The sequence below is a fragment of the Archocentrus centrarchus genome, chromosome 24 (assembly GCF_007364275.1).
Source record: "Archocentrus centrarchus isolate MPI-CPG fArcCen1 chromosome 24, fArcCen1, whole genome shotgun sequence".
Taxonomy (NCBI): domain Eukaryota; kingdom Metazoa; phylum Chordata; class Actinopteri; order Cichliformes; family Cichlidae; genus Archocentrus; species Archocentrus centrarchus.
The window spans coordinates 14865171-15302020 of record NC_044369.1 but is presented as its reverse complement, the minus strand read 5'-3'; the positions used below and the strand labels follow the sequence as shown (position 1 = coordinate 15302020).

The 436850-nt window shown below is 41.1% G+C and overlaps 4 protein-coding genes and 1 non-coding gene across 8 annotated transcripts; 1 reads left to right on the top strand and 4 right to left on the bottom strand.

Moving 5' to 3' along the window:
• The first annotated feature begins 2887 nt into the window (after positions 1–2887).
• On the top strand, positions 2888–19968 carry slc22a16 (solute carrier family 22 member 16). The gene is made up of 8 exons (XM_030720862.1): positions 2888–3009; positions 7818–8294; positions 9238–9355; positions 11364–11925; positions 14076–14203; positions 17890–17999; positions 18394–18493; positions 18649–19968. Exons 1-8 carry the CDS (start codon positions 2966–2968, stop codon positions 18841–18843), a joined length of 1734 nt encoding a protein of 577 aa, XP_030576722.1. The 5' UTR covers positions 2888–2965; the 3' UTR covers positions 18844–19968.
• A 3942-nt stretch (positions 19969–23910) lies between these two features.
• usta (uronyl 2-sulfotransferase a) lies at positions 23911–81467 on the bottom strand. Its single transcript, XM_030721813.1, has 8 exons — positions 81099–81467; positions 52360–52403; positions 47950–48105; positions 37786–37865; positions 37520–37673; positions 28761–28858; positions 28492–28649; positions 23911–26194 (listed from the first exon to the last, which is right to left on the bottom strand). The coding sequence occupies exons 1-8, from the start codon at positions 81325–81327 to the stop codon at positions 25902–25904; spliced, it is 1212 nt and encodes a 403-aa protein (XP_030577673.1). The 5' UTR covers positions 81328–81467; the 3' UTR covers positions 23911–25901.
• trnar-acg (transfer RNA arginine (anticodon ACG)) lies at positions 27457–27529 on the bottom strand. The gene has a single exon. It is a non-coding gene; the product is annotated as a tRNA-Arg (tRNA).
• Positions 81468–85589: 4122 nt separating the features above from the next.
• On the bottom strand, positions 85590–250571 carry sash1a (SAM and SH3 domain containing 1a). Of its 3 annotated transcripts, none has more exons than XM_030721288.1 (20): positions 249414–250571; positions 127052–127180; positions 118536–118586; positions 118375–118424; positions 113596–113636; positions 113144–113233; positions 112940–113052; positions 111791–111889; positions 106956–107091; positions 106245–106666; positions 101753–101827; positions 101405–101548; positions 99626–99758; positions 98503–98672; positions 97169–97378; positions 95286–95436; positions 94903–95031; positions 89408–90414; positions 87823–87954; positions 85590–87402 (listed from the first exon to the last, which is right to left on the bottom strand). In XM_030721288.1, exons 1-20 carry the CDS (start codon positions 249912–249914, stop codon positions 87142–87144), a joined length of 4044 nt encoding a protein of 1347 aa, XP_030577148.1. In that variant the 5' UTR covers positions 249915–250571; the 3' UTR covers positions 85590–87141. The 3 variants fall into 3 exon arrangements, with proteins under 3 accessions (XP_030577148.1, XP_030577150.1, XP_030577149.1); XM_030721290.1 differs by lacking the exon at positions 249414–250571 and adding an exon at positions 134863–135434; XM_030721289.1 differs by lacking the exon at positions 111791–111889 and having other exon boundaries at positions 249414–250570.
• Positions 250572–328144: 77573 nt separating this feature from the next.
• On the bottom strand, positions 328145–427099 carry stxbp5a (syntaxin binding protein 5a (tomosyn)). 2 transcript variants are annotated; one of them, XM_030721509.1, is made up of 27 exons: positions 426643–427099; positions 424519–424616; positions 389297–389378; positions 386879–386979; positions 378045–378179; positions 370824–370887; positions 364730–364813; positions 355209–355332; positions 351880–351958; positions 351044–351198; positions 348332–348404; positions 347895–348042; positions 344648–344715; positions 342820–342860; positions 342348–342568; positions 339873–340045; positions 339425–339550; positions 338874–339025; positions 337821–337883; positions 336240–336293; positions 333932–333982; positions 332577–332858; positions 331925–332294; positions 330668–330833; positions 329466–329577; positions 329148–329368; positions 328145–328713 (listed from the first exon to the last, which is right to left on the bottom strand). In XM_030721509.1, exons 1-27 carry the CDS (start codon positions 426778–426780, stop codon positions 328672–328674), a joined length of 3423 nt encoding a protein of 1140 aa, XP_030577369.1. In that variant the 5' UTR covers positions 426781–427099; the 3' UTR covers positions 328145–328671. The 2 variants fall into 2 exon arrangements, with proteins under 2 accessions (XP_030577369.1, XP_030577370.1); XM_030721510.1 differs by lacking the exons at positions 333932–333982; positions 336240–336293 and having other exon boundaries at positions 332577–332816.
• Positions 427100–436850: the final 9751 nt, after the last annotated feature.

Here is a 436850-nt window from a genome sequence, read left to right as displayed (position 1 = left end):
ATTGAGCCAGCGGCTAGCTGGCTCTCTTCTTCCAGGATTTTTCCTGGTCATATGCCCCCCCCCCCCCCCCTCCCCCTCCCCATACACAAACCACACACACACACACACAGAATACACATCACTCACAGATGTAGGATGGAGAGGCCACGTGGAGAGCTGCACCACCACTTGCCTCTCCGTTTTAATTGCACTTAGTCATTATAACTCACAACACATACACACTTACACCCTGATACACATAGGACCTTTGGGGGCAGGCATGTTACTCAGAGGTTGATGAGATGGGCCGCTGAGGTGGCCCCACTCGGATCCTCGTCACTGTCTGTCTCCAAATTTATTTGCACTTTAGACATGGAGGGTTTTGGGGGGGGCAGTGTGGGCAAGCGCTGACGACCAACAGTTGGCGCTTGTGGCATAACTGTCCCCTCAATTTTAACTGCACCCTATACACCTCATTCACTCACAAACATTAACACATAGACCTACAAGTTGGGGAGGAGGAGGGGTGGATGGGTCATCTTACCCCCCGATTTCTTGCGTCTCGCCCGGGGTAGGGGTCGGGTGGTTCCTTGGGGACCGGGCTGGTGGCGTCCTGGGGTCGCTGTTGGCCCTGGGGTGGTTTCCACTTGCCCCGCCTTCAGAGGGTGGGTAGCTATGGATGAATGTGTGTCTTTGTGTATTTGTCACCGTCTCCGTGAGTATGGGTGGGTGAGTGAATGTGTATGTATGGCATATCTGTGTGTGGGTAAGTATGTATGGGCATGTATGAGTATCTGTGTATAAATGTGTACACGGGTGTCTGGGTGTGTTTGTATGTATGGCTGGACCTGGGTCTGGGCCTTGTGCCTTGCCTCCTGGCCGCTCCTTGCTGGTTGCCTCCCCCCCCCTACCCCCCTGGGATGGGGGTGCCTCGGGGTTCCTGGGTGGGGCTGGGTGTTCTGGCGTGGGTACTGGCCTGCCCCCCTTGGTGGTGCGGTGCGGGGCTGCGTTGGCTTCTTCGGCGTGGGGGGGGGCTCTGTGGAGGGTCGGGCGGTCCTTGGGTGCCGTGGGCCCGGGAGCCCTGCCGCCGGCCAGTGCAGGGGGCTGGCCGCTGGGGGGGGGCTGGCTTCTCATCGCCTTGGGTTCCCTGGCGCCCTCGCTCCTCGACTGGGGGGGCTCCGTCTGAGACCACCCTCTCCCGTCTGCTGGGTTAGGTGTGCGGTTGTCTTTGGACTGAGTGGCCGGGGGTCTTCCTGGCCCTTGGTGGGCTGCTGGTGGCCTGGGGTTCTGGGGGCTTTCCGTACCTGCCTCTGGCTTCTGATGGGTGGAGCTGCAGCGTTTTGCCCTCATTGGTAAGTACGTTCCATGACACAGACACAAACATGACACAGACACAAACGCCCACTCAATCACAACTCAACAAAATTGTTGGTGTGCGTACATGCTTTGTTAGTTTTGTTTTCACACACAAATTTATTTTTGCGAGTATTGATAGTATTTTTTTATATGTTAAAGTGATGAAGTATCTGATTAATAGACTTGTGCTCTTTCCCCTTTTTCTTTTTTTTGCTCCCTTTCTCTCTCCCTTTTTCTTCTCTTTATTTTCCTCTTCTTCAGCCTGTCAGCTCTGGCTGTTACATAGTATGTGGAAAAATAACTCAGATAAATAAAATAAAGGGTTAAAACAACAAGAAGAAGAGCCTATTGAGAACCTATAGAGCTCATCTTGAAATAGCAAATATGTTTGGCACAACAACGCATTCAGATCACAGTTCTGCTTGCAAGATCTACCAGACATGACAGGCTAAAAAAAAAAAAAAAAAAAAAAAAAAAAAAAAAAAAAAAAAAAAAAAAAAAAAAAAAAAAAAAAAAAAAAAAAAAGCAAACGCTGTTTGGTTTAGAGTTTGTACCCGTATTCCTGCTGAATCCAGCCAAGACAAGATGCAGTGAGTCAATACAGCCACAACAACAACTGCATATATATAAATCATTAATCAAAGGATTGGATAGGAGCACTTGGAGAAACACAGACACAGAAAGGCCTTTAAGTTCAAAATGTTTTTGTGTCAAGACTAAGCTGTGATCTCACACCAAACCAAATGAAATACTGTGCCCAATAAAGCCCAATTTCACAGAAGGAAGGACTTGTTCTGTAATTCTGAGAAGATTAATAGTCCATTTACCTCCCCGCTGCACATACAAACACTACCCAGGCCTGCGATGTGTTTGGAGTAGGGCTCCTTTCTTTCTTTTTAAGCTTAAATATATATTTTTTTTCAAAATCCAGCAAAAATCCCCAAACTTTGTGGTTACAGATGTTCTAATTTAATCAGAGATGATGTCACCAAAACAAATGTTAAGTCATCAGAGGGGTGGAAAAAAACATAAAAATGACTGCAGCAAGCACAACTTTAGAATGAATTATGTTCATACAGATCTGTAAGTTCATAAACATCGTCACTGCCCACAGTTTCGAGCTGGTTTAGTGATTTTAAGTGAATTTCGTGTTTTTTGGTAAAGCTGGAAAGACACCAATCCAAAGATTGAAACCCAGCCACGTGTTACCAATTGTGAAGAAGTAATTCTGGTAACGCTACACGGCATGCTGTGTTGACTTTTATTTATTTATTTATTTTGGTATCGATGAGGTGTTGCGGTTTGTAGAGCCCCCCCCCCCCCCCCTCCCGCGGAGCCGGCTGCACAGAGAAGCCTGTGTCCAGCTTGGAGGAGGGCTCCTTTTGAAAAAAAAAATGTGATTGGGGCTCACTTTCTTCTTTATTAAAGTTGGAAAGAGTTTGTTTTAACAGTCACGTTTCAGTTATCAGTTAGTAGCCCGAGTCTGTCAATAACTTTCGCACTGAGTGTGCTTGTTTGTGCGCCCCTCCCACCCTCTCGTTTCATTATTTGGTGCTGATCCGCTCAGGATCTGCTGCCCACCGCGGAGAGACGCACCAGGAACCTCAGCGCGCAAACACTTCGGTAGAAAATGACTGTAGAGAAAATCTTCGACGAGCTCGGACATTTCAAGAGGTACCGTTAGCATATACAATTTTTAAAAATATAATTAGCTCTAACTTTACATTTCCTTTATTCTGTATTTGATCTGGGGGGTTAGCAGCCAGCAGCTTTAGAGTAGTAAATGTTCCACGGCTGAAGCTATTTTTCCATATTGAAATTTTAAAAACAAACAATAAAGAATGTAGGAGTTAAAATAAGTTATTTCACAGTATTGATATATTTTCCTCTGTGTATCCGGGTGGTTAAAACCTATAACTTAATTTCATAAAGGAGTTTTCCATCTGGGCTAAAAACGATTTCTCTTAGGATGTTGGGGTGAGAGTAAACATGTTCTTTGTCAGTTTCTTGTGAATGTTACATTAGTTGTTAAACTGTGGTTGTGAGGTACATTGCTAATGTACTGGCAAAGGTTCACCAAATGTCACAAACCTCCGTCACAGGCACCGGCACCCGGTACCCGGTCCGTGGAAAAAGCGCGGTGGAAGCGCAGGCCCATTCTTAAGTGTTTAGCCGGTTCATTGAAACCGACACCAGCACTGGCAGTAAGGTACTCTCGCAGTAAGGTGGCGGCATCGCAAAGAACCGTGGTTACCCCTTCAAGATTTTGCAAAGTGCATCTTAGTTGGTGTCATATTTGTTTTATGTTGGGGTTGCATTTGGTCTGCACCGAATTGGAGATGCGTGGAGGATGGTGATGGGAAACTGCTTTGTAAAGAACTTGGTAGAAGAGTTTATTGAAGAGGTTGAATGGGTTTTAAGATCCAGAGAACAGACAACTGAGGGACAGCTGATAAAGTTTTTCCCTGAGACCAGTTCATTGAGGGTTTCAGGGATCTGGCTCTCAGTAGTGAACTTAAGAAAATGGTTTGGGATAAAACCAGATTCCAGTTTACTGGATGTAAGGAATGACTTGCCTTCTCTGGCAAGTAGAGGACATCAGGTCCTTTTCCAGAGTTGTGCAGAACAGTGTTGCCACCTTAGCAACTTTTCAGACCTCCTCAGCAATTTTTTTTTTTTTCAAAAAGCGATCAGCAACAAATTTAGCAACTTTTTCCAGTGACCTCTGCAACTCTTGGAGACAGGCTGGAAAACTGAAATTCTCCACCATTGCCATGTTTTGTGTACATGCAGGTCTCGTACCACATCCCTTCATACGCTTCGGCAACACGTGGTGTAGAACAGATGATGACTAATGCACAGTATTAGATAACTGGTACATCCTTCGGGTCTAGGGGATGTATGAGTAACATATGATTGAGAACAAAAACATAAAAATAAGGAAGGTGAACAGCCGGGATTGAAAGAAAGGAGCACAACCCAGAGTTAATGCAAATAAATTATGGTATTTATTGTAAAAATGTTCCCCAAGTACTAATCTCCAACCTGAAGAAAGATGTAAAGTTGGACAACCCCAAAAGAAAACCCACAAACAAAATCAGTCTCTCCAAAAACCAGAGCACATCTATTGTCAACCAACAGACACAAAAATTCACCCTCCACAATGGGAGTAACACCACGTCGTGCACTTCACTTTCTCACAGCCCACAGCACTGCTTCAAGTGGCCCAAAAAAGACCATCCTGTCGACCCATGTCCTCCTCTTTATACAGGGTGACCTTAATTGGGAACGGGAACACCCATTGTTGGAAAAAGGATGACAGCTCCTGCAGAGGGTAGAGAGAGAACAGAACACAACCACGCATACACGAAATAAAACAGTGCAACAGCTGTAACAGTGACATCCAAAGAGCAGTTGCTCACCAAGGAAAACAACTAGCTGAGCTACCCAGCACTGTAAGTGAAACATGTAGGTGCAGTGCACAAGTGACATTTCAAGAACCCAGACCTTGGGCTAGGCCACAGCTTAAGTTCACATCAGATGGCCAACCCATTTGGTTCAAGTATAGGGCCAAAGGGCATAAAGCCAGGAAGTGTCCATATACCAAACAAGTACAAGATGAAAAGACATCTGGCCCTTCTTCGTTGCAGGGAAACTGCTGCCCTCGGTCGACATGAACCAAATAACATTAAGGGAAGTAGCGGGCCCACCAAATGAGATTCTAGACAGAAATACAGTTTAGAGCAGGGGTCTCCAAACTTGCGGCCCGTGGGCCGCATACGACCCCGCCCACTTAAGTTTGGAGACCCCTGGTTTAGAGCATGCAGCTGGAGGATGCATCACTGTTGAGGTGGAGCTCCAGAGTAGAGTATTGCAGCCACATGCCTACTTGACACTGGTGGCCAGGTCAGACCATCTCAGAGAGCTTTTTTAAACACACTGGTCGGGGAAAGATCAGAGCATCCATTCTGCTTTTGAGTGGTTAAAAATCACTGCAGCTTATCCTACAAAAGACACTATGGCTAAGGTTTTGCTGAAGGAGTGGAGTGCCTGAAGGACTACACTCAGATCACAGCAGGAATTTTGAGAGTGAAGTGATAGCAGGACTGTGGAAACTTTATGGCATTAAGAAGACCAGAACAACTCCCTACAGACCACAAAGCAAGGCACCAAAGGTGTAATCGAACACTTCACGATTTACTGAGAACAGAAGATGTTGGCCAGTGTATCTCCCCGAGTTAGTTTTTGCCTAAAATGTCAGCCCTCAGTCTACCACCAGATAATCTCCCTATTTTCTGCTTTTTGGGATGGAGTCCTGGCTTCCAGTAGATGCATTATGAGGGCGTGAAAGCACATCAGACAGGACTGGTTGTCAGTTCTTCAGGAATAGCTCAGACAGGCAGTGAGCCAGGGAGGATTCAAAACAGAACGCAGCTGAGAGGCTCTCCTTTCAAAATGAAGACGTGTACTGTTCTGTAAACATTGGCAGCTTGTCACAGGCCTTTAGGGAGGCTTGGGGTGCAAAAGTTTATAAAGTAGTGGACCACACACACTGTCGAACCTTTTGAGGGAGGTCCCATTAGAGAGTTTATATTTCAGAATTGTGACCTTGTGCAACCTTGGTTCTCAAACCCAGGACAAAACTAGTTGCAGATAATATTCTGCCTGTATTTGAAGAAGTTCAGGAGTCACCTGAGCCTGAGTTCATGGTTGTCAAAGAGGTCCATCCTCCTCCTCCACATGTACCTAACACACCTGCAGTATCAGGAAGGACCGATTTTTCCAGCATCTACACACAAAGACAATAGTGGCCCTAACAGGCTTGAACCATGTGTTGCAGGTATCAAGAACCCAGTAGTAGTAGGTCTGAAGTTGGTTACAGTAACTTGCCCAACACAGAAGCCAGGGACAGGCCAATGCTCAAGGCTGACTGCCAGTGTGAGTGGGGGTGGGAAAGAGGTCTCCATAGCCATTCCTGCTGTAGGAAGTAAATGAGTCACTGCTGGATATCATTCAAACCCATTTCACCTGCCAAAGTCAGGTTATCTTAAGGTTCTCTTTTAACCACTGTAGTGGTTAACACAGGTTTTAACAAGCCTGGTACTGCTCTGTTTGAGAAGGCATTGCAGGGAGCATTTGAGCCCGTTGAGGTTTTGTAGTCACCAAGGGTGATGACTGTATGCCGGGGAGAATGTAGCCAGGTGGCTAAAATCTATAACTTAATTTCATAAAGGAGTTTTCCATCTGGACTAAATAAGTTTTTCTCCTGGGATGTTGGACTGAGAGTAAACATGTTCTGTGTCAGTTTCTTTTGAATACGATATTTGTTAATTTGTGGTTGTGAGGTACATTGCAAATGTACTGGCAGAGGTTCACCTAATGTTAAAAACTTTCATCTCTGTAAAGAACTGTGGTTTGCCCCTTCAAGATTTTGCCAATTGCATCTTGGTCAGTGGTTCATGTCACATTTGTTTTATGTTGGGGTTGCATTTGGTCAGCACCAAGCTGGAGATGCATGGAGGACGGTGATGCGAAACTGCTTTGTAAAGTACTTGGTAAATAATGCCGGTAATATGTTGAAATATTCTTGTGTCAATACTTTAAAGAAGTTATCAGGCAATATTCTAACCGTAGGGTGCATATATTTGTTACTGTTGGTGTTAGTGACCAATATCTGCTGAGTGAGCTAAAGACCACCACGTCCTCACATGTGTAGCAGGACGCCAAGTGTGCAGTGTCCAGAGAGTCCAAACATGAAGTTAGTGAAACTGCTGTAAGTGGAAGTGCCTGTAGGAATATTATTATTTAGTGGTTTTGGCTTGGCACTAATTTGTTCCTCTGTTTGTTTCTCTGTGTAGCCAGACCCACTTCTCTGTACTTTTTTTGCATATATATATATATATATTTTTTTTTTTTTTTTTTTTTGTGTGTGTTTTACACTTTGTATCTTTGTGTGCTATTCAAGCACAGCAAGAATCTCCATTGTTGTTTCCTGTGTGGCAACTAATTCCCCAGGCTACATCTCTATTTTTAATCCATGAAATGTCTGTGTTTCTCTAAGGGGTGACCATTCACTCAAAGAATCCTTTGCGTCTTCTTTGTAATTTTGAAAAGGAAGAAATAGGCCTATGTATCTTTAGGAGACACATGATTAATACATTTAAACAACAGGCCTGGAGAACTATTGCTCAAGACCACTTTAAAGAATTACAAGAAAGTCTGGCTCCTTGGAAGTAAAACATAAAGTAATGAGGGTGGCTCAAGACTCAAGTCAAAACTCCCTTATATCAAGGCTAATGCTGGCTGACTTGTTTTCTGAATAATCACTACATTCCAAGTAATTGTCTTGAAAAGATGTATGCAGTGCTGTTGCGTAGCTGTAAATGTCTTTTAGATGCATTAGAAAATGAGCTGTTAAGGTTACCTTTTTAAAGTTTTGTGGTGATACCAGAATGATTTTCATGTATACTCTTTCTCTCCAGATTTCAGGCATGTCTGTACTTTGCAGCAGTTTTCCAGGCCATAGCTTGTGGAATCCACTATCTGGCCTCTGTTTTCCTGGTGGAGACTCCAAATTTTGTGTCTAGTGTGTCCGACAACATCACAGATATTCTGTATGGTAACGTGACAGGAACTAGCCTGGAAGAAATCCTGCCGATCTTCAAGTTAGGTAGTGGACCCTTGGTGGTGAAGACAGCAGAAGGAGAACAGTGGGAGCTAAGCCGGTGCCGCTGCACTCTGCGCATCGACCCTACAGACTTTACGTATGACTATGATGGCAACAAAACAGTGAAAGAATGTAAGGGGAACTTTGTTTATGATCATACTGAAGTTTACCAAAACATTGTGACCGACTGGGACTTGGTATGTGATAAAGAGTGGCTGGCCAAGTTGTGCCAGCCCACATTCATGCTCGGGGTGCTGATTGGAGCGCTGGTGTTTGGGGACATGGCTGACAGGTAAGCAGGGGCTGCAGGATGAGGTCAAGATTACTTTCGTGCAACATGTGGAGTCCAAGAGGGGGGTTAAATTTCACCATGTGACACTTGTGGAGTGGATATTTACACAGGAGGTACTGACTTTGCATAGACTATACGTTCAACCAGCTAAAAAGAGCTTGCCTTTATAATTCGTGTAGCTGTAATTTCACGAGGTATGTTTTCACATTTAGGTCAAGAAGGTGCAGGAAAGGAACCCAGAGATGAATAATAACTAATGATTAAATGCAGAGTGGTGCATAAACACAGAGTGAAAAGAAGTGAATGAAAAAGCGATTCACTGCAAAGGGGACATATTTTAATTTCCACCTCCTTTTGTAAAAAAAAAAAAATCTTGGACTCTCTTGCAGCAACTTTACATGAGTCACAGTTAAAAAAAAAAAAAGAATACTTGTGCTTGGTGAGTTCATCCACTGTCTGAAAGACAAAAGTTTTAATTCCTCTCCCTTCAAGCCAGGTTGTATCTGATTGGCTACCCCTTGCAAACAGAAGGTTTTACAACAGTTTTACAATTGGAGAGGAAAGTCAGAAAGTATTTTCAGCATTGATTAATACTTAAACTCAATATTCAGGCAAAAACAATTTACATAATTTTTATGTGTTTTAAAGAACAACTATATATCTTTCTATCTCCATATAGTCATCACATGTAGCTCTACAGCTTATAAGCATTACCTCAGTGGCTGTAGAACTTTCTGTAAAAGGAACGTCATGCACAAATATCATATTCTTGCTGGAGAACTCTTGCAGAAATTATTTAAAACCATGTGCAACTGTGATAACTCAATAAGCTTCTTTGAACCAACTCCTTAACTGAATGTACAAACACACACCCTTTTCTCTTCCTCTTCTGGTCTGCCTATCTCTCTTCTTTGCCATATTGTTTTCTCTCTCTCTCCACCAGAGTTGGTCGTGTGAAGATCCTGATGTTCACCAGCGTCTGTCAGTTTGGGCTTGGGGTAGCTGTAGCATTCTCTGGAAACTACTACTTTTTTGTGGTGCTCCGCTTTCTCCTTGCTATGGTAAGTTCAGCATGGGTACCAGTGTATTTAGTTACATACCTGTGTGTGCTTGTGTCTTGCAAAAAAGCCAATACGGGATGAGGAAAGTGGCATATTTTCCATCTTCTTCTTGCAAACAGCACAGTGGTTACTGGATGTTTTCCAACAAAACAGCCCCTCGTCCAGTCACTGTTTTCAATTAATATACTTGAATACACCCCCTATTCCAGTCCACATGGCTGTAAATTAGTGCTAAAAGGGCCTCTTTTAGTATGTGTACTATTTCACTTCTTTCCATCTTCTACCACCCCCACCCCCGAGTCCTCATCAGCTACAGCTGTTGTTTTTCACATAGAATCTGGACCCTTGGATAGAGTACACTGATACAGAATGGTATGAATTACTGCAATCATTTTGTTTCAAAGCAAGACTCTCCTTCGCACATGTGTTAGGTTCATAAGTTTGAGTGCTAAGGATTTGCTCAGTGTTTACTAGCATCACCAAGAGCCCAACCAATAAAATTCTGATACGGATATTCAGTGATTTTAAACATCTAATATTCCAATATATTGGCAAATGTATATATTTTTTCTTCTTCCAGACACACAAAGCACATGAAGAACAGCTTTCCCTAACATTTGTTATGCGTGGGTACTACTATTTACTCGTTTATGCTTTGCCTGACTCTGCTCGGATCAGGTGGTTTTTGTGTTTGTGGCGTTCCAAATGTATTGCCAACAGCGAAGCTGCAAAGTGCCATCTGGAGAACAAACTGCAGTACTGTGCAGTCTTTAACAACCATTTTTTATATATAGGAAAATGGGAAATGTACAGCTTTTTATGGAAATATACATGGAAATACAGTAGATAAGGGAAAAAACAGAGTCTGTACAATTCTAACAAGCTTGATAGTAAATATTTGGGATTACCACCTTCTTCAACACAGGCTGAACTCTTGTAATTTCTTTAAGTAGTCTTCAGGAATAGTTCTCCAGGCTTCTTGAAGAATATTCAAAGCTCTTCTTTGCATGTTGGCTGCCTTTTGTTCTGTTCTCTGTCACGATGGTCCCACACTGCTTCAACAATGTTGAGGTCTGGGCTCTGGGGAGGCCAATCCATGATTGTATTCAGTTGTGTTTTTCTATGCAGCATTGCTTTTGCATTGGGAGTGTGTTTGGGATCAATGTCATGCTGTCAAAAGCTTTCCAGATAGTACTGCATAGTGAATCAAAATCCTCAGCACCACTGGCTGAAATGCAGCCCCAAATCATGATAGAGCCTAAGTGTGAGTACCTTGACTATCCCGATATGATGCACGTTTACGGCCTTAGTCACTGTATGTACACGTAGGTACGGGGTACTTATGGCCTTAGTCCCAGAACCCATGGTCTTAGTCCTGTAAATTATGCAGAACTTAAATGTACTTACAGGATACATCCCTGTAAAATACCTGTACTTACAGCCTTAGTCGGCAACCCTTTACCCTTATAAAGGGTTGCCGTAATTTATTGGTCATTAAATGCTGATACCAATAGATTGACAAATGGCTCGTACTGGCCGATAAAATCGCCCCACCGATAGCTCGTTTAGTCTACACTTATCATGATTCATCTTAGGAAAATTTCAACATATATAGGTGTGTAACTGCTTACTGATATATATTATTAACTTCCAATTCTACTACCACTACATTTAAGTACTTAGCTTTGTTCCATAGTTGTTTCTTGTGGGCACGGTGGTAGCTCTCCAGTAAAAGTTACAGTAGAAGAATGTTTGGTGATTGGTGTAAAAGAAATATTGATTTCTTCATTGAAGCAACATTGATGCAAAGTTTACATAAATTTAATCAGCAAACATGTGCACTCAGAATTTGCTTTTTAAAAAATTTTTTTTAGTAGAAAACTGCTATTATAATTACCACTTCTTGCTTTTGGAGTCTAAAGGCCTCATAACCCCTTTCTTTATTTCCTTTTTTTATTCAACTGTTCCATGTCTGTACCTTATGTTTTTCTGTCTTTACTTTTGTCAGGTGTCTAGTGGCTATCTCGTGGTGGTGTTTGTCTATGTGACAGAGTTTACTGGCATCAAGGTACGCACGTGGACATCTATGCACGTGCATGCAGCCTTTGCAGTCGGCGTCACGGTGGTGGCTCTGACTGGTTACCTGGTGCGGGTCTGGTGGATCTACCAGATAGTCCTTTCCATATGCACCTCTCCGTTCCTGCTCTTTTGTTGGAAGTTTCCTGAGACACCCTTTTACTTGATGGCCAAGGGCCACTATGAGGAAACTCAGAAACTGCTAAATGTGATAGCCCGTGTCAATGGCCTTGAATGCAGGCTAAAGGCTGAGGATCTCCTGGAGCCAGAAAGGAAAGAATATGGCAGAGGTCTGCTGAAAGAAGACACAGAGGATCATTCATCAAAGCCTGAGAAAAACCTGTCCATCCTGGACCTGTTTGGCAGCTGGAGAATGGCAGGTCGTACATGCACAGTGTGGGCCATCTGGTTCATCGGCAGCCTTGGTTACTACGTCTTTTCTTTGGGTTCAGTCAACCTGGGAGGAAATCAGTACGTTAACCTCTTCCTTGCTGGTAAGTGATTGTCATGTTAGTGTGAATATATAGAAAAAGGAGATGTATGTAGTCAGATTCCAAAACTATATACACTGCTCAAAGAAATAAAGGGAACACTCAAATAACACATCCTAGATCTGAATGAATGAATGAAATATTCTCATTGAATACTTTGTTCTGTACAAAGTTGAATGTTCTGACAACAAAATCACATAAAAATCATCAATGGAAATCAAATTTATTAACCAATGGAGGCCTGGATTTGGAGTCACACACAAAATTAAAGTGGAAAAACACTACAGGCTGATCCAACTTTGATGTAATGTCCTTAAAACAAGTCAAAATGAGGCTCAGTATTGTGTGTGGCCTCCACGTGCCTGTATGACCTCCCTACAACACCTGGGCATGCTCCTGATGAGGTGGCGGATGGTCTCCTGAGGGATCTCCTCCCAGACCTGGACTAAAGCATCCACCAACTCCTGGACAGTCTGTGGTGCATCGTGACCTTGGTGGATGGAGCGAGACATGATGTTCCAGATGTGCTCAATCGGATTCAGCGCTGGGGAATGGGCAGGCCAGTCCATAGCTTCAATGCCTTCATCTTGCAGGAACTGCTGACGCACTCCAGCCACATGAGGTCTAGCATTGTCCTACATTAGGAGGAACCCAGGGCCAACCGCACCAGCATATGGTCTCACAAGGGGTCTGAGGATCTCATCTCAGTACCTAATGGCAGTCATGCTACCTCTGGCGAGCACATGGAGGGCTGTGCGGCCCTCCAAAGAAATGCCACCCCACACCATTACTGACCCACTGCCAAACCGGTCATGCTGAAGGATGTTGCAGGCAGCAGATCACTCTCCATGACATCTCCAGACTCTGTCACGTCTGTCACATGTGCTCAGTGTGAACCTGCCTTCATCTGTGAAGAGCACAGGGCGCCAGTGGCGAATTTGCCAATCCCGGTGTTCTCTGGCAAATGCCAAGCGTCCTGCATGGTGTTGGGCTGTGAGTACAACCCCCAACTGTGGACGTCTGGCCCTCATACCATCCTCATGGAGTCGGTTTCTAACCGTTTGTGCAGACACATGCACATTTGTGGCCTGCTGGAGGTCATTTTGCAGGCCTCTGGCAGTGCTCCTCCTGTTCCTCCTTGCACAAAGGCGGAGGTAGCTGTCCTACTGCTGGGTTGTTGCCCTCCTACGGCCTCCTCCACGTCTCCTGGTGTACTGGCCTCTCTCCTGGTAGCGCCTCCAGCGTCTGGATGCTACGGTGACAGACACAGCAAACCTTCTTGCCACAGCCCCCATTGATGTGCCATCCCGTGTCGTTCCCTCTCGCTTAAAATCTTGCAGCGCCCGCAAGGTCCCCCTGCCCAAGAAGGCACAAGTACAGGCCCGTCTTGAGTTTGCCAATTTGAACATCTAAATGATTCAGAGACTTGTGGGACAAGTGCTGTGGCCAGATGAAAACCAAAATCGAGCTCTTTGTCATCATCTCAACCTGCCGTGCACTTATACTATGCATGTACACAGTTTTGCAACATTAGGGCATCATTAATGGCTCTGTCCAGTGTTGATGTGAACCTGCTCCTCAGTGTGAGCACTGAAAAATACCACGATAATTCATGTTAGGGGTACAAGAAACCAAGAAAAAATAATAAAGTACACTTACAGTACCTACATCTTTACCTAGGGGTCAACTAGAAGAATCTCTCTGCTGAAACTATCATGAGTGCAGCAGCGTGATTGGCTACTATGATTCAACTGTTGATTGGCTCTATGGGCACATTGATTTCTATTCAGGACAGTGAACTTTAATTTTTCAGAAAATGCTTCATATCTGCCCAGATATGTTTGAAGATGACTGCTTAAACTTGCTTCTGAATGAATTGGGAATGATATTAATTCAAGCCATATATTAATTGTCTGTAATTAATTTTCTTTTATCTTTACACTCAACAGAAAGTGTATGTTTAATATGGTTCCTTTCATTTCCAATGGCTTCAATTAGTGAGTGATCCCCATTTATTTCCTTAGGAGGCACACAGAAGAGCACTGTTTGGGAGGCAGCATTTCAGATGGTTATTTAGGTCTCCCAGATAGAGTGTGAGTGTCAGTGCCAGTGAAAACCCCTCACGTAGAGGCGCTGTGGTTGGCTGTTTCCAGGTGCAGTGGAGTTCCCTTCTTATCTGGTTGGCTGTTTTGCAATGGACCGGATTGGAAGGAAGAAGACGTGTGCTCCAGCTCTGCTCCTGGCTGCTTTTGCCTGTTTGCTCATCATTGTGGTACCTGCTGTACGTACAGAGATTCTTTGTGAAAGGTTTTCTTAATTATACACACACATTCTATGGTTTCATTTAGCTGCATCAACAGCTATTATTTTTATGTGTAACTGTAAGCCTGCTGCCCCCAAGCAAAAAAAAAGTTCAGCTGTTCACAGAAATCTGTCTTATGTTCAGTGCTGATCCTTTGAAGACTGGTTATACTATCCTGCCTGGCAGTCATCTTTAGCTGCAAGTGTCAGAGCTCAACAGTACCGGTCCAGTGACAAGAAAATGCTGTTAGGAATCAGGATTGACAAATGTACAGTCATGTGAAAAAAAGAGCTCTCTTTCAATTCAGTTCAGTTCTGGCCCTTAGCAGGTCTTAAAACTAGATAAATATGTCAGATGAACTATAAAACATGACATATTACATCAGGTTATTATTTGTCTAACAATAACTAAGCCAAAATGCAGAAGCAGTGTGTGAAAAGCTAATTACACCCTTACTGCTTCCATAAGGCCCCTCTTCTGTGGAACCAGCTCCCAGTTTGGATTCTCTAGTTTAAAGATTAGGCTTAAAACTTTCTTTTTTGATAAAGCTTATAGTTAGGGCTGGATCAGGTGATCCTGAACACTCCCTTAGTTATGCGTCTGTAGACCTAGCCTGCTGGGGGTTCCCATGATCCACTATTTCTTTTCATTCAGCTCTTTTTACACTGTTTATACACCACTCCACATTTAATCATTAGCTATTCTTAAAAGGGAGTTTTTTCCTTCCCACTGTTGCCAAGAGCTTGCTCATAGGGGGTTATTTTGACTGTTGGATTTTCTCTGTAATTGTTGTAGGGTCTTAACCTTACAATATAATGCCCCTTGAGGCAACTGTTGTGATTTGGCACTATATAAATCAAAATGAATAGGAATTAAGAGGGTAAGTAGCAGCCAGGTGATTCGGGTGGGTGTTAACACAATGCCGAGGAGTAAAGACATTAGCAGTTATCTTAAAGAAACAATTGCTGCTGCATATCAGTCTGCAATTTGAAGTCCATCCTTCTACAGCTTAGAGTCTACAGAGATCAATTAGCATATTAAATGTTAATGTTCATAATAGCACAATTAAAAGTCTGAATGAGTATGGCCAGGATAAAGCCTCTTCTCTCCAAAAATACACAGCAGCACATCTTAGGTTTGCATAGTTGCCTCTGAACTTTGCAAACCTGGACTATGACCTTTGGACAGATGAGACCAAAATGGAGATGTTTGACCTTAATGTACCAGCACCACATTTGGCAAAAACTAAATACAGCATATCAGCACAAACACTTCATACCAACTGTCAAGTACGACGGCGGAGGGGTGATGATTTAGGCTTGTTTTGCAGCCACAGGACCTGGGCACCTTGCAGTCATTGAGTTGACAATGAAGTCCTCTGTATACCAAAGTATCCTAGAGTCAAATATGAGGCCATCTGCCTGACAGCTAAAACTTGGCTGAAATTAGGTCATGTTCATCTGAGGTTGTATTTACCTAATTTTAAGGCCTATAAAGGACCAGATAAGTTTTATTATGTCCTAATATGTAAAACATTAAAACTGAAAGAGGGTGCATTTTCTTTTTACCGTGACTGTACATTCCTAACTGCATTTGGAGCTTAATATCTGACAGTGATACTACTTTCAGCAAGATGGGACAGGAACACGTGTAACATAGAGTTACTTAAAGTACATGTACTTTCACAGTCTGGACTGTTTGATTTATTTCCTTATCACTGGACTGGTACTGTTGAGCTCTGACACTTGCAGCTCCCAGTGTGTGTTTTGAGCTCTGACCCAAATTAGCACTGCTTACGGATGAGCTGGCAAACAGCTGGTACTTCATTTTCAAGTAAATATGACCTTTGATCCTAGGAGCCATTCAACCAGTGAAAGATAAAAAAAGATTGCAACAACAGAGAAGATCTTTTCCCCTTTCCATACTCAGTCTTTGTATATGTAGTTCCTTCTGCAGGAAGACAAATCCTAATCCCTAACTATTCTACAGACTGATAAATACTAGAGTCTATGGCACTATCTTGGGTAAATTGTGTAGACAAATATATCTTACCTTGACAAACATACTATGGTTATTTTCCAGGATTATCTCAAAGAGCCTCCGCTTCTCTCTGGGCAACTTTTGAGTTGTCTGTTGTAGCCAAGTGCTGCTGTCTGTATCTATTGCATCATAGTAACAGGCTGAGTTACAGTTCTCCAAGTAAGATGAGCACCAGAGCTCAGGACATAACACCTCACTTTCCTAAAAAAAGTCATGACTGAATTTCACTTTGTGGTTTTCACAAATGCTTGAAATACTCACAGACACACATTTGCATGCACAGATATAAGCTCTTGTGTAAATGCAGTATGTATGTAATGTAAAAATATTGTCAATGCCATTTATATATATTACTTAGAAACTGTGTATTAAATGTAAGAGAAATGTTAACATATACGTCACAGTAAGTGCTTCTTGAATAGAATTTATGCATCTGAAGTTCTGTGTTGCAACCCTGCTGACAAGGCTGTAGCGACCTTTTCACTCACACCTGTTCATTCCAGCTGTCATACATTCAATTGCAGTCTCATTAAGTTCTAGTTTCTTATTACAAACCACTCCATGGCTTCACTCTATGCATATACTTTATACAGACTGTATAGATTATATGAGAATTAATAATTAAATTTCAGGCTAACAGTGCAAGAAGGTAGATAAGATCACTGTTTACTTAGTTATCATGTATTGAGATGTGTTTTTTGGATGCTTTAAATTGAGGGCAATCAGAATTTGTCACAAAATATAATAATGAAGGAAATTAGAGTGACCTGCAGAGCAATGTTGATTTGAGTTCATTAAATCTCTGATGAGCAAGTGCAGTTTAATCAGGTTCATAAGTATTTTGGTTTGTGCATCCTTGGATTTAGTGCTCTCATGAGAGCCGAAGATCAGATGTTTGCATATTTTGAGTATGATGAAGCTTCTCTTCATTGGATCTTTGTTAAATCTAGAAATGAATTTAAAACCCTCTCCTCATGTACAAACTGGTGAATTATCAACCCCCACCATATCTTAAATACCTCATAGTACCATATCATCCGAGTAAAGGATTTTCCTGTCAGACTGCAGACTTACTTGTGGTTCCTAGAGTTTTTAAACGTAGAGGCAGCTGTCAAGCCCTCAAGCGCTCAGTTTGGATTTGGGAGACAGACACCCTCTCTACTTTTAAGATTAAGTTTAAAACTTTCCTTTTTGATAAAGTTTAGCGTTAGGGCTGGGTCAGGTGACTCACCCCTTACTTATGTTGCTGTACTCCCTGTGCTCTTCTTTTTCCCTTCACCCTCCAGCTGGTCATGGGAGACCATTGCCCCTCTCTGAGCGTGTGCTTGCCCATAGGGTCCTCTGATTGTCTGATACTGCTGGGTCTTGACCTTACAGTATAAAGTGTATTTTCATTTGACACTCTGAGTAAAACTGAATTGAAAATTTTATTGAAATCAGCTACCTCATTAATGAGTTAGGGTTTTTTATGGCACACCTTTTTTACCCTTAAAAGAGTAGACCAGAGCTACTGTCAATAACAAAGGCATATGTCAATCATTTGTTCTAAGGAGTTCTAATCTTTGTCTTTTTCTTTGTTTTTCTCTCATCATCACTAACATCATCATCATCCCTCATTTCTACAGGACATAGAGATCCTGGCTATTGCTCTCAGTATGATAGGAAAGTTTGGTATTGCGATTGCCTTTGGGCTTATCTACCTCTACACATGCGAGCTTTACCCAACTATCATCAGGTAAGGACACTAAAGAGTTTTGACTTTGTTTTAAGTTTTCTAAAAATGCTAAAACTGGAAAACTTATTTTAATTTCAGATTGCAAAAATCAAAGAACTTTTTATAAGAAAATTAATTATTTCATACACCACCTCACTTCCAGGTTAAAGTTGATTTAATTTGGAAATCACTGCATTCTGTTTGTTTTTTAACAATTTGCACAGCTCCCCAACCTTTTTGGATTTACGGTTTGTATTTTGCTGATACATTAACGATGAGAGCAACATTTCATGTGTGAAACTTCCACTTTAGAACTAACTGGATCTGTGAACTAAGTTTGAAAATTGTGAATTTAATTTACTGTTCCTAATTTGAATTGTTCCTAATAGAGGGAGTAATGCTGTTCTTCCTCCAGGTCTTTGGCAGTAGGCAGTGGTAGTATGATGTGCCGTGTTGGCAGCGTGGTGGCCCCCTTCTGTGTGTACCTGGCTGACATCTGGATCTACCTACCTCAGGTACAGATGCATATTTTATTTTTAAATAGCATATTTCTCCTCAACTCTCACCTTGTTTGTTTTTCATTTTTAAGTTTGCCCTGGCAGTGAAGCAAAATTTAACACCCCCCCCCCCCCCTTTTTTTTTTTTTTTTTAAATTGCAACCTGTATTTAGCTCATTGTGGGAATCCTGGCATTGATTTTTGGAGTACTCACACTGTTTCTGCCTGAGACCCTTGGCAAACCTCTGACAACCACCTTGGAAGAAGCCGAATCTCTGGGACTTAAGCCCAGCAAGAAGAACGCAGCCTTGGGCAGTAAAGATGCTGATGACAGGCTGGAGCTGAACCAACATGGAGCAAAGGCCTGAGCTGTACAGTACAGGAATAAGAGATGTGGACAAACAAAAAGAAAGATGGAAGAGGTACTGTAGGAGGTAACAACAGTCAAATACCTGGAAACAATAACAGCATAAATTTATAGGATGGTTGAAAAAACAAGAAAAGAGAAGATTTCAAGAACTCTTGAAATGGCTGGGTGTTGTTTTTGTTGACAGTTTGTTCTGCAGTGTGACCAACAGTTCGATATTTTAGGAGTCCTGAGAACTTTCCTACACTCTTCTATATCACAGTGATGTAACCATCACAGAGCGATGAAACTCATGTGCCATCTGTGTGATATTTTGTGAATGCATACTTTCTGTTTCAGTCTTTTTTTTTTTTGTAGTTTGGACCATCATTTCTATTAGTTATGTACATTTTTTTTCTTAACAAACTTTGCAATGAACCTGGGACACAGCCACAAAAAAAAAAGGTCAGACAATGAAATTCAATTCAAAATCATTTTTAAAATTACAGGCAGAACAAAAGCAGATCTTCATGTCAGGTCATTAGCAGTGTTTCAGGAATGAGCCCCCCTGTACTTACCACAGTGTAAATATTACATGCAGGACCGATGACCAGGACTCTCCTAAACCTTGTGGAAAGCCTTTCCAGAAGAGTTGAAGTTGTTATAGCTGCAAATGGTGGGCCGACATCATATTAAACCCTATGGATTAAGAATGGGATGTCACTCAAGTTCATATGTGTGTCAAGGCAGACGAGTGAATACTTTTGGCCTTTAACTTGCCTTTTAAGCTTTCTTTTAATCTCAGGGCTTCCGTTTTACTGTGAATCTATCATTGTAAAGTGTTTTTCTTAATTGAATTTGTACTCTTGTCAAAATGTTTTGTTCTGTAAAGTGACCAACAGTTTCATATTTTAATCAAGCACTTCAATATTTTCATCAAATCTTATCAACTATATAAAGGCAACAAAAGAGCAAACTTTTGCACACCTTTGTTAGACCTTCATTGGGTAAAAGGGTTTACTCACGATGAAGCTCTAATTAACTAAAGTCTGCAGTGAGCAGGAAGACAGTGTGAAGGAGCTTTTTAAAAATTGTTCATCTTGTAAAAGATGCCATTGCTGAGCTTTACTGTGCCTTTGTTATGTAATCTGAGTGTATGTGTGTGCATGTGTAATTCAGCCCCCCCCCCCCCCCCCCCCCCCCCCCCCCCCCCCCCATACATGTATATGAGGTCAGATGCTGGACAAACTAAAAAAAAAGCACAACACTTCTTTACAGAGTCTTTAAGAGTCAAACGCAATCTCCAGATGTTTGGACCAAATACAGGAATGTACCACAACACTCTGGAGATGTACTGGATATACCTGCTTTGCAATATTATGTTATGATGCTTTAATCTAAAGGAGAAAAAAAACTGAAAAGCAGCTGATATCCTAAACCTGATAACATCCACTCATGGCCTGCAGTTTACAATCAATGATATGGATTTTTCCATGAATAATGTCTTTGTGTTATTTTTATTTAATTATGGTACAATAAATAAGCAGATGGTTGACATTAAGGATTATGGCTTCTTCATTCTGAAAACTACAGATGGATTAATAGTGTATGTGTGTGTGTATGTTTGTGTGTGTGCTTATGTGAATGGAAAAGTACTGTACTGTATTTCAACCTTGAGTTACTCTGCTAATGTGAACTTCCAGTTCTGTCATGATACTGGTTCCTTAAATAGAGCAAGGTTGTTACTGGGCATAATGGAGCGAGACTGTGTCAAGACCCCCCCCCCCCCCCCAAACATTTGTTTGTAGAAGCAGAAACATTTGTGGGTCGCTCTCAGGAGTTCAGTGAATTCCAGTGTGGTACCGTGAGAGGATACCACCTGTGCAACAAGTCCAGTCGTGAAATTTCCTTGCTATGGTGAGTTCAGCATGGGTACGAGTGTGTATGGTTACTGTACATACATGTGTGTACTTGTATTGTGCAAAAAGCCAATGTGAGACAAGAGAAGTGGCATATTTTCCATCGTCTTCTTGTAAACAGCCATTACTGGATGTTTTCCTACAGAACAACCTCTGGCCCAGTCACTAATGTTCTCAATTAACATATTTGAAAGCACCCCCAACTAAGCCAACAAACAAACCACAAGATGTTTTATTTTGCTGTGTGCAAGTATGTAATTTAAGGAAATGTGACAGAGACAAGTGAGATTAGTTTCTGTCTATGTGTAAATATGTGGGTTATTTATTTATTTTTTTTAGATACAAAGTTTTGCACATGTGCTTAAGCACTCTTAAGGAAGGGAGTCTTTATGGTTAAAAGTCCACATGGCGGCACATTAGCACTGAAAGGGCCTTTTTCACTCTGTGTACTCCCCACTGCCACCCCCCCGTCCTCCTCAGCGCCAGCTGTTGTTTTTCACATAGAATCGGACCCTCGGATAGTGTAAACTGATATGGAACAGCTACAGTTTGAAACCACGCTACAAGCTTACAAAGATACAATAGCTGCCTAGTCCCAGACCATAACCCAAATCTAACCTTTTCTTTAACCTTAAGCCAAGGCTTCAACTTAAAATGACACACGGACACCCAGCTTTTTCTTCACTATTGTTATCACTCTACTTTATGTAAGTGATTATTTACTGTTGTTGACAATGTTTGAAAACTGCAAACATTCTGTGTAATGGATGTTTATGGATATTTACAAAAAAACAACACAAATTTTGTCACTCAAATTTTTAGGTATTAAAAATAATTGTAAATATTACAATGAGTGATGAATGTTTACACTTTATTACATGCACATAACTAGTATTGGGTTGGACCCCCTTTTTCCCTTTAGATCTGCTTTAATTCTTCACGGCACAGATGCTGGAAACATTCCTCAGAGATTTTGATCCATGTTGACATGATACCATCACACAGTTACTGCAGATTTGTCAGCTGCACATCTATGATGTGAAGCTCCCATTCCACCATATATGATATGGTTACTCTGGAGGCCACTGAGTACAGTGAACTCACTGTTACATTTAAAAAAAAAAGTTTGAGATGATTTTAGCTTTGTGACATGGTGTGGTATCCTGCTGGAAGCAGCCATCAGAAGATGGGTGCATGGTGGTTTTAAAGGGATGGACATGGTCAGCAACAATACTCAGGTAGGCTATGGTTTTAAATGATGCTCGGCTTGTACTAAGGGGCCCAAAGTGTGCCAAGAAAATATCCCCCACATCATTACACCAGCCTGAACCACTGATGTAAGGCAGGATGGTGTTTACATCCAAAATAACAAAGCAGAACTTGAGACTCATCAAACCAGGCAACATTTTTCCAATCACCTGTTGAATTGTAGCCTCAGTTTCCTGTTCTTAGCTAAAATGAGTGGCACCTGGTGTGATCTTTTGCTACTGTAGCCCACCTGCTTCAAGGTTTTACATACCTTCATAGATACTCTTCTGCATACCTTGGTTCTAAAGAGGGCTTATTTAAGTTACTGTTACCTTTCTATCAGCTCGAAGCAGTCTGGCCATTTTCCTCTGACATTCCCACCCAGAGAACTGTTGCTCATGGGATAGTTTCTCTTTTTCAGACCATCCTCTCTAAACCCTGGACGTGGTTGTCTGGGAAAACCCCAGGAGATCAGCAATTTCTGAAAGACTCCGGTGCCAGATGGTGCCAGGCCATCTGGCACCAACAACAATACCACATTTAACCTCACTTAAATCACCTTTCTTCCCCATTTTGATGCTCAGTTTGAACTTCGGCAGGTCATCTTCACCATGTCTTCATGCACTAAGTTGCTACCATGTGACTGGTTGATTTGCATTAACAAGCAGTTGTACAGGTGTACCTAACCATGTGGCCAGTGAGTGTATGTCCTTTCTGAAACAAAGGTTCTTGCATGAGATGCTTATATTTAGGAATCTTGTGTTTGTGTTTGTGTTTGTGTGTGTGTGTGTGTGTGTGTGGGTAGCCAGAAGGAAGATATGTAGAGGTGACTGAATCTGCTGTAGTCAAGCGGGAGCTGCAAATGCGCTTAAACAAGATTGACCTGCTGCTTATTGGTTTGGCAGAAGCAGGTAACCGGCATAAAATTGGATATGTGCAGCAGCATTAAAAATTTAAAGAAAGCTGAAGATGAGGTAGTCGGCAATTCTCTGAATGGAGTCTCCATAATGAGTCTGTAACAAATGGCCAAATGCAAGTGACAAAACATCTTTGAATAAACAGGGACAATAGCTGCAATAGTTAGAGGCCATTTATTTTGAACACTGTAAAATGACGGTCTGTGTTAGTTGCTGTTAACAGTTTTCAACTGTTGATGTTCACCCATTCTAGACACCCTTAAAATGCCAAGAATCATTTCATAACCACCGGAAACCAAAGAATATGAGTGTTAAACATTGTTTTCCTTCCTGAGAATTTTATATGGAATGCAAATGAATACAAAACAATAAATTAAACTAACAAAAAAGGAAACACTGAACTTAATGATGAACACAATAGAGATTAAGATGGTCGAGTCAAATGTGTAGATGCCAGTCACATATTAGCTTATGCTTACTATTCTCTGGATGATTTGTGTTTTTTTTTTTTTTTTTTTTTTACATGAGTGATGAAAAGCGTGCACTCTGAGGAGCTGCTGGAAAATTAGAAACAAGTGTCAGCTGGGGCTGGTAACACTTCACACACTTTCATGATAACATCATGATACAGAAAACCCTTAAACAGCAAATAATCCTAGCTGAACTGACAGACAAATCAGCATTCCACTGTGACTAAATCCCTCATTTTGCTGCAGATGTTAAGGAAATGTCACTTCACACCAAGTGCAGTTATTCATACAGTTTTGCAATGCATTGCAATGAAAAACAAAAACAAAAAAACAAACTGCTATTTGGCGAGCTCAATCTTTTAAACTTTGGATTACAAATTACACGCCCCTCCAGAAATGCTGGAACAGTGAGGCCAGTCCCTTTATTTTTGCTGTAGACTGAAAAAAAATCTGGATTTGACCAAAAAAATAAAAATAAAAATAAAAATCAACATGAGACAAAAGATCAACATCTCAGCTTTTATTTTCAGGTGTTTAAATCCGGATCTTATACACAGTTCAGAAGATAGCACCTTTTGTCGGAACAGAAAAACTTGAGTCTTATTCACTTTAATCTGTTTTAATATTTAGTTGCAGATCCTTTGCTTGCATTAACTGCATCAAGCCTGTAACCCACTGACATCACTAAACTTTTGCATTCTTCTATTGTGATGCTTTTCCAGGTTTTCAGATGTTTTTCAGTTTGTATTGGGGGGGTTACTCCCTTCAGTCTCCTCTTTAGCAGGTAAAATGCTCTGTAGGGTTAAGTCTGGAGATTGACTAGGCTGGTCTAAAACCTTCCACTTCTTGCCCCTGATGAGCTCCTCTGTAGCTTTGGCAGTGTGGCAGCTTGCCAAACTTTAGCCTTTTCATCACCTTGGTAAAAGTTCATCTTTGTCTCATCGGTCTATAAACTTTGTCCCAGAGTTTCTGAGGCTTGCCTCTGTATTTTTTTTTTTTTTTTTTTAGCAAATTCCAGCCTGACCTTCCTGACCTACCTTCTTCTTGCTAATTAGTGGTTTGCATCTTCTGATGAAGCCTTTGTACTTTTGTTCATGAAGTCTTCTGTGAACAGTAGATTGTGCTACTTTCACTCCTGCCCTCTGGAGGTTGTTGCTGATGTCACTAACAGGTGTTTTAGGGTCTTTCTTTACAGCACTTACAATGTTTCTGCCATTCTTGGTCGACCTGTTTGACATCTGTTACTTAGTTCACCAGTGATGACTATTTTCTTCAGGGCATTCGGTTGTACTGGCTATGGCCAATGTTTGTGCAATAGCTCTGATTGATTTTCCATTCTCTCTCAGCTTCACAATTCCTTGTTTTTCACCCATAAACAGTGCTCTGGTTTAACTATAAATGTATAATCCACACAGGAAAAACCCAAATCATTCAGCACTGTTTATTGTTTGAATAATCAATGTAAAAGGACACACCTGGGCAACAAAACACACCCGTCAATCACATGTTCCAATATTTTTCTCACAAGAAAAATGGGTGAATCCAAGCAAAAGGTGTTATCTCCTGAACTGTGTATCAGATTCAGATGTAAATACCTGGAAATAAAAGCTGAGATGTGGTCTTTTGTCTCATATTCATCTTTTAATGTCAAACTCAAATGTTTTCAGTTGACAGCAAAAATAAAGGTATTGGCCTCACTGTTCCAATACATTTGGAGGGGAGTGCAGGTTTCATAAAGGCTTTTAGCTTTTAACTCAGTAGCCTGTCAAATATCTTTGCTAAAATACACAGCTTGTTTGGTCAAACTCAATCATTCATGCACACATTTGGAATTCTCTGAATTCATATTTGAGTGCTTACAGTTTAACCCTCATTTACACCTACTGTAATAGTAGTTTACAAATGACACAAAATGTTATAAACCAATACTATAACAAATGAACTATGTCACAAGTCTGCCAACTGTGCACAGACGTTCCTGCCACAGATTCCAGAACCCTTCATGAGGTTTGACAACAGCCCTGGAAGACTAATATACCTAAAAGGCTTATGGCACTTTAAAAATTCACAACCACATCCAGTTTTTAGGACATCAACCCTCTCATAATGTAGGAACATGTCTTGGGCGTTGCCATTAATTCCCCTCCTACAGTAAACAACCTGGCAACAACATTTAGCATGTTTCCAATCACATTTAGCTGTCCAAATGTTGCACTAACCTCTCCTGGAGATTACAGTGACAATATGGTTTTTAACCCAAAAACAAGCTCAAATTACAAAAGAAAACGAGTCAAGCAGATTGAGTTTAATATTATTTCCCATTGCCCTTGGTCAATTTATAAATAGAGCATTTTTGTCCATCCAATCACTCAACCCTACAGTCTTCAGTGCTGAGCCTGTCATGTTAGGAGTCCCACCTCACGTCTCCTGACAATGCTGAAAGATGGCGAACACTCCCCTTTGTCCTCAGCCAATCCCAGCCAAGCAGCCTTTATATGGGTGCATCCACTGTTCATCAAGCATCCCTTAGGGATGAACCAGCCAGCTATTTGCATCCTCCAGGTCCGTTTCCAGCTCCTCGTCTTCATCCAGAGGTTCTGGAGTTCGAAGGGCCAGTTCTCGCAGGAAATCATTTGAATAGGCGGGGGGTTTGGATACAGACTTTAGGCCAATTTTTTTCTTTGTGAGGTGGAACTGGTCACGGACAAAATTGTAGAACTCGTACTCGTAGCGCATGCGGTGATACAGCACCTGCAGGGCCTCCAAAGTGGGTGTTTGTTTACGCACAGTGCCCGTCATGTTCCCCATTTTCCTATAATCTGCATGGAAATGATGGAGAAAAAAACAAAGCTCAATAGTTTGTCCAAGAATAAAATCTAAAATGTTCTAAAAGAGTATTGTAATTGAGCCAAACAGTACTATAGGGCTGTTGCTTTTTACATCACTTTTATTCAGACAGGAAATGTCTCAACAGCCATATCATATAGCATCATCTCAATTTTTATTTCCAGTCCTTACGTTTGTGTAAGTGGATGTAAGCATTATCAGTAAAGGCTCTAAATTTCATTCCATATGCACATGATTAAATTAGTTTCTGTTTGTTTTTTTTTTGTTTCCCCATGTTTTAACTTTACCCACATTTAGATTAATCCATAGCCACAAGATATGTGTACAAAAATAGACTGAAGCATAAAGTACACTACACTGAAATGAGAAAGATTCACAGATTGCTATAAATCACGTTTCTTTCCAATTTTGTTAAGTTAGATGGCTAGTTACCAAGTCAACTATGCATTGAGCTGTGAAATACGAGTTCAGGTACAAAGTGTCATGGGAGGTCAGGCTTCTGAGGGTGATGTAGCACCCCTGGTGGATCAAAGAGGACCTCCATGTCTATAATTGAAATATGAATAAATAAAATGTAATTTTTTTAGTTTGGACAGTTATTTTTCATGTGACATTTTTATTCAAGCACACATATATAACTATTATTCATATGGATGCTGAGCATGCTGCCTAACTCATGAGACTCATGAAACATGCTCACATGGCTATCCACCAGAACGTCTTGGTCAAAGTGATATTTTTGATACAACACATTGCTCTCCTATTAGTCATACAACAACACTTAATCTTTAAAGCTCCTTCCTTCTTTATTTATTGTTAAATAAAGTTACACGAGACTGGGACGGACATAAGGTCGCATTGACCTTGATCTTTGTATGGTAAAATTCTACCAATCATCCTTAAGTCCAAGTGAACATTTATGCCAAATTCAATCAAGTAATTCCCATCATGGATGTATATGCAGATGTGAAAGCTGAAAAATGAATGCCTCTGTCCACTGAGACCAGACCATGATTCAAACTGGGGTTGTTGCTGTCACAGTGCCAAGTACTAACCAATTACTTTCCTCAACATTGGATCCAAGCTGTCACAGGATACCAGATGTAATTCCTTAAGAGAGAAGAGGTACACCACAGAACACAATGAAGTAACTTATGATATAATTCCTTTAATGCCCAATTTTCCTGGTCAATAAGTGCTGTCATGCAGCATGTGAAAGAAACTAAAGTCTCAGCGAGCTAGCCAGGAGTCGAACCTAGAATCTTCTGATCCGTAGTCAGATGCGTTATCCATTGCGCCACTAGCCCTTGCTACTGTTCACAACAAAACACATGCCCCACGTGAGGGTCAACCTCACAGCCTTCACTGTGAGACTAAAATGCTGCGTACTGTGCCAACAAGGACCAGGAAGCTGCCAAAATTTATTTTTTGGGGGGAGGTTGGGGGCGGGGGGTGTACTCTTTCCACACTTTGAGCTCTGTCAACATGGAAAAGTCAGCGCCTAACACAAACTGCAACCAGCCACTTTCTGATATAGACCGCACATTTATCAAAACGTGTCCTGCGTGAGGTTTAAAGTCACGACTGATGGCATCAGGAGGAGCACTAACTCCAGTTGCTATGACTCAGATCTAAACTAGGCCTGCTGCAGCCCAAACACAGAGTACTAACCACAATCATGGTCACACGTTGTTCAACCTACTCTTCCTGAATTACAGTGTTAAATCCTATTAGATGTAAAGAACCACCATGATTTATTAATTTATTTTTATTTATTTTCACCAGAGCCAAAATAAAAATCATTTTAAGGAAAGTATTTAAGGAAATTATATATAATGACCTCTGGTGGATGAACTGAACTTATTTTTTATGAAATTATTTAATATTTTTCCCAATACCCAAATTATGAAATAGCACACGTATATAAACTTGTAACCAGCAGCACTATTTTTGCAGTATCTGTTCAGTGTTGCACTTGTTGTTGGCCCCTGTGCTAATCAAAATATAGGAATAAATTCATTAAAACATGGGAATGCATAAATCAAATCATGGAAACTAACTGTATCCTCTGTGCAAGTTAAAGCATTTTGAGCGGTCACTCTCAGGCTCTGCAAATCTGTGACCAAAAGCCTGCAAAACTAGTCACATTCTGATCAGCTATGAGCATGTTACCATGCTAAAGACTTTTCACTGTCTTGTAAAAGGAAACATCCACTAAATACTACGACAACAACAACAACAAAAAATCAATATCATAAGGTGCAGCTACCAGGGCTTTTGTAGATGTTGAGTACTCCAGTAAAATAATGAGGTAAGAGCCTCTCCAATAGGAGCAGAACATCCTCGAGCTCCTCCAAGATACCAACAAGGAGGTAGTTCTCCAGCACATTCTGTTTGGCCCTCTCCAAAGCCCATACGCCCGGCTCTCTGTGGGAAAGAGAAGAACAATGAGAACATGAGGTATTGATTGCAATAAAGTAACGTTATGAAATATTACCAAGCTTTTGTTATGCAACATGACAAAAACCATATATATACCTGCACTGAGGATGCTGTCCACAGAAGTAGGGAATGATATAGAAAACCCTAGGGTTGGAGCACTCAGGGTAATTCTCTAGGATGCACACATTAATATCCTGAAAGCAGACAAGCACATGTCAATCTTTATAATTTTGCTGCACCAATTCCTTTCTGTTTTTTTTGTTTTTTTTCCCATTCCACTTGCAGCAAATTAATCTCCAAAAGAATTACAATGATTTGATTTTACCACTAGAGGGAGCTATTCACTTGCACAGCTGTGAACCCAGACTGTCAGCAACCCAGAGGACAAAGTGCTATGTGTCAAACATCTTGTGTACAAAGACAAGCTCTGCCCCTTCATGTCAGCTGATCTCAGAGGCTGAGGTACCACATAAGGAGATAGAGTAGTTTTAAATGAGTTTGTTTTTAATGTGCTTGCAAAAACAAAAACCAACTGCATTTAAAGATGTCACGGTTAAGATGTCAAAACCAATGTGATAAGAGCAGAGTTATGAAACTTGAAACGCTGCTAATCTGATGAGCGGTAACTATTAAATAATGAATGGAAAAAAAAAAAGAACCATATGCAGGAGTGAAGCCAGCCAGTGACTGAGTGCCACCGAACCAACAGTCAAATCCATGTCAGGTGACGTAAGCCTCATGGATAGCAACAAGTCCTGAGCAACAAAACAGTCCACGAAGCATGGCTCGCATCCACATCCACACACAGGAGCAGGAACACGTGTGCAAAATGCTTGCAAAATCCTCACCTAAGTAGCACCAGACTGCATGCTTGAGGCAAATTTAGAACATTTAGTCACAGTTTGTCCTTTAGATTTATGCCACAGTGGGTTTGGAATGACTAACTTAAACAGCAATTTGTCAGAACTAAGTCTGAGGCCAACACAGACCATCACAAAGACAGTTAAGTCAGTCAGGACAAAAGGGCAGGACCTTCATGGAGGACCCAAACTCCTGCTGCTGCTGCAGGTGTGGCATTAGAATCCTGAGTGCAATGGGAACCAGGTGACAGAGCTTGAAAAAGGTGATGTTGACCGGAGTGTAAACATGCGAGAAGGCATAAACCATGTGCAGAAGGGCATGTTTATATGCTCGAGTGTTTGTGTGTCTTGGAGACATTTACACGTTCATTGTTATAGTTTCTATTAGACACAGATTTATTTATTTTCTTCCAGTTGTATTTTCTGGCATAAAATAAAAGCCTTAGGAGAACAGTTCACTGAAAAAGGTCATTATCAGGTCTGCTCAGGTTTATTCATACAGTCCCAAACATCATTTTCAAAAGGTTTTACAGCCTCCGTTCTCAGACTCAGATAAAGAAAAACTCCACCCAAAAGCCTAGTAACATAGAAAGCAAAGGAAGAAACAGAACCTGGATCCTCTCTAGGAGGGACAGAATTGCAGTAGATGCCACATAAAGTCTAAAATATTTGCAATTAAAATGACTTAAATTAAGATAGAACTACACTTTAGGTGAATAGGCTACAAACGGAGAAAAGACTCAACTACATCATATCATGGATTTGATATTTATACCAGCGATATCTCTCCAGTATCTATCTAAGTGGCAATCACAAGATGAAGGCTTGCATAACATATGCTGGAATGACATAAATTATTCACTTGATTAGTTATACTTTTCTTGCGGCTGAAAGCTCTTGTACAATTGTGCCTCTGTGATTCACAGAGTGGCTGCAGGGTGTGTTTGAACTTTATGACTGACTACTCTCAGCTGCACTGTGCACTGGGAACAGGACTTATTGGTGATCAGTGAAGCAAACAACTGGAAAACCCTTCAAAGAAACCACAACAATACCCCAAAGGAACCTTTAGAAAAAAAAAGTTCAGCACTTTGTTATTGTTAGTGTGCGAGTCTTGCCTGGACTTAATTAAAGTTTTCCCTGTTTTTCGTCAATTTTTGATTTCACAAGCAGGGACAACATCCTCAGTTAGACTGACATTGTTTCTTGAAGGAGCATGACGGACGGAATAAAGATAAATCTAGGCCTGACACTGCGGTGTCAGGATAGCCTCAGCGAGGACTGTCGGCAGCTCCCCAGGTACTAATGAAAGGCGTAAGAAATATAACACTAAGAAGGAATATTTACATATATACAAATTCCTATAACTAATTCTGTATCTGTATTAGAATCATCATACCCTAAACTCCCCTAACCTGGCACTTTGGTTTGCTCCAAGGGCTCATAAGCAGGTGATTCTTTTGACTCTTTTGCTCCACATCCTGCTGAGGAGACAACCAGGAAAAGGTGAGTACTGCTAACATTAACACTAGTGATGGTCAGATGAAGCCTCATGAAGCTTTCCATCCAGTTGGTTCAAAAAAAGGTTCATTTCTTGCTTCATCTGCACACAAACCCCCCCTGCTGATCAAAACATTTATTGTCATTTTGGCTATTTGTGATGGCCTCAACCGTGTCAGTGTGGGAATAATCACTGCCAAGATAAGAAATAAAAACACCTCAGTTTGATTTTGTGTCATTCATTCATCTGTTTTTGATTGTGTGGCTGATGGTAACAGAGGTCTGTCAGTGTCAAAAACCTTTCAGTATGATTTCAGTCTGTGTTTTAATAAATCCAATAAGACACGAGATGTTTATGTTAAAACTGTTGCAGTGTTTTCAAAAGATGGGACAGTGATTGTGCTTATGAATACTGGGTGACAGAGTTCCTGTGTGCACACTCAAGCTCATTGTTCCTTTTCTCACTGTGGATTATGCCAACTGAACATTCACAGAAACTGCAGCAAAATAGGCACTAATCTGTACAATGGTCTCCTATTTCAGTGACTGGAATGTAGACATAAATTAAATCATGGGTAATTGATGATGTTAACCTTTTCCATGGGACATTTTGCCTTCATTACTGCATTCAAGTTTGGACTTTTTGCCACTTGAAGGCTGCAGAAACGTACTTTCAGCTTTTGGGTTAATCTGGTGAACATATTAGAAAATAGTTGCCTTTTAAACAGCCAGCACTTACACATAGTTATCATTAGCATTTCTACTTTTTTTTTTTGTTAAACCACTTAACAGTGACCTATGAATCATTCGAACATAAAAAGAAACCTAACTTAATGTATGAGCCACTGTTGTGTTTACACATTACAGACAACTTGGCAAAGAATCAATTTTAAATTGTATCTTTAGGCACTTTGTTACCAGCAGCCTGTCACAAGAAAACATAAATTGTTTTAGTTGAATCCATTAAAAAAAATGCCAAAGATAAAGTTTGACAGGCATAAAATTGTAATTTTGCACCAGCAAGGTGATTCCCAAAGTACCTATTAGCCGAAAACTTGACATATCTTGGGATGATGTGGAGCGTGTCCTTAAAAAAATTTGAAGAAACTGGACAAGTGGAGGACAAATGGATGGGCAGGCCAAAAAAACAATCTACAGCAGATGAACAGAAATAGGAAAAAGTCCAGTGGCTGTCAAGAAGTTATTCTTAAAGCTGGGAAACAGGGAGAAAAGGCTGAGGTGTGCCAAAATACACAAGAACTGCACTGAAAGTCAGTGAAAATGGGACTGATGGAGTAAGGAAATGTAGATTTGGCATTTTTGGTTCCAAATGTTGTCAATACACACAGAGGAGGTCAGGAGAGAGGCACAATAGTGAGTGTCTACACCCATCTGTAAAACATGGTGGAGGCTCTGTGATGGTTTGGAGCTGCATTTCAGCCAGTGATGTTGGAGATCTTGTCAAACCTGATGGAATTAGGAATACGAAAAATCTGATTTTGATCTGTGATTACCATCAGTAAAGCATCTGATTGACAGCTACTTCATTTTCCAGCATGACAATGATCCCAAACACACTGTCAATGCAGTAAATGGATACATGGATAGAAAAAATGCACAATGGAACACTATCAGTCATGGATTGGCCTCCTCAGAGCCTGGACCTAAACATTATTGAAGCAGTGTGGGATCATCTTTACGGAGAACAAAACAAAAGGCAGCCAACATCCAAAGAAGAGCTTTGAATGTCCTTCAAGAAGCCTGGAGAAATATTCCTGAGGACTTAAATTAAAGGTGGTCATACCAAATACTGACTTTGGAAATGTTAGAATTATTTAAACTCTGTTTTTGTCCTATATACTGTATTTCCATGCATGTTTGTATATGTTTGAATAGATTGCAGCACCTATTTCCCATTTTCCTATATATATATACACACACACACACACACACACACACACACACACACACACACACACACACACACACACACACACACACACACACACACACACACACCCACACACACAGACACAGCAACACACACAAACACAGACAAGCTTGTATAGTTGCAGTCATTACAACCAAAACCATGAAAAAAAGCGGTTACGCCCTACACTTTGTAGTTATGCTATTCATCAACATGAAAACACTGGTTATAGTTGTCTTACAGCAGCCACAGAAATCCATTAAAATATTAAGAAGACACTTTTATGTGTCTTAATAGAACAAACACTTCATTAATTAACACCAGCAATCAGAACCTCGTGTGTTCGTTGCACCTTAAGGCAAACAATTCTAACAGAGACATGTCACCTACGTGTCTTTGTTGACAAGGCATGCTAAGACAAGACTGATGCCAGTAAAGCTTCTCCTATTATGTGTGCATTTATTTAAGTGAGCGTATTTGTCATTATAAATGTGAGGCTCATGACAGCAGATGATTTCAAATTACTGTGGGAATTTCATCCGATCAAACCAGTATTTTCAAGCAGTAAGAGCAGCTCATGTCATTTGGGTTCACTGCAGACAATGAATTGCTTCATACTCATTTTTACAAGCGTTTGCAAGCATATTCACATGTACAAAGACTGCTACCCGTGCGATTTAAACTTTGCAGCATGGCAGAGATCGATTATTCACTGTCAGCCGACGCATCTGTATTTAGTTTTAATTCGTGGAAAAAAATATACACACTTGGCTCAAAGCAATATAAATCATCTGAGCAGTTTGTGCATGTGCTCAATATCACGTGTGCCTGAGTGTGATTAAATATGTGTATGCTACATGTTCAAGTGACCAGTGCACGCCTTTGTACAGTTTAGTGCACACGTACGTAGAAGGGGGTGTGGGTACTGACGGAAAATCCAAGCCGACCACAGGAATGTCTCAGTAACACGTGCATCAGGCTCCGCTGGCCCCGGCTTGCAACTGACAGTCCTCTTTCACTGACACCGCTCACACCCAACCAACACAGGGCAGGCATTGCTAAAGCACACCAGGTGGGGGATACAGCCATCTCTAGTGTGATTGGTGATTGTTGACACTGTAGGGCACTCTTGCTGACAGACACTTATATTTGGAGATTCATCTTCCGAATGCTCTCAACAAAACTTTAACCATGAAAGACCCTCTTAATCTTCCTATAGGGGTGACTCGTTTGCAGAGAATCAAATCTGTCTCTCTCTTTTTTGGGGGGTGGGTGGTGATCAGCCTGGTTCGGTCCTGAAAATCCTTTCCAACCTCACATGTAAATATGTGGACAGCTGCTTCCAGCACACAAGCTCTCAGAAGCCGAAGGCTCAGCTTTCCTAACCAGCCACTTGGCTTTGCAGCTTAATCCTTAACCCTAAACCTAATCTTAACCTTACGTCTATCTAGAACACTAAATGTGTTTTTAAACATTAAACTACTGAACATTACCAGGTACTACACATCAAACCTAAATTAATTTTTCAGCGACATTGTGCACGTTTTGCAGTGTACACTGTTTTCAGCAGCTGTTTACACCATGCAGATGGTAGGCACATGCTTGCAACCATTGTTTTTTTGGGTTTCCTGATTAGGCAAACTAGGTTGCTGCTGTTGCTAATAAAGACGGCACAAAAATAACACCAGGAGCAGCAATGCAACATGAAAAGCAACATAGACAAAGCAAAGGAAAGCTGAGCTTGAAATACAGTAAGACAAAATCTATAAATCAATATCAGCATATTCATTCCAGCTATTTAGAGTTTTGGGCAGTTACTGTAAGAACACACTCTAATGAACTGAGGTACAACACGGCATACCTAAAAAGGCCTCAATCAAAGGAGTAAGCACCAGTAAGTTAATTAAAAAATTTTTTCTTTACAATTTCTTCAATAGTTTCTCCTCAGAAGCATATGAATTGAAAGCTAAATGCACAAGCAGGTAGGCCAGTCAATGACAACACAGCCTTCTCCTCCCCTTTAACTGTAGCAAGGGGCCCCCGTGGTCTGCATACTTTAATAACTCAACTCACATGGTCCAAAACTCCAGGGCAAACAGTGCAATACTTAATTACACCGAGTCAGACTCAAGCCAGAATGACATTCACTCTTCTTGTTAGCTTCTCAGAACAGCCTCCTCAACCCTTTAGGCCTCTCGCAGCAATGAGTACCATGGGAGGAAAGCGTGAGAAGACTAATCTTAAACAAATATTAATACGATCATTTGCTTTTTTTTGACACACTGTTTTCTGTTTTTGCCTGATTGCCTCTCATATGTTGTTGTGTCTCTCACCGACCTCAGATCAGATGCTTCACCTCACTTTTATGTCATCCGCTTAAACAACATATAAACAACAGAGTGAACACAGGGATCAAAAATTAATAGCAGTAAGCTTCTAAATGGTATGTAAAATATGAGATGCGGTGCCTTCAGTATGGTGCTACAGGGATAAACAACTCTGTGAGGCAGATGTAGGATACCAAGTTTCTGATGTGGTAAATCAAGTCTTTAATTGGAATCCTAATCAGATTTATATATTGGGTTAACATCAGGCTGCCATGGGTTTACAATTTGCCATCCACCCTTGAGCAACACCACATGTGGAACATTTTCAAAGAGAGTAGAATGTGGTTTTAATATATCGCTTATACTTTTGAATTTAGGATGTTAGTTTGTCTCAAGACAGCAACAAACAGAAATACAGAAGAAAATAATCATCTGGATAAAACAGGATATATTAATCCTGTCAGCAGGATTGTTCTCAAGATCTTTTATAGGAGATCCTACAGTATAGTACAACACTCTGTATGGTTGTTATTTATATGTACATAGAACATATATATATATATATATATACATGCCTTTATAATTAAAATCTACATCAAGGCAATACCAGAATAAACCTCTTTATGCAACATTTCAGTTCGTGTCTCAACTGAGCATCACATTGTGAAACCAGCAGGCCTGCAACCAAAATTATTCAAATTTAATGCACTGTTACCGGCCAACCAATGATTCAGTCATAACGACTAAGTGTGTTAGTGTGTCAAACATTGCTAATGCATACATTTTTCAAATCACAACCATCTCTGGCACTAATTTAGCAAATGTCAATATTAGAGCAAATGGGTTTGGGCCACTGGGACCAGCATTAAAAGCAGACAGAGGGAAAAGAGTCCAAAAGATTCAATATTTGTTTGACTCATTAAATGTTAGAGTTTGTAGGTACTGGTACTGGTATTTGTGGGATCCCAACATGGCAACCCCATGTGGTGCCCCCTCAAAAGTCACACCTGTCACATGTAGTTACAAGTGCATTTTTTTTCAAAGATGGCAGCCTCTCTGATTTATTTGGTTTTTGAATATAAATATTAGGTGAATATCTGATTTTTGCACATTGGTTTGTGCGCTACGATTTTGATCACACAGACCCCGTGGTGGTTAGTTTCCTGCTAACCACTGCTCGTCACCGTGGAGCCAGCAGTGCCCATTTGTGGACGTCGGGCCCTCAGGCCAGCCTCATGAAATCTGTTTCTGATTGTTTGGTTAGAGACATTCACACAAGTGGCCTGCTGGAGGTTTGGAGGGCTCTGGGAACGCTCATCCTTGCACAAAGGAGCAGATACCGGTCCTGCTGATGGGTTAAGTACTTCTCTGGCCCTGTCCAGCTCTCCTAGAGTAACTGTCTGTCTCCTGGAATCTCCTCCATGCTCTTGAGACTGTGCTGGGAGACAACGCAAACCTTCTGGTAATGCCACGTATTGAAGTGCTATCCTAGCGGAGCTGGACTGCCTGTGCAATGTCTGTAGGGTCCAAATATCATCTCATGCTACCACTATACCATATACCAGTGACACTGACCCTAGTCAACTGCAAAACTAGTGAAACGGTCAGAAAAGATGAGGAGGGAAAAAATGTCAGTGGCCTCCACCTGTAAAACCATTCCTGTTTTAGGGGTCGTCTCATTGTTGCCCCTCTAGCGCACCTGTTGTTACTTTAATTAACACCAAAGCAGGTGAAACTGATTAACATCCCCCTCTGCTACTTAACTGACCAGATCAATATCCCAGAAATGTAACTGACTTGATGCTATACTCTGATTGAAAAGTGTTTCCTTTATTTTTTGAGTAGTATACTTGGGGATCTGTCCAGCCTGGGAGCCGTCACAAGTCATCACTGTGGCCTTCCCCAGACTGCAGTCTCAGGCCTAGATCTATGCTTATTCCACCTGCCAAGAAAAACCATCAAATTTAATTGAGGATGTGGTCCCTCCTAGTGAACTAAAGGGTAGCTGGAGAGACCAAAACAAATTTGTGTACCATGCTGCAAACATGTCTATTTCTGCTGTATTTACATGGGAGTTTATGGGGACTGTTTCACTTTTGTAGCCAGCCTCAAGTGGCCATTTGAAGAAGTGCAGTTTTTGTTAGCTCCTGAGGCTGCCATTTAGCTCAAAACTCTTTAAAAGAAACACAGTACATTTATCAAAAATCACTTAAACGTCTGTAAAAACAAACTTCTCACCAGGTATCTCTCATCATCTTTCATCCCTGGAGTTCGGATTAGGTGGTTCTGCTCGCCCCTCCAGTCACCAAAGCGACGGAAGAAATAGTTGGAGAGGAAGCGATTGATGGGGTCCCGGATTATATTGATATACACAGGCTGCTCTATCCTGAACCTTACCCAGACAAATAAAAGGCACTGAATAAGAATCAAAAAAGAACTGCATATTTCGGCCAACAAACATTAAGGAATAATTTATTAAGGCATTAATCTGTGCTGCTGCATACCTTGTAAAGTTGAGGAAGTGAACATGGCGGGTATAGAGGAATGGCTGGGGGATACTACTGATGTTCTTCATGAGGTCCACCTGAAAAAAACAAACACTCTTTGATGTCTTTTTTTTTAAACATAGCACAAGTATAAAATACAGAATCTGCTAGGAGAATACAGACAACACAGCAAACAGCATCTTTAAGTATTTTTAAAGAGAAATCAATAATTCCCATCCTGTGGAAAAACCTCTCATAAAATACACTTTGGCCTTTAAGTATCTGGCTACGAGGCCACATGGATTCAAAATAAAGTATTGGAACGCAGCCCAAGCTCATAACAATGACAAAAATGTAATGTCACTGTTTTGTTCATTTCACAACATTCATCATCATGGATTCTTCCCACTGGGTTTCCAGGTCTGCATGCAGAAACAGTGCTGCAATATAGTGCAGAAAACCATGACGTCTTTAACTGAAAATTATGCAGCTCGACCCAAATTCTTAGTCATTCCTCACAAAGCGTTCCATATTGGAATCATTCATAATGTGAGATCCAGTTATCAAAGTCACACATGTAAAAAGTTAGTTTAATTCAAGTTATGTCTGCATCAGTAAATCTTGCAGCGTGCCTAATTTAAGAAGAATAAAAACACAAAAAGGACTCAAAGTACAGGCTAGCTAGTAGTGACCTTTGAGTTCTACTTTTATGCAAGCTGTAAATTGTTTTTCCTCTCACTACTTTACATTTCTTTATTCCAGTCTCGATTGTATAGTTTAAGGCAAAGCCTTTAAAGATAGAAGATAAATGTAAGAGATTATAGGCCCAGTTTTTGGAAATGGCCACATGGGCAATGTTCAAAAAAACTGATTGTATGAGTAGAAAGATGAATGTACCTCAAGTCTGAGTAGCTTCTGTTACCCATTTGTCTTGTCTTACTTTAATTTTCTTTCATTTCTTCTCCAAATTAGGGAGACCTTTTCTCCAGCACCAGAGTCCTTGTCACTGTTAATTACATGACAAATTGTTTCCAGGACCCCCCCCCACCCCCCAATTTTGCCAAAGTGCAATAAAGTTCATCCTATTTCCCAATACCCTCTGCTGTGTGTCACAGCCCTTTTGACCAGTGGGCAAAAGGGCTGTGAATCAGCACTGCAAAGCCAGGAACATGACCACACATTACAACTCGAGGTACTGTTAATATGAATTTAAATTGAATTGCATGCGCGCGTGCGAGTGTGTGTGTCTTTGTGACCATCAGTTTTAAGTTTAGGCAAAGAGATAGAGGCTGAGAACTGTACTGAGAGGCAAGGCTAACCCACAAGCTTCTGGGACCTGGAAGCAGTACAGAAGTGCCTTAAACCTGCACTCTTTCTAACAGCCAGCAGAGGGCGACTCCTTTAGTTGCAAAAAATGTCAGCTAAAGAATGGTGAACTTTAGGGTGGCCTGCTGTATTATCCCTCAGATTCTCAGTGACATCTACTCGGGGTTTAAAAACAACCTGGATGAAATTGATGGGATGGGACTTCAATGGGTGCCCTCACGGTGACTGTGATATGATTGCCTGTTCTTGTATTTTCTTTTTTCAGCTGCTTCCTTAGAGGTCACCACAGTGGATCATCTGCCTCCCTCTCACCACTCACTCCATCTCCAGCATCTTCCTCTTTGACACCAACCCCTGTTCACTACATCCATGAACCTCCTCTGGGGTGTTCCTCTTTTCCTCCTTCCTGGCAGCTCCATCTTCAACATCTTTTGTCAAATATAGGAACTATCGCTCGTCTGTTCAATTCAACCCCCTATGAGAAAGCACTTAGATACAGTAGGAAGGAAAAACTCCCTTTTAACAGGAAGAAACCTCCAGCAGAACCAGGCTCAGGGAGGGGCAGTCATCTGCTGCGACCGGTTGGGGCTGAGGGTAGAGAGACAGGACAACAGACATGCTGTGGAAGAGAGCCACAGATTAATAATCACTAATGGTTAAATGCACAGTGGGGTATTAACAAACCAAAGCATCTCAGCCTTGCCTCTCTAACTTTGTCTCCAAACTGCTAAATCTGAGCTGACCCTCTGATACACTAATTTCTAATCTTGACCACTCTGGTCACTCTCAATAAAAATCTTAACATCTTCAGCTCCGCCTCCTGTCTTTTTGTCAGTGCCACTGACTCCAAACCGTACATCACAGCAGGCCCCACTAATAACTTGTAAACCTTCCCTTTCACTCTTGTTGCTATACTCGTGTCACAAATTGACCCTGATACTCATCTCCACCCACTCCACCTTGTCTTAACTCTCATCTTCACTGTCCATTGCTTAGAATATGATTGATCTGGCTTCCTCTAGTGCCTTCCATACTCCCATACTCCCATATTTCCAAGATATCAGATGCTGTCACTGTCACTGTCACCCATAAATAAAAATATGGTTGCTATAGAGAGGCCAAGTCATCTCCATCTACAATGCTGTAAATTCAACAGCATTATGTGCTTGGGTAATGGTGATCTGGAAGACATGACCTAGGTAGCCTAAACCCACATCTACCAGGGTTAAGACTGAAAGGTTGAAGAAGAGTTTTTACCCACAAGCCATCCGTCTGCTTAACTCTGAGCCCTAACTGGACTATTATTGCACTATGTAAATAATATAATATTCTATAGTTCCGTGTAAAAGTGTGTGTATAGTGCTTATTTATATGTGTGTATATATGGTTGCAGGCACAAGATACATTTCACTGTGCATTGTACTGTGTATAACTGCGCATGTGACAAATAAACACTATCCTATCCTATCATTCAGATCAGTGAGATGATAACTTTAGAGTGGTGCTGAAAAAGAGCAAGGAAACTTCAGCAATATAATCTCAGCAGTTGATTCTGTTTTTTTTAATGTTCCATGCAAGGTGTAATTTATTTATTTTAGAAGGAATGGGTGGAAGAGCTTCTTTGTATTCTGTATTTGTCCATTTCCACCTTTTTTCATCCAGTGGCAGAACAAAGAGCATGACTCCACCAGGAGAGGAGCCTGTTGTTAGATCATTATCGCAATAAGTACACACAAAACCTCTTACAAGGAAAAGACTTTCTTTGCAAAAGAAAAAAAAAATCTATAAAGCTGCAGCAGGAGAAGAGGACACCAACTTGGCACACTTAAAATTCTCCAATACTGCACAGCAGAGGGACAGCACAGGTGAATTATGCATTACAAGGGAATAATGGGCATCACAGGCACATTAACAAAATGTCGCTGGAGGTGATTCCTTAACAAGTTGGAAACTTTCCCTTCTTAATCTTCACTTTCAGGTTATATTTAAACCAGTAGCTGGATGTATGCAGTAAATGAGCCAAAACTCCCTCAATGAAGACTTCCTGCGTTCATCAGCAAGCACCAGGAGAGAACAAGTGCGGCTACTGCAGAGGTCACCTGCAGCAGCTAACTGAATGTGAGGCAAAGAAGGGGCTGATTGAACAAATCTGTCTCAAGTCATTTTTTTATGCATGACCCTGCAGACAACTGCAGTGGCCCTTTCTAACATACAACACACAACAGGAAAGATCTGTTAATTCTGGAAATACTGCATTTCGTTTAGTTGATGAAGCTGCCTGAGTATTGCATTCAGGACAGTTATTTGCAGTACTTTCACATGGGGCACGATCAGGCAATACTTAGACTCTGTACGTTGCGTTCTCACACGCACCTTCAGGTAATCTTCACGCACCTTCAGGTAATGTCAAGAAAGGTTTGGGACTGCAGTGCATGTGTTTGGTAAAGTTGCTACACATCAACTGGAGAACATTACTTTTCCTTTTTTCCGTTTCCCATGATTCATGACGTCAAGAGTAAATCTTAAAATACAGGTAAAAGTTCTATCTTGTAAGTTGGGTTTCACTTTAAGACAGAAAGTATTAAAATTGTCGCACAATAAACAGTTTCTTAATGCTCTCAGCACCTCTGTAAAACTGAAGCCAAATCTCTTCAGATCTTACTTTGTATAATGGACATATGCTTCCCTGTCATTACAGTTTCAATCAGTCTTTATTCAAAATGCTCTTAGAGCCAATCAGCTGAGAAACAGTTTAAATGGCCTGCTCTTAGAAACTATGTACAGGCAGTTATTATGTCATAGAAACAGTATTTGGATAGCAACAGCAATATGTATACTCATTTATACTTGTTTATGTACAGAAGGCAGTTAATCTGAGGCCCCAGTCAGATTAGGGCTTCACAGCTCTCCTCTTTTCTATAAAGTCAGTAACATTTCCACTCACTCTGCTTCCTCTTTCTGTGGATCTGTCCTGCTAGAAAATGTCAAATGTAAGGCTTTCATTAGCAGTGTGGAATTCATTTGACCACTCTACATCATTTATTAGTCCACCTGAATTCTATTAATAATATTTTTTTTTTCCCCCCCTGGTGTTCCCTCCCCTGCGCCCAGGTTAACATGCAGGCACTAAATGCATTTCACACGTTTGCTGTGTCTGTGTGTTTCTCAGACCCACCCCTTTGGCCCGTCTGGCCAGACCTCACTTTCATTCACCAGAGAGAAAGTGGCGGACGGTCTGAGATTCCAAGCATACCTGCAACCCTCTGAGCCCCTACTACCTCCTCCCCGCAGCCCTGGTGGTGTTCTCACAGGGCTCATCAGGGGAATCGGAGGGGAAACCACAGAAAGATTTGACAGCTGCCCTGGGTTCAACAACTCAGTTTGCCTTTACATCTCACAATCAGGATCTATGAAGCCTAGACATTATACAAAAGAATTCAGAGAGAAATTCTGTATATCTGCCTGAAGTTGGAGTTTTACTTTAAAATATATGTTCTCAAAAAAACAAAAAGAAAAAAAAAACATGTACATTGCTAAATTGTCTGCTGGCTTGAAATGTGATAATAAGGCATCCACCTTAAACCAAAATTTAGCATATTCTATCCCCCAATCCATTCCAATAAAACTGTGATTGTGATTAGGTACATACTCTTACCTTGCCTGTACAAGGCCAGACAGTTTTGCAGATACAAAGTGGTCATGAATGTAGAGCATCTGATTTTTGATAAGAGGTAGGAAACATGACTTCATTTGCAGGCAAATGGACAGTAAAGAATTTATTATTATTATATTTAATATTACTATTATTATTCAGGAAATGTCAAAAATCTTTCTTCCACTGAGCATGTTCCATTGCACTATACTGTGTGCCTCAAGCCCATAGAAGCTTTGCAAAGTTCCAGTCAAACATAGCACCATCACTTTTGGTAACCAGCAAACAAGGCATCGACCCTGGGTAAACCCATTAGCGCACTACTGCGAGAGCCAGCAGGAAAACCATGCAAAACTGCAGCCCAGAGCCAGAACCACAACTGATGAGACCAGCATTTCTAAACTTAGGTGACATGCGTCTGCATAAGTCAACACACACAGAAGTACACATGTAAAACGAACACACAAACACAAGCACAGACGTACACTCTTAACCGGAGACCCCCCCTTGCTTAGACACTGGAATGCACATGCTCTTTCTAAAAAGACGTTTTATACCCAATGAATTAATGAGACTAACAGTGTTCTGCCACTGTCTGTGCAGCCAGCATTCAGAGATTGATGAATGGGTCAACAAGTAACTGTTTCAATATTGGTTTAATATTTACATCAGTATGGTCAGTAATGGTTATATATATTTAGTATCTGCTGACCACTCACAAGCGGTTGGCAGTACCTTACTTCTAAAGAAGGCTGAGGATGTGAGTCATTGCTGCAGGCACTCCCCCACAAATACATGATTAAGTTTCTTTTGTACCCAGATGGATGAAGAGAGCATTGCATTACTGGGAAAATAACAAGTCACATTTAAAAGTGCATATGGTGATTCTAAATAACTAATTTAGCCCCATTAGATGAAGACAAAGATGCGGTTTCTTCTGCCTCAGATGGTTATGTTGACCGAGGCTAGGTTGTGTGCATGAATGAAAATGGATCTCTCAACAAATTACGCCTCCAGAGAAGAACCACATTTACTACAGAATAGATTTGAAAATAGCTGAAGTTGACTAGAAAGAGTTTAATGATGCTGACTGAACCTACTTATTTGATGGAGAACCACATTCTGCCACCAGTGAAAGGAGTGGCATCTGTGTATTGTTAAATACTGTGTTGCAGGACATCTTAAATGTCATCATCCTAAAAGAAGATGCAATTTAAGCTGGCAAGAGGTGACACCAGAGGCACTTTTGTGATTTAGAGGAGCTGTCAAGAGTAATTGTGCTGATAAGCAATAGATTGGGTGATGCAGCAGGAGTGAATAACAATGAATAAGTGGCCCAGAAAGAATATGCATGGGACCGACAATATGTGCCACAAGTGGGAGCACACTGGTGCAGGAGAGGGTACAAAGAAGAAGAGGCCATTGAGTTTTTCTGAGTAAGAATTGGATGGTGCCTGCATGATGTGAGTAACTTGGAGGATGACAGTTGTCAAACATTTTGTTATTATTGACGTGGATCCACTGTGAGGCATTGTAAAGCTGTCATCAGATTAACCTGTTGATATTTGCCATATGGGAGAAGGTTTTGTGGGTGCTGTAAGGCAGGATCGCTTGTAGAAGACAGAATTGGCCTTCAGTAGCTCAAGGACACTGCAACCAGCATTAGGAGCTGCAATGTCGGCAGATGATGAAAATGCAATTAGCAGTATGTGCATCTGGCATCTTGTACCGAGAAAGTTGATGAAGAGGAAGGCTAAATCGTTAATCATCAATGACTGAAGGTTGCCAATGCGTAAAAAGACAAATAGTGAGACTGACATCCTGGTGCCAGAGAGAAGTGCTTTTTGGAAAGGAGGATAATGGTAAAGAAAAGTGGCATCCCGGTGCCAACAATGAGAGCAGGGACATTTCTTAATCTGGAACTGTGGTCAGTGGTTTCTGGATAGAATGGCGTCACTCCTTAAAAGAGTTTGTGTTAACACTGGGTGCATGTAAACCATGTAAACCAAGCAGTTTAACAGTGGCTCATCAGTAATAGATGGAATGCTGAAGTAATGATTTATCTGCATTTCCCACATGTAAATGTGTGTAATCTGAAGGAAAGGAACATGATCTATTAGTGAAGAGAACCCCTCTGGTTTCCATGTGTAGTCAGAGTAGTACTGATGGAACACGTTTGACCAAACAAGTTGTTGCATGCAACAATGCATATTGAGAGACCTGAGAATGCAATGCTGAGACCACAGCATATATTTTCTGACAGTGATTTAGCTTCACTGGTTTATTTAGCTTTCCTCGAAGGCAAAAGAGAAGATCCTGGTCTGTTAGTACACTGGCCACATTGGACTGGGGGCAGCAGATGAGGAAATCAGCTGATGGGCCCCCCAGTGTGCAGCAACATTATAGGGTTTTTAATGCACAACCCTTTTGCTTGGGCTGAATGCAGCCCCAAAGAAACTTGAAATCAGGGGAGAACAGCTGGCACCCCGGTGCCAAAGATGAGCATTTGCAAAAATTCCCTACAGCTTCCGGACTGAAGTATGAGGAGAACTGTCACAAATGTAATCCAGTCAGAAATGGTGCAGAAATGCACCTTGCCGCACACCACAGATCAACCATAATTCCATCTGTGGCAACACTTGTATATGATAACAACTGGTTCCTATGTTTAATCAGGGCTAAATGCAACCCAGAAGAATGCTTAACTGTGGGGATGGAGAAAGATTTGGCAACCTGTTGCCAGAAGTAGGGAGCAGACAAATATAACAAGTAGGACAGAGAAAGTGCATCTGGCAACCCACTGCCTGCAATGGGAACTGAAGTATGTTGAAAAAGTGGGACAGAGAAAACAGAAACTGGCATCCTGGTGCCATAAATTGGACTAGTTGCTATTAGTGAGAAGGAAATTAGCGTCTTGGTTCTAGTATAACTGGAGAAATGGAGAACTACTTGTGGAAGTGGGGAAAGAATGGTGCAGAACTGGCAACATGGTGCCATGAGCATCGTTCTGAAGGGTAGTGGCTCTTTGCTGCTCACAGCTGAGTCTTGCTGGATGGCCAAGTGGATCGGATCGTGATGCTGTAATGACATCAGCCCAGGAGAGGAATGTTTTGATTTTCCTGGTCTTGCCTTGTGAACACTGGGGGGCTAAAACCTGTTTTAGTGAGTTTTTGGAGCAATGATGGCTCATCCCTCTCTCTCTGAGGGCTCTCTGCAGCCCCACTACAATCATACTAGAGATTCCCTGAATTCAGGCTAATGTGGGAAGACCCAGTTGAAGTGTGTTAGTGGTGACAACTTGATGTGAGCCAGTGTTCTCGGGAACTCGCTTCTGAATGAGTGGTGAAAAAGCAGGAAAGCTTAAAGTCTTGACTGGCGCAAAGAGAAAGTTATTGGACTGCGGTGTAATTTGGCTTCTTGTTCCCCCAAAGGCATCTGAGCATGGTCTTTAATGAAAGCAGCAGGGTTAATTGAGTGGTATGAGCTGCTGAAGCTGGACTGGAACAATCCTCGATTGGCTGGCTGAGCAAAGGAGGTCCATGATGAGAAGATGAAGAAAAGTCAGGAGAATTTTATTTGAGACTTGTTTTGGTTAGCAAAGCAAAGCCCCACGCTTGACGGTGTGCCATGTAGACCCGAGCATGCAAATAAGAACAAATAGGCGTGTGGTGCAAGTATGTATTCATTAAAGTACTGCATTCATGATGATTTTTTTTTTAAATTCAGTGATACATACTGTATCACTGATGATCTGCTTTGGCACAACCCTCTCTTTTATCCAGCCTTGGGACACCACCGATCACCAACACCTCATCAGAAATGGTCTCACTGTACGGGTGGCAGTCAAGAAGCCATTAAGGAGGGGAAACGGGGAGAAAATGCTGATGTATGCCAAATTACACAAGAACTGGGCTGAAAAAGCAGTGGATTATAAAGGTATGAATCCAAATATGACAGTTTTGGATCAAATCATTGTCAATATGTATGGAGGAGGTCAAGAAAGAGGTACAACAGTGAATGTCTACAGCCATCTGTGAAACGTGGTGGAGGCTCGCTGCACCTATTTACCATTTTTTTCCCCATCTTGCTAGCAAAATATAAAGAAATTATAGGTGGATCAAGACTTTTGGACAGTACTGTATATATCAATTGGAATGGTCAGATAAGAAAAATAAAAAAGGGCATTTTTTATACACCTTTTTATTTTCATTCTCATTCCCGCCAGCATAGCTCAGCACTACGCCTTAAAAAGCTGTGGTATTTTTAAAGGAACACAGTTTTTCCTCTGTAAACCCAATGCTCATGTCCTCAAGATATTCCAGGAAATAATAAAAGAAGATTCATGACCCTTCAGTCTTTTTTCTCACACTAACTACAAAACAGCGAATAAGCTGCTGCTGTTAATTTGACAGTGACCACAAACTTATGTGAACAATGCAAATCAACTCCCCCGCATACTGTAAGTTTTACTTTCACCTGGGGACACAAACTGCTACTCAAAGGATCTGACAATTTCAGCTGGCTGTTTAACAGTGAAATTATTTAGAGCTGCTTAACTATAGTAAATGAATGATGATTCATTTTGATGTTGAGGGATCTGAAGACCACAAACCCCCACATGGAAGAAATTCTATTTTAGTGTTGCTTCATTTTTTTTTTTTCGCATCTAACCAGGACGGTTAAAATGTCCGGATAGCAGGGAAGGAAAAAAAAAGCACATCTATGTTTCCAGAATGGGAAACTAGCTTTTCATTTTTTTAAATGATCCAAAAGAACTATTAGAAGGACCGTGATGAAGACTTCTTTTTCTGCTGAACTGCTTCTAGAATAAACTTATATTATTTTGCAAAAAGATGGAGTACCTCAGCAACCCTTTCTTTGGTAGTGATCTTACTTCTGCCCCACTGAACAGCAGCTGTCAGATCAGCCTTCAAAGGCTAGCAGTGCTTCAGTTTTTCTCTTATTTTGATGAACTATTAAAAGGACCTTTAGGTCTATTTAGTAGCTGTACTACAAATAATTTAAATATATGAAATAACATATATTTTTTTGGGCTTCAACTAACTGTAAATTGAGATATTGGTAGCTTCCAGCACCCCCAAAGTGATGTATTTACATTATCATGTTAGATCTTCTGCACAATCTTCTACTCATCTTGTGAATCCATGCATCACTGGACCATAGCACAATCTTGGCTATCTTACCTGCTCATGCTTAGTAAGGCGTGTTTTATTGTGGATGTCAGAGGAGACCAGGTTAAACTGGTGTTTCTCAGCGAGTAACCTCAGTAAGATGACCACCGTCCGGCTGCCGCACTTCCCCACACGATTATAAATCACCTGGCTTGGGAATGGGAGCACCTGCGAAGACACAAATGCACGCTTCAAGATGAAGGGAGTGATAAATGCTGATGCATTTCGAGCAGTTGATGAAAAATAAATACTGTGACAAAGCAGGAAAAGGGAAAGAGGAGGAAATGTAATAAATTCTCACTGGATTCTCTTGTCTCTTCTCTTAACTAAACTGCCCTGACAGCACATTACATTCCTGCTAAAAACACACATACTGAGTCAGAGCATCCATTACTGCACTTCACTCTGCTTTCTTCCACAGAACTTAGTCAAAATGATACTGAAACAACATTTTTTTATCACTCACACACATGCACACATGAATCACCAATTAGCTCAGCCATGATTCATGAGCTGAAATCCCCCCAAAGAAAAGTCAGTGCAAGTCTATTTCTTGGAAGAGAAATAGACTAATGATTTACATTTACAGGAAGTGGAAGGCTAAGATGTGCTGATGTGTGATTTCAACATGAGACTCATTTTAGCTCAGGGTCAGCAAGAACGCACTAATTTGGCAATTATCCCCAAGGCTTCATGAGGTTTACACAAGTGGCCCCTGAAGAATGAAGGCTCTCCAAGCAAATTCATCAGTGAGAACAGAAGGAACAGGAATTAAGGAAAGAGAGAGAGGACAGATCACTTAGAGGACCTCAGAAATGTTGCGGAGATTTACTACAGAAAAATAAGATCACTTTTCTCTCAACATTCCTAACAGGTTCCTAGCAAATCACAATGAAACAAATGCCACAGTGATTCATTCTTGCTAGCTCTGCAGTCTTAAATGGTGATTTTGCTTTTTTTTTTTTTTTTCCAAAGGTTTTCTGCATATCTGAGAGACAAAGAGTTTGGAAGCAAGTCAAACAGCTTGTTAATTGGTTCATATATAATTAATATTCCTTTTTAGCTCAGATAGCAGCTTCAGCACTACAGAGTGCAGAATGGACACACACACACACACACACACACAACACACACACACACACACACACACACACACACACACACACACACACACACACACACACACACACACACACACACACACACACACACACACAGACCAAGAGCAGCTCCACCCCTGCACACAGATTCAGTAACAACAGTGAGGGCCTCTCTGAGTAGGTGCCAGAACTCAGGAAAGAGAGACAAACAATAGGATGGATGCCGACACAGCCGAGGAGGAAGAAAGAAATGATAAGAGGACTGAAAGAGAAAGATGACACCACTGTATCAATCTCATGTCCTGTATGTTCTTCCCAGAATCAAAGCGTTTTCCTGGACTTCATTAGGAACAAATACATGAGTTCATTCCCTCAGATAAAGGAAGGTGAACTGGAACAACAATGTCATAGCTTCGGTTATGAAAAGATTATGCAAGTTTACACATGTTTTGTTACTCTAAGAGGTGAGACTCAGAGGTGTGATTTTAACATATCACAACAACTTCATAGACAATCAAAAACAAATAAGATCTTTTTTTTTTTTTTTAAAAAAGGAGTTTGGGAAAACTTTTTGAGCTGATAGAAAATAGTTCTCTTGGACAGCAGTTCAACTTTCCACAGTGTTTGCCAAGTAACTACACACTGATATACATGCAGCGTTTCACAGGACACCATATCATGACAAATGACTGTCAGACTTCTAACAGCCTGCTGCTGGCTAACAGAGGAACAACAGCAGACATGCCTTCAAAAGTCCATATCTCCCGCTGGCACTGACAGCACAGAAAGGGCAAGCTTTCAGCTTGTGCTATTGTTGTTCCCACTCGGCAGAGTTTGGTTTCTGATACATGCTGGGAGAAATGTCCACAGCGTCTGCCAGTAAGGGATTCTGTCAGAAAGTATTATGCAACAGAGCTGTTTTCCATCATGTTAGATGATGACATTTTTTCTGTCGATATTCTTGCTGTTATGGGTTTTTTTCTTTTATCTCTAGTGATAGTCAGCCAAAATCAAGCAGACTCGGAGATGAGCAGCCCTTTCTCCCGTTCTCCTTCTTCCCCTCTCTTACTTGCTATTCCACAACTCTGCCCACACAGTCACAACAAGAAATGGTGTCATGGCGTTTTTGACACATTTTGAAATGTGTCATTAGTTCAAAAACACATAAATTATCATCAGTTTCTCATGGCCTGACTGGCCTTCTCTGCTCTGAATGATGATAACTCAGCTAACCACTATCTTTAATCTGCGAGTTTGAGAACGTGTCCTGGTCTACTGCATATCATGACCGCCGTGCACGCACTCATCTGTCTTTCTGCAGCAGTTGCAGGAAACCCACACCAGCATGCTGCTAACCTGCTCTCTGCTCGGAAAACTGTGCTCCCCCTGGTTTAGCTTGGATATGGAAAACATCAGCTCAGAACAGTTTCAGAATATAACATCACTTGTAACTATTAAAAGATAGTAATTCTCAAACATTTTCTCATATTCTCCACCCTGAAGGCAAAAATAGCCCTGAAGTATTACTTGTTATTGTCAGAGATTAATAAAAAATTGATCTAAGCTGAATTTTACTAAACCACAGAAGCATCAACAAACCCGTGTCTTAACAATTCCAGTGGATGAAGAAAATTAAATTGAAGATTTCCTGCAGTTAAGGAATTATATTAAAAAAGTGTTGCACACCGCAAACTATAAAGTGATAGATATATACGTTTTACATGTCTGCAAAAAAATAGAGGGGCCATTCTTGTAGTGCTTCTGCACACACAAAGGCTCATAACTCTATTCTGAGAGCTGTGTGGTTTTTCCATACACTCTCATTCATGTTGAGCCTTCAACTCGATTTCTAATCTTTCCCCACATTTACCCGAACATCAACCTTCTGCGCACGCATCCTACAAAATGTCAGACTTCTGCTGAAGTTGCAGATCAACTGCAACTCTGGGAGGATGTTAAAATGATAATGAGAGATGCGGCTGCTGCGCTGCTCGCCACTGACATGGCATTTGCATCATCCGTCTGGGATGAGGTGACAGAAGATATGGAATCAGTCAAAGCAAGCAACTAATGTATAATCACTAGCCTGCGCCTGCAGATGCACAGACTAGCCTGACTACTCTGTGCATTTGGAGGCTGTATTTAGTTAGTGAAGTTACTACATGGCAGCTGTCATCTAATTACAAATCAGAGCAAGAGAAATCTTCATATGCAGTCTATACATACCTTTAATATTATACTAATGTAATAATATATGAACAAACAAAAAACTAAACAAAACCATTGTATTCAAAGGCTAAAAAAGATGATCTGTTTCACACTTCTCTGTCTCAAAATGAATTCCACAGCTTCTGTGTGTGCATAATAAATATTATAATAAGATGCCTTGGGACATAGTCAAGCTATCAAAATCAATTCCTTCTTCAGTAGAAACTAGTGGAAACAATTTGTGATTTATTAGGCCTCATTTGAATTAATTTTCTGCAATAATCCATATAATATTGAAAGCTTGGCATCAAACCTGCAGTGTGCTGTAAACTTGTACGAGCCTGCTCTACGTCAAAAAAGTTTGCTCAAAAATCAAACCGACATGAAGCAAATTACAACAATTTCTTCACCGTGTTCCAGTCACAGTTTGTTTCATATACTGTAAATAACACCCCACTGTTCTCCTTATGAAACAAACACTGTGGCTGCCAGCTTTGTCTGAGTGGCCAAAACAGGTTTGAAACACACAACTCACAAAGGCCAGATGTGACCTAACCAAATCCAAACAGCTGCTCACATCAGCCACAACCAAACCATCCTCATAACCATACTTGATAAAGTCTCAAGTTAGTGATGCCATAACATGAAGGCCAATGACTCCTTTAACTAAAAAAAAATGAAAAAAAAACAATTAAGAAAGGGATTCAATGAGGTGAAAATGAGGTGATTGATTAAAGAAGTGGATAATAAACAAGAAGCAGACAGAGATAGAAAGAAGTTGGCAAGGAGGGAAAGAGGGAGCACAGAGGAGAGATAGTGCTGCAGACATGCAGCTGGATGAATACAAGGCCCCTGTGTCAGCACTCTGCGTACGAGAGAGAGTGCGTTCAAAGCATTACTGTAGCACTGAAGCCAGGTCTAGCTGGCATTTAGAGTGCGTTTGCATGCAGCACACTCACACAGACCAAACCATTATCCCAACTGGACTTAACTGAGGCCAGGAGGAGATGGAGAGGTGAGAAAAAAAAAAAAAAAAGCAGGGGAAAAAGCAAGAAGATTAGACTAAAGAAGAGAATGAGCGCAAGGACAGTGAGAGATAATAATAATGACTTACTCTGGGAGCAGGCTGTCCGTGGTCATCCAGATATGTGGATCCACCTGCAAAAACAAGTATATAAGTTATATATATTTATCATATGCTCTTCATAGGCCCCCACATATATTTGATTTTCTATCCCTGAAGTCATTCTGTATTTGATTTATATCAATGTCCCACTGCATAATCTGTTTATACACTGTACATGTCTGTGGACTGATGAACATTTAAACTAACTGAGAGAACCTTGCACTTATTCCAGCTTCACGCAAACCCTCGTTCTGGTCTTCTAAGACCTATTTTTTTTTTTTGTGAATTTGTCAGTTCTCACCAATATATGCAAGTGGCAAATTCATATTTTTTAAGCACATCAAAGCAGTTCTAAAATACGCCTTCATTCGTCTTTCACTGACTGGATTCCAAGTCTGCAAACTACTGACTCTAATTAGTTTTTGCTGATGTCAACAGACTCGAGGGTTCATAGCCTACACTGTGAATGTTTGAACTTTCTCACTTTTTGGACTCTGCATTTTACATTTTTAGCTATTTGGAATTTTTCCAGGCATAATGAAAGACTAAATTCTTAGAAGTCACTGACAAAGATGGTTGTAAGGAGAGTGGTTAAAATACCACTAAACCCATTCCAGTGAATCTAATTTGAATCACCAAAATATCACTATCATGAACATAAAAGTGACGATAGTGAATATGGCATCAATGACATCATATTTTGTTTACGACTGACACGACACTTCTTGCTCTAACTTCTAAACATTTCTAACCATCTGAGACCCTGCATCAAACGGCACAGCTCAACCCGACGTTTCCTCCTTCACCCTAGATCGTTTGTCACAGCCACACACAGGGCAAAGCGCAGCTCTTCAGCACTAAACGTGAAGATGTTGTGACGAGAGTTCTAGCTGAAGCGGCTCATTTGTAGCCATATATGGAACAGTATGTAGCTGTTTCTTGTGGGAACAGTGGAGGTCATTGAAGGTTGCTCTTGCACTGAGGATCTGTGCCCGTCTTTCAGCCTAGTCTCCAAATCCAGACTCGGGCTTAAGACAGCGGCCTTTTCTTTCACCGCCTGTTTTGACCCCAAAGAGCCCCCATCACATTTACAAAGTGGAGAATGTGTGTGGGTGTGGTCTGAGTAAAGTAATGATTTGAGGAAATATTACATAAGAGAACAATCTCTGCTTTTGTCTCTGAAATATGATCCAGAAGACGCATGAAAAGACATGATGCATGAACACACACGTTGGTTTATTTCCCACTTGGCACACGCTCGTAGCTGTTATTGTGCTGGAAGTTCGTGGCTTTGTAAGTACTGTTTACACTTTAGATAGCGGTGTGAATGCTTTGAGTAATTAGTCTTACACTAGCATGAAATGTGCCTTGGTCTCTCCCTCTGTAAAACACACACACACACACACACACACACACACACACACACACTAGTTACTATATATAAGATCTGCTTGGCTTCAGGTTGGTGTTGTGGCTCATTAATTCATCAGGCACCGGATGTATAAATACAGCTGCACTATGCTCACCCACAGGTGTTTCTTAGATGCTTCCTATCTTTTCATCTGTCTTTGTAGCGCTTTCGTGGCTTCACACAGTTTTCCCGAGGAATGCTGCACCAGGCATTTCAGGTCACGGCAGGGTGAGGATGCAGAGACGCAGACATCTCTGTTCCTTCCTCTGTCATCCATCATAGACAACCACTCCCCCCCCCCCCGCCCCCACCACCACGACCTCCAACCCTTCACTGCCTCCTGTGTGTGCTTCTCATTAGCGTTTTGGATAGAGGGTTGGAACTAATTTTTTCCAGGGCACGAGGCTCGCAAAAGCTGACAGCTGCCCTCCACCCCCACCACCCACAGAGAGAGGAAAATGAACTTAAAGAGCCACTGTACAGTGAACTGTACTCATTGACCTGATTGTGCTGTGAGCCAGATGTCAGAGATGAGGATGACAGTCTAATGGGACTTGATTCATAAATATTTTAATTCCCAAACTGACAATTTAAGAGTTTACCTTCCGCCCCAGACATCATTTTTTCCATTAAATAATTTGATAACTATGGCTTTAAACATGTAACCTAAAACAGTGTATATTTAAATGCAAACTAACTGTAAACAATACATACTGCTGCTCTGCTAAAGGGCCTGTTATATTCCTTATGATTCCCCAATGCACATAAGGGAAACTGTGGTTCAACAGGTTGATTTAAAATCAGCAAAACCATCATGAAGTCAGGGAAAACCGCAGGGCCACAGACTTATAAAATCAAAGATGAGTGAAGTTGTTCTGTCAGTTTGTGTTGATGGAAGCTAAATGTAGGTCCCGAATGGTCAAGTGGAGAGAGAATTTGCACATTTAATCTAAATTAATCTCTCATTTGAGCCTATCCTCACGTTAATCATTTGTATTTTCTGTGTGTTCGTGTATCTATGTGTGTATGTGTGTGTGTGTGTGCGTGTTTGTGTTTGTGTCAATGGCTGATTGACAAGGAAACTAATTGGAGTGTGGGTATGCATTGGTATGTAGCTAAATGATTAATTGGATTACTGAGTCACAAGATCCACGGGCTTGCCTCTAGTTAAGAACAGCTGCATTACTATTTCCAAGTCCAATTAATCAATACCACAACATGGGCAACATAAGTCAGCAGTGATTTTAGGTTTTAATCACAGAAAATCTGAAACATATTATTCTCAAAAGTGCAAAACTAATTAATAAACGCACAAAAACAATACAACATAGACTAAATGGCCTACAGGGAACTGTGCCGTGCAGAGATGCCGGCATACTGTAAATTAATGTTACATCCTCAGATTTTTCAAAAGATTTTGTCCTTAATAAATTAAAACGAAAAAAGAAAGTACCCTACATCTTCAAGCTGAGATATTATGCAAAATGACTGATGCAGCAAAGAAAATGTGGAACTCTGTGAAGCTCATTAATGCACAAGATGCTATTTTCTGCACTGATTAAGAAGCCAACAAGAACTAATAAGAGTAACGGGAATGTGCTGAGGGGGACCACAGCCCAACTTCATGATCGCCAACAAGTTTTAGAATACCAAAATCTAAAACTCCCACCAAAACAACCAGGAACGTATTTGTTAACACGTGGAAGTATTCAGTTACATTTTAATACTACCAGACACACACACACAGGCACACACACACATATACACACACCAAGGTAAAGGTACATCTGTCTGATATTAAGTTCTTTTTTGCTTGCTCACAATTTTTGTGTTTCTTGTTCTAAATGAGGACACTATCATGATTATTTCAACCAACAGAGCTCAGACTGCTCCCAACTAAAACAGGCACAAGGATTGACCAATTCAAATTCCTGAAAAAAGAATCTGAGATGTGGACAGACAGTCAGGGGTCAGGAACCAGACTACAGACAGGCGGAAAGCCAACGAAGCTATCAGGCTGAAAAAGAACAGAGAATGTGTTTTGGAGCAGATTCTACTGGAACTGTGATTTGATATGGAAAAGTTATAGTACTGGTCTTTAAATTTTTTTTCTGCCAACATTTTCAAGGTCAAACTAAGGAAAAATGTACAGTGTAAAGTAGAAATCCATACAGTTCAGCCCAGAATCAGTCCTTCAAGCTCTGGAATTTTCCGTTGGTGTTGGCCTACTCCAGGAATGCTACAGTAAGTTTGGGAATTTTATAAACATATATTTAGAGCATAGACCATTTCATTTGCTTTGTGAAACTGGCAACATGGCTAAGTAGAGCTTAGGAAAGAACACATCCCAGAATAGGCAGAGGTGGGAGCGGGAAACCACACAGGAATGGCTGCTGAGAGGAAGGCCAAAAGGATAGACGCAGGGTTGATGTTAAGAGTCCGTTTGCTTTACTGTGGGACGCGACTCGAAGCAATGATGGAAGGCTGCAGAGCTGCTGCCATGGAATGTTCTACAAGTGTGTGAAACCAGATTACAGGTTCCTCATGTTGTGAAGACTAAGCGCTCTCATGTGTAACCACATCCTGCTGTAGTTTCTCTGTACCAGACAGAAACGAGTATGAAAGGTGTCTGCGCACTGAAACTCAAACACAAGTAGAGGAAAGAAAAAAATCGGACTGTTCAACAAAGAGATCACATGACATTCCTCGTTTCAGTCAAATGTAACCTAACTCCAGCCCGACCCATCTGTGTGAAAACACACCCAGTTAGACTTACTCACGTCTGTTGTCCTCGCTAAACACTTGTGCCATAATTGTCTGCACAGGCAAACAAAATCAGTGCGCAGCAGTTAGATACAGTGCGTGTTTGCCTGTGAACCCGGCCCTTTGATTTGACATGTGGCTCTCCATTAAGACGAGTAGCGCGACCCATGCCACTAATTACAGGAGGGAGCTAAGCAGAGGGTCAGGGTCTCCACCCATTTCGCCCTGCTCCAGCTCACCCCACAGTCACTTGAGAATCAACAATGATCAGACAAGTTTGTGATATAAATATAAAGGCAGAGTCACTGCTCTGTTATTGCAGGTGCCCAACGACCAAACCCTGCTAGGGAGACTAATTTGTGGACTTAATGCTCCCCTAAAATTTTGGTTGCTGAAATATAGTAAGAACATATACATGGGGATGCAGATGTGCGGAGGCTGGGAGAGGTCATGTCGGTATATGATTTGTGGATACCAGTGGTTGCCACCATGTATACTGCATGGCAGGGAAGTACCACTAAACTGGTGACCCAGCAAAGCAGTGTTGACTTTAGTGGCTGGGCAAGCTGAATGCCAAGAAAGTCAAAAATAAAATACATGATTTGCAGAACAAGAAAAGAGAAATCTGAACCATTTCCAGGGATTTCTGTGAAGTAGAGAAGAAAGACCAGTGACTCAGAAATTAATAAGAAAAGAAGATTAAAGAACAAAACTATTACAATCCACAGGGGAAAGTGTTATTCATGCTGTACTTCTTTGACATTTGGTTGGTTGATTAGTACATTAGTGCAACTAAAATTGATGTTACAAATAACACACTTTGAGCCGTCTCTCCCAAACTATCATCGGCGGATTTCACAATCATCAAAAGAAAATGATTCACGGGACCCCCAGTGGTCCATTTCATGTGTCAAACTTGAAGAGGAGTAGCAGCAGTCAGTGACACCGAGTGAACATGAGAAAATCTGATCTATGCAAAGTGACGAGAAGATAGAATTAGCTTCTTAGAGCCCCAAGGCCACGTTTCTGAAGCACTCCTGTCTTTTAAATCTTTTTTTTTTTTCTGGGGGGACTCGGGGAGTCTTTCAGAACCAAAATTTCACAGCCCACAGCAAACCTGCTCTCCATGTGCCTGTTATGAGTAAACAATTTGAAACATTTTCTTAGGTATGCATCATGACCGTGTGAGACCTTAGCCCATCCGGCGGGCTGTCACAGAGTTCATGAGCGCTGAACGCATTCTGAAGTGAGGTGGCTTTGAAATGAAGAAATGAACCGTGAAGTAGAAAATTGGGCAAATCTGACGCCGCACAGTCAAAGTCAGGAGCGTAATCACTCATCAGCTAGTGAGGAAGTGATGCGAGGAACAATGCTCTCCTTTCTCTGTGATTTTCTGTGGGTGTCGATATTTGCGCAGCAGAAAGAGACACAAAATACTGTCACGCTACGAGGCGTGATGCCCCAAGGATTTTTCAGAATCTGAATTTATTTGCCAGCCAATTCTGGATAAGTCACTTCTTATTAGAAAGCACTCATGCTTGTGCAGTTTGTACATGCTTTCCTCATCTTGCAGTCATGTGGGCACGACACCAGATGTCTTGCTACCCTGTCCTTATGGATAAAGAGTCTGCTGGGGGCCAATTTTCCCCACACACCCCTACAAAAGAAGTCAAATGGAGGGGACCTTTTAAGTCTGGCTTCTAGATTGGTTAAATAAACAAAAAATAGCCATTAGGGCAAGGAGGGGATCATATAAAAACATACTAACTGGACAGACAGCTACAGATATGAACAGATATTCTTGAAGCACATTCAGAGCTCTTCTTTGGATGTTGGCTTCCTTTTGATGATCCCACACTGCTTCAACAATATTCAACAATATCTATCCAGGTGCTTTTACTGCATTGGCAGTGTGTTTAGGATCATTGATCATGCTGAACAATGAAGTCGCTGCCAATCAGGCATTTTCCTGATGGCATTGCATCATGGATCAAAATCCAATGGTACTTTTCTGCATCCATAATTCCATCAGTTTTGATCCACATATCCATATATTTATATTGAAGTAATTAGATATTGGATTGAACTGCATATTATCTTGTCAGTGAGGAAAATGTCTAAAAAGTCCTTGAAATTTCTGAACATTTTTAGATACAAATATTGGTGCACCCATGTACAAAAACAAAAGCAGCAGCAGCTAGCCCATTAAAAACCAACCACATGTAGGGTAACTGCTCGCCCTCTGTTGCTTTACACCAGCTCTAAGCTCATAAACGCACGCCAGATGTGGAAATGCATCTTGCACAAATGGCTGTTCCCTACTGCTGCACCAACACAACAATGGTGTCATTTGTGCGACACACAGCTGGAAATGACTGAAGATCATGGTTAATGACTTAATTAAACAGTTGCCTTGTTGTGAGCACTGAGACCCTATAAATACACATTGTTTCGCCTGTCATCTTGCGTCACACTGGTCTTTTTTATAAATAAATGCAAAATGGTTGCCAAATTTTTTCACTGAAACTGTGACATTACAGCTTTGTAATTCCGGAAACACAACAACAGAATTTGATCATGGAAATTAGTGTGTACTGAAATGCCTACTATTAAAGTTTTCTTTAAAGGACTTTGTTTTGGTTGCTTTATGACAGTGTTTTTTGGTTTTTTTTTTTTTTGACAAGATCACAATTAGAAGTTTTCATGTTATTACTCTTTAAATTTACCACCACATTTTGTCTGGGGACACAAAGCTCTGCTCAAAGCTACTAAAAGGCACAAAACAGCCAGCTTTAATTGTTTGTTTACAATACAGCTCCCTTGGCCTTGAGCCTAGACCAAGCTAAAACAGTTTTTGAAAAAGAGCACATTTTTTTGAAGCATGCAACTGCTTGTTGTGGCTTGGTAGCCTGTTGCTGTGTTTATCTTGCATCTCCCTGCTCTGATAATGGTTTTCCTGGTGATACATGGGGAACGCTATGCTAACAAAAAAAAAAAAAAGAACGAAAATAGGTGAATTTCTATGAACAACCTGACATGAATCTTAAAGGGGACGAGTATGCTCTTCTTTATTTCTGTCATGCATACTGTTGGGACGCTCATAAGGCCCGCACATGGGCAAGTTAATCCTGCGAGACAACAGCTCGGGCTTCAGACTGCTCTACACATTTGCTTTCGGTAGCTTCACCCACCTGCTTTTCAAATCTTCTGTTCGTAATGAGCGACCAATCAAAGATAAATTTGGTTTAAAGGAAAGGTGGATTTACAATAAAAGGAGCTAGAACAGCTTTCAGATAGGGGATGAACTGCAGGGTTGCAAGTAGAAGATAAACAAGGAATATTTTGCACTATGAATCATGCAAAGCTGCTCTGACCAAGATTAAAAGTAGAACCTGGAAAGGGGAGCATAATATTTTTCATGAATACACTTGTGCATATATATGCTTTTTATCGTGGCACTGTCATCTGAAAACAGACGACATGTGGCTGCTGAAACTCTAAACATCCTACACCCATCTTTTTGGGATCAGCGGTGATGCTGCTGAGTCATGAGTGAGGCATGCCATAGATAAATATGGCAGAGCTGGGTATGTACTCGTGCTTTCCATCAAAAAAATCAGGCATTTTTAGACTGTTGGTAAATTGTATTTTTGTTGGCAGTCATGAAGGGTTCTTTTAGCATGCGAAACAGCTGCCGTTACATGCCTCGCAACTTTGCTTCATATGTTTAAGTGTTGCAAAAAAAAAAAATACATTTCAAAAATGGCTGATAAGTCTTGAAGAATTTTCTCCCACTGCGTGTATTTTCACTGAGTGTCAGCTATCTGTTTGCTTTAGGTTTTATGCTTGGATGTACGTGTAGCCACCAAGAAAGCCTGGCATCTTGAAGATTTATAGACTCACAGAGCAGGTAGGTTTAAAGGATATGAAAAGGAATGATGAAAACAGTTATGTTGGAAAACTATTACAAGTTCCCAATCTGTAAGAGTAAACCTGAAAGTGAGCCAGGGAACAGTTAGTTTAGCTTAATGTACATCGTGAATGCAAGAGAAACAAAATGCCTTGCTTTATTCAAGGGTTTAAAAAAAATCACTTTTAGTCCCTACGAATCTCACTTATTAGATTAAGAGATGCTGATCAGCAGATTGTATTATCTTTTGACGGAGCCGGACTATCTGTTTTCCTATTTTGTGTCACTGTTTCCTGTCTTATGATAAGCTAAGCAAGTCAGCTACTGGCCGGAGCTCACATATAAATACGACAGCAGTATCGATTTTCCGATCCTACTCTTGGCAAGAAAGGAAATAAGTGCATTTTCATAAATGTCAAAGTACTCCCTCAACCACATATCATATTATGGTTCCTTAAACCCTCTAAAGAGAATACAGAGTACAGAAGCTCTCAGATGACAAATCCATGCACACATGCAGAATATCTGTGGTGTGCTATGTAAATCACCTTCTGCCACGTGCCCTGTGGGGGTGTTTGGGGGTGTGGATAAAGTTCTGGATGGAAAAACAGGAAAATAGCCGAATGGGTGTAAAAGAAAAGAACTATAAGATTGATGAATGAGAACGGGCTTTCTGAAGTCATGACGACTTATTACAGTTCGTCGTGTGGCGCAAACAGATTCAGGAAATGCAGGTGCCATGGAATACAACACACTGAGAACATGAAAAAAAATCATTGAGAGACAATGGAAGTGAAACAGGAAGACTTTGTTACCTAATCAGTTTGTGGCCCCTTTGTGGAGGTTAGGAGAAGAAGATGAATTGCAATAACTGGAAGTTAGGGATTTTTCAATAGTCAGAAGTGCCTTCAACAGAGACAAACATAATCATTCCACCGGGAAGCGCAGATTCATGCGCGCACAGATACTGTTCCAGGAGGCCTCTAGATGTAGAATACATGCACAGACACACACAGAGGGACTGAAACCTTTTCAAAATGCCCAAAATTGGATTTTCTTTTGTGTATTCTCATGAAATTAGGAACTAATGGTCTAACGGTCATGGTCTAAAATGATAACTAATGATGTAATGTTAAGAAGTATACAGGGAACGGAATGTGATGGAGCTTTTTTATTTCCTGACAGGACGTGCTGGCTCAGAATTCATCCAGCTGTGAAAAAAAAATCATTGTCTTTCAGTGACGGCAAAAGATACATGCAGTCTCTTTATATTTTTATAAGCTATGACAGCACTTTAATAATAACAATATGTGTGTCGGGCACTCACACACACACACACACACACACACACACACACACACACACACACACACACACACACACACACACACACACACACACACAGAGCCACTCAAATCTCAGATCTAATATCTAGTAGCTGTCTGTCTGTTGCAGTTAGCAGCACTTCTCATCAGACTTTGCTCACCAGCACGGCCAGGATAGAGCTGACACTTGGTCCTGCAGAACAACAGACTGCATAAGGCACGCCTGTGTGGTGCTAAGTCTCACACTGAAGTGAGGGGCAGAAGAGAGAAGAGCAAGAAGAATAAAGGCTTTTCAGAGAAAGATGAGAGGGAGGTAGATATAGGAGCAATGCACAGTGAAATGATGAAATGGAATAAGAGACTTATAGTCCAGAAAGAAGTCTGGTTCTTGTAATAACCTTTTGGATAGCCTTGTCAAAACTGAGACCATGTCATAAAATATTTCCAGAGGGGGGGAAAAGTGAGAGCTCTGCACAGTATGCGACTGTGGTCAACTGAAGCATGCTACTTTTCTCATGGGCCTCAAAAAAGACCTTTCTAGGACTTTTACAGTGCTCTGTTTGACACAGAGAGATGTGATTTCAGCACGGAGATGATCCATTCCAGATATAAGGTTCACTACTGACACCTGCAATGGTCAGTTAGTATCACTGGCTGCTAATTAAAAAGCCATATGAGCAAGTTTATCCCAGTATTCATATCTGCTCAAAAACAATGCAAATGTTCAAATCCTAAATGACTTCAACAAATTACAGTACCATGTAAAAGTCTTGAGCCACCCTCATTTATTTGTATTTTGCTAGAAAAATGGAAAATAGGTGCAGTGATTAAGTAAAAACTATGACAGAGCCTCCTGTGTTTTACAGATGGCTGTAGACACTCACTGCTGTACCTCATTGATCTCCTCCATACATACTGACGATGATTTGAGCCAAAACTTTCAAATTTGGATTCAGCACTCCATCAGACCTCTTGCCACAGATTTCAGTCCAGTTCTTGTGTAATTTGGCATACCTCAGCCTTTTCTCCCTGTTTCCCTTCGTTAAGAATGACATCTGGACAGCTTCAGCTTCCACTGAGAACATTTCTGATGAGGTTTGGGCAAACTCTGGATGGATCAACCGAAGGGTCAGATGCAGTTTGATGGGTCTGGCTTGAACAGCATGCGTCTATGGTGCGAATTTCAACATACTAGGTGAGCTTGTTCTTGAGTTATCGTGTTCAGATTTTCAGAAAACTTTACCTTCTGACCTTTACCTTCATGTGAAGGTCGGCAAAATTCAAACTCATCTGAGATTTTTAGTAGATGCATCTATGCTGTGAATTTGACCATTCTAGGTCACATTGTTCTCAAGTTATGGCTAATGTTAAAGTTTTTGTGGAACAGACGCTGCCGCCGCTGCCAAGTCTGTGACAATGGCTCGACTTTTCTCTTCAAAACAAATGAAGTCTAGCTCCTTGAACACAAAATATAAAGAAATGAATATACAAATTTACTATAAACTACCAGAAAGGAAATGCAGTAGATCCAAAATCCACAAATAAATTTTTCCACAAATAAATCACTGGTCAGTTATCTTAATGAGGTAACTGCTTCACTTTAATTTAGCTAATATATCATCATTATAATCATACTTTGGAAAAGTTTTTCTTACCTAATTGCAACTTTGAAAGAATTAAACTCATCCAAACCATGAATCTCCCTCTCTGGATTTAACTGTTTTCCATACGCAGCAGTGATGTATATGCACTGCCAGGGTGCATACGCTTCACATATGTAGAGTATGTGTGTTTCTGTACTGTGATTTTGTCCAGTCAGAAAACAGTATGGGTATGCACATGATGATTGCTGTCTTGTCTACTTCACAAGTATGCAATGAGTGTCTTTATGCACGTGTGTGTATTTGCATGTGTCACCGAAACCCCAAACCACTCACTAATTACACAGCGGATGGTGGCAGAGCCCTGACCTCCAAGCATGCATCATCTGTTACACAAATACTCATTGAAGGGAACTGCTTTCAGACTGCATCGGTCTAGAGAACTGGTCAGTGCCAGGTTAAACCACTGCTGGATCAGGACATGGCCACTCCCTTGTTTTGGGCTCTCTTGTCTCAGAATGTATGCATGTGAGTGAATGTGGAAGTGGGGGAAACAAACGGAAAAATGCGTGTATGTGCGTGTGTGTGTGTGTGTGTTTAATGGCGTATGAAAAAAATAAAAGAGAAAATGTGTACCTATTTGAAAATGCAAGTCAAGGACTTTTTGCAGCGCTCACTAACAGAAGCCACAGGATGTGCGTCTGCAGCAGACCACCTTGTACCACATGACATCATTCCACTGCCTCCTGACGCTCCATACACATGGGCAGGGACACTCGCACGCGCTTCACGTTATTTTTCCGTATTCTCATGACGTGCCAAATGAAGTGCGCTTGCCATGTGTGGAGCACATGTTGGTGATGCTGATCTGTCCCAGTGAAGAAGAGAACTTTAACACACTTGCTGAATAAGACTTGAGATATCAGATATCACACTTCCATAATCAAAAACATGTTCACTACAAATCAATAAACTCAACATTTTTTAATATGGGGATTAAAAAAAAAAACTGTATTCAACTAAAATGAAATGGAGTGACAACGTTTGAACAGTTCAGTTAAAAATGCTGTGACAGGCATTTGGCGCCTGAGCGGACCACAGTGGCCAGAAACAGAGTAAAGAGCAACAACTGAACAATAAACAACAGATGGCAGCTCGCACTTCCAAGAATAGCAAAGCAGTGTTTGTAGATGAAGGCCTTCAAACGGGCTGCTTACTGCAGTTCAAATCAGGGAATTTCAAAGTCTATCAGTTTGCATCGTGAATCAGATTCAAAGGCACATCTCGACATTAACCACAGTTTGTCGTGCATACCTGAGCCGACAGGGACAATCACATCCAAATCTATAAAAAAGAAACTATTAAGATAAGCAGAGCAGAACCAGACGCAATGCAAGTTCCTTGACTGAGGATCTATTTCACGCCAACCCACGTGAAAATTAAGGTATACTGAAGAGTAGTTACCAGCTGATCCAAGTTATGTTGTTTGTGGCCATGTAAATATTTAACATAAGTGTAATTATCTACTTACCAAGGCTGGTGTTCAAGATAAAAGTGTTGTATTAGGCCCCCTGTATAAACTGTAGTTTAGTCAACTGACAGTCATGTAATATTATACACTGTTATAGAAAAGAACAGGCTGTAATCTAGACATGTAACTAGATGTCTAGATTACAGCCTGTACATGGGGATGCTGGAACCTAGATCCCTGCTCACACTGTGCAATAGTGATAATACAGGTCACCTGGCCATCAGAAGGCTAACACAGAGAGATGAATCCATCCATCCATCCATCCATCCATTTTCTTCCACTTATCTAATTCAGGGTTAGGGGCTGGAGACTATCCTAGCTGTCATAGGGCAAGAGGCATAGTACACCCTGGATAATCTGTTGCAGAGCTAACACATAGAGACAGACAACCATTTATGTTTACATGCATGTTTGTGGCCAATTTAGATTAAGGAAAAAACTATTATACATGGTCTTTGAACAGTGTGAGAAAACCCATGCAGGCACACTGGAGAACTCTACAAAGGGTCCAGGAGACCAGATGTTTTAACCCAGACCTTTCTGTGAGTTGGCGGGGCTTTATGTTTCATAATCGCTTACAATTGCAAGCTTGTTAACACTGGTAATTAGTGTAGAAAGACAAATATCACTGCTGATTTAACAGTAGGTCGTATTTACCATAGCACATTAAATCAAACTGGCTATGATAAAAAGCTCTGATAATACACATGGCATTATTAGCTTCTGAGAATATTTTGGTCATCTTTCATCCATGCCTTCCTGCTCTAGCACTTCGCTGGCTCCAGCAATGAAACTCAAACCGCAAACTTTAAGGAGAAGCAGTGAAGAAATATTTGCCTATTATGGGTCATAAGAACATAATTTTCTTCATAAAGCGGGTTTCCTTATATTAATGATGGACTGCTGAGTGTACTCCTCTGTTTCTGTCATCAGGGGCAGAAGGAAGGCATTAGAAAGGGTTACAGGTGCTAACTGTGCCCTTCTTCCTGTGTTAAGGCGCGGTTAAATTTGGTCTTTATCACATCTCAGTTAGAACCAGCACACTAAAACCTTGTACTGTAGCCACATTCCAAGCAGGCACTGCTGAGTCTGACAGCTCTCGCTCACTCTCACACACCTATATCGCTGCTATGCACATGCAGGCAATGCAGAGGCAAACAAAAAGGCATCGAGCCTCCGATGCCTTTGATTCATGTGCGGTAGTGCAGCAAGCAGCACGGCCTTAGGTGAGAGAAACGCTCTTACCTCTACTGGCCTCTTGGAAACACGGCATGCCTGCAATTTCAGGCCAAATACAAAGTCACAGAGAGAGAGCTGCTGTAAGAAATAACTAGCCTTCATTCATAACACCATCTGACGGTCAGCTTGTTGTCATTGGAGGGCAGCATGACAATTAGCTCTTAATTATGCTAGGCAGTTTGGCTTTGAATGGCAAGCGTTCATTCATAGCTGTGACTGAGTAGAGTTTAAAAAAGATGTTGAAAATTGAATCCAGTCCTGAGTAATGAGTTGATATGGGCTGTAAAACTCAGAGCAACTGACAGGGGGAAAAAAATCTAGAATAAAAACTACTGATCAGTGCATCCCTTAGTGTCTAGTTAGGGCTGGATCCTAGTTATATTCTCACCTGAATTATCCACCATATTCCAGAAACATCAGCACTAAACCACACAACAAGCTGCTTTTGCATTTGTCTGACTGTAATTGCGGGCAGGTTGTGGTCATTTTTTGCTCATATGCTGTCGGTCACAGTTCACAACGCAGACAGTCTGCACTGACCTGTAATCACTGTGTCAGCTGTGAGATTTTGTGCGGGCAAATGCTTCTAGCTCGCCCTATAAATATAAAGTCAGGAATATGTCTGACTCATTTAGATTCTGGTCTGGGAGGTGGTATTGTCAGAGGGATTTCAGAAGGAGAAGACAGAGGGAGAAAAGAGATAAAGAAAGCAGTAAAGTAAAGGACATCTGGCAAATGAGGATATAGTGCCAAGCGGGACGACATACATTTCCATCCGGTACCCTAAAAAGCACGTATATTCCACAACATAAACATCGACCAGATCACACAAAGTCTTTGAGAGCTCGGGTCGAGTGGTGTGGCTTCCATCTCTGTGAAGCAGCACAGCCAAGGAAGCCTGGAATTGTTTTCTAACCCACATGAGTCCAGTTTCAGCTGGTCCTTCAACCCCTTTACTTAGACCAGCCCAGAGGGATTCTCTACTCTTATAAACAGGCAGGCTCCAACTTGTACAGCATAGTGTTTGATCAGGTAATGTGTACCTCTGCATTAATGCATGTGGGGTATAGATCTGCTGCAGCTGAGTCACTGGTGTACATTTACTCTTTTATTATTTCATTTAATTTTGAGGTCCTTATATTTTAAGGAGCATTTTTAAATTTCTGAAAATTAAGATTTCCCTTTCTACTGCACCACATTCATCTGACAGCTGTAGTATTTCTACATATACTATATACTACTGTGCAAAACACATCATGATACTACAACTGATTAAAAGCCAAAACAAAATGGAGTAAAATTATAGCTCAACCTCTACCTACAAATATAACGCAGCTTACACATAACTGTAATGGCAATAATCTTTTATACTCTATTATAATAAAGTTCTGAATACTTCTTTCACCACTGGGTGGCAATTTTAAAAAAAAGGATCAAACTCTTAGGATTAAAAAAAAAAAAAATCTAAGTGCCCAAAGCAGCATTTCCTCAAATGGCTACTGGGGGTTGACTCCAAAATACTAAAACTGAAACATCTAAATGAGACTTCACAAACCAATGGGTCACGATGGCTACATTCATACTTTTTAAATACGTATAAGAGGGGAAAATGAGTAATAAATGAGTAATAACTATACAATATTCATGTACTACTATAATAGGTTGATTCTTTTTTCTGATGCTTCCATTAGTAGTTGCTGACTATCTGATTATCTGCCACCATCTTACCTTATTTCCTTTCATGTCCTCTTTCACTACAAACATGAACTTTCTCTGTGGTTTTCCTCCTTCATATTTAACATCCTTTGCCCAATATATCTACTATCTGTCCTCTGCACATGCCCAGCTATCTCAGCCTTGCCTCTCAAACTTTGTCTGAGCTGTCCCTCTGATGTACTCATCCTGGTCACTTCCTTGTTTTTTTCCTCCTGTGCCACCATCTCTAAACTATACATCATAGCAGGTTTCACTACCTCCCCTTTCACTCTTGCTGCTATCTTTCTATCACAAATTACCCCTGACACTCATCTCCACTCACTCCATCTTGTCTCCGCTTTCTCCTTCACCTCTCTTGTGCACCCTCGATCGCTTTGGATGGGTGACCCCAGGTATTTGAACTTGCCCACTTTCACTACCTTTCCTCATTGCATCTTCACTAGCTTCCTCTCATTTCTCTTCTCTCCAGTGCATATCTCCACCTGCTCCCTACTCTCACTACAGATCACGGTGCTGTCAGCAAATGTCATAATCCGCAAAAACTCCTGTCAGCCCTCGTGTGTTAACATGTCCATCACCACTGCAAACAAGAAGGGGCTCAGAGCCAATCCCTGATGTAATCCCACCCCCACCTCAAAGCCATCTGTCACTCCTACCACACACCTCACCACTGTCTCCTCATATACATCCTGCAGGCCCCTCACACACTTCTCTGCCATGCCTGACTTCCTGATACAGTACCACAGTTCCTCCCTTGAAAAAATGCTGCTTCTTCTTCTTAAACAACCCTTTCACATAGCTTCATGGTATGGCTCAACAACTTTATCCCACTGTAGTTACTGCAGCTCTGCACATGACCTTTGTTCATGTTACAGCATCCTCTCGCTCTCCAGCTCTCCAAAATTGCATTAAATAATCTGGTTAAAAAGTCCACTGCCCTCTCTCTGTATCACCATACCATGTCTTTCAACTTTTCATCCTATTCATAGCTGCTCTCACTTCCTTCTTGCTAATCCTCTGCACTTCCTGGTTTACTAACTTTCCTCCGTCTGTCTTCCTCTCTCTCATTTTCTTCAATCAGTAGCTCCTCAAAGTACTCCTTCCATCTTCTCAACACTCTCTTAACTCATTAGTGCATTTCCATCTCTGTCCTTAATCACCCAGACCTGCTGCCCATCTTTCCCGGCTCTCTCAGTCTAGCCAGTTGATACAAATCATTTTCCCCTTCCTCAGTGTCCAGCCTCATATACACCTCACTACGGGCCTTTTCCTTTGCCACCTCTCTCTTTTCCATAGGCCTAGACTTCCAGTACTCCTGTCTACTTTACAAGACATGAGATAAAAGAGCAAAAGTTGACCTGCATGTTTTCAGTAATGCATGTTTTTGTTTAACTGCACTTCCAAGAGCCCGTAAGTACTACATTACAACTCCAATATATTGCTGTTTAACTCCAGTGTAACACCAAAATAAAGCAAATGCACTTGCTCCTGCATTTCCCTTTTTGTCCAAAATGTTTTGTATGTTTACCACTCACTAAAGTGCATTGGGCTACCATCTGCGAGTGCTGGCTCCAGCTAAGCCTGGCCTTGAAGATCAAGCCTCTCTTTAATTTGGCAATGTGGGCTGAGCTACGCTAGCTGGTGGTCAGTGGTTTGCTTCAGCCCTTCCGAAACACCTCATTAGAATTGAATGGCTAATTATAGACAGGATGACAGTAAGCTCCACACTGGATGTACAACAACCTGTTATGAAAACACAAGTAAGAGACAGAAATGTTTTGAGGGTCGTCTTCACAGTCGAGCAAATTGGCTCAAACACACTTGCATAATTATGTTTTCTAATTTTGTGCTCAGAACCCAGACACAAATATATGGATGTGCGTTCATGAAATTGTGGACTTGATGACACTTGTTGTCTGAGACACACACTGGCACATTAAAAAAAAAAAAAAAGAGAGAGAGAGAGAGAGAGAGAGAACATGCATAAACAGTAACACATGTAGATTAATGGGCAAGTGACTGAAAAGAGGATACAAGAGAGCTTAGAGAGGCTGGTTTTTGAAATTGTGTGGTTGAGGATGTAATGGAATTGCATGTAGTGATTAGAGACTAATGTTCCAGCTGGCAAGACTGTACGGCCAGTATACCCAGTGGCACATTTGTTTGTGTCACACATGTCTACTGCAATGTGCACTACAACACAGAAGTTGCATCTGTCTGCTGTCCAGGAAAGAATTTACATGGAAGGATTTTGCAAACACTTCCAGCAGGAAAGGGGTGAGGGGAGCTTAGAGTGATACATAACATTAAGATGGAGGCCAGAAATGTAAGAAAGTGGAAAAAGCAAGGCAGGATTAGAAAAAAAAAGAAAAGAAGTGGAAGAGAGTGTTGCAATTCTTTTGGTGAAAATTTGTGCAAAAGAATTAGAAGAGTTTTTTTAACAGAGCAACGGATGGATTCAAAGGAACAGCAGGTCCAGCTGGCACAGATTCAGTGCAGTCTAAACCAGACGGGTGCAGCAGAAGGGTGGTGGTGGGCCAAGAGACAGGCAAGTTGTTCTGGACAGGTCAGTGGAAACGCTACACAACCAGGATCTGTGCCAATGGACCAGACCAGACAAGTGATGGCTTTTCAAGTAATGTACCAACACAGTAAGTGTAAGAAGTAACAGTAAATTATGAAGGGTAATCTATTTAACTTCACACTGCATATATCAAAGGTCCGATATATATTAAGGTGTGAGTGGATACTAGTGTTTTTTGCGGTGGGTTGCATTCCTAAACCTGCAGGGAGGTTTTAAAAAGTGAATACTGTAAAAGGTTTTTACATTTCAGCCCATCACGCTCTCTTGCAAACATACACACACTCTAGTCAGATACAAAACAACACTCCCTAACCTCATAATTAACACCACTAACCACGCCTGCTGATTTCTCTGAAGAACCAATCCCGTGTGAAGAACAGGGACTCAACCTCAGTCTGGACTGGACAGGAAAAAGAACAACTTCTTGGAAGCTACGTGTTTTGGGATAAAGACTCTGTTAACTCTGAATTGCTTCCACTCAAGAGGTCTCTTTAGAACATCTGGAAAATGTGGTTTCCCCAGCTGAGAACAACATTGTACAGGGTTACGTTTGCATCTTGGAACTGCACTACTACAGTACATCTCAGCTTTAGTACTTGACAGATCTGTTGTTTGGAAGTTAAACATGACAGAAATGATAAAGATATTGACTCCCACAATTCCCAAATTTATGCTTTGTGTGATGAAACGTTAGGGAGACCGGGAGAAGTGCTGCAGGACAGAGGTGGGTTTCAGAGGAGGACACATTCTGAGACAGAGGTGTGAGAATTGCAGAGGTGAGTTTGCTTTCACTGGGAAACCACATTCCATATTTATAATGCTTTTCAGGCCATCATTCAAGAGTCAATCTGTCTTTCAAATGCTCTGAGTCATTTTTATTATTACTTTAGGATGATAACTGTACACTTTATTGCACTTATTCCACCTGTTGCAAGCAGGAACAGGAAGCGTCACTGCAGACAATAGAAGGATAACAGTAATAGTAGTAGTAGGTCATGCATTAAAAAAAAAAGGCCTGAAAGTATCCAAGTATCCAATTATATAACCATTAAAAAGTGAGATTTATAAACACTGAAAGCAGAACACACACTTTTCACAGTTTCACATCGAGCTACGTCAGTGGTAACATACTGCGCTGTATAATAATAACTTTCCAGACAACCCGTGTCAAAGTCAGTGCTTGTGGTTATGCTTGAGACTACCTGTCTAATTCAGTCTCATGTCTATGATACAAAGTTATAATTTTCTGAGTGACAAGCCAGAATATAGACCTGTTGCCTCAAGCTTTGATTGGGTGGGGAGTGGGAGTTGTTACTAGAAGTCTTTTGCTTGGTTATATTGAACACAGGGGGAAGCTGCTGTGCAGAGAAGTGGAATGAAACCAATAAAGTCGATACGTGTACCATTTGCACGCAAACTAAAAATGACCAAATTCATGTTTTTATACCCAAATCTGAGCCGACACACTGTACCTCTCTGAGAAGTGTTCCACTGCTCAGGAATGCAACTGTAATTTGGCATCTTAATCAAAAAATATGAGATTGAGCTTATTGTTTGGTTTTTTTTTCAGCTTTTTTGTAAAACAGTAAATTTGAAAATTCATGGATAACAACAATAACTATATTTCAGCATTAAAAATAGTTTTGATTAAAAAGCTTGCACATACTGCATATAACGTAAAAAAAATATTTCAGTAATGACCAGTGCTGTTAAGTTAGGGTCAGTGTGGCATAAACCTTATACTGGGTGATGGTCTAATCAATGTGTTAAGCACTGTGTGTATGAACAAGTAACTGTATTTAAAATCATATCAGCTTTAGAGGTCTGTCAGGCTGTCAGGAGATGAAAGCCCTCCCGTAATCTTCAAAGTTAGCAGCTATAGAAAAGGCTAAGTTATAGTTGTCGGCTTAATATGAAATGACACAGGTGGAACAATGAGTAATAGAAGCAAAATGAATAGAACATCGGTAAAATGCAGTTTAATTTGTCCATCGGTTCAAACCTAAACCCTTTTCGATGTACAGTGCCTATTGTCATTATAGAAGTATTAATAAGTGTAGCTTAATGTATCAAAGATGACTTTTGAACATAACCTGATTCTAGAAAACATAAAAATTAATTCAACTCAGCTGAACCTAAAAAGAGACGCAGGCTTCATCAAACTTGTAATGCATTTCCCAAAAGTGCATGTAGTGGTTTGAACAACATGGGCTGGCACTCCCACTCTATCTGCCCTGCTGTATATTTAAGTCTGCTATTTTAAACCACTTTATACTTTTTCACTTCCATTAAATGAGGGGTGGGGGGCAGACCGGGTTGTGGTAAGTTCACTCACAGTAACGTGAGGCAGACTTCTTTGATCAAGGTATCTTGCGTTTCTCTTTAACAAGTCCCATAACAACAGTCTACATGGCTTCTGGTAATGTGCTTGGCACTGAATCCAGTCACTTGATAAAATTGGAAAATAATTGCTTGATTTCACTGACCTCATGGACCTGCTGTTTGATGGGAAATGTATGTGACCAGCTGGCAGAAACAAGCCCTCAACATTTCAGATGATCTGTGGCAATAAACTGGGGAATGTGGGGCTATTTACCCACTCGCCAAAGTAAACAAAGACTTCCCAAATAGGCTAACAACACCCGGACACAAAGATACAGGAAATGCGAAGCTAAAAGAAAAATTCTCATGTAGCAGGGTGCAATTATGTGTTTCTATTTTTGACATGAAAGGACTTGGATTCAGATTAAAGGTTTCTTCTTTCTGAATGAACAGGGAAGAGCTGATTAAAAGCAGGGTGTTCAGTTTGTACGCTGTAAGCAGACACTTAATTCTCTTAGAGGAGCTCTATTTATTCTGGCAATAATGTTTTAAATTATGGGATATGCTGTATGTAGTCACCTTTTTTCAAAAGCATCAGCCTGCGTACCACCCAGTGGCTTCCACCCATTCACATGCCACCACAGGCACTGACATAAAAGTCAACTCAACCAGCCATCATCAGTGACTTGGCAACCCCTCAAAATAAGACAATAAAGCTCTTATGAGCTGATGTATTCTTGACTACACAGCATACAAACAAATGAAACAAACAGTCCATTTTATGCCTAGGGGGTATTTTCACATCATAAACTTAATAAACTTGAAGCTACCACTGGGAACCACTTTGCATAGCTTGCCAGATGGACTGTAAGGGAGAGACATCTAGCTAGGCTCCTTATCTGACAATGAATCCACCTACTAGCACCACTACACATCAATAACTAACAAGTTCAAGCTATTTTCTGCTGCTACCTCATTCACAAGTGGGTAGCTCCACATGTTTTGATTGGCACCAGATGTCCTTCCTGATGCAACCCCAAAGAGATTTCTACCTCCTCCTGAGATCAAACAGGGGATCTTTCGCTTGTTAGGCATAAACCACCACACTATGCAGCCACCAATTAACGAGTTATAACTAATTTACAAAAAAAAAATAGCTTCCTTTTTTAAAGAAAAGTTTGACTTTATGTTGGGATTGTTTTGTCAGTTAGTTTAGCTTTTGTCAGTTAGCTTAACGTAGGATAGTATAAAGCTGCTTGAAGTATGCGATCATTAACAGTGCTGTGATCATTTATGCTTGGTGCTAAGCAAAACAGAAGAGAAGAGGTAATGTGGAGAAAGTATGCTATGCCATTCAAATATAAATGAGATGGTGTTGTAGCAGATCAGGGAGAAGGGAATTTTCCTTTGAGCCAGCACAAATTCAATTCAGTTTTATTTTTTTGCACCAAATCACAACAAACAGTCACCTTTATATTGTAAGGTAAAGACCCTACAATAATTACAGAGAAAACCCAACATTTAAAACGATCCCCTATAAGCAAGCACTTGGCAACAGTGGGAAGGAAAAACTCAGGGAGGGGCGGTCATCTGCTGTGACCAGTTGGGGCTGAGGGGAGAGAGACAGGACAAAAAAATCAAGGTGGTCAATTTGTGCTTTCCATGAGGAAGGCTTCAGTGTAGGCTAGCTAAACCCACGAGACCCTCCAGCTATGAGTCAGACGTGCTGCCCACACCAGGCTACCAAAGTTTTGGATGTGTTGACAAACACCAATGACAAGCCTAACAGTGTCATTTTGGTGCACACTGCTGTGGGAAATGATGACAAGCGTATGTCCCAACACATTTATGGCTCAAGAATCGGACAACACAGTGTAGTTTTCAAACCATGATGAAAATTTAGGGTTAAAGTTAGGAAATAAATGTACAAATTTTGGAGAGTTTTACTCTACGTGTAGAAAATGCATAAAAGCAACTGCACGAGTTACTGAAAACAAAATTACCGTGTGTTTAACTGAGCATAACCCAGCTAGAACAAATTCAATTTTTGCTCCAGTCATATGTAAAAAAGTAGAAGCAGTGTACATTCAGTAGCACAGCGCACAATCCCAGTCACAAACCGTTGCCCACAAATTTATCTGGGATTTCTCTTTGGTTATAACCATCATTGCTCAGCAAGCCTTGAACAGCAGTTGCAGTTTAACAGCACTGGGTGCATTTGTAATGTTCCTTCCATCTGCTCTCTTTTCATGTGGCGAAAACAAATGCACTAATGAAAGATAATTACCCTGTGTTGTTTTAGTGTTTGCTCGTCTCTCTAGAGAGAGAGAGAGAGAGAAAAAAAGAGAGAAAAAGAGCAGCCGCTCAAGCATGGAGCTGCTAATTGGTAATGCTAATTGCTTCTATTATGTAATGACGGGGTCAACACAAATCTATTTTTCAAATGATTTCACATTGTAATAATCCAGAAAATAATGAACGCACACCAAAACAAAGATAACAGATTACCATATGCCTAACTAAGTATTTATAACAATCATAAAAAAATAACCTAATGACCGCATTTCTTCATCATGAACACCCCTAATTTGAAGCACTGAAGCTTTTCTCCATTGGCTTCCGTTCAGTAAAAAAAAAAAAAAAATTATTATCCGTTTATTGACCCTTAAACCCTCTTACAATCTGGCATGCATGTTGCAAAGCAGGTAAATAAACAGAATGTGGCTCGCCTCTACTCAGCAGGGAAGGCTGCTTGTTTTACCAACCCTAGGAAAATTATGGGCCATCTGATTGTTTTGGCATTTAGGCTGGATCTGACGCCAGTTACGGGTTGTTTTGGGGTCTGGTGGAGGTAATGTGTTTTTTCTTAACACTAATGTACTGTAGGTGGAGGCAATGCAGAGTAAGCAGACCAAGCTGCCCTGCCCCCATGTCCTAATGAGCCTTGTCAGCTGGAGGTGTTGGGTGGATGCAAAATATTAGTCTGAACATGAGATTATTTTGAGTCTTTAACATTAACCAGCTTTGGTTTGTAACCTCTGCGCAACTACTGCACGAGTCTCTGTAACAAAAACAAAAAGGTGTGAAGTAAAGAATTAAATAGGCAGTTAAAGAACCTTTCCACATCACCAACTTCACTTAGGCTCAAACTGCACATCTGGCAGCCCTGTTAGGCAACTAAAAACGCCGACTGACAGCTTGACCAGCAATGGCCTGATTTTCATTCTATGTGACACTTGGCACAGTGCCGTGAAGCCTGGAGACTGTCACTTTGAGCAAAGAGTCAGTGGGAATAAATCTGCCATTTTAAAGCCCAAAATATGATCAATTTAAAATAAGACCTTGTTTTTAATATCCTATAATAGGAAATGGGCGTACTAGTGTGACTAGAGTGGTGAGTTTGCTCCAAAATTCACACTTACACGGCTGGCTCGTTCAAACGAAGCTTTTAAATATGAGTAGATTATTTGTCAGCTTCATCAGCATAATATGTGTGCCTGTGTGTAACCATACATGTGTACATGTATACAACTGTGACTAACTATTTAAATTCAAGCAGCAGATGAGAGCTGAAGTTGGAGGTTTGTAAAAGTCTCCGGTGCAAAAAGCAGAGCAAACACAGAGAAAGTGAATAAACACAAATCTTTGCTCAAGATTTATATTGTGATTATATGCTTATGTTTATTCTGATGTGAACTAAAGAAATGATGAGCATTTAAATGCATCTGATTCTTGACCACCAGAATGTCAATGATGTAGGAGCTCATCCGGCTCATGATCATCACAATTCACAGGCTACTGTAATGTGTGAAGCACAGAAAGAAAGTTGTAAGCTTTGGTGTCATTGGTTTTCTGTTCTCTCCACAAACTGATGGATGGATGGATGGATGGATGGATGGATGGAGGTGTCACCATCGTATAAGTTCCCTGTTCTTCAGCTAAAAACAGCTCAAAAACCTCTTCAGGACATGCAAATATGTGACATGAATATGAAAGTTCACTATTATATCAGCATTTCTCTTAAAACACCAAAGTATCTGTATTGAATAAAAGTCTTCCTTCCACATATACCAGGATGGCATCTTTTCACTCATAGCATTGTTACAGTTTTGGCACCAATAGTAGTTATGGGAATATTCTACATTTTGTAAACACTAATTTCTAAATATTTTTGCATGTTTATGCACAAGATATTGATGAGAATTTTTTTTAGCATTGTAACCTTATTTGCACATTAGGCTTACTTATAACAATGACTCCATTAGTGAACTCACACCCCAAACCCAATAATTTTATAAAACATTAAGAATTAAAGGATATATGCTGAGCATTACAAAAATAAATTGAAGCACAATAACATCAACAAACTGTTATTTATTTTCCATACTAAAATCTAATGAATTAACTCTGTTTCCTCTAGTTATGGCCCTCTTGCAGTGCCTTTACTGCTGTTAGTGGCTTCATCAATGTTAAGGTATGTAAAACACAGTGTTATACTAATTTTGTATTATTCATGTGTTTGAGTCTGTAACAGTACTGTATGTGTACGTCTAACAGCAGGAAAACCTTTCCCTTCTCTCTGCAGCAACCCCGCCACCTCACGATTTATTATATACATATAAAGTTTATTTGTGTCACTACATCTACTAAGCTACCAGCCAAACTCAACTTTATTGGAATTGACTTAAAAAGTTTGCTCTGAACCACTTCCTGACCAGCAAAGGTGTAAATATGACACAAACTGAAGGGAAGGCGAGAGATCCTAAAGCTTCTTCTGTGTCCACACATACTTGTCTAATCCCTAATACCGCCCCAGAGTCTCCAACTCAGACACTTTACTGGCCTGTTTCTGAAAAAGTTACATTTACGTGTGTGAGTTTTAAAAGGTTAAAGAGTTCCTTTGAGAAGCAGAGCAAAGTTTGGTGAAAGACTGACAGCCACACCGAGTTCAGCATTTATGATTCACAGTAATAAGACTGGGGACTATAACAACACTCAGAAAGTCCTTCCTACTTAGATGTGCTTATAAGTCCATTAAATCAAAAAAATATACATATATTAAAGGAGTAAGTGCACAATTAAAAAGAACATGGTGGGTCGCACTGTTTTGCTCTCGCAGCTCCAAGGACTTACAAACCTGGCATGCAATATGAAGAATGCTTATTTTCCAGTCAGGGAAACTTTATTGTAACTTTGCATTCATATACAGAGACACACATATCTTTGCCACACAGACATGCCCATACAGTCTGTGGGCATGTCACTCAAGAAGAGACTTTTTTGGCAAAGTAGCTGGGTCAGCATACAGTTTATGAGCAAAGACGGGAAAGACAGGTCAGTGAGTGTGAATGCACAGCGGTGAGCAGGCTGTAAATCCAGCAGGTCTTAAGGTCTGCACGCCAGTTTAGTTACTGCAACTATACAGCATGTTGAGTGACATCCCCAAACACCGACCTCCCCACCGTGCCAAACAAAACAAGGTCTGTTCCCTACAGGCAACATCTGACTGAGAGCAACCCACACACCTATCACACAGTAACACTAAATCACCCAGCCAACCTCCATGCGCACGCCCACACTCACCTACCTCAACAGGATTGTTCACCTTCATCTTGGCACAGCGCAGCCAAGAGTAACACAACTCAGGTCACACAAGCTTTTAATGAGGTACAGCAACTGACATAAAGTATCTCTTCACGAGAGCAAGAAGTAGGAAAGGTGGTGCATTAGTCAGACCAGCCTTAGAGCTATTATACTTAGAGTAATTAATCTATTACATCTATTACTTTATTCACTAGAAGGAGGCATTTATTTTAAAGGGCTGTTAAAAGTGAATATCCTCTCTTTTTCTTATAATTCTAGTTCGTGATTTAAGTAGTTCCCCTTATACAATTTTTTGAGTTTGCATCTAGGTCTCAGCTAACTCTGTAACACAGAGAGACAACAAAAGCACGAGTGAAGACTGTGTGAGGCAGTTTACAGGGGTGAATGTGACAACGAAAGAGACTGGGGAAACAAAGTTCTTTGTGAAAATGACTTTCCTGTGAACTTATGTTCAAAGTAATGACGCAGGACCCAATCACAGGAGTATTCTGCATCGTCCCTCCTTCATCCTAGATTTCTTCCCTCCATGGTCTCTCCCTCAAGACCACAGCTTTCTTCAGAATGAACACAATGAGCAGACCACATCTCAAGCTCCTTCACATCTCCCCAACCAGCACCCCAGCTTGTCACAAACCTGCTTACTAAGACGCCTTTAACTTCATATTAGTAATTTCACTGTGTGACAACTTTCAGCTCCAAAGTCTTTTCTCTCTGCCTCAGCATCATAATCAATGCAGACGATTACTCATCCACAGCCCAGTTGAGGTGCTACACTGTGGCACTGTTACATAAAAACCGCCCTCCTGGACCCCATTCACTACAGAGGAGTCACTGTTTGACAAGGCTCAGGTCCACAGGGTCTCTGTCCAGAGCTGCTGTGAAGATCAATAATGCAGGTGGGAGCAGAGCCTAGATCTTCTAATAGAGGGATTCCTCATCCTGGTCCCCAAGGCTGAGCATTATTGGCTTATAGGATCCAAATAATACATTCCACTCTGTCTAATGGTGTTTTGAAGTAATGTGTTTGTATGCTTGTCTGTGGTAGCAGCACATCCATCTGCTCCATCATCAGCCTAGGCTTATATGTGTGTGTTTGTTCAGGGTAGCGCACTTCTCAGAAGCAGCCCTGCAGTAAGGGGGCTGCTATCTCACTGTGTGTCTCTGCAATGACTTTAAAATAAAATGAACTGTATCAACTGCTGTGATTTCCAAATCACATTATTAGACTGCGCACTATACAATCTCGCCTTTTATTTTTAACACATCAAAAAAAAAAAGTCATATAAACGGTTTGATTTTAAGAATCTGTTTGACCTTTGAATCTTTTTTTTTTTTGGACAATATTTTTGCAGCTTTAGTCTGCGTACACATTCATGCGGTTAGACTGTGTCTGTATAAGTGTGTCTATGTCTACAGGAGACCAATCTGACCCAGGGGATTAGTAGCTGATCCGGTGAGAGACTCTCATTGTGTTCCAGATGTTTATCACGTGATAAAGGTCTTGAACCCTCTGTGAGAAATAGGTAGGAACACAACCTCCTTTGAAGACACGGGCCATGTTGTAGCCCGGTGTCAGACATGCTGCTGGGAAAATCACCTTTGCATCTGACTCGGTTTAAGGTATCAAAAAGGTTGAAGTCACAAGATCAGACTTGTACAGACACTCACTGCCTTTTGACTCCTGACAGATCGTATCCTAAAGGCTGACACTCAGGCATATGTCTGTGGCAGATGTAGCCACAAATGGGCTCTTTTTTCACATACTGTAGACGTTATTCGCTTTATTCTAGTTATCACCCTGTGCACTACAATGACAGATTTATAGCGGCGCCAAATCACATTAAAAAAGAAATCAATATTAGCCCTGCGACAGCCCTGTCCAGGGTGTACCTTGTCTTCCGCCCTGTGTCAGCTGGGAGAGGCTCCAGCCCGCCCCGAATTGGATAGGCGGAAGAAAATGGATGGATGGAATCAATATTAAAAGATAAGTAAATTAAAAGATCCCTCTAGGCCACAATATTTTAAACTGGAAATGTGCCTGATATTAAAACATCTGGCAAAAGTTTCGCGTACTTTTTTATTGCAACAATCACAGATACACGCCAAGGCTTCAAATACCCGCATAAATTCAGCCTATTACCTCTCGTTCAACTGGTGCCAGCCGTGCGTAATCAGCGCTGCGTGGCCGGAGCTGGAGCGCACCAGCTGGCTGTACAAGAAGAGGCGTCAGTACCACTTCCAACAGTTGGTAAGTTCTAGTTACTATAACACCTCTCAATCATGCTCTGACAAGTCATAGCGGCGTGAAAGGGAAGTTAAATGCCTCAGGTTTTGGTCTGAGAATACAGAATTTTAAATATGGGGGGAAACTTTGTAGATTCATAGGATTGTATTTAAAAATACACCGCTGTGAATATGTTATGGTTAGTGTCGTCATCCTTATCAAAATGCTTTTTATTTGTTTTTAGTTTATAACATAAACTATACCTAAGTAGTTAACGCTTATAAATAATACGAGAGAAAATCAGTTTAATCGATCTGGGATGAATGGGGTTGAGGAGACGTTGTGGCCTCCGGTGGATTTCATGAAAGAGACCCTTTCCATGTAGGATAAAGTCATACAGAAAAAGATGTACAGACGTGGAAAGCAATGTCTAATTATCACTTTGATGACGACCTTCAAGGCAGGAGTGGGGAAGAGAGAAAAGGAAAAGTTCTTACCGAGATACTGTCTGATGTCTATCAGGATTTTAGGAGGTCCTCCGTTCAGCTGGTAAAAAAGGGAGCCGAAACAGAAGAGAAACAGCGCAGCCATGCAGAACCCATAACCTCGGAGGGAAAATCGCAAAGGTAAAAGAGAGAGTAAGCTGTACTTTCTGCTGTTTCGCTCTCTGATGTGGTTGGGAGTCTGGCTATGGCTGTGAGGGGTACTGCTGCTGAAATTCTTCATCCTCTTCTCCTCACAAAGCTCTGCGGAAAGTCACCCATCCGCCTGTGGAAAGTGAAACTTGTCGCTTTGAGATCATTTGAGGCAGACGGACAGTTAATTTGGAGACGCGCTGGCACCCAGATCTTCTCCGGTGCTCGAACCACGGGGCTTTTTTTTTTTTTTTTTTTTGTGCATACAACGTTTCGCTTCTGCTCGTTTATGATCGCTGGATGACTGCTCCTTCCTTCCGTCCTCCCAGCCGAGTTAAGGGTCCATCCTTCTGCTCCGAATCTGGGTGTCAGATTACTGAACGTGGAAAGCAGAAAAACTTCCACTTCATAGATGATTCGGTTTGGATTGCAGTGCGTAAAACAGTGTCACCTAGAGGCCAGGGAGCGGACCCTTCTATGATGTCGTTGAGTTTCGTGGAAACAATTTAATTATCGTGCAACAGTTTTTATTTATTTTATTTTTAACCAAAATTGCGTAAATTTCAGTTTACAGATAATTTTGAGATATGAAAATATGAAAAAAAAAAATCGGGAAATATCTACACCCTTGAAAATAGCATCTTAGTGATACATTCTCTGTGGCTTTTACTCAGAAAAATGATTAAAATTGTCTTATCACCAAAGGACAAGGAAGAATTTGTCTGATTAACGCTAAAAGGAAGGAGCTGAGATAAGTTTATCTGCTTACCCCTCCTGCGTGTGCAAGTCTTAACTTTCTCTTTCCCCTCAGGCCGGTTGTTACAAGCTTTGCTCTCCACAGCAGAGCCAGAGCCCATTAGACTACACCTGTACTTAGGCGGTCATTCAAAACAGTAACTACCTCCCTGACAGCAACAGCAGTCAATGTAGCTACAGTGGCTGTGAAAACGATTGGACTCTAAAGGGCCAATATAATAAAGAGGAACAGAAAAAAATGCTGTTGAGTGCATTCACTCCTGCTCTCCGCGGGTAAATGAACAGCATATTGCAAGCTAGGTATAATAACAATGAATTTATTCTGTGCTGCATGGCCAAATCTGCCATGCAGCACTGAAGTTTATTTTATGGTACTACAACACTGAAAGCACTAAGGACACCACAGTAAACCAGGCAGAATCCAATCAGACATGTATGGGTCCAAAAGTTTTCTGCTTTTGATATTTGTCAAGTCTCATGTGCACCAAGAGGAAGCTCACACTCTGCAAAGGCCACTACAAGTGTTTCAAATGTGGTTACTCTAGATGTGCTACACGGCCCTTCAGCTGTCCTTAAATCTAAAAGAAGAGCACAAAAACATGTTGTGTCTTTGTGTTGGTCAGTAATATCTTGGGATTACAGTTCAACTGAAGTTTCTATGTGTTTGCTCTTCCACACGGATGCACTAAACAGTGCATCAGCCCACCTGTGGGTCCCAAATGTTGTGTGTGCATTACACAAATCAAGGTTAATTATCGTATCATATTTATTACAATGTATCACTGCACTTAGAGGAATCTGTGGGGTAATGAGGACACTTCTCAATCTCATAGGACTAAATCTGAGAGAGGTACTGTTGAAGTCCACAGTGATCCAGTTACACCCATTGGCCACTTTATTAAGTAAATCTTGCTTTTACTGGGTTAGACCCTCTTTTGCCTTAAGAGCTGCTTTAATTCTTCATGGCATAGATTCAGCAATGAGCTAGAAACACTCAGAGTTTGGCCCATACTTACATGCATCACACAGCTGCTGCAGATTTGTCAGCTGCTCATCCATGATGTGAATCTCCCATTCCACCACATCCCAAAGGTGCTCTATTGGATTGAGATCTGGTGACTGTGGAGGCCATTTAAGTGCAGTGATCTCACTGTCAAGTTCAAGGCACCAGTTTGAGATGATTTGAGCTTTGTGACATGACACGTTACTCTGCTGGAAACAGCTATCAGAAGGTGGGTACTGTACACTATGGTCATAAAGGAAGAAACATGGTCAGTAAAAATACTCAGGTAGGCTGTGCATTTCTTAAATGGTGCTGATAAAAGGCAGGGTGGAGCCATGCTTTCATGTTTGCTTTAAATTCTTCCTGTAGCATCCAAAAGTTGCAGCAGAAATCAAAACTCATCAGATCTGCCAAGTTTTGGTGAACCTCTCAATTGTGGGCACTTGGTGTGGTCTTCTGCTGTTCCCCATCTACTTTGCGGTTTGATGTGTGTGTTCACAGATGGTTTCCTGCATACTTTGGTTGTACCAAGTTGTTATTTGAGTTACTGTTGTCTTCCTATCAGCTGTAGCCATTCTCCTCTGAACTCTGGCGTCAACAATGTGTTTTTACTCAGAGAACTGCCGCTCACTGGATAGTTTCTCTTTTTCAGACCATCCTCTGTAAACCCTATAGATAGTTGTATGGGAAAATCCCAGTAGACCAGCAGTTTCTGAAATACTTCAACAACCATGCCGCATGCAAAGACACTTAAATCACCTCTCTTCCCCATACTGATGCTCGATTTAAACTTCAGCGATCTTTAGCATGTATACATGCCTAAATTTATTGAGTTGCTACTATGTGAATGCCTGATTAGATAGTTGCGTTAATGAGCACTTGGACAAGTGTACCTAATAAAGTGACCAGTGAGTGTATATCAAGGGATCAGAATTTGAGGGAGTTCTCCTTGTAGGTAAATGAGCCAAAACAGACAAGGTTCACTAACCTTTTCTTCCTGAAATATTTCAGTTTGAATGAGTAGTTGTTGTCGGGGAGGCACAGAGCACTATAAAGCACTGTTGACCTGTTGCTACTTTTTTTGAAGGTTTTTCTGCAGTTATCACATATTTTTGATCTTCTCCATCTTGAAGGAAATGCTTGTTCTCTGAAGAAACCCAGATATGAGCTGAGATAAAAAAAAAAAAACCCATGCAAATAAAATCGACTCCTGCAGTCATTTGGGGAAAAAAATACACTCAAACTGGGGTTCATATTCTGGTCTTTACCCGTCTGTGACTCCTCAATATGAATAAGATTGGAAAACCTCACTGTGCTTTCACTGACAACAGCTGCATTGCAACAAAGGCTAGACAGCCTGCAGAACAAATTTGCTTTGGATCTCATCTTGGTCACGAGCTGATGTGTGTATAGTTTTTGAAATGAGGCATTATGAACCAGACAAGAGACAATGTTTCTAAGCTCTTTTTTTTTTTTTTTTTTTTACAGAGTTATGCCAACTGAACCTTTGACAGTATAGTAACCACAAGTTTATTCAGCTCTGCCAATTCCAAACATAACAAATGATCTCTTGTCTCTTGTTTGTGCCACAGAAAATTAAAAACTTCTCTAAAAAATGTCCAATGTGGAGTGTCACAGTGTAGCAGACTGGCCAAAAGTCAATAAGCCATGCACATAAGCTTTCCACTACTGTGCGTTTGTGGATGCAGCTGCATAGTGACAATCAGCAGGCCACAGTCATTGCAAGAAACAGTTTATTATATTTCAGAATGACAAATAGTTATGGACATTACTTTTGTTGTTTCAATACACAGGCAAATCTGTATGGACAATCATTAGGTAGATGAAAACCAAATAAAATTATTTGTACACATATTTTACAATACATACTGTTGCTCCTTACTGGCTAAAGCAATATGCATTACGCAGGAAGGTATTGCTATTCATATAATACAGCTAATTACAAGATGACATGAAAAAAAAAAAAAAAAAAAAAGCAAAAATAAGTTATTTAAATATTAATTACATATACAGAATGTGCAACTTCTGCTAAGCATTTCATATATGTAATTAAGAATTTAGGCTGCAAAACAAACTGGAAGTGAGTAACTGGAACTCAGCTGAATTAAACTTGGCATTGGGAACTCAATATTACATTAAAATACCAGCATAACCCTTTGAAACTCTTTACAATACCTGACAAAAAATGTCCATTAATGGACTTGTGAACAAAATGTAGCCAATTCTGCCTATAAAACAGTTAGATTTACCATCTAAAGTGCATTTACAGTGTCAGTATTTTCGATCTTTACAAAACACTTTTTTGGGTCTTCTACTAACGACCCTTCATCCTCACTAAACCCCAGAGCACCACTTTGATTGAGAGAGGGGGAAAAAAGGCATCGTATATCCAAGTATCCACCTGTTGGTCTATCAAATGCCCACTGCGAAACACAGCCTTGAAATATAGGAGTTACTGTTGTTCAGAATTTCAAATGAATGACATGAAACCCATGGAGTTGTCAACTTGATTTTGGCTTCAAAAGTTATAGATTTTTCTTTTTTTTTTGGGGGGGGGGGGGGGGGGGGGGGGGGGGATGAGGAATATTTGTTTGCTCAGTTTCATTTCTTTTTAGTTCCGTCACTCAGTGTTTCCCTGAATTTTAAAACTTAGTTTTCTGAATGTGGAGGTCAGCTTTTCACCCGATGTGACAGCTAGCACCTACCGTTCGACAATTCAGACTGGCATTGATTAGAAAAAGAAAAAAAAAAAGGAAAATACATCTGAAAGAGCTTATTATTCTGCTATAATTTAAATTCCTCAGCACTGCAATCAGTGTCAACGGGCCAATCAATACCAGCCCAGGTGTGAGCTTCCTGCCTCCCTGCTCCACGACCCCTCTGCAACACGTACAGTCAGCGTGCCTTAATATGGTCCAGAGATGTTCAGCATATAATGGGAATGCCTGTGGGTTTGTGGTATTAGAATGGCTTCGCTGGAATGAAGACTTCAATCACTTAGGAACATGTTTTGGGCTCCACATCCTTGTATACCACTGAAATTATCTGGTTCAGAATGTATTTTTGGGGGTGGGGGTGGGGGTGTGTCTCTGTGCCAATAATCTGTCAGGCACACTCAGAATAAAAGATCTTACACTGCTGCCACAGTTCAGTCTCAGTCAGTCATTTTTGTAGCTCCTCAATCATAATGCTAAGGCAACTTAAAAGGTTCTTTGACACACCAAGGAATGTATTATTTCAGTGAATGGTGATTGTAAATTTTACAGCAAAACAGAGCTTTCTTTAAGACTTAATATAAGAGCAAGGTGCTCATCCAGGATACGCAGTGAGAGGGTAAAATATAAAATACAGAATTGTGAAGTCAGCCGTTTGGGCTTAGAAATGACAGAGTGGGCTCCAAATAAGCCTGCAGCAATCAAAATGCAAACACAATTTTTAACATAAGTCATTTTGAAATTAAGATGTGCACTATGCTATAATACATAAACATGACACAAAAATAAGCCACCTCGAATCCATTGTTTGGTGTGTGTATTTAGTTGATTAAAAAGTCCAGATACTAAATGCTTTCTGTCATCGTGAAACTATGAGTGGGAAGAAAACATCGAATGATGTCACTTTGGCTGAGCTACTTCCTTAAATGACCCTCAGATTATGTTGCCTCTGCCGCGACAGATGAAAATGAAGCACTTATGAAATATGCAGGAAAAAAAACAGTCTTTCTTGATTTTCTTAAAAAAAAAAACCCAAAAACATCCATCCTAAAAAAAAAGTGTGTGCTATCTTCCTTAAAAGGCAGATCCAAGTCTTTATTTTAAGACTTTGGGGGTGTCTTCAAAATAGAAGCCTTCCCACACAGTGAGTCTACAGTCTTTTTTTTTTTTTTCTTTTTTTTTTAAAGGCATCTGATATCTTGTCTTGGCTGTTTGGAGAAACTCCTCAATGTCATAAACATTTGGGAAAAGACAGCGTGATAAAAGAGAAAAATCAGAGAACAGGGAGTGTCTTTTAACATGTGCGAGAAGAAATACTGTAATGCTGCGGGGCCAATTTACCCGAGGCCACCTACTGACCATGAGATGGTATGGATCAGTGAGTTGATACCACTCGACTCCATCAACATGATTATGACTGCACCTCTCTATGTGCGCGGACCAGTCGTGCCTCACTGATCAGGCGGCGGGCGTGCCTTTCGTCCCGCACCCCAGCTTCCCATACACTGCTCTCTGTTAACAAGGCCACGCGGCTCAGCGTGTCAATTCCTGCTGCCGCCAGAGCTGTGGAGTACATGGGTAGGCCAATGGAGATGAGCCAATCAGAGACTGTGCTGATGTTTCCAAAGGTGAGAGGCTTCCGACACATCTCTGTCAAACCTCCGGAGGGGATCTGCGTGACACGACGGGTTAAAAAAAATCATTAGTTTCACAGGATGATGGTGCATAATGGATATGCAGTCATGTGCAGGTTTTGTTCATTTTTTTAGGCAATTTTGGCCTGCAAGCTGTGTTTCTGAACAAGTTATGAGGCTCTATTACATCCGAAGTGCATTTACTGTAGTTTCGTAACAATAACGAAACAGCCACTGCCTTTATTATTTCCACATTTAGCTGGACCATTAGATATCCAAACAACCATAATCTGCACTGCACCCCTACAATGGGTTTTGGTACTTTAAACTGGCCAGTTTTCCAGCCTTCATTGTTACGTTTCAGGAAAGCCTCACAGCAATTATCTCACATTAAAATGAATAAAATTGCTCTAAAGTGGACTCTATCGAAATACTCGAGATAATTACTGCTCCCTTACAGCCATGCGGTGTTGCTTGCGGAGCTCTTTGACTCTGAGCTGATCCATGGTAGATGCCACGTCTTTGACTGGCTGCTCCAGATCCTCCGAGTAACGCTGTACCAGCGGGTGGGGGATGCCACATCGGCCATGCTGAAGGAGGGAACGGGAGAGAAATACATTGAATATGATTATATGAAAAGAAGAACCGTTTTAAATCATGTAAATCTAAAGTTTATCAGAGGAAAATATCCTTAAACCTATTCTAGTTCCTGTTCTTTGAAACTTCTATTCTTTCATTCTGTCTTTTAGACTGCCATTCGTGCCTCCTCCCCCCATCTCCAGCATCAATGTCTCATCCAAAGTGTCCACCTGCTCCATCACCAGGAATGTCTGCACTCCTGGGTCCTGTCCTATTTCCTACCTTCGTTCAGAACTCTGTTTTGCTATGCTGCTTCACCATATTGCAAAAACTTTAATCTTTTTTTTCCCTTTGGCTTCCTACAGTCTCTACCAGCCATAACCTAAACCCCTCCTTCACTGAAATTTGTAAATACCGATTCACACAGAATTTAAATCATTTATAATGTTACCTAACTGACTTCTGACAGGCCGAATGCAGCCTCGAGGCACCCTTTGCCACTACAGCAACAATGTGCCTCTCATGTCTCCGCCAGTCCACTTATGACTAACAGGAATCCAGCAGAGCTCTGCTGTGGTTGAGGGCCCCACTTCTCACCTCATCATTTGATGCCTCTGTTTGCATGTGTGTTGTTTTCTTGCCAGTGCTGGGGGCTCCAACATGTTCAAGGGGCCCAGCCTGGGGTCTGGCAAGAGGCAGGAGGTTTTATAACCCCGTCTGCCTTCAGTAAGATTCAGCCCATAAACTTAACAGTCTGAACCGCATCATAGCGAGACTCAAGCCACAGTCTTTGCTTCTCAGCTCCAGTATATTTATTATTGCGCGCACACACACACACCCACCCACACCCTCACTCACAAATAAATGCCCTTAGATATTAAACTGAATGTGTACACAAAGAGAAACACACAGACTTTAGACTCTATTAGTGTCTATTTTTAAACTAAGTTCCAAAGGCAAAGTTGCTGATGTTTTTGCCCTAAACACACAATAATTTGGATCCAAGCTTCAGTCAAATTATGACTGAGTTAAGTCAGACATGCTACAGTAGTGAACTGAAAGAGCCTGATGCCAGAAAAGTCTGACCTGGAGGTGTCTTAGATTTTCACAACAAATATTTTTGTTAAGCACTGAAAAGGAAAAATGAATACCCTGTGTGTGTGTGTGTGTGTGTGTGTGTGTGTGTGTGTGCGCGTGCTTGCATGCACGCATAGCTATTATTTAGCAGAGAAACTTCTGTTTAAAAAAAAAAAAAGCTTTTAAAAATCAGTCACTGAAGGAATCAAGTTTGAGAGTTTTTTTTAATGATTAAATGTCAAACTGTCAGCCTCGATTTAAATGGTATCTGACCTGGTTACAAATTCATCAATCACCAGTTAGAGCTAAAAAAGTGAAATATAATTTGTAATGTTAAAATATGAGGTGATTTTTCTTGCATCATGACTTAGATGATACTTAACTAACCTTGTCAGAGTAGGGCTCCTCGGTGAGATCGATGCCCTCACTCTGCAGCCGTTGTTCCAGGAGGGTAAACAGATCAGGACCCATCTTGGTATGGGAAAGCTTCCTTGTAACAGCCATCTTGCCTCCAAGATCTGAGAGCCAAGGAGGCTGCGCTGCTGGCGGAGTGCCGGATTCCTCGCCCATGGATGAAGCTGATGAGGTGGCACATGGACTGGCTGGAGTACTTGGGGTCTTGGGAGGAAGAGCAGGGGCACTGAGGCCTGGGCTGCGGACTACAGGACTACTGGGTTGAGAGCGATTGAGGGAGTGGGTAGGCGAGGGGTTAGGGGATGGTGAGGAGGGAAGGGAATGAGGGGGGTGACGAAGGCCATTGGCTAGTCTCTCTCTAGATTTCTTTGCTGGTACAGGGGGAGGGATGGGAGGCTTTTTGGGGTGAGTCCGGATGACCCTCTCCCCACTAGCACTAGAATCAGGAGGACTCGGAGTGGGGCTGGAGAGGGGCTCTGGGTGGTTGGAGGACATGGCTGTTGGACAAGGAGAGCGGAGAGGAAGCTGGGACGGCACTGGCGGCCTGTCAGCCCTTCCTTTAGGACTAACTGTTGGAGAACTGCTGTCTCTACAGGCCTTGATGGGGCTATTGTTGCCTGATTTGGGTACTTCCTTAGGAGGTTTAAGCTCCACACTCAGATCATTTTTCTGCTCAAAGTTCTGCAGATCTCCCAGAGAGTGGGAGCGTTTCCAGGGTCCAGTGGGCTGTGGGGGACCATCAAGGTCCTCACAGCTGCGGCTGGCTGGGATCGGGGACCGTCTTTGGCCTTTTCGCAGACCCAGCAAGTTGAAGCCCTTAAGGGAGGGCTTGCTGAAGAAGCTTTTCGGAAACTTTGTGCGCTGATTTTTGCCGTTCTGTTGAAGAGCTTCTGTAGAAAGAGTCATGGGAAGTGTTGGGTAATCTGGAGACTGGTGTCCTGCCGAAAAATGACTGGAACGGGATGCTTTCCTGCTTTTACCTGCAAAATAAAAATACTCTCTTAGCTTTAAGATCAGATTATTTCCAAGTTTCCTCCCTTCTGCCTAGTTAAGTAATAACAGGGAAAAAGTTTCTCACTCTTCCACTTCTTATGGAAAGATTTCCACTAATATAAAACTTGATCCACAGAAATACTGTGCATGACTCAGCGTTACTGTTCTTTACTGCCTTGGCTGTCTCTCCTCCCCACTGTTTTACATTTCTATATCCGTAAAAGAATCAACAGTTTGCACACTGCAGGACTCCGATTTGGTCTATTTATTGCACCACTGAGACTTTTCTGTCCTCTATAATGACTGTAAAATGCATTGGATGAAATAAAAATACATCTTTGACACCAATACTGTCCTGTATGTATGCAAAGTAATAATAATAAATAAAAAAAACAAAACAAAAAACAGATATAAGCATTGTATAATTACAGCTTAAACAAGTCAAAAGCTCATGAAGATGTTGGGCGTGCCACTTAAATAAAATAAGCCTTCTGAGTCATGATCAAACTGACTTATTGTCATCATAGAAATAACTCCAAAGAGAGCTGCCTGAATTGGAAACTTCAAAAGCCTTGAAACAAAAGTATGAAGCAACTTACCGTCTGTCCTTTGGCTTACAGAGCGAAATGGATGGATGAAATGGATAAGAGCCACATAATGCGGCTGAAAGACTTTAAAAAGTGGAATGACGGGAAGGAGATTAATAGATGGAATGCTCTGAAATGCTTTAACAGTTCTCACGTTTGCTATGATTACTGAGGTTAAAAAGAGTGTAATTCATACAGTTTAAGTATATCACTGTATGATTATGATTGCATCACTGTGGATTAGAACCTATATAATTACCTCATCGTTAGGATACTGTATTTTACTGTGACTGTGACACAAAGATGGAGAAATGGGAGGAGTCTACTGTGTGGCCAATTACACATCTTTCAAATTAAAAATTAAATAGAAACTGAGAACGTGTGGTCACTTAGTAACCTTTATTTGAGGCAAATATGTTATTGGGCTGTATTGAATTTTTGTAGCCTTCCCCAATCTATTGTTTTTAAAATAAATGTTAACACAAATTATATATACACACACATTTTCTTGTTGAAAATACTAACTAATGAGTGTAGTGGCCCTGACTCATGATACCGACTAACGCATATTATATACTATACCTAATATTATTAACCAGCATTAATGTATGCATAAAATTAATATTTGATAAGTGAATTATGACTGGAGGAAAAGCTACTACATGTAGACACAGGAATCAGAGTGTTAAAGAAGTTCAGTGGAAACAAAGAGCAGACATTCAGGGCTCTACAGCGACTTTCCCCCAAAATGATAATGTTTAAATGACTTTTGTTTAATGATTTTGAATATCTTTTATTATCAAAAATGTGCTTCCCTTTGCCAATAGTCTAGATCAGGGATCCTCAAATCCAGACCTCGAGGTCCGGTGTCCTGCAGGTTTTAGACGTGTCCCTGCTCCAACACACCTGATTCAAATGGCTGAATGACCTCCTCAGTATGCAGTCAGGTTCTGCTAATGACTTCTATATTTGACTCAGGTGTGTTGGATCAGGGACACATCTAAAACCTGCAGGACACCGGACCTCGAGGCCTGGTTTTGAGGATCCCTGGTCTAGATTAATAAAGATTCAGAAATACTCATTGATATACAATAGCAATTATAATGAATATATGCTTTCCAATGGAAATACTCTTTTTAAAAGAAATAGAAACCTTTTCCATTCTCTCTAATAATAAATGTTGAAGTTTGTTTCATCAAGTCTTAAAATACCTATGTGTTGGACACTATCATTAGCTCACAGAAGAGTGCCCTTTCACACTTTTCTCATACAGCTTACCTAATTCATACTTAATCCTTTTAATTACAGTACCATTCAAAAGCCTTGATCCACCCCTCATTTCTTTATATTTTGCCTCCAAGGAGCCAGACTTTCCTGTCATTTTTAAAGTGGTCTTGAGCAACAGTTCTCCAGGCTTTCTGAAGGTCTTCCAGAGTTTTGGCTGCTTTTTCACTCATTTTTAGTCTATAACAAATGCCAAAGATAACACAGTTTGACAGGCATAAAATAGTATTTTTGCACCAACAGGGGATTCTCAAAGAGCTGTTAGCCAAAAACCTTTCATATTATGGTGTACAGTGTGTCCTAAAAAACAAACAAACAAAAAAACGTGGAAACTGGACAAGTGGAGGACAATAGAAGAAGTGGCAGGACTAAAAAAATATCGAAAGGAGATCAATAGGATCTGAAAGTCATGTCCTTAATAAGTAGGAAACACAACCTAGCACCTTACAGAGGACCCGTGAGATCCATCGGGCCCTTCAGTTGATCCACCTACTGCCCAAACTTCAACAGAAATGGTCTCAGTTTAAGCGTGACTCTTTAAGGAAACAGGGAGAAAAGGCTGAGGTATGACAAACTGCATAAGAACTAGACTGAAAATCAGCGGCAACAGATCTGATGGAGCAATGAATCCAAATTAGATTTTTTTGTTTAAATCGTCATCAATACGTACAAAGCAGGTCAGGAAAGAGATACGAGTATCTACACCCATCTGTGAAACACGATGGAGGCTCTGTCATGGTTTGGGGCTACATTTCAGTCAGTGATGTTGGAGATCTTGTCAAAACTGATGGAATTATGAATGCATAAATGTACCATCAGAGTTTGGCAACAGCTTAATTTTTCAGCATTTCAATGACCCCCAAACACATTGCCAATGCAGTAAGGGCATACCTGGACAAAAAAAACCCACACCAGTCATGAACTGGCCTCTCCATAGCCCGGACCTCAATATTAGTGAAGCAGTGTGGGATCATCTTAACAAAAAGCAGCCAACACCCAAAGAAGAGCTTTGAATGTTCTTCAAGAAGCCTGGAGAACTATTCCTGAAGACTGCTTGAAAAAATATCAAGAAAGTTTGCCTAAGAGAGTTCAGGCTGTGCTACATAGATTGTTAGACTTGTACAAGTTGGATTTACACGTATGTTTTCACCTGTTTCCCATTTTCCTAAAATACAAAGAAGCAAGGGGTGGCTCAAGACTTTTGCACAGTACCGTAAATTGCATGAGAAAAATGCCAAAGTATCCAAAGTATTCTATCAGACCTAAGTTTTAAGACAACACAGTATGCATAAAACAATACAATACCGATAACACAAAAATACTTAACTATTAACACTAATTACTACTTTGCATTTATACTGATTTGTACAGACAGAGCCCCGAAAATGAGAGAAGAAATGCAGAGTTTACTAATTGTTAAGGAGCTGGTTTGTGAACAGCGTTTAGAGGAATGAAAGGAAAAAACAGACAGAAAAAAGGTAAAACATAAATCAAACAAGCAGCACCAGAGTCCTTTTTTTTTTCTTTTTAATCAGAGAAGTGGTTTTATTCCACAACTTAAATCTCCACCGTTTCAGACTGCACGCTTTGCTATCCAACCTGAACAACACATATGTACATAAAAGGGAAACCAGCAGTTACACTGGGATCATACAGATACAGACAAAAAGCAGTGAGTTGTGGAGCTGCAGTCTCAAGTACATAATCTGGTAAAAAAAAAAGTCCTCAAACTTCAAAAACAAACAAAATCTGAACTACAGTTTAAAAATATTTTCATCCACATCATTTTAGGCACATACTGTATATGACTGGTCGCTCTAAATGAAACAAACAAATGAATGAGACGGGGAAGATGAGCTGGCAGCTGTGATCTGACCTCTGACTAGTATATTTGTTGGCATTTTAATCAGCCGAGAGAATCGCCACTGCAAGAAAACTCAAGTGTGCACTGGCATACTACCCTGCAAGTTTATATCTAGATTAAAAAACACTTAACAGAAATATTCTATGAGCTCACAATCGTCTTCCTGGTATCCACCTACAGGCCTCGCGCCCTCAGGTGAGACAGTTGGGAAGCAGAGTCCATGAGCAGGCAGTGATTTTGTTCTCTTCAGAACAGTTTTTTGCATTGGGGAGAGTGTCCCTCTCTGTGTTCCCAGCATTGTGGGGTGGACTAGGCTTAGTGGTCTGGGGCTTGGCTCCCTCTCAGTTACAACTGGACTTTGGTACTGATGGTAAAGAATGCCTATAAGATGAAAAGAGTGGTGAAGAAAGTAGAGTGCAAGCACAGTAAAAGTGTCTGAAGTGATAAAGGGCTTTGATCTCTAGAGACGTAAAGACAGGGGAAGGTAAAGGTTGGGGGATCAGATAGGGCAGCGAGAGGAGAGTTTTGATTGGTAGATGTTAATCCAGAGGAGTGAGATGGGCAGGTTAAGATGCAGAAGCACTGCAAGTGATGGAGCAGAGGTAAAGGCCCAGACAGGAAAAAGGCAAAGGAATTACGGTAGTACTAGGACTAGGCTAGAACAAGAATAGGCCTTAGTCAGGCCAATACCCAATGGGCTTTGGGTAATGGTGGTCTAAACTAAGCAAAACAATCATTACCATTCTCCAGGTTCTCATTGCTCTCGTAGCACCCAGAGTCCCGTGGGGAGTCTCCTACTATGCTCCGACCCTCCAACAGCAGCTTTTCCTGGGAGCCTGACATTCCACTGCGCTCTGGATCACTGCTACCTGCTCACAGAAACACACAGAAATGCAAATGATTTCCTTTTATTAGAAGTATTAGCTCCTCATAATATATATTAGTAATTTCCTTCAAAGTTTGTCGGGTTTCATTTCATATTCTGGCACACAGCTGAACATTGAGGTTGCATGAAGAAATCGTCATTTCAACAAATACAATCAAAAACATAAACTCATGGAAACACATGCTAAAAGCCTGACACGCAAGTTTAAAATGTGCGTGCGTTTTTAAGCCTACTTACTATCATACTCCTGTAGCAGCTCTACTGCTGTGAGCAGCACGGCTCTGTGCTGAGGATCGCTGATGTTCAGTTCATCCAAGTCCTCTTCTTCCAGCAACTTGAACGTGTCCAGGTCCTCGTAACCGTTGAACAAGAAAGTGGGCATGTAATCCTAGCCAATAGAAAGCGAAGGAGCTAAGTTCGAGGGTGTTTAAAAACTAAATTTTTTAAAGAAAGAGGCAGACTAAAGAAAAATACGCTGATCTGAGTCACACAACCAGTTACAACAACTCTGGAGCAGAAGCATAAAATTCACAAGATATAAACAAAGAGGAACCACTGTGCAGTAGATACTTTTCATCTGCTTATAATTTCCTATCCACGTTATGTATTTCTAAACTGAAGAGCCAAAAGTGTCGACACATTTTATTATAGCACACAATTTGTCATGTTGACAGGCAATATTAGTGAACCAGCTGTACCAACCAAACACCATCTTGGAGACCAAAATGGCAAACAGGATTAGAAAAGGAAACCCACCGACACATGTGGGAACAACTGAAGGTTGAAAGTGTTTCTTCAAAATGCTCCTCAACCACAGATGACAATGGATTACACACCAACACAAACACACACACACACACAAAAGCAAGTCACCTCAAACCACACTGCCTTATCTAAAGTGACACACAATGAGTTTTTTTTTTTTTGTTTTTTTTTTAGGGCACACTGTGTGAGCACAAAGTTCATTGACAGCAACACAACTACTTCCACTTTGAATCGTGTGACCCACACATTTTGTCGCACAAATACACAGGCTGTGAGCGAGACCATCAAATTACAATGGTGGAGTCCACAGCAGAGAGCTACGTTTGTTCCGATTCTGCTGGATGATTCAGGACTAAACAAAGGACCACCAACTAACACAAACACAGGCAGCTGGCTCCTCTCATTCACCATTTTTTGTGCCAGTCGAAATATGGAAACACGCTCCACCATTCAAAGACACATTTGGCAGAATGCAAAGGTGGAAAAAAAACAGACTTACATATCCAAAAACACAAATACTACTACTTTGGCCTGTGACAGCTCACTTTTAGATGATTTAGTAACTATGTAGCCTGTGGAGATCAATTTCTGCTAGCATGGACGCTGCAATAGAGCGAAACCTGAGAAAGGTTTCTCTTCTTTAGAAAAAAAGAAAGACCAAGAAAAAATGTTGAGCTTTAATTTATTTCCCACACTTTCTCTGTCAGGAAGCCACACAGCAAAAAGTAGTTAAAGCACCTGAAAAATGAATGCACCGTGTTTGCACTCATCACATCTTTTACCCACTCCATGAATCTGGTAGAAACTAGAAGGACATGAGCACTCTGATGCACTTATAAAAGCCAGATTTATAGCTTAGTAGGATTAATCTTTAATCTGCATCTTGACCACTAAATTGGAAAGGGATAAAACAGACAACACACAAAACTTCTCTCTCTATTTGAGGAAGTGAGGCCTGTTGGCTGCCCGAGTGGGAGGAGATGATATCACGCTCACAGCGATGTGTAGGTTTTGATGAAAGATGCGAGCTATTTGTCGGGGTGTGGCTGTCACAATGTGGGTGTTAATGTTTATGCGTCAGTGGCAAATCAAACATCCAAAGCTGCGCAGCCTGTAATTGGACCTACTATAATTATCTCTGCTTGTCTGCAAATGTGCTCGAGATATTGGCCTAAAACAATATTTTCATTAGTGTCAAAGGATTTGTTTTCTCTTACTGAAGTGCCAGATGGGTGGGCTTTTTTTTTTTTGAGTTAGACAACAGACAGATCTCTGCAGCACACGAGCAGCATTTTGTACATTAAAGCTTCTTCATTTTCAATACAAGGAAAATTCTGGCGTGGCTGATAATGTACCTTTAGTTCGATGCGATCCAGCAGCTCTTCCACTGATCTGGGTTTGGGTGGCCGGCCCTTCCTCCTCCTCCGGACGGGCCTTTTGGGCTTCTCTTCTTCTTCACTCAGCACATCCACATAGATGAACTTGAAGGTGCCAACTTTGTTGTTCAGCAGGCCCATCCATGTTCCCATAGGAGGCTTGATGATGATGTCAATCACATCCCCACGCTGGAGAATCACACAGAGAAAAGAAAGTGTGTGACATTTTGAATTTGACCCTGAGGGTTCAAAGCTCGTTGGGAGATATTCTGTGTCTGTGATGGATATAGGAATACATTAATAGCCTATTATTACTGTAAACAGGTCGCAGTTGGGGAGACTTTCAGAGTTACAAGGCAGCATACAGTAGTGTGCAAAAGTCTTGAGCCAGCCCTCATTTCTTTATTGCTAGGAAAATGGGAAATAGTTACTGAAATGTGCAAACATACACGGCAATAGAGGATATAAGGCAAAAACAGAGTTTGCACAATTATAATAAGCTTGAAAGTCGATGTTTGGTAAGACGACCTTTATTCTTCAACACAGCCTGAACTTTTCTTGGCATTTCTTCAAGTAGTCTTCAGAAATAGTTCTCCAGGCTTCCTGAAGGACATTTAAAGCTCTTCTTTGGATGTTGGCTGTTTTTTTTTCCTGTTCTCTGTCAAGATGATCCCACACTGCTTCAATACTTTGAGGTCTGGACTCTGTGGAGGCCGATCCATGACTGATCGTATTTAATTGTAATAACTTCTTGACACCCACCCTTCCACTGAGACCATTTGTGATGAGCAGATGGATCAACTGAAGGGCCAGATAAATCTGAGGTCTCTCTGCGTCAGGTCTGTGCTAGACATGACTCTCAGATACTGATCATCCGTTGTAGATAGTTTTTTAGGCCTGCCATTCCCTCTTTTGTCCTCCACTTGTCCACTTATCTCAGTTTTTTTTTTAAGGACACACTGTACACCATGCTGAGAGATACCAAGTTGGTTCTTTGCTTAGTTGTCTGTTAAGTGTAGATACAACATTGGCTCATCCCTTGAATTATGCGCCTTTTTTAGGCTTGAACAACTCATAGGTCAATGTTAAGTGACTTAAGAACAACAACAAAACAAAAAAAAAACACATTTGTCTGATGGTCAGATACAAGGACTGCACTGAGAGGTGGTAAAAAGCAGCCAATATCCAAAGAAAAAACCTTCAGAAAGTCTGGAGAACTATTGCTCAAAACCAAGTCTGGCTCCTCTGAAACAAAATATATAGAAATGTGGGGTGGCTCAAGACTTTTACACACTACAATAGCGTTCCAATACCTTCAGTTTGAGTGAGTCTGTGTCGTAGGGACTAGGAGTGAAGTCTGTGTGGACTCTGGCACGGCCACAGAAAGGTCCTCTATAAGGAGGCTCTTCATCATCACCATCCTCTGACTTCACACTTTCTCTGTTGCTGGCTGATGAGTCGGTGGTGCTCACCGTCTGACCACCTGAGCACAGAGATACATGAACATTTCTAAAAGCTGCAAAACAGCTGCCTGTAAATCTGTTACTGACCATTTTTCTCTCTCTCTCTCTCACACACACACACACACACACACACACACACACACACACACACACACACACACACACACACACACACACACACACACACAAAATACAAAACAAAGGTGCAGGTGTTCCATTAAACTCTACATCAACAAAGGTTATGGCCACACCATGATAATATGCAGGCAGCTTTATAAAGACAGTCAAAGGTAAATTATTATTTTGAGTCTACAGTGATTGAAAACCCTTAAAACTGGGTTGTCATCACTTGTAATACAAAATATTGGAAAAGCAGCACATCTCCCTCTGATTCTGAGTGAAGGTTGTTGAAATCAAGTCAGCGTGTGGGAAACTGAGAGAAAAGACTTCCTGTCTAATCATTACCATATGTTTGCCTGTGTCTGTTCTATGGTTCTGAATCACTGAAAGTTTGCCAAGTCTTCAGTTCAACCACAGCTCGAAAGGATGCAGGATGCAGGATCCCCCCCCCCCCCCCCCCCCCCCCCACACACAAACACGAAGTTGAAGATGCCAGATAATGTAATTAAATAAAATAGAGATAAAAAAAACAAAAAAAAACAACCTTGAAACCCCTCCAAGATCATAACACATGAATCAGCTGGTGGAACTGGATGTGATCATTTTACAAAAGTCATAACTAAAGTAGAATCAAATGCTATAAGCACCATCTAGTGTTATGGCTGCCTCAAAACAAATGCTTCAAAAAAAAAAAAAAAAAAAAAAAAAGCTTAAATTATCCTTATTTGTTGTTGATTTGAAAGATGCTAAACACTGTTTTTGCTTATACAGAATGTGAGAAAAAAAACACGTGAAAGCAGCTGTTTGGAAAAATCAAATCCCTGAATAATGGTTCTTTTAAAAGAAGCCTTACTCATTGAACTCTGTCCGCTGAGTGAACTGCGCAGGCTTTCCACAGAGCCTCCGGCCTTAAGCTTCGGTTTCTCCAGAGAGTCAGTGTCAGGCAGAGGGGATTGTGGAGAACCAGGGGCTGCATCCGGACTGGACTAAAAGACAGAAATGGAAGGGGGGCAGATCCAGATGTGTAATAAAGGAAGAGAACGGCACAAACGCTTTTGCATTCAAGAGGTGAAATGATATGAGAGACGGCAAGTAGACGTGTGACGTACAAAAATGGAAATCAAGTAAGGGAGAAAATTATAGCAAAGGGAGTAGATTAAAACGCAGGTCAGGGCATGAAAGTGGTTGCCAGTATCTTCTTTTTAAGCCTGAACTCTGATACAACATTAATCAAATGTTTTATCAGCTGGCTCCATTTAGGGGTCAAACAGTTTGAAAATCATGAATGTGATCCATTTATGCTCGAGCCATCACATGTATAGTAAAAAGAAAACAAAATAAAACAGGCATGACTCATGAATTTATAGAACTGTACAGAATTATTTTCTGCCTTTTGTCTCATCAGTAACTGAGAATGAGGCAACAGGAACAAAAACCTTTTGATTTTTGGTCAAGTCTTCTCAAATAAACTTCAAATATCTAAAAACAAAACTAGACATCTGTACCGCCGCTCACATGTTTTTAGTCACTTGTTTTGGAAAGAAAACTAATTAGAAATGTTGTAAATATCAACCACTTAATTAATGGCTTTAGTTATTTTTGTTTGTTGAGGGAATATCTGCATAGGTGTACAGCTGGCATCACTCCCGTGCTCTCACGTCACACTGTGGTCCTTAATAAGATTTGTTATGTTAAATGGCCAAATGATCATTAGAAATATGTTTTTCAGTTACCTAAGCATGGCTCCAACTTCAGCTCTTATGAATCTGATTAAAATTTCTTTCAAAAACAAAGACATTTCCAGATGAAGGCAAAAATGGGAGTAGTAATGCATACGTTAATGTGTACTGTCCAATAACAAGACAGCTCAACATTTGCCGTTTGTGTATCAGAAATCCACCAGGTGGCACTGTGGTTCATCAAATTACTGAGAAACTGACATAGCAATTCATGTTTTCTTCACTCCTCCTCAACCAACATCTCCATGACTCATGTGAGGATATCTGGGTCACTTTGCCGAGACCACCACGACAAACGGATGACCAGCTGCACATTAATGACGTGTTCTATGAGGTGACATCAAACTGTGGGGCTGGACAAGCCATTGGATGCAGTCAGTAGATGCCCCAAAAAATTAGGTCAGTGCAGATGAGACAGTCCTTTTAGACTCTCATACTTTAACTCTCCATCTCCTAAGTGCTTGCCTGGGGGAGGCTTGCATCACTCCCTGAGCTCAACTTGGAGCAAACACTCCACCCAAGACACTTAGCCCAGGAGGGGAACAGCAGAGAGAGAAAACCAAATGTGAGTGTGACGTAGTGCTCTCTGTTTATCTTGTAACTAACATAAATACTCCCACCCACCCACCGCCAATGGACAGAATATGCAGCTTACTCTGCAAACATCCTCTAGATGTGGACACATGATGGGATGACTTTTATGTCTTCGGTTTTATTTTGTTTTATTTAAAACTTCATTTTCAATACTAGACTAACACTAGTACAGGACAAATTAGGAAAAGCTAGAGACGAACAATGCATCTCCACTATATTCACTGTTATCTGAACTTTCTACAAATAAAGCATTCAAAAACCGCATCCATGCCTGCGCCCAAGTCATATTTATGTCTAACCTGCTCAGAAGGAGAGCTGCTGTACTTCTTCGACATGCGTTTCCTCATCGTCTCTTTCACTGATTTGACTTTCTTGCCCAGTGAAATCCGAGACGTGGTGGGGGATTTGACCACTTCCCTGTAAATTGCCTCTTGTTCTTTACTCTGTGATCACAAGAAGGAAAGCGAGAGCGGGGAAACAAAAGATGGGAAGACAGAGGAGAAAAGATAGGAATAAAACATCACAGATTGAATGGGATACGACAAAGGGCGGAGGGATCACAAAAAACAAAAGACAAACCACCGTGATTAAGCATGACAGGAGAGTTCAGCTTGTGCTCTTCTGTTTTACAAGCTTCCAGAACTTACATTGGCCTCGTTGCCTGCGCTGACCACATGGAGGGAACGGTTGGACAGGTCGAAGCCTCCAAAGCTGCACGTTCTCTGAGGGAGAGCCAAAACACAATCAAATGAGTCACACTCACCAGGTCACGTTACAGAACTTCCCCCATCCACACCCCACCGAGTAAACTCACAGTGATTCATGCTCGGCACGACACGGCAGCAGTTTGATTAATGTGCATGGATGTATGGGTCGCATATATGTGAGGGCATGATGTCATATGGGACTGTGGGCAGCCAATAGACATGATGTAACAAAATTTTATAGGAGCTTCTCTTTAAAATTGTGAGTTATTGCTTGGTCCTAGGCAAATGAGCTGTTATATTGTCGGCTCCAAAAGGTCCCTGATATGTCTGGACTACATTAAACTGTTCTTGATGTGGCCAAGCTAGAATACAGATTACTACTTTTACACATGAATATATATATTCTTTGCATCTCAGCCCAATGCAGTTGTCCACAGTTTGCAAACATGCACATACAGAGCCAACAATATATTAGTCTCGTCAGAAACATTTTCAGGAAGTGCTACTTGTTTCTGCTCAGAGGACAGAGAAATATGGATTTTTTTCTTGACTTTAAATGTCAAAAACAAAATAAGGGCAGACACAAAAGAGAACTTTCACACGAAAAGAAACGAAAAAACAAAAGTTTGAGTTGCTAAACTTCTTGAACTGAACTCTACACACACAAAGATGTAGACAGACATGCACACAAAGCATCTGCCAACAATGCTCACAGTTCAAGTGGGGCAATTGATGGCATTTCCCTTCTGCTTTCCGAGCAATTACTAAACTGCTCAGCTCAACCCTGAACAAGTGGGAGAGCAGTGTACATTAAGAAAAATGGCCTTTCTGCTTTATGTTTAATGCTGCGGTCGACGTCGCAGCTTTCCAGGAAAAGCAGTTTGGAGAACAAACATGGTGCAAAGATGCTCGTAATAAATAAGCCTGAATGTGATGGTGGAGTTCAGTGGAATGGACATGCACCCAGAAAAAAAAAAAAAAAAGTTTCTTGGAGATAATTACAGAGTGGAAAAAAAAAAAGAGAAAAAATATCACATCTGCAATAGACGGCACGGGCCAAAAAAGAAGACAAAAAGCATAAACAGAAATAAGTGGATTCAGAGAGTTTTTGGATGAGAACGACCTCCAGTGACTTCACTAGAACACGATAGGATTCAGGTACTCTCAAAGCTGCAGGATAGCTCTATGTCTTCACCCTCTATGTGTCACTATTTCTGCTGGTATACACAGACTATTGAGGTTTTGCAGACACAAACCAGATGACATTAACGTGTCTATCATTTTGGACACGTGACAATCGTGGTGACAATATAAGGTCAAGTGAATAAAGCCCAAGTGTCACAGACCTACAGACTGGTCCATGACCATCTGGCAACGACCAGTCGTGAGGGAAAGATTTATATTCCCCGACTGGCTGGCAAAAACCTCCTTTGGTCACTAGCAGATTGGAACACACCAACTTGTGTTCAAATTAAAAGTTTCATCTTCTGAAACAAACTGTCTGCAGCGCTGAGGAACAGCTTTTACTTCGAAAGTGAACGTGCTTTTTTTTTTTTCTGGTTTGTGTTGCTTTATTCTTTTAAGTTTTACTGCTGCTGTGGTTAGAAGTTAGCAAACGTTTGCAGACAAGTTGGTATTTTCCATGCAAACTACAGGCGAGTGCAACCAGACGATGGTTTTTGATGCAACACCCTCTTTGCGACCAATTTCACCTAGCAACAGCCAGGAACCTCCTGCAACCACTCTCCAACCACTTGGAGAATACACATTTTTCCAAACAACTGGTGGTTCTATCACGTCCAATACAGTGGACAACTTTCAAGCTATGTGCATATAACCTCACATGAGAAACCTCTATAGAGAATGAGGAAGAACTCAAGTAGTTATAGTGCAACCAAACTATTCATAGTTGGGTTAAAGTCAAAAAGTACAGGGGTTGGACAATGAAACTGAAACACCTGGTTTTAGACCACAATAATTTATTAGTATGGTGTAGGGCCTCCTTTTGCGGCCAATACAGCGTCAATTCGTCTTGGGAATGACATATACAAGTCCTGCACAGTGGTCAGAGGGATTTTAAGCCATTCTTCTTGCAGGATAGTGGCCAGGTCACGACGTGATGCTGGTGGAGGAAAACGTTTCCTGACACGCTCCTCCAAAACACCCCAAAGTGGCTCAATAATATTTAGATCTGGTGACTGTGCAGGCCATGGGAGATGTTCAACTTCACTTTCATGTTCATCAAACCAATCTTTCACCAGTCTTGCTGTGTGTATTTGGTGCATTGTCATCCTGATACATGGCACCGCCTTGAGGATACAATGTTTGAACCATTGGATGCACATGGTCCTCCAGAATGGTTCGGTAGTCCTTGGCAGTGACGCGCCCATCTAGCACAAGTATTGGGCCAAGGGAATGCCATGATATGGCAGCCCAAACCATCACTGATCCACCCCCATGCTTCACTCTGGGCATGCAACAGTCTGGGTGGTACGCTTCTTTGGGGCTTCTCTACACCGTAACTCTCCAGGATGTGGGGAAAACAGTAAAGGTGGACTCATCAGAGAACAATACATGTTTCACATTGTCCACAGCCCAAGATTTGCGCTCCTTGCACCATTCCTTGCACTTTTTCAACTCACCATTGACGTTTGGCATTGGCACGAGTGACCAAAGGTTTGGCTATAGCAGCCCAGCCGTGTATATTGACCCTGTGGAGCTCCCAATGGACAGTTTTGGTGGAAACAGGAGAGTTGAGGTGCACATTTAATTCTGCCGTGATTTGGGCAGCCGTGGTTTTATGTTTTTTGGATACAATCTGGGTTAGCACCCGAACATCCCTTTCAGACAGCTTCCTCTTGCATTCACAGTTAATCCTGTTGGATGTAGTTCATCCTTCTTGGTGGTATGCTGACATTACCCTGGATACCGTGGCTCTTGATACATCACAAAGACTTGCTGTCTTGGTCACAGATGCGCCAGCAGAACGTGCACCAACAATTTGTCCTCTTTTGAACTCTGGTATGTCACCCATAATGTTGTGTGCATTGCAATATTTTGAGCAAAACTGTGCTCTTACCCTGCTAATTGGACCTTCACACGCTGCTCTTACTGGTGCAATGTGCAATTAATGAAGATTGGCCACCAGGCTGGTCCAATTTAGCCATGAAACCTCCCACACTAAAATGACAGGTGTTTCAGTTTCATTGTCCAACCCCTGTAAGTCACTGTATGATAAATAAGGTTTTCTGACCTTTTAATCATTTTGTTGCTATTCACAGCTTTATAAATTTGCAAGATAATAAGCACGAAGACTATTATGTCACTGAAGTTCACCAAATGAGTCTACTCATTCAATATGTCTGAACGTTATGTGCTGCAGTTATGAGGACGAGCAGCTCCAAGCTTGTACAACATCCCCTCCGCCCACAGGGATCAGTGTGACTACTGATCTGTGAGTGCACATGTTCTTCAGGGATCTGACATTTATAAAAGGCACTTATAAAACCTCTGCTGTAACTTAACCTCCCAAGTGGGGCACTGCACTTTCCATAATCATTTCATATTCAGCTAAAATAAAAAAAGACTTGAAGCCAAAGGCATTCACTTAAAGGTCACTGAAGATGGCTTTCTTATAAGGGCAGTTAGGTCTGTCACTGATATGCCAGCTTTTGAGGTTTTCAATACAAAAGAACTTGTGCAATATCTGCATATTTCTACGTTAAATAGATAAGATTAAGATTGCTGATCTGTTATGCTTCTTTGTGTATGTTTGTGCCACATTCACCTAAAACCTTTGCGCTATTCTGCAACTTTGAAGTACACTGAGTCCTGCTCACACGAGGCGGCCGATTTAAACCTGTAGACCTAAACTCACAGACTTCTGCTGGATGCGCAAGAGCACACGCTTGGTGCAGCGGTCCACGCTGGCCGCCCACTTCCTGTCCGCCTCACGGTCCTCCTCCAATAGACAGCGCCGCTCAGCGCGGCTGAGTGTAACTGGGCGGACCAGCTGAGCCCAGTTGAGGTGACCGTACAGGCTCCGCTCTACCACATAGGTGATGTTGAGCTCACTGACTGCTGTTCGACCACGCAGCCTGCGAGAGGGGAACACCCAGCCCCCTCCCCCACTTCCGAAAACTTTTGATTTGGATACATCACAGCGGACAGGGGAGGATGGGGTGACAGGCAGGGGGGAAACAGGGGTCTTGGCATTGCGCGAGCGCTGGTAGAGGAGGTGCTTGGTGGAGTATGCATAGTTGGGGTCAGGTTTCCGGTGTGTCCAGCTGCCATGGTGCCTGCTGGCAGGTTGATGTTTGGGGCTGCCTTGTGGGCCGTCATCCAGGGAGATCAGAAGGCGGGAGTGGGAATGGGGTTTGGGACGAGGTTTAGTGAGGCCATAGAAAGCATAGAGGGCCTCGTTGCTACTTACCCCGTGGGAGATGGAGTTCAGGGCCTTCCTCATCTCGCCATCAGTGGTGGAGCGCGACAGCTTTCCATCATCATCCAATCCACAGCCATCGAGCTCCGAGAAGGAGGAGCCGCTGCCTGCCACACCAGGAATAGAGCCTCCCAGGGCACTGGAGCCAGCTGGGGTCCTCCTGGGGGGCCGGATAAGCCCGTGGGTACTAGAAGACTTATTGAATGTTTTCACCAGCTTGTGTCCAGACCAGGTGTCCAAACTGCTGGAGGAAGGGGAGGTTGTCAAACCATCTGTGTCTCCATCCAGCGACAGCTGATCATGGGTGAGGGAGGGGAGAGAAGCCTCCTGGTGTAAAGGGGGCTTCTTTAGAACCCCAGTGTACAGAGCTGTGTTGTCCTCACAGGTGGGAGGTGCCTCCAGATTCAGAAAATCTAAAAGAGACACAAACAGTAAGTCAGATAGTTTGTTACTCAGGAGTATTAGACAGGAAAGACTGTGCCCAAGCCAGGTAGCCATCAAAAAATTCCTAAAATCTGAGTATCCAAAAACCCCCAAAACTTATGACAAATAAGGCATGAGAGCGCTTACAGTAGTTATTCATACAAATTAATGTAAAATCCAATTATATTAACATTATTTAGAAGACTGCTGTGAGTCATGAATCGTAAAGATAATCATATCAATCAAATGAATGTATTGTTGCCAGACAGAATCACAAACCTTCAGAGGCATGTTTCTTGCCTTCCTCCACCTTGATGAGTTTTTTCCTGACCCGCCGTGTCGAGTTAACCAATTTGTGAAGCCTTTTGAATTTCACAGAGTCCTCCGATTGCTCATCATCTGACTGTTCACGAGACTAGTGGAGAGAGAGTGAGAGAGGGGTGATATTACGGGGGAGGGGGGCACACAAAAAAAATTCTTTCCAGTTCAGCGAAACATTTCAGGGTGGCAGTTGTGACAGAAATAAATGTTTAAAATGATTAGGCACAGAAGCTAAACCACGTGGATGAATGTGCTTGGAGACTTCCAGGGCTCTGTTACAGTGCGACAGATTGGAGTTTAGGATGGCGACAAAGTTAGTGAGGTGAGGGATGGAGGATTGATGGGATGACGGTACACCGCATTGTGTGGTCATATTCATTTTGGACAAAGAATGAAATGCACTAAAACAATGAAAAATATGATTTGAAGGAATTGGCACAACTAAATGACGTAATGAATCAGTACTATGAAAAAAATGTTTAGTTATGCTGCCTTCAGAGACAGAAACCAAAATATGTCATTTCATCTCTCTCACACTCACACACACACACACACACACACACACACACACACACACACACACACACACACACACACACACACACACACACTGTTGCTCTCAGTGTTATTAATATTGTTTTTGTTTTAGTTCTAATAGTATTATTTTAAGTGGGATTTCTTTGTCGTTTTGTGTTTTAACTCCTGTCACAAAGGAATTTCCAAAATATGGGTATTTCTTAATTTGTCACATCTCTGGTAACATGTTTTCAGCTCACATTCATGGGGGTGTTGACAAAAGTATATGCACAGATTTATGCTCACATACACTAGACGGTAAAGGTTTTTTTTTAGTTAATAAGTACAGCCATTTAAAAGACGCCTACACATAAAAATACAAAAACGTGCACGTGTACACCTTTTTGTACAAATTAAACCAGCATATCTGAAAAATCCTTAATTTTTTTCTTTCATTGCACTACTATACTATTTTTTTTAATTATTGTTTTTTTTTTTTTGGGGGGGGGGTGTAATCAATTGTGGGTGCTTTGATTGTGCATGTGCACACAATTTTGCAGTGTTTGAGATTTGTAAAGGAGAACCGTGTGCATGCACAGTTTTTTGCATCTGAACCCAGGCCTACAGGAATTAGATCTCTGTCTGATCCAGTGTAGTTTTATTTTGGAGGACTGAAACTTATGGGCAAAAAAAACCAAAAAAACTTTCCCACCATCTTAAAAACAGACCACAGGCTTGGCTCAGAGGCTGTTGACATATAGTCAGGATGATGTTAACAACTGTGGCTTGGTTTGAGCAAACCTTTGACAGTGACCACAAATCCTAGACAACACCACACCACCACAACAACATGACTTTTCATTTTCTGCAGGTATGCTAGTGCTACAAACCTTAACTGCTGCCAATTTAAAGAAGGAAAAACTATACATCGGTCAAAGCGTCCTTGTGCAAGTCCATTCTTTCAATTCATGTCCCTTCACCACCGTTTTCAGGGCTACATTTTAGGTCCTCTGTAAAACATTCTTGTAAATGGGTACCAGTGTTATAAATGCTCAGATTTTCCCCCCTTTCATTTTTCATATATGTGGATATTACATGCGAGTCTGTGCACATATAAACATTAATCACTGAACGAGAAAAACAACTGTCATACACCTCTGCACACAATCCACGAGGGCCCCGAGGGCCCAAAACATTAACATGATCGATAAATTTTAATACTGAGCAAGAGCAGTGAGACTGCAGTCAGTCATGACTGCCCAGCAAACCAGGCCATTCATTTGGCTGATGATAAACGTGCAGAAGCAGCCTCAGAAAACCCATGCTACTGTCCCTCCCCCAACAATTCCTCTACTTAACCACGCAGTGTTAGCTTTTTTAACTCACCATGGGTGATGGTTGAGTGTATTAGTTTCATTAAATGTAACATAACACAACTTTGAGTTTGAAAGAACTGGAATGAAGTCATTTTATCATATAAGAACTACGTGCAGTGCTGCTGGCCTTAGCAATGTTGCGGTTAACTGATGTGATTCATCTTCTATTCTAATGAAGAGAAGATTTAGAGGTGACAGTGACATAAATCCAAACCAAGTCCCCAGAGCCACTATCCATGCAAATGGCCACATAAACATGAGAAAAGAGACAAACACAGAGGAGAAAGACTAGTAAAATGAGGACATGAATCAAGTTGGCCAAAAGGCTGCTCTTTAAAATATGGTAAAAGTGCAAACAGCACAACTGCCACATCACAAACAGAAAGCTACAGCTGAACATCCTTTTCATGCACACGAAAATTTCCCTACACTCCACTGGAAAAACAGGAAAGGGCATTTTTAAAAGAAAATCCAACAGTCAGTCAAGAAAACCAATATAACTTAAAACTTACCGCTATATTGAAAAAAGCAAGGCAGCACTTCCTGTGCTAATATTCCATAATTGAATCAGAGCAGGATCATCAAATCCATAGTGCCCTGAGCACATTCTCTCGCATGCACAATCCAAAACAATATCTGTCCCCCTGTGCACATGCTGGCAGACACAAATGCGGCCTGTTTAGCTCAGAGGAATGAGGGACTGTTTGGAAGGGTCGTGCTGCATAGCTAGCAGAGAAAAGGCGTGTTGTGCATGAAGAACAATCCCAGCGTTTCAGCCCCTCTGACCTTGCTTTGGCCCCCAAATCGCTAATGGCCAGCACTGGAATGTGGGTTCTGATTGCCGGGGCAAAACAGACCAGAGGAAAACAGCGTCAGAAACAAAAAAGCCACAGAGCAGCCAAAGAAATGTATATTACAAACATGTCAGCTACAACGATGGACTGTATACTTATGTCTGTATATAGAATACAGGCGTGCATGGACATCCAAATCTACTGAATTTGGAAATTACCTAATTCCATTCACTAGAGAGGAGAAGGGGCAGTATGTGACACCAAGAGAGGCCCCAGCAGAGAAGAAATATTTCCTGTAATGGCCAATTCTGGAACTTGGGGCAAGGGGAGATGCATAGCTCCCCCCTTTTCTGGCCATGGGCTGAGTCTTTATCTTAAGTCTCTGTCTCCCTAGTTTCCTCTCTGCCTCTAGCATTTGCCTCCAAGGGCCAAACTGTGTGTTCTGCTACACAATAATCCTTCAGTACTGTAACTCTTCCATCCTCTCTCAAGTCTGTAAAACCCCCCAAAACAATCAATCGTCTTCCCACAGGAAGTGAGCGGCTGACAACAGAAAGACAAGTTTTAGGCGACCGCCAAGCTGATCAGCATATTGCAGTGCAATTCAAGCACCGACATCAAAGGGGATATGCATGGCATAACTGACCTATTTTTCATGTGAATGGAAATCATCAATCATTACCCAGAAGAATAGTTAATAGAGCCCCTTGATGGTGTGAGAAAACTTATTTTACATGAGTTTTTATTCATAAACTTACTGAGTCAGTAAGATACAGCAATGCAGATCTGATTACCATATGAACGCAAACATTACTTAAGCTGAAGAGTCAAAAGTGTAGAATATTAGTCACTGAAGCATCTTAATTCACTTAAATTAATGTGACTGTGGTACCCAAACCCTGCCGGGGCTGAAATCTGTAGTTGCTTGCAGACTGTGAAGTCAACTTTAACAATAAGACCACAAAAAGCATGTTCCTTCAGCTGAATAAATGGGAGAACAGGAAATGCAACTGAGAGCCTAATGAAGAACTGATGGCTTTTTTCAAAAATAGCAGCAACATACATGTGTGTGGGAGTTATTTTCAGAGACCTTGGAATTTTTGTGTTTGGATAAATTCACTTCCTGCAAAAAAAAAAAAAAAAGTGGGTCAGCGTATGAGACTTTGCATGCTCTTCCCATGCCACACAGTACATTCCTCATGAGCCGCGTGTTTGCCATACAGCTGCCCTGACCGCTGCAAGTCTTGATTCTGCATCAGGGCTGACCTCCATTTAAAACAGAAACGCACACCAGCATGTACTAATACACATGCAACAAAGTGAACTGACTGATTGTCACCAAAACCCAAGCAACAGCCAACAGGGAATGATTGTCGGAGCGCCTACCCCACAAATCACAGCACCCGTTTTGCAGCCGACTTTATAATATGAAGTATCCTCAATGCTGCAGGAAATTTGGGCTGGATTTTGTGCGCCTCTCTACTTGGCTTTCCAAAAAGTTACAATTACAACCAACTGATGTAAACAGACCTGCCCTAAATTTCCACAAGACAATTTCCCTGTCACTGCAGCAGCCAGTTATGATGTTGTTGGGACAATTTTCAAATGAGATGCCCAGGCCAGGATTAAACTGATGAATAAAATATGGAAGAGCACTCCCAGCAAATTGCATAGTTCTCACTGTGATTGCCAAAACATGAGCAGAGCCTCAGGAACCCAGAGTTAAGCGATGGACCGAAATGTTGGGAAGCAACATCAATATAGCACTTGACATGGTGGAGAGAATGTATATGCAGAGGCAGTTATGTTGTAGGTTGGCTACTGAATGCAGAGCAGAGAGAGAAATATAAGGGAAGAAAATCATAAAGAGAAAAAAAATAAACAAAAAGAGGAAAGTCAAGAGTATAGTTGAATCATTTACATTTGGATAAACACACACACACACACATTCACATATATATTGAGTAAATGTCGCTGTTTTCCATCCCAACCTCTTCCACTGAAAACTTGAACTGAAAAGTGAGAGCGGCTGAGGTGAGAGTGTTAAGAGAGGGAGAGTAAAGGGGGCACGTCAAGGTTTGGGTAATGGGGTGGGGGGTGTACTTACGTTGCAGTTTGAGGACTGGTTTAGATTGGGTGCAGATCCGTCAGTCCACTCTGCAGTGTCAGTACTGCTGGACTGTCTGCTGCGCTCATACTCCTTCAGCTACATGGAGAAGAAGAGGTCAGAGAGGCAGTGGAACAGGGCGGGACCACCCACTCTCACCCAGCATGCTACTGTATGTCTCACTATATACTAACAGACGACTGCAAAAAAAAAAAAAATCAACAATGTGCATTCACAAGGATAAAATGGTTACTGTAGGTTGTACACTGGCGCCTAAGGTTGGTGATCATGATGCAAGGAACCATCAAACTAATAAGGTCACCAATTTTTCAACAGGTCTATACATCCTTTTACCTTTTTTTTTTTTTTGATTGTATGATTGGTTTAACAGGATGTCAATAATTAGGCAGCTTAGATTCTAAATACAAAATCAACAGCCTGGAAGAAAAAAAACATGTAAAAGGAACATTAACATCTGCCTTGAAGAGAGCAATCCAGTCTTCTAACTCTGCTGGCCAGGCATGCTACCAAGGACAAAAGCATCATAAACCGAGACTGACAGACAGGGAGGAGATGACGGAAAAAGGAGACGACAGAAAAGTCACAAACCAATCAACAGATATTGATTGAAAGTCAGACCAAAATGAGAGTGCATGGGGGAAAAAAAGTATAGGACAGCCAAATGAATATCCACCATGTCCAACTAAGAGAAAAACCACAATGCACCACAGAATCCATCCAACAGATGGGGCTATTGAGTTACTATGACCGGCAACCTCGCAAGTATGAGCTGAACAACACACCCACACACACTCCAAGAGCTCACACCCCAAAATCCCCTGGACTTCTCAACCTCTGGAGACACCATTAAGTCTGGAGTTGTGTGTGTGTGCTGTGTGTGTAAAGAGGACAATGCAGGGGTAAAAAAATATATATGGATAGATCCAAAAAAAACCAACAAAACAAAACAAAACAAAAAAACAGGAAGTTAGTAAGAGTAAGTCGTTTTAGAAAGCCAGAGCTACTGAGGAAATATGGAACAGGAGGAAGTGAGGGTTTAAGGACGGTTACAGCCCATTGGTTGTTGGGGCGTAGGGGCTGATGAGGGAGGGGACAAAGTGCAAAAGAGACAATGCGAGAGCCTCCTACCCGAGCCAGAGCTTCTTCTACAGTGATCATCTTCTCTTTCACCATCATCATCAGCTGGATCCGCTCTTCGTCGCTCATGGTGATCTCACTGGCCACATAGCCAATATCTTCCCCTGATTGTGGCAAAGACCAAAGAGCAAACACGGTAAACATAAAGCAAGAAATATTCCGTGAATCAGATGTGTAAAATAGAGCCACTCAAACCTTTGGATGTCTGTCGTGCAACAGGTTTGTGCTGAGATTTGCGGAAGTTCTGCCAAAAAGATTTGTTCTTCTTCTTACTGTCCCATTTACCTTAAGGGAGGAAATGATAGGTTCAGTTACAAAGGAACGAAAACATGATAAGCAAGTACACCAAACCTGCCTTTACACTTTACTGTTTCAGGCTACAGGAATACAACGGTAAGGTTTAAATGATTTAAATAAGAAAAACTTTTGCTGTAATTACTACTTAACCAAATTCAAGATCTAGAATGAAAGTGTTTAAAAAAAAAAACAGCCAGGAGAGTGTGACGACTTCCAGCGTCAAAAAGTGGTCAGCATCCCACTTCTCCAGTTCAAACAAAGACTTCGACATTGTTACTGGAAGTCCAGTCGGGCTGCAAAGAAGTTTAACTGTATGCCGATGTTAGCAGACAAACTTAAAATCTATTTACCTCCAGATCCATCTTCAGAGCTGGATTTGTGTAGGGACATTCTAAAGAAAAGAAGTAAAAAGAGAAAAACAATCACTGTTAAAAAAAATGTTCTCTCTCATGCTTCTCTCACCATTCATTACAATGTCTCTTCTAATCTCACTGAACCACAGAAAGTGCACTGATGCTCAGTGAGATCTGTAAACGTTCACGGAGTGCGGCTGCAATTCTGCATATTCACCACGTGGGGGCAGTGATGGTACTTTAGTGATTTAAAACCAGGTTCCTGAGGCTTGAGAGGGAGAGGATGGAAAGGGATGTGGATAAGAACGCCCCTGCTGCAAAAACAAGTGGGTACAACGAAGACGGCAGCAATACAAAAGTGCTTAGGAGCAATATAGAGCGTAGGAAGGTCAACGAGATGAATGGAAGAGCAACCATTTAACAGCGGTGAGCAGACTGAAGAGGCAAAGTAAGGAACTGAGGAAGAAAGAAACAGAAGGAGACAGAAGGGGTAGGAGGAGGAGGAGAAACCACAGGGCAGACTCAGCCTGTTTGTGTTTCCACTTCCCTCCACAGGATAGACAGTCACGAGGAACAGAGATGGAAGACTGAAACTAAGGGCATAAGAGAGAGATAGAAATGGAAAATATTTAAAAAAAAAAAACAGAAACCCCGATGTGTAAATCTGTCTCAAGAAATGAGCTGCAGCCTTCCATCAAAAAGCCGTGTATGAGCAGCCTGTTGCCATTTTCTAGAACGTTCAGCAGCATGTTGGATCTCAGCTGACCACAGCAAGCAATCGTGTTGTAAGCTGAACCTTATATCTTTGGCAAGAAGAGAGAGTTTTCACACAAAGTTTGCAAAATAGAGGCCTGTGAAAACACTCTAAAGGTATAATACATGGATAATAGAGTGGGAGTGATAATGAGTGGTGATGGCTGCAGACTGTAAGTCATTCTCTCAGTTAAATGGAAACAAATCACAAGGGGAACAGAGCACCATAAACGTATCCAGCTGATAACCTAAGAGACTTATTAAGCTAATCTCGCTCTACTCGAGGAATACCTGTCTCGCTCTTTTACTGTCTCCTACTGGCCCGTCTTCACACACTGTGTATGAAAAACAGACGTGGCTCAACATGTGCTACTGAGCCACGCGCAAAGACAGGTGGCTGTCGCTGAAGCATCGTGAAAGAGAGTGACGGGATCAAAACAAGACAAGCCGGTCACTTTTCCTCTCCTGTTGGTACACGACTCTGTATGTGTGCGCATATGACTTCATAGATTTGGTCAAACACAGCAGCCCTGTGTAGGTGCAATGGGAAATCTTCACACAGCTTAAAGCCCGGCTGCCATGGCAACATAATGAGATGCTAATTGAATGGATGCCTGTATGGTTTACCCCCTCTGCCCCCACCCCCAGATAGGCTAGGGCCAAAGCTAATGCTAAAAGCCCTCCCTCAATAGAAGCTTTTCTGTGGCAGCATCGTCCCCCCCACCCCTTCATGCTCTATAAATTAACCTCCCATGCAGCGCACAGACGCATGCATTCACACACACATCCACTTGCTAAAAGAGCCTGAATGTCTTCCAAAAATGTGTTAACCCAGCATAGTGTGGCTAGGCAACTTAATTGGTTTAACCTTAAATCTCTGGCATGGCTTTCTATTTCAATTCTGCTCTTTGCAGTGAGAAGGGAACGTGTAAGTGTTTTTTATCTCGTGAACATAAGAAGCCAACAAAGGCACTGCACAAAGTACAGTATCTTAACTTTGGGTGAACCTGTGCAGGACAGGCTAAAGGTTGCTTCCCATGATGTGTCTACAGTATGAAAATGAAAGCAGGTTATCACGTGTTAGTGAATCTGGGCTGAAATAAGTGACTGGTTAGGTTGCAATGTGAAAATGATACGTCTGCCAGCACTATTCCTAGCTGGGAGTAATTTTTTCAAAAATGATAAGCTGCGGGTACCATTTGTGTTACAGTACAGGGTTTCAAAACAACTGCAGATATGTAATATAGCTCATATCCTGTGTGACAGAGGTGATGTCTAGAGAAGATGATAAACTAGCACATGGCAAGATTTGGACACAGCTGCGTGACCTCATGTTTAATGGCATCTTACTGCCTTTTTTTTTTTTTTTCTTCCTTACTACACACGGGTGAAATTACAGGCGTGCACACATGTATTTGAGCACAGAGATTCTGTTTTTATGTGGTTACAAGGCTGGCCACCTGGAGCAAAGTGATCCCCTGTGTTCTTGTAGAAACAATGAAAGGTGAAAGTATGACGGTAGCAGTGTCCCCAGGAAGAACAGGGGGATGACCTCTTTCAGAAGTCACAGAGGTCACAGCGAAGGGGAAGGCACGAAAATAGAAAATTAGACACCTAGTTAAAAAAAAAAGGACACGTGCATTTCAACTGCAAGTGCGTTTCCCTGCAGATCACTCAACGTCTACTTCAACCCAAGGCTGCGGCACTCGCCCGCACGAGGTAAATGTGCTGACAAGGTGCTTTAGTTTTCCAACGTGGTGCTGTTGTTCTGAAACCAATTCTTCACATGGCGCAGCTTATAAATCCATCTGATTATTGCGTAAGCTGGGCTTCCAGTAGCACAGCTGCCTCTTCAAACCCAGTTGGAGACGACAATTTTTATCTGCACGTGAGCTTTCATCAAAATCCATTTACGTCTGTTTTTAACCTCGCTGATAAGCTATGTGCCCACTCTGTGCAACAATACCCACCAATCAATCAACTTCCAAAACAGGAAGTCCCAAACTTGAACCCTTCGGCTTTCTGAGCGCGCTCTGTCATCACCACTTGCAAAACCAGGCACGATGAGAGCTGTGCCCACATCTTGCCAACAAAGTGACAGAGACACTGAGAAAGAGGGGTGACTGCAGCCCCTGGATGAAGAGTGGGTAATCTTATCTGCCTGCTATTGTCCCGCGGAAAGGTGACAATGGGATACCCGTGCCTGTGCGCGTGAATGCGAAAGCGTGCCGTTTGTGTGGCTGTAAGGAATCGGTCCCAGGAATGCACGGGGCATGTCTATCGGTTTGCCTGCACATGATAAATCACTCTACCTGAAATCCATTCACCACGGTGGAAAGTGGACAGTGGACAACTTAATAGAGAAGAGAGCTGGGGTGAGTGAGAGGAGATGGGTTGCCAATGAAAGATAGATTTAAAAACAAAACAAAACATAAATAAATAAATAAAAAAGGGTGTTTAATACAAATTTTATAACTTGGGAAATTTTATAACTTGAGAAATTAAAACTTAGAGAATAAACACTAGGTTTATTATAAAAAGGTGACATAAAGCTCTTTATAAACATATCTACATAATCACATTAATGAAAGAGGTAAAGGGTGAATACAGTTACAATTAAATTTATTAGAGATGATCTGAAGGCTTGAGGTGAGAAAAAGAGTGAATATTTATCAGAGAAACCATGTGAGGCAGGCAGAAAGAAACCAGACTGACAGGAAGAAGACACATAACACAGTACAGTTAGGGGCTCTTTTAGGGCCTCTTTCAAACAGTAGAGAGATGTCATTTTGCCATCTGGATCCCATCATCCTCTTTTCTGTGCAACATATAAAACCATGGGAACAGGGATCACGTCTGTGGTATGCACTCTGCTGCATGTGGTCATCACTGGGGTTGATTGTCAGGACAAAAACAACATTTTAGGAGAGCAAAGTTTTTTTTTTTCTCCCCCCAGACTTTGGCACTGACAAATGTGTTTGACTGGCGCTCCTATTTCCTCCTTTAAAAGCAGAGTTTTCTTTGTCACTACTAATGAGCAACACTGCCAAAGGAGCTCATTCTGTAGCACAATCTTTATCGGTCAACTTGTCAAGAAGAAACATTTAAATAATTTCGGTCTCACTTATCAAACAAACATGCCTGTAAAGGGACCATGTGTGTGCCAGCAATTTGGACTGCTTTAAATCCGTATTACATTGTATAACAGTGACCTCATGGTGGGCTATGGTCTAGAAATTCCATGCAAGCAAAATACAGCAGTATTCAAAAATGAACACACATACTTCTGTGTAACAGGATCCAGTGAAAAGGAACCCCACCCATGCCCAATTCCATCCTGCTCTTTCGTTCGTGCTCTTGTGCTGTAATCTTTTCGCCATCACCCTCTCTGACTACCCCCCTCTACCCCGCAGGACACAAAAGCAGGAAGGAAGTACAGACGGCCCGGAGAACAGAGAATGGCTGCTGGACCGAGCGGGGTCAGCCAGAGGAAGCAGTCACTGGATTTCCTTTAAATGCACCAGTAATGTGACCAAAGGCGCATAGAAGACCAACTATGTCTCATTCAACATGTCTATTAATGTAGATTGCTGCTTAACTTCACACTCTCTTGAAAATGACCTAAATACTCAGTAGGTAACAAGTATACACATGTAAACCAGCATCTTCTGTTTTGGTGGGATGCTTTAAAAGGACTAGTTCCTTTTTCCACATAATACATCTACCATACACGTGTGTGTGTGTGTGTGTGTGTGTGTGTGTGTGTGTGTGTGTGTGTGTGTGTGTGTGTGTGTGTGTGTGTGTGTGTGTGTGTGTGTGTGTATGTGTGTGTGTTTCTGTCCATATTTAGCTGTGGACACAAAGAAAGTGTGATTTTGTGTGCAGGCGCACACAGGACGATGTGATCCAGATACAGGTTGCACGTTGTTTGGAAATGCAGCAGACACACTTTCAACCCAAGCATATTTCACAGTTCCACACTTGCTGCAGTCACCTATCATCAGTGACAAAATGGAAACTTACTTTCTGTCCGTTTCAGGGGTGGACACCTCACTGCTGAAGCCTAAAGATTCCTGAAGAGAAGCAGGGATGGGGACAAGTGTGAGACTTTAGGTAAAAGTGACATGTGACAGTAAACTCACAGGTGTTACTTTTACGCAGGTGCACATAATGTCTCCATCTACCTGGATCTCATTACGGAGCTGCAGAGAAGTGCTGCTTGGGTCCTGTTTCTCCTGGGAAATGGGGGAGAGAAAGAAGTGAGAGGGTCAAGCATCACAATCCAAGAGGATAACAAAATACAGCAACAGTAGAGGGAATGTTTCATAGTTCCCTCATGCGGGTATAGACCTCCCCCCCAGTCAGAGTCAGACATACTTGAAAAGCTGTGAAAACAAACACAAGCACGTGCGTGCACACCAACAAGTGCAAGTTCAGGCACCCAAGCCTGCATGACCCATCCTTAGAAGTAACTCAGCACCGCTGGGCTCTGGAGCCTTATGAAGTCTTCGCTTTCCAAACAAAGCACCTACATAACTGGCTCCACGAATCCGGTTTTATGATGATAATGATATCAGTATGCCTCTCCCGTTACTCAAGTCAAACACCGACTAGGTTGCCTCATATCTTACATTAGAATACAACATGCCATATTTGACCGAGTAAACAGGAAGACATACAAAACAGACAGCCAGACTTGGCTGAGCTTTACAAAACCGATATAAATTGCATTATTTTTAAACTATCTTTATATGCAAAATGTTGCCAAGTTTTCCCAGCTGTGATGGTGTTTGCACTACTAGGCTGGAGCTAATGTGTGTGTCTGAAGCAGGTGTATTCAGAACAAATCAAGACACAGATGTGCCTCAAATCAAGTGCGTCGACAGGCTGATACAATCACAGTGAGTCTGCAGAAAGATTTAAACGTGCAGCATGTGATTATTTTAAAGCCAATTAATACCCTCGAGGGGGACTGGCTGACTCCATGGTTCTGGCGGTGCTTTTGTGTCCTTTTGAACTGTCATGCAGGAGATAACATGACTCCCTGTACTCAGACTTGCCCAGTGCTACTCACTGTCTTTTACTGCGGGCCATTAAGCAGCACAGAAACAGACACGGTCAACAACTTGCTTAAGGGCGGTGACCAGATTTTTCAAAACACAGACGAGACTCTCAGGCTTGCAGACCCCCAACATCTCAGGTTAACATCATTGGCAACACTCTTATTTGCTTGAGGTCATACCCCTGCTCGTTGCACAATTATAAGTATGTGACTTCACTCTTAATGTGTTGTCATTATTGTGTGGATGAGCAATAATGGCCAAGTTCCCCATTACTTGCCTTAATTAGCAAAGCTACCAAAAAAAAAAAAAAAAAAAAGGTACAAAGTAAGAGCATACTGTGCCAGGTTTGAGAATGTGGATTGGAGGGGGGGGGGTTAGGCAAGTGGAAGTTTTTTGAAATACATAAAAAGGTAAGACCCTTATGATGACCCCTTTGGTTTGGGTCACTGGCAATAACATTTATGAGATTTATTAGGCCCTACTGAGAACAGAAAGTGCTATCTAAGGCAAGTTCCCACTTCAACTTTCTGTCTTTTGTCTGCCCTTTATTATTTTTCATCTTAAAAAGAATTACAGGAAACATGTCCTGATGGAAATGCTGATATTACATTTCTATTTTTGATAGTTTTTTTCTGTCATACTGCATCAAAAGTTTCAAGGATTTCTTAATAACACAAATCCTGTTTTCGGTCTCGTTACAGAACTCTAAACTTTCAGTTTAGGTGGCAGTTTAACTGGATCTCTCACTGCAGGATAACCAATACGATATCAGGGATTGTCGAGGGCTGCTTGACGTCTAGCCTTCTAAAACCAGTAAAGATGCGCTGTGATACGGTCACTAACAAAAGGCAAACGTAATCTAGAATTTCCCCGAAATGGAGCGCAGGAAAGGAAATCTGCATCATCTCCTATCTCCACACCCAGATACTAAACTGTGGGACTGCAGTCACAGGAAGCTTAATACAGACAGTTTCCGAAAGTTGGAGAATCATGCTTCCTATTCACGATGACCTTTTTTTTTTTAATTCTTTAAATGGTTGAGGGAGTGCAATCCTCCCACACTGTTGCCCCATAAGCATGAGTAAGGCATGAGCAAGTGAATTAGTCAGAAGTGACATAACCACCTTTAAGCACCATTTGAAACCTGTGACTTGCAAGTCACACGAGCAGGAGACCTGAAGTGCTGAAGTGACTCAAAGCCTCCACGTTAGCCCAAGCCCTACACTTACTACACACACCTGAGAGCAGACTGTAAGGATTTTAGCAGTTTTATCTTAAACAATAACTTTTGACAACACAAGTCCTATTGGCCATTTGTGCATTTGTCTGTTACTGTGATCAACCAAACAGAGGCATGCGACTGGAAGCTTCTTTGTGAAGTAAATCAAGTCATGTCGGAAGAGCCTTTAAAGTAATTTGTACATCCCAGGGAATATGGGGATTCCCATAAGTCAGAGAGCAGGTACATATCTATAGTCAGGAAAACGTGTTCACAATCGCCAGGCTACACGTAAGAAAAATCTGGGAAAGGGGCTGTTTGCCTTTTTTCTTATGAAGGCAGAGATTACGAGAGACAAAGAAACAACATGTCGATCCCTTAAACAAGCACCGCTTTGGCAGTTCTGTTTAAACAACTGCATTGTGCAGAATGTTGCGCACCCACTTTAAGAGGGAGAGGGACTCTGAACGAGTGTACTCACATGCAAACACACAGTACACAAGTTCTTTCACAAAGGTAGTGGTAGGCTGGTTTTGCTATCAGATCCTCTTTGGCAGCTTCTCCGGACAGCAGCTACAGGAGAGACACATCAGCTTCACCAGTGGGTAAAACTGATGGCTCTATGCCAGCTGGTTATAAAAAATTATTTTAAGGCACAATGTCTCCCTACTGCTTGGCAAATGCACCACACAAACACACACACACACACACACACACACACACACACACACACACACACACACACACACACACACACACACACACAAAAATACACAGTCGGACACAGACCCTGGCATCACCACATACATGCCACCGCAGACATAAACCCAGACCAAGGAACACCTACACACATTCACACATCTTGCCTCCACTTTCACACACACCACACAGAGTTCCTAAAAGACACAATGTGGCTCTCTGTTCCTCCTACTCATCCTCAGCTTCCCTTTATTTCCTGTCTGTGTGTGCCATCTCTGATATGGAAGGAGAGCAAAAAGATGAGAAGATCAGTGAAAAAACAAACAAAACCTATATCCCCGTTCACTCCTCGGTAGAGATCAGAGGGATTAATCTGTCACGGAGCAGGATGTGAAGAGACAAACTGTGTAAATGCTTCTAAAAGTAAACCTCCATTTCTCTCAGACATATACTTTGCTAGTGGAGAAGCATAAATGATGGAGAAGTTGCTGACACAGTTTTTGAAAGAGAATATCAAGGCAATGTGTGTTTGAGGCAGTGCCTATTAGTGTGTGTGTGTGTACAACACAGATCCCATACCTCCAGAGGGGGCAAGCTATCCTTTACATGAACTTAGCAGAATAATCATAAGATGCTGTCCTACTTACCTAAAAGTGGCACGTAAGTGCGCAAACGTGCATGTGTTTCTCCTCCAGATGTCCACAGGGGTTGTTTGTGCACAGTTCACTCTGTGTGTGTGTGTGTGTGTGTGTGTGTGTGTGTGTGTGTGTGTGTGTGTGTGTGTGTGTGTGTGTGTGTGTGTGTGTGTGTGTGCGCATGCAAGAGTGATGCAAGACTGATGAGTTAAGCATGACTGAATTGAGTTAAAATACAGACAGAAAGAAGGGAGAGCGCTGACTAATGAGGATCACGATGTTTGAGGGCAGGGAAACTGGCATTGGAAACGACTAAACCCTAAAACCTTAGCGTGTGCGTGCGCACACACACACACACACACACACACACACACACACACACACACACACACACACACACACACACACACACACACACACTACTGGAAAGTGACTAATACAAAACAACCACATTAATTTCCATCATTAACTCTGAAACTACCACAAAGTTTAGCTTTGCTTAAGCAGGTCCAGATATTTTTAATTAAAGGGAGAGGTTAGAAATACAGGTGATTGATAAATACATATTCCATGCACTGCAAAAGCATATTAAAGTCACTCTTTCTACATCAAAATTACTGCTAACCTCTGATGGGGGGTGGGGTGGGGGAATGGTGTATGTGCAGCAAAAGGAGCAGGTGGCTTAGTGGAGGTAGGCCAGCTGGCATGGTCGGGTGAATCTGGGTGGGCGACTAAAAGTTGCTATGTGGAAATCTATTTAGTGGAACAGGTACCTACCGGAAAGTCTGAAAAAGACGTTAGAGGTGGAACTAGTATGGCACAGTGCAAGCCCGCAGGACTGGCTCTTCTGGACACACGCGCTCACGCACACACGCGCGCTCACACACACTCGTGCTTTCTGAAATTCAACCACGCCACCTTGGAGCTGCTGCCTGTCTAAATGTTTTTCCGAGAAAAGCGTCAGCGCACTAACATCTCCATCCTCTTCCTTTCAAGGACGTCTGGGAGAGCGTGTGTACGTGCTTGCCGCACAGGGCTGCATTCTTTTATAGTGCACAGAGCATTCCTCAGCTTTGACAATCATCCTTGCTTTGGTATTTCAAAACAAATACAAAAGTTATTACAAGCAATGTCCCATTAGGGACAAATAAATGATAAAATAAATTTAAATATACCACTTGCTTTCCACAAGGTTTATGGCATTAAAAAAAAACAAAAAAAAAAACTCAGCAGCACAAACATCCTTTGAAAGCAATCTTACAGCAACAAAGTCTGCTTTGACTTTTCTGTTTCTAGGCAAAAATCTGAAAGCAGAAAGGATAAATAAGCACCAGAATTCACAACAAAGCTCGTCTCGCACTGTAGTTTTAACCCAGCTGAACTGGGCCCACTTTGATGATTTCACTTCAAGCAGGCATTAACCACATGGTTCCTCATCTCACGGCAAAACAAAACACAAGTCCGTGCCTGAGTCTTGACCCACAACTGTCGAGCTATTCCGCTATAAAACAATTGCATTCCTCAGGTTAGCAGGTTAATCTGACACCGGCTGAGGTGTTTTTGTGTCAAGTCAAAATTACGACCACTGGATGCCATTTTCAAAGGTTTGTTTATCCACATTCTAAAATTATCCTCAAAGATATTACTACACCCAGCACTGCAATGTCTCATTATGGTTAACAGCAAGTGTTAAAATGTTTGCCCAACAACCACGAACTCCAAAATGAAACCCTCTTGATTTATATTTAGTGTGCTTCATCTGTGCCATTACTATGGTTAGAAAGTGATGTCACAATCTAGTTTGATAGTTTTCTCCCTTGGCCATACAAGATTAGTCACCCAACAACCAGTCCCTGCATGTCTAAGAGATCCCTGCCCTGGTGTTTTATGTCTGTGTTTTGGCAAGTTTTTCTTTTTTCATCTTTGAATAAAAGAAAACTTGCAGTGCAAGTTGCACCATGACTCTGTGGTTACTTTTGGGGATAGTTTAAATTGCCTGTCCAACAGTTCTCAAATTTTTTTTTTTAACATTATCCTCTTCAGAAGCCAAATTTTCTTTTATCAATCATATTTAACAATGATAAAGAATCCAAGTTGAATTCTGGGGACATAAATTCAGCACATCAGCAAACTCTTTTAAAACCTTTCCCCTACATATATAATATTCATTCAACTTAGTTTCATCCTATGCTTTTTCCCCTGATCATCCACATACAGCTTTAAATCCACTGATTAAAACCTCTACAAAGCTCTGCCTTGTTGCCTTTTAAGAACCAGCCCACATTTAAACAGATCTGAGAACCAACAATTGAACAGTGTTATTAACCAAAATTGGGATCATTTCAGTGGGAAGAATCTGTGGGCTGCCAATCACTGTTTGTTTGCAACTGAATCCCAGGCAAAAAAAATAACAACAAAACAAAAGAAAAGCATTCTTTATCCTTTTGACCTGACCTTTTACTGACCTGTCACTAGAAACAACACATTTTATTAAAACTGCTGAACATATTGCTCTTTTTCACCATTTCCTGTCACTTCAATAACAATCCTCACGCATCGTCACATAACCATGTCCGAATGCTCATCTATATGAGCGCTGGGAAACTGTGAGGGCATATCGCTAATCCATATCCACATTCCCAAAGAGGATGTTTATTTAACCCTTTGGATCCCACTAACCTATAAAACTAACAAAAGAGTCACAGAAACAACTGAGATGAGGCCAGGAGAGAGCGCTTTGGGCATCAGCTCTTAATAAAGAGAGCCCCTCTTTCTCAATGAAAGAGCTGACTGATATACTGTGCAAGTGGACAAGAAAAAAATCTGAATGATACATTTCATTGCATCAAGGAAAAGAAGCCCAACCCTCCCCCAAAAACCAAAACCAAAATCAAAATAAAAACCCTCAAAACCCCAAAAGAGAAGCCAAATGGTTCCCAGAAAAAATTATGAGCACACTTGCTGTACCAAGAGTCAAGTTGAGAATGTTTTGGAGAACAGAAACTTCAAAAGGCCTTCTTCTTACTTTTTGGTGTTACCAAATTTACCGCAACAAAACTCTAGTCAGTGGGGCTTTCACATGGGAATTTTCCAGAAGCAAATAAATGTGTCAGCAGAGAGGTTAAACATGGAGTATGAGGACTTTAAAGCAGACTAACTTTAGGGCCTGCTTTGATGGCATCTTCTCCAATACCACCTTTATACTGACTTCATTCTTCTCTAGGAAACTATGAGTGCAGATCAGGAAAGCTCAAAGCTATGGTGACCTTTGCCCTTAAACCTTGACTGATTAGATCTGATCTGGACTGAAAAGGTCATATAGTAGGAGAGATCTAAAGAAACAAGAAACATGCCGGTCAAAAAATAGAAAATAATTGATCTATAAATCTGATATTCTAAAAGAGATGGAAAAATAAGCCACTGGCCAAAGAGAGGAAGTGGGCCTTATGGAGTCCTGTCTGCTTTACCACCTACCTGTACCTTTTTGAGTCTTTCCCTGTCTAACTCCTGAGCTCCGATTACAAAATGTGTCTCTATTAATGTGCCTCTTATGACCTTGCCTAACCATCTGGCACTGGTCCTAAGGGTGACGACTGCATGATGCTGCCTCGCAGCCACTGACCTCTGACCACACAAGCTGCAATAGTCATTTTGTTACTCTCTTTCTGACTGGGTGTCCATTCCTCTGCCTACCCTCATTCTCAGTTCATTTAGTCTCTTGTGCTCTGTCTCGCTACCATGCCTTGTGTATTACTTTCACAATGCCTCTTAACAATATTGCCTAAGAGGAGAAATTTTGTCTTAATCCACTGTGTCCTTGAAGAATCGGTAGAGAAAAGACTGCTCTAGACTTGAACAGTACCCAAAACTAATTTTAGAAAAAGGCCTGTACTTAAATGCCAGGCAAGGTTAAATCCATATAGTGTGGGTTGATACTGCACTTTTGAGAGCTCTTGATAAGGTGTTGTCTGACCTATATCCCCTCCTCCATGTATTTTTCTTCTCTCCTATATTTTGCTGCCAAACTCTGCAGAGTGGCAGGACAGCTGCAGGCTCTCACATACTCCACTCCTCCTCTTCATTCCCCTCATCCTACTTCCTTCTTGTTCTTCCACTATTCATATCGTTATCCTCCTCCTGCACTGGGCTTCAGGCTCAGGTCCCAGTCAGCCCCCACCACCCCCACCACACACAAAATCAGCCTTCATAGCTTCCTTTCCCCCTGTCCTCAGGAGGAGAGCTTCCCTTCAAAACTAAAGAAAATGCCTAGAGGTAAACACAGATCAAAGTCTGTAGCCAAAGAGATGCAACAAGATGCAAAATGCATTTACAATCTTACCAATCCCTATCCTGAAAGCAGTGACAACAGGATGTCTGAAGTCATTAAATGCACGGCGCAATAAATCAGCTGTCTACACGAGCTGTGCTTTTCAACCCAACCTAAACCACATGGCTGCCTTCAAGCAAGAAGGGCTGTCTATTAAACTGGAAACATGTGATGACAGCCAAAAACATATGAACAAATAAGGACACAATCTGCACAAGGTCTAAAATAAGAAAATCTAACATGACAGCAATGTGAGCAAAATATGCGGATGAGAACTGATTCATTATTTTCCATGCAACAACACTACTATGTGTGACTTTCTAGCAGATGTGCTACAAAGTCACACATAGTGAGTGAAGCATTTTGTTTTGTTTGCACGAATTCATTTGCCCAATTTCTATTTACAGGGAATTAGGAAGTTGCTGTTATTCATGTTCTTGCATGTGCGTGGGGCCCATTGGTTTGCATGCTGCATAAGCTGGGCCCTCCACAGCAGCACCAGCATTCCATCATACATTTACTTGCAACTTGGCAACCAAGCTGAGAAGGACTCGCAGTGGTGTTTAGGCACACTGCCCTCGAGGAACATCTTACACATGAACACAAATTCATGTTTGTTCAGTCACTGTTATTCCTTGTCTAGTGGTTTGCAAAGAGTGTAAAAAAAATTTGAAGCATGCAAGTTCAGAAGAGGGCCAAAATAATGCTTTGTATTTCATTAGGCAAGGTAATTACACGGGTGAGAGCATGTATTTACCATGTCGACTTCCTGGGACACTCGCCGTTTACGTAGCTCCTCCATGCGGTCGCTGACGTCACTGAAGCAGGTGTTGTAGTACTCAGAGTATTCCTGTGCAAGGTCATCTATGTTGCCCAGAGAACCATCCTGAGAAGAAGAGGGACAGTTTAGCCAGGAAAAGAAAACTACTGATAATTCTGCTGAAAATGCTCCCACTGCAAAAAACTCCATTTGCACAAATTGCGAATACTCAAAAAGAAAAGGACATTTTTTGCTCATGAAAAACTTTTGTGAGAATCAAAAAGCATTAGGGCATCAGTGCTTTGTGCACTCAATCCCTCCTTTATATGCGTGCACTCTTTCATGTAGCTTCCCTTCACAGCATCCCGTCAGTACTGCAGGGAAGGAAAAAGCCTAATTGAGTTAGCACACTGTGTAACATTCACATCCCCTCTATCTTCTCCAATTACTCCAAGCACGGCTTTGTATAACCAATGTACCATACACTTACAATTAGTGGCAAATAAAAGTTACTTGCTAACTGACAAGGATGCATTTTGGTATGCCTGACACAGATTAAAGGGTACAGATATTCTCTCTCACTCCTACGCAGTTTCAATAAAATAAATATGTTGTTGGTCAAGTAGTAGAAACAATATTATTCTTTATATGCACACTGTTCTTCTTGGCAGTGGAGCTAATTTTACAGTCTCAACTGCATTACAAACTGAGACTGCATGCTAAAAGAAATACGGCGCTCCCGTCACCTATGTGCCAAAATACGCCATACAAACACAAAACCTAAAAATACCATCAGTAAAAGGGCTCCGGGGCCATTTATTCCTTCTTATCAGCCCCCACTCAGTGTCACTGGCAGTCCTTGGTTTGTTCCTGGGTCTTTGTCTTTATATCAAGGATGCCCTTTACCTCCTCAGACATTCACCAAGCTCCAATCCAAACACACTTTTCCCGGCAAGCTACAGTTTACATCAGCAGAGTTCCTGTCTTTGTGAGGAAGACATGTTTAGGATTAAGGGAGGAAGTTCTGCTCCAAACAGTAAAGAGCTTACCAACACAAGATAACACGCTTGGGTGCTCTAGCAAAATTTTAATTCAAGTTTTATGAAAACGTGTGCTTGAATATAAACTGTCAAGATAGGGGGGCCTGTTACGAAGCAATATATGAAATGAGTTGGGGTGACTTACGTTTACAGCAGCCCACATCTCAGATTTGGCATATAGATCATATAGATCAATAGCAATATGGAGCAGGACATAAAGCAACTTTTGTACAATGTGGGAGAGAAGCTCATCTCCCATGTCTTGCCCTGGTTAAAATGTAGGCCATTCTGGCAGCGATGGCCAACAGCTGAATATTCATCAGTGTTGATCTAATCTGTGCCAGGCAGACAGCTAGCATTGAGTCACTGTGCAGGGTCCGAACAGTCTCTCTCAGTCTCCGTCTTTCTCAACTGGACTCCCTATCTGGGTGCCAGGCCACAAATGAATGGATCACTGTGAGAAAGGTGTCACAAGCACACCCGTGCATACACACACACAGGGGTATAGGGCCTTCTTCAGAAATGGGTGTCTAGTCGGGCAGCACACACATTAGTATGCACACACATTGCATGCCGGGGATTTCAAAAGCATCGGACCAAAACAAACCGAGGCAAGCCAATCCCAAACACAGCTCGTTGAGACAGAGCTGCAATTTATTAATTGTAAGATGAGAACATTACCGAAAAACAAATGTTTTGTCTCAAATGTGCACTCTGGCTTACTGTGATCTATCCTCCCAGCCTCCTTTCTTGAGAAATCCTGTTTTGGCCAGACATATGGTTTGAGCTGACTGAGAATCCCAGTGGAAACACTCCCCGAGCACACACGTTTTGGCCTTCATTCCTCACACTGACTAAAAGCACACTCTCATTAGAGAATCCCAAAATGTTACAATCACCAACCAGATGACAATGCTGTGCAGATATATTTGCAATATCCAAATGGCAAGAGTAATACCTCCCCCTCCTACTCCTCCGACTTTTAACAGTGATACTTTTTTCTCTCTTTTTTTTTCATAGCAGAAGAAACAGAGTTTTGAAATCGTTTGCCTCCACTCGCAGCACTAACTTAGCTGTGGACAGGTAAAGCTGTATATGCTTTCACATTTTCAGATATACTGTTACAGCAGGCGCCCCCCATGTGTGTGTGGGTGTGTGTGTGTGTGTTTATGTGCAAACAATGTGTGTGCAGAGATGAGTGAGATTCCTCTGATTCTCCAGTGGGATTACCTCATAGGCGCTCAACACAGCTGACCCTCAGGCCTCCACTTCCACCGTCGCCTTGTACAAATGACACGTTCACATGCTCTGTTGTGTAATGAGCCCAAATGCTTTTGGGTGAATCACAGCGAGTGAAGGAATGAGCTAAGAAAGGTAAACCAACTGTTTTCTCACGATGTTGGACTGACTGGTCATGTCAGCACATGAACAAGTGTTTTGTCCACATTTTAGAGTAAATCTTTCAACATGGAACTGAAAGTATAGGAGAGCTGTTTAGAAATTGGGCAGAAGGGTAGGCGCTAAGGCTGGACAAGGGATAATCTATGGGCTACAGTCCAAGGCAGCTGTTTGGTCAGAGGAGAATAAAACATCTGAAATCTGATAAAAGAGATCCTTCATTTGTAAGAGACTCTATCTAACCTAAACAAAAAGGGTCTACTGACAATAAGCCTTAAAAGAGCTTCACAGTAAAACTATTTTAAAACTGCTTTGCAGCCACACATAAAACACTATAAACACATCTAGTTTCACAAATGTTTGAAACAGAAACTAATGCCGATGTATGCGATGTAACAGCCACTCCACCCTGGATGTAAAGGATGCCAACTCCCCATTTTAACTTGAACAATAGCAACAATGGCTGTACAAAAAAGAAAAAAACTCCACCCAAGCAAGAATGGGTGAGGGAGTTTGCATGAATTCACAGTAAAGAGTGTGCAAGTGCCATTTGGTTTCCAAGCCCAAGAGTTTGTCATTCCATAAAGGTGGGTACTCGCAGTTTACAGCTGAAAATATTCCTTTTTTGTTAAAGCAAGATTGTGCAACTTAAAACAGAAAGGGTTACACTATTCACTAGTTTGTGAGAAGACCACTGCAAGTTAGTGGCCGATATGTTGCACCACCATCTAAATAGAAATTAATGCTGTTGCATCACAGTGGATTGCCATTTCAGTACTGTGTGATTTAGCTGCTGACGAATGATTTACAGTCCACTTACAATTGCTTCAGAGGCGATGATTTACATCCATGCCAGAAATAAAAATATAGTTAATATGTCATACTACTTAAGAACACAAATCCCATATTATCAGCTTTACTTCAGATATTCAAATTAAAGGCATACGTGTATTTGCTCTGTGTGCAAAGGTTGCACAGAGAATGGAAAGAGCATGAAGGCTCAGTAGCCTCAGGTCAATTGGCCGTGGAATTCTTCACATTCTTACTGACAGACGGTTCCTCTCCACAGCCATTCAGAGAGTCAATTTGGAGAAGCATCTCTTTAATCATGAGGCATGTCTGTGCACTGTGCTAAACTTCAGCAGCCTGGATATCAGGCTCTTTTTTAATCACACTGCTAACACACTGAACACCAAAAAACTAAAATATAAATTGCATAAAATCATTTTGTTAAGATATGCCACATCTCCACTGTCACATTATGAAAATGAGCCCAGGTAGCTGATCTGAAGGTGTCTCGAGTTACCAACAGTCATCACATATTCAATATTTAGCATTTGCTTGTTTATTAACTGAAGAAAAGACAGGACATTAGGCTAAAAGTCGAACATTTTTGTTCTGTTTCAACTTTTGGCGTCACATTCCTCCGTTTATCATACTGGGGTTCAGTTATCCATGGGTTGAATAGAAGAGAACATGTTATTAACTATTGTTCCAGCCATGCCCTTGTGACTAGCCATTTTTTATGTTGGAGAACAGTAACAATGGATGACAAGAGCCGTCTGATGTAATGTTAGAACGTCACAGTATGATCACTTTCACTCGCTAAGCGACCGCAGGACAGGACTGAAACTGCCACCAACTGATTTGTATTGAGGCGCACTGTACTCATGTTTCTTTAAGAAGTGGATCAAAAGATTTCCTGAGTCATGGACAATAACAATAGATCACCTTCCCAACAGTCCAAAAATCATAAAATCCATTAACTAGTCCTTACTACATCCACCACTCTACCCACCTAGTTCCTCAAACTCCTCCATAAGCTGATCCCTACTTATTCCCTGGACTAATACCATTCTACTGCTAACAAACGACATGAATGAGAACATGTTATCTGAGAGCAGAAGAAAAAAATTATTCAAGACAACGAATTTGGTGAGATAACAGAAAGATTCTCACGTGCCATCACTGTGTGTCGCATTTCTTAAAAATGTTTAAACTGCTGCAGGTGAGAACTAGAAAAAACTCTAAACCAGGAGACATCTGACTAAAAGTTGGCCTCAAAGGCCAGTTGAGGGAGACTGTTGAGGTGGGTAAGGCCAGGGGCCACAACTCAGTCTTTTAGAGAGCTTCCTCAGGATATCTGTGGCTTGAGCAGAACAGTACTCTGCCATCCCAGCAAAGGAAACCTGCCAGATCTCCGAGTGACCTCAATAATGAGTCTGGTCAGGGAGGGGTAGCAAAGGAGAAGTGACTGGAGTTGGACTTGGCAACAATAGACTAAATTCAGCTATTATAGACTGTGTTGAGAACACTGTTGGGAAAGATATAAACTGGCCAGGTTAGCCATACTTTAAGTGAAAACAGACAGCTAAAGGATATGCTGCCACTATGTATGAAATGGTATGTGGGAGGAAGCACAGGGAGGTCACATCATCTAGCCATATATTTCCTAGACACAATCAATAATCACATCTCAAGAGCAGCATCAGATCCTTAGGTTTAAAGATGGCGCACTGTCTTCTACATAATCAGTGTTTTCCAAATGGACAAACTGTAAAACACCACAAAACCCCTTTCAAAAAGACAAGGATCCCCTGCAGGCAAGTAAAATATTTCCACAAGGCTATGACAGGAGAAATTTCTGGAGAGAAACACAGAAGCAGTGACTGTCAGCTGTCCAGGTTAGTGAACAAACCTTCTGCACGGTGAGGGGGGCACAATTTAAAGCTTGCCTTAGGCAAAGGCATCTCTGAAACCTGTGTTGTGTCACTCCTTTACACTTTATTGAGAAACAGCACTTATTCCAGCTGAAGCTGAATCCCACAGAATATTTCCCAAGTGGGATTCAATAAAAGGAACTGAAATCTAGACTGCCTCAGAAATCTCAACATCTGTACAAATGCATACAGCACAGTTTGTGTTTAAAGCGAGTCAGATTTATTTAAAAGTCAGTAAAGAAGTTCAGACTGCGGAAAAAACCCTCATATCTCCAGACATGGGGTGGGACAAGAAGCAGCAAATTCCCTTTCAGACATGTGTAAATCCAACCACTTAAAACAGTTCACAGCTCCTACGCCATACTGTCCTAAGCTGCCTTTGAGTCTTAATTACTTCAAGAGCTATTTACTTAGCTTAAACCACACATAAATGAATGGCTTTCTAAGGTATTCTTATTAAACACATTCCACCACACGTCACTGTGTATGGTTAACCTCAGAGACAGGGGGCCCTCAGAAACAAATAAAGCAGATTGAAGCAGCCTTTGATTTACAGTTAAAGCATTATGAAAAACCTACTTTAAACTCTTTGCTGTGGAGTGTTTCAGCGCTTATCTGAACTGCTGATTTAAGTTTAAGAGTTAAGAGTGACTTTGGCATGTGTGCCGAAACATATTGTAATCAGAGGAAGGTCGAGTACAGTAAACCCCTTGACCAGATCTTTATCACGATGGAAACCTATCTCTAAAAAGGATTTAGGCCTGTTTGCATGTGCAGAGAGCCAGACACGTATGCGACAGTGAGCTAAGTTGGGCCAACAAGCTAGGGAAAAAAAAAATCACGATTTAAAGGGCAGTCCTGTAGACGCGCTCAAGCAGAACAAAAGGCATTGAAAGTCATAGTGCATTGGTTATATATAGCATCCATTTTGCTAAAGGAGAGTATGGCGTTCATTGTGCTCAGCATCTCACAATGTCTTTAGAGATATGAGTGTGAGCAAAGTGTTAAGATAAAGTTTCCCATGAAGGGTGTTTTAGTTAAATCTATTTAGATTTATTGGTTTTCCAATAATATCACCTAAAGCAACATTGGGGGGGGGAAATAAACAGCTTTCTAAACAAGCAGAAACTCGATCATTCAAGAAAGTTTAACAAAAGCAAAGAAACACTGGCGAGGAATGAAGTGATATTTGACAAGCTGACAGAAAAGAACTAAATTAACATCTTATACACCAGATGTTCACTCTGTTTTGGAGAAAAGTACTCATCAGAATGTTTTGCATCATCATGGTTGTTAAATCACTTGTTGTTAGGCTGAGCTGCTGATTCTCCTAAAGTTGATGGGTTTCAGAAGCTGGGGGCAGCCAGCTGAGTTCCATACGTTCACGTTTCTGAAATTTCTTGTGCAGTTTTGTAGGAAAATAAGATGATCTAAACTATCAAACTAATATGGAAGAAGACAGCAACGAAGCTGAAGACAGTGACTTTGAAATAAGGGAAGACTGTGCCATTGACTGCTGGAATGGTTTCTAATATTTTTTTAAATAGCTTTAGAGAATGCTTCAGACAAAAAAACAGAAGCTTGTGTGAAGCTGTCTAAAGTGACTTTGAAATGATTGTAAAACAGTGGAGCTGAGTGTGTGCGATGCACTTTTTAAACAAGACTTGCTGAGACTTTTTCTTGTGTGTGTGATTCCATTCAAAGTGGAAAAACAACAAATGAGTGCAGCCTAGCAGACATATGCCTCCAGGGGCAATAAATCTGAATAAATTGCCTGGCTGGGAGCCAGGTCTCCCACCAAGTGTCAGAGGGGCAGGACAGTATCTTCCTCCCCCCTAGGCATACACAATTCTGCATTTATACACCATGCATCCTCAGTACCAGACCAAAGAGACTCCAGTGCCTATAGATAGCAGATCTATTACATCCCATGTACATAGTAAACTAAACTAAATGTATTGGCAGCCACACAGAACACTGTTGCAGGAATGTGGATTCCACAACACAGAACAGCTCTGAAGTTATAAGCGTTTGAAGGCATAAACCTGTAACATACTGCATACTACACTTCACTGGGATAACAGCAGTTTACAAAGAAAACGGGGCTTTCAACACTTCTCATGGTCCAGGGGACCTGAAGAATTAAGTGGAATCAAATTTTTTAAGTAATGTTTTTCTCCTAGTAACCACTGCCAAAATCTACTCCAAATCATCTCTAACAATCAGCAGAACGCACTTAAGTTCAACTGAACCTTTTCATAGGGAAGAGAAATGTAAGATGGGCCCAACAGACACACATACATAACCTATTAAGGGTAACCTTTTCAGTGCATCACACACCACACTCTCAATCAATTCCCGTTTGCTTTGATTTCCGACCGACCCGACTGTATGAGCTCATCATTGGCAGCCTACAGCCAAAACCACCAGAATACAAGGTTACTCGCTGAGCACTGGCGGATTTGGAGCAGGGGCCTGTCAGAGCGCGCTGTTGATTTGATGCGCAATTTGCGTGCACCTATTATTTGGCGACACAAACGCTCATTCTGCAATCCAAGTGTTAACTTTTTAGATTAAGGAAACAATCTCAGTTAGTTGTGAGTCTGTGGTGTCTGCCAATTATCATGTCCCCCCTCCCCCCAAAACTTACCAGCATCCCCATGACGTCCGACCACAGTTGGGAAAAACTATCGGACGCAGAAGCGCCGTCTGCTTGGGGCTCATCGGAAGGCGCACCGGTCCCCTGATCACCTTCCATAATGCTAGAAAACTTTGTTCAAAGTCAGAACGGTATTTTGCAGCTCGATTCCAAGCCCACAGGCAGGGACCTTAATCCCCAGCAGTAAACAAGATATCGGTGCCAAGGTTCTTTCACAGACAGTTGCCCTTGACGCGCTGGTAAAGTGCTCCAACATTGCTTGGCGCGGTTTGAAGTTCAGTGCGTAAATTGCGCCCTGACATGTTTAGCAAAACTCCGAGAGAAACACCAAAGGTAAAGAAAGTCGGCCCTGAATTGTGTAGACTCACACCCGGTCATTCGTCTGAAAGCTCTCAAGCGAGGTGTTCCCTGCTCCACAGTCCGCAGTGCACAGATCCGTGCCCCAGGGTATAAACCAAGCCCCACAACCGGGGGAAAAAGTTTCCGAAAAGTTAATGAACTCCCTCAGTGACTGTCGCAAAACTTTCTAAACTAGAACAGAGAGAACACTCAAACGTATTTCCATTAAGATTTAGAGTGAGAGAACGCCCGGAACACAGAGCAAATCCTCCAAACAAGGCGCCTCCCCCTTCTCTTCACCCAGCGCCTCTCACTCCCTCACTCTCCTTCCCTCCTTACACACTCCTCCCAGCATCAGGAGGGCCATGTCCCAGAATTAATTCACACTAATCATTCACATGATAAATATATTTTTTCATATAATACTGTGCATTTGGTTGAGTAACTAACTACACTGTGGCCTTAAGACAGACTTTGTAACCCCCAAAATGATTCTTTTGGGAATTTTCAATCATCTTCTCCACACATTGAAAACTTTGCAGGACCCAGTTAATTGATATTTTTATCTCTCTGTTGCCTTCTGTGAATACATTTAAATGCAGAGCTGACAGTTTTGCTAAAATCGAGTTCATTTAAGGGATTTTTTTTACGGCCCAGAAAGCGCTTTAATCACACGCTGACATGCCTTCCACCAATACATCTCTGCAGCCAGTTTTCAATAGGGATTGTGAACAAAGCACATTCTCCACACAATTGTTAGAAAAACAAAAAAAAAGTGCATGGGAAAAAAATGGTTTTAAGAGGTTCATGCATGCGGTGCCCTCTGCCCTCATAAATCTGTCCAAAAATGCTGGACAATGACACCAAAACATAAGAATTGTAATTACTTAACCAGAAGAACCTAATTTGATTTACATCCAGTGCAACAGCTATGGCGTTTTTTTGTTTTTTTTTGCTGCAGATGTAATTTGAATAAAAGTGGGAGATTAATACTTTATGTACAAGCATGAAATTGCACAGCTATCCTGTCTGATCAGCTGTTTGTTATGCTCTTCCAGCAGGCAGGCTTCTCTATTGTAATGAAGTCCTGAAACTCTCTGCCTCTCCCTGTTGTTGTCAAGAGCGCATTTTCTGTGAGAAGCTACAGCTGCCAGGTCATGTGACAGAAGCGAGAAGGACCAGAAATTAAGAGAGTAAGATTGAGCATTTTATCAGTCCACGTTAGTTGCTGAAAATGCTGCTTTACTTTCTATTTACCACCTCACCCTGCCACACTAGGAAAAATGCACGTAAAAGTACAAAAAGGCGAGAAAGCAGACCAGAAAATTTGTCAACCTCACAGTGCTTTGTGTAACCATGAAAAAAGTGTTCGGTTACACAGTAATCCATAAAGCTGCAGTTTCATTGGCCTGTCGCAGGAGAACTGTCAATTATGCAAAGTGCAAAAGGTTCCCATGCATTTTACCAATTTATATATGCAGATTTGCAGTTAAATAATATTAATTATTCTTATCATTACTACTAATATTAATAATGATAAGAAGAAACAACAATCATGTTCATTATCAAAGATTTGAGATTGTGGTCCATGAGATTGTGTCAACTCTATGATAAAAATCTCAGCGGCTAGAGCGGGTCGACTGGTAATTGGAAGGTCAGTGGTTCGATGCCTGGCTCCCTTAGTCTACATGTTAAAGTATCGCTGAGCAAGATATTGAAACTCATGTTGCTTCCTCATGCATCCAGAGTGTGTGTGTGTGTGTGTGTGTGTGTGTACTTTGAGTGCTCAAATTGAATAGAAAAACACTATATAACTACACTCCATTCAAGTCAGACTAAAGGTCTGTTGCAAGATTAAAAAGTAATCTGTGAAATGATTTCAGTCTAGACCAAAACAGTGGATTAATTCCACTACACTGCACTGTTTGTGTAGTTTTTTTTTTTTTTTTTTTTTTTTAAAAAGAGACTTTGAATTTGCTGCTCTTCTGGCACTGTTAATTCCTTGATATACAATATCACGGTTTTAAGTTTGTGTAGGTGAACAATTGCTTTGGATGAGTGGCAACTGCTCAACAGCATCCTGCCTGCAGTCTAAACACACAGAACACATGTTCACGCAAGAGCAGCTTTGCTGGACAGCATGCTGACAGGGCGGGGGTCTGTGTTACTCTGTAAGCATCTGCGAGCATGGAGTGGCAACAGCCACTGTGTCATTGCTCTGCCCATCAGTTCTCCTTTGTTGCTACAGAACGGTAACCATGTTTGATTTGTAGGTGTGATTTCAATGCACCGCCCTGATTTTCCCATTATTTTCAGCTGGACTGAGGTCTTTAGAGTCATCCCCTTGAACACACAAACATATACACACACGTTGCTCAATACGTAGAAGCACATGGTAAAACTCCCTTTACCCAAATACAAGAAAGTGGGACCCCACCCACCAGCCACCTGGAGTGCTGCAAACAGAAGAGTCAAACTGTTAATGATAAGAGGAGGACGCTTGTTGACTTATCAAACACTGCTAAGTGTGTGAGTCAGCTTTTCCTCTTTTCACACCGACCACTAATCAGTGTATCGTGTTGCCAGACAAGAGGAAATAAAACTAATTGCTCATGTTACACTCTTTTCTCTTTTGGGCTGTTTCTTTGGAAAAGATTCCACTTGAACATTTGGTCAGAAATGAGGACAAAATGTGCAGCACATGAACACAAGCAGAAGATACACCTGCAACCAATTCACTGTGTAAATCTGTTGAGTGGAATGGAAGAATGTATTTGATGGTTCTCAAAATATATGGGGGGGCTCCGTTGAGAAAAGCATGATGTCACGAACATAAATTGCTCAGATACTTTGAACACAGTCTTGAAAGCTTTAGGACTTCAATGATTGATAGATGGGTGTCAATTATTGATACCGTCCCTGTCTTTCATCTGCCTTCTTTCATCTTTTCCCACCTTTTTCTTCTTAGTAATAATCATTTTAATGTCTTATTATACCTCCCTTTAATATTATTTTGTGATCCTTGCGGATTCCTGTGGGATTTTCAGAAAATTGCTCCGTGTCATCAGGTTTGGAATGGAACAGGAAAAACTCAGCAGGGGACAGAGTATTTATATCAGGGGTGCTGAAGCGCCTTTTTGCATGGAGTAATGATGTGTGCGATTTTTTTGCTGGCTATAAATCTGTTTTAAAAATCATGTTTTTACAAATTACAGGTACTGTAGAAACTGTTTTGGGCTAATAGTCCAGTAACTATAATACTGCCTAAAATGTTTTTTTTCCTAATTAGAAATGTCCATATTCTTACTTGGCACTCTATAAATCTCCCCACATTACCTTCAACTAAATCAGGATCAGGGCTTAGAACTGGACAGTACCAACAATGTGGGATTTACAGAACCTGATGAGAATGGGACTAATACTCTAGGAGAGGCTAAAAGAAATGTCACCCTCTAATTCAACTTGCTGGAAAGAGCACCACGTGTCTTGCAGCTATCAATACAGACATGAACTGAGAGACCCAGCTACAAAGGTTTTTGAAACACACTTGCATTGGATTACAGTTCAACACAGTGAAAAACAGGCAGCATGTCCAAACAAACTCACTCAAAACGAAAGGAAGATCACTACGACTCAGCTGATGGTAAATGATTGTAATAAGTACTGAAGTGATAAAAGGCAAGGTTAGGAAAAGTCCTCACTTTTTTTTTTACCTCCAGCACTGAGTTGTTAGGACTCTGTGGTGGAGTGATGAAGAGGAAGTTGGGAGAAGTGATAGCGGACAGAGACAGCAGCCTCAGGGAAAGAATGGAGACAGACATAAAAAAAAAAAAAGAAAGAAAGAAAAGAATGCAGATCATGTTAAAGCAAAGCAGAGAAGGACCTCCCCTGATAGTGAGAGTGACCCTTCCTGGAGGTCACTGACCTCAGGGCTTTAAAAATAGCTCCATAGGGAGCCACAGGGATTAACAATACGGTCGACAGACATCAAGCCCACCACACTTAAGGGATGCCACACATGACCACATGATAATTACGGGTAGACTGATAATACTGCAGCTCAGTTTACAGCCTGCTTCTTCTCGATTTTGAAGAGGGTTATATTTGTGGAGTTTTGCCCCCCCCAAACCCCCCCCAGACTGCATAGAAATCAGCTCATTGGGCAATTAGTGGAAGCAACAAGATGACATACAGTCCTGCTATACAAGCTTAACACTAATTCTTCATCACCTTTTCTCACCCTATATTGCTCTATTTTCCTCCTGTTAAAATTAACGTATTTAAGTTTACAGCCAAAGCTAATTGGATCCAAAGTCTTGAACCCTTAGCCCTTAGCTGCTTTCTCTTGATAAATAATTGGGATCAAGATTTTCACATCATTAATTACTCTTAGTCAGTGGGTCAAAGGCTTGACAGTCCCTTTGCATTATCAGTGTGCATGCATACATGCATGCCTATGTGCATTTCAATGTACAAAAACATGTGTGTATGTGTGTGTGTGTGTGTGTGTGAGTGTGTGAGAGAGATAGTGAGAGAGTGAGAGATGAACAGAGGCACGCCAGCCCCACTGTGCTTCACATGCGTGTGGGAGTTATCACACAGACATGTGATAACTCCCACACAGACCCAATTAGCATGACAACTAATTACTGTTTTCCTGGTCCCCTCCCTCAGCTAAGCTAACTCGCTAAATTAAATCAACATTCTGGTCTGAAAACAATGCTTTGAGGGAGCAATAATGATCGCCTGGCACTTGCTATTTATGTGTTCTAGGTATTACTTTTCATAGGGCGGTCAACCATAACACTGGAGTCTTTTGAAAGCCGAGAAAATGTTAGCTTCAAATATCAACACAGGAATTACCTCTGGGCTACAGTGAGACAGAAAGCAGAAAGAAAGAGGATGACAACTGAGAGTGTGTGAAATAAGCACACAGAGTGATATGCATGGGCAACAGGGAGACCACTGAGAACAACAAATAGATACAGGAAAAAAGGAGATGATCTGCCAGGGGTTTGAGGTGCACGTGATAACCAGCTGTGCATAGCACCATACACACTGGTTGGGAAACCCCCCCCCAAAAAAAAAGAGTCATGCAGTGTCTGGTATGTCAGTACAAACAGTCTGGATAGGGGCGTACTGTCAAAAAATACCAAATTTGTACACATGGATCTCACTGGATGATATTCTGTGTTTTAATGGGATGCAGGAATTCAGGGAAAGGGAGAAAAACTGTGTCCCTGAGATGTCATGAAGACAGAGGGAAAAGTCTGGAATGAAGCAAGAGGTTCTCAGTGTTTGTTACAACATGACCCACTGATATCGGTGATTAAAAAAAAAAAAAAAAAAAAAAAAAGACAAAGCATTTTTCTTGGCTTTCGGTGCTCACTTCGCCCACGCTTCATGGTTCATTTAAGTGAATTTGACATTAAACTGTGAGAGTCCTGTATTTGTTGGCTGACTGTGGCATGCATGCTTAAGTAAGTGTCTCTACAATAAATTATGTCTCCGACAGCCACATGCATATCTGAGTAGCATTCACAAGTCTTCATTCATGCTTTTAGTAATGCACTTGCAATTACAGGCCCCTTTCATGTGCTTTGTGTAATATAAAAAACAGCATATTTCTGCTAAGCCCCGGATTCCCACATTCTCCATGCAGTGCAAGCCTCCGTGGCCATGTGGTAGCTGATTATGTTACGCCATTGTGCGTACTGAGATTCCAGGGCATGTTAATCAGGCACGACCGAAAGTACAGATGCTGTTTTTGATGTAAACGAGTCTCGAAATGGATGATCGGTACTGAGCGGGGCAGTGTTTACTGTGTGTGAGCTCAGTGGTGCTTTTCAGTTACGTGTGTGTGAAAGACTAAAGGCCATGGAAGAAGACTATGCTGCATCGATGTCAATATGGTCCACAGGAGTGCTTGAAAAAAAGTTTGAGTCCACAGGTGCAGATGGAGGTGACGTGCTGGTCTCACTATAGATGGAGGTCATGAGGCTCGACTGGCAGCTGCGTTGGTGTCAGGGTGGCACTGCCAGGCTGACAGCTAATGTCCAGTGAGTCATCTCACACTGTGTACTGGAGGTCTACACTATGTTCTGCAACAGCCCAGTTTTACAGTATGGAAAGAAAATGGAAGAGATCCAGAACTGGCCACTTTTCTGGACACGATAATGTCCCACCAAAGAAATTATACTTCTACTGAAGTACCACCATAAAATATATATATAAATAAATGAGTAAAATTAATGACTTTAGGATACATTCTAGAGAACTTTAGTGGCCTAATATTTATGAATAAACTTAAAAAAACAAACACCTTTCTTCAACACAGCTTTATAAAAGATTATACCAGACTGAACATAACCACAGGGTGTTGTTCACTGCCTATATGGATACTTGCTGTTACCTGGGCAGCAACTACTTTAAGCTCTATAGTGTGCACAGTGATTCCAGGCTCCATATTCTTCCACACGCCTCTATGTAAGAATGAATATGGGATGTAGTGGGTCCCCCTGCTGTCGTCATATATACTTACAAGCCACAGTGCACATGCCCTCCTCACCCATGCCGAACGCTGGACTGTTAAATCCTCTTGCCCATCCTTTTATGTCAAATCAGCCAGGCTGCCATATGTTAGCCTCAGAGCTAGATACAGTAAAAATAGGCTTGGCCCCAATGTTATTAATGACCATGTGTGCTGTGAACACACTGCATAATTATCCCCTGCAGTTTCATCCAAAGATCAGTTTTATAGTACTCGCTTCAGGTTTATGGGACTCAAATATGCACCGAGTAACAGAGGCATGCGTGCACACTGAAGCTTCCACAGACAGAGAGGGGGAATGATGGGGTAGCTTTGCCTTTACTGTACAAATCCAAACGCTAACAAGACAGTAGCCAGTGGGGCACAACATGGGTCTGTCTCTGCTGCGGTTCTCTACCCAAGTACTCTCACCTGCTGTTGCATCTAATGCTAGGGTAGAATTAAACACCGCAGACAGAACAAACACTGTCCCAACATTCAATTACTGAGCACTGGCTACAATGAAAGAGGTACTTCTTTAGAGTCTGGACTGTAAAAAGCTAGGTGTGTATTATCAAAGAGCCCATTTCATGGACCTTTTTCACAGCAACCATTCTGACATGAAACAGAAGGTAAACCCAGGCATTATTAATGAAGGTTCTGTTCTATTTAGATGTGAGCCTTAATTAATGCGATTGGTAATTCTTGTGTTCGACAACTATTTCAAAGTAGTCAAAGTAGTTGCTGCAAAAAACTACTAGTGGAAAAAATTGTTAGTGGAAACGGACAACATTCAAGTCCTACAGGAGCAGAGACAGACAGAGGCTCTCTTGTGTGCGTGGTGTGAGGAGTATTCCTGTTCTGGAGATGCCACATTATCCCTGGCACGCACACTGTACATACAGTGCACTGGCAGAATAAGGAGCAGCATGCAATCTGCAAATCAAATCTAGAATACCACAAGCCCAAATTTATCATCTTTTCAGTTTGCTGTGTATCATGAGCATTTGCAGTTTCACTGTCCCTATAGATTTATCTCTCTTTGGTAGCAGCAAACAGACACGGCTGACATTTGGTTATGTATTAGATGTTATAATAACTTGTTAGCCAGCCAGCTCCAGGCTGCTGTGGTACGGCATTCTGTAATTACTGTCAGCATTCACACAGCCATCATATATCTCACACGCACGCAACCCGCAACACATGATCTGTCACACATATTTGGCCATTTGCACATTAAAAGAAAATAAACAGCCATGTTGAAATACATGCTGACTCGCACTGGTGGATGGATCTCAAAACCTCAGTGCAGATTGCTTTTCAACACAAACATGTCTTAATGCACTGTGCTGTTAAAGTCTTACTGGTAAAGATATTGGTATGCACTCAGCCAGCACCACAGTTGAATATTTTCCCAATACTATTATTCAATTTCAAGAGTCAAAAATGGGGAAAAAAAAATTACCTCTTTTATTTATTTTTTCGCTTTAAACAAAGATAATGGGATTTTAGACCTCTGCTGAAAAACTAAGTTGCTCGCCGATCTGAATAATTTTCTTATGTTATCAATTCTCAAACGGAATAATTCCAATGATAAACACTCTATTATCACATTTTTATTCACTGTTAGATCCCAAATTCCTTGGCAGGGCCTCCACCCAATAAAATACATAGAAATACATTTTCAGATGCCTGCTGCTAACAAGATACAGACATGAAATCTAAGAAAAGGAGGGGAAAAAAAACTTTTTAACAACGGATTAATCTACATATGGACAACAAATTAAAAGTAAAAACCTTAAGCCTCTGTGTTGTTTTGAAGGGGCCTTTTGCCGGCACGGTCTGGATCCATTTGTCCCCTTAAAGGAAAGGATCAACATTTTGATCCTGATGGGAGGGTTCTCTTCTGAACTGACAATGTCCCCATTCAGAGCGCTTGAGGAGTAGGTGAGTAGTTTGGTAAAATGAAAGTGATGTGAATCGGATGCTGTGGTCTTTGCAGTAGCCCGGTCTACATGGAGACTGAACACCTATGGGAGATTTGGACAGTGCTCTCCACTACCATAATCAAAACACCAAAATCAGGGGATATCTTTTGGAAGAATTGATTTAATCCCTCCTGTACAAGTTTTGGAGACTTGCAGAGCCAATTCCAAGGACCACTGAAGCTGCTGTGGTGACACATTGTGACTGAACACCTTAAAGACACTTTATGGTGGTTTTTCCTTTAATTCTCTGTATTTTGTTAAATGACCACAAACTAATAATTGAGTAGTGTAATCAATAATAAACTGTGGCCTCTGTTCTTCAGAGTAAATCTCTAGCTCTGTATACCTCACTTTGCTTTCCACATTTAACTGCGGTCTGACAGCATGTACAGTATGCGGATTGGTTAGAGCACATTACATAAGACATCCCCACTGACACCAGTGGCTAGTTTGGTTCACAGTCTATACACCACAGCACTTTCACATTTCCCTTTCCAATATTTTCTTAATCCTACTTGTCATTCCGCTTTCCACTGTCCACTTATATCGCCTTATACATCCTGGCGGGACATCTAGATTTACGCTCGTACAGCATGAGTTTTAAGTGATCAGTATCTCAAATAAAGAGACTTAACATCAACATTTACAGCTACAGTCTCCCCCCTTTCATTTTCATGTGCCATTTTATAATTTGTTTCATTTTTTAAACTTGATTTTGGTGTAATTACACTTTGATGTTTACTTTAATAATCATAATTAAAAATGTTACAGTCAAGCATATTTGAGCAACATAATTAAAGTTTCTTGGCAAGCAGGATAACCGCGATGCCAGCGTCTTTAAAAAAAAAAAAAAAAAAGGACTTCTCTGTCTCAGAGTGTACATGTTGCACGGTTTCAATCTGTCTCTGTCTGTCTGGTTGGCTGTCTGCTCAGAAGACAACCACACAACACACAAACATAATGCAAGCTCAGCTCAACCACTGCAGCCCTCCACTTTCACAGGAATTTCCCCCCATTTTTGGCCCAGTGGATCCTGCTTACACTGACAAAATATGAACCCAGTGGCAGCGTTGAGCCACAAAAACACAAAACAAAACATGTATATTTTCCCAATGACTTAACGGGGTTCACATGGTGATGTACAAAGCACTGGTCAAAGTTGTGGATTGTGCTGTCAAGCAAGTACTTGTAACGCTCATAGTCTCACAGGCCGAGGAGATTTCTATGAATAAAATCTTCCTGTTCTTTTCAGTCTGCTAGAGTTCATTCGAGCCTTTAGGTCTTTAGTTTGAAAACTCTAATGTAATACTTGTGTTTATAACCATCCTTCAAAGTATATGAATGTACTTCACTGGACAACTGATCAGGCCTTTAATAGCAGCTCCAAGTACTGTTATTTATAATCTCATCTATAACCATAATCCTTCTAAAAATCAACACAATCAATAATTTGAAAACACAATCGTCACCTTTGCTGCCGATCTGTATTTTTGTTCTGTAGTCAGCTCACTGAAACAGAACCTTTGAGGTAGTAAAATGACTTTCAATGGTTACCATGGTGATGTTTGGCAAACCCTGTGTTGATGCCTGTTTCAGCCTGACGAGACCTAATTATGGGCTGGTGGGGAGTCCTGTCTGAAATCTCTGGCCCAAACGGTCACTCCGACCTAATTAACACACCTTTCTGAATCTAACTGACTCAATCCCTGTGTCACTCTCCGTTATCCATGTCCCTGCAGATCTCATCAGTGTGCAGCCTGCCAACTTGCAAACACATCCAACAAGAACAAACAACCCCACATCCAGGGTAATAAATGAAACAAATGGAACAGTCGGTGGTCATTAGCTTTGTGGCTTAAATGGTTGTCCTTCCTGTCTGGGTTAGAGGCCAGCCAATGCACCAGTAAAGAGCCGGCTCCACTACCCACTCTCCCTTCTGGAAGAGTGGAGCTTCTCTGAAGCCAACACAACTCAGCGGGACCAGAAGAAGGATAAAGGTTAATAGGCCCATGAAGAAAAAATTAAAGTAGAGGTTTGGCTACAGATAAATTTGTCTCGACGCATTAGTAATACGAGTTGCTACTTTTGATCAGTCAATAGGCGTCTTTATATATGAGTAATGGATGCTATAATAAGAAATATACATAACCTTAAAAAGAGAGGGGCAGCTATGATTTTTGAAGCTATTATTAGATTTGCTATTGATAATAGTTTCATTATTTATCATAAAAAAAAAACATGTGTCCTGGAAAGGTGCCATGATCAAAACTTGGCCAACAGTTATAGAAAAGAAAAAAGAAAAAAGAAAAAGAGGTGGATCCAGCAGGCAGCAAAACATAAAACTAAGAGGGGAAAAAAAAAAAAATCATCTGGCAGGGCACTGATGGTCAGAGGGATGAAGTCCCTGGGGGACATCCAAACACACACATACATGCACTCACAGGAGGCCTGAGTTGGCAAAGACATTTTGTGCCGTGGGGCTTGGTGCTGAGCCCATGCTGGCTAAAAAGAGATCCATACCCTGTGGCGCAAACCTGGCATTTAGCCGACACCACTCTTTGATTATCCTGAATTTTATTTCTTGCACTATGTCACCAATCTTTAAACTAAAAAGCCATTAGATGTGTGATTAAACTGTAAAAAAAAAAAAAAAATTGAATTCTCATAAAGAAATACTCAAAATTTCCAAGATATTAAACTTGAAACCACTCTATTTTTGATTATTAAAAACCTAGAAAGAGTTAGAGAGAAAAATGGGCACACCAAGAGGCAGATGACATGAAACACAGTTACCAAATTATAATCCAAAGGCACACATGTGAACACATCTGCTCTAACAGGGACACCTCAGTTTCAGTTTGTTCCTCTCCGTTGCCTTCTTTGTACACACACATTTTTTCCTCTTCATGTCAAAGCCTGGAATATACTAAGGGACAGCTGCAAGATGATCTGATCCAGATGATTTCAGAGGAGAAAATATATATAAGCACATATGGCCTGTAAAGCACAGACCTGATGTGAGCAAAAGAAAAAAAAAAAAGAAAAAGGTGGTGGCTTAGAACCTGTGCTTTTTTCCTTTAATTTGTCACCTGGCTGGTGTTTTGTCTTGTGACCACAAACTAAATAAATCATGACTTCATTCAGGTAACTCACGTATCAGTATAATTAGAAATAAATGAGGCATGTTGAGGTATCTCTGTTCTCCAGGTTCCACAGAGTAAAATGCTGACTGGCCCTGTATGCCTCACTCTGCTCTCCAGATTTAGCTGTGGTCTGAAAACATGTACTGGATATGGATTGGTCAGAGCACATTAAGACCTCTACTGACATCAAGAGCCAGCTTGGCTCAGAGTCTATACTTAACCACAGCTTTTCATTTCTTTCTCAATGTTATTATTGAGATTATTAAAAACTGAAATTATTCCTACCACCACTTTATATTGTTTTATGGTGTAAAAAAAAAAGGCACAATTTAACACTTTAGGTCACAATACCTCTTTATAATTTTGACTTAACTGGTGTCTGAATGGCAGTATTATTGCTCCAAAACCTGCATATATCACACTGCATTAATGGTGCCTTTACAGATGGGTAAGTCAACCCTGCCATGTGTATTAATGCACCCCCACATCATCCCATATACCATAAAAGCTGGATGGCCCTCCCCTGTTTAGTCCACAGGGCAAGGAATCATTGTATAGATATTATTTCACCTAGTTTAAAACTGTAATTACATGATTATAGAAATGTGAACCATTTCTAACCTTCTTAAAATGTGGGGCATCAGATTTAAAACGAATGTAATATTTTTTTCTACCAATACCCAATTAAAGACAGCACCAAATTATATAGAAACAAATTCACAGCACAGAGATGTACCTCGTGACAAAAGATCTACTTTGGTGTGAAAAACAAACTGAGCATGCATGGTACTTACACTATATGGGTGTTAAATATCTAAAGGAACACATTTACTCACTGAAACAGGAGAAGAAGGAAAAGATCTCCAGGGATAGAGTCAGAAGTGCCCAACACCGCATTTCACTTTGCACTGAAATCTAACTGGAGCTAGAAAAAAGGCTGCGTTGATTTTCTCCAACGTTTAGCTCAGTCATAACCTCAACTAGACGTCTGATTCAGTCTGTTTATGCACGCAAATGACTGGCATTAGAAACCCATGGACATGTGGTGGAAACATGTTTACAGCTGTGGCCTCGGTTTGGGCTATGATGTAATGGCAAAGAGAAAGGTGGAGAAAAGTTTGCCTTTGTCCGTGACTTGAAAATAGGGATGTTTTTGGTGAACCAGGATGTGACTGAACGATTTAAATAGGAAAGTAAATAGAAAATAATGATTGAGAAGTGGATAGAAAAGACAGGAGGAGGTCTGGGGGGGGGGGGGGGGGGGGGGGGGGCAGGAGGGGGCAGGACAGGACAGAGGATTTACAACACACAGCTGGAGCAACAGCTCCCCCTGGGGCAAAGCACTGATAATGCATTAGATCTTTCTAGGTCAAGTTAAGTTTAGCCATACATCAGCCACAAAAATAAACCAGACAGGTGACGTGAGTAACACTGATCATCTCAATAGATTCCAAGTTCTCCTGGGAAAGCTTGACTCCTGGCATTCATACGCCTTTTATTTTGATGTGTCCCCCAAAGCCCTGACCCAGACTCTTGATTCCTCCAGTGTCAATGTAACTAGCATCTGCAGGACATGTGGGGCCAAGCCCAGTCCATATAAGCCCCACCCGGAACCCACAGGACCCAAAGAATCCAGTGCCATCGTCCTCTGCCAGATGCCACAAAAGGTCCCATGCCCCAAAGGGTCAGAACTGTTTTTGCAGCAAATAGGGGGAAGTACATAAAATTTGAAGTTTATGCAATGATTTGCAAATCATAATTTGAAAAAAAATAGCACCTAATTTTTTTGGGAACTGGATTGTATTGATTTGTACTTTCCTCTCCCCCACACGCTCAACACACTGTTTTATGTGTTCACCAACCAGCAATAACTAAACACCCACCTTTGAGCAACACATCAATTAGGGCAAATGCAAACATGATAAATAACTCACCCAGTGGCAGTTGATCCCTTAACATTTCATAGTTCACAACTTATTCACACATGAACGGGTTCATGCGCACACATGCGCTTGCAAATGAGCACAGGCACCACCGACTTTAGAAAACACAGTGCACACACCCATGCGGTTGGTACTCTTGTGATCATTTTTCCATTCATGCCTGGTAACACAGCTGTCCTAGGAAGAGACAACCATTTATTTATGGACTGACTGCTGCGTGAATCAAGAGCAAGGCCGGGACAGCAGTTCGCCAATGTGGACAGAAAACTCGTTTTGGAGCGACAATCTGTATTCGCATGCTAGATGTTACCACGGCAATGCAGCTGGTGTGTTAGGAGGACGTAATGGGTTTAAATGTCAGATAAAAATATGTGTATGCCAACAACAGGCCACAGCATAGGCACAGATGACTATACTACCCACTAAAAAAGCTCACGGGATACGTGCAAGTCTCAAACTGAGGTTGATCAGCATAACTACTAGCTTTACTTACAGGAACTCCTACAACCATACTTGCTTTATTACTTAAATTACAGCACACACAATTTCAAAACACACTCACGAATGCGTTCATTCTCTTTTACTGGCACTTTAGTCTAATTTACACAACACTGCTGCTACCAAATTTCACTGAAATTAAAAAAAAAAAACCAAGAGACATCTTGCATGCATCTGACAGGCATGCAAAGAATGTTCGCTGAGCATGTGAATAACATTACATTTCACATTTTCTCCACAGCATATTAGATAAACATAGAATCATTAAAGTTGCCAAGTAGAAAGGCTTGTGCAATTTTTGCTAGAATTCAAGATAAACTGAAACAACATTTATCAATTTCACACATTCACATTAATCTCGCTGTGAGAAAAATGTGGCGTGTCATTCCTCACTTACAGTCAGAGCACAAGAGAAAGACCCATTTATCAAAGAGAACCGCACTACAGGGCTTCACTAACTCAAAATTTCCAAAGCGCACTGCCAACTTCTTTAAAGTTGTTTTCAGCATTGTTTAGTGAGAGAACCAAAACGCTGTCAGTGTTTGAACCGAGTCAGCAATAGTTCTAAGGCCACTACAATTTAAGCTGTAAAAAAATTAGAGTACTGATATATTGCCCAGGATTATTTCCTATACATGAACCCATTGATACACATGCACTCTCTTAGATACATGGTAAAGGTTAAATGTCGTGTTCATTGTTTACTGATTTTCCTGCAATGCATTTCACAAACATCTTAACATGAAACACTTTATTTGATGATGGTCAATAGTCTGCTAATGACATTTGCCGGCTGGTATATTAGCCTGGCTCTACAATGTTTAGGATATACAGGCTATATAAACATTGAAATGATCCATTTGAAGGCTCTGAATAATTCATCTGCTGATTATCGTTCCAAGTCTTATCAGTAAACAGTGAAAAATTCTCACTTTTGAGAAGTTGCAGAGACAGACGGTCTGCCAGGTTGTTGCAGCTCAACTCACACACAGCTGCGTGCTTCGCACTGCGCTACAAGTCTTTAAACGTAACTGATGCTAAAGGCTTCAGCAAAAAAAGAAAAAAAGAAAACATTTTTGAGGAAAAAAAACAACAAAAAAAAAAAACATTATTGTTGAAGGAATGGATTTTCCCACAAGGCAGTCACAGTTGATTTGCCTATTCCCCTTCTAAATATTCTCAGCCCACGGTTTCACATGTGTGGGGAGCAGGACTTTCTTGTGTGCATGTCAGAGGTCTCTGCCATGTTGCATGCTGGTGATTTGTGATGCCTGTGAAGGATCAGATGGAGGGGTTTCAGGGGGGGGGGGCAGCTTTTAGTTATTAGCAGGGCTGCAGTGTGAGAAAGTTCTGAAGGCGAACACTGGCTGCAGCTGATATGAGTCTCCCGGGACTTCCCCTCTGCTGAGGTCATTCCTCGCACTCCAACACTCGTACATCACTGCTGACATCACCACTGATCCTTGCCAAGCCGTTGCCACAGGCAACACAAGCAGGGAAAAAAAAATGCGCGAGTGTGAACGCTTGTTAAATAAGATCATTAAACTCTGATGGTGTTTTACTGAGTAAAGAGCGATGTGTTATACACCATCATGCAAAAAAGGAAGTCATCCATAAAAAACACATTACATTTAAATATTAGCTCTGATCCAAATGGCTGCAGCTGTTCTGTGTATTTATTATAGGTGAAATCTGTATTAAATACACATTATGAAAATAGCCGAGCAATTCATGAACAAAAAGAATGCACGTTCATTGAAGGAGGATATCAGTGTGTGTTTGATGTGTGCCTGCATGTTTGCCTTTGTGTTGGTACATCTATGTGTGTATGCCTACAGCCTTCGCTGCACCCCCTGCTGTGCAAGTCAATGCTTAGACTCTTGGGAAGTGAGGCGGCAGTGCCAGCAGTAATCAGAACTCTTTGTATCCACACACAGGGGCGAGCTATAATCAGGGAATGTTCTTTCTCCAATAATAGCTGTAATCCTCTCATCTCAATAGGACGTGTAACCTGCGACGTGCTCAAAAATTTTGCAGATTTATACCTGGCCTCCCAACTTGTTTCAAAATAGATTTAATGAGCTTTCAAAGACAGGTTTCATAGTAATGGCTGAACTGCCGAGAATTACACTAGCCGAGCTACAGAAGAAAAAAAAAAAATGACAGGGAGGAAGAATAGCGATAATCTTCAGGGACCAGCTGAGCAATGTGTAGCCCTTTGAGGAATACCTGCAGAGAATCAAGCATGCAGGACACTCCAGGTGTATACATGTACATGCATACACATATTTTCTGATACTAAAGTGATGGTTAATGCCATGACTTCTGAGTCCTTTACATGAGGCCATACCCATTATACACCTAAAACAAAGAGTTTTGCATTGTTTTATAATTAGATTTTGCTGGGACTCATTCAGCCAGACGCACATACGCACACAGATATTTTATTCAGATAAAGGAAGATGAAACTGGCACAAAAAGAGAGAGCGAAGATAAGATTGATTGAATTTTCAAAAACATTAAAGAAAAATCTACCTGCAAATCTTCTGCTTCGCAGACTGCAAAATAAACTGTTTTGGCAAAGCTGCGAGCACACCAAAGCAAGTAGGCTGTAAAAATGAAGAAATTCTCAGCAGACTGCAGATCACTTGCAACGATAAGGATATTTTGGGGTGCTACATGTATGCCCACTCAATATACACAAATGCTAGCATCAAGTCACAGAAGTGCCAGTCAGGTAGCAGATTACTTGTACATTAGCCATCACCCCTGAAGTTATGTGTTTATCCACTGGTCTACACAATCTTCTGGGTCCCAAATTAGACCCTGCAACAGTTGTATGCATGGGGGAAAAAAAAAAGAAAGCATGGATCCCCCAAAAGTACAAATGCCTCAGGAATGTCTAACAAGGGCCTGAGAGCCTCTCTGCTCTGCAAGCAGCTGCAGCAATGAATGCCCTGAGTCACAAAGTTCATGGTATTATTTTTAATGGGACCTTTAACAAAATTACTGGTTATATTGTAGACATGAAGCACTACAACACAATGCCACAACATGCAAACTGTGATATGATGTGTGCAGCTTTACGCTACACACACACACACACACACACCTTTACTTTACATCCATTTGGTCCCTTTGTGTTGGTTTCTTTGTCATCAGTCAGGTTTTTGGTCTTGTTCCATGATGAGAAACATCTTTGTGAAAAACATCTCTGTGCACGGCGTGCTGATGCCACTGCTGAGTGAATGTTGTTACGCTGACCAAAAACAAACCAGGGCTTTCTAACCCAGCTGAACGAATTTCACTCTTCTCCAGTCTGAACTGTTGGTTGGCACACGGACAATACAGTGCAGTACAGTGCGCATTGTGCCAAGTAACACTACATCACTGACTCTCAATGTACTTAGTGACATCATGATGCAAGACATACACACTTGGCTGACATCATGCCACTATCATAGTATAGGGATAACACAGCCAATTTCTCAACCCATCACTGTTACGCTGCTCTGCAATGTTCTATATTTCAAAACACACTTACTCTGAAAAGCAAAAACTGCTTCTGTGCTATGCTCGCAGCCTAGTATGTCACAAAGAGAAGCTATTCAGACTGTAAACTTATTCAGCAGTGACCTCAGCCTTACTCATGCCACCTGCAGTGTAACATCATCCCCTCTTGCCTATATATCGCACAACGATGCAGGCTTAACTAACAGCCATAGAAACACTAAAAGTAGCGGTACAGGCAGACGCAGACCAGCTGCGCTGACAGAGGGAGATGGCTGAATTACACACGCACATATGGCAGAAACTGCACAGTCAAACAATTCCTGGGAGGTTGTGGAGGAAATAACGGCTGGTGTTTTATCAGTGTCCCCAATCTTTACCTCCCCCCATCATGAGTGCTGCACTAAAACTTCCAAAGCAGATGTGAGGGAGACGTTTTAACCCCTTCAAATAATAGTGCATGCACGCTGCCTTGCCTGTTGCTTAATATTAATAATCAACATACACCTGTTGCCATGGCACGTGGCTCTGCCCTGGTACGGACAAACAGGCGAGTGTTGACCAGCTTTGGCAGAATATTGCAACAGTTGGCCTGCACAGTTTCATCTGGCAGAGAGAGAGAGAGAGAGCGAACATATCTAAATTCAGCCAAGGAAGAGCTTTTCATTATGGCTTCAACTTCAGGAGTCTCATCAAAGTCCAGCAATAGGCTAATGAGGTGGAAGGCAATAGAGTAAAGAGACTGACAGAGAGAAAAGGACTGGCTTTGACAGCTAAAGCCTTGTGCAAAATTTCCTATTAAAAACTTGACACATGCTAAGGCCAAAGCCCTCCAGCAAGCACCAGCACCAGCTTTTCTCTGAGCTGAAGGGTAAAGCAGCATATGAGTCACCTCAATCGGCTTAACGCTGGCTTTACAGTCATTTAATTGTGTATCGCATGAGCAAGCGTTTGAATATGTGTACATTCACCCATGTTCATTTACTGTATTTGCATGCATGTGAGCTTAAGTCCTGTGTGTGAAAGAGCATAACCCCTGTGTGTGTGTGTGTGTGTGTGTGTGTTTCCTCCCATACATCAGACAATCACAATAACATTGTGAAGTTTGTTCTTCCTGCATGGAGGGAACTTTGGCTTGAACAAACTCCCCTTCCTCCAATTTCTATCCTTCTCTCTTCCCCCTATCCATGCCTTCTTCCTCCCTCCATCCGCTCCCTTGTTTCTTGTCAGCTGGTGGGGGGATCCAGATGTGAAGGGAGACCGGGACAGGAAAAGCAAAGGGAGAGAGGAACAGAGAGGGAGATAGAAATCCACATCCCCCTGGTGACAGACTTCATTGTCCAAGACCTTTTGGACAAGGCCTTTATAGACACATACACACAAACAATTATGCACACCAAACAATGGAGTCCCTCTAGACGACAAGGCCCAACTGTGTGTGTGTGTGTGTGTGCAACTGATGACAAAGCAATCAATGAACAACATCTTGCTGGAGATTTGGTGTAGATATTTAGCTGAGTTATTTACTGGGGGGGGTCTTGGCCAGGCATGGAGGTATTGTTCTCGTTTAGTGAGGAGAGAGGAGGAAATCAATACAGACCTGAGAGAGTGAAGCAAACAGTGAGTTACAGCCGTATGCCAGCATCCCTCTCTCTCTCTCGCTATTTTGTATATTTCATTCTCTCAGTCTTTGTTCAATTTTCACATTCACACTGTCAGGTAGGACCAGGAGCCAATAATTAAATCTGAATGAAATACACACATGTGACTCTGGAGAATTTCTCCAGAAACTGTACACAAGGGCAAACACATGTACACAACACACACCCACACAGCATGGAGCCATATGAAATAAGTTAATAGAGTGAGTCAGCAAAAAGAAACAAGAGGCGAGCTTCAAAAAAAAAAAAAAAAAAAAAAAAGAAGAAGGGACTCTCACTACTGCAACATGTCTTTCACTCACTGAATAGAAAAGTTTATCTGTTTTTTACCCAGCACACCATCCTCACCTTCTTCTTCAAAAATCCCCTCCTGAACATATCCCTCACACAAACTCAGAAATATTACTGAAAATCTTTGACAGACACCACAAATGAATGAGACAAGAATTTTCCTCTCCTGTAAGCCCCCTCACCCCCCAAAATTAAAATGTAAGTACTCACCGCGAGGCTCTCTGAGTATTTTCCTTTCACTCTTTTTGCCGAGCTAACACCAACTAACTGTTTAAGAATGGGAGCAACAAGTAGTGTACAGTGGAGTACAATGCATGTCTGCCAGAGCGCAGCAAAGCGTAAGCAGAGTGGAGACACAGAGAGGTCCAGTCATCAGGCTGCTGCTCACATGGGACATGGAGAGGAGGGGAAAAGAGGGAGGGTTAGCTATAGAATAGTCAAGAGTATAACTTGAGTCTGGCAGAGGGGAGGGATCTCATCCTTCACTCCGCATGTCTTGCTCTTTTTCTCTCTTGTATCCAAAAATGTTTCAACATGTCTCAAATTTCTTTTCCGTCTCAAAAATTGAGTTTTTCTGTCCGTCCTCTCTCTCGGTACACTCCCCTTTCTTTCGCCATCTCTTGTCTCTTTGTTCTTGCTGTCTTTTCATAGCGCACACACACACACACACACACACACACACACACACACACACACACACACACACACACACACACACACACACACGAGGGTCTCTTTGTTTTCTCTGTTATTCAGTTATGAATAGCACTCCTGTAAAGCTGTCTTCCTGTAAAAGTCAACAATGTTGAGCTCCACCTAGATGCACAAGTACTGCAAACATGATAAAACACAGACACATAAAAGGCACCTTTACCAATATATATGCACACGTACAAAGTGACCCAGCTAACGGCAACGGGTAGGACGCATTTGTCTGTGATCGCCATAAACCGTATGCAATCATAGAGACAGAACAGAAAATTACAGGGCGACTCGAGTTTTAGATCCCTCTCTCTCTCTCCCCCTCTCTCTGATGTCACTCATTTTTTTCCTGCCTTTTTGCTCAAAGGCCCCAATTCACAAGTGGCCCAGATACCACACTGTACTGGGGAAAGGAAGAAAAGCAAAAAGGGAGTCAGAGAAGAGTAACTCGATACAGTTAAAAGCAACAATTATTTGAATGAGTCACCTCAAACCTCAGTCCTGAGAGTTTTTTTTTCTATGTTAATTTGTGAGAGGGAAAATGAGACCAAAGAGGAAGGGGGGGGGGGGGGGGGGGGGGGGGGGGGGGGGGGGGGGGGTCCTACCATTTTGGAAAACTGGACCTCCTGAGGTCATGGGAGAAGAGCAAGGAGAAATGGGTTACAGATAGTACAGAGAGGAATGGAATGAAGTGGGGCAGGGCGGGCCGGGGCAGGGCAGACTTAGGCTTGGATGGGTACCAGAGAAACGTCTTCTACTCATCCTACATCCACCCGCCATGACACGGCTCACCAAGTCAGTCTTGCTGACACAACCAAATAATGTAGGGTACACCACTTATTCAGACACAAGGGTGATGGTGAGCAGACAATGACAGAGTGGCAAATAAGAAACAGATCATAGTCATAAAGCACACATTTAAGCAGTGGAAGCTCAAAATGCTATGAAGCCACAGCTAGAGCTGACATGCAGCTTCTAAAAACATCTAACTACACAGCATGAAGCCCAGTTGGTCAGCCTGTACTTTCATCTGTGTTCCCAAAGCTGGTAAAGATAGACCGGGAAGCCTGAAGCATGGTGCATAGCTTGACTGTAAAGACAAAGTGTGCAGCAACTCATTGAAACGACTGATAAATTTAGATCTTCGAAGTGCAGCGGCGCGGCTTTGTCTAAACAGCATAAATGTGTTATGATCGCCTGTATAAACTATTTCCGCTGACCTGCATCCTGTTTAGACCTGCCATCACAGCATTTAGAGAAGGAAACAGAGCAAAGGTTCATGTAAACACGCAGCGAAGGAATCGCAAACAAAAAAAAAAAAAACACGAATCTCAAGGATGTGCAGCGAGACCAGAGAACATAAGCAGGCAGTCTTTAGGAGTGTGGACACATACAGACGTAGGCAGACTGAGAAAATGTGGTCAACATTCTTTGTTCAAATGGTCAGACAGCACGTTTCCTGTGGATGAAGCTAAATATTTTTAATGTTTTTGAGCCACTAGCAGGCAAGCTTAAAGGCCTGATGCAAACGGTGTGAGCATGACCACTGCAATAGAGGAAAAAAGGGTTCAAAGGGACATACTGTAAAATACAAGCAGGTACAGGTACATCAAAGGCATTCCACTGTTGATGAGCTGGCTTTGACTGCATGAATGTGCAGGTCACCACACTTATGAGAAACGAACATGCTTTAATTACCAGAATTATTTTTTTTTTATCAGTATTTATGGAATATAGCTTTTTTCAGCCTTTATTAAGTTAAATTGTTGAATTTATGTAGCCTACTGTATATAATGCTAATTTCAGCTGCTCCCTTGTCAGAGGGGGTTGCCAACATGAGTAGCTCTGCATGTTTGCTTTGTCGGGTTATTTATTTATTTTTTTTAAAAACATGGGATGATCTTCCTGACACAACCCCAGGAGATTTGCGTCTCCTCCCAGGGTCAAACCAGGGATCTTTTTGCTTTTGCAAGTTATCCATGTCCAGTTAAAAGTAAATACTGTCTCATTCACACAAACACACACGTTATAGGGCCACACAGAAAAAAAAAAACCCTCATCAAAACCCTCAGAATCAATTAGCAGAATCTAAATGGGCCATTCAATTACTTTAAGCACTATCCTTGTTCCTCCTGAGGCAAACAATCAAACAGCAGACACAAATTAACTCTGAACAAGAGAATTTGTCTAAAATCTGATCCCCCACTAGCAATAGATGGCAGCATCAGAGCATGGCTATGTCTTGTGCTCAAAACAATTTGTTACATGTCCAGTGCAATTGTTCTACCTTGGTTAAAGGTTAGAAATAGGTTAACTGTGCTGCAAAACATCTAAAGACTAGTGAAAAGAAAAAATACTGTTTTGCATGCATGTTTTTTGGACGGCCCAGTTTGAAAATTTCCAAAATATTTGCCCTTCCAGCACAGACTGTTTCAGAATACTGATTATTGTGACCGGCGATAACTAGACAGTGTATATTAACACATCCATGCCCACAGAGACGAGGCTGTCTTCACCAGCCAAGACTGGGTAATGAGTCTGAACACACACACACACACGTGCACACAAACGCACACAAAGAAATAAAGAGAGCGGCGGCTAGAGAGAGGGAGCTTCAGAGCTTTTCAGAGACAAAACAGGAGAAAATTTCACAAAATCTCAGGCCAAATGCCTATGCGCATGCACACCTGCGGGGTTTTTTTTTTTTTTTTTAAACGCATCAAAGGATTTTTTTGACAGCTCAACCATGCCTGACAAAATTCAAAAGCATTCATGAATTTTAAACAAGTGGCGGTTAAGGAATTTAGCACCAACATCACGTTTAAAGCAATTTATATGCAAATGTGTGACAAGCGGCAGTGCACAGGACTGGAGAAGAATTAGCGCTTGCTCATTGACTTAACTTGACCTGCTACACTAATATGGACTCCCATTAATGAGCCACCAGCATCAACCTCCTCAAGCACACGCATGAGATATATATGAACAGTGTTTAGACAACACTCCACGCCACTGTTTTCCATACATTTCATTTTTTACACTTGATCTCATACCTAATCTCCTTGACCCCCACAGAAAGGGTAGTAGGTTTCTACCGCTAGATGGCAGTAAAGTTCTTGTCTTACCCACACACGCGTGCGCGCGCACACACACACACACACACACACACACACACACACACACACACACACACACACACACACACACACACACACACCAGTAGGCATGCCAGAATGGGGAGTGAACGTGATGAAAGACCACAGCAGAAAGCAGACAACCAGACTCAACCGCAGAGCACGTAGGACTGAGGGTAGGAGACAAAAAGTCCAAGGCTTTTCTCTCACACAGTACCACTTACATGTAAAAGTTTACAGTTCCAAAGATAGAGCTGGCATGCCAACTAAAGCATGGTATTATTCTGTCCATCGATGCAGGTAGATTACACTGTTTTTTTGAGTGGCACCAGCAAGCTTGGCTGTAAAACAAAATGAACAACCATTCTGTATTCCATATGAGAATCAGTGCTGCAGGCTATGTGGGGGTTGTTGTGTGTTGATGAAGAGAGACAGGCAAGCTGGAAGAAGCAGAACTCCATTAGTTTTAGCCTGGAGGATTCTGAAGTCACAATGCCCGGACACACCATATCAAGCTGCATGATTTTTTTTTTTTTTTAAATAAGGCCACCTTCTGTTTTCTTATGACCTGCATTGAGACATACTCACAGATCCTTTCGTGTCTGTGTGCAGCTTAAAAAAGTATTTAACTAAGGTTTGGATTATTTATTTAAAAGCCACTTGTGCGCTGTGAATTCTCTGTACTAGAAAAAGTCCGAAGAACACACTAATGAGTGGTGGACCAATCAAGATAGTGTGAAACTGCTGTCCACAGACCTGTGCAGCTACTGTGACTAATTATTAAGGACATTTTTTCACACACAATACTTATTTTGTTCTAGACCGTCTTACTTATCCTGTCAGCTATTTTGATCTGTTGGTTGATTGGCCAGTCTACTGCTTTGGTCCACAGTGAATTTTCACACAATTTGGAAGTGATTACTGTGAAATTTAGGACAAATATTGTTGTGAATCCATATCATGTTGGTGTTTCAAATGGATTTTCATTAATTTTATCACATGTCCCCTTCAGTATAAACTATGACAACTTTGGTATTCATGTAACCTGCCATCACCAAGCTGAAATTTCAGCAAATTTAAATAACTGGATTCAGATTAATTTTGTGTTTTAGTGCTGATTGTTTGATGTGCTAAAATCTCCCAAAGACAGTGAACATCACTAGGATCTCTCATGTGCACTTCATACTATAAACCTTTACTGTTATCCTCCCCTCTCCTTTTCCTTCTGTCTCACTCCACCTAACTGCTCAAATCACAGGTTTAGGACCATGCCGTTCAGTCCAGAGTAGCAGAAATCCAGTGAGAGAGATGATGATTGCCTGTGATTACAGTCTGACCATCTCCTCTGGGCTCATCTGGCCAGGCCTAGCTAAGGTAACACTCTCCACACTCGAGTCATTAACTGGAGAGAGCTGGAGCGAGAAAAAGCTCAACAGGGAGGCACTGACACGTTTCCTTCACCTTGACATTGCCTCGAGGTTACACCATTCATTTCATAGAAAAATACAGTTCTGGGAAGTGAGATTCATGAGAATGAAGAGGTTTTCCTCGATACATAAAAGCTCTCTCTGTGTGAGAGCCTTATTCCCACTGCTCTTGCTGTTCGGTGGGCTCTGAACTGTTGGAATGCGTGTTGACGAAATGCGTTTGAAAGGGAATGTGTGAGAGAGAAGAGCGAGAAGGATGGAGAATAAAAACAGTATCGATTGTAAAGCCCACTGAGGCGAATTTGTGATTTGTGATATTGTCACGGGCAAAATTTGATTTACCTGAAAATCTATGTGAATGTGTGTTTGCTGATAGGTGCATGTGAACAAGTATATTCAGTCTAATGTGACTATCGGTAGCAGGCACATAGACACACACTCCCCTTAGCCTGATCCTACGGTCTGACACCGCTGACTGCTGTCTTTCTGATCAATCAGCCACACAGACGTGTGCACCACGTCTGTCTTCTCACATTACCCATTACAGAGCACTCACTGCTGTTGATTGTCAAAGTGAGAAATTTAATTTGTGCAAAACGCTAAGCACATTAACTTAACTGAGGTGCTCCTACAAGCTAAAACGATAAATCCAGAAAGGGGGTTTTTCCTTCCTTGTGATATTTGCATACATGTAATAAAACATAAGTTGGATCCGTGAGTCTACTGCTAACCTGTAAGCTGCCTCGACAGTTGTTTTCACCATGTGCCAGTCAAAATACTGCAGAATGATTGACAGCCGCCTGGGGCTGCTGTAATGTGTCTGCTGAATTAACCTCGCGCTGCCCTCAGAGGTGCTGGTGATCCTCCCCTTTCCCTCTCCCTTTCTGGTCTTGACATGTGCTTCACCTCAGCTCTCTGGGGATTGAAGGCCATCCGGCCGTGTGTAATTAAAAGCGCATAAAGACAGATCAAGCTCTCTGCTGCTCTTTCTATTCAAGACCTTGCCTTGAGGCCGAATCTGCTCATGTCCTGCTCTGTCAAGCTCCAGGGAACTCATTTATTAATGCCTTTAAAACCTTTATTTTGAGGAAAACGATGAATAAAATCTCACAGGATTCACCCGAGGAGAGAATTCAGTTTAGTGGTTGATAAATGGTGAGAAAAGAATTGAAAGGAGGCAAAGCACTGAGAACTTTTACAGAAAAGTAATGAATGCCAAGCGCTTTGATGACTGATTAGTAAAAATTTAGCACTTTGGGCTTGATGGACACTGGCATTTGAGAAAGGTATTATATTAACATAAATTTATATGTTTAAACAGGGGTGGCACAGTGGTGTGGTGGTTAGCACCATTGTCTCACAGCGAGAAGGTCCTGGGTTTGAGTCCACTGGGCGGTTGGAGCCTCTGTGTCTGGAGTTTGTTCTCTCCCGTTACCCCGGCTCCCTCCCACAGTCCAAAAATATGTATGTTAGGTTAATTGGTGATTGGTAATTGGTAAATTAGCCATAGAAGTGAATGGTTGTCTGTCTCTCTGTGTTGGCCCTGTGATAGATTGGCAACCTGTGCAGGGTGGACCTCTTGCCCTATGACAGCTGGGATGGACTCCAGCCCAACCATGACCCTGTTTGTTCAGCTAGCACTCAGTGATGTTACATAATAAAGTAGGATTCTCAGGCCACAAGAGCGCTGAGCAACAGTATAATGAACTCGGGTCAGTGCCCCCCCCCCCCCCTTCACATTGAACTCTTGTGCTTGTATTGGCTTCACAAAATTCAGCCTGTCAGCACACACTTGCCTCACCATTTCTCCTTAACTTTCTCCCTTGTTCCTGATTCAAACAACAAAAATGATTGAAATATACAAGCTGTTCAATCATTTGTTTATTTTTCCCTCAGTGTCAACAGTGGTGTTGGAAAACATCTTAATGAATATTTTACTTGACATTCTGGCAACTTACATTCCCTAATTTTGGGTGGGTGTGTAAAACAACACTGCTTTTTGAGTTATTCTCTGGAGTTTCCAACTGTTTTTTTTTTTGGTTTTTTTTAAACAAAGCATTTTGATTAATGTAAGATATTTTCACTTATTTAGTACAATTGCCAAATCTGGCAAATACTGGATGCATGCATGCATCTCGGCACACTGCGCGTGTCCCTTTGCCAGTCACTGAATCTGTTTTAATCTTTGCTCGCCTCCATCTCAAATTAGTAATTCAGTTTCTCTTCGTGAGAACAGCGGAGGCATGCTGTTTTATCGGCTGAAGACTATTCATACCAGAACAATAAGATGAGAGTTCAAAAATTCAATTCTCACCTCCTCTGACTAGCAGCCTTCTTGTCACAAATCTGATTATTTACACCCACGGCGTGCAAGGCACAGCAACGTCAAAGCGATCACCACTTCTCAGCAGCTGCTGGAGGAAATAAGGAAGAAAAGCCGACAGCCAAACTTCTCAGGAGTGAATGCACAGAAGAAAGAGGTAAGAGGTAAAATGCAGTTCATCTCAGAATGAGTGCTGACTTGGGTTTCAAAATTCTTGTACAGTGTTGGCAGTGGTATACATGAGCCATCTATACTCCTGAGGCTTTTCCACTGAGGGGAGTTCACAGACTAAGGGAAGAAGCAGTGTATTAAATAACCAGAGGTAGACCACAGTTAATGATGTGTTGTATATTTTGCAGACGCTGTGATTGTGCTTTGGTAAAGCCTTGTATCTGGAAGGTATGGTGGTTTAAACTGTAGCGGAACATGGAGATGATGGTTCATGGGGTCTATTCTGGGGTGACTGACACTTTGTTTTCTTTCAATGGGCTGTAACACGACTGATGGATAACACTACCAGGAAATGATTCCAAAGGTTCCTGGAAAAGTAGAGGGTTCTCTGTTTTGTATGGTTTGGGGTTATATGATAAATGATAGTTATCCTGCAGCAATTTATACAACTGTGGGTATAGTCTTTTTTTTTTTCATCCTTGAATTCAGTCATTCAGTGGGGATCGCTTTTTCGTAAACACTGTTTTCTCAAAGGAGCCTTCAGGAGATAAATAAGATTTTACAAATGGCTGTTTATTTCACGAGCTGCTAACGGTTTCGCATTTTTCAAAACCAAATCGAAGGACATCAACCCGATGATGTGCAATCGATGCATATTTATGAGTATAATGCGATAGCCATTTAAAATAATCAATATTTCCTGCCTTGCTGATAACCAAGGCTGCTTATTTATGGGAGCCAAGCCATGCCCTTCAGGCTCTATTGGAAGGTTTGTGTTCCTATAAATCACAGCACATGCACAGGCCCGTGTATATGCACCCCTACACACCTATACACACATGCGGACTGTCTGTGATGGCCCCACCGGGTCAGAGACCCCATTACCGCAACAGGTTCCAATCTTGTCCAATTCTAGCCAGCGTGGGCCCACAGATAAAGCCTTGCCAAGGGGTTACACTCACAAAACACTGGCATTAAAATTTCCAGGACTTCAGAGGATAGATGGGGGGGTAAAAAAAAATGGAGAGAGGTTTATTTATGAGTGTGAACAGGGTGAGCTTAAAGTGTGTGATATTACAGTCTTAGTGTGTGCTGGTTGGAATTGCTGAGTATCAGCATTATTTACACACACCTACACTCCCACAAAAAAATGGGTGCAGGCTTTTGCACTCATTCTAAGGCGAGCTTATGACTTATGACAAAATTAGGTCTCTGGAGGGAATGAACAGCATTAGTTACTGCACAAAGGCAGGCTGTAGGTCCAAATTGTGTGATTTCAAAGGTTTGTGTCCTGTATCTGATGGACAGCTGATCTTTTCTACAGCTTTATTCTTTTGACTAACACTACAGCAATCCTCTTCTATCCTTTAAGGTATGAGGACTTAACAGAAAAAAATGAATTGTAATGGTCTCATTACACGTACCCCCTCAGGTCAGGGAAAGGCACAGGTCCTTCCTGTCAGCTACCCTTTGTGTGAAATATAGACACTTATCCTGAGCTCTTCCCCTCTCTTGCTCCATCTCAGTTCCCTTTGGCTGTGTTTAATTACAGATAGAGGGACAATAGAACAGCAGAGGGCTAACCTGCCAGGAGAGGGGAAATAAGGGCAACCAGAGGTGGTCACAGCAGCCAGCAGAGTGTTGGGATTAAGAATCACCCCTTTCTGATAAGTCCCTATGGACAATGTGGGCATAAACCCCTGCCCTTCCATTAAAACTTGTCAAAAATGATTGATTACCATGTCTTTATATAAGACAGAACTAAGCTCGAAGCTGTGCATACTGCCTGAGCTGGCAATAGCCTACTGACAGGGTGAACAGTGGGATTCTGTCAGGGACAAGACCTATGCCTGACATTATTCAAAGAGAATGAATGAAATAACAGGTGATGGGTAGAGATGATTATTAGGCAATGTTAATTTCATGCCTTGTATGATTTCAGTGTGGTCTTTTCCCTTGGTTTCTCAAGGTTAATTGATGAGAATAGATTATAGAGCTGGGGGTTTGTAGTGTTTGTTGGCAGGATGTTTTGTAAGTAGCCCTGGAGCAAATCAGTGTCCCAGAAATTCCATTTAATAAAGATTAGCTTGCTTTCTTACAGACCTCATTCTCCTTCTTAATTAAAAGATGAAGATAAAAAATTGGTGGGCTCCAACTATCAGAAAATATCCCCAGGACTTCTTACACAAAACACAGCTCAGCGCCCACATGAAAGGCTGGGACTAATGCATATTTAATGCCAATGGGAAACAGCTTAGATCAGTTCCTTTACTGAGAGCACTGGGAAAACTGAAAATACTCCTACTGTAACCCTCTCTTTCCTTAGGCTGTGTCAATGAGCGCAACATATATATAAAATATGTGCAGCATATATTTATCTCACACACACATATTTTATATATATATATATATATATATATATATATATATATATATATATATATATATATATATATATATATATATAAAATTTCTTCATTTTATTTCCATATTCTGCACTGATCCAAACAGCCTGAGGATGAGAGGGTTACAGTAGGAGTATTTTCAGTTTTCAGCTCTAAGCTGTTTTATTAATGATCGAAATGTGATATTAAGTGCAACAATCTTAATACTCCTTACTTATTACACTCTGTTTATTAATGAAACTTAATGTAACTATTTATAAAATTAAAGCAGAGGATATCTTCCAATTTTACTCATGTTAAACTAAAGTAGAAATTAGCATCTAAAAGTGTAAAATTTTTATTTTGTTCACTTTTCCCGAATGAATTTACCTAAGACTGCTGTTCAGGGTTAGCATGATGTCTCTGCAAAATAAGTCCATGAATACAATCTTATCAAGACTAAATACTATTGATTCTAGTTAAAACTGGTAAAGTTACCTGGGTGCTCAGAATAAAATCCCAGTTAACAAAACTAAGATTAAGCTTTTTTGTAGAGTATATTGCTGCACAGGTAGTCCGAGTCCTCCAGGATGACACCTCAATACGTGACATTGCCAGAAACCTGGACAGGGCCATAGCAGATCCTTAACCCATCAGCAGAACTGGTATCTGCTCCTTTGTGCAAGAATGGAATGAGCACTTCCAGACCCTTACAAAATGTCCTTTAGCAGGCCATGGGTGTGAATGTCTCTGACCAAACAATTAGAAACAATCATCATTCAAGGATTTGAGGATTCAAGTAAATGGTAAGTGGACTAGTTTTTATATACCGCATTTCTACTCCAGCTGAGCACTCAAAGCACTATATACTTTGTCATTCGCATCACATTTGCATGTAGTGGAATGAAATACGGTCCTCTGGTCCCAGTTTAGCCCTTGTAATAGTGAGCAGATGCAAAAACAGCAGCATGAGTGTGTGCAAGGATTGATAGAGGAAGAGGAGTGCAGCTACACAGCCCCACCACAGGCCAGCAGTCTTACAGCTTCAGGGAAGAAGCTGTTCCTCAGTCTGGTGGTCCTGCTCTTAGTACTCCTCAGCCTCCTGCCTGAGGGGAGGGGAACAAAAGGTGTGTGGTGGGTGTGTGGGGTCCTTCAGGATGAAGGTGGCCCTTTTCCTGCATCTGAGGATGTAAATGGCCGTGGTGGTGGAGAAGCTGACTCCAACAGTCCTCTGTGCAGTCTTCACACTTTCTTCTCTGCCGCAGAGCAGCTTTTGTGCCACACAGTGATACAGGAGCCTAGGATGCTCTCCACCACACATCTGTAGAATGAAGTGAGGACTGAACTTCTGAGTCCCTGATACCTCAGCCTCCAGACAAATTAGAGGCACTGGTGTGCCTTCCTGACCAACCTAGAAGTGCTGTTGCCCAGGTGAGGTCGTTACTCACTGTAGGTGTACGCCCAAGTACCTGTAGCTGGGGTCCACCGCAGATCATCTGATGTTCTGAGGTGGGGTGTGTGTCTGACCCTTCTAAAGTCCACAATCATCTCCTTTGCTTTTGTTACATTGAAGCAGAGACTGCTCTCTCTGCACCAACCCATTAGGTGTTCCATCTCCTGCCTGTAGTTGGACTCACAGACTCAGATAGGGGTCCCTAGTGCATTTTGCATCTCTGGAGTTATAGCCTGTGATGCATTTAATGCCCTTCCACATGCTGCAGATTTCGGGAGGAGAGGAGTCCCTGGATCTTCTGACCATATGTGGCTTAGGCCCTCCTGAGTATCTGTGAGTCACCAAACCTGAAGGCACCATCCCTTGCTTTCAGCAGAGAATGAACCTCTGCATCCAGCCAGGGTTTCTGGTTTGGGTAGCACGTCACAGTCTTGGTGGTGTTAACGTCCCCATCACACTTGCATATATAACCAAGGACAGCAGATGTCCTCCAGATCCACCTTTCCCTCAGAGACAGCAGCCTCCCTGAAGACCTGCCAGTCTGTACACTGAAAACAGTCCGGCAGTACAGAGGCAGCATCACTGGGCCACACAGTGATAGTCTTCTGTGTTGGTCTGGAATGTCTCAGCGGGGAGTGATAGGCCAGGACCAGCATGATGGAGACGTGGCCAGAGAGGCCGAGGTGAGGGTGGGGAATTGCTCTGTATGCATCTCGTTTGTTGATGTAAACATGGTCCAGTGTGTTATTTCCCCGTGTTGGTATGGTGACATGCTGGTAAACATTGGCAGAATGTCTGTCAGGTTTATGTGGTTAAAACCACCACCACCACCACCACCACATAAAATGCCTCCAGGTGCTTGTTCTGAAGCGAGCTGATGATGTTGTGTAGCTCCTTCAGAGCCTCGTTAGCCTTAGCACCCAGCGGGATGTAAACAGCCACGACAAACACTGCAGCAAACTCACGAGGCAAATAAAATGACGCTGGCCTGAGGGCCCGACGTCCTCTAGTGGGCCCTGTGGTCATTTCATGTTTCTGCAGAGCCTGACTGGCATTTGCCAAAATTGGCAGATCTACCACTGGTGCCCTGTGCTTTTCACAGATGAGAGCAGGTTCACCCTGAGCACGTGCTACAGATGCGAAAGGGTCTGGAAAAGCCGTGGAGAACGATATGCTGCCTGTAACATCGTTCAGCAGTTTGGTGGTGAGCCAGTGATGGTCTGGGGAGCCATATCCATGGAGGGATGCATAGACCTCTCCAGGCTAGGCAGCGGCACCCTGACCGCCATTAGGTATTGGAATTAAATCCTTGGAACCACTGTCAGACCCTACGCTGGTGCAGTGGGTCCTGGGTTCCTCCTGATAAAAAGTCAGAATTCTGAAATTTTGTCTCAGAATTCTGCAAAACAAAAGTCATGATCCATGTTTTTTGTTTTTTTCAGTGACCTTAATCCTCTTCTGCAGTGTTAAGATGCAACTGTCATGTTTAAGATTTGGGGATTTGAGTGTCAACATATCAGAACTGGGATATTTCATCATATTTGGTCTACTCATCATCATTAAAACATAAAAATGATGGAAATTTACCTCTCAGGACATGAGGTCCACTGGGTGGTCTCAGAATCTGCTATCACATCAGTGTAAACATAAGGTAAAAACAATTTAGAGTTTTAAAATGTGAGTTCTTTATGCTGATAATTCATTTAGGCTAATGAGGCTAGAGGTAGAGTGCACTCTACTCACTGTGGCAGATTTAGTTAATATAGAAATATTGCACCCTTCCATGACCAATCCATTGTCTCAGGAGTGGGTATGATTTAAGATGATCAAGATTTTCTTTGGTTGATTACAGCCACACCAGGGTGCTGCATTTTATTAGTTCTACGCTGTCTGCATCCCACTGAAACCTTCCTTCTTTTGCCTTCTGCCTTTCTCTGTCCAAAGCTGCTATGCTTTTTGTTTTTCTATTTTTTGCTCAGTCTTTTCTCTGTCCCTTAAACTCTTGCACTGATGCATTACAGACACGTTGCCATGGCAATTTTCACCAAAATATGAGTGCTGGGTATGTGAAAGTAAGATGAAAGGAGCTTAAATACATAATGCGTCTCTTTTGATTTGGGTACAAACTAATACATTCAGAGGGTGACAACCAATTATGCTGATTTTGTATCACTAAGTCAGGACAGGTTGAGAAGATAACATGGGAAAACATAAGTACGTTCATCTCGATGCAGTCAGTCTCATATGAGCTTTGTTATAAATATTAAGCTATATGAACAAAGGAAGCACTTAGCAAAGTTCCCTGGTTGAGTAAGATGAATTCTAGATTTACAACTGTGCTGCTTTAATAGAGTAATCCAACTTTTCATTCAGCCTATAAATTTAAAATTGCACTATTGATAACAAAATAATGTGCTGACAGACTCACTATGTAGACACGACAGGCACGTGCATTCTTTAAACCACACATAGGCTGCATTTTGCTTCTTAAATCAAAAAGAAAATCATGCTCTTCCTTCTTTGGATTTAGTGTAGTCTCTATGAGGTGGCAATACTGATGAGTAAGCCATAGCACCACAGTTTTTTGTAACCCAGCTGTATGGTGTGTAAAGGAAGCAGATGGAAGCTTCTATAGTTATACAAGGTCATGGTGCATCAGCAGCAGAGCTCCTCCAGCAGGTGGCTCTACTCTCTCCTGGGGCAGCTAGCAATAAAATACAGAAGAACATCTGGTGTTTCTGTGTCAATGTGTATGTGAGGAAATGACACAAAACACACTGATACACACAGCTGTAATTTCTGGATCAGATTTCCACTGTGCCAGAGTGACTGTCTAGCACCTTCTAGTTCCCTGAGCGCCACCAACTTCATTTTAGATGCATCAAGAGTCACAAGGGGCAAATAAATGCAATGAAACTCTGCAAACTGCTGTGCAAACTGCCTGTCCTTCATTTGATTAAGAGTGAGAAAACAAACAGAGCACTGTGTTACTGTTCGTTGGCAGCATCCTTTGGCTTGTTGAACTTTACGGTGAATGCAAATCATAGAGGACTGGAGGACCCTTAGAGGTGCTCCACAGTGCTAAAGAGCTCACATAAACTCATACTGCTCTTCAAAAAAAAAGAGGGAGAAGTGCTTGACTTTAAAAAAAAAAAAAAACAAAAAAAAAACAAAACACAAATGTTGCATGTATACAATAGTGAGCAAAAAGATATCCCAAAACCTTGTTCCAAGCAGGCTAACACATCTTCCTGCAACCAATCTAGAACAGAAATCAACTCGCCTTATATACAACACATCTGCATTCACTAGAGGCATGGAGGATTATATTGAGACTCAATTCCCTCCTCCAATCCCACTAACTCCATGTTAATTATGCAAAAATAGAAACTCGTTAACACAGTAAATATCATGACCTAATTTCACTGAGATTGGGATTTGGAATAATTGGAAGTGTGCACGTGAAACTAAAAGAGCTGACATGTTAAAAGGGATTTTTGCTTTACTGTACAAATCCAATCTAGAGGATGCTACTCAATAAACTGCACCCTACTGCGGCCCTCCACCGGACACTGTGCTCAAAGAAAGGCCACTGCTATGGATTTATTCAAATTCTTTACAACCAGTTAACCAAGCACTACAACATCTGAAACAAAGGAAAATCAAAGCGAATGTTTATTCAGATGTGTAATGTGTGGGCAGCGTGTACTGAAGGACTGACTAAGAGTGACACATAAACACAATGCGCACGGGCATGTTTGCAAGTGCGGACAGTGCATGTGTGTGCATGCACTTGCAGCCCTGTGACTGAAAGTGTGTGGGCTTTGCGTGTGTAGTAATGAGAGTGTGGGCAGTAATGAGAGGTTTTGTGGAGCTGGTTCCACTGCAGAGCCATGCTGGGTACACTGTATTGATCTGCTTCACTGCTGGGTGGACTGGAGCTAGATAATGATGACTATCTGTGATTGTTCTTTCTTGCTCTCTGTGTCTCCATCTCATACTTTTCTGCCACCTTACGTGTCTATTGCTTTAAAAAAATTCACCAGAAATACATTTAATAGTCAAGTTATTAGAGTCTTTAATGCAGCAATCCCTTTCTATACCAGATCCTAGCCTATGTGCATCTGTACATGTGAGCATGTTCGACAGAGAAACCTGAAACACATTGTGAGACACATTCAATTATGGGAATTTTGATAAATACTTGTCAATCTAAAAATATTTCAGTGGACAGAACTGTACTTTTTTCCATTCCATTTTATTAAATATTGCCTTGTATTTGGTCCCCAGCAGCAGCACAGTTGTGGTTCTGACGAAGTGCAGATTCAGAGCGTCAGTTCTCAAAGGCTTGCGCCTTCAAAGCACCAGACAGCTTTTATGTCAGCATCAGCCACACTAGCCAAAGTCTTTTTATGTCCCACAGGCAGCAAGCAATTTATGAAACAGCACAGCTATTTTTTAATGTTTCCCTTTCCTCTCAGATGCATTCATGACTGAGAAAGGGCTGTACTCATAACCATATTTAATTCAAACCAAGAACATGGTGAGGAAATGGAAGAAAAAAGACTTGTTTCAAAGAAGAAACAAATGGGGGGGGGGGGTGTCAGAATTAAAGATTAACCTTAAAGCCTAAAGAATCAGAATCAGATTGTTAACTCCAACATTCAATTAGCTGATGGGTATTCCTTTCTAAAAAAAAAAACAGTAAGTCACATTAACGCGGTACAGGTGCTGAACTTTGATGTTTTTTTTTGCTGAGGTGCAAAGAGAAAGTGATAAAAGAAAGAAGGAAAAAAAAAAAACTTGACACATGTTCAAAGATGAAAGCAATCACAGATCAAGGCAGGTGATGGTGACTAACCAATACATAGATTGACCGATAAATCACTGATCAATATGCTGATTCTGATTGAATGAAAACTTCAGCAATAATGGATCTTTCCTGCTTTAAACCCAGGGGAGAAAATATCCAGTTCCACATAAAAGGTGCCTTTAATCCTTTTGCTCTCTTTTGAAACTGCATTATCCAATCAACATGGTTTCTTATCAACATCAGTTTGATGAGAAACCAGCACTGGTCATCTGTCATCCACATCTCAGGCCTGTTGACAACATGCTCAAACATCTGCCTCCTTTGCTGCATCACCACCCTACTGCTCTTCTAATGTGCCCATCATGTATGTTACATGGCTGGCTGGAGCCAACATTAATTGCCGGCCTTCAATTATGATTGGGTGAATAATGCGAATAATTGTTTGCTGGTAGCCAATAATTGGATGTTTCGCATGTCTGGCAAGTACATGCACAGAGAATGTTTTGGCAGTGAAGCGTTGATAGGAAAGTTTTGTGTCATTGACAACATGCTGTCAAAGGACAGGTGGAGAATTGGATAAGAGAAATTAGAAATGGAATTAGAAATGAAAACAGAGTATAGCAAGATACCAGAGATTAAAAATAAATAAATAAAGAGAAGTTAAAACCTGCTTATTCCATTCTGGAACGGCATATCTGCAGCACACTCCTATATGCTGCAGATATAAAAGAAGACATTTGTCTCTTGTTTATCTGTAGTGGTGTCTCCTATAGATTATCTATCCCCCCCGACTTTTAAGACACACCAAAATAATAATAGGAAAGAATCAAATTTTATGATGATGAAGGACATTTCACACTGGGGAAGGGAACAATTAAGTCCTGCGCACACCAGAGGGGAAAACAGTCCATGGCTCTACATTGACTTTGAAATGCATGAAAGAGTGTCTTTGTCAAATCTGTCTACTAGCAAAAACCTAAAAAAATGCTCAAAAAGCTGTAGTCTTGTGGAATACACTACCAATAGCATTTGGTAGTGTATTCCACAAGACTACAGCTTTTAAATATAAATTTTATAAACTGCTGAAAAACTAAGCCTTTAATATGACAAATGTGGATATAGACAAAATGTGGGGATTTAGCTGGAGGAAATGGTGAATATAGAATATCATGATACATGCCTACATGTGCAGCACATATTTAAAATAATCAAATGTCAGTTTTAAGTTACAATATCTTTTCCAAGTTGAGCTAAAGCATTTTAACTGTATATAGGAAGCCAGTAAGTCACCATCACAAGTATCTCCCTATATGTATGCATTCAAATGCAAGGTGTCCTTGGAAGAGCACAGTTTGATACTTTTGTAAGGCTACTTTTGATGTCTAGAGGAGGAGAACCAGCACAGTTCTTTACTGCTCCAAATATACTGACAAACTTCAACATTGGAACCTCTTTGTGCTTAGGAAAAAAAAAGTGGTTGCCTGGTGATGGCACTGAATTTATTTGCTGTTGGAGACTGACTGCAAGTAGTTGTAGTGACCAACCGAGTACTTGCAAGTAGCTGCAGCAACCACTTTCAACTGCAAGGTGATTGCACAGGTCACCTGGTGGGAGTAAACCTGTCTCCAACCTGGACTGACTGCAGTCACCCAGACAGACTCTGCAAATTATTGCCAACATATTGCAATCAATCCAAGTCAGTCGGCACTGATGAATGTATCTGCATTGTGTTTTTTTGTAGCAATGGACTCGACTGAACTCGTTGCCAACTGGTTGTATTCTGGTTATATGCTATATGAAAGCAAGGTTGCTGAGCGCCTATGTTATTTTGCTGTTAAACCCCTGCAGTGTGTGTGTATGTGTGTTGTATAGAGGGGATGCATGCAAGGCAAGCTGGTGGCATTTTTAAGAAATGTGTGCACAAGTGCATGTGCCTGAAGCAGAGGGTGTACCTTCTGTAGTGGTATGTCCTTGAGGAGCAGAACAGCAGTGTTATTACAGGAAGTAATCTCATGAGGAAATGGAATATTCATGAGCACTGTGATGCCCTTAAAACAAAGCTTGATGCCTCTCAAAAAGTCTTAAATGCCATCCATACAATTGCAAGAGCCCGATTGGCATTTAATAAAATGAAACATTCCACATGCATAAACATAAAGCACTGTATGAATGTCACGGAAGAGTTTCATTTCAAAATAAGGTGTCATTTAGAGAAAGACATGCATGCATCTGTCTTAGCAAACCATGACAAGTACAAGCCACATGTGAAAATTGTTTGTCATTTACTGACACTGGCCATATTACAGATGGACACAAAATAAGTGCACACATTTCTTAAATTAAGTCAGACTAGTGGATTAAAAATTGTAAAAATAAGTAAATTAAAAAAATTAAATAGTCCTGGACACTCATGCAGTCATACCACAAACTATGCTATTATTGAAAGAAAAGACGGGAAGCAAAAATTTCTCAACCTTCAAACATCATGAAGAAAACAGGAATAATGACTATACTGACTATTCTACCAAGAGGAATGATGGATTATAAAGACTATCCACTGTTTTTTTTTTCTCACCCACTCTGAATCTCCTCTCTTTCGCTCTCTCTCGCACACACCCAAACACAAACCAAAGGACCTCAGCAATTACCCCTGAAATAACCTCCTTGATTGATATCTCAATTACGCTATGCCATTCTTGTGTGTTATCTTGTCTCACGCACACTTCTCCTGTTCCTATTCTCAACTGCTCAATGGGTGCTCAGAAGAAGAATGGGGTGACCTTGTTGGGGTGGGTTTTTTTTCTTGTGGAGCTTCTTTCTGTATGCCTTTGTCTATCCAATTACATGCATCTGTGATACTTTATTAAATTCCCCTTTCATCTTATTTGCCTTAATGTGTGCTGAATTAGAGAGGTGGACAGACAGTGAAGTGAAGGGGAAAAAAAAAGTTCTAGAAAGTCATTTTGTTTCATGCTTCAGTGAGCTGTTCGGTGAAATTTGCCAGAAACACCCATGTGTTTCTTTTACTGGGCTCCCAAAGGCAGTGAAGCAAACTAAAGTGTGACAAAATTAGGTTCACTGAATTAGGTTAGTTGCATTGTGCCAGAATCAGCAGACAAGAACAAAATCAGACAGTGTTAGAGCCCATGTGAGGTGATAACAAAGTAATAATGAAAACAATGACGTCCACATTTTTGCTGTAGTTGCACATCTGTCTGAATGCATGATAAAAGCCAGCGTAGGGGATTCAGGAAATTATTCTTACCTGAAAGAAGTCATTACAGGAAGGATCCACAGACAGAGCATGGAAGAAAGAGAGGAAACAGAAACATTTACATTTCAGAAAAAATACCCCCAAAACACCATCCTAAAAGTCACTTGATTAGCATACTACATCATTAAAACAATTAACCAGTCATCAGAGAGGTAAGAATTAGCAATGTGATTTGAATGAGAGATATTGTTGGGTGCAAAGTATAAGCAGCTAATGATGCTTGGGATTACTAATTGATTTAAGTTAACTGCAGCAATTACTCCTTAGTCAAGTGTGTCAATATAGTTGAGTCTAGGGACTACATTGTGAACAGGGGTTCAGCAGCAGTTCAGTATTACAGTTCAGTTCATTATTACTGTACCCATCTGGTTTGGGTCCCACCTCAAGCCATGGGACAGCTGACAAGCAAAATACTCCTCACATTTCATAAGTAGTTGGAGCAGATTTGGATGAAGTGTCGAAGCAGGCCAGACACAGTGCGAGCCAATATCAAATATTTAATGAAGTATCGCTGTTTTAGTTTTACAGACATGCAGATGTCACCAGATCCACTCTGACAGCCATTGCAAGCTACCGTGATCTGCTTACCAAAGTGAATGGAAAAAAAAAAAATTATTCCCATGCATTCTGTGGAGGTAAATTGCTTCAGCCGTTTGCTCAGTTACAGCTAACAATTTAATGCTGTCAGTGTAGGAAGGCTCATATTCAAGAAAAACCTCTCATTTATTTTCCATACTCTGTTTTTTTTTTGTTTTTTGCCACTGTAGGAGCTGTCCTCAGCAAGACTGATCACCAAAAGAAATATAACCTCCTGTTTGCAATAACGCACAAGTTATTACTCCCTGTACACTGAAATATTCTCTACAGCCCGCTGACTGGAGCTGGAGGCTCACACTGAATTACAGCTGGAGCTGGATCAGCTCAGAGCACAGTTGTGGTTTTCAAACTCTCTCTCAAAGACAACAAATTCCCACTATATATATTTTTTTAAAGCCAAATGTGATTATCTTTTGAAGGAGACTGCCCTGATTTTATTTGAGACAAAACCAAAAACTGACAAACTAATTCAATGTTAATCTTAGATGTAGTTTCTATCACGCGTCAAACATTTATTAAACTCTTCTCTTCTTTTTTTTAAAAAAAAATCTGAATCTTAAACAAAGAAAATGAGCACAGCTTGGGTGCCACAGTGGTGTGCTGGTTAGCACCATCGACTCACAGTGAATTCATTGTCCAGCTGAATTCATTGTCTCTCTGTGTAACGTTTCCATGTTTTCCCTGTGCTTGGGTTCTCTCCAGGTACTCCAGCTTCCGCAATCCAAAGATGTACATCTTAAGTTAACTGCTGATTCCAAATTAGCTGTAGGTACTGTATGAATGTGAATGCCTCTCTCTCTGCTTCTGGGTTTTCCCTGTGATAGACTGGTGGTCCATTCTTCTTTACAAAGTTGAATCAGTTCATTGAGGTTTGCAGACATTTATTGATGCACCGCAGCATTTTAATTGGGTTGAGGTCTGGATTTTGACGCAGTCATTGCAATACTTTGATTCTTTGCTTGTTCAGCCATTCTGTTATAAATTTGCTGCTGTGCTTAGGATCATTGTCTTGTTTCTTCACCCAATTCTGGCCAAGCTTTAGCTGTTGGACAGATGGCCTCACAATGGCATAGGATGGGTGCTGTGTTTCCCTCTGCGAATCGCCATCTTATTGTGGTAGGGGAGGAGCTTTGTGTGTCCCAGTGATCCTGGGGGCTATGTTGTCAGGGGGATTTTTGGCCCCTGGTAGGGTCTCCACAAAGCAAATTGGTCCTGGGTGAGGGGCTAGTCAAAGATTGATTCAGACAACCCTAGACAAAGACAGGCCTGGGGAAGGTGCTCAATGAAGAGTGCCTAGCGGCCAGGCCTTAGCCCATGGGGCCAGGCCGGGCACAGCCCAAAGAGGAAACATGGATCCATCCTCCTTAAGCCCACCACCTGCAGGAGGTGGTGTAGGGGTCAGGTGCGTTGTGTGTTGGGCGATAGCCAAGGAAAGCCCTGGCTGACAGATTCCTGGCTATTAAGATTGACTTTTGGGATACGGGACATCACCTCTCTGGTGGGGAAGGAGCCTGAGTGAGTGTGTGAGGTTGTGAGATACCGGCTAGATGTAGACAGGCTCACCTCAACAAATGGCCTGAGCTCTGGAACTAGTCTCCTGGAGAGGGGCTGGACTCAGTCTGGAGTTGCCCTCAGTGAGAGGCGGTGTGCCAGGGTGGGTATTCTTGGTATCCCCTCTGCTTTCTGCCTGTATATTGGCGTTTTCACCCATGGATGAGAGGGTTACTTCGGGTCGTCGGGCAATCTGGTCACTTTGTTATCCTACTGGGAGAATTTAACGCTCACGTGGGCAACAACAGTGAGACTTGGAGGGGTGTGCCTGGCAGGAACAGCCTTGCCTAATCTGAATATGAGTGGTGTTCTGTTATTGGACTTCTGTACAGTTTGTGCATAACTAACATCATGTTCAAATATAAGGATTTCCATAAGTGCATGTGGCACCAGGACATCTTAGGTTGGAGGTCGATAATCGATTTTGTAATTGTATCATCAAATCTGTGTTCATATGTTCTGGACACTTGGGTGAAGAGAGGAGCTGAGCTGTCAACTGATCACCACGTGGTGGTGAGTTGGATCAGGTGCCGGGGGACGATGCTGGACAGACCTGGTGCATCTAAACATGAAGTAAGAGTGTGCTGGGATTGCCTGGCAGAGGCCCAAGTCCATGAGATCTTCAACTCTGACTCCTGACAGGACGTCAACAGCATTCCGAGGGAGGCTGAGGACATTCTTGACTCTAGAATACTTTGATACATAGAGGTATTTATGGTCAGCTCAAGTTGTCATCAAAACATCAAATTCTCACCTCTCCACTACTTTGTTTAACAGTTAATATGACATGTTTGGTTTTTGCCAAATGTGCTGCTGTACATTCTGGCCAAACATCTCTACATTGGTCTCATCTATCCAAAGGACATTGTTCCAGACATTGTAGTGGTTTGTTCAGATGCATCTTTGCAAACCTAAGCCGTGAAGCCATGTTCTTTTTAGAAAGAAAAGGCTTTCTCCTGGCAACCCTTCCAAACAAACCATTATTGTCCAGTCTTTTTCTAATTGTACTGTACTGTCAACTTCAACATGTTAACTAGTCTGAGATGTAGCTCTTGGGTTTTTTGCAATATCACAGAGCATTGTATGGTCTGACCTTAGGGTGAATTAGCTGGGACATCCACTTCTGGGAAGATGTGGCGTTGTGTTAACACACCTGCTCGAGACTAGCAAACTGCCAAAACTTCTGCTTTTATAGAGATGCTCACACTTCATGATCAGTTAATCAGGTGCATTTGATTAGCAGCTCCTGACTGCTACATAAACTTGATTCCTATGGAAGCAGTAATGGTGTACTTAGTTTGTCACAGGACTGCATAGAGTCCTGTGAAAACTTTTTCGTGTGACAATATATCACACTTTATAACATTAGCAGTGATTGCTATGTAGATGATACCCAGCTTTATTTATCCATGAAACCAGATGACACCTGCATAACCTCTAATTTCATGTTTCTAAAATCAAATAAAAATGAGGTTATTGTACTACAAATCTTGGTGTCTAACAAGATACTTTTATACTTTTATACACCACTCTGCATTTAATTATTGGTTAAATGCAGAGTGGTGCATAAAATACAGAGTTTATCCTTCCCACTGTCGCCAAGTGAATGCTCATAGGTGGTTGCCTGATTGTTGAGGTTTTCTCTGTTTCATTGTAGAGTCTTTACTTTACAATATAAAGTGCCTTGAGACAACTGTTATTTTGGTGGTATATAAACAAAATTTAATTTAATTGCCTAAACATCTGTTGAATGCTGAAGGTATATGCTGATTTGAAGGCAAAATGTTCAATAAATCCTCATGGCTGTGCTACTCCTTTCTAGGTAACATACAGCATGATTGAGTCAATACTATAACATTCCAAACTCACATCTCTTTTACAGTTCAACTCCAACCCATTTTTTTTCCTCTGAAGCTGTCCTTATGATCCGAAACATTTTTTGTGTACAGGAACAAAACAGAAAAGAATAAATGTATTGCCACCCTAAGTTTGTCCTCCAAGACTCATAAATTTCATCACTAGTGCCCCCAAGGCCCAAGCTGGTTGATAATAAATTCTCTGGCATTAACATGAAGATCAAACCATTGGGGTCAATTGTTCAGGCATGTCTCCACCAGAACTCTCGAACCTGTCAGACTATAGCCATGCTTTATGGCCTAAACTCCTCCCCTCAGTAAAACCAGTGTGACACTCTCAGACACGCACACACACACACACACGATGTGATAGTCTGTCATTATAATAATATTCCTATTTAAATGCATGGACTACTATTTTGCTAATAGCTCTTGGTGTGAAGAGCGGCAGCCACATGGCTAGATGTTCAGATACATTTTTTGCCTCCACAGATTCCCTGTAGGTCACAGTGGGGATGGTCTACGATTTTCAGAGATAATTCAACTGAATGTATAAAGTCACTTTCTATGTTATCCCACAAAATGCCATTCTATATTAATAATAGCATACATTCTGGTTATTTCTAGACAGTAAAGTAGATCATGTAAAAAGAAAGGGTGCATATGAAAAAATACAGGAATTAGAAAAAATTTCAATTATTCAATGTAATTAGTGACAGCTGTGTCACTTATTGAAACAGCTGGAATAATATACCCTCCTGAATACCAGTGACTAGAATTTTATATTTTTACTCTAAATATTTACATATTTTTATCTTGTGTGCAGTGACATGTGAATTACATATTTTATTCTTATTTATATATTTCTTTGATTTGTGAATTACTTATTTTTATTACTGTTTATATAATTTTACCACTTACTGTTGGCTGCAGGTACAAAATACATGCATTGTACTGTGCATAGCTGTGCATGTGTCAAATAAACCTTTTCTTATTTTAATTTTTTTATTTTAATTTTTGCTGAGATTTTGCATTAGATTTGTAGGAAAGTGGTAACCAAGAGAATCAGAATCAGAATCAGAATCAGAATCTTTATTGTCATTGTACACAGAAGTTGCACAACGAAATTTAAAATGCATTCCTTTTTAGGTGCCTCAGACAATAAATAATAAAATAATAAAAATATGAGTGATAAAAATGATTACTAAAATACAGTGCACAATAGTAAATTAAATTAACAGACGAATCTAGCCCCAATACACACACCAACGCAAGCACACAGTCAGCACTACCACCCCACATCACTGTCCAAACCACACAGAGTTCAGTTCAATGATAGCCCTGGCATAAAAGCTGTTCCTCAGTCTGTTTGTTCTGGCCTTCATTGTCCTGAAACGTCTGCCTGATGGCAGTAGCTGAAACAAGGAGTGTCCAGGGTGTGAGGGGTCCTGGAGGATGTTCTGTGCCCTCCTCTGGCAGCGGGCATTGAACAGTTCCTGGAGGGAGGGCAGGGGACAGCCTATGATCTTTTGAGCCGTGTTGATGATTCGCTGGAGTGTTTTCCTGTCTGCTGCTGTGCAGCTGTTGAACCACACGCACAGACAGTAGGTCAGGATGCTCTCTACAGAGCAACGGTAGAAGGACACCAGCAGATTCTGGGTCAGATAGTTGCTCCCAAGAACCCTCAGGAAATGCAGTCTCTGTTGGGCCTTCCTGACAATGCTGGTCGTATTGATACTCCAGGTCAAATCATCCTGCAGATGTACTCCCAGGAACCTAAAATCTGAAACCAGCTCCACTTCATCCCCCTCGATGAACAGAGGTTGAATGACATGTGTTGTCCTCCTAAAGTCTACTACCATCTCCTTTGTCTTAGTGGTGTTCAGGATCAAGTTATTCTCACTGCACCACCTTGACAGCCGCTGCACCTCGTCCCGGTATGCTGACTCATCCCCGCCTGATATGAGCCCCACCACAGTGGTGTCATCCGCAAACTTAATGATGCAGTTACTGGCATGTATGGAGGTGCAGTCATGTGTGTAGAGGGTGAAGAGTAGGGGACTCAGCACACAGCCCTGTGGAGAGCCGGTGCTGAGGCTGATGGCTGAAGAGAGGTGGGGACCTACTCTTACCCTCTGGGAACGATCTGTCAGGAAGTCCTTGATCCAAAGACAGGTGGAGCGTGGTATCCCCAGATCTGACAGTTTAGTCACCAGTCTGCCAGGAAGGATGGTGTTAAACGCCGAGCTGAAGTCCACAAAGAGCAGCCGAGCGTAGTTCCCCCCCTGCTCCAGGTGAGAGAAGGCAGAGTGGAGGGCCGTGGCAATGGCGTCCTCTGTGGACCGGTTGGCTCTGTAGGCAAACTGGTGGGGGTCTAGTCTGGGGGAGAGACTGGAGATGACGTGAGCCCGGACAAGCTTTTCAAAGCACTTCATAACAATTGGTGTGAGTGCTACTGGCCTGTAGTCATTCAAACCTCTGATAGTGTTCTTCTTCTTGGGGATGGGGACGATAATGGAGGACTTCAGGCAGGAAGGGACAGCAGCCTGGCTCAGGGACTGGTTAAAAATGCTGGTAAAAATACCAGCCAGCTGAGCCGCACAGACCTTCAGTATCCGTCCAGAGACACCATCGGGCCCCACAGCTTTCCTGGGGTTCACAGTTTCCAGCATACGCCTCACCTCTTGCTCTTGCAGCCTGAGGATGCTGCTGCTGCCTGCTGAGGGATGTTGGATGGCTGTCTCTGATTGCTGTACCTCAAAGCGTGCAAAGAAGCTGTTCAGCTCCTCTGCCAGATTGATGTTACGCTGATCAACTAACAGGCTGGGTTTGTAGTTTAAAATATGCCGAACCCCTTGCCACACCTGCCTGAAGTCGTGGCTCTGGAAACAGTCCTCAATCCTCCTCTTATACACAGCCTTGGCCTCCCTGATGCCCCTCTTCAGGTTGGCTCTGGCAGCGCTGTAAAGCACCCCATCACCAGCTCTGAAGGCGATGTTCCTTTCTCTGAGTAAGCTCTGCACCTTTCCATTCATCCATGGCTTTCTATTTGGAAAAACCCGGATATTCTTGTCCACAGTTACAGTGTCGGTGCAGAACTTGATGTAGTCCAGAACAGCCGAGGTGTACTGCTCCAGGTCCTGGTGCTTGAATACGTCCCAGTCAGTTGTTTCAAAGCAGTCCTGCAGCTGTTGAGAGGCACCTTCAGGCCAGGTCTGAACAGTCTTAGATGTAGAAAGAGCAGTTTTGCTGAGGGGGGTGTATGCTGGAATCATAAGCAGGGACAGATGGTCTGACTGGCCCAGATGTGGCAGTGGCACAGCCCTGAAACCCAGCTTGATGTTAGAGTAGACTTTATCCAGTGTGTTGTTCCCTCTTGTAGGGCATTTAACATGCTGATGGAACATGTTAAATGCCCTACAAGAGTAAGGAAGTTGCTGGTTTCTGTCCAGTTTGAGAAAAAGTTACTAATGCTTTTTTTATTTGCATGGCAAAGGCATAAATGCAATTAATAGAACAGATGAGAAACAATGTGAAGGCAAAATAAAGAAATGACATAACCACAAAGGCCCTATAACACCATGCAGTCACCATTTGGTTATTAATCTGGATCACATAAATCTTCCTGTTTCTGCACATCAGCTATATCATGGAATAGTGTGACATTCCTGTCATAACTGCTACAGCACAAAGCCACAAGCTCAAGGGAATGTTAAACACAGCTGAAATTCCCAAACATCCCATGCTAGCTGCATAGAGGCCATAGGTCTTTGACATCCATCAAAAAGTGTATTTATCCTCACAATGTTTGAAATAACAGAGCCATAAACCAATGTTTTCTTTTTGTCCTGTTACTATAGAAATTGTTATTGCTGTGTTTGGCAATAGCAAATGTCCCCTTCTCCCCAGGATTCCACTGAGCTCGTCTGTTTTTCTCTCCATAGGCCACCATGGGACCCTCCTATTTTCTGCCACATAGAGGAAGCAGGAAGGTATAGCACCAGGTAGGATTAATCTAACAGGAAACATTAGCTCCATATCTGTAATACATTTAAAATTGTTAAAAAGTATTTTAAATGTATGATGGGCAAAAACCCAGAGATAGCTAGACACATAGCTAGAGGATTTGCTCTAAAAGAAAAATAAGGCTAAAGAGTCAAATGTAAAGAACCCATGCTGTGAATCTGAATGCCAAAACAAACTTACTGTCAAAATAATATGCCACACCACGATACAGTAAGTATCACCATGTGACCAATTCCATGATAGGGTGGAGCACTCTGGCGGGATGATACTGCTGGGCATCTTTCACCTCTGACCTCTATGTATGACAGTCAGTGGCAAAACATATGGCAGCACTGGGAGAAGAAGCGTCTGTGTGAGGGTGGAGAAGGGCAGCACCCAGCAGTGTGCAACCACAGCCTTGTTTGAGGTCACACTGGTTGCTGGCTGGCACCTGCAGGGTGACACTGCGGTCTACACTGGCATAGGATGAGTACTGTGTTTCCTAGTATGGGGGGGGGGGGGGGGGGTACATTGTCAGAATGACCTTCACACCTCAGCACCCCGAGACAATTGCAGCACTTCATGAGAAAAACAGTGTGTTGAGGAATAAAAAAAAACTAAAAGGAGGCTCACCTGAACCAAGCGGCAACCTCCAGGGCTGAAAATTACAAGAGTGTCAAACTGCCAAAAACTGCAGTCCTGCCAGAAGGTGGGCTCATAACAGCCTACAGATTTTCATGTTAAAATGCCCAAAATGACAGGACAAAAATAAATAAAATGTTTACAGCCTGGTAAAAGGATGGTTTTCATCTCTGTATCTAATTTTAAGCTTCATAGTAACTGTTTGTGGGGACATTTTCCAATAAATGTATTTTTCCCGCAAAATTCTCAACATAATCTACTTAATGCCTTTTTTTAATAAGATGGGCTTTTTCTGTTTAAAAACCTGCGCTTTACATGAAGAGCTGGAATGGGGCAAAAATGGTCAATCCAGATTATTCACAGTAGAATAAATAAAGTGCTGTTCTGTTACACTGCCACGCTGTGTGGGGATATCATTTTACAGCTGAGCCATAACTGCACATTTACAGATGTAACTTTTATAAGGCGTTTTAATGCTGACTGACTCTGACAATTAACCCTCAGGATGGAGGTATCGCCTGAGGCAAAAACAGCCCTCCAGGAACATGGGTTACAAATGTACCCTCTTCCTCTGCACTGTCAAAACATCCAGCCACCCATCATCATATCACGCTTGCACTGTACAGACAGGTAATGGATGTGTGTGTGTGGGCCTACGTGCGTGTGTGTTTTGCAGGGGCAATAAGGTGAACAGGTAAGTGTGAAAAAGTAAATTGAACATTGGTGCATGTTTATGCATGTGAATGTGTTTGCTGTCTAAGAAAGACACCGCTGGATGCTTTATCCTATTAAGGCTTCAACACAATTTTTAGTCCTTCAAGGTCTAAACCGTCTCCCACCTCCAGTATTAAAATGCCAGCCACACAAGCAAACAATTACATTCATCCAAGGTTGTGTGTTTGCTGTCATAACAACTAGCAGCACACTTTTAAACCAGTCTCTCTTTCTAAGAGAACGGAAAAACAATCTGTAATCTCTTCCTGCTGCATTGGTTGCGCATCCTGACAAGGGCAACATCACAGGCTTAATACTTCTCTCATCAGCTCTTCATTTCTGCAGCTGAATAATTTGTTGTTGTTGTTTTTTTTTCAGCCATTCCCAGCATGGGGCTTTGTGATAAAGAAGAGTGGTTCAAGATGAGCCGGAGGAAGACAAGGCCCATCATGTTCAGCCCACAACAATGACACATCAAAGAAAAGGCGCCGGCCCACAAAACTCCAGCTGTCAGACTGTATCTGTGCTGATCTATGACCCGAGTCTGGCTGCAGAACTTTCAGCTGCAAGCGCTAGCTGCCTGCGCATACAACTTGTATGAACACATACGCATATTTTAATGGCAGCATACCCACTTGATAGCAGGATCTACTGCTGTCAACACATCTCGCCTGGCCTCTGAAAGTTTTCATCTGACTCACAGTGGAAAATATCTTAAAATAGCTTCAGCGTGGTTCTCTCTATTTGATTAAAGCTTAACAAAAGGACCCTGAACATGAAACAAGGACTGTATTAAAAACTGAAATCATGCAGTGCATTGACAATAAAGCAAAAAAAATGTCAGAATGACAAGACAAGCTGTCATTCTTACAAAAATAAACAAATAAAGTGGGTGTTTGTCTTCCTTCTTCACCACTGGAGAGAGAAAAAAAAAACATCTTTGTCCACATGCAACTTTTTTTTTTTATATTAAACAACAGTAACATACTATACTGGCAAGAAAGAGGCAAAGAAGCTACTGATAACATGTTTGACAAGCTATGGACCAGCTGTCTGTCTATCACTTTACTGCTGGCCAAGAATGCTGGACATGTGACAGACAGGCTGGCAGCTCCATGCGCCTGCAGCCTTTTCTGAATTACAACTGCCTGGAATCGGTTCAGTCATAAAGTTAACACCGTGATCAATGATGTGCCTTATGGGAACGCTTGTTACCCATCGCCCTCGTCTGAGACATAACATTTCATCACATATCAAAGGAGTTTATAATCAGATCATGCCCTGAGGTAATATCATCAAACATGGTGGTGATATTAAGAATACAAACTGTAATTAAACTTCCTAACACATTCATCACGCTGTGAATAGGATGAACTGAGTGGTCAGAGGAATGAGTTTTCTTTAAAGTGCCTGCTGGAACAAGCTTAGAGGCCTGTCGTTAATTCCGAAAGCAGACTCAGGAGCCACAACCCTTTAAGGTCAACCTTACTGACGACTGCATAGCCAGTCAACAAGCAGGGGTTGTTAGATGATGAGCGGCTGTGGATAACAGTCAACTCAAACTTCTCAGAGGCGTAACCTTCACCGGTCTTGTCCACATACTGTTTTGAATCTCAAAAGGAGACTGTCCTTCCCTAGAAAAAGACAGCATAGGTCTACCTACCTACCTACCTACCTCACCTGGTGCAATATTTCAAACTGGGAAACACTCATATGTGATTTCAGAAACACTTGCATGGATCACTTTCAGACAGCAGGAACAAATGACAGATATCCCTTATCCTCTTGGAGTTGTTACAAAAAAAAACCTGACAGGATTCCAAACAAGTCTAAAGCCCAAAATTGAAATTCAGGGGGCTGCTGGGAAATAATTCCCTCCAGAGATAGTCCAACTGTTCCATGGAACCTAAAAGGTGTCTTTCCTGATTCCAGAGGCAATGTTTTCTTTATTAAGTTTACGCATACACTTTTGGATATTGTTTTTATGTTATAGGGTTAGATTAAAATTTGCTGTGTATCCTCTTGAGCTTATTACATATTTGGAGAAAACCCAACTTGTATGTTAAATAGTCTTTATTGTCCCTAGATGGAATGACATGTGAATAGTCTCACAGGAAGGAAAAGAAGGCTAGATCTTAAAAATAATAGCGGTGTCAATTTGTTTGCTTTTATCTTTCTCCTCCAACCTGCTTTAAGCTAAAAACCTAGAATCTGGATATGAGTCAAGAAATGCTGCCAGCCGACTCACCTGTTAGACAAATACAAACTATTCATGAAAGCTGACAATAGCCACACTTATCTTGCTATGACATGTATGTAGGCTCAGTATTGTTTTGCTACAGCCTTATGCAGCTTTGAAGATTACAATTCAGTGCAGCATAAAAGGACCGTCATTAAAACTATTTGGCCACGTCTGAAATGAAGTGCTGATCTCATAAATGCATACAATCCCACTCCATCAGGAGATCAGTAACACACAGATGTTTAAGTGGAAAGTGTGATTGTTTATAAATGCACTGCAACTGCACTCAGAAAAAAAATTCAGCTTAGTGACTACTTGGCAAATGTTTGGACTATGTGCGCCTGCTTGTGCAAGTGAGCATGGCTATACCTGTGGTTTGTGAGTCACCTTAGTGCTGGAAGTCTGCATTCTTAAGTGTGTGTGTCTTTGTCTGACTTTTCAAACCACGGACAGAGCACTCATAGCACAACATTATTAGACCAAGAACCATGATCAAGATAAAAACGGTCTCACCTGTCTCACTATGGCCACTTAAGGATCAGGTGAGAGAAATCCTTGTGAGGGACACAACTGAAATCTAACCAAGGTACAGTACAAGTTCTCAGCAAGCCTATAATTCACAATAGTCAGATGTTAGCCCCGGTCCAGGTTTGTCCTCTTGACCCTGCAGATGTGACTTTGTTTCATGAACAATAGTTCTGCCTCACAAATAACTGAGTGTAAAATATATCACTATTATAGTGATTAAACCCTTCCCAGGTTTCTACATAATTTATCTGAAATAGTAGAAGGAATTGCTACATTGTAAACAACATTTACAGCAGCTGCACTCATTGTTACGATCAACAGTAAACTTTGAAGTCAGAGTAATGAATTTTTATTTTTTTCATCTCGCTTTGACAGCTTCTCAGAGTAGTGTAATGGAAACAAAAAAAAAAATGAGCAGCTCCTTTCTTGGCCAGAACATTACAGCTGTGTACACTAGATGTCATACAAACCAGTCACAAGTGAAGCAAAAAAAAAAAAAAAAAAGTAGAAAAATTAATTAACCAAGCTGGTTGTGATGTAAATATGGGCATAAAGCATAAAGCATGGCACTTGAGTTAAGATAGGTGGGAAAAAGAAAATAAACAAACCAAAAAAAACAAAAAAAACCCCCACGTGTTTGTGTGAGAGGAACCGTGTGTGTCTTCTAGTTTGCTAGTGAAAAAGACCATCTGTCATTAAAAAAAACAAGAAAACACAAATATTTTTAGAACCCTGTCAAAAACGTGTTTAAAACAAAACATTATATTGCTATTTATTTGGCAAATAAACTGAATTCATGTTTTTATACCTAAATATGAGCCGGGACACTGGACTTCTTTGAGAAGTCAGAAATAAATCAGGCATAACGTTCAACCTCGAAATTTTCCTGTTTAGAAGGAAAAAACTGTGACATGGCATCTTAATCAAAAATAATATTAATGTGCTTTACTTTTTTTAAATTTGAAAATTCATGGATAATAATAATATTTTAGCATTAAAAAAACTTTTTTTTTTTTTAGTAATTAGCAATACTGTTCATTTAGGGCAGCTGTGGCATAAACCTAAGACTAGGTGGTGATCTTATACATTTGTTAAGTACTAAAGCATATATAATTAAATCATTTAAAAAGCAACAAATGCCTCAATCTAAAAAGCCTTTCCCTTTCTGTAAAAGAAAGGGGTTTGTGGACAGACAGTGGTGTAGATATCAGTTCAGACTGCTGTAAAAACTTTGAATTTCAGGAAAATAAATATGAAGTAAAAAATCAAACCATACAAATCTTTGAAAAAATTTTTTTATGTTCTCTGTTTCTATATGCTAGAAAACTGTTACACACTAGTGATGCAACTAAACTATGATTCAACTGCAATTAGTCAACTGCAATTAGTCGTTGTGCTAGTGACAATGATGTAAAAAAATTGTCTGTGGTAACGGTTCTTCCTTTGTCCATAAATGGTTCCATAAGCTTCATCACCACATTTTCTGATAGTTTTTCCCCCGTGGGACGACTGGGGTCTTTGCCAAGATATGGGATGATGTTGCATACATACTTGGATTTCAGGTCACATGCCACCCAGAACTTTATGCCATACTTGTCAGGATTTGTAGCACTGTACTGCAGGAAACAGCAACGGGTCTTAGTTGGAAAAAGTTGCTCATCTATGGTGATGTGCCTTCCTGGGTTGTAAGAGGTAATGCAGTTGGTAACAAAAGACCCCCAAATGTCAGACTGCAGCAAACCGATCATTTGCAACTCGTTCATTGTGTGTGTCCTTGTCATCGAAGCGTAGGTGCCGCATGATGTCCTGGAAGCGGTTTCGGGCCATAATCTTGCTGATTGCGGGCACTCCCAGTGTTGCTGACCATACATCATGCACCGCTGGAAGGCGGACAATCCCTCGCAGGATGAGGATTGCAATGAACGCCTTTAGTTCAGGGAGGGCCATGAACCAGTTTCCCTGCGGTGTCTGGCGTGCATGCTGGACAGTCCACTCCTGAATGGTCCGAAGCATTTCCAGAGTGATGAAACAGAGGAAACTCTGTAAGCGACTCGACACCTTTCTTCTGGCCAAAGCAGTTGGCTCTCCATCTGTGGCATAACAATCAATTGGGCTGTGATGCAGAGGCCTTCTGATCTGTTCCTCACGCCACACTGTGCCGTCTTTTGCCGTCTCTGTCGGCCACTCATGTGTCTCCATGCGACCTCTCTTTTCTGGAGGTGGCAAAGTTTCCTCATCTACAGGGTGACCATGTTTGAGATTTGATTAGTGAAATGTTGAAATAATGTGCAATTGCAAAGATATTCGTCTCTTCCTAAAACACAACAAACGGCAAACGAAAATAGGAAATTTAGGAAATCTTACCAGAAGAATTTTCAGACTCGGAATTTAGCACAAGGGTTATTTCATCTCCATCGGAGTCACAGGGGTTGACATGGTTGAGGATCATGTCCAAAGCTTGCTGTGTGCCGTAAACCTTTGGCATCTTTGCTTCTCAGTCAACAGAGTAGGTGAAATATGTGTTGTGACCTGGCTTTTTATACACCTGGCGACCCTGAGTCATCATTGGTCATCATTGGTAACCCATCCCCACCCCCACACCCATCCCACACACATTCCAATCTACTGGCCCCCTGTACATAATAAAAGGTGGCCTAATGAGATGTAAAACTGCCATTTGGCAGCGCTTGGTAGAAAAAAGAGTAGAGGGAAAATGCTGGTAGTTCTAGTGTTAACAGCGTGAGAAGCACTTTCTGGCTGACCGATTTCAAATACTGAGCAAAGAGACAGCAAAATGTATAAGAATCATTTACACTGTAAACATTTGAGCACAACTGCTATACTTCCAATCTAAAGTTGTGGCACTCATGATGAATATTTCATCGCCGTTCCTTTTACAGAACATTTTTCCCAGTTCAAAGCTCTGATCTTTGGGGCAGATACTCATGACTACACAGTACTGTCTAAAGAGGAGAGGCTATATGTTACAAAAACACTGACCAAAGGGAATATGTGATTACAAAGAATCACAAATTGCAATCTTTAAATCTTGACTGCAATGTGCAATTTTTTTTTTTACCGCATTACATTATTTGCTAAATCAATTAAATATAGGCAATGCAACATTTAAAACAAACAAGAGGATGTCAAATGTTAAAAACTGAGAAATTTCCCTGTATTTTGAAAATATGAATTTGTTTTTAATTTAATTCCAGAACAAATCATAAATGTGACCAGCTGCTGGTTTGTTTGTTTTTTTTCCGCAGTTTAGCATCTTTACTCTTGCTACAGCATCGTGATGCTGCAGTAGGGGGTAACAGGTACATCTCGTGCTTTGGCAGTATCTTACTGAGATCAGCAAGGCCTTCCCTCATAAAAACAATCAAACAACAAAACATTCAGCATTAGAGGTGTCCTGCACATGTGCAAGTTAACCATGCCATGCACACTAATGCATGGATGATAATGCATCAGTGATTCCCATCCCAAAATGACCGAGATGATGAACAACCACTACCTCTCTGTGGTAGTTTTAACTTGCATTGCAGTGGTAGATGCAATGTAAGTTTAGGTTGCTGTTGCATTTGCTTTAGCCAGTCTAACCTGGCATCTACAGGTGAGACTGGAGTACATTTTTTAATGAATGTGATTCTGACTACATGAAAACATCAAAACAACTGAAACGTAAATTAGTGAGGGGAAAACAATTTAAAGTTTATATAAAAGTAATTACTAGCTTAATACAGTTTGCAACAGAAAAAGAGCTCTGAAACCTCAGGTGCCTTTTAGCAATGTTAAGCAAAGCAATTCGCCCTGATATTAAACAAGTTTTCTCAGGTGTTAATTACTTGCTTCCCTGTCATAAACCCAATTCTACCAAAACAGTATAATTAAAACATGTGGTTTCCCTTTCATTAAATGATTAATCATATCAAAGGCAATAATGCTGCTGGAACAAAATGACTGTTTTTCTTTTTCTTTGATCAAAAACTGGATCAAGACCAAGGAGGTACATTCCAGAGGCATTTTAAGGATTAATCATGCATTCCTTGCTCCATCCAGTCTTCCACTCCCAGGAGTGCCACTCGCTTCATTAAAATCCTGAAGGGGTTTTCTATGGAAAATTATTTCGGCTGTGCAGTAATTACAATGAGGCATAATAACCATAAAGATTACAAATGTTTTATTTAAAAGTGAAAATGATAGGTGTCTGTAAAAAAGGATTGCTTCATTATCTGTGCCTCACGGGTAAAAACTCCAATGGAAGTAAACAGGCAAAGAAGTTATGATTGATTCTGGTTCTGTGACACGTACGTGGGTTCAAATCTAGTTAAGCACAAGCAGCGTCCAACCTAATACAACTTTACCCTAGACCCAGACTTTGTAATGATCTGTGCAGAAGGAGCACAGCTCTTTACACTAATATAAACATAACTCAAAAGAGCTGATGTAATATTCAGCAGTATTGAATACTGATGGAGAACAGTATAATTGTCTGTGGATTAAATGACATCTTTAGCCCAGTTGAAATGAAAGGAATCCAAAAACGGGACCATAATTTAACGCAACTTTACAGTTTAATAAACAGTGGCAAAGGACACAAACCGCAGTGTGTAAACTGCTGTTCGTGAGGTTGAAAGAGGTGAAAAAGAAGGCGGGTTAGATCTTTTCACCAGCGTGGTGCGATCCACTGGGAGCACCGTGAGGTGCAAGAGAAACGTCTTGACTGGGAACCCTGCTAACCCCGAGTCCCACTGTGCTCCACAGGCTAACAGTGCTCAGCCATCCAAGTCTAGCCAGAGAGATAATGGATGGCAATGGTTGACAGCTCTCTAAGGAGTGAGCCCCCCCTCATCCCCAGCCCCCCAACCCCTCCCTCTTCGAGAGAGACAATAAAGGGAGGCTGGGAGAAGAGAGGGATATATATATAATCTGCAGTTTCTTTTGTTGGCGCAGCGAGTTTGGGAGCAGAGTGTATGAATGTAATAGCTTTATTTAAAGCTTTAATTAAGTATATGTACATATTCACAGGCTACAGCAGATGCTCCCATCAACACATTATGCTGAGAGTATTGATTTGAGCTGTCAAAACAGAACTGCAGGCCACACATTGGAAAAAGTTCATCTTTTTCCCTGGAAAATAAAGACTTCAAGACTGTATCTGTATCTTTATCGGTCATTTATGATGCCAGTCTATTGTTTCAGGATAGTGAATGTTTTGCCAACATTTTGCACAGCTTGTCCTGAATCATTTCAACTCATTGCATCTTTGTTTTTTTTTTAAATCCCAAAGTCAGCAAATCCAGTAAATATTCCAAACGACGAGATATTTGCATTCTCTGCCTGCTCTGACGATTTCTGAACGAGTTTTTATTTTGAGAGAGAACGTTGTTTTTGCTAGGACTGAAGTTATAGACTGCTTAAGCCTAACTGTGTGTTTTCTCACACAGCTGCAGAAGACTCTGGTGGTCTTATTTATATCCTACAGATTACAGAAAGTAATCGTTGCTGGAGATGCCCCCTCAGAAAATGTAAAATAAGCACTAACTGATGCACTGCTGTGTAATGACTGTGGAATTAATAACATTTTCAAAGCCTACAAGCTTGGAAGCTTCTATGTGTAGCATCACCTTACAAGGATTATCCCTTGGCTTTCTGACTGAAGTGATTTTCAAGTATCTGTTTTTACACAGCAGGCACATTTGATCAACAGCTCTACTAGATTTGGCTCAGTAATGTCCTTAGCAACTAGAAAGAGTACTTTGGAGTGGCTTTAGCCAGTTTCACTCACAGCTCCAATCTGTAACACAATACAAAGCTAAAACTTGTTTTGTGAGAAGTACCCAGTACAGGTGGCCATCTGTCATTATGCATACACTCCAGGTGACATTACCATCTGCTGCTCCTTAATTTCTTACCAGAACCTTCTTTACATATGTAGATGAAGTGGACTAGACAGCTGACAGAGGAAATGTATGAACACTACAGCTTATTTCTGTCAACTAAATGTGTTGCATTATGATTTTCTATGATTCTCATTGATCCTCTACTGTTGCCAATCTTTAAATCACAGACACACAAAAAAAACACCTTCTGTTTTGTTTCTTTGAGGTATACAGTGGGTGCCAAAGAGGTCAGAAACGAGGAAGCCTTCACACCGCTGTAGAATTCAAGCATTCTTGTCCACGAATCTTCATCCACTCCCTGGGGCCGCCGCAGCCTTGTCCCACTCCCAGACAACATGCCAGTGACAGAGAAAATAAATAAACAAGCAAATAAATAAATAAACCTTTCCATTTTATGATGCTTCCTCGCTTTTGCCCTCCAGCTCTTTCAACAGACATCTGTGCTCCTGTAACAATGTGCCACTGTCAGTGAAGTAACCGAGATACAAGGACAAGGTCGACCTCGATAAAAAGGCGTTTTGTAAAGGTTGGGGCTAGAGAAAAGTGAAACCCAGAAGATGCTGCTTTGATAGCAGCTTGTTCATTTTTTTAAAAAACGTATCCATATCGTATAAGCCTGAATTCATTGTTTCATACAGCAAAGCAATGGCAATATCACATTTGGGAGGCAACAAAGCATAATTACAATTACCAAGACCTCATGAATAATAAGCAGGTTAAAAACCACAGAGACTCTGTACATGCAACGGATGAGTGCTAAACTCATTAAAATCATAATGCGTGCATTCACATTCTCAGAAGGCTTACAGTACAATACTGAAAATAAAGTTGGATTTGAGGTATGAAAGAATTTTGGAGGAGGGTATGTACACATATCCCCTATATTCTTTAGCACAATAGGAGACTCACTGAGATTAAAAATCTCATTTTCACAACGCAGAAGAGACTGAATCTGAATCGGGGGGGGGTGTCTCAAAGAGGAGAGAGATCTCAAAGAGGAGAGCAAAATAAAAGGTCCATCTCTCCAGACCACTTTTGTATCTGGGAGGCAGATTTTGTCCCAGTTGTCTTCAGTGGTGAGAAGAGAAGGAGTGGGAGCAGGGGGCGGGGGGGGGGGCTGGGAGGCCAGCGTAACATCAGTGCCCTGGTTTTACTGGCATCTGCTGTTCAGCACACAAACGCAGTATCATGCAGAGTGGCAGTAATTGGTGCTCAGAGAAGCCACGTGAGGCCAATCAAGAAGCTGTTCAAGTACATGTTTGTGGATTTGTTCGAGTGCGTCTGTGTACCTGTGTACCTGCATCTGTCTGAAGAATTACACTTGCAGGGGAAGCTTCCCTGATTTTGGCTTCTGACCTTCTTTTCCATAGGGGGTATGGGGGGAGACAGGAGAGAATTCCATGCATTCTTGATCCCAAGAGTTTCTAGGATTACTGTGGCAGAGCTCATTGTTTTTGGTGATACTGCTAGTGGGGATGGGGAGCTGTGTTCACATCTGCCAACATGTCCCCTGACGGGACTTTGTCAGTGAGCCGGGGGTTGTGTGGCTACCTTGGGTCTGGCCACAATTTTCATCCTCAGCTCAGTAGATGCATCTGTCAGTGCAGGTGGCTGGGCATCATCTAGTTTAGTTAAACTGCTTTCTTTTATAAGGGTCAGCTAATTATGTCCCTACTGCTCACTATTGTTCCCACTGTGCTGAAGATTCTCTGGATCTGCAGCTCTGATAGTAGCTTTTTTTCTATTCATTTTATAGCGCTGAGCTACCAGGTGCTTCTTGGTCAGTGTGGATGTTGGTCTTCTACTCATTCGTAGTTCCCACAGGCGTCGCAGATAACCTCTCTCATTTAGTCGGCTCGAAAAGTAGGATTCCATCAATTCCATGTTCTCAGCCCTTGTCCATGTATGCTTTGTTCCATTAGCCCACTTGTCCTGGTTTCTCCAGTACCTGATCTTGTTAAGTCAGGCAGCATGTGCACTGCATGGAGTTGTTGCTATGCGATTGATTTGATATTTGCATTAACAGGCCCTGGAACAGATTTACCTACCAAAGCAACTGCTGAGTGTACATGTTGGTACCTGTGTTTGTCACCCATACTATCACCTTGCTAATCATGCTAGCAAGCTATAGTTGATAACTTAACACTCCATCCTTTGACCCAATACTGGTCACTTCTAATACAAAATAGATAGATTAACTTAAGCTTGCCGTAAAAACACTGGTCCCCACTGGTTAACATAGTTGCTACATCTATTTGTTGTATAATCTGTATTCAGTCTATTTTTTGCAACATACTACTGACAACTATAGAATACATTCACAAATATTTCAATATTGGCTGAAATTCCTCAAATTTCCATGTTTTTAGTCGTTGCTGAAAACACAGTAATATAATATTACAGTTGGTATAAAAATTCTATCAGCAATCAGACACATCTCTGCTGGACTATTGGCATGTTGAACTGAACCTTTTTGATTGCCCTCGCTCATCTCAGTTGTACCACACACAGCACAAATACACACAGGACTAAAACTACACAACCTCCATCCACAATTAACTTCCTCCTCAAATAAACAGCCAACGAAGTATGAGCGATTGCCATGACACTGACAAACACATCGATTTCTAACACAACTTTATATTTCAGTTAACACTACAATCAATCGTTGCTGTCTGCTCTCTGCAAGTATTAATTGTGCCAAGGGGTGAAAATTACCAGATGTGTGCATGGGGTTCACACTGGAAGGTTGGAGTGCGACTTATTGACCAGTTCATCCTTTTCCAAGTGCTGCCATTTTAGATTTCAGTGTAATTACAGCCTCACTGGGCAATCTGTGCCATCGACCGCCTCCTCCAAACAAACAACTCCCTACAGGCTGGGATTGCCGGTGTTAGTTGCTACAAGCAGAATGGCGGGGGCATGAAACACGCTCAAACTGTGAAAGGCTGCAGACAAAGATGCCTGTATCTGCACAAAAAAACAAACAAAATTAATGTGCGCACCTTCATTCTAAGCAACAGGGGACATACATTTTTTAGCAATTCTACTGATAGAAATGCTGCTGTATGTGAGAATTTGATTAGTGGAGGGAGTAATGGTTTGCAGGTTCACTTTGCTTTATAAAGCCACACTTTATAGATCATTGCTTTTGTGGTTTAAGTTTGACTTGTGTGTTGTGGAACTCGACAGGCTGAATTCAAACAAATGCATGTAGGAAGTTTTACTAAATACTGTTTACATATGGGATAAAGATAATTCATAAGGGGAGTTACAAATACATTAAAGTATAACAATTACAGTATAATACACACAGACAAACAAGGTGAAAAAATACAAGTCAATGTGTAGCAGCTGGTAATAATTGTGTCATGGCATATATTATTACCTAAACCTATGATTTTATTTTAAATCATCTATTCTAGTCAGGTCTACTGTTCCCCTTCCCATTCTAGAAATCGACAGTACATTTCTTTAACTTCTACGCTGTCTCTTCCTTTCTCAGAGGAAATGAACATCATACCTTGGCAGAGTGAGGCTGACAGGGAATAGTACAGAGCTATCTTAATGAGCTGAGCTCAGGGCTGTTTTGGCTTCTCTCACTGTCAGCATGTGCAGGGGGAGAAAATAGACATGACAGCACAAAGATGCACTCCAAATGTTTGATATAGCCATGACATCCAACATACAGCATATGGCCCCAAGTCTTTAGAAAACACCCAGAATACAAGTATTACACCCGCATCTTCTTGGCTCTTGTTACAGTGCTTGTATCTGATTGAATGGCCGATAGGAGCCACAGGCATTTACTACTGCATTAAAAATATAGTTGTGTGACCAGCTGCGACAACATGGCTGGTACCACTTTTTCCCTTGTGAGTCTGTATGCCTGTGTACCCCAAGATCTTTTGTAACTATACAGTCATAGAACATTACAGGTGTGCAGTTCAGGCTAAAATATATGTAAAGTGCAAACATGTCTGACACATGAGTAAAGAGCACCAAAGGCCTTCAGATCTACAACACTGTCACATATATAAACATAATACAACCTGCAATCCAAAAAAGTTAGGATGGTGTGTAAAATGTAAATCAAAAACAGAATGCAATGATTTACTAAAACCTGTGTATACTGTTCAGCATTGATGGTGCATTTCAAGTTGTGCAAGCTGCCAGTTCAGCAGGCACTGATACACCCCCATACCCCATAAAATCATGCCTGTTTTTAAAATTTAAACACCCGAGGGCCCAAAAAAAAAAAAAAAAATCAAGGCTCTCCAATATTGGTTTTGCGCACTGAGATTTCTCCAGATTCCTGACATCTTTTGATGATATTACGTACTGCAGATGATATATTCAGACTTTTTTACGTTGACAAATATTCAGAAATTGTCCCACAATTTGTAACCTTTTTTTTTTTTTTTTTTTTTTTGCAGTTTAGTAAACCTCTGCCAATCTTTACTTCTGAGAAACTCTGCGCTCTAAGATGTTCTTTTTATGTTACCAGCCTATTGCCAATACACCTGATTAGTTGCAAAATGTTCCTCCAGCTGTTTCTTTAGCAAAACATGCTTTTCCAGCCTTTTGTTGCCCCCATCCCAAGTTTTCTGAGATGTGCTGCTGCCATCAAATTCACAATTTCCCATGAAATAGTAAAATGTCTCAATTTAAGAATTTGATATATTTTCTGTGTTTTATGGCTTTATGAGGTTTTATTTACATTTTACACAGCATGCCCATTTGAATTGAATCGAGGTTGTAGTTGGAAAGCTGGTGCAGTTAGAGAACAGAGTGGCATCCATCACAAGATGGTCTGATGTTAATTCTACAGTCAAGTTAAATTTAGACAATCCAAATGTGTCTTCTCCATTATGCTCCACTGTTGTAAAAGACAAGACTTCCCAAAGTCTTTCATTATGCTCACCAGTGAGAACGCTCACATTATTGGGGGCTGTGATAACTGCTTATGCAAGCACATTGTGGCAGGTAGAGGGATAGGGTTTTGTATTAAAAAAAAAAAAAAAAAGACAAAAGTGAAGGGATGGATTTTAGTGAAACAAATATTTTTTTTGAAAAAGAAACAGTCTTGGTGTGCTTTGTTGCATTTCTCTAAGACAAACGTTCACTATCTGTAGCCCGTGCTGGAAAAATTGGATTTCCACACCTCGAGTAAATTGATTCTCTCTCTGTTACAAATAGTTTTAAGAGAGACAGCAAAGTCCTGCAGAGAACCACATAATAGTATGGTTGCCTGTTCATCGGACGAATGCCTCTGTCTGTCTGGACCACTATGATGATGTCACTGGTGAGATTTTACCCAGAGCACTGTTTGCACATCTGGGACATGTTAATGCGGTGAAAGTGAAGGATTTTAGGACTTGATACTTCATCACTGAGCCTCATCTTATATCCAAATCCTGCAATCATGGACACAGCTCTGGACATCTACTCTGTACTGTGGATATCATTGTATCAATAACTTCATCACTGACTTTGATATTTTAAAAAGGAGAGACAAATGCATAATTAAATGAACACTTACACAAATTGATCAAAAGAAATATAAAATAGATTGGCTGCGGTCTCCGTACACACCGCCACATATTCTGCAAACAGCCTTGCTGTTTTATGGCAACCGTTAACCAGACAAAGCAGCAAGGGACAGCAGGGATCTGAGAGATGGAGATTTCTGACTGGGAGAGACATGACTTCAAAGCAGCCAGGATCAATGATGCCGTTTGCCTATTGATCCCCTCTACCTCTCTCGAGACAATGATCCATCAATAAGGCTCAGCTATAGGCCAGAGAGGGATTAGGTACTCAGCTTTAATCTAAGTCCTTTTACTAAATTTGAGCTAAATCCCCTTTGTAATCAGATGTATAGTGTTCATTTAGGTATTAGAATAAATTCCTGCACTGCTTTAACTTTACACTGATTCCCCCCCCAGCACATAAATAGAATAAAGAGCAATGAAGTCTCAAATGAAAATTGTGCATTTAAGTAAACCAACAGCAGGATAACAAAGTGAAGTCTATTCTACGCCCACAAGAAGTACAGGTCAGTCTTGACTATTAGAGCCTGAAAAAGAAAGACTATAAAGATAGACTGTGATTCCATTTAACCATCTAAATGATAAAAGCCAAATACCTGACCGGCATCATGTATAGTTTAATCCAAGGCTGGACAAACAAATCAGAGAAAACAGAATAAATATATGCCTACATTTGCTCTCCTTTAATCCAGTGTTTATTCAGTACACTCTGTGTTGCTTTAATTCTATTTCTAAGGTTTATAACAAAGGTCATATATGTCCTGGCCTGGGTTTGGACACTCAGCCAGTAAAAGGTCAAATCTACACAAACAAGGTTACTCAGCGTATATTTTACACACTGCCCCAAGCATAAAAATCCACACTCTGCCTTCCTACGGCTGATCTCGGTATATGAAAATGGATCATCGTTGATTGCTGCCACTCTTCAGTCAGACTGCTTTATGGCATTCTAGCAGAACCATACATGGATTATGCAACAACAGTTTAAGTCAGGCCTGGCCAGAAGGATCTCAAGTACAAGCTACTTTTTGTTAAATGTGGTAAGACTTTGTGATATTGATTTCTTGAGCTCACTAGGAAGCACTGTGAGTTGGCAATCTATTTGTATCTGTAAGCAAAGCTTCCCTTGGAAGTGACTGAACTCTAATGACCTCTGTGACGGGACGTATGGGAGCTCTCTCGACACCGTGGGCAGCAACATTGCTTATGACGCTTCGTTTAAAAATCGAAGAGTTTGCACAAAAAACAACTGGCTCAAAAACGCACACACACAAAAAAATATATTTATATCATCGCTCGTATAGATAGAAAGAGAAAGAGCGAGAGAATCCCTGCAACTTATTACAAACAACCACGCAAACCTTGAACTTCTCTAGAGAAATAAACAAACTTCAGTTTGGGGTCATAATCACAGCTCTATTAGTCATCTGTCTGAATTATGGGAGGAAGAAACCACACAGAGATGGTATGTGGCACCGGTATTAGTGGTTAAGGGGACTCTTAATAGCAGCTATCAGGGCTGGGCTGGATGGCAGCCTGCTGTCTCTGCCTGTCCTATTGATCAGACTTGGGATGTGTGATTGCCAGGAATAGTAGTTGATTCCAGAAGTTATTAGCAATGCTGGCGTCCTGTGAATCAGGAGAGCGACACACCTAATCGCTACTGTGGAGGACAAAGGAAGGGAAAAAAAACCCGACTCAAACACAGCAACAGACAATTAAAAAAAATTTCGCCACTTTAATTTCAGTAAAATGGCTATGATAGCTTCCAGTCTGTATATGCCAAAAGCAGGGCTGTTATTGCATTATACTATAAATGAAGCTATTTTCAGCCAAGAAGCAGCCCAATAACCCATCTGCACAAAACAAGAGCACACACCATATACACAATGCATACACTGCATAGATATAAGCACACGTTTTCCTAAGTCACTAGTGTAGAGAGTAAAATAATCTCTAAAGTCTCTGAGTGCTAAAACAGTCAGCAGGCAGAGATAAATAAATACAAACAGCACTGGAGTAACACAGTGCCTACTTACAGCTGAGAAATGAATACACAGCCTTATAAAGCCCCACAGAGATCTACCAGTTTACATTTAACTGAAAAGAGGCACTAAATATAGCAAAAACATCATTACTTTGTCCAGTGCTTTAATAAAAAACATATTAAATGTAGCAGTAAACCCTTAGATATCCAGGATCAAGCCAGAAACAGCATTCAAAAACGGATGATCCACACTCTGAACGAGGTACTAATAATGACTACCATTTCTCCTCAGGAAATTTAGTGGTGCTCTTGAGGCCATTTTGCAGACAACCGCATCTCTCTCTTCTTTCACTCTAGCTGGCAAAATGAGTCCCACATAAAATCTGTTTCAGGGCCCAGTGCCTCTTGTAGGCTTTCATTTCTTTATGGGTTTTCCAGCTGCCAGCCACCGATAACAAAAGCCATTGGCTCCTAAAGAGCACTCTACACTGCCACAACCAATGGCTGTCATCCACCTCGTCATCTAATTACCATAACAAAAGATGCTTATCTGCAAGATTCTCAACACGGCACAAATACCTCTTTCTCTGTCATCCTCTTCATCTAGAGAAGGCCTCTAGGTCCTCCCTATTTTAATATTTACATTCCGACACCACTGTACCTCATTTGATCTTGACAGTTGTGGCAGTTTGGACAGGTGTAAGATATGCAAATGCTTATGCGGTTGTTGTGGTGGTTTCACTTAAGTCACATCAAATATTCTTTTTCTTTAGATATTCTTCCTCTGTTGATGATCACGTTTTTTTTTTGTTTTGTTTTGGGGTTTTTTTTGTGCTAAACGACAAACCATATTACACGGTTGCTTCTGCATGAATTGTAGCCCTCATTCTTTGTTACTAACTGGAGAGTGTTATGACCGACTGCATGGCAAACAGTTAATTAGTCACATTTGACAGTTTTACCAAACAGATAGTGGATCTATTAGCTGCGGGTCTGTGGGGGAAAAGAAAATACCAGCCGAGCCTCACAGCGACTGCAAAGCTTTGATAAGGATACCAAAACCATGGTTTGGAAACCACTGAACAATAAACAGCTACTATGGTTTGCTGCGGTCTTTTTGGTCTCCCAGTACTATTCCCCAGTTTAAGTGAAAGCTGTCTGTGACTAAAATGATTGGGTTGAATCCTGACATGGGTTAATAGATGTGGGCGCATGCATTACATGCAAATAAATACACAAAGACACACCTGTGCCTTGGCAATTATGCGAAACCTGGAAAGAATGAAGAGCAGACTGATGATTTAAATGCAATATTGAATCACAGATCGCATGCTTAAGGAGCCACTACAGGTACACTAAATAGGGCAAAAAAAAGCATGCAAATGAGGCATCATCTGTGTAAATATGGGCAGAAATGGTAACATTTGATAAAGCCAGGTTCAAAATTCTTGTTTTATTTCTTGGCAGGTTCTTCTTAGAGGGTATTTTAGAAACCTTTGTTCACTTTCTAAATGAAATAAATAAAATAGTGTGAACAATGATGAAAAATAATCAAGTTTGCCATGTTTTTTTGTTGTTGTTGTTGGGTTTGTTTGTGAGCATGAACCATTCTTGAATCAGGTTTGGAATGAGTTCTACTACCTATTATCTGTAAAAGTATAATAAAATATACATATGAGTAAAATTACAACATTTGGTGGATGTAAGTGCTACTGTGAGTTTTCTGGCTTAGAGTATGAGGAAAACTAATCTAGGAAAAAAAATATTTATATTGTATTAAAGACAATAAATTTTTTGGTATTTTGTGTTTTTTGGAATGTTATTTTTATACATGCAAATCAAGTATTACCTCATTAAGTGTACCTTAATTTGCATAAATGTACAGAATATTTTGGATATTTTCTTTGCAACTGTCTCAAAGAAAACATGTTGCCAAACCAAAAAGAGCCCGGCATCTTAGTGTCTCACCTTAAAAAGAAACAAATGCAAGATCACTGCTACCGGATGAGGTGCGCATTACTGAAAATGGACAATGTAGTGAACACTGATTGTAGCGCTGTGCAGCTTCCTGACATAGATAATGTCATCACCACCACACAGTCCTGGTGGAAGGTTGGCTTAAGAGGCTTAGCAAACTCTCATGTCAGCTACAAGCCATCTGAATACGATACATTCACTCTGGCACACATTCCTCGCTGCCACGCTTTGAGATTTCAGGGGTTTATTGTCAAACATGTGGCTTTGTGTGCTCTTTGAATCCTGATTAGGTTTTTCGTCACCACAGGTTTTGCAGACACTCATTCATAAAGCATTTTTTTTTTCCTGGCAAATACTGGCCCTACAGTGGATCGTGTGACACAGCGCAGCAAAGTATGAGGACTGTGGGTCAAGGAAAAAAAAAAAAAAAAGATATTAACAGGCTTCAATGTTTTAACTTTAAAGATGAAATGATTTCTAATAGTGGTAAGACTGTGACTTTTTGACTGTGGGGTTTAGCAGAGACACCCGATGCACTCTGTCAGAGGAAGAGTGATTTGATTTGAAATTTGAAATCACTTAGTGACTCAGTAAGAGCTAATTTGGGACACATGGCTTCTCAGTAGTGTGTTTTTGTTCTGGATGCTGAACTAACCAAATTCTAATCCACTCACAGAGTCTTCCAAAGAACGAGACAGAGACATGTTTACCAATGTGTCGTATCACAGCCTCTTACATTTAGTAAGCACCGAGGAGCTGGGGAGACCAGATGCTGTAGGCGGGATCCATACATTACCAAATTTTTCATAGGATTCATTTCAGCACATATAATTCTAAAATGTGTGTTAAGCATTAATGAGGCCTTCACAAATGTGAAAGTTACCTATACTTTTACACTGATACACCTCATGCCATCAGGGATGCTGGCTTTTGAACTGTTCTGATAACAAGCTGGATCCTCACACTCCTTTTCAGTTAAGATGTGGGACGTACAATTTCAAAAAAGAATGTTCCTTTTTGATTTGTCACGCCCCCGGACAGTTCTCCAGATCATCTCAAGACATCTTAAAGGATAGGAAAGGGCTGGAGAAGGTGGCACAGATCTGGATCCTTTTAACTGTTTTTTTGGCATGACGGAGTTTTGCCTTCCAGTTGTTGCAGCAATGAACTATGTTAACTGATAATGACTTTCTATATAACCCACGGAGTGATTACTAGTATCAAATGGAGTCTGCTTATAATAAATTTGTTGCAGTTTTATATTTAGAAACATCGTTCTTAATTTGTTAAACCATCTGTTGACCCATTCTCAGAGTGGTTATGCCCTCCTTTATCTCTTTTCTTTTGAAAGGCCTTTGATTACCCCATCCCAATGATTACACGTTGCAACCATCAAAGTCAAAATGAGCCCATAAAGCATTCAATATGTTGTCTATGTCCTGTTTTCAATGAGATATATGGTTTAAATCATTTGCAAATAATTGCTTTCTGTTCTTATTTGCATTTCACACAGCACGCAAACCTTTTTGGAAATGGTTGTACATGCCATGTGTGAAAGTATGTGCCAAATAAGATTACTGACAAGTGATTAACAATCTCAATTGTCTCGGGGCACATGTCAGAAGACGACAGAGAGAGGCTGTGTGTGGATATTTATGGCTTAGGTTTTGGAAAGCAGTAACAGATTATTAACTGCTAAGATCTGAGGTTAACGTTAAGGGATCAACGCAACAGCTCAGCAATTTTAACATCCAGACTGTTGTTGATTTATTTGAAGTAATCAGCAAAACAATTAACTCAAACACAGACATGAGAGATGCTAGAAATTAAAATTGTATTAAAAAAAAAAAAAAGGAGTTGTTCATTTTCAGCTCATGACAAATGGGGTGCTTTTAATCGATGGAGATGATTAAAATATGTAAATACGCGGCACATGAAGGTTAGCCGTTTCTCCGAACATCTTGATATTTACGACACCTGTGCATCAGGGGGAGAAATCAATTAAAAAAGGTCAATTACTAAAATGAAACGATACTCCCCCTGCGCTCAAACTGAAATCCTGATGCTGTGCTACTGAATTAGCTGCATTCTCAGTGTGCAAAACCATCTGTATCTATTATCCTGACCTTCATTCGAAAACAATTAACATGCTGCAGATTACGAGTTTAAAAAAAAAAAAAAACACCCTGAAGATGATTAGGTTGTTATTGGATAATTGATGAAAGAAGCTTCTGTTAGAGGAATAGTTATAATATTTACCAATGAAGTGATTTTGAATGTTGGGCTTGCAACCGAACCACTGAACTTTCAACAAACTGACGTCTCTGAAGCTAATCTGAAATCATTATCAGACCTTGTGTGCAGGGAAATGAAGTAACATTCATGCGCTACAAGAAATAAATATACTGAACTCGGAGGCAAATAATGCCTCAGAAAGCTCCTCTCTCAGCATAAAGCAACAAATCATTAATTCCACAGCTCCGAGTCCCACACTGTCTTTGATCAAAAATGGACTGGAGATTTAAAACATTGATGTGCATGTGCTGCGTAGCGGAGGCAGGGCCACGCATGTGCGGAGATGTGTCCACAGTGTGATATTCTCACATTTGTAGGACGTGTGCGTGTGTTTTACCATCTCGGCTTTTGTTATCAGCTACACTGGCCTCTTTGGTTGCTTTTTGTCTATGCTGCATGACAAACATTCTTAAGGTACAGCTAATCAATTCTAGATTTTACTTTAAAATCTAAATGCACAAAGGGTTTGCTCATGTTATGCTCCGAACGGACGGTGATCCAGAGGATGGCTTAAAGTAAAAACATGGCTTGTAAGTGAGCAGCTGTTCATTGCAGCGTGTTTGAATGCAGGGAGGAATGGCTCCGTGTCCTGTGCTGAGAAATGATTCTGTGTTCAAAATGATTCCACACTTACCACCCCACAGCCCCTCGGACCCCTCGCGGCAAAACCCATCCACTTACCTGCAAGAAGGGAGAGACAAGAAAATCAATGACTACGCACTCAATTATATCACACAATACCAAAGGAAATGCTCCCTTTGATTGCTTCAGGGGAGGGAAAAAAAACAAAAAAAACAAAACAAAAAAAAAACACTTCATATTGTCACAATATACTTCATATGGTGGTAGCTTATTGATATTTACACTTGGGGCTTAATATGCTACTTAATAACTAAAACTGTAAAAACCAATATAAAACATGTTCCTTTAGTATAGGACAAGACATATTCAAGCTGAGGACAAGGATACTCCAAATCTTTGTGCATTTATTAAGGACTAATAAAATGGCTTTGCCTTTATTATACCATAAAGGACAAGGATCCTTTTATAACCTTGAGTCTGCTCTTTCAATCATGACACAATTCAACTAGATATGAATGCCTATTTGTCAAATATAGAGTGAAGGAAATCCAATGTAAACACTGGGAAACAAATGGCAGGGCACAAAGCCATTGTAAATTACCTTGAGACTAGCTGGATTCATCATGTTCCATGCCTCGCTATCTGCCTGTCCTACTATTACAGAGAGCAAATGGCTCAAAAGACTTTGACCTCATCTCACCGTTAGTACTTATTGTATGTGACCGCATCTCCACACACCATAACGGGCAGGGTCTAAGATTGCAAGTGATATTTCTACAGCACCGAAAAAAAAACATATTGGCTCATATTTTTTTCCAAAAGGGGTGCCCTGACCTGACAGCAGGGTCAGTGTCAGCCCCGATATCTGGACTCTTCATTTGACTTAAAAATGTTTCTTTTCAGCTTGAGCAGAAATCCTGTATTTTTTTTTTTTTCATAAGGAGGAAAGAGCTACATCAATAGCCTGCCAGGATCAATCTATTTGGCAGCAGGAGGAAACTACCAGTGGAAAAGTGGCGTGTTTTGACCACCTTCGTTCTTGTGCCTGCATTGCCAAGCTGACGTTCTATTTTCAGAAATCGTGTGAATATGGCAGGGGCACGCTATAATTATAATTAATCTAGGCTAATACGGTTGCACATAAATTGCGCTCAATGCTGTGCCAATTTAGCGTTAAGAGATAATGTGCAGATTTTTTTCTTCTAATGTCACAATTAGTTGAGAAGCATGTATGATTTCAGTTGATCAAGATTTCCTTTGGCTGAGTGCAGCCCTAGAAAAACTATATGCTGGAGAGCAACACCCCCCCCCCCCCCCCCCCCCCCCCCCACACCCCTCATAAACACCAAGATGCAGAATTAGGCAAGTGAGGAAGCGATGACACTGACAATTCCAGGACAAAGGCAATCCCAGAGATGATTCACTAACACAGGCAAGGGGCTGAAAACAAGTCACGGCTGTTATATATTTAATGAAAACATAAGATGAACAATAGGCAGATTTGAATGTTGTGTTTTACACATTTCATACTGGAGTGACATCAGCGGAAGAAAGAAATTTGTCATTTAATTGAGGAAAGCTTCCAGCCATTTTTCTTCTTCTAACACGTCTGACCTTAATTGCCCTGAGTGTCAATGTCTCCAGAGTTCAGCATTCTGTTAAACTAAAAAAGTGAGGGGTGCTTAATAAACATATTAAATGTACATTAACACTGGGACCAACACAGATGGGTGTGAGAGTAAACCACGATTAACAGTTTGTTTTTTTTAACAGGTGTGTGCGCATGTGTTTGCATGCGTGTGTCAGTGCCCAGCAGGGAGAAGTGTTGAGCCTCAAAGCCCAGCATGTGGCCTTTGGTGAGCGACTTATCTCTGCGTAGCTGATCAATAATTAACCATGGGACATGCTCTAATGAGGACGATAATGCACTGTTAGTAAGATAACACCTCAGCGCGAGGTACTGGACCACTACGATTCATTTAGATCCTCTCGTCACCCTATTAGTAATTGTCACTTGGTTGATTACCATATTTCACTTCACTGCCTTGCTGAGTTTAATGACTGTCACTCTGTGTCTGCCATTATCCTTTTTTAGCATTTCGGAGCAAAGGAATTTCTGAATTTGATCCTTATGTTTGACATGCTTTCTTTCCTATCCCAACTTCCTTGCTTCTTGATGCAGCCAGCTAGAACGGTCCTACCAACCCTCCCCTTTAGCACATCAATACATCTTGTGATGCTGTATGACACATGTGGTAAGGACCATTTCTGAGACCATCCATTAGAGGGAGGATGAGCCCTTGCCCATCCCCGATTCTTTTCTCTGCCGCCTCCCCCTACGAAGCACGTCGAGCAGACGGGTTTTAATAGCGTCCATTAATCAGCGGCGTCATCTAGAAAAGGCCAGACTGTAATTCAGCATCTTTGGCAAGAAGAAAGTGCTACCATGCATCATCACACTTGAACATAGACGTGGCCGGACAGCTCAGGACACCCTGGAACAGTTTTAAAGTTTAGTATAAAATCTGATGCCTTTTGATGTCTCTTATGGGATTCCCCAAGTCAGACGAGCCCAGCAGTGACAGGTGATCAATGCCTGCTGCGGTGGTGATTTTAACGATGGCTAGCCCAAGGCAAGTGCTGATAACTGCTTAAGACTGCTATATGTCTTTCAGCAGCAACTCTGAGAGCCCATTAGACAAAAATAGAGAAAGTTCACTTATCTGTAAATACAGTGAGATTATGGAGTAATATTTGTAGCAGGAGGGAGACCCTTCACACAGAAATATGATACAAATACACATATGCACACCAGAGTTCATCTTGAGTGAAACTAATCTTCATCTGACTTGCAGCAAAGCCAGGACCTCTGTTTTCTGACGTTACCTCAGGCTTATCCAGTGCCATCTGCTACACCAATACCTTCTCACAGTGGAGCTGACTAAGGGCCAGTTGGCAACAAATCTGAGCAGAACAAGACTCAAGAGATGACTGGCAAGAGAAAAACGCAGAAACTCAAGGCAGCCAAGCTTTTGAGCAAACATAAAATCTCTTCCCCTGAAAGATAAAGACCTTCTTTTTAAGGAAACTCTTAACTTAGATATGCAGGTGCACTGGTTCGATTTCCAAAGAGCTGTCCTTCTAGACATCGCACTATTTCCAGTTTATAACATCTGCCAATGGTCATACTTTGCCTGTGAAAACCAAGATTAGATTACCATTACAAGCTTGCTTTCTACACAGGCCTCAGGCAGGACACACAAAAGCATCAATTGTAGAAAAAGAGATTGTGTTTCTATATTTTATATTAAGTCTCCACGCAAAAGCATAATTAAATTAAGTTGTTAAAATGAAAAGACGAACAGGGAAAAAAAATTAATTTAGGGGCCATTACTCACAACCAAACATTATTAGCGGAATGCAATCTACATATGCTTCCATATCATACATAAACAACAACAATAGGATCTGTCAGGCAGTTCAATCCCCAGAGGAGATTATTTTAAAGACAGACGGTTAGGCCATCAATAATTAAAACAGATGTAATTCCCATTAGCCATCGGAGCATACCCATAAATAGTTAATGTACTCCTTGTGCCCTCCCCCCTTCACTTCTCCTCTGATTCCCTCTCTCCTCATAGCTCCGTTCCTCCTCATCTTTCATCTAAAGCCTTTTCCTCTCCCTCTTCTGCTCCTCACAGTTTCTCCTCTACAAGCCCCCCCACTTCAGAGAATAGTGAGGACACAAACACATACTAACATACTCATTATAATGGTCCCACTGGGGAGGTTGGATAGGATGAATAAGGAGAGAGGGCAAGGAAGAGGACCTGGAGAGAATGGTGGCCACAATTTATGACCCGGCATCATGGGACTTGTTAACTTGAGTGTGAGGCTCTTGTGTCTAGTTACATTCCAGCCTGCCAACATTGAAAAACAGGCACTTTGAAGGTGAAAATTTAATTTTAAAAAAAGGCCAATTTTACATATGACAATTTGCATGATGTTACTGTTAAAAAGTTGATTGGACAAATAGGAAGAAAGGCTTGAGAAGAAAAAAGGAATTAAAAAAAAAAAAAGAGGCAAAAAAGCAATAATTACTTTAAGTTGAGCAGCAAAAGAGTTTCTGTACTCCGGCCTGATGAATAATATAGGCAGGATGTAGAGTGGGAGGCTGAAATTGAAACAGCCGTCTACTGATGTCGCCCCATCCGTCACCAGATGCCCTTCATTAATCCACACTCCCCCCAACGTCCAACCTCTCCATCCATCCTCCCTGCTGATGGCATGTCTCCCCTGTTGAAAGAGCTGCCCATGAAACTGGAGCGTTATCGAAGCACCAGCTGAGAAGCCACTGTCCATCCATCTCCTCGATGACAGAGGGACTAATGTGCTGGTTTTACACCAGACAGAGGCAGACCTCAGGTAATGCTGCCTAAAGAGGAGGCCAAAGAGGTTCGCAGAGAGCATAAGAAGCTCTTTCTTTAAAAAAAAAAAAATGCACAAATTAACATGACAGCTATTTGAAATTTCAATAAAGGTATTTTATCTTCTAGAAAGAGCAGAGTGGACTCTAAAAAGCCGGCCTGACAGTAATTCCCTTTATTGTCATTTATAACAGTATGAAACAGTCAAATTTGCTTAATGAAGTCCTGTCAAGGTTCCTTGACATGCACTTTACTGGTGGCATGTGGCCTGCTGTTAAAACTGTGTGCAGGCACTACAGTCTCTAAGTGGAAAAACCTCAGATTTAATTTGTCTGACCTACTAAGCCACCATCAACAGCATGCCAATCCACGCTCCTAATCAACCTAACATCGCAGGGTTCCATGGCATTTGACTGAAACAAGGTCCCCTGAATTATAATCTGCGCTCCAGCTGCTTTTGTGCGGTGTTTGCATATTAAAAGCTCGCCATGGATAAACACAGTTATCAAAACATATAGGAAATGCTGCAGGGTTGAATTAGCAGAGTTGTGGCTAAGTGTGACCGCTGACGAGTAGAGACAAGGCATGCTGTCAGCAGCTGATAAGTAAAGCTACTGCATGTCTTCCCCCCCGTTCTGATGTTTGCCACCCAAAGAAAAAAATGCACAAGCAGACAATTTCCACTTACACACAAACTCAGCCGATTTCAGTCTGCGTGTGTTTGTGTGTCTATCCTTAATCACATAAATGAAAGTGCTTGTGCGTTATAATGGAGGAAAACACATTGTGTTTTTTTTAAGAGGCCGCACTTGCAGCTAAAACATGCAGATTCATGGGCCAATTTATTGGGTACACCTGTTCAACTTCTCGTTAATGTATCTCATCAGCCATCACATGGTAGCAACCCGAGGCATTTAGGCACATAGACATGGTCAAGACAACCTGCTGAAGTTCAAACAGAAGAATCAAGATAACTCTGAAGGCAAAAGGGGATCAAACCTGGTGAGGTGTACCTAATAAAGTGGCTGGTGAGTGTATCCTCATAGTCCTAACCAAGGATGTAATTTTAGCAATCTAGCATCAGCAATAGTGTTACTTAGACAACTAATGTTTGTTGTGAAAATGATAACTAACACGCTGAACTGCACAGTTAAGATTTAATTCAGTTCATTTAGCAGCAATGATTTGGCAGTTTCTCCAAACAAAAAGATGAGAATGTTTCCACATTTAAACACTGTTGAGATATACTGTATATGACAGGACATTTGCTATTTTTAATACAGTGAGCTCAAAACACACAAAAAAAGGGAAGTTTATCCACTGCCTTAAAATTTTATGAGAGGATTTTCCAGTGTTATATTAAACTGAGGGATTCATAACCTCATTATGCTCCAAGTGCAACCTAAACCATCTTGAACGTCAGCTTGTTTGGCACCCCCACTCTTCCGCTCTTGCCACCAGAATCTATATTCCACTCTCAAGGGCCAAGATTTCTCCCGCTGGAGGGGAGTTGGCAACTCTAAGCACCACAGAAAGTCATTCATCATCTCTCAAAGGAGTGAGCACAACATCAATCTGTCTGTCAGCAGCCTTCCAGACCAATAGGCTCTCTGACTGCCTCTGTACATTCTACACCAGATCTCAACACTTCACAGATTAAACTCTGTGTATGGCTATGTTCATTATATGGAGCTGTGAAATATAGACATGGCAATAACTGGCATTCCCTCAGTTCTAGTAGCAAAAATCAGTACACTTTGACACTAATTTCCCTCTTGATAGAGTTCTTGTACTCAGCGTGGGGGGGGGTTGTAATCAATTTTTCATTAAAAAAAAAAAAAACTAACAGAATTTGCTGTGCTGGTATCTTTTATTAGTTTAAATAATATTCAAGATGGCTTCATGAACCTGAAACAAGGCATTTTGGCCCAATAAGAACAAGATCCTGCTTGGTATATCATTGGTAATATCTTTGCAGATGCATGTATGTTGTAGAGGCTACTTGGAACACCCACTAATGCAGACTATTCTGTCCATGTTTAGGCTGCTGCTGACAGAGGTTATTGTGTAAATAACTTCTTCATGGTGGACTAAAACTCAACTTTTCATGGCAACCATTGTTTGTGCTTCTTGCCCGAGGTTCTTTGATCTCTGTTGTTCTTTGCACTTCCTCATGTCCCTGGTGAACTCTGCTGTGGTCGTTCCCTTTCCTGTTCAAGCCAACCCTTTAGATAGTCAGCATTTAAATAGTCCAGGAAAACAGTGATGGTTAAAATTATTGTGACCTAGTGTAATGAAATTCCAATCATGAAATGGTTGCGTTGAAAATGGGTGCCATGCCTGTGACAACTGACAGTCAGTAGCCATCTTCATCTAAGACCTGAAACAGAAATACCTCCATAAATGTTGATGCAGCTGCTGCAGGATGGCAATTTAAGCGCAAAGCGACATAGGCACTTGCGTTCATATAGTCATATGAGCAGACTACAACCAGCTGGCAAACAGCTGAGTTGAGTTGCCTATTGCAAATAAAACACATCGCAGACAAGTTGCACTCATTGGCAGAGACTGACTCACACTGATTGCAACATCTTGGCAAACCTTATTTACAAAGCTTCATATGGTTCCAGTTGGACAGCAATTGTTTGATGACAGGTTGCCTCACACCAGGCAATCTGTGCAAGTCCCTAGAAGTGTGCAACACTCTCCATCTCTGACCAGTTGGTTGGGGCATGTAAAAAAAAAATATTCAATGCAACCACTGACTTTTTTCAAGGTTGCTGCCCTATTTTTCCTCTGCCACTGGAAACATCATAATGTGAAGCACTGGTGTAACAGGATCTCTTTTCTGTATTTCAATTTTCAATATTAAGGATTCGAGTCTGAATGGCACAGATGATAAAGCAATGCAAAACAGCATGGTACACACCAGCAACTAAGTCAGGAAGTGAGTCTGTATATATGCCACCTCTGTGCTCTATTGACAACTCCTTGTAAAGCCCATCAGTCATGGAATATCACTTTGATGCTGTAGCTGCACGCCAGCCATCAGATCAGTGACAGCTTTGAATTCATATGATCAGATTAAAGAACGGGCAGCTGCCGACCTCAACTTGTCCCGCATTGTTTTGCTTTCTTTCACTTTCACATTCCCATATTTCAGCCATTTGACAGGGTGCCACTGATAGCCCCCCCCCCAGCAACAGATGATTTGTGCAGCAACTTGATTCAGGCCTGTGCTTCGTCCAGTCATCTTTTGACAGCCCTCGACAGACCTCTGAGAGCTTTACTTTCCTGAGGTGATGATAAGCCACAGGTTTATCACATTAGGGCACTCTGAGCATGGAGGAGGCATGAATGTGGCTTTTACAGGGATTAGCTATAATGACTCCTCCCCAAAACCCAAATTAACACACCAGTGGTGGAAGACGTGCACAAGTGTATTGTAGAGTATTTGCAAAACTGTCTATTCTTGATGCTAAATCCCTGAAACTGCCCATGTTCTGACTCTACCACACACACCAGACAAAAGTTTCTGTGTTTTTCCATGATTAGCCAAGTTAATAGGCCACTAAATGCCGCACTCTCAAAGAGTTTTATACCCTACTGAGTTCGGCCTTTATTCTGTAGGAAAAAATGCAGCAGGGAGGACATAACATGGGGCTAATCCAATAGGATACTCCCAACAATAAAAATACCTTACTGGCAGTGCCTGCTGGAATGACCCATTTTAATTGTGCATGCACTAATCTATCGCACAGCAAAACGTGCTGCAGTTATACTCAACACTCTCTGCAGCTTAGTGGTGCATTGTGTGGGAGTGTGAGGTCTGGAGGATCAGCAATATTGTTTTTGTGGGTCTCGGCAGGGCTTACAGAGATGTTTCCACCCTAAGGGCTGAACTAAATTTAATCCCGTATCAGGAACTGTGCGATGGGTGATCGCGGATGTGTTTGATCATTTAAATCTTTGATAATTATGTCAGACTTGGAGAACACACACTTCTGATTTGAATCTAGCTGTCCATGTCTGACTAAAAATATCCTTTAGAGCTGCATGCTAAATGAAGTGTGAAACAAAGATCAAGGTTAAGGCAGGACACGCTGTGAGCCCGTACAGCTGAAACGCAGTAAAACAACAGCATTAAACACATTAACTAGCTAATCACAGGCTCTTCTGTCCAGGTTTGAAATATATGGCTCCAATAAAATGTCGGGCCAGCCTTTTCTTTCTGAGAAACGGATACTAGTGAATCCTGAGACTGGTTGCACTCGTTATTGATTTCACGTATTCAGGAGTGAGGTTGAGATATACTGCAGATGAGTGGAGGAGTGACTCAGTTAATGTTGAATCTCAAAAGAATTATGGGTTATGGCTCAACTATTAAAGATGTTTTGTGACTCATTGTGTAAGACATTGTAACCCAGCTATGTAAAGCAGTGCTGTGGCATTTGCCATGACCTCTGATCAATCAGAGTCACTGTTGCCAGGTAAAATGGACAGTAAGGGTTTTACTGTGTGTTCCTCATGGTGAAATACTGCAGCTAATCAGCCGTTCTCTTGTTAAAAACTGCAAATAAGACTTTTGCCCTTTTTTTGTTCATAAAAATCTCACAGCCTATACACAATATTGCCGAAGGTTGTTACTGACATTTGGAACTTCCCATTTATCTTGCAAAAGGTCAAGAATTGTAGCAGGTTCTGTAATGAGTCGTGTTCAGAATGGATCAAAGTTCACACCAATATCAGAAAGGTCAACTGGCAAGGCATGCTTTCCCCCAGGGCCTTTGCTCCAAGTCACTCATCAATAATTTAAATGACCTGTTACTTTAGTTATTGAGGAGCACTTAAGCACACCCAGTTATAATACACAGTGAAAATATCCACACTCTTTATTTTCAGTCCTCTGCAATAGATAACATACATGCTATTAGAGCAAATACACAAATCACAGAAGTACAGTGTGGGGTCTTTTCATGCTAAAGGCAAAAGAAGCCTGGTATTTAAACGTGCAACCTTTGATTTAACCTAGTTCAGTGAGACTCATCCGGGGGCTTCTTTCTAACCCCCTGGCATCCTGGCTTTCCCCTGAATTAGCTGAAATCCCTGGCAGCGCCTTCACTCACTGACACATGTTAATCATGCTTGTCATAACAAACACATTTTGCGGTCAGCACTGGCAAAGCCTGCGAGCGAACCGAGAGGGCCACCCCGTAAAGATGCCTTAAGTTAGAGAATGTCAGAAATGGAACTCGACGCATGTGATGATTCAAAGAGTATGTGAAGGAATTAACATGTATAAATGCGGTAATACTATTTATGACTCATAAGCAGCATATCAGCATATATGAAATTCTTGTGGGTCGGCTAGCATTAATGCAAACAGGAATGAGCAGAGCAACGAGTGATATATCTTCAGCTCATTTTTGTCATCGTAATGGCTGATTCTACTCAACAATTTTTTTTTTTTATTGTAGACCTCAACACACCCAGAGGTCATAGGAAGAAATTCTATTTTTCTGTTGTGTGTCCACAACAGAAAAAGTGCTACAGATTTTGGACTTACGTGTAGTTAGGAGCACCACCCTGTGCAACATGGAAGTAGATAAACTCTTCCAGCATTTTGGGCAAAACCTGTGTAATCCAATACAATCCAACAGCCCTGCAGCAAATACTGGCTTTGTGAAGCTGATATCATTCTTAAATATTTGTAGAAAATGTGTCATCTGGGTGATGATTACTTTTTTTAAAAGATTGCAATCTAAGCAGCTTAGTGTAACATGAACACTGTAACGAATACTGCAAAATTTTGATTTTGTCATTTTGACAGTGTAAAGATAATGCCAGAAACCTGTACGCTCCAGAAAGAAAATAACTGTAATCACCTTTTAAACACACCTCAGGTTACACACTACATAAAATTTCTTTCAGACAAACACACACGGACCCACAATCACTGAATGTGACAGTTAATAATCTCTGATATCTTTTCCACAATAAGCCAGCTAGCAAGCAGCCCTCCTGATATCCTGCTTAGCTGCTGGTGAGCCAGGATCCGTGTTGCTCTACATCCTGTGTTAGAGATAAGAGATAAAGAGCGGTCCAGGCCGGTGCCACCAGCACAGGACTGATAAGCACGGCTACAGGCCTGGTGGTCTGCTGGCACATCACTGTCCACACCAGACTTCTGTAACAGATAAGACCTTACATCCTGGCAAGACCTTCACGTGAGACAGATGGAAGTAATGATATAAACTAAAGTGGGGTTTTTAAAAAAAAAAAAAAAAAAAAGAGTAAAAGACAAAGTCATGGATTTACCTTATAAATAACATTTTGCCCAGAATCCAAAACAGCAGCAGATTCTTCCACACAAGATGGTTTAAAAATAGCTGGCCTCAGGCTCATTGGGGAAAAAAAAAAAAATGCTCCTTTGATCACTGAGCTAAAAATGACAAGGTTGCAACTGCAAGGCACTGCTTGGTCCGCCAACCTAACCTTTGCTGAAATTATGTCAGAGTCATGTTTGTAACCCTTTGCTGAACGAGTGTGGCTCAGATACCTGTGCTATGTATTTATAGTGAAGTCTTTGAGGAGCCGCTTTCCTGAAACATCTGAGGCACCTCTGACACCAATGTCAAATTCTGTTTGAGCCTGTGAGCCCTCTATCTGAGATCAAGCACGTCCCCAAACTACTGACAATGCAGAACTACAGAGAAACAAAGAGGAGAGAGAAATTCTGCAGGAAAAGGAAAAAGGGCACCGTTTGGTTTGGAGTCAAATTCCTGTCTCTTTTCTTTAATGTTCGCAGCTAACTATGAGCTATGGTTATTTAATCAAACATGTGATTAAAACAAATCTAGCAGGAACTGAAGCCAATCTCTACCAAACCACAATCTATTTCCCAGCAGCAGCAGTAGCAGCTGTCCTGTGATATACCAATACACAGAACTGTAATTGGGTGAATCTCATTGGAAGAAGAAAATTGGCTCATTGAGATTTAACAGCAGGCTATCAGTCGAGGTGTGCTACCGCATCACAGATAGGCACTAGCCTGAGCGGGTGAACGAATGAGTGTGCGCTTGTGTGTATTCTAAGTGTATTTTAGGACCATACAGTGCGAATGATTCTAGCCTACACACCAGATGGTGTGTGGAGCCATTCAGAGGCCAATCTGAGGTAACGTGGCATCAAATAATTGGAATCTTATTCAAATGTAGCGTGTATAATGGAAGGCCCCTTTGACAAATAACAATTCTCAGCCTATTACAGACAATTTATAGAAATCCAGTTAGCAATGCGCAGAATGATGCCAAAAGTGCACACCCAGTACTCTGTAATAGGTAGGTGTGATTTCCTGCATTCTTACCTGCTTTGTGGTCAGTTTTTCGAGCTGCTTAACGCACAACACTTTCTTTTCAATTACTGATTTAATCTGTTGTGTGTTTTAATAGTTTTAGCATTTGAGCTTGTGCTTTATAACTTTACAAACCCTGTGACGTAACAATGATGGCTTTTCTCTGCCTCCTGATTGATGACCGATTGAAAATATCAGCAACAAAGCAACGGAGAAGACTAACATACTTAAAAACCGCAATGGTGCATGAATCTCCCGACAGCAACCTGGCAGGACGCATCAGCTCCCACCAGCACCATCACCCTCCATCTTTCCCTGTGTGCCTCTGCATCTGTTGCAGTCTGAGAGGCAGATGTTCCTATGAGGAGAGGCAGCAGGCAGATAGAGCCCCCTCCAGTCTCCATTCCCCATATGATTACCTCTCTATCTATCCAACTGCAACAATAGCCCTCCATTCCACACACCAACCAAGCACCACCACCTCTCCCTCCAGCAGTCCTTTGTATGAGCTTCATTGACTTTCATTTCTAGACAATTAGAATGGATAACAAGAGGTTGGGGGCATACTGCTTGCTTGCAGGACCTACTGATAGCAAAGGATTGTAAAGGCCACTTACTCGTCAAACAAACAGTTGTTTCCTCTTGTAACCATGGCATGTTTTTGGCACCCTGGTGAATCTCCATTTGTACAAACCTGCAATGTCGGGCACTTATTTAAAACTGTTTAAGAAGCTCTAAAGTACTATGGGGCTTTGGCCAGGTTTCAGCCGAGCAGTGAAAATAAATATTTTACATCAGTGGGTTTTGGTGGCAGAGATCTGGCCCAGGGCCATATCTGACTGCTGTTAGGGAGAATAATGATGAATAGCTGAGGTGCCATTAATCTTAGTCAGGTATGTGTGAGGCAGACTGTGTGTGTCCTGTGTCACACCACATTTCCCCTGGAGCCAGGTGGTGACTAGACAGCACAAGGTCAGGAGGAAAGGTCAGAGAGCATTATGGTCCCTCATCAGTGACAGGGGGCCACACATTCATGAAATCATTTAAACCTAGTAGCTGCTCGATTTAAATATGGAACATGTATAACCATTTTAGCATCTATTATATAGAGGGGTCTAATGGTGACAGGAAGATGACAAATGGACTTTAGAGGGCGCTGAACAGTGTCCCTACACTGACATACACTACTATACATTGTATGCTCACATACAGTGTGTGAACATGACTTGCAACTGATTCCCCACTAACATTTGGGATCTTGGCTTTAGCTGGACTTGGACTATTATTGGAAGACAGATAATACATGGCTACATGTACTGTAATGTGTGCCAGCAATCTGAGCTAGCTGGCTCATGTTAATCCTTTGAAAAAACTTCAAAGCAAGATGCAACTGTAGAACCTAGGCAGGATTTGTAATTTTGTATTGATCACAGTCAGAGAACAGAGGTGGGGTGGGGGGGAACAACTCTGCACTAAAGTCTAATGTGTGCTGCTGTATTGATTGTAGATTCACAGTTGGACGTGTCAAGTATTGGGTGTCATTGTGAAAAGCTTCCATTTCTCCCTCGGTGTGGTGCAAAACCTGCAGGCATGTGTCAGAGTGTACACCCACCCAGAAATCCACACATAAAGCAGATTTACAAATAATATGCATGAATACACACACGCTTCAGTGATTACAAATCAACACACAGACAACATCAGCAGCAGATTTGGGTTGGGTTGTTGATTTGGGGGATAATTGGGTTATACGTTTTCTTCTGGGATGCAACCATGCAATACTTGTATTGGACACTGAGTCAAATAGCTGGATTGGGTATCTGTGACAAAAGGTCGATCCGTGCAGCCGTCAGCTGCGCTTTCCCCATCTTCTTATTCTTGCTCTCTTTTTTAAATTTTAGATTAGATTTAACACTTGTTGGGTATACTGCACCTAGATTGTTTGTAGATTGTGTCTCGAGGGGTACACACTGTGAAAGAGAAAGCAGAGGAAGAAAGGAGAAAAACTAGTATGACCTCTAATGACAGTCACATTGAGCTGAAATTAAACTACTGCAAATTAATTAAGCAAATAGCATTAATACAATTTTGTCTCTGTAGTATTTTAGTCTAGATTTACATTAGCAACAGGACTGAAAGAGCGGGATTGTGAATTCCTAGTCTGTTCACTTGCTACGCTTATCCAACTGGATTTTTAAAGATTTACCACAGACCCAGCAGCTAGCATGTAACTCTAAAATGAACTGTACATCACCCCTCAAACAGCCAAAGGGAATGAAGTAACACTACAGGGAAGGCAAGGAAAGCATGCCAACTGCCCACTCAGCCAATCACGCGTCTGATGTCAGCAAAGAAGTATATCTTGTGGGATTGAGGGTGGAAAAAAAAAGCCCCTGGGGTACTAATAACCCTGTTCAGGATATGCTATCGGCTATCAATATGTCAAGAATACATGTGTTCAAGCATCGATAAAGCATTTATCCAATAGCAGCATCATATTTTTGCTGCTCCTTTAGGATAGCACTTTGCTCAAAAAAAGACTTAAATACATAAATTGATTCATATACACAGTATAGTTCACTTTTCTTATACTCGTGATGGTTATTAATCTGAAGCAAAACGTCTTGTGATGATAACTGCAGGCAGCAGACCTCTCTGCTTTCTTATGTGGGTGACTCATGTTTTTATTATCCCAGATGGAATTCACGGCAGGCTCCTTAACTCCAGTGAAGTACAAACAAGAAAAAAAAAAAGGGGGGAACGGCACATTTAAGTAGCATGCAGGCTAGATGAAAAGCTTCTATCCGTCTTTACTTAAAAACATCCTTCCCCGTACGAGACGTTTGCTCAGTGTTAGCCTGTTTCTAAAAACCTGACTCCTGGTGAGAGAAATTACAGCTCTGCGCCCCAGAGCCACCTGGTTCAATGTGCTTTGCATGTTAACTAACATGACACACAACTAGAATACACAATTTAAGCAAACAGCGGGAAAGGGAACATTAGTTATCCTTAATGCAAAGAGCACGGAGGGAAGACGGATGAGGATAGAGACAGAAACCGAGCTGGAGTTTGATCATTATTATTCTGGAATTTATCCGTAAAGTTGTTCCTCTTTAATCTTTTTTTCTCCATCGCACTCTGCTTCTCTCTCCCTCTCTTCTCTCTCTCTCTTGGCTCCCTGTCCATCTGGTGGTACAAAATCTGGCCACAGCCCTTCCTGTGGAATTAGCCTCATTAGCAAATAGCCACATTAACTTTACCACAAACCTTTGGCATCCACTTCATTGTTGGAAAGCTAGAGGATTTTGGCCAGCGATGCCAGCATACCATGTGGGAGGTGTCTTGATGTCTTAAACAAACTTCTAGAATCTTACTTAAGCTTATCTTGATTTTGAAGGCTATTTCGAGAAGAAGGAAAAAGCTACGTGTTACTAAATGCCCAGTCATTTGGATGCCATTGTCCTGAAAGCGACTTGACCTATTGTGTTATTGCTTATGCAATGACTACACAAGGTGTTTCCAGCCACAGCCAGGAAATTTATCTTAACCAAATGCATCCAATTAAACATAAATATCCACTTAATAACAGTAACCTATGAGTAATTAGAGGAGTTATTTAGTGGAGTCACGTATTGTTATTCTTGATTCAACAAAAGCAAACATAGATCTTAACACACAGGTATGTGCTGTTTATGGCTCAGTCACACTACAGTAAAAATAGGATTGCTACCTCCTTGACTTGTAAAATCAGATGGCCGGTGATTGCATTCAATTTTTCTGGTATTTGGCGACTGTTTGCAAATCATTGCCATCTAATTTATAAACAGAATGCCAACACGCTGCAATCAGTTCGCACTGATTATTTGCAAGAGGGAACTCAACTCAAGTGGTTGCCAACTGGTTGTATTCTGGTTAGATTCCTATATAAAAGCAAGGTTGCTGAGCGTTTTGTCATTTTGCAGTGAAATCGCCATCCTGCTGCGACAATGTCATGATTTGTGAAGGAATTTCGGAATCTCTGTTTCAAAACTGAGGTTCTGGCTGGACTCTGAGTGGAGGCAGTGAAGTGAATTTATGTTTAAATGTGTATTTCTGTGTATGCAGAGGGCAACAGAATTGTGATTTTTGCTGATTTATTACAGTTAATCAAGTGCATGGAATTTCCAAACTGACCTCATTCAACTGCAAACAATGTGTTTAGCTATGACAATATCTACGATGTCTAATGCTGTAACTACATTGTGATATATTGTACAAATTTAGTTGTCAATGAAATATTTTACATTTAAGATATTTTCATTGAATGGACCAACATCTTTTTTTGAATTGTGAGAACATCACTAACATTCTGACAGCAGATCTGGCCCAGGACTAGTACTCAAGAGGTGTTTTTAAAGGCTTCCATGTTGCCATATGCCGGCCTTCATCTGAGAGACAGTGTCCTGTGCGTCTGTATGTAGGGGGTTGTGAGAGCTGGGTAGTTTACAGGACGAAGCAGCGCAGAGATAATGTGGTTTGTCAGGAAGTGTGAGGCTGAACTGATAGGTGTGAGGAAATTTGTGTTACACTAAAAAGAAGAAGCAGGAAAGAAAGAGTGGGGGATAGAGATTGGGAGATGTACAGGAAAAGAAAGGAAAGGAGGGAAAATGTGTGAACTGTAAACATTATACCAACCCAATCTGACAACTGTATATTCCAACTGTCAGATGGGGCTGGTTAATAAACCTAAATAAAGAGCAGAGACAAAATGTTCTAAAAGACTGATCCTCTCTGTACCAGCAGCTTGTGAAATTACCCCCTTGGGTAAAGAAAAAAAAAAATACAAGGAAAAAATAAAAAGATCTGCGTGGTTTGTTCAAATCAACTTCTTTATCAAACCATTTACAGGCAATCCTTTTCTTCCTGCTGTAGATTAATTTACATGTTTCTTACTGTGTTTTCCTACCTGGCTCATAAGTGTGTGAGTGAAAAGATTCTATAGCTATAAACATTTGCTTAAAAAAAAAACAAACACAATGCAATTAGTTATAGTTACAGTGGCACAGGCTACACTGCAAATCGCCAGGCTACAGTTAAACATTTATCCTTGGAAGAGGAATTTGCAGAACAAGGCAGAAATAAATGGCTGTGTAAGAATTTCACTAGGTTAATATAGTACAACTTGTGTGCACAGCCAGTAGAGGCGGGTTCAAAGGCGGGAGTTAAATGACTCATTAATGAATATGTACAGCCTCATCTGTCAAGTCCTCCTTGCTTCGGTTTACAATTTATGTACGTGTGTGTGTGTGTGTGTGTGTGTGTGTGTGTGTGTGTGTGTGTGTGTGTGTGTGTGTGTGTGTGTGTGTGTGTGTGTGTGTGGTAACATAAGGTCTATGTACACCTATTCTAGCCACCCAAGTATGAATTTACCCAAAGTGTTAACAATGACATAATTACTTTAACATTTATTTTTGTTTTTAATGAAACAGGCTTACAGGGCTGTAATATTAGATCACACAAAATACAGCCTGGTCTACAGCAAGCCTCACGTATATCCCATCGAGGACCCGATCGATGGGGATCACCCTGTTAACATTGCAGATGGCCATCATGTGAAAGGTATCATGTGGGAATCAATCACAGCAGCAGTGCTGAGCTTCGGAGATTCCACAGGGATAAGTTCGCTCAGACCTGATAGGCTGGGATTTGGCACTCCAGAGCTTTGCTTGTCACAATATTGATTTAGAAATAATTACTCAGACTACTTAGCAATTCCTTGCATGTTTGCCAGTATCCTGCCTCAGCCTCAGCATCTTTCCCTCATGTCACTGCAACAACCTAGCCCTTATTTCTCCACTGATTAGATGTACCAAACATAATTTGCCAGAGAGCTGTCTGTTTTAAAATACAGCTTGAGCAGTCAGCTTCTCCTGCAGTGAAGGCTAAGAGTGCCGCTAGTAAGTAATTACTATCAAAGCTGGTTGGTTAGCATACAAAGTATGAGTGACAGCTATAAGCTCCATACTTGCTGTCTGAATCACTGTAGATACAAATAACTGAAATACACTATCATACCAAAAGATAAGCAATTGCTTCTTACGTTCAACGAGAATTCAAACAAAGACAATCTTCTCCTGCTTGGATCAAAGAGAACTTCCAATTACAACACTGCAAGTCTACAATGTAGGTTTCAAATAAGCTCACAATTTACCCTGTACTAGACAGATGGCTGTAGCAGCAATGAGTCCCATGCTTTCAGTTATTGTTCTGTGTTGTACATTGCAAAGGCTAGTGCATACACCACTGTTCAGGATGCCATGTGTCATTAAAGTCAAAACAATGGCATAAATATCCATTGCAAAAAGGGAAAACGAACCACATGGAGCACATCATAAAAAGATATTTCAACCACTGTGGTTTACGTGGCTTTTTTGGCATTTCTCTTCTGATGAGACAAATTGATAAAGAGTCCATGCAGGCCATTCGCCATAATGGCTCAGCGGGGTTAAATGAGCGGGAGACATGCTGACTTTAAGTGCTCTAATAGCAGTGGATCATATAACCCATTGCTACTGCCATGCTGTAATAGACTAATTAAAGCTCTGTGCAATACACAAGGCAGCAGCTGAGCACATTCTCTGCTGCTGCCTCCCAATCCATTTCTCATGCTTTCTGCTGTGTTAGAGCCAAAATTAGGGGAGGGCTGGTCTGTAATTCCCTTTGCACAGCTCATAAACTGGACATGATGACAAGGAGGAATGAATTTCTGAACAAAGCAAACATAACTGCACCATAATCAGAAACCAGAATCTGAGCAACTGGTCAGATTATTACCAGTTGATTTTTTTTTTTTTTTTTTTTTTAAAGAATGTTATTAGTACAATTGCCTTAAATGCTGGTGTCATAAATGCAAAATTAAAATTTATGTAGCAAACAAATTAATCACATAATTATGCAAAAAATGTAACGTGGCAAAATGCATCATATACCCTCATATGTGACTTATTGGTAACCTAAACTAAAACTATATGAATGTCTTCAAAATTAGAGCGCTCCACACCAGATGCTCGTCACACTGCATATGCTTCTAATAATCAGCGTGGAAAGGCAGAGTCTAGACGTGCAGAAATGTTTCTGATTAGCAGGACATTCTTCTTTTGCCCTCAGTACAAGTAACTAAAGATTAGATGCATTAAAACGCGCAGTCAAAATTTTCCAGATGAATTTTTAAATTCTCTTTGAACTACACACTGTGACCAAAGATTAAACAGCTTGGCATAAATTTCACGAGTTATGCAAATTCATATGTCATGGTTCGATGGTTATGTCACAAAACATTCGCCTTCTTGGGTTATAGTGCCTTTTGAAAATGCTTATTTTTTTCCCCCCAGTTATTGAGTAAGCGTGCTTGCAAAACCTCTACAGAACTAAAGCATGGCCAAAGTTAACATAACCATGTTAATCACTGAAGGATTTGAAGTTAGTTTTCCCTTCATCTAGACTCAAATCTGCTTATCCATAATTACACCATATTTACTGTAGGTATCCTATTAAAAACTGCTGTCTGGCTTAGCCAAGTTTGGTGAGAACAAGAGCTGTGGTTATTTAAGCTTTGCCAACTTATGTAGCAAGGCAGCTCTCGTCTGAGTCCCTTTGAGCATTAGTATAACAGCATCATGTTCTCTGTAAACAGCCTCTCTTTACTTGTCTCAAAAGGAGTGCTATTTACTGTATCTGATTAACAAGCCTCACAATAGAGCAGCACCACCTCTGTTGCCACAGCTACTCGATCCTGCCAAGTTAATGACCACCTCTGCGCAAACACACAGTCCCTGAATGATCCCCAAGAAAGCTACGGGCTAATTTGCGTCACTGGGCGCATCTCTATTAACCAAATTCTCTTTGCTCTGTGGTAATAAGACATCAAATACTGGCAGATGCTTAGCTGACCTGTTATGATCTGGAGCACACAGATAAACTCTTACTATTCATTGAGTTTACCTCCAGTGTCATCAAAGTGAAGACCAAACTCATCTGATTCTCTGGTACTTGAATAAACTACAACCTAAAGTCAGGAACTGTTCCTGGGTTGTTTTGGGGTTCATCTATGAAGAGGTACGGGTGTAACAGAGGCAGGTCATAGCACAAGCACCCAAACCGATAAACCAATAACACGCCCTTGAGCTGACTAATCAAAGTCATTACTCAATTCTTGACTATGGAAAATCATTTTAACATGTCATGGTCCTTGTGTGACCCTCGAGAGGATAAATTAACCTTTTCAAACCACAAGCTCATGACCCTCCCCAGAGCTGACCTGCAAGACTCGCATCAACTGATCAGATGTAAAAGTTATTGTCAAATGTAATTAAATCAAATAGGGCTTTAGCCCATACTTAATTACACAATGAATCATTTGCCTAATTACATTTTAATTGAATAAGAAAAAAAAAAACTATGTACTGATACACAAAACAAAAAATAATACATTCTCACAGTTTAAAAAGTCAGAAACAGAATTATTGGGCATGAAACTGAAGCTGGAAATACAAATAATTTCAGAGATCTCAATAAGATGTCAAGAGCATTACAGTTATGTTACAATACACACAATAATGTGTAAAGGTCACTCCTCTGTGCATACTGGCAATAATATGAACCAAAAATTTCTAATGTGGATTCATCACTCCATAAGACTCATGGCCACTGATTTTCAGTCCAGGTCTTGTGGAATTTGGCATCTCTCAGCCTTTTGTCAGTCACCCTTTTACTGAGAACAGCAGGAGGATCAACTGAATGGCCAGATGTATCTTTCAGATCACCCATCCCATTTCCTCATGACATGATTTTCAGATCCTGTCCATCTGTTGTAGATAATTATTTTTAGGTCTGCTGCTTCTTCTTTTGTCCTCCGCTTGTCCAGTTTCATGAAATCTTTCAAAAGGACACACTCCACACCATGCCGAGATAAGGAAAGTTTTCATCTAATATAATAGCTCTTTAGGAATCAACATGTTGGTACAAAAATCTACATTTTTGTAGATTCAACTAAAGAAATGGGAACAAAGTTGGTGTTTTTGCAACAGGCTGCTGGTAAAGTGCCTAAAGATACCACTTAAAATTCCATGTAGACACGCCACTGGGTCATTCCTTGAGTTAGCTGCCTTTTTTATGCATGAATGATTCACAGGTCAGTGTTACATGTAAGTGGCTTAACAAACAAAGGCAGCAACAAAAACATTCCTTTGGAAATGGTGATGTACATGGTCTGGACTGAAAATGAGTGAAAAAGCAGCCAATGTCCAAAGAAAAGCTTTGAGAGACCTTCAGAAAACCTGGAGAACTATTGATCAAGACCAATTTTAAAAAATATGGCTTTTCAGCAGGAGAATATAAAGAAATAAAGGACGGCTTGAGACTTTCACACAGTATTTTATACATCGAACGCATAGAACATTTAACCTTGTGTACTATGTCAGTCAGTGGTCATTTAGCCTCATAAAACTGCTCTAAAAGTAGTCATGGCACATATCATTGTTGACTCACTGTCAGCAGTTCAAGGCTGTGAAATCAACGCAGACAGTTTGTAATAAAGAACAAAAAATATAGAAAAAAAATAATCTAATATAATTTTACTATGGAACTCCCTGCCACCTTTCAGGATTCAGGATCTAAAATATTCATAACAAATGACTCAAAAATAGATTGACAGCTTCTTTCTTAATCCGCTAATCCTCATTAATTATTTTAGCAGCTTCACTTAATTGCAGAGCAGAATGCAAGTGTCTGTGCGGAGCTATACACCCAACTGTCAGGTAAATACTGTGGTTGGTGCCTGCGCGTGACCGCTGCTATCACAGAGGCAGCATTAGCAGTTTTTCACAGAGGAGACGGAGGGTAATGAAGAGTTCTGAGACCAGCTATTCATACAAGATAATGATAATAGCATTTTGGTGCCGTGGCTATCATTAGCTCTAAACGAGTATCAGTGTGAGGGACGTGTTCAAGAAAAACAAATGCACGGCCATGATCTCAGTTCTTCAGAAACACTCAAAGAATCAAGTTCTTGTTTTAGCATGCCACTACTTTTTTTTTTTTTTTAATGACATGCTTTTAACTTTTTTTTTTAATTTTTTTAATTTTGTAATAGTAGAAGAATGATAATTATATGCTTTATGTGAATGTACACATTGTTTTTTGCATGCACTTAAAGTGTAAATAGCTGCTTTTACTCTGACATGCAATAAAACTGATTCCTGCAGTTCTATCAGGATCATGTCACTTAGTGTTGGTACAGTAGCAGAGATGCTGTCATTTGAATGTATTATTAACAATATCTGGCTTTTTTTAAATCAGCAGGGCAAAAGTTGAGCAAAGGGTAAGCTTGCAGGCAGTTGGAGTTCTACTGGGCATTTCTCTGTTGTCACATTGTTATTCATTTACTCCCAGCAGGGATTTCAATTTCAAACATGAGCTGCCTTAAGAATGAGATGGAACTTCAACAGAATATACACTGACATCTACAATAATAATGTCTGTAAGGAAACCTGCATCTCATTATGACTGACACTTTTATACTCTCAAGCCATTTGGTACCAATTAGAATCAAACCGATATTCGCATTAGCATGGTAATCACAAACAACTGTTGCACTTTGCCTAAAATGGCTTGTGACATCCCTCATCTCTGCACAATTAGAAGTGCGGTTAGCTTGACACCATGCATTGTGGAGAATTATCAGGGCACGTTTAAAGCAAAACCATTAAAAGGGGCATTCATGCAAAAAAAAAAAAAAAAAAAAAAAAAAAAAAAAGCTCTCCACAGTAAAAATGTACAGATGCGCAAACAAGATCAAACGTGACAGTTTAAAGACAATCAGTGAAGACTGGCTATATCACGTGTTTATTTTATAAATATAAAAAAATAAATATTAATGGCATCTAAAGAATGTCTTCACAATTTCCGACCTGTAGTTTGCATGTAGGATGCCGATTTGTCAGCAAACAGTGGCAACTACTTGCAGTGAAACTTGAAGAAAAAAAAAAAAAAAATGCAGCACAAGCCAGAAATGGACAACATTCATAACTTTTACTGTGAAGGCAAACATTTTGTTGCTGGTTTGCGTTGCACTTTTTTACAGTTTCCCCAACACTTGCTGAGCAGTTGAGCAGTATTTGCAGGCAAACTGGCATTTTTCTTGCAAACTACGGGCAACAGCAGCAACACATTGTTCCTAGTGACCTACGATTGCCAGGGAGTCATCGACCAGTCTCTAGGCCTGCGTTATTGGGCTTTAGCAATTAATTTCACAGCAACAGCCAGCAACCACTTGCAACCAGTCCAGGAATGCTCATTTTTCTCTAGTATGCAGTGGTTGCCAAAGGGGTGGCTGACTGGTTTGCAGGTCTATGTGACTGGGACCGAACCCACATTAAGACAAATATCTAGAAAAATTTAACAACCTTCACAGTGACTGGTCCAATCCCAACTTCACTAAAATGTTGGACAGTCTGATGAATTTACTCACACAACTGCAATAGGTCACCTACATAAACAGCTGTAAATAACTTTGAAAACACATCGGAACTCAATGGGGGAAAAAAAAAAATCATGCTGGATGTCTATACTGACTGGATTAGGTAATGGGTTAGGAACAAAAGGATGGCACATTGTTTGATGGAAATGAAAATTATCAACCTACAGAGGGATGAATACAAAGACACCCTGAAAATCAAAGTGGGAAAAAAATGATGCAGCAGGCTAGTCCATTTTGCCAAAACTCCGTTGATTTCCATGCTACCAGTAGTGACACTGACCCTAGCCAAATGCAAAAGTGGTGAAAAACAGAAAAGAAGAGGAGGAAAAACATGTCAGTGGCCTCCACCTGTAAAACCATTCCTGTTTTGGGGGTTGTCTCACTGTTGCCCCTCTAGTGCGCCTGTTGTTAATTTCATTAACACCAAATCAACTGAAACTGGTTAACAACCCCCTCTGCTACTTAACTGACCAGATCAATATCCCAGAAGTTTAACTGACTTGATGCTATACTCTGATTATAAAGTGTTCCTTTGATTTTTTTTTTTTTTTTTTGAGCCATATATCCAGCCATTTTCATCTGCTTATCTAGTTCACAGTTGCGAGGGGCTGGAGCCTGTCCCAGCTGATATAGGGTGAGAGGCAGAGGACACCCTGAACAGGTCACCAGTCTGTCACAGACCTAACACAGAGAAACAGACAACCATTCACACTTCATAATTTATTATCATTACTTAACCTAAGCCCACTAACTGCGTGTATTTGGACTGTGGGAGGAAGCCGGAGTACCTGGAGAGAACCCACACAGACACAGGGAGAAGATGTAAACTTCACAGAGTCATCACACTAATATTACCAGAAATACTTGTCAGTTGTTTAACTGGCACAGTAGCTTATTTCAAAGAGCTCTCCCGTCTCTTGTGTGTGTGAGACAGACACAGACAGGTTGGTTCAGACAAGCATGCAATCTGTTGTGGCCCATTTTGATCTCTAGGGGGTGTTCGTCTGTTTTCACCTCATCCAGCATGGACACTGCGTGCAGGTGCTCCACGCATGCATTTGCATTAATGCACCTGATGCAAGCCGTGGTCAACCGATGTGTTAAATGCAACACAACACACGATGTAGATACAACCTTACGAGTGATGCAGCACCCCGCTGTTTTGCAAGCAGAGAATTTTACCTCATCATGTACCCGACACATTCCAAATTCATCACAGTGCATGCAAACAAAATTAAAGCAAAGGCTTTAGAGATCCCTGTTGTAAAAGATTTTTCTGTAAGTACTTTGGAACAGAGATAAAATGTCACACTGTGATAAGGAAGCAGGATGCATGCAGTGCTGAATTGTGTACAGATACCTGCAGCCACGAGGGAGAAATTCCTCCAAGTACAGACAAATTACATTTGTCATGTACCATAAGGTAGAAAAGCCAAGGAGAGATCGCACTAAACTAAATGAAACTGCTGCTTTTAGTAAAATGTCTCCCGGAACACAAATTTGAAAATCCCTTTACTACATTATTGCATTCCTATAAAATTTCTTAAAGTGACTTTAACACAGTTCACTCTGCCTTCAAAGGATCAGGCACATAGATGTTAAATTTGGGAAACAGTAACTCTGCCAATGCAACACAAATAGAAAACATGTGATCTCTTCTTTTTTTTTGTTGTTGCCGTCTCTCACTTGGTGGTGCCTCCCAACCACGAGTAATCTTGAGCTTTATTTGCCTTGACAAAAGTGCAGCCTGTTTGCCCCTCAGTGATCTAGCCTGCTCCCACTTATCCCTTAAGGAGGAAGGAAGGAGCAAAATAATGTACAATTAACACTTGTATAGCAACACAACATGCAAACAGTCTAGACAACAAAGCAAAGTAACAAATATTTGGCAGCATATAAAGAATTTTGGCAAAAAGGGAAATGTGAAAGAAACATCTGGAACATCTTCAATGCCAATTGTTGCCGTGGTAAAGCTGAAGCACTTGAATCATGGATTTGAGGTTCTCTCCTTGCTGTGCTCCTTGGAAGTATTTGTTGTCAACTCTGCTTCATGAATTTTTATTCATTTTTGTTCAAAGCCATTTCACATTTTAGGGTCTATATATTTTGGGATTTTTCTAAAGTCTAGTAAGCACACGCGCAGAGCATCACACACATTTAGCATCTTTAGTCTACAGTTAATTATTTTCTTCAGCTTGCTTTGGTTCAGCTGTGAAACTTATTAAAAAGGGGTCAGTCTGGGTTGACTGCATTTTCCTCGCAAAATTTGCCAATTAATTCCATTAGTTTAATCAAGTGATACGTTTTTCTATTTACTGACAAGCTGCAATAGCCAAAATTATCTTGAAAGGTAAATAGTTGTAAAAATGAGAGATTTTTTTCCCCTCAAACGCTCATCACAGTGGTGCTAGTCATCTCCACATTCTTACCCTTATTTAAGGAAAGTAACATTACCAGACAAAATCCTGCTGTCGGCTACGTCAGTATGAAGAACTTGACAAAACGGAGCATTCATACTGAAAAATGTGCCGGGCTCAGCTGAAGCGCCTTAAAGCAAAGATCACAGAAGAGTGAAACTATGTTTAAAAAAAAAAAAAAAAAAAAAGCCACTTCCAGGCAGCTGAAAAAAAAAAGTTCCCTTTTATGGCATATTTGCCCTGCACTGCAGTGCCAGAACCCCATAAAAGTGGCACATTTAAAAAAAAAAAAAAAATCATGCTGAATATTTGTTTACAAAACAGTGTCAGACATAAGTGGATGTGGCCAGGATTTTGAATAGGATCATGAATGAGGTCACAAGTGGATTCAAGCAGCACTGTGTAGATGACCCCCTCCTATAGGATTTCAGTGAGCACTGATCTGCCTGAATGACCTATACTCATCTCCCTCTCCCCTCTATTAACAAAAGAGCCTCTGTCAGCGAGTTTTCCTCTGAGACAAAAACGGGAGACAGGCGGACGGGACAGAAGCAGAGAAGACATGCGCACAATAGATGAAGCTGCTCCCTTCCTATTTAACTTTTCTGAACTTACAATGTGAAGGAAACTCTTAGTAAAAGCGTAATAAACAAACAGATGACCTAAGCACAAATGCACAACACATACATAACTAATGCAAATCATGCCCCAGCTGCAAAACAACAGGTCTGCAGATGAGACTAGACTTCATATATTGACATTGACAAATGAAACCGGCATTGCTTTTTGTAACTCGGTTGGCTTTATTTGGAATGCTAGTTGACTTTTTAAAAGTAGTATATGTTTTCTTTGAGTTTGACCTGCAATGCGTTTGGCAGCTCAAACCAAAGTCATGATGTGCCTGTGGGTGTTTTTCGTGTTTACAGAGAGGAGCTAAAAAAGGATGATGTTTCACACAGGTACTGGAGTCTGATGCCATGACTCAGACCAGAATGGGAGTACTGATCATGTAGGCACATGAAAAAATATTACATATATATAGTATTTAATAGCATTGAAACTATTTTGAACCCCTGCACATCGCCGTGTGGGATGCATTTAAAAAAGGTCAGTTTATTTAAATTTAAATATGCTACATTTTGGGGCTGGTAACTTTTAAAAGCATCTTTTTTTGTTTTTTTACAACTTGTCATTTATCCTCTCAAAAGAAAAGTCAAGGAATGAACCGAAACTGTGGCCCCCCAAAAAAGGTCCCTCTTTGCTCCCAGCCTTCGACTCTCTGGATAAGCAGAATATTAATAATAACCTCCTGCATGTGTGGAAAATAGGGGCTTGGCATGTTCCAGGCCCCTGAGCGGCTCTTGTCACCCAGCACCAGCCACATTTCCCTCTTTGCCACTGCCTTTTCCGCCTCTGTGAAGACCAGATGAATGATTCCACTAAACCCCTGACCTTCAGTAGGGGGATACGTGACATACAGTTAGGAGCACATTAACAGCTGAGAGCCCGCAGGCATGCCACGATTGGCTGAGTCAGGGTATTCCTACAGGACATGCTTGAGTCCAACCCTTCAGGACTGAATGACCAAGGATCTTCATCTATAATAATGCATTCCTCCTAGGAGTTGATATTTAGCAGAAAGGGGTTTGGGGCGCAGGGGCTTGCAGAACATACTACCACAATGCTTCCACACATACTCACACAGTCGCTCAGTTTTCAACACATAGTGACCTACTTCTTTAGCTTTGGCTTGCACCCCTGAGGAGTGATATGCTAAATGAAAATCAAATGAAGCCGTTGAGGGAATTACAGTACAGCTTAAATCTCCCACTTCCTGTCAATAAATGACACCCTGACAGCTCTAACTGGGTAGCAAGCCCTGATCTCAGTCATTATGATTACTGCAGCAGGCATATCAGCGACGCCTGTCACTGGGCTTATTGTCCACAGGATCACGGGAGAACATAGCACCAAAAACCCTCAGCGGTGTTCCTACACGTTGCCTTGGTAACCTATTACAGTTGGAAAAAAAAAATAACTTGGAAAAAAGGAAAGATGGCAGACTTGACATCCCAAAATGAGCTGGCTGTGAATGGGGTTCAATGGGGGGCTTCACTCAGGGCTGTGGGGACTGTCAACATAAATACACAGGCTTCATGCTCACTTTCAGAAATAGGAGAATACCCAGTGGAGAAGCTGTCACAAGGGACAGCCAAATATGAAGAGTCTTTAGAGTATCAAAATATTGTGTTTATAGTGGAGGCAAAGTTCAGGTGCACTGCAGTGTTAATGTAGGTAACAGTGCAGACATCTATCTGTAAGTGCATGAGGGAAGAGGATTCTGGTTGGCAGTGGCAAACTGAGCTATCAGAGTGCTTACACATGCATGGGCGCGCACGCACGCACACACACACACACACACACGCGCGCACACAGCCTCAGAGCAGGGCCTCCATGAAGAAAGAAAAAAAAAAAAAAAAAGCATTGTCACTTCTGCTTGTGTTTTACATCCACTGCAGTTTCCATGTCTTCTCTGGGGACCCGGACTGCTGACTCAATTGGAAGTGTCTTTGGCTCAGATGGTTTTTAACTCAGCCACTGAATTGTACATGTACTAAACTACTGAATTTTAACTATTAAATGACACAAAAAGTGAAGCCCTGCAGGCTGCATTTTAGAAACAGATCAATTTATTTAAATTTAACTAAATATGCATTTTGGGATGGTAACTTTCAACAAGTACACCCCCCCCCAACCCCAATCTTGAAATGATACCTTTTCATAACTGAAGGAGCTACCAGAGACAATAATTTCAGTTCACGTTTCTATTCATCTCCCGATTCAGTCTGAGGTAAACCAGCAAACTCCCAGGGAGAAAATAAACATCATGCCAAATTAGTCTCATCAGACTCTATCTGACAACCCCTGAGCCTTGTAGATATCGAGTAGTTGATTTCAGAGACCCCTGTGGACTCGCGAGATTCTAACTGGTGCTGAGATGCATGTCTGCTTTCTCATGCGGCACTCAAAATGATGTGTATCTATTGCAAAGATCTGTTTCACAGCAGGCATAACATGGAAGGGATGAGACAGCCATTACAATGCAACTAGATCAAAAGATTGGAGGGGCTGACAGAATAGTATTCATTCAGGGAGACCTTGTGTATTTGTGAAAAAGAAGCTTGAATTAAAAAATAAAATGGTAAAAATTCCATTTATTTTTTTTAAGAAGCTTCTCCTTTGATCCTCTGTTTTTCTAATTTATGCACCACATTTTTTTTTTTTAACAAACAATAGGGTTAAGCAACATTTCACACATTTTATAAGCTTATTAGTTTGGCTCTCCACAACAGTCCCAGTTTTTGATGTGGCCTCTGGGGAAAATTAATTGCCCAGCCCTGATTTAGAATATTTTGGATGAATGGAACTGATTGATTTCATTGAAGCAATATGGAGACTAAATTGCAGAAAATTAAAATACAAAGAAATAAATCCTTCATTTAAATTGAATGTAAAGCCCTATGTGAAATTATTACATTTTATATACTAACTGGGGTTGAGCAATTCATTGAAAATTAATCAAAAACATACTTTTGGAACCCCAAATCGCCCGTGTAGGTTTTTATTCACTTATTTTGATTCCATAATTACCCCTGTATGTGTGCAGTTACTGTCCCCTTAAAAAAAATAAATAAATAAATACTACCACATGTGTTATGTCACTCTGCATCATCCAGTCTGCAACATGGAAGCATCATGGAGGAGGAAAACTCAAACACCAAGCTGACTGTGCAACTCGAGCAGCTCCAGAGGAAAATGCCGTGTCCGTCGCCTGGACACATTTTATAAAGAGGACATCACACAAAAAGGAAGTGAAATGTAAACACTGCAGAAAAACTGTTTCAGAGACCCTCATACTGACCCCAATGTTTGCACATACTACGAGGTCATCTTGAGTCATCATTTTGTGTGTCCTGTATGATTGCTTGTGCTTTGTGCCTACAGAATGTCTCAGGTTGCCGTCTTTTAATGAGTGGTAATAACAAACCCAAGTAGGCAGTCGCCTTTCCAGCTACTTTAAATGTGGTGCTCTGATGCCATTTCCTTTTCAATATTGCGTTGCGTTAACCTCAAAGGAAACCTTTTTTTTTTTATTGTAGATCCTGATGGCTAATTTGCTGAGTTGATAGCTCATTTAAAATGTCTTGCGGAGCCTCTGATTGCAATAATGAGTTGTCTTTGGCTGTGTGGATGTCTCCGTGATGTTCCAGTCTCAATTGGACTTGGATGCTGAGTCACTCTCTAAAGACGTTATGTCCATACTAGCATGTTTTCATTTGAGAAAGATGAGGTGAGCAGTTTAGCACTCTTTTAGAAATCCATAATGCAAACATGGCTAAAAATGCATATACACTATATGTCTTGACCACACCTCTTAATCTCTGAATTCAATTCTAAAAAGAATTCCAGCAAGTCAGTTTGTGAAATGCATTCCCTCTGGATGCTGGCCGAGCAGCTCCTGGTGAAACATGTAGGTGACCCGGTACTTTTGCCCATATACTGCATACGTACACCAGGAATGGGAAATGTCACACATCACTGGACCTAAGAGTCTGTCACTGATGGCTGTAGATGCATGGGTTTAAGTGCACAGCAGCTCCTAGCATTGACAGCAAGGTCAGAAACACCTGTAATTCATTATGAATAAGGGAACAGCACACAGTGACCTAAGAGGCTCAGTCAGGAGGTGAATATGGGTGTCTGTGTCTGAAATAAGTCTTTTTTTTTCATGTTTCCAAAGTCTCAGTTTTTGTCCATCCAGACTGAAATACAAACCAGAGGTTTTCAGACTAAAACTGGGTCAGCAGCATTTCAAACGTCTAACAGAGACAGTCATAAAAAGCCAGAGTACTGAAGTAGCCATTAGTCGCAGTACTTCTTTACCCATTTCTAGGTACAGTGTTTGTTTCTTGTTGAGATAATTTGGCATTAGGAAACCATGATTCATTTCACAGTAAATGCAGTTATACGCATTGTCAGTATTTCAGCTATTACATTGCTATATTTGCTTTTTTTTTATTTTTATGTATACTAGTGCCCAGTGTCTTCACTCTGTGCGTTTATACACCACTACTGCTTTTAATCATTACCAAATATTAAACTCTGATTTTCTTTCCAATAGTTTGCCTTTTGTCCTGTCTCGCTCTCTGCTCTCTTTCCCCTCACCTGAGCCAGTCATCGCAGTTCCCTGAGCCTGGTTCTACTGGAGGTTTCTTCCTGTTAAAAGGGAGTTTTTCCTTCCCACTGTCACCAAGTGCTTGCTCATAGGGGATCATGTGATCGTTGATGTTTCTTTCTAATACTGTAGGGTCTTTATTTTACAATATAAAGCACCTTGTGGTGACTGTTGTTCTGAATCGGTGGTATATACAGTACCAGTCAAAAGTTTGGACACACTCACCCATTCATATGAATTGAATATTAATGGGGCAAAACTGAGTCTTCTTTCTTACTACTCTTTACTATGAACAGTAGTAGCTACTAAGACTAAAAAGAGTGGCTGAATATCACAATCACGATGGTATGGCCCAGTACTGGGAAAAATGGGGAAAGATACAATCTTTTTCTGGATATTAAGTAATATTTTTTAATGGCCATGTTTAATGAGAATAAGAATGGAACTACACCACAAACATTTACCTGTTGTTAAAGAAAAGCAGCAATGTCTCATGAATGGTCCTACGTAGGTCAAGTTTACACTAGTGAAAAAACAGTACTGTGGAACAAACATATTCATTATGAAACTTAAACTGAGTGCAAGAAGTACTTAAAAAACAATCACATATACTACAATTACAGTTACTAAAAATAAGTATAACACTCTTCAAATGTTCTCCCTTGATGTATAAACAATATTGCTAGTGCGACTACAATGTGCAGAACACACAAAAGTCTGAGCCTCTGAGGACATAATACCACTACAAGACAAAATCCTCTTCAAGCTTCCCAAGTGAAGAGGGGTCCTCATCAATATCCTGATTAGAATTACAGGAGAAGCCTCATCATAATCAACAAGAACGCTTGATCTTTGTACACTGTGTTGTAATTTTGCAGGGTAATGATCATGGAAGTGCTGAGTGGCTTTGATTTCTAGATAAACATATTTAGGACTGCCCTACATTTATGTGCTGTAGAGGAGGGACTGGTTTCTTCTACAGAAGTAGGCACCTGATGATGGAAAAGAAAGGACACAATAGTTTGTGTCCAGGTATATTGTACTCAAAGGAGGAAAAAAAAAAAGAGAACATATTTCCACATGTTTTCTTTTACCTTTTCTCTATAAAATTTCCACATAATGCCCAAACCAGAAACTCAATTCAAAGCAGATTATACAATTCCAGTGTCTGCTTTACATAACAATTGATATAAACTCACGCTGTGGGATTCCTGCATGACAATGAAGGCAGCCTCCACACATAATCCCTACCCTAAACTTCCAGAGCAGCATTGTAGTCTTCTTCCCAAACAAGCCAAACCAAAGCATGGCTGCCACTGGATTCAGTAAAGAGCTTTTGTCATGTTCTAGGAAGTATTAGCAATATAATCTAATCTTCTAATGTACCTGTTTCACTTAAAGATCTTGAGGTAAGCAGCTGGTACGCAAGAACAAAAACTGCAAGAATATAACCTTTACCAAAACAGGGTGAAGTCGTGCTACCGTTTGCTTTAGGGGAGGGTCAGTCCACCCTTGAGGAGGGGTAGGTGGGTGTACTTGCATTTAGCTGTTCCATAAATGGAGTGGACAGGGATTAGAGTTGCAGAGGCTGCTGGGAGAAGAAACCCAGTCTTGAAGTCCATTGTTCTGAACTGACAGTGCGTTCTCATCAGCGGGGGGGGGGGGACAAAGCTAAGTGACCATAACGCTGACATCACAATACAGCTTGCCTGAGAAACAATCAATACGAAGTGCTCCCATGTTGCGGTGTAATCCAAAGCATAAGTTTCCTACATGGTCACAATTACTACCATATGAAAATCTGAGTGGAGTACGTGTAAGGCCCCAAAGGGGGTGGGGGCGGGGGGTTAAAAAAAAAAACAACAATATTTAACTGTGCTACAGTTCCCTGTCTGAAAATGTTTTTTAATCAGGTGACAAAATGATGTAAAGCATCCAATTTTCATGCTAATAAGTTTATTCAGCACTTCACTCATTCTCTGTATATTCTAATCTCAGCAGTCACTCTTCTCTGAGTGTACCTGCCTCACACTCAAAGCTGCAAGCACAGATGAATACAGATTATTGTAAATCTACTGTATCATATGTATGGCTGTGAGAACAGCGGCAATTCCATTAAAAAGTCTCAAATGAGAGAACATTTTTAATGGCTAAAGACAATCTGAAGATGCCCGTCACACATTTTAGCTCCCTGTCAATCAAGCTGCCTCTCTGCTGGCCTCTCTGTATTTTCCAGTTTTTCTGTCAGTCTAAAAGTGCCTGTTTGTCCGCCTGTCGGACCAGCTGTCGGTCTTTATCGCTTCCTCTCTGTTTGTTTGACAGGTCTGCCAGTCTGTCTATTTGTATTTCAGCCTGTCTGCGCTGTCTGTGAGAAAGTGAGAATGAAGTGAAACTGGGTGAGGATGTTTGGCGGTGCAGAGAAAACGGGCGATGCATGACCTCTCTGCTTAGGTTTGGATGAAGAGCTGTCAGTCGGCCTGTTCATTGTTTTGCTTTTGTGTGTGACATCAGCATCGATTCCAGGGAAGAGCTGAGATCCCGCATTAATGATTCTTCCTCACGCCACCGTGATCTCGGCACGTTTGGGGGGGGGGGTCTGTTACTACGCAGGGGTCAGTAACGAGAGAGGAATCGGAAAATATTCATATCCATCCCGCGTTTAGCTCTCCTTCTCATTAGTCCATACTTTCCTTGCTATAAACTAGATTATTCAAAAGCTCTTCATGAGCTTCAGTGTTGTAATATTTCTTCAAAGGCCTCCGTATTGAAAAAAATATGCACTTAGTCTAATCCTCTTTAAAACAAAGCTGACTATCAGAAATCTGATTGGTTACATAAGCCGCTGCCTTCCAGCAGACATGTTTTCATTTTTCATTTAGAAATGCAGTTAAATCAAGCTGAGGCAAGTTTTCTGATAACTTTGATTTTACTACTTTTTTAAAAATGTTTACCTTTTAAGACTAAAACTAAGGTTAGAACGTTCCTAGCTCTTCCAGATGACAGGCCCGGGCCCTGACTGTCGATCCCATTAACTCCCCCCAAAATACAGTGGGATCAGTGAAGACTATGCATTTTCAGATCTGTCTGAGGCCTGTTTCTTTTTAGAAAGAATTTTCAAGGGCTATTAGAGAAAACAGGGGTTGGTTTGGCACAGCATTCGCTGAAAGAGCTGCTAACAAGAAAACTGTGGCTATGCTGTTGACCCACAGTACATGAAGCTGCCATTAGAGTGCACATCAGGCACAAAGGCAGCAGCAAAATGTGAAATGAAAATATTTGTTGGGTACACGTCTATTTTTTAAGGATTTACTCCTCGCTGGTAATCTTACCAGAGCACCAGAATGTTTCACATAAATTCCTGTTTTTACACAATAATTCCTTTTGTGCACAACATGAAAACGGAAGAACTGAATGAAGTGTCAGCTACTGCAGATGCTTAAAATACAACACCTGGGGAAGCATGGAAAATTGTTAGTTTTATAAAGTCTAAAATGTCAAAAACATTCCACTTAAATTATCAACAGAATAGGAAGAGTCAACAACGGTGATATTATACTGTATAAAAGACATATGAATTGTGTTGCAGAAATATCAACTGAAGTTAGCAAGGTAACCAGCTAGGGCTGGTCTGTATCCTCAAGGAATTCCACTTTGTAATGAAACTAACCATGACAGAAAAACTTGGCCAGCAGCCAGTCAGGAGTAAGATTAATAGCAGAACTATATGGTTAGGGTTATTTTGTAGCCTAGCAGTTGATGGGGCACTTTAGGATATTCAGCATATTTCACCATCAATGATGTTAGATTCAGATTTGAAACCTTAAAAAGGCCTTTATGGCTTTTTCATGTGTTTCCTACACGGACAGTCATCTACATGCTGTAGCGCTTGACTGTCACCAGGGGCAGTGTTACAAGCAACCACTCTTGTATGTGCTATTGTTGGTCCTTCAGCTTGGCCCGCTTTTCAACCAGTCAGCTTTCACCCAACGCACAGTATCATCCACCTGGAGCTCACAGATTTTATAAATCACGGACCTACACATAGTGCCTTAAATGTGCATTCTAGCTGAAGGCCACCAGGTGGCGATAGCTGTGGTTGCCAAAAGACTTCCGATCCAATTGAAGTCTTTTGGTAAAATGGCTTTCTGATTTGAGCTCTGTAAACAATTATGGTGAAATCCAAACCCGCCCCTCCTTGCCCCATCCTGCTTTTTTTTTTTTTTTTTTTTTAAACCAAGACGGTGAAAACACTAATCTTGAGCCTTCAAAACAAGACTTCAGAAACCAATGGATGCTGTCACGGTAGCTATGTCCACCTTTTATACTGTCTTATGCTTATACTGGTTGAGTGGCGTGCTGTTGAAACAAGCATGCCTGCATAGGTTGTGCAATAAGAAAAAAATATCACTGCTGCACCGTTGGTCAAAATATGACCGAAAATAGTTTTTCTACAATTATTGGTGCAATCTTCCTTTGCACCAACCAAGAATCCCTATACTCCTCACACATCATCATAGAGATGCCTGTAGAAACCAACCTACTGGCAGACTCGTGCCTCCAGCCTGGCTGCAGGATACAAAAAAAAAGAAAAAAAAGAAAAAGGAGAAGTGCACAGCAAGCTGAAACAGCACCATGCTCCAGGAGTGATGACGTAACACTTGGCATGTGCAGCGTGCACAAGGACAACAATGGTGAGCATAAACTGCCTGTAAGAAGGCAGTGGAATTGCTTCTTTCATGACAAGTGATTGACATTTAATGAATAGAACTATTAACTCTAACACACACACAGAGGTCAAAAAGCAGCAATTAGTGTGATGAACTCTTCCACACTGAGCCTGTCTGGATTGACGAACTAATGAGGAGTTTGACTAGTTGACAGCGTCCCATTTGGACAGAACTGCTAGAGTCAGCTTAACCTTCTCTCATAGAAAACCAATTAAACAGCAAAGAAAATGTTGCTTCATGCACTAATTTATTGTATGTTAATTGCATACGTTAGTTTGCTACACATCAAAATGCTTCTCTGCTTAGTCTACTGGAAGAACCAGCGCATGCATGCAACACTTTTTTTGAACTAGTAGTGCTACTGGAGACTGAACTCCTGTTCACTAGGCACAGAAAACGATCACGCAAAATCCAGTCTCATATTTGTGTCAGAATGTGCTGCAATGCACAAATGCTTCCAGTTCAAAGCACACAAGACCAAAGTGTACCTGTGAAATAGAAGGCATTTTTTTTAAAAATGTATTTATTTATTTTAAACAAGAGGTACAACACACAGTACAGGTTTGAGTGTTCTTGCGTGGGTGTGTTTGAGGAATGCAGTAAAATGCCAGGTAATTAGAGTTCAGATTCAGGTATGTAAAGCCGCAGGGAAGCCAGAGCAAGACAGACAGACACTCAGTGGGTTTAGTATGGCTTAATCCCCTGCCAGGCACAGCCACTACAAAAGCACTCAGGTAGGCACATATCGACACCGGTGTGGTCTCCGTGATCAAAGCTTTCAGCGCAGCCCTGCCCTCATGCCTTGGAAATGGACCAATTAGAGGCAAAGGGGTGGGGGGGTGGGGTTGAGAGTTAGTTGTGCGGCGTTCCATACACCTAGCTGGCAGCAGCTTCAGACAAGGTAATTATATACACTCCTGTCTGTCTCTCTAACACTGATAGTCACTGCTATCATACCTTACTTGTCTCTCTACACCCCTGCATTACATCCTTTAAACACAGTCCAAGGTAATATGGGCTGACATGAGCCAAGATGTAGCTACATGTGAGACAATTAAGCTCTGTTGCAGGCAGAAGGGCTTTAACCCGCCCAAAACTGCACCCTGCCTAAAGAAATCCTCCACTAAGATGCAGTTATACCATATTTCTCAACCCTCATCATTCTGATTTATGGAGCATGTTTGAGTGAACATTGCTTATTAAGGAATACTGTCATTGTTCATCCTTAACAGCATCTTCATAGGAAAGAAGATTTTATCCAGTTATGGCAACACGACTACAGTGTTCTCCGTCACATGTCTTAAATGAGCAGAGTACTGCTCACTGAAAGGATAAACGATAAGTCTTTTTTTTTTTTTTTTTTTTTTTACAGCTCGTATGCAGACACTTGCAGATTACCAGCACTGAAAAAGGTTAGCTGAAAAGTGTTATTTGAATTTGATGATCCGATTAAAAAAAAATAGAAAACAGATTAAATCATAACTAAAGCAATTCGTTGACATATGGAAACATTGCTGAAAGAGGTTACAATTCATTGTTTTTGATGAAATGGTTAAGCAACAAATGGAAAAATAATAAGTACAAGATTATGTGATAGCAAAATTAATCATTAGATTGCAGTTATCCATTCATCTAAAATCCATTTTTCTACTTTCAGTTTCTCTGAATGAAGGATTTGCAGCTTTCTATCCTTTTAAATTTAATGTTTGGATTAGAGACTGCTGATTGGACAAAGCAAGCTATTGCAATGGTTGACTTTAAAAATAAGTAGGAGTCCTATCCATTAGATTTAACTTCTAGTTGATGAAATATAGCTCTACCAAACTGCAGCTCATTCATTGCCGAGTTGTCCCCTTCACCGTCATGAATTATAATTTTCTGAAATACCAATGTATGAGAAAGCAGCTTAACCAAACGCTTGAGCAACATTTAAGTCTACGGAGCGCTCGTTTTGCTGATAGAATTATTGCATTACTGCAACAATCCCAACCTCTGTGGTCTGCCATTTAAACCTGCCACTCCTGGCAATGTATTACAGAGATTACAGGATGAAACATCTGGTTTAATGTTTAAATATCATTCTGTTTGTCTCCATGGTAACTTTTTAACAAAAGCTCTTTTAGCGCGTGATCTTCTGGTTCATAGTTGTGTGGGAGTCATGGATTAATTAGCTCTTTTTCCCTGGACTATAGGTCACACATGACCACCGAGGACGTTAGAGTAAAATCAGTACTTGAGATGAGTGACAGCCCTACATCATCACGCTAAATGTGCAACAGTGTGTGTGGTTGTGCATTTCTAGCAAGATCTGTCACTTTATAGGTGAAAATTTACTCCTTCTGAGTAACGGCTTTGATTGTAGTAATGAGCGTGCAAAATAGAGATGTAGAGGGATAGAAAACATGTGCGCTCATGTTGATTTGCAAGCGAGTGCAATCTGGAGCCTGACACAGACAGATGCTCTGGCCTGCTCTCTTGTCATCTCTCTTGTCTTGCCATTCTGTTTGGGTGGGTGTGGGTGGGGGGGACTTGATATCTTCATTGTCAGGACTACAGGGTCATTTATTGTGCGCATATACTGCAACCATAGCAAAGGCTGCTGTGATGTTAGGATTTCTTTACGCTTCTGCGCACGTTTTGGATGAAAGCAAGAAGCTGTTAGTGCATTTTGCATTTGCCAGCACTGAGGAAGAGGTGGAAAAAGAAATGTGTTACAGCACTAACCGAGCATGTAGTTTCTGTTTGCTGTGGCTGACAATGAATCTGCCTTATGTGCACTAAACCATAAATTATACGGTAGCTGTATGTTTAAAGGCTTGGATCCCAAAGTGCTAAGTCGAACTTAGCATCTAAAGGAAGCCTCTTTCTTCCACTTGGCTTAAACAGTGTTGATGAGGTTTCTGTAGGCCAACTAAAAATGCAGTTTTAGGGCTCCTGTGACACTGTAAGACTTGTAAGACTTTCATTGAAACTAAAAACACAAAAATTAAGTATAGCCAACAAGTTTGCAGGGCAAACATGTGAATACATACCACCAACTAAAAGGACGAAATCAAGTCAAAAGGGGGCCAAACATACATTAGTCTTTCTAATACAGAAGGCGATCTTTCCCCATGCAGGTAACACAGTATGCGTGTCATCTAGACAGGCTGTCGGGAAGCTGAACCTTGGACCAGAATAGCTCTGATAATGCATCTGTCATGAATGTGTGTCATCACGACCCCGTTCCCCAGCACACTGTGGAAAATGAAATGGCCCCGATGGCTGCAAGACCTGCTTTATTTAAAGCTGTTACCATGACCGCATAACTTTAAGTGATACATATATATATATATATATATACTGCACGACCCAACGACCCACGTGTTACTTAAATACAACACGTCTCAGAAAGCTGGTTGGGTTGGTGGGTGGGTGGGTTATGCCAAGAACAGAAATTCAATCCTTCAGCATCGACTAAACGTCTAAATGTGGAGATTACTGTTGCTGACAACTCTTGTTAATCAGAGAGAATGTTCAGTGCAGTTCTGCTGTAATCTAAATCTTGAGCTCAGATCAAGTTCACGTGGTTAGAGGGGGGAAAAGGTGGCTTAAAAGTTAGATGATCGTGTGAGAAATGGCACAGGAGGAACAAGCTCTTCTGGCTGCTTCCTGCTGAAATGAGAATGCCAGCTGCATATATAGTGTAAATGCTGCTTTCCCACATTTGCTCATGCTCCCAGGAGATGGGTGGTTCAGCATTTCTGACAGAGGGACAGACAGAAAATCTCTGACTCACAGTACAAAAAGTTGAAACCCATCCAGTGAATGAATCTCTCTTTGCAGTGATAACATTTCTAGAAAATACTGGATTGAACTGCTTTTGCAGGTATTGCTTTTGGCTAAATGGGAGTGGGAAGTGAAAGATGTGCAAAATTTCTCATGAGTTAATGTACACAGTAGTTTCTACAAATGGGAAAATAATCACATGCACTTGAATCAACAGGCTGTGGAAAACACAGGATGAAAAGAAAAAAAAAAAAAAAAGACTTGACTGTGCAAAATCCAGTACCCAGTGAGAAGCCTAAGGGTGTGCAGCCTGTTTCATTGTATAGGGTGAGATCAACATGACAGCTTTGTGTTTTGGTCCAGCAGGGCACACACTGTGGGGTCAAAAGGTCAGTGTGATGGCCATCAGTCTGCTTTAAAGAGCAACTAAAACTAGTGCTTTCTGTATATGCTTTACAAAGATGCTCATAGAAGTCTGAGCAACTATATGAGCGAATATGAGACCTTTTCAGTCTGCTGGGAATGTGAGCCATCCCTTTTTCGTTTTTCCTATAACCCTGACACTATAGAATGTTAAGAGGAACTCACTTTGCTAATTAACTTTCTCTGTCCTCTCAGGACAATAGAGTGGGTCCTTGACTTCTTTATGACTTCCCCTTTATGAGTCCTTGGTTGATTATGCCTTTAAGGAGCTTTTAATAAGAATTGAGCAAACAGTGCTTTGAGCAGAACACAGAAAAACCTGAGGCTGCTGTGAATGGATTCCTCCTTCCTTGTGGCAAAAAGCCAGTCCTATAACAGTGAACAAAGGCGACGGGGGTATTCGCCAAAAAACCGTCCTAAATTTAAGAGAATTTAAGAAGGGATTCACTTGTGTGATGAAAGGGTTTTCAATTAGGAAAAACTGCTACTTAATAAGTCCAATTAATGGTTTTCTGTGTGCATATTTTTCATTATGCAACATCACACCACGCATGCACACAGACACGCGCACAATGGAAAGCAGGATGAGACGCTACTACACAGTAGGGGAGCTTAATTGGAAAACCATGCAAATTTTTATTTTTTTTTTGCAAGTTAAATTTTGTTTCTGGCTTTACCTGAACTTAACCACAGTTGGCAGTTGACCGGTAAATGTATACAATTTGACAGCGCAGATGATTCGTTAAAATTTCTACCCCACCACCACACACACACCCCACCAGATCTTGGCAGCTACCCAGTGAAGCTTGAAGGCCATCAACGGCCACAGCGGACCAGCAGACAGTCACCTTAAACAAAACTCAAATTTCCTGCTGTGTGAGATGTGTTGCAATAATACTCGAGATAAGCGGTCAGAAACAGGAAGTGAGGTGAGTGTTTGCCATGTAAGGTGAACTTCCTCTTTGAACACAGCCACTTAAAAGTCATCTCTCCTTTTGCTGCTACGCCCCACCACCACCACCCCAAACCTCTAATGGTCCACTGCCTCTCTTACATTCTTAAGGCCAGTTAAGCTGCTGGCCTGTCACTTTTGGCACCCACTACATTTGATCAGCTGTTCTGTGAGGTCAGAGAGGGCAGAGAACTTTCCCCCACAACTTGTCAGTCTGTCCCTGACCAAAACACCCACGAAACCTTCTCCAGGATTCAAAAACAATGTGCCCATCTATTTACAACTCTCTCTTTCTCTGAATGATAGCAAGATTTTTTTTTTTTAAATTACCCACCCATCAGCACAATGCTGGACACTTGCCTCCGCAGTTTGTTTCAATGGGCGGAAATTGGGAATGCAAAACAGACCAGTAGTGAAAGGACATGTGGCTCCATCAGCTTCCATACAAACAATGGAGAATCTCCCAGTGTTTAGCTTCTGCTTCCTCCTGACACGCAGCGCTAACAAAGAGGCGCTATTATGACTGCTGGTGCTGAAAGCAGCAGCCTCTGGATGAGATCAGCATGTGAACACATCTTCGTAACTTGGCGGCGGGCGGCCGATAGCTCAATATTGAAAATTTTTGTTCACTAAAAAGGTGCCATCAGCTTCAGCACAAAACATCCAGTAGTGGTCGAGCTCTAACTTTCTGACAGATATAAAGAAATATAGAAATATGTGAAAGAAGGGGCTAGGAAAAAAAAAAAAAAAACAATTGGAAAGACCAGGGAAATCTAGGTGAGTGTACGGATCTTATACAAAATCTTAAAATATCCTCAGATACTGCAGTTTTATATCAAAATGGTTTTATTTTATTTTGGTACTGTATTACAATTATATGGATATAAATAAGCATGTCAGCAGTCTGTATCCTGTCCCCATGTGCTGCGCCTATCATCGGACTCAAAACAAAGCAGCACTTCAATACATAAAAGAAAAGTCAGATCGTGAAAATGATCATCTATATTATACCATCAACTTATATCAATCTTTCCACCGAAACAATGGACATTAACTCTATAACTGCTGTGTATTCAACAACCAGAAAACTGGCAGCAGCATCTTCGCTCCTTGCATTGTTCCCTGATGAGAAATTGAGAAATGTGCAACCGAAGGCACAAGTGTTTGTTTACATCATAAGAAATAATATTCTCTCTCTCAGACAAGAGGTCTCTGCGGCCTTGATAAGGATCACGGGTATTTATTACACCCAGCAGAGCCCTTTCAGTGAATTGTTTGATAATGGGTTGTCTCCCACGAAAACATTCAGCACACACCAGAGAGGATTTATGAATCTCAGTGCTTATATTGCCTATCGTTTTGCCTGCAAAGTACCCACGGGCCACGGTTCATGAAAATCCCTGAGTACTCAGAGCACAGAGAACAGTTTAAATGTGGATGGAGAGCTTGGTTATGCTATACAATGACCATCCCTTGAGACTGACATTGTGTGTCCTGTAATTGCCCTGTGTCTGTATCTCTGGTCTCAGTCTCCACTAGGGATGACATCTCATCTCAAGGGCAGGGACAGAGGAGATATCTACAGACCAATCACAGCTCAGTCAGTCAAACTCTATCAGCTGGTCACAGCTCCATGTCCCACACTCCTCTCACTCCTACTGTGGAAAGAGAAAAGAAAAAAAAAAAAAAAAGCACTGGGCCGGAGCCAATTCGAAACTGCAGGGTCACACATATACACACAAACACATACACAAGCACACATGCACACAAAGAGTGAGGGAAGCAGAAAGACCTTGACCTGCCCATTCCCCTCAAAAGCTTCAATGCCAGAGCTCTGGCTCTAAATAAATACAGCCTTCAAAAGGAAAGATAGTTTAACCCTCTGGAATCGACACTTTGTTTCAGGCCTGGTCTGACAGTTAATCCCTCACAAATCCCAAATCTCTGTGGGCTTCACAGTTTGCCGAAATGGCAAAAACGCGCTGACAAAATGAGCTTACAAAGCGTGCAAAATTCAAAGCTGTTGTCAAATTTTAAAAGCCAATTTGGAAGCAAGCAAATACTGAATATCGAACATAATATCAAAGTTAGGATCTGCCACAGTAAATGGTAGAGGTTGATGCATCCAGTATGTGTTAAGCCAGACACACACTATAATCTCTTCATGATCATTTTAAGTTTGATTGGAACTAGACAATAAAAAAAGTTATTGTAAACACACCCTCAAATTAATGTGCAAAGACACAAACAATCCACCTCCCACACAGATCCATAACCAGGATTTTAGAAATACAGTAGCCATCAGATAGATGAAGACTTACTACAAATCTACACATTTGCTGAGCACAGGTAATCACTCAGGGTACTTTTTTTTTTTTTGCCTTAATTCTTCAAGCTCACTCAACATCGGAAAAGGACTTAATCAACAGGCTCAAGAGTGGCTAAATCAAGTGTGGAAGTCCCTGGCGACCACAAAGATAAATAATTCAGTAGTAATAGTTCAGCAGTGAGTATCTGATTTGTCTGTTCTGCTGACAAGTTAACAAGCCTGCTGTTGTGACAGAATAGCCCTCTAGAAGATGCCCATGCACTGTCAGGTGAGTCTTAAGTTGTGCAGAGCCTCAGAAAAAAGAAATTAATTAAAATACAGGTCACATGACCTGTGCCTTCTCAGTGGCTCCTATCAAAAGCCTCCCACTATGTAAACAGCAGTAATTCAGTGGAGCCCTCTCAGCTGGTAAGGCATATGATTCAAACACTTCTGAAGAAAGGTCACTATCAGTGCTGTGAAAACAAGAGGCCCTCTCAGTCTGGCTCCTCACAGGACTGCAACAGCCTGCCCAGCTGGGCTCTCTTCATTTACTGCCCCTGCAATCGACCGCCCACTGCCAATTCATCAAAGCAAAGAGCTGGGGCTAAGCCCCACGGGCCCGGCTGATCCACCCACACTGAATGCTGAGGCAAGCCAGTGGACAGGTGAGGTCAGAGTAGATTAATAATCAGGGTGTAAATTCCCCTCGCCCCCTCCCCCAAGGAATCACAGACAGGGTGAAAGCTCCTCAGGCACTACTCTCGTCTTATTGATCGGCAGCAACTTCACTCCCATCATTCACGCTGACAGCAAGTGCTCACACTTCTGCAAAGTGCAATGGTTCTGAAAATGTTTAGGCATCACACTGACATTTGCCTATGACTCAGCTCTTTACATGATGCTGAACACATCACTGAAATGTCTTTTTTTTTTAAACCCAAGACGCCTTGTAGCAGACAGACAGCATGCCTTCAACTAAATGATGGATGATGTGTACTGGTGACAGACCTTCCTTCCCATAAGCATCTGTGCCACACTACAAAACCACTTTTGGAAATGATTTCATCTGTTTGATTTTAAAAAGCTTTAGTTTCTCAACTGTGGCTGATTTCTCTGAATATTGTTGTGAGCAGTTTCTTAAATCTGGTGAAATTCTCTCACTTGATTGTGACAGCAGAATAAAAGATCTGAAATCTTATTTGAGCCTACGAAAAGAAAAGTTTACATATGCAGTGTGCCTCTTTAGTGGCCATAATACTAAATTGCATGTTAAGCAGGTTCATTTGAAGTGTATGTCTATGACAGCGTGATTATCTGTGTATATTGCACTTTCATTTAGTTGGTTGTGTGACTTGATGACGTGATGGACTCTCTGTTCACCTTGGTTCCTCTTACCTTATTAGAGTAAGGCGGCTTGGCGAGGTTGATGCCATCTCTGATGAGTTTATCCCTGATCATGATCTTCAGCTTGAGCTTGGGGTAAATTACCAGCTCCCTCCTGTTGCCCAGGGTCAGGTTCCTCTGCGCCCCCACGTACCCACCGTTTCGCCCAACCCGGTCACTGATGGGCTCGGTCCAAGACTTGGATCCCCGCAGTTTAGACTCACACTCCACCATGTGCCCGCTGTAAATGTCGGCTGCGGGCGGCATGGGTTCAAGGGTGAAGTACAGTCCACTGGCCGTCTCTTTGGCTTCTTCCTTCAGCCTTCGCACCGCGTCGTGAATCCTCTGCCTGTGATGAGGGATATAGACGCCGATGGCATCCAGGTCGGGGTCTCCTATTTGTTTGCAAACCTCGAGGTCGTCATATCCATTATCCACAAAGGACTCGACATACTGGGAAAGCTGGAGGGTCTTCAGCCACTCGTAGACAATGACAGGTCCGTTGCTTGTCATTTTGGCTGTTGCCAAATCGGCTACAACTCGGGAGCAAGAAGACACTAAAGTGATTGTTGCTTTCCCATTCCGCGTTTCACACGCATTGTAAGGTTGTTAATGTAACGCGTGTTTCCCTCTGAGTGTTAGAGGCGCAAATCACTGGATCAAACAATTTGTGTTTTATCCATTCCAAAAGGTCTGGTTACCATACCCAAGACTGATGTGGATTAAATGATGAAAAACTGAATGAATAAAATACTTTGGCACAGTCTGACTGACACACACCTGTCAGTATTTAGGCTACAAATGAAGAACCCTTCGGTATTATGAGGACAGCTTCCAAGTCACGTTATTTGATAATCGATTTTACCGGCCCACAGTGGCTTACTATGTGCAGCCACTTCAAATTATTACGTTTCCATTAAGCAAATATAAAAACGCGACAAAAGAAACTGTCATTCAAATAGTAGCGTCACTACATTTCATTCCTCACAGAGGGCAGCCTTTAACAGCTCCTGCTCCTTCCCTCAAGTCCTTTTCTACCGCCTAAGGGCAGCGAAGGAAATCCAAACAATACCAAAAGCTCTTCAAAATGACAGAAAGTCGGCAGCCGACGACTGACAATCACAGGGCTCCGCGTCCAACTGCTCAGTCTATGCGCAGCCCGCTTCTTCCAGGCGGCGCATCACCACACTGGAACTGCAGCCAAGAGCCAACATGCTCGCCGCTGCTGCTGCTTCTGCTGCTCCTCTGCCGTCCACGCCCCCCCAAATTTTCTCTGTACCCATTTAAAAATAGTGCGGCTTTTTTTTTTTTTCTCCCCCTATAGCAACTTGTCGCGCAGCCCCAAGCAGTCAGTGGCTCATCAGCTTCCCATCGACTTATCCAAAGTTGCTCCAAAACGAAAAAGCGCCTGTTAAACCTGCCGCACAGTCCAAATGGATTATCTTGCTGCTGGTTTGTTTGACATTATTACTCCCCCACGATTTGATTTCGTCCACCGCATCTCTCTCTCTCTCTCTCTCTCTCTCTCTCTCTCTCTCTCTCTCTCTCTCTCTCTCTCTCTCTCTCATACACACTCTCACTCATTCAGCATTTCCACGTTTTGGTTTCTCAACACGCAAGAGCTCCCTCTATGTGGTAACTGTGGAACTGAAGATTTCAGCAGCAGGATCCGACTGAATACGCAAAAAAAAAAAAAAAAAAAAAAAGGAAAGTTTATCTATTATGAAACGAGCAGACATCTCGTGCATGTCTTTCTGACTGTACAGTATTGCGCTGCAGCCCCGCTGCGTGTATCAAACTGATAAACCACTTGATGCCGTCATCATTAGTATGAGACAACAAGTCAAACTGTCAGGGAAAACACAGAGACGAGAGAAAGAGAGAGAGAGAGAAAGTAAGGGAAATAACACAGTTTGAATAAAACCTGTCTGCTCTGTCCAAACGGATGCCAGGCTGGCCAGTGCTGATGCATGCTTTATCAAATGTGAGCTGACAGCTTGTTAGGGGTCAGTTTGATACAATCACTATATCTGCTCTAAGCTGGAAGTGATTTGCCTCAGCCCATTATGACATATGGCAGGGCACGAGAACAAACACACCAGTCAGGGAGGAGTGAGAAAGCACTTCAAGCAGCCTCGTTTTGGTGAAGCTGCATCACAAATCTGCCAAATGCATTTCAGAATGTCAGAGGTATAAGCCAGGGGGAGATGTTTCCAGTCCAGTCAGACTCGAGTGGGTTAGCATTGCCCCTGATTTACATGTCTGTTACATGTCTGTTGCTGTCAATGTAATTACTTGAAAATGCTCTATTGTAACCCATCCTTTGCAGACACACATAAAAAAGGGGTTCAGCTGCTATGAGCAATATGGCCTAAATGAGCACAATGTAATATGATATTCTATAGATCATCTATAGTGAGTATTCAGCCACAAAATAAGCAAATAAAACCCACATTATCTGCAAACGTTCATGCCTGTTGGTACAAATGCTGTAAAATCAAGTGGCACACTACACGGCTGAACCTAAAACCTGCTGCACCTCCAATCGCCAAGAAAAGTCCCCACAGACACCTAATACTGAAAATGCTCCACTTTACCACAAAGACAAACATGCTTAATAAAAGTAAATAAAATAAAACAAAATGTGGCTCTTAAAAATGCACACACACACAATCATATAGAAATAATAAACATAAAAAAAAAACAACAATAGTTAAAAAGAAATTGCAACAATAGCAGAGTGCAGACAAGAAAATCACCTCTAATGTCTCAGATTACGGGGACTGTCTGCAGGCTCTGGGGAATACTTATGACTCCCACAAGCTTGATAAATACTGGCATTACCCTTTCAGTCACTATGAACACAAACCTATTGCAGTTCTTTTTCAAATGCTCACAATGTTTTGAGCAAAGACACGTCTTCTGCTTCAGTAAGATTGCTTACCGGAGCAGAGGATTACGAGGGAAGAGTGACAGATGGAACAGGGAGACTGGTGCACTCTACGGTGAATGAACTCAGAGTGCGTACTGGCAGTGCCAGGATTGCTGTGTTTCCACTCTGCTGCCCTGGGCGATGGTAAGTGACCAGAGGGACTTCAAGACGGGCGAGGGAGGGCAACTTTGCATCTGCAAGCTACACAGAAAAAACGAGAAATAATGATGACGATCGCATGCATTCATTCAAGAATTAGTGATCATCATTCATGACAGGATGCAATTTGATGACTACGACTTTGTGGTTAACTGGTGGTAAAGATTATTCTATAGATTCTGATTTGTCAGACAGAACTAACTGTAAAAGTGAACAAGTACTGCAACCAAAAATTACATCCATCATTACTGGTTCAACTAATCAATAAAAATTATCCAGTACAGAAGGCTGTAGTACTGAGATGAGATTTTATAAACTGTTTAAAGAGTTCCTTGAGGATTCCTTTGCTTTTTATAGGCAAATAAGGAGTTTTATCCATGAACCTGTATTACGTGCACTGTCATATATAATACAGTTTAGTATTGCTTAATGTGTAAGCGGTAGTACAGTATGATTGTTCAGCAGAGACATAAAAAGGCAGTGTGTGTCCATTTCAAGCAACAGAACCACTCTTCTCAGTGAATGCAGCAGCACTGCCCCGGAGCCAGAGAGCTGCTGCCACATGGATAACGTCTCAATGTCTTAATAAAATCTGAAATATAGATGCATTACCACTGGCAAATGTGAATATGTGGCAATGAGAGTGCACATTAACATTGCTCCTGGTAAATATGTATAGGCCGGTTTGACTGCGTTGACTGAAAGCTTGTGACTGCAGCAGGTTGAGAGACGAAGAGCTCCAGCAGGTAGACGAGAGGAGATGGTCACAGTCAGACAGACAATAGCAGCTCTGCAGACAGCCAAGCTTTTTCTATGCTAATAGCGTGGGCCTTGTGCTCCTGTTTCTCTCTGACAGGGAAGACTTGAGTGTTAGAAGGCAGGGATTTCTGCTGGATGAAATTTTAGGGTCTCTTTGGCCTCAGACATCTACGTTGCACCTTTGAAGACCTCAATTTTAAAACCCTTTGAAGCAGAGAATGGCTTCTGTCCACCTAAATGCAAAAGCACCATGAAGGTCATGGATGGTAGATTCTAGATCGAGGTTTTTTTGTGGGTGGCTATCTGTCAGTCCCTGATAGATATGTAGAGTGCTCTGCTAGAGACACAACCGAGATGGAAAAACAAATTCATAAATATGAGTTCGTGCTTCGAATTGAATGTGTTCCCTCCAGTAGATTTAGGTAAGCATGTCAGCTGCCCCTGACTCATTTGGCTGCACAGCATTTTCGTTTTGACGCTGTTCACTTCAGCTTGTAAAAGTTTTACTGTCACTTTTCACAATTCTAAATCAGTGCTATATGAAAAATCTGAAAATGGAACCAAAATAAAAAAAAAAAAAACAATGTAATTCCACAAATCTTTTGGGAGTTGGTTGGTGATGATTCTTCAGAGGACACAAATCTTACTGCATATCAAATCCGGTTTCAATATGCAGCTTTCTAATTACCAACATAAATTTCGTGTATATTACCCTCACAAAATTATTAGAATTGTACATGAAAACAGACAAGTCCAGAAGCGGGGGAAAAATTTTAATTTTGGGGCAAATAATTTTGATTAGTAGCTGATGAGAGAACGTGTATGGAATCAAGTATTCATTGTTTACTCTCTTGGGATGCAATTAAGGGCCAATGCTGAAATCCTTGTTGCAGGTTTAAAAATGAAAGCGCTCTCCTGGGAGGATGGTAGTCCTGGGCATCTTGTGGATTCCTTTTCAGCCTTCTGGCATTTTAAATGGAGAGAGATGGAAGGAGCTTGATCTGTCTTTATGCGCTTTTAATTACAAACGGCTGTCTGGGCTGCGGCCTCCAGAGACTAGAGGTGAAGCAGGCACGTCAGGACCAGCTGCCACTCTGCTGGCAGCTCAATATAAACCTGAACATCCTCAAGCCCACAGGGAGCAGGAGGGGGTGCGGATCAGTTCAGTGCAAGGTTTGAATATCTAAACACATCAGTTACAGACACCTGCCAATCACCAGACAGAATCCGTCAGTATAAGGAACAGGGCAGTTGTCTATGTTAGCAACCCCAGTGGAGCAATAGCAGTGATGGCATAACTCAAACCAGTACTCTGAGTTGCTGCTGGAGGGGATGGCTTAACTTCACCTGGGGTCTGGTTCAATAAGAGCTGCGGGTGGTGATGGATGGATCTCCAATCAGACAGTGGTGGTGATTACAAGTTGAATGCTGACTTCTTTTCAGATCAGCCCCTACAATCCTGAAGCATTGCTTACATTGCTTTTTTTTTTTTTTTTGCTCCATAGGAGTGGATGGAGCAATGGGAGGGTGGCATGCTGGTGCAGTGGTTAGCACAGACTGTGACAGACTGGCAGCCTGTCCAGGGTGTACCCTGCCTCTCGCCCTATGACAAGTGGGATAGGATCCAGCCCCCTTGTGAACCCGAATTGGACAAGTGGAAGAAAATGGATGGCTGGAGCAATGTAGCACTGAATGTTTGAATAAGAAAATCTGCACAACAGTGAAACAGATCTTTGTTCCCATTTACTGCAAAGAACTGAAACTCTTTGGCATCGCATTTTATCCCCGCACAACCTGATTATAAATGGGCAGTATAACTTAATAGCTGAAAATCTTTAGCAAGAACCAAAACAGGAGGCACATAAAAGAGATGAAGTTTGCACAGTGGAAGTGAAGAGCCCGCTGCAATAAAAGCACCGCTAATTAAAATCACTCATGTTACAAGCGGCAGCTCAAATTAATTGTATTTATTGTGCCAAGAATTAAAAACTTGCGCAGTGGGCTAATGAGCTGAAAACATTTAGACCTACACGGAGAAAAAAAAGAACCCTTTCATAACAAGTGGGTTATTGGGTCGGACAGCACTGAAATGTTACTTGATGCGCAAAGCTTCTTTGTGTTAAACTGTATTCAAAACAAAACAAACAATCAAACAAAAAAAAGGGCCAAAGTCTCACAATTCTCCCAAAGCAAGTAACCGAAGAAATGAAGTTGCTTTGTAGTCTTAAGCTGTTATCATGGAGACCCAGGATTTTCTAAGAGAGCATTATCGGGCAATATGAGTCCTTTTATTGCCTTTGGTGGTACTTTAATAAGACCCAGCAAACCTGTGACCTGTGTGTGCGGCTGCAGAGGTGGCTGTAGGAGAGATTTAGCGACTCAAAGGGCATAGACATACCCACAGGTACCGCCACTTAATTCCCAGTCAGCTGCACTGATATGCCATCACAGTGAACCAGAGTGCATGTAATTAGTATGGACAGCAATGCAGAGACCAAGCACAGGAGTGTAAGTGGATTATGTATATATGCAAATTTCTGACACAAGGCCAGTGGCGATTTGAGACACGCAGCTGCGAGAAGCGAAATTGTGACATATTTTTCTTTTGCTGTGGGTTACTTGTAATGTAACCTTGGAAGCCATTCGCACACACAGTTAAATGTATTTGTTTATTAGCTGACAGCTAATTAAAAATACAGACATATGAGCAAAAAAACAAAAAACAAAACTCTTGCAGACACACACACATACTCAAAGATGGGAACCTTAAATCTTCTTTACATACCTGTTGATTGAAAGCTTGAGATAAAGAGACATACATAATTTGGCCTGTCAGTCTGCCCACTAATGAAATAGGAATGCCTATTCTCCTTTCCACAGTTGACTTTAATTACAGATGCAAGGGGTGAGTGTCTGACTAGAGGATCACTGACAGATATCGACTGAAGGACTTCCAGCTAGGCACATCACCTTGTGATTTAAAGCTAACCTCAGAGCACAATGGCACCCAGAGGTATAAAGCTTAACCACCAAACCAGGTGGCTATATGTGAGATTGCTGCTGACCTGCACACTCACAAGGTCCCTTAGAGACTACTTCATTGGTGAGTATAGATGCACTGCACCCGACTTGTAATCAAATCCCGAGAGACAATGAAAGACATGGCTTCAGACAGCTGGAGAGACGTATCCTATCTATGACAAATCTGAGCTGAGATCAGTATTACAGTCATCTGTGTGCATTTGAGTGTGTGTTTGTGTGTGTGTGTGTGTGTTTGTGAGCTGTGCCCTAAAGGGAAGGTTTCCAGCTGATGATAAATGAAGCGTCAGGTGACTGCGGAGAACGTTTTATAACAGTCCCCTCAGCGAAGCAGTGGAGCAGGAAGCCCAATTAATAAAGATCAGTTCTTTTCATCACAAACTTCTATTTCTTTCTTAATTAAAACAAGGTGATTGAAAACGAGATCGCTTTTTATTCAGATACCTTTGTGAAGATGTGTGGCGGGTTTTTAATGAGATATTCATGCAGATAATGGAAAAGAAACTTCCCACAAATGATAGAAGGCTCAAAATCTTTTAAAAAAAAAAGATGTTCCTGTTTCCCTGTGTTGGATAGAAAAATAGTCCTTGGTCTATCTCCAAAGAGATAAACCTAACCTCACTAGACTGCCTATTTTAGGCTGGAAATGTATTTAGAAATATGTAAAACAGAATAATCTAAAATGACTGCAGTGTATCCACTCAGAGCTCTGGTTTTTAGAGTGAAAGGATTTCTTAAGAAACTATGGGTCCGTCCTGTCCCTCTATCTATACCTCAGGAGAATTGAAGACAAAAGAGCAATTAGACACAGCAGCCACACAGTCTCATTACAGTAAATCTAGTCTCAACTGGATGGGAAGATGATGGCTGTGAGCCCAGGTTTGTTAATATGTTTTATTACTAAGTATCTCTTAGTAATAAAGCTCTAAGTACCCATCTGACCCATCCTTGAGGTCCACAGAGATGGCATAGTGTTATAATGTTGGTGGAAAACACAGATCATAGAGGTGATGAGGACATGGAGTACTGGATGAAAATACCTTAAAATGGGAATAATTCAAATAATCTCATTAGGTCTCAGCTATCTTATTTCACTGCAGAGAGCAATGACATAAAAAAATAATAAAATGAAAAACGAGGTAAAGTAAATGGGTTATCGAACATGAGGTTCAGCTGCTTTATCAGTCTGTGCAGTGAGACAAAGAAGACAAATGGAAAGAATAAAGGTCCTGGGGTCATTATGAGTGACAATGATGGCTGTGGATGAAGATTCTGTCATAACCCAAACAATTTCCCAACAAGGGAATGACAAATCAATAAGGTTCGACATCTCACTGTGAGCCCGGCCTCAGGACGATCACCTCATCAGTTATGGTGCACTGCTGGATTTGACTTCATTTCAAGTTGATTAGATTGGCGGCCGTATTCTCATTTTCAATAAGAACAAACTTTAGTTAAAAGTAAAGATAACTGATGTTAAAACAAAGACTGTTAGTCTTATACTTGTAGCATTTGATGGATGGATGTGGATCTCTCTACACTTTCCTCTTTCTATTGAATTCAATACAAATTGATTTTTGTTGTATTAGTTCACAGAACTTTGTTTAAGAACACTATATTGGTTTCTTTTATGTTTTTATTTTGAATGAAATACAATGAGACCTTTCTGTTTTGTGGCTTGCTGGGGCTTTTTATTCTGTGGGTCACCCTCTTCACTGTCAGTGTGAGTAACTCCCAGCTACAGTGAACTCGTGTAACCCTGAGAACATTCTTGGCTTTCTGTGCCATCACAAGGTTAGTGGGAATCAACTTGATTCCCACTAACTACTCATATTACCAGGTCATCTGCCATTTTCTAGGTTTCTGCGTGCACCTATATGAATTATCATGTTGATTTTGGCAAACTAACTTTAATCATTTCGGAGCCGTGAATAAAACCGCGCAACATGTTGTAGGTTCTTTCTCACAAATGTAAACCAGCTTAAATTAAAGCTGAAAAATGGCAATGTGGGCTCCGTTATTTATTTTTTCTCATGTACAGACATGCTTAAATATTGATTATTATTTTGAGTAAACTATGCACACTAGAATGATTTACAACGAGCAAATATAAACTGTGTTTGTCTGTTGACAGTAGAGTGACATTCCCCCCAAAAACACCCAGTGTAATCTCTCTCTCTCATTGCCCTCCTTTTACCAACCCCCCGTCTGCTCTCACAAGATAATGTATGAGTCTGATGACTCAAGTGTTTTATATTCAATTTTCTGCTCAAGTAAGCTCATTCAAACATGCTACACAATTAAGCAAAGGAATGGCTCTACTACATTTGATGTACTGCAGAGACAGACCCCCCTGGGACCTGAAAATTTCACCGTGCTGCCTGCAAGCACAAAAAGGCACCTGTACTTCCACACATACTTCCACACTCCTGAATTCCAAGCGCAGAGTTTTATAGTGTTGCATCGTGGTCTGGCTTTGGTCTAGAATCTGACAAATGCTGTTTGATCTCAGTAAGACTGTTCTCTTTTGGTCTGCACAAGCTTTTCGGATAGACGAGAAGCTGTAACTGAGTTTTTTTTTTTTACTTACTTTGTAGATGTTGTTTTCTTCATTTCACTTACCAGTTAAATAATGAAAAAGTTGTAACATCAGTAATGTCAGTAATCAATAAATTAAACTTATGTACACTCATGGTGTGCCTCCATAGTGTAGAGGTTAACACATTCACTTGGCATGTGAAAGGTTGCTGGTTCAGTTCCAGCCACTGATTAAAAATCCCCTTTGGGGTAGTGTCAAGAAGGGCATCTGGCCAACTCAAATTTGCAGAGCAGCCAAAAGTAACTGTAAAAGACTTGCTATGCAAGGTAATGCTTCACAGATGAATGACAGGTAAACAGCATTTTTTTCCAAAAAAGAAGAAAATGGTGCTGTTTTAGAACATAAATACACAAAAGCTAAAAGTGAAACCCTAAAATACATTAATAAAAGTATAGCATATTATAATAAAACAGTAAAAATCATACTTATTCCAAAACCAGGCTAAGGAGGTAAAGCAATTGATCACATCTAGCTGTTCCAAGGTCCTGTGTCACACTGTACCAACAGCCCCACCAAAGGTTTTCATCTGGCACTTTTCTAACAACTAGCAGACTTGTACCAGAAGACCTGAGGAGCTGTACTACTTCACAATCTGTGAGCATGTGAGAAATATATACCTGAGCCAGACAATGAAGTAAAATAATTTTAAAATCAATATAAAAAGTAACAGGGAATCAATGTAGGGAGTTCAGAGCAGGTGTAATGTGTTCTCTGCTTCTCGCTCTGGTATGCAGCCAGACTGCAGAGTTCTGAATCAGCTGTAGTTGATTTATATCATTTTTTGGCACAGAGAGCAGAACATTACAGCTGTCAAGCCTGATTGCACTTCTTGCAATATCTCTGAGGTGATAAAAGGCAGATTTCGGGACACGTACTTCATGAGGCCTAAAGTTAAGATTTGAGTCAGATTTGACTCGTCAAGCTTCTCGGTTGTTGGATTCAATTAAGTCCAAGGTAATTCAAATCTGCAACCAGTTTCTGTTTCTGAGCGTGTGTATGCATGATTAAGATTTCAGCTTTTTTCTCGGCTGAGCTATAACAAGTTTCATGACGGGGTGCTGCTACAGCTCACCTGGTTGAGCAGCTGAAAGGAACCTGGGTGTTAGTTCTCCCTGGGTCATTTTCTGCATGTCATTCCCTTTGTTCTCTCCCTGCTTCCTTGTCATACCCTCAAAAAAAACATTTCATGACATTCAACTACTAATATCAAAATCACATTAATTAAGTCTAGAATGGAGCTGATCTGTGTGACTACTTCATGAACTGTCACACCCAAAGGGAGTGTGAAAAGCCAGTGAACAAAGACTGCAGATGACTGTTTCAAAACAGAATCAACACCCTAAACATGAGGTGTTCCTCATTATTAAAAAAAAAAATGGTTATAAAAGATTATTTTAAAAAGAAATTTACAGGCTTTTAATGGTGGCCTGCTGTTGCTCTTTTGCAAAATATGCCAGATCAAACACCCTGAAAGGAAAACCTTTTTCTCATGGTCATGAATTTTAATCCTGCACCAAGGTTTTCCAATCTCTCAGCCTTTCTTCTGCCTCAGAGGCATCTAACTTTTGTTCAAATGTGGACATTTTTCCACATACTATAATGTGAAATTTCTCATTCTGATACTGTAGCACTCGCATGAGTAGGAGAGTGAGACTGGACACTCTCCAACTGTGGGTGAGCAGAGTGAGAGCAGCAAGGGGGGGTCAAATGTCTTAGCTCATTTTTTTTTCAAGAGCCTAACACTCTTCAAACAATCACAGATTAATACTCAATGACACGGAAATAGAAAGTAACAGACTGACACAATAACAGAATCTACAAGCAGAACGTACCCATCATTATAATAATATTCCTATTTAAATGCATGAACAAATGTTTTGCAGCTGCGATGCATTTCTAGTAGAGTCTCATTTGTGCTCCGATTGTTCTGCAGATATTCTCAGTGGTTATATTTGCACACTTGGCATTGCGCGCTCTTTTATGAGAGTCTGAATGTTTGGGATATTTTAAGGAATCTTCAAGTTAAACAACTCCATGAAGTACAAGGTGGGCGCAAAGTTGAGCAGCTTCAAGTTAATTTGCTTTTAAGTCCGTACACCGAACAGCTTAGGCATAAACAAGGTCACTTACTGAGGGCAACACTTTCCACTTGTCTGATAAAAAAACTAATTTTCCTGCCAGGAGTGTTAGGATGCTTCCACACAAACAATTTCATACCCCTTCGCCCCAGAGCATTGCTGTGTTTCTCCGTTTGCATTAAAAAGTCGGCGCAGTGGCCCCAATGCCGAAACATTCCTTAGAAAGAGCAGCGTACATCCCCCAGATCCATTTCATGTCTAAGCTTCTACCTGCTGAAGCTGCTTTTATAGCTCCCGCAGCTGTGTTTGTGCCAAGAGGCCACGGAATACAAGTACCGGAGGTTTGTCGTGCACCGATCCTTGGTGCAATTACAGCTAAGTGTGTGGAATTTTTTGCACAGCCAGTTATGAGTAATGAAAGTCAGCACTTTCAAATAGTTTTCAAAGCCAAACAAGTGAGTCATCTACTAGCCTCAGGTTGGGGGTTACACATCACCTCTGCTTCATGACTCTGTTTTATCTCGGTCTAGATCTCGAACAAAGCTTTGTCTCTCTGTCAAAGCTAACAGATTGCCCTTTACACATATATTATTTTTTTTTATAGTGTTTCTTTATTTGCATTAAATTCCAGGTTTTCTTTATATATCATTTTCTGCCATAATTACACATTCTTTAAATACTCTACTATAAGAAGATGATCTGTTATAGTAAATATAAAAAAAAAATTCTATTTCATACACATTTAATCTAGCAGTTTTAAAAGCACAAACAAGTAAACATTTTGCACGACACGGGCAGATTAGAGAACAGGCCACGAGTTCACTGTAAAGTACAGCAAGCATCCCGGCTGTCACAGGCCATAAAGCATTCCCTGGAGAGGGCCAGCTATTTACAGCAAATAACTGGCTTCATGTGGAGGGGGCTGAGACATGCAGAGTCACACAGGAGAAAATCCTCATCTCTTCGGGGCGGATTAGAGAAAGAAATTGATGTATTCTAGAGATTTAGAGGAATGTGTTTAGTGCTATGTACAAATGCATGAATTGGTATTCCAAGAGTGCTGAAATGTCCAGGCAAAGGAACACTAACGCTACCATATTACTTACAAACAACGAAAAGGTGCTAAAACGGACTCACATCAGCTGTGCAAACAATGACATAAAAACAGTTCAGTGTCCAGTTGAAATAGGTCGCCACTCTACAAATAAAAGCCAGTGTTTAATAGATCAAATAAGCAGCTTATCAGGTAGTCCCACAAGCACAGGCTTATAAGCAATAAAGTAAAACATAGATTCAGGGTTGGGGTTAGGTTAGAATCTGACCTTGAATAAATAAAAGAGGAAATTTACATGCAAATGATACTGCTGGCATTTGCTGTAATTGCCATTTGTGGTGTTCATTTGAAATGAAACAATAGCAGCACCTTCAAACTGCGGGGAGGAAGGAGGAGGGGTCGGTGGGATGAAATGTTTAAGATGTTGAGCATTCAATACATTGCCTTGTCTGCCTGACTGTGTAGTCATTTTTTTTTTTTTTTTTTTTGTAAATTAGCACATTAAACTTGTTTATCTCTAAGATCTGTTCAAGCTCAGGCACTTCAAGTCGCAGCTGCACTGCATGAAAAGACTGCGAAAGAGTCGTGTTGGCATAGCCAAACTCATTTGAATCCAAAACATTCTGATCACAGGCTAGCCCAAAGACGTGCTAAAAATAACTTATACTCAATGGACGCGTCGTAATTCCAGCAAGATGAAAGGTTCTGATGTGGTTTTGGGAAGCGGCGAGAAAGTGTTTTCATCTCGGAGATGTGAGAGCAGAGATACAATAAACACACACAGTATGGGTGAGCAGAAAAATGCAAAAAACAAGAAAAGACCGTGACCTCGCAGTCCCATAAGACTACATGAAATAAATATACAGCATTAAGCTCCAGTACAGGCAGGGAAGAAAAAAGAGCCCGGATTTGTACGTGTCAGTATTTGTGATTACATTCTTGTATCTGGTTGTTTTCCTTTGATGTAAATCCAAATTCTTAATCCAAAGAATTATGTGGATTAAGATCAACAAAAAAAAAAAAAAACAAATCAAATAGAGAGGTATAGGTTGCCGGTTATGAGTGCACTGCAAGGACGTTTGGAGATTTTTGTGTAGTCATTTTTTACATGCTTAACTAAACCATGGAGGTATATTTGCTCTAATTTGTTCACCTGTGCTACAACAAAGGCCACGGAATATAGTGCACGATATTGATTTCTCAATTGATTTAGCTGAGACATTGTTCAACTTTCTCATTATTTCATGTCCCTGCTGCTTTCAGTATGACTTGAAGTGCTGCGAGGGGCCTACACTTTCAAGTTCCCTGTCCCTGGTGGGATGGTTAGCCGAGAGTAGCTGTGCTTGAGCAACACGGCAGCCATGGGTTAGGAGTCCTGGAACACCACTGGGAAGAACGGCCATTTCTAATGAGTAGCTCTGGGATTATCATGTGGTAAAGACAAACAACAGCAGCAACAACAAAAAGAGGGACATGAATATCCAGCATGAAGCTGAGAAGAGATTCATGAATTCTTTGGCTGTTTGGGAGTGAATATTTATGATGTAACATCTTTCCTTTACAGCAGACATGCCAGACAACACTGTGTGAGTAAACAAGAAGGAGCTCTCTTCTCCAAAGGTGTACGGTAACATGGCATGACTTTTTTTTTATATTATTATTACCATCATTGTAGAAATCAAATGCATGACTGAACAACTGACAGCTTGAAGGAACTGCTTCCAATCTTTGCATTTCCACTCTGTGGCTTCTTTTGGAAAGAAAGGGTTCAGCAGAGGAGGGATGTGTTGAGCTCTGTGAAAAATGCATCAGCCACACCAGTTGCTTAGTTTCGCTTTTTGCTCCGTAAGGAATTGCCAGTGCCAAACTCAAACTGTTTCAGAGAGAATAAAATATAACTTGCCAAATGCAAACAATGATGTACAAGATTCACTCCTAAGAGAAAGCTAATTAAACTTCCTTTGGCATTCTTGTTATCCAAGGATCACTTACTATGCTGTAAGTAAAATCGGAAAAAGCAAAGACAGAGCACAATTGTTGTGATTTCGCCCAAATTCACAAGAGGAGAGTGAAAATAAAGAAACAATTCTTGTGTAAATTATAGTAAATTGCAGTTATAGAGGGATGAGCTGGGTTGCTTTATCATAGGTTTTTCCATCCTCTGTACAGACTATTTAGCCTCAGGTCTCCCAAGTACAGTGGCTCACAGACATCCATTTGTTTATGATTGATTCCTGTAGCTAGAGCCAGTTGGTTTGTGTAGCTGTCTTCTACCACTCGAAATAGCAGGACATATAGATATAATGGCTCAGAACAAAAATCAAATAAATGACAAGTTTGTACTTTAGAGTAATCTAGAAGAAATAGTGCAGCAATAACAGTGAACCTAAGCTCAGGAGACTCAAAATAACAGATCGTGAACACGACACATGTAATCTGGTTTGTGTATCAATCCCAGTGCATACAGCACAGAAAACTGGTTAATTATACAGTACTGGGCAAAAGTCTTGAGCTACCCCTCATTTCTTTATATTTTGCTTCCAAGGAACCAGATTTTCCTGTCATTTTTAAAAAAATAAAGTCACATAAACCTGAGAGAAAAGGCTGAGGTATGCCAAATTAAACAAGCACTGGATTGAAAATCAGTGGCAGCAGATATTATAAGGGGAAGGCAGGCTGCAAAATATCTTGACAGAGAACAGAACAAAAGGCGGCCAACATCCAAAGAAAAACTCTGAAATGACCTTCAAGAAGCCTGGAGAACGATTACTGAAGGATACTTAAAGAAATGACAAGAAAGCTGAATAAGAGAGTTCAGACTGTGTTGAAGAATAAAGGTGGTCACACAAAATATTGACGTTCAAGCCCATTAGAACTGAACATACTCAGCTGTTGCCTTATATACTGCACTTCCATATTTGCACATTTCAATAAATTGCTGCATCTATTTCCTATTTTCCTTACAAAACATGAAGAAATGGAGATTGGCTCAAGACTTTTGCTCAGCACTGTACATCACTGGGAATCTCCATGTTGTTTTCCCTATGAGCCCATTAAAGTCAGTCAATCACAGCAATACAGCACTACAGTACTCTGATGACCATGTTTGAGCAATGTAATTGTCCTCATCCCACGGCCTTGATGCTAAACCTCTATGACATGTGTGAGCCAAACTGTCAAAACAAACAATGTATTATAACTCAGGGAAGCGGTGAGACAACACAGAAAACAGAGCTGTTTTTGTAACACGGACACCCTGCAGTAAAAAACATGCTCAAATATTGACCCCAGGTACTGTGAAGACCTGCAGAAAGAACTGAGGTTTGATCAGAAAGTCTGAATCTTGCAAGGCTGTGGTGCGAAGTCTTAAGACTCTGAGACTTTAGCCCGAAAAAACAAACAAGAATCACATTTAAAAATTAAAAAAGCTAATTGAAATGCAACCTAGTGCTCGCATTCAGCAGACTGCCAAATGAAAACCACCGAAGCGCAGAGCTCTTTCATTGAAAGGCCTCCCATAGGGCAGGATACTGTACAGTACATGGTTGTCTCAGCTGTTAGCCTCCTCCTCTTCTTTCTCTCTCCTCATTCCTCCTCTCTGATGCTGCATTGTGTCTGCTTGACTGCTGCTAAGACAGGCCTCTGGGTGGGCAGATCGGCAGTATCTGAGTGTGCATCCTCTGACACCAAGTCAAATGACTTGTGTTTGGAATCTGCCACCGGCTCTCTGGAGAGTCTGCCTGCTTTCCTACACCCCCATCCCCCCACCCCACCCCCATCCCCCAGCTTTTCCTCGCTAGACAAACATAGTCAAACTGAACAATGGAAAGGATGACAGATGGGAAAATGAGGAACTGACATAGGTTCTTGAGCAAAGATAGGACAAACATGATGGGGCCTACCTGCACAATGTTAAGACGAACGTGTTCAGGAATAGTGCTTGCACAGAATTGTGTTGTACTGTATTCATTGGTTTCAAAATGGGATCTCACAGCGATCAGTACAACAAAGACGCAGATACTGAAAATATAAGCTACAAGAGAAATGATCACCCTGTGACTGCCCAGGTAGTCGAACATCCACGAGAGGCTGGCAGATAACCTTGTACGAGATAAATCAGAAATGTCACTTAGAAGCGTCAGTCTTTTTTTAATTTGGCTGTTTGAGCTGAGAGCAGGCTCAGTCTCTGAAGCCCTTGAAATCTCTGGATTACCTCAGTTGTTCTAATTTAGGTGTAGCCTCAAGCAAAGAGAAAGCTAATTTCCTTTTATGTCAAAATTAATGAAGAAGATAATTTGCTACAATGGGAGAAAACACACATGCAATCGCAAATGCGTCAACTCTTACGCCCCATGCACGCACGGAGATAATTCGCAATAGCCTTCAATTGAACCCCAAATGGGGCCAGAAAGTGAAGCAGACTATCTGCAGCTGAAGCCAAAACTGGGTTAGAAACATCAGCAGGGAAGCATGTGGGATTTGACACTTTTTTCTTTTTTTTTTTTACAAAAGGTCTTGAATATCAGCATGTCGCTAGAGATGAGAATCAGTTCATATGAATTTTGGAAAGGACAGCTAAGCATTTCATGTAACCACTTGAAACCAAATGTTCCTGCTTTTTCTCCCAAATGTGCCTTCAAGTAGTTTCTAAGTGTGATAGCGCTCATTTTTCTATATTACATGTGACATTACATCACGCTTGTGTCATGGGAAATGAGAGAAAGGTCTCTTAAACTGTGAGCATATTAGACATAATTTCAGACAAATTTCTGTAGCTTAATCTTGATATATGAGGTTGAGTCAAAAAATTGGGCTCTATGCTGGAATTTGCAGATTGAAACATTTCTCATAACAGAAGAGCTGACATGAGCGATGCTGCAAAAACAAATTGTGGTGCTAGAAGTTAACGTATAACCAATAAGACAGATTTAGAATGATTATTTTTATTTTCCTATAAATGAATCAGTTGCTTCCCTGCCTGGTAAATACTCACTTCTTTTAAACTCCTCGAACAATAACAATTCAATTTTGTTTGATTTAATATTGTAATGACTATTAAATGACTTGGCAGAATGTAAAGCATGTGGAAGAGTCATTCTTATTCCCCATTATACACATTATTAAACAAACTGTCTCCTCTATAAAGTATGCATTTATAGCACTTTTTTTTTTTTTTACCTTGGCAATCAACAAAGTGCTTTACAATGCTTTGCTTCATTCAGTCATTTGCTCTTTCTCTCTCTTGCTCTCTGTTGTTTCCTCTCGCTCGCTGTGACACACACCAGTGGCGACATTGCTGCCATTTAAGGTACTCGCCTGCCAGTGGCAATGGGATTTAAGTGTCCTACCCAAAGACAGTCTGGCATGTGGAGGCGGGGATATAGTGTGAATATAGTGGATAACTCACTCTGTCTCCTGTGCCACAGCTCTGCATTTGACCATGCATCATAAAGAACGGTTACAATATTAGTCCCTTTGCATCTTTTAAAAGTAGTAGTAACAATTGATTGCACCCCCCCCCCCCCCACCCCCCATATATCCACCATTTAATCAGAACAAATCAGGCAAGCAGGGGTAATCTGTTGCCATTTATTACCATTTTAAATATATTGCCTTCTTGAAGCCTTTGGGAGGTAAACAAAAAGAAGCGGCGTAATTGAAAACATCTTTTTCCAACAGACAGGCTTTGTTCTGATCAAATTTAAATTCTTCATTAGAGGATGTTCCACTTTGCACAGCACACTGCAGGCACTAAGCTATGGCGGGCTGTAGATAAGGTATACAACAACACTGACCACTTAAGTGTGAAATGGAGAAGTGACGTAAATAGCGGAAAATGAAGCTGGCAGGGAGGCTCTTGTAATGCTTTGATGATTGTGTAAAATGGGTATAAAAATGGAGCTCCATGTTGTACCCTCAAAGTTAATTTAGTGACACAGATATATATGTTATTTAACAAGAAAATGGGGCTCGAGAAAAGACCAAAGGAGTCGTCAGGCCATCTTTCCCCCTTCTGTGAATCTACATCTGCTACAGTCTGAAAGACAGCTGTTCCTATGGGGAGAGTCAGCAGGCAGACAGAGCCCCTGCACTCTCCTCCACACCCGTCAACACACTTTCTTCATCTATCCATCAACCATCACGTTGTATTCCTCCTCCACCTCCATCATGTTCTTTGTTGCTAATGCCCTTCCTCTGGACACCTGCTTCACCTACCCTCAGCCAGTTTCCCACCTCATTACCCCTGATTTACAAAGTGAAGAGACTCCAACAAGAACATGTCGGATCCGAAAAACCCAAACGAAGCTTCTTATTCCCGTACTATACCTCTTCAGTGGTGGGAAGGGGTGGGTGGGGTGAAGATGAGGTGAAAAATCTAACAGATTGCTTCAACGTTGGAAAACAAACTGCAGGTGAAAGCAACCGGATAGCGAGTTTGTCCTGATGTTGCGCATACTTAGCACCCTTTTCAACTGTGCACGAATGCTTCGACTGCGTGCTGAATGCGGCTGATTTTAACTGTAACAGTGACAAAGCACACACTGCAGTCTGTCACAACTATGGCCCTTCAGTATTCAGTGACACAAACAAGACAGTGGGATGCAAGGTCAGATGATCACACTGGTGGTCGATGTGGCTCACAGACATCACTGAGCAAAGCCAAGTCACACTGTGTTTCGGCATTCAGCCATCTGGAGATGACCACTGTCATATAGCGGGGATCCTCTGCTATATTAGATGTGACTTTTTTTTTTTAAATCCTAAAACAATGCTGGTACACATCAAATTGACACAACACCTGCGGTATCAGGATTATTTCTATCTTGTTGAAATACATTCTGTTCATGTTGACAAATCACTGGCGCGCCCAAGCAAATGTGCTCTCGCTCCACCTCTTTCTTATCTCCTGCTCCTGCACGGCACAGAGGATACTGACATACAGAGGAGGATTTTCCATAGTTCTCCACAGCTGATTAGGAGGTTAAACTGATCGGGGTAATACTCAACCTCGTGTTGTTTACAAAAGGGAAATGGTGTTCATAATTCTGTCTTTGTTAACAGCCCAAGTGTGTCACCAGACCCACACTCATCCCAGGCAGACCTATAATCCTAAAGCAAGCTATATATATATCACTGACTCTACTGCTTGAGGGCCATAAAAAAGAGCAGTGGTAAGTACACTGAGTACCTGATATCCACACATACCACTACACAAGTATTTTAGTGGTGAAAAGTGCATATACACATGGTTCCTAGTCCCTCTGGGACAGCCTTGAAGAGTTTAGAAGGGGAGAGAGAGGAAAACTAGATACAACTTCAAGAATCAGACAGAAGCCAAGAGTTGCTGTACGAACACTATACTCTGAATAGAAAAGACAATGCAGAACACACGAAACAGAGAACAACCGCTATAAGAGAGGCAATTCAGACAATGTGAATAAAGCACAGGATTCATGTTTGTTTTAGCTAAAGCTGTGGAAGAGACAGAGCTGAAAGCAGCACGGTGAAAGAGAAAAAGCAGCTACAAGCTACCTGCTCCCAGAGACAAGCAGATGAGCGATGATGACATGCAGCACAGGTAAACAGAAGATGTGATTTGCATATATTTGCTGCATTGTTACACCGAATGTCATGCACGCTGCATAAATTTCATATATTTAAAGAGACAGCTAGTTAGGCGAGATGAGCATGAGGCATTATGTGTGTGCTGCAGACAGAAGTATGTGTAGGTTGCGTATTTATGAGGGGCAGTGGTGTCACTGACATCTGCATAACCTATTCATGAGAACCGTGATGGAATCTCAGTTATCCTGCACTCAAATCTTACAGGTGAAAAGAGGAACAGTGAGGTGAGAGCGGGAAGAATGGCAATGAAGATAGAAACGGAGAAACAAAGAGGGAGAGAGAAAGACAACAGAAACAAAGTGGAAAAAGAAAGATGATGAAATAGGGCTAGTGGAGGGAGTAATAAGGGATGTCGTAAATGGTGGAAGACATACAAGGCAAACAGCAATGAACAAGGAATAAGACGAGAGAAATTGAGAGACACAGTATTAGGAGACAGAGAGAATGATGGAAGCAGAAAAGCACAGGAAAGACTAAGAGCAATTACCGGGAGAACGAGGAGTGTATTTCAATAAACCTGTGCATGTCGATTCTGCCCAGCACATCCGCCACTTGTGTCCTGCACTCTGAATACCAATGAATCAGATGTGCCATAACTGGAATTCACAATCTATACAGACAGCAAGGGCAACAGCATTAGATATTCTCCCAGAGCATGGAAAGAGAGTGCAGGGGAAGAAGGGGAGATGCGTGGCCTTGCTTAAAAATGAAGGACAGAGGCCAGAAGCAGTGTATCAAACCTACCAGCTTTTCCTTGTCTTTTGTTGCAGGGAACATGGCATATTATTCTCGGAAAGGGGAGATGAGAGGACAGGGGGACTGAATAAGAGATGTTTCACCCCTTACCCAGTTTTCTGCTTAAACCCATTCACTCTTATTAATTTACATTCTAAAATTTAAGGAGCTTTCTTTTATCTTGGTACTCAGACTGCATTATAAATACCTGTTGATCCATGACCTGTTCACTTTGGTTTACCTATAATGCCTAAAAGTGGAGGTGTGGGATATGCTCTGGTCTCCAGGAGATTTTCCTGCCTCCACAATGACAACAGATGGCATTCCACACTGCCTGGGCATGACGTCAGGAAGACACAGGGAGGGCCACAAAAATGCCAAGAACTCAGGAATGTAGCAGTTGTGGTATATCAGAGGGTATGTCCAAAAGTACTGAACATTTTGTGCTTTATGTCCCTAATGGGATTCTAAAGGACACAAAATGCTGACGTTCATCCCCGAGCAATTGCTGGGACAGAGCTGAGATCACAATTCTGGTCAAGCGTCATGAACATTTGAAATGGCATGGAAACTTTGCAAAATCGAAATAGGTGTCGAAATATATCAGAAAATATGATGTAGCAGATTTTAAAAAAATAAATCTAATCCCCTGTGTGGGCCAAGCTCCAGGACTCAATTTCTATAATGCAAATAAGTTTCACTTTTATTTAATCACATCTAACTAAATTTCTCAAGGCTTTCTTTAAAATTCAAAAAAAAAAAGTATCAACAGCAAACTGAGATAATCCTAATGATTATCATCAGCATTTTTTTCTGAAATCTTAAACGCATAAAATAAAGATCTAAGTTTGACTCCTCAATTAAAGTGGCCTTTATTTGTAATTCTTTGTGTGTCTTTTTAAACAGAAAATATTTCTGTCAGTGTTTTCTGCGTGAGAAGCAGTTGTGGTTTTGTGGACCTAGATGCAGTACACAGGAGGAGGAGGTAAGCATAAAGTGAGCGAGTGAGTGAAACTCGGAACAAAATACAAAAACCAGGAATCACTAGAAACTGTTGCTAAACTAAGGAACACCCACAACAGTGTGAGACAACTCAACAATGGGCACAGAGAGACTGAGACAATAAATACAAGAGGTAATAAGGCAGGTGGAAACAGGGTTTAGATTTAAATATTGTTTAAATCTAACTTCTAAACCCTCTTTATGACTTGTGCTGATGATCTGCTGATACTCTCTGGGAAGATTTTCCGTACTCCTTTAAGGTTAAGTGGACTTCCAGCTGCACTGCCATCATTACATCTGGCTTTAGGACACATCATATATCTTGCACCACTCAGCACCATTTGCTCCACAAGCTTTCTAGCACTATTTTGCTGTTCTTCAGTTACCTGCACTTACCCTGAGGCCAACAACAAGCACATTAATGCTATTAATGGATTATTGATCATAATGATTCAGCTAACTTTAAGCTAACGCCAGCACCTGTCCTGCTGAGCAAGATAGTTGGGGCTTGGAAAAGTCCCCAGAATTCCTCAGTGCAGCAGACAATGGAAGATCCCAGACCATCAGCTTTTGTCTGAATGATGAACGACCGCTAAGACAAAGGAGTTGGGACCTCTGTGGTTGGAGTGACAACAGCGATGGCGGGCAAAGGCCACCATGCTACATAAGCTGTGATTCAAATGAGTCACCTGAGGGTAAGCTGATAGATCTTCCCTAGTGAAGAAGTCCTGCTAATGAGAATTAGCTAGCTTTTGATAAGGACATGAAGTATGACATTTTCCATCTCTTGACCCCCGGGGGAAAGAAGTGAAAGCATAATTAAACGTTATGATATAGAATACTAAAGCCTGACTTTACCGCCAAATACGACTGAGTTACTTTTACAAAGTGCAAGGCTTAACATGTTTTTTGTTTTTTTAAGTTTTAACCTAGTTTCCTTGTCTTTATGTTGACTGAGCTGTTCACAAGTCACATAAGCAAGTAATGCAAGGTCTTCAGTATTACTGCTTTACATTTAAGGTATTATAAACAAAATCTGTACAAACAAAGGCATATTGCTGCATGTGTTGATCCAGTGATACAAAAAAGAAATTATGGATTCATGCCACAATATGAAAGTTCCCCAGGTTCACAGGTCCCCATCCCCAAGCCCATTTTGAAACAACCTGGGTGGTTAGAGTGGAGGGGTAATGGTCTCCTCTCTCTCACAACTACTATCATTAAGCTACACTTACAATGGCCTTGAATGCTCAGACCCAAACAGTTTTTACACCAGGCAGCTCAAAGGTGTTGATGTGTGCAGCCGACCACAGCTCAAAGAAAGGATGCATGCTGAAAACATCTATGAGATAGAAACTAAAAAAAAAAAAGACAAACAACATAAAAGCTGCCAATAAAAACTGATGAGGAGTAGACCAGACAAATTAAACTGTCCTAGCCCATTTTCACCACAGCTCAAAAACACCACGACTGGGCAGGAAATTGACAATGTAATAGCATATTTTGGAGCATATTTTGGGCAATTTGTCATTTTCTGACAGCACACTCCGTCCCAATAAATTGTGCTACTCTCAATACAAAAAGCATTGAACTGAACTGACAAGAATGAATTTTCCTTGTCCAAGCTTGAAAATGAAAGAAAACAGCCCCTTTTCATCTGGGACTATAACACAACTAAACGTATTTCCCCTTTCATTCTGACAGGAAAGGAAAATAATGGTACAATTAGGTGAATTATACACAAACCTGAATTCTTATGCAGTGTGCATGTATTTCCACCCATTTCCATCTGTGCGGTATGGAAAGGTGTGGCAGGGTCAACAATTGTGTTGTGGCTAGGGAAGGGTCAAGTAGATGGCCTCGGGACAACGACATATCATGACCACTCCCTAAATAGACAGAGTTGATTTTGGCCTCTGAATTTAATTTTAGGAATTGTTTAAACGTACCTTTTATGGATCAGCACACTGTGTGAAGTATTACACAGTATTCGAGTCATGTGCTGATATTGCAGCTACACGGACTTTATCTCTTCTTTTCTCTGCAGCATTCTACTGTTATTAGAAAACAAGGCCTCATTTTGTGTTGTGGTTTTTGCCACTGACAGAATCCTGGCTATAGCTGAGCTGAATCCACACACCATGTCTGCTTTAGTCAGCAATGTCTCCAGAGTGCTTCTCCCAGTCACGCACCAACAACCCCCGAATGAAACAACTGGTAAATAAATAGGCCGTGCTCGTTGTCTTGTCTCCTGCTATACATGGAAATGCACAAAACCCTGATTGCACAAGAGGGAGAAAATAGTAGGAGGGCAAATGAAAAGACTTGGCCGTATGTTTCTGCCAAACCAGCAGCAGAATGTTTTTGCTTGCCTGGACACATTCCTCAGGAGTCGCACCCTATTATTATTAGAAGCGTGTGTATGTTTGTGTGAGGGTCTGCAAGTGTAGTGTGCAAAGCTTGTTGAGTGGCTCTTTGCTGTATAGTAATGACCCACTGTATCAAGTTTTGTCCTTTAGCTGTCATGCTTGACTTCTGATATTAGAATATATATCATTAGACATGTGGTGATGATTTTAGAAAAGCAGTAATTAAACAAAACTGAGAACTAAGTTGTCCAGCCTCTTTTCCAAGGGAGCAAAGGTGAATTAGTACCAGATCAAAGTGCCTCAGATAATGGAGAGCATTACTGAAAGTTACTTGCAGGGTTTCATAGCCATCACTGGTGGCTATCTTGATTTTGCACATAAATACATTTTGAATAGGTTTATGATTGGTATATCAATCATAATCATGATAGTACGGCAAACAAGTTATTTAATCTGCAGTTAGCTCCTAGACAAAACTTCTTAAAATTTTGCCTCTGTACATGACTACAGTGGATTTCAAATCAATCAAGATGTGATTTTAGTGCAGATTTTCAGCTTTAATTCAAGAGGTTTAACAGAGGTTTTTGCAATAACTGTTTAGAATTACAGCCAGTTTTCTAAAGATTAATGGGCATGAAAATAGTTAGACAACAGGCTGACAATCAGTTTCATGGCCAGGTCAGTCCTATTCCCATGTTATTTTAGGACAAATGAAGCCAGTGATGTCACGGTGGGGGTCTGTGTGGTGAGGGAAAGGACCCAAATGCAGGACGCAACGCAGACTTAATAAAAACTGCTTTATTTGCCAATTACTCGAAAAATACAAAAACACAAAAAAACCTGAAATCTCAACCTAGGCAAAACAAACGGGAAGCCCAGGAGAAAAGAGAAAAACAAAACTCTAAACTAGAAAACACACAGCAAAGAGGCGAAACACAGGGTAACAATGACAACACTGCAAAAATGAACAGAGGAAAACTGAGGGCTTAAATACACACAAGGAAATCAGGGAGAGTGGAAACAACAGGTGAAACAAATGAACCTAATGACACAGGGGAAGCAAAACTAAACACAAAGCACAGGGAACAGGAAGTGACTCAAGGGAACATAGATGCAGACCTGACACTGAACACTGGGAAACACAAGGAGCTAGAAAATCAAACATAACCCAGAACAGACAAATAAAGCCAAAACAAAAGCACACAGGGTCACACGGACCCCAGACCATGACAAATGACAAATATCTGAAGTTTATTTCAGTGTGTTGAATTTGTATTTTAGAGCTTTACTGTAATTTAAAATGTGCGACCCAAAGAGATGCCAGTACAAAATCTATCAAGAGCTTTAGGAGTTTGCTTTCACATACATGTGAACTTGAGTGACATCCCATTCTTAATCCATAGGGTTTAATATGGTCTTGGCCACCCTGTGAAGGCTTTCCACAAGGTTTAGGAGTGTGTTTATGGGAATTACTGACCATTTTTCCAGAAGTGCATTTGTGAGGTCAGACACTGATGTTGGATGAGAAGGACTGGCTCTCAGTCTCCACTCTAATTAATCCCAAAGGTGTTCTCTCAGGTTGAGGTCAGGGCTCTTTGCAGGCCAGTCAAGTTCTTCTAAGCCAAACTCACTCATCCATGTCTATATGGACCTTGCTTTGTGCACTGGTGTGCAGTCGTGTTGGAACAGGAAGGGGCCATCCCCAAACTGTTCCCACAAAGTTGGGAGCATGAAATTGTCCAGAATGTTTTGGTATGCTGAAGCAATAAGAGTTCCTTTCACTGGAACTAAGGCTCTGAGCCCAACTCCTGAAAAGTAACTGCACACCACAATCCCACCTCCACCAAACTTTACACTTGGCACAAAGCAGTCATTCAAGTACCATTCTCCTGGCAACCGCCAAACCCAGACTCATCCATTGGATTGCCTGATGGAGAAGTGTGATTCATCACTCAAGAGAACACGCCTCCACCGCTCTAGAGTACAGTGGTGCTTTACACCACTGCATCCGAGGCTTTGCATTGAGCTTAGTGATGTAAGGCTTAGATGTAAGTGCTTGGCCATGGAAACCCATTCCATGAAGCTCTCTACACACTGTTCTCGAGCTAATCTGAAGGCCACATGAAGTTTGGAGGTCAGTAGCGAGTGGCTCTGTAGGAAGTTGGCGACCTTTGCGCACTATACACCTCAACATCTGGTGACTCTGTAATTTTATGTGGCCTTCCATTTTGTGGCTGAGTTGCTGTCATTCCCAATCACTTTCACTTTGTTCCACTAACAGTTGACTGTGGAATATTTGGTAGTGAGGAAATTTCATGACTGGACTTGTTGCATGGGTGGCATCCTATCACGGTACCACACTGGAATTCACTGAGATCCTGAGAGCAACCTATTCTCTCACAAACATTTGTAGAAGCAGTCTGCATGCCTAGGTGCTTGGTTTTTATATACCCGTGGCCATGGAAGTACTTCGAACACCTGAATTCAATGATTTGGATGGATGAATGAATACTTTTGGTAATATAATGTATAAAAGAGTCCACACATTTCTGAAAAAAATTCTTTGGACAGATGAAACTAAGGTTAAATTGTACCAGAATGGTGGGAAGAAAAAGTATGGAGAAGGAAAGAACAGTTCACGATCCAAAGTATACCATATTATCTTTCAAACATGGAAGCAATGTTGCTATCACTGGAACTAGTATTGATGGTGCGACTGCTGATAAAAGTAGCAGTAGTAGATGAATTGTGAATTGTACAGGGTTATACTCTCTGCTCAGATTCAGCCAAATGTTACAAAGACAGCGCTTCACAGTGCAAATGAACATTGACCCAAAGTATACTGCAAAAGCACTCCAAGGCAAAGAAATTGGATGTTCTTCAATGGTCCAGTCATTCATCTGATCTCAACCCAATAGAGCATGCTTTTTTAGCTTCTGGACACAAAACTGAAAACAAGCAGCAACTGAAGGTGGCTGCAGTAAAGACCTGCAGAGCAGCTTCCTTCTCAAGCTAGGAATCAGCATATGGTGATGTCCATGGGTTAAAGACCAGGCAGAGGAACATAGAGTAGATGCAGGGGCAACTAGCTTTTATGGCAAGAGCTAAATAAAATTCATAACAGGCCACCAAAACACAAATTTATTGCCCTGAGACAGTTAGCTCAGTATATTTACTAGAGGCAGGAGAACTAGTGCAGCCGTGTCTAAAGAGTTAAATAAATAACACATTATTATTTTAATTATGCTATAGTTTTAGTTGGTTTAGAGTGAGGGTGGTGACTTCCAGCTGCTTCCAGTCTAAGCACTAGGAAAAAAAATAGTTATTTGCTCATTTGCTGCTAGTAGCTTCATATTCAGTGCACAAACATGTGCTATCAATATTATTAGAAATTAAAACATGAAACATTGCATTCCAGACCTCACAGGAACAAAAGTAATTCTGCTTTTTATGAGCAATACTATGACTGAGAGCTTGTGCTCAGCTGAGCCTGGACAGATGTTTACCACATTAAACCGTGTCTATGCAGAATAGATTACAGTCCAAAATCAGTTTCACCCCCTGACATTTGAATTCCTTTAATTCTAGCTAATATTGACTGGACTCCAGGTATTTGACTCTGTTTTAATAGAAGCAGCGTGACCTTGGATTCAAATGAAGCCCATTATTCAGCAGAGAAAATTAGAAAGTGAGAATCTGTGAACATACACCTAGACACGCTCACACTCACACACCACATTAAAAAAAAAACGCCTCCCACCTCATGCACAGTTTCCTCGGCAGAGACAGAGACCACACAGCTCGCTATGCCATCACTCCTCTGCCTCCACTGTGTATTTACCAGTTGGAGACAAATGGTCTCCTGGTACTGTAGCACTTTAATGCACCTTGGGGGGTCTGCAGGAGGCACATTTATCAGCACAGTTTTATTTCACTCCAGTTTTATTTCAACTCTTGACATACAAACATGCGCAAACAAAAGGAGAAAGAGAGGCATACTAAACATGGGATTCCTAATGGAATATTCCATTATGAGTCAGAGCAAACGGCACAGGTTTCAAACACTATGCCCAAGAGATACACAAGGAGCAAAAATGATCACAATTTGGTGACAGTAGAGCTAAATCAATAATATCCCTTATCTTAATCCTGCCTACAAAGCTCTAACTGTCTTGGAAGCCAGGAAATAGTAAAGTAAAGAAGCAAACCCAAATTTAAGAAGCTTCAGTGCAATTGACATTGTAGTCCAGTAATTGGCAACAATAACCAATTATCAGTTAATTGAATAGCTGTGTCAGCACTTCCAACAAGAGGACATTTCAAATACAGCATGGCGCTACCCTGCATGCGTGCGAGTTCATGTGATGGTTAAAGATCCTGTCCAGAGTTGACAAATGAGACCACAGCTGTCCATTAAAGACCCACTTACTCTAACTTCCATCTGACAAATCCATCCCATCAGCAATCATACCTACATTTGGGCCAGAGACTTACATCCAAATGGCCACCAAAACACACACACGCACACACACGACCATGCTACACAAGTCATCAGATCAATTAATTAGTCCTTGACCACTCATTTATCCCCTTCTTATTCAGCCATCATTTCCTGCCTTGTAGTATAAGCAAATCTGTAATTCTGATGGATGTGTATGACCTCAGTCTCCGGCACAGCCATTTCACTAGCTGGATCAATTTGCCTTAGCATTTGTTTCACTGTGCCACAGGCGTGGGGAAACACCTGACGCAAATGGAGAGAAAAGAGGACTCGGTGGCTGAAATCTTTTCAATGTGAGCTGACAGCTTCAACCTAAACATATGGTATCCTGTTCTCTTTGAGCACAATGCTGCTAGCATAAACTGAAAGAGTGGCAGACTGTGCACGGCAACACAACGAGATTACACATGAAGTAATTAAGATCCCCGAGCAACTGGTTTATCTTCATTAAGATTATCTGTCCAGTGTAATTTCTTAAACTGGGAGGTTTGGCTCAAAGATGGCCACCCCCTTCCCTCTGTTATCTTTTCTAGCTAATCAGTTCATCAAGGGTGTCTTTCTGCAAGCCAAATATGACTTTATCTATTTCAGCTGTCAGTGTCACCCCCTGTCTGCCTTTTCTGCTTTTCTCTTAATTATTGCTGGAGGCAATTACGCTATTGTTATTTCTGAAAACCTCAGACTTTTTCATAGTTTTTCACCATGTAACTACCCATGCACACTTGCTAGAAACATGGTTCCAATGATAAGACCTTTAGTGCTTATAATTGAATGACTGATTTTATGTTACAAGTTTTTTTTGTTGTAATAAGTCCTATAGAAGTATAGGGCTACTGGTGGAGTGATTATCACTTTTGCCTCACAGCAAGAAGTGTTCTTGATTGGAACTCCCGCTGAGGCCTTTCTGTATGGAGTTTCCGTGTTCTCCCTGTGCCAGCGTGGGCTCCCTCCATGTCCTTGACTTCCTTCCTCAGTCCAAAGAAATACATGTGAGGTTAATTGGTGATTCTAAGCTGGTCCTGGATGCACGGTAGATGAAGTGTTAAAAATAAAGTGCTGTATAGTTACATTAAAATCCGATTTGTATTCTAAAGTTCTGTGAGTAGTCAGCAAGTCTACAAAAGATGTATAGCTGTATAGAAATGTGGGTACATTACATACACAACAAATACACTGCTCTAAAAACATGCAGCTCATGTCTTCAAGATTTTAAAAAATACTAGCTAGAGCTAATGCTACTGAAGCAGGAATTCCCATCTGTTTCCAACTTGAAGCTTCATTTTATGAAGAGTAAGCATATGTGTCCATACTTGCTTGCTGGGAGGGCTTAAGCATAGAGATGTGAGAGCGGCGGTAGGAGGGCTGAATTCCAGATGTTGACCTTCTGCAGTTTTAATAGGTTCCTAAATGAATATTTGTCTAACACTAGTGATATGCTTTCAAAAAATATGGTTTACTTCTTATACAAAAGCATCCCAAACTCACAAGATTTGCCAGAAGAGGCAGAGTCAGTTGGTTGTATAATCTCCCTTTTTTCTCTCGTTCTGTGCAGATGGGAGAGAATTGGAGATAGAAGAATTCTGTTTGGTTGTCGCGTGATTGAATTGCCATTTTGATGAAATTCTGCCAAATAACTCCTACATGCTACATTTGCATTTGTAGATTATTGAGTAAAACACTCCATCCTAAGAGTGTTTCACTTATGTGAATCAAAAGCATTATATTTATATAGTCTGCAAAATCTTTCCCACCAGAACTATAATAAGGTTGTTTAAATATGGAGGCTGTCAGTGCTTAAAATTGACTTTTTTAACATGTTCTAAACAAAATGCATTTCTTTTAATAGCTGATGGGTTTCAATGATTATCTAAAAATAAAGTATTGGTAGAATTAGAAACAAAGTTTTCATGATGAACAGGATTTGGAGAACAAATCTGAATGATCAGAGAAAGTGATCTGACTTTAAAAAAAAAAAAAACGTCACTGCACAGGCTCCACATTTCTATCTATTTCTGTCATGTAATCTAAGTAATCTGAGACAACAGTCCTCCCACACAAATGTGTCAACCAAGTATCTGTGTATTCTCACTGCTCATTGTTAATGAACTGACACTGAGTCTGGCTGCCAGCAGTTTCCTGGTGCAACATGCAGAGTTTCAGCCAAACAGTCAAGCTGCCTTTGAATGGGTGTTATAGCTGACTGCAAACTGGATTAGAGGGTTAACCAATTAGCAGTAAGAGGATGGGTCAGAGTACCAAGTCAATCCCGATCTGTAGTCGAGCTGACTAAGAACTTACTAATCCACCACCAGGTCAGAACCTCCAACACTACAGGGGCTGCAGAAATCACACAGAGGGAGGAAAGACCGAATTTTTTTTTTTGCTTGTTTTGACAAGCCTGTCTCAGCTGTCACAGGCGAGGTGTAACCTGGGCAGGTCACCAGTCTATGGCAGGGCTTCTATTACTTACATAAATCATATATTAAAAAACAATTCGGCAATTTTATATTTCTTCGTATTTTTCTTTTCATTTAAAAAGGTCTCTGTCATCATTAGCCCTAACCCTAACAGACGAATACTCAAAAAACAGGAAAAGTGTTTACATTTGTTTTCTTTTACACAGGTTTGAACCCTTAAATGTTTCATATGCATATGTTTTATACAAAACTCGCGAATCCTACTAAAACTGCTGTGGACACAGACAAACTTATGCGGCTGTTGTTTATCACAACACTGAAGTCGTGTCAGAGTTGTCTTACACCTTCTAGTGTTGTGCTGTCCACATAAAGAATGGTTACTGTAAAGGTAGAGACACTGAGCGCTAACTTGAAATCCACTCGAGCATTACAGTAGCTCAACAACTGTAATACTTGGGGACTCATTTTTATCTTTTAATCTGACAAAAGCCTATCCAGTCAGGTGGAATGCTCAGAGCAAAATACAAAATCAGTCATTCTACATAAAACATAAAAAGCTTCCTCTTTCAATTTAAGCCTGGTTTATCCTTAGAAAACATCATATTGGTTGCAAATGAAAATAGGCTTGCTTTTCATTTTCTCCCTCTTGCATATTAAGGACAGCTGAATCTCCACCGAGAGCCTAACAATGTCACCTCAAGGTTCAGTAAATCCAGCCGTATCTGACTGGTTTGACAAGTGATTTCTACCGACGGTAGGTGCTGAACATCACAGCTACAGTATCTTAGAAATACATATGAATTTGTAGCTATTACAGTGTGTATTGGAACAGTGTAACTAAATAGATGCTGAACATTAGTGTATTTCATTTATGTTTTTTTTTTTGTTGTTAATTTTTACTTCAGGATCGGAAACTGGATAAATGATTTTAGTCGAGCTAGAACCACAGACACACACACACACACACACACACACACACACACACACACACACACACACACACACACACACACACACACACACAGCCACACATTTTACTTTTAATTAATTTGCCCTTTATGCATGTACATAAATATCACTACCATTCGCTCATTATACACAGAGTGCCCTTTCTTTTTAGTCTCCATGTCCCAGCAGCTCCAGTTAACCTTATTTTTCCAGGTGCTGTTTTTAGTTTGTCACTTAGAACTTATTAGAAAACAGTGAAAATGACCATTTTTGGTTGTAAAGCTTTAAGCCCAACACAAGCAATCATGTAAAGAGACAATACACATGTATGCACACACGCTTACGTGTTGCCACCATTAATTCCACTTAAGGATTTCAGAAACCAGCCTAAGGGATCGAGGTGTTTGCATGAATTTACTGCATGCAATGATTGAATATTGCTTTCTATTACTGGTTAAGTATTGAGCAGAACTGTCTGTATTTTAATCTTTACTTTAGCCCAAGTCAAATTTCCAGACATGACGGGCTTATCTTTATTATGTGATTTTTAAAATGTAGCGAAAATGAAATAAACATTATCTTGTGAATTTTATCTTATCTTTTAATTCACACTTGCTCTTCAATCCCATTACTTTTTAAGCTGACTGAGGGACAGTTCTCATCTAAGGGAAAAAAAAAAAAAAATCACACCCTGAGCTTATCAGTCAAATGGGATGTGAGTCAGAAAGACTTCACTTCACAGTGCACACTGGAAAAAGTAGATAGGAACGAGCTATGAACTGAAAATGTATTATCTGAATATACGTAGGTTTCTCCAGGGAATGTGAGGCAACCAGGAAATCAAAATTATGAGATATGATTTATCATGAGTTTAGATCATGTCTAGATTTGAGGAAAATTGTACCAAGTTAAAAAAAAAAAACAAAAAACACAAAGAATCCTGTTTTTCCATCTTACCAATTAAATTTCAGTAGTATATCTGAGGACAGGGTTGCATAAAAACAACTGTAATGCACTAAAATACTGTACAGCTTATTTCAAGCAGGTTCAGCATGAAGCAAAATTCCCACGGGGGGAAAAAAATCCCACAAAAGAAGCGGAGGAACTCACTTACACAACTGCACAGTTAGTAAATCCTGCTTCTATCTGCATCACACTAAATGTGCCATCCAAATGCCTAAGCCCCTGGTGCTAATGGTATGCGCTCAGCTGTCAGATTAAGGCTCATTTACTCCCAGCAGGGTCTTCAATTACCAATGATTAAAAGCTCTTTTGGTGTTCTGTTTTAAGAGACACGGGGTCGGTCTAGATTAAGAAGAGCCCAGAGAAGCATGGAGCAAGGAGGTGAAGCTTAAAGTGGATGTTTGAATTTGAATCTTTAAGGGGAAAAAATCTCACCAACAATAATGTTAAAAAAAAAAACACATGATAATGAAATTTTTTAATATTATCTCCTTGAAGAGGTTATAACTTATTATATATAATCTTTTTAGAAGACTGAGAGTCTTAATCACAACTTCATAGTTGCATAATGAGAATGAGAGCGATATAACAGTGTCAGTCTGAGAGCAAGAAAAAGTTGTAAAAAATATTCTTAATATGGCATTTTGATAGTCCACAATTAACCCCTTCATACAATCTTGGCAGTAAAGGATATGAAGAAGACCCAGTGGATTTCCTGGGTTGCTGGCTTTCAACTACCAACTGAAGTGAGAATGAGGAGAAAGGGTTTCTGTGGGGGTGGTTTGAGGTCTATGAGTAATCTAATGCAGCATGTATTAAAGAAAAACACAGGTCAGCTGTTTTCAAAAAGTACAAAGAGAGTGTTGCCACAGTCTGTTTGTAGGAGTTAATATCACTTCTGTGAATTCCCATAATAATACTGCAAATAGTTAATTTATACAGCTGCCACTTTGTTGTCATTATGTTTTAGTTCACTCAGTTAGCCCCTAAATTATCTGTGTAATAAAGCATGCTTCCAGTTGAGTGGGAAGCAGCTTGGATGAGGGTTAACACTTCCAAGTTTGAGGCCATGATCCTCAGCTGGAAAAGGACATGTGCCCACTCTGGGTTGGGAATGAGTTGCTGCCCAAAGTGGAGGAGTTCAAGTATCTTGGGGTCTTGTTCATGAGTGAACGCAGCGTGGAGCAGGAGTTTCAGTGCTCTGTCTGCAGCGATGGTAAAGACAGAGCTGAGTGTGAAAGCCAAGCTGATGATTTATCAGTATATCTATGTTCCCACCCTCATCTGAGCCCATGACCTCTGGGTAGTAACCGGAAGAACTGCAGATACAAGCAGTGGAAATTAGCTTCCTCCATAGAGTGTCAGGGGTCTCCCTTAAAGATAGGTTCAGCACTCGGTCATTCTGGAGGGCCTCAGATTAGAACAATTTCTCTTTGACATCAATGGCTGCCTCCTAGGTAAGGTGTTCAGATATACCCTACTGGGAGAGGGCCCTGAGGCAGATCCAGGACACTCTCAGCTGGCTCGGGAATGCCTCAGTCTCCACCCAGAAGAGCTGGGGGAGAGGGAGGTCTGGATATCTCTGCTTAGGCTGGTACCCACATGATCCAAGCACCATGGGATACACCGTAGTTTCAATTTCTAAACTGATAGAGAGTAACAAAAACAAGCAGTGGTGCCCTAAATGTTTTAGCTGTTTTCTGATAAGAGCCCTGAAATCTTCATGTACAGTAGCAAGCTCCTGTTTTTAATAAGTTACAAATGTTCAAAAATGCTGGAAAAAATCAGGGGAATTACAGTGGCCTCCATAATGTTTGAGACAAAGACACAATTTTTGTAGTTTTGCCTCTATACACCACCACAGTGGATTGTAAATCAAACTGTCAATAATGTGATTGAAGTGCAGACTTTCAGATTTAATTCAAGGGGTTTTACAAAAAAATTTGCATTAACTGGTTGTTAATTTTTAGGTAAATTACCCATTTTATATACAGTCTCCCATTTTCAGAGGTTCAAAATTAGTGGGGCAATTGACTGACAAGCAGTTTCGTGGCCAGTTGAGGCGTGTTGCTTTGTTATTTCATGACAAGTGAAGCAGTTTGACATGAACCTGTTGAGAACAGCAGAAGTTATATAAACAGTGAAAAAGACTCAGCTACAGGTAAACAGATATAACAGGTCACAGTTACTCTATTAGAGCGAAGAACATTGCTCCAATTCAATTTGTTATTCAGAGAAAGCACGGGTCCATCAATCATATGAGAGGCCTGCTTCTGCTCCACTTTATTTTTATGTGCCGGGCCCTCGTTTCTTCGCTCTCTTTATGCATGTTTATTACTTGAGGATACTGACACACACACAAATCTAATCCAACAAGGTCAATATGCTTGTAGTACAGTATTACACACCACTGAAATCTTCACTAAAGTATATAAAGGTAAGGTTGCAACAACCTATCATGGTGTTAGGTCTGGGTGCATCTTGTCTAGCTGGATGAGTTTGGTCATTCCTATTTTATTTTGAACAAAGACTCTTTCTTGTGCATCTTTTTAAAACTGTCTTTTTTTTTAAAATGCTGTCTTGTTACTCTATCAGGTTGTGTGTGTGTGTCTTTTCTCCCTCTTTTGTTTCCTGCCTGTGGTATCTTACTCCTTAGTTATCTCTGCCTATAGAACTAAACCTGTCTGTTTCCTGCAGTGCCTTTTGCTCATTTTCAACAAGTTTTACCAAAGTTCCTTTTATTTACTCTCCTGATCTTTCTGTTGTGAGTCTTCATTTGGGTCCTCCTTTTGAACAGAATCCCAAAGTATGAACTGAACACAGAAAGTCAAGCAGACACTGCTAGACCTTGAGGAGGTGAAACTCTCTTTGGCACCTTGTGCATTATATTTTAAATTGCCACACTGATGCTGACTCTGAGCAGGCCTGCAAGCTCTTCTTGCTATTCTTAAGAGCTTACAGGCCTTCAGGCGACCACTGTCAATATTCCAGCCATTTTAATGCCTGCTTCAAGCTCATATGTCTGCTAGCCTTCAGCTCGCCAGCTCCAAATTAATCTCCCTGATAGTCTGGAAACAAATCGGTCTACTAGCCTCTGTCCACTTTTATGCCAGAGCTGTGAGCCCAGCTGCCAGCATACTAGGTGTGGTTATCATAAGCCTCCAGATCAGTCTAACAAGTCTCCTGAGTTGGCTAGCCTCTAGCCTGCTAGTTTTATGCCAGCCCCAGCTGCTGAGTTGAATCCTCTGCTTCACCTGGATAGACTCACACTTCCTCTGTTTCTGGGCTTGTCAACACTTTGCCTGTTTCAAAGTCTGTTCCCAGGTAGGTCAGGACCTCACCTTTGGGTCAACTAATACATTCTCTATCCCTTAGTCAGATCCATAGTTAGTTTCTGCCTCTCCAGGGAAGCACTGAAGAGAACAATACTCTCGCACCTTTCTCTCTGAAATAGGCCCACCAAGCTTGGCTGCTTGAGTTAAACTCCTTTTAGTCTGTGCTGTAACTTCCAATGACCTGCAGGTGACCCAGTTGCTCCAGAGCCCCTCTACAGATGTGATGTTAAGCTTGGTGCGCTAACTCAGCTAGCTGTGGAGGTACTCTTGCTAAATATTGCCAGGTAAATCATCCGTGATTTGACTTGTAAATAAGATGTCTATGCTCTTTAAATGAAGATAAGTGATGTGAGTTATTCGGGCAAAATCTGTATCATAAATCAACATTAAATAGTGTTTGCTGTTAGTTGTCTCTCTCTCTCCCTTGGTGTTTGTGTGTCTGTGCAAACTCCACTCATGGCATGTGATGTTTTTCTAATTACTCTGAAAAATGACGGAGGGTGTCTCCATTCAAGTGTGTCGCTGACTATGGCACCACTGGCCGCGGAGACATACATCACTCTAATTGGCTCAAATGGCTCTAATATATGCCACCATGTTGCCTTCATGGATCAGCAGTGTCGCCTTTTGAAAATCAATATAGGCACAGCACGCTAGGATAGAGGAGTGTTGCATTCAATAAGCAGCCCAGTGACTTTGGCATTTCAGTGTTAATCTTTTTGCTATCCGCCGGTGGTGAGAGCGGTAATTGGCGGTAATTGAGGGAACATTAAGGCCCAAGATAGAGACAGGGAGGTTCGAAATGTGCAAGGAAGCACTATGTCTTGTGTGCATCTATGTGTGTGTGTGCATGTCTTTGATAAGAACATAGAATGTGTCCAATATTTACGTAATTATAGCTATGGCTGGAAGGTTGATCCTGCAGGATACTGATATTTAATCATTAGCCTATGGCTTAATGTTCCAGCAGTTGACACTTGTGTTTTGTAAATTGGAAAATTGCATGTTGTGATAAGAGGCATTTACTGCACTACTTTTGCACAGGTCAAACATAAGGTGACTGAGGTTTTATGGCAAAAATTGCATCTTGCTTCTAAAACATTTATTTGAAAGGCCGGCTAAGATCATATGAGATTTTAGGAAGCACCACCACATTAACTTCCCCAATCCCCCTCATTAACATATCAGTTAATTAATAGATAAAAAACTATCAAATGAAACTTGAAGCTGCAGAATGCTAGCTCATGCTGTGACAGTGTTGCAAAGCGCATCTGGCATCACAGCAACAAAGTACACACCGTACACCTACACTGACACTTTTGATCATCCCACAGACCTGCAGTTGTTTTATCTGCATCTGAATGATCTTCAAAACTACATCATCTTTGCAATCATAGTAACAGAGAGTAACAGCCCTGACAGGTTGAAGACATAAACAAATCACACTGATTAAAGCTGGTTGTTCCCCCCACCCTAGTCCCCCAAAAGTGTGCTGCAAAGTAAAAACTGATATCTACTTTCAAGAAAATTCTTTATTCACTTTCAAGACAATTAACATTGTAAAATCATTTGTTTTTAATCAGATTTTTAAAACATTTTTTTGTAACTGCAACATGAACATATGTTCATCAAAGCTAGTATCAAACACCCTTTCCCTTCCATATGGTAAGGCTTCACTGTCACTGTCACAGTCACAGTCATGTGTCAAACCTCAAATCAATAGATGGATAAATTGGCACAGGTTTTGTTTTGTTTTAACTAGGAAGTGAATCTCTTGACATGAAGAATCTCTTCTGTGAGAGTGTCCTGGGCTGACGTAGGCAGCATTAATCTGGCATGTTTTTCTATGATGGGAGAAACTAGAGCTCATGGAGAAAACCCATGCAAGCCCACGGAGATCATGCAAACTCAGTCCATAGAATCTATGTCCCTCTTGCTGTAAGGCAACAGTGCTAACTGAGCCAACTTTTTTTAAAACCTTTGTCATACATACAGCATGCATAAATCTATTCAGGAATCCTCAGTTGTTGTTTTCAGTATAAACTGACTAAAACAGTGTGAAATACGTACTGAATTCCCAGCGTGAATGTCCTTGATAAGGCACAGCTGGTGGGATGGGATGGGGTGGGGTGGGGTGCTCATCATTCACTCCTTGAACCGATGTATTCACTATCTATATAGTCTATCTGAGATAAAGGACAGAAGGAGAAAAACTATATTGCCCACCAGGAAACATAGATCACTGTCACCATGGTGGAAATGGAAAGTGGCCTTAGAAGGGATTTTTTTTTTAACGCAGCATTTTCCCTACATCTGTCTCTCTTTCTTTCCTGTCTCTTATCTAGATGTTCTTTGATAGGAGGACCTGTGGAGAATATTTCAGCCTATGTTACTGGTCTTCATTTAGGGAACACAAAGGTTTGAGGGATGATAAACATGGGCTTGGTAGACATGTAATTCTGCAGTGCAAAAACCTCTGTCACACTGGGATTCTGACCATGCCTAAAAAAATAAACCTCAGTGTTGGATTTTTGCTACCTTATCACACCACTACAGCTGTTGGTGCTGAAAGAGGCTCAGCTGCATTCCTCTGTGTGTGTGTGTGTGTGTGTGTGTGTGTGTGTGTGTGTGTGTGTGTGTGTGTGTGTGTGTGTGTGTGTGTTTGTCTGTGTGTGTGTGTGTGTGTGGGAGAGAGCGTGCATAGATGTTTCACAGAGAAAGACGGCAAGTAGAAAAAGCAAAGGAAGAAAAACAGAGAAAAACGAATGAATCCAAAGTCAATGGCAGCCCTGTGACACTGCTCTTTGCTTTTCAACCCTTAAAAAACTTTTATCGTTAATACGCAGGTGTCATATGTTTATTCTGCAATTACCTGTATGGTTACCATTCTGTGTAGGTCCTTGATTCTTTGAAATCAATTCATCCATTCATCCATCCATATCCAAACTTGGTAACAGGTTATTCCAGATGCCCTTCTCCCCAGCAATGCTTTCCAGGTTCTTCTAGGGGATCCTAAGGCATTCCCAGGTCACATGAGATATATAATGGTATATAAAATCTATCTATCTATCTATCTATCTATCTATCTATCTATCTATCTATCTATCTATCTATCTATCTATCTATCTATCTATCTATCTATCTATCTATCTATCTATCTATCTATCTATCTATCTATCTATCTATCTATCTATCTATCTATCTATCTAATTTATGAGAGAATGTGGAAGGTGAAGGTAACAGTGGTCCCTGTGGTAACTGGATATATATTTGTCTATATAGTTCATTTCTTTCAACACAATAGAGCATGGAATCCTGTTTTTGCACTGAAAATATATACATAAAATGAAAAAAAGCCCTTAAGAGCCACGTTGCTCCAGTTGGTCAGAATGTAAATGAGATTTAACACTTGAATAAGGGGCACAGAGCTGGTGAGTGCTCAGTGTTCTGCAGGAGACCAAGAAAGGCACATTTCACAGTATTCCCCTCATGGAATCATTTGAGTTATAGAATAAATAAACAAGGACCCAAAGGAGGACAAATAGCTGGAGTCATCTATGCAAGCACACACAAAGCAAATTACACTAACGTGCATTCACAATCTCCTCATAGGTTTTGCTGTAGAGGAAACAACCAGTACTTGTGGTGCTACTACATTAATTTATATGGATTTAGGGCTATAGGAATGATCAGAAGGACTGACTATCTCCAACCCAATAGGAAAGGTAATCCACTACTAACAGCCAATGTCATCTCCCACAACAACAGTCTGAACACTGTCTGTCTGACCATATGTTTGGCTTAAGTATTTAATATATTACTAGCTTATAGATAGAGGCAACATTTACTTTACTTCTGTTCACACCCACCATATTTTACTTAGTTAATTCAAGTCTTTTTGAATAAGTTCATCATGTAATGGGATCTTGCTCTTCATTTAATGCAATATTGCCAATCAACTGGCTGGCACTTGTGCTGAACTCTTGATCAAAGTTTATTAAATAAAAATCTCAAATAATTTTAGCATTAACCAACAGCATTCATTCATAAGTCTAATGCAAATCACAGGCTAAATGAAAAATGTACACTGCTCAAAAAAAATTAAAGGAACACTTAGAAAACATCAGCTCTCAATTGGAAAAAAAAATCATGCTGGACATCTATACTGATATGGACTGGGTAATGTGTTAGGAATGAATTGATGCTGCATCATTTGATGGAAATGAAAATTATCAACCTACAGAGGGCTGAATTCAAAGATATCCCAAAAATCAAAGTGAAAAAACTGCGTGGCAGGTTAGTCCATTTTGCTGAGATTACATTGCAGCAACTCAATATGGTACTCAGTAGTTTGTATGAACCCCACGTGTTTGGATGCATGCCTGACAATGAGAGACAGATAGTGTCCTGGAGGATCTCCTCCCAGATCTGGACCAGGACATCACTGAGCTCCTGGACAGATGTGGTGCAACGTCGGATGGACTGAAACAGATGTTCTATTGGATTTAGGTCAGGCGAGCGTGGGGGGCCAGTCAATGGTATCAGTTCTTTCATCCTCCAGGAAATGCCTGCATACTTTCACCACATGAGGCCGGGCATTGTCGTGCACCAGGAGGGATCCAGGACCCACTGCATCAGCGTAGGGTCTGACAATGGGTCAGGCAGTATGACGTTCTCCACAGTTTCTCCAGACACTTTCACTTCTGTCACATGTGCTCAGAGTGAACCTGCTCTCATCTGTGAAAAGCACAGGGCACCAGTGGTGGACCTGCCATTTCTGATATTCTATGGAAAATGCCAATCTGGCTCAACAGTGTCAGGTCAGCGAGCACAGGGCTCACTAGACGGCGTTGGGCCCTCAGGCCAGCCTCACAAAGTCTGTTTCTGATTGTTTGGTCAAAAACATTCACACAAGTGGCCTGCTGGAGGTCATTTTGTAGGGCTCTGGTAGTGCTCATCCAGTTCTGTCTTGCATAAAGGAGCAGATACTGATCCCGCTGATGGGCTAAGGACCTTCTACAGCCCTGTCCAGCTCTCATAGAGTAACTGCCTGTGTCCTGAAATCTCTGTGCTCTTGAGATTGTGCTGAGGGAGACAGCAAACCTGGCAATGGCACTTATTGATGTCCTGGAGGAGTTGGACTACCTGTGCAACCTCTGTAGAGTCCAGGGATTGCTTCATGCTACCAGTCATAACAATGGCCCCAGCTAAATGCAAAACTAGAAAAAATGAGGAGGGAAAAAATGTCAGTGGCCTCCACCTGTTAAACCATTCCTGTTTTGGGGGTTGTCTCATTGTTGCCTCTCTAGTGCACCTGTTGTTAATTTCATTACAACCAAAGCAGCTGAAACTGATTAACAACCCCTCTGCTACTTAACTGACCAGATCAATATTCCAGAGGGTTAACTGACTTGATGCTATACTCTGATTAAAAAGCATTCCTTTAATTTTTTGAGCAGCATACATAACTTCAGCCTGCTGCAGAATACTCCTCATAAATTTTTCTAGGCCATTAAATGATATGTCTAAGCATTTTACTTTTCTTCCCATTAACAGATTTTTGGACGTTTACTGTAGAAGCCTGATTATCTTAATGTCTCAGACTCAGCTGGACCTAGAAGCAATATTTCCTGAAACTCATTAATCAGACATCAGCTCTACTGAACATTTAACTGATAACATTACCGATAACATGACCCATCCTGTTCCCTTAATAATCTCTGAGCCCATTTCCTGAAGGATGTAATTCAGCTTGTCTGTCCATTTATTTTATCCTGGCTATATGATAAAATGAATAGGCAGACAAGCTCTGCCAGATTCATTGTTCAGGTTCTCAAACATCCCTTTAGAGTGCTTCATCCTTGAGAACTACTGGTTCAATGTAACTTAAAGATGCCTTTTATTTCCTAGAATTAGAGAAATTTCATCAATTAAATATGCAAAGGGTATCATAATTGCAGTTTACAATCTCGTGTAGACCATACCATGTATGATTTTTGGCTAGTGGTAGAACCCTTTCTCATTCCTATCTGTATGGAATGTCATGGTATTAAAGTGTTTGTGTGTGCTCAGGTGGGAATCTCCCAACAAAGCAAGTAAACAATCACAGCTGAACAGCATGCATAAAAACAAGGGACAATCTCTTCAGGGAGCTCTATGCATAATGAGCTGGCAGATGATACCAAGATTTCTGCTGAAGGATTAATATACTGGGTACCTATAAACAATGTCCTAAAATTCTGAACTACAGCCAATGAAAATGAGGTCACCTTTTTTTAGTCCACTCACATAAACTTTCCAAGCTATATTGTTGTGTTTACTTAGCCTGCCAGATAAGAATGAAGAGTCTTTACAGGACCACAGATTGTTTTAATTCCAAAGGGACAGCTGAACCTTTGTGGCTTAAAAGGGCTGAAACATGAAACTCAACAAAAAAACACTCACTCACATAAACTGGGGGTTAATTTTGTGGGGGGGAGGGGCAGAGATAATCGCTCATTGAAAAAATAATGTGTACATCCACCCTTGCAAATATACAGCTATTTTTTGTCCCCCCCCCCCCCCCCCCCTTTTTTTTTTTAATGAAGAAGGAGACAGAAAGATAGTAATAAAGAAATTTGGAAAAGGAAAATTCTTGCCAACCCATTCTGAGCTCCAGATAGCTGATTTTGACCTTTACTTCCTTTTTACTGCTGGAATCAAGCTGGAATGTAAATCAGCTGCCTGGCTCCCCTTCTAAACACTAAGTAGGCAAAGAACCAGGCATGACCCACCATAACAATAATGAAATACTTTCTGACTTGTGGTCAAGATTTTCTTATTTGATCCAAACACACAACACACAAGAAGTTAATTGAAAACAGCATTTTGTTAACATAAAATTCATATTTGTATGTACGCCATCACTATAAACAATTTGTCTCCAAACTGAACAGTGTTATGCTTCCATTTTTGGCAGTGCAATATGGCATCCATGTAGTGGCTCTACAAGCATTTTCTCTGGTTGTTGATTGGCTTCCTCCCAGGCTGCAATGTACAATTGCACTCTTTAAATAATAACAGTGTTAGTTAAGGTCGTGTCTTTAAGCTGAACTTTTCCACTCTGTCTCACACACACAAATGAGCCTCTGGTCGTCTTGTGCACACTGAAAATCTTCAGCAGGCATGTGTTTGTGAAAAAAAAAAGCAACACTAAAAGCTTTTGACAAGCAGAGGTCAGGGGAAGGGGTTATCTGGTTAACATTTTTAGGATGCGAGTGGAGGATCTGGCCCACATCCATGACCCCAAACAGCTCCACTGCTGTCAAAACAAGGAACCAGCGCAAAACATGTTGTTCCGGGTCTCTGCAGAGTTAGAGTTCAAAGCTCTGCAGAAAATTTCTTCCCAGGAAAAAAAACAAATTTCAGATAATTACATTTTTTTTTCCTTGAACTGAAAAAGCTTTGTATGAATCTGTATGGTGGCCCCAGTTAACACACGAATAAAAGAAACTCCTATACCAAATGATAATACAAAGATAGCCTTCAAAGATTTGCAGTCATTAAAACGACAGCACACAGATATGAGGAGGGAAAGGATAGAAGGGGAAAAAAGTGTTTGTGAAAGTGATAATCAGTTAAAGCCATATAACCTCTTATCTTATACAGATTCATAGAAATTATTCCAGATAGACTAGATCTTAATTGATATAATATAGACATGTAGACAACAAATAGCTGCTAACTTCAGTTCAGCTGCAGATAAAAGTTCAAGCTCGTTTGCATACTGTTCAGAAAAGCTACACAGCAGGGTTGATAATTTGTGGACAAAGGCACAATTTTTGTAGTCTTTTCTCTGCTACACACAGCCGCCCATTATCAGAAGCTCAAAATTAATTTGACAGTTTCATGGCCAGGTGAGGCCTGCTTCCTCGTCTTCAAAACAGCAAAACCCTAATTCTAGAAGGTGATACTGTATGGAATGTGATTGAAGTGCAGTGCACGTATCACTGTCAAAATCTACAATCATAACAGGCATTCGTGAATGGAAATTGAGGGTTTACAAGAAGGTGCAAACCGCTGTTTGGGAAAGGTTATTGAGTTATTAAATACAGAACTGAATGCAAAAAAAACCTAAAAACAAGCAACAACTGAAGGTGGTTGCAGTAAAGACCTAGCAGGATGTGTTAAAGGAAGAAAAAGTGTTTGGCAGTCATTGACTGCAACGGATTTTCATCCAAGTGTTAAAAACAATCTTTATATTAAAATTTTTTTTGTTTTTCCAATTAATTTGAGCCTCTGAAAATGGGGGATTGTGTGTAAAAATGGCCATAAATTCCTAAACAGTTGATACAAAATTTGTGTTAAACCCTTTGAATTAGAGCTGAAAGTCTACATTTTGATCACATATTGATTGTTTCATTTATAATCCACTGTGTTGGTGTCCAACAAATTATGGACCTAACTATATTAATCACCATCAGGTTGTCACAAAGTATCACAGCTGATCGCTGTAAAGTCTTTCTTAACTAAATTTGATTGTTGTGTTATTCATTTCAGTGTCAGTCATTGAAAAAGTCATCAGACTTTGCATATTTTTCTAAATATAAGATAACACTGACTATAAACAAATCCACCCTCCATTCAACCCACCGCCAACATCCCAGCATATTTTTTTGAAGGAAAACCTGTTAGTGAAACTGATATAGCTAAAAGGTTTTCCAGGGATACACTGCAGCCTTCATCTTGTGAACATAAAACATGAGGTATTATAACAGAACTCATATTTGTGTGTCTCTTCCATCAGTCATACAGTCAAACATTTCTGACAACCGTGACCCTTGGCAGTTTGACATACTGTGTGACTTGTTCGTGTCTGCAGTAAAGAAGATGGACGATGCTAGGAATTCATTTTCAGTCCTCATGCAAGCCTTCAGAAACTCCTGTTAAACAGAGCTAATAAAAGAATGACTAAAAGTGACTGAACCAGACTGAAATCATAAATCATCATATGACTAAGAAGAAAAAAAAAAGATTTAATTTTTGGGCCATATCACCCAGCTCTACAGCAGCAAGAAATAGTAGGACAGACAGGAAAAGAGTAATGGTGACCTAATCCAAGGTCTGTTCTTTCCTAATTAAAACCTCCAGTCCATTCATTTTCTTCAATAAGGACTCTACAGAAAGCAGCAGACGGCAGTCTGATTCAAATGAATGGGGAAATTAAACACAGAAACAAAGGCCACAGCCGTGGATAATTGCAGAGGAAAAGGGAGTGCAATTGAAAGTGACATCATCAACATAAACAGTCTTCTCAGATGAAAGCACCGAATCAGACGCCTCAAATTCAGAGCGAGGAAGTACAGAAAGTCAGTGCATTACAGTACAGTACATTAATATGATGCAAGTATGGCTTGTTAGTAATTACTGGCGTGAACTGCAGTTGTGGGATTAATTGTTGATACTGACTCACGCTAGCTTACTATATGAGAGCAGCTGAAGCAGGCAACCGCTATGTCTGTAGGCTACAGCAATTGGTGCTGTGTGTGTGTGTGTGTGTGTGCCTGCTAATATTATTAGGGGTAATATCTAGGCCATTTGAATATAATAATCTTACTGGTGATGGAATAATGGACACAGAAGCTCAAATCAAATCATGGGTAAGAAACGTTTCCAGCTTTTTTTCATGTGCTCATTTGTTTGTGCATCTGGAGATTCATTACCTGTGCCGGGGGTGTCACTGGATGGTCTAGCAGTAATACTCAAGTACTCAAAATTTCCCATAAACCTGTGTGTGAGCATGAATGTTGTGTCCAACTGTACGCCGTGACTGACTGACAAGCTCTCCATTTACCAGCTCTCTCTCCCAAAATCAGCAGATGGACTTAATTACTATGCCCATTACTTTGGCATAGCAAACAAGCCATACAAATGCATCTCTTTGGCCCATCAGAAACACCAATTTGAATCAGTCACAGAGCCAAGGCCTCAATTTTTAGATCAAATTTAGTTAAGGCAGTGCCACAGAATTTTAACTTGTAATGAGGAGGAAATTAGGAGTGGCAATAAATAGAGAATGAACATGCATTGCAGGTTCAGTTCTAAAGAGCTGTTGGCCTCTTTTATTTCAATTACAAAGTGTAAACTCCTTTGCTGGACTTTCTTAGCCAGGAAGCAGAGACAGATGCACTGTATGTATGGCTGGACAACTGCAGCAAATCGACAGGGAGGCCTACAGTATATAGTCTATGTTGGGATTAGTGGAGAATATGTAACTGCTTTCAGTCTTGTGATTGAAATGCAAATGCAAAAAAAAAAAATGTAGATCTTATCCTAATCTATAGCTTAAAATAACAATTAAGTCGTGTGCACAAGTGTTAAGTCATCTGTAGTAGGTATAGTTGTACGTGTATGGTACTGGGACACAGCAGTAATATTTATGTAGCTGTCTAGAGACGTGTTCTTTGCACCATGTAACGCAGATGAGGAATGGCTGTGCTACTGAATGCCTTTCTTTGAGATATTCCTGTCAAGATTTTTGGACCGTTGGCGCTCACTCTTAGCAAGCTTATTGACTGACTGCTGTAATCACACCAGCGAGTCAAAGTTTATTTATATAGCAGCTTCTGCACAATTTACTGTAATTAGATATGCTTTACAGGTGATCAATAAACTGTTGAGACACAGGAAACCATAAAAATAAAACAAATATTCCTGGGGAGTATTCACTACTGTTGTCTAGGCAGATGAACAAATATACTAGATAAAGTAAATAAATCAAATGAAATTGATACAATGTTGAGAATATATTATACAAACAGTATGGAAATGATTTAAATTTAGTTCAACACCCTCTTATTTATATAGTGCCAGCTGACTTTGAGGTTGTCTGAAGATGCTTAATATAAATTCTGTATTGCTAAAGAGCCAGTCATCCTTTTTATAGTGGCTGAACTGAGAAACCTATGAAGGGATCAGGATGTTGCACTGATGCATGTGCAAAAGCTTCACAGTAGTATGATGGCAGTCTACATTTCTAAAATTGGAGGTATTTTCTTTAGCTATAGAAGGACTTTAGAGAGACACAAGTTCAATTTTTTCTCTGGATTTTGGTCAAAAGTAATTCCAAAGTTCTGTTTTTTATCAAAACCTCTCTGGGGTAGATTAGAGCACTTAGATTCTTGCCCTGTTGAAATGCGGTTTTCCTTGAATAACAGCAGTATTTTCACAAGTCCAGGGTGGTTTATTTGGACCATTTCACAGCAGCATGAGCAAAATATCGCTATTTTTCTGACACTGATCTGTGAAGGTGTCATGTGACAGTTGTGATATCACAACTCATCTTGTCACCCTGATCCCAAACAGCTTTGTGGGACTCCTTTCCCTGGGCACTGCACATGACAAAATGCTTACAAAAAAAGCTTTGTATGCCCTCTGAGTCACACCCACACTATCTATTCTAACCCTACCTGGTGCTTGGCCACTGAAATGCTTTTTGCCTTGCTGTCCCTCTGTTATCTCATTTGTCTCAGTCCCCATAAGAACCCCCACTCCCTGTTCTCAAGCCTGAGCTCTTTATCCTTCTCATCCTACCTGCCATTATTTTGTCTTGAGTCTTTGAAATCCCCAAGTCAGGGAGATATTCATCTTGAAAGTAAAAGTGCTGACTGGATGTGATCTTGATGGCAGAACAACTGAAGTATAGTATACTAGTTTGTAAAAAGCTCTGAGGAGGACAGAGATTTAGAGGTGTTCAAGCTCAGCACTTTAGAAAAACATGCAATGGTAAAGTTTGCATACAGTGTATGTATAAAACCCTGGTAAATTAGAAATTTGCTAATACATAGTACTATATTTAAATGACCTCTCATTCATATTTGGAAGGAGTGATTTTGTGCAAAAGTCTTGTCACCCTTATTTCTTTATAATTTTCTAGGAAAATGGGAGCTAGCTGGTGTAATTTATTGAAATGTGCAAACATACATGAAAATACAGTATATAAGGGGAAAATAAGGTTTGTACAATTCTAACAAGCTTTAAAGTCAATATTTGGTATGACTACCTTTATTTTTCAGCACAGTCTGAACTCTCTTAGGCAGTTTTCTGTAAGTAGTCTTTAGGAATAGTACATTCCAAAGTTCCTTTTTTTGGATAGTGGCTCCCTGTTGTTCTGTTCGCTGTCAAGTTTATCCCGCATTGTCTCAATACTGTTGAAGCAAATTTAGGTTCATCACTCCATGCGACCCATGGTCACTAATTTCCAGTCCAGTTCTTTTGTAATTTGGCATACCTCACCCTTTTATTCCCATTTCCATTCTTTCAAAATGGTTTCTTGACAGCCAACCTTCATTTGAGACCATTTCTGATGAGGCTTTGGCAAACAGTAGATGGCTCAAAAGACAGGTCAGATGCATCTCTCGGGTCTTGTGTCAGTTCTTTGCTGTATTTTTTTTTCCTATTTCTTAAGGACATGACTTTCAGATATTATTCATCTCCTGTATTTCTTTAGACCTGCCACTGTTTCTTTTGTCCTCCATTTGTCCACTTTCCTCAAATTTTAAGGACACACTGCACACAATGTTGAGATATTATTTGATGTCAAACTTTCATGTGGCTTCTTGGAGGCAAAATATTTTTAAAAATGAATGATCTATGTTGCCCTATGACAGCTGGTATAGGCTCCAGCCCCTCGTGACCCTGAACAGGATAAGCGGAAGAGAATGGATGGATGGATGGATGGATGGATGGATGGATGGACGGTTACTTAAAACTTTTGTACAGCACCATATATGTGAATTTCTGAAATATAATGTGTTAAATCCATCCATCCATCCATCCATTTTCTTTTATTTATCCAATTCAGGGTTGCAGCTGGGCTGGAGTCTACCCCCCCACCCCCACCCCCCACCCCCCATCATAGGATGAGAGGTGGAGTACACCCTGGACATGAAATTTTATTCAATTTAATGTGTTTCATCACCTGTCAGTTACTTCAGTTACCAATAATATGTAAATAAAACAAACAAGTTGCAAAAAAACTCCTTTATTTTACAAGACATCTCTAGTAAGTGCACTAAATTCCCACTTAGTATTTAAAGTCCACTAGTAGTTCAGGTAAGATTTAAAAAATGGAAAACCAATAATGTCTGTAGGCACTGGCACAGTATGCATTTCCTTTAAACATTCATCAATCTTAATGAAACATATCCATTATAAACCATGGCCTGGAAAGAGAAAGACCTTGGAAGCATAATTTATTCCATACGGGTAGGCTATAATGAATTCCTGCTAAATTAGATTTTCAGAAAGCAGGAAAAATATAAATATATACTGAAATCAATATAATTTCCCTTTCTTTTTGACTGAATCATGTTTCTCAGCCTCACCAAATGTGCTTTAATATTAAAGGCAAAATGAAAATAATGAACACCTAAAGCAAAAGCGGCATCAGGAAATAAAACACATTAACACTAGTTACGCAACTGCACAGACTGTGATGTTACAGCTCCGTTATAGCATCAGATGTGAAAAAATCAACACATTAGAAGGTGCTCCTCTTCACACATCAGCTCTGATGTAACTCAGTGTGTGTTTGTGCACAGTCATGTGTCTGCATCTGTTACATACACAATTTTCAGGAACTTGTATTATCTGTATTTTTTTCACAAAAATCTTTTCAAATATGACTGCCAAAAAGGTTTTTATCACGCCATGTGATAACTTTGCACTCTGTCAACATGATCCAATTTTTTTTTATATATAATTAGATGATTAAATGTCATCACGGCTCTTCTCAAAGCTTATTTTTAGCATTAATTATATGCCACTTTTTTTTTTTTTAATTTCCCACACAACGAGTTCAGCCATGTGAGCCTTACAAAAATATGTGCAAAAACAAACTTAACAACTCATTAATATGCTTTTACATCAGGATGTGTGATGTATTATTCAAATTCCCCCATGCTACAAGAAGCTCTAATAGTCTTGTGAATCCTTATTATGAAACTTCAATCAGATTTTTTTTGTTTTTTTGCCCGACTAACTCGTTAAGCAACTTTTTTTGCTGACAATATATATATGGCCCAGTATGGATTTTAAATATGAGCTATATTATGCAATCGGTTGTCGAAGAACTTTAGAAATGTTTTAATGCACACATGTAATGTATGCACTGTTAACAGAACAAACCACACCAATAATAACATGTTAGTGCTACTTGTGATGTATTTACTGAGCTAGCAAAACAATTAATTTTAATGCCTGGATTATAATTTGGAGTGAATCTACGTAGAGCCAGTGATGTGATATAGCCTGCGCAAGTGGCCAGTGCCATTGCCAGTATTTATACCTATGTTGGCTGCTTCAGTGGCAGCATGTACTTACATTTCTAAGGAGGTTCATGTCAGATTATAGTGTGGGATATCAGAGGATTTAACACAGAAGAATCAATCCAGTGTGACAGGTGAAGTTTGCTTTTTTTACTGATCAGAATAAAATGTACAGAGGAAAAGTGACAGGGATGTCTGGGAGCACATTTAACAGTGCTAGCAGGAGCTCTGCATGTACACATACAGACCGTAGACAGTCCCACAAACACAAATCCCAAAAGCGTCAACACTTCTGGTAATGATTAAATATCTGTTACTCTAAATAGTGTCTTCAGAGAAATGGTCATAAATGAGCAGTTTATGTGGGTGGGTTTGTGTCCCAGCACGAGCTCTTCACATAGACTAAAACTTTCTCCCCAGTGAATGTGGGCCAGTAAAGAGCCAGTCTGCTTACCTCAGCACTAATCCAGGGAGAAAGCAAGAGCTGGCCATTCTGAGCTATGGATCCACTGCTGCTATTCGTGGAAAGGGCAGGGTTGGATTTCCAGTACTAAAAAGTCTCTCTAGCCTTTTCTACAGGACAGGTTTTCAGTGCGTTGTACAATAAAAAGCCTTTGATTTTCCCAGAGTAGGAAATAGATAATTTACTTGCACTGGAAGCTACAGTTTGGAGTCATGTCTTGACTTTATGAAAGTAGTAAACAAATAATTCATTTTATGTCTATGGCAAACCCCTGTTGTCACAGATTTTTTAAAATACTACCAACACCATACTACACATACAACATACTACCAACTAGCCAGGAGAAAGGAGGCCTAAGCTCATGTAAACATGAGAAAACATGAGAACCTGATTTGAATTTGCTGAAATCAGTAAAAATGACTGACATTACATATACTATATTACCAAAAGTACTCATTCACCCATCCAAATCACTGAATTCAGGTTTTCCAATCTCTTCCATGGCCAGAGGTGTACAAAACCAAGCACCTAGGCATGCAGACTGCTTCTACAAACATTTGTGAAAGAATGGGTTGCTCTCAGGAGCTCAGTGAATTCCAGCATGGTACCGTGATAGGATGCCACCTGTGCTACAAGTCCAGTTGTGAAATTTCCTTGCTACTAAATATTCCACAGTCAACTGTTAGTGCTATTAGAACAAAGTGGAAGTGATTTGGAATGACAGCAACTCAGCCATGAAGTGGTAGACCACGTAAAATCACAGAGCGGAGTCAGAGCTCCAAACTTCATGTGGCCTTCAGATTAGCTCAAGAACATTGCACAGAGAACTTCATGGAATGGGTTTCGATGGCCGAATAGCTGCATCCAAGCCTTACATCGACAAGGACAATGCAAAGCATTCGATGCAGTGGTGTAAAGCATTCTGCCACTTTACTTTAGCGCAGCGGAGACATGTTCTCTTGAGTGATGAATCATGCTACTTCATCTGGAAATCCAATGAATGAGTCTGGGCGTGGCAGTTGCCAGGAGAACGGTACTTGTCTGACTGCTTTGTGCCAAGTGTAAAGTTTGATGGAGGGGGGATTATGGCGTGGAGTTACTTTTCAGGAGTTGGGCTCGGCCCCTTAGTTCCAGTGAAAGGAACTCTTAATGCTTGAGCATACCAAGACATTTTGGACAATTTCATGCTCCCAACTTTGTGGGAACAGTTTGGGGATGGCCCCTTCCTGTTCCAACATGACTGCACACCAGTGCACAAAGCAAGATCCATATAGACATGGATGAGTGAGTTTGGTTTAGAAGAACTTGACTGGCCTGCACAGAGTCCTGACCTCAACCGGACAGAACACCTTTGGGATTAATTAGAGTGGGGACTGAGAGCCAGTCCTTCTCATCCAACATCAGTGTCTGACCTCACAAATGTGCTTCTGGAAGAATGGTCAAAAATTCCCATAAACACTCTCCTAAACCTTGTGGAAAGCCTTCGAAAGAGTTAAAGCTATTGTAGCTACAAAGGGTGGGCCGACATCATATTAAACCCTATGGATTACGAACGGGATGTCAATCAATTTGATATGTATGTGAAGGCAGAGGAACGAATACTTTTGGCAGTATAGTGTACTTTCCATCTTGTCACTTTGAGATACTCTCCAATTTGTATTCTTTATATCTCTTTCTGCGTAAAACAGCATTTGGATTCTTGAAAACTTCATCGGCACAACTGACAGCATTTTATCCAGTGTGTAATTCACAGCCAAGTTAATTATAAGTCTGTGTACTCTTCTTCTGCTCTTGTACACATCTAAATGAATCATGCAAATTAGACATTTAACACTATATTGAACACTTTGCCCACTGGCTGCATGCAGGCTTATGAAATATGACCTTGCACTAGATTTCAGAGATGGCTTCCGTTTCTGAACGAGTTGATGCAAAGTTATGCTGTAAGTCTGTCATGGGAATAATGAGAACTGCAGTGATTGGGTGGAAAGGAAACTGCTCAGATAGTCATTATCAAGACACTCATTGTGTCTTCTTGTCCCCACTAAAATCATTGTCATTGTCGTACTATAATTTCAAATTCACCCCTAAAAGTATTGTTGTACTCTCTTTTTTCTTTACTGGTGCTCACCGGAGAATTCTTTTGAAAAACTAATAGCAATTAAAATGTCATCTTTTCTAAACTTTAAATTAAAAGCATAACATAAATGAGAAGACTGACATTGTAAAAAATAAATACAATTTTATATCAAGTGGTTAGGATTAAAATTCAAATTAGTTTAGCTGTATTTTTAACAGTGGGAATTCTTTTCGGGTTATGATGAGCTCTTGTTGAGAAATACACTGGCATATAATAAATAATTACTTTATTTGCTGAATAAATTTGAGCAGGTTTCTCAGTGTGTAACTGGGTGCATTAGCTTTAAGCCACTGCTACTCCTGGCAGGGGGCTCTTATGGGAATGCACTGCTTCCACACTGAGATGTTTTGGGGCAGTCAGTAACATGCACATCTAACTACTGTAGTACAGACACATAAATGCATATTGAGAGAAAAATCAAATATTAAAACTTTTTATTTTGATGATTATTTTTCTTATACTTGAGGTTCAGAAGCCTGCTTCATTCCCAGAATTAAGAATTATTTATCTTTAAGACATTTGAATGCAATAAACTGGCTTATATAGACTGCTAAATGAAAGTACAATATCTTCATAATGATAAACATGAATAGGCTACAAAAAAATCAGAAAAGAATAACTTTAAGATAAGAGATAAGATAAGATAAAACTTTAATGATCCCACGATGGGGAAATTTGCGCATTACAGCAGCTCAGTACAGAAAACTAAAATTAGAATAGAATAAAATAAAATAAAATAAAATAGAAAAACACTATACACATATACATAAGCACTATATACAGAAAATATATAGTCAATACACACACATGTACATATACACACATATACACACACATCAAAACACTATATACAGATATCAAAATATTATATACATTTGTACCCGGTAAGGTACACAGCATACACGGTATGCATTATATGGGTGAGTGTAATAAATAAAATGTATCTGGACTGTAAGGAAAAAGTGTTGGCAGAGGAGGTAAAGTGTCCAAGTGACTCAAGACATCATGATGTGTTATACAGTCTAACTGCTGTTGGGATGAATGACCTGCGAAAGCGCTCCCTCCTGCAGCAAGGATGTTTCAGTCTCTGACTGAAGGAGCTGCTCAGTTCACCCACGGTCTCATGCAGAGGGTGATGGGGGTTGTTCATGATGGATGTCAGCTTTGCTAACATCCTCCTCTCACCCATCACCATCACAGACTCCAGAGGACATCCCAACACAGAGCTAGACCTCCGCACCAGTTTGTCGATCCTGCTCCTGTCCCTTTCGGTGCGTCCACCCCCCCAGCAGGCCACTGCATAGAAAAGGGCAGATGCTACCACTGTGTCATAAAAGGTCTTTAACAGAGTCCTGCAGACACCAAAGGACCTCAGTCTCCTCAGCAGGTGGAGTCGACTCTGGCCCTTCTTATACAGGACGTCTGTGTTTGTAGTCCAGTCCAACTTGTTATTGAGATGAACACCGAGGTATTTGTAGGAGACCACTGTCTCAATATCCTTTCCCTGGATGTTCACCGGTGCTGTAGGGGGCGGCTTCCTCCTGAAGTCTATGACCATCTCCTTCGTCTTGCTGGCGTTGATTTGGAGTGCGTTGTTCTCACACCAGCCGACAAAGTCACTGATGACACCCCTGTATTCCTGGCCGTTCCCATCTGATACACATCCAATGATGGCCGTATCATCTGAGAACTTCTGTCGGTGGCAGTGGTCCGAGTTGTACCTGAAGTCTGAGGTGTACAGACTGAACAGAAAGGGTGAGAGGACCGTGCCCTGTGGCGCCCCCGTGCTGCAGACTACCACATTTTACACACGGTTGCTCTAATTAATGGTTACCCAAAGCCCTTGACTTAATAAACTGGCCAATCCCATATTCTGTATTAAAGATACTGTTGGTTAAGAGGAATCAGTTTGTCTGAAAGTTTACTATAAGTTAACATAGAAGCTCCTTAAACTCAACATTTACATAAAATTACTGCCGTGCCCATTCAGTGAAACAGATGTCCCCTAGACATCGACATACAGGCAGTTGATGCTGTGAAAGTACAACAGAAAATCCATCTACTGTCAAACGAGATCTCCTTCAAAGTGAGCAGACATAAACCTTTTGATCTGTAGGCATTTTAGTGAGAGGAGTGCCATCTAACTGCCCCATAGACACCCATTATAATTTGATCATGATTTTTGGAGAAAAGCTCAGCCTCTTTTTCTATTTTGCTTCACTTAAAAAATCAGAAAAGAGCCCAGATCTGTTGAGCAACTTGTTGGGACGATCAAGATTTTTAAATCAGGTTGATACGAGTTGCGTTTTGGATTTTATGAGCCATTTTGCAAGAGAAGTGGTGACTTTAACCGCTGCTTCACTTATACAGATGTAAGTAATTGACAGCTCACAAGCTGATTCATTTGAATATTATCATCAGACTATTTGATTTAGAACTCCTCTCTCTCTGTTTCTCCCTCCCTCTGTGATTGGTTGATACTTGTCATGTGTTTTCACATTTACGGTTTGGCTTTCTGTGAAAATGACAAGCATTTGAATATATGATTATATGGCTTTCCCTGAAATAGACTTAAAGCTACAGTTATCCATCTGTCAGTGTCTCTGACTGTCTGTGACTGTTGAGCATGGACATATGTACAGTATGGAAAACACAAACACATTTATTTTCAAATTAATTATCCAATTCCAGCTCATCATACTGTAATTTAAAAGCTAATCATCACAGCGCCAAGGATATAAGAAGCTGTGTAAATGCTGTGTAAATAAGTATAGAAACAATTTAAAGCTGCCCTTGTCTGCCCCCCCCCCCCCCCCCCCCCCCCCCGTTTCTTAGTAGAAAAGCAGTATTTCCCAAACTTTCACAAATTTTTAATTTGTGAAAGTTTGTAAATTTAAGGAGTCCGCTAAATGCACAGCTATTTGGTTGACAACGGTGATGTCTAATTTTTTAAATAAAAGCCTGGGGAATTAATGTTTTATTTTTTATATGTTTTTTTATATATATAATATTTATTTATTGGATGTTGTTAAAATACTGCTGTGATATTTTCAAAATAAAATCACCCAGTTAATTTTAGCACTGTGCTCTCAGATTTTCATAATAAATGTATTTTATTTAGACCAGGGTGTGTTAAAAACTGTCAAATTTTAAACCCCAACCTGCACCAGACAATGCATCAGACCAAGGCCAGCACTAACAATCCCACCACAGTTTCTCCAGAGCCTGTGTAGTTACTGACTGAAATTACATTATTGGAGCAATAACAACAATTCAATTTGCCAGTAACATACTAGCCACTGATGTACTTTCAAGTGCATGCACAAGTGCAATATGTACAGTTTGTAAGCATGTATCTTGACTTCAGTGTAACATGAGAAGACGCATCAGATGTTTGTGCACATGCACAACCTGTAACACTCTCCAGGGAGTGACATTTGCACATGCGAAAGCATGCCTCACTCTGTGTTTGCAGCTGTGTTCAGTTTGAGCCTGAAATGTGATAGTCTCCTCCACACTTTTTCTACTTCAATTTAACAGTTTCATCATCCAGAGCACACAGCAGATACCAGAACTTAAAAAAAAAAAAAGAGAGAGGAAGAAATTAAAAATATTTCTTCTACACTTGAAATTCTATCTGGAGACGATAATGAAAATACATGTGCGACACACAATTCAGGCATCATTAATATGTTTGAACACAGAAACACTGTAGGAAACTGGGGATTCAGTGTGGCAGCAATTATTTGATAAAAGCTTCTTATTTGATTTCTCAGTGGCGAGAAATGGTTGTACAAATCCAAGCTGACAGAAATTGATCACGCTAATACCTCAAAATGTAATCCCTCAGCCTTGAGGGGATGACCTCATAATGAACTCAAATGTGCCTTGTAAGTTTTGCAGCTGTCTACATGTGGCCCGGCACGTAGCGAAGCTGATTTTTACTTTTACATTTTTGAACATTTTTCAGAGAAAGACAAAACGTCTGTTTTTGAAAATTAAACGGGTGAAGGAAGCTTGTTCAGGCAATCTGAAATAAACTGAAGCGCACACAAACAGCTCGTCCTTATGAGTTTTATTTGCTTTTGCAACAGGGTCAAACATCAATACAGACTGCATGACAGCAGATATTTGCCATTGTCACAGAAAACCATTAAATCACTGTGTATTAAAATATAACTTGTGCTTCATCATGTGGTACATCAGAAAAATTACATGGAGACAGAATAAGACAATATGAAGCTTTTCATTCAATAAAGTCAGCTTGACAGAGAGAAGTAGCAGAGGCTTAAAACTTCCCATTACATACCTCTCTTTTGATTATTCAAAATCTCCATTACAAAGATAACTTTGGACCTCTTGCTGAAAGCACATTTTCAATTCTTATAAAAACAAGAAACATTCATAAACACAGTCCATGACACTTAAGTGATAAAATACTGATGCTTAGAGGGCCTCTATATCATGCTGGTATATACAGCACAGGCTGTGCAGCCTCCTTCATGCACACTTTTAGCAGGCCCAGTACAACACTTTTATTTATTTATTATCATTACTCAATAAAACCTTAATAATTTTTTAAGTGGCTTTGTGAATACCCATAATCATAACCTGGGCCCATGAGTTTCATGAAAACAGAACAGACTGAACAAAAATGGGATGTCCCCACTTTATCTTTTTTCTGTAAAAAGCTTGTTTTATGGGTAATGTGTGGAGTGACGTTAGTGTCCCGCAGAGTGAAGAGTTCAATAATATTGCTCAGTAATGTTCAATTACAGTATAATCTGTCTTGTATAATTGTTAATAAAATTAGGCACTGATTTATTGAATTAGGAAATGCATGCGGAAACTACAGTATAAACATTTATCAGTCTTGAAGACGTGGGGCACCATAAACACTTTGTTTTTGCTACAAAAAGTGCTAAATGCAAAATTTGCTCTTACATCACCATAAAGTACATTTTGTATATTACTTCTCCAAATTATATTTGTTAACTGATATGTTAAATATCGTGTATTGATAGGTCTTAAAAAAACAACTTCAGATGAGAAAATGTGGTGATTTTTTTTTTTTTTCAGATTTTTTCATTTGTTGTTTTATTTGTTTTTATTTTTTATTTATTTTAACATCACTGGGGGTTAATGAAAGAGGCGTTCCAATCACTGTGAAGCTCGCTGGCACCACTGCCAGTTTCCTGTAGGCAGACAGACCAGTAAAAAACGAAAAAAAGCCCTCAATCTCTGCTGAGAATATTTGCCAGAGAAAAGAACCAACACACAAGTTTTAAGGTACAGTGTTGGGTTGTCATTTTTGTATTGAACGTTTGACAGCTTGCATGTCAGATTTCCCTCTGGGGAAAAGAGCAGTGGCGGATCAAGCAGCTACAGAAAGTCCTTTAAAAGAATAACTATCACATGGAAATATATTCACTGTTTGTCTGACATGAGTGCTCCAACATGTCATATGTAGTTTTCTTTAAAAAAAAGACACTTTGTGCACAAAGAAAATTAAAAAGCTGCATTCATCTTCAAAAATGTGGCAATGCCAACTTGATTGGAACTGGAATTAATGTCATTAAAGGATTAATCTTTTGACTTTTTTACCAAAATTAGCACTGTAGCTGAACGTTTTTTGGCAAATGAATAAATAATTTTATTTTTTTTTATCTCCTAAATTATTTGGTTAAAATCCAAATTCTTTATTTAAGTACATAATATAATTTTTTTATTAGCCTGTTACACTGTTTTTATTGTTTTACTGTTTCATTTTTTTAGTATTACTGTAATTGTGGTACATCATTTTAGGGTCTGTCCTATTATCATTGCTGCTTTTTCTAACCTCTTGGAAATACAGAGTAACAATGTCAGGACAGACTCTTGTCACATGACCTTCTCACAGCAGCATCAACCCCAGTATAGCAACATGACACGCCTAGCGCAAAACAAATTCTCTATTTGTGAAGTTTTTGCAATAGAGAACTGCCATCTGCTATTTGTATTCTTATCTTTCGGTTGTCTCATCATGTTGGATTATTATGTCTTCTGTATAAACACAGTGTTGGCCCTTGTCAGCTCATTCCTGCTGTCAGTGCAATTTGCTGTCTTGCCCAGCTGCTGATGTCTGAGCAGCTGCTGGATTCTGCTTGTTCGGTCATGGCTGAATTTAATCGGGTGAATGTCATTCGCACAAATACTAAAACGCACATCTTTGGATTGCCATCGTGCAATGGGTTAGAGAGTTGATCGTTCCCTTTCTGCAACTAAGCACAAAAGCTGGGTGCGTGTCTTGCTGTGATAGAGGAAGCTGGAGCATGTTCCTCTCTGATGGCACGAGATGGTGAAATTGAATCTGATGAACAAATGCTTCACCAGCTGCTATTATGGTCTCATTGCAGTAATATCATATAATATGCAATGATCCCATTACCGACAAATCAGATTAAAATGTATCCAAAACACACTGTTATTGACAACACTGTTATCCAAGGGACAGACCAAAGCCTTATTTATCTCTCAAGCACTGACTCGTACCACTCTAACAAACCAATACATTTGCGTATGTATGTACTACATTTACAGTAGTTCAGCTGATCAATTACCTTGTTGCATTAATTATCTATTTCCATATACCAATGTTTCATTTTAGGTATTAGGTGTGCTGTTCTAATCTAACAGTGAATCGCAAAAGGTGCATTTAGTAACAGTAACAACAAGTGGTTCAAGCAAAAGATTTCAAAGACTGGAAAGAAAACTAGTGAGAGATGTGTTTAAAGACCCCAGAACAACTGCCAAGACACTACTGAATGACAGTAAAAACAGTGGTGGGAGTATTATGCTGTGGTGGTGCTTCAGTGCGTCTGGAAGTGGGAGTCTTGTCAAGATGGAAGGAATCACGAAGAAAGATATGTGAAGATTTTGAAGGAAAACTTCAAGCAGTCAGCAGCAAAAGTGGGTCATCACTTTGTCTTCCAACATAATGACAAAAAAGTGGTGAAGACCTTCTTCCAGAAGACCAGTGAATTTTGTTGTCTGATCCGCACAAAACTCTGACTTCAATTCCTTTGAAAGTCTGTGGGGTGAACTGAAGACCACGGTCCATGCCCTAAAACCATCAAACCTGGAGGAGGTTGAGAGATTCACCAAAGAAGAAGGGCTGGGATTGCTCAGGAGACATGTGCGAGACTTATTGAAAACTATAACAAACGACTGCAGGCTGTCATCCAGCATAAAAGGATACACAACTGACTACAAGCATTGGGGGCAAATAATTTTGACCCTGGTAGTTTTGGGGTTTTGTGAAATAATTTTGTTTCTGTGTTCAAAGTAAAATATTTTAAGTATTCAAAATAAAACTGGGCTGTTTGGAAAAGCTGTCAGTCGGGTAAGAAATCAGTGCCAGTATATCACTGGATTTGCTTCTAATTGACAGCCCTTTTTGTCTGTAATTAATTGCTCCTGTTTGCATGCAGGTTCCTTTTAAGATGTTATCAAAACCACATTGCTCAATAACTGCCTCAAACTATATGGTAGTAACATCATCCTTTTTTATCTCTCAAATTTGGCAGTAATTCAGTAATTGGCTTTCAATATTGGTATCATTTTGCACAAAATGTTTTTTACTGTAATTGAAAGTGTGTCATAAGTAGAAGGAAAAAAAAGGAATTCATTTAGGCAGCTGATCATTACTATAATCAGCAAACCTACAAATGTATTTGATATCTTTAAATGTTACCTTTAAATTCCTAAGAAAAATAAATAAATAACATTAGATCAAACTGCTTTATTTTTACTATTGTAAAAGAGCAAACAAAAAAAATACAGGATAACATGAGGAAAACAAAGCTGTGAATACAGGAGGATACAAAAAGAACAAAAGAGAGAGAGAAGAAAATAGGTTCTAAGATATATTAATACTAATAATAACTGTTTTGTTTACTTTTGTGACTGTTTGATATAATGAAACCTCTGGTCATCCCCAGAAATAAACTGCTTCAGGTTAGTTCTGTTTCTTATGAACTGGCTAAGTAGAGTTGTATTTTTTTCTCTCCTTTATTTCTCATGTGGATGTAATTGTACTTCAAGATACTGACTGATGCAAACGTAAATCACTGTTTGCAAGTCAAGAAAAAAAAAAAACATGGGTCTACATACATTAAAGGAAGTCATTAAACATTTACCAGAATTTCTGATATTTAACCACTGATGCTAATTTCACTGAATTCAGTCAGCACAGGCTTTCCTCTGTGATTAGCATCACTGCTTTGCCACATAGCTCATGCTAATCAGAGCAATTAGGTAACAGCATGTGTATTAATTTATGCAACTGAGGCCAACTCTGAACCTCATTTCAAAATGCGGTACAATGACAGTGATCGTCAATTATAGACGTGGGATCGGGGACATGCAATGCCACAGATGGATAACACATCATCGTGATTCCTCCCGCTAATTTATAGCCTGATTTGCATGATCCATTTAGGAAGCATTTATGAGAATGGAAAATGGCTGTTGTCAGTGATGAGGAGGCAAGTGGGATAGATAGTTAGGGGTATTTTTTCTCTCTTGTAGCTTATTTATACCTTCTTTAATTTGTGCAAATGGATTCTCAACGCGAACCAGCGAGGATTTTAATAATTAAGTAAAATAAGGGGGGGGGGGGGGGGGGGGGGGGGGGGGGGGGGGGGGGGGGGGGGGGGGGGGGGGGGGGGGGGGGGGGGGGGGGGGGGGGGGGGGGGGGGGGGGGGGGGGGGGGGTGTGATGAAATTGAACTCGTGCTGTTTGTAACAGCCGGTGTATGGTTTCCCCAAATGTTATGCTGAGGCAAGACTGAGTATAACAGTTAATTATGAGGAAGTTATAATTAGTTTGTGCAGTAGGCTTTTTGGCTAATGAGGAGCTGCTTAACCATGAACAAAAAGTAGGGGAGTTTGGGCCAAACAAATTATAATGCTCGAAAACAGCGGGTCAACCAAGCGACTGTGAGGTCAACCAAAGGTTAACATCTGCTAACCTGCAACAGCTGTAGTAGTTGCTTCATAGAGATAAGATGCATTTTTTTAAAAAACTTAACCAAAGAAGGATCAGGCAGCACAATGTTTAAAATGTTTTATTTAATTAGTGAACAAGAAAATTCCTTCAGATTTGAGCAATGGTTTCTACCTGCTAGGTTTAAGTGGACAGCTGCCAGGTAGCTGCAGGAAAGTACGCTGATAAAAAATTTAAGGGTTTTCCTACTTTGGAGGGTAATTTCAGCCATTGTTTCCTCCTCTTCATATACATACAGTCTTATGTTGTTCTTTTGTTTGATTCAAGTTGTAAGCCGCCAACTGTGTCGACTGCAGCCTCTCACTTGAATGAGGTCAAAACTTGTACTATGTGTAAGAAAAACAGGCAGTAATTGCAAAGCAGAATAATATGACGTTTTCCTTACTCCATCCCTTTCATTCTTTAACAAACCACCCCACTGCTCTAATTTGGTCTTTTAAAACATTTATCTCCCTTTTTTCTTCTCTATGTGTTTGTTGTATCCCAGAGCCATTGTGTTTTCAGCTTCATCTCCTTTGTGGCTCCATTCAGATCCAATAATGGTTGAACTGGGCCAGGGTTCAGTGGTTGTCACACATCCTCAGGCTATTTCAGGTCAGTCCAGCAGATTGAGATGTAGACTTTGAGTCTCAGTACAACTTTATAGGCAATGATGTGACCACAAAACCAGCATTTCTTCTGTCAGCAGATCTTGCCACGTTGCAAAACAAAGTTTTTCGACAATATTTGAATCTGTTGAAGATACTGAATTTCACTGCGCTGAAATTCCACCCCGTAAAGTAGGCCTTTTTGAAAAGGATTGGTGGAAATATTGTCTGGCATCTATATGAGGCTGAATCAACTTGTAACAATCAATAAACTCCAAGCCTTAAGATGGCTAACCCCACTTCCAAAAAGCTTGGACATTCTACAGAATTTGCAAAGAATCAAACACATTAATATTCAACTGCTGCAACAGACTGATAACCTGTCCAGGGTGTAGCCTCCCCCTCAACATTATGACACCTGGGGTAGGCTCCAGACACCCTACCCCACCCTACCCCCACTGTGAATTGTGTTTTTGCACCATTTTCAATTGAAGTTTTATTTTAAAGAGCATCCCAACTATTTTGGAAGTTTACTTTCAGTTGAAATCTGGTAGTAAATGAGTTTTGGAAGGAGGGAGTTTTTTTTCTAGGCCAGTGAACTATGAGGTCTCTACTGTACTAATAAGCTCAGGTCACAGACCAGTGTGGAGGATGATAGTTGCGGACTTGTGCATCTGTGACACATGCAAATGTTTCTATACATAATAAATTTTGGGGCATGCATAAGTGGACAAATCCTGCACATAGCTACTACACAATAGAGGATGGCAACCTCCCAACAGCAAAATGAGGCTTTCTTTTGACTGAATTGCATTAAAGCACCATTTAAAAGTGTGCTGTTTTAGACAGTGGAAATGTTAGAACACCAACACACCATTAATAAGCCAGTTGGCTGGTTCCACCGAAAGTGCGTGCTGGGGTCAGACTGTGATTCCTTAATTATGCTGTGCTGTTTCTGTGTTTTATTTTTTGCCATACTGTAGGGAGCAACATATTGTAATAATCCCACCTTGACAATAGGGACAAGGGAAACAATTCCTGCGAGATATATCTACAGTTTAATTCTTACATTTTTTTTTTTTTTTTTTTTGTCCTTTCTCCATGGCTTAAGATTGACACAATATACAGCTGTGCTTTCTGGATGAGTGGTAAGAATATTTTTCCCAGATGAAATTATGCATTCTATCAACAATGCCCTTCTACATGCTAATACATGAATAAATAAATAAATAAAAACAGATGCATTTAGATGCAAATTATGAGACAATAAATATTCTGACCAAGAGCTGGTGCACATGCCAAACCCAGTTTACAATAAATGGCATATTCTATGTTCATTGAGCAGAGATGCAAAAGAAAGGGGGTATTAAAAAATAAATAAAGGGTCAGCCTGTTGTATTGATAGAAAGAAACTGCCACAACCAGTGGACCTGCTGGCATGCTCCTGCGGGAGAACATTCTGAAAGATTCTTACTGTGCATGCTCATTTCTAGGTACTCTTAAGTATATGCAGCTGTGTGATAAGTCATTTCTGCAGCCTATTTGTTCTCGTGTTCCATTTCAGCTGTGTGTGAGAGTCATTCTCTCAATTAGGGTCACACTAATTTCTCTCCTGTCTTCTGCAAGACTGTATTTTTCATGCTTCTGACAAAGAACTGGCCTATTCTACCTGACATTGTCTAATATCTGTCGCCTTTGTTGATCAGGCTAGGTCAGGGGTCGGCAACCAGTGGCTCCGGAGCCGAATGCGGCTCTGTGCGGCTCGTGGAAGTAAATTATAAGTATCCAATTGAAGTGCATTTTATTTTTGTCAGTTCGGTTTTTGTTGTAGTTTTAAATTGGAACATTATTGTGATCTTGAAATATTAAAATAAAATCATTTTATTTATTTATTTTAGTTTCTCAATATATGCGTCACTCGCGGTCGCCGCTTCCGCTAGTATTTGCGGCTCTCACTGTTTTGTTTTCCGTGGAAACCGGGTTCAAACGGCTCTTTCCGTATTACAGGTTGCCGACCCCTGGGCTAGGTAGTAGGGAGCTGGTTAGAAATAGAAAAAGAGGATCATAGAGCCTATCATAGGCAAAATCAGGATGAGTCTGGGGGAAAAAAATTAAACTGGGACCTTCCACATAAAAGGCAAACTCAAAGGTTTCTGACTCCCACCTGAAAGATTGGCATATAACCTATAGGAGACTTTTTTATATCAGTATATTATAATGCATTTGCCACAACTTCACACAGACTTACGATAATCATGGCACAAATGTAACTGCCAGTTATTGATGTTTTATAGCCTATGGTTAAAAAATGTGCCATTATACTGTTACAGTGCGTGCTTCAAACATCATATAAGTGACATTTTTACAGGGCAAACTTAAGAAGACTGTCTGTACTTTAGACAGTAGTTTATTTTCTGAGAGATATTGATTTTTTTTTAAAATGCTGTCTTCACAAACGCCTCCGTATGTGACCACAGTAGATATGAAATAAACCAATCAATGAACAACAAAAAAAGCACAGGCTTTTCAACTTTAATTCAGTATGAATTTAGGAATTGCAGTTAGGCCTTATAGCTATTTTTACTGTATACACATTTTCAGAGGTTCAAATATAATTGCTTTAATTAACACAATGAGAAATAAAACACTCACTTTAATCCTTTGAAGGCAGTCTGAAATCTGGGACTCGTGGACAGTGTAAACAATGAATTTCTTTCTCTATGAAGCTTTGCCAAGCCTTGACTGCAGTTCTCCTGGTCTTGCCACCTGTATTTTACTTGTCTTCAACAAGTGAAATACAACTCAGTTGGGTCAAAAGCTCCTGGGTTGATTTTGCAGACATTCAGGAGCAGGTTGATTTTAGAGTCATCTGTCCATAGGCTGTCCCAGAACGTGTCTGGCTTGTTTTGAACCTTGTGATGAACCCTCTATATTTTCTTTGATGAAGTCTATGCTTTGCAGTAGACTTGAATCCTCATATTGCCAGGTGTGGGCTGTGCGGTAGGCAGAGTAGGACCCCAAATGCAGGACATGTAAAACAGAGCTAAACTCACAACAGCTTCAATGCTGGAGAGTCTTACAGGAAACAAAATACAAAATCTCAAACCCAGGGCAGGATAGAGTCAGTGAGAGAAAACCCTGGGAAACAACAGGAAACAACGAAGACTGAGGATGCAAAACAGCTCCTGGGAAGGACAAGTGGACTGAATGAACCTAACGAGACAGGGGAAGCAAAACCACTGTTTTCAAATGAAAATGGCACTGCTGGAACGAACTCAAGATATTTTACCAGCTTAATGAATGAATAATAAAGAAAAAGTCTGGCCCACATGTGCACATAAAGTAGCTTTTGAGTGGATTGTCCAATTACCTTTGGTCCCTTAGAAAAACAAAGTGTACGTCATGCTCAGTTCCTCAACACTTACTCCACTTCACCCTCAAAGTAAAGCTGAGAGTTTATTAATTAAATAAGCAGTCATGTAACAGTGTAACAATTTTTACTGTTTAATTTTGGCAGGGTAAAAATAAATATAATCACACTGTTTGTGACTGGATTACCAGGGCAACCCTGACACACTACAGCTATAAATACAGCATTAGCAGTTTGGAATAAAGTCCATATTTGTGTGTTGTGAAAGTATGCTTTAATACAAACTATTGCCTTTTTTTTCTAGTTGCTTAATTACTGTTCATTCCTTGCATATCCCATCAAAATGCTCATTAAATGAGCTGCCTGATATAAAAATAATAATAATGAAAGAACTCAAAAGGCAAGCAAAGTGCAGGATGACATCTGCTTCCATTAGCCCCCAAGCAGTGGAAGATCTTTATTTCTCCCCTGCTTCAAACTGCCACACATTCATCACACATTATACTGCATCTCAAACCAGCGAGCGGCGTACGACTCTTAATGGAATACAGACGAGGCAAGCAAAATTCAAATTAATATGCCTCACCAGAGTGAAGACTTAATAGAAGCTTATGATTGACCCACATTTAACATAAACTCTCACAGGGTAAAATGTATCCCTGTGGCAGCACTCAATTTTCCTCACTGACAGCGACCATTCAAATTCACACAGTTGCCTTGGAAACACCAGCAGCTGCCAGACAGTCATTTAAAAAAAAAAAAAAAAAAAAAAAAAAAAAATTCCAAAATGAGGTGTCTAATTTTGTGAAAATTCCAGTAGTGGGAATATCCTCTGCCAGAGACACATGCATCCACACATCACCCCAAACTGCTAATCTGTTTTCCATAGCACCTTGTTTTGTTAAACTGCACATTAAATGATTATCTTGTGTAATCTTAAATGACACAAAGGAAAATTAAACGAGGAAGCGGGACTTAGATGTGTATTTAGTGGTTTGTGTTTTATGGAGTGCGTTTATGCTTCAGACCATCTTCCTTGTTTGTGCAGGCAGTATGGTGAGCAGCTGAGTTTGCTCATTGTGGGGTTTTTTTTCTTTTTTTTTAAAAATCACTGCTGTTGTGGGAGAACAAGGCAATTTACTGACCAGACATGTTAATTAGACCCTGTGTGCTACTCAAGCAGATAGAAGTATAAAGACTCTCTGCGCACAAACAACAGTGAATCCACATTAAAGGACGGCATCTCTGTGTTTGTTAAAGAAGTCTAACCACAGGGTCCATTTGGAAGCCTTCCTGGAGCTTGTTATTATTATTATTATTATTATTATTATTATACATTTTGAAAATTAAGAAAATCATGTATAACACTGATTGTTAGATAAATAGAACCTTTTAAAATGTTCAAATGAAATAGGATAAGCTTGATTTTTTTTTTCTTTTGCAAATGCTAAACAACAAAAAAAATGCTACCAACACCACAAACATCATGAAGATGTTCAGTTTAGGAACTTGCAAAGATGATACCTAGCAGACACCCAGGCATGTTGACACCTACCTGTCACTCAGAGTGGCCCCATCCCTAATAATGATATTAACCTTAATCAAATTAAATGTGCAAGTGGGAATCTTGGCCATAAGGACCAAAACAGCTTTTTAAGCAGGCTGTAAACATGTTTATTTCTGTTTTAAATTGGACATTTAACATGTGACTCTGTGACGGTATAAAATATGGATCCAGCTACCATCAACCACTGGCTTTGGACGCTGCATTCTGAAGCCTCAACTTAGCAGTTTTGGCCACTCCTATGTTTTTGTTTTTTTGTTTTGTTTTCGAGCCAGCGCTCCATCCATAAACAGTGTGAGTGCATCATACAGACATAGTTATCTGCTAATTAGTGGTAAGTAACGCTACAATTTTACTCACCAAAACTGTAGCACATACTTCTGGAGTGCTCTGCTACAGACAGCAATCCATATTGTTTGTCAGCTAATTCCAATAAAATCTTCCGAGTTCAGTCGTCGAGTTCAGTGATTCCACTTATCAGATGTGAAGCCCGGGCTGCTTCTGCCCATTTGGGACACCTGTCAATCAAATTGGATATACCTCTAGCATCCAGGTGAATAAGTTAATGCCATCCTAATACTAATGCTATCCATAGAGGTCACTTTTTTTAATAACAGTCTGTAAACAGCTTTTTAATGCTCCAAACTGGGAGCCACTCTCAAGAGGCCCCGCCTCTCCTAGAGGCATTCCCTTTTTTTTTTAAACTGCCTACAGGTTGCAGTTTGTATGATTGAATACAACAGTAAAATAATAGCAATAATAAATAAAGTTACTCAGTTCACTTCTGTGGATTTATACTGTTCAACCTGTTACATCTCCTGAAGCCTAACAAAACAGTTCCATATAACAGAGTCACACCACTTAAGAAAACACAGATTTCAACATAAATTTGCATTAATACTAAAATTATTTTTAGAATGTGACAAATTTTGATTTTTTTAATCTGCTGCTTTCACCTCAGGACCATACCTTTGGAAAGAAAAGTGTCAGCATGACAGTCGGGGAACAAGTCACGCTGCTCTAAATGATTGCTTGTACTAAAGAAAAGCATAGGCTGCACTAATTGCAGCCCTTCCTGACCTCAAAGGCCACAGGATGCCCAAACAGTGAGTTACCATCCAGATTTGGAACACCCAATGTTTGGCCAGACAAATTGCAGCAATCAAAGGGTTCCTTCCCAGTTGGTGATTTGCTTCATTGTATAGCTGATATTTTTAACAGTCCCTTATTATGGCACAATCATACAATGACCTTCAACATACAACTTTACAAAAATTGATCTGTTTTGTAAAGGTTCTGCAAACAGCTACATGTGAGTGCTCTTAAATTTCTGCAACATTTTGTTTTTCTTTAGAAGAAGGTTAAATAAATAAAAGTGATTCAACAGGACACTTGCAAGCAGACTGACTGACAGCTAATAAAGAAAAAGACCAGGCTGGAAAAACACTGGAAACTTATTTGGGAACAGTGGGGGGTGAAGTTAATGATGGTGGATTGGACAATTGATAGAAGGGAAAGGAAAACAGAAAGCAAAACAAACAGAGACGCATAAGATGAGTAACAGAATTTCTAAAAAGACAGAGCTAAGAATTCTAATTTCTCAGTTCCATTCATTGCCTCGTCGGCATGCGCCTCAGTCCCTCCAACTTGTCCAACTTGAGATGCAAACAAAGTAAGTGAGACATGATGAGACAGGAGTCGAGGCAACAGGCATTTAACAAAGTGACATCACTACTCTGGCTTCCTCCCACAGTACAAAGTCATGCATGTTAGGTCAACTGGTATACAATAAAGCATTGTATGATTAAATGTGGCTTGTAGTGTAAACCACTTTGAGTGGTCAGTAAGACTAGAAAAATGCTATATAAAAGCCAAACCATGACATGAGAACAGCTTCAATGGGAATTGTGTATTAAAGTGCAATAAATGTGAGGCCAAAGTGCAGGAATGACGCAAACACAAGTTAATACTGGTGCACTGTGGGACAGATACTCAAGGTTGGACAGTAGGTCTGTGGGGTGTTGGTGCTGCTTGGATCAGATCTGCTGTTGAGACTAACAACCATTCTGCAAATCTGCTGTAACTATGGCAACCAATCACAACTTCCTGCTGCTGGTCCAATCGCTTGTATGGGTGGGTTCTAGCTGGTGGCATGGCGACATCCCCTCATTATGGAAGTCCTCATGGCACGTCTAAAGTCACAGTTTATGAATATGGGCTTTGTAGATTTTGTGCTTTCACAATATTTATATAGCACCTAAGCCTTTATGATCAAAAGAGAAATGGAAATGTCATTCTCTGCAATATGGGAACTTTAATGAACCTGTTTTGGTAACTAGGACACATGAAAGTGGTTGCCAGATGGTCCGGGGCTGAGTGCGTCTCACCTGAGTGCCCATTAGTTTGTGGAGGGAAAAAAAAATACTTTGAAGCGCATCGAGCATGTGTATGATCTCTAGAATGTTTTCTTCTCTATATTGATCCTTATATTGCTAATAATTAATGTGAAGCATTAAAATAAAATTTTATTGCATTTTTAATTAGGAGTAAACTTTGCAAACTCTCTTGAATGCAGTTATGGGTTAACTACTGCACTAACATGGAGTTGGCATGCAGTGAAATTATCTGGTGCTAGCCACTGGAGCAGCTCAGCTGCTTTCAAACCAACTATTAAAGTTTCATTCCCTTTATGCAGGAAAACAGCATGCCTTGCATATTCAAATGGATCCGCTCCAGGAGAAGCCAAGCCACACTTTCCTAAACAGCATTACATTTTTTGACAAGTAAAATGTTCAAGGATTTCACACATGCAAAAAAACAAAAAGTAATCCTTGCACAAATAGCCCCAAAAGGGGAACTGGGACTTTGGTGTGTGACTTATTTGTGGGATACATCATAACGGCACTAAATACATGAGCTATAATATTGTAGCAATGGTTTTAGAAAACAAGCGATAGCTGCTTTCTGCTCTCTAGGAACAAGCATTTGAGCATTTTATCTCTTTGTCATGGCTCAGAGAACTAAATTGATTAAAGTTCACTTCAGTGCTTGTTTTAATTATGCACACACATAAAACCCTAATTTCTGTTTAATAGAGCTGTGGTATTTCAAAGCTGAATATTACAGCAACAGAAGCTGGTCGTGTAAGCTGAGGTTTGGATGATTGTATGCATTCCATAACACCATCTTTTGCATGTTTGCCCAGTCCCTCTCTGTAGGTGGTCTAAAAGAGGAGTCCTTGTTGTTTACAGTTTTATTTACTTTAGCTTCTTGGACAACAGATGAACAAACAGGGTGTCGCGGCCCTGTGGGACCAATATCTTGTCTCAGAAGCACACAGCTGAGCATGTGGCACACTCTACAGATTCATCACTGAGCCTTCCCTTCAGGCTCTCTTCACTCCAGGGAAAGACGCACTGAGTTGGAGCCATTTTTAAATTACAAGGTCAGAGTTTCAACCACACCCATGTCTAAGACACCCCTTCTCTCCCTTTACTCATACACGCACACAGGCATACGCCACACATACGCACACGTACGCAGGAAGATAGACAAGCCAGCGCAAAAAATGAAAATGCACAAAGTTCACTTCCAAACACAGATGTTTCTCAGCCTGACAGACTGAAGCTAATGATCCTTTGTAACACATTTCTGCTGGGATGTTAACCGAGTACATGTAAAACAAACAGAAACGTGTATTTAAATAAGCCTGGATTCCAAGCTTGAAATCTGTCTCTTTGTCACGTGGGATGCTTTTTTGGGGGGGAAGTAACTGAAAAGTGAGAAGTGGTTTAAAATAAATCACACAGATAATTACAAGAACTCTGCAGCACATATTTCTATTCACACAGCAAACCGCAGTCTAGAAATATAAAGTGAGTCACAATCTTCATTACCTTTCTAAACATGATCCTTCCAGCACTTAGTTCCTGTAAGGAAGAACTGCTGTGGGAAAATGAACTGCTAAAATTATACTGAACCTCAAATGGATTTATGATCAAATTTCAAATATAAATTAGGAATGACTGTTTTACTTTAATGGAGTCGTGTCATCATCGCTGTCCAATGGATATCGTTTAATATAAAAGGGAGATTTATTTATTTTTTTTATTACTTAAAAAACCCCAAACTTGAAAGCCAGCCAATCTATATCACTTAGACAGACATTGCTAGAAGGAGCAGCTTTGTTGAGGTCATGTTTCTACAGTCCTCTGAACAGTCTTGACTCTCTTTTCTTTATGTTTGCCACAAAAATGGGAAGTAGGTGTAGTCATTTAAAATGCTACACCTATTATGTACAGTATACAAGGCAAAAAACTCAGTTGTATAATTCTAATAAGCTTTAAAGTCAATATTTGGTACAACCTTTATTGTTCAGCGCAGCCTGAACTGTCTTAGCCAGCTTTATTGTAATTTCTTTAAACAGTCTTCAGGAATAGTTCTCCAGGCTTCTGGGAGGCCAATCCATGACTGATAGCATTCCAATGTGTGTTTTTCTATCCAGGTGTGCTTTTGCTGCATTGGCAGTGTGTTTGGGATCACTGTCATGCTGAAAAATGAAGCCACTGCTGATCAGACTCTTTCCAGATGGTATTTCATGGTGAATAAAAATCTGATGGTGCTTTTCTGTGTTCATACATGTAGTTCCATCAATTTTGATAAGATCCCCAACACCAGTGGGTGAAATGCAGCCGCAAACTATAACTCCACATTCTTTCACAGTTGGCTGAAGACGGTCACTGTTGTTCCTCTCTCCTGACCACTTCCATACATATTGGTGACTATTTGAACCAAAAAAAAAAAAAAAAAACCTGTTGCCACTGATTTTCAGCCCAGTTCTTGTGTAATTTGGCCTGAATCAGACTTTTCTCCCTGTTTACCTTCCTCAGGGTTTCTTGATAGCCACCCTTCCACTGAGACTATTTCTGATGAGGCTTCAGCAAACAGTAAAAGCTGAAGGGCCAGACACATCTCTCAGGTACTGTGTCAGGTCTTTGCTGGATTTTATTTTCCTTTTTCTTAAGGACAAGACTTTCAGGTACTGTTCATCTGTTGTAGATAGTTTTTTAAGCCTGCCACTTCTTCTTTTGTCCTCTATTTATCCAGTTTCCTCAAACCTTTTTAAGGAATAGCTCCTTACCATGCCAAGAACTGCCCTTTTTTTGCCAATAGCTCTTTGGGAATCACCTTGTTGGTGAAAAAATATGATTTTATGCCTGTCAAACTGTGCTATCTTCATCATTTTTTGTAGATTCAGCTAAAGAAAGGGGAACACATCATGTGTTTTTATGATAGGCTGCGTGTAACAAAGTGTTTAAAGATGCTGTTTAAAATGTATGCTTTGCTAAGTTGTTATGTGTAGATTTTTTTTGTTTGGTTGGCTGTTTGGTTTTTAAGACTTAAGACTGTATCAGGAACTGAATTTAGGTATGTGCATGTTTGTGTTATACAGATGCTATGATAGAAGTTAACATCTAAGAAGGGAAGGGATTTAGTTCACATCACCTTTGGTGAGGTGGAAGGTCAAAAGGTGAAAGCCTAAGTGGTGCAAAGTTTAGAGGTTGCACAATAGTTATTCCCAGATGTTACTAAAAGTTGGAACAGAATAAAACAATATGTTAACTGTCAGAGTGATGTAATATGTTTGGTGTCAAAGTTGTGCAGGAACATGACACCCATTAATCGTAACATGATGGGACTACAACTAGCTTTATTTTTCTTTTTTTTAATTAAACACTAAATTATTAGCAGCAGGGCTGATGGCAAACATTTGTCAAATAATTACTGCAAAGGCTTTATTGTTGGATAGTAAGCAATGCAGGGCCAAATACATACATATATATATATATATATATATATATATATATATATATATATATATATATATATATATATATATATATATGGATTTCCAGGATTCACATGTGGCATTAAGTCATAGGCTTTCTTGTAATCAACACAGGCAGTGCACAGGTTGGTCAGTCTGGTCTTACAGTCTTGCATGACAGCTCTGTCTACCAGTAGCTGGTGTTTTGCTCCTTTTTTTGCTCCCTTTCTGGGCCCTGTTCATTTATTAAGCCATGTGCCTGTTCATCTTCGCTGCTATGATGCCTGACAGGAGCTGTCAGGAGTTGTGCTGAGCTGGTAGTTGGATGGGACCGGTCCCTTCCGGGGGTCCTTGGGGATCATTAGTTGGCCATTCTGGGTATGTCTCATCCATTAGCAGCTGGTTCATTTGTGCTTCCAGGCGAGTGCAGTTAGGTTCTTTAGCCAGTACTCTAGGTGTGAATCATGTCAGAGCCTGATGTTGTCTAACTATTCATACTTGAGATTCTTCCTTGGATGTCTGCCAGCGTGACGGTTACTAGATCCTGTACAGGGAGGTTGCTGTGGTCTGCTTTTAGATCCATTAGCCACTGAACATTGGTGTTATGTGTTGCATCCTTCTCCCATATGCTCTTCCAGTATTGCTCCGTCTCCAGGGGCCTGTTCTCATATTGTTCCTTTGCCACTGGGAGTACACCTTGGATGGTTCAGTGGAGAATATCTGATTTGGTCTCTGGTCATCTATGTCTCTGGCATACCTCTTGAAGCAGTTAGCCAAGGCTGTGAGTCTTTCTTTGGCAGTTTGTAAGGCCTCAGGTAGGGACAGCACTGGCAGCCCTTTCTTCATCGCACCTTTGTGCTGCCTTGATCTTAGTTTTATCTTAGCTTTTGATGTTCTTATAAGATTAACAGACATTTTAGAACAAAATGCCACATTTTAAGATTCATTTTGAGTGCCCCCCCCCCCCCCCCCCCCCCCCCCCCCCCACTGCGCAGGCATAGCTCAGGTCATTCATGCTTCCAGTCACCACGGCAACAGTCGCACAGACGTGTCATTTGCTGAGCACCATGGTTAGGTCTGGATTGTCTGACCCTATAGCTCAGTCAGTCAGTAGTTCAAACAGTACGCAACAACAAACATTTCTCCCCAGTGACCCTCTCTTCATGGCTTCAGCCAAATTGAACAAATCAACTTGTTTTTTTCCCCCCCTTACCTAATACATTCCTCTCACCTTGTCTCCATCTCCCACTCTGCCCTTAATTTACCCATCAGCCTCCCACACCCACAGTAGCTTATCGTTGATGAAAAACGCATGCACTCAACCTAATAAAATAAAATGACACCATTTCGTCTGATAGTTTTGTTTACGCAAAGAAGGGAAGAACTATAATCCCTATTCAATATATGGGAAGAGAAAAGGCAAGGGAAGGAGCGAGCACTAGATTAATTTGTGCTACTTTTTACAGATTTGTTTTATGGAATTATAAATTCCACATATGGATTTGCGTATAAGTCCATGGTGCATCTTCATTTGTTATTATTCCAGGAAGCCACGACTCTGGTTTTCCCAATATTTGAACTATAATGTCTCTGCTTTTAGTTAGATTGGGTATTAATCAGCTGGAAGAAGGCAATGTTCAATCACAGTCTGCTTTATTCCTCTAGCCAGCAATCAATATCCATATGCAATAAGGCTTGTTTGTTGGTTTATAAATCATTCATTCTTTTATTACCAATTCTAGCTACATAAGGTCAAAGATATTTTATCACTGTATTTTTACTCTTTGACTTAATTGCTTTATCTAGTTTCATATTTGAGCTATTTTTTTTTCCACATTAATTCCAGCTATGGGTTCCTGACCTGAGTTACACATAATGCCCGGAAGCATCAAGTGACAATCTAGAGATACAGTCTGTAAATCTGTACTCTTACAGGAAATCATCAGCTAAGCTGGTAGCCTCTCTGGTTTCCACAGTAATGGATTCACATCGTAAGCCTCTGTAAATACAGTATGAACTTACAGATAATAGGGAAAGCTTGATAGGGATTAGGATGATTGCATCTCTGATTTAGGAGGTTTGTTCCTAATTATAGAGGTCAATTGTAAGGTATTTACAGTAAATATTAGTGGAAGTCTCCCAGTGTAAGATAAAGAGTGTTTCTAGAGCTAGTTAAAATATTTAAAGGTCACAATTGGGGTCACTTACTGTAAATGTCCAATAGCCTGAGATAACTACATTAGCATGTGTGGAAATCTGCTGCGATCAGTACAGGATTACTGAAGAAACGGGACCTTTGAGTATACAGTAAATGAAAAGCTAATAAACAAGGAAAACTTCTATATTACTTTGCATTACTACTACATTAACATTTAGTCAAGATTTATTAGACCTCAGTGAGAAACTGATCTGCAACTTTGGCTTTGAAATTTGGACCAGTTTACTTCATTAAAAAAAGTATTCTTTTATTAACATGCTGTTAAAAAAATAAGCTTGCTAATAATGACTCGTAGGCTAGTAGGATTGCCCTTTGGCCTTTCACTCTTTCTATTTTTCCCATTAAGTCAACGTTGCTTGTTGAGGCAACCATGTGTATTTGCTGCCATCTAATGCTGAGATCAAATTGTGATCCGCAACATTTTTTTTTTCCTTGCGCTCGACAAAAAGCTTTGAAGGTTTTTAAAAACGGAGGACAAATTTGTACGTTTTCCACTTTTATTTTCCATTGCACAGTAATCTCTATCTACAGAATTTCTAAATTTTTGTGGCAGCAGATAAAGTCATAAACATCCATGTGAAAGTTGCATAAAACTGTACAAGAAAATTGGCTACAATGAGAAAAATACTGCAACCCACTGATAACTGTTGAATCGAGGACAGAAGATGGCATATGGCAGATAGACAGGACTCTCTCTTACTGAGTGTGTGGATCATATCAGGGATAGGAATACTGCATACTGTAGTATATGGGCAAAAAAGGAAACCACTCAAAGATGGAAAAACAAGTATAACATTAAAAGAAATAACAGCTGCGTTAAAGGGAAAGACATCAACAGGATTATGTGGGGGGGTGATTTATAGCTAAAACAAGCTATTTTTCCTGAAGTACTTCTTTTAGTTTCTCTTCTTGACCTCAGGGCGCTACCAGCCAACATTCGCACTACAATGCTTACTGACAACACAGGAGGCCAGAGCTGCAGCTGTGGAGCCGACAGAGACACGTGAAGGACTTTTAAATCAAACCAAAATTCATCCTCACATACGCATCATCCTACTCTCGCCCTCTTTTTAAAAACTTTGTTGGTGGTTTTAGTTTGTGCACACTTAACTGAACACAAACTGTTTACCGGTGAGACTAGGATACGAACAGCAATGAGAAAACAACCAGAACATACAGAGAGAAAGGACGTACAAAAATGCACACATTCACATATATGACTGTCATAAATATTGTATGAGGTGTGGTGGAATGATTGGGATTTTTCCTTTAATGAAACAGACCTGTAAAGCAACAATTTTTAAATGATGTGAGTTTTCATGACTATAAATGGCTGAGTGCCTTTGCAACTTCCCATCTCCTGGACCCTGAAAAGTGAAAAAAAGGGTGATATTTCCAAACTGACCGGAACCTGGGTCTGCACTCCATGGCTGAAGCTATATATGCTGTATAACACATCCTCCTGTGTGCTGTCTGGTTTCCAGACTCACAGCAAATAAAAAACAATGGGAAAGCTAAAGCAATTCTTTGGCGTCAGAAAAAATATGGCCTGTCTCCTCTCGACATTTACTTTCCACTTGGTCTTAGATTGTCTAACTATTTACTTATATACAAATAAAGGTTAAACGCCTGGTAGACAGAGATACAGCACATTTGAGCTTTACTGCCAACATGGAAATAGAAACAAGATAATAATGAAGGTGACACCGAGCACAGCTGTCGCTTGCGCCTCGATAAATAAATATTGGCAAAAAGGAATCGCACAAACTTGTCATACAGACAGCTGTCAGCAAAAAAATGACAAAAAAAAAATGCTAAAATGCATCCCTTTAAAATATTACTCAGCCATTTTCTTCTTTTTATCCTGCCTATATGATTACTGTGATTTATACTTGGACCCCACACTGATGTGTACCGGTGTGGCTATTCGTGTATGTAACACTGATCTTGTCGAGAGCTCGTGACATCGGAAAGAGGGGGAGGCGGCTCAAATCACATCCAATAAGTGAATAAATGACATTTTTCAGTAAAGCAGTAAATGTGTGTGGCTCATACACACTTGCTTTAAGAATGAAAGAAAAAGCTAATGTTGCCGTGTTAGTGAGTCCTAAATATGCCTTTTATATCCTTGCCCTCCTAATAGATTCCAGCCCTTTTCATAAGGAGAAATTAATTTTAGTTGTTAGACAAAAAGTCACAAAATGTATTTTCTTTTTCAACAAATCAAATATCATCCACTTTCACAACAATAGAAAAATAAGAGATTTTCCAATAATAATAATAACAATAATAATAATAATAATAATAATAATAATAATAATAATAACACAGACGGAGCAAAAAACCCAACAAATAACAAAGAGAGGAATGGCAAGAAAGTTGAAGCACACACACGTTCTCACACACACATACACGCGCACACACACACACACACACACACACTTGATAACGATATGAAAGTTTGTCAAATACAGAGGAGAGTCTAGAGATTGAGCAAGATAATGAAATATCCAGTGTACATTAGAATGAGTTGCTTTTATCCCTGCGACTCTCTGCATAGAGGAGACATCACCGTCACAGCACTCCAACGGCACCTCCTTCGGGCCCCCCCCGCGCCCTGCTTCCATCTCCTCGATGAGTTATCCCTTTCGTTTGTAGTTGTCACTTGGAAGTGGATACAGCATTGCACATTTATTAGATCTATGTATATATAATGATGTATTTAGACATTTTTTTTTTTTTTTTTTTACACTTTAATAATTTTTTCAAGTCTTTGCTTCTTCGTTACACATTGGTCTTTTTTTTTTTTCAGCCGGTTTGAATATTGGCCACGAGGGTACAGAGTTAAGAGACAACAGTAAAGAACATTTTGGCAAATGAGAGTGAAGAATCTTCAGGTGTATGAGCCAGTCGGCTACCTCAGAGGAGAGGCTGAACGGAGAAAAACAATGAGACAAGAACATAAAAAAAAAGAGACACCATTTATTAAGTTATTCCCTCTGAGGTTGTCTTTCTCTCCTGTCTACCCCTCAGTTCCACCCCAAGACTGAGGTAAGTACAGTATTCATCATTGTGCTAGGGGAGAAAATCCCCAAGTGTTTCAGTGAAGAAGGCTTGGAGGGATGGACGAAGGGACAGACGGATGGGTAGGGGGTCACGGTGAGTCCAGATGAGCCAATGGAAGGTCAGTCAGACAGTCGAGTCCACGGAGCTCTACTCCACTCCTTCCACCAATCAGAACTGGTACCACTTTTTGTCTTTGCACTTCAGCATCATCTGGAAACAAAGAACATGCAGCCATGGGAAAATGGTCCAAAATATGAGCAATAACCTTCACATCTCTCTTCAAAATCTCTTCCTTTTGCTCTCACTGAAGTTCATTCTATGTCACAACATCATGAATTAACTTTGATTTTGATTTTTGTTTGCTTGGTAAGTCAGTGTAGGGAACAGGGGCCCTCGCATAGCCTTAGAAACTGAAAACAGTATCAGTCTGACATTAGAGTAAGCGCCTTATTCACAGTACTGTGAAGGTTTCATGGTTATATACTGCCCTCTACTGGGTAAATAGTATCAGTAAGTTATATTTCAAGAATATTAGAAGACAAAGACAAAGCGTATTTCACAGTAGCTGCTTTTCTGTATAAAATGGTTTATGAAGGATCAAGACATCGTTGCTCTGTTAATTGCAGGTATGCATTTTCACCCACCTCGTGGGCGTGTTTGGAAAAAGCATCTGCACTGGCCATCATGGCAGCCGTCCTCTCCTCCAGTTCACCCAGCTTCTGGCCTCTTTCATCCAGCGCTATCCGGGCACGTGCCAGATCACCAACCACACCAGAGGCTGCTCCCTTCATCCCCTCAATGCCACCTGGGCCAGGCATGTGCTGGGCCAGACTTCTCGATGCCCTTCCAGCTGCTACCTCACCAACTGATTGAAGGAAGAAAAGACAGACAACAGGTTATGGTGCATACAGGACAGAAATATAGTTGAGAATACAGTCATCAAATAAACGCATTTGGCATACATAGTTCCTCTCTGTCCAGCGACTGTGCTCCTCCACCAAATAGGCCTTTGAAGAACCCTCTATTGGGAGCCTCTGGAGTCTCCACTGGTGTGAAAAGTTCGCCCAGCATCTCCTGAAACATTAACACATATTGTAAATACAGTACTGCTGTGCTTTGTTTTTCTAAATAGTGTTTTTTGTTATCCACTACATTATAAAGCGCGACAGTATACTCTACAGCTTCTCAGGAACCACATTCCCACAGATATTTCCTCTAGTTACTTTAAACGACTGTGAATTAGTCACAACTCATTATTAGTTTTCTATGTATGCAAATCTTTTGCACTGGACAAATGAATCACTCACTTTTAAGTGGTTCTTGAGAAACCTGCAAGTCACAATCAGTTATAACAGTTATAAAAAGATCGGTTCTCACTGTGGATGACTCAGTTCCTCATAGTTATTTCAGACCAAGCAACTTCATACTACTAAGGCTTTCTTGGGATTAACTCCATTCCTCAGGTTTGCTTTATGCAGTTTTGTGTTCATCAGCTATGACACAGGCATTAAGTATGATATTACAAATGTGTCCGCTAACTTTCACAGTAATTGATGGGGGACATCTGTGATTTTATTCTACAGAAAATACCCTGAGTTTCACTTGCTCCAAATGGGCACTGGATTAGTAAAAGAAGAAAAGTAAATTGGCATGTTTATCCATGTATTATCTGTCATTCATGGGTCATTAGTATCATAGAGGTCTAAGAGTTAGGATACATGCCAGGAAGCAGAAAAGCAAGCCATACTTTCTCTCCAAATGGCTACCATGTTGACACCACGTGGTACTACTGATTAAAATGGGTACAACACTGTTTTAGGAACAGACTTAATAGTATGAGTACAACTGGCTCATTGTTCCAGGGCTGTCTGTTATTCACTTTCTCAAACTTTTGAGAGGTTTTTCAAATCTCATTCTGGCCTGACAATTGGAATGAGAGTTATTGTATTACAAAATCCTTCCTGTACGTTACTGAAAGAGCCAAAATGTGTTCACTTTAACCCGTGCATATAAAATACAGGCTTAGTCATAAAATAAAAAATACCATAGGGCTTAGGTGGTTAAGGTGTGAATTTAAGCCATGCAGCATGAGCTCGTATGCAATAATAATTCAGCTCAAGGAGAACCACATTTAAAGTGTGCTGTATATAGAAGGTTAACTCACCTGTAGGTTTTCACAAGTGTCCTGACTATAAGTGATCCTCTGGATCTCAGTGGGGGAGCAGAGGTACATGGCCTGACCCAGGTTAGTAAAGCAGAATGTCCTGGCTATCCGCATGTCTGTCAAAGGTAGGTAGTTTACATCCATGAGCGGTCTCAGTCCTGGCACACTGGACAGGACACACAGAAACAATATGAATCATTTTAAATATGTGAACTACTATAAACTCTAAACAGATACACTCACCACCCACTTTGTTAGTTAAGTCTTGTTCAACATCTTGTTAACACAAATATCTAATCAGCCTATCACGTGACAGAAACTCCGTACAGAAAACTGAATGTTTCCATCATTTTGTTGAATCTATTCCATGAAGAATTGAGGCAGTTCTGAAGGCAAAAGCTGGTCCAAGTCAGTATTAGCGAGGTGCACCTAATAAAGTGTTCAGTGACTGTATATTTTATATGTACTGTATAGCATTGCTTTACCCTTGATTTTATCATAGTCTAAAAATAGTCTGAATTCTGAGATCACAGTTTTTCTTGATCGCTTTGGCACAATTCTCACATCAGAGACGTCAGTCTCACTATTCTTAATGCAGTTCTCAGATCAGTGATGCATCTCCCCACCTATGTTAGATTGTTTTTGTGCACACTGTTAGTTTCCCTTTTGCCTTCAGAGCTGCCTTAATTTTTTGTGGCAACAAGTTGCTGGAAACATTCCTCAGAGATTTTTGCTCCATATTGGCATGACAGCATCACACAGCCGCTAAAGATTTGTCAGTTGCACATCCGAATTTCCCCTTCAACCACACCCCAAAGGTTCTCTACTGGATTGAGATCTGGTGACTGTGGAGGACATTGGCATACAGCATTTTTCCAATCTTCTATTGTCCAATTTTGTTGAGTCTGTGCAAATTGTAGCCTGAACTTAGCTGACAGCAGTGTCTTCAAACACTGCTCTTATGAATTTATTAGACCTGTACACAACTCTAATCTTAGTCTAGCCTAGTCTTAGCCTAGTCTACTCAGTGGCCAGCTTAGGGATTTTGTGTGGAGTGTCTTTGCAACAGTGACAAATATGAGCAAAATTATTTGCTTCTTTTATTAATTGAATTTCAGATCATATATATGAATACTGATCTCCTTAAAATTGATTTCATGCCATGCTTGACGGGGGGCAGATCAAATATGCTTTATTCTAAGAATATGCAATGGTTGAAACACTGATAAGTCTGCCTGACCTCAGATGCAGACTCACCTGAGGGTCATAATGTGGCCATTGGCACAGAAACACGCTACGCACACGCCTTGGCTCATCTGCACCACATCTGCCCGTAAGATGAAGGAGGTCTCTGTGATACTGTGTTTATAGATGCAGGTCTGGGAGGGGAGGGCAATGACTTTGGCCTGTTTCTCTGAACACACTACAGCATACTGGCTCTCACTGAGGTCCTGGGAGGTGGAAGGAGACACGGAGACAGGCCGGCGCTTACGGACTTTTTCTCTTTCTTCACCATCTGCTGTAATGTTGGGTTCACACCAAGACTCATATGCAGGAGGCAGCTGAGAACCTGTGGAGTCTATGAAAGCCGTCCGCAAAACGCTTCCCTTCAGCCGCACCAACATACCTGGTGAACAGAAGGAAAAACTGGTTCAAACACTTTATGTTTTCCAGAGTGCTGCTGTATTTCGTAACCCCATGGCATATCCTTGAAGGTGACTTCAAGGTTCAGTAATGGAGGCCAAGGTAAGGATCAGTTTAGACAATGTATGCCTGAAATTTTTAGCGCCACATTCAATAAATTTTACAGTATCCCCTAACTTATAGCGGGTTACCAAATGACAGTTTGGTTTTTATAACCATTATCTATTTTCCATCCCTCCCTCCTTTCTGAGATCCCTTTACCCACCTGCAGGTGAAATGATAACTGGCTGCAGCTGCCGTTGCTCCCCAGCAGGTGGCAATGTGACAGCTAGAACCAGGACAGTTCCCAGGGAGGTGCCCACATACAGGCAGGGCGTCAAAGTGCTGTCCCCCTTGCGTGCAAAAGTCTCACAGAAGTGGAATGAGCTGATGGCCTCTCGTGCTTCCTTGTCGATGCTGGTGACGCTGGATGAGCGAGAGCGGCTGAAAGAGTTGTCCCGGTGGTCTAATGGGTTGGCACCCCGCGGCGGGCATACAGACAGGAGGACAGTAAGGAGAAAAAAAACAGAGAGGTAAAGCACCTGCAAACAAGTAATATTACACAACAGGCAATGCAGAAATGGACAGAAAATTTGAAAAAGAAAAGAAGAAACATAACAGTCAACAGCTTTTCATACCGCCTTAAAAGAAACACTTTAGAAGTTAAATGCAAAATGGCTTGAAACTGTTTTAAAGCAAACTCAAAAGGAATACCAGGTGGAACAAATGTATTTATTTATGTAGTTTTTTTTTTTTTTTAATGTACAAAACAATGTAGATACTGGAAATTGGGAGAGGTGATGGGCTTGCATCCTTAACAGCTAGGAACAAAATAAACAGCTGTTAGACTTTTATTTCTAGGATAGACAGATCTCATCATTTTCATAACCATTTTTCAGCAGAGCAGCATCATTTCAGGCCTACTTGATGATGATTTAACATCACTACATTTTCCTTATATTGCACAGGAGACATCAATTTAATACAGTTTTATTACTATGAAATAACCAACTGTCTAGCAAATTACAGAAAGTTAAATGTGCATAACATGATGCATACAGGTGAATATCTTGGCACTTGTATATTTAAATTTAACCCTTTGAAATCTAAGAATTTTCCATCTAATATTTCTGGTACTTGAGAAGAAAGTTATACAGAAAAGAATTATTGAATTTTTTTTAAATATATTTTGAAGAACCAATCAGACAGAGAAAAGAAAGACATGAAAAACACAGAAGAGAAAACAAAAGCTGCAAAAGTTACAGAAAGCTTTAGAGTGAGATGGGGTGTGAAAAGTTTAGCTTAGCACCACTGACCTCTGCAAGAACCCCCACCATGGTCAAAAAAACAAGTGGGAGCGAGGGTTCATTTCCAACAATTTGATTAAGTTCAATCCTTTTAATTCAGATCAGTGCTACTTTTGACTCATGCAAACTTAAGAGAACATTTGCACAGCTTGCCAATTTTGAGACTAATAACCAGAAAAAACTGGACTGATGTAAAGTGATGGAGTCCAGTCGGAGTGAGAAAAGTATACTGCATTTCATACAAATTGTTTGGAGACACGAAGTCAAGGCTTACCCAAGTCTGGCTTTAGCTCAGTAGGCAAGCTTAATTTCCGTGACATCTTTGCTGGAAAAAAGAGAACATCCCTCTTTACAAACACATGTCTAAGCTAACACACGATGCCATGCAAAGCTAGATATCTAGCATTGGGCTAGGACTGTGCACACACCTGAAATACACCAAAATGACAGTAGACTGTTGAACAAGTGCCAAGGGATTGTTTTATAGAACAGGAGAGCCAAAATGCTTTAGACAGGAGAAGACACTGCATAAGGATTAAAGAGACGACCCTGTGTATCACAGAGGCATGCTGTTACAGACGAAACAAAAGAGGTGACCTCTGTTTGCACAATGCCCTGAAAAACAGGACAGGTAAGACACACACGTCAAAACTGCACGGCCATTCAGGACCTTCATGCCAAAAGGAGCATGCAGCAAGAAGAAGGAAGGAACAAGGAACAAAAAAATGAACCAGAGATGGAACGAGATATAGTGAAGGGGGATGGTTAATCCTACTGCTGGTTATATACTTTCAGTACAAGTTTGTAAAGCATTCCATCTTTCAAAAGACTGAACATAAATAACAGTGAATGGAAGTCCTAAATATTATTTTCTCTGTCTGTAGGAGAAAGAAGGAGAAAGATGATAAAATGAGACATTCAAGTAATAGAGTTATGGCTATCTTGCAATTTTATTCTAACTGACAGAAACCATAGATAAAAAAAAAAATCCATACAAATACCTTTAAAAAAAATTGTAGAGGTCTGTAACAACCTAAAGCTCAAAGTGGGTTGAGTTTAATTTGATTATTTTTTAGCTGATTTTATTAATAAACCTACTTCTGTTTCATTTTTTAATTTAAGTGGCAGACTTATAAAATCTTGCTCTTGTCCATCTACTGTACTTACTACATATAGACAAACATTTAATGGTCTTCTTGCTTTCTTTTTACTTTTAAGACCCTGCATATGCTATACACACAGGTATGATTTATTCAGTTGATTAGGCTGAAGTTTGGTCAAAATTATAGTATGCTGGAAATTGGGGAATTTGGCAAAACTAGAGAAAACACCCAAATGGGTTTTTTGGGGGAATTGTAAGACCGTTGTGCTGCGGTTGATCAGGTTTTAACAGGGCTCAGATGACTTAAATGTGCACACAACATTGGTTTCAGTATGAGTTACGAAAAATCCAAATTAAACCAAGCAGCCACAACATTAAAATCATTTACAAGTAAAGTTAGTAACAATAATTATCTTGTACTCTGATGGGAAATTTCGGCATCCCGATGTTCACATGGACGTTACTTTGGCATCTATCACCCACCTACACATTGTTTGAGACCAAGTACTTTTCAGACATGGCGACAGCAGTTCCTGACGGCAGTGGCCTCCCCAGCCGGACACCGCGCTGCAAAAACTGCTCATGAATGGCTCAAGGAACATGTCAATGAGCAAGATGTTGAACTCGCTTCTGAACACCCGATATCCATCCACCTGAGTAAGGCTGATCAATGGAGGCTCCAGCGCCACAATGCCAGACACCACAGGGTGTCTGAGCTGCCGTGGGATCACAAGAGGGGACCGACAGAATTTTAGGAAGGTAGTTTTAATGCTGTCGAAAATCGCTGTACTTACTGTCAGTTGTGTGGGATACTGAATCCTTCCATTCCTACTCCCCTTTTTTTTTTTTTTAACTTAGTCACTTGGTTTAAATGTACTTTTATAATGTTTTATCATCACACACTGAAGTTAGACAAAGACAGAGTTGGACAGACGAGTTGCTCTCTGTTCAATGGCATCATCAAACTGTACTATGGACAATCAAGTCAGGACAGGTATCAGATGCAGGCACACTTACAATTTAACACCCGTGCTACATACATGTAGCATGCAATATGAACAGTATGTCAACTAAGTTATCTCATAACAACTGCAGTCCCACTGTCTCTCCAGGTAAGCTTTTGCTCCATAAGCTTCGAGTCGTTAGAATATATATATATAGATTATTATTTTACACTCAAATATCAATGATGAGCATCTTGTCATGTTAAACAAACAAACAAAAAAATGTATTTATGATAAAATACAGAGAGAACTCAAAGATAGTGGAATAGAAGCTAACCCAGGAGTAGAGAGGAACATCAGCTCTCTATTCTCTAGTCTATTTCTTCCCACTGAGTATGGACACGGAGGACAGAGACACTCTCTCCACTGAAAGAAGAAAACAAACAAACCAACAAAAAAAAAAACAGGGGCACCAAATCTGGAGCATGTTTTTCCTGCCTACACAGCCTCTGATATACATTCTTGGCCAATCTTACCTCCTCTACCACCTCCATTGTAGAATTGGTGTAGATTGCTGTTTGACATCAACACTTTTGAGGGTGTTGGGGGGGAAAGTAAAGTACAGTAAATGCGCAGTTAGAAAATGCCCATCTTAACCCCATATATATAACCCCTATATATATATATATATATATATATATATATATATATATATATATATATATATATTAGTTTGTTTGTTTTTCCTGTGCAGAAAACAGCCTGTAATTTCAATGAAGCTGGCCAATCTACAAACATTATATTATTACACCTGCAGAATTCATCCCTAAAATATGAACAAAAAAACCCCCAAAGAAAACAAAAATGAAAAACACATTGACTCATACTAAACAGCTGGTTTAGGGAGACAGATTTATAGGAAAGCACTTTATCGCTCCTTTTTTCTCTCTCTATTCCATGAATAATGCAAAGCAGACAGATGTATCAGATTACAGTCTGGTGGCACCAGACACAGGGGCTGGGACAGTCATCATACCTGAAAACAGCAGCAAGCAGACTCGGAGATTTGTTTTCTGTCTGACCTTTTTAAAAAGCTCCTTATTTTCATCGCGCTAATGCCACGTTACCCATAATGAGATAAACCTGGGCTGTTCTCTCCTGAAGCACCTTCAGATGAAATACTAATGACGCAGATTAAGATGGAAGCAAGTAAGAGCAGCAGGGCATCTTACTGCTGCAAATCACAACGCACTAGATCATCAAAAGGTCGAATATTTGAAATCAGACGTGGGATAGTGCAGCAAGTGACATAAAGTTGCTAATGTTTTTTTGTTTTGTTTTTTCTAGTACAGTCTATTGTGTTGTCTAACTGGTAATACATTTGGATAAATCCACTTTAATACGCTGCACCCAGACACAGTGAAATCTTTTGAAAGAAGATCCATAATCAAAATCCAAGTTAAAAATAATCATAACCTTGGCATGCAATATATCTATGAGTGTCAAAAAGCATGCAATTATGATGTTACTAAATATGTGACTCTACCCAAGAGCCCCTTTTTCCTAATAATATTAATGTAAATGAAAGGATTTCTCTACCAGAATGCAGAGTTTTGTTTTCCAGCTTCACTGAACTTCTAATTTTGAGCAGCCACATTGGATTAAGATTCAGTCACTGGATGCATTTACAGCCTATACAACCTAGTTTTTCAGAATACTGAGATTGATTATGAATAATGTATTCCCATCTATTCAACTCTGCAAAGTGGTAAAAAAAAAAAAAAAACACATGCATAAATGGGAAACCACTCTCATAAAGCCATAAATGTACAGTATTTAACTCAAACGGTGCATTTCTAAAGACTGAGGTAGAATATGAGGTAGACACTTCTGCGATTCAAAAAAAAAGAAAAGAAAAGCCTTCCATAGGGTTCCAGTTTGATGAGCAAGAATTTCAATACAACAGTATTAACAGTAAAGGCTCTTTTGAAACATCGATCTTCTTTCCAGCACACAGAGGCTTTACAGGTATATTTCTGACCGTTTCACTGTTTGGGCGTTACTCCTGTTATATTCACCACTCCTCTCTTTCAGTGACAAGCTGAAAGATATGTTACCTGAAGTAGGCGACTTGCAGCGGTCCTCCGACGTGGCCGAGCCTTCGTTGATGTCACAAAGACCTGCCACAAAGAGACTGCATAATTAATTGCATAACTAAAACAAAAATCAGGTAGATTTAAAAAAAAGCCACTGTACTGTTCACACTATGTATGTGTCACAGATCGTAAACAGACTTTCTAAAGTTTTCTTAATCCAGTTTTAAATGCTACTTCCTCCCTTTGTCGCCTGTTTTGAGCGTAAGTGTGTTTATTTGTGTGTGAGATTGTTCTGTGAGGCAGAAAGCCAAGCAGACAGTTGGCAGAGCAACACAGCTGGATGCCTGATTACTGCTCACACTTGCCAAGCTCTGACAAGTGCCAGCCCACTGCTCACCAGTTAGTGACACCAGATGCTCTTTCAGTATTTAATGTGAGTCTTTTTGTGTACATTTGGATGTTTGTACGTACAGTACTTTGAGTCTGTGCTTGCATGAGTAGTTGTTTAGCATGCCATACTCATAAAAAAAATAATTTCTCAGCCTATGCAGACACACCTTGCTAATTCATCAATCAAACTTTTTGCTTGAGTGTGGACAGGAGACTGTCATGATGTTGCCGCAATATCAAAATGGCTGCACTACTGTTTTCTGACACATGGTGGCAGTGTGTCCATACTGAAAGGATACTATTCATGTTCATGGTAGATGACAGTAAAGGAAGGAAGGGATGTGTGTAAAAGGGATGGGCTGTGAGAGGGTGTGTATGTGAATAAGAGGCAAAGAGAAAGAGAGAGGCGGACAAACAATGCGAGAAAGTCAATCAAAGCACAAAGAACGAGCGAGTATTTGGTTGCCAGCGCTCGGTCTTGCGTCAGCATTGTAAGAAAGCATCATTTTAGATTCAGTGGCGAGTGTCGTCACTTTATTCATTCTCATATTGGCATCAGTGTACAATTCAGAACAGGAACTAAGGACCTGTGGGCTGAGCTGCCCTCGCAAAGAAAGTCATCATGTTCAAAAAAACGAATAAAACTTTTTTCTTTCTGGCTTCCAAACGATCTCTTTTTATTACCTCCAGACGGCTGTCGCGTCTTTCTTGGCGACCGGGGCTGTCTCTGGTAGGGGTCATTAGAGCCATAAAGCTCGACCGTCCCCAAGTTGAGGACTACTGTCTTCTGGATGTAGTCCACCACTGCCAGTCCATTACTGTTGCCAAACACCACTCTGGGAATTGGTGACAAAGTCAAATACAAAGTGCCAGGAAAGGGAGGGGTAAAAGTTTGTAAAACAAGAATAAGGGAAAGTTATTACAGTTTCAGTTAGGAGATTTAGTTTACAAATGTGCAAATATTGTAGTCAAAGCCCAAAATCAGGCAGAATCTAAATTTCCTGGCTGGCATAAACTGTGTCGACAGGCCTCGAGCAGTGAATTCTTGAAGCGGAACAGTTCATCTGTGTCTGTTTTGCATCCATCTACAATTTGACTTGTACTAATTTTGCTAATGTTGCTTTTTAACTTCAGATTAAACTTCTTGACATAAGTACTTGACATAAGTACCATAAATCCCAGAAAAGTCCCAGAAAATACTTTGAGTTTCAGCTAAGATATGTGTGTGTACTTACAGGCCATAGGAGGAATTAAGCGCCAGACTTGTGATCTGCTGAGGAGGCTCTCCACTCACCCACACCAACTGGACCACCAAATCTACCTGGTATCCTGCAGACTGTTTCAATGGAGTACTGCGCACTCTGTTGAGAAGAAGACAAAGCAGAATGAAAGAGAATGGAGGCGGGAAGAGGAACAGAGGGGATGAAAAAAAATGAAAGGGAGAGACATACAAAAGTTTTCGTAAAAAGAGAATGACGAGTGGTGCGGCTGCGGTTCAGAAGCGGTTGTGTGTCGAGAGTCTGCTGCAAGTGGCTGCAGGGGAATGTTGGGGAGGCTGTGGCTGAGAATGCTTTGAGTGTGCTTGAGGCAAAAGGCAAGACTCTTGTGTGCATGAGTATGTGTGCAAGTGCTCCTGCAGCTTATGAGAGTTTATGTGAGTGCTTCTGTATGTGTGTTTCATACTTGAGGCAGGGTATGTTGCCGCCATCAGAGTTGTTGCTGCTGGTGGAAGGGTGTGAAGGTGGGCCGCTCGTCTGAGGTGAGGCACCGGGGGTGGGCAGCGCTGATGTCTGTTCACCCCCACCATCTGGAGACTCTATGTCATTCAGCTCATATTGCATTCGCACCTCTAGTAACTGTATGAGAGAACATACCACAGGTGTGCATATTAACAGACAGATTATAAATGAGGAACATCACAAAGCTCATTCCTTTAAATTCTTGTAAACAATCATTCCTGTGGGGATGATGACTGTGCCGGTAAATGGCATTCATATGCAATCGCAGAGTCACGTTGATGATAAGGAGGTGTTTGATGTTTGTGTGGGAAGATTGAGAGTCAAAGAGGTCCTCCAATACTGCAATATTCCGCTCCTTCGAAGTCCTCCTTCAGGCTACTCCTTTGCAACCTGCGCCTTCGCAGAAACACACAATTCCCAAAATCTCACACGCACACACACACACACACAAACTCATCAGCTCCTCTCTTTTGCATTCTGTCAGTCTCATTAGCCCCACTGACATGTGGGAGTGAAGAGTGATCAGCGCCCTTCTTCAGATATTCTCTCCTCCGCCTGTTTCTGTCCTCCACTACCTTCATTTCTGCAAGGTTATTTAGAGGTGTTTGACCTTGTTCAGACAGAGGCTGTTCAGCTAATTACAGCTCACTACCATGGTAGATCTAGTTGGACAGCACTTGGAGTTTAGGACAAAGTGCCTGAGCATTTCTCTTCCACGTGCATCAATGCTTACTGGCAGTCACCCACAGAAAAACTGCCAAGCTTTTAAACATCAACGTGGCTGATTTTTAATCTCTTCCAACTGCTACTAAGGGGCTCTTAAGCAAGGCACTTGAAGTCTATAAATTCATAATTACTTCTCGCCGTTTGTTTTGGAAGAACAAGACATTCAGATACTTAAGACAAACAGTGCTGAACACAAAAAGGGCATCAGCTAAACACATCACAGTGCTGCCCACATGCTTTGATTGACAAGTGATCTCTGTGAAGTCTGCTGGAAAAACACCTCGGCAATGACTGCTCACAAGAAATATGCTGCCAGGCCTGTAAAGATAATCTCATGCTGGATACTATTTTATCACTCAACCAACAGCAGAAGCAAAGCATATATGCACACTTTCACACTAATACAGAAGCTGCGAGGGTACACAGAGATAATAAACTGCATTTCTCTTTATTTCATTAAGCACCGGCTCACATCACACCACCATTAGCACTCGCATCGCTATCAAGGCAGGTTATAATGATGGTCTGGCTTTGCTTGTTCACTGCTCTGTCTGTTGGCATGGTAACCATACTGCCTTTGACTAGGCCGATCTTTGAGTTCATGTGGTTGTGCGTATGCCTCAACATCTGATGCTTAATGTATAATACCCCGATTATAACCGTTTGCAGAGGTATTTGCTTACAGAGAGGGGTTTTTCAACCAACGCGAATGTGCTCCCGTGCAGTCCTTCAATATCCAAACTGCACGTTGCTCAGCGTGGATGACGCTGTGCACAGGTCGAGCGCTTATCAGTCAACAAGTCGGCCGGTGTTATGCCAAAAAGTGTTCGCCTGCCTAAAAGCGATTTCCGGTATTTGCCAGAAAGCGACTGTCAGTATTTAAACCATTGTAAATGACTTGTTGGCCTATAATCTGTCAAACATCACTCTCAAACATCTCATGATATCAAGTCATTTTGAGCCAGTAAGAAAATTTCTGTCATGAGCTAGTAGCTGCAAAGAGGCTTTTATATATCTTTTACTCAGCCAGGTAAAAGTGTCATCAAGATTAAAAATGTCTTTTTCAAGAGAGATCTGAACAAAAAAGGCAGCAGAGAAGATATTAGAAGATATTAAACATAAAAAACACGTAGAATCATCGGCAATCACTTTTTATGTAAATGATCACGTTTTGGCACGACACTGGAACAGGGAAGGGAGTGACAGTGGAGGTCACTCGGAATGGGAGAAGCACAAAAAAAGCATCAAAGATTAAAAAATACAGTATGAAAAACAGACAGACAGTGGCTGCAGCGGACACTTTTCATTGGTCGGTTTCACTTCAGCCCTTTGTATGTTTTTTGTATATTTGTATGTATATATATATATATATATATATATATATATATATATATATATATATATATATATAACTTTGCTCTTCTCTGCTGTTGCTGCCATGGACCAACAACTGCACGAGCAAGAGTAGCCCACAGACTGGTTCTACGGCATATTTTTGACACCGCCCCCCATCTGACAACATCCAATCTCTGCAGGTAGACGGGCAGTCCGCAGCTGCCCACTGACTGCCAATGTGTTACCGCTGCTACCACCCATCATGTTTTTTTGTGTTAGCAAGAGACATGTAGCAAAAGAAAATGAGGAGATTCCTGAAAGCTGAAGAACAAAAGTAAAATTGGAAGCTGTTACCCACCTGAACCACCTCAGTAGTTACTTCCAGCTTACTGAAGCGGTAGATGATAACATTGGCTGACACACCGGCCACACACAGCATCCGGCTCTCGGGACACCAAGCCATGATCTGAATGGCAAAGGGGTCTTCATCTGACACCTCAGTGCTGCCCTTGTCCTCCTTAGACCTGTTCCTGTCAAATATCTTGGCTGTTTTGAGTTTATAGAGCACCTGGAGCATTACTAGAAGAAATGGAGGGAAGAGAAAGTATCAGTTGCAATCAAGGAACGGCAGCTATATAAAAGCCTGCGCAAAATGAGACGGTGCTTTTAACATCGCAGACTTAAATGCATCAGTCAGAGGCATAAAGTGTCATTTAAATTTTCAGTCATTCTGTTTTTTTTTTTCAACCCTTTTGCTTCAAAGTTTAACTGAAAGTTAATAAAATAGGCAATAAAATAAAGCATGCTTGTAATTTATGAGCATAACATACTTGCAGAGGCATCCCAGAACTTCACAGTTCCGTCAGCATGCCTGGAAATGCAAGGAAGTAAAACAAGACACACGTGAAGGATCATGCGACCACGTCCTGTTGTCTTACAACAACAAAAAGCTGTAACTTTGACTTTTTACCTGAGCAAATAAAACCAGCCAGTTTGTAAGATTTGCAGGAAAGGAAAACATCTCTTCAATATCAGTCAGGGAACATCTCTATTGTAAAGCTTTTAAATTCAACTCTCGTGAGCAGAGAGAAAGTCAAAATATACTTTGACAATAAAATGAATCAACAGGAAGTTATTTATGCCCTAAAAAAATCCCTTATGCCAGCCAAACATCTCTTCCTTGAAATGATTTACTGTGCAGGTCTTGAGAAACAAAAAATGCCAGAGATAACACAGTTAGACAGGCATCAAACAGTATTTTTGCTGGTTCCCAAAGAGCTATTAGCCAAAGACATGGTGTGCAGTGTTCTTAAAAAATTTGATGATACTGGACAAGTGGAGGACAAAAAAAGAAGAAATGGGAAGCCTAAAAAAAAAAAAGTCAAACTGGTGGAGGCTCTGTCATGGTTTGGGGCCACTTGTGTTGAGGATCTTGTCAAAATTGAAGTTATGAACGCAGAACAGTACAGTACAAATTTTGATCCTCCGTGCAAAACACCATCTGAAAACATCTGACTGGCAACAGCTTCAATTTTAGCATGACAGTGATCCCAAACACACTGCCAATGCAGCAAAAGCATACCTGCATAGAAAAACACACAATGTAACGCTATCAGTCATGGATTGGCCTCCCCAGAGCCCGGATCTCAACATCACTGAATCAGTGGGATCAGCTTAACAGAGAATGGAACAAAAGAGAGCCGACATCCAAATAAGAGCTTTGAGTGTCTTTTAAGAAGCCTGGAAAATTATTCCTGACAACTACTTAAAGAAATTATAAGAAAGCTGCCTCATAGAGTTCAGACTGTGCTGAACAATACCAATGCTGGTCATACCAAATACTGACTTCAAGCTTGTTAGAATGATAAGTCTGCTTTTGCCTTATATACTGTTTGCATGTTCCATGTTTCTCATTTTCCTAGCAAAACAGAAAGAAAACTTTAATAGTTGCTTAACCAGTAAACATATAGCCAGGAGTAATTAACAGGTAAGTAACCGCTCCAGAACATTATCACTTTAATTCAGATTGCAGGACTCCTTGATGATATAACAAAGAGATATATTCTAGATATACACAGGGTCCCAACTCACTAGCAAACATTTGGAGAAGAAAAACATTCAATAACCCATTAATATCCAAGCAATCTTAAGGGTGTAATGTCTACAGTACATGCTTCTGTTATGCATTATAAAAGAATGCTCTCATGTTGATAACTGACAGTTTCTCCATGTGGTGTCACAAAAGAGATGCATGTAGTTTGGCTGTTTTTCCTTCTTTGTATTGTTGGCAGTTCAGCTAAGTGAATAGGGAGGGAAATATTTTGCAGGCTGTGGCACTCTTAGAGGAAAAAAAACCTGGGCAGAATAATAATGTGGCGCGTAGGGGAGAAGAGACAAGGAGGAAGGAGAGGAGCGAGAGGAGCAAGAGCCTCCTACTGCATAACCCATACCTCAGTGTCACTCCTTTAGTGCGTGTGTTCTGTTAAAAACACCCCTTCCCTCCCCTTGTTGACAGCTTAGAAAGGGATAATAGGCATCAAATGGGAGCAAAGTGCACATGATGGGAATGTATAAAAACTTGGTGACCTGACAGTCCAGGAGAGGGGAAAGTAATTGTGCAGGATAATAAAGATAATACTAATGAAATTAGTGTCTTACCCAGTGATGATGATCTCTGGGTAACTCTGTATGCCTTGACCCCAGTTTCCACCGCTAATAGGCCATTCCTGGATAGACAGCAGACGCACACGTTACGTTAGTAAATGAGATAGTACAGGAACAACTATGTCAATAAACAAGGTGTCAGTGAACACATTGATTCTGCAAATAGATGACATGATAAACCGACACAAGTGTGAGTGTACGGGGGAAAACAAGCACGAGTCCTCGGTGTATGTCTCTCAGCGTGTCTCGCGATTATACAGTACATCACACTCAGTGAGTGCGCGTCTCCATGTGTGAGTGTGTGTTAGTGGGGGTTTGGCTATGAACACGTTGACACATACAAAGGTCAACGAGATGACTCATGGTGATCTTTATGTGAGAATACCCTCCTGCAGCTCAGTAAGGCTTGTGCTTAACAGGAAAAAAAAAAAAAAAACAGAGGAAGAAGCGAGGCTGCCAGTTTGGGTCAGTGCATGCTGACATTTCAGACAGAAAGCCAGAACAAGGCAACAGAGAAAAGGACATAAGCATACATAATGGCTGAAAAAGCAGGGGGCCTGTCTTAAATGATGCAGAGATAAGAGAAGAGAATGAGAGGGGAGAGGAGGTATACTGAGGAAGACGAGGATCATTAGGTAAGTATGTTACAACACTGTTATAAAGTCGATTTGGCTTCATGGAAACGTAACAAATTCGCCTATAATGTAGAGTGAAGTATTAATGTGCCCTTTATCCTGTAACCTCGTTGTTCTTTGCGTCTGGCACAATGGCTACAGGGTGCATTGTGGGAATTTTTAATTTTGACATTTACTTCATTTATGTCACTATCCACAATGACATGAAAGGAAACTGCATCCTCAGGATAATATTACACTGTTATACATCATAAATCTGTGATGGCAGTTGAGTTATTTTTTTTAAATGTTATTCTAATGACTTAATTTTATTTCAAAATATTTCATGCTTCATTCAAGAATGGGGAGCAGCAGTTAGTTGTTTGCTGTATCAGACTTCTAATTACAGCTCTGTAACTTCCTAATAATCTGTCTTTTCTGTCAAGTGTCCCAGAAATATTCATTTGACACCAATAATATGTTGGGAGCTCTCCTCGACACAGTCACGCTTTGATTTCATCTCTAACAACAGAATTGAATGCTAACAAAACAACAATATTAATATAGGGATGTTTAGCGTGGGGGGGGGGGGGGGGGGGGGGGGGTTACCAGAGGCCTGTATGCGGAACCGGGATTTTAAACATAATGTGCTCCCGAACAGATAGTGAAAAGCTCTCTAGTTGACCGCTGTTTTTCGCTTTTCCCTGATGACTATCAACAATACATGTTCTTAGATGCAACTTTATTCGTTTGCCCCTGCTGGCTGCAAGCTATTTAATACCCATTTTATTGTTTTATAAGTGTTAATACAATGATGTATTCCTAAAACAGGGCATGTAAGCCTTGTGTTTTGTGAGCTTATGTAAAATTTGCAACTGAGCATACATACTGGTTTGACATCTGCTTTTCTTTTGATGCTCTCAATCCTTTTATACTGCCTGGTTGGCAGCTGAAATAATATGCTAAAATTGTCTTACACACCATAGGAACGCCTTTATTTAGGCGATATAGCTGCTATTTATAGCAAGATCTGCAATGCTTTAATGATTGTGCAATGATAGTAATAAGTCTATTAATCTAAACGGTGGGGGGGGGGGGGGGGGGGGGGGGGGTTGCCATCATTACTTCCTTGCTTTAAATAGATTTTATTTATGTAGTACTTTTCCCATCTTATTGACCACTCACACACAACACTTTCTATTACTATATTTACTGTACAGCACTTTTCCTGTCACACAGACTCACATACAGTACTGCCTTGTCTGAAGCAAGTGTATTGCATTTAATCTGCGGCATGTGTTTAACTTCTTTTTCTTTTTTTGTTACAGTTTGCTCTTTGTAAAAAATGCCACTCTGCTGCTAGCAGACCTGTGTTGTCACATAAAGCTACTCTGCTGTGAAAAAGTTTTGTTTACCGAAGTTCTGTTTATCAAAAAAGTTCACCAAAATTACTCCAAGAGTGCATCGATGACTCATCTGGAGGTCACAAAAGAACCCAGAACAACAGCTAAAGACCTGCAGGCCTCACTTGCCTCAGTTACGGTCAGAGTTTATGATTCAACAATAAGAAAGAGACTGGGCAAAAATGGCATCAATGGGAGAGTTCCAAGGAGAAAACCACTGCTGACCAACAAGAACACAAAGCCTCGTCTCACATTTGCCAGAAAACCTCTTGATGATCCCCAAGACTTCTGGGAAAATATTCTGTGGACTGATGAGACAAAAGTTGAATTTCTGGCAGGTTTGCGTCCCAGTATATCTGACATCACACTAACACAGCATTTCTACTTACTGCTTCAGGACCTGCACGACTTGCCAGAATTGATGGAAACATGAATTCTACTTTCTACCAGAAATTCCTGAAGGAGAATGTCCGTCCATCTGTTTGTATTCTGAAGCAGGACAATGATCCGAAACACACAAAGCAAGTCCACCTCTGAGTGCCCCCCCCCCCCCCAAAAAAAAGGTTTTGGAGCGGCCTAGTCAAAGTCCAGACTTAAATATGAATGAGTTGCTTTGGCATGACCTTAAACAGGCCGTTCAACCCTTCAGTGTGACTGAATTAAAATAATTCTGCAAAGAAGAGTGGGCCAAAATTCCTCCACAGTGATGTGAAAGAATCACTGCCAGTTATCACAAATGCTTGATTGCTGTTCTTGCTGCCAGCGTGGCCCAAGGTGGATAGATTTTTTTTCCCTTAATAAATGAAATCATCATTTAAAAACTGGATATTGTATTTGCACTGTTTATCTTTGCCTAATATTAAAATCTGTTTGATGATCTGAAACATGTAATATGCAAAAAACTAAGAAATCAGGACAGGAGCAAATACTTTATCATGGCACAGTAGCTTTATGAGACTGTTTTCATAGCTAGATTGGAAAACCCCAGGCTGGCTTACTGAGTTGATAACATTTTTAAAATGCACTTAATTTTTTTATTGATTAGTTCTTTGCTTTCCTTGCAAAATTGTAAATGTGGAAAAACAAGGGTTTGCTCTTTAATGCTATATTTCAATCCAAAGTCTAATATTTACCCATCATATGTTATGCAAGTGATTTTCTATTAGGATTTCAGAGAAAGAACGACACATCACCAGTGACATGGAATGATGAAACGTGTGCTACCTTTTTGCTGTAGCCCTGTCGTTTCTGCCGCGAGCCAACAGAGTAAAGTGCAGGTATGAGGTCCACAGGGCAGTCGGCAAAGTACTCGCAGCAGGTCACAGGAGACTCGTGGATAGTCAGAGGATAGGGGTTCTCGAATATTGGATAACTGTTAAATTCAGGCCACACACACTCAAGTCACAAGTCAGTCTAAATACAAATATTTTGCTGGTCCCACTGGTCAAATACCCACTGGTCAAATACAGAACTGCATACCTGCAACCTGCAGTTCAATAAATGCTGGACACCAAGTAAATATGATGAGGTGAAAGTAAAGAAGGGGGTAATAAATAACAGAGACAACCTATATTACTGGGCCGAATGGTAGTTTAGCCCATGGTTAAGAAACAAAAGTCAAGATAATGAACAGATTTTTAAAAAAACAGAGCCAGACTCACCCATTTTGTGCAAGGTCGATCACCACTAAATCCTTTTCTAGAAGGACCACCACAGCATAAGGTTCCTGAAAGTCTGCAAACCACACATAGATGGAGCATCCATCACATCACACTTTCATCATTTTTGTAATTCTTTGCGAAAAGAGCTCCCCTGAAATATACAAACTACATGGGAAGAATTTCCCACTCTTTATACAGCAAATTATATCTCTGCCCTTAAGATGTGAGGACAGGAAAGCTCAACACTAGACTATTATTATACTATGCAATTTATAACTGTGGGGGATATTGCTCAAGTTGGATATTTGTATGAGCCTGATTTGAGAGCAGAATGTCATATTCCATTTTACGATAGTGCCTTATAATAGATTTTAACTGTTGTAATGAATAAATTCAATTTATTTTATGCGTAACGGCATAATCTGCAGAGACTACACTGTAACCTGCAGTGCAAAGATTGTTTAAATTTCATACATTTACACTAATCAGACACTGATTTACACAAGGAGAGACTGAATCTGTTTGTTACTAACAGCCACTTGACAAGAGCAGCCTGGAGTTACAGATGCCCCAACTATATTTATGGGAGAGGGCAAACACGCAAAACTGCCTTTCTAACCTCTTCTTGTCAGAAATACCGTTATCATAGATCTTCCTGAAAAACCATGATATAATTTTAAAGCTTTATCACCCAACCCTACTTTGCATTATGCATAGACAGTAACTACACTTTCCAATTTCTTTAGGATCTTTTATTTGACAAATAAACATCACATTTCATTCCACCAGCTCATCACAAAGTGACACTAACAGTTTAAGGGTATGTAGTTATAAACTGGTTTGTGAAATATCCTGAGCTAACTGGGTACACAACCCTTCCATTTATTTTTATTTCCGTCATCCTGGTGAGTCTTATTCTAGTTCGCCATTTTTGGCAAACAGGTAGAGTTTCTTGGGGTTTCTTCTGGAGGGATGTAACGCCATTCTTTCAAAAAAGTTCAGTAGGGTGGAGTTACTGTGATGGATATGGCCTATTTCATTTTCATTCTCATCAAACCATCCGTTGACCACTTATTCCTTATAAATGGGGACACGGTCACCCTGGAAGAGATCACTCCCATCAGGATAGAAATCTTTCATCGTGAGATAAAGGTTACCTTTCAGAGAGACTGTATTAATTTTCAGTCATCCTTCCCTCTAAGGGGATAAGCAGACCACTGGTTCCCCTTGCGGGATGTGTAAAGCATTCAGGTTTTCCCTTTAATTTGTCTCCTGTATGTACTCTAAGTATACTTAAAAAATACATTTTTAACACTGCTTTATCATTTACATGGAACAGTTTGTCTGCCATTTATTCTTGTATTGAAACATATATTAAATACATTATATTTAGGGACACTGTCTCTGCATTGACTTCATTATGGATTGTGCCGGGGCACACTTCAGCAGGACATGCATTGTGTAATCCAAAGACCCAGTAATGTCTATTACCACATGATTTCAGTGACATCAGATTGTCAGTGACATAATGAAGTCACCATTGTTACATAATTCACTAATCCTTCCTGTAGCTGCATACAGTATGTGCCAGATAGCACAGCAGCAGAGATTACATCCTGGATTACATACATACAGGCTCCCATACTGTTAAACTCAGTCTCACTTTTTACCCCAGAGGGGGGAGCGGGGTGTTGTTGTTGATATGTTTGTCTGTCTGTCTTGTTTGTTAATAATATTACAGCATAACTACCAGTCCGAGTCATACCAAATTTGCATGAAAGGTGGCCAGTGACCCTTAGATCACCTGATTAAAATTTTGCCATAACTGGGTCGAGGTCAGAGGTCAAGTTTTTCTGAAAATCTTGTGAATGCGATAACTCAAGAATGATTCAATTCAAGTCATCTGCCACAACTGGTTGGGTTTGAGGGGAGACAAAAGACACACTGTGGAAGAGAACCAGAGATTAATAATAACTATGATTAAATACAGAGTTGTGTATAAACAGAGTAAAAAGAGGTGAATGAAAAGAAACACTCAGTGCATCATGGGAACCCCCCCAGCAGCCTGGGCCTATTGCAGCATAACTAAAGGATGGTTCAAGGTCACCTGATCCAGCCCTAACTATAAGCTTTATCAACGAGGATGTTCAAATTCAAACCATAGATGCATCTTGGATGAGGTTGAATATCGGTAACTTTGACCTCAAAGTCACAGTCAAAGGAAAATTAAGGGCATGGACAGCAGGAACTATGTGTCATCTCAGTGATTTAACGTTAAGAGAGTGACATGTTTGTGAGGCGGACAATGTTCAAATCAGATAAAACATCTGCTGGGCAGGGGTGGGGGGGGTGGTGGTTGTTGTTCCTGGCACCACTTGTTTTAGCCGTTGACTCCCCGATACAGTAAATAAGATAATAATTTAATTTAGATTGAAGGCTATTGTGTACAACGGGATGAACTGAGAATCTAACAGCCTATGTGTCAGAGCATAAAACTGAAAAGTAGCATCCTTTCCCTGGGGAAATTTCTGATTTATTACAGGAACACACACACACACACAGACAGGCTGTCCAACATAATTAAAAAACAGAAAGTTGTGTGCATATCTGGGTGGGTGTTAGTCCAAAAGAAGAGTAAAATGACAATTTCCATGCAAACATAATTCTCAGACGTGCACCCGGAGACCGCTAAACAACAACACACACACTTACCGTTAGGATATGGTGTCTCACATAGCGTGAGGAAGTCTACTATAGGATAGTCCATCTCCAGCACAGCAGTACTCTTCCCGTGCATTACTGTCAGACAAGGCCTCCGGCCCACCGTGTCATAGGACAGACCACCGGAAAAGATTATGAAGGGGTCCCTGGAACGAGTTGTATTCATGTAATTTAGGTGGGTTTTTAAAATAGTAGGCATTTTATATAGTTGGATTTTATTTAATAATAGATATTAACATTCTTAATATTTTATTTAGACGTCAGGAAATCTTTGTGGCATTATGGGCCTTGGTACAACTTAAAACATTCGTTGATCTGACTACAAATGAACAAATGATTTCAGTGAGCCTTTTTTCAATCATTTTAATGTGGATCGTAATGTACACACACCAGTAAGTAAGTTGTCACTATGCAAAAAGATAAAAACAGGAGTAAAGTTAAAAAAAAGAATTTGATTTAAAGAGAATTGGGCTGTCCTGTCTTCAGTATTCACACCTCTGAGTTTATGCTTTAGATGGCAAAAAAAAAAGGCTGAGTAAGAAAGGTTCTGTTTGCATGACTGTCTTAAATTAATGGTGTGAGTAGTATCTATGTATAGTAAGACAAATGCATGTGTGCAACATCAAGCTGCCTTCTTGTGTTTTTTTCATGGCTGTGTATACGTTAAACACATTCATACCCATAAACATTCTCAAGTGTACATGTATGACAGTCAGTGTGTGTGTGTGTGTGTGTGTGTGTGTGTGTGTGTGTGTGTGTGTGTGTGTGTGTGTGTGTGTGTGTGTGTGTGTGTGTGTGAGTGAGTGAGAGAGAGTAAGAGACCCTACCCAATTCTAGTTGTTTTGTACTCCACTTTAAGAATGGGCTTACAAGATTCTGGCTTCTTCCCGTCCTTGGGCTGTTTTCCTAAAATAGAACAAACAGAAGTTACTTTAGGTTGCAGTCCACTCCTTCTTCACCCCGTCTCTTCTTGTTTCTCCTGTCATCTTTTTTCTCCCCCAGAAGCTGCACTTAAAAATGCTGCGCTGAACAGTAGCCAGCAAAATAACAGAAACCTATTCATCAGAGAGAAGAAAGACAAACGCAGGGACAGAGACATGCAAAGAAAGGTGTAAAGATCTTGGATGATTTACAGAATCAATCTATTCAAACCTCAAGGGGTGTCAGTATAGAATAAAATTGCACATCCATCACATGCACACCTACCTGTGCATATTTATGTATCACAAACTACTGTAAGTGGTTGACTTTACATAAAATGTCTTACTGAAGAGCAAATGTGACCCCAAATGCAGGTTATGCAAGGCAGGTCTGTATAATAAAGAACACTTTTTAATAACTACTGCTTAATAATGGATATCTAAAAAGACAATTAAAAGAGGACTTATAAGCCTTACTTAAACATGTCAAAGGAATTTGCATAATTGCCCATTAAATACCAAACTAATTATGCATGCAGCAGTGGGAGAAACAACTAATTAAAAAGCCCATGTGGTGAAATCCTTTCTGCAACCCCCCTACACATAAAATCAGCTTGAAAAACTGGTTAGAAGTTGTTGCTGGGTTTTTTTTTTTTGGGGGGGGGGGGGGGGGGTGTAACTTTGATTAAATTTCTTTTCTTGTTCCTCTTTCTGACTCAATTGCTTTGCCACCATCTATTTCTTCACGGTGCTTCATCTGAGTGAAACGCCTAAGTACTCTGTGGGGTGAGTAGGTGTGTTGGGGAGGGGGGGGGGGACAAAAGAGTATGGATTAAAATGCATCTTCAAAAGAGCAGACTTGCTTTCTGCAGGAAGTAAACAGCACCAGAACTAAAGTATGCACAGGCACACACTAAGTAAAGCAAACAGAGGCAGGGAATAATTGAACCGACAATAATCCTCTGCCTGAAATGAGGAAACAATGATTGAGCCATGTGTAGGCAGACTCTTGAGAGATGGCTACAGTTAGAGCAGCCACAGAGGTAGCAAAACATGTACAACACTACAAGACCTTGAAGTAATGAGACCATAGGCAATCAGTGTTTTTTTATGTAATATTTTAATTTTATGTAACAGATTTAGACACGTTTCTTCACTGTCCTCAGTCAACTAGCTTGTCAGAGAACATATCCTTTATTTAACTTTTACATAACCTTTGTTTTGTAAAGGTTCTAAAAAAAAAATTAAATATCGGGAAAAAAAGATCAGTTAAAGTTTAGATAGTCAGGACACTGTGGCAGTAAACATTTCATCAATGATACATGAAGTGTATTCAAAGTGTTGAATTATTATATGCTTGTAGTACAGGAGTACAACAGCTTTGAAAAAGTTGGCTCAGAATTCCCAAAAGGAGGTAAGAAGTCCATCCAAATATTATATGATGATACCATCATGCATGCTGTATGACTATATGTAACCCTACAAGTTTCTGGCTCCCTCACAATATTTCTGATCAACAATCTTGAATGTCAACACTGCAGAGTACACTCATCATGGGCATGAATATCATGGTAATTTTGGACTTTTAATGATTTGCACAAGTTTGAATTTATTTTGGATTTTCTCTAATCCAAACAGGGTCAAATATATAGATACATTCTCTTCAACCTTTTAATAAGACGTGGTGCTGAAAGTTCTAAAATATCTTTTAATCTTAAAAAGATGTGTTTGACCGCACTCAACGGGAAGGTCTGAGGAGCTCAGTGAAAATCTAAGAAGTATCTATCTATCTATCTATCTATCTATCTATCTATCTATCTATCTATCTATCTATCTATCTATCTATCTATCTATCTATCTATCTATCTATCTAATAAATATAGTTTTACACAACTTGGAAAGGCCATTTCTAAACAAGTACAGATTCCCAGATCATCATTTCAAACAATTGTACATAAGTACAAGCTATTCGGATGTCTCAAGGTCTGGAAGACCCAAGCTCTCACCCTCAGATGAGAGGAAATTGGTTAGGATGTTCAGGAACAACCCAGGAACGAAAAAAGCTGAAAACTGGAAACTGCTGGAACACCAGTGTCACTGCCCACAGTGAAGTGGGGTTTATATCGACTAGGACTGAGAGGATGTTGATCAAAAAAAAAGCCCCTGCTCCAAAATCGATACCTTCAAGCTCAACTGAAATTTCTAGCTGGCCACATGGGCAAGCCAAATGCCTTCTGAAGAAAAGTTCAGATGAGACAAAAGAAGAGCTATTTGGCCACAATGACAACAAGTATGTTTAGAGTAGTAAAGTTGAGACTTTTAAACCTAAGAGCACTGTACCAACTGTCAAGCATGGTGGTGGCAGCATCAGGCTCTGTGGCTGTTTTGCTGCCAGTGGTACTGGTATGTCGCACAAAGTGGATGGAATAATGAAGAAGAAAGATTACCTCCAAATTCTTCCACTTCACCTCAAATCAACAGCTAGACGGTTCAAACATGGAAACAATGGAATATCCCAACGGGATCATCCCAAAAATGCACCAAAACTGGTTTTGGAATGGAAAAAGGAGGCAAACATTAAACTTCTGGAGTGGCCTTCCCAAAGCTCCAACCTCAATTTGTGGACTATGCTTAAAAGCCAGGAAACCAACCAATTTAAGTGAACTCTACCAATTCTGCCAAGAAGAGTGATAAATATCCAGACAGCATTATGCCAGAAGCTTTTTGATGGCTACCAAACCCATCTGGTTGAGGTCCAACTTGCTAAGGAACATTTAACCAAATATTAGTGGGTGTATGTATATATTTGAAGCTTGTATGTGTACTTTAATCCCCATGTGAATTTGGCAAAATCCTAAATACTTATCCCCTTAGAGGCAAGGATGACCCAAACTTGTACACCCAATTCTAGTCTTTTAAAGTCATTAAAGATCTATGCTGTACATTCCACCCTGGAAAAGAAACAGTTCAACGAAATCAATTAAAAGCCACAAATTACCATGACACTGTATGTAGTCTTTGCAAACTTCTGACCACAACTGTATGAATTATAAATAAAGTAGTAAATGAGGAGATTAGGAAGCAATTTCCCCATCACAGCCTCTGTGTGTGTGTGTGTGTGTGTGTGTGTGGTGTGTGTGTGTGTGTGTGTGTGTGTGTGTGTGTGTGTGTGTGTGTGTGTGTGTGTGTGTGTGTGTGTGTTGTGTGTGTGTGTGTGTGTGTCTTCACCTCCTTACCGTGTGGTGTGATTGTCTGTATGGGCTTGCCCTGGCCTCTGATGTTCCATATGGTCAGAGTTCCATCTGAGTGACTGCAAATGAACTGCTTGCCCTCGTGATGCCAGGCAACTGAGTGGATAGCCTAAGAAACGACAGGCAGGAAGGCAGGGGTTGGGGGCAGTGGTTCAGCAGGATGAAACACTATGTGCCACCATGTCCCTTACTCTACAAGTTTATCACAGCCATACGGTACATGATTTTCATATGTGACTTTAATGGCTGTGACTTTGCACACTTGCGCAGATGGTTAAAGTGAGATAGAAGAGGTTGCTGGCTTCAGAAAATTCCCCGTGGCACAAATGCAAATATTAAAAGCTTTTATATGAACCATTTGTTCAATGTGAAATAAAGAAGGAACAAGATGTTTCCATTAGCAATATTATTAATTTAGGGGTCATATTTCACAAAGATGCAACCTTACTGTCAGAAATAAAAGTGTCTGTAACATCCAGTATAACTGGGATACAGTTAATGCATCGATCAAGACCATCTGGTTTAGTATGACTTACTGTGACGTTAAAAAAAATTTAAAAAAAGAGACCTTTAGTATTGACTCTAGTCCATCTTGAGAGTTTGAGGAACAATGGAAGTTTTAGGTATGAAGGTTTTTATGAATATGCATTTAAAAAGTAAGCAGAGGTTAAAAACCAATTCCATGTTGAGAAGATGAACTATGATTAATCACAATTATAATACCCACTACAATAGTTATGGGAATGGCCGCACGAGGGGAAGTTTAAGAGGTGACCTTTAGTCAGGACTTCAAAACCCAGAAGAGGGCACGAGTGAAGAAAACAAAGACCAAATAGAGATACAGATCTCTGATGCCCAGACAAGCTAACAGATAAAAAGAATAATAGAGAAAGACGGGCAAGATTTAGAGAGATGGTGCCCTCTCTGTCCTCTCATCTTTCCCATCATCTGAACAGTCCTGCTGCTGTTGTAAGCCTGGCTCTAGATGATTTATCTACTAGCAACAAAACACAAACACATCATGACCAAAGTAAATCTGTAAAGGCCATTCTTGCCTTTTGTCACCCAATTTATTCCCGATCATTAAAACCAGCTAATGTTTTTGACATTTGACATCAAACCATATGACGACGTGCACACTGTGCGAAGCTGACAACAGCCGTCCACTTTGGACTGTTTAATATTTAGCGCATTTTGTCTGAATCTGCCCTTGTTTAACCATGAACTTGTCTCTGGTCCTGATTTGCCTTATGTCCTCAATGCTGCTGCTTGTCTCACATCGCTCATCTGAAATGAATGACTGCCTCAGTGTCAGAGCTGATGTGAGTGCATGGTCAGGTTAAGTCAATCTCTTCCAATTGCAGCTGCCATTTATTTAGGTGTATATCAATTTTGCCTTGAGTGTGTCATTAATCACGAGCAGTGCTGTCTGTCAGGCTCACTGAATCTGCTGAGTTTTAAGAAAAATAGTTGCTTGTGTGACACCAAAGATTCGCTCACAGTAATGGAGCTGCTTTATGTGTTCCAGAGTGAACAGTATCATATGTTTGCTTGCTAGTTAATTGTGCCGTGCTTTGCGTAGTCTTTCTTGTCCAGTTTTCAGAATCATACAGTTTTTAGCAAAATGAAGATCAATCAGAGGCTCAGATCAATCTGATCTGAGCCTCTGAAGAAGTCTCAGTCTCAAAAGAAGAAGATTTCTTCTTCATGAGGCTTGTTAGAAATAGCTGGACATGATGAGTAATGGCTTCTGTGTATTTCTAAGCTGGGGCGGTGGTGTAGAGAATGTGGTGGGGACGGTTGGATGCAGCAGCTCAGAAAGTCTGACAGCGATTTTCTTGCCAGAAGTGATTCAGTGGTGTGTAGTGGCAGGTGGCGTGGATGTAGTTATTGCAGGTGTCCTGAATACAGTGTGAATACATCTCCAATTTCTGTAAAATGTTTAGCATCCCACACTCTGAAAATGAAGTGACTGTTCCAAGTCTTACTTTCAGTTATATGTGCAGGCTGATCTAAATCCCATACTCTGCAATGAAAGTTTTGTTCCCTCATTTTTTATGGATAGATAGATATTAATGAATACTGGTTGAAATTCGTCTAAGATGCTCACTTAATGCAGTCCAGATGAAACATTTGATCTGCAGAGCTGCAGGTGGTTGGGGGGCGGGTTCGGGAGGTCTTACAAAAGTAAGATGCCCCCCTTCCCCCGAAAAATCACTCATTCAGTGATGCCATGACAGCAACAGGCTTCTGGAAATCTATCAGTGAATTGTTCACCATGCCAGTCCCAATAGGCAACAATGCCCTGTGCTTAATTGGAAATGAGCAGCATAATTGAAACACATGGTGCTCATCAAATCAAACAATACCAATTAAAAAGGCTAATTTCATGATTTATCACATTAGGTCAGTTTTTCACAGATTGGTCTTTGGGGGATGATAGAATTCAGTCTACACTCATTACAGTTACACAAGATGTCCTCACATAGACACACAAATACACACTCATGACAAAGACAATAGCAAGCACACAAACGGAGGAAAAATTGAGGAAGACATAGACACATTAGTACTGTGTCACACTACGGCCCAAAACGGCCCTGAAACGTAACGCACACACACACAAAGTTATGTTGCACAATGCTGACCTTTAACCTTGCCTTACAGCAAGACCTTGCACAGACTCATGTCCCCGCAACATACTGTTGTAACTGTTTGTGTGTACATGTCACACGAACAATTGTAGCATGGTCATACGTACATGCACACCGGGGTTCTCACAGCAAAAGTAATTCGAGTCAAGTAACACAACCAACTTAATCTGAACAAACAGGCATTTAGGGGCAAAACGTCAGCAGTGATTTGCAATGAGCAATATGTTTTTGTTCTATTATTTTAAATCCTCTCTTTCTCTGTTTTTGTATTCCTACATACTCGTTACATAAGCCCTGAAGGAAACAAGCCCCAGTGAGCCTCTACTTACAAATTTAGATTTTTCTCTGTATTATGAAGATGATTCATTGTCACTGTCTATGACTGAATAAACAAATGTGGAAGTACAATATACTGTCGAAATGTCTGATAAAGGTCAGTAACTCTTTAACTTATCTTAACTTATCTTATAATTTGCTAATCTAAAATTCATTTATTAATGCTTACATAATCAGGCTCTCTGGGTACTGTAAAGTGGCATTTTATAAATCCTCTTTTGGACAAAAAGCATTTTCTGTTCAGGGGATCAACAGGTGGAATTCTTTATTCTGCAGAGCTCAAACTGGATCCTCAATGAGATCTTTTTTTTTTTATAAGTTTTAAAAGAACTCTTTTTTTTTTTTGGTGCAGCAAGAAACTGAGGCTGCATCAATGAGTTCACTGTACTCAGATGATCTCCAACAGAGCACCTTTGGGATATGGTACAAATCTGCAGCAACTGCATGATGCTATTGTGTCAATATGAACCAAAATCTGAGGAATGTTACTATGCCACAAAGAATTAAAGCAGTTCTGAAGGCATAAGGAGGACCAAGCCAGCACTATCACCCAGTACTAGTACCTAATGAGGTGGCTGGTGAGTATGCCATCAGTATGAACAACTGGTGATTGTTCTACATCAGGGATCCTCAAATCCAGGCCTCGAGGTCCGGTGTCCTGCAGGTTTTAGATGTGTCCCTGAGCAAACACACCTGAATCAAATATAGAAGTCATTAGCAGGACTCTGGAGAACTTGACTGCATACTGAGGAGGTAATTCAGTCATTTGAATGAGGTGTGTTGGATCAGGGACACATCTAAAACCTGCAGGACTCCGGACCTCGAGGCCTGGATTTGAGGATCCCTGTTCTACATAGTGCTAGGACAAAAGAGCAAGCTTAAGATTCATCCAATCCCTGCAGTAATAGTTGGGTTGCCACCCTGGAAACTCAGAGCTCATAATCTCTTCTACATCTTCAGGATGGGACTAAGCATTAGAAAAACAAATTCACCAGCAAATGTCTCGCAAAAGCAGTGTGAGAAACACTCCCCAAACCCACGGGAAGTCTCGTTACAACATTAGACTTATGCATTAACATCGACTTTATCCTGATGGACAGATTCCCTGAGAGACTGGCCATCACGTAAAGAGTGATACTCTCTCCACTAATGGGTATTATGCAAGCCCTGCCAAATCACCCATCAGCTATGTACAGTTAAGTTGTCTGTCTGAAATCTCAACAGGTCTTAGGGGGAAAGAAAACACTTCCTAATGAAGCCACACTTGCATCAGATAGTTTGCAGATAATTTTGTAGCATTTGTTTTTAATCTTAAGGGATAAGCAGATGGGAGGGATTCACTGCAAGAGGGCACATTAAATTAAGATAGCGGAGCTGCCTATCACAGAGAATGCCACAGGAAATCTGCGGAAGTCTTATCTGTCTGGTGTATTTTTTTTTTTTTTCTTGCCGAGAATCTCACCCATCTGGTTAGAAAAGTGCTGGTCTGATTCAACAGTATTAAAAACACTGTCAGGCTTTTTACGAAATGAATGCTGGTATAAAATATGTTAATAACGCAAATTTCTCCACAATCAGAGCAGGCTATTTTTGTATTTCTTGAAATTCAAACAATTAATGGTTTGTGGTTGAGTTGTTATACATTCGCAGGTTTTGCTGTTATTGTTGCCCCTCATTAGTAGCTGTGAGAATTGTGACCTGTTGCTGCGCAAATCACTGCAAACATTTTGTTCACCAAGTTTTTTCTTGTGTGTTTGTGTGCATTTCTTCGGATCACGGTGTGGGTGCTAAGTTTGCGCGCGCTTTATGTCTGCACAGGCGCTTCCTGGTTATCGCGGTCACACTGAAAGTAACCAATAACTTCTCATTTGTCCCTTTGTGACAGAGAGAATAGAAAGGAAAAGAGGAATAGGGAGAACAACAGGAAGGGAAATAGAGAAAATAGGGTGCCTTATCTTTGTAGCTCTGGCTGGACTTCTGTGATGAAAGCCTGAGCAGGTGGAAGTGTAACCGTGCCTTTGCAGCAATAGAGACTGTCAGATATGCTCCAAAGTTGAAATCAATAAAAATAAAATGAAGCAATCCCCCCGAGATACTCAAGGTGTTTACAGTAATTACACAGTCAATTTTTGTGAATAATGACAGGTGCTCATTAATGTGTAACACTGTATGGCATCAATACAACAGAATACTGTTCAGTTTTCACTGTAAATGTACGTGCATGTGTTCAGAAAGGACAGAAGAAAAAGACTGAGTTTTTAAGAAAGACAAAGGGTGAGCTGTTTGTACAAGAAGGCTGTAGAATAAATGTGTGTATTTAACCAATGGGCCTATTGAAGGTATGGCAAAAAAAGAGAAAAAAAAAAAAGAAAAGAAAAACAAATTTCATGCATGCATTCAGTGTGAGAGAACGTGCTACCAGGACACAAACGCAGAGGGCGGAGGGAAGAACTAAGTGAGATCTGGCAGCAATGTTAAGCATTCATCAGGGCCAGATTCAGACCAAGGTGTTGAGTCAGATGGAGTAGAGCAAGGCCGGGTCACAGTGACAGATGCTCTCTGGCTTGCACTCAGTGGAAACCCATACTGCTGATCCACAGCTAATAATAGACAATCCACTGAAAGACAAAGAGTAGAAGGTGTGCTCTCTCAGCTCTTTGAGAGCTTGTAAAAACAAAAGTTTTATTGCCTTTGTTTGCCTGAAATCTGCTGGATTCTGGGTTTTGTTTTTTTTGCGTTACAGGTTACATTCGCTAATTTGCTGACAGTTCTTTAGTTTTGTCAGCATCTGTAACTTCCAAAAGGTGCCGTCATTATTATATTTTTTTTGGAGTGAAAGCAATTTCATCTCTTCTTCTTGCAGATGTTACGTGAGAATGTTTGCAAGAATTGTTAAGAAATGCGGCAAGAAAACAGGAACCAGCGTTACTCATTATCTGCGTCTTTTGAAATCCAAGACCGCAGACTGCCTTTCAGTAGTTTAAACATTCGCAAATTTCCATCAAAAGTAAAATATGCTTTAAGATGTGCTTTTTCTAAAGTCTGAATCCATCACTGCACAGTCTGCTGGCTTAGTCTGCTGTTGAAAAGAAGAAGACGAAAAGCTTCCTTGTTCATTTCAGTTGACAACTTTGATACTTGGCAGGAAGCTTCTAGGCAAATAGGGTTTGAATGAAAGCGCACTGCAGAAAAAAGCGCACGCGGCAGGAAGACTGTAGCTTGGAAAGGATTTGATGGCTGGGAAAAAAAAAAGTTGTTTCACAGCATTGTTTGAAGAAGCTATGCAGAGATAATTTGCACAGAGTCATGATGCCAGTGAATAACAGCCAGCAAATATAATACTGCCTACAAATCCATGCATTGTCAGTGGTTTATAATTAATGTTAATATGCTTAAGGATATGCACCTGTATATGCATGACAGCAGCTACGTCATAAATTCTACATTTTCAGTTTATATTGAGGTTATCAAATGGGTAATATTTCTACTTTATGCCTATTATTAAGGTTGCAATGGGTGGCAGGAATGCTATGGACTATATCACAAGCAATATCATATAAAGTATGCACAAAAAATAAAAACAATTTAACTGGCGTGCAGTCCACTTTAAAGATACCTGACCCTGGAAAACATTTAGATTTAGTAGCCATGGGAATAACTTCACCCCATATCAAATGACAGGAAAGCGCAGTTGCATGCTTTTTAAGTCAGCCAGTGAAAAATCCCAGTAAGTGAAGCAAAGTGAGGAATACAGGACCTCACCCACCCTCTAGCTCAATTCCCTGTCCCTCAGTTCCCACCCAATCAAACCTTCAGTCTCTGGGGAGGTGTATCTGTGAGGGTTTGGAGAGAGGAGATGAGCTCCTTCGGGAGATTCAATACTAGAATCTGTAATGCCCAGAAGCAGTGGGAGGATATTAGCTTATCTGAGAGAAGGAGGGAGACAGAGCAAAGGCAGAGAGACAGACAGAGCAGGAAGGAGGGCTTCATACATACTGAACACACAAATTCGCCATCTCTTTTTTTGTGTTGTCTCTGACAGCACCACAGCAGTGCCAGCAAGGTGAGCATCTACATCAGTGATACAATAATCTCATTATCTTATACAGACTTAGCTCCGTGTAAGGCCATAGACACAGCAGCATGGCCATGTACATGCTGACTCAGTGTGTGTGTGTCTATGTGTGTTCTTACAGCCATTCAGCCTCAATGACAAAGTTATGAATGAGAGCTCCTATTCATAGACATGTTTAGCTCCTGCTATATCATAGACTGGAGGAGTTCAGACTATAATCAGATTGAAGAGAAACACCTCCATCTGAAGTAAAAAGGCAAATAGTCAATATAACCACACATTAAAGTAACATTCCTAATAGCATTACTTTAATAAAATTCAACAAATACATTAGTTGAAATGATTTCTTTCTTGCAAATCAATAAAGTAATAGAGTTTAGAAAGCAGAGTCGGTGATGTGGTATATGGCCAGTGACAGCGTTAGTCGGCAGGATGTAAGCAGTGCTGAACCTTTATTTAAAACAAGATTTCATCTGTGTGATACAATGCTGTTAGATTTGCAAAACACAGTCTCAGTGAGATGCATGCCAGATCCAAAGAGACTCTAAGCAGCTCTAACACCATCTCTATTGTAATTGACGAGTTTTCTGTTATTTATAGAAACACACTATTGCCTTTTGGGAAATCCAATAAATCCAATAAATTTTTAAAAGAAGGACCTTTTACAAAATCCCTATTTTACAACTGAAATATGCAAGCAAAAGCATTGCACTGCCTTACAATGGGGCGTGAGCACATGGCACTCCACTGTATAAATCATAACATGTTAAACAAACATTTCACAAACTATTCCCCTTTGTAAATGACAAAACTTGTGTGAAAAAACATCTTCCGCAGTGCTACACAGAGATTTTAAGCTCATTTTACAAACTACAAAAAATTTAAATATTTAAGATTCCTAAATATCAGCCTGTGCCAGCATTTAGCCTCCTAAGACCGAGAAATGTTTATCCTCTCATATCGCTCGGGTCAAATTTGACCCATTTTTATATTTGACAGGAGTAAAAATTACCCAAAAATGACCCAAAATACACAAAAATTTTAATATTTTAAAATTGTGTACTGATGTACAAGTGCTACAAATTTCTGTACACTGAGGCTCCTCTGGATCAAGCTGGACCTGTGCCTATTCAAATGGATTTTAAATCCACCTCTGTAGGTAGTGTCTCGGAAAGTTCTGGTTTTAGGGAATCTTGGCACTGTGAAACTGTACATGCCACATCTGTGTGTGTTTTTTATGGGACATTGGTGAGTGTGTCTAAGGGGGGACCTTGACACTCTCACAAGAACTGTGTGCCCATCACCTTTGCCCAGGTTCCTGCAGAGACAGGCATCTGCTGGTCTTTGAAGGATCATGGGAGAATCTTAAAACAGTGAAGTAGTAAAACAGCACAGGAGTGATGATACATAAGGGAAAGGGGTCGAACAGAGGTCAAGGAGTTTCTTGAGAAAGTCTGGGCACAGACACAATTCCTCCAGCTACTCTGACTTCCTCCAAGAGCTGAAAGACATGCTTGCTTTGCTTTCTTAATTGTCCAAGGACGTGAGGTAAAATGCTTGAAGTACATCGACTAAAGTGCTGTAGAAATGTATAACTCAACATGTGTGACTTGTAGTTAAAAGCACTTTGGTCAGAAAGACTAGAAAAGCTCTCTATGAATGCAGGTACATTACATTTGCATGTAACAAGATAATGTCAATTTATTCTGAGGTAAATGGGATTAAAACAGGAATCAAAGGAGGGGCTGGGCATTATAAAAGCACCTGAGTTCCCATTTCAGTGAGTGTGGGAAACATGCAAGTCCGGCACAGGCTACACAGACTAGTTTGCAATAAGCAATTTAAATTAATTAATGCTTAATTAATATTGATTACAGATTATAATAAATGAACTACAGATGATATCTAAGAGGTTGTTTTTTTTGCTTGTTTGTTTTATGCTGCAGCAGTGAGGACAGAGTTTAACATTTGTAATGGTTATACATGACTATATTCTGAAGGACTTTTTGGCCAGAGTCAAAACTGGCCCAGCCCATGCTGTGAAGGCATGAAATATGAACAGTATGTAAGGGTTAAAGAGGAAACACTCTGATGAGCTTCTTCATTTGACTCATAGCTGGATGTCACCCTCTCAGCACTCTTTTTTTCCTCCATTGTGTGGTTTAAAACAGACAAGACAAAGGAAGCTTGGTGAGTACATGTACAGTTTATGTGCTTGTGATCTACCTACACATGCTTAACTTACAAGCCTAGACAGCTGGAGTAAAATACCTCAAACTCAGTTAGACACACACATGCAGAGACAAGCACACACATACAAATGTATGCAATTTAGTTCAGAGTATGTGATTTCACTTTCCAGACTCTGTTTTTTAAATCAGAAGTCAAATGAATGCTGGAAATCTATTAGAGAAGAAAAGAAATCTGGGATATTTGCCTACCTCATCATATGTGTAGCGATAGTCTGCCTTCTTTGATTTGAGATCCCACAGGACCACGATCCCAGACTCAAATCCAATTATAAGCTGGAGAGGAAGAGCGACAGGCAGTCAGTAAGAGAGGTAGGCGAGATGACAGACAGGGGGATAGAAAAGACCCCATGATGGGCAGAAAAAGAAGTAATACGTTTGACATTCAAGCACAGCATGAAAGGAAGTCAGGTGTAAGAAGACTAGAGCGGCTCAGGAAGAAACCTGCCCACCCTACTTCACAGAAGATTATATCAGAAAATACAAAAGGAGCTACAGAAAAAGAACATACCTTTTTAAAAAAAATAAAAAATTCTGACAGTTTATTTACAGACAAATACTTATCGTACTAAGTCTCATATATTTGTGTCAAATTCATGTATTCAATTAAAATAAACATATCTTTACAGCGTGTCCTCCTTGTGGAAAAATAATATTAAATGCAGTGCGGGGTGCTGTCTTGTCAGCTTATATCCTTACTTACCATGTAGTGTTTAAAAGGCACAGTGATACATTTATGAAGAGTGGTCAAAGTGGTCAGTAAGGTTACGTTCAAATTGAACTATGTTCAAAATGGGGCTACACTTAAAATCAAGATAAAGTCATGCAAAAGTGCAGATACAGCACCGTCTTGAGTCACCCCTTGTTTTTTTATATTTTACTTCCAAGGAACCAGACTTTCTTGTCCTTTTTAAAAGCGGTCTTAAGCAATAATTCTCCAGTCTTTTTGAAGGTCTTTCAAAGTTTCTCTATGGACACTTGAGAGCTTTTTCAGTCACTCTGACTCATTTTGGTGCCTGTCAGGAAGCCATTCTTAAAGAAGGAGAAAGCTACAAGAGTGAGTGTCTACAGATATATGCAAAACATGGTTGAGGCTCCTTAATGGTTTGGTGCTACGTTTCAGCCAGTGGTGTTGGGGATCTTGTCAAAATTGATGGAATTATGAATGCAGAAAAGTACCGTCTGTCATGTCCTGGGCCGTTGGCCCAGCGTTTTGTGTTAGTTTATTTCCTAGTGTTGTGATATGTCTGCGTCTCTGTCCTGAGTCTGTGCCTGTTCCCCGTGTTTAGTCAGTATGTTCCTTGGTTTGTCACTTCCTGTTTATTTTGACAGTCTGGTTTTCCTGTGCTTTGTGTTCAGCTTTGCTTCCCCTGTGTAATTAGTTTCATTTGCCTCACCTGTTGTTCCCTGCTGTTTCCTCTTGCCCTGATTACCCAGTGTGTACTTAAGCCCTCAGTTTTGTTTTGTTCTCTGTTGCGTCGTTGACGTTGTGTGTCCGTGTGTTCCTGTATTCCTGTGTTCTTGTGTTCCTGTGTTCCCTGTGTCTGCCCGTCGTCTCCCTTCCACGGTTTTTGTATTTGTTTTTTCCCCGTTGAAATAAATCCCTTTTATGTTACGCTGACTTCTGGAGTCCTTCGTGTCAGCCATTCCTCGTCCATTTCCTCCCCGGCCATGACAGAACGACGCAACCAAACTAAAGACCCTGCAAGCTCCGGCTGCTACAACGGCACTCGCCTGGCGCTGGGGGGACCAGCTTTTTTGAACGGTCCCCGGCGACGCCGCTCACCGCCCCTGCCTAAACCGCAGGTCTGCCGCGTGGGCGGACTGTTTTTGGCGCCGGCCGCTCCCTCACCTGTCACTCCGCTTGCTGGTCCCTCCTTTTCTCAGCAGTCGCCGCAGCCACGGAGGACGAGATACCGGAGGAAGCGGAGAGACGTTTTCCTGGAGCCGGCGCCCGGAATGACTCCAGAGGAGTCATTTTTCCGATTCCTGGGTCACAGGGGTCCTTGGCCTCCCACCACTTCCGCGTCACCACTGCCTGCTGCTGACGGAGGAAGACCAAGCTCCCGGCAGCATCAGAGAGAATCGCCGCGGGAGCAGAAAGAGCAACTTCAGCCCGTCATGTACTCTGCTGCTTCCTCCCTCTCAGAGGAGAGCAGGAAAATTCTGATCCGAAGAGTGGACCGATTATGCTTGGACTTGTTATCTGACCCGTGTAAGGAGGAACAGGAAGCCATCACCACCAGGCTTCAAGACCTGATTGCCAGTTTCCCTTGGCTGTTGGACTCCTTGCACGGGTTAGTGAAAGACTTTGTAATCACCACCCTTCACCTACAGTCAGCACCACAGACCACTGCTGCAGCCTCTCAGCCACTCCTGTCAGTTCCCTTAGCTTCTTCCCAGTGTTCCCAGTCAGCTGTAGCTCCAGCTCCCCCTCAGTCGCAGTGTTCCCAGTCAGCTGTAGCTCCAGCTCCCCCTCAGTGGCAGTGTTCCCAGTCAGCTGTAGCTCCAGCTCCCCCTCAGTCGCAGTGTTCCCAGTCAGCTGTAGCTCCAGCTCCCCCTCAGTCGCAGTGTTCCCAGTCAGCTGTAGCTCCAGCTCCCCCTCAGTCGCAGTGTTCCCAGTCAGCTGTAGCTCCAGCTCCCCCTCAGTCGCAGTCCCAGACCCCTCAGTTAGCTCCAGCTCCCTCTGCTCACCCTGCTCCAGCTCCCTTAGCTCCAGCTTCCCCTGCACCCGTACCTGTTCCGCGGGTGGGGGCAGCCACGGACGGGCTGACCTCTGCACCCGTACCTGTTCCGCGGGTGGGGGCAGCCACGGACGGGCTGACCTCTGCACCCGTACCTGTTCCGCGGGTGGGGGCAGCCACGGACGGGCTGACCTCTGCACCCGTACCTGTTCCGCGGGTGGGGGCAGCCACGGACGGGCTGACCTCTGCACCCGTACCTGTTCCGCGGGTGGGGGCAGCCAGGTCCAAGCCTTCGCATCGGTCTTCTGTGTTAACTGCAGCAGCAGGGTCTCAGTCAGCTCTAGCTCCAGTCGCTCTCTCTCGCCTTCAGTCAGCTCTAGCTCCAGTCGCTCTCTCTCGCCTTCAGTCAGCTCTAGCTCCAGTCGCTCTCTCTCGCCTTCAGTCAGCTCTAGCTCCAGTCGCTCTCTCTCGCCTTCAGTCAGCTCTAGCTCCAGTCGCTCTCCCTCGGTTCCCTGTGTCAGCTGTTTTAGTGCCCTCTCAGTCAGCTCCCTCTCAGGCCCCAGTGTCAGCTAGCTCTCACCTCTCTGTTTCCACGCAGCCAGATCTCCCTAGCCCTCAGGCTGCTCCCACGCAGCCAGCAGCGCTGTCTCGCACTCAGTCTGCTCCAGCCCCTGTCGCTCTCCCTCGCACTCAGTCTGCTCCAGCCCCTGTCGCTCTCCCTCGCACTCAGTCTGCCCCAGCCCCTGTCGCTCTCCCTCGCACTCAGTCTGCCCCAGCCCCTGTCGCTCTCCCTCGCACTCAGTCTGCCCCAGCCCCTGTCGCTCCCCCTAGCACTCAGTCAGCCCCAGCTCCTGTCGCTCCCCCTAGCACTCAGTCAGCCCCAGCCCCTGTCGCTCCCTGTCCACTCCACTCTCAGTCAGTTCCAGTAGCTCTTCCTCGGTCCCCAGTGTCAGCTAGTTCCCGGCCTGCTTCCACGCAGCCAGTCGTCTCCCGGCCTGCTTCCACGCAGCCAGTCGTCTCCCGGCCTGCTTCCACGCAGCCAGTCGTCTCCCGGCCTGCTTCCACGCCGCCAGTCGTCTCCCGGCCTGCTTCCACGCAGCCAGTCGTCTCCCGGCCTGCTTCCACGCAGCCAGTCGTCTCCCGGCCTGCTTCCACGCAGCCAGTCGTCTCCCGGCCTGCTTCCACGCAGCCAGTCGTCTCCCGGCCTGCTTCCACGCAGCCAGTCGTCTCCCGGCCTGCTTCCACGCAGTCCCCTGCACCTCGGCTATTCCCCGAGCAGCCCCTGCTGCTCAATAAAGCAGCAGTGTGCCCTGTTCCGCGGTCCCAGCCTACGCATCCGGTGCCTCACTATGTAGGCCCCGTTCAGCCCATGGGCTCAGCTCACTCCGAGCGCTCCGCGCCAGAGGGTCCCGCTCACTCCGAGCCGATGGGGGTCTCCGCTCAGTCCGAGCGCTCCGCGCCAGAGGGTCCCGCTCAGTCCGAGCCGATGGGGGTCTCCGCTCAGTCCGAGCGCTCCGCGCCAGAGGGTCCCGCTCAGTCCGAGCGCTCCGCGCACGAGGGTCCCGCTCAGTCCGAGCCGATGGGGGTCTCCGCTCAGTCCGAGCCAGGGGGTCCCGCTCAGTCCGAGCGCTCCGCGCCAGAGGGTCCCGCTCAGTCCGAGCCGGTGGGGGTCTCTGCTCAGTCCGAGCGCTCCACGTCACCCGAGGGTTCCCCACCAGAGCCCGGGGTCGCCCGTCTCCGCCGCCGCATGCCCCGCGGTCGGCCTCCAGTGACTCCTCCTCGTCGCCGCCGCCGCTGGGAGCGCGGTCGGCCTCCAGTGACTCCTCCTCGTCGCCGCCGCCGCTGGGAGCGCGGTCGGCCTCCAGTGACTCCTCCTCGTCGCCGCCGCCGCTGGGAGCGCGGTCGGCCTCCAGTGCCTGCTCCTCCTCGCCGCCGCCGCCGCTGGGAGCGCGGTCGGCCTCCAGTGCCTGCTCCTCGTCGCCGCCGCCGCCGCTGGGAGCGCGGTCGGCCTCCAGTGCCTGCTCCTCGTCGCCGCCGCTGGGAGCGCGGTCGGCCTCCAGTCCTGTCTCGTCGTCGCCGCCGCTGGGAGCGCGGTCGACCTCTTTGAACTGTGTTTTTTGTTTTGGATTTCCCACTGACTCCCCTGAACTGTGGACTGTTTTTTCCCCTGCTGTTTGTTTTGTTGTAGCTCCTGGACTGTTCCTTGTTTCGACCCCCTGTTTTGGACATTGGAGCTCTCCGGCCTTGTGCCGTCGCTTTTTGTTTCATCCGGTTGTTTTTTTTTTTTTTTTTGTTTTCTCATCCCCGTGTTTTTGCTCTGGTTTTTGGACTGTATTCAGCTTGTGCCATTGCTTTTCTTTGTTCGGTTCCTTGTGCTTATTGTTTTTTGCCCTTGTGCTCTACCCTTGCTCCAGTGCTTCCTTGTGTTTTTGGGTTTGTTCCTGACTTTGTTTGCTCCCTGTCTGTTTTTGTTTCGGGCCCTCCTTCCTGGTCCCCCGCCTCCCGCCCAGGGGTGGTTTTGTTTATTGTTTTGGCCGTCGGGAGCCGGCCGTTGAGGGGGGGGTACTGTCATGTCCTGGGCCGTTGGCCCAGCGTTTTGTGTTAGTTTATTTCCTAGTGTTGTGATATGTCTGCGTCTCTGTCCTGAGTCTGTGCCTGTTCCCCGTGTTTAGTCAGTATGTTCCTTGGTTTGTCACTTCCTGTTTATTTTGACAGTCTGGTTTTCCTGTGCTTTGTGTTCAGCTTTGCTTCCCCTGTGTAATTAGTTTCATTTGCCTCACCTGTTGTTCCCTGCTGTTTCCTCTTGCCCTGATTACCCAGTGTGTACTTAAGCCCTCAGTTTTGTTTTGTTCTCTGTTGCGTCGTTGACGTTGTGTGTCCGTGTGTTCCTGTATTCCTGTGTTCTTGTGTTCCTGTGTTCCCTGTGTCTGCCCGTCGTCTCCCTTCCACGGTTTTTGTATTTGTTTTTTCCCCGTTGAAATAAATCCCTTTTAAGTTACGCTGACTTCTGGAGTCCTTCGTGTCAGCCATTCCTCGTCCATTTCCTCCCCGGCCATGACACCGTCAGATTTTGATCCACCATGCAATACCATCGGGAAAGCATCTGAATGGCAACAGCTTCATTTTTCAGCATGACAATGATCCTAAACACACTGCCATTATGAGTAAAAGCATACCTGGGTAGAGAAACACGCAATGATAACATTATCAGTCATGGACTCAAGTCCCTATCACAACATTGTTGAAGCAGTGTGGGATCATCCTGTTAGAGTCCTTCAAGAAGCCTGGAAAACTATTCCTGAAGAGCCTAAGAGAGTTCAGGCTGTGTTGAAGAATAAAGGGGGTCCAACTAAATACTGACTTCCAAGCTTGTTAAATTGTATCAACTAAGTTTTTGGCTTATATACTGTATAATCCCTGTATATTTGAACATGTTTCAATAAATTGCTGCATCTATTTCCCATTTTCGAAGAAAAAAAATATATTAAAAAAAAATGAGGGGTCATTCAAGACTTATGTACAGTACTGTAAATGATCTGCTCAGGGTCCAATTAAGTTTAGTAATATATTGCTATTAGCTGCAGAATACTGTTGTTTCTTACCTTTCCCTCATCCATGGGGTTATCACTTATGTGGACAACCGGTCCAGGATGAGCCTTGGATGACCTTGTGAGAAAGACCAAGAGAGAGAGACATAGTTTTTTTTTTCCCCCTTTTAAGCCATGATGGAGTAGACAGGCATCATGTAAGAGTCACTAACATGACATAGTCATAGTTCTCATCTTAACCCATACTGAGGGTTAAGATGAGGACCAAGAGTCTTTGGACTTGTCGAAGAGGTCTGCTGGGAGGACAGAGCTGTCAATCATTCCAAAGCTCTAAAAGGCTGTTCAAAGAAATAAGCTTACTAAAGGTTGTGATGGATGACTCTGTCAGGCCAGGAAGTCCCCAGCGGCTATGTGTAAGTGAATGTGTGTGCTGGTGTGTGTGTCCATTTGCATGTCAGTGGAGAAGACAGAGCAAAAATGCTCGACTGCCCCTCCTCTCCCCTTCCTGTCTGTGCTTTACCCTCCAGACAGTCTTCTGTCAAAACTCCTCTTTCTGTGTGCCACATGGGAGCAGAATGTACCTAACCTGCCCTGCCTTAAAGAGATGATGTGGGCAGAGGATTGCCAGGGAAGGTCACTGCTGAAAAAAAAAAAACAGTGACTGTTAGAGCCTGAAACATATCCCCGGCACCATGAAGCATGCCTGGCAAAGAGATGGAGAGGAAGGAGCTGCAATCAAATGTAAGTAATGCAAAAATGAGTCAAGGCAAAGTCTTTGTTTTGACCCATGCCTTTGCAGTTTTTTGACAGCGGAGGGCAGAACATGCTGATGACAATATCAAAATGTAAAAAGATGTACATATTTCACTGGGAACATATTTTGGATGGAAATCAATTAGCAAGGGATGAATGTTAACTCTGCTTATTCAATTTAGCGTTGCATATTTGTGTGAATTTATAAATATAACCAAAGGGCAACAGAAGGGAAGAGCAGACAAGACTGTGTGTGTGTGTGTGTGTGTGTGTGTGTGTGTGTGTGTGTGTGTGTGTGTGTGTGTGTGTGTGTGTGTGTGTGTGTGTGTGTGTGTGTTAGAAGGTAGCAGTTAGTGGGCAGGCAAGCAGTCATTCACTTGTCTCTATATTTAGCCTGTTAGCGCTGGAGCCTTATTACCTAAGCTCTGCTGCAGCCAGAGTTGTTGATTTATCTAATCCCCCTTCACTGCCTGTGTCTCAGCGAATAGCAGTCCACACCCGCACACACACACACATTTGCATGTCAGTGCAATTAAGACACATCTTAACATCTACCCTATTTGTAAACAATCTCCTAAATGCCTCAGCTAAATATTACCATCAATCCATCCATCCATTCTTTTCCGCTTATTCTTTTCAGGGTCGCGGGGGGCTGGAGCCTATCCCGGCTACGACAGTGCAAGAGGCCAAAAATATTACTCTGCTGCCAAATTACAAACTGTAAGTTCCTTTTCAGACCCTCTTGTCCCATGTGGTTTATTTGTTCTAGTTTTAGGGTTTCATATGCAATGTTCTCCGTGCTCCCCTTGAGACTTCGCAACAAATCTATTTTGTTAAAAGCTGTTGTTGTTGTACAGTAAATAAACCAGACGTGAACATATTTACAAAGTCCACAAATACACATTCAGGTTTGGAGATAAAGGAATCACCATAGCAACAGAGGCAGGATGGGCAGAGCGCAGACAGGCTCCCAAAATTCATCCACAGGCAAACACACACACACACACACACACACACACACACACACACACACACACACACACACACACACACACACACACACACAATGGTGAGATGCTATACCATGCATGCTACCGTATTTGCATGCATTATAGTATAAGTATGCCGGTATTCTCACAGCATTTTTGCGCTTGTCTTTTAGAAACTGGCTGAAGGTCTTATATGTCACACGCACTTATATGAAACAACTACACCTACACACACACACACACACACACACACACACACACACACACACACACACACACACACACACACACACACACACACACACACACACAAAGAAGCAATGACAAGAGTAAAACTAAATACCCCATGGCAAATATAATGCTTATTCAGTACATCATAAAATCTTGCAATTCTTCCCCCTTTGGTACCTTCACTTCAACCAGTCATCTGTTATAAAACCTTACTGCACCAAATCCTTCTTTGTATATCAAATATTTCCCCTACCCAGAAATGCCTTCAGCACATTAAAGAAAATGAGCTATTGCTGTATGTATGTATTGCATGCATGCGTACATTTCACCACAAAGCAACTGTCTTTGTGTGTGCAGTGAAGAGAGGGAGGGAGGGAGTATTAAAGGACTTGTAAAGGTAACACCTCATTGAATTTAAAAGCATCTCCTCAGTGCTGACACACCCACATTTCCTCATTCACACCCACCCAAAGGATACATCAATAAGTGACCTCATAAAATGGTATAATTTTGGATATTACGGATTTATAAATGAAAGCACAAAAAAATAAATAAATCATTGAGGGGGCTTAACTACAACACTGACACGTGCACACACAGTGAAGTCCTGAACATCCTGAACATCTGGTGTCTTCATGGGTGACAATCTCTCAGGCAGCAGAGGCGCAGTCAGCATGACAGTGCCTCCGTGGCAACATGGCTCGAATAGCCTATTTGCAGCTCCCTCATATCGTATGTGGCCTCATGTGACCTCAACAGACCGTGTGTATGTGTATGAGTGTGTTATAACATCATTTTGTACGATTTTTTATGTAATCATTCATGACAGTTAAGTATTTTTCCGGCATAAAATCATGTTTCAGACATCAGTCCTGGCTTAGCTATACTAATTCTCCCAACACAGCTGCTTCCTTATTAAACTGTAGCCTGTTGAAAGACGTCAAAATCAGTAGAGGCAGCCATGAAATGGTAATTGTTGTATTAATGGAACAGATTTGCTTTTTTTGAGAAATGCTCTCATTCATCTTCTTGCCACAGGTTAGAAAATAGATGCCACATCTCACATCAGTTTGTTAAATATGAAGCTACCGCTAGACATCGATTGGCTTAGTTGAGCACGCCTAGACTGGATCTGTCAGAATTCGCTCATGATGCTAACATCCAATAGCATAAACGCCTATAAAAATGTAAAATGCCTTTTTTTTTTTTAAAGAAAGGAGAAACGACATTTTAATTAGTGACATCCAGCGAAACTGCTAGGCTTGGTCAAAGACAGGCTAGCTGTTTTCTACTGCTTTCTGTTTCTATGCTAAGCTAGTGTTTTTAGTCATATTTAATGTACAGGAATGAGAGTCTTCATCTTTCTTAACCTTTTCACCCCCAAGCGGGCCATGAGGCCACAACAAGTTCCTCCATTTAACCCTTTCCCTTGCCACATGCTGAGCTTGCCACCAGGTATGGCCCATCTTTTGTAGCTCAGTTCTCCAGATGATTCGGGGTCTGCCTGGCTTTCTTTTTTTTGCAAGAACCAGACAATAAATATGTGTAGGAACCAAACAAAATGAACCAGTGATGTGATTGATTTCTACCTGTACGTACACAGGGTATCAAAAGGATATGACCAACAAGAAAAGATCACTGTACTGGGTCTACAATCAGAACCACAGGATACCTGGAGCCTCAGTACATGGCTTGGAGAACACTGCAGGCTACAAATCTTCTCTGATGGACTAAAGTACCAGCTAAGGATCTCACACATGCATATAAACAAAATATGCAGGAAGCATTAAAAAAAAAATCCTAAAAAGTATTTAAACTAGCTTCAGGGTTCGAGTGGGGGAGCGGGAGGAAATAAAAGTGGACAGAACAGGAGATGCCTCGGGTCAACATGTTCATGTGAAACATGTGTCATAGTAAGCTGTTAACATTTGCTCCCGTCCCACTTCTCCTTGTCTCTCTCTGTACCCAGTGACTGTTTAGCTGATTTAAATCAAATACACACCAGTGCACACACAGTCACTGCTAGATACGTACGTAAGAGCTTCAAACTGTATATTCAAGGTAGATGACAGGATGCATTGAATACTTCAACATTCAGTAACCACGCGCCCTCCTACACAACTAGACCAGTAAAAGAAGATGTATTATTGTCAGAACAGTCAATAGCCACTGAAAAGATGCATTACAAATACTGAGTACATATTGTTACAAATTGTTACTTCTGTTATTTGTTTATTTTTCTTGTCTTTTTTCAGAACAAACTAGCATGTGTTGGACTGCCTAATTTGCTTACTATTGTAAGTAAAGCTCGACCAATAAATAAATAAATCGAATTTTTAAGACCAATACTGTTACCAATATTCTAATATATCGGCCAATATTTTTTTTTCTTTCAGACACATAAAACATATAAGATTAATGTTTGTTATATGTAGCTATTTACTTGCTTACACTCTGGCCAACTCAGTTTGGATCAGCTGGATGTTGTGTTTGTGGCATTCCAAACACATGCGTTGCTAACAGGGAAACTGCAGAGTGCAGTCTGGTGACAGACTATGCAACGTCAACACTCAGAACATGACTGAAAGGTTAAACGCCAATACCGATAGATTTGCAAATAGCTAACCTCGGCTGATAATATCGGTCAGCCGAAAAATTGGTCAGGCTCTTCTAACTGTAATTATATTTTCCTTTGTTGTTTGAAGCGTATAGTGTATCTATTGAGATAGCTCAATGAATTGTATGTTTTTTTTTGCATGTCAACAAACTCAGATTCACATGGCAACGTAACAGCCTCCATCCCTGTGAACAACAGTGCTGTGCAGACAGCGTAGGATGTTAGTTGGTCTAATAATCCAGAACAATTTCTAGCACAGTAGCTTGGGAACAGAGGTGTGAGTCATACAAATACTCGGAGCACCGTGCCTGGGGCTACTGGCAACTACAGCAACTGCAGCTTGTCTCCAAATAGCAGGGCCCAAAGGATGATGACCCCGGTACACACTGTATCTTATCCTCATTAGAGCAGTCACAGCTGCACAGAGGTGTACGAGGCAGGGCTTGAAATGTTTAAGTCGTATTTTCAATACCAGAGTGGGCAGATGGCAGCGACACTAATGCAAAAACATTTTGGATTTTTAAGTTTCACGGGATATCTGTCACGCAACCAATCTATCACACAACCAATCACTGCAGATGCAACTGAAGCGACAGCTACTGTATTTAGAGCAAGCGCTATCTTCGTCTGATGACAGTATCACAGGAGGACAACAGAAGAGCCACAGAAGCTTTTGTATCTGGAAAGTGACCTTACTAACGCCACAGCTGGCAGTGAGACACGAGGAGAGAGAGAGAACAAGAGAATCACCTCTCTGATCTTCATCAAAGCAAGCAACAACCACACCCTCATACATTTAAACAGATATGCAAACTGAATGCACCCGCAACAATTGATTCCCAACATTGCTGCCATCTTATAAAACATAAAATGTTTTGTGAATTGAGGCTTGAACCTTAAACTCACTGCAGTTTGGACAAAAAAATGCAACATGTCAAGGAATACTTTGTGATTCAAAATGATTCAGGTTCGCAGGAAATAATGTCATGTTACATGATGCGTGATAAGGAGCACGATTAATCTTTGGCCGAGGCAATGAAATAAAAGGTGAAAGCAGATATAGAGATGTGAATGTGATCTTGAGAAGAAGCGGAAATCAGAGGGGGAGGATGGCATGGAGGCCATGCAGGTCAATGTATATCAAGAATATTTTAAGAAATGCAATATGAGCAATGAACAAACACAATTATGCCACCCTTTTGTAAGTATATTTCATTTTAAGACTGTGTATAGAAATACTAGATTTGTATTATTTCTGTCATGTGTACTGTGTTTGCAGTTTGTGAGATTACTGCAACAGCACCAAAACACAGCTGCATTTAGAGGACCATGATGCTTCAGGTCCCGACAGCTGAAATGCTCAAATTTCAAATCAAATATGCCAATAATTACGTTTCAAAGCTCACACAGAAATTGGCACATTTTCATGGCTGTCATGTCCTTGGGAAATGACATTGCTCCGAGTGGTTATGGCCAGTGCTGATGTTTAAATATTCTTATCAAGCAACTATTTCTATTCCAGAGATGTATACATTACTCATAGAAAGTCTATGATTTTTTTTTTAATGCCCACTGGATAAACATTGAAATAGAGGTCACTGAAACAATTTGCGGATGGCAGAGGATACCAAGTGAAGGTGAAGAGACTTTATGAAGCAGAGAGTGGAAGTTATTGTTTGTCCTTTAGTCAAAAGGCACCCCAGTATCTGCCTCGCCATCATCCATATCTACTCTTTATCTCACATTATTACTCCTTGCCTTCCCCTTTTTGCCCTTTTTTCTTTAATTGGAAAACTTTTTCATCTGCCCCTCCGACTTATCTGCGCAACTTCATTCTTCCGGGCGATCATTCCCTGCCCTCTGTCACCTGCATTTATCCTTCTGTCCTACTCCATTCCTCTATCACTCTCCATCTCTACATGTCCTTTCCCTCAGGCAAAAGCCCTGTGTCATCCTTTCCACTCCTCTCCCCTCCTCCTCTTTCTCTCCCTCTCTCTCCCACCACTCACTCTCGCCTTTTCTTCCCTGCAGCCCTGTCGACGAGACGAGACGTCTGTGTGTACCATACACTGATCTTGGCAGACACCTGTTCCACCCCCTCTCTCCCTCCTACTCTTTTCACTCTGTCTCAACACACACACACACACACGCACACACGCACACATGCACGCACAGTAGGAGATGAGGGGAAAGCATGAAGCAAAATGCTCCAGTGAATAATTTAAGTCTGTACAGCAGGGAACCAAAATGGAGCCTGTCAAGCTGACAGATCCATTGAAACAGCAAAGAGACAGGTCCCTCACTACCTGGAATCTGATACTGGGAGTGGAAATGATACACTGACTAATGACTCTTTCTTATCTCATTACATTTAGACTACAATAACCTTTTGACCGGTAAAATGTTAAACAGCATTCTTCCATTTTCAAGGTGAGTCAATAAATCCCAAGACCCACGTTGCAGTGCTGCTGATATGAATTTGACTCTAACAAAGTCCGCATATTGATCTACTTACCAGTGATTCTCTTTGGATAAGACAACGCTCTATATGAGACAAAACCTATGAAGCAGCGTGCTAAATTGTGCAGTATTTGAGGAGCAAGAAGAGAGGAAAGGCAAAGAGCTTCTGGGACAAAATCTGGAAGGGAGCATCAGAGGGTAAAAAAATCAGACAGAGCCACTCACAGTTCAATGGCTTTGTTCCACATGATGACGTAGCCTGAGAGCATAAAGGACTCCACGTTGACAATGTGGATGTTCCCTCGTTCTGTGCCGATGTACAACCACTTACTCTGGAAGGGCAGGTGGCAGAAAGTTATTCTGTGGGCAGAAGGAAAGGAGCGTTAGAAGAGTAGAAGAGAACAAAATGACAAAACGTAGGAAAAGAAAAGGTGGACATAACCAGATATAAAGGCAGCAAAAAAGTAAGAAGCTTCACGAAAATCTCGGAAAATTATTCTAACCAGAGACAAATTATGCAAAACTATGAGAGGATTATTTACCACTCCACCAGGTCGAAGCAGTTGAGATGAGAGTGGCAAACCAAAGAGATTTCTGAGTCATTCAATCAGACCCTTTTCCTCTACATCCACAGGATACATGAGGGCAAAGAGGCAGCCATAATTTTCTTTTTTTTTCATTATCGCCCTCATCTCCTCCTTTTATCCATCAATCAGGCTCAAGTTTAATGAGAGGTTATAAACCCTTCCCTCCTTATCCATTCATCTTCTCATCCCTTTTTCATCATTTTGTTCTTTCATCCATTCTCCAATTCAACATCCAATCCATCTGAGGAATAGTAATGTACAACCTTGCTAATCCAGCTTGCTAATATTTCAAGGTTATTCAGCTCCTCCAGTGATAGTTTTGATTCTGCACTGTGGTTTGAGCCACACCTGTGGAGCTGAGACGCTTGTATCTATAAGACAAAGCGCATAGGTTTCAACAGCCGGGAAAGCCGTCCATATAGGAGAAGAAATAAAGCTGTTCTTCTTCAGCATTTACAAAAAGGCTACAGTGAAATACTTCCTCCTCAGTCCTGACAGATTTGCTCAAGTTAACTAAAACACTAATCATATTTTCTGCAAACATGATTCATATTCAGTATAACTAAAGTACACCGTGATTTTGGTTGCGCATATACAGAAAAAAATACCCCTGATGACTGGTACCCTGATCTCTGATTACCAGGATTTGTGTCTGCATGTGTAGCATAATGGATGTTGACAACGAACATTAGTAAACATTTCATCTCCTCCAAAATTTACTTAGCAAAGCAGTTTGGTAGCTTAAAGCATTTTAAAACTTTTCATTCACTCTGGGAGTTGATCTCACACTGTTGCTCCAGGGCTGTACTAAGATCAGCAGCAGCTCTTACTACAGTATAACGCACCTTCCCTCTCTGCCACCACGCTCTGCTTGAACAAATTAATATATTTGTATTTTTGCAGCAGCACCAGGCAAATAAAACAGCATTTAACTCAGAGTAAGTGTTTACTTTTTTAGGCCTGCCACTTCTTCTTTTGTCCTCCACTTTCCTTACATTTTTTATAGATGCACACAGCATGCTGAGATACACCAGGTTTTCAGCTAATACCTCTTTGGGAATCACCTTGTCGGTGCAAAAATACAATTTTATGCCAAAACTGTGTTATCTTTGGTCGTTTTGTAGATTCAACTAAAGAAATGGAACACATTTGTGTTTTTGTGTAAACTGCTACTAACATTGTGTCTACATATACGATTTTGCACAGTCCTGTGCTATTATAAAGTGGAAAGTGTTCACTTTCATTTAGTAGGTTCATAACAAAGTATTTAATATGTTGTGGAAAATACTTTGCAGTGACTCAAGTCTTCAAACCATACAGTAAATGTAACCCAGACATTTCATTTCCACGAGAGATGCTCTCCTGTGCCTGGTCTGTATGTTACACTTACATAAAGCGGGGACATGATGTGATAAACAAACAAACAAAAAAACCCCACAAAATTCTCAAACAACAAATAATAAACACCAACAGATGTGTTATTAGTTGCATATGAAAATGATTTTTAGAAGGCAGGGTTGCAAGAGGATAAGCTGGCTTACTCACACGTGGACAGATTATCAGAGACGGACATGTTTGTACAGACTCACTTAACCAGAGAAAATGTAACAGCAACACAGATATTCATGACAACTTGTGGGATCTTTTTTATCCAGCAGACGGTCTACTGCCCAAACAGATGTGCCTTGTCTATGCGTATGCGGGCTGGCATGTGAACATGTGTGTTGGCTTCATGATGATGATTTATGTAAAATGCAAACACATTCTAGTTGTTATTGCAGTTATGCTTACTGTCTGTCTGTATGTGTGTGTATGCATGGGTGTGTGTGGATATTACATGCTCTCCAGCTTTTGATTTGAATTAATACAATTACACATGTATTGTGCGTAAATGTATGTTGTATATAAATATGTTTGATCTGTGAATGTGAGCATATACAAGTTGACTGCCAGGATGTGAGGGCCAACTGAGAAGCTGTGTCAGGAGCATAATTATAGAAATTATGCTTGCAGTGTGTTAGTGTGTGTGTGTGTGTGTGTGTGTGTGTGTGTGTGTGTGTGTGTGTGTGTGTGTGTGTGTGTGTGTGTGTGTGTGTCCATTTCTCTGTGCATGCTTGGGTATGTGTGCAAACATGCACTCGGTTTGTCTGTGCACTTGTCATTACGTGTGCGTGTCACTGTGTTCACACTTGTTGCGCACACACGCGTCTCCTGGTGCAATCTCAAGCTTCAAGTGGTCACGACACAGCTGCTGGTTGCAGGCTCAGGGCCAAGCACACTGCCTCAGAAATGACAGACACCTGCTACACAACACAACTCTGACACTAACTGCAATGTGAGCTAGATGTATGACAGTACAGTTCACTGCAAATTAATTGAGGAGAGGGGACACTCCAGAAAGTCATCTTTTGTAATGTCTGGTTTTGTACGGCATTCCCATCAATGAGGATCATCCAGTAATCTGTTCCCGCCTGTAATTAGAAATCACCAGTTACAATTCTTTGATCTATAAACTGTCTCAATCTTGAGAGACTTTCCTTTTTATGAGCAACTTTTTACTAAGACCACTTGGTGCAGAACAGACTGTCTAAACAAACTTGTCATATGAAACAAGATTTGGTTCCAGTGAAAATGCCTTGTTGATGCCAGAGGTCAGAGGTCAGAGGAAAATGGCCAGACTGCTTTGAGCTGATAGGAAGGCCATCAAATAACCACTTGTTACATTACAGCCAAGGTTCGCAGAAGAGCATCTCTGGAGACATAAAATATCAAATCCTAAAACAGGTGGGCTACAGGAGCAAAAGACCACCCATGTTGGCTGGGTGCCACAGCCTCCCATAGTTTTGTTGCTGACCATGTCCATCCCTTCATGACCACAGTGTACCCACATTCTGATTCAGGATAACACGCTATATCAAAAAGCTTAAATCATCTCAAAGTGGTTTCTTGTACATGACGGTGAGCTCACTGTATTCAAATGGCCTCTAAAGTAACCAGATCTCAATCCAGTAGAGTATCTTTGGGATTTGGTGGAGCAGGAGCAACTATATGATGCTCGGAGTGTTTCTGAAGGCATAAAGTGGATTCATAATAATAAAAATGACATCATCACATTTAAACATTGGACAAATTATTTATCAGAAAGAAAACACAAATTACACACAACTCAGTGATAAACAGTGTCCCTTTTCTAGACCTTCAAAGTGGTTTGGAGATTCTAATCTGAGATGTCATGTCTAACGCATGGCTCTCAAATAAGAAGAATCTAATCTAATACACTGCTGCGCACACACGTGCACAAACACACACACAAACACATTTTCACCTTCGCATGTTTCTAATGTATGTGTGCAAAATTAGAAGTTGGAGAGAAACTTGCGGAAAGAATGAAACCTAATTCAGCAGCCCTGCAGCAGCCTTAATCAGTCGAATATCTCTGAGCAAAGTCTGCTGAACTGAATAATTCATTTTTTCAAGCATTTTTAAAAGATTTGACTGACACACTCCCAATGTCAACAATCTCCTAAGTGCATATCTTGATGCATAAAAAAATCCTTTCAGACAGGCTGTGACTTTAGGCTTATTATTAAGTCACCGTGATTGACTGTCAGACAGCTTCACTAAAGTATGTGAGGAATACAGTGAGGTATTATTTATACAACAGAATTTCCTTAATCTTACCAAGCAGAAAGTAAAATATTAGGTGTCACTTTTCTCTAAGTGCACACTCTCCCACCATTATCTCCCATCATATCACCCTATTTTGTTGGTAGCATCCACATCTGCAATGCATTCCTGTGAGGCCAGGAGGTGACGAGAGCATCCTACGCCAGAATGACTCGGCAGGATTTCTTTTTCCCCCACACTCCTACCCACAGACTGACTCACTGCTCTCTGGCTGAGGCCCAGTCTGTCTCAACTCCTCCTCTCTTCCTTTCTCTCATCTCTTCCAGTCCCTGTAGCCTAATGTGTATGGATACTGATGCTTGAGGGTTTTCTGCAACACTGCTTTCAATCATCAACTCAAATTCTGATCAGGGCTCAATTAGGGAGGAATGAAAGATCTGTTTAGAGTATCTGAACGGGCCTAGAGGTGATAGGCAGTGTGCTGTGGTGGCTCAACGGTTATTTTTCTGGGTTACCATCGTCCCGTCGTTTCTGTCGCACTGTAAATGATGGCAGATCCTGCACTCTGATCCTGGCTTCCTACCAACCTGGCATGCATACGTGGAGGAATAGAATTTCCTGGCATGCCTAAAACTTTTTAAAGGGCTATGATAAAAATAAATGCATCAAAAGTTGACAAACATCCAAACTACATTTTAAGGCCACAAATTGCCAAATACATTTGGTTTTCTTAGCCATCACTGTCAGTTGGCAGACCTTTTTCTTGAGCGTCTCCTTACTTTATAGCCTTATCAATAGTAAAAGTGAAGTTTTTAAAGATAGCAGTCATTAAGACTGTTCTGTTAGCAAGAAAGCTGTTCAAAGTGAATGCCATCTAAAACCAAAATATCCATTAAAAGAATAGTTCAAAATTTTGGGCGACACATTTGCAGTAATTGCTTTCTGACTGCGAGATACTGCAGCTGGCTAAATCAATAACACCCTCATGTCTGTGCATTAAGTACAGAGCCTGAGCCAAGAGGCATTTCGCTTAGCAGGAAGAAACAGCAAGACCAGCTCTCTCCAAAGTTAAATAATCTGTCTACTGGCACCTCTATCCCCTCATTAATTAACAGGTTTTTATCGTGTTTCGATAATCATGGAAAGAAAGAAACAATTTGTGGCTTTGTGTTAAAGGCTGGGAATTGCCAGAGGTGTCACAGATCTGTCATAACCATGAGATTAAGTAGTGACCACTGACTGCAGTGAAGTGCAGCAGCAAAAAAAATTTCGTTCATCTACAGCCACAAACTGTCACTATATTGGTTCTGAATGTTGTCTTGACTTTACTACAAGCTCATGTAGCTTTTTATGACTATTTATGTTTTTATCTAACACACAAGACAGGCCATTACTTTTTACTATTATTATTATTACAATGAGCATTTTGCACCCTGTTAAGAAGCTGCTGTCTGGATAGGTGAGTCAGTCCTTTTCTTGATGGAGTTCACAGCTACAAATTCAAGTCAAGCTTTGAACAAACAGTCGGAGAGGTCAAGAAGAAAAAACGATGGGACTGAATTGCGACCGACATGTTGGCCTTACAAATATTGGACACTGTTTTCTGGCTTTACTTGAAAAATCACTCTTAACTTCTGTGATCTCTGTAAGGAAATATGACCTCATGGTATTTCTTTCTTTTGACAACTACAGAAAGTATGATCCAAACAACAAAGGGGTCCACACTTAAAATAAACAAATCAGGGATAACACATATTTGTAGCTTCGAATGCCAGCAACTTTAAAGGTGTGATAGAAAAGCTGAAGGTGAAAGGGATCCAGTGAGAAGATCACTTGTTTAAAAAAAATACCTGTGGGTGGTAGTCACACATGATAAGTTCATTTCTAAAACTAAGTTTAAACCCATTAGCTTCCACACATCTATCGCTACTCCTCTTCACCATCTTCCTTAGAATCCAGCTCTGCATTCATTCAAAGGGACTGACGTCAAAGCTTCGCTTTTATCTGTATTTTATATGTAAGCCCACATCACCTGATGCATCACTGTGGGATCCCGGCCAGCAACACACCAGGATATACAGCTACACTAAAGTTCCCATAGCATCACCAGTTATGGTAAAGCAGCAATTTTTATTTACAGCTTGGATCAGTACATCTCATCTAAAGACAACCAATGCATCAAATGATGTTCTTACATGATGGTGATGGTGTTATACAGCAGAAAGCATCCATCCATCCATCTTCTTCTGATATATTAAATTCAGAGGCATGGGGCAGGTGGAGCCTGGACAGGTCGCAGGGCTTTAGCAACGAGATGCAAACTTGTCTTTTGGATGAACAGAGCAGATCAAACAGTATTCTGTGATTCAGGTCTTAACGCTTTATAGAGCAGGTGACAATTTTTGGTAATTTCTGCACGCTTATATGACGCCCATCCTGCGCCTCAGTGAGGTTAAGAAGTACGTGGTCTTAAAGAATGTGGTCAGAAAGAAATGGCTGAATGTTGTATAAAGTTATAACATGATTGTTGTAACATTCTAAAACATGATGTTGTAATGAATCTGTTATAATACTCTAAGATACATGTTCCTTTCACCATATGTGGTTTTTTTACAACTTGTGGGCGAGGAATCAAATTCACTGACCTTGATTTTCTACATGAAAATGAAACATTTTGAAATATGTCCTCCAATAACTCTCTAAGGTTGAAAATTTGTATTTCAATGAGCGCCCTGTAAAGGTTTAACTAAGACTGCACCTGTAAAGGGCGGAAGGGACAGCCAGTCCCCCACTGAGATCAGCTGGCAAGACGTTTTCATGAGGCTCAGTTATCAGAATTTTCTCCAACTTGTTCCATATCGCTATGTATGAATTAGGACCGACTGATGATATTAATCCTTTTAAAGGGCTGAGAACATGAATGAATGGAATATATGCTTCATCTAATGACCTTCTCCCAATTATGCTACTATTCTCCGACTCCTTCCTTATAACCTTCTTTGTTAATCTCATTTTTGTTCTTTTCCCGTCTCAAATTCGTTAATCGTTCTTCCTCCTTAAGCTTTTTCCCACTTGTTCCTGTTGCATTAGTTTCACGGTCTTCTCTGCTCTTTCCATTTCAAACATGTCGAGTGACTTTGCAGCTTCTCTTTCCTGTCTTGACATCTCTTAAGATGCAGTAACTCTGCTCTTCTTTGATGCCGTGTCTTGAGGTCATTGCGCTGCACGGCGATGTTTACTAAATGTCAGAGGCAGTCGAGCGCCTCCACAAGAACACAATCCGCCCTAAAAGCTGCTGCTGGCCACCTGTCCATCACATCATCACTATCTCAGATCATTTGTTCTGAGGTTTAACCCTTTCACCGCTTTCTGCAGTGACAGATCGCGGGCCAGTGATATGATCGGCTCTGATGGGTGTACACTAACTTCCTGGAGGTGAGGTGATTCTGTACTTGTGGCTCAGAACTTAAACTGCATTTCCAAAAATCAAACACAGTGTGACAGTGTGACTTTAGCAATTTAAGAATTTGGTTCAATTTTGCCACTCTGGATGCAAGCCTTAAAAGATAACGTCTGTCCTGGACCCGTTATTATCATAACAACACGCTAATTACAGGCAAAAAAAAGTGAATTTTATCACAATCCAATGTAGAGAAAAAATGTATGATGTCCTTTAAAACATGCAAAATGGCTCCTAAGAAATCTGTGTAGACTTCTTTTCTTCTTCAGGGTAATGATAAAGCAGGATTTGTCCAGTGAAGAAAAGATTTGCATCATTACACCTGATTAATTACGTTAAAAAAAAAAAAACTCACTCACATTACTTGTGTTCTTGTTTATGACATGTTTGTGTATAAACTAGTGTAAACCTTCAGGTGTTTGGGCAGGTTCGCACCTGTGCCCCAGTGATGGGAAAACCTCAAAGGCAGAGCAAGTGACCCAAATAACAAGTGTTTAGTTAGAGACCAACAGAGACAGAAAATGAGAGCATCAGACTCTCTGTAACTTCCAGTGCCCTGTGCACTGTTTTGCAAGCGCACAGACACTAAATGTGCCAAATGAAATGCCATCTGTTTGCATACAGTATGACTGCAAAAACTAACAGTTGATACAGGCGGCAAACTGTGACACTAACCCTACTCAAAGAGCCACAGTTCATGTTGCACCAGACCAAGTGTGGGGTCTAACTGAGCATGTAGAGGAATAACTGAGAGAAAAATATTGTCGGCCGCCAGTGCTACTGTACCCCTCGGCCTCCTGGCAGTAGAATCTTTAGGTGGTCCTAGAACACATAATTAACCAGGTCTCAGAGACTTTAATGGGGTGGATAAGAACCTCGGTGACTTTATTCACCACATCAATTCAAAAACAAATGGCTAATTAAAAACCAAGAATAAGAAATGCTAAAATCATAATAAAAATGAACCACTGAGAATACTGTCACTTTCTGTGATTGGCATTATTATGGTAAGAACTAACTCATCCAAGATTCTTAGTGGATGCATCTGTGGCATCAATTTGAAAATCCTAGGAGACATCGTTCTCAAATTATCGCTTTCACAAGCTTTTCAGAAAATTTGACCTCTTCAAGGTCGCCCAGACTCGAGCTCGTCCGATATTTTTAGTAGATCCATTTATGGTATCAATTTGAACAAAGGTGACATCGTTCTCGAGTTTACACAGTTGAAAATTAGCCACCCGCCTGCCCGGCGGGTGGGGTGAGGACAATACCCCATCAACCTTTTTAGGATGAGGGGCAAAAAGGGAAAAGAAAGCTGAAGCAGGATGGACTCGACTTAGTAGACAGTCTTTCTTACCAGCTGCAGTTATGTGTGACCCACTTACCTTTCTCTGTTGAACTTGAGGGAGTGGAGGATGGCTGGTCTCTTCTGTCTCAGGTTCCATAGGTGGATACTGTCATCAGCCAAAGCACTCACCAGCGCCCCCTGTGATAACAGAGGGATGGCATTTCATTTTTTTTTTTTTTTTGAGCTTGACAAAGAAAAGGTATTCATACAAGACTAAGGCGGGGGGCAGCTTCATTAACTGCATACTACTGCAACTTCCATGAACATGTCTTAAGACTGCATATTTTATCTGCAAACATGACATGCATTAGTCAGACTGCATTCCCTAGAAACTCCAGGACCCGAGTTTAAATCAGGCAGCTTTCTCCCAGGTAACAATGATGATTCATAAGATGTATATGAGTGTATGTGTGTGTGTGGGAGGCACTAAAAATCATCTCAATCTCCCTAAGGGTTTGTTTGAGCTGCTGAGTCACAGCCACACAGATGCTAACACACAAACGCATACACCAAACACACATAACTAAGTATGGAACACTGCACTGCTCATAAGTGATATAAATCTAAATCTAAATTAATATGAAAGAGCTGTAAGTATTCAAGAACCCTTTTGTTTTGTTTTTTTCAGCACCCATCAACACAAAAAGAAAATGCTTTAGTATGGCGGTACAGTACTGTGCAAAAGTCTTGCGCCACCACAGATTTCTTTATCATTTGCTTTCAAGGAGTCAGACATTCTAGTAATTTCTTAAGTGGTCTTGAACAATAGTTCTCCAGGCTTTCTGAAGGTCTTTCAAAGTTGTCCTTTGGGCACTGGCTGCTTTTTCACCCATTTTAAGTCGGGTCCTTGCACCTGACCATTTTCACTGGATTTTTTTTTTTTTTGTTGTTGTTAAGCCACTTATCAAGCATAGACAAATGCACCTAACTCAAAGAATGAAGTAGTGTTGTGTCTACCCATAACTGACAACGTCACAAAAATGCGTAACCACTTTCCCATTTCTTTAGCTGGATCTAGAAAAAAATACCAAAGATAACAGTTTGACAGGCATAAAATAGTATTTTTGAATCAGCAAAGAGCTATTAGCTGAAAACGTCCCATATGTCACATCAACTTATGTCAGCATGCTGTGCAGTGTCTCCTTAAAAAAAATTGAGGAAATTGGACACGAACAAGTGGCAGGCCTAAAAAACTATCTATAACAGCTGAACAGTATCTGAAAGTCATGTCTTTAAGAAATAGAAAAACAAAAATCCATCAGCGACCTCACACAGAATACGAGAGATGTATCAGGCCCTTTGGTGGATCCATCTACCGTTTGCAGAAGCCTCATCAGAAATGGTCTCAGTGGAAGGGTGGCTGCCAAAAAGCCATTCTTAAGGAAGGGAAACGGAGAAAAGTCTAAAGTGTCCCAAATTACACAAGAAATGGACTGAAAATCAGTGGCGACAGGATGGAGTGATGAATCTGTAATGGTTTGGGGCTACATTTCAGCCAGTGGTGTTGGGGACCTTGTCAAAACTGATGGAATTTCGAATGCAGAAAAGTACCGTCAGATTTTGGTCCACCATAAAATACTGTCTCAAAAGTGTCTGACTGGCAACGGCTTCAAATTTCAGCATGACAATGATCCCAAACACACGGCCAATGCAGTAAAAGCATAACTGGATAGAAATAACACACAATGGAACACTATCAGTAAAGCACTCGCCAGAGCCTGGACCGCAACCTTGTTGAAGCAATGTGACCAAGTCCTTCAAGAAGCCTGGAGAACTATTCCTGACGAATAAAACTGGTCATGCCAAATATTGGCTTTCAAGCTCATTGGAATTATTCAAACTGTTTTTGACTTACAGGTGAAAATGAGGGGTGGCTAAAGACTTTTACACAGTACTGTAGTTTAAAATTTTTTTTAGTTGACCAGTTGCTGAATAAGGTTTGGGTAAGTCATGCTATTAAAAGTTGTGTTATTTAAAGGAAAGAGCCAAACAACTGTTAAACTGTTCCGAAATGTAAAACAAAGTACAACAAACTCTCAGTGCGTCAGTAATGTTCAAACACAAGCAGTCATATTATTCTAAACTGGAAGAAGTTCAGTATTTCCTGATAAGATTAATGGTGAAATAAACACGGCTGTTGATTGACAATTTTGAACACTCTAAATAGCAGTTTTTAAATAATAAAATCAGCCCAGTGGCTGCACTCAGTGATCAAAAGTACCAGAGCTTTCAGCAATACAAAGAAGAGACATCTTTTTGCACATTTTGTTGCTGAAAACTAATAAGCCTGAGAATTAATGATTTAATTGTCTTAATGCAGACAGCAAATTGCACTTTTTTCAGAAAAAAAATTGGAATACTGGAGAAAATTAATAAGTACTTTTCCTACAGCGTTATCTGAATTTACCTTTGTTGTGGTCTTACTGGGGTCATTTCTCGTTTTTTTCTGACCTACCTCATTTATGAGAAACTGTAGCTGGATGACGGCGGCTCCACTCTCATGCTGACAGTAACACTCCACACCAGGACGCCCAAACCTGAAGGGCCCTTAGTCAAGGAACGCACAGTTCCAGCAAAGAAATGATGAGAACAACAGTGCATGTTTCTGTTTGTGCAGAGATAGTCAGTATGTTCTTTGTCTGCGTGAGCAGAAAAAGAAAAAAAAATAACATAAAGAACAAGCGCCTCAGCATTTGAAGGCTTGAGGGTCACTACACCTGATTTAAATGTCGTGACATCTGTTCCTGGGTAATTGTTAGGAAGGAAAGTGAAACATTCATAGTGACATAAATTTTATGGTCTACTAACAGAGATTAAGTCCATTCCTCCCCTCCAACAAAAATCTTCACATTGCAAGACTACCACCCTACACACATTTCATTTCAGTGAAAATGTTAGCTCATTATGTGCCCTACAGTTAAACAGCACGGCAATCAGTTTCACTAAGGAGCATTTCATTTTAAGTATACGATTTCAGTACAGTATATATGCACTGTAAATGTAATTCAGGAAACAGTAAGTCACATCCAGTAGATGACTACAGTTATGTAGAAAGAGTTACATAAGGAGAGAGCAATAAATATACAGAACCAAAACAAAACAGGGCAGAACTACAATAAGGAACAGAACAGAACACAGACAGACTGACAGGGAGAAAATTGAAATGTGGGGTCATGAATTCAAGTATACAGAATATGAATAAGCCGAGAGGAGGTGGATATTATGTGACCAGCTGAGCAAATAAAAGCGCACTGTAAACCCAGATTTTGATTGGACTTAAAATTGCCTAGTATGTGAACATTACCTGTTAATGCTGAGTACGCTGAACTGTTTCATGTCCTTTTTTATTGTAATCGTGTTTTTAAGTCCAATCAACAGCTCCTATTGAAATAAACTGAGTTTATATTACTTAAATATCTGTCGTTTTGCAACATTACTTATTAATGCTGAGTAGACTGTACTTTTTGATGGTCTATCTTATTGTAATTATGTGTTTGACTTCAAAAAACCTAATATCATCAGGTTTTGCACCCGCTAAATATCTACTTGATACTGGTTTTAACAGACAGGCTTGATGAGCAGCAGCATGGTGGCGTGGTGGTTAGCAGTGTTGCCTCACAGCTGGAATGATACCTAAAAGGTCTGGGTTTGATTCCACCTTGGCCCAGGCCTCCTGCTGTGTGGCTTTTGTAAGAGAAGATATTCTTCTTGCTTGTTTTTTGTTCACCCTCTGGTTCTCTACTTGTACAGTTTTTTATTGTTCCATGGACAAATGTTATTTGTAAACGTTAATGTACCAGTGTTCAGCAGGGCTGAGTTTTATCATGTTTGTTCATCTATAAATTTAAACAGACACAGCTCAACATCATAAAAAATATCTTTGCTGCAGGCAGCACGGTGGCGTGGTGGTTAGCACTGCTGCCTCACAGCTAGAACAGCTTTCTGATAATCTGGGTTTGATTCCACCTTCAATTAGAATATACAATTTAGTTGAATTGGTAATAGAGTAGTGCTTACTTAACAAGCTGAGTTAAATAAATGGGTGGTGAATGATTGCTTAAACTAAGTATCTTCAGTTACTGAAACTCTGACATTAGTACATTCAACTTAAATCTTTCATTCCATTCCAAAAGGGCTTCAAGTAGATTGAACATAGTGCACTGCACTTATTCAACTAATGCTCATAACAAGTTACCTTGGTTTTTTTTAAGTAGATTCAGTTTATCCTGGTTTACAGTGCAGGAAGTAAAAAGAAAGAGAAAGAAACAGAGACAGAGACAGCAGATGCAGAAAGAGAAAGTAGACCCAAAGACAGAAGTTACAATTAAAAAAAAAAGAAAAAGGAAGGAAAGATTATGAGACTTGTGAAGAATAACAAGTTTCCTTTCAAAAGGAGAGTGAGTGGGTGCGCTTACTGATTATTTCTATTCTTCCCATGAGTATCAGGACTAAGGCAGGGGGTGGCAATTTTCATATGGGGGCACATAAAGAAGCAGCATTCCAGGGATGACACTATTGCTCATCATTAATATGTGAGGGTAGGGGGTGGTTTGTTTTGGCATATGGCCAGCTACAGTAAATTTCCTGCAGAGCTATCTGCTACAGCGCACTTTGACACATGCTACTATAAACAGATATATATACACCAACCATTACAGGAGGACTTCTCTTGATTCTAAATATACACAGAAAGCAGGAAGAGTCAAAGGCAGAGAGAGAGAAATGTTGGTTTGACAATGGCAGCAGCAATAACAACATCAAGTCCCCCTCGACACAGTGCACACTGTGCCTTAAGCCCAAACACAGGTGTAATTTTACATGTGATCGTAAAGCTTATAAAGCCTTGAACACAGCTAGCACCACTGCTGTGGTGGGTTTTTTGTTTCCTCAAAGCAAAAACCCCACATTTATTTTTTCTTTTTCTTCACAATAAGGTATGTATAAATATATGCGCTATAGATGAGATAAGCATATTAATCCACAGTTTGGTCATTTAGTCTTTGTATCTTCTTTCACTTGCAGTTATGTTACAAGGTTACAACAAGGTGTTATGTGGTCAGGGCTTTGATCATATCTTCTCCTGAGTCAGTGGCCATAATGATGTGGAGAGCTTAGCCTCAAAAGCTTGATCCTCCTTATGGTCACCAGTCAACACTGTTACCCTCAGTAAACCTGTGAGAGCTTAAGATCTGTTTCACTCTTCTTGGAAGGTCTGCAGGTTTAGAATGCTGCTGCGAGGGTCCCAGCTGAGTCTTAATGCTTTTCTAAATTCTGTTGTGTGGCCTATATTAAGATTCTGGTTTTGACTTTTAGAGTGAATGTTTACATCCATACATCTCTGCAGGTCCTTGAGGTCATGTGATCACAACTTGCTGGCTGTGCATCATACAAGGCTGAGAACTAAAGGTGAACTATGGACCCCTCTCCCACTGAGCTTGAGAACTGTGGACTCAGTGGCATCCCATCTTTTAAAACGTTTTTGTCTTAATGTTTTAAGCATTTTGGTTGTGAAGCATTTTGTGATAGTTATCTTGAAAGATGCTACATAAGATACCACATGTACTTAATTTTTTAAAATTCTGCAGAAACATGTGGAAAGGGAGCCATTCTGGTAAAATAGTTTCACGTAGTTGCTCCAGAACAAAATTTTAATTGCACAAAAGGGTTTTTGTTTGGTTTAATCCAAACACACTTGTATCCTGATTGTCTCTACTGGAGAATTTCACTTTTGCTTTAAGCTATACATTTTTTAATCTCTTATTTAAAAAAAATGCATTTATCATCTTGAGCTTGCCACTTTGGTTCCATACTAAAAAAAAAATACACCACCTCTGTGTGCTTAGGTAATACCAAACTGACTGAAGAGTACACACATAAACTACAGCATGAACTAACAAATTACAATGTGAATAGTCAGTCAGTTGTATCAGTTTTGAGCAAACTATGGAGAAAGCAAAAGAAATACACATTCACTTAATGCCTGAGGCAAAGGCAGAGGGACAACACAGTCAAAGCTAAAGGCTAAGTATATATGCTTTATATGCTTTTCTCTGTACACAAGTTTGCTGTCACCCTTACAGCAAACAGGACACCAGTTTCTCATAATATATCACCAAACAAAGAGGAAAGTGTTCATGTCGGAGATCTCTTTCTGTTAAAAATGAGTTCTTTCTCACCACCATCACCAAGTGCTGGTTAATGGTTGGAGTTGTAGGATCTTCATATTACAGCATAAAGCACCCTGAGGCAAATGTTGCCAAACAGCGCAGCATAAACAAAACTGAAATGAACTGAAAACCTTGGCTTTACGCACACATGTAGTACATGTCCACAGCCACGATGGTTACAAAACTGTTCATGAGAAAGTGCTGAGCGTATAAATGTCCGTGTTCATCTTGACTGAGATGAGGGGCATTCAAAACATGGTTGGTGCAACTTCACCAACTGCCAAACAGAGGACATGCAGAACTTTACTAACTCCAACACTCCTCAGACAGGGTTCCGTTTAGGGCTTATTACAGACGGAGAAGTTTAAAAAAGTATACTGACGATAACAGAGGGGCAGAAAGCTCATCAGCATGCACCAAATCACTTTTAGACCCATTGGATGAGAGTCCCAGTGCTCTCTCCACTTGACCTAGTATGCCCCCTTAACTCTAGGATACTGCTACTGGCTAAACTGTCACAGGGTTGAAGAGGGACACTGACATCTATGTAAGCCAAATGTGCAAGTAAGGGGGAGAGAATGCTTAGACAAATTCATTTTATAAGGATCATAATATGTGGTAAATCTGTCTTATTATATAGTTTAAAAAGTCAGAAATAAAGTGTTTAGTTATTGCTATAAGCTTATATAAGTGTTATGTACATATTACAGTAGTTAAAGTGTTATTTGCATTACACAGCATCCCAACCTTTTTTGGAATTGGGGCTGTACTTTGGTTTTGACGTAAGTGTCTGCACAATACTAAGAAAATCCCTAGCATTAGCATGCCGCACAGTTAATGCAGCCAATGTCACCATTTGTTCTGATTGTGTGTACACACGTTTTAAAGGGACGATTTTGAGCAACAGTGCAACCTCAACTCTGCAGGCTATTCTTTTTTAGCATCTCCTGGTGGTAACACATGTGAAACATAACTGGTCATGCTGCAAGTACACATTTCTGAAATTCTAACACGATTGCATGAAAATATTGCACATTGTATGGCATACCAACTTCAGCCTCTCTAGTCCTAGGTTTGATTCCGCTTCAAACAGAATCAGACGTAGAACATTCAAACATTCAAACGCTGGACTCCAGATTTTAGCAGTCAGAAGGTTAAACCTTTACTCAAACTATAGGGGGTTACAGTATGTAACAAAGATGATCTCATTTTTACTGGGCTGACTGACAGATCAGAGCGGACTAGGCTTAGAAAAAGCTTGACAAGACAAGGGCTAAACGTATGAAATCATCCTTTTTAAAAAAAAAAAAAAAAAAAACTGTGTTTGGGAGAGTACTGAGAGAAGCGTCCTTCGTGCTCATTTTGTCTTTCATCTCTGCACAGAAAGCTGCCGAGCAAACAGGCAGCGAGGCCAGCTTGCTGTTAGTCGAGATGCTTTGGACCCAGTGACAGCGCAGACCATCTAAGTCAAAGTGGCTTAATTGAAAACTCTGTCCTAATGTTGCCTGGCAACCAAATCTTCCTCTCTGAAAAAGAGAGGAAAGGATTTAAGGTTGTGCTTTTTAAACTGCTCATATTGCTTTCTGTCTGAAGGAAGGCCGCCGTCCCACATGCACGTTATCATGAAGCAAACATACTCGCACGCGTCTGGAGACATGATCGTGAAAACGTCGTGCAAAATGCATTCAAAACGCTGGCTTTTGTTGAATTGTCTCAGGTGATTGGCACCATAATATTGCTCATAAACAAGCAGCAGTCTGCAACAAAAGGTTGCATCCAAAAGTTGAACCTGTTCATTAGGCATCCAATCAAAGGTAAGGAAAATAGTCAAAAATGCACTGGTTCTACCTTTTTATGTTGTACTGCTGTTGTTGTTCAAGTGTTTTTTCTGCCCATTTTTGCCATTTACTGACATTTCAAAGAACTAATGCTTAATTAAGGAAAAATGGTAGTCAATAAATCACTAAATGCACCAACAAGCAATTTGTTTAAACATAAGCAACTGTACAAAAATGTTTTGTACAATTTAATACTGTATGCCCTTTCTGCTGCTCTCAATATCTGACGTAATTCAATCTTTATCCAGTACATGAAAGGTTGTACTTGTGTTTTTGTAAACCCCCCCCAGCACTTAACTGTTTGCTTATGCTTTGTCAAAATGAATTTCCTATAAAATACAAATTCCCTCTGGCATTGTGTTTTTGCCGCAATTTCATGGCAGGGTGGGGAAAAAACATAATCTTTTTCTGTAGACTGTTTTCACATCACTGGCTTTGGACATAGCATAACAACAGTGACTAAATAGTTCAGTAGATTAAACAAGGAAGGAGGAATACCAATTAAAGTTTCTATAATGAACATGAGCATGCTTTCTCTGCACTGCGTGAATCAGACCAAAGGTGCATCATGTACAGTACAACCCCAATTCTGAAAAAGTTGGAACATTATGTAAAAAGTAAATAAAAACAGAATGCAATGATTTGCGAATCTCATGTTCTGTGGTCAGACGAATCAAAATTTGAAATTATTTTGTAAAGCATTTACACTGCTACCAGAACTAAAGAGGACAGGGGCTGGACTGATCAGCACTCAGTTCAAAATCTTGCCTCTTTGATGGTGCAGGGGTGTTGAGCAGCTAAAATCCTATATCAGACAAGAAATGGGGGAACAAAAGTCCAGCAATTGGTCTCCTCAGTTCCCAGACTTTTATGAACTATAAAGGCGATGCTACACAGTGGTAAACATGGGCCTCGCCCAAACTTTCTTGAGACGTGTTGCTGCCATCAAATTCAAAATGAGCTAATATTTTTCACGAAGTAGTAAAATGTCTCACTTTAAACATTTAATTTGCTTTCTATGTTCTACTGTGCATTAAACATTGGTTTATGAGAAATAAACAGAATGGATTTTACCCCTAATATTTCCTAAGAGAAAAGCATTTCAGTTGATCACAGTACATCCAGTATCGGTCACAGTATTACTGGAAATTTACATCAAAAGAATGTTATATTATCAAATCGACATTTACCACTTTACAAGTAAAAGGTCCTCGACGCCTCAGTTGCACATTTTTTTTCCAGTATATTAACAAACATGTAACAAAGTTACTCTAAGCTGTCTCAGCTCGATGCACATGGGACAGGCTCAGTAGGAGCCGTGTCACAGTTGCCAACAAGAGCAGTCCTCATTCTTTTGTACCCAAGCAAGGTCTCTATCTCAGTCTACGGCCCTCTCACCACACTGCACCAACTCTAAAAGTGGACAGACTGACCTCAGGCAGCGATAGCAGCAAGACAAGACAGGAAGACAGAGCGCAAAAGCAGAAAGTGGGTCAGCTTCACGTCTTGTCAAGTCCAATGAAAATTTCCCAAGCTATTCTAGAAGTCAAACTTGACTGACAATTCACTTTTTTGTATTGCTCTTCTTACATTTATCTTTGTCAAAGCCACAGGCAACTTTTCTGAAAAATAAAGGTGAGTCAGTGGGCATTTGGCAAAAGAAAAACAGTCATAAGGAGAGCTGACTGTGGGAAACAGACTATGGTATGGAATGAAGCTTATCTCGATAAGTGTAGCTGAACAGGGATGAGCCTGTGTATCAGACGAAAGAGCTAGCTTGCTTTCATTCAGCCTACATCAAACATGTATTGACTGTGTCTAGTATGTTTTTGAGAGGAATGATAACCCATATCAAGAGGGTGCAGCTTCTGATGAGAATAGAACAAAGAGGGTGGACAACGAAAGAGAGACAGAGAGAGAGAGAGAGTGAGTGCGAGAGAGAGAGAGAGAGAGATTATGTTTGAACATAAACCAGGGTGACGCAAAATGATGAAAAACCATGATAAAGAAATGAATTTGCAAAAGCGAAACAGTAAGAAAAGTGAACATATCAGAGAGGAATCTACACTGAATGAGAAAGATTAAAAAAAGAGGTGATTAATGGAGGATAGAGAGGGAAAGGAATAAGGGAGAGGCAGTGAGAGAAAGCACCAGAAAGAGCAAGCCTGGGAGCACTGAGTTGCTGTGACGCTGGGCCTGAAGTGACGTCAAAGCTAGCCACTCATACATCACCCTGCCAAGGAGGAGGCGGGGCCACGGGGCACAGCCTGCTCTGCACTGGACCCAGTGACAGGGATGAGGTGATGAAAGTTGGGAGGCAGAAAAACGCAAGGAGCCGAGTGAAGGCAAAGCAAAAAAATAAATAAATAGGGAAAAAATGAAAGACAAAGAGATATAAATGAATAAGAAGGATAGATGCAGGGAAAATAAGAATACCATAGCAACATCGAACCAAGGAAACAAATTAAAACGGACAAAAAGGTTGCCAAGAAACCCCCCCCACCGACAAAGGACTCAGCTGCCTGTCCTCACACTGCTCAGCTCTCATTTGAAGGCAAAATCCTACTAATCATCCGTAATGTCGCAGCAGACCTTGACCTCAGTCTGCTCGATCCCATGTCACTTATCTCATGCCCTCCCTTTGGCTGTCCACGGCTGTTAACATCCAATTTAGAAGCTGCTAAAGGAAGCTGTATCTCCTTTTTCTCCATCATGAACAAGTCCTGCACTGCTATTACCAGACACCTTTGTTAAGCCAGCCTATATCAGTTAATGCTGATTTGGCACATCTACGGATATTCTTATGCATTTTTAATAAAGATTTTTATTGCATTTAACAGGAACTAAATGCATTTTAATGTATCAGTTAATCAATTAATTCTTTAGCCATATTCTAGTGTGCACAATATCTTGCTGGAGTATTGCATTTGTGTGTCTTTATAGCACTGGAGAATATTCTGTGTGTCCTCAAGGACCTGGCTTTACAGTGCTGACATGGTTTTATTAATTTAGGTTAAAAAAGAAAAACACAACTTGCAATGGGCAGAAAGAGCAGGGCTTGATTTAATTTATTTGCTGAGCTGCACAATGCTCAGTAGAACTTAATAACAGCTCAACAGTAGTGCACATTGCAAGATACAACTTTCTGGAAATAGGTCTTCACCCTTTGAGCTTTGGAGATATGCACATTGCAGCGCTAAAGAGCCCTTATGACTTATTTGTGTTCATTTGTTTTCCTTTCCCCTTCCTCTGACACAGCGATCGGGCAGAACCTGATACATCAATGACAGAGAGAGTGCAAAGAGGCTATGAGAATCACTCTCCCTCGTGAATTTCAGTGTCACACGAGGAAAACAGACCCGCAAGTTTTGTCTTGTAATCATACCGAAGCACAGGCGAAAAGCACAAATGCAAACCTCATGCAGCAGCAACACACAAAGAAATAAATAAAAAAAATATGCAGAGTTGAGAAAACTGGTGATTTATTTGTTTAACACAGTCCTTGTATAAATAATCCCCCCTGACACATTTGATTTATTATGCAGTCAAACAATTAAACTGTGTTGGGGCCACAGTATTTGCCGCTGCCTCAGCTTCCTCACACGGACTTCGAAAAGCATTGTGATGCACGCAAACACACACACACACACACACACACATACACACACACATACGCACATATATAACAGCCCCTATGTCTCTCTAGATGACATTCTTGACAATGGCCATTTGCTGAAGTGCACAGTTCGACAGCACGGTAATCACCCTCTAGGTAAAAAAAAAATGAGGCCTGTTGAGAGAATTTGAAGGTAGCTGGCTGATTAGAAGCTAAGCTGCAAAATAAGGGCTGCAATGAGGATTCCCCTCCAAATCATAACTTACCAACAGATGCAAAATAACGGATGGTGAAGAACTACCAAAAGCCTAGAAAAGATCACGTTTAACTTGACTACTTTTTGGTGTATTGTGTATTGCACAGAATTAAGCTGGTCACCATGCTCGTGTTAGCCTTTAAGTGACTTATGAAGATTGCAATGATGCAGAGGCAAAAACGTTTGTGGCCAATTGTACCAGAATCTCTGTTCCGTTAAGAAATATTAGTCTGGGTCTGAGCCAGTAGGCAATGCAGTCACAGTGGTGATTCACAGTAAAAATGCTGTAGGGATAATGGGGGATTGTTGGGTGCTGGAGCATGGCCATTTCTGCCCAGTACTAGAGTGTTAATAACCAAGAGCATCATCTAATTTTAGCAAGGCGACTCAGCAATTAGCTACTGTGCGTCCACTCAAAGACAAATATCTGGAAAAGAAGTGAGACAGGGGGAAGAAGAAGAGAAGGAATTCACTGGCTGTAGAGATCAAAGGTGGGAAAGTGTAAAGGGGAAAATTATGAGAGAATAAATGTTGACTCAGCAGAGCAGCTTGTGGCCGATCCCTGCTGCAAGAACATGCAAAGCAAAAGAGAGGAAAGGAGAGATGAATGGATGAAGGAGGAAGAGGTGAAATCGAGAGACAGGAGAAGAGAAGGGAAATAAGAGAGCGACAGAAGAAAGAAGTAAGCCAATGGACTCAAGAGAAAGGGGAGATGCTATAGGTATGGAAAACAGAAATATAGGGATCTTCAGTTGCGTGACAAGATCAGATATTTCTATTGAGTGAGTGTTTTGGATAGGAAAGAAATAAAATTTTTACTGCAACTGCCAAGAAGTCTAAAAGTCTCATTTCGATGACTCTGACAGTCAGCAGCTTAACAGAAATCATAAGTTGTGCTGTTGTGATTGCAATGCAAAGCCAGTTAAAGGATTATGCTCCAACAGGCAATGGAGCTCAACACAACAGGGAGTATGTGTGGATATTGGCACTGATTCCTTTTGATTTGGATCCCCTTAGTGCAAAATTGATTGCATTTGACTAGATTTGATTTTAATTGAATTCATTTCGATTCTTGATGTTTCCCATTATTTCACACAAGTGGCGTGTTGCATAAAGCCGTTGTTTTACTGTCAGAGCCAGATAGTTCTGAAAATTAATTTTAAGCACGCTCAGACCAGAATCTGAAAGCCTGAGCACCAGTTCACCTGGACTGTCTTTGCTGACATCAGCCTGAATTCGGCATAACAGTGAAATATTTCCATATTTTTATTATAACATATTTCTATTATATTATACATTATAACCCTGTTTCACAGGATTATAATGTATTTAAAAGTGATCAGACAATCTTATATAGCAGACCATCCTGATTTTGTATATGATCTCATTTCAGAGGAATGGACTTTGCATCATTAAGTAAATAACACCGTCTAACCTTTCCAACTCCACATGAACTAAGCAAGCGTATGATTGGTTGTGACAAAATCAAAATGCATCTTCAAGCCCACAGAATTTTGTAAAAAGAAAACAGGACGGCAGACAAAGAGAGACGTGGTGAATGCACCAATATCCTGAAAGACCCATCAAAGTGGTGAAGCAAGCACTTGCACAGCTAGCATCATGTGACCCCCATGGTGAGATGTGTGATTCTGATCATAGATGGTGATTCTAGCCCTAAAGATCATCACATCATTTGGCCAGATTGCACAACACTAGCAACAAGCAATGGCATACGGACAAGAAGAGCTCAGATTAGTGTGCATAACTTTTTTTTTTTTTCTTCAGTTTATCCACTGTTACAGGGTTGCTGTAACCTTTAGTGAGCCATTTAAAACATTCAGCATTATGCATTTAAGAGCAGTTAAACAGTTAAGACCACGCTTGTCTAGTCGTGTTTCAAAGTGATTTGCTATAGATTTATAACTCATATTATATAGCAATAGACAGCTTGCTGAGGAGAGACGTGGTTCAAGAACACCAAGTAGTCCATTTTATTGTCTATTAATATTGTACAACACTTTGCAAATTCCCACATTCTTATCCAAGATCCTTCTGAAAAACGATTAGTTTCCAGCAGCGCTTTAATCATATTTTCATGATGGAAATAAATCTTCAAACTGCTCAAAATAGTTGAATAACTTACGTAGCCATTATTTAACATGACACCTGTACAAGACCAATCAGATTAAGTACATTTTACCTTTAAAAGACATAAATTCATGTTTATAGCTGAAACATAAAAGCATAAATAAAAGCAAAATAGTCCCTACTATCACATCAGCTTAAGCGCCAGAGATTTATTCTGTGTTTTCAGTTTTATTTTTATTGTTGTTCCTGTTTATTCATGGTTGATGCCTTTAGGCTTATTATGTTGCTTTTACGTTGAAACAAATTGGGCAAGAACTTGTTGGAAACGAATTCACCTTTATTCTGCAAATACAACCAGATTCCCACGTGCTTTTATTTGTTTCTCTCTGATTATGAGCAGTACACCAATCGTCCGCAGAAAGTCATCTTTCTTGGGGGGCAGTGTAAGATTACTTTCCACCTCAGCGCATACAGAAGGCTGGATTTACTTGATTGCAAATAGTGGCTCACAGACAGGAACGTTTGCATTTATTTAGAGTCGTGTTGCTTCTGGTCACTGTAAGTCCCAACTGCTGCCATTCTTTAGTTGCTAAATAAACCATTATGTCTGCTATTTGTCGCTGGGAGGTGCACTTAATTTCAGAGTTTCAGAGCTTTTGGTATGAAAACAACCTCCGGCTACTGTTAAACACCCTCGCGAGAGGATCTTGTTTGTCTGCAAACAACTTTACACAAAAATTACAGGCTAATTTTTATTAAACTATTATTAAATGTAAGTAAGTACATTTTATTATTACATCACATTTAAAACCAAAGTGCTTTGCACCAAAATAAAATAGAATATACAGGTTCCGGAAAAAAAAAAAAAAAAGTAGAACCTTTTAGATTCTTGCTCATTTCTAGCTCACTTTCAATAAAATATTCAAGACAGATCACGGGCCTCAGCAGTGGACTGTGCTCTCTGAATGCCCTTCTTATTTCACATGTCACTTGTCCCACACATTCAGCCTGCTGTGGTCAGTGAATTGCACAAAACAGAGTTCATTCATAAACTCATATCAGATAGGCCAAACAATTGCGTATTCAATGCGAGCAGGACTGTAGAGGAACCTTTAAACACAAGGTTTTACAGTAACACACGAATCTTGTTATTGAATGCAGTGAATGACGAGAGAGAGAGGAGGCATTTAAAAGGCAGAACCGAAATGCTTAAAGTGTATGAATAAGATACACATGTAATAATTTTCTCCGTGTCACACAACTTGGAGATTGAAGACTGAAAAAGGACACCATAGATCTCAGAGGGCGAAAAAGTGGCTTTAAAGACAAAACCCTGAGCTGGGGGGTGGGGGGATAATTTAAGGAAAAACATGGCTTGGGAGAGAAAGTAAGGAGAGTGAGAGTGGAAGAGAGAAGAGGAGAAGACACAAGCAACTGCAGGACTCAGTCTGTGACTGGTTTTTCTGCTGTTTATGAATAATGGATGTGGCAAACAGGAGCCAGTATATGCATTTAGAGGGCCTCATGTATTATCCTTTCAAGGTAGTAGGAAGAAAATGTTTTATTAGACTTTAACTTAATGCCAAATTAACCTTTAATACATTCACACGGCAACATCGGGAGTTTCTTGTTTTTTGAATACAAGTATTAGCAGCAAGAAAATGCAGCCAGACGCCGTGATTATTCTGCTCTGAATAATAGCACACTGCTTTGTTTATCCAGGAGAAAGTGTGCTGTGCTGTTTTGTGCTGCTTTTACTCAAATAAAAACTAGTATTTAATTTCAAGTTTGGGTGTGGGTGTGGTTGTCGTGAAAAAGTATAGACAAGCTAAGGGAAAAAACATGATATATAATACAAGTCCTGTTACAAAATCAAGGATTTCTGGTCAGTTGAATTCAAAATGCTGCCGTTACTTACTTTCATCCGTCCACTTTCTTTACTGGGATGTGAGGCAGCGGCCGAAGCCAGGCCCAGCTACCCTGTCTCCTCACAATGGGATGTTATATTTTGGCTTTTCCACATTTTGCTCAAGAAATTGTTTTATAGTTTGTTAAACAATGGTGACTTTATTGTGTTACACTGTAAAATAAAGCCATTGTCTCCAGGCTTTAAAAGCAACCACATCTTTGAATTTTGAGAAGAAACCCCTGCAAAAAGTCTAGCTACTGCACCACCACGCCCCCCCTGAACTAAATCATGACAAATTATACTTATCAAAACAAAGGAATTCATAAAAAGGTGCCTCTAGTATCACCCTGCTTCAAATAAAGGTCAGTTACATGCTGCATTTGAGGCATGCACTCACTGGCACCGATATCAAGCAAATCTTTCAAAGGTAGGATCATGGGAGATTAGTAAAGATTGGCCTCTAATGTGTTTCTGTGTGCCAACCGATGCAGAGCCAGATTGTGCTCTCAAGGTCATGGACCTGCAAGCTGCCAGTAAAGCAAAAATCACAATTTTGCTAGACATAAAGCAGCAATTGAATGAGTGTATATACACACCTCAGGAACTAGATCTGTAAGGAATTGATTATTAAAAAGAAAAATATGAAGAAGAAATGACCCTATCACATTGGCATGATGACTGCAGTGACAACAGTGGAATCTATAGATTTATTCAGCTTGATGGATTGAGGTATCTGTACCACACTCCCTGCTGGCAATAATTCTGTTGCGTCTGGTTTAGGACTAATTAGACATCTTTGGTACATTGTATGGTTGTCAGTTTGCCCACAGCACAGTGGAGAAGGGCATCTTGCCAAGTGTCACACAGCATATAAAATATTAATCTGAGTGCCGTCCTTTGCACTTTGATTAATGCGAGACAGAAGGCCAAGTATTCCCAGCACTTAACTGGAGACTACCAGTGATCTCGCATACATGCACACATACACACAGCAGGGTGCCACAGTCAGTAATGCAGATGTCCTTCAACTTGAGGTTAAGGTTCCCCATGCCGGCAGCCATCTGCCCTGCTGAAGTATCTTTGAGCAAGAAGCTGAATGCTTCACTCCTCTGAGATGAAATTCAGCAAAAATTACGCATTTATGCATCTTAATGGTGCAGTGGTTGGCACTGTTGCCACACAGGAAGAAGGTCCTGGGTTCAGATCCACAGCTAGAGTTTTTGTATTGCATGTTCTCCCTGTGCCTGCATCACTCTGGGAACTCTGACACCCCCCCACCCCCTTTACACACACACACAGATGCATATGTTAGGTTAGGTTAACTGGTCATCCTAGTTTTGCCCTAGGTCTGAATCTGAGTGTGACGGTTGTCTGTCTCTGTGTTAGCCCTGCGATAGACTGGTGACCTGTCCAGAGGGTAGCCTGCTGTTCGCCCTGTGACAGCTGGGATGATGTGCCAGCAACCTCAGATAGGACAAGCAGTAACAAAAATGGATGGTTGTCTTAGAAAGGCAACAAACAGGTGTGGGTAAAGAAAATTAAAAATAGCAACTATTATTTACTACTTGTTGTTATCTATTTACCAACTACAGATTAATTTCTGATTAGTCACTCAAGGGACTTCTCAAGAAAGAAAATGCATTTCCAAGGTTTTACATGTAAGCTTCTTACTGAGAATCCACCACTTTTCTTTATCCCTGAGACCTTAATCATTGACCCTGTGGTAATGTATTTTTGCTTTATTATTCAAGCAGAGCAGTTTTGTGGCATCGTGTTGACTTCTGGTGAATGTTAATGGGCATTTTCATCAATTCAATTAGTATGAAATAATTTTATATACCAAACCAAAAAAAATCTGTGAGGTTTCAGTTCAAGCTTTAGCAACGGCCTTACTAAAAGCTTTAAAACCCCAGACCAGGAGAAGCTGTTCAAATGTGCTGATGGATGGAGGAGTGCAAACGTTTAATACCTGTAAGAGCAGCTGTGGATTAATTTAGGAGATGCATTCAATTGGATTAAGCAGTTCAGGGCACCGAAAAGGAAGATATTCTGTCTGAATGACTGGATTAAAAAGAGAAGAATGCATATTCACACAGGCAAATGCGCCATGCACTTAATTAAACAACAGCGCTTTGATGACTCACATGTCCATCTGTGCAATATAAAAATATGTGCCTCTGACTCCAGCACAAACACTACAGTACATGTTTGTGTGCCATCTCCTTCATGTTCTGTTATAGTCTTCCTGTGCTTCTTCTAGCGATTATAACACGCAGGTTATGAAAAAAGAGAGAGACTGGAGAAGAGTCAGGCAAACCCAATCACATCACACAGCATATACAGGCTTTCAGGGAGGGATCTGAAGTGAGTGCATAGTACAACAAAGGCAGTTGCATAAGTCAACAGAATTGTTCCTCTTTATTCATTTGTGTGTGTCCGTGGGTGTTTATAGACATGTGCCATGCAATGTGGAGGGCGCCCAGGCCAGGACGTTTCCTGTGTATTCGGTGTGGGGGAGACAGGAAAAAGAGCAACAGAGTGCGAGCACAAAAAAAGAAAGCACGTCTTCCTCGCTCTGCTGCTAATCCCCACTGTCGCCTCTCCGCCTCTCTTGCTTGTACCATCGCTGTCATTTTTATCTCGATCGCCTTTCTGTCTGATGCTTCTCTCATCTTACTTCCCCCTCTTCCCCATTCCAATACTCCTCCAAAATGCTCATAGCCCAACTCTGTATTACTGTAGGGTCTTTACCTTACAATATAAAGCACCTTGAGGCGACTGTTGTTGTGATTTGGCGCTATATAAATAAAACTGAGTTGAACTGAACTATGACATGCATTTGTGGCGATGATCAACAGGCACATCTATACATCTATACATACACATAAGAAGAGATTGAAACTACATTTTAGTGTGTGACACTGATGTTTTTGCAACCCGCTGACACTGTTCTGAAACTGGGACAATGGATGTGCAAGTGAATGCGTAGTGTGTGTGAGTGTGTGTGTGTGTGTGTGTGTGTGTGTATGTGTGTGTGTGTGTGTGTGTGTGTGCGTGCGTGCGTGTGTGTGCGTGCAAATTTAATTGGAGCATCCATCTGTCTTGTCCAGTCTTTCCAGTCATTATAAATCCCAGAACTTCCAAGTAGGGCTGTAGATATTCCCATTTCATTTCCATATAAACTTAACACAAAAAGTGAGGCAATTTGTGATTGAGCGATTGTTTCTCTGTTGTAACAACGCTTCTTGGCACTAAATCTTATACCACTGGAAAGCCTGTTTATTTCCGCTTAAATGGTGCCACATTTGTAAGGAAAATACATTTACGGGTTGAGCAGCAGAGCTTGCCAAATCTTCTCTGCCAATGCCAAACAGCTTATTCTGCTACTGACTCTTGTTTGGTGTCATTTATTGGATTGGATGATTGAAGGCTGAAGACACAAACCATAATTTGTTCATTTAGCAAACAGGGGCCTCAGTAGCATGTGGAAGAACCATACACAGTGACAACAGCCTGGCACCCCCTCTTCATACTGGTCACCAGCTTGGTCACACACTGCTGTGGGATGGCATCCTATTCTTCAACCAGCATTTGTCAGCCAGTGCGGTTGTGCTGGTCACTCTGGCAAGAACAGCACTCCCAAGCTAATCCCACAAGTGTTGAGCGGGGTTGAGGTCAGGCCTCCGGGCAGCCCTATGAGACTGGAGATGGGCTGTGTGCAGTCCGTTTTGGATTTGGGAAGAGAGCCGTCGGCCATATTGTCCTGCAAACCTTGACGGCAAATCAGTAGAAGACTGCCTATATGGTGCTGACAGGGTGCAGAAACTGTCTTATTGCGGTGTCATCTTTTTGGGTCACCCACCGCCTGTCTCTGATATCCTGTTATATCAGAATCAGAATCAGAATCAGAAGGTTTTTATTGCCATATGGGTGAACAGGTTCACAGCATTAGGAAATTGCTGCGGTACTTCGTGCTTACAGAAAAAAAAAACAAATAAGTATAAAAACTATAAGACAATATACAAGTATACAAATTGCAAATATACAGAGATATTAGAGCTTACAAAATATACAGTGCAGAGACTAATTAAAAGATAAAAGAATGTAAACTATATTCCACTAATATGTACATCAGTGCAATCAGACAGGTGCATAGACATAGGGTCATCAGCGTTTGTGGAGGGTGGTGGTAACAGTCTTAGGGTAATTGTTCATGAGTCCAACAGCAGAGGGGAAGAAACTGTTCTTATGGCGGGAGGTTCTGGTCCGTATGGACCGTAGCCTCCTGCCTGAGGGGAGAGGGTCAAAAAGTCTGTGCCCAGGGTGAGAGTGGTCGGCTGTGATCCGACCTGCACGCCCCAGTGTCCTGGAGGTGTACAGGTCCTGGAGAGATGGGAGGTTACTGCCAATCACCTTCTCAGCAGAGTGCACAACGCGCTGTAGTCTCTGTTTGTCCCTAGTGGTGGCTCCAGCGTACCACACAGTGATGGAGGAGGTAAGGATGGACTCAATGATGGCAGTATAGAACTGCACCATGGTCCTTGCTGGCAAGTTGAATTTCTTCAACTGCCGCAGGAAGTACATCCTCTGCTGGGCCTTTTTGACGACAGAGGTGATGGTGGGCTCCCACTTGAGGTCCTGGGTGATGGTAGTATGAAACTTGGTCTTCAGTTTGATACTAGGACTCACTCCAAATGATGCTCTGACTTGTATTTTACAGAACACCAGCTTGAAATTGTCCTATGACACAGGCCCTATCTGGATCAGTCACATGTGGCATGCTCAGAGCTACACCACTGTAGCAGAGTCCATGCTTAGTGATGCTGCTAATCAGGTGCCAGTCAGGCACCTGATTGTCAGAAGCTCAAAACATGAGTCAGTAGCAGAATAAGCTGTTTGGCAAGAAGGTTTGGCAAGTTTTTCATGGACACAACCCACATCCTCAGCTCTGCTGCTCAACCCACAAATGCATTTTCCTAACAAATGTGGCTCCATTTAAGAGGAAATTAACAGGCGGTATAAGATTTATTGCCAAGAAGTATTGTTACAACAAAGAAATAATCGACCAAACACAAATTTCCTTACTTTTTGTGCTAAATTTAGATTTCTGCCCTAAGAGAAAGCAGGAAAGAGGAGCTCTTATGTCAAATGCATTTCTAAGGGACTGTAAATCAAAATGCTAAAGACAGTACAAACCCATAAAATAGCCTATCATAAAGTCCAATATAATTCACAGAGTTTTGTTCTTCAGGCTCTATGGTTTAGGGTCTGCACATCACTACATTCCCTCCTCAAAATAGGCTGATTTACAACAAAGCTTTGTATCTTCACTAATGATGATTCTCAGACCTTAAACTGCAGCTGCCTTCATCTCCTGCTCGTGGTTTCTACCTGCATTTAGTGCTGCCTTTACAAAGTGAAATGCTGCTATTTGGATCAAGGTCAAATAACTGGCTCAGCTAGTCAAGGATTCCCTGCTTATTCAACTTGAAAAGCTCTTTGCTTGTTTTGACCTCATGATTAGGATCTTGAATAAACTGCTGTCCAAACAGTTCTGGTGCAATTGACAGAATTTAAGCAGAATTCTCCTGCTCCTCAGCATTCATCATTTTGCTTTCTTCAGCACGAGAGCAATGATACAAAATCATATATATATATATATGCCACAGGTCCACATGTGCAGCTGGTGAATATGTGCTGAGTGACAGATGAGAAGGCAGACTGTGCTGCACCCAGCGAGTTGTCTCCAATGCACAGTCGCATTCACTGCAGTAATTTCACGCTCAAAAAATAACTAACGAGCTAATTAACTAACAGCTAACTAACTAAACATGCTGTATTGTCTTCTTTTGGATTTCTTTTCAATTTATCAGTCAGCCTAGTGAGCTGAAAGGACTCCACACATGAACACAAGTGCCAGTAGCATACAGCCAAAATCTCCTCTGTGCTCCAAGAGTGTGGAATATGACGGAGAAATGGTGTTGAGTTAATAGTAAGATGGAGTCTATCTTCATAATTGAGAATAGCTGATGGAAAATTAATGCACAAAAAATGGTGGTTTAAATGTTTGTGATTACAGACAATGTATGATATGAGGTCAAGCTAAATGTGTGAGTCGAGGCATCGTTGCATGTCTATAATCAGTCTTTTCATTAAATTTCAGCACTGTCACTTTAATTCACAACCTCATCTGCACTTTGGAGACATAATTCCACGTGTCCAGTTAAGTTTGTTTTTATAGAGAAAAAAAAAAAAAAAAACTCTTTCAAGCCATGTTTTGTGCTATGCAACAGCTATAAAGGCTCCAGCTCGGGATGTGTTTCCAGCACTTTAAGAAGCAAGATCTCATTTTGTCCTGTGTATATTCTAATGGCTGTAGTTAACATGACACTAAAATGCATGTGAAATTCTTTGTAAAATATCTAATTGCATGCTGTTTGTTTTCACTTTTATTTAGGATCTTCATTTTTAAGGCTTGCCAAATCCTCAAATTAATTTTGGATGAAGCGCAGGCATGATGGAAGCATTACTGGAGAGACCTCTGGGAATCTGAGCCCAATAGAGCTTATTCAGAAATGATTCAGGGAGTGTGTCTGAAGCCCAGAGCTGCTGCATCACATTAGTCCCTAAACCACTATTAGCTGGTATACAAGCAGAAATGCAGACACTCATATACAAATTTGCCCATGCTATATGCTGACAGAGCCTAATGCACACACACATTTCACTCAACCAGCAGTTCTCCATATACTGGCAGTAAAGCCACCTCGTGCTCACAGAATACACACGTTATGTACACACACCCATGAATAGTCATAAAGGACGAGCATTTACATACATTAAATGTATATACTTAAAGAACGCAGCCTGATACAGTGTCCTCACCCATTAAAAATGCATGACACTGCAGCAACAGTTTCTAAAGATGAGAACAGCTGCTGACCAGCACACAAGGAGCAGCCTGAGGCTGAGATGAAACCTCCTTAAAAGAATACCATTTTATTTGCATTTGAACTGGCCCTTCTCATACTGTCTGTGATGTAAGAGTCAGTGAGGTGCTTAACTGCATTCATCATCTGTCTGCTACAAAGGCTAGTGTGCTCACCATTGTTGCCCCCCCCCCCCCCCCCCCCCATCATGTTATCAGCAATCATCAACACCCACTTTTAATGTGTAAGCAAAAGCATTGCCAAGCACCAGACAGGAAGAGAAATAAGGCCAAGAGGCCCCAATTGAAGTTTAATGGGGGCCTAGTGGCATGGCTTACTGAGACCTCTCCTACTGCTTGTTCATCACTCACACCCGCTGGTGTCTGAGACATGGCAGGGGCTTCTGGCTTATCAAACAAATTAGCTGCTTCATCACTGGGATGAAAGTGGCGATACACAAGCTGCAAAGCTGTCCTTTCTTTCACAGGCTGCCCTTGCTCGAAAACAGAGAAGCAAACTGCATGCAGATACGATGCTCTGTTTGATGGAGATGGGGGGGGTGGGGTCTACAGTGCACTGTGTGGTGAGTAAGAAGTGATGGGTCTCCCACCCCTCTAGGGGTCTGACACTTCAACCTGCTGTCACAGCAGACAAATGGCCAATGTGTGGTGGCTTCTGCTAGGACAGTGGTCTGATTACAGTTTGATCAGAAGCCAATTTTTTTGCCCTTCCAAACTCTGCAAACCCCACCCACACAACACCAGAGTTCTGAGTCACAGAGCTGAATGGCTGCAACCACTATGGCTACCGTCCATATGCATACACTCCTACAGTACATTTTATCTCCCTCTAATTTCTCATCCTCCTCTTCACTTTTCTAAACTTAGATGCAACTTCGTCAGTCTGCAGTGAGATCATCCCTCCACTCTTCCTGTTGATTGTCATGTCTCCTATAGCTGTAGGGATTCCAGCTTGCTTGTACTGCAATGAATGACAATCCAAGGACACATCTGCACCACTTTTAGGTATTTATGTCTTGACAGCTTTGCGTCATGTTGATGTTAAACCAGAAGTCTCCATGCTTGTAAAAAACAATCTCTGTGTACATCGCTCATATGAAATCCGCCAACTCCAACTGGATGGATGCTATAGCAGACAGGCACAGTCCATTATAGCTCTTTGTCTCTGGACAACCACATCTATAACTTTGTCCTTATTTTCCCCCTATCTTCCCTCCTCCACATACATTGCCTCGGGTCCAGAGATGTGCATCTGAACATTCGTGCCCAACCTCCCAACCATTTCAACATTTGACGACACAATATAATCCGTCCTCATTGTGCTTGAATCAGACAGAAATACAGCCCGACGGCCAGTCACGTGCAGCACAGAGACACACGTTGGACATTAGCACACTCTTATGGACTTAAATATAGGTCTGTCACACTTAGCAACAGGCTGAGAGCTAAGTGGGGTGGGGGTGGGGGGTGTCTGTGCACATGCCAGCCATGTAGCAGGGCATTAAAGCCTGAGTCATCGCGTCATGTGACATGTGTGTCTTCCCTGCAGGCACTCGGCAGGGCTGCATACTAAAAGGCAGCCTAGAGAGCAGCGACGGGGAGATAAATACCGTTGCAGCTACCAGCGGACAAAGGCAAAAGTCAGGACTTGCGGATCTCTTATTGACAGACAAAGACCGTGCCAAGTCCTGGGCAGGCTCAGTCGGCTAAAGTTTAGGACACTAGCTTTACTCAAGCAAACTCCATTACAAAATGCCATTTATGTAGGCTGGCAGCCGTAAGGCTTAAGTCACTGATCGGATATTTAGAGCCTTTTCTCTTGAGCTGAGGAAAATTTCAAACATTTGTTTGCAATGCCGCTGTCAGCAAGAGGAAAAGGCACAGAAGCCTTGCAGCGCTGTCAGATGAGGGAGACAAAATCAATTATAATACCCCCCCCCCCCCCAAAAAAAAAACAAAACAAAGAAAGCTAGACTCAGGGGCTTAAAGGTGGATGCTGAATTCGGGATTTTTTTTTTTTTTAATATTAGCAACAGCAAGTGGCAGCAGTGAGAGGGGCATGCCATGGAGGGGTATGTCCAGCTCTGCTACTTCAAGCATTGTGACAGGCCTGTAGCAGTTTGTTTCAAATTTGCTAATCTAGCAGCTAAATGAGCAGTCACATGTATCACAAGTTCCTATACTGAACTGCAATTCCCACTGTGGCAAAAGGAGCTGCACAAATCTCAAAAAAATCTGAAATTGTTTAAATCTAGAGTAAATGGGATGCTTTCAGGCCCAAGTGGTTACTATGACTGGAGACCTTGATGACACATTACTGAAGTCAGTGGCAAAAGTAAACCGCAAGAGTGCAGCTGCTGCTTGTATATAAACGTACATGTGTGACCATGGAAACCACAGAAGGTGCAGGACAATGTAGGAAGATGGGGATTAAGGCTGATGAAGCCTGCTCTCTTATAAAAATGAAATGTTTTAGGGGTTTTAGTTATTTCTTTTTCCTTTTTATTTTTTTATCTCCTCTACCATGTAGAGGCTGTTACACTATGTCCTGTGAGGAGATATTAGGAACATTAAGTCTACCAAAAAAAAAGCAAACAATAGTTCTCTCTCCAGGGAAGAAGAATTTCTAAGTTGAATACATAATTATTTAATCCTTGAATAACAGACATCCTGATTTTTCAAACTTAATTTCCAGGAAAAACAGCATCTTATAAAAGCATCTTATCTAGGATTTAAAAAAAAGAAAATACAAGCAAAATACAACACGTTTGTTTGTTCTAATGCGATCTGTCCCTAGACACTGCCCAACAGCTACGCTTTATTTCATTTCAAATGCTTTGACAAATAATGCACAGTGACAGCCATACAAGCGCTGCTATTTTGTTATTGTTCCACAGCTGCTCCTAGTGTGTTTCTTTACATATACACAAAAACACCTACAATTCTAATTCATGTAAGATCAGTGTAGGGGCAGGCTCAGGGAGAGCTCTTAAAAAAGCATTTCAGGATTCCTTCCAACATGATGAGAAATGTTTCTGATGGAAATAGCCATGAGCCGAAGAGATGACTATGCAAACTGTTATCTTAAGGTAAATGTCATACACACTTTGTTCAGCTGGTGTACACTGCCCAACACTGATTGTGCAACAAGGAGTATGTACTTGTACTTGTGCTTGAGGCTATTCGTTGCAGGTAAACAACAAATATCTCAGTTGCAGTATATATTCCATAACATGCCTATAAGCAGCATTACCCACATGTCCACACTGGCAGTTTGTTAGCTACAGCCGACAAAGACACTAATATTCTCCAGCTAGAGTTGATTTAGTTGAATATGTAGAAATCAGCCTTTAGCAAAGAAGATAAAAGCATGAAATAGAAAACTCACACTCAAATTCCATAATACTATGTCTTGGACCTAAGATGTGAAGTGACAAAACTATGGCAAACTTTGTGTGTCTGCCATAACAGATGGTTCACTTGGTTGCATGTTTTGGTGCATGTTAAGGCCTTCCTGAGGTTAACTGCACATAAATATAAAAAGCCCAGGCAAGGACACCTACAGTACCTACTGTATGGATGCAGCTCTGTCTCTGTCTACAAGCGTCTTTATCGCACACATACACCCACATTTCGGCGCATAAAAACGCAGTGACAGGCAATTCCTCAAGTTCTGGCGCCTTGGGAATCTTTCTGTCTTTCCTCCTTTGCATGCCACAAAGCCCAGTGCGTGTGTGTGTGTGTGTGTGTGTGCGTGTGTCTGTGCTTGTGTAGACAACCTTGCAAGACAGAAATGTAGCTCTAGATTTTAGTAAAGTCATAACCAGCATTTTAAACAGCCCGTAGCAATTAGGTGCACCTGCATGCCATCAAACCACAACTGCTTCTGTCTGTTAACACACCTGTTAAACTACAAATGAAGACGATCTCAGAGAGAGGCTGTTAGAATGGCAGCCTGTGCAAATTTTCAGCCGATTTTCAGCATTCTCAGCTCTGACCAGTGACCGGCCGGTCAGTCTCACATATGTCTGATTGGGAGCTGGTCCGTTTCATGCGCGCACAACATGCGCACAGCGGCACAGGCAAATAGTCACACTCACAGCCACATTCTAACATGTCATTAACAGCCTCGGTATTAGCAAAGGATCAATGCAGTTATGAGGAAATATCAGCAGAAGTGATACTTTTCACTACAAAAAATAAGTATTCCCCACCTGAGTGTCCATCAGCCTCTCAATGAGGTTTGCTTATAATTTCAATCACTTCCTTTTTAAACTACTTTAGTTGCAGGATTCTTTCACCTCCCGTCACTTTAAAATTCCTCCACAACATTTCCACAGAGTTTCACAAGGTTCAAATCTGGTTTTAGCCCTCAGGTTTTGTCTTTTTGTACCACTCCTTGGTTGATTTGCTTATATGTATGTTCCATCTATTCATGCTTACGAAATCATCAGATGGCCTCACATTATCTTCAAGCACTCTTTTAATATCAGGATTTATTTTTAGTCAATGACTCAAGCTGCCCATTCTCTGAGGCTATGAAGCAACCTCAAACCATAACATTCCCAACACCATGCTTTGCAGTTTGTATGGTGTTCTTCTCCTTATAGGCTGCCTTCAGTCCATGCCAAACATTTTTACTGTTAATGTGGCCAACTATATATCTATCTTTGATGAGCCACTTCAGATTTTTCCAAAAGACCTGGCCTTTCTTTCTCATTGGCAAACTGTAAACTGCTTTGTTCTTTCTGGACACCAGAATGAACGAGGACACAAAGAGTCTTCTTGTTTCTCTGCTTCCCATGCAGATCAAATTTGTGTGACCTTTTCTGATTATTATAGACACATGCATTTTGGACAACAACACTTGCAAGAGTTACTTCAAGATCCTCTGACTACATTTTAAGTTGGTTTAGTTCTTTTGAATCAAATAGTCTGCAATTGGGCTGAATTTACAGGAACAGTCCGTCCTGGATGCAGGATAGTAATCATTTGAAATCAATACCACTTGTATGTGTGATTTTCCTTACAGGGGAATGATTACTCTCAAATCATTTGGAGACCTTTTCACAAACCTTTTCCCTGGCTTATAGCCATCCAAAAGCCTTTTTCTGTATTCCTCGGGGAGCTCTTGAGGGTGTGAGGGCAAAAGAAAGCAAAGAGAACACCCTAGACGTAAGAGGTTTAAACAAGACTGTGTCCACCTGTTACTCCTTAAGTTATAATCACTGGTATCTAATCTGGAACTCCTGATTCTAATTTTATTATTCTGAAAGGGTAATAAATGTAGCGGAGTATTAGTGGTCTGGTTGTCTTAATTACTGAAACTATTAGTCCATCCATCCATCCATTCGCTTCCGCTTATCCTGGTCAGGGTCGCGGGGGGGCTGGAGCCTATCCCAGCTGTCATAGGGCGAGAGGCAGGGTACACCCTGAACAGGTCGCCAGCCTGTCACAGGGCCTGAAACTATTAGTGTCACTATAAAATTATATAAAATATTATATAATATATGAAAACTATCAAAAAAAATCACCTTGCAGCAAGAAGGTCCTGGGTTCAAATCCACCATCTGGCCGAGTCCTTTGTGTGTGGAGTTTGCATGTTCTCCCTATCTCTGTGTGGGTTCTCTCTGGGTACTCTGTCTTCCTCCCACAGTCCAAAGACACGCGTGGGGTCAGGATAACTGAAGATTTTAAATTAGTAGTGGGTGTGAATGGTTGTCTGTCTCGTTGTGTTAGCCCTGTAATGGCTAACTGGTGACCTGTCTGGAATGTACACTGCTTCTTTATAATATAGCAGAAGGAAATTGATGGATGGATGGAAATCTGTAGACATCTTTTTCTTTCCTAAATTGTTTAAACTTAAATATGAAGAGAATAGATGATAATTTTCGTGTGATTTAATTACCGTTTTACATGACTGTGCATGTGTGCCAGAACAGCACAATATCAAGCAGTATTACAAAAAACATCATTACCTAAAAAGTTGTTTGTGGAGCTTGGCATAATGTCCTTTTTACATTTTCCTAATTAATTATATTTAATTGGTCATAACTGTTGTGTCGGGGGAACAAAGTACATGTGGTGAACATTAGGATACAAGTCATCTCTTGCAAGATAAGCCCCTGGATGTCTGGGTAAAGCAATTGGAAGGGGAGAGTGTTACAAAGACAAATCATAAGGAAACATATGAAACATTAATGCGGAGGCAGCAGAGGCCCTTGAGACAGAGTGGAAGACTACTGCCTACAGCGGCTGAACAAAAATAATTGGATGCAGAGAACAAGCAGCAAAATCAGGAGGACATATAAAATAAAATAAAATTAAATAAAATTAAATAAACCTATATCCCAAAACAGCAGCGGCATCCCTGAAAATAAGTACTACAGAAAATTTTTTTTTTTAAAAAACAGAAAGTAGAACAGAAGAAAATGTATAACAGAGAGAGAGAAATACTTCACAGTCATTTCAGAGTTGTGGCCCTATGGAGACCCAGAGGTCACATCAAAGGCAGGGGGAAAAGCAAGATGACAAAATCTTTGTGCTTCACAGCATTCTGTAAGCCAGTCCCCCTACAAGCACCACAGGGACTGTGCCAACCTGACAGCATAAGTTTGACTCAACCCCCGCCACAGTTCCACACATTAACAGTAATGTCAAGCAAAACCACCGAGTCTCAGCCGCTCACGTCATATTGAAACAAGCACCTGAACAAACACTCTTTTTTCTTTTCCTTTATTTTTTTTTTACGTGTATTTTTAGCTCATCAAATGAAGTGTTTTTATTCACTCAAGGAGAAGCATTTAATTTTCAGTCCAGTCACCTTGATAGTAAAGCATGCACACAGCAGTTTTTCAGCTATTATTTCTTCCATAAGCTGGTTCTTGTTTTGTATGTTCAAGTCTTTACCCTGACTACGGGCTACAAAGCTACGCTCAGGACACATGTTCATCCTCCTACACATGAGGATGAACATGTGTTTGCGGACTAGAAAAATCCCCTGGCGCACACCGTGTGTACTAACGGTAATTGAAGGACATCACATTCTCATTCAACCTCAAAAATGCGTGTAAATTAATCCCATACTGCCCGTTCTTGGTTGACGTCATGTATGATTTGTTAAATGACAGTGATATTTCAGCGAGATGCCAGATTTACGGCACGTATGATGAAGTGATATAAATATCACTTGACAGGAGAGAGCTATCAGCACACGCCAAAACCTTCTCTTGGAAAGTCGCAAACAACAGCTTGTACTTAACCTACCCAATAATCAGCTATTTATAGGCAAAGGGCAATCTGGAGCTTTTGTTTTTGCTCTGACAGGAAAGAAACCATAGTTTATATGATTTTTGAAGTACCAGCATTTAATCCTTGGGGGAGTTAAATGTTAAAGTGCCACAAAAATGAAAGCAACAGACTTACAAATGAAATCAATAGGACACACAGCGTTACCACAAGTATCATCGCTGAATCGAAAGCCATGCACAATGACACCAATCTATTAAGCGTGTACAGGGTATTTACTTTTAATGCTTGACACTTGGTGACAAGGGACCTTTGTGGTACAGCAAACGGACAGTGGTCAAGGCCTTTGGTTGCAAGAATGCTGTTACATTAAGAGAAACATATTGACCAGGACTTATATGAGTGCAAATCAATACAATAGGAACAGGATCCTCACAAGTGGGCCAGCCGATGCTGAAAATGCAGCTGTGTGAAATAGATCCTGCCATAAATCACAACATTCTGACAGAGCTGCGTGCTCTGACTGTCACTCACTCGCTAGGTCGAACAGCACAGCAGCGAGTATGTTATCAAGAACGCTGCACGCACCGTGGCTAAAATGGAGCTCACATCTCAGATCGTAGATTATCAGTATGTTACAAAATGGGTACAATTTTCACAGTTTTGGCCACTGCTTTGGTTGTAATAAGACTGCACTCACTGAAAATATTGCTCAGATCTGGGATGAAGGCAACAATGAAGTCAAATGAAGCAATAAACGAGCGGTAAATCGATTAGACAGCTAAAAAGGAAAAGTGTGAGGACCTGAAATGCCTTTTTTAATACCTCATTGCCCATGAAAACTGTTGGTAACTGTTGGTAAATACTCGCATGCTTCCACCCTCTTAAATTCCTACCCATTTCTCTAATTTGTGCAGCAACTTATATGAACTGATACTTTTACCAGAACCCATATTCATCCACTCATTCCTTCAACACTTTTATTCTATATCACGTCACACAGTCGCACGTCGATGGCTACATCTAGAACAAATTTGGGGTTCAATAATCTTGCCCAAGGACACTTCGACATGTGGACTGAAGGAGCCAGGGATCGAACCACCAACTCTTCGATTAGTAGACGGCCCACTCCGCCTTCAGCGCTGTATCTGCTGGTGGATGTTTCCACCTTTCACACCAATTAGGATTAAAACTGTCAATCACAACTTCTGCCTGGATTTCCTCCACTGTCTTGAAAAATGTTAGCTTGAAGGAACCACTGCAGGTGCAAGGTTGGCTAACCTACGGATATGCTTAGTCCCACTAAGATTACCTTACTATAACTATTTAGCCATTTTAAAGTGGTCACAAAGACATTTATTTCATGGTTATTTACAGTTAATATTTTCACCTAACACATCACTGACGAGACACTGTAGATTCACCTGTCCACAAGCATAAAGCAGAATAAAGCCAGTCATCATCCAGTACAACAGGTACACTCTCCCAGTGTCTGTATCCAAACATGAACCTATTTATTCTCTACAGCCCACACAACACTGTGTATTTACATTTAGCCACTCAAGCATTGTCTCCCGTCTGTTGGGAATAATTAGTGCACAGGTTGCTGACCTCTCAGGCATTGCTACTCTGCATCAAACACTCTGCATCACACACTGTGTCCATACATGTGCATTACTTACAGCTTGGTTTCTTGTTATATTGTGTACAGACTAACAAAGGGAAAGCTACATTTGCATGTACATTAACAACCAGTAGATGGAAAATGTGTCTTTGGTCCAAGGGTTTCCAGACAACACTTATTTAGCATTCCTCTAAAAGCTGTGTGGCGTTTACGCCTCTCTAGATTTCTTCAGGTTCCCTCCTTAAATGTGATGAGTCACTCTAAGCAGAAAGGCCTATGCGTCTGGATGAACTTTTGTTCTGTTTGTTTTTTTAATTATTATTTTTACATGTGCGCTTTTCCATTAGTTAACTGGTCAAACAGTTTAAACCATCAAAGCCACATGCTTCACTTTAATGTGCAGACCTACACACACACACACACACTCATCATTCCTGAGAAAGCAGGAGTCAACAGAGCTGAGGGACAAGGAGCAAGAGGAGTAAAAGCTGGAGATAAATGTACACTAAATTATTGAGGAGAAGCAACATGGCAGCACAACTTTAATCACCCTAAACCCAGATCCCATTTGGTGCCTGTCAAGGCTAAAGGACTTAAGCGGAACACGCTGTCAGGATATTGGACAGAGGGTAGCAGAAAAAACACTTGCGGTACTGATGCAGCAAAATTTGTTTTCCATTTCTAAGAACCGATAGAACAGAGGACGCTGAGTGCTTTGGGAGAGCATGAAAGATTCAAACCTGGTACATAAGGGGTCTTTGATTAACAGTACTTCAATACAGTGCACAGCCACAAACGCATGCCCTCTTTGTTCCAGTAATAGTGTAAAGTTGATGCGCACAGAACTGACATGAACCTCCCTTGTGACCTCACCATGGACTAAACTTTTAAACGTTATTCTGTTTTTTTATATCACATGGTTATATCGACTGGCAAGTTTATGCCTTCATTTCAAGCGATTTTCTCTTCTTTCTCTCCCGCAGCCCTTGCTCTGTTTGTGTGAAAAGTAAAATGAGGTCCACTGGGTTGAGATACTAATCCCTCTTTATTTCTGTGATACCAAACCTCTTTAACAATCCTTCATCCCCCATATGCTACTGCAAGCTAACCGGCTGTCCACTGAGACAGAAATAATACATTAATAAAAGCAGAGTATATGAAATATGAAGAAAGATACAAACAGATGTTTAAGTCACCCGTATATAAAACATGCAATTTTGCCTCTAAACACAGAGTGAAGGCAGTTTTAACTCCTTTGTTGAGGTCTCATCTTTGCCCTGCCACACTTCTGCAGATTGCATAACCAAACACAGACACAAGCACACACACACACAGCCGGCTTTATGAAGCGCTGTTTAAAATGTTTGTTTGCAATTTAGAACTGAAATCAGACAAAAAAAAAAATGAAAGGAAATAATTTTAACAAAACAGAAGTGCTAACAACTGAACAAATGGTCAATGACCTGAGAAGAAGCTTCAAGTTTCCCTCCATCTCTAAAGATACTGCAGCTATGCAGAGAAAAGCAGCCAGAGGGTCACCGTAAATCATTTGTTAAAGTCAAATTGTACTATCAGAGTAATAATAATAATAGTAATAATAAAAGTCTCACATTATTGAAATACATGGAAACTTCAAGTTTAATCACGAGTTTAATCAAAATAAGAAATGTACTCGCATACATATGATGAAGCGCTCTAGAGCTACAACTGAACACTTCCTTTAGTGCATATTATACTAATTAAATTCTAGCTTGTATTGCCAACTCAAAACAATCCGTGCCATTAAGATCACATCTCAGTAAGATTTTCTTGTGACTGCAGAAGGATAGCAGTCACTGAACCAAAACCTTACTGCCAGCCACAGTTACCGTGTGTGTGTGTGTGTGTGTGTGTGTGTGTGTGTGTGTGTGTGTGTGTGTGTGTGTGTGTTGCACACTTTCCGTGTCCACCAATGTCTACTTGCATGTGCAAATGTTTGCCCTTTTGTGCGCACCATACAATATTTGAATGCGCATCCATTAGCATCTGAGTAACTCATCTATCATTGCGTGTGTGCATATGTGCAGAGGCACAAATGTGTGTTACCTCAGCCACCTCCAGACAGCTATTCTGAAATAATAACTCTGCGTGTGAGCTCATGCATGCGTGTGTGTTTTTGTGTATGTGCGTCCCCCCCCCCCCCCGTTTGGATGTGAGAAGCCTATGATGTCCTGCGTTTGTCGATGAGATAATCTAGCAGCGCATGGACTGACAATTTGATCTATTGATCTGTGTCTTGCTGGCTCACAGGGAGTCTCTGAGTTATAGTGCTGCCATTTCTCGTGGCCACCATTAGTAAAGAGTGATCTCTCTAGGGAGGTGATGCTGCCACAGTGTTAAACACATTTGCTGCAGACCACCCAGAAATTGAAATACATACACACACAGATGACTCTGGATCTAGTGTGATAAGCTTCCAAAGCTGTCCGTGTTTTCTGTCAGCCACTAACAAAATCTGCTATCAACAGTGTTCTGCACGATACTTTGGACTGTCAGCTGCAATTCTATATACTGTTACTTGAACTCGCAAGACCATTGTCTGATTTAAATCGAGTTAAAATTAACAGTCTTTCCTTATACAGCATAGGAAATATGTGACCAAAGATCATACAGCTGCACACAGAGATTATCTGATATAACTGCTACTCAATTTTCACGCAGGACATAGTATTTTTCATTTTAATAGTTTAACGAAATTTAATTATTTTTTAATCATTTTAAGTATAGCAAGCACTGGTGTGCGAGTTTATCCAACTGGGTTGATATGCCACAAGGCTAATGCAGAGGCCCAAGTCTGAATCCGGCCCAAAGCCATTTACTGCATGTCTTGCCCCTGGTAACCTTCTCCCAGCTTTCCTGTCTTCTCTCCACTGTCCTCTCACAATAAGGGCTAAAAAGCTTCCAAAAGAAGTATAGCAAGCACTGACTGTATGCTTTTGGTTAGTGTCATTTTTGTCTTTGTTATGAAGGATTTCAGTTGGCATCACTACCAGCACTATGAATCAACCACATGCTGTTCGATTATGGCAAAAGCAAGCACAACTACTCTGAGATTACTATTGTTTAACACAGTAACACTTTTCATTGCTTTGTTGACTCTTTAACAAAACTGGTGAAACCACGATTCCAAACAGCCAACTCGTTTTACCTTTCATGTTAATCCAGTGCGCCCCAACAACACAAGCACATCAGTGCAGAATAGATTGCCGCTAAATACTTGTTCAATCGTTTTTTTTCCTTTTTGTTAGAAGCCATGATTGTAGCAATGGTTTTTGTTAGTCCAGTGAAAGGCGAATTTTCTCATTTTTTTGTCTAATGTTGATGGCCTTATGGTCGACCTCCTGGTAAAGAGCAAAAAAGTCTCTGCAGTGTTAGCTGAAAAGTAGCGTGATCAGAAAATGTGACCAAGAAATAAAGGGCACAGGGAAAAAAAGAAAGCTTTTATGCTTTCCTACCTTCATCAGAAACACTGTCTCATCACTAAAACCACTACAAAACCGCTTTATTAATTCAGCATTTTGCAATCCTGCTTATTTTTGAAAACACACAGCTAATCTAAAGGATAGCTAATGTGGGGTGACTGCTTGCACAGCAAATCCTGTTGTTTTCTAAATGCTCATGACTTCTTTTGCTGCTGAAATACAGTGCAGAAAACACTGTGTGTGTGTGTGTGTGTGTGTGTGTGTGTGTGTGTGTGTGTGTGTGTGTGTGTGTGTGTGTGTGTGTGTGTGTGTGTGTGTGTGTGTGTGTGTGTGTGTATGCGTGCACTTGGGCATATCTGTCTCACTGCATTACCACACACAGATCAATAAGGATTCTATTCTTGGCCATTAGATCTTGAAAAGGGGATAGCCTGCCTCTCTTACTCTTTCCTATCTCTTCCCTCTCACTCTGCTCTTCTTCATTTATTGGCCTGTTCTCTCCACGGGCTCACCAACCAAGCTCTTTCTCTGTTTCCCCTCTTTCCCTCCTCCAGACAACACCAAAGGGACATTGTCATCTTCCCAGGTGGACACTGGAGCCAGACACAGAGCGAGTGGTGAGCATCCAACACGAGACAGCTTTTGGGGATCACAGAAGCGACTGGCTTTATGGCTACAGACATTTCCTCAGAGGACACAAACACCAACATGCACCCACATACTCAATCGCACATGTGTACACATCAGTGCACGCCTCCTGTTTGTGCTGTAATTTTCAGTGCTTTGCCACGCTGCCAGGCTGAGGCCCTTGATCTGCCACTTCCTGTAATCCTTCATGGAAGAGGGGTGCAGCCAAATGTCCTGGCAGGCCAACCAGGCAAACAAACACACATGCACACACTCACACACACACACACACACACACACACACACACACACACACACACACATCGATATCCATGAGAAGCCTCTCATGCCTTGCCAGGGCATAGATGTGACAGTGTATCAGCACAGGGAATCCCTGGATGGCTTTCCAAAACCTGCAACCAGCCAAAACTTTAACAAAATCACAACCTGCCACAAAACCCACATTCGGCAGCTTAGCATTGCACATTTTATGAATCACAAAACCTCAAACTATACCTCCTCCATCTGCGCCACAGTAGTGTCACTGTCATCAGATAAAGAGACAAGGCTGACTAAACAGTAAAATAACAGGGGAGGAGAACCGGCACCAAGGAGCAGATAGATGACTCCCAATTCACCTTCCACTGACTCTGATAAGACTCTATCTGATCCACATCACTCAAACACAAAAGAGATCCCTCTGTTTGTTCAGTTTCAAAGGGACCAGTTACAGCTAGGAGGAAACATCTGACGAGATCATTCACCCAAAGTCAGTATCGTCTGAGAAACTGTGTTTTTAAATCTAAGCTCTTGACTATGCCTTTATTTTTCTTCTGAGGCTACCCAGTTTGGAAGTAATGGAGTAATGCGCCAGAAAGCAAGACATAAGCCCTATTAAGCTTATGTGCCTTTTTTTAATAAAAAAAAAAGCCCAAAGGAGGGATTTCATCTCGTATCTACTAATTCAAGTGTACCAGTGACAGAATCTGCTCTGGTTAAGGTTTTTTTGAATCTGTAAAGCTTTAGGAACATTCAGTTATCGCTTCAAAATGTGATGTGCCCACCATCTCACTCAGTCTGCCTTAAAACATTTAAAAGGTACACAGGCTGCCCATCTTTTTTTTTTTTTTAAAGAAGACTTGTAAACATGGTTCAGTAGACTCTCCTGCTCATCATCATCCTCCCTTCTTTCCAGCACAAGGTGAACAAGACTGAGTCACAACCGTAGCTGCCAGCAGGTGGGAATGAGGGACAGCTATGCGGACCGCTCTTCATCACACCGTAATGAGCTGGCAAAGGTTGTCGGACAGGCAGGAGAACACACGGAGGACCTGTAAAAGCAGCCTCGCACAGGCAAGTTCGCGGGCGTTCTCTGAAGCTATATGACTCCCTGCGGTGCCATTTCATCGCAATCTGTTGTCCCTGTTTGTGTTAACGTCCTCATATTGCAAGAACGCAGATGCAAGCTAACACTTGTGCCGAACGGCAAGACATATTTCAATATGTGGCATTTGTGTGAGCTTTGCTTTGATTTAGCATTCGGCACAAGGGTGCAACAATGTAGCATGGTCAAGGGCTGATATGTGAAATTCAATGGAGGTAAAGTTAGTCTGTAGTTTATGAATTATCTTACCTTGTGATAACATCTGGACGTTGGACTTTAAGGTAAAGAGAAATCAAAGATGCCTTCCAGGTACTGAAGCTCACAAACTCACAAGGGCTAAAACCCCCATGCTACCAAAAACTCTTCCAAGACACTGAAAACCAGCCAACATACAGGAGCGTCTCACAACATCTCACTTACCTGCTGCTGCCTCACAGGGATGCAGCTACCCAAAGGCGCTGCCACAGGACACAGTAACCCATAGAAGCTCAGTGGCAATTAAAAGGATACAATCTAAGAGCTCCACTCTGGGTGCCAACGGCCAATATCTTCTGCACGGGGTCAAAAGCCATGGACGACGGCTGATAGGGGAAGCCATGACGGACGGTCTGGTGCAATATGTAGAAAGATGGGGGGAAGAAAGCAAACGTGTTAGTTAGAGAATATCAGTTTGCATTTCACAGCAGGGGTGTTGTTTTGTCAGTGGATGTCACACACCTGACTCTGATAAACAAATGGCCCAGATGGATGTGAGAAGTGTTGTGACAGAAATATAAAGCCTGAAATTGTGCAGACAAGAGAAAATGAAAAAGAGGAATAAACGCTCTTTCTGTGCACGGATGCCCTGTTCGTCATGATAGGCATGATATTTGGACTCGCTTTTTAGGTTCCTTTTATAATCACGGGCCTATTTTGAGATTTCTTTCTCATTTTCCTCTTTTTATGCTGTTTTTTCGTTCTCTCGCTGCCTCCCACGTGAAGTCGTGATAACACTTAAAAGTCTGGAAATGAAAAACATAGAAAAAACATGGATAGGCGGCATTAGGTTATGTTTAGTTTATATCTCTTTTGTAAGGTGCGCAACACATTATAAGGTGTTCCTGCTCGGCTCTGTGCACTTCTGCGACAGTAGTTTTATGGCATCAGTCAGCCGGTGGTGGGCCGTTGGATTTGTTTGCTTAGTGACAGAAGGCTAAAGTACATTACATAAGAAGCACTCAGTGCAGCAGAGACACCTGCCTTCCTTGTAGAGAAACATTACAGAGAGTTCCTGTCCAGACAGACAGCAAAGGTGCAAGAGGGAGGCTGAAGTCTTGTTCAAAGGTACTTCAATCAGATGTCTAGCTGTTGACAGACATATTTAGGCTGCTGTGGCTAGAAAACCTGCAGTCTTTGAGTTAAGTCTGTCTAGCCACAAAACCACAATGTCCCTGAAGCCTTCTGGTGTGTTGACATGATTCTAGACTCTTTTTCCCCATGTTTACTCCAAGCACTCTAAACTTAATACTTCTTACAAATGTTAATCTGCCCTACATTTGAACCTCTGTTATGTGGTTGCTAAAACAGAAAAGAACAACACAAAAAGACTCCACCATGCAACAGCAGTGTATTTTTTTCTACCAACCAGAAGCAAAGGTTGTGTCTAAGAAGGACATTGCAGGTAGATGATTTGTCACTTGTATCAAAAATGTTAAGCGGAATAAAGAAAAAAGTTTTACAAGCATACACGTTAAACATGTTGGGACATCAGTGGGGTTTAGCGGACAACTGAGAAAACCCCAAACTGACTTAACAGTAGCATGCATGTCATGTAAACTGTTATCCCAATTATTGTTGTTGTGGTCAATACAGACAGAGGAGGGCAAAGTTTTTTTGTTTTTTTCTCAAGCAGGCCTGCACTCACTTCAGGCACCATCAGTCCCCAATGATCTGAGGATAAAGTGGTCTGTGTTTAAGTGTGGATGAAGGAGACAGAATGGGGGGAGGTGAGAGGTGTGTGAAAGAGAGAAGAGGAGGGAGAAGAAGGGAATGGAGAGACAATACGTGGAAAAGACAACCCACACGGGGGGGGGTACCACACGCTCACTTACACACACACATCAATCACAAACCAGCGTTTTACTAATCCAAACCAGCAGATTATGCAAGAAGGGATCAGTTCAGCCCAACCCCTCGATATGACAGTTCATGCCATGCGCACATGAAGAAAACTCTGGTATTATGCTGGCGTATATTAACATACCCCGTGTAACGAGATGATTTCAAAAGTGTTCCAACTAAAAAAAAAAAGGGCAACCAAATAGAAACTTGCTGCTGGTCGGTGCGGCGCACTCGTCACAGCATGCGCATCGTAGGTGCCTAGGTTGCACTGCGCATAGGATGTGATCTTTCTGAAATGGATGGGCTACTTGCTAAATGTTAATTAAATATTTAATGAGCACGTGCTTGTTGTAGTTTAGAAGAAGACTGCAGTGTCGAATGCTTTGCGGCTAATAAATAATTCTGTGGAGCTCACTTGCACCATCCGTGTTCTGAAATGGGATATGCGCTAAACAAACTGCCTTTAATAATTATAATTATCGTTAAAAGACAAGACGCAAAAAGCTGTATCATAAAATCCCCAGTCTCGCCCACCTTGCAGAGCTGGAAATGCTCGGACTGGAGGGTCTCCTGGATGAGATGGTTCTCCTGTGGCCCCACTTGGACAGACGGCGCGGAGGAGGACACCTCTTTTAAACCGTCCAGCACCTTCCTGATGTTGAACTTCTTCATTTTCAGACTGCAGAACACAGAATTGAAATCACCCGCAAAAAGATAAAGGGAATGGCCACTTTATTTCTCTCACACACGCGTGCGCTCTAATTTCCCCTGTGGATCTCACATTTTAGTGCTTATTATTTATCGCAGTCTCCATGCTGAAAAGCTCTTGCGCGCACCGCACAGGTCAGGTCGCTACTTGAGGTGTATCTGGAGAGGGATGTTGGTGCGTCGGTGTAATTTGCTTGGACTCCGTGCTGTGCCCCACTGCGTCTCGGCGGCTCCGTTCTTCCTCTCGGCTTCCCTCCCCTCCCCTCTCGACTGTGTGCGCCGCTCAGCCAAGGCGGAAACGCAGCGCAGCGGCGGCGGCGGTGGTGGTGGTGCTGCTGCTGCTGCTGACGCTCTTGCGCATGTCTGACAGAACAGAGGCTTCAACACAAATCCCGCCACCTTGCCAATCCTCTCTCTCCCTCTCTCCCTCTCTTTCGCCCCCCCTCCGCTTGTTTCATCGGCCCCAGCGACAACGCCCCCTCCCTCCCCTCGCTGTCACGCACGCATAGTAGGTTTTGCTCCACTGCACCTGGTGATGCTGGTGAGCTTGGGCTGCAGCAGCGTTGAGAGAATCTGTGTGGAGACAGACGAGCAAACAAACAGAGGCTCGGTGCCATTATTTCCAATACACGCTCGCCTTTACCACTCCGCCTCTATTTATGTGCTTGCGTGGAAGATTCGCCATATGAAGGGTCATGCACAACAGATGATGGCAGTGGAAATCAATTAAAAAAAACTGGTTGTGCCGCCCTCAGCAATAAGAGACAATTACAATAATAGGGCGGCATTTTGAATACTGTTTTTCGTCATGGGCTAAGAGAAAACATAAAAACAAAACATCTATACTTGACTTTTAAGTCCAAAATCTTTTCCTTTTTTTTTTTTTTTAAGATTTTATAGCGCTCAGTATTTTGTTTGGTTTCGTTATATTTTGGGAATGCTGCAAGGAGCGTTTGCAGAGAGGGGGCACATTAAGTAGCCCAACAGCTGAGCAAGCAAATGGGTCTATCAGTATCCATAGCAATGCTTGTTTCCATCCTAGTGGAAGTTTATGCGCTATTTGTACCATTCCTATTTGTACCCCTAACCAAGCTCTACGGTTACAATGCAAGAGTTAGACTTCATAGTCAAGGAAAGTCCGCAACCTTGTGACATGTATGCCTCTTCTCATATTAACTCTTAACTCTTTATCATTGTCTTAAGACGGAATGTAAAACGAATAGAATTTGTCAGGTTTGCATTTGCTTTTTTTTTTTTTTTAATGAATTAAAACCCCACGTGTGGTTCTTTCTTTATAGACTAACATTCACATGAATCAGCAACAAAGGAGGAGTTCTGATTCCTCACATCTTCTCTGGAAGAACTTTCATATTTGCCATCTAGTGGATATATTGGGGAATAGCATGCCAGACAGGTCGAAAGTTGGAGAATGTATGTTCCCACCCATGCACACCTATATATGATTGTGAATATGTTTATGTGTATCAGCCTTACAACAGACTGGAGAAGACCTGGTCTCTGACCCTTCAAAGGTACCAATACAAGGATATAGATGATTATAGATGTGTACTTACAGTACAGTATGCATATATAAACATCTATAAATCTTTTTCACCTTACACCTACAGTAGCCAAGGCGGTAGGCTTGATTCGCAAGCTCACAATTGCCCTTAAAGAGTAATAACACATACAGCATGTCTCCAACTAAACATTCACTTCAGAGATCCCCATGATCATACCCATTCAGTACCTCACACAGTCTGCAGTCTACTGGGAGCAGCTGCTATTAAGATCTACCACTCACACAACTTTAGTAGCAGTTATGATTCTCCTGAGCACTCAAGTGAGTTGAGCACAGGACCCCGGTACAGCTGTGTGTGTGAGGTCACAGATGAAGCGCCAGCCTTGACAAGCTCATGCTTGAATGACACAAACGTTGCCACCTGTTTGGGTTGTTTGCTAACAGGCTCATCTTAGACAGGTGCCCTCGAGCAGCATGGGTGCAGCAGTGGAAGTAATAGCTGTGTGTCTGCTCTTGCTAACACCTGATACCATTTCTGTCTTAAACGGGAGCAAGTGTGTGTGTGTGTGTGTGTGTGTGTGTGTGTGTGTGTGTGTGTGTGTGTGTGTGTGTGTGTGTGTCAAGGGGTGATATATATATATATATGGTCCATATATGCTTTCATGTAAACAGTCCTTACAGTAAGCTTGGCTGATGTAAAGGATGCATCAAGGAATTGAAGGTGCTACTGACTATAATGAATCAAAAACATTTGAAGAGGACCAAAGGGAGAGGGAGCAAATTATGAAATCAGTAATCATAGCAAGTTGGCTTCAGAACAATTGTTGCCACACTGATTTGCATAATGAACTGAAATTGACCGCATACACCTTCCAACCCCACCTGATATCTGCTGATCCAGAATACGTTATGCACCCAAACAAAGAGGTCCTTATTGGGTGATCCATGCATGCGTGTGAGTGTGTGTTGTGGGAGTCACATGGTGACACTGACATCAGTGATTTAATTTGGCTCTATTGTGTTGTAGCCTGGCCATTCATCTGGCGACACCACGTGAATTTGTGTGTGTTGTTTTTAAAGTCTCGCTGCTGTGTTTGCGCACTTTGTTAAGGAAAGAATCTTTTATTGGCCAGTCTTAGAAGGAATAAGAGCTAAGACTTCAAACTCTCTTTTAGTTTCTTTGTATGCCCACCTGACACTTGAAAGATTATGAATTTATTTTTAGTCTAGCACGTTGAACTATATTCTATATCCTGACAAAGATGATTATCAGAAACCTGCTCTCACACTGGGCCTCCTTCACTAATGTGTGTTCTTACTTTGCATGCAAAATAAGTGTGCATGTTACATTATAGTCAGATTTCTTTCTTTGTTGTTGTTTTGTTTTGTTTTTTTGGACCGGCATGTTAGTGACAGGCATTTGCCACTATTTGCAATCACCATAGTGCAATGTCCCCATTATGAAATACATTTCCCCAGAACTGTCATGAAGCAAGACAGAGGCATGGTTGCAAAAAACCAAACAAACAAAAAAGCAATATTTGAAATGGATGTGAATGCTGTGTCCCTTGAGACAAACCAAAGGGAGAGGGCACTCGGGTAAAAGAAAGGAAAGGTTTGACCTTAAAGGTGATGTGAAAATAAAGAATAACAGACCAGAAGAAAAAGAAGGAAGGAGGGGTGGACAAAAACCACTGGCTCTGTCAGCCCAAGAAGAGAAACTCACCCCGGTTATTGAACAAAAATCTTTGGTGGGAAATTAAGAAATGATGGTGAAAGTGATGACATCCAACAGAGGCATCAGTTTCATGGTCATTTCATAGATTTGGCTGCTTAAACACAGAATAAGCACAAATTTGTGTGTCTGCACTGTTCATGAATGAGGCCTAAGATGAGAACTGCATGTGAGCCAGTTACATCAGAGCACAATACAACAGTCCCTCCATTATCTGTATACAACAATTTACCGCAGCTGGCTGGGCTAGATATATACAAACTGAGTTGTTGTGCACACAGGCACAGAGCCTATCCACCGCTAATTCCAGATCAGAGATGATCAGCTGGGGCCGATGTGTGCATGTAGACATATCTGTTTTAAGCAATTCTGAATAAATAAATCACCGACTCAGAATACATATTTTTTGTCTTTGCACAGACGCAATGGCAGAACAAAGGGTGAATTTTATTGCTGGACAGCAACAGTGCAACATGGCCACCTTAGCATGCAGATTTGCATATATTAAACAGATGTTTGCATAAAGATTATGAATATGCATCTTTACACCCACGTGCATACATCTACTTGCAGAATACTACAGTGAGCTTATAATAAAGGATTGAACATTCTCTGATTATATAAGATTTTATTTCAGTTGTCTTATATTCACATTTTTTTTCCATAATATTTATGCCTTCAGTCATTTTTTAAAAAAATGAATCAACAAATTTACAAGCTACTAATTTAAATGGATCGTGCTCAAACAATGCACGTATGCCCTGAAAGTCTCCAAAATACCTCTAGTGGATTTCAGCCCCTTAAAATCTTACTGACCTAACAGGGATACACCTTGTCGCACTCTTACACATATAAGGATGAACCATCCGGAACACCACAATATGCAGTTTCAGAGCTCAGAATCACAGCAAGCTCTACATGACCCCTATACCAACAAAGTCCCTGTGCTGTCTGGCGAAAGTGAAAAACCCAGAGGGAGGCAGGGGACAATGTCAGGTCGCAGAGAGTTGAGGCGTCTGCCTGTCATGCAGAAGGACTGGAGGGACAGCACCTTCTGCCCTCACTGACAGCTGTAGTTAATCAAGCGAATCATAGCACACCTGAGTTTAATGCTTATGACCCCAACCCTCCCTGCAGCATTCAACCACTGTTTCCTTACACAAGCGTATTCAGTATAGCACTCTGACAAATGAGAGGGCATTCAATATCACACATATACGCAAAGCCTGCATGTAACTCACACGCACGCATGATGCTGGGAGCTTGTGATTGAAAGGAACCAGCAGAAGAAATTCACAACAGTTGTTGGCAATAAGAATACCAAATTCACTAGTCAATAAGTGGGAGAGCTGAGAGGGGAGATATCTAGCTAACAAAGCCATGCCTGATGCACACATACGCAGCACTCCCAGAAGGACTGAAGTTAATGAGCAAATGCCCTTGAGAAAACATTTGATTGTTTCTGCCTGGTTAAAGAGGAGGATTTTTCAGCAACAAATATTCAGCGTACAAACACGCATGTAGGTGCACTGCATGAGGAAGGTAAATGTAAATGTTACACACGCACACACATACATTTCCTTTCGACCACTAACACTTATAAATATTGATGAGAGGATAAAAGAGAGGAGATTGGGGGTGGAGAAATTGAAAACACCATAAAGCCCTCATCATGTTCACAGTACTTGTGATCAAAAAGCTAGAGAAGAGAAGAGAAGAGAAGAGAAGAGAAGAGAAGAGAAGAGAATGTCTCCTGCAGGCGAACAAAACAAGATGTGTTTTTCAATTATCTCTTCAAGGTCGTAAGATTATATGTCTTCAACGAGCCAGAAATGCCTCTTACTGTTGTTTGTGGTTTGTGTGTGTGTGTGTGTGTGTGTGTGTGAGCTCAGTCATGTTTGTGCTAGCAGCTCAGAGGATGGACATAACACGTCAGCCTGTCTCCACTCGGGGCAGCACAGCTGGTATCAGCTACTATAATCAGGCAAGGTGATAAGCTGACCGTTAACAGACATCCACACACACATGCACACACACGCACACACAGTTTGGCATGTGGATGCCTCTATTAAAGGAAAGGGTGTTGCCAGTGTTACCAGTGCAGTGATACAGGATATCTGGGAGGGTAGGTTCTTTAGAAAGGAGCTGCAGTTGGCATTCATCCAAAATTAAGTTTACTTGAATCGGTTGTCTGGAGATTGAAAAAACATGAGAGGTGAATAACACTTTGTCCTCACTTCAGTGTCACTGACTCACTGAGTCGGTGTGTGTGACTAGCTACTAATGCTGGTCACAGTCCTTTGAAGTAAGTCAACAAAAGGCTAACATGATTTTACAGGTATTACATTGGACAGGGACCTGAATGTAGCCATCGCTATCATCTTCCCTTACACACATACTGTATATGGAATATATAAGAAAAAAAGGAGATGCCAAGAATGTGTGTGTGTGTGAGAGAGAGAGAGAGAGCATGAGAGAGAGACAGAGGTCTCCTGTCCTGTTATATGAGATAGCAATAATCAATACAAAGCACAGGGCAGGTTATCAATGACTCCCTTGCACAGTCAGCTTCCATTGGTTCAGCTCTAATCAATTCACACTTTATCATTCATGCTTTATCATGACCGTGGCTGTGTCACTGAGGTGCTGTGCCCTCTTTATCCATACATTAATAAAGTGAGAATCTCTCAGGAGGGAATTATAACGTGATGTGTTAAAATAAATTTCAAAAAAAAAATCTGAAGGCAAAAACAGCTCATAAGCACCAATTGCGGATCCTGAATAAAGTTACATTTCATTTCCTGGAGGACGGCTGCGTGGTGGTGAGCCGTCTTAACGAGGGACTCCTCTCATCTTGTAGCCTCTGATGGTAAATTAAGCTGCGCAATTATCCCCCATGATTGGCAAAGGCTATTGCACAATCCAATAAAGTGGGATGAAATTTAGACTCCTGTTTTATTGGCAACCTGACACCTCCCCGGCTTTGCTGTGTAAACTGCGCGTGCCTTGCGGAATTAATGAAAACCTCTCCAACACAAGGCAATTAGGCAGCGATTCAAGCAGTCACTGCGATGCTATTTAAGGAAATTGTGTGTATCCTTTTGTCAATTCATCTATAGATTATGTTTCATTAACACAGTAAGGTGGCGCTTTGAAATGCTGAATATGGTTAGGACCTCCACACCATGCACAATATGCACATATGTGGCATACATACAAAGAACCACATCTGGCCCGAGTGTTTGAAATAAAAACTTGCGACATGATGTGGCACAACCAGACAACAGATCAGCTGCACGCTGACAATCACAGAGACTTCTCTATAATAACTACAGACACGCACAACTTTCAAACACAACAGCGCTAAAAGGAGTTCCCTCGTATCAGTAGTAGTTAGTATAACTGTCAGGAAATGCAGTTGGGACTTAAATCACAAAAGGCAGCTAAGATACAAAAGCAAACCTTGATGATAAGTATGTGTAGACATGCACGCATACATCTACACACCTAATCCCTTGACCGCTCCACTGTAACCTGTCAACACAGGGTATTGCTTTGAATGGTGACTGCCCTATCTCTGCTGTCACTGTCAAATCTTTAAGTATACACGGATGGACCATGAACAGTTTATCCAGATCCACCACAACGTGCAGTTCCACAGCCTTGATTAAATATTGACTTGGTATGACCTTCAAAAAGGAATAGACTACTCTTTAAAACAGTATTAACTGGGAGTGCAGGGAGGATCTTGCAGACATTGATAAGTGAGGGCCACAGGGAAATAAAATAGGAAGATACAATTAGAAAGCCAATCTGCGTCATTTACAATAGAACGGGATTCACCTGGTCTCTTGTCACCTAAATCTGATGATGGTTACTGTTTTTCCTCTGGTGATGATGACCTTGTGTTTGGTGCTTTATATTCCCCCTACACCTACAGATTTGAAGTGTTGCAATTTCTTTTTCTTTTTTTTCTCCCTTTTTTTTTTTTAATGAAATTCAAGTGACTCATTATTTGATTTTCACATTCCCTCTTGGCAGAAAAGAGAGACATCATTGTTGGCGAGTTGGCCGCAGAAGAGTGAAAAGAGAGTGAAGCCAAAGAAAGGTGAGAAGAATGAGGCTGCAACCAGGTCAGCAGTTTTGTGTGCGCAAGTCTGGGGTTCCATCCAGCCGCCAGCACTGACTATAGATTGCAAATGTGTGTGTGTGTGTGTGTGTGTGCGTGCGTTTGTGTGTGTGTGTAAATCATTTCATTTTTATGTGATTTAAGGTTATAAAAAGGTGGTAGTTTTTGATAAGTCAAGAGTAAATGAATGTAATGTCCTCTGAAGTCAAGGATTCAGAACTGCCCGTGTGTGTGTGTGTGCACTGGAGAGATTTACAGGGGGGCTGAGGTTACTGCAGTAATACCTTGGCATTAATCTGTGAGCCTGAACCTTTTCCCCTTCAGTGGTATCTTTCTGTCAGCATAAGGCTTGGTCCTATGCTCCTTGTCATCTGAAATGAGTCTTAGCTATGACAGCCTTGTGAAGCCTTGCTCCTGTTTTCTTATCAGCAAGGTAGGCTCCAAGGATGAAACTCCAGAGATGTTCACTCCCAGAGGAGGAGGGAAACAACAATTGAACAATGCTCTGGCAAGTTGAGTCAATAAGCTGAAAGGACCCTGTGTCCACCCCCATGTGAGTGTATATTTGTATCTGGGTGTGGGTATGTGTGTCTCTGTGTGCTTATTTATGTATCAGGGGGAAAAAAACATATGTGAACAAAGGCAGCAGTAACCAAATGACCTGTAGCATTACGCTGGGTGTTACAGTGTTGCAGTGGTTAACACTATCGCCACAACAAGAAGGTTCCTGTGTGGAGTTTGCATCTTCTCTCTGTGCCTGCGTGGGTCTTCTCTGGGTATTCTGGCTTCCTCCCACAGTCCAAAGACATGCATGTTAGGTTTATTGCTGATTCTAAATTGGCCATGGAGATCAGGTAGATAAAGTGCTTAAAGTGTATAAAATAAAGCACTGCATGAATGTATGGTTAAATGTTGCCTGTGGTCTAATTCCTTTGAGCGGTTATTATGATGGGAAAAGTGCTATATAAATGCCGTTCCATTCCACTGCATATCCTTTACACACATTACAAGTTCATAAACTAAATAAAAAATAAGTATAGTAGCAAGAGCTAAATAAGGCTAATTAGCAGCATATTAGACCTTATTTAGTGCTTGCTGCCAATGGAAGATCAGTTATGAAACCATTTTTTTTTCAGGACGTTGCTTCAGTGTGAGTTCTGATTTCAGAGGCTGCAGTTTGTGTTGGTGTATTGGATTAAGAAATATAGTTTACCCATTCCCAGTTAAGGTCGGTTTTAACCCTTTAACAATACTAGGGCCTGTATCCGGCCTAAAAGAATTTGCCAAATAAACCCAGGATTGTTAGTATCAGGCTCGTACCAGCTGAGACGTTGAGAGATAACACGCACAACTAGCATCTCTGATAAAATAAGAAATAAAACATGATCTACTGTCAGGCATACCCTCCTGCTGTGTCACAAAATATCCTTATTAATACACTAGTACTGTGGTCAGTTTGTTGCTAACAGTCACGCTATGGTACCCTCTACCTTGTCCTTATGACATCAGTGATAGGCTCCAGCCCAAATAAATTTGTGGTCAGAAGTTTACATCATGGGCATGAATGTCATGCTAATTTTGGGCTTTTGATGATTTCTCTGAACTGTTCGTTTTCTGTATGTCATTCATAAAACAGCAACAGCAAAGAAACTGACTAAGGTATTCTTGAATTACTACCCCTGAAATGGAAAGTGAATTAAAGCACCACCACAGCCTCCACATCACTCAGGGAATGTGTGTTTAGTTAATTTCATCATCCTTCCATGTGGGTCCATTTAAGAATCAAATATTTTCTTATTACTTGTGGGAAGTCACACATAATCGCTCTCTCTCACTCACACACACACACACACACACACAATTACAATGGCTGTCTGTCCTCTTGGTTTCAAGGTTAGTTTAGAGTTCCCCTGTTGCTCACAGCACATTTGCATCAAACCACCAGCCAACAGCTGCCAATTAACACACAGCCTCTCTGTTAATACACACACGTCACCGTCAATTACAGTCAGGGTCGATCTCTCTCTTCAACAACAGAACAATACAACACACACACACACACTCACAGACAACCACTGTATCTCAAGTAGGAAGAGAGAGGGGTGGCTTTAGATGTATGGAAACTGCCAAATAACAGATAATGTTTTCGGAGGAAATGAATGGATTGGGCATGTGAGAATAGTGCAACAGTGCAAGAGCGAATATTCTGTTCCAGGAACGAGGCTTTCAGGATTAGCTTTGTCATGCTGTTGCAAGAGTAGAAACAGTCGTTGGTTAAATGAACCCTGACAGACTGAACAGACACGCAAAACACAGCGTGCAATGTACACATTAAATAGCAGCACGCTTTTGTGAGAAGACAAAACACATACACACATGCAAACACTGTGTTTGTGGAGTCCTGGGCAGATAGAATTATAGACTGTGTGCAGATGTTGAGATGCACAAACCACTCTTAAAAAAATTCTCGCTTGCCTTTATGAATTCAACTAAAATCTCATGCGTATGCTGAATCTGCCTAATTTAGCTCCATAACAGGGACTAATTAATGTAATAAGCTGTCAGCAGCACTGTACAAAAGCTTTAGAACAGGAGATTGCTGCAGGATGCACAAACTATAAGAGCAGGCATAAATAATTCTTCTCATC

What these genes read in the sequence shown, in the direction of transcription:
- slc22a16 (XM_030720862.1), top strand. Translation starts at nt 2,966, where the DNA reads ATGACTGTAGAGAAAATCTTCGACGAGCTCGGACATTTCAAGAG. An exon ending in CGTTAACCTCTTCCTTGCTG is followed by an intron (nt 11,926 to 14,075) that starts GTAAGTGATTGT and finishes GGCTGTTTCCAG; the next exon opens with GTGCAGTGGAGTTCCCTTCT. An exon ending in TCATCATTGTGGTACCTGCT is followed by an intron (nt 14,204 to 17,889) that starts GTACGTACAGAG and finishes TCATTTCTACAG; the next exon opens with GACATAGAGATCCTGGCTAT.
- stxbp5a (XM_030721509.1), bottom strand. Translation starts at nt 426,780, where the DNA reads ATGAAGAAGTTCAACATCAGGAAGGTGCTGGACGGTTTAAAAGAGGTG. An exon ending in TGAGACACCATATCCTAACG is followed by an intron (nt 348,405 to 351,043) that starts GTAAGTGTGTGT and finishes TGTGGTTTGCAG; the next exon opens with ACTTTCAGGAACCTTATGCT. An exon ending in GTTCTGGGATGCCTCTGCAA is followed by an intron (nt 342,569 to 342,819) that starts GTATGTTATGCT and finishes CATTTCTTCTAG; the next exon opens with TAATGCTCCAGGTGCTCTAT.
- sash1a (XM_030721288.1), bottom strand. Translation starts at nt 249,914, where the DNA reads ATGACAAGCAACGGACCTGTCATTGTCTACGAGTGGCTGAAGACCCTC. An exon ending in AGCCGCCTTACTCTAATAAG is followed by an intron (nt 127,181 to 249,413) that starts GTAAGAGGAACC and finishes TCTTCTTCTCAG; the next exon opens with GATGGTTCTCTGGGCAACAT. An exon ending in GCGCAGGCAACGAGGCCAAT is followed by an intron (nt 101,549 to 101,752) that starts GTAAGTTCTGGA and finishes TTGTGATCACAG; the next exon opens with AGTAAAGAACAAGAGGCAAT.
- usta (XM_030721813.1), bottom strand. Translation starts at nt 81,327, where the DNA reads ATGAAGAATTTCAGCAGCAGTACCCCTCACAGCCATAGCCAGACTCCC. An exon ending in AGACATCAGACAGTATCTCG is followed by an intron (nt 52,404 to 81,098) that starts GTAAGAACTTTT and finishes TTGTTTTTGCAG; the next exon opens with GTGGATCCACATATCTGGAT. An exon ending in GGACAGCATCCTCAGTGCAG is followed by an intron (nt 28,650 to 28,760) that starts GTATATATATGG and finishes TCTTTCCCACAG; the next exon opens with AGAGCCGGGCGTATGGGCTT.